The sequence below is a fragment of the Hyperoodon ampullatus genome (assembly GCF_949752795.1).
Source record: "Hyperoodon ampullatus genome assembly, chromosome: 5".
Lineage (NCBI taxonomy): Eukaryota > Metazoa > Chordata > Mammalia > Artiodactyla > Ziphiidae > Hyperoodon > Hyperoodon ampullatus.
Genome location: NC_136918.1, coordinates 16928482 through 17505197, shown reverse-complemented (window position 1 = coordinate 17505197; position 576716 = coordinate 16928482). Strand labels below are relative to the sequence as shown.

The 576716-nt window shown below is 41.4% G+C and overlaps 8 protein-coding genes across 12 annotated transcripts; 7 read left to right on the top strand and 1 right to left on the bottom strand.

Moving 5' to 3' along the window:
- Positions 1 to 72491: 72491 nt before the first annotated feature.
- Positions 72492 to 110903, top strand: IGSF10 (immunoglobulin superfamily member 10; the record flags this gene model as incomplete). The annotated part of the gene is made up of 7 exons (XM_079704555.1): positions 72492 to 72555; positions 74082 to 74276; positions 75688 to 75817; positions 78618 to 79008; positions 92880 to 97181; positions 97649 to 98546; positions 108995 to 110903. Exons 2-7 carry the CDS (start codon positions 74083 to 74085, stop codon positions 110901 to 110903), a joined length of 7824 nt encoding a protein of 2607 aa, XP_079560681.1. The 5' UTR covers positions 72492 to 72555; position 74082.
- A 3959-nt stretch (positions 110904 to 114862) lies between these two features.
- Positions 114863 to 435362, bottom strand: MED12L (mediator complex subunit 12L; the record flags this gene model as incomplete). 2 transcript variants are annotated; one of them, XM_079705501.1, is made up of 44 exons in its annotated part: positions 114863 to 114955; positions 117609 to 117690; positions 125741 to 125818; positions 128517 to 128673; positions 130097 to 130329; positions 131987 to 132076; positions 145953 to 146164; positions 149925 to 150081; positions 151820 to 152182; positions 154017 to 154178; positions 154968 to 155103; positions 155300 to 155409; positions 156454 to 156543; positions 158763 to 158874; positions 161016 to 161177; positions 161999 to 162189; positions 162306 to 162380; positions 163006 to 163194; positions 166169 to 166368; positions 169578 to 169691; positions 170391 to 170492; positions 170878 to 170998; positions 172645 to 172786; positions 173521 to 173748; positions 178372 to 178503; positions 182492 to 182655; positions 183522 to 183665; positions 184346 to 184464; positions 188928 to 189075; positions 336891 to 337067; positions 337926 to 338030; positions 339327 to 339541; positions 343007 to 343133; positions 345931 to 346062; positions 361669 to 361805; positions 362125 to 362224; positions 363051 to 363200; positions 366419 to 366688; positions 367718 to 367828; positions 370662 to 370831; positions 394958 to 395117; positions 399731 to 399922; positions 406021 to 406125; positions 435264 to 435362. In XM_079705501.1, 44 exons carry the CDS (start codon positions 435360 to 435362, stop codon positions 114903 to 114905), a joined length of 6516 nt encoding a protein of 2171 aa, XP_079561627.1. In that variant the 3' UTR covers positions 114863 to 114902. The 2 variants fall into 2 exon arrangements, with proteins under 2 accessions (XP_079561627.1, XP_079561628.1); XM_079705502.1 differs by lacking the exon at positions 337926 to 338030.
- On the top strand, positions 198896 to 199915 carry P2RY12 (purinergic receptor P2Y12; the record flags this gene model as incomplete). Its single annotated transcript, XM_079705506.1, has 1 exon — positions 198896 to 199915. The coding sequence occupies one exon, from the start codon at positions 198896 to 198898 to the stop codon at positions 199913 to 199915; it is 1020 nt and encodes a 339-aa protein (XP_079561632.1).
- On the top strand, positions 207099 to 208106 carry P2RY13 (purinergic receptor P2Y13; the record flags this gene model as incomplete). The annotated part of the gene is made up of 1 exon (XM_079705511.1): positions 207099 to 208106. Exon 1 carries the CDS (start codon positions 207105 to 207107, stop codon positions 208104 to 208106), a length of 1002 nt encoding a protein of 333 aa, XP_079561637.1. The 5' UTR covers positions 207099 to 207104.
- GPR87 (G protein-coupled receptor 87) lies at positions 221475 to 244660 on the top strand. Of its 2 annotated transcripts, XM_079705505.1 has the most exons (5): positions 221475 to 221545; positions 221641 to 221734; positions 230659 to 230806; positions 238586 to 238636; positions 243540 to 244660. In XM_079705505.1, exons 4-5 carry the CDS (start codon positions 238603 to 238605, stop codon positions 244580 to 244582), a joined length of 1077 nt encoding a protein of 358 aa, XP_079561631.1. In that variant the 5' UTR covers positions 221475 to 221545; positions 221641 to 221734; positions 230659 to 230806; positions 238586 to 238602; the 3' UTR covers positions 244583 to 244660. The 2 variants fall into 2 exon arrangements, with proteins under 2 accessions (XP_079561631.1, XP_079561630.1); XM_079705504.1 differs by having other exon boundaries at positions 221485 to 221734.
- P2RY14 (purinergic receptor P2Y14) lies at positions 294846 to 317894 on the top strand (the record flags this gene model as incomplete). The annotated part of the gene is given in 3 exon segments (XM_079705503.1): positions 294846 to 294932; positions 294936 to 294981; positions 316855 to 317894. Coding segments are annotated over 3 exon segments (1173 nt in total).
- GPR171 (G protein-coupled receptor 171) lies at positions 331637 to 332596 on the top strand (the record flags this gene model as incomplete). The annotated part of the gene is made up of 1 exon (XM_079705507.1): positions 331637 to 332596. The coding sequence occupies one exon, from the start codon at positions 331637 to 331639 to the stop codon at positions 332594 to 332596; it is 960 nt and encodes a 319-aa protein (XP_079561633.1).
- Positions 435363 to 536831: 101469 nt separating the features above from the next.
- On the top strand, positions 536832 to 575351 carry CLRN1 (clarin 1; the record flags this gene model as incomplete). 3 transcript variants are annotated; one of them, XM_079704717.1, is made up of 3 exons in its annotated part: positions 536832 to 537084; positions 560517 to 560696; positions 575086 to 575351. In XM_079704717.1, the coding sequence occupies 3 exons, from the start codon at positions 536832 to 536834 to the stop codon at positions 575349 to 575351; spliced, it is 699 nt and encodes a 232-aa protein (XP_079560843.1). The 3 variants fall into 3 exon arrangements, with proteins under 3 accessions (XP_079560843.1, XP_079560842.1, XP_079560844.1); XM_079704716.1 differs by having other exon boundaries at positions 575044 to 575351; XM_079704718.1 differs by lacking the exon at positions 560517 to 560696.
- Between the last annotated feature and the right edge of the window lie 1365 nt (positions 575352 to 576716).

The following is a 576716-nucleotide window of genomic DNA, read 5'->3' as shown; positions in this document are numbered from 1 at the left end:
TCATGAAGAAAAGAGCACCAGGACTTTTTTTTTTTTCTTTCCTTTGGCCTCATGTGGGATCTTAGTTCCCCGACCAGGGATCTAACCCGCACCCCCTGCAGCCGAAGTGTGGAGTCTTAACCACTGGACCACCAGGGAAGTCCCCACCAGCCCTTTGTTTTAAAGAAATTGAGATGTAATTGACAGGTATCATTATATTAGGTTCAGGTGTACAACATTAGGAATTTGTATATTGTGAAACGACCACCACAGTAAGTCTAGTTAATGACCATCACTACATATGGTTACAAATTTTTTTCTTTTCTTTTTTGTGATGAGAACTTCTAAAATCTATTCTCTTAGCATAGCAACTCTCAAATATGTAATACAGTATCATAACTATGGTAACCATGCTGTGAACTACATCCCCAGGACTTATTTTATAACTGGAAGGGGTACTTCTTGACCCTCTTCACCCAGTTTACCAACCCCTCACCCACCCCCCTATTGTTTTTAATTTTTTAATTTAATTTTATTTATATTTTTAAACAGCAGGTTATTAGTCATCCATTTTATACACATCAGTGTATACATGTCAATCCCAATTCTCCCAATTCATCCCACCACCACCCCTGCCCCCCCACCGCTTTCCCCCCTTGTTGTCCGTACGTTTGTTCTCTACATCTGTGTCTCAGTTTCTGCCCTGAAAACCGGTTCATCTGTACCATTCTTGTAGTTTCCACATATATGCGTTAATACACGATATTTGTTTTTCTCTTTCTGACTTACTCTGTATGACAGTCTCTAGATCCATCCACATCTCTACAAGTGACCCAGTTTTGTTCCTTTTTATGGCTGAGTAATATTCATTGTATATATGTACCACATCTTCTTTATCCATTCGTCTGTCGGTGGGCATTTAGGTTGCTTCCATGACCTGGCTATTGTAAATAGTGCTGCAATGAACATTGGGGTGCCTGTGTCTTTTTGAATTGTGGTTTTCTCTGGGTATATGCCCAGTAGTGTCACCCACCACTTTTGGCCACCACCAGTCCCTTCTTTGTATCTATGAGCTTTGTTGTTGTTTGTTTGTTTGTTTTTAAGATTCCACACATAAATGAGATCATACAATATTTGTCTTTGTCTGACTTATTTCATTTAGCATAATGCCCTTAATATCCATTGATGTTGCAAATGGCAAGATTTCCTTCTGTTGATGGCTGAGTGATATTCCATTGTGTGTGTGTGTATATACATATACCACATCTTCTTTATCCATTTATCCATCAGTGGACACTTAGGTTGTTTCTGTGTCTTGGCTATTGTAAATAATGCTGCAGTGAACATGAGGGTGTAGGTAACTTTTCCAGTTAGTGTTTTTATTTTCCTTGGATAAATACCCAGAAGTGCAATTGCTGGATTTTATGGTAGTTCTAATTTTAATTTTTTGAGGAACCTCCATACTGTTCTCCATAGTGGCTGCACCAATTTACATTCCCATTAATGGTGGATAAGGTTTCCCTTTTCTCCACACCCTCACCAATGCTTCACATTTTGTGTCTTTTTGATAATAGCCTTTCTAATGTATGAGGTGATATCTCATTGTGGTTTGGATTTACATTTCTCTGATTAGTGATGTTGAGCATCTTTTTATGTACCTGTTGGCCATCTGTATGTCTTCTTTGGAAAAATGTCTATTCAGATCCTCTGCCAATTTTTTAATCAGATTGCTTGGGGTTTTTTGCCATTGAGTTGTATGGTTCTTTATATATTTTGCTTATTAAGCCCTTATCTGACACATGATTTCCAAATATTTTCTCCCATTTTATTTTTTGCCTTTTAATTTTGTTGATAGTTTCCTTTGCTGTGCAGGAGCCTCTTAGTTTGATGCAGCCCCACTTATTTTTATTTTTGTTGTCTTTGCTTTTGGTGTCAAATCCAAGAAATCATCAAGACCAATGTCAAGGGGCTCAATGCTTTGTTTTCTTCCTTTTTTTGTTGTTAAATATTTACTTATTTATTTGGTTGCGCCGGGTCTTAGTTGCAGCATGTGGGCTCCTTAGTTGTGGCTCTCTGGCTCCTTAGTTGTGGCATGCGAACTCTCAGTTGAGGCATGCGTGTGGGATCTATTTCCCTGGCCAGGGATCGAACTTGGGCCCCCTGCATTGGGAGTGCAGAGTCTTATCCACTGTGCCACCAGGAAAGTCCCTGCTTTATTTTCTTCTAAGAGTTTTATGGTTTCATGGTTTACATTCAAGTCTTTAATCCACTTTGAGTTAATTTTTGTGTATGGTGTAAGATAGTGGTCCAGTTTCATTCTTTTACATGTAGCTATCCAGTTTTCCCAGCACCATTTATTGAAGAGGCTGTCTTCTGCCCATTTTATATTCTTGCCTCCTTTGCCATAGATCAATTGCCCATATAAATGTGGGTTTATTTATGGGCTCTCTGTTCTCTTTCATTGATCGGTGTGTCTGTTTTTATGCCAGTACCATTCTGTTTTGATTATTGTAGTTTGTAATAGAATTAGAAGTTAGGGAGCATGAGGCCTCCAGCTTTGTTCTTTCTCAAGATTGCTTTGGCTATTGGGGGGTCTTTTGCGGTTCAAAGCAAATTTTAGGATTGTTCTATTTCTGTGAAAAATGCCATTGGAATTTTAATAGGGATTGCATTAAATCTGTAGATCAGTTTGGCTAGTATGGACATTTGAACAGTATTCTTCCAATCCATTATCATGGAATATCTTTCCACTTATTTGTGTCATCTGTAATTTCTTTCATTAATATCTTATAGTTTTCAGCATATAGGTCTTTCACCTTTTTGGTTAATTTTATACCTAGGTATTTTATCCTTTTTAATGCAATTATAAATGAGATTGTTTTCTCAATTTCTCTTTTTAATAGTTCATTCTTAGTGTATAGCAATGCAACTGATTCTTGTATCCTGCAACTTTACTGAGCTCATTTATTCCAATAGTTTTTTGGTGTGGTTTTTAGGGTTTTCTATAATATAATATGTCATCTGCAAATAGTGACAGTTTTACTTCTTCCTTTCCGATTATGGTGACTTTTATTTCTTTTTCTTGTCTGATTTATGTAGCTAAGATATCCAATACTATGTTGAATAAGAGTGGTGAGAGTCAGCATCCTTGTCTTATTCCTGATCTTAGAAGAAAAGCTTTCAGCTTACCACTGTTGAGTATATTATTAGCTGTGGACTTGTCATATATGGCTTTTATTATGTTGAGGGACATTCCCTCTTTACCCACTTTTTTGAAAGTCTTTATTGTAAATGGATGTTGAATTTTGTCAACATATTTTTCTGCATCTGCTGAGATGACCATATGATTTTTATCTTTTGTTAATGTGGCATATCACATTGAGTTTTGTGGATGTTGTACCATTACTGCATCCCTGGAATAAATCCCAGTTGATCATGGTGTATGGTCCTTTTAATATATTGTTGAATTTGGTTTGCTAATATTTTGTTGAGAATGTTTACATCTATGTTCATCAGGGATATTGACCTATAATTTTCTTGTATGGTCCTTATCTAGTTTTGGTTTTTGGGTGATGTTGACCTCATAAAATGCATTTAGATTGGTCCATTGTTTTCTGTTTTTTGGAAGAATTTGAGAATTAGTATTAATTTTTCTTTAGATGTTTGGTAGAATTCACCAGTGAAGCCATCATGTCCTGGACTTCTGTTGAGAGATTTTTTGACTACTGATTCAATATCCTTACTAGTAATTGGTTTGTTTTAAGTTTTCTATATTTCATGATTCAGTTTTGGTAGGTTGTATGTTTCTAGGCTTTTAAAAAATTTTTCTTCTAAGTTGTCCAATTCATCGGCATATAATTGTTCATAGTAGTCTTTTATCATCCTTTGTATCTGTAGTATCAGTTGTAGTCTCCTCTTTCACCTTGGTTTTATATATGAGTCCTCTCTCTGTCTCTTTCTCAGTGAGTCTAGCTAAAGGTTTGTCTATTTTTTTAAATCTTTTTAAACAGCCAGTTCGAAATTTTATTGATATTTTCTGTTGTCTTTTTAGTTTCTATTTCATTTATTTTCACTCCATCTTTGTTTACTTTTCTAGTAACTTTAGGCTTAGTTTTTTTCCTTTTCTAATTTCTTGAGGTGTAAAGTTAGGTTGTTTATCCAAGATGTTTGTTTCTTGATGTAGGCGTTTATCATTAGAAACTTTTCCTCTTAGAACTGCTTTTGCTGAAACCCATAATTTTGGTATGTTGTATTTTCATTCGTCTCAAGATATGTTTTTATTTCTCTTTTGTTTTTTTTTCTTTGACCCATTGGTTGTTCAACAGCATGTTGTATAATCTCCACATATTTGTGAATTTTCCAGTTTTCTTCTTATAATTGATTTTTAGTTTCATAATGTTGTGGTAAAAAAGATTATGATTTTAAATCTATTAAGACTTCTTTTGTGGCCTAACATGACCTATCCCAGAGAATGTACCATGTGCTCTTAAGATGTATATTCTGTTGCTTTTAGATGGAATTTTCTGTATGTGTCTGTTAAGTGTATCTGGTATAACATCTCATTAAGGCCAATGTTTCCTTATTGATTTTTTTTTTTTTTTTTTGGTCTTCATGATCTATTCATCGAAGAAAGGTGGAATATTAAGTCCCCTAATATTGTTGTATTGTTGTCTATTTCTCCCTTTAGGTCTTTTTATATTTGCTTTATATATTTAAGTGCTCCAATGTTGGGTGTATACATTTTTATAAATCTGATAGCCTCTTTTTGGATTGACCCATTTATTATCAGATAATAACTTTCTTTGTGTCTTATTACAGTCTTTGTCTTAAAATCTATTATTTTCTGATACAAGTATAACTACCTCAGCCTCTTTTGGTTTGCATCAGCATAGAGTATATTTTTCTATCCCTTTATTTTCAGTCTTTGTGCATCCTTAACATCTGAAGTGAGTCTCTGGTAGGCAGCATATAGATGGGTCTTTTTTTCATTAGCCATTCATCCACTGTGTGTCATTTGCTTGCCATTTACATTTAAGATAATTATTGATAGGTATGTCCTTATTATCATTTTGTTAACTGTTTTCTGGCTGTTTTGTTATTCATTTGTTCCTGTCTTCTCCTCTTGCTCTCTCCCTTTTGTAAATGGATGATTTTCTGTAGTGGTTTGCTTAGATTTCTTTATCTTTTGTGTATCTACTATAGGTTTTTGCTTTGTGGTTACCATGTAGCTATATAAAACAGTCTCTTTTAAGTTTATAACAACTTAAGTTTGAATGCATTCTAAAGCTCTACATTTTTACTCGGATTCCCCCCCACATTTTGTTTTAGAGGTCATAATTTACATCTTTTTATCTTTTGTATCCATTAACAAATTTTTCTAGTGTTGGTTATTTTTACTATTTTTGTCTTTTAACCTTCACACTAGCACTATAAGTGATTAACTCACCAGTCTTACAGTAGATTGTTCTGAATTTTATTATATACTTACCTTTACCAGTGAGAGTTATACTTTCATATGTTTTCCAGTTACTAATTAGCATTCTTCCTTTTCAATTTAAAGACGTCCGTTTAATATTTCCTATAAGGCCAGTCAACTGTTGATGAAGTCCTTTAGCTTTTGCTTACCTGGAAAACTTTATCTCTCCTTCAATTTTGAAGGACAACTTTGCTGGGTAGAATATTTTTAGTTGGCAGTTTTTTCTTCCAGCACTTTGAATATTGTGCCACTCTCTTCCACCCTGCAACATTTCTGCTGAAAAATCTGCTGGTAGTCCTTTGGGGTTCCCTTTGTATGTAACAAGTTGTTTTTCTCTTGCTGCTTCAAAATTCTCTCCTTGTTTTAGCTATTTACAATTTAACAATAGTGTGTATTGGTGTGAGCCTTTGGGTTCATCTTACTTGTGACTCTCTAGACTTCCTGGATGTCTGTTTCCTTTCCCAGGTTAGGGATGTTTTTAGCCATTATTTCTTCAGAGTTTTCTGCCCCTTCCTCTCTTTCTTCTCCTTCTGGGATCCCTATAATATTAAAATGTTGATCTGCTTGAGGTTGCCCTATAAGTGCCATAAGTTATCTTCACGTTTTTTCATTTTTCTTTCTGCTGCTCTGGTTGAGTCCTACTGCCCTATTTTTGAGTATGTGGATCCTTTCTTCTGCTTCATCTAGTCTGCTGTTGAACCCCTGTAGTGTATTTTTCAGTGCAGATATTGTATCCTTCAGCTCTGAATTCTATTTGGTACTTGCTTATATTTTCTAATTTTTTGTTGAAATTCTCACTTTGTTCATCCATTCTTCTCCTGAGCTCAGTAAGCATCTTAATGACCATCATTTTAAATTCTTTGTCATGTTAATCACTTATCTCCATTAAGGTCTTTTTTCTGTAATTTTGTCTTGTTCTTTTGTTTGGAATATATTCCTCTTTCTTCATTTTCCTTCTCTCTCTGTGCTGGTTTCTCTGATTAGATAAAACAACCACGTCTTCCAGTCTTGAAGGAATGGCCTCATATAGGTGTTCAACCCTGTCCTAGCTCTTGATTGTCTCTCTGATTACCCAAGTAGCCACTTTATTCCTGGTGGCTCCCCATAGTTGAGGGTGTGCAAAGACCTGTCAGTGTCCCAAACGGGAGGATTTCAGTTGGCACCTAGATGCAGGCTGACTAGAAACCAGACCCTCAGACAGCAGGTTTTAAAGTATGCAAATAAAGCTCTTTAAGAGGAAGACTGTGAGGTGGACAATGCAGAGAGACTGCCCTCTCTGAATTGAGCTCTGGGGTAACAGCCAGTTAAGGACTGTTTTATTGTTTTCTACCATCCTGTTGAAACTGTGAACACAAAGCTCTACTTGCCACAAAATCTAGGCTGTCAAGGGATGTGTCTTCTGGGTGACAGCCACAAAAGCCAGGTCACCAGATGTGTACACAAGCTCCTTTCTCAGAGATACCAGCAACCTGGGTTGGGGCAAAGGGAGAGCACAAAGATGGCACCATCTGTCTTCCCAGTCTCTGGAGAGGATGGTACTAAGCCTTTAAATCTGTATTTAATTATAAACCATCAGGCCACATCTAGGAAGATGATAGGCTTTCACAGAAAGACTGGGGGTGTATTTTAGTCTGCTATCTCTGTACTGTGCTCTGGTTCAAAACTGTTTCTCTTTGGAGAAATGTCTATTTAGGTCTTCTGCCAATTTTTTGATTGGGTTGTTTGTTTTTTTAATATTGAACTGCATGAGCTGTTTATATATTTTGGAGATTAATCCTTTGTCCATTTATTCATTTGCTAATATCTTCTCCCATTCTGAGGGTTGTCTTTTCATCTTGTTTATAGTTTCTTCTGCTATGCAAAAGCTTTTAAGTTTCATTAGGTCCCATTTGTTTATTTTTGTTTTTATTTCCATTACTCTAGGAGGTGGGTCAAAAAAGATCTTGCTGTGGTTTATGTCAAAGAGTGTTCTTCCTATGTTTTCCTCTAAGAGTTTTATAGTATCCAGTCTTACATTTAGGTCATTAATCCATTTTGAGTTTATTTTTGGGTATGGTTTTAGGGAGTGTTCTAATTTCATTCTTTTATACATAGCTGTCCAGTTTTCCCAGCACCACTTATTGAAGAGACTCTTTTCTCCATTGTATATCCTTGCCTCCTTTGTCATAGATTAATTGACCTCAGGTGCATGGGTTTATCTCTGGGCTTTCTATCTTGTTCCATTGACTTATTTCTGTTTTTGTGCCAATACGATATTGTCTTGATTACTGTAGCTTTGTAGTATAGTCTGAAGTCAGGGAGTCTGATTCCTCCAGCTCCATTTTTTTCCCTCAAGATTGCTTTGGCTATTCAGGGTCTTTTGTGTCTCCATACAAATTTTAAGATTTTCTGTCCTAGTTCTGTACACACAGATGGCCAAGAGGCACATGAAAAGCTGCTTAACATCACTAATTATTAGAGAAATGCAAATCAAAACTACAGTGAGGTATCGCCTCACACCACTTAGAATGGGCATCATCAGAAAATCTACAAACAGCAAATGCTGGAGAGGGTGTGGAGAAAAAGGAACCCTCTTACACTGTTGGTGGGAATGTAAATTGATACAGCCACTATGGAGAACTGTACGGAGGTTCCTTAAAAAACTAAAAATATAATTACCATATGACCCAGCAATCCCACTACTGGGTCTATACCCAGAAAAAATATATAATTCAAAAAGACACATGCACCCCAATGTTCATTGCAGCACTGTTTACAATAGCCAGGTCATGGAAGCAACCTAAATGCCCGTTGACAGACAAATGGGTAAAGTAGATGTGGTACATATATACAATGGAATATTACTCAGCCATAAAAAGGAATGAAATTGGATCATTCGTAGAGACGTGGATAGACCTAGAGACTGTCATACAGAGTGAAGTATATCAGAAAGAAAAAAACAAATATTGTATATTAATGCATATTAATGCATATTAATGCATATTAATGCATATATGTGGAATCTAGAAAAATGGTACAGATGAACTGGTTTGCAAGGCAGAGATAGAGACACAGGTGTAGAGAACAAATGTATGGACACCAAGGGGGAAAGGTTGGGGGGGATGAGATGAATTGGGAGATTGGGATTGACATATATACACTAATATGTATAAAATAGATAACTAATAAGAACCTGCAGTATAAAAAATAAAATAAAATTCAAGAATAAAAGAAGAATTTAAAAAAAATTACCATACTAATGTTAGATGTTAATAATAATAATATGTTAATAATATTAATATTATGTTAATAATATGTTAATAATAATAATAGCAGAAATTGTGTGTGGGGTTTATGGAAATTCTGCAATTTTTCTGTAAATCTAAAAAATAAATTAAAAAAAAAATCTAAAAAAAAAAAACTTTCTCCATTTGTTACAGTGCTATGAGACCTACAAACATAGGCCCTGCTGGCCACCAGAGGCAGGTGATCAAGGGGTGTTCCCTGGGTAGAAGCTGCAAAAAAGGGGGCACCAGATGTGTGTACAAATTCCTTTCCAAGAGATACTGGTGACTGGGAGTGAGGCCAAGGGAGAAGGTGAAGATAGTACCCACTCTCTGAGGTCTTTGGAGAGGATTATAGTAGGCCCTTAGTTATGTTTTTAGTTAGAAGTCTGTTTTCAGGCTGTAGTTATGAAGATAAGCAAATAGGACTCTTTCACAGGAAGACTGAGTATTTTTCTGTCAGCTGCCTCGGCTCTGGTCCTTGGGAGTAGCCAAATAATTCTATGCAAGCCCTTAAAGAATTGTTTTTCAATTCACTAGAGCCTTGTGGGTCTTGTGGACACAAGCCCTCTTGGCTTTCAAAGCTTGATATTTTGGGGGCCAATCTCTTAGGATCAGGTCTTAAAAGTTGGGATGCCTGATATGGAGTTCAAATCTTTAGCTCCTCAGGGAGACACTCAGGGTTGTGAGTTCCCTTCCACTTGTAGGTTGCCATGCCAGGGGTGGGAATTACAGTGAGATTGTCTCAGCCTCTCCTACCTATTTCAGTGTGGGATTTTCTCATTTACCTGATGTATAGGAATTGCTCACCTAGTTTTCAGGTTTCCTTCAGAGGAGATTTTTCTATATGTAGCTGTAGATTTGGTGTGTCTGTGAGAGGAAGTCAGTTTAGGATACTCCTACATTGCCATCTTGAACTAGAACTTGCCGGCACCAGGCTTTTTAAGCTTTACTTCATCATCATTAAATAAATATACTCAGGAAACAATAGAACATGAAATAATAGACTTCCATGGTCTTCGTGCTTCTGGTGGTCACAGAAGTGAAGCATCACAGTTGTAAGCAACTTCTAAGAGTATAAAATATTAAGTGTTTATTAGTTGTGCCTCAGAATGTGCCTTTGACTCTGCCTCTGAAAATTAGGTGCAGGTCCTTCCAAAGACTTGGAACTAGATGTGACCAATGGCAACTATTAAGGATCCCATAAGCATCTATCTCTGCCAACTCATGGAATCAGGAAAAGTGGAGAGTAAATATTAGAGTGATTTGAAACCTAGGAAGCAGGAGAAATCATGAGAGAGTTCCTAGTTGCTCTGATTATTTCAAATCTCTTGGCCTGGCTAAACTGCATCTCAGGGAACATAGAGAATGTGTGGCTGTAATTACTGAACCACTGTGGGTAATCATCGGGAAACCATGGAAAACAGGAGACATGCCAGGAAACTGAAGAATGGAAAGTGTTGCTACAGTTTTCAGAAGAGGAAGAAGGTAGATTTATTGAATTACAGATTATAGGGCTTGACAAAAATCCTAGAAGAGATAATTTTTTTTAAATACATGAACACTTAGAAAAGGAAGCTGTGAAGACCAGAATTAGAATGGCTTCATCAAGAACAAGTCACCGCAGACCAACATCATTGCTTGGTTTTTGACAGTATTACTAAATTTGGTAAGTGGAAGAAGATGTTATAAACTAGATTTTAACAAGTTACTAGCAGACTTTTTCATGATAGCCTCGTGTACACAGTGGGGAAGGGGAGACGGTCTAGATATTAGAACAGTTAGCTGTGAGTGATTGAATGATGATATCCCCATCCAAAGGGTGCAGACTAATCTAATGATGGGCTTTAGTTCTCTCTTCCTGGCCTCATCTTCATCAATATTTTTCTATGGTTTTGATGAAAATCAATAACCTGTTGTTCTTATCAGATTTCAGGTGGAAGTTATAAATCTTAAGGCATCTGTCTACCATTGAGAGAGTGACCCAAGCCAATTCTTTACTCCTAAGTTGCTATAGATTATGCTGTGTACTGAGTAAATCCAAACCTTCTTCTCTAGCCATAGCTGATTGGCCAAGGTCACAGTGCATGAGCCAAAGCAACTATTCATGTAATCAACCCTATGGGGGCAGAAAGACCACCTTTTTTTTTTTTTTTTTTTTTTTTTTTTTTTTTTTTTTTTTTTGTGGTATGCGGGCCTCTCACTGTTGTGGCCTCTCCCGTTGCGGAGCACAGGCTCCGGACGCGCAGGCTCAGCAGCCATGGCTCACGGGCCCAGCCGCTCCGCGGCATATGGGATCCTCCCAGACCGGGGCACGAACCCGTATCCCCTGCATCGGCAGGCGGACTCTCAACCACTGCGCCACCAGGGAGGCCCGAAAGACCACCTTTGAGATGGCTTACCCCCCAAAAAAATCTTCCCTTAGGGGCTTCCCATATTAAATCCACACAAATAGAACAAATAGACCCAATCAAGTATTGTCATTGGAAATAATAAATGCTAGAATAGAAAATAAATTTCTCTAAGTTTTTTGTTCTCTTAAATTTTGTATTTTTTCAAGACTACAGTTTTTTTTTAAAAATTGTCATTTTTATAAGCAACGACATTTTACATAGAAAGCTATGTAAGCTTTTCTTACACAAGAATTATTTTTTCTCTCCAGCTGGTCTAATACATTCCACATTTGTTTCTTTTATGGCCTGAGGTGCCAAATGCTGATAACCACAACTAGAACTGAACATAATTCTTGACTATATCCCACATAAGTGAGGTATTTGCTTTCAAGTGTTGTTTTATTTTTTAGCTTTATTGGGTATAATTGACAAATAAAATTGTAATATATTTAAAGTGTACAATGTGATGGTTTAATATATGTATACATTGTGAAAGGATTCCCATAATCAAAGAATAAATTTAAATTCTCTAGTTTGGGAATCTAGCCCTTATTAGGCCTTCTGTTTTACAAATGCAGTAGGACCCAGAATTGACAGTTCTTACAATCTTCAACAACAGAGATAATTTGCCTGTGTTGTAATGTTGAAGGGGCTGACTGACCATAATTTAAGGATCAGACAAAACTAGTACTATAATGTGCTATAGAATTAAGACCCTAAATGATCAACATGTTGGAATAATAAGCCAAATTGAAAAAAATTAAAGGAGAAAGTAAAAGGAAACAAAAAACATCTTTTTGAGCTTCTATTCAAATCAGGTACTTTAGATTCAACATCCCATTTAACAGGAAAAAATGTTAAGCTTTACACTAGAATCAGAGGGCGGATTTAAAATGAGGCCGAGGAAACTTAACTTTCAGGGCCTCTTATTTGCATGGATGCTTTCCAAAGCTGCCATGTAGGCCCACAGTGTTAGTGTTGCCAAATAAATACAGGATGCCCAGTTAAATTTGAATTTCAGATAAACAGTGAATAATTTTTTAGTTGTTCCCCAATATTGCCTGCATCCTATATTTTTAATTGCTAGTTAAATCCTACACAGGGAAGAATCAGCACCCCAGACTGGGGCATCATCCTCTCTGCCCTCTTGGTGGTCTTAGATACATAGATGAGGTTTACAGGTTACCCTACGTCTACATCCTCCAGGGCCCAGTGACAACCCTGTCCCAGGAAAACCTCAAAGAGTATCCAGACTCTCTGATGCCAAGGAAAAGGGCGTGAATGAAACTCTGGCCTGCTCCCCACTCAAGGGTCTCTCACTGATAGGGCTTCATGGGTCTTCACCACCTCCTCCCCCCACCCACACCAGGACGAGTGGCAGCGGTGCGACAGGAAACAGCAGTAGCTAGGACTTGGCCAACCTAGAAATCGAAGCTACCAAGGAACATCCAGATCGAGATCAAAGCGCTTCAATCATCTGAGGATCCGCCCCTAAACATAGTGCCATCTCAGCGAAATTGGAGCTGGAGTTACATGTGTGGCATTATCAGTCACGAGCTGTAAAGCTGAAAGAAACTTTGCTAAACCATCAGTACTTTAAAAATGAATTTGACTGACCATCCTAAGAAAAGACTGGATTATTTTTTTATTCTCCCCATTGAAAACATTATAAAACTGCTCTATTAAAAAAAACAAAAAACAACAAAACTGCTGTGATAGGATACAGCAACCAAAGAATGTACAACCAAAGAAGAAAAATAAGTAGTTTAGAAGTGTGTCTGGAGGTAATTTATTAAAATTAAAATATTATCAGTTTTCTGGATTTGTGATATTTATAACAAGATTTACCATTATTTATGTATTTGTAGTTTATTATTTTTTAAATTTAAATTTCCAAATTTAAACATGTGTCTCTAATTTTTATTCACAATGTTATATGCTTTCTCTTAAAAGGCCTTCAAAACTGTATGAGATTTAGGCCCCACAAAACCTGGGTCAGTCCTTGAATAGAATAAACTAATAGAATAAAACTAACTACTACAGCTAAAGGAAACAAAGAACAGAGTAAAAATGGAGGAAACCAGCACCTGAGAGTCTATTATTATGTTTTGGGTTTGATGATAATTAAACTAATAATGATAACTGATATTTATTAAGAGCTTTCTACATGCAAGCTGTGTAAAGAGCTTAACCTACAGCATTGCATTTCATCAGCATGGTACTGGGAGAAAAGCACTCTATAAGTATTATCTCCATGGTGGAGAGAAACTGAGCCTTAAAAATATCAAGTAATTTGCTCAGGTTATACATCTATTAACAGCTTGAGATAAAATCCAAATCGAGGTCACCAAAATAATACCTTTTCCTCTCCTTCTTTCTTCTCATTCACCTTCCTTTTCTTTACACTGGAAATCTTTTTTTTTTTTTTCCTGGAGCAATTAACACTGGGATGTAAATATTCATGTGCTCCTTTATCACTCAGTTAACACTTCTATTGGGTATGTACCATATAAAGTAACTGAAAAGTTACCTTAAACCCAAAGGCGTTTACAGGGACAGTTAAATCTTTCATTTTGCTGCTATATAGAGAAGCCCTTACCCACTTTTCAAAAGTGTATTGTCCCAGAAGAAACTCTGGGATTTTGTTTTTTCACTGGGAATGGATGCCCTCGCAGCCATCTTTGAGAGAATTCTGAGAATGGAAGCAGTATGGTGCATAAATGAGCCAGAAGAGGAGTGAACCCAGCTCCCAGTGGTGTCCTCTGGGCCTGTTCAGCAGAGTGAAATGAAAATCTTCCTGTTTGCCTGAGTCAGATTGGAAGGAATTTTCTGTCATTTACATTCAAAAGAATTCTGACAGATGCAAGTTTCCAAAGAGTAAAGTGACTATTCTGGAATCAGTAGTGGGTTTTGCAGCCAATGGGATAGAGTGCTGCTAGCTATTTTTGTTTTTAAATCTCTTCTACAAATTCTACTAAAACTTAGAAAGACCAGATCTGTATTGGGTTTAGGTCAGGTCAAAAAAAAGCAAATTCAGTGACTTAATAATGCTCACTTGTCACTCTCTTGCTCGCCCCTTCACACATGTCATACTTGGATTGAGATGGTGGCAGCAGGAAAGCACACACATCCTCCACAAAGCATCTGATCAGAAGGTGGGAGGAAGGTCATCCAGTGGAGATTGTGTGAAGGTAATGAAGTACAACCTCATTAGAGAGAGCCAGGATGATGAGAATGAAGGAAATGAAGAAGACTGAAGTAAATCTGAAAGCAAATATTTCTGAAAAGGAAAATGAGATCAATTGAGAAGGAACATAAAGGGAAGAAATGACAATTTTTTTTTAGTAGTAGAGGACCAAGAAGACCCTACGTAAGTTCTTTACGTAGAAAAAAGATTAACAGATAAACCATAGATCAGAAACTTACAGGAAGAGGCTAAACTTCAATTAACAATAAAATCTTTGTGGTAATTATAAATTCTATGGAATAGATGCTATGAACCCATCTTGAAGACTTCACATTTTAAAAGACACTAAAAGATAACACAATATGAAAAAGTTCTACATTTTACCAAGATTGAAGAATTAGTTTGAAATAAGTATATTTCAGTCTAAATTGACAATTTCATGAAAATTACCAATTCATTGACAGAGTTACACAATTTGAAAAAGAAGGAAAGAAAGAAACAAGAAAGGCAAAGTGAGCCAAACAAGAAAGGTGTGGATCCTGGAGCGAGGGGTGGGGGTTGGGGCATGGGCAAGGGTTTGGGGCCAGACAATCTGAAAGACTGAGCATCTCTTGAGAAGAAAAAGAACAAGATTTGCGGACGTTTCATCTTCTAATGGCTTCACTGTGTTGTCAATCCCTTCAACATGTAGCTTAAACTTTGTGCTTTGGGTTTTGCCAAATGTTAGAAGTATTGTGGTCATATGCTAGACATTTTGTTCCTTGACACTAAGGTGCTCAAGTGACAAGGGGTCTTGGAGCAACAGAGGGTTAAATTGACATTGCAGGGAGAATGCTGTGATCCCAAGATTTCTTCCCCCAGCTGTATATGTTCTGTATTATCTCTTCCTCTTGAGAGTCAGTGAGACGGTGAATGTGACTAAAACTCCTGTAATAAGGTTACTTTATATAAAAAAGGTGAAGGGATTTTGCAGATGTAATCAAGTCCCAAATCAGTGAACTCTGAGTTCTTCAAAAGGGCGATTATCTTTGGTGGGCTTGACCTAATCAGATGAGCTTTTTAAAAGGATTGGTTTCTTCCTGAAGGAGGGGGTTAAAAGGGTGAAAGTGTGAGAGGGCCATGTGGCATCTCAATGTATGGAGAGAGCCATGTGGTAGGAACATGAGAATATCATCTAGGAGCTACAAGTGGTCCCCAGCCAATAGCCAGCAAGAAAACTGAGACTTCTGTCTTACAACTCCAAAGAACCAAGTTCTGCAGCAATCTGAATGATTTTGAAAGCAGAGCGCTCCCTAGTCAAGCTTCTAGGTGAGAATGCAGCTGGCTGACACCTTGATTTCAGCCCTTGTGAGGCCCTTAGTAGAGGATCTGGCTAAAATGTGCCAGACTCCTCCTAACCCATGGATTGTGAAATAATAGGTTTGTTTTATTGTTCTTAAGCGGCTAAGTTTTCTTATACAGCAAGAGAAAACTGATACAATTAGGAAATTCATTTGCTACTATATTGTTTTAAAAAAACAATCTTGTTTTCCTTGTGGCTCTCTGTAGCGGGAGCAGCTACTAAATTGGAACTAAAACATACAATATGGATGTATGTGAGCCTTGTTCTTTAGTGCAGCCTTAATTGTACCTCTCTGAACTACTTGAAAACATGTCAGGAAAAGCTGTTTGTAATAAGCACATGTGATGTGCACCTAGAACTGCAATGGTTTTGTCTTAAAGGAGAATGAAAGGATTTAAAAGATGCAATACAAAGATCATTTATTTCAGAGTGAAAATACTACAGCTGAAAGGACCATTTTATTTGATGCTAAAAGGGAAAGAAAGAAGGAAGGAGGAGGGAAAGAAGGGAGGGGGAAGGAAGAAAATATCAAAATCTACTACGTTGAACCTGAAACTTGCCATTTCTACATATCTCAAACCAGCATGTGGAATCTCTTGAATGCAAAAAGTATAGTTTTTATTTACCAGAATATTTCTATGAATGCAGCTTTTCATCAGGGGAAGGAAATTTTTGATCCATTTTATTTGCCTGTTTTATATGTCTGAGAAGTAATTTCTCTTTCATTTCCCTAAGCTGCAGTAGAAGTACTTACACAATACTGGTATTTACTTTCCTATCCAAGATACGCTTAACAAACTAGACCACTTAAATACACTTTGGCAAATTGTGTTAACAATTATGGCCTCTGCAGTGTTTTATAAAACATCTATTTTAATAAACTCAGTGTACTAAGACATAAGTTTGGTCAGGATTAGCTGGTAGCTACAAAGTAAATCAAAATAAAATTCTGAATATCTGAAAAAGGTACGTCACAATGTGTTATTGTAACCTACCATTTTTTATGAAGCCAGGAGTTCTATGAAGTACAGTTGTCCCTTGAACAATGTGGGCTTGAACTGTGAGGGTCCACTTAAACCTGTATATTTTTCAGTAGTAAATACTATAGTCTACATGGCCCATGGCTGGTTGAATTCTAGGATGTGAGGGAACTGTGGATATGGAAGGCTGACTATAAGTTATACACAGATTAACCCCCATGTTGTTCAAAGGTCAATTGTATATATTTACATGGATATCACTGGAAGGATACAAAGTTTTAAAAGTAAAAGAAAAAATAAAATATGGGAAGGGAATCTTGTGGACTGAAGGTCAGGGTAAAAAATGACTGAGTTGTCATTCTTACATCCTTTAGTACTGTTAGAATTTTTTAAACATTCAGGTATTATTTCAATATGAGAAAGTTAAATCCTCAATATGTGTTACAACAAGATAATCACATTAATCTTTCAGCTTGCAATGTCAAAATATTGCTTTCACTAGGAGGTTTTTTTTTGTTGTTTGTTTTTTTTGCGGTACGCGGGCCTCTCACTGCTGTGGCCTCTGCCATTGCGGAGCACAGGCTCTAGACGTGCAGGCTCAGCAGCCATGGCTCACGGGCCCAGCCGCTCTGCGGCATGTGGGATCTTCCCAGACCGGGGCACGAACCCGTGTCCCCTGCATCGGCAGGCGGACTCTCAACCACTGCGCCACCAGGGAAGCCCACTAGGAGGTTTTTATTAAAAGAATGCAAGTAGCAGCCAGCAGGCCCACGAGGTCCAAGGCCTTGTGGTCAGTGGCTCTTCATCATTCACAGTACGGTGGCATATCTGGGGAACTTGTCATTTCATTTCCCCTTCAGAAGTGAGAATCCATTTGATTATGGTGAGTGATCCTTTTAATGTGGTATTGAATTCAATCTGCTAATATTTTGTAAAGGATTTTTGCGTCTGTGTTCATCAGGGATATTGGTCTGTAATTTTCATTTCTTGTAGTAATTTTGGTGTCAGGGTAATGCTGGCCTTGAAAAATAAGTTTGGAAGTGTTCCCTCCTTTTCAATTTTTTAGGAAAGTTTGAGAAGAAGTGACATCAATTCTTTAAATATTTGGTAGAATTCACCAGTAAAACCATCTAGGCCTGGGCTTTTCTGTGTTGAGAGGATTTTGAGTACTGACTCAATCTCCTTGTTATTGGTCTGTTTAGATTTTCTATTTATTCATGATAAGGTCTTGGTATGTCATATGTGTCTAGGAATTTATCCATTTTTTTCTAGGTTATACTGTTCGTTGGCATATAATTTTTCATAGTAGTTTCTCATGATCATTTGTACTTCTGTGGTATCAGTTATAATGTCTCCTCTTTCATTTTTGAGTTTATTTATTTGGGTCCTCTCCTTTTCTTAGTTAATCTGACTAAAGGTTTGTCAATTTTGTTTATCTTTTCCAAGAACCAGCTCTTAGCTTTGTTGATCTCTCCTATTTGTTTTTCTGGTCTCTTTTTCATTTATTTCTGCTCTGATCCTTGTTATTTCTTTCTTTCTGCTAGCTTTGGGCTTTGTTCTTTTTCTAGTTCTTTGATGAGTAAAGTTGAGGGTCTTTGAGATCTTTCTTGTTTCTTACTGTAAGAAGACATTTATATCAATATATTGATATATTTATCATTATAAACTTGACTCTTAGAACTGATTTTGCTGCATTCCATAGGTTTTGATATGTTGTGCTTCCATTTTCTTTTGTTTCAAGATGTTTCTTGATTTCCTTTTTGACTTCTTTGACCCACTGGTGTTCAGGAGCATGTTGTTCAATCACCACATGTTTATGAATTTTCCAGCTTTCTTCCTCTTACTAATTTCTAGTTTCAGACTGTTCTGGTTGGGAAAGATACTTGGTATTATTTCAATCTTCTTAAATTTGCTAATATATGTTTAGTGACATATAATATGGTCTATCCTAGAGAATGTTCTATGTGTCCTTGAAAAGAATGCATATTCTGCTGCTATTGGATGGAATGCTCTGTATATGTTTGTTAGGTTCATTTAGTCTTAAGTGTCATTCAAATCCATTATTTTCTTATTGATTTTCTGTCTGGATTATCTATATACTGTTGAAAGTTCCCTACTACTGTTGCATTTCTGTCTATTTCTCCCTTCAGATTTGTTAATAATTATTTAATGTATTTAGGTGCTCCAAAATTGGGTGTGTATATATTTACAATTTTATACCCTCTTTTTTAAAACATATTTATTGGAGTATAATTGCTTTACAATGGTGTGTTAGTTTCTGCTTTATACCAAAGTGAATCAGTTATACATATACATATGTTCCCAAATCTCTTCCCTCTTGCGTCTCCCTCCCTCCCACCCTCCCTATCCCACCCCTCCAGGCGGTCACAAAGCACCGAGCTGATTTCCCTGTGCTATGCAGCTGCTTTCCACCAGCCATCTACCTTATGTTTGGTAGTGTATATATGTCCATACCTTTCTCTCGCTCCGTCACAGCTTACACTTCCCCCTCCCCATATCCTCAAGTCCATTCTCTAGTAGGTCTGTGTCTTTATTTTTGTCTTACCCCTAGGTTCTTCATCACATTTTTTTTTCTTTAATTCCATATATATATGTTAGCATACGGTATTTGTCTTCTCTTTCTGACTGACTTCACTCTGTATGACAGACTCCAGGTCTATCCACCTCATTACAAATAGCTCAATTTCATTTCTTTTTATGACTGAGTAATATTCCATTGTATATATGTGCCACATCTTCTTTATCCATTCATCCGATGATGGACACTTAGGTTGTTTCCATCTCTGGGCTATTGTAAATAGAGCTGCAATGAACATTTTGGTACATGACTCTTTTTGAATTATGGTTTTCTCAGGTATATGCCCAGTAGTGCGATTGCTGGGTCATATGATAGTTCTATTAGTAGTTTTTTAAGGAACCTCCATACTGTTCTCCATAGTAGCTGTACCAATTCACATTCCCACCAGCAGTGCAAGAGTGTTCCCTTTTCTCCACACCCTCTCCAGCATTTATTGTTTCTAGATTTTTTGATGATGGCCATTCTGACTGGTGTGAGATGATATCTCATTGTAGTTTTGATTTGCATTTCTCTAATGATTAATAATGTTGAGCTTTCTTTCATGTGTTTGTTGGCACTCTGTATATCTTCTTTGGAGAAATGTCTATTTAGGTCTTCTGCCCATTTTTGGATTGGGTTGTTTGTTTTTTTGTTATTGAGCTGCATGAGCTGCTTATAAATTTTGGAGATTAATCCTTTGTCAGTTGCTTCATTTGCAAATATTTTCTCCCATTCTGAGGGTTGTCTTTTGGTCTTGTTTATGGTTTCCTTTGCTGTGCAAAAGCTTTTAAGTTTCGTTAGGTCCCATTTGTTTATTTTTGTTTTTATTTCCATTTCTCTAGGAGGTGGGTCCAAAAGGATCTTGCTGTGATTTATGTCATAGAGTGTTCTGCCTATGCTTTCCTCTAAGAGTTTGATAGTTTCTGGCCTTACGTTTAGGTCTTTAATCCATTTAGAGCTTATTTTTGTGTATGGTGTTAGGGAGTGATCTAATCTCATACTTTTACATGTCCCTGTCCAGTTTTCCCAGCACCACTTATTGAAGAGGCTGTCCTTTCTCCACTGTACATTCCTGCCTCCTTTATCAAAGATAAGGTGACCATATGTAAGTGGGTTTATCTCTGGGCTTTCTATCCTGTTCCATTGATCTGTCTTTCTGTTTTTGTGCCACTATCATACTGTCTTGATTACTGTAGCTTTGTAGTATAGCCTGAAGTCAGGGAGCCTGATTCCTCCAGCTCCGTTTTTCATTCTCAAGATTGCTTTGGCTATTCGGGGTCTTTTGTGTTTCCATACACATTGTGAAAGTTTTTGTTCTAGTTCTGTGAAAAATGCCAGTGGTAGTTTGATAGGGATTGCATTGAATCTGTAGATTGCTTTGGGTAGTAGAGTCATTTTCACAATGTTGATTCTTCCAATCCAAGAACATGGTATATCTCTCCATCTATTTGTATCATCTTTAATTTCTTTCATCAGTGTCTTATAATTTTCTGCATACAGGTCTTTTTTCTCCTTAGGTAGGTTTATTCCTAGATATTTTATTCTTTTCGTTGCAATGGTAAATGGGAGTGTTTTCTTGATTTCATTTTCAGATTTTTCATCATTAGTGTATAGGAATGCCAGAGATTTCTGTGCATTAATTTTGTATCCTGCTACTTTACCAAATTCATTGATTAGCTCTAGTAGTTTTCTGGTAGCATCTTTAGGATTCTCTATGTATAGTATCATGTCATGTGCAAACAGTGACAGCTTTACTTCTTCTTTTCGGATTTGGATTCCTTTTATTTCCTTCTCTTCTCTGATTGCTGTGGCTAGAACTTCCAAAACTATGTTGAATAAGAGTGGTGAGAGTGGGCAGCCTTGTCTTGTTCCAGATCTTAGTGGAAATGCTTTCAGTTTTCCACTACTGAGGACGATGTTGGCTGAGGGTTTGTCATATATGGCCTTTATTTATGTTGAGGAAAGTTCCCTCTATGCCTACTTTCTGGAGGGTTTTTATCATAAATGGGTGTTGAAAGCTTTCTCTGCATCTATTGAGATGACCGTATGGTTTTTATCCTTCCATTTGTTAATATGGTGTATCACATTGATTGATTCGCGTATATTGAAGAATCCTTGCATTCCTGGAATAAACCCCACTTGATCATGGTGTATGATCCTTTTAATGTGCTGTTGGATTCTGTTTGCTAGTATTTTGTTGAGGATTTTTGCATCTATGTTCATCAATGATATTGGCCTGTAGTTTTCTTTCTTTGTGACATCCTTGTCTGGTTTTGGTGTCAAGGTGATGGTGGCCTCGTAGAATGAGTTTGGGAGTGTTCCTCCCTCTGCTATATTTTGGAAGAGTTTGAGATGGATAGGTGTTAGCTGTTCTCTAAATGTTTGATAGAATTCGCCTGTGAAGCCATCTGGTCCTGGACTTTTGATTGTTGGAAGATTTTTAATCACAGTTTCAATTTCAGTGCTTGTGATTCGTCTGTTCATATTTTCTATTTCTTCCTGTTTCAGTCTTGGCACGTTGTGCATTTCTAAGACTTTGTCCATTTCTTCCAGGTTGTCCATTTTATTGGCATAGAGTTGCTTGTAGTAATCTCTCATGATCTTTTGTATTTCTGCAGTGTCAGTTGTTACTTCTCCTTTCTCAGTTCTAATTCTATTGATTTGAATCTTCTCCCTTTTTGTCTTGATGAGTCTGGCTAATGGTTTATCAATTTTGTTTATCTTCTCAAAGAACTACCTTTTAATTTTATTGATCTTTACTATTGTTTCCTTCATTTCTTTCTCATATATTTCTGATCTGATTTTTATGATTTCTTTCCTTCTGCTACCTTTGGGGTTTTTTTTTTCTTCTTTCTGTAATTGCTTTAGGTGCAAGGTTAGGTTGTTTATTCGAGATGTTTCCTGTTTCTTAAGGTAGGATTTTATTGCTATAAACTTCCCTCTTAGAACTGCTTTTGCTGCATCCCATAGGTTTTGGGTCATTGTGTCTCCACTGTCAATTGTTTCTAGGTATTTTTTATTTCCTGTTTGATTTCTTCAGTGATCACTTCGTTATTAAGTAGTGTATTGTTTAGCCTCCATGTGTTTGTATTTTTTACAGATCTTTTCCTGTAATTGATATCTAGTCTCATAGCATTGTGGTCAGAAAAGATACTTGATAAAATTTCAATTTTCTTAAATTTACCAAGGCTTGATTTGTGACCCAAGATATGATCTATCCTGGAGAATGTTGCATGAGCACTTGAGAAAAATGTGTATTCTGTTGTTTTTGGATGGAATGTCCTTTAAATATCAATTAAGTCCATCTTGTTTAATGTATCATTTAAAGCTTGTGTTTCCTTATTTATTTTCATTTTGGATGATCTGTCCATTGGTGAAAGTGGGGTGTTGAAGTCCCCTACTATGAGTGTGTTACTGTCGATTTCCCCTTTTATGGCTGTTAGTATTTGCCTTATGTATTGAGGTGCTCCTGTGTTGGGTGCATAAATATTTATAATTGTTATATCTTCTTCTTGGATTGATCCCTTGATCGTTATGTGGTGTCCTTCTTTGTCTCTTCTAATAGTCTTTATTTTAAAGTCTATTTTGTCTGATATGAGAATTGCTACTCCAGCTTTCTTTTGGTTTCCATTTGCATGGAATATCTTTTTCCATCCCCTCACTTTCAATCTGTATGTGTCTCTAGGTCTGAAGTGAGTCTCTTGTAGACAACATATATATGGGTCTTGTTTTTGTATCCATTCAGCCAATCTGTGTCTTTTGGTGGGAGCATTTAGTCCATTTACATTTGAGGTAATTATCGAATGTATGTTCCTATTCCCATTTTCTTAATTGTTTTGGGTTCGTTATTGTAGGTCTTTTCCTTCTCTTGTGTTTCTTGCCTAGAGAAGTTCCTTTAGCATTTGTTGTAAAGCTAGTTTGGTGGTGCTGAACTCTCTCAGCTTTTGCTTGTCTGTAAACCTTTTAATTTCTCCATCAAATCTGAATGAGATCCTTGCTGGGTAGAGTAATCTTGGTTGCAGGATTTTCTCCTTCATCACTTTAAATATGTCCTGCCAGTCCCTTCTGGCTTGTAGAGTTTCTGCTGAAAGATCAGCTGTTAACCTGATGGGGATTCCCTTGTGTGTTATTTGTTGTTTTCCCTTGCTGCTTTTAATATGATTTCTTTGTGTTTAATTTTTGACAGTTTGATTAATATGTGTCTTGGCGTATTTCTACTTGGATTTATCCTGTATGGGACTCTCTGTGCTTCCTGGACTTAACTATTTCCTTTCCCATATTAGGGAAGTTTTCAACTATAATCTCTTCAAATATTTTCTCAGTCCTTTTCTTTTTCTCTTCTTTTTCTGGAACCCCTATAATTCGAATGTTGGTGTGTTTAATGTTGTCCCAGAGGTCTCTGAGACTGTCCTCTGTTCTTTTCATTCTTTTTTCTTTATTCTGCTCTGCAGTAGTTATTTTCGATATTTTATCTTCCAGCTCACTTATCCGTTCTTCTGCCTCAGTTATTCTGCTATTGATCCCATCTAGAGTATTTTTAATTTCATTTATTGTGTCGTTCATCGTTGCTTGTTTCATCTTTAGTTCTTCTAGGTCCTTGTTAAATGTTTCTTGCATTTTTCTATTCTATTTCCAGGATTTTGGATCATCTTTACTATCATTATTCTGAATTCTTTTTCAGGTATTTCCTCTTCAGTTGTTAGTTCTGGTGGGTTTTTATCTTGCTCCTTCATCTGCTGTGTGGTTTTCTGTCTTCTCATTTTGCTTATCTTACTGTGTTTTGGGTCTCCTTTTTGCAGGCTGCTGGTTCGTAGTTCCATTGTTTTTGGTGTCTGTCCCCAGTGGCTTAAGTTTGTTCAGTGGGTTGCATAGGTTTCCTGGTGGAGGGGACTAGTGCCTGTGTTCTGGTGGATGAGGCTGGATCTTGTCTTTCTGTTGGGCAAATCCACATCTGGTGGTGTGTTTTGGGGTGTCTGTGGACTTATTATGATTTTAGGCAGCCTCTCTGCTAATGGGTGTGGTTGTGTTCCTGTCCTGCTACTTGTTTGGCATAGCGTGTCCAGCACTGTAGCTTGCTGGTCGTTGAGTGAAGCTGGGTTCTGGTGTTGAGATAGAGATCTCTGGGAGGTTTTTGCCATTTGATATTACGTGGAGCTGGGAGGTCTCTTGTGGACCAATGTCCTGAACTTGGCTCTCCCACCTCAATGGCACAGCACTGCCTCCTGGCTGCAGCACCAAGAGCCTTTCATCCACACGGCTCCTCTATTTGGGGTGATTTGTTGTCTATTCAGGCATTCCACAGATGCAGGGTACATCAAGTTGATTGTGGAGCTTTAATCTGCTGCTTCTGAGGCTGCTGGGAGAGATTTCCCTTTTTCTTCTTTGTTCTCACAGCTCCTGGGTCTCACTTTTGGATTTGGCCCCACCTCTGTGTGTAGGTCGCCTGAGGGCGTCTGTTCTTTGCTCAGACAGGATGGGGTTAAAGGAGCAGCTGCTTCGGGGACTCTGGCTCAGTCAGGCGGCGGGGGGGGAGGGAGGGGCACGGAGGCGGGGCGAGCCTGCGGCCTCAGAGGCCAGCGTGACGTTGCACCAGCCTGAGGCGTGCCGTGCGCTCTCCCGGGGAAGTTTTCCCTGGATCCTGGGACCCTGGCAGTGGCGTGCTGCACAGGCTCCCGGGCGGGGAGGTGTGGATAGTGACCTGTGCTTACACACAGGCTTCATGGTGGGGACAGCAGCAGCCTTAGCGTCTCACGCCCGTCTCTGGGGTCTGCGCTATTAGCTGCGGCTCGCGCCCGTCTCTGGAGCTCCTTTAAGCAGTGCTCTTTATCCCCTCTCCTTACGCACCAGGAAACAAAGAGGGAAGAAAAAGTCTCTTGCTTGTTCGTCAGGTCCAGACCTTTTCCTGGACTCCCTCCCAGCTAGCCGTGGTGCACTAACCACTTCAGGCTGTGTTCACGCTGCCAGCCCCAGTCCTCTCCCTGGGATCTGACCTCCGAAGCCCGAGTCTCAGCTCCCAGCCCCGCCCACCCCGGGGGGTGAGAGGACAAGCCTATCGGGCTGGTGAGTGCTGGTCGGCACTGATCCTCTGTGCGGGAATCTCTTCGCTTTGCCCTCCACTCCCCTGTTGCTGCGCTCTCCTCCGTGTCTCTGAAGCTTCCCCGCTCTGCCACCCACAGTCTCTGCCCGTGAAGGGCCTTCCTAGTTTGTGGAAACCTTTCCTCCCTCACAGCTCCCTCCCACTGGTGCAGGTCCCGTCCCTATTCTTTTGTCTCTGTTTATTCTTTTTTCTTTTGCCCTACCCAGGTATGTGGGGAGTCTCTTGCCTTTTGGGGAGTCTGAGGTCTTCTGCCACCGTTCAGTAGGTGTTCTGTAGGAGTTGTTCCACATGTAGATGTATTTATGGTCTATCTGTGGGGAGGAAGGTGATCTCCGCATCTTACTTTTCCGCCATCTTCCCCTCGTCTCTTGTTATACCCTCTTGATGAATTGACCCCTTTATCATTATACAATGACCTTCTTTGTCTCTTGTTACAATTTTTTACTTAAAGTCTGTTTTGTCTGATGTAAGTATAGCTGTCCCTGTTCTCCTTTGGTTTCCATTTGCTTGAAATAATTTTTCCATTCCTTCACTTTCTGCCTGTGAGTGTCTTTAATGTTTCAGTGAGTCTCTTGTAAGCAGCATATAGATCTTATTTTTTTATTCATTCAGCTGCTCTGTCTTTTTTTTTTTTCCTGCAGTATGCGGGCCTCTCACTGTTGTGGCCTCTCCCGTTGCGGAGCACAGGCTCTGGACGCACAGGCTCAGCGGCCATGACTCACGGGCCTAGCTGCTCCGCGGCATGTGGGATCTTCCCGGACCGGGGCACGAACCCATGTCCCCTGCATCTGCAGGCGGACTCTCAACCACTGCGCCACCAGGGAAGCCCCTGCTCTGTGTCTTTTAATTGGCAAATTTAAACCATTTACATTTAAAGTAATTATTGATAGGTAAAGACCTACTACTGACATTTTATTCATTGTTTTCTGGTTGTTTTGTGGTTCCTTAATTCCTTTCTTCCTTATTGTCTTTTTTTTAAGAGTTGATGATTTTTTTGTTGTGGTTTGCTTTATTTTTTTTCTTTTACATACAATATCTGTTACAGGTTTTTGCTCTGTCATTACCATGCGACTTTCATAACACATCTTATTGTGAGAACTCTCTATTTTAATCTGATAACAACTTAACTTCAATTGCATAAGAAAGTTCTACCCATTTACTTGCCCCCGCCAATTAATGTTGTCTTCGTAATTTACATCTTTTTTTCTTTTGTGTGTCTATTAATATAATTTTATAGTTAGAGTTATTTTCAACATTTTTGTCTCTATATGCTAGATTTCCAAGAAATTTACATACCATGAAGCAGGACCAGAGTTTTTTGTACTGTTCTTTTTTTCTTTTTTTGGCCACACCACACAGTTTGTGGGATCTTAGTTCCCCCAAGCAGGGATTGAACCCATGCCATTGGCAATGAAAGCACGGAGTCCTAACTACTGGACTGCCATGGAATTCCCAGTACCAGAGTATCTGGATTTGATTATATATTTACTTTTAACAGTGAAATTTATATTTTATTATGTTTCTATGTTACTAATTACTGTCCTTTTGTTTTAGCTTGAAGCGCTCCCTTTAGCATTTCATGGAGGGCAGGCACAGTAATGATAAATTCCCTCAGTTTTTGTTTGTCTGGGAAAGTCTTATTTCTTTATTTCTGAATGACAACTTTGGTGGGTTAACTATTCTTCGTTGGAATTTTTTTTTAACATCTTTATTGGAGTATAATTGCTTTACAATGCTGTGTTAGTTTGTGCTTTATAACAAAGTGAATCAGCTATACATATACATATATCCCCATATCTCCTCCCTTTGAGTCTCCCTCCAACAAAGCACTGAGCTGATCTCACTGTGCTATGTGGCTGCTTCCCACTAGCTATCTATTTTATATTTGGTAGTGTATATATGTCCATGCCACTCTCTCACTTCATCCCAACTTACCCTTCCCCTTCCCCGTGTCCTCAAGTCCATTCTCTCTGTCTGTGTCTTTATTCCTGTCCTGCCCCTAGGTTCTTCAGAACTTTTTTTTTTTTTTAGACTCCATATATATGTGTTAGCATATGCTATTTGTGTTTCTCTTTCTGACTTACTTCATTCTGTATGACAGACTCTAGGTCTATCCACCCCACTACAAATAACTCAATTTTGTTTCTTTTTATGACTGAGTAATATTCCATTGTATATATGTGCCACATCTTCTTTATCCATTCACCTGTCAGTGGACATTTAGGTTGTTTCCATGTCCTGGCTATTGTAAACAGTGCTGCCATGAACACTGTGGTACATATCTCTTTGAATTATGGTTTTCTCAGGGTATATGCCCAGTAGTGGAATTACTGGGTCATATGGTAGTTCCAACTTTAGTTTTTTAAGGAACCTCCATACTGTTCTCCACAGTGGCTTTATCAATTTACATTCCCACCAACAGTACAAGAGGGTTCCCTTTTCTCCCCACCCTCTCCAGCATTATTGTTTGTAGATTTTTTGATAATGGCCATTCTGACTGGTGTGAGGTGATACCTCATTGTAGTTTTGATTTGCATTTCTCTAATGATTAATGATGTTGAGCATTGTTTCACGTGTTTGTTGGCAGTCTGTATATCTTCTGTGGAGAAATGTCTATTTAGGTCTTCTGCCCATTTTTGGATTGGGTTGTTTGTTATTTTGTTATTGAGCTGCATGAGCTGCTTATAAATTTTGGAGATTAATCCTATGTCAGTTGCTTCATTTGCAAATATTTTCTGCCATTTTGAGTGTTGTCTTTTGGTCTGTTTATGGTTTCCTTTGCTGTGCAAAAGCTTTGAAGTTTCATTAGGTCCCATTTGTTTATTTTTGTTTTTATTTCCATTTCTCTAGGAGGTGGGTCCAAAAGGATCTTGCTGTGATGTATGTCATAGAGTGTTCTGCCTATGTTTTCCTCTGAGTTTTGTTTTGTTTTTTTTTTTTTTTGCGGTACGTGGGCCTCTCACTGTTGTGGCCTCTCCTGTTACAGAGCACAGGCTCCGGACGTGCAGGCTCAGTGGCCATGGCTCACAGGCCTACCTGCTCCTCAGCATGTGGGAACTTCCTGGACCAGGCACGAACCTGTGTCCCCTGCATCGGCAGGCGGACTCTCAACCACTGCGCCACCAGGGAAACCCTTTATCTAAGAGTTTTATAGTGTCTGGCCTTACATTTAGGTCTTTAATCCATTTTGAGTTTATTTTTGTATATGGTGTTATGGAGTGTTGTAATTTCATTCTCTTACATGTAGCTGTCCAGTTTTCCCAGCACCACTTATTGAAGAGGCAGTCTTTTCTCAACTGTATATTCTTGCCTCCTTTATCAAAAATAAGGTGACCAGGCTTCCCTGGTGGCTCAGTGGTTGAGGGTCCACCTGTTGATTCAGGGGACGCGGGTTCATGCCCCTGTCCGGGAGGATCCCACATGCCGCGGAACAGCTGTACCCGTGAGCCATGGCTGCTGAGCCTGCGCATCCGGAGCCTGTGCTCTGCAATGGGAGAGGCCACAACAGTGAGAAGCCTGTGTACTGCAAAAAAAAAAAAAAAAAAAAAAAAAAAAAAAGGTGACCATATGTGTGTGGGTGGGTTTATGTCTCGGCTTGCTATCCTGTTCCATTGATCTATATTTATGTTTTTGTGCCAGTACCGTACTGTTTTGATTATTGTAACTTTGTAGTATAGTCTGAAGTCAGGGAGCCTGATTCCTCCAGGTCTAATTTTCTTTCTCAAGATTGCTTTGGATCTTCTGGGTCTTTTGTGTTTCCATACAAATTGTGAAATTTTATGTTCTATTTCTGTGAAAAATGCCAGTGGTAGTTTAATAGGGATTGCATTGAATCTGTAGATTGCTTTGTGTAGTATATTCATTTTCGCAATGTTGATTCTTCCAATCCAAGAACATGGTATATCTCTCCATCTGTTTGTATCATCTTTAACTTCTTTCATCAGTGTCTTACAGTTTTCTGCTCACAAGTCTTTTGTCCCTCTAGGTAGGTTTATTCCTGGGTATTTTATTATTTTTGTTGCAGTGGTAAATGGGAGTTTTTCCTTAATTTCTCTTTCAGATTTTACATCATTACTGTATAGGAATGCAAGAGATTTCTGTACATTAATTTTGTATCCTGCTACTTTACCAAATTCATTGATTAGCTCTAGTAGTTTTCTGGTAGCATCTTTAGGATTCTCTATGTACCATGTACCATGTCATCAGCAAAGAGTGACAGTTTTACTTCTTCTTTTCTGATTTGGATCCTTTTATTTCTTTTTCTTCTCTGATTGCTGTGTCTAAAACTTCCAAAACAATGTTGAATAATAATGGTGAGAGTGGACAACCTTGTCTTGTTCCTGATCTTAGAGGAAATGCTTTCAGTTTTTCACCATTGAGAACGATGTTGGCTCTGGGTTTGTCATATATGGCCTTTATTATTATGTTGAGGTAAATTTCCTCTATGCCTACTTTTGGAGGGTTTTTATCATAAATGGGTGTTGAATTTTGTTGAAAGCTTTTTCTGCATCTACTGAGATGATCATATGGTTTTTGTTCTTCAGTTTTTTAATATGGTGTATCACATTGAGTGATTTGTGTATATTGAAGAATCCTTGCATTCCTGGGATAAAGCCCACTTGATCATGGTGTATGATCCTTTTAATGTGCTGTTAGATTCTGTTTGCTAGTATTTTGTTGAGGATTTTTGCATCTATGTTCATCAGTGATATTGGCCTGTAGTTTTCTTTCTTTGTGACATCTTTGTCTGGTTTTGGTACCAGGGTGATGGTGGCCTTGTAGAATGAGTTTGGGAGAAGTCCTCCCTGTGATATACTTCTGAAGAATTTGAGAAGGATAGGTGTTAGCTCTTCTCTAAATGTTTGATAGAATTTTCCTGTGAATAGATCACTGAAGAAATCAAAGAGGAAATAAAAAAATTCCTAGAAACAAATCACAATGATGACCCAAAACCTATGGGATGCAGTAAAAGAGTTCTAAGAATGAAGTTTATAACAAAACAGTCCTACCTCAAGAAACAAGAAACATCTCAAATAAACAACCTAATATTACACCTAAAACAGTTAGAGAAAGAGGAACAAAAAATCCCCAAAGTTAGCTGAAGGAAAGAAATCATAAAGATCAGATCAGAAATAAATAAGAAAGAAATGAAGGAAACAGTAGCAAAGATCAATAAAACTAAAATCTGGTTCTTTGAGAAGATAAAAAAAATTCATAAACCATTATCCAGACTCATCAAGAGAAAAAGGGAGAAGACTCAAATCAATAGAATTAGAAATGAAAAAGGAGAAGTAACAACTGACACTGCAGAAATACAAGGGATTATGAGAGATTACTACAAGCGACTCTATGCCAATAAAATGGCCAACCTGGAAGAAATGGACAAATTCTTAGAAAAGCACAACCTTCTAAGACTGAGCCAGGAAGAACTAGAAAATATAAACAGACGAATCACAAGCACTGAAATTGAAACTGTGATTAAAAATCTTCCAACAAAGAAAAGCCCAGGACCAGATGGCTTCACAGGCATTTTTTTTTTCTTTCAGCACTTTGAATATATGATCCCACTCTCTCCTGGCCCACAGGTTTTCTGCTGAGAAATCTGCTGATTGCTTATTCAGGATTCCTTTGTATATAATGATTCTATTTTTCTCTTGCTGCTTTCAGGATTCTCTCTGTCTTTGATTTTTGAGAGCTTGATTATAATGTGTCTCAGTGAAGATCTCTGTGGGTTGAATCTGTTTGGGAATCTTTCAAATTCCTATACCTGGATGGCCATATCTCTCCCCAGATTTGGGAAGTTTTCAGTCATTATTTTTTTTAAATAAGGTTTCTATCCCTTTCTCTCTTCTCCTCCTTCTGGGACTCCCTTAAGGTGAATATGGTTTCTTTTGATGATGTCCCACTGTTCACTTAGGCATTTTTGCTCTTTTTTAAATTCTAATTTCTTTATTTTCCTTGGTGCATATCAAGAGATCTGTCTTCAAGCTCACGGATTCTTTCTTCTCCCTGATTGAGCCAACTGTTGATGCTATTGCATTTTTCATTTTATCATTTTGGAGTCTTCATCTACAAAATTTGTTTGGTTCTTTTTTATGATTTCTATTTTTTTGTTAAGTTTCTTGCTTTGTTCATATTTCCTAAGTTCAGTGTTTGTCTGTGTGCTCATCAATCTCACTGAGCTTCCTTAAAATAATTATTTTGAATTCTTTTTCAGATAACGTGCCTATCTCCATTTCTTTGGGGTTGGTTACTGGAATATTATTGTCTTCCTTTGGTATATCATGTTTCCTTCCTTTTTCATGTTTCTGATGGGTTTGTGTTGATGTGTATGCATTTGAGGGCACAATCATCCTACTTATTTCAGACTGGCTTTAGTAGGGAAAGATTTTCACCTAGAGGTAGCTGTAAAGGTGCCAACCAGGTGGGATGCAGCATGTCTGGCTCCTAGGAAGGCAAAATGGCCCAATCTCCATGCACTCCATTGGCTGAGGTTGACATTGGCCAGACTGTGGAAGTCTTCTTTGGCCAAGGTTATTGGGATCTTCAGAAGTGAAATCTGGTGGGTCTTCCTATTATTTTTGTTGTTGTTATTGTTTGCCTATGGGAGGAAGGTCTAGCTGAGGGGGGTCCTTCTTGGTGCATAATCTGGCATGCTGACACTCAGTGCACTCATAGTGGTATTAGAGATGGGGTCCTAGGATCAGGTGCATGTGGAACCACCACAGTGTCTGGGTCCTGGGACGTAGGTGCAGTTGCTGTAACTGCAGCACTGGTGTCTATGGTGTGGCGATGCACAGATATCCCATGCAACTAATAATATCTGGGTCTCAGGGGCTCACCGCTGTGACTCCAGCTGACAGGTGGGGGTGGAGAGAGGCAGGAATGCAGCAGTGGCACAGGTCCTGAGATGAAAAGGTGCAGCAGTGACTCAGGCCCAGCAGATAGGGAGTAATAGTAGCACAGCTTAGGAGTGGTGGGTCAGAGTCTCAACTCTGGCCCCTGGGGGCAGTCACAGGATGCAGTCACAGCAGTAGCATGACTCTGTTGGTGGTCTATTAATGCCATGTGTTGGGCCCTGGGGAACTGGGCTCAGAGCAGTGGAAACACAGCCCTGGCAATGACTGGTCAGAGATGTGAGCTGGAGTCTGGGGAGTGGGGTTCAGGGCAGTGGCAGCACAGTCTCAGCACTGATGGTCAGGGTTATGACTTTCATCTAGGGGCAGGGATCAGGGCAGCAGCAGTCTAGTCATAGCATTGCTGGGTCAGAGACATGACCTAGAAGAACCCAGGAGGTAGCATGTAGGGCAGCAGCAGATCAGTCTCAGAAATGATGGTTCAGAGTCTTGACCTAGGATAGGGGGATGGGCCTCAGGGCAGCATCAGTGCCTCTGGAAATGGCTATTCAGAGCTGCAACCTGGAACTCAGTGAGTGGGACTAAGGGGGAGACAACACCATCAGATAATGACAGCCAAAGAGAGACTTCGGACCCTGGGGGCATGGCTCAGGGCAGTGGAGCTTGGTAATGGTGGGACAAAGCCCTAACCAGGGGTCAGGGGTGGGCACAGAGCAGTGGCAGCTCCACTCCTGCATATGGTAAGGTGCTATGGCACCTTAACCATGAGAGCAGACCACAGCAGCAACTGGGGCCCCTGAGGGCAAATCTAACCTCAGCAACAGCTCCAGCCTCTGGGAGTAAAAGCACAGGGGGGCACTCCTGGCTGTTCTATTATCTAGGATCAGCATCCATGATGACTGTGGGAGACCTCTGTAGCGAAAGCTGCAAACAACCACAATGGTGAAGCTTGCTGGGGTTCTCTCGCTCTCCTTCTCTCCACGTGGTGAAACTCCTCTGAGGGGATTCCTCCTAGAGTCCAGCAGCTCCAGACTGGGGCATGGAGTAATGCAGGCAAAACACTTCCTGTCCTTTTTTATGTGGCCATCCTTAATTTTTGAGCTCTGCAGGGTTTTTGTTGCTACTTTTTTTTTTTTTTTTTTTTTTTTTTTTGCGGTACGCGGGCCTCTCACTGTTGTGGCCTCTCCCGTTGCGGAGCACAGGCTTTGGACGCGCAGGCTCAGCGGCCATGGCTCACGGGCCCAGCCGCTCGGCGGCATGTGGGATCTTCCTGGACTGGGGCGCAAACCCGTGTCCCCTGCATCGGCAGGCGGACTCTCAACCACTGCGCCATCAGGGAAGCCCCTGTTGCTACTTCTTTATAGTCTAAAATTCTCCCTGAGCTGTTTTCTTCAGTTTTTAGTTGTTTATTCATTCTTGTTTTTTTGTGAGTGAGATAAGTGTTGACACCTTCTAGCCCTCCATCCTGCTGACGTTCAGACACTATCTCTTCAAATATTACATTTGCTTTATTCTCTCTCTGGAACTTCTGGAATTCTGATTAATTATGTTAGACCTTCTCATTCCCAACTCCATGTCACAGATTCTCTTTCTGTTTCTTTCCATCTTTATGCTGCATTCTGTATAATTTCTTCCAATCTTCCAGTATATTAATTCTTTGTGTCCAATCTAGTCATTGAATTCTTAATTTTTATTATATATTCATTTCCAGAAATTCTATTTGAATCAATTTCAAATCTATGTCACTTTGTATTGCTTGTTGTTCCTGCAAATATCTTTAAGTTTGCATTTTATTGCTTTAAAGATAATAATCAATAATAATTGTAGTTTGTTTATTGTCTTTAACTGTTTTTTTTTTAACATCTGAAGCTCCTGTGGGTCTGCTGCTGTTGATTCTGCTTGGTTTTTTGGGGTTTTTTTGTTTTTTGTCTTGGGAAAAGGATATTATTTTATTACTACTTTCCCAATTAAACATGTAGAATTATATTTTAGACTTTTAAAATATTAATCTGAAGATATATTTTTATGTTGTAAAATAATGTCAAGACTAAATAAAGAGAAATAATACATACTAATATCTGGAAAGGAAACAGTTTAAACCTCATAATATCTATATGTTTCAATTCTGTAAACAAGAATTTTATTGTGAATTCAGTTTATTAAAATATTTCCAAATAAGTATTCCATAGTTAAACTACATTGTAGACAATGAATTCTAGCTTATAGATACCACAGCAGACAAAAAAACAAACAAACATATTTGAATAGTATATTTAGGTAATAAAACTTGTACTACAGCAAAGCAATTGCCTTATCAGTTGTGTATTCACATCCACTGTGCCTAATTCCTGGTCTTAATCTGATTCTTGAAATAATGTTGCAACTTGAAAGGAAGCTGAGAGGTTATCTAGTTCAACCTGTCACTCAGTGACTCTTTTACAATGGTAACTTGAATTTCCAGTATCTTCTTATATATTGATATTTTCAGTGCAAGTAGATTCACTGCCTGGAAATGTGTCCAGTCTGTTTTTTAAGAGTTCCAATTAATGTGTTCATTTTATTGGATCAAAAGTGGCCTCTCCCTGACTTCCTTCCAGAAGTCATATATCTACTTGAATCACAAAGAATAAATTTTATCTATCTTCCATTTATGATCCCTTTAAATAGCTAGGGCAGCTGTTTACATAAGCTATTCTGCTTGTTTTCACTCCTGCTATGTTAGTTACTTCCTACTGAGCCTGATAATCTTTGACTGTATATTGTTCATTGTCCTTGAACATTTATTTAAGGATTATTTTGGGGCTTAAGAGAAAGTTTATTTCTCCAGAGAGGATTTGACTTTGCTTTGAAACTATGAGTTGGGACCCCTTATTTCATGTTCAGGGCTTGAAATTCATTCCTTTGTAATATGATCTCAGGCTGCAAGGGCATGTGAGGGCTCTTCTACTCTGATTTACTCTGAGTGATGCTGGAGTCCCAGCTTATTTTGGAGACAGCCTGCAGTTAGATTCCCATTTCAGTCAGACATGGGCATTTAATTTCTATTACTCTCACTAAAGAGGCTTTCAGAATGAAAGTTCAAATTTGCTAAAGTCACAGAGCCTTCAGGAGGAAAGCAGCTCCCCGGTTTTCTTCTTTCTCTAAGGTCCTGTTTTCCTTTCAGTTTTTGGTTGGTACTTCCTTTCTGTATTGTCAGCTCTTCATGTTTTTTAAGAAGGATTGTTTTTAATAATTTATTTGAGCTTGGTAGCTCTTTTCAGTAAGAGAGTTGGTCCAAATAAGCAAGCCTGCCAATACTGGAAACTGAAGTCTTCTCATTTCAAGTCTCAAAATATTTTAAAGCAATTCGAAAGGTAATGATAATATATAATAATTTATAATATCGCTATTAAAATGGAGAATTGGGGCATTACATAAAACTAGGTTGAAATAAATACCCTGTGCTCTGGATTTTTCTCTACTAAGGTTTAGCTGAAAACAGGAGGTAGGGGGACTTCCCTGGTGGTCCAGTGGTTAAGACTCCACGCTTCCACTGTTTGATCCCTGGTTGGGGAACTAAGATCCCACATCCCACATGCCACACAGCATGGAAAAAAAAATAAAAGACATGGGTGTAGCAAAATCTATAGAGACTGCTTTTGTTTATTTGTTTTTTAGTAGAGTTGAGGTCCTGTGAATACCATGCCAAAATATCAGGCAAAGAGTGACTGAAATACATGTTATCCGTAGATTCTTCTCCCTACCCACCTTCCCTTATACTTGAATCCATGCCTTTCTCTAAACTCCTAGATAATTCATATTTTTAGATAAAGAAGGGTTTACTTACAGAATATTAAGTTTTCTCCCGAGTTCATTTTTGTTGAAAACAAAAAACCTTCTGGCCAAGTCATCAATTCTACATACTCACACAATGAAAAAAAAAACTGATAAAACTTGTTGTTTGATACTTTACAGATAAAAAAATTCCTGAACCTTTGGCTCCATGAGACATGGCTGTGGAGTGTCATAAGTGTCATATGAACACTTAGACAAGGCAAACAGCCACACATGCAGTCATGTGGCTGGATACATGGGGTGAAGAGGAGAACCTGTTAAATAATTTCCCATTATATTAGCAGTGTTTGGATTCATCACTCTATACAGATCTAATCTGGGACTCTGATTTAAAGTAGAGAAGAACTAAAGAAAAATATGTTGAGGAATAAATGCTGAGCTGTTGTTATCATTTTTTGTGTAACTTTACTGGCAAGAGCAAAAGGACTCTTTGGCTATTTTTTCCCCAAAATAATGTTAAAATTATATTTTAAAATATATGTGAAAAGTTCAAGGAAACAGAAGTTTGTGAACCTGTACTTTTCAGACGTTTTTACCTACACAAACACTCAATGTTCCTATGAGGGCTTGGTTGACCGTTGCTGAGACACAGATCTATTGATTATCATTTTGTGTTTATTCTTCTAAAATTCCATCTATCTACCTGCATTCTACACACTTTGGTCAAACCAGTAACTCAACATTTCTTAAAGGGGTGTGCAGACGTATTGTCATGACATTCTTATATTTCAAATTTGAGGAATATTCCATTTCCTGATGATTGGTTGACAGTAGTTCCTTGTACCATTATTGTGTACCATTCTTTAAAATGCCTTCTGCATACCAAGCATTATACAAAGTGCATTATTTTCAATATCTCTAATCCTAGAAAGTAGGTATTATGATGATCCCTATTTTACAGATGAAAAAAAAACAGATCAGAGAAGCTAACTTGTTTCAGCTCATAAGTGAGCTGGAATTCAAATCCTAGTCTATGTAACAGAAGTGCAGAAGACAGGAAGCTTGAGGCAAAGTTAAGAAGAAAAGAAAAGAAGACAAAAATGCCTCAAACTGCCTCATAGTTCATCTCCATGGCTGTAATCAGCCCTTGCATTTCTGGACAGGGATCTTTTTATTTTGCTATTAGCAGGCTTGTGATCAGATCAGCTCTTGCTACTACGGTGGTAGATTGTATTCTTGTTCAAAATATCCATTCCCCCTTTTGAGGTGCCCCTCTCCATGGGAAGATTATACATCTGTGCTTTCTTGAAACCAGCTTGGCCACAGGACTTGTCTTGACCAGTGATATATGAACAAAAGTGACAGAACACTTAAGAGGCAACTCAAGATCTGCTTTGATGTTTTTAATCACTGTCATGAGTCTGGCAACAACGATAATAGGGGCTACTGCTTAAGGCTGAGTACCAGGGTACAGATGATAGGGAGTATACCTGCAAACATGTGATGGACAAGTAATGTTGGTGAGAGAGAATTCTTTGTTGAAACCACAAAGACTTTGAGTCATTTATTATCATTGCTTTTGCTTTTTTGAGTCTTGATTTCTTCATCTGTTAAATGGTATGATAATACCCATTTGTTTATATTGTGAACATTGGAAGAATTATTTAAGAAAATGGAGTTAAAGAACTAGACACATTGACATATGCAATACCTGGTAGTTATTATTCCCTACTCTAGAGTTGAATACTATATTTATCTAAACAAGTAATCAGGTATATCTGAGCTTTCTTATTTCTGGGATAGACTGCCCCCTAACAAAATGAAGATATCATCCCCATGTAAAATTTGGTAGCAAAAAATTTCTTTGCAAGTCAAAATAATAAGAGCAAAATACACTAGTTCATTCCCCCAATGTTAATAACTATCTGTCATGTATCAGGCACTGTGTTTAGTACTTAGGCGATACACATGCATACACACACACACACACACACAGATTCAGGTTTTTTCCCTAAAGTGCAGATAATCTAGTGGATTTATTAAACTTTGGTAGTGAGCTAAAGCTTTACAGATTGAGGGATAAACTAGGAGTTGGGATTACATGTCTTATTTTAATACAGGTATATTGCCTTCTAGAAGAATAAGTCAAACCATCAAGGTAGTGTGCCTAAACAGATACCTGATTGGGTCTGCTACAATGGGTAAACAGAATTTATTAGTAATTAATAACAGCACTAACATTAAATAATATTAATATTTTTAAATAACCATTTTCAAAAAGATAGTCTAGTTCACATTTTATTTACACTACACATTTCATCCATTCAAAATAAAAAGGTTAAACTTCAGTCCAATCCAAATCTAAGAACACCAAGTTCCTCACCACTAAATTAGGAATTGATTATAACTTGCTGTTATATATAACATGGCAGTGAGCACATTTATCAAGCCTTTAGAAGTACATTTCTTTGCCTGCAGGTTTCATGTTTTATTTGTTATTTTTCACAGCTCAGACACGTGACAAAGTGCATTTCCATCCCATCAGAAGCCATAGACTTGGAGTGAATGAGGTACTCGAACTGTGTGAGCTGAACCACATGGGTGCAATGTGCAGAGGTAAGAGCATCACCAGTTGAGACTTGGGAGCCCAGGTACAGCATCCCATCTCTATGGCTCTCAAGGGACCAAAAATTATTTATTAAAATAAAAACATTAATTAGGCATTTACTATGAACACAACACCCTGGTTTGTAGAGAGCTTATACAGAGTACCACAGATACTGAAAGCACATTCTCTGACCTCAAAGAACTCGGCCGAGTTCAATAGCAAAAACTATATTGTAATCCTTGATTGTTATTACTGAGAATTGGGTGAGAAGAAGTGAAATCAGAAATCCTTGGAAATATTTACTGTGTATTGCCCCGTGTTTTTTTATGGCAGAAAACAATACAGTTCCCTGCCAGTGGCAAACTGACATCATTTAATTAAGTATTCTAAATGTATGCTTTCACTCAATTCTCTGTCAGCATTACCTTTTAGTAAAAGATCTACTGTGAGCACTGGCAAGCTTTTTTAAGTCAAATAAAATGAAAGAATTGTTTTGGGTATAATGCTCTTGCTGCCAGACTCTCTCAACAAGATTAATAATTCAAGTGAAATACATAGCCAAAGGAATTGTATGCTTTCTCTCATTTGAACAAATGTTTAACTAATTATCTGCAGATGTGCTGAAAAACCTGTACAAAAGTAAAATGTATCACTTCCTACCACTTTAAATGTAAATGCATCCTGTGGCTCCCTTTTGCATATTAAGGAATTTTAAAAGTAAACATTTGAGTGAAACATCTTTCCAAATAAAATCTTACTAAAAACAAATACAATGTGAGCCAAGATGTCCATTTTAGTAGCCCATTCCTGAACCAATATTAGCCTCTATTGAGGGAAACTGAGCTGTTGGAATTGAAATAATCAGGATGTTCAGGTCTAAGTAGACTTTCTGAAAATACACAGAGCATTTGGTCCATCGTGGGGAAAATTTCCACCTCATTTTCCCCTGCCGTGACCTGCTTATTCCATTTATGAACCGGCTACCTGCTTTTTAGCTCATTTCCCATCAAAACCTAAAATGTGTCTGAATTTTAAATTTTGATGCTTACGCTTACAGCTTCATGTCCTAAACATTGTGTAGCTCATAGTACTTGACTTCAGAACTGCTGATGAGCTATGTGGCCTTCCAATAATATCTACCTGCTGGAAGCATGCATACAAGCCAACAAGGAATTTGTCTTATCTTTCAGGGTCAAGGATGGCTTCTATAAGGGCCATATATTCAAAGTATTACATAAGTTCTTTACTGTTATGGCATCATATAGATTTTGACACATGCATCATACTAAAACTTAATCATAGGCCAATACTGGCCAGTGGTATTGTAGATGTAAGCAAATATAGTAATAATCCATCAAATCTCAACACAAAGAAGCCTTAAGATCAGAAGTACAAGATGAAACTTTGGTCCTACTCAGCCTAGTGTAGATGTGGCAGGAAGTGGGAATATATAAATATACACATACATACATGTACACACACAGTAAAAAATGTTGTCTAGATACAGTTCATCAATTTCCAGAAAATTCTATTATTTGGTGGTTAAGTAACCAATTTGTGAGCAATCCACACCCTTGGTTAGTGTCCCCCTTCTTTTCTGGCTAGATGCCTTTTGGCCATTTCACTCCTCAGGAATATTTCCAGCTATGAGTCGTCAGGGGGAATAAAAATGGTGAATATCAAATTAGTCATTTGGCCTGCTTGTCATTAGCTCTTAGGAAGGTTTGATGGAGAAAACAATGAAAATTAGATTTGTGGGTTGTCAGCCTCCATAATTTCTTCATTTTTATCTCTGATTTTTCATGGATAATGTAGAATTGGTGTTACTGCTCAAATGTCACAATTTCCAAGCTTGGCTTGTTTTTATTGATTAAGTCATGAATATTCATTAATATTCATGGTAGATCATATTCTTAGTCATAACAGGTTTCATTCCCAAGGTCCCTGTTTAGTTTTTACATAACTGTATCTGTGTAAATGACCTTCTGTGTTATACAAGGACATATTTAGGATTTGGTACTTTGAGCACAGAAATTTTTCCATTTCAAGCATAACTTCTAAATTGCAGAGACAGCCATTTTAGAGTAACCTGTACTAAATCTGTTATGCTCGGAGAATAAGTTTCACTTAAAAGAAAGAAAAAGAAGTTATGTATGTCTTAAATTGTGATGGAAAGTATGAGTGTCATTTCTATTTTCCAAGTAAACTTCAGCATATGCATTGGTGTTTTTCCTTCATGTGCTAGTGAGTAGCCAGACCAGGAGAATGTTCTTCCTCACCTTGCGTAACTGAGTGTGCTCTCAAATAATTGTTTCTATGCTTCTCAAAAACCCCAATATTGAGTTACAAAAGTACTAAGCCCTTCCCAGAAAGCTGGTGAGAAACATGTGGAATATTTTAACCTGAAATGTGGTTGTGATTTAATGGCACTGCATTAAAGAAAATACAGTTGTTAGACAAACCCTGCTAATTATCTTGTTTTGCCAGCAAATACTGGCACATGTGTTTCACAGAGGTGTAATATAATTCATTACCATTAAGAGGCAAGAAAGTTGTCATTAATGTAAGCTGTGCTTTGGGCAGAATCTGTGAGTAAAACATAAACTTTCCAGTATTTCTAATATTAAAGGATAATCATCTTGTGAGTACAATTAAATGTAGTTATAATCAAAAGTTGATTATTAAGTACTGAACCAAAGTAAAAAGAATTGTATTCCTGAATTATATTTGTTATTTGCTCATAAAGTCATTCCTAATCTTCCATAAGCAAAAGCCATCACTAAACAATACAGAATGGGGGGAAAAGTGCAAGTTTTGGGTTACTTGAATTAGTAAGACTGCCTTTATGATTATTTTTTATGCAGTTAGTGGGTTTGTTGTTGTTGTTGTTTTGGCTGTGCGGCATGTGGGATTTTAGTTCCCCAACCAGGGATGGAACCCGTGGGCTCTGCATTGGAAGTGTGGAGTCTTAACCACTGGACCACTAGGGAAATCCAGTAGTTAGTGTTTTAATAGGAATTTGAAGCCTTCTCATTCAAGATTTGCCTAACCTTTTTGTACATATCCACTTCCCCTCCACCCACCCATCTTCCTCCCTAACTAGATAGAAAATTCTAAGTAAATCATTATTTCTTCTTCCTCTTTTTATTTCATAGAAAACAGCATTTTAGAGTTAAAGTCAAACTAGTGTTTACATCAACCAAAATATACTTTTGAGAACCTGGAATTCTGTATCTTTTTCCAAGGAATAAAACTTTATAAGGTACTTTGGAGAAGGTGAGTTTATAGTTGTGGTAAATTAAAGCTACTCAATTAGAAAATTCCCAGTGTTTTTCTCTTTTTTTCATAAAACATTTCTTTATTAAACATTAGTAATAACTTAGGCTCAGAGCTACAATATAAATTCTGGGTTTTGTCTCTCTTCTTTGTAATGCTCCCTTAGGCATACTATTCTCTAATCCTCTATTTCTGTGTAACAAATTACCTCCCAAAATGTAGTGGCTTAAAACAACACGCATTTATCATCTCACAGTTTCTGTGAATCAGCAGTTTGGAAGCCATGTAGCTGTAAGACTCTGACTCAGTGTCTCCCACCGGGTTGCAATGAAGATGCTGGATGGAGCTGCATCATCTTAAGGGAAGCAGGATCTGACTGGGATTGGAGGACCAGCTCCCAAATTCACTCTATGGCTGTTGACAAGAGATTTTAGTTGCCAGAGACTGCAGTTCCCCACCATGTGAGTCTCTGCAAAGTGTTACTTGAATGTCCTTCTGATGTGGCAGGTGGCCCCCAGAGAGGGAATCAAGGAAATCCCACTTTTTTTTTCTCTCTTTTCCTTTTCTAGTTCAGCCAACAGGTGAACCCCAGACAGTGAGCTGCACTGCCATACCAAAAGGGGTGGCACAGACACCTAAAGCCCTTTGAGAGAATATGTTCCTCTAGTCAGAGGATCCATGAAAGGGACTCTTGTGGTAAGATGATTGTGGGGGGGGCATCCTGTTAGTTTGTTTTTCCTTCTAATTCACTGCTTTGCCCTGAGGGCAGCCCAAATCTCATAGAATTATATGACAGTGGGAGGAGCCTAAAGCGGTGAGAGAAAGCCATTTTTCTTTTCAGAGAAATGGGGCCTAGAATGTGAAGGAAAATCCATGAGAAGAGAGAGGTAGAGAAACAGGTCCCATAATTCTGTGTATGAACTGATACAAGTCCCAGACTTAACGCTATGAGTTGGTTACATGAGTGGAACAGACACAAAAGAAGCATAGCAAATGTTTTGAGAACTCTTGTTGTCGCATAAACTGCACCATGTCCCAGACTAACCCCTGAGTGAAAGACCCAGACATTGCAACAAAGAGTTTAAAAAACTGAATTCACATTGGAACCAACAACCACAGAAAGGGATGCAGAACTTGCAGTCAGAACCTACATGGCGAGATTTCCTGTTAATCAAAACAATCAACATTCTCCTGAGGATTTTAATGGGGCTTAGAATCTCACAACACATTTACAGTGTGCATAACAACATTCAAAATTATTTGACATAAAAATTTTACAAACAATATATGACCAATTCTCAATGGAAAAACCAGTCAACAGACACAAACTCTGAGATTCCTCAAATGTTGGAAGTATCGGATAGACTTTAAAGTACCATGAGGTAAATCTGAACACTCTTGAAGTAAATGGAAATATAAAACTTCTAGACATATAGAAATAGAATAAATATTTTAAAAATCTTAACTGAAAATATGACACTGAAATAAAAACTTCCATAGATATCTTAAATGGCAGAAAGGAGATGACAGAAGAAAAAGTCACTGGACTTGAAAAATAGTAAAATGAAAATTACCCACTCTGGGGAACGTAGAGAAAAAAAGATTGAAAAAAATTTATAGAGTTTTAGGGACTTGTGGGAGAATGACAGAATGTCTAAAATTTGTGTCATTGGAGTCCTGGAAGAGAGAAAACATGAATTGGTTTAGGAAAAGAATAGCTGAAAACTTCCCAAGTTTGGAGACATAAATTTTCAGATTGAAGAAGCTCACCAAATTCTAAACATAATAAACTTAAAACAATGCTCAGAAATATCTTAATAAAACTGCTGAAGACTGAAGAGAAGATATCATGAAAGCAGCCAAAGAAAAACAACACATTACTTGTAAGGGAACAAGATTTCTCAATCAGAAACCATGGAAGCTAGATGACAGTAGGAAAACATCACTAAATTGTTGGAAAAAGACTGTCAACAGTTTTACATCAACTTCTATACCAAGAGAAAATATTCAAGAATAAAGACATTCTAGAGGAAGGAAAACTAAGAATTATTTTCCAACAGATTTTCTCTAAAAGAAATACTACAGAAAGTTCCTCAAGCTGAAGGAAAATGGTAAAAGAAGCAAACTTGGAACTTCAAGAATGAAAGAAAAACAGAAATGGTAAATATCAGGGTAAATAAAGTAGACTATATTTTCTCCTCTTACTTTTTTTCAATATGAATGACAAAAGCAAAAGCTATAATGTTTGCTGGTGGGATTTTCAGTGTATGTAGATGAAAACATATAACAACTATAACATAAGGAGTAGAAAGTAGAGACCTAAATGATTGTGATGCTTTTCCATTTTATTTGAAATTGAAAAATTATAACTTTAAGAAGGCTGTAAGGGGTAAGATATACATATATATATACACACACATATATATATGTTATATAACATATATATGCTATAATCCCTAGATAGGCTACTAAAAACGTAATAAAAAAGATAGACAAAAATCCAATAGATAAATTTAAATGGAATTAAAAATTAAAATAATCCAACAGGAGGCATGAAAGTAGAAAGAGAAACAAAAAACAAAGGAGAAAAACAGAAAGCAAATAATAAAATGGTGAATCTAATTATACCAATAATCACATTAAATGTAAATAAACATACTAAGTGAAAAACAAAATTGTCAGGTTGGCTATATTTAATGTATTTGCTTTAAATTGAATGATACAGGTAAGTTAAAAGCATGGAAATGGTATACCATGCAACCACTAATCAAAAGAAATCTGTGGTGGCTATATTAATACCAGACAAAGATTTCAGGGCAAAGAATGACCCTCCCTGGCATCCCCAATCTGGTGTACACAACTGTATAATCCTTTCCTTCAAAATGTGGGCAGGATCTGCAACTACATTATGATATCACTTGTGGAATTACGTTATACTGCCTGGCAAAGATGAAGGGATTTGGCAGATGTAATTAGGGTTCCCAAGTCAGGTTTTTTTTTGTTGTTTGTTTGTTTGTTTGCGGTACATGGGCCTCTCACTGTTGTGGCCTCTCCCATTGCAGAGCACAGGCTCTGGACGTGCAGGCTCAGCGGCCATGGCTCACGGGCCCAGCCACTCCGCGGCATGTGGGATCTTCCTGGACCAGGGCACGAACCCATGTCCCCTGCATCGGCAGGTGGACTCCCAACCACTGCACCACCAGGGAGGCCCCCCAAGTCAGTTTTGACTTTAAGTTAATCAAAGGAAGATTTTCCTTTGTGGGTCTAATTTAGTCAGGATAAACTCGTTAAAGGGGTAATTGGTCTCTTCACGAAGAAAGAAATTTGCATGCTGGCTTTGAAAGAGGTATGCTGCCGTATTACAAGAGGATCTGTGAAAGTGCTACATGGAAGGAACTGTAGGAGCTTCTAGAAGTTGAGAGTAATGCCCAGTCAGTTGCCAGCATGAAAACTGGGACCTCAGATATACAAAATCGAGGAATTAAATTATGCCAATAACCTAAGTGATCTTGGAAGAGGACCTTGAGTCTCAGATGCCAACACTGACTTGGCTAACATGTTGATTTCAGCTTTATGGGACCATGAACAGAAGATACACCTAAGCTGTGCCTGGACTCCTGACCCACAGAAACTGGGAAACAATAAATGAGTGTTATTTTAAGATGCTAATTTTGTGGTAATTTGTTGCATAACAATAGAAAACTAATACAAGAGCTTCCAAATACACAGATGAAAAACTTATAGAACTGGAAGGAGGAAGAACATATCCAAAATTACTGTGGGAGATTTCAACACTCCTCTCTCAATAAACAATAAAAAAAGAAGACAGAATATCAGCAAGGACATAGAGGACCTGAATATCATCAACCAACTGAAACTGAGTTACATTTATAGAAGAATACTCCTCCCAACAATAGCAGAATATACATTCTTTTCAATTGCACATGAAACATTTACAAAAAAAAATTCTGGACCATAAAAACCAATCTTAACACATTTAAAAGACTTGTAATCAAAGAAAATATGTTCCATGACCGTAACAGAATTAAACTAGAAATCAAAAAGAGATATCTTAAAAATCCCCAAATATTTGAAAATGAACAATACTTATAAATAACTCATGGATCAAAGGGGTTCTCAAGGGAAATTATAAAATAGTTTTAACAAAATGAAAATACAACTTATTAAAATTTCTGGAATATAGCTAAAACTGTTTACAGGTAAATTTATAGCAGTAAACGCTTATATTAGACAAAAAGGATTTTAAGTCTTTAATCCATTTTGAATTTATTTTTGTGCATGGTGTGAGAAGGTAGTACAGTTTTATTCTTTTGCATGTAACTACCCAGTTTTCCCAACACAATTTATTGAAGAGGCTGTCTTTTCTCCATTGTATATCTTGCCTCCTTTGTCATAGATTAATTGCCCATATAAGTGTAGGTTTATTTCTGGGATCTATATTCTGTTCCATTGATGTAGGTGTCTGTTTTTGTGCTAGTACCATACTGTTTTGATTACTGTAGATTTGTAGCATAGTTTGAAATCAGGGAGCATTATACCTCCAGCTTTGTTCTTCTTTCTTAAGGTTTCTTTGGCTATTTGGGGTCTTTTGTGTTTCCATACAAATTTTAGAATTATTTGTCCTAGGTCTGTGAAAAATACCATTGGTATTTTGATGGGATTGCATTGAATCTGTAGATTGCCTTGAGTATAATAGTCATTTTAACAATATTAGTTATTCCAATTCATGAGCACAGTATATCCTTCCATCTGTTTGTGTCATCAATTTCATTCATCAGTGTCTTATAGTTTTCTGAATACAGGTCTTTTACCTCCTTAGATTTACTCCTGGGTGATTTACTCCTTTTGATGTGATTGTAAATGAGGTTGTTTCCTTAATTTCTCTTTCTGATAGAGCATCATTAGTGTATAGAAATGCAACAGATTTCTGTATATTAACTTTGTATTCCACAACTTTACTGAATTCATTAATGAATTCTAATAGTTTTTTTGTCACATCTTTAGGATTTTCTATGTATAGTACCATGTCATCTGCAAACAGTGACAGTTTTACTTCTTCCTTCCAATTTGGATTCCTTTTATTTATCTTTTTCTTGTCTGATTGCTGTGGTTAGGACTTCCAATACTATGTTGAGTAAAAGTGGCAAAACTGGACATCCTTGTCTTGTTCCTGATCTTAGAGGAAAAGCTTTCAGTATGATGAGTATGGTGATAGCTATAGGCTTGTCATATATGGCCTTAATTATATGGAGGTATATTCCCTCTATATCCACTTTGTTGGAAGTTTTTGACATAAATTGCTGTTTAATTTTGTCAGAAGTTTTTTCTGCATCTATTAAGATGATCATATGGTTTTTATTCTTAATTTTGTAAATGTGGTATATCACATCGATTGAACTGCAGATATTGAAACAGCCTTGCATTCCTGGGATAAATTCCACTTGATCATGGTATATGATCCTATTAATGTATTGTTGAATTTGGTGTACTAATATTTTGTTGAGGATTTTTACTTATATGTTCTTGAGTGACATTGCCCTGTAATTGTGTGTGTTTGTGTGTATGTGATATCTTTGTCTGGTTTTGGTATAAGGTGATGCTGTACTGGTAGAATGAGTTCAGAAGCTTTCTATTCTCTGCAATTTTTTGGAATAGTTTGAGAAGGATACGTGTTAACTCTTCTCTACAAGTTTGGAAAAATGCACCTGTGAAGCCATCTGATCCTAGACTTTTGTTTTGGGGGATTTAAAAAATATTACTGATTCAGCTTCATTACTGGTAATTGAGATGTTCATATTTTATATCTCTTCCTGGATTGGTCTTAGGATATTGTATATTTATAGGAATTTGTCCATTTCTTCTAGGTTGTCATTTTTACTGATGTGTGATTGTTCATAGTAATATCTTATGATCCTCTGTTTTTCTGTGGTGTTGGTTGTAACTTCTTTTCCATTTCTGATTTTGTTTTGGGCCCTCTTTTTGTCTTGATGAGTCTGGCTAAAGTTTTATCAATCTTGTTTATCTTTTCAGAGGACCAGCTCTTAGTTTCATTCTTTCATTTTCCTTTGCTTTTTGTGTAGTAAAATTGTCTCTATTTTTATTTATTTCTTCTCTGTTCTTTATTATTTCTTTCTTTCTAGTAACTTTCAGTTTGTTTGTTATTCTTTTTCTAGTTCCTTTAGGTATAGGGTTAGGTTGTTTATTTGAGATTTTTCTTGTTTCCTGTGGTAGACTTCTATTGCTCTAAACTCCCCTCTTAGAATTGCTTTTGTGCATCCCATAGATTTTTAATTGTTGTGTTTTTGTTTTCATTTGTCTCCAGATGTTTTTTGATTTCTTCAGGGATCCATTGTTGTTTAATAGCATATTGTTTAGCCTCCACATGTTTGTGTGTTTTGTAGTTTTTTTCTTATAGTTGACTTCTAGTCTTATAGCCTCGTGGTCAGAAAAAAAAGTTTGATATGATTTCAACCTTCTTAAATTTACTGAGACTTGTCTTGTGACCTAGCATGAGATCTATCCTGGAGAATTTTCCATGTGAACTTGAAAAGAATATGTATTCTGCTGCTTTTGGATGGAATGCTCTATATATACTAAGTACATTCGATCTGATACGTCATTTAAGGCCAGTGTTTCCTTATTGATTTTCTGTCTGGATTATCTGTCCATTGATGTAAGTGGAGTGTTGATGTCCCCTACTATTATTGTGTTATTGTAAATTTCTCTCCTTGTGTCTGTTAATAATTACTTTATATATGTAGGTGCTCCTGTGTTGGGTGCATATGTTTATAATTGTTATATCTTCTTCTTGGTTGCTCCCTTGAACATTATGTAATGTCCTTCTTTGTCTCTTGTTACAGTCTTCTTTTAAATTTGATTTTGTCTGATATAAATATTGTGTACCCAAGCATTATTTTCATTTCTATTTGCATGGAATAACTTTTTCCATTCTCTCACTTTCAGTCTGTGTATGTCTTTAGATCTGAAGTGAGTCTCTTGTAGGCAGCATAAATATGAGTCTTGTTTTTGTGTCCATTCAACCACTCTATGTCTTTTGATTGGAGCATTTAGTTCATTTATATTTAAAGTAATTATTGATAAGTATTATTGCCATTTGGTTAATTGTTTTGGAGTTGTTTTTGCAGTTCTTTTTTGTTCTTCTTCTTTTGCTCCCTTCTCTTGTGATTTTGTAACCATCTTTACATTATGTTTAGATTGTTTCTCTTTTTTGTATGTTGTATATATTATAGATTTTTGGCTTGTGGTTACCATGAGGTTTATATGTAGCAATCTATATGTATACATGATTATTTCAAGTTGCTTATCCCTTAAGTTCAAACATATTTTAACAACCCTGCATTTTTACTCCCCCCAACCAACGTTTACTATTTTTAACCTCATATTTTGTATCTTTTTGTTTTGTTTCTCCCTTAACTACTTATTGTGGATATAGATGATTTTGCTACTTTTTTCTTTTAACCTTCCTACTAGCTTTATAGGTGGTTGATTTACTTCCTTTACTGTATATTTGCCTTTACCAATGAGATTTTTCCTTTTATAAGTTTTATATTTCTAGTTGTGGCCTTTTCTTTTCTACTTAGAAAAGTCCCTTTAACATTTCTTGTAAAGCTGGATTCATGATGCTGAACTCTTTTAGCTTTTGGTTGTCTGTAGAACTTTTGATCTCTCCTTCAAATCTGAAGGAAAGCCTTGCCAGGTAGATTATTCTTAGTTGTAGGTTTTCCTCTTTCATCACTGTAAATATATCATGCCATTCCCTTCTGACCTGCAGAGTTTCTGCTGACAAGTCAGCTGATTGCCTTATGGGCGTTCCTTTGTATGTAACTTGTTGCTTTTCCCTTGCTGCTTTTTTTTTTTTAATGTACTATTATGTTGGCAAAGGTTTTTTTTTTTTAATGTACTATTATGTTGGCAAAGGTTTTTTTTTTTTAAGAAGATGTTGCTGGTAGGAGTTTATTAATTAATTAATTTATTTTTGCTGTGTTGGGTCTTCGTTTCTGTGCAAGGGCTTTCTCTAGTTGTGGCAAGTGGGGGGCCACTCTTCATTGCGGTGCACAGGCTCCTGACTATCGTGGCCTCTCTTGTTGCAGAGCACAGACTCCAGACACGTAGGCTCAGTAGTTGTGGCTCACGGGCCTAGTTGCTCCACGGCACGTGGGATGCTCCCAGACCAGGGTTTGAACCCGTGTCCCCTGCATTAGCAGGCAGATTCTCAACCACTGCACCACCAGGGAAGCCCTCCCTTGCTGCTTTTAATGTTCTCTCTTTATCTATAATTTTTGCCATTTTAATTATAGTGTGCTTGGCATGGTCCTCTTTGGCTTGATCCTGTTTGTGACTCTCTGTGCTGCTTGGACCAGAATGTCTGTTTCCTTTCCAAGATTAGGGAAGTTTTCTGCTATTATGTCTTCAAATAATTTCTCTGCCCCTTTATCTCTCTCTTCTGTAATACAAATGATAGTATGTTTGATGTCATTTCAGAGGTCTCTTTTCTTTTTACAGTAAGTCCTCTACATACGGATGAGTTCCATTGCGAGAACACATTCTTAAGTCCAATTTGTAAGTCCAACAAAGTTAGCCTAGGCACCCAATTAACACAGTCACATATATAGTACTGTACTGTAATAGGTTTATAATAGTTTTCACACACATAATACATAAAAAACAAACACAAAAAATAAAGGAAACTTTTTTTTTCGGTACGCGGGCCTCTCACTGCTGTGGCCTCTCCCATTGCAGAGCACAGGCTCCAGACGTGCAGGCCCAGTGGCCCTGGCTCACGGGCCCAACTGCTCCGCGGCACGTGGGATCCTCCCGGACCGGGGCATGAACCCGCGTCCCCTGCATCGGCAGGCAGACTTCCAGCCACTGCGCCACCAGGGAAGCTCCAAGGAAACATTTTTAATCTTACAGTACAGTACCTTGAAAAGTACAGTAGTACCAGCTACATCACCGCTGCTTTTACACTTGCTTCCGGACATCCTGGCCTTGAAATAAAGATACTATACTACTGTACTCTATACAGTACTGTACAGTGAAGTACACAAAAGCACAACCAGTTGTAGAGGATGCACACAGGTGACAATGTATGCCAGACACGTGAAATAACTTACATGATTGAACATGCAAATGCACGTTTGCCTCTTTGAAAGTTTACCACTTGAAGGTTCATATGTAGGGGACTTACTGTATTCTTTTTTCTTTTTTCTGTTCAGTTTCAGTGATTTCCACTGAAATTCTGTTCTTTAGTTTGCTTACCCATTCCTCTTTACCATCTATACTACTGTTGGTTCCTTCTAGTGTGTTTTTAATTTCAGTTATTATATTCTTCAGCTCTGCTTGTTCTTTATGTTTTCTAACTCTTTGTACAGTTCTCACTGTGTTCACTCATTCTTCTCCTGAGGCCTTTGAGCATCTTTATGATTATTACCTTGAACTATTTGTTGGGTAGAGTTCTTATCTCTACTTCACTTAGTTCTTCTTCTAAGGTTTTATCTTAGAAGATAGATAGAAACATATCATTATAGATAGATAAAGTTAGAAACATATTCTTTGTTAGAAACATATTCTTCTATTGATTCATTTTGCCTAATTCACTGTTTTTATTTCTATGTAGTTGGTAGGTTGGTTACATTTTCTAGTTTTGGAGAACTCTCCTTTTGTAGGAGACATCTTATGTGTCGCAGCAGTGTACTCCCCTCTAGTCACCAGAACTATATGTTTTAGGGATACCCCCTTGGTGGGCTGCATGGGTCTTTCTGTTATAGGTGGCTGACTACTGTGGGAAGTCCAGTTGGCATGGCTGCCCCCTGTCTGGTTGGTTGTCAGACCCTGCCTTGTGTGGAAGCCACTGGCCACTGGTAGGTGGAGCTCTGTCACAGAACTGCTGGTTCAGAGCCCCTGAGGGTCCAGGGTTGGTGCTGGCTCACTGGTTGGCAGAGCCAGGTCCTAGGGTTTGTGTTTGTGGATCCAGGGGTCCTGCATCTACTGTCTGCCTGCTGATGGTCAGGGTAGATTCCTGACATGGCTGGCTGCAGGGTCAGAGGGTGTCCCAAAGCTGGTGTAGACTGGCTGGTGAGTGGGGCTGGATCCTGGAGTGGCTGGCTGATGATCCTAAGGTGTCTCAAAGCTGGTGTCAGCCTGATAGTGGGTGAGGTTAGGTCCTGGGTATAGTACTCGTCCTCTGGTGGGTGGAGCTTGGTCCTGGGGCCTTTGGTTTTTGGGCCCAGGTGTCTGGAGCTGGTGTTTACACACTGGTGGGTGGGCTTGGGGACCCTCTGGGTGGCTCAATGTTGGGTGGAGCCAGGTCCCAGTGTCTCTAGCTGCTGGACCCTAGGGGTCTTGGAGATTGTGCCTGTCCTCTGGTGGATGAGGCTTGTCCCAGTACTAGTGTCAGCCCAGTAGTGGATGGAGCTGTGTCCCAGGGTTTCCGGCTGCAGGACCCTGGGGATCCTGAGGCTAGTGCTGGCCCACTATTGCCTGGAACTGAATTCCGTGGTATTTGGATACAGGCCTCTGGTGCTCCAGAGTTGGCTTTGGCCAACTAGTTAGCAGGATCAAGTCTCAGGGGGTCCCTGGGCTAGTGCCAGTTCACTAGTGAATGGAGCTGTATCTTGTGGTCTCTGGCTACAGGGCCCTGGGGGTCCTGTAGCTGGTTTGGCCTGCTGGTGAGCAGGCTGGTTCCTGACATGACTGGCTGCAAGGCCTAGGGTATCCCAAAGCTGGTGTCAGCCTGCTGGTGGGTGGGGTCAGATCCTCAGGCAATGGCTGAGGCCCAAGGTGTCCCAGAGCTGATATTTGCCCACTGTTGGGTGGGGCCAGGGCCCCGGTGGTCCTGGGGCCAGTGCTGGTGCGTTGTTGGGCAAGGCTGTGTCCTGGGCCCTCTGTAGATGGGTCACATCCTGGTGGCAGCTAGGGGCTCAGGGAGTCCTAGTGCAGCTGGCCTACTGGTGGGTGGGGCTGTGTCCCTGCCCAGCTAGCTGCTGACCTTAGGCATCCAAGTACTTGTTCTGACACTGGGTGGGGTCAGGTCCCGGTGCTAATAAGCTCAAGGGAAAACTCCAAAATGGCACTTACAAGCACCATTGCCTTCATGGTAGAATGAGCCCCTCACAATGGCTGCTGTCAGCATCTATGTCCACCAAAGTGAGCTCCAGTTGCCTCCTGCCTCTCTGGGAGACTCTCCAAGATCAGCAAATGGGTCTAACCCAGGCTTCTTTCAAACTATTGCTTCTTCCCTGGGTTTCAGAGTGAGTGAGATTTTGTGTGTACCCTTTAAGAGTGGAGTTTCTGTTTCCTACAGCCCTCTGGCTCTCCCAAAAATAAGCCCTTCTGGCCTTCAAAGCCAAATGTTCTGGTGCTCATCTTCCCAGTGCAGGAAGCCCCAACGTGGGGAGACCAGTGTGGGGCTTGGACCCCTCATTCCTTGAGGAGAAGCTCTGAAATTATAATTATCCTCCCATTTGTGGGTCCACCCACCTGGAGGTATGAGTTTTGACTATACTGCATCTCTGCAGTCTTCCTACCCGTCTTGTTATTGTTTCTTCTATACATCTTTAATTGTAGAAGATCTTTTCTGCTAGTGTTTAGGTCTTTCTCATCAATAATTGCTCTGTAAATAGTTGTAATTTTGCTGTGCCTATGGAAGGAGGTGAGCTCAGGGTCTTCCTACTCTACCATCTTGGCTACTTCCCTGAACAGGTATTATTTTTAAAAACCAAAGCAACAATAAACATATGGCCACCTTCACACATGGCCATTTATGTGTGTACTCCTCTATAGGTAACTGTGATAAAGGTGATGATTGACCATTTATCTTGTTCTCTTCATTAGATTATTAACTCCTCAAAGCAAAGACTGTGCTTCTTCATGATGTAACTCTTTCTGTAGAGTGCATGGTGCATCGTGCATCGCTGATGCAGGTAATGATGGCATTGAAGAGGAGGATTCAAATTACATTCCATATAATAATTTATACGTAAATAGACCTCTTTCCAAACTCTGAAGTCACTCCATAGATGTGTTTTCTGTATTCCCTGACATTGTTAAATTAAAAAAAACTTTTTTAAAAATTTATTTATTTTCTTTATTTTATTTTTGACTGCATTGGGTCTTCGTTGCTGCATGCGGGCTTTTCTCTAGTTACAGAGAGCGGGAGCTACTCTTTGTTGCAGTGTACGGGCTTCTCATTGTGGTGGCTTCTCTTGTTGTGGAGCACGGGCTCTAGGCACACAGGCTTCAGTAGTTGTGGCACATGGACTCAGTAGTTGTGGCTCACGGGCTCTAGAGTGCAGGCTCAGTAGATGTGGTGCACGGGCTTAGTTGCTCTGTGGCATGTGGGATCTTCCCGGACCAGGGCTCGAACCAGTGTCCCCTGCATTGGGAGGCAGATTCTTAACCATTGTGCCACCAGGGAAGTCTCCCTGACATTGTTAGAAAGTGACATATTTACAAGTTATATATTTAGAGTTCTCCGATCCCAGTAAAAACTCTTGGTCCTAACAAGGAAAGGTCTGTTTTATGCTTTTACTTTAGCAGAGGACATGTTTAAACACTGTGCTAACTGGTGAACTGTTCTGTGTACATGTCCATAAAATTAGCCAGGAGTTTCCTATACTATATTATATCTATTAAGTGGAGAATTTAACTTTAAATAGTGAGTAGTAAGTAGACTACTTAGTTATATTCCTTTGAGGAATAGGGATAAAGAGTAGAAAATAAAATTAAATAATACATTTAAACTTTGTTTTCACATTAACCAGAAAGAACATCTGGTTTAAATATATGCAGGAGTCACCCAGTTTCTAGCTATTTTCCTCATCAAGACTTGCGGTGAATCTATCCCAGCTTATGAATGACCAACATCCTACTTTGCTTCCAGCATTGTATTTAATTTTTATATAGGAAAAGAAAAGTTCATCTATGTGAACTTTTTCAACTTCAGCTCTTTCAACACTTAGAACTGCTGCAACTAGGATTTCTTTGATCTGGACTACGTGATGTGGAAAAGTCTTGCTGCTCTATATTTGCAGATATGACTTTACTAACTTAAATCAGATTTTGCACAAAAATAAGACATATTAAATTGTAAAGAGTATTTGCCTGAGAGCTCAGGTGTTAGGAGATTATAGCAAATTAAATGCTGCTTTTTGAATATTTGATTAGTCTTTCCCTTGATATTATTGATTTAGGCTAATGTTTCCTGAGTGTATACCAATTTAATTCAATATGAAAGGGCTTTATTTTATATCATCCAAAGCTGACTCTATGACTTCATTCTATCACTTAAACATTTCCTCCCATATCACACTCTTTTTAAGTCCCTAAGGATGGGCATTGGCTGTCCTTTTATTTTTTAGGGTTTGTCCTTCTTTTCAAATGCAAAATGGTTTATTCTTTTTTTCTTTTTCTTTTTTTCTTTAACATCTTTATTGGAGTATAACTGCTTTACAATGGTGTGTTAGTTTCTGCTTTATAACAAAGTGAATCAGTTATACATATACATATATCCCCATATCTCTCCCTCTTGCGTCTCCCTCCCACCCTCCCTATCCCACCCCTCTAGGTGGTCACAAAGCACCGAGCTGATCTCCCTGTTCTATGAGGCTGCTTCCCACTAGCTATCTATTTTACATTTGGTAGTGTATATATGTCCATGCCACTCTCTCACTTTGTCCTAGCTTACCCTACACCCTCCCCATATCCTCAAGTCCATTCTCTAGTAGGTCTGTATCTTTTTTTTTTTTTTTTTTGTGGTACACGGGCCTCTCACTGTTGTGGCCTCTCCCGTTGCGCAGCACAGGCTCCAGATGCGCAGGCTCAGCGGCCATGGCTCACGGGCCCAGCCACTCCACTGCATGTGGGATCTTCCCGGACCGGGGCACGAACACATGTCCCCTGCATTGGCAGGCGGACTCTCAACAATTGTGCCACCAGGGAAGCCCGGTCTGTATCTTTATTCCCATCTTACCCCTAGGTTCTTCATGACATTTTTTTTTCTTAGATTCCATATATATGTGTTAGCATACGGTATTTGTCTTTTTCTTTCTAACTTACTTCACTCTGTATGACAGACTCTAGGTCCATCCACCTTATTACAAATAGCTCAGTTTCGTTTCTTTTTATGGCTGTTCAATTTCTATTTATTGCTGCATCTCATGGATGATATATGCCACATCTTCTTTATCCATTCATCTGATGATGGACACTTAGGTTGTTTCCACCTCCGGGCTACTGCAAATAGAGCTGCAATGAACATTTTGGTAGATGACTCTTCTTGAATTATGGTTTTCTCAGGGTATATGCCCAGTAGTGGGATTTCTGTGTCATATGGTAGTTCTATTTTTAGTTTTTTAAGGAACCTCCATAGTGGCTGTACCAATTCACATTCCCACCAGCAGTGCAAGAGTGTTCCCTTTTCTCTGCACCCTCTCCAGCATATACTGTTTCTAGATTTTTTGATGATGGCCATTCTGACTGGTGTGAGATGATATCTCATTGTAGTTTTGATTTGCATTTCTCTAATGATTAATGATGTTGAGCATTCTTTCATGTGTTTGTTGGCAGTCTGTGTATCTTCTTTGGAGAAATGTCTATTTAGGTCTTCTGCCGATTTTTGGATTGGGTTGTTTGTTTTTTTGTTATTGAGCTGCATGAGCTGCTTGTAAATTTTGGAGATTAATCCTTTGTCAGTTGCTTCCTTTGCAAATATGTTCTCCCATTCTGAGGGTTGTCTTTTGGTCTTGTTTATGGTTTCCTTTGCTGTGCAAAAGCTTTGAAGTTTCATTAGGTCCCATTTGTTTATTTTTGTTTTTATTTCCATTTCTCTAGGAGATGGGTCAAAAAGGATCTTGCTGTGATTTATGTCATAGAGTGTTCTGCCTGTGATTTCCTCTAAGAGTTTGATAGTTTCTGGCCTTACATTTAGGTTTTTAGTCCATTTAGAGCTTATTTTTGTGTATGGTGTTACGGAGTGATCTAATCTCATACTTTTACATGTACCTGTCCAGTTTTCGCAGCACCAGTTATTGAAGAGGCTGTCCTTTCTCCACTGTACATTCCTGCCTCCTTTATCAAAGATAAGTTGGCCATATGTGCGTGGGTTTACCTCTGGGCTTTCTATCCTGTTCCATTGATCTATCTTCCTGTTTCGGTGCCAGTACCATACTGTGTTGATTACTGTAGCTTTGTAGTACAGCCTGAAGTCAGGGAGCCTGCTTCCTCCAGCTACGTTTTTCGTTCTCAAGATTGCTTTGGCTATTCGGGGTCTTTTGTGTTTCCATACGAAGTGTGAAATTTTTTGTTCTAGTTCTGTGAAAAATGCCAGTGGTAGTTTGATAGGGATTGCACTGATCCTGTAGATTTCTTTGGGTAGTAGAATCATTTTCACAATGTTGATTCTTCCAATCCAAGAACATGATATATCTCTCCACCTATTTGTATCATCTTTAATTTCTTTCATCAGTGTCTTATAATTTTCTGCATACAGGTCTTTTGTCTCCTTAGGTAGGTTTATTCCTAGATATTTTATTCTTTGTGTTGCAATGGTAAATGGGAGTGTTTTCTTGATTTCATTTTCAGATTTTTCATCATTAGTGTATAGGAATGCCAGAGATTTCTGTGCATTAATTTTGTATCCTGCTACTTTACCAAATTCATTGATTAGCTCTAGTTATTTTCTCGTGGCATCTTTAGGATTCTCTATGTATAGTGTCATGTCATGTGCAAACAGTGACAGCTTTACATCTTCTTTTCCAATTTGGATTCCTTTTATTTCCTTTTCTTTTCTGATTGTTGTGGCTAAAACTTCCAAAACTATGTTGAATAAGAGTAGTGAGAGTGGGCAAGCTTGTCTTGTTCCTGATCTTAGTGGAAGTGCTTTCAGTTTTTCACCATTGAGGATGATGTTGGCTGTGGGTTTGTCATATATGGCCTTTATTATGTTGAGGAAAGTTCCCTCTATGCCTACTTTCTGGAGGGTTTTTATCATAAATGGGTGTTGAATTTTGTTGAAAGCTTTCTCTGCATCTATTGAGATGACCATATGGTTTTTCTCCTTCAATTTGTTAATATGGTGTATCACATTGATTGATTTGCGTATATTGAAGAATCCTTGCATTCCTGGAATAAACCCCACTTGATCATGGTGTATGATCCTTTTAATGTGCTGTTGGATTCTGTTTGCTAGTATTTTGTTGAGGATTTTTGCATCTATGTTCATCAGTGATATTGGCCTGTAGTTTTCTTTCTTTGTGACATCCTTGTCTGGCTTTGGTATCAGGGTGATGGTGGCCTCATAGAATGAGTTTGGGAGTGTTCCTTCCTCTGCTATATTTTGGAAGAGTTTGAGAAGGATAAATGTTAGCTCTTCTCTAAATGGTTGATAGAATTCGCCTGTGAAGCCATCTGGTCTTGGGCTTTTGTTTGTTGGAAGATTTTTAATCACAGTTTCAATTTCAGTGCTTGGGACTGGTCTTTTCATATTTTGTATTCTTCCCAATTCAGTCTTGGTAGGTTGTGCATTTCTAAGAATTTGTCCATTTCTCCAGGTTGTCCATTTTATTGGCATAGAGTTGCTTTTAGTAATCTCTCATGATCTTTTGTATTTCTGCAGTGTCAGTTGTTACTTCTCCTTTTTCATTTCTAATTCTATTGATTTGAGTCTTCTCCCTTTTTTTCTTGATATGTCTGGCTAATGGTTTATCAATTCTGTTTATCTTCTCCAAGAACCAGCTTTTAGTTTTATTGATCTTTGCTATCATTTCCTTCACTTCTTTTTCATTTATTTCAGATCTGATCTTTATGATTTCTTTCTTTCTGCTACCTTTGGGGTTTTTTTTTGTTCTTATTTCTCTAATTGCTTTAGGTGCAAGATTAGGTTGTTTATTTGAGATGTTTCCTGTTTCTTAACGTAGGATTGTATTGCTATAAGCTTCCCTCTTAGAACTGCTTTTGCTGCATCCCATAGGTTTTGGGTCGTCTTGTCTCCATTGTCATTTGTTTCTAGGTATTTTTTGATTTCCTCTTTGATTTTTTTTTTACATCTTTATTGGAGTATAATTGCTTTACAATCGTGTGTTAGTTTCTGCTTTATAACAAAGTGAATCAGTTATACATATACATATATCCCCATATCTCTTCCCTCTTGCATCTCCCTCCCTCCAACCCTCCCTATTCCACCCCTCTAGGTGGTCACAAATCACCGAGCTGATTTCCCTGTGCTATGCAGCTGCTTCCCACTAGCCATCTACCTTACGTTTGGTAGTGTTTATATGTCCATACCTCTCTCTTGCTCCGTCACAGCTTACACTTCCCCCTCCCCATATCCTCAAGTCCATTCTCTAGTAGGTCTGTGTCTTTATTCCTGTCTTACCGCTAGGTTCTTCATCACATTTTTTTTTCTTAAATTCCATATATATGTGTTAGCATATGGTATTTGTCTTTCTCTTTCTGACTGACTTCACTCTGTATGACAGACTCTAGGTCCATCCACCTCATTACAAATGGCTCAATTTCGTTTCTTTTTATGGCTGAGTAATATTCCATTGTATATATGTGCCACATCTTCTTTATCCATTCAGCCGGTGATGGACCGTAGGTTGTTTCCATCTCCGGACTATTGTAAATAGAGCTGCAATGAACATTTTGGTACATGACTCTTTTTGAATTATGGTTTTCTCAGGATATATGCCAGTAGTGGGATTGCTGAGTCATATGGTAGTTCTATTTGTAGTTTTTAAGTAACCTCCGTACTGTTCTCCATAGTGACTGTACCAATTCACATTCCCACCAGCAGTGCAAAAGTGTTCCCTTTTCTCCACACCCTCCCCAGCATTTATTGTTTCTAGATTTTTTTTTTTTTTGCAGTACACGGGCCTCTCACTGTTGTGGCCTCTCCTGTTGCGGAGCACAGGCTCCGGATGCCCAGGCTCAGCAGCCATGGCTCACGGACCCAGCCGCCCCGCGGCATCTGGGATCCTCCCGGACCAGGGCACAAACCCGTGTCCCCTGCATTGGCAGGCTGACTCTCAACCACGGCACCACCAGGGAAGCCCTGTTCATAGATTTTTAAATGATGGCCATTCTGACTGGTGTGAGATGATATCTCATTGTAGTTTTGATTTGCATTTATCTAATGATTAATGATGTTGAGCATTCTTTCATGTGTTTGTTGGCAGTCTGTATATCTTCTTTGGAGAAATGTCTATTTAGGTCTTCTGCCCATTTTTGGATTGGGTTGTTTGTTATTTTGTTATTGAGCTGCATGAGATGCTTATAAATTTTGGAGATTAATCCTTTGTCAGTTGCTTTATTTGCAAATATTTTCTCCCATTCTGAGGGTTCTCTTTTGGTCTTGTTTATGGTTTCCTTTGCTGTGCAAAAGCTTTGAAGTTTCATTAGGTCCCATTTGTATATTTTTGTTTTTATTTCCATTTCTCTAGGAGGTGGGTCAAAAAGGATCTTGCTGTGATTTATGTCATAGAGTGTTCTGCCTATGTTTTCCTCTAAGAGTTTGATAGTGTCTGGCCTTACATTTAGGTCTTTAATCCATTTAGAGCTTATTTTTGTGTATGGTGTTAGGAAGTGATCTAATCTCATACTTCTACATGTCCCTGTCCAGTTTTCCCAGCACCACTTATTGAAGAGGCTGTCCTTTCTCCACTGTACATTCCTGCCTCATTTATCAAAGATAAGGTGACCGTATGTGCGTGGGTTTACCTCTGGGCTTTCTATCCTGTTCCATTAGTCTGTCTTTCTGTTCTTGTGCCAGAACCATACTGTGTTGATTACTGTAGCTTTGTAGTATAGCCTGAAGTCAGGGAGCCTGCTTCCTCCAGCTACGTTTTTCGTTCTCAAGATTGCTTTGGCTATTCGGGGTCTTTTGTGTTTCCATACAAAGTGTGAAATTTTTTGTTCTAGTTCTGTGAAAAATGCCAGTGGTAATTTGAGAGGGATTGCATTGAATCTGTAGATTGCTTTGGGTAGTAAAATCATTTTCACAATGTTGATTCTTCCAATCCAAGAACATGGTATATCTCTCCATCTATTTCTGTCATCCTTAATTTCTTTCATCAGTGTCTTATAATTTTCTGCATACAGGTCGTCTCCTTAGGTAGGTTTATTCCTAGATATTTTATTCTTTGTGTTGCAGTGGTAAATGGGAGTGTTTTCTTGATTTCATTTTCAGATTTTTCATCATTAGTGTATAGGAATGCCAGATTTCTGTGCATTAATTTTGTATCCTGCTACTTTACCAAATTCATTGATTAGCTCTAGTAGTTTTCTGGTAGCATCTTTAGGATTCTCTATGTATAGTATCATGTCATGTGCAAACAGTGACAGCTTTACATCTTCTTTTCCGATGTGGATTCCTTTTATTTCCTTTTCTTCTCTGATTGTTGTGGCTAAAACTTCCAAAACTATGTTGAATAAGAGTAGTGAGAGTGGGCAAGCTTGTCTTGTTCCTGATCTTCGTGGAAATGCTTTCAGTTTTTCACCATTGAGGACGATGTTCTCTGTGGGTTTGTCATATATGGCCTTTATTATGTTGAGGAAAGTTCCCTGTATGCCTACTTTCTGGAGGGTTTTTATCATAAATGGGTGTTGAATTTTGTTGAAAGCTTTCTCTGCATCTATTGAGATGACCATATGGTTTTTATCCTTCCATTTGTTAATATGGTGTATCACATTGATTGATTTACGTATATTGAAGAATCCTTGCATTCCTGGAATAAACCCCACTTGATCATGGTGTATGATCCTTTTAATGTGCTGTTGGATTCTGTTTGCTAGTATTTTGTTGAGGATTTTTGCATCTATGTTCATCAGTGATATTGGCCTGTAGTTTTCTTTCTTTGTGACGTCCTTGTCTGGCTTTGGTATCAGGGTGATGGTGACCTCGTAGAATGAGTTTGGGAGTGTTCGTCCCTCTGATATATTTTGGAAGAGTTTGAGAAGGATAGGTGCTAACTCTTCTCTAAATGTTTGATGGAAATCGCCTGTGAAGCCATCTTCTCCTGGGCTTTTGTTTCTTGGAAGATTTTTTTTTTTTTTTTTTTTTTTTGCAGTACTTGGGCCTCTCACTGTTCTGGCCTCTCCCATTGTGGAGCACAGGCTCCGGACACGCGGGCTCCTGATGCGCAGGCTCAGCGGCCATGGGTCACGGGCCTAGCTGCTCTGTGGCATGTGGGATCTTCCTGGACCGGGGCACGAACCCTTGTCCCCTGCATCGACAGGCAGACTGTCACCTACTGCATCACCAGGGAAGCCCTGTTGGAAGATTTTTAATCACAGTTTCAAGTTCAGTGCTTGTGATTGGTCTATTCATATTTTCTGTTTCTTCCTGATTCAGTCTTGGTAGGTTGTGCATTTCTAAGAATTTGTCCATTTCTTCCAGGTTGTCCATTTTATTGGCATAGAGTTGCTTTTAGTAATCTCTCATGATCTTTTGTATTTCTGCAGTGTCAGTTGTTACTTCTCCTTTTTCATTTCTAATTCTATTGATTTGAGTCTTCTCCCTTTTTTTCTTGATGAGTCTGGCTAATGGTTTATCAATTCTGTTTATCTTCTCAAAGAACCAGCTTTTAGCTTTATTGATCTTTGCTATCGTTTCCTTCATTTCTTTTTCATTTATTTCTGATCTGATCTTTATGATTTCTTTCCTTCTGCTACCTTTGGGGTTTTTTTGTTCTTGTTTCTCTAATGCTTTAGGTGCAAGGTTAGGTTGTTTATTCGAGATGTTTCCTGTTTTTTTAGATAGTATTTTATTGCTATAAACTTCCCTCTTAGAACTGCTTTTGCTGCATCCCATATGTTTTGGGTCGTCATGTCTCCATTGTCATTTGTTTCTAGGTATTTTTTGATTTCCTCTTTGATTTCTTCAGTGATCACTTCGTTATTAAGTAGTGTATTGTTTAGCCTCCATGTGTTTGTATTTTTTATAGGTCTTTTCCTGTAATTGATATCTAGTCTCATAGTGTTGTGGTTGGAAAAGATACTTGATACAATCTCAATTTTCTTAAATTTACCAAGGGTTGATTTGTGACCCAAGATATGATCTATCCTGGAGAATGTTCCATCAGCACTTGAGAAAAATGTGTATTCTGTTGTTTTTGGATGGAATGTACTGTAAATATCAGTTAAGTCCATCTTGTTTAATGTATCATTTAAAGCTTGTGTTTCCTTATTTATTTTCATTTTTGATGATCTGTCCATTGGTGAAAGTGTGGTGTTAGAGTCCCCTACTATGATTGTGTTACTGTTGATTTCCCCTTTTATGACTGTTAGTATTTGCCTTATGTATTGAGGTGCTCCTATGTTGGGTGCATAAGTATTTACAACTGTATATCTTCTTCTTGGATCAATCCCTTGATCATTATGTAGTGTCCTTCTTTGTCTCTTCTAATAGTCTTTATTTTAAAGTCTATTTTGTCTGATATGAGAATTGCTCCTCCAGCTTTCTTTTGATTTCCATTTGCATGGAATATCTTTTTCCATCCCCTCACTTTCAGTCTCTGTGTGTCTCTATGTCTGAAGTGGGTCTGTTGTAGACAGCATATATATGGGTCTTGTTTTTGTATCCATTCAGCCAGTCTGTGTCTTTTGGTGGGAGCATTTAATCCATTTACATTTAAGGTAATTATTGATATGTATGTTACTATTCCCATTTTCTTACTTGTTTTGGGTTTGTTATTATAGGTCTTTTCCTTCTCTTGTGTTTCTTGCCTAGAGAAGATCCTTTAGCATTTGTTGTGAAGCTGGTTTGGTAGTGCTGAACTCTGTCAGCTTTTGCTTGTCTGTAAAGGTTTTAATTTCTCCATCAAATCTGAATGAGATCCTTGCTGGGTAGAGTAGTCTTGGTTGCCGGTTTTTCTCCTGCATCACTTTAAATATGTCCTGCCAATCCCTTCTGGCTTGCAGAGTTTCTGCTGAAAGATCAGGTGGTATCCTTATGGGGATTGCCTTGTGTGTTATTTGTTGTTTTTCCCTTGCTGCTTTTAATATGTTTTCTTTGTATTTAATTTTTGGTATTTCTCCTTGGATTTATCCTGTATGGGACTCTCTGTGCTTCCTGGACTTGGTTAACTATTTCCTTTCCCATATTAGGGAAGTTTTCAACTATAATCTCTTCAAATATTTTCTCAGTCCCTTTCCTTTTTTCTTCTGGAACTCCTATAATTTGAATGTTGATGCACTTAATGTTGTCCCAGAGGTCTCTGAGACTGTCCTCAGTTCTTTTCATTCTTTTTTCTTTATTCTGCTCTGCAATAGTTATTTCCACTGCTTTATCTTCCAGGTCACTTATCCATTCTTCTGCCTCAGTTATTCTGCTATTGATCCCTTCTAGAGTATTTTTACTTTCATTTATCGTGTTGTTCATCGTTGCTTGTTTCATCTTTAGTTCTTCTAGGTCCTTGTTAAATGTTTCTTGCATTTTCTCTATTCTATTTCCAAGATTTTGGATCATCTTTACTATCATTATTCTGTATTCTTTTCCAGGTAGACTGCCTATTTCCTCTTCATTTGTTAGGTCTGGTGGGTTTTTATCTTGCTCCTTCATCTGCTGTGTGTTTTTCTGTCTTCTCATTTTGCATATCTTACTCTCTTTGGGGTCTCCTTTTTGCAGGCTGCAGGTTTGTAGTTCCCGTTGTTTTTGGTGTCTGTCCCCAGTGACTAAAGTTGGTTCAGTGTGTTGTGTAGGCTTCCTGCTGGAGGGGACTAGTGCCTGTGTTCTGGTGGATGAGACTGGATCTTGTCTTTCTGGTGGGCAGGTCCACGTCTGGTGGTGAGTTTTGGTGTATCTGTGGACTTTTTATGATTTTAGGCAGCCTCTCTGCTAATGGGTGTGGTTGTGTTCCTGTCTTGCTAGTTGTTTGTCATAGGGTGTCCAGCACTGTAGCTTGCTGGTCGTTGAGTGAAGCTGGGTGTTGGTGTTCAGATGGAGATCTCCGGGAGATTTTCGCCATTTGATATTACGTGGAGCTGGGAGGTCCCTTGTGGACCAGTGTCCTGAAGTTGGCTCTCCCACCTCAGTGGCACAGCACTGCCTCCTGGCTGCAGCACCAAGAGCCTTTCATCCACAAGGCTCTGCTGCTGCAGAGGTGGTGGATGGTTCTGTCTCACTGTGAGGACAGGGACACTGGCAGCAGAAGTTCTGGGAAGTACACCTTGGCATGTGCCCTCCCAGAGTCTCAAAATGGTTTATTCTTATGGAGCACTGGAATTTGATTGTCTTCTTATAATGGTCAGAAGTAAGTTCTCCCTTTCCTAAATATAGAATTCCAAGAAGAAAAGGGGCATTTTCTTGTGAACTGCAGAGTTTTAAATTATCTGTTTAGTTAGGCCTCATTTAAGCACTATGTCAAAATCTTGACCATGCTGGCATATGTCACTGCTGTGTTCGGGCAAGATTATCACAGAATATTGCATGAAGAAACTCCAAATTACAAAACAGTTATGATCCATCCAGAAAGTGACTTTTGACTGCTGAAGATAAATCTCTTAAAGTATGTTTGGCCATTCAATCCTAGACTTTGAAGTGAAAGAAAACCCTCAAACTCTTCCCTTTTGTATTTGATATGTTAGATCACATGTGACACTGAATGCCAGTGTTCAGATCACATCTCCACCACAAAGGACCCAGTGGGAATGCTTAACTCTAAAGCAAAAGTAGGCAAACTATGGTCAGATCCAATCCACTGCCTTTTTCTGTATGGTGTGTAAGTTAGGAATTTTTTTTAATATTTTTAAATGATCGAAACAAAATCAAAATAATAGTATTTTGATATATTATTATATGTATTAAAATTATATGAAATTTAATTTTCAGTGGTTATAAATAAAATTTTATTGGAACACAACCATGCTCATTCTTTTATATATTGTCTGTGGTTGCTTTCACTACAATGACAGGATTGAGTACTTGTGATAGAAATCCTATAACTCATAAAACCTAACATATTCACTACTTGCCCTTTGCAGAAAAAGTTTTCTGACCCTGCTGTAAAACCATAGACTTTCCTCTGCATTGTTCCATGGCTGTTCTCAGAGTGTGTTAATTAAAACTTCTATTAGGAGAAGTGAAAAGACAGAGTAATTTCTGTGTGATGATTGTGGTCTTTGGAATCTTTATTGAATCTTTCCACATAAATCTTTGTTCTTTCATAATGTCCTAACATGTCTGTAGCTTATTCCAAGAGAATGTCTAATATACTTTACAACTATGTTCAGTGACTTAAAATAACAATGAAGAATAAAAAGGAAAACTTCTATTTTTTTGTTATTATGATATATGTAAAACAAATCCTAAAATTCTACGACACTGCACTGCTAAGAAACTCCACTTATCCTATCTATGTTTAATGCTGTAAAGTACTTGAAAATGCAGCTGTGTGTGTGTGTGTGTGTGTGTGTGTGTGTGTGTGTGTGTATGTATACACAGGCATATGGCTTTATTACTTTTCCCTATCATCAGAGAGACTGGATCTGGAAAATATTGCATTTGTTATCTGTGAAGAAAGGGCAAGTTTCTAATAAAACATAGAATTAAGTCAAAGACTCAAACTGAGCTAAGAGAACAGTAGAAGGGAGAGATAAGAATGTAAGCGTGTAATTTACAAAATAGCCAGGACATGGAACCAACCTAAATGTCCATCAACAGATGAATGGATAGAGAAGATGTGGCACATATATACAATGGAATATTACTCAGCCATAAAAAGAAACAAAACTGAGTTATTTGGAGTGAAGTGGATAGACCTACAGTTTGTCATACAGAGTGAAGTAAGTCAGAAAGAGAAAAACAAATACCGTATGCTAATACATATATATGGAATCTAAAAAAAAATGGTACTGATGAACCTAGTTGCAGGGCGGGAATAAAGATGTAGACATAGAGAATGGACTTGAGGACACAGGGTGAGAGGGGGAAGCTGGGGTGAAGTGAGAGTAGCATTGACATATATACACTACCGAATGTAAAATGACTAGTGGAAAGCAGCCGCATAGCACAGGGGATCAGCTTGGTGCTTTGTGACCACCTAGAGGGGTGGGATAGGAAAGGTGGGAGACTCAAGAGGGAGGGGATATGGGGACATATGTATGCATATGGCTGATTCACTTTGGTGTACAATAGAAACTAACACAATATTGTGAAGCAATTATATTCCAATAAAGTTCTATTTAAAGAAAAAAAACAAGAATGTAAGTAGTGTAGTTGTTGGCTTAAAAAAAATAATTTTTCAAGGCATCATCTGACAAGGATGTGATTCTCTAGAACTCACCCCTTCCAAAATTCCTGCCATGTGTGTCAGGACAACAAAAGTATCCCTACTCCAAAACTCAGTACCTCAGAATACCTCAGTGTTATGGAAAGCTTCATACAGTGGCCAATGGCTTAACTAGACATTGTGTATGATCTACCCATAATTATAGTTTTGGATTCCTCACTCCTCTTCCCAGTGGCTGACCTCAGAAACCACCTCGAAGTTGTTCCTCCTCGAAAATCAACTTCTAGGGTTGTTAGTGTGGTTGACTATAGTGCCCTTGAGTTTTCCCTATGTACTAGCTCACACTCTGTTTGCTCTTAGAAAATGCTCATGAAATTCTACCAACATTTTACTACTACCACATGGTACCATCCCCTTTTCACACATAGGACATTCACCTTTGGACAACCTCTAAGATTTCATCTCATAGATCTGAGAATCCTTAGATGTATCTCCTGCCCATACTTAAGAAATCATGACGAATTCTGTAAATATCCACCAATGATGACCTTTGATACAGTACCTGTTAGAAAAGCAACATGTAGCATTTACAGGGACCAGTGTACAATGTTACAGTCAGCAAGGGTAACCTCTAGACATCTCTTAAAGTCTTGACAGCTGTGGATACTTGGTTATTATAGTGCTTCTTCTGCCTTGATCTTTTCTTAGGTCTGCATCTATGTGGGGTTCTCACTTTTATCTGCTTCTGCCCTATTTTTCCCAGGATCCTTGGGAGTCATTGACGAAAAATGTTAAGATTCATGCATCATTTCTCTTTTATTTCTCCTTTATTCCCCAAATACATTCTTAACAATTCTGGTTCCTACATGCCTCTTCTACCTAACATCTTTCTTTACTCTCAAAACCACTAACTTAGCTTGTCATTTTGAGGCTGTACTATTACAATTGCCTCCTAAGTAGTTTGTCTATTTCCTATAATCTGGAGCCTATGAACTCATAAGAGAACTATGCATTGGCTTCAAAATGTCTCTAAATCTTCCAGAATTGTACCTATACATAGCATTCTGAATGACTAAAGGGTTAAGAGTGTGGAATATTAATTGTTCATTGAAAAATAAGTGCCTTAGGATCTGCAGCTTGACTTCCGTTGGCTGAGATGCAATTGTATTGGATCAGGGCTGATACTGACTGATTTTGATATCCTTTTTCTGCACTATTTCTCTTCGTGGCACTTATCACTTGCACCAGTAGGCTGTAACTTCAAAAACAAAAAAAAGTGACCAGGATTTTAGGTCTACTTCACTGCTGTTGTATTCACTAAGCAGGTGACTTGATTGTTTGGTTAATCAATTAATAAGAAAATTGTGGGGCTGGGAGCTAGTAATGATCGGTCCTGATTAATAGATATGTAACAATTTTAGCATTTGTTTATCGTTGATATGCATATGAGTGAGTTTCAAAATACATGAGCTCAGCAGTTCCCTGGTGCCCTAATGGTTAGGATTCCAGACTTTCACTGCCATGGCCTGGGGTTCAATCCCTGGTCAGGGAACTGAGATCCCGTGAGCCACAGGGAGTGGCCAGACAACAACAACAACAACAACAAAACCTGAATTGTTATGATTGTCAGGTGATATATGATGTAAAATCTTAGACTGGATTTGTTGGTGTTAATTGCTCTGACTTAGGGGTGAAATGAATACCAAAAAGATGTGTGTGTGTATATATATATATGTTGTTTGTTTGTTTGTTTTGTTTTGTTTTTTTTGCAGTACGCAGGCCTCTCACTGTTGTGGCCTCCCCCGTTGCGGAGCACAGGCTCCGGACGCGCAGGCTCAGCGGCCATGGCTCACCGGCCCAGCCGCTCCGCAGCATGTGGGATCTTCCCGGACCGGGGCACGAACCCGTGTCCCCTGCTTCGGCAGGCAGACTCTCAACCACTACGCCACCAGGGAAGCCCAAAAAGATGTATATTTATTGTCATGTTTACTAGAAAAAAATATCAAACCTGTGAATTTACTGATATTATTGTTTAGGGAAAGACTTAGAAAAAAGAAGGGAGGAGTGATTTAAAGAAAAATATTAGGTAAACTATAGTGAGAGGTAATGAAAATGGCAAACCATCCTGAAGACGTAGGTGAAACACAGTTTAGTCCAGGAAGCACAGGGTTAGGAGTTCAGGTCAACTCCAGATGTGAGTTTGGCAATTCATATACATAGTCAACCTCAGCTGCTGCTTCTATAAAATAGAGTTATTATCATTGAGTTTTACTTATTTCTTGGAAACATTAAATGTAGCCATATTCAAACATGAAAGTGATTTGTACACTGTAAGAATCTATAGAAACAAATTGCATTATTAAGTATGGTTAGAAAGGAGACTGGTCAAACTTTAATCCTTGACATGCTGTGGAGCCTCCAAATTTTACAACAGTGCAAATGTAAACAGAAGTGGAGGAGGCTGGGAAAGGTAGGGCTTAAGAACAGGGGCCTGAGAGGTTTAAAAGTAATTCAGTATTGTATTCTGGCTCTTAATTATTTCTGAGTATCACCTGAAAATGTTTATAATTTTAATGTCTACCTCATAAGAATATGTCCGAGAATTAAGCAACACATATAAAGCTTCTGTCACGTATATGCTCTGACTACAATAGCAATGATTATTATTACTATTATTATTATTAAATAGGGCAAGTTGAACTAGAATTAGTCCCAACATGCCTTTCAAGTTTCTAATAATTCTGGCAGATTAAATAAAAAGTAGAAAATACAGGGAGAACTCTGACACAAAGCAGTTCTAGAAATATCTCTCATTAAAACCCTTAAAACAAGCAAACCTTCCTAACAGGAGTTCTTTTTGAAACTGACAGCAAAAAAAATGACCCCATGTAACCATCCTGGGGAAAAAAAGGAGCATAACATGCTACGGTCATCTTTCTGTGATTCATCCTAGCAAGGGTCTGGGAGTCCAGACCTTGGTTAGAAACTGACAGACGAGTATGAAGCCATGAGGTTGGTCACCAAGGAGCTTTGGAAGAAAAACTGTGGATGCAAAGAATCCACAAATATGCCGTATTTCCCAAGCAAGCTTCTAAGTCTAGAGATCACATGTGAATTTTTAACTTAAAGAACCTTGTCAGCTCTGCAGAACTAAAGACGATGTTCACATCACACATACTTCTAGAGTTACTTCTGAGTCCCTGATTCTAGAATTCGACCATGGTCACTGACTCACTTATTACTAACTATAAATCACTTGAATGTTTAGCTACTGGATACGGGACATTCCCGATGTCTGGCTGAGTGAGGCAGCTGCAGCTTTGTGGCTAAACAGTCTGGCTGGAGAGCCAGGTGCCTGGGTTTGAATCAACTTCGGCTTCTCTACTTACAAGCTGGCAATGACCCGTGGTGAGTCACTTACCTTGATGTGCCTAACCTGTAAAATGAAAATGACACAAGCATTTTCCTTTTAGGTTTTTTCGTGTTTTGGGTGAGGTTTAAATGAATCAATATTTGTAAAATGCTTATAGTAGTATTGCCACAGGGTAAGCCCCATTGTCCTTATAAGAAGTTATTTCCTTAAACTAGCAATCCTCAAAATTTGCTGCATGGGAATCATCTGGAAGGCTTGTTAACACACAGACGCCAGGCCTCATCCCTGCAGTTTCTGATTCTGTGGGTCTGGGATGGAGCCTGAGAACTTGTGTTTTTTTTTTTTTTTTTTTTTTTTTTTTTTTTGTGGTATGCGGGCCTCTCACTGTTGTGGCCTCTCCCGTTGCGGAGCACAGGCTCCGGATGCGCAGGCTCAGCAGCCATGGCTCACGGGCCCAGCCGCTCCGCGGCATATGGGATCCTCCCAGACCGGGGCACGAACCCGTATCCCCTGCATCGGCAGGCGGACTCTCAACCACTGCGCCACCAGGGAGGCCCAGAACTTGTGTTTTTTAACAAGGTCCAGGATAACGCTGATGCTGCTAAGCCCAGAACCACACGCTGAGAATCACTGCTCAAAAACGTTCATTTCAAATTTTCATCAAAAGTTTAAATGCAGTGTAACTAAAGTGAAAAGGGTCATTTTAGTTATACTAAGCGTTTATGAGTCAAGAGACTGGGAGCCCTGTCTCCAATGCAGGCACTATTAAATGAGGTCTGAGTTGCTAGGGGCGATTCTGGAGGCTATTTTCATGGATGGCGCGGGTGGAGATGAGAGGCGGGGACGCAACTCAAACAGAAAAAAAAAAAGAAAAGAAAAACGTATTTAACCCAGGGCTCTGGTAATCCCGCGCACAGGAGAGCTTTCTCCGGTTGGGTCAAACAGAAAATTCGAACTGCAGGTATCATAGGTTATCATGGCTACCTCTCAGCCTTCAGACAGCACTTTGATGAACCTCAGAATTGAGAACAGCTTGTGGTGATTCAAGCAAGTCCTTAAACCAAAAGATTTACCCACCACCTGTCAACAGGTGGAGGAGGTAAGCGTGGGAGTAAAGGTCCCGCGGCTGAAACTGACCTGCCCACCAGCCAGGACGCGCCTGAGAAATCCAGGAAATTAGAGAAAGAGGAGGAAACAAGACAGAAGGCGAGCAGAGATCCGCGCGTTCTGAAAAATAAAGAGGAGTCTAGTGGTCGTTTATAATCCGCGTGCGATGGAGCCTCGGCGCAGTCCTCAGACACATAAATCAACGTCGCCCCGCCTCGCCTTCCCTCTCTCAGCTCTGGGCGGTCCCTGCGCCCCGGGCAGCTGAACCCAGGACACGCTGGCGGCGGGAGCCCATTGGTCACCTGGGCAGAGAGGTGAGCGGCTCTGGCAGTCCTTCCCGGGGAAGGGGACAGGACCCATGCCCGGGCCAGGGGCAGCGGAGAGGGGGCTTGGCGTGGGAATGCAGCTAGTCCTGGGGCCCGAGCCAGGGCAGGGCCAGCAGAGCGCGCGCCAAAGAGGGAGGAGGATTAGAGCAAACAGGAGAAGGTCGTGTCTTCGGTGACTGATGCCAAGCAAAAGACAAAGTCTGAGCAAAGATTCACCAGTAGGTGGAGACCCTTATTGTGGGCGCTTATGACAGATTTGCCCAAAAAGGATAAGGGAGGAGAAGCTGCTGGGACTTGGGGGCAAAAGGGAGCGATATTAATACATATATTTAAATGACAACTTTAGGGGGAATTTAAGCACACCGTTGAGGGAGGAGAAAGGACATTTTAAAAGCTCCACTTTGCTTCCTGTTTCTGTAGCAACAGTTATAAAGGCACGCTGCTGATTCACGTGAGCTCCGGTTATCTAGCTGCGGCTGCGGGGTGCCTCCAGGTCTCTCTCCAGAGTAATACCCCTGAGCTGCAAGCCAGAAAGACCAAGCCACTGGCTTCACTTTGGAGCAGAGAACTTTTCCTTACTCAGGTTTGGATACGATCTTCCATTTCTTGGGAAGATTTTCAGTCTCTGCCTGTGTCAGGAGAGCATTTAGGACCAGGACAGAAGAGCTCAGGTATTGTCAATTTCTATCTATTTCATTATATACATTTTCAGGTTCAAGTTTGTGGGAATCCACTATCCACGTGTTCTTTTAGACTTTTGATTCTCTTTTCAATCACTCTCAAGGGGGCATACCCGTAACTTCTATTTTTCTAGCTGGATGAGAGAACTAGCTTCATCCTATTATTCCTTTCTTTGCTTACCTAATGATAAGAAGGTGGAAATGCTGTCTCCAATCATACAACATTTATTTAAAATGTTTGTAACCAGATGGTTACAGTGACAAAATTTGTCATGTGATTAATCCTATAGTAAATTTTAATTGGGGCCATATTCTAATAATTCCATTATCTTTCTATCTATATGGAGATACAAGCAATTCAGCATTCATGTTATTTTAAATGTGGTTTATAGCTAAAGGATGGTTGCTGGTAGAATCTAAAAGAAACCATTCTATGAAGGTCACTTTTCTTAGAGAAGCATAATAAAGATGTTATTACAATCTTTGTATATTCTGAATTTCAGGCAAAAACGAGGTTTGGATCCTTGGGCTTGACCCACATGTGGGTAACAGATACCATTTTTCCAACAAGCTGAGCATATTTCTTCCCTGGTTATGCGCCCCCACCCCCATGGCAGACGTGAGGACGAGGAGCAGAAGGGACCAAGAAGAGAGGCAGAGGAATGTTCTAAGCAGAGCAAAAGCAGACAGCATAATGCCTGCGAGGGGTCAGCGTGGCCCACTGCGGCGCAGGTGCAAGGCTCAAGCCCTCTCAGCCGGTCAGTTACGATTACTTACGGTCATCATTTGGCAGTGACAGGTACAATGTGTCTTTTTTGTCAAGAACTTGAGGACGTGTTAGAAAGAGATTTATTCATCCTTTCAGTGGATTATTACAGCTCTTAAAAATGGTTTTGAAGGAGGTTTAATAAAATGAAAAATCAAACATATGTTCAATGATAAAAATGTGTTATGAAATTTCATTTGATCATATATATGCAGTAACATACGACCCAATATGTAAAAGCCTGGAAGGAGTACAGCAAAATGTTATTGATTATATCTGGGTGGTGGGAAGTATAAGTAATTTTATTTTCTTTTTTCTACTTCTTTACAGCGTCTAAATTTTCTGTTGCACAGGTATTAGTTTTATAATCAGTTTTTTAAAGTCTAAAAAACTAAAGCATAAACAGGAAACTAAGCTTTATGTACTTCAGTTGTCACAATATCTCCATTATGGTTTCCACTTTCCTTTTTTAATGAATCTCTAAGTAATAGGGATTGCTGCTTTTCATTAAGAAGTGAAAAGCTGTAAAGGAATTTCACAACAATAAGTATCCTGCTTGATCACAAGGGTCCATATGAGGCCAGCATACACTATGGCTTTGTAAAGAGTAAGCTTTACCATAAAAGTTGTGAATGAAATTGGCCCCTTACGACCTTTTAGGAAGGTCTCCCGGATTACCAGTTACTGTGTGTGGTCTACTGGAACTTTGCTCAAACCATATTTATAACTCCGAGGTATGATGTTTTTTCAGGATGAAGGTGAAAAGCATGGGAAGCACCAGCTTACTGGTCTCCTTCGCTGCAGTCTGTCTGGTGGTCTTCCCCGGGGGCAGGGCCTGTCCTCGCCGCTGTGCCTGTTACGTGTCTACAGAGGTGCACTGCACGTTTCGGTACCTGACCTCCATCCCACACAGCATCCCGCCCAACGTGGAACGTATCAATCTAGGGTGCGCAGGGGCCCTTGTCTTGCTTCCTTCTCAAGGAGGGATTGATTACACTGGTGACTTGTCCTCAAAACACTTGTGACTTTGGGAGATTAACCACAATTCTTTTAACAATATTTCTCTTCTGAAATGAGTACATGAGGATCTTAAGCTTGCTGGGGCAATAAAATGTTTTTTTCTGTTAAACTTTTACTAAGAGAAAGTTCTTCTAGAACCCGTAGTCACTCTTGGTAGGCTGAGAGGCCCATAGTCACTCATGGTAGGCTGAGAGTCCCATGATTATAGAAAAGCTTCATTCTGGCTACATTTTTGCTGGATAATAATATAGCTCTTGTTAAGAATTAGCATTATATCAGTAAGAGGTAACGGGACAACTGGAAGCGTCCTCTTATACATAAAAGATATATATATGAAAACTCAACTAGATCGTTTCTTAAGGCCCTTGGATTTTTTCTCCATAGAAACTGACTTATTTAAAAGGCTTTAAAAATGCGTAAATTAAATCTGCTAAAAGGCAACTGTATTTTAAAAGTCGATGAAAAGCTGTGTGTGTGAATGCACATACAAGCAGACTTAACATCATTTATTTGACATTAGTGGGCGCCTACTATGGGCCAAACACAATGATGGTACCAGGGATACAATGATGAACAAGATATATTATTCATTTCTAGAAACCATAGTTAAAGGGAGAAGACAGTTGTATAATTAGTACAATTTAATAAGAACTATAATAGAGCATACGAAGTGCCTTGGGAACAATCACTAATAATAATAGCTAACATTGTGTCCTGGTATTGAGCTAAGCACTCTTCATGTATGCATTCATTTAATCCTCATAACCCGTTTGAAGTAGGTTCTATTATTTGCATTTTATAGATAAGGAAACTGAGGCACAGAAAGGTTACTGATTTAACCCAGGGTCAGCCCTGCTCCCAGGTACCTGAGTTGATAATCGTACCCAAAACATTTGGCTTCAGAGCCCAGGTTTCTTAACCACTACTTCATAATGATGAATTACACCTGGGAGAACAAGGGGGCCATGTTATTAGAGAATGGGCTGGGTCTTAACAGTGTTCACAAATAGGGCTAGAGCCAAAGGCATTCCAACCTGCAGGAACAGCATATGTACAAAGGTTTGAAAATGAGAAGGCATGTGGCGTTTTCCAGGAATCTGAGTAAGATGATTGTAACTGAGACTGCAAGGGCTGGGTTGGAGGGGCTGACCTTCTGTGGCATCTGATGAATTTCAACAATATTTCAAGCATTGGATTATCTCCTTAGAGCACGAGAAATAAAAAGGGGGGCGGGGAGTGAAATTCAGTTCTATGTGTGTGTTTGTTGGGTTTTGCTTTGACATTTGAACTTTAGTTGACAGACTTAGCTTATGCCTAGAATGATGTTTTTATTTCAGGTACAACAGTTTGGTTAGATTGACAGAAACGGATTTTTCTGGCCTAAACAAGTTGGAGTTACTAATGCTACACAGCAATGGCATTCACACAATCCTTCCTAAGACCTTCTCAGATTTGCAGGCCTTGCAGGTGAGACTGATGTGGGGGAGGGGCAGGTTAATGAGGTGAGATGTGCCTCCAAAAGCTACCTGTTCCTAGAGAACCCCCAAATCAACACTCTGTAAATTAGATGTAGACATCCAGGGAAAATGTCAAATAACTGATTTCTTTTTAAATGCAACTGTATGTGGAAATTAGAATAATAAGAAAATTCTGATTTTCTCATACCTCAGGTTCATAGAAAGAAAAAAATTATCAATGCCCAAGGATTACTAAACCTTTAAAATTTAATCCTAAAAGGCCACTTCTAGTCATGTTCATCTGGGAATTGAATGTAGTTTCTAAAATTAATTGCTGTCTTTACATAGAAGTTAGCTTTCTATAGAGCAATATACTTTTAAGTTTCACTTTACTTACGCACTGCCTTACTCAAAAACTTTTTTACAGTTACGGGGACTTCCAAAAATGCATCGAATATTGTAAGAATTACCACTCCAGTAGGAAAGAAAGCAAAAGGTAGAAGAAATCTTAGGAACAAGAACAAAGGGAATGCAGGGAACTGCAGGCATAAAGATCAGTATGTCTGCTTTAAGTAGGACTTGAGGCTTTTGAGAAGCTAACTCAAGTTTTCAGTAAATTAAAAAATAAAACTACTGTTCAGGAAAAGTACAACCACATCTGATTTTAAATTAGAAAATAAAAATGTTTCCTGAAGCTCCTCATAGAAGAGATACAGTGCAATAAAATAAAGTCAGTTCTATCCTTAGAAAAGATAAAATGCCAGTGTGCAGTGTGAGCCTTTTCACATCACACTAAGCCTCTGTAAAACCATAGATTTAAGTCTAGATATGTGATTCTGTTGGTTTGGCTTAATCAGGCTTTATTTGGAATATATATCTTCAGAGGATTAGATGGAATACATTTCGTTCATGGAATTCACACATATTTGTTTTGTTGACCAGGTTTTCCAGAGATATTGATGAACACTGAGTTTGATAATATTTGGGGCAAAGCTGTTCCATGTTGTCAATTTCAATTTTCTTTGCTTATTAGGAAACTTGGCATTCCAGAAAAACATTCTCAACAGAGATGACAGATTAGGTCAAATTAGGAAAATATGATGATAAATCATTGTTTTAGCTAGCATTTCTTTTTCTTTTCTTTCTGGGAGAAGGAGCGTGCTCAGGTGGTAACTGGAGAAGGAATTGGAGAATACCCACACACTATTGAAATATTGAAAAACTTTTAATTTCAATTCAAAATCAATTAAAAATCATATTACTCACAATAGCTAAAAAATAAAAAACACCCAAATGTCCATTGACTCATAAATGGATAAACAAAATATATTACATGTATACAGTGGAATACAACTCAGTAATAAGAAGGCATGAAGGACTGATACGTGCTACAACAGGGGTGGGTCTTGGAAATATTATGCTAATTGGAAAAAGCCAGACACAAAAGACCACGTATTATATCATCCATTATTTAAAATGTTGACAATAGGCAAATCCACAGAAACAAAGTAAATTAGTGGTTTTCTAGGGCTAGGAGGAGGCAGGGAATGACTGCTAATGGGTATCAGTTTTTATTTTGGGGTGATGAAAATGTACTAAAATTAGATAGTGGAGATGGTTGCACAACCTTGTGAATATACTAAAAGCCACTGAATTGTACGGTTTAAAAAGGTGGATTTGGGGGACTTCTCTGGTGGTCCAGTGGTTAAGACTTCACCTTGCAATGCAGGGGGTGTTGCGGGTTTGATCCTTGGTCAGGGAGCTAAGAGCCCACATGCCTTGTGGCCAAAAAACCAAGACAAAAAAACAGAAGCAACATTGTAACAAATTCAATAAAGACTTTAAAAATGGTCCACATCAAAAAGAAATCTTTTAAAAAAATAAATAGAAAGGTGGATTTTTATGGCATGTGAATTATATCTCAGTAAAACCATTTTATTTATTTATTTTTAAATTTATTTATTTTTGGCTGCGTTGGGTCTTTGTAGTGGTGCTCAGGCTTCTCATTGCGGTGGCTTCTCTTACTGCAGAGCATGGGCTCTAGGTGCATGGGCTTCAGTAGTTGTGGCTCACGGGCTCTAGAGCACAGGTTCAGTAGTTGTGGCGCACGGGCTTAGTTGCTCCGTAGCATATGGGATCTTCCCGGACCAGGAATTGAACCTATGTCTGCTGCATTGGCAGGTGGATTCTTAACCACTGCGCCACCAGGGAAGTCCAAAGCCATTTTAAATGTGAAAGATAAAATCATATTTCTTATGAAAAATTCAGGTTCAAGAAATCTTAAGTTTACTTGAAATGTCAAGATACTTTTATATATGGTTGAAAATTTCCATAATACGTTTTTTAAAAACTATACCATATACAAAAATAGAATAATATAATGATCCCCAATGCAGCATCACCCAGCTTCAGTAGTTATCAACACATAACAGATCTTGTTTCACCTGTATCTCCACCCACTATTTTTCTACTTCATTGCATTGTTTTGAAACAGATCTGAGATATCATGTTTCATCTATAAGTACTTCAATATATATGTCAAAGTTATGGAATCTTTTAAAATGAACCATAATATCAGTATTATACCTTAAAATTATAGCAGTAATTCCTCAATATCATAAACTGTTCATGAATATTCTAATTTCCCTGATGTTCTCATACTTGATTTGCAACTGGTTTGTTTGAATTAGGATCCAAACAAGGTACACACACTGCATTGGATTAATCTCAACGTATGTTTTATTATGGATATGATTTTCCTTTTTGTGATAATTCCTTTGACAAAATAAGTGTGTTCTTTTTACTCTTAGGTCTTAAAAATGAGCTATAACAAAGTTCGAAAACTTCAGAAGGACACTTTCTATGGTCTCAGGAGCTTGACACGGTTGCATATGGACCACAACAATATCGAGTTTATAAACCCAGAGGTTTTTTATGGACTCACCTCTCTCCGACTGGTGCACTTGGAAGGGAACCAGCTCACTAAGCTTCACCCAGATACATTTGTCTCCTTGTGCTACCTCCGGATATTTAAAACATCTTTCATTAAGTACCTATACTTGTCTGATAACTTTCTGAGCTCCATCCCTCAAGAGATGGTCACCTATATGCCTGATCTGGAAAGCCTTTATCTTCATGGGAATCCCTGGACCTGTGATTGTCATTTGAAATGGTTGTCTGACTGGATACGGGAGAAGCCAGGTACGTGGACTGTTTCTTTCTTTGTCCTAATTCAATAGAAGAAATCTGCCTGGAGGTGTTTCACCAGTAAGTAGGGAGTGCCAAGGTAATTTAGCTGGAAAGAAAATGAAAGCTTAATAATTCAATGAGAATGAACTCTCTTAATTCATTAATGAATAATCTTTCATCAATTCCGGTCAACTATCCAATCATCACTCCTGGCTTTTAGCAAGATTGGGAAATAAGAATGTATTGTGTGTTACTCTTCCCTACTTACCACAAGGCATAAAAGCCCTTCCCTCTTCTTATCTTCCCTTCAGTCATTCGATCAATACGTATGTTTTGGAGTTCTATTCAAGGCCCTGTGCCCAGTGATGCAACTACCAAGAGCACTGTCTCTGCTCTAACTACACTTCTGGTGTGATACAGATAAGCGGACAATCAGAGTGTAAAACATGCTTTGATGGGGAAAGTAGAATTTACCAAGAAGTGGGCAAGATCCATTCAATCACTGAGTAGTTATTGTAAACTTATTATGTACAAGAGGCCAGAGAGAACATAGGGATCCAAAAGTGAACAGAACTGATTAAGGTCCCTGCCTTCATGGAGCTTACATTCTTGTTGGGGAAAATGGACAAACAACTAATTGCACTATTGTTAAAATCTGATGAATCATTTCAGTTAATCAAGTCCTTAGGTAATGACTGAAAGGAGTCCCATTGATTTTGGCATCAAAGGGGTGGTTGGTTACTTTGGAAAGATCGATGAGAGCTGGATTGCTGTGCAGGGGGGAGTGGGAGTCAGGGCCACAGTTGACTCTGGAGAGGTTTGGCTTGAGGCGAGGGAGGAATGGTGGCCGCTAGATAGAAATGTGCCATCACTCAGGACTCTGAGCATCAGAGAGACCTGAGCATGCTTAAGGTGAGACGAGATTGTTGAGCAGGAGAAGGTAGCAACATTGCAGAAGGAGCAGATCATCAATGGAGCAAGTCCCCTGAGATGACTGGAGGGCAAAAGTCCCAGCCATAGGGGAGGGATTTTCCTTAGGAGGTAGGAGAAGGACTAGATTGGCACAGAGGCAAGTTCCTGGGTCTAGTGGAGGAGAGTAAGAAAGTTCTTATCTGATGGCTTTTCCTTCTTTGTGACGTTGTAGGAGAGGTGGCTGAGGAGGGTGCTAGGAAGGGGTCAAGGTCGGAAGCTTGAGAAAAGTGGGAAAATTTGAAGTTGCTGTGGTGAAATATATGTATTGTGGTGTGTGTGTATATATATATAGTGTGTATATATATATAGATACACAATCGTATGTATATATGTATGTATATATATGTAGTCAGTCAATATAATTAGTCAAAAAGTGAACTACTTTAGGCCAATAGGCACCACCTTTGCTCTTCTAGAGTTTGCAGTCTTGTAGGTAAGTACGATGAACACATAAAAAGATAATAAGGCTATGGATGAAAAACATCAAAATGCTTATATTGAAGATTTAGTTCTATAGGAGCCAGAGTCAGTAAGTTACTTCTGCCTTGACTAAAATGGAGGAAAATTGTGCTGGGGCACAAAAGGTATACCGAAAGGACAGGAAGGAATAATAGGGAGTGAGCAGAAAGGTAACATATACTCATTTTGTGTTTGACATTGTGCTCGATGCTTTCTATTTAATCCTCACAATAATCCTCAATTTACAAATGAAGAAACTGAGGCTTAGAAAAACTGGGTATCTTGAGCTAGTCATTTAGACTCTTTTATGCATCAGTTTTCTCACCTGTGACATATGGATAATAATAATTGGAAAAAATAATTAAAATAATACATATAAAGTGCTTAGCACAACATATGATGCAAAGTAAGCACTCAACAAACGTGAAGTATTACATGATTTTCATTGCCACCCAGCTCACACAGCTAGAAAGTAGAAACTGAAAAGTCCAGACCTTTTTCTATAACGTATTTGGGATGGAGAAACTGCTTTGTACATAAAAACAGATAGGATAAGTCTCATGAAGAGGGCAGTGAACAGCCCAATTTGCCTGGCATGGAGTCAGTAGAGACTGGCAAGGTATTTTGGTCTTTTTTAATTGAAGTAGAGTTGATTTGTTGTGTTAGTTTCTGGTGTACAGCAAAGTGATTCAGTTATATATATATATATGTATATATATATGTACACACACACACACGTGTGTGTATATATATATCCTTTTTCATATTCTTTTCTATTAGAGTTTATTACAAGATATTGAATATTGTTCCTTGTGCTATACGGTAGGACATTGTTGATAATTTTATATGTAGTATTGTATCTGTTAATCCCAAACGCCTAATTTATATACCCCCTTTCCTCTTTGGTAACCATATGTTTGTTTTCTAAGTCTGTGGGTCTGCTTCTGTTTTGTAAATAAGTTCATTTGTGTTATATTTTAGATTATCCACATATAAATGATATCATATGGTATTTGTCTTTCTCTGAGTTACTTTGCTTAGTATAATCTCTAGGTCCATCCATGTTGTTGCAAATGGCATTATTTCATTCTTTCTTATGGCTGAATAATATTCCATTGTGTATATATATTTACCACATCTTCTTTATCCATTCATCTGTCAACGGACATGTCTTGGCTATTGTAAAAAGTGCTGCTATGAACACTGGGGTTCACGTACCTTTTTGTTGTCTTTTTTTTTTTTTTTTTGCGGTACGTGGGCCTCTCACTGTTGTGGCCTCTCCCGTTGTGGAGCTCAGGCTCCAGATGTGCAGGCTCAGAGGCCATGGCTCACAGGCCCAACTACTCTGCGGCATGTGGGATCTTCCCAGACCGGGGCACGAACCCGTGTCCCCTGCATTGGCAGGCGGACTCTCAACCACTGCGCCACCAGGGAAGCCCCACGTACCTTTTTGAATTAGAGTTTTCTCCAGATATATGCCCAGGAGTGGGATTGCTGGATCATATGGTAACTGTTTTAAGTTTTTTTAAGGAATCTCCAGTATGTTTTCCATACTGGCTGCACCAATTACAACAGTGTAGGAGGGTTCCCTTTTCTCTTCACCCTCTCTAGCATTTATTATTTATAGACTGTTTTGAACCCAACTGTGGGGAGTGCTGTATGCCAGACTAAATTTTTTTATTTTATCCTATCGACAAAAGGGAGATTTTACAGTGGAAGATTTGAATGCAGTGTTTCCCAATGAAATGCTTTTTAGGGATGGCCAATCTGTGAGCAGTGGAGAGGATGGACCTGGGGAAGGGGGGTGAAATGGGAACCCAACTAGGAAGTGCTCATGGTGTTTCATGTCTGGGGAATGAGAAATTGAATTATGAGGTGACCACACCTGAAAGTAGCTTCACAGACACCTAACAGGCAGTAGGGACTGAGCGGGGTTTTCCCAATAGTTTCTAATGTTATGGAGAGATAAAGGAGAATGAGGAATGAGAAAGAACTTTCATGCGGTTGCTAGCTGGACTACAGGGAGAGGATGGTGAGCAAATGGGGAAACTCATCTGAGAAAGGTAGAAGTGAAAGAAGAAATAAGATTTTGCCCATAGGGAGAAGTGATTCTGTGCTCAGTTCCTACAAAGTGTTAAACCTACTTGCCATTTTGCTAGTTACATGCTCTGATAATAAAATCAGGCTAATATATATGGTTAGCAGCTAACATTTCATCAGGTAGAGTATGCCACTGACTGTTAGATATCCAGTTATTTTACATACTAAAGAATTTTTTAAATGACCTAATAGAGCCCGGGAATTGCCAAACTACAGACCACAGGCCAATTCCAGCCCTGTACAAGCTTTCATCAGTAGAGTTTTATTGGAACACAGTCATGCCCAGTTCTTTACATATCATCTATGGCTGCTTTGGTGCCATGGTGGCATAGTCGAGCCATTTTGCCAGAGACCTCTGGTCCACAAAACATAAAACCTTCACTGTCTGGCCCTTTACATAAAAAGTTTGCTACCCTGGCCTAGGGAACAAAGCCCAAGCTCGTTGGCCCATCATGCCAGGTCTTCCCAGCACGCTCCTTGCTGGCTCTCAGCCTCTTCTCCTTCTTTTCCAGCTCTCATCCCAGACACACCGCACAGTTTTACCACCTCATACCTGCTCCTTCCCTGTATGGAGCACTTTTCTGCCTGAAGGGCTCCCAGCCACAAGCTGCTCAGCACTCATCCCTACTAGGAAGGTGTGTTGCCTTTCCTATGTCTAATTTACCTGTCTCTATCCCCTAGAAAGTGCCTAGAACATAGTATTCAGTTTTTGTTAAGATTTTATCAATTAAATAGCCATTTGGATGGTGAATACAAATGAGTCCACCAGCCACCTATGGTCTTTTTTTAAATTGGGGTATAGTTGTTTTACAATGTTGTGTTAGTTTCAAGTGTAGAGCAAAGTGATTCAGTTATATGTATACATATACCTATTCTTTTTCAAATTATTTTCCCATTTAGGTTATTACAGAATATTCAGCATAGTTCCCTGTGCTACACAGTAGGTCCTTGTTGGTTATGTAGTTTATATACAGTATATGTATATGTCAATCCCAAACTCCCAATTTATCTCTCCACCCCACCTTTCAGCTTTGGTAACCATAAGTTTGTTTTCTATGTATGTGAGTCTGTTTCTGTTTTGTAAATAAGTTCATTTGTATCATTTTTTTAGATTCTGCATATAAATGAGAACATATTTGTCTTTCTCTGTCTGACTTACTTCACTTAGTATTATACTCTCCATGTACATCCATCTTGCTGCAAATGGCATTATTTCATTCTTTTCAATGGCTGAGTATTATTCCATTGTATATATGTACCACATATTCTTTATCCATTCATCTATCAATGGATATTTAGGTTGCTTCCATGTCTTGCCTATTGTAATGAACATTGGGGTGCATGTATCCTTACTAACCATAGTTTTCTCTGGATATATGCCTGGGAGTGGGATTGCTGGATCATATGGTAGCTCTATTTTTAGTTTTTTAAGGAACCTCCATACTGTTTTCCATAGTGACTGTACCAATTTATATTCCCACCAACAACGTAGGAGTGTTCCCTTTTCTTCACACCCTCTCCAACATTTATTCATTCATTCATTCATTTAATTTTTTGCGGTACACGGGCCTCTCACTGTTGTGGCCTCTCCCGTTGTGGAGCACAGGCTCTGGATGCGCAGGCTCACCGGCCATGGCTCACGGGCCCAGCCGCTCAGCGGCATGTGGGATCTTCCTGGACCAGGGCACAAACCCGTGTCCCCTGCATTGTCAGGCAGACTCTCAACCACTGTGCCACCAGGGAAGCTACAGGCATTTATTGTTTGTAGACTTTTTGATGATGCCCATTCTGACTGGTGTGAGGTGATATCTCATTGTAGTTTTGATTTGCATTTCTCTAATAATTAGCAACATTGAGCATCTTTTCATGTGCCTCTTGGCCATCTATATGTCTTCTTTGGGGAAATATCTATTTAGGTCTTCAGCCCATTTTTTGTTTTATTGGGTTTGTTTTTTTTGTTATTGAGCTACATGAGCTGTTTGTTAATTTTGTAAAGATTAACCCCTTATCAGTCTCATCATTTGCAAATATTTTCTCTCATTCTGTGGGTTGTCTTTTTGTTTATGGTTTCCTTTGCTGTGCAAAAGCTTTTGAGTTAATTAGGTCCCATTTGTTTATTTTTGTTTTTATTTTCATTACTCTAGGAGATGGATCCAAAAAGATATTGCTGCGATTTATGTCAAAGAGTGTTCTGCCTATGTTTTCCTCTATTGAGTTTTATAGTACCTACTCTTATGTTTAGGTCTTTAATCCACTTTATTTTTGTGTATGGTGTTAGAGAGTGTTCTAATTTCATTATTTTACATGTAGCTGTCCAGGTTTTCCAGAACCATTTTTTTGAAGAGACTGTCTTTTCTCCATTGTATAGTCTTGCCTCCTTTGTCATAGATTAATTGACCACAGGTGCATGGGTTTATTTCTGGGCTTTCTATCCTGTTCCATTGATGTATATTTTTATGTTCTGTGCCAGTACCATACTGTTTTGATGACTGTGGCTTTGCAGTATAGTCTGAAGTCAGGGATCCTGATTCCTCCAGCTCTGTTTTTCTTCCTCAAGATTGCTTTGGCTATTTGGAGTCTTTTGTGTCTCCATACAAACTTTAAACTTTTTTTGTTCTAGTTCTGTGAAAAATGCCATTGGTAATTTAATAGGGATTGTAATTTAATGTGGATTGCATTGAATCCATAGATTGGCTTGGGTAGTATAGTCATTTTGACAATAGAGTAAGTCTCCTACATACGAACCTTCAAGTTGTGAACTTTCAAAGATTTGAACGTGCGTTGAAGGCCTGATGGAATTGGAGGACCAGAGAAAGGATGAAGAGAGACAAGAGAAAGAAGAAGTAACTGAAGAACCAAAGAGATTCACAGTGCAGGAGATGGCAAGGGGGTTTTATTTATTTGAGGAGGCACTGTTAGTTTTTGAGGCACAGGATCTGAATGTAGAATGGTACATGAATGTTGCAGCAGCCATTCAGGATGCAATCCAGTGCTACCATTATCATCTATGATGAGAAAACAAGAGCTACTACCCAGACATCACTGGATCATGTTTTTCAATAGGGTAGATAGAATTGAATCCAGCAAGGAACAAGAACCTGTGCTATCAATGTCAAGCATGAGTGCAATTGCAGCTTGCCCTCTATACTATTGCTGACGATCCTTCAGCTCTACCATCTCCCACCTCCTCTTCCTCCTCCAGTCAGTAATTCTTCTTGCCTGTTCACTCAATGCCAGCCCCTGTATGCCAGCTGTTGTATTATACTATTGTGCTTTTCAAGGTACTGCACTGTAAGATTAAAAGTGTTTTATTTTTTGTTTGTTTGTTTTTTATGTGTTATTTGGGTGAAAAGTATTATAAACCTATTACAGTACAGTACTATAAAGCTGATTGTGTCAGTTGGGTATCTAGGCTAACTTCGTTGGACTTATGAACTGGATTTATGAACACGCTCTTGGAATGGAACTCATTCATATGTAGGGGACCTACTGTATTGATTCTTCCAATCCAAGAACATGGTATATTTTCCCATCTGTTTGTGCCATCTTCCATTTCTTTCATGAGCATCTTATAGTTCTTGGAGTACAGTTCTTTTGCCTCCTTAGGTAGGTTTATCCCTAGGTATTTTATTCTTCTTGATGTGATGGTAAATTGAATTGTTTCTTTAATTTTTCTTTCTGATTTTTCATTGTTAGTGTATAGAAGTGCAACAGATTTCTGAGTATTAATTTTGTATCCTGCAACTTTACTGAATTCATTGATGAGCTCTAGTGTTTTCTGGTAGCACCTTTAGGATTTTCTATGTATAGTATCAAGCCATCAGCAAACAGTGACAGTTTTAACTTTTCCAATTTGGATTCCTTTTATTTATTTTTCTTCTCTGATTGACGTGGCTAGGACTTCCAAAACTATGTAGAGTAAAAGTGGCGAGAGTGGACATCCTTGTCTTGTTCCTGATCTTAGAGAAAATGCTTTCAGCTTTTCACCATTGAGTATGATGTTGGCTGTAGGTTTGTCATATATGGCCTTTATTATGTTGAGGAAAGTTCCCTCTATGCCCACTTTCTAAAAAGTTTTCACCATAAATCGGTGTTCAATTTTGTCAAAAGCTTTTTCTGAATCTATTGAGATGATCATATGGTTTTTATTCTTCAATTTTGTTAATGTGATGTATCACACTGATTGATTTGCAGATATTGAAACAATCCTTGCATCCCTGGGATGCATCCCTGGGATACATCCCACTTGATCATGGTGTATGATCCTTTTAATGTATTGTAGGATTTGGTTTGCTAGTATTTTGTTGAGGATTTTTGCATCTATGTTCATCAGTGATATGGGTCTGTAATTTTCTTTCCTTTTTTTGTGGTATCTTGTATGATTCAGGGTGATGGGGGCCTCATAGAATGAGTTTGGGAGTGTTCCTTCCTCTGCGAGTTTTTGGAAGAGTTTGAAAAGGATGGGCGTTAACTCTTCTCTAAATGTTTGATAGAATTTGCCTGTGAAGCCATCTGGTCCTGGACTTCCGTTTGTTGGGAGTTTTTAAATTACAGCTTCAATTTCATTACTTGTGATTGGTCTGTTCATATTTTCTATTTCTTCCTGGTTCAGTCTTGGGAGATTGTATCCTTCTAAGAATTTGTCCATTTCTTCTAGGTTGTCCATTTTATTGGCATAGAGTTGCTTGTATTGATAGTAGTCTGTTAGGAGCCTTGCATTTCTGGGGTGTCCATTGTAATTTCTCACTTTTCATTTCTAATTTTATTGATTTGAGTCCTCTCCCTTTTTTTCTTGATGAGTCTGGCTAAAGGTTTATCACTTTTGTCTATCTTTTCAAAGAACTGACTTTGTTCCATTGATCTTTTCTATTGTTTTCTTCATTTCAATTTCATTTATTTCTGCTCTGATCTTTTTTTTTAATTTATTTACTAGTGTTGCTTTTTTTGAATTATTGAATTTCATTTATTTTATACAGCAGGTTCTTACTAGTCATCCATTTTATACACATCAGTGAATACATGTCAATCCCAATCTCCCAATTCATCATACCACCACCCGCAACCCCCACCACTTCCCCCCTTGGTGTCCATACATTTGTTCTCTACATCTGTGTCTCAATTTCTGCCCTGCAAACTGGTTCATCTGTACCATTTTTCTAGGTTCCACATATATGTGTTAATGTACGATATTTGTTTTTCTCTTTCTGACTTACTTCACTCTGTATGACAGTCTCTAGATCCATCCATGTCTCTACAAATGACCCAATTTCATTGCTTTTACGGCTGAGTAATATTCCATTGTATATATGTACCACATCTTCTTTATGCATTTGTCTGTCGATGGGCATTTATGTTGCTTCCATGACCTGGCTATTGTAAATAGTGCTGCCATGAATATTGGGGTGCATGTGTCTTTTTGAATTATGGTTTTCTCTGGGTATATGCCCAGTAGTGGGATTGTTGGGTCATATGGTAGTTCTATTTGTAGATTTTTAAGGAACCTCCATACTGTTCTCCATAGTGGCTGTATCAATTTACATTCCCACCAACAGTGCAAGAGGGTTCCCTTTTCTCCACACCCTCTCCAGCATTTGTTGTTTGTAGATTTTCTGATGATGCCCATTTTAACTGGTGTCAGGTGATAGTCCAGCTGTGGCTAGGACTTCCAAAACTAAGTTGAATAGTAGTGGTGAGAGTGGACATCCTTGTCTTGTTCCTGATCTTAGAGGAAATGCTTTCAGTTTTTCACCATTGAGGATGATGTTTGCTGCGGATTTGTCATATATGGCCTTTATTATGTTGAGGTAGGACCCTCTATGCTCACTTTCTGGAGAGTTTTTTTTATCATAAATGGGTGTTGAATTTTGTCAGAAGCTTTTTCTGCATCTTTTGAGATGATCATATGGTTTTTATTCTTCAGTTTGTTAATATGGTGTATCACATTGATTGATTTGTGTATATTGAAGAATCCTTGCATCCCTGGGATGAATCCCACTTGATCATGCTGTATGATACTTTTAATGTGTTGTTGGATTCTGTTTGCTAGTATTTTGTTGAGGATTTTTGCATCTATATTCATCAGTGATTTTGGTCTGCAATTTTCTTTTTTTGTAGTATATTTGTCTGGTTTTGGTATCAGGGTGATGGTGGCCTCATAGAATGAGTTTGGGAGTGTTTCTTCCTCTGCAATATTTTGGAAGAGTCTGAGAAGGATGGGTGTTAGCTCTTCTCTAAATGTTTGATAGAATTCACCTGTGAAGCCATCTGGTCCTGAACTTTTGTTTGTTGGAAGATTTTAAATCACAGTTTCAATTTCATTACTTGTGATTGGCCTCTTCATATTTTCTATTTCTTCCTGGTTCAGTCTTGGAAGGTTATACCCGTCTAAGAATTTGTCCATTTCTTCCAGGTTGTCCATTTTATTGGCATAGAGTTGCTTGCAGTAGTCTCTTAGGACGCTTTGTATTTCTGCAGTGCCTGTTGTAACTTCTCCTCTTTCATTTCTAATTTTATTGATTTGAGTCCACTCCCTCTTTTTCTTGATGAGTCTGGCTAATGGTTTATCAATTTTGTTTATCGTCTCAAAGAACCAGCGTTTAATTTTATTGATCTTTGCTATTGTTTTCTTTGTTTCTATTTCATTTAATTCTGCTCTAATCTTTATGATTTCTTTCCTTCTGCTAACTTTGGCCTGTGTTTGTTCTTTCTCTAGTTCCTTTAGTTGTAAGGTTAGATTGTTTGTTTGAGATTTTTCTTGTTTCTTGAGGTAGGCTTGTATAGCTATACACTTCCCCCTTAGAACTGCTTTTGCTGCATCCCATAGGTTTTGGGTCATTGTGTCTCCACTGTCAATTGTTTCTAGGTATTTTTTTATTTCCTCTTTGATTTCTTCAGTGATCACTTCGTTATTAAGTAGTGTATTGTTTAGCCTCCATGTGTCTGTGTTTTTTACAGATCTTTTCCTGTAATGGATATCTAGTCTCATAGCATTGTGGTCGGAAAAGATACTTGATACAATTTCAGTTTTCTTAAATTTACCAAGGCTTGATTTGTGACCCAAGATATGATCTATCCTGGAGAATGTTCCATGAGCACTTGAGAAGAATGTGTATTCTGTTGCTTTTGGATGGAATGTCCTATAAATATCAATTAAGTCCATCTTGTTTAATGTATCATTTAAAGCTTGTGTTTCCTTATTTATTTTCATTTTGGATGATCTGTCCATTGGTGAAAGTGGGGTGTTGAAGTCCCCTACTGTGAGTGTGTTACTGTCGATTTCCCCTTTTATGGCTGTTAGTATTTGAGTGTGTTACTGTCGATTTCCCCTTTTATGGCTGTTAGTATTTGCCTTATGTATTGAGGTGCTCCTGTGTTGGGTGCATAAATATTTACAATTGTTATATCTTTTTCTTGGATCGATCCCTTGATCATTATGTAGTGTCTTTCTTTGTCTCTTCTAATAGTCTTTATTTTAAAGTCTATTTTGTCTGATATGAGAATTGCTACTCCGGCTTTCTTTTGATTTCCATTTGCATGGAATATCTTTTCCATCCCCTTACTTTCAATCTGTATGTGTCTCTCGGTCTGAGGTGGGTCTGTTGTAGACAGCATATATATGGATCTTGTTTTTGTATCCATTCAGCCAATCTGCGTCTTTTGGTGGGAGCATTTAGTCCATTTACATTTGAGGTAATTATTGATATATATGTTCCTATTCCCATTTTCTTAATTGTTTTGGGTTCGTTATTGTAGGTCTTTTCCTTCTGTTGTGTTTCTTGCCTAGAGAAGTTCCTTTAGCATTTGTTGTAAAGCTGGTTTGGTGGTGCTGAACTCTCTCAGCTTTGGTTGTCTGTAAAGGTTTTAATTTCTCCATCAAATCTGAATGAGATCCTTGCTGGGTAGAGTAATCTTGGTTGCAGGTTTTTCTCCTTCATCACTTTAAATATGTCCTGCCACTCCCTTCTGGCTTGTAAAGTTTCTGCTGAAAGGTCAGCTGTTAACCTGATGGGGATTCCCTTGTGTGTTATTTGTTGTTTTTCCCTTGCTGCTTTTAATATGTTTTCTTTGTGTTTAATTTTTGACAGTTTGATTAATATGTGTCTTGGCATATTTCTTCTTGGATTTATTCTGTATGGGACTCTCTGTGCCTCCTGGACTTGATTAACTATTTCCTTTCCCATATTAGGGAAGTTTTCAACTATAATCTCTTCAAATATTTTCTCAGTCCCTTTCTTTTTCTCTTCTTCTTCTGGAACCCCTATAATTTGAATGTTCGTGTGTTTAATGTTGTCCCAGAGGTCTCTGAGACTGTCCTCAGTTCTTTTCATTCTTTTTTCTTTATTCTGCTCTGCAGCAGTTATTTCCACTATTTTATCTTCCAGCTCACGTATCCGTTCTTCTGCCTCAGTTATTCTGCTCTTGATCCCATCTATTTTTAATTTCATTTATTGTGTTTCTAATCATTGCTTGATTCATCTTTAGTTCTTCTAGGTCCTTGTTAACTGTTTCTTGCATTTTGTCTATTCTATTTCCAAGATTTTGGATCATCTTTACTATCATTATTCTGAATTCTTTTTCAGGTAGACTGCCTATTTCCTCTTCATTTGTTAGGTCTGGTGGGTTTTTATCTTGCTCCTTCACCTGCTGTGTGTTTTTCTGTCTTCTCATTTTGCTTATGTTACTGTGTTTGGGGTCTCCTTTTTGCAGGCTGCAGGTTCGTAGTTCCCGTTGTTTTTGGTGTCTGTCCCCAGTGGCTAAGGTTGTTTCAGTGGGTTGTGTAAGCTTCCTTTTGGAGGGGACTGGTGTCTGTGTTCTGGTGGATGAGGCTCGATCTTGTCTTTCTGGTGGGCAGGTCCACGTCTGGTGGTGTGTTTTGGGGTGTCTGTGGCCTTATTATGTTTTTAGGCAGCCTCTCTGCTAATGGGTGGGGTTGTGTTCCTGTCTTGCTAGTTGCTTGGCATAGGGTGTCCTGCACTGTAGCTTGCTGGTCGTTGAGTGAAGCTGGGTGCTGGTGTTGAGATGGAGATCTCTGGGACATTTTCGGCATTTGATATTATGTGGAGCTGGGAGGTCTCTTGTGGACCAGTGTCCTGAAGTTGGCTCTCCCACCTCAGAGGCACAGCACTGCCTCCTGGCTGCAGCACCAAGAGCCTTTCATCCACCCGGCTTTTGGGGGGTCTGAGGTCTTCTGCCTGAGTTCAGTAGGTGTTCTCTAGGAGTTGTTCCACGTGTAGATGAATTTCTGGTGTATCTGTGGGGAGGAAGGTGATCTCCGCGTCTTACTCTTCCGCCATCTTCCCCCAGGCCCCCACCCAGAGCTGTATTTTTAAATGACCAGGTACGTGATATCTGAATAGCTGAAAGAGGAGGTTTCTATGATTCGCAAAGGCTTAGGGTGTTCCCAGAGCTATAAGATTTTTCAGGCTTCTGACTTCACCAAAATGTCAGTCCTTTAATGGGCTGCTCTGTTGCTTGGGCACAATGTTCCTCTCTCCCCATTAAACTTGATCCTCCTCCATTGAGTCTACCTCAGTTACCAAAGTCATACTGTGTCTTCCTTCACTCTTCTTCTTTTTTTTTTTTTTTTTTTTTTTTTGGTACCCGGGCCTCTCACTGTTGTGGCCTCTCCCGCTGCGGAGCACAGGCTCCAGACGCGCAGGCTCAGCAGACATGGCTCACGGGCCCAGCCGCTCCGTGGCATGTGGGATCTTCCTGGACCGGGGCACGAACCCATGTCCCCTGCATCGGCAGGCGGACTCTCAACCACTGTGCCACCAGGGAAGCCCCTTCACTCTTCTTCTTAATCACTCTCTCTGTTCAACCACATCCTCACCTCTTATTGATTGGTTCTACTGACTTCATTATCTTCTGCAACCATCTTGTTGTCTCCATTTCTACTGAGGCCAAGCTAGACCACACCAAGAAACCTTGTAATTCACTCATTGTTCTTTTTGGTAATGGACAGAAACTTGGGTTCTTAATGATATCCAAGGACTTATAAATGGTAATTTATCAAACAGGTTATCATTTAAAGGACAGTGAAGGTCTCTGAGTCTTAAAACATTAAAATGGGGAAACAGAACTAAATATATATCAGGTACTTTATAGGCATGGGAAATATAGCAGTGAACAAGACAGACAAAATCCTTGTGCCTATGGATATGATATTGTGGCAGGGTATATGGACAATTTGTTTTCAGAAATCAATCCAAAGACAACAAAAAAAAGGACGAAACACTAAAATTTCTAAATCGTTGTTTTAAATTCTAGCAAAAGCTACTTATTCAAAATGTTTAAATGTTAATTCATAAAGAAGCCACAACTGGCAATAATTCAATTGTCATTTTTTCTAGATATAATAAAATGCAAAAAAGACAGAAGTCCCTCCAGTCCTCAGCAATGTCCACGTTGCATGAACCCCAGGACCTCTAAAGGCAGGCCCTTAGTTATGGTCCCAGCTGCAGCTTTCCTGTGTGCCAAGCCAACCATTGACCCCTCCCTGAAATTGAAGAGCCTGACTATTCTGGAAGATAGTGTTTCTGTGTCCATCTCTCTCCAAGATTTCATGGCACCCTTCGGCTCCCTGACTTTGAATATGACAGACCAGTCTGGAAACGAAGCTAACATGATCTGCAGTATCCAAAAGCCCTCAACGACATCATCCACTGCATTCACTGCAGAAAATGACTACATCATGCTAAATGCATCATTTTCAACATATCTGGTGTGTAACATAGATTACAGCCACATTCAGCCAGTGTGGAAAGTGCTGGCTTTGTACAGTGACTCTCCTCTGATCCTAGAAAGGAGCCACTTGCTCACTGAAACACCACAACTCTGCTACAAATATAAACAGGTGGTACTGCAGCCTGAAGACATCTTTACCAACATCGAGGCTGATCTCAGAGCAGATCCCTCTTGGTTAATGCAAGACCAAATTTCCTTGCAGCTAAACAGAACTGCCACCACACTCAGTACACTGCAGATCCAGTACTCCAGCGATGCCCAAGTCACTTTACCAAGGGCAGAGGTGAAGCCAGAGAAACAAAAATGGACCATGATTTCCAGGGATAACAATACTAGGCAGGAACGCACTGTTTTGGTCGGTGGGACCTTTGACCTAGATTGCCCCAGCCAAGGAGACCCTCCCCCACAACTGGAGTGGCTTCTAGCTGATGGAAGTAAAGTGAGAGCCCCTTACGTTAGTGAGGATGGACGAATCCTGATAGACAAAAGTGGAAAACTGGAACTCCAGATGGCTGATAGTTTTGACACAGGCATATACCACTGCATAAGCACCAATTACGATGATGCAGATATTCTCACCTATAGGATTACCGTGGTAGAGCCCTACATAGAAGCTTATCAGGAAAATGGAGCTCGTCATATAGTTTCCATTGGTGAAACACTTGACCTTCCATGCCATTCTACGGGTATCCCAGATGCCTCTGTCAGCTGGGTTCTTCCAGGAAACACTGTGCTCCATCAGTCCTCAAGAGATAAGCAAATTCTTAACAATGGCACGTTAAGAATATTACAGGTGACTCAAAAAGACCAGGGTCATTATCGTTGTGTAGCAGCCAACCCATCAGGGATCGATTTTTTAATTAACAAAGTTTCAGTCAAAATAAAAGGGCAACAGCCAGTGGAACATAATGTAGAAACAGATGGATCTGGGTTTGATGAGCCCAATTCCATTGCTCAGCTTAAGGACCCACCAGCTGCACAACTCCCCACACCTGCTCCAGTGAGGGCTGAGGCTGGAAAACAAGTCTCAATCACAAGTAAGAATCCTAAGCATGGGGTGTTAATAGCCCAGCGGCGTGGAGATGCAACCAACCGACGTTTCAGAGAACACAGGAGGCAGTTCCCTCCCTCTGCCCAGAGAATTGACCCACAACACTGGGCAGCACTACTGGAGAAAGCTAAAAAGAATATGATGCCAGAGAAACGAGAAAATACCATAACAAAGCCACCTCCACCGGTCACCCAACTCCTGGAAATACCTGGTGAGGAAGTAGACTCATCAGGCATGCTCCCTCCAGATGAGGAATTTATGGTCCTGGCGACTAAAGCTCCCAGTGTTCTGGCAAGGACAGTGACTGCTGATTCCAGAAAATCATCTGATAGCCCTGTGACAAGTATAACTGCTGGCGCCCAAGTCTCCCCAATTGTGAGTCCACAGATACTACTGCCTGAAAAACCAAGAGGTTTCAAACCATCTACTACTATTAAAACTAAAGCCATGTCAAAGAATATGAACGCAAACACATCAAGCAAAATACAAGGCACAACCAACCGAAATTTATCTACTATCTCTCCTCTACTACCTGAAGCAAGTCAATTTCAGGATGCTGACGACATGGAGAGAAAAAGAGAGCATTTGCAAAGTGCACCCCCAGTAACAGCGGGGGCTACTACAATCAAAGATGTCCATATCAAAATTCTGGGCAGTGCTAACAGCAAAGCTGATGTATTATTAGGATCAGTAAATGCCACGAATAGTCATCAGACGTCTGTAATAGGAGTCAGCGAACCCTGGAGCCATCATTCCCATTCTCACGTTACTCAAAAACCTAACACCTCTAAGCTCCCTTCAGACCCATACACTGCTGCTCATTCTCAGTTACACATTCGTAGAAATAGTACAATTAACACTCCACTGTCCAAACACTTTGGAAGACAGAGGAAAATTTGGAGCAGGGGGCGAACTCCAATCTTCCGACAGCATGGATACAGCTTTGTGAGGCCAACACTCAGACGTTCTTCTGTAGAAAGAACCACTGCATTTTCAGCCACAGAGCACCATGTGGAATGCCCATCCTGTTCCCCCAGAGAAAGACTCACCACTGCTGCAGCAGCATTGCCTTTTCCAAGGTCTTCCCCCATCACCCTCCCCGAAGCGAAAATTGCCAGAGTCATAGCAGAAGAATCTACAACTCTAGTCCACAATCCATCATTACTATTGGAGACAAAACCAAATGTAGATGTTGAGAAAACAACACCGACAATAAAATATTTCAGTGCTGAAAGTACCCAAGTGACTCCAACTTGTGCAGTGATGACTCATGCAACAAATATTAGTTACCCAAGCGTGTCTAAAGCCAGTGAAGCTAAAAGAGATTCAGTGATTCTATCGCCACTTCCAGGTCCCACCATCAAGCCACCTATGCCTACTACTATAGCCATTACAAGATTTTCAAGAAGGAAAATTCCCTGGCATCATATCTTTGTAAATAACCATATCCAAAAAGAAAAGCTAAAGAATCAGCAAAAATTTGGTTCACAAAAAGGCACAGACTTGGTTCTCCCTAAAATATCTCCTGCTTTACCCACAGATAAAGTTTCCCCCTTCCATTTCACAACACTCTCAGCAAGTGTGATGCAAATTCCATCCGTAACATCAGCTACAACTCACCACAGTACCACTAAAACACACAGTCGTATAAGTCTCCGAACAGTGAAGGAGCTGCTCTTCCCACCTGTTTACCCTACACGTCCTAGTAGCTCAAGCAAAGAATCAAGTACAGATTTCATATCACCGAAAACAGCCATGCTGACAGCTACTCCTACTGCCCCTGCATCTGTCATTATCAACAAACCCCAAATAGCCAGACCCAGGGCACGAAAAGTACAAAGAATAAAGGAGCCTCAAAAGAATAGGAATGACCCAAATAACTCTCCCAGCCAGATTTCTGGCTTCATTACACCCACCACTGTGACGCTTCCTGTTCTAACCGCAGCTGAAACTTCAACCAAACCCAGTGTGTCTGCTCTCACTCATTCTCTTCTAGAAAACATAAAAGAAATTTCAAGCACAATTGGTCTTCGTCCGAGAACCTTTAGTCTGACAGATGTACTTGAAGAACCACCCCAGAAGAGTAGTCGGACTTTGAAGAGCACAGCTGCTTCTGAAACCACTTTGTCCAGCAAACTACACCAGAGTGCCGCCACTAGGAACACAATCCTTAGACACTCAAATGTGCCACCCTTCCTGAGCGCCAGTGCCACTCCAATGCCAATTCCCACCTCCCCTCCCTTGAGTAACCAAAGTGCAGTTGCTCACAATATGGCAACTCCCATTTTCAGGATGATGACAAGTACAGTGGTCAAGTCACATGAATCCTCAAAGCATAATGCTCATCCACAGCAATTAGCAGTAGCATCTCCCCAAACTCTCCCAAATGCCAAGTTCACAATTGGAATCACCCACTTTATCTACTCCAGTCTGCTACGTTCTACTTCTCTGCCAGCACTAATAACAGCTAAATCACAGAATTCTAAGTTGACTCCCTCTCCCTGGTCAGAAAACCACTTTTGGCACAAGTCACACCCAGAAATGGCTGAAAAGGTCAAAAAGCCAGTAGTGAGCATACTGCCCACTCCAGATCTGCCAGAGGACACCACTCAAGCTTCAAATTGGGATATACAGAAGAATGCAAAGAAAAGTAGCTTTGATAAGACACCAATTCAGAAAATAACAACTTCCAAATTCCTTCCCTCTGATTCTTTATCTAGGAATATATTTGAAAGGCCCAGAATAGTTGGAGGAAGAGCGGCAAGTTTTACTGTTCCAGCTAACTCAGATGCCTTTCTTCCTTGTGAAGCTGTTGGGAATCCCATGCCCACTATCCACTGGACCAGAGTCTCATCAGGTATTTGAAACTGTTTCTTTATGCTTCATCTTTTTTAGTTACAAAACAAGGAAAACATTGTGTTATGTTTTGGGTTTATGTATCCAAATAATCAACATCAACATCAGATTTCTCCAAGCCTCAAACAATTCATATCCTTATTTGATATATGCATGGCTTTTTGCTCATTAGAAGGTTTTAAAACATATGTTAAGACCATTTTTTTGAAATGCTTTGAAAGCAGATACAAAGAAATTGTGAATGGTCATTGTGTTGAAGCATCTGGCTTTTACATTAAAAATAGGGTTTAAAAAAAATCCAGAAATAACTTTAGTAATCTGAAGACCAGGTGTCTTAATTTTAAATATATTTTTTCCCAGTAGCATAACAAAAAGATAGCTTTCCTCTTGAGACTTCCATGTGAGCAATTTATGTTTACTATCTAAACTTTGATGACCTATGGCTATAAATTTCTTTCTTCTTATCAGGACTTGATTTGTCTAAGAGGAAACAGAATAGCAGGTTCCAGGTGCTCCCCAATGGCACCCTGTCCATACAGAGGGTGGACATTCAGGACCGTGGACAGTACCTGTGCTCAGCATCCAATCCATTTGGCACAGACCGCCTTCATGTCACCTTGTCCGTGGTTTCCTATCCCCCCAGGATCCTGGAGAGACATACTAAGGAGATCACAGTCCATTCCGGAAGCACAGTGGAACTGAAGTGCAGAGCTGAAGGCAGGCCCAGCCCTACAATTTCCTGGATTCTTGCAAACCAAACAGTGGTCTCTGAATCATCCGAGGGGAACAGGCAGGCCCTGGTGACATCTGATGGAACGCTGGTCATCCACAATCTCAGCATTTATGACAGGGGCTTTTACAAATGCGTGGCCAGCAACCCAGTGGGCCAGGATGCACTGCTGGTTAAAATACAAGTTATTGCGGCCCCACCTGTTATTCTAGAACAAAAGAGGCAAGTTATTGCAGGGACTTGGGGTGAAAGTTTGAAACTGCCCTGTACTGCAAAAGGAACTCCTCAGCCCGGTGTTCACTGGGTCCTCTCTGATGGCACCGAAGTGAAACCATTACAGTTCATCAATTCCAAGTTCTTATTTTCAAATGGAACTCTGTTCATAAGAAACATAGCCTCTTCAGACCGGGGCACTTATGAATGCATTGCTACCAGCTCCACTGGCTCAGAGAGAAGGGTGGTAATTCTTACAGTGGAAGAACGAGAGACCATCCCCAGGATAGAATTTGCATCCCAGAAACGGACGGAGGTGAATCTGGGGGACAAATTACTACTAAACTGCTCAGCCATTGGGGAGCCAAAACCGAAAATAATCTGGAGGCTACCATCCAAGGCTGTCGTCGACCAGTGGCACAGGTAAACCATACCTTTCTGTTGAGATTATTTTCTTTATTTAGCCGTACAACTTCTGAAGTGGTAAAAGGGGTGAGAGTAGCAGCTGTGTTAGAGAGCGCCCAGACTCTGCACAGAAAAGTAAGTCGCTCTAAAGAAAACCCAATCGTTTTGCGACTAATACAAAATAATACAAATTATATAAAAACCAAGTTTCTTACATGCCATACTCTAAGGGCCAGCTTCTTCCTGAGTTTATATAGTTAAAAAGAAGGATAAAAAATCTCATTTGCTTCCATACTTGTGACAGTTTTAAAATGGTACCTGTGTAAATGTATTTATAATTTTTCTATCCAAAAATAAGAGGGAATGTTGTAAAGCAATCAAGTTCTGGAGAGATGCACTTCATTATTTCACTCTTCAGAGTCTCCTAGTAAAGCATTTTCAATTTTAGTGCAATCTACACTTAATTTATTCTACCCTAAAACTGCAAAGCACTTTATGAAAGTCACAACATTAAGGCCTTCACAAAGTGAAATGTATTCAGGACCTCCAATCACTCTGACAGTGTCAGACACATATATACACATACACACTTTCTCTAATATCTCCTGTTACAGGCATATTAATAGTGATTTTAACTGTTTTCTATACAGATTAAATCTCTTTGAAAAATAAGTTTATAAGTATTAATTTTTGCCATTTACATGACTTCATACAATGATGTTTCATAATATGACAGAAAAGATTGGGATGAACATTTCCATTTTATATGTTTGTTTATTTATTTTTAATAGATCCTTATTGGAGTATAACTGCTTCACAATACTGTATTAGTTTCTGTTGCACAACAAAGCGAATGAGTCACATGCATACACATGTCCCCATATCCTCTCCCTCTTGAGCCTCCCTCCCACCGTCCCTATCCCACCCCTCTAGGCATCACAAAGCACCGAGCTGATCTCCCTGTGCTATGTGGCTGCTTCCCACCAGCCAACTATTTTATGTTCGGTAGTGAATATATGTTAATGTTGCTCTCACTTCGCCCCAGCTTCGCACTCCCACCCCACGTCCTCAAGTCCATTTCTATGTCTACCTCTTTATTCCTGCCCTGCAACTAGGTTCATCAGTACCAATTTTTTTTTTTTTTTTTAGATTTCATATATATGCATTAGCATATGGTATTTTTCTCCTTCTGACTTACTTCACTCTGTATGACAGACTCTAGGTCCATCCACCTCACTCCAAAGAACTCAGTTTTGTTTCTTTTTATGGCTGAGTAATATTCAACTGTATATATTTGTCACATCTTCTTTATCCTTTCATCTGTCGATGGACACTTAGGTTGCTTCCATGTCCTGGCTATTGTAAATAGAGCTGCAATGAACATTGTGGTACATGTCTCTCTTTGAATTATGGTTTTCTCAGGGTATATGCCCAGTAGTGGGATTGCTGGGTCATACGGTAGTTCTATTTTTAGTTTTTTAAGGAACCTCCATACTGTTTTCCATAGTGATTTTTTCAATTTATATTCCCACCAACAGTACAGGAGGGTCCCCTTTTCACCACACCCTTTCCAGCATTTCTTGTTTGTAGATTTTTTTGATGATGGCCATTCTGACTGGTGTGAGGTGATACCTCCTTGTAGTTTTGATTTGCATTTCTCTAATAATTAGTGATGTTGAGCATCTTTTCATGTGCCTCTTGGCCATCTGTATGTCTTCCTTGGTAAAATGTCTATTTAGGTCTTCCACCCATTTTTTAACTGGATTGTTTTTTTGATATTGAGCTCCATGAGCTGTTTGTGTATTTCGGAGATTAAGCTTTTGTTTATTGTTTCATTTGCAAATATTTTCTCCCATTCTCAGGTTTGTCTTTTTGTCTTGTTTATGGTTTCCTTTGCTGTGCAAAAGCTTTTAAGTTTAATTAAGTCCCATTTGTTTATTTTTGTTATTTCTGTTACTCTAGCAGGTGGGTCAAAAAAGATCTTGCCATGGTTTATGTCAAAGAGTGTTTTTCCTGTTTTCCTCTAAGAGTTTTATAGTGTCTGGTCTTACATTTAAGTCTTTAATCCATTTGGGGTTTAGTTTTGTGTATGGTGTTAGGTAGTATTCTAATTTCATTCTTTTACATGTAGCTGTCCACTTTTCCCAGCACCATGTATTGAAGAGGCTGTCTTTTCTCCATTGTATATTCTTGCCTCCTTTATCAAAGATAAGGTGACCATATGTGGGTGGGTTTATCTCTGGGCTTTCTATCCTGTTCCATTGATCTATATTTCTGTTTTTGTGCCAGTACAATATTGTCTTCATTACTGTAGCTTTGTAGTATAGTCCAAAGTCAGGGAGCCTGATTCCTCCCACTCCGTTTTTCTTTCTCAAGATTGCTTTGTCTATTCGGGGTCTTTTGTATTTCCATACGAATTGTAAATTTTTTTGTTCTAATTCTGTGAAGAATGCCATTGGTAGTTTGATAGGGGTTGCATTGAATCTGTAGATTGCTTTGGGTAGTATACTCATTTTCACAATATCGATTCTTCCAATCCAAGAACGTGGTATATTTCTCCATCTGTTTATATCATCTTTGATTTCTTTCATCAGTGTTTTATAGTTTTCTGAGTACGAGTCTTTTGCCTCTTTAGGCAGGTTTATTCCTAGGTATTTTATTCTTTTTGTTGCAGTGGTAAATGGGAGTGTTGGCTGAATTTCTCTTTCTGATTTTTTTCATTGTTGGTGTATAGGAATGCCAGAGATTTCTGTGCATTAATTTTGTACCCTGTCACTTTTACCAAATTCACTGATTAGCTCTGGTAGTTTTCTGGTGGCATCTTTAGGATTTTATATGTATAGTATCATGTCATCATAAAACAGTGACAGATTTACTCCTTCTTTTCCAATTTCTATTCCTTTTATTTCTTTTTCTTCTCTGATTGCTGCGGCCAGGACTTCCAAAACTATGTTGAATAAGAGTGGCAAGAGTGGACATCCTTGTCTTGTTCCTGATCCTAGTGGAAATGCTTTCAGTTTTCACCATTGAGTATGATGCTTGCTGTGGGTTTGTCATATATGGCCTTTATTATGTTGAGGTAGTTTCCCTCTATGCCCATTTTCCGGAGAGTTTTTGTCATAAATGGGTGTTGATTTTTTTCAAAAGCTTTTTCTGCATCTATTGAGATGATCATATGGTTTTTATCCCTTAATTGGTTAATGTGGTGTATCACATTGATTAATTTGCATAGATTGAAGAATCCTTGTATCCCTGGGATAAATCCCACTTTATCATGGGGTATGATCCTTTTAATGTGCTGATGGATTCTGTTTGCTAGCATTTTGTTCAGGATTTTTTCACCTATGTTCATCAGTGATATTGGCCTGTAGTCTTCTTTTATTGTGATATATTTTTCTGGTTTTGGTGTCAGGGTGATGGTGGCTTCGTAGAATGAATTTGGGAGTGTTTCTCCCTCTGCAATTTTTTGGAAGATTTTGTGAAGGATCTGTGTTAGCTCTTCTCTAAATGTTTGATAGAATTGGCCTGTGAAGCCATCTGGTCCTGGCCTTCTGTTTGTTGGAAGATTTTAAATTACAATTTCAATTTCATCACTTGTGATAGGTCTGTTTATATTTTCTAATTCTTCCTGGTTCAGTCTTGGAAAATTGTACCTTTCCAAGAATTTGTCCATTTCTTTGTGGTTTCCCATTTTATTGGCATATCGTTGTTTGTAGTAGTCTTTTTTTTTTTTTTTCGCAGTACGCGGGCCTCTCACTGTTGTGGCCTCTCCCGCTGCAGAGCACAGGCTCCGGACGTGCAGGCTCAGTGGCCATGGCTCATGGGCCTAGCCGCTCCACGGCATGTGGGATCTTCCCTCCCGAACCGGGGCATGAACCCATGTCCCCTGAATCGGTAGGAGGACTCTCAACCACTGCGCCACCAGGGAAGCCCTGTAGTAGTCTCTTATAATGCTTTATATTTCTGCAGTGTCAGTTGTGATTTCTCCTTTTTCATTTCCAATTTTATTGATTTGTGCCCTCTTCCTTTTTTTCTTGATCAGTCTGGCTAATGGCTTATCAATTTTGTTTATCTTCTTAAAGAACCAGCTTTTAGTTTTATTGATCTTTGCTATTGTTTTCTGTTTCTATTTCCTTATTTCTGCTTTGATATTTATGATTTCTTTCCTTCTGCTAACTTAGGGTTTTGTTTGTTCTTCTTTCTGTAGTTCCTTTAGGCGTAAGGTTAGATTTAGTTGAGATTTTTCTTGTTTCTTGAGGTAGGCTTGTATAGCTATAAACTTCCCGCTTAGAACTGCTTTTGCTGCATCCCATAGGTTTTGGATCGTGTTTTCATTGTCATTTGTCTCTAGGTATTTTTTGATTTCCTCTTTGATTTCTTCAGTGACCTCTTGGTTACTTAGTAACATATTGTTTAGCCTCCATGTGTTTGTGTTTTTTGTTTTTTTTCCTGAAATTGATTTCCAATCTCATAGCATTGTGGTCAGAAAAGATGCTTGATACGATTTCAATTTTCTTAAATTTTCCAAGGCTTGATTTGTGACCCAAGATGTGATCTGTCCTGGAGAATGTTCCATGTGCACTTGAGAAGAGAGTGTATTCTGCCACTCTTGGGTGGAATGTTCTATAAATATCAATTAGACCTATCTGGTCTCTTGTGTCATTTAAAGCTTGTGTTTCCTTATTTATTTTCTGTTTGGATGATCTGTCCATTGGTGTAAATGGGGTGTTAAAGTCCCCTACCATTATTGTGTTACTGTCAATTTCCCCTTTTATGGCTGTTAGCATTTGCCTTATGTGTTGAGGTGCTCCTATGTTGGGTGCATAAATATTTATAATTGTTACATCTTCTTGGATTGATCCTTTGATCATTATGTAGTGTCCCTCCTTATCTATTGTAACAGTCTTTATTTTAAAGTCTATTTTATCTGATACAAGTATTGCTACTCCAGCTTTTGATTTCCATTTGCATGGAATATCTTATTCCATCCCTTCACTTTCAGTCTGTATGTGTCCCTGAAGTGGTCTGACGTGGGTCTCTTGTAGACAGCATATAGATGGGTCTTGTTTTCGTATCCATTCAGCCAGTCTGTGTCTTTTGGTTGAGGCATTTAATCCATTTACATTCAAGGTTATTATTGATATGTATGTTCCTATTACCATTTTCTTAATTGTTCGGGGTTTGTTTTTGTGGGTCTTTTTCTTGTCTTGTGTTTCCCGCTTAAAGAAGTTTCTTTAGCATTTGTTGTAAAGCTGGTTTGGTGGTGCTGAGTTCTCTTAGCTGTTGCTTGTCTGAAAAGCTTTTGACTTCTCCATCGAATCTGAATGAGATCCTTGCTGCGTAGAGTAATCTTGGTTGTAGGTTTTTCTCTTTCATCACTTTAAGTGCATCCTGCTACTCCCTTCTGGCCTGCAGAGTTTCCACTGAAAAATCAGCTGATAACCTTATGGGGATTCCTTTGTATGTTTGGTTTTTCCCTTGCTGTTTTTAATATTTCTCCTTTTAATTTTTGTTAGTTTGATTAATATGTGTCTTGGTGTGTTTTTCCTAGGTTTTATCCTGTGCTTCCTGGAGTTGGGTGACTATTTCCGTTCCCATGTTAGGGAAGTTTTCAACTATAATCTCTTCAAGTGTTTTCTCAGACTCTTTCTTTTCCTCTTCTTCTTCTGGGAGCCCCTATAATTCGAATGTTGGTGCATTTTGTGTTTTCCCAGAAGTCTCTGAGATTGTCTTCAATTCTTTTCATTCTTTTTTTCTTTATTCTGCTCCTCAGCCATTATTTCCACTATTTTGTTTTCCAGGTCACTTATTCGTTCTTCTGCCTCAGTTATTCTGTTATTGATTCCTTGTAGTGTATTTTTCATTTCAGTTATTACATTGTTCATCTCTGTTTATTTGTTCTTTAGTTCTTCTAGATCTTTGTTAAACATTTCTTGTATTTTCTCAATCCGTGCCTCCATTGTATTTCTGAGATTCTGGATCATCTTTACTATCATTACTCTGAATTATTTTTCAGGTAGATTGCCTATTTCCTTTTCATTTATTTGGTCTTGTAGGTTTTTGCCTTGCTCCTTCATCTGTGACATATTTTTTTGCCATCTCATTTTTTTTTTTTATGAGTGGGATTGTGTTCCTCTCTTACTGTTTGTTTGGCCTGAGGCTTCTAACACTGGGCTTTGTAGGCTACTGTGTAGAGCTGGGTCTTGGTGCTGAGATGAGGAACTCTGTAGGACCTCACTCTGATGAATATTCCCTGGGGTCTGAGGTTGTCTGTTAGTCCAGTGGTTCGGACTCAGAGCTCCCACTGCAGGAGCTTTGGCCCACCCGTGGGCTCATGAACCAAGATCCTGTAAGCTGCCTGGGGTGGCCAAAAAAACCCCACAATAACAAAGTAAAAAAATTAGACTAGGAAACTAACAGATATGTTAGGAATATAAAAATAAAAGGATAGATGAATCAACAACCAGAAGGTACAACAGTACCACAATAGTGAAAAAGAGGAGGAGGGAAAAAAAAAAAAAAGGCTGGAAAAGGCCTTGGCTGTGGAGGGCAGGATCTAAGCAAGGTTGAGGTTTGGGTGGTGGGCAGGGCCAATGCTCAGGACCACTGACAGGGCTGGAAAAGGCCCTGGGGGCTGTGTGTGGGGGGTGGAGCTTAGGCTCAAGGAACAGAAGGGGCCCAGGCGTGCTCCCTACCCCTGCTCTCAGAGGGCAGGGGACCTCACCTGGGAGCCCAGCAGGCTTTCTGGGCTCAAACGCCCTCTGCTCCTCTCCCGCTCCTCCCAGAGGGCCCCTCCCACCTGCCTCTCCTGATCTCCCCAGCCTCCCTCCTATGCCCCTAAGGACCCACGTGGCCTGGAGTGGGGTGTGGAGGGCAGGGGGTCGGCCTGGGAGCTCAGCATGCTCCCTGTGCCCGAGTGGGTGGGGCAATTGCCCTCCACTCCTCCGGTCTGGGGTGGCCCCTCCTGCCTGCCTCTCCTGATCTCCCCGGCCTCAGGGTCACTGATCCTGTCTGGCCTCTACTTCACCTCCTCCCCTCAGTCCCCCTACATCCTACCGGTTCACTTTGGGGTTCCTCCCGTCTCCTTGGGTGTCAGAGTCCCCTACCAGCGGCCAGTATGTGCCATAGTTGTGGGGAAATGCTAACTCTGCATCTTCCCACGCTGCCATCTTGACTCCGCCTCCATGTTTATTTATTAATAGAAAATATCCATGCAAGAGAAATTATACATGAGTTTATGCTTAAAAGAATAGATTTTTTTCTAGTGTCAAACTATAAGTTGGTAATGGATATAGTTAAGGAATTTAACTTGTGATCTTTAACTCCAAAGTAAATGTTAATTTTCAAATAAGTCATGAAAATTACCTAAATTTTAAATTGAAATTTAGATTTAAAATTTAAAAATGCTGGGTTATGAAATGTAAACTTCACAAGTCACATGTTTATGCTTGTTATCTACTATACGTATACCCATTTGTAGCATCAAATATTTTCAACAGCTTACCAGTTTTTGTATATAATAATATCAGTATGTCTATTTAATCACCCTGAAGCACATGAAGGTGATTCTCATTTACCCAGAGACTGCTCATTATTCTGTGTACTTCTGAATACAATTTCACTACCCATGCAGAAACCAATGCAAGAAGTGTAGAAGGCATTACACTTGTGATGGGAATAACAGATAAATTTCTAATTTTAGGTTGTAAAAACAATGTCTAAAATATTTACTGGGCATTAGGTCAATTTTTAAGAATGGAAGAGGTGTAAAAAAAATGTAAGGGAATGTCTTAAAAAGTTAATCCAAAGGAATGTCTAAAACACATTAGCATCTCAGAATAAATCTCGACCAGTAAACCTTGACCTAGGTAGTCCAACAAATCTTTCAGAGTTTAATAGCAAAGATATTAGGTAGGCTGTTTATATTTTGTTTTGGGAAAACACTTATGGAACACAGAAAGATTGTTCATATTTTGGAAGAGGCAACAGAGTGTGTAAGATCACAGATACTATCACAGGTCCACTAGAGGTACTGTCATTCTTTTCTAATGAACTAAACTTATATGCTAACTGAATGCTTCAGTGATTATTCTGCAACTAACCCACTCAGAAAGGCAAGAATACTCTTTACTTAGATGCTTTAGATGTCAAGAGAAATTAAAAGGGCACTTCTGCTGTTAAAAAAAAAAAAAAGTCCTTCCTGTTGCCACTTCTTGGCTCTGTAAGTCTGAATTTATTTTAGATTCTAAAAATTAAAATTTTCATCATAGCTATGCTCATCCAAGTCTATTCCACCATCAACAAAATAAGCAAAACTTTTTACTTTTTTAAAGCCTAGTTGTCAGCTGAACATTGCCTTTTCTGATTTTTTTTAACCATCTCAGACTTAGAGCACTACTGGTCTACCTCCATGACTTTAAATATGACTTATGTGACCTATGTTTCAGGACATAATTGTGTTTCCTCTTCTTTGGAACCTTGCTTCTCATGACCTGGGGGCTTGTTACAAGAACAGAAACTCAGGCCCCATCCCAGATGGGCAGAATCAGAATCTGCATTTTAAAAAGATCCCCAGGTGAATCACATGCACAATAAGGTCCAAGAAACACTGCTCTAAAGGACTGCAGATGCTTGCCTGTGCATTAATTTTCATAAAGAATTCCCTTTCTTTTACTCAGGGAAAACTTCCACTTTCAAAAGTAAATTTTCCCTTAAAAATATCAGTTTATAAAGGAAACACAGTTCTTTTTATATATTACAACTTCCAGATGCATCAGATTTTGGAGTGAGAAAAGGTCATTTTGAGTCATTGTTTTTCAAAGCGTTGTCCTCCTACCAAGAGCATTACCATCGCCTGAGAACTTGATTCCGATTCTGTGTTTTGACACGCAATCTGTGTTCTTAAAAGCTGTCCAGATGATTATAGCGCACACTCAAATTTGAGACTGTTTCGCAAACTTTAATGTTCATAGAGTCTCCTGGGAAGTTTGTCAAACAGTGGGTTCCCGGATCCCTGGCTAGATCTATTGGATCAGAATCTCTGAACAGTGAAACCAGGAAATATGCATCTTAAATTAGACCCCATGTAATTCTGATGCAGGGAACTGCCTTAAATACCAAGATTTAGAGCAGTGGTTCTTAGACTTTGCTGCACATGAGAGTCATTTGGAAAACTGAGTCCTGAGGCCAAGGTCACACTCCACACCAATTAAGTCAGAAATTCTGGAGGTGGGACCCAGGCAAGAGCACTATTTTATACAAATGATTTTAATGTGCACCCGAGTTTGAGAAACAGAGCTCTTAGAAAGCATTAGGAAAGAATGATTGATAGCAGGTGGCAGTGGAGTGTGGTGAAAAGGGCAAGTTACTACGTCTAAGTATCTTTTTTTTTCTTTTTGGCTGTATAGTGGGGAACTACCTAAAGATTAAAAAATGAATGCAAAGACCCTTGTAGTTCCCATTCCTTTTATTAAGTGCATCCATTATGGTGACCTTCCTTTGGTTTATATGCAAGACAACTTCTTTCCAGGCTTGAGGGAAAAAAAAAAAATCAGCACTTGTAAGTTGTCCTACAACAAACAATCTTCCTACTTATGGTATGTTTTCTTGAAGGTAAAAAATGACTTGAGGCTGTTTGACTTGCTTAGCAGTTATGCTATGAAAGGTCATCCACACTTTTGTCTCTTGTTTCACCCACCTGCTTAGCTCATGTTGCCAAAAACACTAGGAAGAAAAACATGTACGGAGATTTCCACCTATGGGTGTTTTTGATTGCGTTTTTAGCAGTTACTCAGTTTCCACTGGTCTTTTTGAAAAACTAGATTTAGTTTTACCAGGAAAGATCTGCCACCTGATGGTTCCATGTGGTAATAGCAGGCTGTGTAGTGGCTTCAGAGAGAAAAATGGTCTTCACGCAGTTCAATATAATGCAGAGACGAGAGTCACGGTACAGCTGCCTGCAGAGACAGATACTTCGGTAAGCTTCTAATGTGCCTTACCTTGGCATTTTCTCTCTTTATAAAAAAAAGTAAAACTCATTTTCTAACCAAATAACTGATTACTAATATCTCTTTAAAAAGGAAAACCTGGTATCTTTTCTGAGCAAGTAAATTTGTGTGAAAGTTGTTCTTTACTGACGTATATCACAAAATGATCATTTGATGTGTGAAGTGGTCAAGACAGTCATGGGTCTAGGAAACTGGTATTTCTAATATTCTCGTCACAATTAAAATTCTTTTTAATTGAAATGCAAAGGAGATTCATTTGAAGTCCATCTAAGACATACTGCTTGTCTGCACTAAATCATATCTGTTCAGCTAATTCCATCTTTCAGAATAGCTTAAAAGACAGTGATTTTAATTCCATTGCAACAGTTTAAGAAAATGTCCATAAAGCTAATCCTGTGTAAATAAGTCTCCCACCCCTTGTTAATACCTGCGTACTCAATCAGTCTCTTCTTTCCTCAGAATGGGCAGCCGCATCCAAGTCTACCCAAATGGATCCCTGCTTATTGGATCAGTAACAGAAAAAGACGGTGGAGACTACTTGTGTGTGGCGAGAAACAAGATGGGGGACGATCTGACCCTGATGCACGTCAGCCTAAGACGGAAACCTGCCAAAATTGACCACAAGCAACATTTTAAAAAGCAAGTGTTTCACGGGAAAGACTTCCAAGTCGATTGCATGGCTTCCGGCTCACCAGTGCCCGAGATATCCTGGAGTCTACCTGATGGGACAATGATAAATAACGCCATGCAGGCCGACGACAGTGGCCACAGCACCAGGAGGTTCACCCTCTTCGACAACGGAACCTTATACTTCAACAGAGTTGGGATGGCAGAGGAAGGCGATTACACTTGCCATGCCCAGAACACTCTAGGGAAGGATGAAATGAAAGTCCACCTAACAGTCATAACAGCCACCCCACGGATCCGGCAGGGTTACAAGACCAGCACAAGAGTCAAGGCTGGAGACACAGCCGTCCTTGACTGTGAGGCCACTGGGGAACCCAAGCCAAAAATATTTTGGTTGCTGCCTTCCAATGACATGATTTCATTCTCTAAGGACAGGTACACATTTCATGCCAATGGGTCTTTGTCCATCAACAGAGTGAAACTGCTCGATTCTGGAGAGTACGTATGTGTGGCACGAAATCCCGGTGGGGATGACACCAAAATGTACAAACTGGACGTTGTCTCCAAACCTCCATTAATCAATGGTCTGTATACAGATAAAACCATCATTAAAGCCACGGCAGTGAGGCATTCCAAAAAACACTTTGACTGCAGAGCCAAAGGGACACCATCTCCTCAAATCATGTGGATCATGCCAGACAATATTTTCCTCACAGTTCCATACTATGGAAGCAGAATCACAGTCCATAAAAATGGAACCTTGGAAATTAGGAATGTGAGGCTTTCAGATACAGGCAATTTTACCTGTGTGGCTCGGAATGAAGGAGGAGAGAGTGTGCTGGTTGTACAGTTAGAAGTACTGGAAATGCTGAGAAGACCGACATTCAGAAATCCACATAATGAAAAAATCGTTGCCCAGCTTGGAAAGTCCACAGCAGTGAATTGCTCTGTTGATGGAAACCCACCACCTGAAATAATCTGGATTTTACCAAATGGCACACAATTTCCCAATGGACCAAAAAATTCTCAGTATCTAATAGCAAGTAACGGCTCTTTTATCATTTATAAAATGACTCGGGACGACGCAGGAAAATATCGGTGTGCAGCAAGAAATAAAGTTGGCTATATTGAGAAATTAATTGTATTAGAAATTGGCCAAAAGCCAGTGATTGTCACTTATGCACAAGGAACAGTTTACAGTATCATTGGAGACACTCTATCGTTGCACTGTGTCTCTGATGGAAGCCCTAAGCCACGTATCAAATGGACTGTGCCAAGTGGTTATGTAATAGACAGGCCTCAGATCAATGGAAAATACATACTGCATGAAAACGGCACCTTGGTCATCAAAGAGGCAACAGCTTATGACAGAGGAAGCTATGTTTGTAAGGCTCAAAACAGTATTGGCCACGCGCTGATTACTGTTCCAGTAATGGTTGTGGCCTACCCTCCCCGAATTACAAATCGCCTACCCAGGAACGTCCTCACAAGGACAGGCGTGGCCGTTCAGCTCCGCTGTGTGGCCCTGGGAGTCCCCGAGCCAGAAATCACATGGGAGATGCCTGACCACTCCCTGCTCTCAGGGGTACACAAAGGGAGGACACGTGGAATTCAACATTTTCACCCACAAGGTACCCTAGTCATTCAGAATCCTCAAACCTCAGATTCTGGGATATACAGATGCACAGCAAAGAATCCACTTGGAAGTGATTACGCAACAACTTACATCCAGGTAATCTGACAGAAAATAAAACTACCTGAACAAAGTCAACATCTGGACAGAATTTACTTTTTGGAAGAAGTTTAATCAAAGGCAGCCATAGGCATGTAAATGAACTTGAATACACTTACAATATTAAATTTATAATAGACATGCAAAAAAAGGACTTGTAAATAAATGCATTATGAACTGATACTGATTTTTTTATAATGGATCTCAAAACAAACTTTTAACTTAAGGCACTTTTATTTTGCCAACAAATAACAATGAACATTAAGAGAAAAACGATCGACCATAAAATAACAAGTGGCTAATGTACCTGAATTCTTCATTAAAGAGTGGACTTTTTTTTTCTTTCATTACCATTTGCCTAGTGTCCACCTTCTATTAATCAATGTTACAAGCATGGCGCCGAGGATAGACACAATGGAAAAGGTGATTAAATTTGCGGTCGATGTAAATTTGCCATCCTGATATATAAATACGGTAGTCAGTTTATAAATATTTTACTAAAACCCACAGAAAATAAGCACTGAACTGTTTTATGATTCACCATTTTGTGCACATTGAAAAATTTCATTGATGGGGAATACAAAAAAAAGTTTTAATAACTGCATTTAAAAATAAATGCAGGCCGAATCTCCACTTGTAAGAAAGCAACTTAACACCTGCACATCATAAAATGTGAAAAGGGGGTTGATTACATCTATCCCAAATAAAGCCATTAAAAAGTTTTTAAAACACACAAACTTCTTTATAACTTCAAAATCTAGCTCAGGCACCCCTGGTTTGGAACTGTTTCTTTATAAGGAAAAATTTTCTTAGGAGGAATCATTGCTCTATGAGCATTTATTCTATAAGGTGATAATCCTTTGTGACAGGGAAATGTTTGGGAAAATCTAGACCGAATACATATAATGGAGTTTCACTGTAGTTAAAATTTGATCAACGCTATACAAAATGTTGCTTTTTGTAACTCACTGAATTTATTTATATTACATGCTTAATTCAACCTGAATTAATTTAAGGGACAGTAGGATTCAGCTTTTCTAACTCTAGAGGCTAGGATTTTCCAGTGTAATTTCTCCAGCATCTATTCAAATATTTGCCTATTATTTAAGAAGACTTATAGGAGACTTAATAAATGAAAAAGAAGAAAATGCCATAGGTCTTGCTCAGATATCAGCACACAAAACTGAGAACGACATTTTTCCCTGTCAATCAGTTGAGAAAGACGGGGGGACTCACTTCTTTCTGTTTTCATCACACCAACTTTCAGCTTGCCCCACCTAAAGAGGTGACCTGATTCCTACGTTCTTTGATGTTGGTATCCTGTGGCCACAAGCAGTCAAGGGATACTCGTCCTAACAGTGATCTCATTCTACTTCCGGACCAAGAGGAATAAAAAGAAGAGGACAAATGTAACCCTATGAGGAAGAAGTCTACTATGTAAACAGGTATATCTAAGGCCTTCTTATGTCCAACTCCATTCTATTTCAAAGTCTTTAAGGGGAACTGGGGTCTCCACCTTATCCTAAGATAATTTCCTCTTTGTCTCACCAAGCAAATTACCAGGTTCTGCCGAAGGATAGGGCTTTCCTTTGTGATCATTTCAAGACAAATCAATGCATATTCTAAAAAAGAAAAAGAAAACTCTCAGTAGAGAGGATTAAATGGGAGGAAATATGATAAGAATGGATTGAAAATTCCAGTTTTTCTCTGTATAGGACACAGGGGAAAACCAGTTCTAGGTTTTTGCTCAACTCTCTGTAGAATCGTCGAATTATAGGGCATAACCATATCTTAGCTTTCTCACCTGAAAAAAAAAGGAGACGACAACAACAAAAAGCTATGTCCCACAGCTTTCAAGTGCAAAATGATTAATAAATTAATTTCACTAACTTCTGCAAAATATAAAGTGCATACAAATGCTATGCAATTACAACACTCATTCTTGAAATAGTCTTACTTCTGTTTGCAATATTGAGCTACAAATATATATGGTTCAAACTGAAAAGTGGCATTTTAAACACCAGTGATTCTTGAGAAAAAGTAAAACAACAATCAGGACAGAACATGACTGGTACTCACTAGGCACGACATTCACATTTCAGTTGTTTTGCCAAGGCAGTCATTATATGACAGATTACTCTGAAGAAAAAAATAACTTCATGAACTCTAAGTATGACTCTCAAGAGGGAAAAAACCAAAAAACAAAAAAACCCCTGATATACAAAACCAGCTGAAATGTCAAGATTCATCTTCTGAAAGCAGATAGAACATGTTAATTTAGTGAAAAGAATGGTCTTTAATGTTTTGGCAAAGTCTTTTCCAGCCCAGAGTAAACATGAAATGAGCAGGCTGGAGCGAAATCGTTTCACAGTGTACAAAGCAGTTCACATGGATGCTGCCACAGCAAAGTAAGCGGACATGTATTTGAGGTCATTTGCATGAGTCAAACTTTGCAATGAGTAACTCACCTGGGAAGATATAAATTATTTATATAATGATTTGCAAAGGAAATGATCTACTAAATTTGTACCAGCTACATTTAAAAAAAGTAGTTCTACATGGTTTGCTCATTATAGACAAATCTATTCACAGTATGCTCGACTACATTACATGTAAATTCATATGGCAAAAGAAAATGAATTAACACAAAACATGGGAAAATATCCCCCACATGTTTTAAAATGCCCTGCAATTTTCACATTCAAAATTTTATGCATCTAAATCTAAAAAAATATTATATGGAATACTCTTAAGTTACACAAACTGATAATAATTTACTGTATTTTTTACTCTAATAGGAGCAAATTACCACATACTTGAACAAAGTTAAAATAGTTACTATTTCTTTATAATAAATTTGATGTACAATTTACTTTACTTGTGCTTTTTGCACCAATTTATAAATACAGTATATGCAATACACAACCAAGACAGACACCAACATTAATAGTTAAATTCAAAATAGCAAATACTTACCATACAAAATAAACAGCAAATACATCTCTTATGAAAACCAGAGCCCCCCTGGACTTGGGGGCCAGATTCTCTGGAAACCATGTCAAGTTTGAGCACTGTGGAATCTCAGGCCAGCTGCGAGATTTTTTTCTCAAGTTGGCATAAGGTTCAGGAGAACCAAAACTGGACAGAGTCATTTTTGCCAAATCTGGCAAATAATTGGAACAATTCCACTGTGGTTCGTTCCTGCCTTTAGAATTTACATGTTGTACCTTCACAAAGACTCTGGTCAATGATCTCGCCACTGAAAACAAATTTAGTAGTACAGCTACTTCTAACAGGCTTCCACGTACCTTAGGGTGGCTCTCACAGAAGCCTTGGTTTAAGTTCTTGGTCTAAGAAGTTTAAGTACTAAGCAACAATCTGTTTCAGCACCTTTTGACCACAACAAAAGCAAAGAAAAATCCTACATAAATAAGAACAAAGTTCATAAAGTGCTTAAGAAATTACAAACATTTCAAATTAGAGCGATGCAAATAAATGTCCATTTCGCCACCAAAGGTGAATGCAGAATAAATGGGTCGCTTTCCTGTCAAGATCTGACATGCCTTTCAAATCAGTAGTTTGGTCCGGCACAGTGTGCAAAAAAACCCAAAAACAAAAACAAAAAAAAACCCCAAAACAAAAATACCAAACTTCATCATTAAGGAATACATAAATATTTTAAATCCACCATAATCCATTCTCTCTATAACTACAAGATTCAATAAAAGCACCAATTTCAAAAGGTCTGCTACCAAACTCTTCCTGGCATAGGCCCACATGATCCACGTTTTTAAACCTACTTTCAAATTGAATGAAACAAAACCAAACCACACCTTTTCCTTTACTTTTTGTTTAAACACCTTTGTATGAAATGTAGTGTAAAATACAGGAAAACGCCAAAGAAATGAAAGAACAAAGGGACATCTCTAAAGATGACTAATGCATTAAATGTGATTTTCTATTTTTCAGTGCAAACAAAAAATTTCATGTCTTTGTCCTCTTCCAGACTCAGAAGTGTGAAGGGTGCCCGTAGGGAGTCACTCCTTGCTGTGGCTGGTTACCTAATGAGAAAAAGAAAATCCAATAAAATTGCAGATGCAAAATTATGCCACAGATCAATGGCACGTTCTTGTCACTGTTCCTCTATTCCTGAGGCTGGTACTCAAAGACTGACTGGTCAGGAAGTATAACACTAGCCCAGACACCTGTGTGGCCAAGGTCTTCATACCACTGCTCAATTCATTCTGCAGAGGGGCCACCTCTACCTCAGAGTCCCACAATGGCCAGCAAGAGGCCTTGGGATGAGGGTCATTGGCCCATCAAAAGTCTGTATCCCTGAACTAAGAAACATCTCAATACTAACATAAAGGACTGTAAGTATCATAAAACATGAAAAGTTCTGGAAACTTCATAAAAGCACATCAGAGATTCTACTTTAACACTGACGTTATAATAGGTGAGAAAGAAGTAGCTTGAAAGGGGCAATTTTCTGCCAATGGCCACGGATACATCAGAGAGAACCGCACAAGAGTGTATGCATGGGAGAGAGGCTGTGTGTGTGACACGAGTGTGTGCCTGTGCACATGTGTCCCTGTGCACACCTGGACAAATAAAGAACAGTGAGTAGGTTCAAAAAAATGACACAGGCCTAGAAATAGCTACTGCTTGCACAACTCTGGTGGGACTATTCAAATCCAAAGGCCCCATTCACATGGATTATGGCATAAATGCAGCTGGCTGGAACTGTGCAGTGGGCAGCTCAACTTAGCTGCCCTTATTCAACAAAGGAGGCCGGCATCACTGCTCATGTCAGGCATTAGAATATATGTTGTGGTTAAGAGGTGGGCTCTGGAAGGAGACAGTCTGAGTTTTAGTCCCAGCTGCTAGCCGAGTAACCTTGGGCAAACGGGAAAATGTCCGTTCTTTAGTTGTTTCCTCATCTGTAATACGGGAATAGCCATAATACCTCGTTGCATGGCTTAGGAATCAAGTGAATTAATACATGTAAAGTCATGGGTACAAGAAAGTGCTCCAGAAATGATGGCAAAAAAAAAAACAAAAAAAAAAAAACCAAAAAAAACAAAACAAAAAACTGCATTCTGTGAGCCCTTGGAAATAGGAACCAAGAGTATGCTCCCCAGATAGGTGCTACTCCATAAAAATCGTAGGTACATACCTCCAATCACTAGAAACAAAAATTAAAATATAACATGTTGTCTCTACCTTAAAATTATATCCTCTCTTTAGCCATGCAAAAATGTGAACTCTGGGGACTTCCCTGGTGGCGCAGTGGTTAAGAATCCGCCTGCCAGTGCAGGGGACATGGGTTCGAGCCCCGGTCCGGGAAGATCCCACATGCCGTGGAGCAACTAAGCCCGTGCGCCACAACTACTGAAGCCTGCGCACCTAGAGCCCGTGCACCACAACGAAGAGTAGCCCCCGCTCGCCGCAGCTAGAGAAAGCCCGCGTGCAGCAGTGAAGACCCAGTGCAGCCAAAAATAAAAAATTAAAGAAATAAAAAATGTGAACTCTGGAGCTGATGAAACACAGTGAAATTTTAACTACACGTGTGTTTAATAGACCACACCGATTGAACAGTTGTTGGAAAAGACTGACATGATTTAACTGAGGGAAATATTTTTAAAGGAAAAGAACAACAACAACAGACCTTAGCTGTGCCCGCGGAGACACAGGGTGTAAGAGAGGCGTTCCCTCTGCCCAGGGAAACACACGGACAGCAGCCAGGCAGGAAATTAAGACCAGAGCCAAGCCGCCCCTCCCTCTCCGTCATAAACTGACCCTTTTCCCTACAATATCCCACCAGAGCCACACCACTGCCTTCAGAACTCGTGGCTCGTCACTCTGTACCTCAGAAGCACAGAATCGAGAAATTGCTGGTCTCCCTGCCCACTGTATGGATGAACAACTGCATGATCCAGATAATGGTGATAGAGCTGGCAGCAGAATTTAGGTCTCCTGACTTCCAGGCCAATATTCTTTGCATCACAGGGGCCTCACTCCCATTTCTAAAAGAGTTGCCCATTCTGTGACTCCAGCACAGGGCGACTGGATTCATGGGAGCAGGCTGCTGGCACTGGGGTGAGGTCCGATGAAGTGGGTTGTCGGCATGCGCCCTAGAAAGGTAGCACGGCAGCACGGCAGCAAGGTTAACTGGGGAGAAACACTGTCCTGCGATGCCGCCTGCCACGTTACAGGTCTGGCTTTCTCTTAGTCGCTATCAGGAAGGGCAGGGTGGTGCCGTGCTAAGAGCAGTCACGGCCCTAGTGACCAGGGGACAGGTCTGGTGCTGGCCTCTCCATATCTGAGTCTTGGGGGCAGTGGGGAGGCACCTATCCTGTTCCATCGTACTCTGGAGGGTATCAGCCGAGTTGTTCTCTGGGACATCTAGCTTTATAAGAAAAGCACCTGCCGTTCCACAGGGACCCCGACTGGAAAGAAACATTCCCAGATTCAAAGAGAAGCAACAGGAAAACATCCTGGCTGAACTCAAGGAAAAGACTGGGGCTCTTCCGGAAAAGAAGCATTCAAACCAACACGAAGAAAATGAGAATGGCCCGGACTTAAAACGAACCCGAAAACGGCACCAAGGAAGGCAGTGTGCATGCCGTTTCTGAGGAGCTGCCACCTGTGTTCTGCTCACTGGCTTGTGTTTCGCGTCCTGGGAGCCATCTGTTCCTGACGGAGGGTACTTACTGGAAAGCTGCTTCTGGAGCTGCCGCACCAGAGCGGCCGTCTGCTGCTGTTGCTGGGTCTGCTGCAAGCCTTGCCTGGGAAACTGTAATCCAGAGAAAGGAGGGAACTCAGCGCTCAGCACAGACGAGAGCAGAAGGTCTGCAGCACGCTTTGAAGCCCAGTGCGTGGACACTGACCTTCAGCCAACCCTGGTCGACACCTGGGCATTACATGAAAGTGCCCCATCCATTCCAAAACCCGTCTCCGGGCGGTGACCTAGCCTTTGCTGGGAGAGCCCTGAGGAAGGGGCCCAGCCGTGCCCAGTGGTTCACATATCCCTGTTATCCTTCACCAGTTGGCTAGTTAGTATCACCATGTTACACACCACTTGCACCAGCAAACTGGAAGCTGTCTGGTGGGAGGATTGGGTTAAGCCCCAGAGGCCTGGCCTTGGGCGAATGGAGGCAAGAGCGTGGTGAGCGGCGCAGGGGCCTGGACTCATCTGGGACTGTGCCCTCCTGCCTGATGGAGGATGAAGGTCGGGGTGGGGGGGTGCGAGCCCAGGGAGGCGCTGAGGACCACACGTTAAGGCGGGGCTGCCTTCCAGGCTCGTACACGTGCCAGCACAATGTGAGGGCCCAAGGGCCCCAGTTCTAGCCATTAAGTTGATACAGGAAATCGAGGTGGTTACTCCAAAGAGGGGAAAAAGAACCTGTTTGGCGGAAACGAAATTACCTTTGACTAAAATCACTCATAGCGCTGGTTCACTGTTTTCCTTGACCTTCACGTTTCAGACGTCACTCTGTCCTTCCTTTTCTTCTTTCCTTTCTGGCCCTCCCCACCTTCTTTCCCCCTGGCTTATCACTGTCGTAGCAAAGGATGTGTTCTGATGCAAGGGTATCGTAATCAGATACACATCGGAATGAATTAACGTACCTCCATAGGCCCATCCCCTACCCACCTGGGTAGGGAGTGCCGGCCCCCTGGCCTCCCGGCCTCCAGTGAGGGCAGGAGCACCCCCAAGATTGCAGGACAGGAGCAGAGTGAAGTCGGGAGGGAGCAGAATAAAGTTTTAGGGTTTTTTGTTTGTTTGTTTGGTTTTTTGCCAATTTCCTTCCTACTGGGTCTGTGCTGGTGGAACGCATCTCACCCTGGGATGGCCATGTCAGTGGCCCTCTCTGTTTCTTTCCTTCTTGGCCCTCTGGGACCTGGGGGTAGTAACTGCTTCCAGCCCCGGCTGTTTCATCATCCTGAGTGTCCTTTAACCCTGCCCATACCTCTATAGTCTTCTTTTAAAAACTCAATGACCCAATACGAGTGCAATATCTATTTCCTACTCAGAGCTTGCAAATATGGCTGAAGATAGCCCAGGACCGTAGTTAGGGTTGCCAGATTGAGCAAATGAAAATACAGAATGTCCTTAAATGTGAATTTCAGATAAACGATAAATAATTTTTTGGTTCTAAGTACGTCCCAAATATTGCATAGGGCAAATACTGCATTTAGTATAAGTATGTCCCATGCAATATTTGGGACATAATTCTACTAAAGAGTTAATCATTGTTCACCTGCACCTCAAACTAATTGTGAGTCCTGTATTTTATTTGGCAACCCTAAATTAGAAGGCATTGCTGGGTTAATTCTTTTAAAACCAAGTATTTGGCATGACTACTGGCTCAACTATTTCTCTCCCATTAGACTATGGGTGACTGTGGATAGACTTAACTATGAAACATTCATAATACACAGACTAATCAAGGTCTACAAAGTACTCCATAATCAAACATACTAATTTCTGCAGGAAAATACACAAATAGTCCAATCAGGTAAAATAAATGAAAAGAGCTTCAAGTCCGTTCAGGTGAGCTTTTCCTACCAAAGGAATTCAGGTCAGGTTTGCCTGTTCGGTGAAATTGCAAAGAAAATTTCCATTTTTAGAGGTGTCTGAATTTCGGAAATAAATATAAGGGATCGTGAACGTTTACTGCTGTTATTCTCACTTTCAGGTGAAGAAACTGAGGCTCTGAGGGCTTCTGTCACTTGCCCGTGATCCCTGTTTTAAGTATTGGGGCTGGAATTCAGACAGCTTTCTGGATTCAGAGCTCAATAACCATGATCCAGTGCTATCCTTAGTTAGAACTTTTAGCTTCCAAATATTAATTTATTTGAAAATAATCAGATTTTCTAAATGGTTGGCTGCAAAGGCATCTAATCTTAATTTATCAGCTGATTAAAGGTACACAGTGCATAAATATTTAACATTTATTTAAAACAGGTCAATAAATAGGTCAACTGAGGTTTACTAGAGGCCCGAAAAACCACAATCTGTGTGTACTGAATCTTCGCCGCTTAAGTGTGATACATGAAGAGGGAACGATTTTTCTGGACTCTCTGCATACAGGACATGGTCCCAGTTTCTCTTACCCCTGTACCTTTGCAGATGTTAATCTCTCCTCCTAGAATACCCTTCCTTCCCTTTAACCCTACCCTACCCACTCCTAAAAATCTTACTCCTCCTTCAAAGATCAGCTCAAGCACTCAGTGACTCCCTCAGGCATTTGAAGAGTGAATCACTGCACCCTCAGCACCGTGTAGATGCCTTTATTATGAAATATGGCATAACAGGACAATTGCCTCTCTCTCTCTAGGGTTCTGGGTTTTGAGCTTCTCGGAGGCAGGAGCTGTCCTGGGCTTCAGCTTCAAGCACAAAACACAGATCTCAGTAACGTCCGTCACACATCAGCCAAGGCGGCACAGGCACTCTCCAGCAAACCATTCTCTGCTGAACCGAAAAAGGAATTTAAAAATGTCTTTGATGTATTTTGACCAGTCCCTGTTGTGACAACACGTTTATTCAAGAACACTTAACTTTTCTACTCAATCCTTACTAAGGTAAAAATGCATCACTAACGAATAATTTCTATTTAAATAAATGTCACTGAATCTTTTTCGTCTCAGAATAGCTGACTTACGGGGGCTCATCCTTTCAGCAGCAGAAGCAGACACTGACTAATCATGACCAGCAGCAGCAGGGCTGATTCAGTTAGTGATGGACCTTTAGCTGCCTCAGAGCTTGTGTAGACATCTCGCCCTCTGAACTGTGTTTTCCTTTGCATATGGATAATGGGTGGGGTTTTTTCCTTCATCGCCGTGACATCCAACAAATGAGTTATCCAAATCCAGGTACTTTTCTGGATTCCAGGGACACCGAAGTGAGTAAACACAGTCCTTGCCTCCTGCTGCTGTGTCCTGACACCTGTGACCACACTACCAGTCAGCAAAGGCACAAAGTACCAAGGCAACATTTAGTTTAAACCCGCACTGCCAACTGACAGGATCCACAGGCAGATCCGCGGTTCCTCTCATGGACAGAACACAAATCTTCATCCATATCGGCTTTAGCACAATAGACTGTAGCACTTGCCCAGGCCCCTCCACGGAGGGCCTGGACGGAAGGACACGTGCTCCGGAGGGCACACTCACAGAGGACCAGCAGCTGGTGGGTTTCAGAGTATTTAGTACGCATTGATTTGCAAGTTAACTAGCAACTTCAACTGAGCCTTTTTTTTCTTTTTTGATCTGCACATAGTATTTAGTGAGGGAAAAAAAAAATTAAAAAGTATCTGGCCTGTTACCACAAATCTCCCAAGAACGTCTTCCCCAACCTCCTTCCATAAATACTACTTCTCTTTTCTCTTCAAAAAAGAAAAAAAGAAAATTCCAAATTCATGCAAAGGAAGGCAACCTGGCTCAATAAAGTTCTATGGACCAAATTTCTTCCATTTGAAAAGGAGAATAAGATTTTCTGGCTAATTCTGAATTCCAGAGGCATCCTGAAAATTTTCTCAATTTCTCTGACTGGAACATATGAATTCCTTGAGGAAGATTATATGACAATTCTACCCCACCTTTGACTAAAAGTTAATGAAATTATTTAAGTAACTACTGCTGCTATTATGCAAATTTTTTAAAGTATATGTTCAATATAATATGATACTGACATAAGGATCAGTCAATTTAAAAAGCCAACTTTCTAAAGCTTTCTGTTAGCATGTTTTCCAGGTCACCCAACTAGGGCACCCTAAGTTTACAATGAAAAGATATGACAGAGCAGGATGGTGTAAACATTATTTTCTTAAAAGCTGGAAGCAGCTTTAAAGAAAAAATCGTGGCCTGCTAACATAGTTGAGTCAATTTAATCATAACAACTCATGAGCTTTAAAAGTATTTTTCGGGCTTCCCTGGTGGTGCAGTGGTTGAGAATCGGCCTGCTAATGCAGGGGACACGGGTTCGAGCCCTGGTCTGGGAAGATCCCACATGCCGCGGAGCAACTAGGCCCGTGAGCCACAACTACTGAGCCTGCGCGTCTGGAGCCTGTGCTCCACAACAAGAGAGGCCGCGATAGTGAGAGGCCCGCGCACCGCGATGAAGAGTGGCCCCCGCTTGCCACAAGTAGAGAAAGCCCTCGCACAGAAACGAAGACCCAACACAGCAACCAATCAATCAATCAATCAATCAATAATAAATAAATAGCCAAGCATTTGAAGCCCTTTAAAAAAATAAAAAGGTATTTTTCAAGTCAAGAACCATAATTTAGACCAAAGCTAGAGATGTCAAATATAATTCTCCAGCAAGGGCACCCATTCTCTTTCCAGATGCTCTTCCTTCACAGAAGATAAGTGACTTAAGTAAGCAAATGACAACTCCAGATTTAATTTGGAAGCACGGGCTTTTCTTACACTTTCTTTTTCTTCACAGAAAAGTTCTCTCTGTTTTTTTGATGACCCTTTCTGAAAAAGCACTAGCTTCTGTTCTAAGTTAGTTTTGTCACTTAGGTACACATTTTTCATAGCAGTGACCAACCTGCCTATAGGGGTGTTGATGATCACTGTCCCACAAGGCCCAGCTGCTGTTGTCAACAAGGAAACAGAGTGACAAGGGACTAGTCAAAAAGCAGCGAATCAACTGCAAATGGCTTTCGAGGTCCCCTGCATTCAACCTCCTCCTCCAAAGCTTCCCAAACTTCTCATATTCCTCTTGACCTCTGTTATGCGTTAAATTATGTCCCCCGCCCCAAAAGATATGTTGGCATCCTAACCGTCAGTACCTCAGAAAGTGACTTTATTTGGAGGTAGTCTTTACAGGGGTAGTCAATTTAAAGCGAGGTCACTAGGGTGAGACCTGATGACTGGTGTGCTCATAAAAAAAGGGAAATTTGGACACAAACACATACACAGGGAGAATGTCAGGAGAGGCTGATGGGAAAGATCAGGTGGTGTGTCTACGGGCTGAGGAGTGCCAGAGACTGCCAGTAAACCACCAGAAGCTAGGGGAGAGGTGTGGCTCAGGGCTCTCAGAAGAAAGCACCTACCAGATCTTGGACTTCCAGCCTCCAAAACTGTGAGACCATACATTTCTGATTGTTTAAGCCACACACTTCGTGGGACCTCATTACGGCAGCCCTGGCAAACAAATACAACCTCACTAATGCTTCTACTACTTTCCATTTGACAGCTTCTGATGATTCTAAGCCATCTGGTGGCAGGAAGCAAGCCTGGCATGTCATCGCTGTGCTCCATGACCCTGGGCAGAGGGCCAGCCTCCACTGTACATACTGAGTAAGCACTTGTCAACTTGTGGATGTCACCAGATAGCAAGAGGGCAAGTCATGAGGAAGGTGGTGGCTGTGTTAGCGCCATCCCTCCTCCCTTGAGACTGCATGAAGCGCAGCTGTGAATGAATCAGAGCTGGCGTCTCTTCAACAGCTGGCTCACCACTCCAGTCTCCAGCAAAGAAACAAACAGAGAAGGAAGAACACTGGCCAGTAACAAAAACTGGATCTGCTGGAGCTGTTTATAATCAATATATTTATAACATCTATAATAAATCTTAGTAGAACTAATAAGAAAAGGAACAGTGCCTAATGATAAAAAGAAATATAATATTTTTGTAAATATTGCTGAGGCTTTGTGGTATTGCTCTTCTGAAGATATATAATTAGAACTTTTTTCTGATACTTCTATTTTATTTTATTGCGAGAAGACAGAAAGAAAAAGAGCAACAGAATACATATCAAAATATCCCCAGCAGCACTATTTCTGCAATTGGAAACAATCTAAATATTCAACAGTAGGTGGGGTGGTTAAACAAGTAATAGCAGAGCAAGACAATGGACTGACTTCACAGCTGTTCAAAATTACAAACATGTGGACTAAAAGGATATATAAATAAGTATGCTGTAATAAAAGTAGGCACAAAAAAGAAGAATTATGATAATACAAAAATCCAAGATCACTGGCCATCCCTATAACTTCTAATTCTGAAATTACCTGAAATCTATTACTCTAAGCGATCAATTAGCCCATCTTAAGACTCACGACGTACAACATGCCTGCCTTTGTACATATAGCTGCTGCCTAGATTATAATATATTGCTCTAAATATCAAAATAAGACACTATGCTTCTCAAGGTAGCTTTTAAAAATTTCCGCTTAAAAGAAATAAAAAAGCCATAAAAAGCCTAGTGTGCATTTTACTATCCATTACGATTACCGTGGATGAAGGTCTTTGTTTCTCTGGAACTACTTTCCTATGAATACACTGGGAAACAATCATGAGCCTGACCTGACTGACCCACTCAGTCCCTGGGATGGAAGTGTCTTAAGCCAGTGAGGGAAATACAACCTACTGCATTAAAACATGTCAATACTGTCTTAGAAGTCAAAACTGAATGTGCGGTGTATACTCGCTACACGCCAAAAATTATTAAATATTTATGACACTATTAGGAGAGTAGAAAGGTACTAAGTTCTGCTGCATGAGATATGCTTCATTCCAGTGGAGCGTGGGGGCAGGGTCTCCCCTCAGCTCTGCCTAAGCTGATCTTCTGCTTCCAACCATAACGAGGAAGTCTGAAGGCAACGTCTATCCTAGTCCTGTAAATTTAACTTTGTGACAGAATCAAATGTTTATTTTTTTACCCTACCCAAAATAACGAGTACATTTCATGATAAGGAAGAATTTCCTTAAAAATGAAGATCAAGATGGCCCAGGCAGAGGCTTATAAAATATCCTCAAGGTGTCCTATTCCAGTCCTTTTTGGGCATTCCCAGCCCTTTACCACCTAACTCTACTCTATCCCTACTAATATACTATAGCCCGGGCCATACTGTTCCTTCTTTATTACAAATTGAAAAACCATCTATCTCTCAAATCCTGTCCTGGAAAGAGTCTACGTCAGTATTTTCCAAAGTGTGAGACACATGCAGTAACACAGCTCGTCTGAGGGGAGGTACTCACTCAACTCAGGTTGCTGAGCTCCCTGCAGAGTTGGTATTTATTTTTACAGATAGTTCCAATGTGTGACAAGCGATGTGACCACTACCACTGAGAGGAGTGATCAAATGCTTCTTTTTAGAAAACATTTATTTAAGGAAATAGGAAAAGAGGCAATTTAAAGACAAGTAGCAGGTAAGTAATAAAGAAGGGATGTGGCACTAGCAAAAGTAAAAGGTACTGAGGCTTGGACCACGTTGATTGGTGCTATGCGTATAACATTTCGAAATGTGACTTACAAAGCTACAGAAGCAAATTATAAGATTACATGAAAATGTCATGAAATTATATGAAATGGATTACATGAAAATTCTTGCAGCAAATGCTAACTGGCTAAACTCGGAGGTCCTTTTACGTCAGTAAAGGTAATATTTTAGAAAGTACTCTCATGCTTCTTTGGGATTATAGTGAAAACTCAAAGCCAAGTTAAGATAATCTTCTAAACATATCCATACTAAGTTATCATTTTAACACTGTTTAGAATAAAACTTGGTTTCTCAATATAAATATTTAGTCCATGGAACGGAAAAGTCCGAAGAAATTTAAAGAGGAAAAATTACATAACCTACTGAACCCCAAATATTTATTTATACTTTCTAGGAAAACAAATATACTGACTACAACAGTAACACAACCCTACTCTGATGAAGTGCTGGGGAGAAACTGCTAGGGTGTATTTAGGCTTTTTCAGTTCTTAACAATCTCACGGGACATGAAAAATGCAATCTGCCTTTAAAGAACACCACCAAAAAAAAAAAAAAAAAGGGAAAAAGGAAGAAGAAACCCACATGTTTGGTTTCAGAACACCAGGCCTTACCAGAGGCTGCTGGGGCTGCATGGTTTGGAGACCGAGGGTCTGACCCTGGGGCTGCGAGGACTGCTGAGGCTGCTGCATCTGGAAAGAAAGAAAAAGAATTATACGTGTGAAAATAGGAGGTTAACGTCCGTCATTCCAGTTCCCTCTCCCCATACGCCTTTGATCTAATTAGTCTGCTCGAACAAGGATGACGCACACCTGCCTCCTCTGTCTTTGTCTTCCCAAACATCGTTCCTCCTTCAAGGGCAAGACCTAAATCTGCTCCGTGTGCTTCCAGACTACTGCAACCCCAGGGATCTCTTCTTTGCTAGTCACAGTGTTCACAGTCTAAACCACCCTACACTGTCCAGGGACATGCTTTGTACTCACTGTCTTAATTCCTTTCATGCCATTTGCCCTTCCACATATTTCATTCCACCTTACGCTATCGGGTGAGACAAGGACTGCTCGCAAGTTATCTTTTCGTTCCCTATGGTACCCAGAGGAACTCTTGAATTTAGATTTTTTTTTTTTTAAAGGAAGATGTAGACGTGAGAAGTTCTGGCCTAAATTACCAGCCTAAAGTCATAAATTGCGTCCGTGAACGCTGGCTCAAATACATGGCTCTTGGAAAACCCTTGCAAGTCACAAGAGAAACACAGACTAGACGTCCACCAGGGGGAACATCACAGAGGAGAGGAAAATATTAAGAGGTGGTTTGTCTCAATGACCTTTAAAGTCTCCTCCACCCAAACGCTTCATCTTGAGAATGACAGCACCAGACTTCTTTTCAGCCTCTGCATTTTTCCAACTTGGTTTGCATACTGTCCCTCAAATTCTTTGTCTTCTTTAGGGCAAGGTAATCAATAGTTATTGCCAGAAGGCATTTTTCACTAAGTGACAAGGGTCATGGATTTGGAATCCTAGCTGAGGTCTGGGCAGGCCATTCCCAACATGAACAATGCACGTTGGACCAGAAACACAGCGACTGCGATAGGAAGCCAATTCTCCATTGGACTCTCTGCGAACCCTTTCAGGAAAAGTCACCCCAACTTTGTAATTATTAATCTGTTCCTTTATGGAGGTAGTCAGTCACCAAAAAAGGAATAAGTATAATTCAGATGCAGAAGCATATCATTTTTCCTTATCTCCCAGGAATGTGTTGGTAATGCAAAAATTATCAGAAGGACACATCATGTTAATTGGGATAAAAAGTACACATTAACCAATAAGGAAGGTTTTCAAAATTTGCAGCTTTAAAAAAATGCTAGTGTAAGATAGGAAGTGGTAAATAAAAAAATAAGGTAATAACTTTCCTCAGTGATCTGGAAATGAGAAATTTTAAAACAGAGAGAAATATAAGTATCAGTCCTAAAAAATTCTGAAACCTATACTTAGCACTTGGGAAAATAATTATTTTAAGAAAATATCACTATGAGTATCAATAGTCATAATAATGGTAGTATTACAAAATGGGTGCTTCACTTGCATTTTCATATTTAATTTTCACTATACATTTAAGAGGTGGGCACTAGAATTAGTTCCATTTTATTTATGACAAAATTAAGGATTAGAGGGTTTTTGACCACGCTGGAGATTTTATATATGCAATGAGTGGGATTGGCCATCTATAGGCCACACTCCCTCCCAAACCAATTACCATATGTTGTTCAATTTTGTGATACAGTTTTTTCCACATTTTAACAGGCAAAAACTGGGATGCAATTCATGGCATCTTATAACTGTGAAGCCCAGTTTTGTTGAAGATTTGTGGTGGCTTTGGTCTGTCGAAGTGTTGGCACTGCCAACCAGAATTCTTTGGGTCATACTGAATACAGACCTCAAACCCACTTGAGCTAATGGTTCAAATATTTTCTTCCCATCACCAGTGTCAAGGTTGAGACATGCAAGTTCCTTTGCTGTCCCTTTCTGCATGACAGGTTTATATCTCACTGACCTCATACAAAGAGTATAGCCCTTGGGTACCCCAGTTCTACTAGAGTTCCCATTCTTGGTGCTGCTTTCTTTTCCTTTCTTAGAAATACATAAAAGGACAGTGCATCTCAAGTTGGATTGTTGATGAGAGTCCACTGTACAGACTCATCAGGCAATTTCCAACCCAACAACACAGGATAAGCTTGCTAATAATAAAGGCAAATGGAACAGATAAACATAACAGCCTATATCCCCTAAACAAGGGAGGGAGAAGCCAGAATGTGTTAAGGGGAGGAGCCCTTTATCTAGGAGACTCAAATATTTATGACAAATAAGTGAAGGACAGCTCTCTGGATTCTACCAGAGACAGGATGAAATATGCCTTTAAAGTATCCTACCTACGTAACTCCAACTTCACAGCCCAATCAGACTAGAGGTGTTAAACAGAAAATTTTTTGGATTACAGACTCCTCTAGAAATCTGAACAAAAACTCTGGAAAGCTCGACTGTTTCTAAAAAAATACACATATAAGAAATTTTGAACTCAAATTGCATGGCCTCTAGTTAAACAGTGACTGAGGAAGCTGAGGCTTACACTCTTAAGATAAAGGCATCCAGCTACCCTCCTGAATCTTTGTGAAAGGGCAAGGATGGTCTGCAAAATGTACTCTTCTGTCCACGACCTGGTAGATGCACAGAGAAAGGAAGACCCCTGCCGAACTGGAACTAAATTACACCAGTTAGGTCCCAGTGTCAAATACACAAGATTCCCTGGAATCTGGCAATTAAAGTCTGAAGTGTCTGTTATTTCTTATGACTGCTGAGGACCCCACACACATTGCACTCACTCCCAGCTCCATACCTGGAGAAGCCTCTGCTGCTGTCGCACCTGTGGCTGTCTGGGCCTCACTGGGTCCTGAGACAGGGACACCGAGGGAAGGTTTGGATGCACGGAAGTCAGCACCGCATCGAGTCCTCCACCCACCAGAGGGCTCTGCTGAAGCGACTGATGATTCAGTCTGGTCAAGAATAAAGAACTTGTTTTCAGGCCCAAGCATACTGTCAAATGTTTATAATCAGTGCCACTGGCACACTGCACACACTCACAAAGAAACCATCATGTTCAATAATCACTATGTACAATTCAAATGCAATAAAGACCAGTGGTTAAGGTAATCTAGATTCCCAGGGACACATGGTATCACAGGTATTCAGACAGCAAATGGCACAGGTGGGATTTAAACCCAGAACTTCAGGGCTCTGACGTTCAAGTTCTTAGTTCAAGGCAATATGCTATGCTGCCACTTATTAGACAAATCATAAACATGATGCATGGTTTCCAAATTCATTTATTTTCCCAAATGTGTTACCAACGACCTTGCCAACTTTCCAAACAGTGATTACTTAGTATGACCTGCAATCTTTGATGGTAACACATGGGAGTCCAGCTGCTGTCCACTGTAGTGCAGCAATCTGCATGAAACTGAGTTCTCCTAGACCAACGCCATCCAACAGAACTTTCTACTGTGACCGAAATGTCTCCACCTGTGCTGTCCAATAAGATAGCCACTGGCCACTAGGACCAGCTGTATCATTTCTGGGTCTCAGTGCAAAACAAGAATGCAGGGCTCTCTGATCAAAAATCAGTAAGAATGTCAAGCGGGTGACCATAGAGCATTACGATCAACCATGCAGGTCTTCTAAACACAGCGCCCTATGTGACTGCGCAGGTCACACACCTGCGAAGCTGGCCCTGTTGGCCACATGTGGTTAATGAACACTTGAAATGTGACTAGTGCGACAGAGAACTGAGGAGCTTTAACTTAACTTTAATTAGTCTAAATTTAAATAGCCCACGTGGCTGGTAGCTGCTATAGTGAACAGTGCAGTTATACACTACATACTACATCTACAAGATCCAATTAAAGCAAAAACTGAGTAACAGTTTTTCATGATCCGGTTTTGCCAGCCATTCCTGAGGTGGAAAAGGTAGAAACTAAGACATGTAACAAAAGTGTTACGGGCACTGTGCACAAGGAGTATTGCAATCACAGGCTTTGTGGCTCCGATCAACATATTCTAGTAAGGCACTGCTAAGGATAATCAACAATTTTTAATCTTAGATATTTATTGCCAAAAAACCTTTTTAAAAGAGGAGGAAAAAAAGAACATTAGAGCTAACATAGTGGTATCATTGAAAAATATTGCACAAATACTATGCGACATGTGAGTCAAACAATAAGGGACTTGAACAGAATAAACAAGATGGGGCATTGCTTCTTTCGAACCACAATCTGGATGCTAAAGATGAGATGACGATGAAAATTGTATGCAAATATGCAAGCTCATAGGAACAAATATAAAGCACCATGTCCTAGAGGAAGCACGGTAAAGGCGAGAATGAGCGTCCACCACTGCCATCATTATTTCCCCATGCATCACCTCTGAGAGCCACTCAGGGGCTGCAGGTACGGCGACGCCTGCTGCTGAACGTAGCCACTCGGCGGCTGCTGCTGCATCTGTCTGAGTCTTTCCATTAGCGCCGGGTTGGAATGCGCAGCCGGATAGGTTCTGGAATTATAGGTAGGAGACAGGACCACGCTGCCAGCCTGCTGCTGAGGGGTCTGCTGCAAAGGCATCTGCGTTCCGTACATCGTATAGCCCTGGGGCATGGTCTGCAGGCAGGCACAAGGAAGGAAGTCAACGTTTTGATTTGCCCCCCAGCTTTCCTATCGCTAAGATATCGAGGGCAAACACAAAGCCAGGAGGAGCCCCCTGGAAGTTGCCGATTCTCAAAGACTCTTTTTAACTCAAAATATGAGGAAGATCACTCTGGAGGCAGAGAGAAGAGCCCGAAAGTTATAGAATGAACTGTTTGTGTAATGATTCACCAGAGATTTCCATTAAAGAGCAAAATGAATCCTCACTTGGTTAAGAGATCAGTTTTAAGCTCAGTTGCTTATTTTGAGGAAAGGAAGGGCAGGTTTCTTCACAGAAGGAATCCGGCGAGCGTCTCTACCTTTAGTGCCCAGATGGCATCAATGTTCAACAGGTCCCAAGCATCACTATGTTTTTTCCAAAATTAACCAGATGAGTTACTCATGCTCAATGTAAATTAAAATCATGGAGTACACTTTCCTAGTATGTAACTACGCTTCCTCGGATCTAATGAACTTGTCTGTAGTAACCAACCAGTTAACAAGAACAAAAACAACAAAAACAATCAATTACCTTAACCACAGAATAAGGGTGTCATTGGTGACTATTCAATAATCTCTAGTTCTGGTTGGACTGCAGCCTGTTTCAGTACTCTACCAATAACCGTTAATATATGAGTGGCTGATTCTCCAAATCTTGACACCCAATGTAAATGAAAAGCTTCAGGTTCTGCTGCGTCACTATCTACAATTTACAGAACAGAGTGCTGATTAAAATAGAAGAGGACTGCTCTTCAGGTCCTCAAAGTACCACATTTTAAGGTAGTTGAATGGCTCTGACTTGGAAGACACAGTGATGGACAATGACCTTCCTGCAGGCAGCGTGCAGGGATGCAGGCTGTGTGGCTCGGTGCCTGTGAAGGCCAGCCTTGGCCTTCCTTTCAGCTGTGGACACGGTATGAATTGCTGGCCTAACTAGAGGCCTTGCCAACATCCTCGGCCTCCTGATTATGAGAGGGATAGAGTACCAGGATATGGAAGCAGAAATGACAAAACTATTAGAAAAAATAGCTCAAGATTTGCATCATATTAAGGCAAATCTATCATTGGCTGAATAACTACCGTGTATCTGGTGCTTTGCTAGTTCCATAGGTTGTCTTAAATCCCCACAATATTCATCTCTATTTTACAGAGAAGGAAACCAAGACTTGGAGTAACTCGCACAATGTTACACAGCTTGTAGGTTGTCAGGAATTTTGTCAAGGTCTGATGCCAAGGCTGATTATCTTCTTATTCTACCATGATTCCTCTTCGAAGCTATCTTTGAATATCATAAATTCAATCATGAATTACATCATTATACATTATAACATAAGTACCCTGGCTGGGACTGTTCACCATTTCAATATCTACCATCATCACTAACAGAAAGATATGAATTGATATTTCTGATTCAAGAATTTCCTAAAATGTTTTATGCCCGTTAATTCAATCCCGAGACTTGTTGAATAATCCCTGGTAAAGCTTTATTTTTGAAATGTCAATTATAATCTATAAGCAGAAGTGACTAAGTTCTATACCCTATGAGGGAATTGATACCCTACTTACCTAGTTCCCCCCTTCAAATAAAGAGCATTAAAAATCCCAGCAGCACCTACAAAGCAAACATGGGTACCTGTGCTTGCTGCAGACCTGGATACTGGGGGAGCTGAGGGGAGGGCCGTGCTTGAGCAGCAAAGAGAGCAGCCTGGTCCCCCGGCTGGCCCTGGAAGACAAAGCCGAGGCGGCTCTTGATCATAACAGCAAGGGCATGATCCGAGCTCCTGGTTAATTACCCCCAAAACCCCTGACACCGCACCCTATGTGAGAACAACACTTGCAGATTCCAACCTGCACTGAATACTATTTCTCATCCATTTCCTATTAACAGTAGAGATTGCTGCCCTTACCATTTCTTCCAAAGAAGACTACAGATGTCCCCAATGATAACACATACATAAACACAAGCCAAAATAATCAATGGTCCGCTCATCAGAGAGGCTCTGAGCCAGCTTTCCTGTACACTCCAGGGTACAAGTGTCCCTCTAGAGTAAAAGGCATGAGTCTCTAAGTGTGAAATCTGAAACCACAGAGTTGCCTCATCCTGTGCCCATAAAGTAAGAGAACACGTGGTACACGCAGATGGCATATACTACCTTCATGACTTTTTAATGCTGTTTCTTCAGAGGGACCTAAAAATTGCCTATTTAGCCATGTATGCAAGGGATGAATTTGGGGTCTCTTATGACTCTAATAATCAATATAATCAATTAAAATGTATAATAAGTTAATATCAAATACAGTTCTAACCAACTACAATGTAAAATAAAACCAATTAACATCTGTTCACCAGTCTTAATTTAATACATGTTTTGGCCTGAGGAAAAATAAATATATTCCTAAGAGCAGCTGTATGTATTTTACGTTTTGGCGGCAGAAGCTATTTCACAGAAGCTTGCGGTATTAATCACAGAAGGAGGCCAAGCTTCCGACCACCCCTTGGTTTTTTCAGGACTTACTAATAACAAAGAAATGGGGTTTATTCTAGGATATTTCACCACTGTTTTATATCACAGATGTCCTCGTTTTTTTAAAGTGCTAAAATACAGTTATATTAAAAACCAATTTTAATGTTCTGGGAAAGTAGTACAGATATTTCTGGCAGGGAGAAAGGTATAAACATTTAGCTTAAGAGAGAGAACACCAACAATTATTAAGCATCTATTATGTGCCAGGGACTGGGCTTCTTGTTCTTATCCCCATTTTCTCACAGGAACTCTGCAGGGAGGGGACATCATCCCCATTTTCTTCAGGTAGGAAAAGCCAGGCTCAAAGAGCCTAGGTAGCTTAGCAAGCTCACCCAGCTAGACCTGGCTGAGCCATGAGCGCTCAGGTAACTCTGCCACCAAAGCCTAGGGTTTTTTCCATTATGATGAGATGCCTCCATATGTGATATCAAGGATGAAAATATTTAAGATTTCATTTGGTGCTTATTCTTTAGGGACATAGAGCCTTGTAAACTCACCCCAATAAGAAACCAAAAGGAGACTCTTTATTAAGACTTGCTAATGAGATTTTGAAGTGAAACATATACATTAGACGGTGAAGCCTTTTCTCTGATCCCTACATAAAATCACTTGAGGGCATTTAAGAAACTTCGGCCTCTCCGAAGGTGGCTATCCACCCATACGTGGACCAAACACAAATTTCTGGGAGCATCTACTATGGTATCTATATGTAACAGCTTCAACAAGAATCTAACTTTCCAGCGTAGGGTACCATGAAGATACTCTGAGCCTTTAGCTGCTTAATCTAAGTGCAATTATATCCCTATTTGCTTAAGTCTAAGAAAAATAGCCCAAACTCCCTCTAGGAGAGCTCATGTCATGGGAGTGTGGCTATCTGGAGCCTACAAGTATTGCCCCAAAGTATCCAAATGGCCCTTGATCCTCCAAACACTAAGCCAGGGAGTCATTAAATCAACCAGATCTTTACATGCCACTCCTCGACTTGGTGCTCCCCAACAGCATTGTCCAAGGTCCCTGAAACATACTGCTGTGCCTGAAACATACTGCTGTGCCTCTTGGTGGGGATAAATATATGTATATTATCATTCTTACAGAAGAAAAGAAAAATGAATTATTTCTGTGAGTCAGAATCTTGAGATCCCTAAGTAGTCTAAAACACCCATGCCCTTTTTTGCCTTGGAGGGAAACAAGATGTGATGTGCGTGTGACAGAGGCACGCGGATACATAAAACAGATCTTCTTTAACTCTTTACTCTTCCTTTGCTTGTTGAAGAAACTTAGGAAACAAACTATGACTTACATGTGATGGAGGGGGACTAGAACACTAATACGGTAGGTATCTGAGTTACTGGGCAACTCTCTTTTATTGACAAAGAACAGTTGAGATTTTGGAAATTTAAGAAATACGAATTAAAAACCATCTACATTTCTAAAAATCACAAATTAACATTTAAGGAAAAACACTATAACTTTGAAAAAACAAGAAGAAAGGGGTGAAAAATTTCAAATCAGTTTTACACTCTAAAATTCATGTACTCTTCAGTGAACCATTTTTAGTCTAAAGGTAAACTATTTATATGTAAATAGACTATATTCCCTCCCATCCCCATTTTCCCCCCCAACTCGCTACTTAAGTACAGTAGGTAAGGGCTCTAACATTCAATAACCTCCCTGAGGAAATCACAAACACCTCACGTTGGCCAGCACTCGCCAAGGGCTTTTATCGTCATATTTGCCCTGAATGAAAAATATGCATCTCTTCTCCCAAACCAAAAGGACCTCCTCCTGCTCTCTGGTTTTCCCAGAATAATGCCAGGAACAAATTATTTCAATTTGTAGAAATAGTTCAATCTGTTGAATAAAGAATGAATGACCAAGAAGTTCTTTAGTAACTTGGAAGATTTTACAGATGCTAAACGAGGACCATAATGCGGGAATAGGTAAGAAAACTAAAAATTGAAATTTAGTAAGAGTCTTAAAATGTTAGTAGGGATGGTTTTGCTGCATTCAAGAAGGGACTATATAATGTATCATCCGAACTGGGACAGGCCAGGAGAACGGGGGCAAAGTGAGACCATGCCTGGCAAATTGTGACTTACGGTCCCCTTCGTCACACATAATCTACTTCTCTGTTATTTTCTGAAAACTGTCTAAGCTTTATTTGACTTTTTTTTTTTTAATCAGTTCCTAGCACTGTGTCTGGCATATAGTAAGTGCTCTATAAACATCTATTGAGGAAACCTAAGATTTAATTTAGCTTATCTGTTAAACAAGAGTTCCAGAGGTAAATTGAGATTTATATTTCAGGATAAATTAGTTTACCAAGTGCTTTCCAATTGCCCCATATTTTTAAGTACCATCTTTTGTTTTGAAAACTCATTTTTTAATTTAATTTTTATCATCTGTCATTCTAATGATTTCTTCTTTCTGCCTTCATTAATACCTGAAGAGTAGCTCAATTGCCCCTCTTGATTTATTCTGCTTAACTGCAACAATCAGAGGCAACATTAACTTCACACTTCTGCGGGTATAATGGAGGCTGGTTTCTGAGGGAATACCTGTGTCTAGCCAGGAGCCACACTGTGCTCCAGCTCCAGCTCCCCTGGCTCAGGTACCCAAGAACTTACATGTGCTAAGAGAGTAAGCCAGAGTTAACTGGGAAATTCTGATAGCTACATGAACCCATCTCTACATTGCTACCCAGGGTAAATTCCTACATGTGGTCTGTCTCATTTGTTTTTATACATTTTGCTTTAGGCTTGCCTCTGGGTAAGAAACAGAAATCTATTATATTTTCTAAAATTTCCACTTCCTAAAAACTTTTTTAAAAGCTGTGCTGTTCAATACTGACTCATCTTCCTGGTCTTTATAAGAACAATTCTCTCTCTTACTGCTTTATTTTTAATTAGACAAGAGAAGCATCTGAGCTCAAAGAGATGTAGACTCAAAACCTCTTGCATAATTTGAAATGAATACATCCAGTAAGTTAAAAAAATTTTTGATAAATCATCCTCAAAGATAATTTTCAATCTTCCGGGTCTTGTTCTCTTCATTAGTTCACTCTCTCAGTCAGCTGAGAAAATGTGAGGGTCTCTTTCTAAAGGAGAATTGGTTATAGCTCCAATTAGCAGACAGTTACAATCAGCAGCATTTCAGAATCAGGGATCTTCTATCCACTCAATTCACTAGTAATGATTTTTTTTCAAATCCTTATTTAGTAACTTTCCAATAGTGTTTAAGGGTTGCAAGTAGAGAGACAAGTTGTGCCTGAAAAACCACAGCCAGATTTTGTGACTCTGTTTCTGAAAATGCTGATTTAGGAATAATAATAAAAGTCACCCAATGAAAACCAGTGGGTAATGTTTTATGAGTCAACTAGCAAAAAGGGTTTTGCTTGTGACTACTGGTTTGGAAGGTACTGGGTAATGGTGCCCAAGGTTAAACAACAAATGGCGTGAACCCCGAGTTTTGGTCGTCACATTATACCGGTGTATTTTGATTGCAGACAATAGATACACAGAAAATTCTATAATTAAAAGAGGTCCTGTTGACCAGTTATGCTTAATTCTTTTATAAAGCTTTCCATCAAATATAACTTGGTTGGCAATCGATTAACAGTAACATTAACTGCTGGAACGACCTGATTCATGTTGAAATAAACACGCCTCATCCAATAGTGAACCTTTACAATATATTCTGTTAACAAGCCCATAAAGGAGGAATATAACATATTGATTGGTTGAGCATACATACACATTCATTAAATTCCTGATATTGGAGAATATTAAAGAAAAATAAGAATGGTGAAAAGGACAGCAAAGATATATATACACATTTCCATTTATTTGAATGAGTATATAGATCATATAACCTTTTGATTTTAAATACCTGACGAACAAAATATTTTGTCTATTTTTAAAAAAAGTAAAATCAATGGTAGATGCAAATTGTATTCTGTTCAAATTACATTATCATCTGAACAATAAACACCCTACAGCAAACATAAGCTACCTGAAAGATATTTTTTAATTTGATAGTTTAATTCAAGTTTTTAAAAAAACAAAAACCTCGCCTGCTCTCTGTACAAGTGTCAAGAAAAACTGATAGAAAAACTGATTGCTTTCAGAAAAGTCTCCAAACTTTCCTTTGTTGAAAGAACTAACTATTAAAGAAATTGCCTATATGACAGTATTTCATAACTGAAATATTTTCAAAGCTTGTATATGCCATTAAGGATATTTTCACCAATGTATAGAAACTGTTACCCATTAAATTGGCAGTGAAACGAGTTGACTTACATTCACATCTGAGATGTGTGTTCTTTTTTATTCTAATGCGTCTTGGGTTTATGTTGTGGGTTGGCTATCTGATACAGAAACCTATAAGTAATTTAATGCAAAACATGCATTCTTCGCTAGCCCAGGCAAAGCAGTAGAGATGAAGTCTTATGACATGCATACACAAGACCTATGCTCAAAAAGAACACCTTCTCCATACCGGAAAGAAAAGAGAGATGATGCGTTCTGTTGAGAATTTAGGAAGAACCAGTGAGTGGGATGTGATGAGAAGGGCATGTTTCATAACCACAGTTTTCATTATCTTGCATTGGCCTGTGAGTCAGCATGCCATGCGTTCCCCTACTAATGAGGTGAGTTATCGCAGAGAGAAGCGAGAGCTCAGGAACAGATGGGTTCAAAACTGGGACTGAGATGAAGGTACACGAACTGGCCTATGTTCCCAAGCCCAGGCCATGAACGTCCACTGGTTTCTATACCATACACGTATATGATGAAAATCATGAGGCAATCAAAGGGGACAACTTTCAGAAATAAATTCCGTTAAAGTGAACATGGTCAATGCATTCATGATTCTGTGTTACAGTCTCAAACATAAACCAAGTGAGTAACAGTGAAATGAAGACTATAATAATTACCAGCTGGAGGGGAATAACCTGCTTCTCGTTCTGATGTTCAAAGAATAATGCTATAAAAGTTTACTTAAAGAAAAAAAAAAAAAAGAAAGTAAAAGGAATGACAGACAGCAGGGGTGTTACCATTATGTTGTCAAAGTCTTCCAGAAGGGAGACAGCAGAGTTACAGAAGTCCTACAGAAAGGGGACAGCAAGAAAACGGCAGACAATACAGATAAGATTGTTTAGCCTAATGATGTGGGTAGCCAAAATACATAAGAGTTAGTTCATTTTAAAACAAGGTTTCAGGGAGTCAAGACTTAAACCCCAGGCCCTAAGAGTTCATATTAATTTATATGCCAAACAATATCACCATAGGCTGGGACACAGACAAATAGTACGGCAATAGTCATATAATGGAACAGCACATCCTGAAGGTTGAACAGGGACATACAAGAAGTAGGGGAGCGATCGGACCCAGATAACTTCCCGAAACTAAGGGATGCTGGCACCTCGGCGTAAGCAAAAGAGCGCTCAAGTCCTTCCCAGCCCAGAGCCGGGGGAGAAGCGCTCAGGACATTTGGGTCACATGAAACACACAAGACATTAAGTGAACAAGTCATATAGTATTGGAGGATGTCATTAGATAGCTCCATCCCCAGTGAATGCAAATGAAAACAGAGCATCAGTTCAACCACACATTCAATCAACCAAAATAGACAACAAATATTTATAGTGCCACTGATGTTGACATGCTAACAGGGAGTCTGATTTAGAAAAAGGGAACTATATGCTGGGGAAAAATATTCCTGTTTCTCAGGTCAATGATCCCCTTGCTTAATCATCTTTAGGAATGAATTCTAAGTGACGCTTAGTCTGAGACATTATAATTTTTCTGTTCACTGAATTTTAGAAATAGAGATGAGGCAAAAACTTCATAACCCTAATTGAAAAAAATAAAAGTATTTTATTATACTAAGAATGAGAAATCATAGGAGGAATTTCCCAAGCAAATAATATCTGTTCTCACCATTTTAGGGGTAGGTACATAATTCATTGCATCTGTTCATTTGTCTTTATATCCAACTACCACCTTTATATTAGTGGTTCACTCTCAGCCCTCTACCCCTATCTTCTCCCCGTTCATAAACATCAAGCTGTGTACACTATCTACGAGATCACAATAGTTGCACAATCATAATGTCAGCAAACGACATGGGTGCCCTCCTCATCATTCAAGTAAATAGCAAAATACCAGGTATTAAGTAATAAGCAGAGCATCTACTTTCCTGGACATGGTTTCCACCCAAGGAACAAAATGACAGGGTTTAGGACATATTTACTAGCTCAGTGTTTTTTGTCCTCCTAAGTTCATTTTGTCACTGAGATATATGAAAATTGTACTCTCTGAGTAATTGCATTAAAGATTCTTGTCAAAACTCAAGATCTGTTTCAACAAGTCCATTTTGTACACCTTTACCAACTAAGAACCAAATTATTTTGAAAATATGCTCAAATTATAGAACCAGGAAAATTACAGAAGGGAAAACTTAAATTGCTGGTAAAGTTATAAAACATGCCTAAACTCACAGGTAATAAGAAAATGCAAGTTAAAATGATGTAACACAACACGGTTTCACCTGCTCTGAATGAGGAAATTAAGGTCTGATAACATCAAGGGTTAGTGAGGATGTGGAGGAAAGAAAACTCTCATTTATAACTGACGGGAATCACCACCGCTTTGGAAATTAAATCCGCATTTCCACTTCCACATATGTACCCTACAACTTGGCACGTGCAGAAGACACGGACAAAAATGTCTACTGTAGCACGGTTAACAGTAACAAACAATTGGAAATAACTGAAATGATCATCAACAGAATGGATAAATGTTAATACTCATAATGGAAGAGTATCCAACCAGGACAAGCAAATACATAAAACCAAGTATAACACAGTAGATATAATTAAAAATTAGTCAAAACAAAAAAGTTACAAAACAATACAATAATACCTGTGTGAGACTATCATAACGTAAAGTTTCAAATCTGAAAGTAATACTATATAATGTTTATGTCCATGGATGCAAAAATATGTAGTAAAAATATAAAAGACATTCATAAGAAAGAAAAACATGAAATTCAGGATAGTGATTACCTCTTTATCTTTATGAGACAAGGGGCCTCATCCATGTCTGTAAAGTTTTATTTAATAAAAGAATGATCTAGAGCAAATGTGGCCGAACATTACTATTTAATAAAGCTAGGTGGTAAGTACATTAGTGTTTGCTATATTATTGTCTATTCTTGTATGTTTGAAAAACACTGCTAAAGAGTGAGGAGGAGGGAAAGAGCAAAAGGAAGGAAACAGATATTCCAAGGTGATACCATATCCAGAAGGTAGATCAATCGCCAGACCAAAAAGGATGGCTGCTCAACTTAAATGGGCTTCATCAATCCAAGAGGCATGCTTTCAGGATGTTACAGAGACATTTTTGCCAAGGAACTGACAACTCTGGAAGGCTCTGACTCAGCCAGTGTTCTTCCATTAAGTTACTTAATTCTTTTATTTGGATATACAATGGCGGCACCTGCTCCATGGTTAGATAACCAAGTGTTCTTACCAGTAACCACCAGCTATAACTGAGCACATCATTTCTGTCTGTCAGAAATCTTCCTCTTTAATATAATGAAAATCCTTATGATTCATTATCTGTAGCCAACAATCAATTGCTTCCTTCCAAATGTGTCTCAATAAAATTAAGCTAAACGTATCTTTTATCTTTCACTGGTCTCTCAAAATAAACTGTCTAGCATTGATTATTACAAAGAACACAAGATGATTTTGTGCATTGAAAGGGAGAAATCAGGATAAAGTGATATCATAAATCAAGGCACAAAATTAAGTTCTCTTCCTGTGTCAAAACTTAAGATTCCCTTCAAAAGCCCCTTCTCTAGAATACTGATAAGGTGGGGGGGGGAAGAAATTACCTTGTGTCAGAAGAAAAATATTAGATATAAGAAAAAGGTGACTGGAAAACAATTTAAGCAGCATTTGGCATTATTATAACCAACATTCTATATTTTATGATAGTTCTCATGGGATATGTGGAAAAGAAAATATTACAGTGATATTTTTAACAGTGAAATTGGAATCAGTCCCTCTAAAGTTTGTATCACAGAATTTAGATGGTAAAAACATACTGCTCTAAGAAACCAAAATGGCTATTAGGAAAACTAAACAATATTCAACATTCCTTTTTCTTGGTCTCTGCTACTGGTGGCCACTGAACACCAATCATATTAGGGACAATTAATGTAATTATACAAGTAAAGCACATACTATAAGCCAGCCACTGTTCTAAGGGCTGTTACAGACGTTAAATCATTAATTTCACAAGAACCCTGTGGAGTGAATGTTGCCTTAGCTCCATTTTATAGATGAGCCTCTGAGGCACAGAAAGGTGACAAAATCACTATACTGGGTCCCATTTAAATAAGGGACACTGAGTAAGGAATGGACGGGGGGAGAATTTCTACTTCCTTGGATGAAGACTGTAACTGAGAAAAATGACAACAAGTTTCCTCACCTAACATCTTTGTGCATGTTAATATGCACTAAAGCTGTAAGAAAATACACCTGATTATAATAACAGTCACTACATCAAACAATTTGGTTAACAATACCTAACAATATCCATGCTATTTAGCACCTGTTTTCTAGACACTATTGATACATTCCTAAGGAAATGTAAGATGGTTCATAACAGAAAATTTCATGACCAACTGAAGCTGATATTCAGTCTCTGCAGCAGAATTAGAATTATTCTATAATGGTTCTCTAGTTTTCATTGTGCACCCTCTAAGGCTAGATCTTCCTACACACATCAACTCTTTCCATTACATGTAAAGAGGCTAAGGGGACTCTGCAAGGTCTGAGATGTATCCAGAATTCAGAAATTGGTGCCCTCTCTGCCCCATATAGGTTTTCAAAACAACCATAGCAGAGATTGCTGTTGGGAGAAGTTTCTGGAAACACTCAGAGGAAGAGGTACGAGATGAGTCTGTGGATAAAAATCAGGTTGCTAAGGATCAAGGCTACTAAGAAACTCCAGGGTTCTGGAAATAGCTGCTCAAAACATGAATTCATTCAATAAACATCTCATAGATTTCTATCCTCTGCTCAGTAGGTGGAAAGATGATACAAAGTATTATAAGACCCAATGCCTGACCTAAGAAGAGGGGGCCAGCCGGGGGTCACTGTACAACCAGCCTGAGAAGTTAGAGTCACATCCAAGGCTTGGAGCAACTGGTCAGTCTTTAAAAGCAGCTGCTACAATTCCAAGATAAGTTTTGAAGGTTAAGTAATTTGAAATTCTCCAACGTGTTTGTTACATTTAAGAAAATGGATTCTGTAATTAGAAAATTTGTAGGATAAGGAGGAAAATGATACCTATTTCATCTTCTCTATAAGAAGCCAAAAACTGAAAGAAAAAAAAAAAAAACCCACAAGTTTGTATGTAGCTAGAGAGAGTCACATTCTGTGTATGCATTTAACCCGAGAAAATGCTATTGCCAAAATTTGAATCAACATTTCTTACTATGAAGGATATGGGTCAGTGCTTACTAGAAAAATAACAAATTGCATCTAGAATCATATACAAAAACACTGTATCAATATCCCTTATATTCCATATAATTCTGCCTTTATTCTAGATTTTTAAAGATTACCACGAGGAGAATTTTTTTGTGCCATGATACCATATTTAGCTAGATTCTAGGTATATTAATCCATGATCTACTGGGAGAGAGGAAAGGGGCTAACATTTCCCTCAGAACCTCCTCAGTGCAGGCACTCTAGCAGATGCTACAGACAAATCTCATCTACTCTACAGAGGACCACTCCATCCTGTGACTGCACCACGTATGCATTTCTCTTCCTTTAAAGAATTCTTTTTTTCTCAATTATCCAACACTTCAAGAATGGTGAGGGAGAAAAAAAACATGTCTGCTTCTGAAAGCCCTTCAGGAACTCTAAAGCAAGTTTCAACAGTTAAAGAAAGAATATGGGGGAAAAGGAGAGGTGACTATTATACAGGCACACCTTGGAGATACTGCGGATTTGGTTCTAGACCACAGCAATAAAGCAAATGCCTCAATAAAGAGAGTCACTTGAAGTTTTTGGTTTCCCAGTGCACATAAAGGCTATGTTTAAATTATACTGTAGTCTAGTAAGTGTGCAATAGTATTATGTCTTTTAAAAACTACATTTTAATTAAAAAGAAACACTTCATTGCTAAAAAATGCTAACCATGATCTGATCCTCCAGTGAGTCACAGTAATAATATAAAACTCACTGATCACAGATCACCATAACAAATATAATAATAAAAAAGTCTGAAATATTGCAAGTACTACCAAAATGTAACACAGAGACACAAAGTGAGCAAATACTGTTGGAAAAACAGTGCTGAGACTTGCTCAATGCAGGGTTACCACAACCCTTCAATTTGTAAGAAGTGTAATATCTGTGAAGTGCCACAAAGCAAAAGCACAGTAAAACAAGGTATGCCAGTACAATCACGGTTACTAAGTTGAGCTTTTATTACTTGAAGAAAGAACTCCTGACTTCTCAAAAGGAAAAAAAAAAAAAAAAAAAAAAAAAGAAAGAAAGAAAGATAAAAGGAAAGAAAAGAAAAATCCAACGTGTGACAGAGTTGCTACAAAAGAATCAGTTAAAACATAGAATCCATTATCAGTTAATTCCTATTGGTACAAGCAGTACAACCCTAGATGGTATGAAAGAATAGAGTCAGGTAATTTTGAGTGTTGTGAGCAATGGGGTCCTACAGTGACGTTTTAGGTTGTAAGTCTACCTTCTCCAAATATGCAAAGATATTTCTGAATATGTGAAGATTATTCTATTGAATTCCCTTAAAAAAATTTTTTTTTTTTGCTTTAGGGGAAATAGCTTGTCATGGCTTGTGTCAGGAAGTGAACTTCTGAGGACAGGTGTTTCACCTATAAATGACACAGTAAGCTCCTGCCCAATTAGAGAAATTCAAAACTGAATCCAGCAGTAATAGTTTGAAAGTGGGCTATTAATAAGTCAAATTCTGGGCTTCCCTGGTGGCACAGTGGTGGAGAGTCCGCCTGCCGATGCAGGGGACACGGGTTCGTGCCCCGGTCCGGGAAGATCCCACATGCCGCGGAGCGGCTAGGCCCGTGAGCCATGGCCGCTGAGCCTGTGCGTCCGGAGCCTGTGCTCCGCAACGGGGGAGAGGCCACAACAGTGAGAGGCCCTCGTACTGCATAAAAAAAAAAGTCAAATTCTACCTTGTGATAAAAAGGTAGATAGGAAAAAATAAACATTACTTATTGGAAGGTAAATTTTACTTAGGCTTAAATTACTTTAAAAGGGAACTGAATTCATTCTAGTAGAATAATTATTCGACTTCCAGTAAATTTTTTCTTGATAAGGATTTGAAACAGTGATGCAACTTATTTTCATTCATCCCCAAGAAGAGCTAAAATCCCACTGAGGTTTTAAATGACTCCAAACATGCTGCTTAGTTAGAGAAAAATCAAGGCTTCTTAAGTATTTTAATCAAATCTTCATCACTTCTGTGTAAGAAGTAACTTAGGCCTGTGTTTCCTGACACCCAGGGAGTTTGAGGGATCAAAAATCTCTGAGAGGGCTTCCCTGGTCGCGCAGTGGTTGAGAGTCTGCCTGCCAATGCAGGGGACACGGGTTCGTGCCCCGGTCTGGGAGGATCCCACATGCCACGGAGCGGCTGGGCCCGTGAGCCATGGCCGCTGAGCCTGTGCGTCCGGAGCCTGCGCTCCACAATGGGAGAGGCCACAACAGTGAGAGGCCCGCATACCAAAAAAAAAAAAAAAAAAAATCTCTGAGAGCTCAGGGGGAGACAAGCATGGAGTGACTGTTGTTTGTATTCGCATGTGGTTCAAACTAGATTCCTCTCTCCTGTCCTTCTTATAACACAGGTTAAAAAATAATAATACATTAAAAAAAGGAAAAGAACCATTTTTAAGACTGCGTAACTAGCCCTACCACTCCCATCCCGAAAATCACTAAGTGGACTTCATGCAGAAGGGCCATAAGTTGTACAATGGAGACACGGCCTGAAAGTTACTCGAAATACAAAGAATATTTTTAAAAGCGTTAGAATTCCTTGCAAATCTGAAAATCTGTGGTTGTTCTTAGAGCAGGATACACTTGTAGACTGGCTACTTCCTTTGAGGATCATGAAGTACCTCACTCACAGGGTTGCTGTGAGATCTAAGACAATCAATACATTAAGGTTCTCAGAAGCGTTTTGGCAAAAAGTAAGCGCTTTCATTGTGTTAGCATCTATCATCAGCATCACCATAGTGCAACTGTTCTAAGAAAAACCGGAAAACACAAAAAGTATAGAGAAACTGGAAGAAAAAGTCACATTCTCACCTCCCTCTTTTTACTTTAACATATTTGTACAGATCGGTGGGTTATCTATGAGTCTATACTAAGTTTTGTGTGACTTCCACCAATGTTAAACAATCACTATCATTTTAAAATCTATAGAAAATTGGGTTATAGGGCATAAAAATAGAAATAATATAAATCAAGAGTTAAAGATATCCATATACTGACTGTCACTTGTAGTGTATTCTTTGCCTACTGTAGATCTTGTGAAGTTTATACTAAAAACAGAGCCTGTGCAGTACAGGGCACTATAGGAGAAAACCTAGGAATCATCAGGGCTTCAGAGCTACAACCTCAAAGTAATACATCAAATAATAATACATGAAAGTAGAGCTAAAAGGAGTATGGAATATGGTGATAATTATAATAGGGAATGAGTGCTCAGAGCAGGTCACTTTAAGGATAAAAGTCCTGCAGCTTCCAAGTGACTAGAAAATCATTAGCTCTTCTTTTTGTTTTAAGGCATACTTTTAATGAACCTAAGACATTTCAAGTTCTTATTTGATCCATGATAATAGCAAGATACAAGGGGGGAGAAGTATGTATCAACCTGTACAAGAGAGATACACGTGCACAGGTAAACAGGGATGCACGTGCAGCAAGAACCTGTCACATCCCCACTCTCACCCCTAGCTAGAGGAACTAATGAAATGTGGAGGAGGACACTGCTGATCTGGACAAACCTGTTGGAAAGGTCGCGTCTGGGCTTGCCTGAGAAGCCGTTGTTGCTGCTGCTGCTGCAGAAGCTTCATCTGTATCAACTGCTGCTGCGACGTGATGGCGTGAAGGGAGGGCGGCTGCATCACGGCCCCCGAGCGCCGCTGCAGCATGTTGGACAGAGCTTGCTTGGTATTGGTGGGGACAAAGGAGCCCGCGGGGTCCAACCTGGAGCCACCTACAAAAGCAACCAGAAGGAAGGGCTTTCTGCACATGTTAATGCAATAGGTCTTCCTTATTTTATTAAAACACAGAAGTCTCACCTCCTGAGCCTCACTTGAGGAGCTTAGTGGCAAGTAGGGCACTGCCCCACCCTCTACAAGTATCAAAGATCCCTAAGAGTTGCATAAATTCCAAATGATGGGGAGGGTGATGTCTAGTGAATGATAATATTTGAATGACTTCACAGAGGGCCCACTTTGGTTGGTAAAGCGAAACGCCCGAGATGCAGAGTCACTGGCACAATTTCAGAATCATGTGGGTTTTAAATTATGCGAGGCGCCCCGGGGACATGTTACTTGCACAAAATGTATTGCCTTCGTGGGGTATTTTATCAAGTGTGCTAAGCCAGGCATAGAGACCCTTTTGTAATTTTAAACCCTTTTGAAGTTCATGGTATTTAAGCTTCTTTACCACAGCAAAATAAAAATGCCTGTTTTTCGGTAGAGAAGCATGACAATACTTTAAAAACTTGAAATGCTCGGAAGCTTCAAATACCGTGATTCTAAAGACAAAACACATCTTTTTTGAAGGGTAGACGTCAAATAAACAAGACACATTAATTATAGCTTAAAAAAACAAATGAAAACCTTAACATATTTGCATAATCTGCCAAATGCCTTTAAGATGAAAAAAAATTTCAACATTTACTGGTTTCAAGTAGGTGCCAATTCTTCACTCACCAGATAGTTTATTTAATGTATGTGAATAAGAAAACTTCTATATAAATAACTTACAAATGTTATATTTTTTCTTTAAACCAACTTGTATGATGGAAACAAACATTTCAACACTGATCACTGGAAAAACCCACATTCATTTTAAGACTCAGTGTCACAATCAGCAATATGATTTATGAAGTCATTCAGCAGCATTTGAAGAACGTTTGGAAAAAAGTGGGAGGTCAATTTGAGTAACATGACAAGGTAACGTTTGTTGAAGCAAGAATTGGAAATATACTAATACAACTTTATTGACTCATTTTATAAGTAAGAGACATTCTTTTTAAAGATTAGACTATGATCTACTTCTAATTTTCCTCACTTTTCTATAATCTTATACCTCTGAGTCAGCTAAAGAAATAGGATATAATAAATACACTGAAGCTCTCTCTATAGTCTTACCTAATTAATTTTCTCCCCATATCTCACCAAATGCTCTTTATTATTCACATGCATTTCCTTATAACTTTACCATCCTGGAGTATAAATACATGAGAAAGAGAGAGATTGCTAAAGATATGTGTGTGTGTGTGTGTGTGTGTGTGTGTTTGTGTGTTGGGGGAGAAGGGCACTGTTTTGCATTTTTAAGAATGTATGAATGCAAGCAGATGATACATACTCTTCCTCAACTCCATAGGATTTAAAACTTTATGAAAATCTATTAATTCACACACGTAAAATCCTCATAATTGTTTTCTTCAATTCTTTTTCTTACATGTCATGATACCTAAGACTTACCTAATACCTAAAGTTCCTCAACTTATAAACACCTTTTACAGTATTCTAGGGGGAAAAGGGTATGTGCCTTTTAAAATACTTAGCCTTCAATTTATAGACAGTCCTTGTGTTTGATTTCAATATCTAAAAAGTTTAAAAATGCTTAAATTCACAAGGACTTTGGAATTAAAGAGAGAAAGTCAAAAGAGAAGATGAGGGCTTCCCTGGTGGCGCAGTGGTTGAGAGTCCGCCTGCCGATGCAGGGGACGCGGGTTCGTGCCCCGGTCCGGGAAGATCCCACATGCCGCGGAGCAGCTGGGCCCATGAGCCATGGCCGCTGAGCCTGCGCCTCTGGAGCCTGTGCTCCGCAACGGGAGAGGCCACAACAGTGAGAGTCCCGTGTACCGCAAAAAAAAAAAAAAAAAAAAAAAAAAGAGAGGATGAGCCTTTATTATTTTCCGAATTTACCACTGCCTAGTTTGTTCTTTCTTTTGTCGTCTACATTCTATTCACTCAATAACCTATTTTTAAGACCCCACTACAAGCCAGACGCTGCTCTAAGTTCTGGGCACACTATAGTGAGCCATCAGAAAAAATACCTGCCCTCACGGAGCTTACATTCTGGAGAAGGCAGATAATAAACCAGGAAGTAAGTAAAATATAGATGGAGTCTATAAACAAGTGCCAATGCTAGAAAGAAACTGAAGGAAGAGGAGGGGAACAGAGTGGGCAGGGAAAGGGTGTGGTTTACAGTTTAAAACAGGGTGGTCAGTGCAGGCCTCAACCCAAAGGAAGCAGGCAGTGAGCATGCAGATATGTGAGGGAGCCCACTCCAGGCAGGGGCCAGCATGCACAAAAGCCCTGAGGTAGGATATGTTAAGATCACTTACTGAACCTGTCTGTTGTGTCAGGCTATCTTCTAAATGCTACATTTTTAAAAACTCACTTTAAATTATATATGTATGTTCGTCTGCGTATGTAATATAAAACTTATTTCATCCTTCAAAGAAAGAATGAGCATTTTCATCCATTTTGCTTACTGCAATACCCTAACAACTAAAACTGGATCTGGCACATGATGAATGAAGCTCAATACATTTTGTTGAACGGATAATTGAATCACCCACACTATGAGGGTATATGTTAGCATATCCACTTTACAGATGATCAGACTGAGGCACAGAGAAGCTAAGACATGGTGGAGATGATACAGTAAGAGGGTGGTAGAGCCAGAGTTGAAGCAGAACTGTAACTCCCAGACCAGCTCTCTTAACCACTGATTCAGAGGACAAAATATGGATTCTCTTTACTGTAAGCCACGAATCAAAATGTCATACTCCAATTACAATAAAAATCACAATATAATACAGAACACAATAAGGAAAAATTATTATTTGTTAGAATGTCACATCCTAACAACATGCAGGTTGAGATCTCAAAATAAGCTGTTTCGCAGAAACAGGCAAACTTTCATTTAGAAAGAAAAAATTAAATTCATTTCTAATTAAGAGACTTTTTTATTCAGAAAATCTTTATTCTAGATATAAAATCTACTTGGGCTCGAATCAAAGCAATACTAACATTTACTGTGAATACGGTAGGATTTCTTACTGATATCTATTTGCTGCATCAAATTTCTGAGATCCTTCGTGGTATAGACAATTTAAAAGTTGTAACATGAGGAAACAATAAAAGACACTACAATAGTGTCTAATCTTTCAAAATGCTCATAAGAATTTTATCTGATAAAAGCACACGCAAACTTCACAACACAAAACTTTATCAACTTTATATCTTATAGCTGAGATGTGCATCAGCGGCTAATTTCCTTCTGACATTGGATGAAAATTCCAAAAGGGACACATGAACTAGTCACTGAAACTGAAATTTTAGAAGAAGGAAAAAACACCTTGAGTGGAGGGAATTACAGACATGTCCACTGAGTGCTCACTTCTGGAAATGTACAAGTTGTGTGGAGGTTTCAGTTTTGCCTTTTTTTTTTTTTTTTTCGGTACGCGGGCCTCTCACTGTTGTGGCCTCTCCCGTTGCGGAGCACAGGCTCTGGACGCGCAGGCCCAGCGGCCATGGCTCATGAGCCCAGCCGCTCAGCGGCATGTGGGATCCTCCCGGACGGGGGCACGAACCCGCATCCCCTGCATCGGCAGGCGGACTCTCAACCACTGCGCCACCAGGGAAGCCCAGGTTTCAGTTTTAAACCAAAGAGAACCCCAAGCTGTTTCTCACCTCGGAGTCCCCTGACTACGCTCCGTCTTCACATACCTGGAGTGAGAGCTTGGCTCTGAAGGAAAAGGCCAGGCTGCTGGGGCTGACCCATGAGGTTGTAGCCCCACAAGGTGGACTGTGGGTGATGCATCATCTGGGAGGAGACGGGTGAGTAGTTGGGAGGCACTCGGTACATGTTGCTCTGTGGATACTCCTTCAACACGGGGTTAAAGAAAAAAAACAGTTACTTAACTCCACACGTCACAAAGATAATTAACACAAATTCCTCCTATCACATTATTTGAGAGAGCTCCTATCCCAGCAGTCAGCATATTCGCTGCAAAACACTCATTTAAGTTAAAACTCTTCCTTGACTTAAAATGTACTTGGCTACAGTAGGGGAAGTTGGAAAAGGATCTTTTCTGCACTCTGTGTTTAAAATACTAAAAGCACATTTAGAACACCAGTATTGACCATCGCCCACAGCCGAGAAAGCGTCTTTAGTGGCTGAATCTCCCGCTCACTGCATCTTACAAGGCTTTCCTGATACCTTGTACCTGGATGAGAATTAGCCAGAAAGGCCCACAGGACTTCAGAACCAGTCTCCAGCCTAGACGGTGTCTTAGTTCCAACGTTCAGTACAGCACTCTAAAGAAGTAGATTTCCCTTCCATCTTGTCCCCTTCCGCCCCTCACCACACTTCTTGCCCAGGGCTTTCTCTTCCTTGGAGCAACTGCAAAGCCTCTAAGGATCACACCTGAATGCCTCAATTCCTCCTTCTCTAGCCCTGAAGGATGAAGGAAAAATAAAAGCTCAGTTCCCTGCAATATACCTGATTGAAAAGAGGCAGCTTCAGGAAAAGTATGGGAGAAAGGGACATGACCAGGATGCACCTGGGGAATGAGATGAGTCTGAGGTCTTTTAAAGCATCTGAAAAGAACAGAAATGCATCCATGTGGATAGACAGGCTAGGAGACCCAGACTCGGGGGAGTGGCAGTCTGAACCTTATTAAAACAGTCTGGACCTTTTGCAAAACAGAGGGATATTGGTAGGAAGGCTACACGAGAAGAGGGCACTGACATTCAAGTGGCATCCAAAAGCGATGGTGGTCATTTCTAGAATAATATTAATCACCAAGCTATCAGCTAGGAAAAAAATGTTTTGGTTTTGACACAGGTGAACAATAACAATAATTAGTCATGATGACTGAACAACAACTTGTGAATATTTCTTCCACTGGACAACAAGAATGCTCTCGAATTTTATAGAAAAATGTCACAAATTTCCTCTCAAATATTTTCAGGTGAGTTTAAATGGAAAGTTATTTTACATGTTAATTCTACAAAATTATTCCTAAGTTACCATCTCATAGATTTCTGTTTTTTTCAGAAAAGGTTGCTCTAGGTAGGGAAGGCTAACAGGGAAACAAGAAGTAAAACTGTTTTAAATTATGTTTATTTTATTTCTTATAAAGTCTGAAAATATGGTAAAGAAGTAGAATATAAAGGAGAGTAAGATGGAATGGTAAACTAGGAAATCTCAGAATCATCCTATTAGATATATTAGATGGGGTTTTATCTAGGGAAAACAAGGAGTTTTCTATGTTAATTTACTATAGATATCAACTGCCCAAAATACAAAAAATATTTTAGACACCTCATAATAAAAATATGTACGAGGATGAGATTTTATAGGTCAAAAAATTCAAGTTTCAAATTTGAGAAATTGCGAGACAGTGAAATATTAATATTATTCACAATTGAAGCCTAAATTAAACAAAGTTATGAAAAAGTAGAGGAGGTTCTGTTGATGACATCTGAGCCGTTAGGATAGCTTACAAATAGGCTTATACTCAGCTTAGGAATGTTTCTTAGGGATATAATTCAGGAACTAGTAAATCTTCTATGAGATGCTAACGTGCCCAAGACCTCTCTCTACTTCCCGTACTCACATCAACTCTCGAGCTGGATTTCGTCTTGCGCTTCCTTCCCTTTGTCTTCTTCTCTTCATCTGTTGTGGTTTTTCCTTGATCTGACAGCTCAGCTGATTTCCTCTCCGGTTCCTGAGAGATGGGAGATGTAGGCTCTTCCTCTTCCTCCTCCGGGGGCAGGGGCAGCGGCTCGAGGTAGTAACTTCGGGGCTTGGGCGTGGGGTGTGTGTGATACAGGAGGAGGTGATGTTGTTCCTCATACTTGATGACCTTCCGGTCCACTCGGACAGTCCCGAACCAGGCCCAGGACAGAGGAGCTGGGTTCTTCTGACCCTCAAACAAATCCCACGGGGACACCTTCTGCTTCGTGGAGACCTGGAGACCCTGTGGTGAAATAATGCGCTATGACCACATGCTCAGATCTTTGCCTGATTCGGAGGCTTGCTTAGGACATGGATTCAGAGAACGTTTTGCCTCCTGGGGGCCTTAGAGAACTCTAGCATACGGCAGATGGGCTAAGTGATGAGTCCAGGCTGACATTAGATCACTGACAGCAGTGGCTACAATCCAGACCTTTAACTCCAGTTCTACGGTCCTTTATACCACACTGTTCGGGCTGTGACACCAGACAGTACAGTATATTTGACTGTAAATGGCATTTTTTTCCATTTAGTTTTTTTTTCTTAGCAAAAAAAAAAAATTTCTAAAAAACACTGCAAAGTTGATCTTACTATACTGAACTGTAAACCTTTGGAATCTATTGCTTTTACGATAAAACGAAACTTAGGAGTCAAGTTATCGTCAACCTCTAATTGGGTTGGACTTGATTCAATGCAGGCACCTTTCAGATACTTACTTGGGCAGTCTCTGAATAGTTAAGTAATATTATTACAGAATTAACTTGTACCAACAGGTACAAATAAAGACCTTCAATTCAAGCTTATCTCTACTGAGTGTAGAAGAAGAAATGTTATTCTGTTTCTGAAAATAAAAGTTTCTTATTTTTAACATTAATTGGCACTGTCCCTTGGTCCTTTCCCTGGCACACCAAACTGAAAAAATTTTCTTCCCAGTGACCCTGAAAATAACTGCTCAAGTTACTTTGAATAACTTATGAATGCTCCTGTTCCAAAACTACACACACTATTCCACGGTGGCTTCATCTAAAACCAAGGCTCACTTACCATCTGTATTTTGACTGTTTCCTAATATCTGTCTTGACATTAGACCTCTTTCCTGGGTGCCAAGACCATGTATCCAAATGTGTCACCACTGGAGAGCCCACCAGCACTGCGAAGTCAACCTGCCCCTGACTCTAGCCTTGCCTCTCTCCACAACCGTGCGGGTACCAGCACTCAGGGCGCTCTGATTTACTGCAGCGCTGCATTTTGCCTACAAGCGAGAGTCTCTCATGCCTTTGCACAAACGCTTCCCTGTGCCTGTACCACACCCTGCCTTAACTCCTGGCTAACTCTTAATCTTCTAAAATGATTCAAGTGTCAATTTTCCTAAGGATCCTGTTCTGACTACCTACCCCACATCTGAATGTGTTGGCTACTTCTCAGCTTCCCCTAGCACTCCGTACCAGGACACAGAAATCTCACCACACTGTAATCATCTACTTCCTCTTAAGGGTAGGAACTTTGTCTTTCATCCCTGTGATCTCAGAAATCTGTGGCTGCTCAATGTTCATTGAAAGAGTAACTGACCACTCTTCTCATATTTTAGAGAACCATATTTAATATCTTATATAAATCAAGTGTTCATTAAATACTGTTCAGTTGATAAGGAAATAAAGTGCCATCACTTTAAAAAAAATTTGTTTACTCAAAACAGCTTATTACATGAAGACTTTTACCAATAAAAACTTTCTCATCTATTAAACGTATTCTGTTTCCAATTCTGCAGTAAAATCAAACCTGATCTTTGCTTTTTTTTTTTTTTTTTTTTTTACATTAAGGTTTTACTTACTTTTCCCTTGGTGGGCTTCAGAAATTCACTTAAATTCAGGAACAGTTTTAAATGAAGATCTTCAAAGATCATTATCTGTATGATAATGCCAATAACCGTTGCATTTAAATGACAAGGATATGTTTTAAAAAATCAAGAAACAATAAAGTTAAGATGTTTTACATGCCCTATAGGAAGACAAGAAAATGCATTTTGTCTTTGTAAGTTCATGCATTTTTATATATAAGAAACAAACATTTACTCTTGCCTGTTTTTTGTCTATAGAGTCGAATCCAGCAATTTTGTTTCCTTTTGTGTCAATCAAGGAGCCCATAGGTTCACAAGTGATGACATCACATGTCTGTTTTGGCAAAGGTAGCAACTGTCGAACTTTGTCAATACTTTCTGACCGCTTGTCTCCTAGCTCTTTCTAAAAAAAAAAGGGAGAGAGAAGTAAGACAGAAATTACAATAAAGGCAAAAGTTAACAAGAAGGAAGTTCCATTTCCTTTTTTATAGCTGGAATGTTCTTTAACCTTGAAGACGGTCTATGGGGCAGCTTTCACTGAGAGTGGTGAGTATGTTTCATTTCTTCTATTTAAGTAGAAAATAGAACACATATAAAGACACCCTTGTTACACAACAAACATCAGAGTGCTGAAATGACAAAAATCCAGAGTAGTATTTGCAACCAGAAGGCAGGAGCTGCAGCACGGAACACATTCCCCAGTCCAGGGTCAGACCTCAAGGTAACCATTGGTTATTTTATTAGTAAGGTCATCGGGTATGTTAATTTTTTTTCCTGCATTGTTTGTTTACAGTTTATTTCGAAGACTGTGTTAGTGGCTGGTCAAATGAATCGAATTTAGAAATATCAATGCAAATGTTTATTTTTCAACTGCGTGTTGCCAGTCGAAGGCCAAATTATCCTAAATCTAATGTTGGCATTTTGGTTATACATTTGATAAGGGATTTCTAAAGTTCCTTAAGAAATTAAATGTTTCATGAATATAATTATTTTAAGAAAAATCTCCAAGTTATATATACTTACAACTTTTGGGTACTGGGAAGCTGAGGTAAAGCAAATAGCAAAGTAATTACATTACATTAAGTTGAATGCAATAAATAATATCTAATTTAAGGAGTAATAAGATAACATTCACTAAATAACAAATCCATAAACAATGAGAACTCACAATATAAGCAGGTCACAAACTTACTTTCAGTTTCTTTACTAAGTTCATGTATGCACGTTTGTTCTCTTCAGATCCCCCTGGGGATGCGTTTGATAGGTCAGAGGCCAATGTTCCATTGATTAAAACACCCAGCATGTCAAGAACTGTCGTGAATAATTCACTAGGAGGAGAAAGAAAGCATTGGCACCTTAAAGCAAAACCAAGACACTCTTCACTCACTGAGCATTTTTATTTAAGACACAGAATTATTAGCGGTACCTAAGAATATACGATGTGGAAGAATTTGTAGTCAGTATATCAAAGGCTTCACTACACACGCATGCAGCAGAATCAGTGTGAAATGAATAAGAACATACTTGTTAGTGTGCATGTCGACAGTTCCAGAAGTAATGATCTGAAGGAGAAGAAGGGCCCAATCTGTCGTCCACTGGGTGCTTCTCTGCACTGTGTCAAACATTCCTCCCACCTTGCACATAAAAAATACAATGAAAAAATATGCACGGTGTTACAGAGAAAATACCACCCTCACCACTTTATGCAACCAAATTGTGATTGGTTTAAAAACTTTTTTAAAAGGTGCTCTAGTTTATGGATTATCCTGTCTTCTCTCTCACCTAGCTATATATGTGCCACTCTTTTTGGTTCCATCAGAACAGCAACTGGTCATTCCAAAAAAAAAAAAAAAAAAGAAAGGGGTACTCTAGTGTAGACATGTCATCAATATGAATTACATACTAGTATAATTAGCTTTCTTTTGTTCCTAAATTTCATGATATCCAGTTTCATGATGTAATTTTCATCTAATTAAAGCTGAGTAGATCAAAACCGCTGTGACTCAATAATCTACAACTTTGTGTTGTCAGTTACTATTGAATCTAAGCCTGTTGTCGTAATAACACTTGGAAATACCCAGTAACAGAGGAGTGAAGATGAGCGGGAGGCTTGGCCCCCAGGACTGCTTGTTCACGTGTGGGAATTAATATCAAATATCAGGCAAGCCATCTTCCAGAGTAGCTTTTATCTGGGCTGTACACTGAGAAAAGGAAAAGTCAAAGGAATGTGCAGTGGGCAAGGAATTTGAAATTTCTATAAAACCTCCCTGTGAGATTTGTCCTTATGACCAATTTGATGGAAAGTCGGATAAAATTTTGCCTTAAAGGACATTTTAATAGTTTTTAAGCAAGTATGGTAAAAGCTAACACATCTCCAATGAGCAGGTCTCTAAGACCTACTCTTGGCACAAATGGAAAACAGAGAGAGATTCACTGGGGGTGAGGTGCAGAAGGCAAGCCAATGCCTAAAATACCTACTGCTGTCCAGAAGCCAGACCAGACAGGAAGGACAGTGGCCAGGAAAACAGAAGGTTTGAGGGATAAGGAAGTAGTAGAGAGAGCAAACAGCGGGCCTCACCTGGTAATGGAAACTGTGACCTTAGCAGGAGTGGAGAGCTGGGGTTATGTTCACATTTAGATACGTGTAATGAAGGGATAATGCTAGAGGCGTCTCTTACCAAATTGAGGCGGAGCTGCAATGCCTCGTGCATCATCTGTCGTGCTTTTATGTCATCTTGGTACCGTTCTTCTCTCCAATTACTTAAAATCTAAATCAGAAAATGAATGAAAACAACCCCCAAAACTTGTTTTCCCTGTTAAATTGGATGTTTCTCATATTTAAAGTGAAGTTGAGCTTTTTTACTGACAGTCAAAAACAACGTCTTAGTTTAATAAATTGAAAACCAAGGGGAAAATAAAATTCTGCTTTCCTCCCCTTCCTCCACGCAGACAGAAATCTGGCTATTTCTTTGCTTGGTATCTAATTACATACCCTGTTAAGAAAAATCTTATCTAATTACATATCCTGTTACTAAGTCTTAGAAAATGCTGTAGAGGGTCATCAAGTTAAGCATTAACAAAAGTAAAGATTATTTTAAAAATGCATCATTAAACTGGTCTTATAAAGATAAGTATAAAGATAAAGACAGAGAGAATTACATTTTATATCAGTCTTGTCCTATATTTCTAGGTACATGCTGTGAACCCTAGCAAAAGTATTATTCTGATGTTTCATTGAAGGCTTTCTAGTTTATAAACTTGTCTTCCTTGATAAAGATATTGTAACCTATTTTGAAAAATATGACATCTTGGACATCAGTGGCATATCAATTTATTAAGTAACTGCTTCCTCACTGATTCGGACAAATGTTGGGAAGGGAAGGGTTGCTTAGCGAAGGCAAACCACAAGTGGGGAGCACCCAGAATCAGATGATATAAGCAAAAAAAACCAAACAAACAAACCCATACTGCTATGCTCTGAAATACGGCACCTAATGAGAATCATCTCAAAAGAGTTGAAATGAGTCATATGCAGAAGTAACTGAGCCCAAGAGATCACCTGTAAGTACACTTCATGGTAAAAGGAGAGCACTTCCCAAATATCATCAAAAGATATGGATGAACCTCCCCCAAGGCAGGTGAAGGGTACAAGGCTGTTAACAAGACACACAAGCTGTCATGGAGCTGACATTCTGATAGCAGGACAAATAAAAATAAGTGGAACAAGTGGTATGAACCAGGGCAAGGGGATAGAGCATGACTGTGGTCCTACTTTTAGAGAGTGATTGGGGCGGGCAGGGGAGGTGGGGGGAAGGACTAAGGAGGTGACATCTGAGCAGAGACCTGAGGAAGTGAGGGACTGGCCATGCTAATAACTTCCAGGGAAGGGGAGAAAACACGCAACGGCTCTGCAATAAGAATTTGCTTGGTAAGTTCAAGGAACAGTAACGTGGTCTCTGCGTACAGAATGGAGTGAGCAAGGCCATGACGGGCAGGAAACAAGGTAGAGGTGGGAGCCAGTGCCCAATCATGGAGGGCCATATAAGCCTAGACCGGGAAGTTTTATTCTAGGTATAGTAAGAAACACTGCAGCATTTTGGGCACTGGAAAAAATATGTGGTTTACACTTAAAAAGGATCACTCTGGCTGCTGTCTAGAGAATAAGTCTCACATATCCAAAAGGTAGCAGATGACAAGAGGACCAAATGAGTTAAGTGTCTTGTTCATGTTCATCCAGTACCGTACAAGAAGACACGGTGTCACAGAATCAGAGGCCCACGGGAGGCCTCCATTAGATGCTACCGCAGGACAAAACATCCCATATAACCAAATCTACCCACTGTGCTCCATTCTATACTTTCTAATTCCACTTTGATCACTCAGTTTCCTTGCGGTTCACAGAATATAGGTGCTCTGAATAGTGACCAGGAGAACTGTGACTGGTGGAAAGGCAAAGTCCAAAGTCTTTGTAAATGAACCAAAATGCCTTCTGATTTATAAATGAGTATCTTGTGCACTTGACCAGCATCAGTCTGGCTCTTGCAGTAAAATTGAGTTTCTGAACCTACATAGCTCAAGCTGAGACCCTGCCTGCTACATGCAAGCCCAGCAGAGGAACTGGAGAGAGGACCCTTTGTCATACTACAATGTCCCCTGCAACACAGATTGCTCCAGGACCTCTCCCGGGAGGCAGGGTCAGGAGAGGAGCAGATATGACAAAATTATGGGCAATCTGCAAAATGTGACTTTTATAGTCTACAGACATTCACCCAACACATAATTAATATCATACTATTGTTAATCTCATGGTGACTAGAATGCCAGGTAGGAGAACGGGGCATGGATGGTGTTTTCCTGCTTCTAATCAAAACATGTTGTGCCCTTATTTTAAGGGCAGTATTTGAGTTTAAGCTCAGTATTTGAAAGGAAAACAAATGAATGCCATTAGGAAAATACCTGCCTGGCTCAATATTCTACTGTACTTTACCTGGTTAACCTGATTCTGCAGAGATGTTAGGAGGCCTTCTCGTTGTTCATCTTGTCCCTTAAGGCAGGTGAGGACCAGTGAGAGGAATGGTTGTTGACTCAAAAGAGACATACTACAAAGGAAGTAATAATAGCAGATATAGTTAGAAAGAAAGGATTACTTCACGTGCAACATTGATGTCTTGCCCTCGGGTTATTGGCTCTTATCTATTTTACTGTTACAAAAGGGAGGGGAGTAGTTAATAGCCAGGACTACTTGAAAAGTTAAATCATGTCTCTAACTAATATGGTTAAAAGTCACTGTAATACTTCTAAATAAGTTAATATGTTCTCTTGCCCTCGAAGGAATTCGCAAACTAGCATAAATTCGTACTGCATACGAGTGTGTCGGGGGGTGCAGGGAGAAGAGAATGTGTAGTTTCCATCAGTAAACTGAATTTAAAGGTACACATCAGGAGGAATATCACTTTATACACAGAATAAGATGAAAAACATTTAAACTTCTCCTACACAGTATTCGTATTTTAGGGTCCAGGAAATAGGCCTATACGATTGTTCTGCTTGCTTTGTTTTTCAGCACATTTCTCAAGACCAAAGAGCTGGGTATGGGTACAGCTAATAAGTAAGGCGCGCACTGAGGTCTGAGCACTCCAACACCAGAAGGCTTGCTAGTGAGCGAGTGCACAGCTCTGCCACATCGCACAGGCTTGACTTGTAAAGTGGTTTTAAGACATCTGATAAAAAATCCATTTTCAATTGTCATTTTGGTAGTATTTCTTCCATGACAGGAACAACTGACAAAGCATACTGACAAACTGACTTTGCTACACCGGAAAGGAAAAGTTTCTTAAAATGAGATTGAGGTCAAAATATTTCCATCTGCTTCATCTTACACTGGCAGAGCTGACAGAGACTCACTTGGGAAGAGCCATCTTCAAGCTCTGACACACCATCTCTGCTCCCTGTGGGAACTGTGGCAATGTACATGCCATCACCCATTAGCAAATCGACTGTGAGAATTAAAACTGAGTCATCTGGTTGATTAATAAATACTGGCAAAGATGACAAAACCACCAAACGGCAATACACGCAAAGCTAGGTCAACACCAAAAGGTACCAATACTTCAGTTAAGAAAGGAGAGCGCAGACTCAGAGGCCAGACCACCTGGGTTTCAACCCCAGCTTTGCACCTCCTTAGCTGTGTGTCTTTGAGAAACTTACTTAACCTTTCAGTGCCTCTGTTTCTTCATCTTTTATAAAGGATATAATGAGAGCACCTATCACATATGATTGCTGTGAGATTTCCACGTATGTGTATAATGAGTTTTATACAGAGGTTGGCATTTCATAAGGGCTCAGTAAATGGCAGCTACTAAAAAATGTTACTGATTAGGGGGCAAGAAACCTGTATGTTCAGAATTTTTGTTTTTCAATGTTAGGAATTTCCTTTTACTCCCGGGGCACTAAATTCATCATGGTTTCACATTAGAGTGTGCTTATGGTCTTTCTCAGTAACATGGTCAGTTATCCAATAACATTACTTGAAACCTTTTCTAGGGCATAAAATTTAAAAAACATTCAACTTGGAGGCTTATAAGTTAATATCTAGACTAGAACAAGAGTCCTAAATGTTAAAAAGATTAGTAACTATTTCAGGGTCCAGCATGACAGAATCATAAATTATTCTATGGAACTGAAGCATAAGTACCTAAATAACAAGAAAAATAACAACAACAACAAAAGAACTGTTGAATACAGGGACCAAGTGGATATCCAGATTTGATTCAGCAGGTCTGAAGTCAGTATTTTTAATAGTGTAGCAGTGATTAGGGTACACAGGCAGAATTGAGAGCTAGTGTACTAAATATTATAACCTGGGATCTTTTTTTTTTGCGGTACATGGGCTTCTCACTGCTGTGGCCTCTCCCGTTGCAGAGCACAGGCTCTGGACGCGCAGGCTCAGCGGCCATGGCTCACGGGCCCAGCCACTCCGCGGCATGTGGGATCTTCCTGGACCAGGGCACGAACCCGTGTCCCCCGCATCGGCAGGCGGACTCCCAACCACTGCGCCACCAGGGAAGCCCAATCTGGGATCTTTGAGGCACAGAGATTTGCCTAACAGAATATTCTCAGTTCCATATAAAGATGAAATTTCAATGGACTCTGAGTACAATGAGCCTGTACATCTGTAGAACATTGGATTTTCTCGACTGTTCTTTAAATTCTCACATAGAAACACATCTTCCAGACGTACCTTTTCTGTTTTTGTCTGTCTCTTTCCTTTTTGGAAGAAGAACCCAAGTGCTGTCCCTTCTCCAGCTCCTCCCCAGCAGCTTTCAACACTCTTCCCTGCACAGAAGTCGGCAGCCTAGCAATTAGGGGGGCTACCAGCCACACGCCCCTGCGTTCAGAGGAACTAAAATCAGAAAAAGATGTTATACCCAAGGAGGCATCCTTTTTCTCTGCTCTCACGGTTCTAATAGAAACTCCAGAGCATAACTTTTATGCACAAGACACAGATTATTCTAACATTCCCCCTTTTACTCCTATACTATCTTTCCTCTTGCCAGATACCAGACATTTGCACACACTTTTCAGTCATGCTTATGGAAAGCAATAAAAGGTGGGGTTCTGAGAGGATACTATAACTAAACTTTTTTTGAAATCTAGAAAAGTGTTTTTCTATGATTCTGGCTCTCTGAGCAGTAACAGTCCTTTCGTCTAACAAGCGATACACTTTTCTGTCATGATTAAAATATGAAATGTTCTGATTACGTTTAAGCATGTAAATAACCAATTTTTAAAGGTTCAAAATTCACTAGTTATACTTTACACTTAAATGATGAAATACAGGTCTATCTGCCTTTTGTGATTATCGTTTGAGCAAATCTGCCAATTAATAAAGATGGCAGAGTGTTTCTTAGGAATAAACATATTAGGAATACCATGGAATAGAGCAGCCTCAGGGCACACTAGAGAAATTCTTCTGTCCTGAATGTCATCTGTGGTTCCAAGGAGTCGGGGCCTGCTCAACCTAATATTTAGAATACTAAGATATCACCCACCCCAGCAGCATGGCCCTTTAACATATTAAATAATGATAATGTACACTTACAAGTAATTATTTTCTTCACAATCCTGCAGCTTTATGAAAAAAATAACTGCATTATGAGAATAAAATGTACGGTTACATGTGAAAAATTAATGATAGCCTCATAAAACTACAGAAAAAAATACCTTAGAAATGTCTTTATTCCATTCTGTCTTGTGCTACTCGTATCGGTACTTCCAATCCCATTTGGATTGAAGAGGCCCATACCCGAATTAGAAGAGTTATTGTTCAGGTCGGCCGACTGCTGGAATACCTCTATTGTTGCCTTGGCAATATTGTCCAGTAGGTTGTTCATTTCAGCCACTGAACCAGAGCCCTGGAGTTAGACGCAAGAAAACCAGCACACATGTGTTTTAGTTTATCCTCAAACACCAACGTGGATTTGCTTTTCATAAAATTTTATACACATACATGCTTTCAATATATACTCACAGGATCCTTCAAGCACTGTTTGATCATTAACTGAAGTTCCAGCCAGGACTGCCTCAGTGTCCACTGCTCAAGATTCTGGGGAAAATGGAGTTAACACATTAAGAATATTGAACATGTTTTAAAATATAATAATTCCTCACACTATTCTCTTTCTCAAGAAACAGAGGAATGATCACACACAATAAAGGGATTTATATGACTCAAAAGGCTTCCAAGTCTATTACATATGCTCATTAAAGACACAAAGAAATAAATAGGAACATTAAAATAATGTGCCTTACTCAGCTAGGCACTGTAAATGAATAAGGCAAACATGTCTTCTCCCAAAATCTATCTAACCAACCACATAAAAAAATGGTTTCGATATTTTTTTAATAATATACTTAAGACAGTCCCTCTACAAAGCTAATTTCTCATGTAAACACAGTACTGACTTAACATATCAATATTTATATAATGGTTATACACAATTTGCAGTATCTGTACTACCCAGCAATAAAGTGTGGCAATTACACAAAACAGAAAAGTGGGGGAATAAAAATCCCAATTTTTCAAATCCCAAAAATAGAATTAATTGAAGTTAAGAATTACTTAGCAATGACAAAAAAAAAAAAAAAAAAAGAGGCGCAGTAACTCTTGCTATAAACACAAAGAATGTGTCCAATGACAAAAACACAGTCTTTACATTATTACCGCTCACCTGAAGAATGCGTTTAATGTGCTGTCTTTGAAGGTTGTCCCCCTCCGTACATTCTTTAATGCCATGAGGATAACAGATCAGCTGCAATAATTTCTGTGCTTGCATATTTGAGAGCACAGGGTCCAAAATAAGTTCTTTGTCTGTGCATAATCTTTCAGGTTCTTTTAAGCAATGTTCTCCTACCCATTCCTAAAAATAATGCGGCAGTTATATGGACAGGCAGAGACTTTCAATAGGTATACGTAATATGTACTAAACTCATGGTGCACAATAGAAAGTGGACAGGAATCTTCCAATTTAAAAAATATTAGATGGAAAAAGTGGGAGGGAAAAGGCTTACAAGCAAATTTTCTAGTATTTTGACTTCTTAAAAATACAAAGTAGAATCTTGGTTATAGAAAATTTTTAAAAAGGAATGCAAAAAAAGAAATATGAAAAAATAAAGCAGGGGCAGAAAGAGCGAAATAAAGAAAATACTGGTATGTGTTTTCAGTTGGAGAATAAGGCCTTGCTCTAAGTAATGTTTTGTAATCATTTTTTTTAACTTGCTATATAACAGTAGTGATTCTATATTATAATATGTATTCTTCATGTTTATGGAATGCACTATAATATATTCCACTGAATAGATAGGACATAGTATAACATTTAGAAAATTGTCTTCCTTTTTTGATATCATTATGAATAATGTTACCATTGTAAATAAATATTTGTGCACATCTATTCTCTGTGCAATTATTTTCTTAGGAAAATTTCATAGAAGTGAAATTGCTGGGTCAAGGAGGATAGCAAAAATTTAAGGCTATTGATGCATATGGCTAGTTGACCTCTGGGGAGTTTCCACCAAATTAAACTTCTTTTAAACAGCTTTTCTTCATCATTTTTTCAAAGGCAAATTCTTGTACTAAATGGGGTAAGAAATCATCAGAAGTACTAGAGCCAAATTTGAACTGAGATGTTTCTGATGAAACCTGTTTCTTAACCACTTTATCAGTGGCTCAATGCTGGCTGTCCATTAAAATCACCTGGGGAGTTTGTTAAACTTCCAAACCTAGGCCCCATATCAGAGCAATTAAATCAATCTCAGGTAATGCTACCCAGACATCAGCAATATTTTAAGCATCAAAAATTTTTTAAAACTCTCCAGGTGACTCCAATGTGTACCCACAGTTAGAAACCAATGCACAGCTCAGTACACTCTCAACATCTATATGACTAATAGCTAACTTTTACCACGGTTACAGTATACCTTAAGAAAAACATGACCCTGTCAACATTATATCTATAGCAAAGTGAAAAAGAGTATATATGGTAGGCCTTTTTATAGAAGGAAGGAGAATTTAATAAAAAATGGAAAGAAAAGCCAGAAATAATGAAATTGATCACCTAGGGCAGGGAGGAACCCAGGGTAGAAAAGATGAGGGAGGGAGATGTACATCTCTCTGAATACACACTATTGCTCCTTGACCTTTGGAAGTATGTTACTCTAAAGACAGAGCTAGGGTAGAAAAAGAAATCTAAACTGAACACAAACAAAACCAAGTGAAATCAACTCTATTTCAAGTGAATAATATATCCACACTGAAAGAGAAAGGTCAAATAACTTTTTAACATAATACTGTAAACGCTTAGGGAAAAAAGAGCTACAAACAAATCTTCAACTCCTTTTAGTAGGCTGGTTTTCATAGTGGTATAGGTGTAGTAATTCTGAAACTACTTCAGGTGTTTTGTAGAATTCAACCAATGAGTAAATGGTTGATGTTATTGGTAGCCAGGGTTCTTACTGTGGAAGAAGGCGGTATTAATATGGAATGAGGGAATGCAAACAAAAATTTGTGCAGTTTGATTGGAATTGGAGGTATCGGTATAAACTCATGATTATACACACACACATTTATGTACATGGATGTTTTCTTCCCCCTAGATCTGTCTGCTGAAAGGGCCTAGAAGCAATGAACACACATTGCGCATAGCAATGAGCACACATAGTGCTCGGATCTTGGTTTCTAAATACCATCCTCTACTAAATGGAACCAGGGTTCCATGAAGGAATGAGTAATTCCAGGTCTGGGGCAGGGCAGTATAAGATAGGCCAGAAAGTAAGAAAATACTTGTTTAAAAAGAAAAAAAAAAAGAGAGAGACGTGTCAAAATAACACAAGAGTCAGCATGAAAAGATCGATTCACACTGGACAAATGTGGGATAATTTGAACATGAAAATAACTGAGGACAGTATATTATAACCTATATTAAAAAAAATGAATGAGTGGAAGGAAGGGAGGGAGGGAGGAAAAGGGTAGGCTCTTCCTAGAGTAGAATGCAAACTGATAAATGTGGAGGGAGTGGAAGAGTCGGGAAAAGCCATTTTGCAACCATTGTAGTAAAGACTGGTGTGGACAAGAATCAAAATGGATGCTATATGTGAGGTGGGGGAGTTTGATGAGGAACAGAAAACTTGCACTGTCTCAGAGTGTCTCCCCAAAATTGTTTATTAATTGCAAGGGAAAAAATAATAACTATACAATAGAAAAATCAAAAAACCATACAATGGAGACAACTTGATCAAAATTAACATCTCCAGTGAGGTGCAAATGAAGCTCATCTGCCTTCAGATGTGATTACCTGAGAAGAATGTAACATACTTCTACAGTATCCTGGCCAGGAAAGCATAACCTGAAGCTACTCTACAGGAAACTTCAGACAAAGCCAATACTGGGACAATTGACAAAACTGGAATGTGGCCTATAGGTGAGAAAAAATTACCATACCAATGCTAAATTTCCTTACTTTTGATAACTGTATTTTGGTTATGTTGATAAATGCTGTAATATTAAAAAGTAAAGAAGAATAATGTATGCCATCTACTCTCAAATGGTTCAGTAAAAAGAAAAAAATTTAAAAGTATACGAGGCCACATTCACACACACAAATAGAGTTATGAAGCAAATGTGGTAAAATGTAAAAAATTACTGAATCCATATAAAAGGCATACTAGAGTTCTTTATAATTATTACAACTTTTCAGCAAATTTGAAATTATTTCAAAATAAAGTTAGCAGGAAAAAGAGGACCACATATGTACAAGTTTCCTACAATATTGGGCATTTCTCTCCAAAGAACAGTTACATACTCAAAGTTAAAGGCAAATTAAATCTGAAGAATACCTGTTGACAAATAGTCCTCAGTACATATCTAGCATATTCTCTTAAATTGGCAGTTTCTATGGAAATGCTTTTCCCACAGGATTTTGAATTTTGTGAGGCAGTCCAGATATCATCAGCATTTCCATCACGTCGTAAACCCCTCATGGTGAAGTCATCATTCTTTAAAGAGCTGACATTGTTACTGCCAATTTTGGCATCTCCTAAATAACAGAATCACAAAAGCAAAATCATAGACGTTCAAAATATTGCCAAATATTTGGGAAATAAATGAGGCAAGCATTCAGGGATTTAAAATATATGAATGGGATCATCATTGCATAGTCAGTTGTTCAGCAATAGAGAGAAGGGATTGAGAGAGTAAATGCTAGAACCCTGAGAAGTTTCATCAGACATGGGAAAAAAAACCAACCAACCAAACAAACAAAAACATGTTCAAGGCTCATTCTTTATTTCGTTTACAGAATTAAGTATGCTTTCACCAAACTTGGCAAGGCCATTATGAATCACACTTAATAATCACAGAACATTGATTTCACCGATATTTCAAGCATGAACGTATTCAAATTCATTTGACTTATAGACAAGGAAAAAATGGGTTACTCACCCTTCTAGATGTCCCTTTTCCATTTCTTCTCTTACAATGACTTATTTTCTATCCATAGGTCAAGAGAAAAGTTTTGCCTTAGCCCACCTTACTAGCAACTTCTTGACAAGAGAGATTTATTTCCCTGGGAATGGAAAAGGGCAATGCATACTAAGGAAGCCCTGGAAAACAGGGCATTCATTGAATAACCCATGTCTTTCACTTTCCTCTCTGTAAACATCCAAATTACAAAACCTCACCTGATCAACCTCTAATACACTCAATAAAACGAAGCTCAGGAAAGTGTTTTCCTCATTACAAAGTTCTGGGGCCGGGGAGGGGAACTGAGCAGAATGGTTGAATAGCTGGAAATAAGAAATCTTCTCTAGCCATGAAAGACAAGTAATTGTCATATTTTAAAAGTGAGAAATTAATATAATTTGGTAATAAAGATTGCCAAATGACAACAGAGCCTCCAAACTCTTGCCTGTTTACCGACAGGATCATAAGCATTGAACAGGAAAAATTCCTGGAACCAACAAATGAGTTTAGATGAGGCCCTCACTGCTTCACTGTAAGTGAAACCAAGGTCGGGTCAGTGCAAAAAGCCTTTTAAAACCCACAGGTCAACCAAGAAAAAGTTTTGACTGTGCTGAAAAAATTTCAGAAAATCAGAATTGCTTAGTGAATATTTGCTTATAAAATCATAAGGGGGGGAGGAATAAATAATACATTTCAACTCATCAATATCTTATTACGTATTATACATTTCTCATTCAAATACTCATACAAAAAAGCACCGAGTTCACTCCACTCACAGACGTTTATTTAATTCAACAGAGCTCTTCAGGAGCTGAAACAAAGACCAAATTCTACATGTACCAACATTTAGCATGCTTTTTCCAACCTTAGGTGTATAAACAACTATTTCCACACCTTGAGGTAAACTACTACAGAAATTAGAATCCAGATTCTATAAAACAACCCTATCTCCCTAACTCAAAATAGATCCTAGTGGATAGGACTTGAGAGAACATTGAGAACGACATGGTGAGGTAGATAAAACTGCAAAAACAAAACAAAGAAACAAACACCTCTGCCAGTCCTAGTCTAGGAGATCCTCATTCAGTTTAGATGTTAGGATGACAGAGAAGGTCTGGAAGGCTGTGCCAGAACCTTCTGTAATGGTAGAGACAATAGAACAAACACAGTGTTCAGGGACTGCCTGGTCCAAGGGTCTGATGACATTCAACTAGCCTGATCCTGACTTCTCAGACCTGAAGAACCCTCCATTGCTTAGGAAGCTGTAAAATCTACCAAGAACTGGGGCCAATTAAAAAGGTCAAGGAAAGGCAATCAAAGAAAAATAAACAGGTGATTATGCATTGAGATTAAAATATGGTTATCTGGATATTTAAAGAGGTTGGCAAATTGTACTTGGAATTAGACCAGTCCTACAAATCAAGGGGATAATGTCTAGATGGGACGTGTCTTGGTTTCTGCCATTAAAATATCTATCACTTATGCATTCACACTTCCAACATTCGTGTATGGAAAACCTACTATTTAGTTTCTCTCATGGGCATAAGAGATACCACAGCAAAAATGTGAGTCCCTGACTTCATGGTACGTACATATATTTATTAAATAGAATTGACCAGCCAGCTTTCCTTTCAAACGTAATCAGAGTAGAGAAATCTGACTGAAATGAGCATTTAATGTTGGCTGCACAATATTACAAGCTCAGAGGAGAGGGTGTGGCCCTCCGTGTGGCTCTACCTTTCCCTTTCTACTACAAAACCCATGGGCATTGCAAAAGGAATGTGTGTGTGTGTGTGTGTGTGTGTGTGTGTGTGTGTGTGTGTGTTAAGGCAAACTTTTAGTAGTTTGTTTTATGAAAACCCTGTTATGCTTCCTCATCATCACCAAATAACACTTCTCAAGCAGGAGTATAAAGGGTCAGGGTATATTCTAAAACATGTTTAAGACTCATCTAAAACAATTCCTATCCACTCAGTAAATTTAGTTCCAGTCAAAGGAAGCCCCCTTGGAACATTAGAGACAACTTTTATTTAGTCAAGAACATAAGAGAGTGCCCAAAGTTGAAATTAGGCAGTGTGAATTCAAGACTTCCTAATCTTTCAAATCCTAAATGATTTATAGGATAAAAATGTCTTAAGGAATTGCACTGTAAATGAACAGAAAAGACAATACTACTACTCCTGGAGAATAAATATCAATAAAGATATAAGGATGTCTTGGACATTACAAATTAAATGAAAACAAAAGTGTGATATCCAATATTGATTTATCAACAGTATCAATATCATTGCAATTATCACCTCATTCATGAAAAAAATTAAGGCAGATGGACATAAACTTGTCTAGGGTCACAATGGAAGCAGAATAACTAAGATTAAAACCCAGATTTTCTGGTGCTCTAGTCCTAGAATATAATATGAAACTTAAACCTTTAGATAGATTACCAAATCGACTGTGTCCATCACAAAGCGTGACTTCTGCCAACAAATGAAGTCAAAACAACCCTGTGGGTCTAAGGATCTATAGTACATCAGAATGAGACATCCTGCAGTTAAAATGCCACAAAAAAAGTATTATATTTAAATTCCCCCAAAATTGTAGATAAGGGACAGACTCCTCCAAGGCCAACTGAACATGAACTTGGAAAATGCCAACTAATTTTTCCAGGAGAACAAACAAACAAAAATATGTTTCTAATAATATTAATTAGAGTTAAACCTGAATACAAATTATTTTGTCTCAGTTTCTGGTGATTAACCAAGCTGAGTGCCAGGATAGTCTTACCAAGCATCATAATTGCTTTTAAGACAGCAAACACCGCTCCCACTTCAATGCTGTTGTGAGCAGCGGCTAAGAGGTGTCTATCACAGGATGATCTTATTCCGGGGAAAGGTTTGCCTATGAGGAAAACAACAAACCTTTAATAGTCTCATATCCATCATTAACCATCTTTTGTAACCATTTACAGTCAGCAGGGCCTTTCATTGTCAGACTGTGGGCGCTTAATTGCTATTAGCTAGCTTTAATTGATGCTTCATGGATTCACTAAGAAACACTGCCAGTATTCCTTACTTAACATTTTCTTTTTAAATATTAAGACAATGGTGTTGTTCTTTAGAGAGATGTATCAAAAAAATTAGGAGGACTTTTATCCACTTCTGTCACACACACACACACACGTGGAAATGATCTTTAGGAAAAGAATGCAGTAACACCCCTAGAATTCTTACCTTATTCCTTTCACCTTAGTAAAAGAATAAATGCATCACCATTGCCCTAAACTGCTATGGTGTGTTTCATAAGCAACACACACAGTATGTTGGAGGATCATGCTGCCCACCAGCTTGGCTTGGCTGAGGAGAAGAGTTATTTTTATTGTTTATTAACTCTTGATGTGAGTTTCTCAATACATCCTGAGATTACCTACATGAAAGGTGCTGACAGCCCTCTCAATGGCCATACTCCATGCCTTCATCGCCTCAAAGCAAGCCCACCAAAATCAGGAAGGAAATTACAGAATGGACAGCCTACTTGGTCAACTTAAGCATACGGCTCCAAATGAAAGTGTTATCAGAGCTATTTCAGCTGTCAGCTCACCGGTTGCTTGAGGTAATAGGCAGGCCTGGGGAGCTCGGAAGAGATGAAGTAGGAGTCGGCATGTCATTCTCGCCCCAGGCTCCGCGTCTGCATCTCCACAAGCTAGGAGAGAGGGATTTTAAAAGCAAGTTTTCTAACATATTCAAGAACACGTCTTCCACATTTCTATTATGCTGAATTTTCTGGAATAATTTAAATACATGCTCCTTACGGTAAAAAGTAAGACACGGTCTATGCTTTTCTGAGAAACCTGAATCCTTCCTTAAAAGCAAGTTCTGAAAGTGTCATTTCCAACCTCTTCCATTGGGATCCATGTGACTTTGTTTGGAATAACTATTATAAATTCTACCATCTCTACCTTGATGCCATATCACCGCCCAATGCATGTTCCCTTAAATTCTACTTTTTCACTGCCTTTTAATAGTTAGAAACCACTGCACCAAGACAACAATGAAATAACCGACGGCGTTCTTGGATGCAGCCTTACCTGCGGCTAGGAGAGAGGGAAGAGCGACGTGCTGCACGACGTCCTCCAGGGAGAAACACTGTCGTGCTATCAGAATAGCAATGAAAGTAGCTAATGAATCATGGAATGAAAGGTCACTCACCTTCAAGAAAAACATTGACACGTTTTAATACCTAACACCCTTTTAAGTAACATCTAAGATTAATATCTAAGAGAATGTAGGCAATACGAATAAGATCTCAAATCCCAAAATGAACCGGTAGAGTGAAATGATTTATAATTATTATCCTCTAGGCCTCCTTCTACTTTATAAGACGAAGAATGAGGTCTACCCACACCCCCAATGCTTTAAGAAGATACTAAGCTTTAGCTTGAGTATATGTAACTGAAAAACAAAACAATAAAACAGCAGAATCGAGAAATCCCTGAAAGATGCAGCATAAATAAGCCTTTTTAGCAGAATGCAGCACAATCTAGTGTTGCAGGGTAAGACCCTTAGGAAGCAACAGAAAACAAGGAGGTTCCCCTAATTGAAAAACAAGCCTTATTAATGTTTTAGAGCCCCTTTTGGGAATAACCAATAATGATTTTGTAATATAATTAAATCAGTTTTAAAAACAACTTTGAAAATTCCCACCCAACTCCTAAATTTAAAGAAGAAAGAGTGAAGGTGAGTGAGACAGAGAATGAAAGAGGAGAAAGAGGAGGAAAATTAATTCATTCAGAGTGGAAACCTCTACCCTTTACAGATCTCACAAGACTTTGACAGAAAATAATAAGAAAAACAGCTGTAATAGCAGCCTCCACATTAAGTTGTCCTATATGCCAGTGACTACGGTTAGAGATTTACAAAGATCACCTCATTTAAGGGCACACCACTGTGAGGTTCATACTATTATTAATTCCAACTTTACAAATGAGGGAACAAGCAGAGGTAAAGTGAAACAAAAAACAACTGAGAGATTAAGGAACTACGTTAAAGATAAAAATTTGGGTCTTTTTCTGTCTGGAAGAGCAGGTCACAGATATGAGTTTTACATCTTAGGTGCCCACAGAATGGAGTAGGATTGTCCACCTGGTCTTCAGATACCAGAACTAGGAAATAATCCTTCAACGGGGAGCCAGTTTTTAAAATGATAAAGTTCTTCTATACATGAGATATACTAATATGCAACACAAATTACTGCAAGAAGTGATGGAAGTGATAGGCGGAAATAAAGAATCCAGATGGATTTTTAAGAAATTCACACACCATGGATGCAATATGCTATCCGAGGATATCTGTGATCCATAAAGGATATCTCTTCATAAGCTTCCAGACACTATTCACTAAGAAAGACTGGACACCCCTCTGAATCTGAGCCTGGATGTCCTGATTCCACACAAAAGAACCTATACTCTTAGATTTTTTTTTTTTTCATTCTAAGAAAACAAACTGGTTGTCTTCAGAATGCAAACTGCTTTAGTTAAATTACGTCCTATGCCATGAGGAACCCAAGGCACTTGGTAAAAACTATGAACAAACCACTCTGAGGAGACCATACAGAAGAAATCTCAGCTAACAACAAGGAAACTCTTGGCATCTCCACTCTAGATTAGGCTATCTATTTTATGTTGATTTTTTTCCCTTTATTTATTCTTGGCAACCACACTCTGGTTTATTGCTTTCAGGGAGAGAAAGAAAAAATAATTTACAATATTTCAGTTAATAGTTGAGTCAACTAAAAAAAATTACTAGCTAAATATTTAATTGCACAGTTGAGTTTTTAAATGAAAAAGAAAACTTACATCTACAGTGCAAAGTACATCATTAAACCCCCAGACGTGGTTTGAAGAACAACAAAGAGCCTTCAGGACTCCCAGCCATTCTGAACTGAGAACAGTGCAGCAGGCCGTCAGCTCGGAGGAGAAATTGGCTATGTCATTAATCCTAGAAAGAAGAAAAAGAATATAGAAGAAAGTAACAAAAGAGAAATACATATGATAAACTTAATGAACACATAATTTCAATATAATCAAACATGGCGGTCATTTCTTAGATTCAAGGATATAATAAAAATCCACTTGTCCAATAACCTAGTAGAACCTGGAGCAGAAGGGAAAGGAAATGTCTTCAAATGGTTGCTATTGGTTTGGCCAAAAAGTTCATTCAGTTAATGAATACATTGTTCAATAAAGTTCTGGGAGAAAATGAAAAATGTATCTTTTATCTTTACTTAAAACCGGATGAACTTTTTGAGCAAGCCAATATTTAATGCTGTTGAGCAACAAACAATAACCAGTATAGATGTCAATTAACATATTTTTAGTTCTGTGAACAAATCTGACCTGTAAATTCACATTTTTAAGGGCATCAAAAAAATTAAAAGGTCAGTCTAAATCCAGTGTTTTCAAAATCTGTGTCTTTTTCATTTGTATTTTTGTTATATATGTTTTTGAAAACATACCAGATAACTTACAGATTATATCTAGAGCATCTCACACCAGATCAATAAGCCAGGTTAAGAAAATCATGGAATAGAGCAGAAGTAAATGCAGGAATAAAATAAGATTTAAAAACAAACAAACAAAAGCCAAATGTCTGCTTAGGCAATTATTAAAGCCCTTAATTTCAAAGGAGCAGCCATGCAACAACTGTGTGGTTAATCGTGAATCCCAGCTCACCTTCCAGCATCCTGATGGCCCATACATACATTCATGAGTGTGTTGCAGACGAAGCTGTAGCGATTGGCCGCATTGTCACTAAGGATCTTGCCCAGCATTGAGTAGTTGATGCTACGGGCTGAGGGATTCTCAATAAAATCCATCATGAAGTCTGGATCCCATCGCAAGTTAGAATTTGCAGGAATCACATTATTATATATGGTTTGCTTTACTTTTGAACAGGCACTACTGAGGTTACAAGAAGAAGAGTTAAAAGACAAAACAAAACTAAAATAACTAGAAAGGTATTTCATTTAAGGACAGATTAAATGGCAGCTGTAATGTATTCCTAGAGAAGGTTTGCATTATGGGTTCTTGATTCCAACTTCCTAATAATCAGCACCGGACACAGTGCTTGGAATGTGCTAGTTCAATAGTTACTGAATGGATGGAAGAACAAAACAAGAATAAGACATCTGGGTACTAATCTTAATAAGTTTCTAAGTCTTTTCTACATCTTACATGCTTTAAAAAAATAAAAGAATCTACTATGGCTTCCAACAACTGTCTCTGAACAGTGGTTGGAAAGTGCTATTACTTAAGAATAATAAAAATGGATTGGATTACACATCAGGAACAACTTGGTATTTTAGTCCTAATCATTCATCCTGTAAAGCGATTCCTCTCAGTACAAAGTATCTGGGGGGTTCAAGTGCCACGGCTATTCTGGGCACCATGGTACAGCTGAGAAAGAGAGGCTCACTCCCTGCCTTCAAGGAGCTTAAATTCTAGTAGGGGGATATGGGGAATACATACATTCTATGAGAGTACAGAAACTATTACATTGTTCCTAAAAATTTATCTCACTGTACTTCTCAGCAGTATCGAGAGTTTTTTAAGAGCATGGTCTACCACATTCAGAGTTACATCTGAAGAAAATGCAGAATATTATAAATTTATAAAGGGAATTAGAAAACATCCCCTCTAATCCTGCTCTGCAGATGAGGCTGAAGCATGACCTGATTTCAAAGCTCAGATTCCATGTACACTTCGCTATTCTAGCCCAATTGCTGTGGATAACAAATCCATAAGCCACAATTCACCTTCTCTATTCAAGAGCTCTTTTAAGCAGCAGAGACTCTTTTCCTTTTAGATTAAGTTTTGGCAGCAAATCTATTTGTGATCAAGGCGACACATGTCTTAGTCTTATGCACCTACATAAACAGTAGCCAGGAATGATTTCCTCAAAAATGAAAAGACATACAGACTCTTCACCCTAAGCTGTTAACATTGACAACTGCTTTAAGAAAACTGAGATTGTTCAGTTCAGTGTTTACCAAAAAGTGACTTTAGACTTCCTCCTTCAGAATCACCTCTGGGGCACCTGTTAAAAATAAAAGACTCCTGGGCCTCACTGCAGGTGTACTGAATCTGTATGCTTAAAAAGCAGTCCCAGGGCTTCCCTGGTGGTGCAGTGCTTGAGAGTCCGCCTGCCGATGCAGAGGACATGGGTTCGTGCCCCGGTCCAGGAGGATCCCACATGCCGCGGAGCGGCTGGGCCCGTGAGCCATGGCCGCTGAGCCTGTGCGTCCGGAGCCTGTGCTCCGCAACGGGAGAGGCCACAACAGTGAGAGGTCCGCGTACCACCAAAAAAAAAAAAAAAAAAAGTAGTCCCAGGTAAAACTAAGTACCAAATATGCGTGGGAAGCACTGGGCCAAGAGAGAGGACTAAAGCCACCCACTAAGTGGCAGCAAGTACAATCTTCTATACTCTTTTTCTTCACCTACAACTTATATAAAAACTTGTCAGGGGTGGCTGAAGGATACAAGTTTGCAATCTGAAGTCATGACCTATTCAAAATGACAGAATTATACAGTCCCCAGTGTTTTTAAGAATCTCCCTTTTCCCTGTCTTAACCCTGCCAGGCTGCATATATTCTCACTTAGCAATAGTTCTTAATTTGTTTCATTTTCCCACTAAAAATGAAACAAAAACAAATTTTGCTCTCTGCCGGTTCCCTCCCTAATACCACGTCCCTGGTTTCCTCCACCACCCAATACTCTGAGTCTTTAAGGAAACAGAGTTCTGCAAATAGCAAAGCAGCATCTCTTTTTATTCAACTTTCCATTTAATTCTAACAATCTACCCCTGTCTGTCTTTAGAAACCAAAAGAATTCTGCTTTTCTTTCCTAATTTTTATAAGAGTCAGCCTTACTTTTCGATTAGTATAGAGACTTCTCTCAAGTTGATGCCCTCCTACCTCCTCTGGCAGTTTTTCTGAACTCTGTGGTTCATGGTGAAGTCTCGTGTCCCTTCATTTCTAGGCTTCATATTTCACTTATTACACTCTTTCCAGATGAGCTCTAGGTTTTAGTGAAATGTTAGCTGCCATCTAGGTCACTCTCAAATTCTTAGCACTCTCTGTTGCAGGCGTACATGGAGTTTAAAAAACCCCAAACCAAAACCAAACAAACAAAAACTCAAGACATTTTCCTTCTGAAACTTGCATGTATAAGAAAAAACTGATAGAGTAATGAAAGCAACACCACCTTGAGGCCAAAATGACTTATGTTCAAATCCAGGCTTTATCATTTATTAACTTATAATGAGGAACAGTCATTTGTCGATAGGAAAAATCATTTCTACTTCCTGGGGTTGCTGGGAGGATTAAAGATCTTGATGGAAATAACCCGCCATAGTGCCTGGCACAAAGCAGCAGCTCAATCAGAAGCAGACGTGACTAGTGCCCTACTTCCTCCAAATATGATTCTTACACAACTTTATAGATGACGTTTCTGATCTAATCATTAAAACTGGTCTATTAGTATACAAACAGAAGTCTCTGCATATCTAGCTTTTGTTTGACCATTTTTCGTAATCCCAAGCTACAAATAACGCCTGACTTGAAGGTTCCTGAGAGAAACGCAGTTCTCTTCCATGGCGTAATCCAGGAAATTTTAGACGGGTAACCCCTTGTGAAACGCCATGGTGCTGATGTTAAGTAGCCCCTCAGTTCATGGTTGCTTTCCTAAATCTCCACACAGCCAGTGTGCATTACTTGAATTAACTCATTTAACATGCTTCACCACGCTGCAGGAGCATTAGAGGTCAAATATACGTGGCTTCCTTGGGAAATTTACACGGCAGTCGCAAGAACCGAATCTTGTATGAGAAAGCTCTCTGAAAACTGTAAACTGAAACTGAAAGCGCTCTGTAAAGTAATAGAAGAATACGGGGGCGGGGGGGGAGGCTTCCCTGGTGGCGCAGTGGTCGGGGGTCTGCCTGCCCATGCGGGGGGCACAGGTTCGTGCCCCGGTCCAGGAGGATCCCGCGTGCCGCGGAGCGGCTGGGCCCGTGAGCCATGGCCGCTGAGCCTGCGTGTCCGGAGCCTGTGCTCCGCAACGGGAGAGGCCACAGCAGTGAGAGGCCCGCGTACCGCAAAAAAAATAAAAAAAAAGAATACGGGGTATTATTATTACAACATTTCTGTGGAAAGATGGTTCCTAAGACCCACTCAGACATTCCATAAGGGATTATTTTGAAACCTAATTCATTTCATAAAGAACATACTTTCACATTTTTCCCTATCAATACCATTAAAAATATCATGGTTTTTGATTTGGTATATATCATTCTTTAAGCAGATTTTTTTTTTTTTTTTTTTGCAGCGCCTACTATGAGCCAGACACTCTTCAAGGTACTGGGATAGAGCAATGAAGAAACTAGAGAAAGTTTCTGCTCTCATGAAGCTTACATTCTAGAAAGGAGCCAGGCCATAAATAAATACACAATGTATGAAATGGGGAGGGGCAAAGTGCTAAAGTTCAGAGAATGATGGAGACCGGGGGGAGGGGCTATTTCCAGTGCGGTGGTCAGGGAGATAGAGCCCTGAACGAACCGTGTGAGGGAGCATCACAAGAGAGGTGACAGCAAGTGCAAAAGCCCCAAGGTGGGAGTGTGCTTAGAGTGTTGGGAGACCAAGACAGAGGTCCATGTGATGAGAATGGACAGAGAGAAAGTGGTGGAAGACAGGACTGGATCCAGTAGATCTTAAAGGCTAGGTAAGGACTTTGAATTCTATTCTGAGTAGATACGAGAAGCCACTGGAAAACTTCAAGTTATTCTTGTTTCAAAAGGATAACTTTTGAAGACATGTTGAGAATACACTTAAGAGAGTCAAGGGTGCAAGCAGAGAAACGAGTTAGAAGGACACTACGATGGTCCAACCAAGAGATGGTGGTAGTTGCCAAGCAATGAAGAGTGGTCAGATTCTAGATGTACCTGGAAGGCAGAGTTCATAGGATTTATGAACAAGCTGGATGCAAGATACAAGAGAGCAAAGAAAACTGTGACTGTTCTTTCCTTGCCTGCTTCCAGATTCCAAATTTATTCTGCCAGCTATTACTGCCCCCTTCCCTCCCCCAACTTACAGTTAATCACCTAAATTTCCTCAAACACCATTATGGAAGTACAGAGTCTCCAGCATCTGTCTACCTGTCGCGGGTACAAGTGCTAAGGTGCAGAGAATGACAGGGAGTCAGAGATGCTCTGTGAAGTAGGAAGTTCAAGGAGTCAGAGAAGCAAACGCAGGGAGAAAGTAGGTATGCAAACAGTGGGGAGACAATGTTCCAAGGGAGGTAACAGCAACTGCAAAATACAGAACATTTTCTCTTATATCAAAACTGCAATCAGAGCTAAACATGCATAGTGATTTGGAATAGGAGGTTAGAGCTACAATGAAAGATAATTCAATAGGAATTCTGGCAGATATAATTAGGATTAACTTTCATTATTTAAAAGGATGACAATTTGGTACACAAACAAATATAGGCGCAATCCTATTCCTATTCTTTTGACTTTCTTCTACCCACCTGAAGAGGTCTCCAAATTTACTTCTGAGGTGGCTACATGACACATAGAGATCGTAGAGGTAGGCTAAGATGCATCTTTCTGGGGAAGAACATTCTGAGGGGTTCACCACATGCTTTACCACACCACACAATCTGAGGAGAAAAATATATGAAGAAATGAGACACTTTGCTAATATATGTGTTATTGCTTGGAACTTTTAGAGTGAGAATGTGTCCACGTATTACTCAAGTAAGAAAAAAGATACCAGATTGTTAACATTAATCATTACACCAAGTAAATAACTGCATAAAGTATCAGTTTTCTGTCATGATATTGAAACACTAAATATTTTTTTAAAACTTCAGAAATGCCATTAACATTAAGAAATGAAAGAAATGCCTCTGTACAGGAGATACGTAGGGAGGAATCCACCAATAAAGTTGCTGTGACTAGGACACAAAAGTTGTAGGAGAGAATCTCTCATCAGTAAGAAGACTGACAAATTCTGGAAATTTGCAAAAGGCCCCATGTCCACTATGTAAAAGGGCAATTTCTTCATATCAGTAAGTCTGGGAAATCTATTTTCAAGACCATGAGCTGGTTCTGGCATGAACTTGAAGAATTCATGGTTTGAGGTCACATTCTCCTTGTTTTTCCAAACTAGAAACAAATTTATTTTAGTTTATCTTAATAAGAATTTAAAACCCCTTCTTCTTAGTGACATTGTCCATAAGACGTGTGGTTCAGAAGTACCACTACTACTCCAACTCCCCAGATCAGAAAGATGGCCTTTTGGGCCACAATTCATACAGAACAAAAGTTCATACCACACAGAAGTAAACACTAGTGGTCCATCCACCTATCTGTGAGTCTGATTCCACTGTCATCTTGCATTCTGTTACAGGGTTCGGTACTCCTACAACAGTGTCACAGATGACTCAGATTATTGAAGCTGAAAAGGGCTTTAGAAATCATCTGATTCACCCTCTTCATTTCACAAAGAGGGCTCTGAGCCTCAGAAAGGTGATGTATCTTGCCCACAAGGCAAAGAGCTACTTCACAGCAATCCAAAAGGAGAACTTAGGTCTCCAGAACCCCAGTCTGGAGCCCTCTCCACTGTTTAGGGGACGGGAGGGAGCCTAGCATGTCAAGGCTGAGAAGGACACTGGAGTCACAAACATCAGAGGTGGGACCTAGGAAACTATGCAAAGAAATAGCCATGTGGCATCCCAAGCCCTGTGAACTGACATCAGCAGATGCAGGCAACTGATAAAGGCTGTCAATTATAGCAAAACTGTCCCACAGTTAAGAAGAAAAGTAGGTGATTCAATCAGTTGTTACCTATATAAACCAAAAAATTCCAGGTATACCCTGAAAAGCAAAGAATTATTTTGTGATTAAAGTAAACAAACATTTATTGAAAGTTTGCTAGGCATTTACTGTATCGTAGTAAATACTGAGTGTTTGTTTCACTTGCTCGAGGTAAGAAAAACATCTTACATCGAGATCCAATATGTTTATTCATGTAAGTGCAAAAAAAAAGAAAAAGAAAAAAACCCCAAATAATAGTGTTGGGGAAAATACTTATCCTTACTATACATGATAAAGAACAAATATAATAAACTGAATATCAAATATGATTTTATGAACATTTAATAGAACACAAATTTAAAATGTCAAAATAAATGATAATGAAATAAATTCCAAAATAACAAACAAAAACAAAAAAATACTTGTGAAAACCTATTATATTCATTTCATGACCAACTAGAGATGGTTCCATACACAGTTTAAAAAAGTATGGTATAAATCAAACAGCATGAATGAGCTCCTAGTTAGAAAGACTTTTAACAATCTGGGAGATTTATTAGCTATCTGATGTTGGGTACATCACTTCACCTACCACTCCATTTAACAGGCCTGAGTTTCCGTTTCTTGACTTATAAAATAGTACTAATCATTCAACCCTACAGGGTAGTGGAGGGCTATAAAATAGTTCTATATTTCCTGGATTCTAAGATGGTCATTTCCTTACATTTAAAAATATCAGGGATGTTTCAGATGTCACTTAATAATAATCTAAGTGTATATTATCTGTGGCTATGCTCTCATATGAAGAGAAAGCTTATGGTCCACAAAAGCTAAGATATTTACTGTCTGGCTCTATACAGAAAAAAGTTTGCTAACTTCTGATCTCAGAGAAAAAAATTGAAGAAAGAACCAAGAATAGGAGAGACAAGGTAGAAGGAAAGATTAGGAAAATATTAAACGAGGTGCCTCCAAGTGATAAGATAATATTTGTTAGGTGAGGAAGGGTGTAAACAGAGAAGAGGCACAGAAATAATAAACTTAAATCAAGCTCAATGTTAGCAAAAGTTTAAGGGCATAAATGCTACTTAAGGCTAAAAGCTGAAGTCAAGAATGTATTTCTCTATGACCCAGCAATCCCACTACTGGGCATATACCCTGAGAAAACCATAATTCAAAAAGAGTCATGTACCACAATGTTCACTGCAGCTCTATTTACAATAGCCAGGACATGGAAGCAACCTAAGTGTCCAACAACAGATGAATGGATAAAGAAGATGTGGCACATATATACAATGGAATATTACTCAACCATAAAAAGAAACTAAATTGAGTTATTTGTAGTGAGGTGGATGGACCTAGAGTCTGTCATACAGAGTGAAGTAAGTCAGAAAGAGAAAAACAAATACCATATGCTAACACATATATATGGAATCTAAAAAAAAAAAAAAATGGTACTGATGAACCTAGGGGCAGGGCAGGAATAAAGATGTAGACATAGAGAATGGACTTGAGGACACGGGGAGGGGGAAGGGTAAGCTGGGACGAAGTGAGAGAGTGGCATGGACATATATACACTACCAAATGTCAAATAGATAGCTAGTGGCAAGCAGCTGCATCACACTGGGAGATCAGCTTGGTGCTTTGCGACCACCTAGAGGGGTAGGATAGGGAGGGTGAGAGGGAGATGCAAGAGGGAGGGGATATGGGGATACATGTATACGTATAGCTGATTCACTTTGTTATACAGCAGAAACTAACTCAACATTGTAAAGCAATGATACTCCAATAAAGATGTTAAAAAAATGTTTTTTAAAGAAAAAAGAAGAATGTATTTCTCCCCCAAGATTACAAAGTAAAAATGTTTTATCTTAGGAACTGCAGTTAAAGAAAAGCACATATAATTAAGAGACAGCCTCTTTTACAAACTGAATGTAACAATAATTGGATTTAATTTGGTTATGGTTATTGATTTACATGTTTTTTTACAGAAACATCTTTGAGACCATAAAGAATATTATTAAAAAAATTCAAATTAAAAAAAAATAAATCTATGTGTGTAGAATTAATGTGGCAGCTTTTCCTCTTCTCCTAAAAAGCTGCTGTTAAATGGATGACATTCTAGAATAGAGTACATGTTGATTACATGTGCTAGATTACCAAAAAAAGGCACTGTGAACCCCATGTTTCTTTTGAGCCCAGGAGGGTTGCCTTTCTTTTAAGTATATACAGCTCTGGAGAAAGGAGTCTGCGGTGGACAAAAAGGAGCTCAGAATAGGTTTTCTGACAGCTCATTATACTTCTCTGGTCCCAGTAGCCTCGGCCTCATTTAATGGGGGTGATGTAATTACTTTGCCCAACTTCCCTAACAGTAGTAGAGAAAATCTTAGCCTACGATTCACACAAACCGAAAAAAGACTAAGAATCAAAAAAGTCATTTATTCTAGATTAACCCTTGTCAAAAATTTCCTTTAATTTATAAAAGAAATAAAATTGAAAAGGTAAATCTATAAGATGATGTATGTGCAAAGCTTATTTGGCATTGTATTCTCCAAATAGAAACTGAAATTACATGAGCGAAGAAGCAGTCACTTATTCACCATCCATAATAAGCCAGGATGCTGGGTAGCAGAAATGACAGCAACTAGGGGGAGCGAAGTAGCCAGGCAGGCAGGCGGACTTTTCATGCTTTTATCTCCTTTCCGATAAATGTCTCCTGGCACAAGCATTCTTTAACTGTGTTATACCTTTTTATGAAACAAACAGTACTATTTTTGTCTTAAAACCACTATCATATTTCATCACAAATTACACATTCTAGGGTATACCAACCCTTCAAACACCTGGGCCGTCTGATCGGGATTCAGGATCAGACAACTGTGGTATCGCCTGAGAACGGCCACAATGCAGACACACAGTCCCGTTGTGTAACTTCCTGCCAGGCTGGAGGATTTCAGGAGCAGTTCGGCTTCCACAACGCTCAGTTCATTCAGGAGCTACAATGGGAGAAAAGATCGAAGAAAAATGTAGCTGCCAAAATAAATAGGAAAGATGTTTATTTTTACAAACCACGGATATACTGAGTCATTCTAAAACTACTTGATCTCCTTCCTTGTCCTGCCTCAGGAACATGCACATATACAACCACAGTCTCGGCACCCCAATGAATTAACTAGTTTTTATTTTTAATACTTTATCAAATTATAGAGTTTTCCTTCTGTGTGGGCATCATGGTCCATGCAATCGAGAGGTACCCAATACTGAAACAGTTATCAAAATTTTATGGTGGTCCAAAGTTCTGGACTGGATAATTTCAGAGAAGAACATCTCCACCTCTGACTTTTTTTCCACTTTCCCCTCCTTTTCAATAAATGGAAGATTTTATCATCATTTTCTTATTATTAACAAAGCTAACACCTCCAATAGAATAAGTAAAAGAAACCAAGTTTTATGTCTACTCACTAGTGACATAACAAATGAACTCAAGTATGTGTATAAGAAAAATAGTGGAACAAATTAATAATGTTTCATATTTTTTGCTCTTCCCTAAAATATACTCTATTATAAATAGCAAACAAACTTTCACCTTTCCCTAAGCAAAAAACAAAAGACAAACAAGAAATACCCTCAAAGTTCTCACGTTTTAAAGTGACTATTACTATATTTTAGCACCAATTTAATTATTTAGTTGAAAATTATGAACACAGATGCAATTAAAGCGCTAGTTGAAAATGCTAGTTGAATACTGTTGACTCAGAATGTTCCAACTATTCAAAAATGCACTGGGTGGCTCATTTTAAACTGTACAATGCCTAGTAGGTTTGCCTTCTGAAAAAAGAGAGAAGCAGGATCCCTTTGACACCTGTATGGCAAAGTCAATGAGGCCATTGATATTCAGTGCTGGCTCCATGAGATCAAAGATGAGCTGAATATGGTGAGCCAATGGGAGATGGTACGATGTTCCTGATGCAAAGCTTGTGATTTGTTCCAGCACATTGTTAGAGATCTGTGCGGAAAAAAAAAAAAAAAAAAAAAAAAGTGAAAGTAATCATAAGACCAACAGTCCAAATAACTTTTATTTATTAAATTACTTCAATTCTTAAGGTAAAAAACGTGAATTTATACGTGATTCTACTTAGAAGTTGAAACATATTTCTACAGAAAACAAAACCATGTACAAATGAAATAACATCCTTAAAACAACTATAATTTGAAGAAATAAGCCGAGTTGTCATTCAGATCTATACCCAACTCTCCTAAAGGTAGAACAACAATAAATGCTAATTAATTTCCAGATGACATTTATTTGACTATCAATGGATTTGTAAAACAAAACAGATTTGGTTTCTTCTCCATGGCATAGTAATTTTTCTTCAGTCATCAACAGATTTCTCCCTTATCGATAGCAATGTACGACTAAAATGTAATAATATAAGTACTGCATTATAGATTATTTTATATAGTGTTGACTATTATCATACGGTAAAAATATTTCCATGATTAAAATTAATTCCTCTGAGGAAGGCAACCTGACACTTAAAACTGAACTGCTTGATAGTTTAAGATGCCTCCAAATATGTTTTAAAAATGTATTTATAAAACAAGTAAAGCCAAAAACATATATTGCATGAAAAAGATTTTTAAGGAAATATCCCAAATGCGTAATAAAACAGCTTTAATGGCTACCTGAGATGTCACTTGATGTTGATCAAAATATGAAAGGAGTTGAAGTTTTGTGAACACAGTCTCCAGTGTTGGAAATGCCTCCTGTTTGCTCTTCCTGGCTTTCTGTCCTTCATCTCCAACTAAATAAACACACAGTAGGTACATTATTTTCCATTTAATTGAAGCTCTTGACTTTAATGGATACTTTCTATTGAAGTATAACATACGAATGGAAAATTGTACAAGCTCACTGAATTTCTACAAAATAAATTTATGTAATGAAACTCAAATCACAAAATCACGTACCAAAACTCCAGAAGCCCCCTCAGGTTCCCTCCAGTCACTTCTTCCTCCTCAGAGAACCAAGATCCTGACCTCTAATGGCTTGGATTAGTATTGCTCACTTTGGAACTTTATACAAATGGAATCATATGATACGTACTTTTTACATCTGCCATCTTTCACTGAAAATTATGCTTCTGAGATTGATTCATATTGTTGAGGTAATTTTATTTTTTTTCTAAAAATTAACAATTCTCGGGACTTCCCTGGTGGCGCAGTGGTTAAGAATCCGCCTGCCAATGCAGGGGACGCAGGCTCGATCCCTGGTCCAGGAAGATCCCACATGCCACGGAGCAACTAAGCCCGTGCACCACAACTACTGAGCTCAAAGAGTAGCCCCACTCGGCGCAACTAGAGAAAGCCCACGCACTGCAGTGAAGACCCAATGCAGCCATACATACATACATACATACATACATAAAATTACAAAAAAAACCCCCAAAAACAAAAAAACAATTCTCATTTATGTACTCTACCTAAACTTTTGGCTATTAATGAGAAGTCCCTCTATAAATGCTTCTTACCCACTGACTTTTAAAATACAATATCAACAATGAATGGGGGGAAAAAAGTCACCGAGGCTCACATTGATATAATAGGAAAAACTTCACTGGCATTTTCTTAGGAGATTCCCAAACAGTTTAGTACGTAAAAAAGGAAATTTACACAATTCCTAACTTTTTTAGGGGTAGAAAGGAATTAAATCTCTCCACCTTGATGGAAAAGTGCTACCTTTATCAATTTAGCATAAAGAAGTTTGGAGAAAATATCAATAAGAAATACTATAAACATTGCTTATTCCAGAGGGACTCTTGCTCTTAACAGCTCTAAGGATAAGATCCAGAAATAATTAGGTCCTATTTTAAAATATTTTTAATATATGTATTTACAAACACAAATCTAAAAACAAAAACGAAATGTTGGATTATACAATCTCCACGAAAGATCATTTCCAACACTATCATTCTAAGCAGTCAAAGGCTACTGAGAAAAAAGCCCTCTAACTCACATCATCTTATTTGGGAAAGTTTAATTTGGGGAACAGAGTTCACTTTATTGATTTTTCTATTAAAGATTCAAGAATGATTTCACTAAACTCAAAAGGCTTTGCTAATGGCAAATGTAATGGATTTAGAAAATAACAAGAAAGGAGGCTTCTCTTTCAACAATAAGCAATTGTGGTTTATAGATAGGCAAAAGACAAGCAAAAAACCCAGGCTGTTGTGCTTCCTAAAACAAACAAACTTAGAATTAAAAGGTGCTGACTAACATAAGGTACAAGATTGTGTGTCACTGTTGTCAAATATCACCAAATGTAACGCAAATAATAAGAAAGGAGTTCATGAAACCTACTTGTTTTTCAACATCTATTCTCAAAGGTACAAGTGGCATTTTGCCTTCAATACAGCTGTTTGCATGTCATGAGCATGTATAAAATATCCCAGTTTTGGATTTTTCATTTACTAACATCATTAGTCCAAGGCTGAAAACTTACACCAATAGTCTTGGGTACCATGAGCTTTGGAAGTGAAGTTAATATATTTAATCAGTCCTTCCTGGGACCAAAACCAAGTCTGTTACCAAGAAAAGTAACAGACCGGAGGACGTGGACCCAGCATGACAACTCACAAATACCTCTTTGTTTGGCTTGTCTATATTAATAGGCTCTGTTTACTTACACATAGCTAACTTCTCAAGACCTCTTATAAAAAAAGATGTAATTGACTCTTGGCAATTTATATTCACTTTGAGAGAAAAATTTAAGAAATTACTGGTGGTTCTCAAAGGAATATGTTAATGACATTTATGATAACAATATAGTCATAATTTATAGATTTCCATCTGTTTTATGTTAATTTGCTTTCATAATATATATTATTGCTCTCTTGTTGCTTAATTTTGATTTTCCTTTTTTTTTTTTTAAATCTCTAATCCTGGAAGTTCTGACTTTTATTGGTATGGTAAAACTTCATTAATGTTTTGAAAATTTACACCCAAAGGTGACTAGTCAATGTAAATGTAAAATGAGATTTGAACGTGTTCAACTGGAAATGTCATTTCAGCTTTAGATGATAAATCTCCCCCCGCCCCCAGGCAAGGTCTGGTTGATCTGATAGCACTCCTAATGAGGTCCTCAAAATCATGTTTTTATGTGTAGCCAGAAATCAAATACATGCTAAGACAACTTCTGTTTTCCTGTCTCACCAGCCTCTTTATCAGAAGGCAGCTCACTACATCCCAAATTAACAAACATATTTTCTGGTTGAGGAGTTTTATCTAAAACGTGGGAAAGACAAAAATCCCCACTGAAGATGACCCTCTCCTCAGGGGTGCATCTAGTACTGTACTGGATATCTCAAAAATTAGCGTGGAACAACAATGATTTTCTCCTGCTGAGTTCACAAGCAAGAACTGCCTATTTAAGAGACTGGTACGAAGATAGGACAGACAATAGTCTAGCATTTTAAAAAAACTCTTTATAAAGGAAGGAAGTAGACTCAGCAGAAAAGGAAACCGCAGTTGCTTCCTTCCCCGTCCCACCCCTCTCAGCGTTCCAAAACCAAACATTCCACAGGACCTGAAAAGACTCTCTAAAAGTAATTTAGGTAAAAGCCCATATTACTGAATCTTCTAAAGGAGACAGTGTCCATCCCATTCCCAAATATACAAAAAGTAGCTTCAGGGCTTCCCTGGTGGCGCAGTGGTTGAGAGTCCGCCTGCCAATGCAGGGGACACGGGTTTGTGCCCAGGTCCGGGAGGATCCCACATGCCGTGGAGCGGCTGGGCCCGTGAGCCATGGCCGCTGAGCCTGCGCGTCCGGAGCCTGTGCTCCGCAACGGGACAGGCCACAACAGTGAGACGCCTGCTTACCGCAAAAAAAAAAAAAAAAAAAAGTAGCTTCAAATATACTTTGCTAGCTAGTTGCAGGGCTTTGGGATTCAGCCCATTTCCTCTTTTCTCCAACAGAGAAAACAGCAAAACAACAGATCAACAGTTTTTCTAGAGCAGTTCTTCACCCCTCCCCGATCTCAATAAGGACAACAGGGTTTCATTTCCCTTCCAAAACCTCATGGTGCCTGTGTAGCACTAACTCTTTAAGAGGCCACAGAAGTGAGGTAGGGAATGTGATGCAAATAACATGAAGGTAGCCTTTCCACTGTGTTCTAAGACATCAGACACCCAAAACACACATTCAGACTAAAAACACTTCGCCCTGCCCTCGTACCTTGTTTCTGCATCTGCACCCTTACTGATGGAGAGGAAAGAGAGCTATTTGCAATAGTTATATCTGTCCTTTTCTGTGGGAAAGATCTAGTGTGGGCAAGCTCTAGTAATTCATCCAGTTAAAGTCCTAAAGACTGGATCCCCTGTGGAGAGGTTCGTAAAACAGTATTTATTTTGTACTGAACAAGAAAGCAGGGTCCCTAGAGATGGTTTATGCCAATGTATAGGAAGCGTGCTGTTTGCACAGGGAAAATCCAAACTTTTTTTCCCCATTATATTATTTAAGTAACAGAGAGATAAATACCAGTGGTGGTAGTGGAGTATACATAATGATAGCATACTTTAAGTCGTACGACTGTCTAATAAAATAAACAAACTTTGAAGAGTAATTAGGCAAATGTGAAGTGGATAATTACAACGTTCCAATTATGTTATATGGTGACATAGTACAAACGCATAACTTCACCGTAAGACTATGTAAAAAGCTTGGTGACAGAGCATTCCAAGTGAAGGCATTATGGAGTAAAGACCCAGTTTTCTTTTTACTTGGAATCATTTGGAGACCTGGGTAGCCTCCACTGCTTACTGCAATTATTCTTCTGAATAATGTAAGAAAAGATCAGCCACTACGATGTCATGATTTTTAATTATCATGTAAATATGAGGACCCAGAGCCAACTATAAGCTTGAAAAAGGATGGAACTGCGGGAATGGACCTCTTCCAGCCTAAGGGTTTTCCAACTCATTCTTCAATACTTTATGTATGACTACTGTGGAAAATTTGGGAAATATGAAAAAAAGAGGGGCAAATAAAATCACCTACATCTATCTATAGAAGGTGTTATTTTCATGCGAGCATTACTATAAATGGAACCAAGGCCTTAAAATTTCAATGTGCTTATTCATATTTCAACGTGACAGTCATTCGGGGGAGGAAACACTCTGCTGACAGTGCCATGTATGACTTTGATAAAGACTGTGCTGAGGGGACGACAAACGGCAGCACAATGGGGGCAAATGCATTAGGGCTCTTTACCCCCGGTCTCTGTGGTGCTTTTCTTATTTAGGATTTTCAAAATATCTTTGGTAATTTTCTTCAACTGATGCCTGGCTTCTTCACGCTCTTTGCCCACTCCATAAAGAAGGATTGTGCGCTGGTTATACTCATGACTTGAAGATTCATCCTGAAAAACAGAAAATGCATTTTGAAACCCCTGTTTAAAGGGTGGGGTTCATGGACATGATATGCGCTGACCACAGCATCTCCATGCTGGCTCGTGCGGTGGTGGCATCCCGCCCACCTTTCAATTCACCTCAACCTCCACTGGCAACACGCTTGTTTTTCCAGTTTGGAACTTGCTAAAGTAAAAAAAAAAGTGTCAACTGACCTGAAGTCTTAATAGAAGCAGTTGATGTGGGCGTACCTTACAGAGTAAGTTTTGACTCTTGATTGTTTAAAATTTAACATGGTATTAATTTCACATCCTATTACATACTATCTAGTTAAAATTTTTCCTTATGGAAAATGTTATTTCTTAGCAAGCTCAGTTTTCTGCATACATTAAACATCATTAAACATTTTATATTTAGAAAAAAAGAGGATCCTCAAGTACTTTTATTAAAAAAAAAAAAGTTCCATTTACTTCCAATATGACTGTGTAAGACACATGTATATTTCTTTCCAAATGGAAAACGACAGACAACATGGGTCTCATTAGGTGTGAGGAAAATAGCTGGAAATGCAAACACGTTCTGACACCACCTTCCTCTTCTGGACCACCTCCCCACACCTGCCCCACAGACACAGTGAATTCAAGCACTATTTTTCCCACATGGGAGAGGAAATTACTTAGTCACAGCATCACAAAAACATACACACTGCTAAACACATTCTTTAGCCAGAGTTGAATAGTCCAGGATGTGTCCTCTCTTATGCCTGGTTTTGAATTTTTCTATCTAAATTTCTCTCTTGGATCCTATACTCTTCCATTTTCTTAGTGAAATTCCTAGCTCTATGTTTCAGTTCATCTCCTTTTCTTACCATTGGTACATGTTTGCCCACGCGAGGTACTTACTCTCCCTAACAGTATCTATCCCTAAGGAGCTCACATGAGGAAAGTTTTGTCTCAGGGAAAACAAACTGCACTGTGTGCACGTAAATTAGTAATGGCTGCAAAAAAAGAGCGAAGTCCTTGTGACCTGGAGAACGCCAATGTTCAATTTGGAGTACTCCACGTGTGTACTCTGCACAAAGTAGCATTTTGCTTCTTTAGCCTTGAAGTAAGAGCCTGTTTCTTCTCAGTTTCTGTCACTGTTCTCTCAGTCTCTTTTTGTCATTCTGTCTTTCTCTCACCTGCCTGCATTCAAGGCACCACTTCTTGCACTGGTTCCTTTTTTATAACATTCTATTAGAAATATACATTTGCATACTCTGCCAATCTATCTTGCTACCATGTCCCCCAATAATTAATGTTTCAGGTTGTTCAAACCGAGTAAGTCTTTTCTAGAAGCTGTTATTTAATACCTTGAGTTTCAAAATCTCCTCCAAAGTCTCAAAAGGCAGACCTAACCACAGGATAAAGTTGACCTAGGTAGTGATTGCTATATCTCAGTGACCTGAGCTACTTTGTCAATCTCCAATTTTTGTTGTTGTTACACAGCATTACTGATATACTTCCTGGTGGGGTGTGTACATATAAGCAAGCCCTATAAAGGGGACAGAAAGGCGATGAGGAAACTGCACAAAACTCAGATGCCAGTCATGTGCCCTGGTGACTGTTTTCAGTTAAGGCACCTGTCAAATGGTAATAATGTAAACCTGTTGTGTGAGGGCTGATGGAAAGATGTTAGCAACAGCTGTTTATGGAGAACCTACAGCAAGACAAGGTACTAAGAACTCTGAGAAAATGCAAGGACGAATGTTCCCTGATGTAAGGAGTACAGATTCAGTATCATAGAGATAGTATCTACAGAGCTCGAACCCCAAACAGGGATGGGGAGGGAAGGTATCCTGGAAAGATCCATGTGTTCTATGAACACGGGGTACTATGGCTCCATACTGGCCCAATAACAGCCCAAGCTCAGGGTGAGAGAGAGCTGTGACTGCCTCCAGGGTGTGTCACTTGCCAACGCCATGGTCCAAGAGGATGAGCCTTTTTGAGCCTCAGATTCTTCCTCTGAAAAATGGTTAACACTACATACCTTATAAGGTTTTGGTGAGAGTGGGGATCTGTCGGTAAAATGCTTAGCGGCATATCAGACACAGCACCCCCTGCTGTCCGTTGATATTACTGCACCTCCACGCCTCCCCTGCAGGCACCCCACAGCCGCGCTGTGCTGCATTGCTCAACATTTCCCAAGGTGCCGGGCACTTCCTTACTTTGCTGGTCTCCTCCCACCACCTGAAATACTCTCAACAGCCTCAACTGCACTTGTGGAAATGCAATGCATGATGACAGCGTCAGGTCCCTCCCTCTGTCAACTCAGTTTAGCGAAGGCCCTCACTGCAGAGGGAGGTGGGGGAGGAGTGACTTTGGAGCATCTATCACTGTGTAATTCACCTATTTTCTAGGTATCTGTTTAATGTCTGTCTTCCTCACTAGACCATTCACATTTATATTTTCCTTAATGGCACTGACTAGGCACTTAATATTTGTTGAATGCATGAAATAATGAATAAACAAGTGGATTAATAAAGAAACATGTGACTAAAAGAATAGGGCAGGGATGAAGATAAGAAAAAAAAAAAAAAAAACTAGTTTAGTAGGAAACTTAACCTGATAACTAAGTGCTTAAAAAACCTGAAGAGGAAAAATGAAAGGCAGAGAGAAGTTTAGACCAAAAGAATCTGTAGGGTGTAAACTAGGTCTTAGTGGTGGGAATAAAAAATAAGCAGCAAAATCAAGAGGTATCTGAGGAAGTTAGGAAAGGATCAGGCATCTGAGTGAATGTGCATCTCACTGGATTTCAAGACGGACTCACCAGATAAAATTTGTTGGGGTCCAGGCGGGGAGGGGGAAGGGCTGGGAGCTCATGAATTCACCGTTAGGTGAGAGGAATTCAAGGGGTAGGTGGAAATGTATTACAAATGTCTAGTAGGTGGTTTGACGGCAGGTCTAATGCAGAAGTGACAGCTTACGGATAAGAGCACTATGTAACTGAAAGGGATTCAAAACCCCCATGTTCTCTTTGGGCAGGGGTTCGGAGGGAAAACAGCTGCGATAGTGAAGAGGATAAATAGACCATCAAATGATGGACACACACTCTCCGTAGTTAATAAATAATCGGACAAGTCAAGGTCACAAAAGCAAGGGAAGGGTCAGTTAGCAACAGGGGTCATCAACAGTGTTGAATACGGTTAAGAAATCACAATGGATGCTGGCTTCTCTGACTTGTTTCTTTAAAAAAAACCACACGTGTGAACCTCAAAAGAGAAGTTTCTCTAGAGTAGTAGGGGCAGATGGCAGGAAACAGGAGGCTGAAGTAAGAGCAGATGGTGAAATGGTGAAGGTGAGGGAGGTAAACCACACTTACTAGTAGTTGGGTATAAAGAGCAACAGCTTGAGAGAAAAGTGATCATTGTATCAGGACAACCAATGACGAACTGGCTTCAAAGCTATGTTTCAAATGAGTCTCCATAAAGGAAATCCGGACTGGAGGGCAGATAACTGACAAAGGAGATGGGCAACAGTGACCTCCTGTCTGGATTAACTTCAAAAGACTAGGACATCTTTCTACTTAACCACAGACAAAAAAGAAAATGGGTGAAAATACAGGGAAATCTGGAGGTGAAGAAGTGAGGAACTTGAATTAGTTGTATTAGTATTAGTTCATTGGCTCTGTTATGTTCAGGGAATTGGGCCAGAAGCAAAGCAAAGTCATGAGGTGAGAGTAAGGGGATGGAATTAAAAAGCAAGAGAAGCCTGCAGTTAGCTGGGTGGGGTGGTGGGGGGAATCACTGGTCAACCTCTATATGGGGCATGAAGACTGTGTTTCTGATAGTTAACAGTTTTTAGGGAAACCATGAGAGCCATTACTAGTCTTCAAAGAGGAAAGGCAAACACAGTTTCAAAGCAACTCTTTTTCAATAGCCTACAAGATTGGTTTACATCAATTTTTTGTGCATGTAGAAAATGCACAAATCTTTAAATAGCAACTTATACATGAGAATAAGGTCAATCTCAGAAAATGGACCAAATATATCCAAAGGTATCAATGAGTTCTACTTTTTAAACTAGGTATTAAAACACCCTCAAGTTGCATAGTTGTAAAAGATCAGTACCAAAGAATTATTCTCTTGTTGATACCCTGAAGGACACATTTGTGGGGTGGAGAAAGAATCCATAGGAGAGTCCGTGGAAATCTAGCTAACCCCTTTCACGCTAGCTCCCTGCTGTCCTTGGGTTAAACAGGTCACCTCCCCTGTAAACTGAGTTCTGAAAATCTCATCCTCCAGATCAATCACTTTCTTTCTTCAGATAATATCTCACATTCACACTTAATTGATCTTTTAAAAACTTAGGAGGATGCACATCCAAAAACCCTGGAAGGATTGTTGTACTACAGAAATTAAAAGATGTCTCTTGAGCCAAATGTCCTGAAAAGGGAAAACTTGGAGTTAACTGAAGCCTAATATTAGTCATCTTCATTTCTTTAAAATAAGTGATTAGAGGGCTTCCCTGGTGGCGCAGTGGTTGAGAGTCTGCCTGCCGATGCAGGGGACACGGGTTCGTGCCCCGGTTTGGGAAGATCCCACAGCCGCAGAGCGGCTGGGCCCGTGAGCCATGGCCGCTGAGCCTGCGTGTCCGGAGCCCGTGCTCCGCAGCGGGAGAGGCCACAACAGTGAGATGCCTGTGTACTGCAAAAATAAATAAATAAATAAATAAATAAGTGATTAGAAATGTTGCCAAAACGTGTGTGTGTTCACAAGGATGTGATAATGGTGGTGAGATTATTAGAGCCAGGTACTCTCCTTTCACCTCCAATCATTATTTCTTTCAGCTGAAGCTTTCAATGTACCACGTTATTCTGTTTAGAATAAAATAAATTCACATCAATGTTACAGCAGTAATAAGCCTTGGGCTGGTGGGGGGAGATGGGTGTGCACACTGTGGAAAGGCTGTGTGAAAGGAACAAGGAAATCAGCAGCTTCTCAGTATAACTACACCTGACCTGGAGTAACTCTTTCTAATTCAAGAAAATCGGAGACTCCTTTACTTAGATTTGTGAACGAAAGCTTTGTTCAATAGTAGCTTATAGTCCACAGTGTGGCCAAAATGAGGCCCTTATCCAACAAACTCAGAGCATCCTAGGAGCATAATGGCTGTCAAGCAGTTTAACGAGATACACTAGTCCTCTACGGTCAAGCAAAACACTCAAGACAAGGACGACAAATAACTGGATCACCAGAGGGAGTATTCTTTTCTTGCTAAATACTGCAATGCCCAAGACTCCTTACTTTTGGAATTTATCTTATATCTAACCTGAATTTGTACACTCTAACAGGTAAAGCCAAGCTAGATGATGTAAGAACTGCCTTAAAGTGCATGTACTCCATCAAAACCTTCACCAATGTCAAAAGGACTGCATCACAAAACTGTCAGATGTTAGAACTAAAACAGCCTAAGAGCTCATCCAATGGCTTAATTACCTCTCCATCTTTCTGTCCCAACACGGGTTTTCACAAGGACCACAGGGTCCTTCCATTTCAGGGCATGGCCCTCTCTGTTCACAGTAATCCTATTTGAAGCAAATACATATTTTCAGATAAACAGACTCGATGAAATAAAGAAACCAATTAAACCACTTGCATGTAAAAATTCTAGGGTATATAGAATTACTTCACTTTTCCAGTCATCCTCCACTGAGTACATACTATTAGAGAAGGTTTACAGATAGGTGCGGTTGTGAGTTAAAATCAGAGGAAAGAGAAAGTTAATTTAGATCAAGAACCGGAGCCTTTCATTTACCCCTCAAATCCCTAGTCAGAGCCCTTTAGGAATTTGGAAATATAAATTCTCCATAAAGTAGCATGAATTAGTGTTCCTTTAGTATGGCATATTAACTTGTTGAAAATAGTCATGATGTTTCTTTTTTTTTCCCAAAAGCCTTTTTTCATCCAAAGGTCTTAGAAGCACTTCACAAACATCCTCTAAAGTTGACAATCTGGTGTGAAGGCAAGCATGACTCCTAGCTTCTTAACAGTGTAGCCATTCCATTCACCATTCATGGCATTGACCTCTTACTGTTGGGCCTCAGTGTAGGGGTGGGGCGTGTAGGGAGGGGTTGTGGAGACAGTGAGATGGGGAAGATTTTTGTACACAGTGGTCACAGATGCAGGCTCTGCAATCAGACAGTATGGGTTGAACAGGATCTCTAACTTTGCTGTTCTGCTCCTTAGTTTCCATCATCCAGAGAATAGAAACAAGATGATTATCTACTTCACAGAACAGTTGAGATCATAAAATGAGTTAATTCATGACAACATAAGAAATCAAATTTGGCCGTTACTATTCTGAAGTGTATGTAGCATAAAAGGTTTTTCAAAAAGTGTGCTGTCTCTCTAAACCAACAAATAAGTTAATTTTCTAAAAGTGTAGCATCAGGGCTTCCCTGGTGGCACAGTGGTTGAGAGTCCGCCTGCCGATGCAGGGGACATGGGTTCGTGCCCCGGTCCGGGAGGATCCCACATGGTCCGGGAAGATCCCACATGCCGTGGAGCGGCTGGGCCCGTGAGCCATGGCCGCTGGGCCTGCGCGTCCGGAGCCTGTGCTCCGTAACAGGAGAGGCCACAACAGTGAGAGGCCTGCATACTGCAAAAAGAAAAATAATAATAAATAAATAAATAAATAAAAGTATAGCATCAAACTGACACCTCTAGATGAATAACAGATAGGGATCATCACGTGACTGACATTTCCAACTGAAATTACCCAAATTCATAGCTTGATTTCAAATCCATAATGCCAACAAAATTCTCAGGTAGTTTAAATCAGTGGTCTTCAACCCTGAGTGTGTATGAGCATCACTTGGAAGGCTCATGAAACTACAGGTGAGGGGTGCATTCCTGAGTTTCTGATCCACTGGGGCTAGGTTGGTGCCCAAGAAAGTGCATTTCTCCTGATTCCCCAGGTGACGCTGAGCTGCTGTTCTGTACTTTAAAAACCATCCTTGAAGATTATCTAACCTACACAGAGACAGACACACTCAAAACTCAGAAGAAAGAAATAACCAAAACATATGTTCACAGCAAAGACACCTACCCAAGTGGATCTGCTGGTAACAGAAGGACACTACAGTTTGAAATATTGTACGAGTGTGTACACATGCGTGAGTGCCCACAATATTTACATAAAGGTAATAGTGATACCACAGCCCCTTCATTTAATGATATATTTCCCCAAAAAAACAAAAGCAAAGTCAAAAGAAAAGTAATAATAATTTGTTTATATTTAAATTCTACTCAAGAAAAGCATGAAGGACACTATATAATAAGCCTGGCAATGGATACAACTGTTTCTCTTTCTTAATGTAATTTTAGAATCTTAAAATTTATAATGGGGGGAAACTGTGTCGCCTACAAAGAGATGCTCAAACACAGATTTAAAATAATGACATTATTAACCAGGAAAAAACCGAAGAGCAAGAAACCTAACATTCCTAAGGAGCACACATTACGAGTTAAAATGTGATTACTTATTAAAAGGCAATATATCACCCAGTGTTGAGCACATATGTTTCCAGGTAAATAAACATCTGAGAAAGCAAGTTTGCAACCTTCTCCAGGAAGCAGACATTGATAGGCTTGATCTCCACTTGGATTTATCATTTTCATGGGAAATAACCCAAAGAACTCACAAAGCATCAACTCTATGGCAGGTTTCAGTAAAAAACCACAAGATTTTAAATTGCTTTTTAACAGATGACTTCTCACCTCCCTGCCCCATATTTCCCAAGGAAATAGAAGCAGAAGTCCTAAAAGCAGCCAGACGGAAACACAGCGTCTGCATAGCTTTGAGTCCACGGTGTCTGAAGGTAATTTCTGATTGTGAAGTCCTCTTCCTTTCTCCCTCTATTTCTCTCCAGAACACTCAAGACCTTACTGATGAAAGCTCAGAAGATTGTCTATCATAAAGAGTGTAAACAGCTAAACTAAGACATTAAAAGGAAAATAACCAGATGCCACTCTGCAGGTTTTATTAACTACCACATACTGGATACATTCAAATCCTTCAGAATCAACAGAGTAACCAGGTAACTTTATCTCTAGAAGTATTTGACAAGTATATGTATTTGCACTATGATGTGTGTGTAAATTTTTTCAAGTTTTCTTAAAGTTGGAAAACTTTAATAGCAATATAAATGCAGGTTACTTATATGGAATATAAATTAAAATATAAGCTGCATTAATGATGTTAGAGATAACCATTAACTTCTTCACTAAAAAAAAAAAATTTATACAGAACATGGAAATAAAATTCAAATGGTCTTACTTATTTTTACCTTGAGTGTAAAATGAAATTTAATATAGATAGAGGGAGCCGAAATTCTCAATACCAAGAATACTTATTAAATAAGTTACAGTCTATGCAAAATGAGCATTCCCAAAGTAGAATTTCCAAAACCATCAGGGCATAAACAAAGGCAAATAGCAGTAGCAAGGAAGGTTAAATCAGTGATCTTGTGTCAAATACTAGGGTTTATTTAGGTTTTGTTTGTTTGTTTAACTTAAACAGATGAGGAGGTATTGAAAATAGAAGCCATATTGTGACACGAATCTTAACTTGTTCTACTTTCAGTAATTAAAGGATGGAAAAAAGAATTCCACTGACATTTGGGGGAACTTAGTGCTGCCTTTGTTATATTTCAATCTTTTAAATGGAAGCATTTTTTTTTTAATTTAGACATTTGTACTTTAACATTACTGTGTCTTATATTTAGGAATAATATTTTATATAGAATCAATTCCATTTGTTTTTGATGAATTAAAATTTTACAAATTTCATTTTAAATTTCAAAACTTAGATGCCAAATAATGTATTCAAGTCAAGTGTTAATTTCCTTTATAGCTGCCTGTTGTGGTATAACAACCTATGGAACCAGACAAGGACATGATTTTGGTATTTTATTTTAATTACCATTATATACACTCTATAAATCTAGAAAGTATGCCCAGGCTGTTCTGAGGAATGCCATCTGATGACTACATACAGAAGCCATTTCCTTATTTTTTTAGCATTTAAAAATTTGCACTGAATGATATTCAAGAAAACGTATGTAAAACCTTAAAATTTACTGAGCAAAGTTGGAAAAGAGATACACATGGGTTAAAATATTTGGAGCTAAAGAATAGTCTCTATGAGGCTGATTTTCGAATGGATGACTGAGCAATACAGAAGCAGAAATACCTTCCAATTATAAAAGAAAAAAATGTTTTCTGCTTTTTATTTAACAATAATTTTTCCACAAGTGATGTTATACAAATTTCTTTTCACTTTTTACTTTTAAAATTCTACTCAGCAATTATCAGTCATTTCTCCTTAGAACCCTTTGAAGGTACTAGAGGAAATGAAGTCCAGGAACAGGATGGTGTAGGAAAAGTGACTGTGAATAGAAACAAAAAAATTAGAAGGCGTGGAAATGAAGCTGCAGAAGAATAAAGCACAGCCCGAATATTTCTCTTCTAGTTTTTACGTAGGTGCACTTTTGCCTAAGATCAAAGATGTCCTACAAGAGGCAAACATTCAAAAAATAAGAAACACAAAGTAGCCATGCCTTCACACAATGTTCTTCAGGCTATTTTATTTTGCTACAGATAAAATATTTGTCACCATGAAATATTTTGAGATTTAATTTTCTGTGTTCTCACTGTCCCAGTGAGGCTCAGACACCTCACTTTTTGTCCAAAAATGTTACCCACAGAGATGAGAGTGAAATCAAATATCTGGGACTGAAAATAATCATCCCCTCTGTCCCCCTCTAGGTAGCAAAGAAGAAACACAAGCCATGGACAACCTCACCACTGCGGCTGGGAATGGCAGCCTGTGCACCAGAGATTACAAAATCACCCAGGTCCTCTTCCCGCTCTTCTATACCGTGCTGTTTTTCGTTGGACTCATCACAAACAGCCTGGCAATGAGGATTTTCTTTCAAATCCACAGTAAATCCAACTTTATTATTTTCCTTAAGAACACAGTCATTTCTGATCTTCTCATGATTCTGACTTTTCCATTCAAAATCCTCAGCGATGCCAAACTGGGAACAGGACCGCTGAGAGCCTTTGTGTGCCAAGTGACCTCCGTTGTATTTTACTTCACGATGTACATCAGTATCTCATTTCTAGGACTGATAACTATCGATCGCTACCAGAAGACCACCAGGCCATTTAAAACATCCAACCCCAACAATCTCTTGGGGGCTAAGATTCTCTCTGTCATCATCTGGGCGTTCATGTTCTTACTTTCCTTGCCTAACATGATTCTGACCAACAGGAGGCCGAGTGACAAGAATGTGAAGAAATGCTCATTCCTGAAATCAGAGTTTGGTCTGGTCTGGCATGAAATAGTCAACTACATCTGTCAAGTCATTTTCTGGATTAATTTTCTAATTGTCATTGTATGTTACACGCTCATTACAAAAGAACTGTACAAGTCATACGTGAGAACCAGGGGCGTCGGCAGAGTCCCCAAGAAAAAGGTAAACATCAAAGTTTTCATTATCATTGCTGTGTTTTTTATTTGTTTCGTTCCTTTCCATTTTGCCCGAATTCCCTACACCCTGAGTCAAACCCGGGACGTCTTTGACTGCTCCGCTGAGAATACTCTGTTCTACGTCAAAGAAAGCACTCTCTGGTTAACTTCCTTAAACGCGTGCCTGGATCCATTCATCTACTTTTTCCTTTGCAAATCCTTCAAAAATTCCTTGATGAGTATGCTGAGATGCTCCAATTCGGCATCATCTCCATCCCATAAAAACAGGAAAAAAGGACAGGATGGTGGTGACCCAAGTGAAGAGACCCCAATGTAAACAAACTGAGGTAATATTTAAGTCTATTAGTGTTTGGAGCTCCTAACAGGCAAGCACTAGGTGAAAATATTAATACTGACTAAGAAGTAGCTGAGTTAGTAACGATAACTCTTGAAACGGGTCACAGAAGGTGACACAAGCAATTTTCGTTTACTTGTCCGGTACTGAAAGCAATCTTAAAATGCAGAAAAGTAACTGAACATGGAGCTGTGTAGCAAAACAAACTGCACCCACTCACCATGCCACCTGCAAAACTACACAGAAGTCAGACGTGTAGAGTTTTGGCAAAATGGGTAACCATATAATAACATTTCCGGTAATTTTTAAAATATATTACTGATCACAATGCTATTGTCAACTTACTATAATCAACTAAGAATGATAAATCTGATAAAATCTTCTGACCAAATATTATACTTATATACTTACATATGTATATATACTTACATGTACTTACATATGTATATATATCCCAGTCCCTTAACCAAATGCTGACCTATTGTGATACTCATAAGTAACTGGGACATGCAAAGAACAGTAACTACTAACCTTTAATTATAAGCAAAAACTTAAGGGATTTAAACTAATTGAAATGGTAATTGATGAGACTAATTTTTTTTCATTAAGAAGATAGAAGTTTTAAAACTACCTTCTCAAGAAAAAGAGCAAAAATAGCACAGTTATTAAAATAGTTGCCTTATGACATTCTAATACCAAAAACTTATGAATATATCCTTAACACCAGAGAAACCAGTTTGCTACTACTTTGACAACTTTAGTAAATACAATACCATCATCAATATTTATCATTATTAACTAGCTTCTAGAAACTGCCTGTGATTTGGGTTAATGAACATTTCCCTTATGAGAAAAACAAGTTAAATATGATTATGCAGTTGAACAGTATAACTATTAGCAGGAAAGTGATGAAAATGTCTGGAATTACCTGTTTGTGTAGATAATAAAAAATTTACATTAAACTCTAAAACATACTTTGTGGGGATTTCTTTGTTCAAAGATAATAGATGCTATGACTCATCTTTCATATACGCCTACATCAAACAAACCCCTTTAAGAAAAGATAGCTGCCAACACAATCCGTTTTATTACACACTATTGGGCAAAATCTCTTCTGAAGGTGACACCTCACATCAGTTAGTTCATATGTAAATGAAAAAATAGGTCAAACTTATAATGTAGTCTGATTCCCCACAAGCCATATTATTTTTTATTATAAAAAAAATACGTAACACACTTGGAAGTGGACAGGATTTATCTCAATTATTTAGGATCCTCAGAGGTGATTCCCAAATACAAGGCATGGAAACCAATATCTAAATATAATGTGAGAAGAAATAAAAATGGTGAGTTGTAGTAAAAGGAAGTTCACTGAACTCCAATAGTAATCTATTTTATTCTGCTGAGTTAAATTTCAGTACACAGTTGAACTCATTTAACTCTCTAGATGGTATCTCTTCTTGAGCAGCCACATTTCCTTCTCTGGCACTTCTGCAAGCAAGCACTGGATGCCAGTGGAGATGCACATAGAGGCATGCATCAAAAAAGACGCATATTCGACCTACTGCTGGGGCAAAGGCAGTAGCCATTTCTGCCAGGTAAACCAATGCAATTAACTCTAATGTCATATGAGTAAGCACATTCTGTAAGAATACCAGGATATTTGAGCTGGAAGAGAAACTAAGGATCAACTAACCTGACCATCTTACTTTGTATATGGGAAAAGTGAAGGACAGATTTACTCCTCAGTCCAGTCAAGTCAGGGGCAGAGAGTGGATGAAAGCTGGCCACCTCACGGTGCCAGGATCACATGAGGTGTCAGGAGACTACAGGATGGGCAGAGATTTCCTGAATAATCTTTCATTTTGGATTAAACTCATTCACTGAGATGACGATTTCCACAAGAGAAAGAAAAAATTAAAAAAACAGAAAAGCTAATGGTATTACAATAGTTTTGTGGGGGGGGGGAATTGTAAAATGTTTGGAATTATCTATGTTTTTATATATAACATGAAAAATTTACATTAAACTCTAAATCACACTTTGTTGATACTTCTATATCAAACATCAAACTTATCCCATTCAAGACAGACTGAGAGATCAGTATTTATGGAGCACTCATGATACACAGAAAATGTCACTATCTCTAGCTTTAATAATTTTAATATACACAATACATGTCACATTTCACAATAACTTCGAGGGACAGAAAGAGAGAGGGAGAGAGCGAGAGAGCGAGAGAGGGAGACAGGGAGAGAGGGAGATGCCAAATTTTGTAGATTCAGGTTCAGAAGATGAGACAAACAAAATGTAGTCTCGCCCATAGCCTTAGTGGCTAACAAGTGCTAAGGATGCTGGTTATTGGAAGTTTCTCTCAGTGGTTTCTTATATAAACAGTCTAAGGCAGATGTGACAAACTCTAGCCTACAAGCCAAATCTACCCTAGCACCTGTTTTGTACAGCCTGTGACTTAAGAATGGTTTTTACATTTTCAAATGTTTGCAGGAGGAAAATCAGGAGGAAGAATAAAACTTTACGCTGCATTAAAGTATGAAATTCAAGTTTTTGTGTCCATAAGGTTTTATTAGCACAGAAGCCACACCCACTCAGGTTTTATCTATGGCTGGTTTCCTGCTACAACAACAGGGTTGAATAGTTGTGACAGACTGCAGGGTCACAAAACCTAAATATTTACTAACTGGCTATTTAGAGATTGACAACCCCTGGACTAGAACTCTAAAAACAGGGAGAAAGGCCCTATCTAGAGAAAGAACCCCCTCTTCATGCATGCATCTCGATGTTTCAGCAGTTTTGCACTGAAAACACCTACAGGTTCCTACGGCTGACCTAGATGATCTGGTAACACCCAAAGTGGGAACTGGGATTACAATGAGGCTGGTGGGAACTAAACATATGCAAGTATAGTTGCAAGCCAATAAGTGAGAAACAGCCTGACTTTTTTTTAGAAAATGGGAAAAGGGCAAGAAAAAAATCAATTTCCAGGAGAAATACAAATAGGCAATGAAAATATGAAAAGATATATACCCTCATTAATAAATAAATTTATATTTACATGACATGGCTTTTTTCACCTGTAAGTTTAGAACTGATTTAAAAGATTTTTAGTAATAATGCTGGATAATCCTACTTGGTGAGACTATAAATGGGTACAGTCTTTCTGGAAAGCTTTTTGAAAATATCATTCAACATTGCAACGCATAGCTTTTGATCCAGTAATCCCACTTCTAGGAAACTTCCTATAAATATTGGAACAAAATACAAAAATACATGGAGAGGTATTTGCTCTACAGCATGTTTTCAATAGGGGAAAAATGGGGAAAAAAAGAAACTAAACATCCAGGAGTAACAGCTTAACTAAACTATGGTACCTTTATATAGTGTAACTTAAAAAAAAAAAACTTGTTAGCAAATCTTCATGTACTAACATGGAATGAAAGAAACAAAGATCTAATATGTCAATACATAAATATATATATTTGCACACACACTGGTATGTATATGTAAAGGGAATTAAGTTTCACTTTCTACTATATATGTCTATATTTGAATTCTTTAAACTGGTTTTCCTTTTATAATAAAATTATGAAACTGGATATTAATATATGTGTTTCAGATAATAGTGTGAATTTATTGCCTGTTTCCAGTTATATGTAGAGATTTTCTAATATTAAATTTATTTATACACAGATCACTACAGTTAATGTTAAACTGCATAATTTATTTTAGATTATTACCACCGTGGGTTAATTCACTGTGGGATTTTAAACACTTTCATATAATCTGAGAAAGTACCATGGTATCCTTTGAGGGGAAGTAAAAGGCTCTTCTATGAGTACAGGAGTTCCCACTTTGACTTTCATTCCAAATGAAAGCAAATACTTCCACACCTTTTCAATTGTCATTTATATGGTAGTGGTTACATCAACATGAACATTATACTGTTGACTCTGATCCAAAAGACAATCCCTAAGGAGACAGCAAATGCAAAAAGTAGTTTATTCCCATTTGGCAGGCTTCTAATTTCTATGACTTTTCCTTACATATTTGATTCTCTCCTGATCCTACTGCTATGAACCAATTTATGTTTTCAACCTGGCACCTCACTTTGAGACTAAGAGTCTCACAAGTCCCTGAAACTTTACAGTGGATTGTATCTCCTCACTCATCAATCAGTAATACCCAGCTCAAAAACTCCAGAATTTGGTAAACAATTCCACATTCACCTTGTCTCTGGCTTCTGGAAGACAGGAGAGAGAGAGGCTGGTTCCAAGCGGGGGCTCTGAAACCAGACCATGAGGGTTTACAGTGGGCTTTGGTTGCAGGACTTTGGGCAAACTGCTTAACGTCTGCGCCTCCATTTTCTCATCTGTAAAATGGGACAGATCTCTGAGACTGCTGTAAGAATTAAATAAGACCAGATAATCACTTAGAAAGTATAGCTAGTGTCATTTAATTGGTTTTGACTAAATTCCCTTTGAGCTTGATAGGACTTTAAATGTTTAGTTTAGGAGCTTGCCAAATCGGAATAATTTCTAGGACCCTTCATCCGTTATCTTCTGTGATTCACTCCTGTCTTTTGTGCACTATCCCCACAGGTGCACATGGTATTCCATTTTTCTTTTAATTTCATTTAATAAGAAACTTACTAACACGTACCATTTGACGGACATTATTCAAAGCACCTGGCAAACGTTCACTCATTTTATCCCCTTAACAACCCTATAAAGCAAATACTATTACTTATTTTCATTGTTAAAAGGGGGCACTGGTTTCACAGACAGCATAAGTAACTTGACCAAAGTCACAAGTAAAGGTGGAATAAGGAAATGAACCCAGGCTCTCTGGCTCCTGAGGCAGTGCTCCTGTCCCATCACAGCCTCTAAGATATGGCAACAAGGGTGAAGCACCCTCCCTCAGGGGGCACCAGCACCACTGTGAACTAAGAGACTGTTGGCTAATACGTTTGAAGCACATGGACATAAAGGAGTGAGTGATTTGTTGGATACTTACTACAGTCAAACATTTTGAAACCTACTACATTTGAGAAGATACTTCTGTAACTCTAGAAATGCCCCTGTAAATCAGTTCCTCTTCTTAGGTTTCCCACATTTCGGCATTTTGAAATTTGACCAAAAAGTGATTTCCAGTTTTCATATTATGAAACTATCTTGTACAGCATTTCCCTTGTTGAAATTGAAACTATTCCACACCTGCGTCTAAATAATGGATTTGGAGCCATCAGGAAATTTATACTTAATTGACATAGGTCTAATTCCTCTACTTAAATTTTTTTAAGTTTGCTTTTATTCTCTACTGAAGCAAATAAAAGGATACATGTTTAAATTATGTTCCGTTACATTAATACAATCCAGAATCTGTATTTTCCAAGAATCAATTTATTTGAATCAAACACCAATTTTTCAGACTGTGCCACCACACTGGGTAGTTCCAACCAAAATTATCAGGCATCCTATTCCCTCATAAAAATGTCCGGTGGGATATGTAATTTCATTCTCAGAATTCCAAGCTAAGTCACCCAAAATGCTCGATCAAGCCAACGCGACAGTCTGGTCCAATTCTGTGGCAAAACTCATAGAAAGAAATATGAAGTGAAACTCACCATGGAGAACTCCACATTCCCTCATAGGATCTTCTGATTTCTTCTTTCCCTTTACCTATCTGGCGAGCAAACATTTCTTCACAGACAACAGCTTTCTCTATACAAAAGCAGCAATTACATACTTCCAAAAATTTTATAGAATTCGACCCAAGGTTGACTGATGAAATTCCTGAAGTTTTCAGCACTTTGCATACAATCACAAATACAGAAAGACTTCCAAAAATGGCTTTCTAATAAGTGAAATAGTATATCTCCATTTAAATCTGCAATTCGCTCACCAGAGCAGTGAGTGGCTAACGTTTTTTTCACGCTTCATATATAGTCAGCACTATTCTAGGCACTCATCTCAGCCTCTCAACACTGAGGTATGTACTATTATTAAACCCATTATACAGATGGGGAAAATGAGGCACAGAGCTACTAAATCATTTGTCTATTATCTACTACTCAGTAATTGGTGAATCTGGAATTCTAACCCGCCAAAATTTGGGTCTTATAGCCCTTAACTCTTAGACAATACATCCTTTTATCTCTCAGAGATTGAAAGACCAAAAGACTAAGATACATGTCTACAGAAATAATCAGGTCATACCTAATGAACACCCATTTCTGAAAAAAGCAGGCTACAAGGACGCAGATGACGATGCTGTCTGATTTTAGAGTCAACTCTTATTCTCCTACAATTTGGGGCTGTTTTCTTTACATTTCTCCCTATTATTATATACAAAAGGCACTAAAAATTCCATTGAACATGTAGAGAAGATTAAACTGCAGGAAAGTTATTATATGAGAAAATATAAAAACAACTGCAACTAAACCGACTTACTCAAACCAGAGTAGATTAACAGTATACAAGTTTAAAATGAGAGAGCTTCCTTATTAGAAAATCCCCCAAAGGTTTGCATATGAAGAGGTTCTAATGGATCACACTGCACACGTGAAAATGAGGAAGGAAACTGGGTATAAGAAAGCAGAACGACATTTGCTTCACATGCCCTTCATGGGCTGAACTAATGACTGCCTCGATCGGAAGACACTGAGCTGAGTAACCTCCCAAACAAAGGTGACTTTCAACTGTTATTATGAGTGGCTTGCTTATAAATGATGGAATATGTTCAAGGGGAAAAAAATGCTTTAAGGTTAACATTCTACAAACCTTAGATTATGAGCCTAGGAAATTACATAATGTACAGCAATCTGACATGAATAACTTTACCTCTTAGCCAGCTTTGTTTTACTGCCATGCCAAAAGTCGAACTTGTGAATGGGGTAGAACTGGTTATTTAGATTTCATAAGGGTGTGAAAGTAATGGTACTGTTACAAGTACCAAAAAGGTACTATGTGCTTTAAAAATTCTGGCCAGAAACATGTGACTTCTCAAATGATCTATTAAATGGGATGAATACGTGTAAGGTGCTACTATGCTGCAAACCTAAAGTCTGCTTTTAACAAGTAGTGTTTTGAAATCATGAAATGCTTCTTGTTTTACTGTGTGTGTATGTTTTGTGTAACAGCTGACATTGGAAACCATGAACGACACAGTGATGAAGGGCTTCAACGGGTCTGAGAGGTGCCCCAGGGACTTGCAGGCAGCACACCTGGTGTTCCCAGCCATCTACACTGTGGTTTTCTTCATGGGCGCCCTGCTGAACACTTTGGCCCTGTGGGTGTTCATTCACATCCCCAGCTCCTCCACCTTCGTTGTCTACCTCAAAAATACTTTGGTGGCCGACTTGATAATGACGCTCATGCTTCCGTTTAAAATCCTCTCAGACGCGCGCCTTGGACCCTGGCAGCTCAGAGCCTTTGTGTGTCGTTTCTCTGCCGTCGTCTTTTACGAGACCATGTATGTGGGCATCACACTGCTGGGGCTCATAGCCTTTGACAGGTTCCTCAAGATCACCAGACCTTTTGGAAAATTTTTCGTACAAAAACCTGCTTTTGCAAAAGTGGTCTCAACCCTCATCTGGCTCTTTTTGTTCGTCCTCTCCCTGCCAAATATGCTCTTAAGCAACAAGGAAGCAACGCCGTCATCTGTGAAAAAGTGTGCCTCCTTAAAGGGTCCTCTTGGGCTGAAATGGCATGAAGTGGTGAACTACATTTCCCAGTTCATTTTCTGGACTGTTTTTGTCCTAATGCTTCTATTCTACATGGTGATTGCAAAAAAGGTATACAATTCTTATAGAAAGTCCAAGAGTAAGGGCGGCAAAAGCAGCAAAAGGCTAGAAGGTAAAGTATTTGTTGTCGTGGCTGTCTTCTTTGTGTGTTTCGCTCCATTTCATTTCGCCAGAGTCCCATATACTCACAGTCAAACCAACCGTAAGACTGACTGTCGATTGCAAAATCAACTGTTTCTAGCTAAAGAAACAACCCTTTTTTTGGCAGCAACTAACATTTGCATGGATCCCTTAATATATATATTCTTATGTAAAAAATTCACAGAGAGGCTACCATGTATGAAAGGGAGAAAGATTGCAGCATCCACCCAGGAAAATCATACGAGTCAGTCAGACAATATGACCCTAAGCTGATAACTTTATCATGGTTAACGATTGGCTGACAAGACTTCAAAAGACAATTTACTTGGAAATCAAATGTAAGCAGTGAAAGAAAAGATGGCTTCGAGCAAATGCTTTCTTACATTTTACTATCCTCGCGTACAGAAAGGATTATATAAATTTTAATTCCACGTAGATCTATTCATAAGCTGAAATGAAGTATCCGTAAGAGAATGCAACAGGAAGCAAACAGCCACTAGAAGTCACCTTTTCAAGAGCGTTCACTTACACTCTGGAAAAGATTTACCATGGGGAAATGTATATTCCTAAAAATACATATTTTCTAATTATAAAAAATATATTCCTCCACTCTAAAACACCTCACATTCTTCTGCACATGTAATTCAAACAATGCTATTGCTTTTGTATCCCACCTGCTGATTTAAAAAGAAAAAAACCCAAAAAACCCACCTTGCGAGTCCTTTGGTGAAAACTGAGGCTAGAGGTTGAAAGGGGTGCTAGATGTAACACGTCTGGGGAATAGGTCAGAAAGCCCAGATACCTGATGAAGGCGCTTCTTCTTACAGTTACAGCCTCTTCCCCAGTATGCTACACCATAGGAGGCACAAGCAGCATTACTAAGCCACATAAAACACTGTACCGTAATACTTTGCTTACATCCTGAGTGTGTACAAATTCAAGGGCGAGAATACTGTATTCTTATTCTTTGGAATCCCCCCTCTGCCCAGCAAATACTCTAACGGTGGTTGACTATTCCACCTACTCAGCAAAGCCTTCCTGGGCCAGCACTTCCATGCTCCTTCCTCATGTCTCTGGTTGAAAATAATTACCTCTCCCACTGTTTGGGTATGTGTTAGGGCCCTCAATGTCGAGTTCCTTTTACTAGCTTGCTGTATTCTCTCTTTTTTTTTTTAATAGATTTATTTATTTATCTTTGGCTGCATTGGGTCTTCGTTGCTGCAAGTGGGCTTTCTCTAGTTGCGGTGAGCAGGGGCTACTCTTTGTTGTGGTGTGGGGGCTTCTCACTGCGGTGGCGTCTCTTGTTGCGGAGCACGGGCTCTAGGCACGTGGGCTTCAGTAGTTGTGGCTCACGGGCTCAGTAGTTGTGGCCCGCGGGCTCTAGAGCACAGGCTCAGAAGTTGCGGCGCGTGGGCTTAGTTGCTCCGTGGCATGTGGAATCTTCCCAGACCAGGTCTCGAACCCGTGTCCCCTGCATTGGCAGGCAGATTCTTATCCACTGTGCCACCAGGGAAGTCCCTAGCTTGGTGTATTCTTGACTGCATCCCCCAAAGATGGTTAGGATTTTTTAAGAAAGACAACATATTTTGAAGACAGAAAATATGTCATGTTTTCTTGGTATCTCCCACAATACTTCCCACAGAGGATAAATTACAAATGTTTTAAATAGAATATGTCATCGTTATGCCATTCTTGGTACATATATAGATAGAACTGCTGACCCACGATCAGTAACATCTATACTGGGAAATTTTTAGAGGATGGTGACCTACTTGTATTTATTTACCTCCATGCTTTCCTGAATCCCTCTGTGGTTCAAAAAAGAGCTGCTAAAGTATGGTTATCTGGAATTGTAGATGCTGATTTGCACCTTCTAGATAAAATGTACAAAGGAGTAGTCATGTTCTGTAGATGTGCCACTAGTTCCAATACAACCATCAGACTGTGAACCCCAGGCCTCTTTCTATGGCCTCAAAGGCCCTGAAGGCCCTGGAACTTGCCCACCTTTCTGGCCTTTTTTCCTAAGCATTCTTCCATCCTTGGAAATTCACACTCTCATATAAGTTTATAATTATCAGAAAATGCTATGCTCCTTTTTTGCCCCCATGTCATTGCACTTGTAAATTTCCCTCTGACTCACCAAGAAAACTCTTATCCATCTGTGGAACCCTAAGTTGCCATCACTTAAACCATGAAATCTCATCTGGCTAAATTCCCACCACCACCTCAAACCCAATCACTCCATCATCTGTATGCTGTCACACCTCAATTATTATAATGATCACACTGCTTTGTAATTACTGGCTCGTACACGTATCTACTCTTTTAATACCCTATGTGTACTTTTGAGAGCAGAGATTGTGTCTCATTGTGCAATCAATAAATATTTGATAAAATACCAAAGTGGCTTTATTTTTACATACTAGAGAAGCAAAAGGGAAGCCCATTTTCACTGATGTTTTCCTTATCAAATGATAATATAAACTTCTTGAAAGCTCAAGCTCTTTTTAGTTGGTCTCCTATGCATGTACACAGGGGCCTGGTAAGTGCGGGTGTTCTTGGGTTCACTAGTGAATGACCGGGAAGGAAGCAGGATTACTAAACAGTACACGTATAGCTTGGGGGCTAACGTCTATCATCATTTCAGTTTTAAAGCTATTGACAAAATGCTTTAGCTATGTATTGTTGGTTTTGGTTAAGTAAAATTTGTAACTGTAGCATATTACCATCACCAAAACTCTTAGAAAGTACTTTGACATCTGATTTTCATTTGCTAAAATAAAAGAATTAAGTCATAATAACTATTAGAGATGTCACTAAATCCATGTTACCTTTACTGAGTACATTATACAATCATGAGCAGACTCTAATAACGTATTATAAGTAACTGCATCTAAGCCACATTTCAAACTATGCTTGGGAATATAATCCATGTATTTCAGCTCTAATAATATTTTCAAAATACACTGAATGGATATAGATAATGAATATAATTTTTTAGAAAGATCTTTCAAGATAAAATTTCAATAGGAAATGTGTCCACCATAAATGCAAATATTCCATTCCATTATAATAATATTACAGTCAAAAGCAGAGTTCCTGACATGTAGAATGAAGTAATCTACCAAAAACTTAGAGAAGAGTCAGCTTAAAATCACATTCACAAAATGAAAAGCAACTATTTGAGGAGAGCTTCCCAGACTAGCAATCACAAATACTAAAATCTAGAATACTTACAGAACGGGGAACTATACCATAGCCATTAATGAGACATAGAAGAGAGGAAAAAGGGGAAAAAAAACATTAGAAGCTTTGATAAAGTCTGTAAGCTCAGAGCACAATTAAGGGCTTCTGTCAAAAGCTAAACTGTCATCATTTTTATTGGATAAGGCCTTCCAAATACCCCTGATGCAGGGGAAGTGAGAGAGGATATTGTCCCATGCAGAATTCGTCTTCAGAAACCAAGAGAAATCACTGTAAAAGGGGAAGGAATTCTGCTCATCTTTTGATTGGGTTGTTTGCTGTGATGGTATTAAGCTGCATGAGCTGTTTATAAATTTTGGAGATTAATCCCTTGTCAGTCACATCATTTGCAAATATTTTCTCCCAATCTGTGGGTTGTCTTTTCATTTTGTTTACGATTTCCTTTGTTGTGCAAAAGCTTGAGTTTCATGAGGTCCCAGTTGTTTATTTTTATTTTTATTTCCATTACTCTGGGAGATGGATCAAAAAACATTGCTGCGATTTACGTCAGACAGTGCTCTGCCTAGGTTTTCCTATAAGAGTTTTATAGTGTCCGGGTCTCACATTTAGGTCTTTAATCCTCTTTAAGCTTATTTTTGTGTATGGTATTAGAGACTGTTCTAGTTTCATTCTGTTACATGTAGCTGTCCAGTTTTCCCGGCACCATTTATTGAAGAGACTGTCTTTCCCCCATTGTATAGTCTTGCCTCCTTTGTCATAGATTAATTGACCACAGGTGCATGGGTTTACTTCTGGGCTTTCTATCCTGTTCCATTGATGTATATTTTTATGTTCTGTGCCAGTACCATTACTGTTTTGATGACTGTAGCTTTGTAGCATAGTCTGAAGTCAGGGAGCCTGATTCCTCCAGCTCCTTTTTTCTTTCTCAAGATTCCTTTCGCTATTTGGGGTCTTTTGTGGCTCCATACAAATCTTAAGATTTTTTTATTCTAGTTCTGTGAAAAATGCCTTTGGTAATTTGATAGGGATTGCACTGAATCTGTAGATTGCCTTGGGTAGTACAGTTATTTTGACAATATTGATACTTCTAATCCAAGAACATGGTATATGTCTGTGTGTCTGTGATTTCTTTCATCAGTGTCTTATAATTTTCAGAGTACAGGTCTTTTGTCTCCTTAGGTAGGTTTATTCCTAGGTATTTTACTCTTTTTGATGAGATGGTAAATGGGATCGTTTCTTGAATTTCTCTCTCTGATCGCTCACTGTTAGTGTAGAAAAATGCAACAGATAAATAGACATTTCTCCAAAGAAGACATACAGATGGCCAAGAGGCACATGACAGGGTGTTCAACATCGCTATTAGAGAAATGCAAATAAAAACTACAATAAGATATCACGTCACACCAGTCAAAATAGCTATCAACAAAAAAATCCACAGAGGGTGTGAAGAGAAGGGAACCCTCCTACACTGTTGGTGGGAATGTAAATTGGTACAGCCACTATGATGAACAGTATGAGGGTTCCTTAAAAAACTAAAAGTAGGGCTACCATATGATCCTGCAATCCCACTTCTGGGCATATATCCACACAAAAACATGGTCTGAAAGGATACATGCACCCCAATGTTCACTGCAGCACTGTTTACAATAGCCAAGACATGGAAGCAACCTAAACGTCCATCGACAGATGACTGGATAAAGAAGATGTGATACATATATACAATGGAATGTTATGCAGCCATTAAAAAGAATGAAATAATGCCATTTGCAGCAACATGGATGGACCCTAAAGATTGTCATACTGAGTGAAGTCAGACAGGGAAAGAGAAATAGTGTATGATATCACTTATATGCAGAATGTAAAAAGAAATGATACAAATGAACTTATTTACAAAACAGAAACAGACTCATACACTTAGAGAACTAACTTATGGTTACCAGGGGGGATGGGTGGGTTGGGGGAGGGATAGATTGGGAGTTTGGGACTGACATGTACACACTGCTATATTTTAAATGGGGAACTCTGTTCAATATTATGTAACACGCTAAATGGGAAAAGAATTTGAAAAAGGATAGATACATGTATATGTATAACTGAATCACTTTGCTGTACACCTGAAACTATCACAACATTGTTAATCAACTATACTGATTATGTTAATCAAATATAAAATAAAAAGTTAAAAAAATAAAATAATGAAAAAAGAGGCGGGGGCTGGGGAGGAAGAGGCAGAGAAGCAGTGTGAATTCCCAACTCAAAGAAGTTAGATGGCTGATAAAGTGATCATGATGTCAGAATCTAAAATAATTATTCAGTCTTACTCATCTCATCACTTCATATATTCTATATGCATTTGAAAGCAGCTCATTCCATAACTTTCTAAAGTCTTCTTTCTAAAAATGCCTGACCATCACCCCAGGTAAACTGTACTCTTCCAGTAAGTGAACAGATCAAAGCTCACATAGATTAGATCTTAACAGAACAAAAGCACCACAGCAGAGGAACCCATACCCAGCTGTGTTTAATAGCTAAGCAAGTACACACTGACAAGACAGCAGCCCTTACAAATCAATTGAAATGCCTGGAAACACAACTCCACATTTTAAATTTTACATGGAAACCAAATGTAGGTAATATGAATATAGGACACATGTGTTAAATCAGTAGTTTTCAAACTTTAGCAGGTACCAGAACCAGGTGGAAGGATTCTTAAAACACAGATTGCAAGGCCCACCTCCAGAGTTTCTGATTCAGTAGGTCTGGGGTAAAGCCTGAGAATAAGTTTCCAGGAGATAAGGATGCCATCGATTTGGGCCACATGTTAAGAACCACTGTGCTAAAAGTTCCTTGACGTTTATACATCCGTAAGGACTGATTCACAGCACAGCACTGCACTCCTGGACATGAATGCCCAAGGGTGAGATCTGTCAACAGGAGACAAACAACATTGTTACAAAGACAGCAGGACAGATATAAGGTGACAGGCAGTGGCATGAACTACAGCTACCTGGAAAGTTCATGTCCTACTTAGGGGAGCATCTACTACTCAGTGCCAGCTGTTGGCACGGGAGGGAATTGGGGCCCAGGGTTGCCAGCTGGTAGCCACGGCAGTAGTAAAACCAGCATCAGCAACAACAAAAACAGCACACATTACTTACTATTTACTATGTACCAGGCAAGCATGCCAAGAGCTTTAAATAGACTGTTCCATTTAATAATCCCAGGAAGCCTATCAAGTGCTATTGTTTTTTCCATTTTAGAGATAAAGAAGTTGAGGAACAGAGAAGTTAAGCAACTTGCACGGGGTCACACGACTTATAAGTAGCAAGGCTAGGACTCTTAATTCAGACTCTGGCTTCTGAGCTCATATTTTTTGTTTTTTGTTTTTTTTTGTGTGTGTGGTACGCGGGCCTCTCACTGCTGTGGCCTCTCCCGCTGCGGAGCACAGGCTCCGGACACGCAGGCTCAGCGGCCATGGCTCATGGGCCCAGCCGCTCCGCAGCATGTGAGATCTTCCTGGACTGGGGCACGAAGCCATGTCCCCTGCATCGGCAGGCGGACTCTCAACCACTGCGCCACCAGGGAAGCCCCTGAGCTCATATTTTTAACCACTGTATTGACAATCGCAGATCTTCTAATGTTTTCAAGAGAAATCATAAATCCAGTCCACTCCGCCATATTTCCTGTTATTTTCAAAGCTTCCGTAGTCACCCCTCACACTCCCTGAACCCCACAAAACAGTACCTTCACGTGTGGACCATAGTGGTCCACATGCTGCCAGCTAATTATCTTTGACCTAGAAGCTGACAAGCACCTCCCAGAACCTTACACTCCTTTACTGAGTGCTCGCTATGTGCCATGCACCATGCTATGTATGCACCTTACAAGGGTTATCATCTTTCTATTTCTCACTATTACCCCAGGAGACAGATACTACAGGGCTCCCTGTTGGGGAGGAAAAAAAGAAAAGAAAACTGAGGCACCAAGTGAACAGATACCTTGACCCTGGTGCCCACGACCCCACCAGCAAGCACAGGCAGGGCTGGGACAGACACCCAGGAAGGTGGCCGCAAGACCACACCTCGATGGCTCTGCTGCACTGCCTCTCTGACAGTCGGGACAAGCCTAATTCCTCAAGGGGTGACCTCAAGCCCCAGCTGTGAGAATGGTGAGGAGGGGGCTCCTGAAGAGGGAGGGAGAGGTCTCAACACAGAAGAAGTTTCAATAGCTCAGGGGTATGAACAGACCAACCATGGACCTTTTGAGCCCTTTGGGGGCCCCTCTGGTCCTTAAGAGGAGTAACAGCCCAAAGAGTGGGTTGACTCGCTCATTTAGCCCATCATTCCTTCATCGTGCGGGGCCCTTGGCCTCCCTGGAAGCCGCACACAGACCATATTGAATCCAAACGTGGTTCGTGGAATAAGAGACATAATTAGCTCACCAAAGAAGCTCGGAGGAAAAGGCAGCTAATGCCAAATGGAGAAACTGAGCAAGGGCTCACAGGAGATGGAAGTGTGAACTGGACCCCGGGGAGAAAAACAGAGGCTTTGAAAGGGAACCCTGCGGTGCTCTGAGCAGTTTGGAGGAAGGCTCAGGTGAGGGTGGGCGCTGTGCTATGGCCGAGCGAGAGGGGCGGAGGGCCTGAGGCTGCAGCACGCGCGCGGGGGAGACGAGCCTGGGAAGGGAACTGGGACCTCACTGCACAGCACTTCAGGGTTGCTGGGGTGTTCGGAGTTCTCTGTGAGCCACTGAAGGTGGCTGAAGTGAAGACTACTGTGTTCTATGCCATGCTTTAGCAAAATCAACTTGCCAGCAATAGGCAATTCTGAATTAACGGAGCCACTGAGGCCAAGAAAGCAGTTAAAGAAGTCTTCCATCTATGCAGGCAAGAGCCAAGGGGAAAGAAATCTGACATGGAACTCAGAGACATTTTCAAAAAGAGACAAAGGTCTTGAGTCCAAGATCACTGGAGAGTATGGGTTTACATGTAAAACGTATGTGATTGATATACAAAATGTATTCTCAATGGGGTCCATAATCCCCATCACACCCCCTCCCAATCGAGAGTCATTGCTTTGAAGAACATCAGCTTGGGTGATGTCCTTGATCGTGACGGGTGTGTTGAATATGAAGTACTAGTGTGAGAGCCGGGTCAAGGAATCACGCCAGTAGGAGCAAAATATGGATCCAGGGCTCTGAAGACAGGGTTAGATCAGAAGCCGAGGGAATCATCTTTTCTAAGAAAGGGAGAGAACAAGGAATGAGCTAAGCACCTCAGAAGCCATGCTGCACCAGTCTCGTGGACAGACGAGATAGAAAGAGAGGAGCGATGCCTGGGATTGGGGGGAGGGATTGCCGACAAGGAGCACCGAGACGTTCTTTGGGAAACTGAGGAACAAGAGAGGTTCGAGGAGGAGATGAGAGTCAGCAGAATCCCACACTTTGGGAAGGTCGAATGCGACGAATCTACAACTGTGAGGTCAGTGGTCACTCTAAGAAGGCAGTGCCGTAGAGCCCCAGTCTGCAATAGGAAGGGCGGGACGACAAGCTCCTCTTGCCATGAGGGACCAGTCAGTTCACAAGAGTTCCAAGGAGGAAATGAGAACAGCTGTTACATTAGCTCGGCCTTTTCCAAGGGTTTCTAAGAACAGGTGGAATAGTAGCTCCTTGCCCTGTTTCCTATGCAGTACAGTGTGAAGATGCTCCACGTGAAATGGCCCACAGAGCACAGGCGCAAATCACATGGTGAGTGTAACCACACGACCCAGAGAACCAGCTTCAGTCAGAAAATGGGTGTGACAACACCCATGTGTCAGATGTGTCAGACATCCACGTTACCTGGGTTACCTAAGGGCAATCAAAATATTATGAACTTAACCTTGACTTTCTAGTTGCGGAATGTTTTTAAATTTTTAATTGTTCCAACTTTATATTCATAAAAACACCCCCATTCGTATTCATTTACTTACTCTCCTCTGCCCTCTGACCAAAAAAAAAAAAAAAAAAAAAAGCTACTGTTCACTAAGTACCAACCAAGTTTCAAACACTGTAGGAATTATCCTATAGTATATTATCTCATTTAAACTTTACAATCTTACAAGGTAGTCATTTTTCAGAAGAAGAAATTGACGCTCAGATATAATAATGACTTGCCCAAAGTAAGAAAGCTCCTAAGTGGAGAGGCTGAAATCCACACTGGAAACTATATGACACCAGTTACTGAGCTCTTATCAAGGCTGACACCGCCCCTCACAAGATTTCCAAAGTGAGGAACTGGCCGAGTATAGAAGAGAGTGTCAGCATGAGGGCGGAGGTCAGATGCAGGCACATCTCCAGAGTCAATCGCCAAACCATCTCTCCCCTTTAACTGACCATTACACATGAAGCTCTCATACCAGAAAAAGGTAACTGTTTTATTGAAAGCAGACCTAATAGATACAAATCATGTCAAATGACAGATTAAACACAGTAATTCAAGCACAGGGACCTAAAGATACCAATCTCCGCGAGGAAACATTAAAGGGTTTGTAATAATTATACTCAGCACAAATTCTCAGCAACTGGATGGTGAGCCACAGTTAGAGCGATTTTTGTGTACAGAGAGATGGAACAGGAAGATCTGGAGAGGATTTTACTGCAGTCCTTGTTGTATGTTCTGGCTACATACAAAAGACATGGGCATCCCAGACAGATCATCTGAGCTATGTTTCAATTAGATCCCTGCTCATCTTTGTCTTGTAATGATGAGTTCATGTACTGTGAAGGACTAAGAGCTCCTTCGTGTGTGCATTTTCCTTTCAGAAAAAATGGATACATCAGAGATTATAGAGACAGAGAAAATTAGACTGCAGTACCAATTCTCTGCCTAGCAGCGTTGGAGGAAGCAACACTGTGCCCAGGTCCAGGCCAATGCAGCGAAGCCAAATAAAGGGAGGAGAAAGCAGGCGGTCACATGCAAGGCAGAAATGACTAGAAGACCAAGGTAAGCCTTAGCAATGCATTTGCCAATGCTTCACACTAAAAAGGGGGGGAAGGTAGGAATAGGGTTAAACAAGTTTATGCTGGGATTTAGGAAGACTTATCAACACCATTACCTATTTTCATTCCTTTAAAGGGATGAAACATTAGAAACATTCTCTCCTTGAGTGCTTCTGTCTCTTTAAGAATATATTTTGAAAGATTATAGAAATTCTCACCTAAAATTCTGTGATTAAACCAGAATCTTAGTTTTACAGAAAACGGAAGCCGGGAAAAGTTGAATGAGTTTGTCCAGTATCCCAGAGAAAAAGTGAGTTTGGATCCATGAACCAGGTCTCTGTCCAAAACCAGAGTATAGATATCCCCATTTGATTTCAAAGTTCCAAACCCCAAGGTAGACTTCAGGTTAATATATTCAAACTGCCTCAGAAACATCTGAAAGCATCTCCTTACTAAGTGACCCACAGGATGGACCTAGCAAATACAGAGCAAACCAATTTTCAAAAGCCAAGGAGATTTTTTTTAAAAAGCAGAAAGATTATTCTAAAGAATAAAAGAGTAAACTAGAAAAATACAATGTGTGACCACCGATTAGTTCTGCCTCAAAAAATTATGAAGAATGTTACAGGGAAAGAGTAAAATTCAGACTGAATATTTGTGAGTAGGTAGGAGAAAAACCCTTTTTTTGTTGGTTTTTTCTGGGGCTGTGCTGTGTGGCTTGCAGGATCTTACTTCCCTTACCAGGTACTGAACCCACGCCCTCGGCAGCGAAAACACGGGGTCCTAACTGCTGGACCACCTGGGAATTTCCAGGTAGGAGAATATCCTTGTTCTTAGGAAATACACACTTAAGTAGTTAGGGATGGGACATCTGTCACAATGACTGCAACTTCAAACAGGTCTCCCCACAAATATGTGTGTTGAGGCGGGGAGGAGGGGGAGACAAATGTCAACGGGAAAATTTAGATGAAATCTGCTTGAACTATAATTTCAACTTGTCTCTAGGTTGAACACCTTTAAAAGTAACATTATTATAGAAGGAAAAAAAATCACCTGTAATAAAACATGGAACAAAAAAATTTTTTTTAAACATTGTGGTGGTAGAGAAACACAAATGCACATCCTAGGACATCTTCCTATATTCAAAATAAATTTGGAATTTGTAATAGCTAAACAATATTATTAAAATAGCTTCCTTGCATTTAATAGGATCTTCCACTGAAGCAGCAAGATAATTATTGTTATAAAGTCTCCTGTGGCTTTTATGAAATGTGAGACTTGCTATAAAAATCGGCAGAAAAAAAATTATGCAGGTTAAACTTTTGGTGATTTGCACAATAATAAAGTTATGGACTGGTTCTTAGCTGCTCTTTTCATCAAAGCATTACACTCTTCTCTGACTAAACCTGCATTACTTCCCTTTTTGAATGTTATGTAAGACCAGCTTTAACAAGTCCCAACTTGAGATCGGCATAACGTGCTTTAAGACAAATGCATAAAGGGTGCCTCATGTTAACTTTCTCACTACTAGACTTTGCATCGCCAGCCAAAGAGGCTTTTAAATACACAATCCCACTGTGACTGAGGCCAGGAAAAGGCTAGTCCATGCCCAGCCCACCCTCAGGAGGAGAAAAATAGGGCCACCTACTGCACGGACACCACTTCCTTCCCTCCTCCTTGTGGAAATCTTAATACAAAACCAACACATACAAAGTCAAGGTGTATAACCCTGAATTATCAAAACATTTCCCTTCAAATTCAAAACAGAATAGTATATGAAAAATATTATCAGCAGCGATGTAACAAAGGAAAGGTATTTTCTTTAACATTAAAAAAGAAAAGAACCATATTAAGTTAGTTGACAGTAATAGGATGAAGTCAACCCAGGTAACAAATGTATTAAAATTTAAGGTAGATAACAGAACTGCCTTTATTCCCTCAATAGGAGCTTGTGAAATATTTGTCCACACAAGCTCCTCCACACGAATTCATGCCCACGACTGGAACTGTGGGGTGATAATCTTCAGAACTTGCAGAGAAGGTCTTTGCCCAACATACTTTTAAGGAGGCTAAACGGGATGTGCTCCTTTGAAGTGATGCTTTTAAGACTGGCAGTTGGTTATTCTGGCAGTTAGAGTTCCCATTTTGAGCAGTGCGTCATTTACTGTTTATGGATCATAGTGACAAATGGCAAGAAGTGCAACCCCCCAAAAACAAGTCTCTCAAACTCAGGCCTGCATGGCATAACTCCAACCCCTCAAGATGCAGGGAACTGGCTTTAAATGTTCAAAGCGAAATCCCTGGAGAAGTACCACCAAATGGCACAAAGCAGAATCCAACCTAAATGAAGGATGGTTTAGTAAATATGGCAATTTCTTACACGACTGAGCCACTATTAAGTTGGCTAATTTTTGTTCAGAGACTTTCCCTAGGGCCAGCTACTCATCTACAACATACTTAATCCACCCTAAATAGAATGGAATGGAAAACCATTCAATTTTAGTTGTCTGTTTTTGTTTGTTTAGGAAAAGGCAACAGAAGAAACAAACTTTTGATATTCAACTACTGGGATTTAAATTAAATACATTTGCTTTTCTGCATAAACACAGGAAAAAAACCCAACTAGTACATATACATTATTTCCTTAAGGCATAAGTAAACGCTAAGTAACACCTATTATTTATTTACTAACTTCAAAAAATGTTCCACCTTAATTATTTTCATTTATCTTTCTCTTCATCCATGATAGTAACAAGTTTTGGTTTCATCTGGTGACATTTTCTTCATTTCTTTTACTTGTTTGAATGTTGCATTCAAGAAAATCTTGGAGTCTCTGGGAAATGTTTTGGAAGTTCTAAAATTAATTACAATTAATTACAAATAGGAAAAAGTGATTCGATTATATAAATGTATCATTGTGGGAAGATTTTTTAAAAGAATCAAAGTTGTCTTATGGGATTCAAGAGATTAGGTAAACTCGCCCCCTAAATAACTTGATTTAAAATATTTTTGCGTAGGTGAAAGCAGGTATATGGAATTCAGCAGATTCTTGAAGAAGACAACAGGTTTCCCAAGGTATCGATCACCAGCATAAACACGTATTAATTTAAGTCTTTAATATATAGAATAATACCGTGAAAGATCTGTCTTCTATAAAAGATATTCTGGTTCCTTTTAATCCAAAATTTAATTAGCAGGAAGGTTTGTAAATGCATATTTTCTAATTAGTAATAAGGAGTCCCCCCCAGCCCCCAAAAAGCCCTAAACACTGGGTCTGATTCAGGGCCTGACGTGAGGCTTGATGCCTTCCTCCTCCTTAAACAGCCCTCTGGCACTGTGGGTTCCAGCCCTCCGTGTTCCCTTCTGGTGAATCACCATCTGATTCCTGCAGGTTCAGGAAATGTTCTTCCCCAGTCTACAAATCTCACCTACTCTCAGGTGTGAATCATTTCTATTAGCAAGAGAGCAAGTTGCTCCAGTTGTTTCCGAGCAGCAGAGTTTGAAAGGGTGCCCCAAAGGACAGTCTCAAGGTGGGTAGGGGAGCACCTACCTTCTCCGGCAGGGGAAAAAAAAAATGCTTATTTTTTACGCTTTAACAAAAAAACAACTTCCCTGCCAACCTTAGTTTCTAGGTTTATTCTTAATTAGAGTTGAGAAGCCTGTTTCGACTTGAAGACACCCGTATCAGGGGAATGGAGAGCCAGCTACCGCAATGAAAGGTAAATGCAGTTGTTGTTGTTTTTAATTTTCTTAAAAGCCATGGTTGGTAGGATGCAGCACTGATTAAGAGTGTAATTATACCTCTGCTTAAATCTGAGGTCTGAAGAAAAAGTGGGGGTTAGAATGCTAAGTGAATGAGACCCACAAGTTCTCTTTGGGAGGAACCACTTTCTGAAACAAGAGTCATCATACTTCATGGAACTTCACGGTTTCCAGCTCAGGCAGGCGGGTAATGCAAACCGTGCGCTGTGCCTTCAACCGTGGAAACGATATTTTGGAAATCACTTCTACTAAGTGGATTTTTAAATCACATTTGCTTTATTAGTTGAGTAAAATCCAAAGTCCTTTATAATTGCTTCCCAAGACCCCAAACTGAAATTGGTTTCATTCACTTTTCTTTTAAAAAGAGATCAAAAGAAAAAAAGATGATTTTTCTCTCCTAACTGCCTCATTTTGATAAAAGAATCTCAATCGTTTCATTGTAACACAAAGAACAGGGCAATCCTCTTTCTGATTCCTTAAGAGATCATGTTAAAACATGTCAGGAAAGTCACTGAGAAAACTGCCTAACTAGTGACGAATGGCTTAGGAACAGCTTAGGTCTGGTTCACATTCAAAGTCGTGGGGAAGCTTTTATTTCATTGAGGGAATCAAGAAGCCAGCAAGGAGATCTGAACTCTTCTAAGTTATAATAAGGATTTTGAAAGATAGGTGAGCCTAAGGTAGGGTGACTTTTCGATTTACTAGGTTAAGATTTATCTGCTACGGAGTCTTCTATCGTATTCTCAAAGTGAATCTGCTTTCAAGTTAGGTATATTACCATTTTTTCATTTCTCTTTCTCTTCATCCATGATAGTAACAAGTTTTGATTTCATCTGGTGACATTTTCTTCATTTCTTTTACTTGTTTGAATGTCGCATTCAAGAAAATCTTGGAGTCTCTGGGAAATGTTTTGGAAGTTCTAAAATTAATTACAATTAATTACAAATAGGAAAAAGTGATTCGATTATATAAATGTATCATTGTGGACTTTCTTTCATAATTCTGATTAGAGACTCCGATTTACTAGCAAAAGGAACAACAAAAACTTTGGTTCCATATTGCCAAACAGAGCCAGACACTTTTTATTTTATACTATTCTCTTATTTATACTGTATTGTTATTTCTGCCAGTTCAAGGTTAACAGTCTTTTCCCTCCTTGAAGCTAGGGATCAAGGGGACCTGTTATCTTAGTCCATCAGCAAAATCCTATCCTAAGACTACTGTTTCCAACACCTATTCAAAAAGTGTTCCAGGTATATGTGGGTTAAGAAGGGGCTGGGGGAGCAGTTAGATTGCTGAGTACCATATATTCAAGGAAGTAGCCGAGAAAAGAAAGAGCGATTAGTCAGAAAACCCTGACTATTTCATGAAGACACCCAGGCAAAAATTTCCTGGCTAGAGACAGAATGTTGAGAGGGCTAATTACACTCCGGGATATGGGTGGGAGATGGAAAACTCAATTAGAATGGATGTTTTTATTTAGGTTAGTGGTATCTGTGCCCCCCTTCAGAGTCCGTCTACTTTCCTTCCTTCCTTGATATCTCAGGGTTTCACTTCCTTTAAGAACAAAAAATGTCACCCTTAGCCCTGTCCTCTGAAAAAATGCCACAGAAACTTAAGACAGAAGAGACACGAATGGCCATTTGTTCTCTGTACTCCTATAAGCTGAGGAAAAACTAGGAAAACCCATGAAATGCCCTCAGAGCCCAACAAAAGGAATGGTGGTGAAGGCAGGATAGAAGGGAGGTGAAATTTAGGCAAAATCCCCCGGGAGCATCCCACAGTCTCCAGAGGGCTGCTGTGTGCACAGGATGGGACAGGACTTTGGTTTAGAGCAGAAAGGCCAGCCGGGGTTTGGGCGTTGACGATGTCAAACGTTACGTGCGACTTGAGTCTCTTACTTCCTCGGGAGCTCACTGACGCCTCTCACAGTAAAATGAGGGGATTAGGTCGGATGGCTGTTAGAGGCCCCTTGTATGGCTAGATTCCCACGATCCAGGTGAGGTGCCGAGGCACTAGGGTTGGTTAACAAGAACCCAAGGCTTGAACCAAGTGCAGATGCTGGAGGGGACACTGTAGAGTCAGTGATGAGGAGGAAGACGGGTCCTCCCCCTTTCTGTCCCAGACAGCTACGGGACGTTAATCAAATCTCAACCTCTTTAGAGGCCCCAGATTCTTCCTCTGCAAGACAGAGATGAAGACAGTCTGTTCTTGCTTCCTCGGGTGGGAAGCTCTGCATTAGTACAAGTGGAAGGGCCAACTGCAGTGCCTATGGCTGTTGACTATCTGAAGTAGACAGGAGAGGGCAGAGGCAACCAAGACCCTGTGGTTTAAATCTAGATGAGATGAACCGCGTGGAAAACATCAAGGTGAACAAGAAACGAGAGGCAAACCTTCTGCTTCAGGCCATTGATTAAAGCCAAGCCCCCATCCAACCTGGCAACAATTTCCAAACTTTCTAACCTCCTCATACACGGGCAGAACAGAACATTTATTCTTCCTCTTGTACGTAATTAGCACATCTTAACTTTCATGGACATTCTTATTATCCAAATGTGAAAAAACTTACACTAAAAATGCATCTGAAGGAGATAAAATTTCTGACAAAATTTCACTTGGTATAAGCCATCACATTAAGTCATACGTATCAGCGATTCCATAATTTCTCTTATAAGGCAATTTCTAATAATAATTTCCAACATTTTGGAAGAAGGTGACTTTTTCTAATGTATTAGATAGAACTCGTACGACACAAACTGTCCTTCTAAACCTTATTATTGAAACAACAATCACTAACACGCACTGATACCTTAATATACGTCCAAGACTACTTCACATTTTAACATAGATAATATTTTTTAGAAAACCTCACACAACCTGAAGACATATACTGCTGTTACCCCCGTGTTACAGCTGAGCAAACTGAGGCTTAAGTGGTATGCAAGTAAGCAGCAGAGCTCTGACCTTGAACCATGTCTGCCTGCAGTCAACCATGCTCTCAGTCACTACTTTTTAGCGTTCTAAGCAAACTCGGTATTTGCTATTTGGGATCTTTATTTTATTTTATTTTTTTTTGGTCAGTAACTTAACAGGTAAAATTGTACCGATTTGTGATTTATTTACTGTACTACTTGACTGAAGTAGATAAGTGGCTGTCTTGGGCACATCGTGCCCTACAATCAAGTTGGAGCTACTTGATTACCTAGTCTGCCCAAAGGAGAGACATCAGATTATAATCAACACATGAACCACCTGCCCCAGGTTGCACAGAAATAAGAGCTAAAGAGTAGTTAAGAGCCCAGCACTTGGACCGACCTGTGTTCAAATCCAGGTTGTGCCCTCACCAAGTGTGCTAGCCTGGGTGAGCTCCTGTGGCACATGTCTGCTGAAGAAGCCTCTGCAAGCCTCAGTTTCTTCATTTGAAAAATGGGCGTACTATCCTTACTACCACTCAGGAAGCATCTATACAGTGAGTTTTTCCAAGATGCCAAGCTCCAATAAAAGATCTATAAGGCTTGAATGACATAATATTGTGGTAATACCTCATTCAATCCTCAAATCAATCCTATATGAGTGTTTTACAGAAGAGGAAACTGAAGCATAGTGGGGTTAGATGACCTGCCTAAGTAAGTGGCAGATCTGCAATTTGATTCCAATGTCTTTTTGATCGGTTAAAATTTATCTCAGGGCTTCCCTGGTGGCGCAGTGGTTGAGAGTCCACCTGCCGATGCAGGGGACGCGGGTTCGTGCCCTGGTCTAGGAAGATCCCACATACCGCGGAGCAGCTGGTCCCGTGACCCATGGCCGCTGAGCCTGTGCGTCAGGAGCCTGTGCTCCGCAACGGGAGAGGCCACGACAGTGAGAGGCCCGCATATCGCAAAAAAAAAAAAAAAAAAAAAAAATCTTCATAATTTAGAACAGTCCTAGGCACAAAATAATATTAGTCAGCATTTGCTGAACCCATACTCTTATTAACTTTGTTGTTGTTTTTGTTATTGTGACTAGCAAGACAGAAACACAGACTTTTCAGCTACCAGAGGAGGGTTTGCCTGTAGTCTGGACATGTTCTCAAGGTTAGAGATATTACTGGCTCTCAAACTGTCTTCTGAAACTCCACTTTTCAAGTCCCTGATTCTAAAGAGAACCCTTTACTAAAAATATCAAGATTCTGGCTGCTTCCAAAGTGTAAGTCAGTATAACAGGGGGCTGCGGAAACAAAATATTCTAAGGTCCCTGCACTAAAGGAGTTTATGATCTAGTTGAAGAAAGACAAATCATAACAGAAAAACACTTGGGCTGTTAGCACTCAGCTGTGTGGCTCTCGGGCTGAGAGCTGACAGAAGAGACCCAAGAAAATACTTCATGGACACGAGTTGCCTCAAGACTGCAGGCATTTTGGGGCTGCCACACTCCTTCTGGGGTGGAAGCCCTGCCTGCGCAAAGCTGTTCCTCTTCGTAACTGCCAAACTCAAAGGTTAGACATGAAACTGAAAACAAATCATCAATGAGCCTCCCAAAGCTCATTGCAAATTAGATAAATTGACTAAAGGACAAGTTGGAAAAGCTGCAAAATTAATTGTTTACTGGTTGTATTTATAAAGAGGCCGGTCCTTCATATCATGACCGGGTACCCTGCGGCTAATCACGGCGCACAGTAACATGTAAGCCTCAAATAATAACAGCTACATTATTTTTTGGTTATTTCAACCAAGCATGTTAAAGTCCTGGAAAATGAAAACTTTAAACAAAGTCTCGCACCGTGTCAAAACTGTCTATGTAGAACCCATATGATACATAGCAATATGAATAAATAAAAGAACAGTGGATGCTGTCAAAAAGGTAACTACTATATCAGTGTATCAGTGATCAATGTAATTATGATCATTGTTCAAAAAATATTACGGTTTCATCTCTTCAACATCAATATTCTCTTTTCCCTTTAGCCCAAAACATTCTAATTTCCTGTTGCAAAGATGAAACAAAATATCTATGTATATTTTGTGGTACAAAAAAACAGTATACACACAGTGCCTATAGCCACCAGTACGACTACGAAAAGGGGCAACCGCATGGAGATAGCAGCTCGAAGCTCAGTCGAAGCCATCCTACGGAGGCAGATGGTAGAACGTACTTTTACCACATTGCTGTTTCTTCAGAATTAATCAAGCAGAATCTCTCTGCCGCCTTCTCCCCAGTATACCTGATTCCACTTACCAAAATTTCCCAAGTGCTAGACATGTTACCTTAGACCATATGAAAATGCCATCTATAAAAACATTTCCATTTCAGTTCAACCTAATGCATCAGCATCAAGGAAGAAGAAACCTTGGAGCTTTTGAGAAAGTACTCATCCCAAAGTAAATACAATGCCATTAAGTTCTAAAATCCTATAACGAACTCTCTTGTCTTACAAGCTCATCAATTTCAGGTGAAAAGGAAAATATTAAGTGAGGGGGAAATTTACTAAAAATGAGGGGCAGGTTTGGAGCTGGCACTGGGTAACAAGGCTCTAGGTCCCCCAGGGTACTGGTAGAAACCCCATGGAGAGACCTGGGGCAGCCCCACCATGAATTTAGATGTCACAAACTATAACCCACAAATAAGCTTTATTTGGTCTGTTTTAATAAAATTAAACCAGATTTTTTTTTAATTTAAATTTTTAAAATTCATGCAATTTTATATAAAAATCCATTTTTTATAGTCTCATGGCAGGTGACCCACACATCTCATGGCAACAACCCAGAGCCTGGGAGTGGGGCAACACTCCCCAGTTCACCACAGCCCCCAGCCTTCCTGATCATTTTTCCTAACACTGAAGCTGTTAGCTGTATTTTATTGGCCTGATGGTGCTGCTGCTTATTTCTTCTTATACCTGGATCACTTTCCTCACTGACATTAGATTTGGGGCTCTAGTTGAATTTGCAATCTGTCGCTTTAGCCCCCTCACTTCACACTGAGCTGTTTAGAACATCAGAGGACCAGTGTTTGATCAGCTTTTCTCCTGGTCTTTGGCCATGCCTTACACGAGATCACCTGCCAATTCCTATTCTCTCTGCCCTTCCTAGGTTGTACTGTTCCACTTCGTTCATAAAGAAAAGAAAGATAATTAATGCCAGTGAAGTTGACAGCAGGAACTACTTTAAAGAAAATGTTATATATGTATGTATGTGGGTGTGTATGTATTCACACACCACACACATTATACAAAATAAATTATCTGTGATGCCAGATCGTTTTACTACATTGGGGTGGGGGTGGGGGTGGGGTGGGGGGATTTATTTATTTATAAATGGAAGTACTGTTGATTTACAATGTTTTAGGTGTACAGCAAAGTGATTCGGTTATAGACAGACTTTTTTTTTAGATTCTTTTCCATTATAGGCTATTATAAGATATTGAATATAGTTCCCTGTGCTACACAGTAGGTCCTTGTTGTTTATCTATTTTATATATAGCAGTGTGTATCTGTTAATCCCCAAAATTCCTATTTCTTGTTTTTATGAGAGGAAAAAAATGAGACAGTGAGGGTTTGATGCCGATAAAAACTGTACAATATCCGCTAGCATTCAAGACCTCCCTAAAGAATCTTTACCATTGATGGTAGGGGTTGAAACTGAAGGAAGACTTTTCTCTTAAGTACCTGTCTTAATTCATTAATTTAAATAAAAAGCATTGCAGTGTCGTTAAACTGTGATGCGAAAAATTAGGGTAGCTAACTTGACACCCAATTCTATTGAGAGTGGCCTTGAGGACACCTACCCACTCATCCACAACCCAGATAACCATAGTGATGACCTTATTAGAATGGTGACCATGACAACCACCATCATCAAGAATAATAATTACGACCCTTAAGTATAATGCTCAAGCCATGGAATGACCACGGAATGGTCATGGAATGCTTAAGCCATGGAATGACACTTCGAAAACAAGGAACAACATCTCCATAAGCCTGTGAAAAGTACTCTCCTTTATTAATAGGTTGGTAAATGGTAATCAAACAACTAAAGACTTTACCTGGGGTCTTAGATTCTGAGATTCTTTTTTAAGGGACCAGAAGTCACTTGAAATGCATTTGGGTTAGAACATATTCATTCAAAACCACTACTCTGTCTATTGGGACTGTAGCCTGTAACCTCTCTGACCAGCTAACTCTGTATTAATAGTCCAGAATTTCACTGCGTATACATTAGACTTTCCCTAAGCAGAACATAAAAATATACATTTCAATTAAGGAAACGATAAAATTTGACTATATGAGTAATAAGATTCTTATTGTTAAGCAGAAAAAATATTTGCCATGGGGCTTCCCTGGTGGCGCAGTGGTTGAGAGTCTGCCTGCTGATGCAGGGGACGTGGGTTCGTGCCCCTGTCCAGGAAGATCCCACATGCCGCGGAGTGGCTGAGCCCGTGAGCCATGGCCGCTGAGCCTGTGCGTCCGGAGCCTGTGCTCCGCAACGGGAGAGGCCACAGCAGTGAGAGGCCCGCGTACCGCAAAATATATATATATATATATATATATATATATTTGCCATGAATTACATTGCTGTAGCACTTACAATATAAAATGGACTTGCATATACTATCTCTCCAGATTCTCACAGTGCCTTTGGGAGCCAGGCCAGGTATTTATTATTTTCCTCATTTCAGACAGGCGAGCTCAAGCTCCGAGAGCTAAAATGCTCTGCCCAGGGTCAGAGCCAAAGACTCAGTCAAAAACGTTAACACCTGCCGATTGCACTGAGGTCCAGGACACCATCCAGGCTACTTCTGAGGTGCCACTGATCAAGCGAAGTAGCACAGCAGAGAGGCAGCCTGTTCTGGGGCCACAAAAACTGGAGCTCATCTCCTGGCTTTGCTTCTCACTGTCTGTGTGACATTGGGCAAGTTGTTGAAGCTCACTGGGGCCCCTCACCTGCACAATGACCAGGTCTGGGGTAAGGTTATAAGGAAGCATTAGACACAAACCTTGCCTTCAAGGGGTTTACAACCCAGTTCACACCACCCTCCCCCCTCCCTACATCAATCAGTGAGTGAGTGAGTAAGTAACTAAGTAAGTAATCAGATGTCACCTGGAAAAAAAAAGTGTTAAATCTAAACGTGAGCCAAAATATGCTTAATTGTAAGCTACAGATGTCAAGCATAACTTGGCAAAGAGAACTTTAGGGTAGTACCTGAAAAACCAGAATGAAGGCTGTGTGCTTTGCATTCCAACACCTTTGGGTCACTGACTCCAAGCCTGCATTAATGAAGTGCCTTATGAATACAGTGACCTAATTCTATCACAGAAGGAAGTCAATTATACCCAGTGAGGTAACTTGTTTCTTTCCCAAGGCCTTCAGCAGAGCTATATCTTAGCAGCATTGGAAGACGAAGACACACACACACACACACACACACACACACTCCTCTCTCTCTCCCTCTCTCTCCCTCTCGCTCCCTCTCTCAGGCTTAAATTGGGAAAGATTCTTACATTACAGGTGATTCCAAAATGCAAGAAAGGCTGCACCTTTCACCAGAAGCTTTGCATTAGGTGGGTCTTGTGAACATTACATCTCTCCACTGAACTTTAGGGACTACAGCAGTATTCCCATATGCTCTACTGGCTTAGTATAGCTTTTCTACAAGAAAGTGACCCCTCTCCACCCCCCCACCAAAAAATACCCCCTCAGATCTGAAATTCTTGCAGTTCCAGATGTGAGCTTCTTAAGAACATGTTGAAAAGTGGAGGACAAATAAGAGAGAGAATTATACTACAACTGTCATTTGAGAACCACCATCACCAAATAATCAGTCCAAAAAATCATGAGCAGCAAGCTCTACGGAGCTTGCTCTGGGGAGCAAGCATTTAACTGGCATTTATCTTTCAAATCTTGACCAGAACAGCAATAACGAGGCCCTGGGAAGCCGGGGAGAATTAAGGATCGCATGGCCTGCTGCACACACCTGCCGGCTCTGCCTGCTGAGGAGGGACTTCCCCAGCCCGGCACAGCAGCTGCCCGCCCGTGTGGAGACCTAGCCCGGGAACGGTGAGAACAAAGCTGTGTGCCCGTCGCAGCAGGTCCGGAGCCCCGGGTGCTGATGCCTCCCCGGTCTTCCCACTGCCCTTAAAGGGTACAGCGGAGGCTTGTGCATCCAGCACACCTGGGTTCAATCAAGCCTCCGCTCCCCCGTTAATAAACCCTTCCTTCCTTGAGAAACAGAATCTCCATGTTTCCAACCATAAAAGCAGTTTAACAATACGACCAGTTAGGGTTTTCACTTAAAGGCCTCAGCAGAGGGCTGGGCACAGAGAAAAGTTCCACTGTGACAATTAATTCTTGGGTGTGCACTAAACAACAAGATCTCCTGCCACTATTCTTTCTGGGTTGCTAAGAGGTACCAGGAAAGTCATTTTTTAAAGAATGCTAAGTGTTGGTCACTGAAGCAAGAGAAATCAGGAGTTGGTAGAGAGGGAGGAAGAAAGGCATATTTATAGTCAACGTAGAACATTTGATGATCCATATAGGTCAAATGTCGTCATAGAAGAGTAAACGATAAACGCACCAAGAGTTGCAAAATCAAAGCGTCCACAGGATCTGGCGAGCAATGCTCCCGAGTGAGGAGGCCCGGGGGCGTCAGCAGAGGATGCCGTGAGCTGGTGACCCAGACAGCATGTTCTCCAAAGGGAAGAGGCAGCGAACGCTGCTGGACTGTTCACCCTCACTGCGGGCAGATCTTCTTTTCCAAGATAGGATCCAAATCTGCCTTTTTTTTTTTTTTGCGGTACGCGGGCCTCTCACTGTTGTGGCTCTCCCGTTGCGGAGCACAGGCTCCAGACGCGCAGGCTCAGCGGCCATGGCTCACGGGCCCAGCCGCTCCGCGGCATGTGGGATCTTCCCGGACCGGGGCACGAACCCGCGTCCCCTGCATCGGCAGGCGGACTCTCAACCACTGTGCCACAAGCGAAGCCCCACGTTCATCCTTTTCTACCATTTCATTTCACTCATTTAAAAAGCCAGCTTACAACTAACAACATCGCAACACAGTTAATAGTCAAAGGATCTTATCAATGGTTGGCTGGAAAAAACCTAGAAGGTCTCCTCTAAGCCTCGATGCTATCTAACCTCAGGAATGGCTGTGAAACCCAGGACTGCCACAGACATCACATTCTTGAGAGGTTTCATCAGCTCTCAGCTAGGGGAGAAGTAGGTGGCACGACAGGGCTCCTGCCCGTCAGTGAGGTCCTGGACCCAAGCTCATGACTACAGCTGAAGCAGTGCTCATTCCAACACCCTGCAGGCGCTGGGACGCACAGAGTATGCGCAGCGGCTCTGCTGTAAACTGCACGGGGGGGCCCGGGAGCTTCGGTGCTGCTGTTGAAGAAAGAGCAGGCAGATGAGGCTCAGAGGCAACTGGCGCGAAGCTCTTGGAGCAAAAAGATCAAATGACTCCTCACGGGGCGGCTGAAACCACAAACCATGCAACAGTTCTCAGGTGGTGAGAAATGGGTTTCACCCTGTGTCCCACCCGTCAATCACTAAATGCATTCTACCGTGTACCTACAACATGCAACAGGGGCTTGTAAGACTTAGCCCATACCCTGCACAGCTGTGCCAGATGCTTCATAAACATTCTCACTTCAACCTCACCCCATAATGGATATATCATCACACCCACTGTACACATGAGGAGATGGAGGCTCAGAAAGCTGAAAGGCAACAGAGCTGGGGTCGGCACCACACTGCCGCCATATCGGCTAGGGGTAGGAGCAAGGGGTTTGTTTGTTTGTTTGTTTGTTTGTTTTTAAGCCACGTGAGGAAAATAGTTTAAAATGTAAGACGTGACATGAGAAGCTTAGCAGAATCTTCCATCAGTACCGTATCTACCTCTACCCGCCACCCTCTCTCTCTTTCTCCCATGGTAAGCATAGTGTTTTGTTCTATTTTTTTTTTGAAAGACTTGTCTGAAACCATTCCCTTACTTCCTCACAAGCATTACCCAACCCGCTGTCATCAGCCCTCTGCTCTGCGCCTACTTCCTCCCCGCTCCCCAGCCCCTGCACTCAGGCAGCACGACATATGCAGCCCCGGCAAAGACCAACAATGACCTGTTACTAAATCCCATCCAATGGCGCTTCGCTGTCCGAGGTCTCTTGACTTCCCTGAAGGAGAAAACTAGTTACAACTTCTCATTTCATAAACTCCCATCTTGGTTCACAGGACATTCATCTTTTCCGATAATCCTTCCAATTCTCCGAGCACTCCTTCAGGCAACTTCACTTTCCTGAGAATTGCTCCTTAAAAGCTTCGAAGTCAGCCTTCTCCTATTCTCACTCTACTGGGCAGGTTCATCCTGGGCAACCTCAGCCACTCCCATCGCTTTTTCTATCACAGATCTTCTGTTGATCTTAAATGTACCTCACCAGCCAGGAGCACTTCCCCAGGCTCCAGACCTCTATCTTCAATTCCTTAGTAGACATCTCCACATGGATGCTACACGGGCATCCTGAAATCAACAAATCTAAACCTGAACTCCACCCATTCTTTCATGTGCTCCTCCTCTCATGGGCCCTAACGTCAGTGAAAGAGACGCACACCCACTGCCAGATACTGGGAGGACGCAACACTCCTCGTCCCTTTGCACCAACATCAGTCAGCCACTCACTGCTCAATATGCATCAGATCTGTCACATCTCTCCACCGCTCAAGGCCATCATCATCTCCCCAGCACACTACTGCATGTTACCTTGGGCCATGCTCAGCATTTCCACATGATCCTCTCCCATCGGACCTTCAGCAAACCTGCCACAACCCAGGCATTGAAGCTGCCATGGAACCTCCCTGATCCCTGCTTCCCCTCATCAGGGGACACCTCTACCTCTGGATTTCTATAGCTTCCCAACCTCTCACTCTGTATTTTGTGGTCTGTTTTACGTCTGGATCCTCAAGTAGATTCTAAATTCCTTGAGGGCAGAAACTTACCCTCCCCTTTACCCTCTTTATAATCCTAGAGCGCGGACCATGAGTAGACTTTGAGAAAATGACCTCACAGAAAAGGTCAGGTTCTGGTTGACACTGAAGGGGAGGTAGAGATTCCCAAGGTAGGGAAAGAGGAGGGAGAGAGGAGGTCATTCAGGAGTAGGAATGGGAATGAAGAAACATCGGGGGCTAAACACCAGGCACGCCCCTGAGAGGCAACAGTTAGGTCAACGGAGAGAATTCCCGGTCAGATGAAAATGATCTTGAATTTCATGTAGGCAAGGATTAGTGGAAAGAACACAAGCAAAAAACTACGTTCACGAAGCACATAATTCAAAACATATATTCTAATTTAACCTCATAATGATTCTATAGGTATTATTCTCATCTGATTCAGAGGATTAATTATGGGACAAGAAGATTTCTCCCAAAGTTGAGTGCCAACTTTTAATTATCAGAATCCAGCATCTTTTGGCTTCCACACTCCACGATCTCCAACAGTAAAAAAAAAAAAAAACTCCTTGGGCTTCCCTGGTGGCGCAGTGGTTGAGAGTCCGCCTGCCGATGCAGGGGACACGGGTTCGTGCCCCGGTCCGGGAAGATCCCACATGCCGCAGAGTGGCTGGTCCCGTGAGCCATGGCCGCTGGGCCTGCGCGTCCGGAGCCTGTGCTCCGCAACGGGAGAGGCCACAACAGTGAGAGGCCCGCGTACCACAAAAAAAAAAAACCAAAAAACTCCTTATATTTCATTAGTAACTGTAATTCAAGAAGTTCCCTGTCTTATCATACTCAGGGTTAGAGAACATGATGACATGGGTAATTTAGAAAGAAGAATCTAGCAACAAGAAGCAGGACAGCTTCAAGAGGAGAGAAGCAAGAAGCAGGAAGACCAGAGAGGAGGTCAGTAGAGGGCCACACATGACACTAGGAGGGCCTGGATCTGGAAGATGACTGGGAGTAGCAAGGTGAGGACAGAAACAAAGGAATGATATTATAACAGAAGAAGTAGAAAGACTAGATAAGTGACTGGCTAGATGGGGGCAAGGAAGAGAGAAAGATCCAATCCAGTACTGAGGTCTTAAACTCTCTCGACTAAGAGATGAACCAAATATTCATACACAGGGATGAAAGGAAAATGATTTGTGCCAAAGAAAGGAAAGACAGTTAAAGTTTAGACATGCTGAGTTTGAGGAACACAGACAGATGACACACTCCAACGTACACAGTGGACTGAAGTCTGGGGAAGGGAAGATTGCAGAAGAGAGGTGATGGCCGACCATCCAAGGAGACATGAACGCTCGTGAGAAAAAGAAAATGCAAAAATGAGGAGCCGTGGCCTAAATTAGGGGAAGCATCTCATCTAGAGAAGGTAGTAAAAGAGACGAAGGAGGCAAGAGGATACTCTCATAAGCCAGCTGAGGAGAATAAAACATCTCATTTCCCAAACCTGGAAAACAAATTTGACTCCAGAAAAATCCAAAGACCATGTCTGAACTAATTAAAATCCAACTCTCTCATATAGTTTCAATAGGAATTAAGAAAATGGGAGTATGGATGCCCCCAAAGTACAAATAATCACCCATAGCCAGGGTCTCTGGATTTTGAACCGAATTCTAAAAGAAGAAACTCATAAATGAATCATCCAGTACCCCTCACCTACTTCAAGGGGTGGAAACTCTTGCTAAACGTATTTTGCATTTCACTATCTTCTTCAAGAGGTTGATAGGGAATGTGCTTATTAGGTACTTTTCCCCGGCCTTGAAAACTCATCCATTATTGCACAGTGAGCTGCTAGCTTGTATCTATTCCTTTCCTTTTCTGTATACTATTCATTCCTTTTTAACTTCATTCAAATGTAATTTACATACCATAATTTTCATCCATTTTAAATGTACAATTCAATGATTTTTAATTAATTTATAGAGCTGTGCAACCATTATCATAATCCAGTTTTTATCACCCTAATAAAACCCCCCATACCCTTACAGTCAGTCTCCACTTCCACCCCTAGCCCTAATCTACTTTCCACCACTATAGATTTGCCTCTTCTAGACATTTCATCTCAGTGGTATTTTGTATCTGGCTTCTTTCCCTAGCAAAATGTTTTTGAATTCATCCATATTATAGGTGTATTTCACTCCTTTTTATTGCTGAGTAGTATTCCATTATGTGACTTTACTACCTTTGGTTTATCCATTCATCAGTTGACATTTGGGTTGATTCAACTCTTAGCTATTATGAATAATGCTACTAAAAACTTATATGCTACTTGAATATAAGTCTTTGCATAGGTCTATGTTTCCATTTCTCTTGAGTAGATACCTATGAGTGGAATTGTTGGGTCATAAGATAAATTTAGGTGAAACTTTTTAAGAAACTATCAAACTGTTTTCAAAGTGGCCATATGATTTTAAATTCCCACCAGCGGTGTACAAGGGTTCCTATCTCTCCATGTCCTCGGTGACATTTCTAACTGTCTTTTTTATTTATAGACATTCTGGTTGATGTGAAATAGTATCTCACTGTTTTTTATTTGAATTCCCCCAATGACTAATGATATTGAGCATTTTTTCATGTGCTTTTGGTAAAATGTCTATACAAATCTTTAGACCACTTTTTAGTTGGGCTGTTTTCTTCTTATTGGGAAGTTGTAAAGGTTCTCTGTATGTTCTGAATTTAATCCTTCATCAGAAACACGATATGCAAATATTTTCTCCCAGACTCTTTTCCATGTCCTCCTTAATGGCTGTCTGCTATCTCTTGCTGCTGCTGTGGCTCACCCACTTCTAGACACTGCTTTTCCTCCAGGGTGGATAAGCCATATTGGATTTCCTGTTATCAAGTAAGGTATAAGTGAAGCCAGAAAGATGGAAAACCATATAACTTGCCCACAGAGGAACAGAAAATTAGAGATGTCTTTCATGTAAACTCCTTGAAATGTTTCCATGAGAAGTTGGATTCAAGAAAATAAGGTTTGCTGAAATCCAAGGGTCATTATTATGAAGTTTAGAAAACTGCCTCAATCCCAGTAAACTTTAATGAGTGGAAAAAAAAAAAAAGTAGGGTTTTACCTCCTTGCCTTACTTTAAAAACACGGCAACACTGGCACTCAAAAAGGCGGGAGTCTAAGAGCCCTAATTATCGTCTATGATTCATTAACCAATGGATACCTTTTGACCACCCACTATATACCACCTACCCTAGCGATTCAAGGTGAGAGGCATGGACAGGGCTTCTAAACCCTCAGAAGAGATGATTGGTGGAGGGGAGGAAATCACTGAAAATTCGGACACCACTTTTTCCATCTACTACCAATCCAGCCCCTGAACTTCACGTGTTACTAGGGAGAAGAAGAGAAGGACAAAGTAACAGAGAAAGAAACATGTGCCTCTCCACTTGCGGCCCAATTCTTCAATATACTTTTGCCTCCAAAGTGCTCTCTCCCTGCTGACTCAGCAGATGCAACTGCTGATGCAACCAGAAGATTGCCTTGTACTTGGAGGGGACGAGCTTACTTGGGGGCTCCCTGCAGCTGTGTGGTATAGAAGCAATATCAGTGAGGGGACACGAAGGCCTCACGTGGTTTCATTTCGTGAGAAACAGTGCGACTTCCCTACAGTGAACCGTTCCCGAAATACATCTGACTTCAGCAGCACACTTATGAAAACAGTTCCCAGGATTTCTTCTCTCTTTGATCAACACCCGAGGGAAGTCAGAAAACAGGGACTAGACACAGAGAAGGCTGCTCAAGGAGAACTGGGGGGAACTGTCCTATAGCATTCCAAGCAATGTCGCGTGCACATATGGTCTCAGGTAATCCTGATAAAAAGGTTGTGAGGAATCTGAAGCTCAGAAAAGGTAGGGTACTTAGCCAAAATCACACACCAGTCACTCAAGGCTAATTTAATTATTCACTCCTAGCCAAACTTTGAGGTTGGATGGAATACAGTTAGCACAGAGAAATACAGGGACTTACAAGACAAACGTTCAAATGGTAATACATTCTTAATGGGAACCTATGTTTGAGGAAAACGTAGAAGCCCGCATAAATCTGAGTCCTGATAGGGGTTTTTTTTTAGGGCCTTCAGTCCGGAATTCCAAAAAGGTCAGGTGACGATGAAGGTCACACAGCTGGTTAGTGTAAAGCCAAAACTAGAACCCTAGAGATTACAGGAATGATTGGATGCTGAATGTATTTGAGCTTATAAAACACGCTTTGCATATATCAGTGCTAGATCTCTTAATTTATATACAACTGGAGATTGTTAAAAAGTCTCATCATACGTGTATGTAAGTACATGTGCTGAGGTTAGGGGCTGGAGCGTGTAGAATGAGGCAGAAGCAGGATGGCAAGGCACAGGCTAATATGTCCTGAGAACATTCTTTGACCTAGGTTCTGATAGGCGCCTGCTGGCCTATGTCACGTAATCCTTATCACAATCCTGTTGTATGATTGCTATTATTCTCCTTTCAGAGATGAGGACACTGAGTCACAGAGGTGTTAAGTAACTTTCCCAGGGCCACACGGTGGCATTCAGATGGAGAGAGCATACATAGAAAACGGTCCATGCTTCCTGGCACACTGAGAGAGCACAGAAAAACACACAATTCTTAGAGGGCACAGTCGTTCCTATCCAAAGAATAAGACCTTTTCTGAATCGTGGGGATATCTTTTTTTTTTTTCCTTTTTTTAAAAGTAAAGATCGAAATACTGTGTGTTCAAATTCCTGCCTAACTGTTTCTCTCCCCCCCCACCCCGGTCCCCAGAAATCAAACCAGGAATAACCTATGCTGAGCCCTTGCCTCGATCATCCCCGAGTGTTTCCTGACACGTATTTTTGCTTACAGTCCCTCAGAACTAAAGGATGGGGCTCAACTTGACACTTGCAAAATTACCAGGTAAGCTGTAGGGAAAAATGCAAAGAAAATCTTACTTGATCAATAACTGTTATTTACACTATGTGGCCATTTAGGGGTTTTAGCAGTCACCAACCAACTAACAAAATAAACCAGCATGTATCCTTGCCTTTCATTAAATGTAAAACAGCAGACATGCAGGGTGGCATCACTGAGAGAAATTTAACTTGCCGTCACTTTGTTTTTAAGCTTTGTTTCATCTAGAGACCATCTCTAAAAGAACAAGAAAGATTAAACTAATAATTGGGGAAGTTTTTCATACCCAAACTAAAGTACATATTACTTTTCAGATGTAACAGTCTAGATCAAGGTTCACTGAGATTCCCCAAGAGGTCAAGACAACATCTACCTACACTACTGGGTAGCTAGAAAATGATCATGCAAGGGCAGCTGTGCCAGGGGAGTGACACCCTGCAATGTGCGTGACTTTGGTATTTCATTCCCACCTGGCAGGTAGAGCAGTGATATATCGTTGATACTTTCACACTTTGTGCCAAAGTGTGACGTGCCCCAACGAGCAACAATGCAGCTTCACCAAAAGCAAAAGGACCAAGATTCTTCAACACATATCGTTCAGAATGTGACTGCTATTAATGAGACAAAAGTCAGAGAGTGAACACCTACTAAGTACTAGACACTGTGCTTGAAATGTATGCAGAGCATTTAACTCTCAGAAGATCCAGCAAAAGGGCCGCTATTTATCCCATCTTACAAAGTCATGAAGTGACTGAACCAGCATTGTCAAAGAGGACTGTCTGCAATGCCCTCTATCGGCCCTGTCCAACACAGGAGCCACATGTGGCTAATGCAATATCTGGCTACAAAGCCCACACATCTCTCCAGCACACACAGGCGTACACACAATCCCCCTTACACACAAACACAGGCAGCCACAGCCGCAACACACATACCACAAAACCACTCTCACAAACCCACGGGCACAAAATGATGATTTACTGTGGAACCAGTGTTCGTATGTCATTGCCTCTGCTAATTTAATTTAAAAGGAGTTGGAAGAGGGGGAGCAGAGGGGGGAATAAGAAAGGGATTTCGACCCTCGATTATCACCCTGTAATCAAGCTCTGCACTAAACAAACAGCGAATAACATCCTGGGAGACAAGGAGTGTGTGAGCTGTGAGAAAACAGCCTTTACACTGTAGAAACAGCTTCTAGGTTTTCTTAATTGAATCACCAAACTACGTGTCCTTAAAAATGTTCCCTAACCTGGCCAAGCTCTTTACGGACAGCAAAGAACAACATGATAAAACCTCCTGGGGAAAGAAAGCCACTCACTTTTAATGGTCTTTGTTCCTGAGTGGGAACATTGCAGAGAAACGCTTCTGGGCATAGCCACAGGCTTTGGAAAATCTGGGGCAATGATACAGAAGAGAAGAAAGGCTGGCAGGAAAGAATATACCACAGACTTAATTCTAAAAAAAAAAAAAAAAAAATGGATGTCACACAGAACTCTCTATATTAAGATCTGAACCTTCCAGAGCAACCCACAGATGGCTATTCCTGCTTCTCAGAAACCATTTTTCTCTCCACTACCATATTATTGCATAGGATAACCCGTAACAGGCTTTAACCACTAACTTGTTTAAGCTGCCTCATAAATGTAGAATTTGTAAATGAAGTAATAAACAAGCCCAAGCCTATTCCATTGAATTAAGAAGTCCTATATTCTAAAACATTAATCCCATACATAAACTAAAGAAGTAAAACTGCTAAAACTGTGAGGTGACGTGATCAGAGACTGTCTCAAAGCCACGAAACGGTCCAGTAATCACTGTGGAACAAAGTTACTCGTACCTGATATTATTTATGACTCAGAGTATCTTTAAGGACTATTTCTGATGTGCTGATTTAAGACTGTGTTTGATAATAAACATAACTGATCAGTAAATCGTCATTTAGTAAGAGTGCTTGTTCATACAATTAAAACTTTAAAGTATATAATAAACAGACACAAAATCCCTTCCCAACCCTGAGAAGTATGGGTCCTTCCGTTCCACAGTGGATAAGCACAGCAGATCCAGGGAGCCAACACTAAGGGTGGAAATACTCCATGCCTATTATGCTATGGTTCGTGAACCATTCTACTTGCATTTACAATGATTCTGAAAACCATTCGTTAGTAATTGTTACAAGGTATAACCAGTGTTTCAGGAGGTGATGTAGCTGCCCCCTTTCAGGCTGGGCCCCTCAGCTAGACCACTTATCCTGATTAAAAGTTACTTGTCCTCTCTCTACTTCCCTTAGGGTTCTGTTCTGGGTTAGACGAAAGTCACTGCTACTAACTTAATTGGGGAAACTAAGTCAAGCAGATATCTTAACCCAGGTAAAGCTGCACATCTTAAGAAGCTTCTAAGGGCATGGATGATGATGTAGATCTGGTGGAGCAGAAGCAGCCAAGACTGAGACACTTCGTTAAGTCAAAGATAGGCTTGAACGATCCTGTTCCAAGACAATATCTGAAACTGGCAACAGTAGTACAGATGGCAGCTGAATCAGGCATTTTAAACTTGTAAAGCTTAATAATACTGTGGGTCTCATCATAACAGGCTAGTCCAGGTATAAGTTACCAGCCTGTGTAAGGACGTTTAAGCCAGGAAAACCAGTTTTTAAAAACACTTGTAGGGCTTTCCTGGTGGTGCAGTGGTTGAGAGTCCGCCTGCCGATGCAGGGGACACGGGTTCGTGCCCTGGTCTGGGAAGATTCCACATGCCGCGGAGCGGCTGGGCCCGTGAGCCATGGCCGCTGAGCCTGTGCGTCCAGAGCCTGTGCTCCGTAACAGGAGAGGCCACGACAGTGAGAGGCCCGCGTACCGCAAAAACAAACAAACAAACAAACAAAAACACTTGTAGCAGAGAATAAAAGGGGAAGAATCAGCAAGGGGAAGAGGTTACTCGGGAAGAGCCTACACTTATATTTCAGGCAGCAATTTAAGAACCTGTTTTGGATTATAATCACCAAAACTCTCTTCCTGGGTTCACTTCTTCAAAGAAGGGAAACAAAATATATACTTCGCCGCCTGTCATGTAGGGAAATGAGGGCTGAATTCGTGCTGTTAGCTCTAAAACAAACTCATTCCAAAACATAACTGTAACTACAGTAAACATTATTAGTGAGACGTGAAAATTCAGAAATGACCTTCCTTGTCAACTTACATCCAAACAGTTCATTTGTAAATTGTTAGTGCCAGTTTAAAAAAAAGAAGACAAACCGTAACTGGATGGTCAAGAGAATTATGGGGGGGATGCCCAGAGGGACTGCTGACAGCTGTGCAGGTCTGACATCTGTGGTAGAGAGAGGGGAGCAAGGAGGCAGAGGGGGCAGAGTCAGACTTCAGTGTCGTCTGAAGAAAGTTTTCTTTTTTTTGCGGTTCGCGGGCCTCTCACTGCTGTGGCCTCTCCCGTTGCGGAGCACAGGCTCTGGACACGCAGGCTCAGCGGCCACGGCTCACGGGCCCAGCTGCTCCGCGGCATGTGGGATCTTCCCGGACTGGGGCACGAACCCGCGTCCCCTGCGGACTCTCAACCACTGCACCACCCGGGAAGCCCTGAAGAAAGTTTTGACCAGACTGATGAAAAGTCCTCCAGCCAAAGTCAGTCATCAGAGAAACCTCTACTGTCCCAGGAACAGGCTTGTCTTAGTATCATGTGCTCAGTTACTGGCTGGGAGCAGTCCATGGGAAGCGGGGCATCAGCAAGAAAACAGTGCTGGGTTCAGAACACTGAGCTGGAGTTGCCCATCAATTACACTCCCTGCAGTAGGAGATCTGAGAGGCCCGTTCTCATGGCTGTCAGGCAAATCCAATGTTCATAAACCATTTCATTCATTATATGACAGAGTGGTATGGTGCAGGTCTTTAAAAACACGAACTCAAAATTCCAAAATAGCCAAAGGTTTAAAATTTTCATATTCTCAGCACAATAGGTACAATCTAGACTTGTAAATTAAAATAGGTACCAGACTGCAATTATTTTTAATAACTGTCCTCCTTGATAATGAATTTAAATATTAATGACAATTGTTCCTTTTTATTTCTCTTCCTAACGATGGTCCCTAAAGTTTCTTAAGTATTATTAAAAAAAAAAAAAGTCACGGGCAAAAAATTCAAAATGACCTGCTAGTTTTACTCTTTCCCAATTCTTGATGATTAAATAGCTTAAAACTAAGAGAGAGAAAAAGATATTTCAAAGAGCCTGCCAAAGACTGCACTAAAAGAATAACCACATGCTACCATTCTGTTATATAAAATTCTAATTTTCTGCTCCCAAATTTTGTTGATTCTATTTGTAAGGATATCAAACACTGAATTAGAAATCTAATCAAGATAATTTTCACTGGTATATTTATTTTCATTTTCAAACAGTTAGCATAGAGAACCAGAAATTCACATTTTAGTCAAGGGACGTGGGGGTGGGGGATTTAGGGGTGAGGTCACCAGTTCTTTTTTTTTTTAATGTTTTTTTCGTCTGTTTATTAAAGTATAGTTGATTTACAATGTTGTGTTAGTTTCTGGTGTATAGCAAAGTGGTTCAGTTCTATATATATATATATATATATATATATATATATATATATATATATATACACACACACACACACACACATTCTTTTTCATATTCTTTTCCATTATGGTTTATTACAGGAAACTGAGTATAGTTCTCTGCACCATACAGTAGGACCTCGTTGTGTGAGGCCACCAATTCTTTAGGCACTCAAAATATTCAAAGTGCAATAAATTGAGTCTTTAAATTACTAAAGACATTTTTTAACTAGCCCGAAACGGCAATAGTGCAGCCTGTGAGGAAGCCCAGCACTCTGTAGGGCATGCATGCAAAGCACTGAAGTGATGTCTCCCCGCTTCTCCTACAGATAATGAGCTGCACGGTCCAGGGAATCACACCCCAAGTAACACAAGCGATGGACCTGGAGAGAACACCACCATTAACAACGAATTTGACACAGTCGTCTTGCCCGGGCTTTACCTCGTTATATTTGTGGCAAGCCTCTTGCTGAATGGTCTAGCAGTGTGGATCTTCTTCCACATTAGGAATAAAACCAGCTTCATATTTTATCTCAAGAACATAGTGGTTGCTGACCTCATAATGACGTTGACATTTCCATTTCGAATAGTCCACGATGCAGGATTTGGACCTTGGTACTTCAAGTTTATCCTCTGCAGATACACGTCGGTTTTATTTTACGCCAACATGTATACTTCCATCGTGTTTCTTGGGCTGATAAGCATTGATCGCTACCTGAAGGTGGTAAAGCCATTTGGCGACTCGCGCATGTACAGCATAACCTTTACAAAGATTTTATCTCTTGGTGTCTGGGTGCTCATGGCTATCCTGTCCTTGCCCAACATCATCCTAACGAACGGTCAACCAACTAGGGAAAATATTCATGAGTGCATGAAACTTAAGAGTCCTTTGGGAGTGAAATGGCATAAGGCCATCATTTATGTCAATAGCTGCTTGTTTGTGGTTGTGCTAGCGATGCTGATAGGATGTTACATAGCCATATCCAGGTACATCCACAAATCCAGCAGGCAATTCATAAGCCAGTCAAGCCGAAAGCGAAAACATAACCAGAGCATTAGAGTGGTCGTGGCTGTGTTTTTCACCTGTTTTCTACCCTATCACTTGTGCAGGATTCCTTTTACGTTTAGTCACTTGGACAGACTTCTAGATGAATCGGCACACAAAATCCTGTATTACTGCAAAGAAATGACACTTTTCTTGTCTGCGTGCAACGTGTGCCTGGATCCAATAATTTACTTTTTTATGTGTCGCTCATTTTCAAGAAGGCTGTTCAATAAATCAAATATCAGAACACGGAGTGAAAGCATCCGATCACTGCAAAGTGTCAGAAGATCAGAGGTCCGCATATACTATGATTATACGGATGTATAGGAGTTAAAGGCCACCAGGCCTTCTCTTGTTTGTTGAAGTCAATATGTACAAAGTGTAAATAAATTTGTCTTTTGATTACCCTCGCTTGAGCCCATCGAAGTATGGATGAAAAGAGAACTGAAATGATATGAAATTGGGGTATAATTTGGAACTGAGAAAAACATTAAGGCATACCAAAAAGTGAAATTAACAAGAGGTGGTGTGTCGCTGAGTGGCAGGGATCATGGCTCAGGGTTGAAGGAGCAGATTACAGGTGCAGAAAAGGCCACAGCAATGCCAGCGCACTGCAGGAAATGCTTCCAGGAAATGCTGGTGCTCTGAAGCCACTTCTGAGAGAAGAGGAAGTAGAGAGAGCTCTATCTAACCTTGATCCCTAAGATTTGGGAAAGAAAATGCTGTTTTCAACACAGCTCATTCACTGCAGATGTAACTGAGTAAATATGGATTGCTAGGTCTTTCTGTCATTGTATTTATGGCCCATACACAACCTTTAGCCATTATCCCCTGTCTGTGTTTATTTATGTCTTATGCACACGAGAAAAACTTGCACAGTGCGGGGCGGGGGTGGGGGAGGCAAGAAAGTTCAACTGTGTTCTTTTTAAGCAACGCATTTGAAAGACTTAAGTCAATTAACTGATTTTAAACTTAGATTATTTCAGAGAAAAAAAAAAGTGTGACAAAAAAAGAGTATTAAGACAAGCAGATTTTGGATAAAACACTCTGAACTTATGTTTGCCATTATTATACCCTATGCTGCATTTGAATCCTCCTGTACTAAGGGTAGAGAAGAGAACGGGAAGGCTTGGTTAATAATCAAGTATATACAGTTTATTCAAAAGCCACTTAATAGTCCTTATTTTAGAAAAATGAGAGTTTTTTTTTGTTTTGTTTTTTTCCAAACACTGCTTTAATATATGAGCTTATGAAAACTCTTATAATTACCTTACCTTCATTAATAAAGAAATAAGGAAAGCATGCTCAAATAATGGACAGAATATCAACAGTAACTATCTTTCAAAAATAGTGGGTCTTTTTTTTTTTTTTTTTTGCTTTTTGCTTTATAACAAATTTAATCAGTTATACATATACATATGTTCCCATATCCCCTCCCTTTTGCGTCTCCCTCCCACCCTCCCTATCCCACCCCTCCAGGCGGTCACAAAGCACGTGCTGATCTCCCTGTGCTATGCGGCTGCTTCCCACTAGCTATCTACCTTACGTTTGGTAGTGTATATATGTCCATGCCGCTCTTTCACTTTGTCACAGCTTACCCTTCCCCCTCCCCATGTCCTCAAGTACATTCTCTAGTAGGTCTGTGTCTTTATTCCTGTCTTACTCCTATGTTCTTCATGACATTTTTTTTTTCTTAAATTCCATATATATGTGTCAGCATACAGTATTTGTCTTTCTCTTTCTGACTTACTTCACTCTGTATGACAGACTCTAGGTCCATCCACCTCATTACAGGTAGCTCAATTTCATTTCTTTTTATGGCTGAGTAATATTCCATTGTATATATGTGCCACATCTTCTTTACCCATTCATCCGATGATGGACACTTAGGTTGTTTCCATCTCTGGGCTATTGTAAATAGGGCTGCTATGAACATTTTGGTACATGTCTCTTTTTGAATTATGGTTTTCTCAGGGTATATGCCCAGTAGTGGGATTGCTGGGTCATATGGTAGTTCTATTTGTAGTTTTTTAAGGAACCTCCATACCGTTCTCCATAGTGGCTGTACCAATTCACATTCCCACCAGCAGTGCAAGAGTGTTCCCTTTTTTCCACACCCTCTCCAGCATTTATTGTTTCTAGATTTTTTGATGATGGCCATTCTGACTGGTGTGAGATGATACCTCATTGTAGTTTTGATTTGCATTTCTCTAATGAGAGACTATTTTAAAATAGTCTTCCTTTTGAGCTATATCCCATCATTAACAGGGATATCATTCGTTTAAAAGTAAGACCTTCAGTTGAAGAACAGAGCTCAATAAATCAAGTCCAAAAAGATTGAGTAGCTTTTAAAATCTTAGAATAGTTTCTCCTTCGATATAAACCTTTGAGCCTTCATTCTTTTTCAAAGCCTTCAGCTGCTTGACCACTGACTAGATGCCTGATTTGTTCCTAACACTCAACAAGGAACCAGGGGAGCATTAAAAGAACAGGAGTGAAGGCATGTTTGCTGAGGAAAAGGGACCATTACCGGTTAACGGAGACAAAGCAGACATACACATGCAAAACAGTACGATATCTTATTTAGACTCTTGTAAACGATCTGCGAAATTCTAGAAAGCTAAAGTGAGCAAAAAAGAAGTCAAACATCCCACTCAAAAGTGATACTACCCACTTCCCTGTGTGTGTGTATTCTGTTAAAGGCATGTTCACCTTAGAACCTAAAAACTAAGAACCTACCATCTTTAATAGCATCAAATGGCTCCATTTGGTGCTCTGAAATTTACCAAACCCCAGACTTCATTTAATCCTCTAAAGTTCAGGCCTCAGTCTAAGAGGTCCTTAAAATATTTCAATCCCACTTTCACGTTTCTAAAATTGGATTGCTGTAGAGTTAGTGGGTACATTTTATGTAAGGGTGGCTTTATTCTCTGAAATTACATGATTAAATCAATGGGACATCTTAAAACATTGACTTAGGAAAAAAATAGAAAGGATTATCCCTATTTTTTTAAAGCCATATCACCAAAATATCAGAATCACACTGCTTGTTTTTTACACCAATGCTCACATTGTGATCACAAAAATTACTTATCCAGGCCAACCAAGAATGAATCATTTATATGACTAACATAATATCAACATGAATAGCATAAAATATTGTGCTGGTGTCATAAATTAATACAAACTACTGCATTAATATTGAAGAAAACGAATTCTATTTGACTGGTTTTCAATTAGTTGATAATTTAGCAACAATCTTAAACTTGAAATCTAAAATTTCTTACATGGAGCCTTTGGATTATATTCAATATTTCAGGACCCTCTTAAGGCAGCAATAAATAACAAAGTTATTCTTTATTTTATGCAAATGAGAAACATATTCAGATACTTTCAAAAAGAAATTTTTCTATTACTCATAAAACTTACATGCAAAGAAACTGACCTAATAGAAAATCTTCAGTGGATTACTAACTCTGTTATATTCATTATACCATTCATACCATTTTCTTCTTATTTCCGAACAGTATATCAGAATTTGTTTCTCAACTAAAGTTTCAAGGGAATGGTAACAAGGAAAATCCATAAATTTAGGTAAATAGCTAAGCCAAAATTGTGCACAGAGACAGTACAACCTAAAACACAAATTTTATGATCACTTTGGAGAAATGTGATATATAAGAAAAAAATAAACAAAAAAAAAAACAAGGGCAAAATAAAGCTTGGGGGTCACTTAAATCTCATAAATAGAGAGTTTTCTCCCAGACAGAACACCGCAAGAAGACAGCTATCAAATCAATAAATACTTACTAGGCACATACCATGTAAAAAAAATATATATGTCTAACATTATATTTACAATAATCTTTGGCTATATCTAAGTGAGTTATAAAAGTAAATATTTTTTAAGATCAAACATTTTCAAATTTCAACATAAACATCTGGTAGATGCTGACTTAGCTCCCGTCCCCAGCCCTCTAGCACCATCTAGTGGTAAAATTCATGAAACAACTGAAGAAAACGACTCCTGTCCTATTTACTGCTTGCGACTGACAACACAATAACACGGCCTAACCCTTCCCGAGTCTTCCTTCAGTCATCTTTAATGCTAATGTACACCAAAAACAGTCCTGGAGCTGCCTAGACAAATGTATGATGGAAATGTTTAAAAAAATAATTAATACCTATAAGAAATTATCTTACAGATGTTAAAAAAACTAAAAAGGCTGCAACATACATGGATTTCACAGGGAAAATGGAACAAATACTGACTGCTCTTTCTTGGCATATAAAAAAATTTTAATTAAATATAAAATGATTTATTAGAGTTTACTTAGAGTTGAAGAAGGAGGAATAAGACTCTGTTAAAATTTTTAACGTGTCAAGAAATGCATGGGATTCAAATGGCAACTTTTATTTTGAATATTCTAAACTTTTTCTTATAAGCTACAATAACAAGAAATCATCTAAAATGATTTTTATAATGGTGTAATGTGGCTATTAGACCACCTATCTTTTCTTCTCCTCATTTGAAAACGCAAGATATGGAACTAAACTGGAAATGCCTTTCTTTCAAACAGCTTCATTGGCAAGCATTCTTGATAAAGTGGCCAATTTCTCTTTGAATAATGCCAGAGAATATCCACTGGTTGCAGCAGTTCTCAGAAATGAGCCACACATCTGATTAAATCAGCCTAGCTTATGAACAAGAAGCTAGAATTAGTCACCAGATTGCCCAAAGCTTCCAAGTCTAAGTTTAGGTTTAAATGTTATAAACAAGACTTTCCAACAACACTCTATAGACATGTTTACCTGGACACACATATAAACACGCAGCATGTATAACTAGGGCTAATAGATTTAGTATAACAAACATGACTCAGCTCCTTAACCTATGATAGTTTTCAAATAGTCCTTAGAAACAGACCTTAAACATCACAACCCATGCTTGTTACTACTAGCCCAAACCAAAATACTTTCAGTAACAGTGAAGCCATCTGTCAAGTATCTAAAATAAATATCTCTGTGTTTCTTCAGAAAGCCTGAACCATATCACCAGTGTCTTTAGATTTTTATGTGCTGTTTTATGCAGCTAGAGAAATGCCACCATTAAACACAATGGAAAAATGAATAAATATATAAGGACATGAATACTGGGTAGAACACTTGCATGATATAAATTTGGAATCATCTAGATCAGGGCTTCTCAACCCCATCAAACCCAATGCACTCTTTCTGTGGGATATATTTCAACCTATTTTTAGTACAGTGATACGAAAGCCAGACATAATATAACCTATCTACACACACAGACCTCACTTTGCGTGGTAGTGTGGGACCATAAAAATAATGGACTGCATCACTTTCTCCACCTCATCCAAGGAGGATGTTCCTTAACCCTTGAACTTGACTAACAGCATCACCATCCACCCAGGCACCTGAACTGGAAATTCTGAGTCATCCTATGACCCGTCTTTTGCTCACCCCTATTAGCAGCCCTGCACCTAATCTTGCAGATTCGCCCTCAGATACAGTGGGCAAGCTAGGCCTCCACCCGGCCTTGGCCCTGCATCGGGCTTGCCTCGGGCCGGGGGAGGCTGTGTCGTCTCATGGACCAGCAAGGACCTGGGAGCACAGCAAACCTGGCTCCCACCTCCCACCGTACGCCCAGCTGAGAGGAGAAAATGAACCAACTGCACCATGATTCTAAACTGCCGGCACTGCTGCTAGAGGCCTCAAGTTCTCCCTTCTGTCCCAGGCTCTCATATACTCTTCTTGCCTAGTACTTTTTTTTTTAATTATTATTATTATTATTTTTGCAGTACACGGGCCTCTCACTGCGTTGCGGAGCACAGGCTCCGGACGCGCAGGCTCAGCGGCCATGGCTCACGGGCCCAGCCGCTCCGCAGCATGTGGGATCTTCCCGGACCGGGGCACGAACCCGTGTCCCCTGCATCGGCAGGCGGACTCTCAACCACTGCGCCACCAGGGAGGCCCAAAACCTAGATAACTTTTGAGAATGAAAGTGTCACTTACTGAGCTGGCACGGGTGTAAACTGAGACAGTGTGGGCAAACCTGTGGGCACAGCACATCTGAAAATTCGCGTCTACGTTAGGATTGCATTACCCAGTTCAACAAGCAGCTTAGGACGAGGAAAAAGGGCTCAGGGAATCCAGCCATTTCATCAGCGAGAGGCCCCACAGTGAAGCTTCTTCCATCCAGTTTACTAACACAACCCGGGAAGCCCTGGATGCTGGATGAGCAGCTATTCAACAAAAATCTCGAATGGAGGTTTCCTGGGTGGGTGGATAACGGTTTCTAGGTTAGTGCTTGCTGCCAGCGGCTTTGTTCAACGCCACAGGAAAGAACCCAGCTCACCCAAATTGAGTACTTTTATTTGCCTTGGCTTCCTGAAGGAACACATAAGCTAAATTCTAATTTAAATTCTCTCTCTCCTCTACAGCAAAACCATCACAAATCTTTTGTCCCACTATTAACGACTAAGTACGAAATTTATGATTGGTATGATTTCGACAGGATTTTAGAGAGGGCGGCTGCATTTGTCCTTCCAACACACAGGCCTCCATGGAGACAGATAAACAAAAAGGCTGGTCGGGAGGCTGGGCCACTGAGGGCACTGACGTCACCAACGAACTACAACTCGGGTTAGATAAACACCCCCTCCAGGAAGCCTGCCAGGCTCCCGAAGGAGGAGTAGAACATGGGATCCGAACGAGCCTTCCGGTCATAATGAAGTCACACAAGTGGAACCACACGTCCCCATTCAACCCACCTCGTGATCCCTGGGAATAAGACAAGGGCAACACGCACAGCTGCTCCCTGCACAGCTCATTTGAGGACTAAACACAGAAACCTGGCCTCACTGATTCTTCATTCTGATGACGCCAACTGGTCCATGCAAAACAGCCTAAGAATCACTGCTGTGCTCCAAATATGAACTAAACAGGTACGTAGCTCTCTGCATTAATGGCCTAAAACCACAGAAAAATTTCTCAGTCACGTTGCCAAGGAAACTAAATTGCCAAAGATGACCACGCAACATTCACACAACGCAGAAGCACATACAAGTGTGCTTTAGCTAACAACAGTTTGCTGGACACAGAAGAAGATTGAGTCTACAAATTTCAGGTGTGCTTAGTCTTGGGTGGGGGGGAAACAACAACAACAAAAACCTGCAGGAGCTCACCCACAGCATTCAGTTAACCTCAGGCAAGTTCCCTGAAGCGTTCCCCACCACAAAACCTTCCCCTAAGCATGCTAGTGCCTGCTCTTCACACATCAGGCAGCCTGCACTGGCGATATCTATTTATCAGAACTCTGGGAAAGTTTATCTAACTGATACAAGGTTTATCTAACTGATATCGAGGCGTGGGGAAGTCATTCTGCCTTATACATGAGTTGACTTGAATTTCGTGCTAACAGAACAGCCTGTTTGTGGCCTATCAAACATACACTCTACATCTGCTTTAATTATTAAAGAAAAGGGTGCACAGACCAGAAGTAAAGAAGGCCCTTGTTAAAAATAAGGATTAAATTCTTCCCTTCCTGGGGTGCCAACGTTGGTCCTCCTTCCATGACAAGACTCCCTTCCCAGGTGCCAAGGCCACACTGACTCACTGTGTATGTGCTGATCTTTTTTTGGAAACCATGAAGGAATGTATCCCTGACTTGTTTGATGCTCTTTGTTCTGAGAAGACATAAAACTGTGCTGAAAACCACGTTTCTCCAGAGCAGTTCCTCAATTATCTGAGAGGCTGTCTCCTGGGCTTAAGTCCTCAGTTTGGCTCAAATAAAACATTTTTCTATTCCTATTCCAGATTGTTTATGGATTATTTTCATTGACATAATAAAAATGAAGTATTCATTCTCTATGAGTCTCATTCCGGCCGAAGATTCTCATTCTAGCCGAAGCTTCTCTCAGTGACTTCTGAAGGCTCATTTTCCTAACTTGTTGTAACGATTTACTAAAAAAGCTGAGCAGTCAGAGTGCTAAGCAAATAAACCGTCTTATAAAGCAGGGCACAATCCTCTAAGGGACCCATCCTAGGATGAATCATTATGCAGGTCGGGGGTCCAGAAACCTACGGAAGGAACTCAAAAGTGGGCAGATACAAGTGAGTAGATGATTTGATGCCACTGGGATAACAGTATTTAAAAATATTCACAGGGCTTCCCTGGTGGCGCAGTGGTTGAGAGTCTGCCTGCCGATGCAGGGGACACGGGTTCGTGCCCCGACCCGGAAGATCCCACATGCTGCGGAGCGGCTGGGCCCGTGAGCCACGGCTGCTGAGCCTGCGCGTCCGTCCGGAGCCTGTGCTCCACAGCAGAAGAGGCTACAACAGTGAGAGGGCTGCGTACCGCAAAAAAAAAAAAAATTCACAGTCCTTGTTTTCAGATTAATTCCATCGTCTCTCTTATCTTTACCTACAGGACCAGAGCATACAGTTGTGGGATATTCCCTGCCTCTCCCGTGTGTTTTGGTAACACACATTCACTCAACAAACATTTCTGAGAGCCTGCTATAGGAGCGGGCACTGGTGAGACCAAAACAAGCCAACCAAGGCAGCCACTGCCCACTCCAGCTGAGACTGATATAAAAACACAGGCCATGTGGGAAGTATATGAACAATGCCAAGATATCAGGGACACACCCAGAGACAGTGACAGGTGAAGTGAGTCTTAAGAGCAGAATGGAAATAATGAGAAAGGATACATTTTGGAGACTCTGAGGGATAAAAGAAAATGGCCTCTTTGGCTTTATGAGCATCTTTCCAAAAATCCACACATAGAAGAGGAAATACATGCACTGAGATTTTATTTTTGTGACTATGAGTTCTCAATTTTGATTCTTTGCCAATATCATCAACTGAAATTCATTCCTTCTGATTTTTAAGGTTAAACCCAATCTAATATTAGCAACACAGAAAACCTGTTTGAGCATTTCAACTAATTGAGACTAGGTATTCAACTCATGACTCAACGTCAGTGCCTATCTCCAAGTGAGGTTTTTGTTAGCCGTCTACAAAATATGTAAATATTGCACATATCAATTCTTTTTATGAACTGTTACTGGTGCCAATCTTCCAGAAGGTGGAGATATTGTACCAGACATTTGTTTCTCCAATTATAACTCTCAGATAAAGGTAAGCACACAACGGCCAACGAATTTCCGAGCCTGTCGCTCATTTCAAGAGGTTAAAAAAAACAAACAAAAAAGCACTGTTTTACAATATAGTGACTAATTATGTTTTAAAGACATAATTTCTGCCACGTTCTTCCACTACCCTAAATCAATGCACTGACTTTGGCAGGATTTGATGCTTCACATAGAGAAACACAAAAAGGCATGTCTGCATCCCATGTTTTTCTACCAGATCACACTTTTTAAAGCACATCTTCAATTATTTTACCATAAAGCTCGAAAGCGTCATGGTACAGTGAATTATGAATGCCTCACCGTGACAATCAAGATATCCTCACATTATGCCCCACCCACCTCTGCTGACTTTCCTTCCCTGATGCCTTAGCTTACACCGTTCTTTTCGTCCCAGATTGACTTTCACCCCATTCTAGGCATAAAAGAGCCATCATTTCAGACACCAGCTCCTTCACAGATCCTTTTAGAGGGCAACTTCCAAACTCACTTCCTTTCTTCTTCTTCTTTTTTTTTTTTTTGGCCATGAGGACTGAACTCTGAGCCTCATCAGTGGAAGCACCGAGTCCTAACCACTGGACCTCCAGGGAATTCCCTAAATTCATTTCCTTTAAATTTCTCTGCACTTTCCTGTAATGTTTCTATTGAGCCTTGTACTAAAATCCTCTGTATCCTTAACCCAGTATAACTCTTAATGTCCAGTGGAATCCTGTCTGCAAACATAACCCCCTTGCCACACACACACACACACACACACACACACACACTCTAAATCACTTGTCAGCAAAGCTTTATTTTTTAAAAACGATGTAACCCGGTAAAGAGCTCCTGCAGTTAAAATAGATTCATTGAAAATGTTCATATCTATCTAAATGTCCATCAATAGGGACTGACTAAATAAATTATGGGATACTACAAAGTTATGCAGAAAAAATGGTATAATTATATAGGCTAACATGAGTAAGTCCCCAAGACAGCAAGAGGGAAAAAGCAAATTGCTCTAGTGTGGCTCACCATCCAGTGAAGCAAGTGGGAAAAATTGGGGATAAGGCAATAACAATAAAGTTGTTTTTGTACCTGAAGAAAAGATTTTGGAGTAAGGAACAAAATAAGACATTTATAGAAGTAAGTAAACCAGCTTTTAAGGCAGTCGTTGCCAGGCTGGACTGAAACTGACTGGAAACAATAACAGACCTTGGAGGACTCGCTGTATTAGACTCACTCTATTTGTAGTACAAACACACAAGGAATGTTTATATAGAACCAGGCTTGTAACTGACAAGGCAGAGTCCCGCCTGGAAACAATGCTGGGGAAAGGAAATGTGTGCATGTGTGAGCATGTGGGGTGGGCTGGGGGTGGCAGTCATACCCGGTTATGTGGAGGGTTCTGAGATTAATCAGGATGAAGCCCCGTGGTATTTTAATCCTAGGGTTCCACAAAGGGAAATGGGAATAAATTGAGGGAACATAGAACTATTCGGCATAAATCAAAGCATCAGAGACAAAAGGAAAACAAAACATCCAGTATGTTGTTTTTTTTCCTTTTTGGAATCCTGGAAGCAGGAAATATGCCCTCTACCTATTATTATTACTACTACTGCTATTATTATTACCATCATCGTTATTATTTTATTTATCTTGTATTGAAACGGGTGTCTAGTGTTGAATAAAGCCACGTTATTTGCGTCGTTAATCATCAGAACAAAATACCTATTTTTTAAAATACACAAAATAGGATCAATAGTTTGTCAAGATAAAATATTTTTGCAAACATTAATAAGATACTTATTTCCATTTCTAATAAAGAAAAAAATGTATATAAGCTAATCTGTACATTTAGGCATATCCACAAAATGCCCAGCATAAATCTCAAGGAAATACAAAATGGTTGCAGGGCCAACTTTACATCCTGCATTGAAATACGTCTGAGTCTTTCACAAATATGCCCAGGTTTCCACAAGCTCCACACTCTGGGACACCTGAGGCCAGTTTTCAAAATCTGGGTGACAGGGTGAGGTGCATAAATAAAGGAAGACTCCACTCCTAAAACTTCCCAGCTAAAGAGAAGGAGTAACTAAAGACAGTGTAAGGACAGATTTATATCATTCATTGACATCCAACAGGGGAAAAAAATGATAAGAGAAGACAGGCTGAAATATAAAACTCAAGGCCCCAGGAGAAGTCAGACATTATTGTTTTTGCTACATAAGCCCCTGATGATATTCTTACTTCCTCCTTGGGTTTCACCTAATCTGTGGATGTTCTAGCCCTCTTCTCTGCCTCAAGGTCTCCCTATGAATCTCTCCTCTCACTAATACCACCCAACCAGTCCTCTGATCATCACAATTTCTGCTCTCAGGGCACAGGTCTGCACGGGCGTCCAAAGCTATGGCAGTAACTGATTAGGGCCAGGCAGCTGGAGGGAGTTAGACAAAACAGGAGGCAGGACATCTGCCCGGAGGATAAAAGTTCCTCCAAGGGCTGTAAGATCAGAGGCTCCAAAACAGCAAGGCAGGGAGGCTCACACCTGGCCACATTTCTGACTTACCCAGACACTTTTGGAAATATAGAATCCTGAGCCAAAAACAAGGATACTGACTGGTTCGTTTGAAGTAGTGTCTTGGAATCTGCATGATTAAAGCTCCCCAGCTGGTGTCAATGGCCAGTCAAGTATATATAAACAATGAGCTTAAAAGAGTCAGAACTGCTTCAGAGTCCCCAGGTGAGCAGAGGGCAAAGGGGGACCACCCAGGGGCCCAGGGGTGAAGAGGTGGTAGCCCCAGGTTTTTCTTAAAAGTCTCCCAAACATGTGAAGAGAAACCACAAGGCATGCCCTTGCGCTGCTGGCAGTAAGCTCCTATAGCCAAAAACTCTACTAAGGCAGACACTCGGTCTTGAAACATGCCATCCTGAGAAGACGAGATGAACAGACAACTCACCAAGTTCCTCCTGGATCCTTATGTTTTCGTCTTCCCCAGGTCCAAGGCAAGCACAGCCTTGACCACTAACTGCCGCTCGCCTTGGTATCTACCATCATCATCACCCTCGCCACTTACTTGCAGGCATCACTCTCTTTACCTCAGATTAAAACGCACGCATGCGTACAACCAGCATTTCCTAATGAGAAAATACACTTTTCCTGTGCTCCCAACAAGGCCTGTCCTGCCTAGAGGAGCCGGCTCTCAGGTGCTTGATGAATTAATGAACCAGCGTTCACGGTTCACGTGGCTGTAGAAAAGCGCCGCTGAACTGGGGAAGGAATCCTGAACTCTGAATCTAAACTCTGGCTGCAGAGTCCAGCCCAGCTACCTCCTGGCTTGAGCATCTTCGTTACATTCTCCCAAGTTCTACTCTCTCATCTGTAAAAATATAAAGAGCCGTCCCTCAAATGGTTCCTGTGTAAATTGGCGGTGAAAGGATCTAGTACAAAGAAAGCGCTGCTCAATCAAGTGCGGGAAAGGATGTGTGATGTGTATCCGTGCTTGGATCCAGTCCTCGCAGACAAGTGTTCATCTGAGTCCCCCGGCTACCTGCCGATACAACTGCTATAAAGCAGAGGCCACGAACCGGCTTCCCACGAGCCAGTCAGTCAAGGTCCGTTTCGGCCCACGAGACATTAGGCCTACACAATTTGAGAAGTGTCTGACTTAGACGGCCTGTGAAACCAGAAGAGACACAAAAGTGCAGCTGCGAGCATGAGCTCCGGGAGCAGCTCTGTCAGGGTCCAAATCCCAACTCGAGGGGCTGTGGGACATCTCTGTGCCTCAGTTTCCTCATCTATTAAGAAAGAGGTGGAACCCACCCAGCTCATGGAGCTGTTGTGAGTTCCCAACAAGTTAAAACGCATAAACACAAAAGTGTTTAAAACAGGGCCATCACCACTTGAGGTTCTGACAGCACTGGCCAGTCCACAGAGGAGGCAACACTGGACCCTGACAAGGTCTAGCTCAGCAGCTGCTCCCCCACCGGGTGGGCCATGAGCTCTCCACTTCTCCACCATTCCTCAGTCCCCGAGGGTCTCACACCGGGTCTACTTCACTTATCTGGACTACCTGCCATCGGGTGACCACCAGTAGGGCTATCCCTTTGGCCTTGGACTTTGCAACTCCTGGTATCAAGAGGAAAACAAGCAGATCCGGTGAATTTAATTTAATGATAATTTCCACCTGAGTCATGCTGCATACAAACATGGGGCACCCCATGGAGAAGGCAAGAAGCACAAGGGAGCGCGGGGACAAACAGTGGGTGTTGCTGAGACGGTCAGAATAAACAGAGCCTCCTGCAATAAGCCAGGGAAGACTTGAGAGCCACAGTTTAGAGACTGCTAATGCCAAATCGTCCATTTAATCAGCATAACGTTTACATGTGAAGGGCTCTGCAATGTGCCCTGGTAATCGTCCTTATGTCTCTTTGTCCTTACATGTATTTTTTTTTTTTTTTTTTTTGCGGTACGCGGGCCTCTCCCTGTTGTGGCCTCTCCCGTTGCGGAGCACAGGCTCCGGACGCGCAGGCTCAGCGGCCATGGCTTACGGGCCCAGCCGCTCCGCGGCATGTGGGATCTTCCCGGACCGGGGCACGAACCCGTGTCCCCTGCATCAGCAGGCGGACTCTCAACCACTGCACCACCAGGGAAGCCCTGTCCTTACATGTATTTGCCCACCAGATCTCCTTGCAAGCTGAAGCTAGCAAGCCTCTGTAGGCAAATGGGTGCTCTGAGCCCCAGGGGTCAAAGCAGCAGCCAGGACTCTATGGGCACTGGGGAGGGAGGGAGAATGGGTGCACCCAGGCAGAGCCAAGTGGGAAGCTTGCCTAAACCAGCCCTGGGTCCCTCGGGGCCTCCGCTGAGTCTATTAAGGATCGGTAGTGACTACTGGGTTTGTCCGTAAGACTCAAAATAAGCAAATATGCTTCATGAGGGAAGGGACCCGGGTCTGACTTAGTCACTACCTCATCCCCAGTGCCTGGAACACAGCCCATCACACAGTAGGTGCACGTAAAGTACCTAGAACAGCACCTGGCATATCATAAGCATAGAAATAAGTACTACTGACTACTGTGACTGCAAACATACGTTATGTTTTTAAGTCAAAATGAACCTGGCACGTTAAACTGTGAGCCCACAATTCGGCCATGGAACCACCTGAGAGAACACACCTGCAATGTAGCAGCCTAATAAAGAGCCTTCCAGGGCAGAATTTCTTATCTGGTTCTGAGTCACACACTCTGATGAGGGATTTTGCAGCCCAATTCTGAGTACTTCCATCTCTAACTGCACACGATTTTTCAGTGGGAAAGACACTGGAGCACTGCTTGGAACATTACAAATTACATTATACAACCTGAAAGAAACCAAAAATACAGAGATTTTCTGCCTCTCACTTTCAAAACAGTAACATTAGCAGCACACACTTAGCAAAAGATTAACGCATGATGAGTTTATCTGAAGTCCTACTCGTGACCTGTTGGGTTGCCCAGAGTTCGTTTGGGTTCTTCCATAACATCTTACAGAAAAACCGAAACGAACTTTTTGGCCAACCCAAGATTTGTCAGTAATGCTCAAATATGGAAAAATTAATGTGGAAAAAAATAACAGCACCTCTTATCTAACAGATGGGGTCATGGATGCCAGAATGCTTCTTTACTCAAATACTAATTCCACATTTTGGGGGAGCCCTGCTCACCACCTGTTTGTTATACCGTGTGGCCGCTGACAAGGAATGAGGAGCAAAACCTGCCCCCCGCAAAATGTGTCTCTTAGGCCTGCTAATTATTTTGAGCTGGAAACAATCCAGACACCAAAGACTCAGGAACCTCTGACCTACCCCCCTAACTGCCTAAAAGAATTTAGGTAGAGGGCCTGTTCCAGGGAGGGAGCTACCACTACAGATACCTACAGTATAATATGAATTAGGTGTGTAGACAGGGAGAAACCTAGCAGAATTTGTTTGTTAAAATGCCTCTCGGGGTCCCACTGTCTCTGTACCGTACAGCAAACGTTTATTTACCAAACATTGGCTCTTCTTTCATCTTCCTGTGAATTGCCTTCCTCCCCTTTGAATTCCCAGACCACTAACCTCAACATCTTCTCTTGTCTTTGGTAGAAGATGGGGGTTGAGGTGGTGGCTTCTGCCATTTTGGTGAGTTACTCAGTTTTCCTGGGTCTCTCCCATGTACACATGTTATTAAACGTTTTAGTCGGTCTCATGTCAACGTAATTCTGAGGCCAGCTCCAGGAACCTAGAAGGGTAGAGGGAAGTTTTTTCCTCCCCCACAAGAGCTTCCTCTTAGGAGGGTGTGGTAGCTGCAGCCTTGTCTTCCTACCTCAGTGACCCCACCAGCTCTCCACCTTTCACCACATGTTGAATTTGGCAATGGCAAAGTTTAAAAAGAAAACTGACTTAGGTTGTTGTTGCCTGGCTGTTCATTTGCCAGATGACGTGGCGACGTCGGGGAGCAAAAAAAAAAAAAAAAGTAGAAAAAAGTTCAAGAAGGCAAGAAAAAAAAAAAAAAGACCACGGTTTTTTATGGATCCCTGAAGGAAAGGAACTAGCACGGAGGCCAGCCCGACACCCACGGAGATCCAAATCTCTCTCTCTTCCTCTTTGTTTCCATTTCCCAACCTTGAGTGAGTTCTAACTGACCAGTTCAGCAGAGTGACAGTCGACCTACTATCTCATGGTTTCTGTCAAGCTCCTGATTTTCATCCATTCCTGAAGATGAGCAAGAACTCTGCATAGAACAGTCTTCATTTGGAGCGTCCACTGAGACATATTCTGAAATGAATGCTGTCTGACTCACACATGAAGGGCTACGAACAGGTAAGGAAACAGCTTTTCCATGAAAGAACATCAGTGTGTGTGAAGGGGGCATGAGAATGGAAGAGGAGAATTCTGGGCTAGGCAGCAATGATGCTGAGTACCACTGGACTGTCCCCATTCTCAGTAAGTTACTTTGGGTTTGAGAACTATAATTGGTTGATATAATAATATATTTGCTCATGCTGGTTTGGGGATCCAAATCTGAAATTTTATCATTGAATGATTATTTAGGATTTCCGACTGTGGCTGTCAAAATACATCTGTCATGAGGAGATATCAGAGAAAATGCTTAAAATGTATTCACCCAGGACAAACATTTCAAAAGCTTGTAGATATATATCAAAATTGCCTCTAAAAACTGCAAACTCAATTATGACAATAATACCTATAAGTCAGTGTGAGTATGTTTTGGCTGGCCAGTTCATGTAGGCATAGATATACATTTAGTATCTATTTGTACATATATTTATATAGATAAAAGCTTTTATCTTTGTTGTTATTGGGATAAATGAATCCTATTAATACCTAGTAAAGTATGGATTTACCTTGAAAGTGAATCACAAACATCTATCCTATGCATAGCAAAACTTTAAGTTCACATGTTAACTTATTATGGTCTAGGACTAACCAGCTAAATTATTTAAAATACTTTAAACATTATAAATTTAAATGACACACAGGGGAATTAGCACAGATCCACACTGTCAGCACACTGAACCAATCTCATGCAATCCATCCAGCCCAGAAATATTTTTTTCAAGCAAGGACGACTAATTCTATGGAGAAAGTGAACCAAAGGTCACACTGGTAAAACAGAAAATACTCTATAGCTTGCATATTTATCTTCCTAAAACGTACAGACTTGAAAACAGCTTTGGCACTAAAAAAAAAAACCTAGATAAGTTTAAAATAAATAAATAAATAAAACAATGTACTCTCTAAAATATCAAAATAACCTTTTATGATCTGTGAACATAACAAATAAATTTTATACTTCAGTAAAATCTATAAATACACACATAAAAGTATGCACATATATACACATTACACACTGGTCATATACACATAAACTATAGATTGTCGTGTCTGTTACAGCTTAGTAAGGAAGAAATGAGGGGACACCAAGATACTCAAAGCGTGAAGACCCAGGAAGGGAGGGTGGGCAGGGCGTGGGGAAAAAACTACTGTTTGCTGAGATGTGAAAATGCCCATTTCACACTTGAGGAAGTAGGCAGACAGGAGGTAACCACCCTGACCAAGGTTACCCAGTTGATATCACAGTGAGCCTGAGCCCCTGGGAACAAGGAAGGTACCCGCACCCCACAGGGTTTCAGTCAGCCCAGCCTTCCCACTGCTACACCCCTCCCGGCCCTGCCACGCTGCCCCACCGATCGCCAGTTGGCATGTCCTTCCATCCTGTTCAACTACTTTCATCCTCAATCATGCATTTGTAGGATGGTATTTCTAATTCCCTGGTGAGAAGAATGTTCAATCTAGTGTCACACACATATACTGGGGAGAAAAATTACTCTAAAAACATAAAGTTATAATTATCCTTGACATATTTAAACAGGATACAAAAGGGGGAAGGAGACAGGAGTAGAAAAAGACAGTCTCTCAAAATCAGGAGAATTTGGGGGTGGGGTGGGGTGGAGGGGAGACACATTAAAACAGCTAATGGGTACACCAGGCAGCAAAATACTAAGAAACCACCCTCTAAGAGGCCTGTCTACCAAGCTCCTGAGTCCCATTCCCCTATTTGTAAAACAGTGATGATATCAGCACAAGACTACTGTAAGATTAAATTAGATATTATTTGTAAAATCTTTAACATAGTAATGTACAAAGTGTCCAGTAAATGTTGGCTGACATCATCATTGCTTTCACTATTATTACAAAGACTCATTTAATCGAGGCAGATGTGTATGAAATTACATATCAGACCACTGGAAAGCAAAATTCAGACATTTCAATACCTCTGGAGACCAAAATAGACAGATAAGATGTAACATTAAACCATTTACAACAGTGCCTGTCAAACTTTGCTACACATCAGAATTACCTGGGGGGCTTGTTGAAACGCATATCCCTGGGCCCGACTCTGCAAAGTTTCTGATTCAGTAAGTTGGGGCCAAAGAATCTGCATTTCTAACAAAGTCCCCGGTGATACTAATGCTGCTGATCTGGGGGTCCACCCTTTAAAAACCACTGATCTACGGTGAATCCCACATTCACATCTGCCTGACTAATAAATCTACCTATGTGTTTCTCATTCAGTCTAAGTCAGTTAACGAGAGGGCAAAATAATGAATAAATGCTTAAAAAGCAAAAGCACCCCCCCCATTATTTTTGATTTAAAAAGAAAAACAAACATATTTCCCATTAGATCTATGATGTTTCTGAAGTCAACTGCTGAACTGAGAAATATTGGAGGTTTGGGGTCTTTTTTCCAACGTACAAAGAGCTAGCATTGTGGGCTTCCCTGGTGGCGCAGTGGTTCAGAGTCTGCCTGCCGATGCAGGGGACACGGGTTTGTGCCCCGGTCCGGGAAGATCCCACATGCTGCAGAGCGGCTGGGCCCGTGAGCCATGGCCGCTGAGCCTGCGCGTCCGGAGCTTGTGCTCCGCAACAGGAGAGGCCACAGCAGTGAGAGGCCCGTGTACCGCAAAAAAAAAAAAAAGAGCTAGCATTGTTTCTGCAGTTAGGTAGGAGTCCCGCATGACGCAATTCTAGCAAGTTCACTTAGTCCAATGTGACAAAGCCTGCGGAGTACTGATGGCCAACGCTGGTGGCACATGGTGAAGCTGTGTTTCCAGGTCAGACTGTGTCAGTTTGAGCAGATGCACCAAGAACAAGAACCCTGGCCACATTTTCTCAGATGGCTCCAGTAGAGCTGCTGGTGACCCACCTTGCTTTTTCAGATGCAAAAGGAAAGGGCAGAGGAACATGGTTGCCCATAACAATGTTCATTCTATAAAATGTCTCTAGGGCTTCCCTGGTGGCGCAGTGGTTGAGAATCCGCCTGCTAATGCAGGGGACACGGGTTTGAGCCCTGGTCTGGGAGGATCCCACATGCCGCGGAGCAACTGGGCCCGTGAGCCACAACTACTGAGCCTGCGCGTCTGGAGCCTGTGCTCCACAACAAGACGCAGGCCGCGACAGTGAGAGGCCCGCGCACCACGATGAAGAGTGGCCCCCGCTTGCCACAACTAGAGAAAGCCCTCGCACAGAAACGAAGACCCAACACAGCAAAAATAAATAAATTAATTAATAAACTCCTACCCCAACATCTTCTTAAAAAAAAAAAAAGTCTCTAGAGTGAATTTAGGTGCTGAGACTTCCCCAAGCCAAAGTCTGTATGGTAAGAAACCAGAAGTCACGTTTCTTCCATTTGGTTTCAACATCTCTTTGAAAGTTAGGTTGGTACCAGTGAGCTGTCTCTGGAATACCAAGAATAGACCAGTCCACAGAGACATAGGTCGAAGCCAACGCAAGTTTTTTCTGCCGTCTCCTTCATGGGTATCCTCATTTGCAGAAGGCTGTCTAGCGGAGGAGGATTGAACACTAAGGAGAGTTTCTTTCAACTGAAAATTACATCATCAGCATAAGAGTGCCACGCCTGTCTAGGCAGAGCAGTAGTTCTCAAAGCGCAGTCCCCAGACAAGCTGCATCAACACCACCAGTGAACTTGTCAGACATGCACATTTTTGATCCCAAACCTACTGAATATGAAACTGTGGGAGTGGAGCCCAGCAGTCTGTGTTTTAATAGGTTTCCAGGTAATTGTGTTGCACGTTCAGTTTTTAATTCCATTGGGTAAAGTGTCACTAAGTCCTGAGACAACTCTAGTTTTCACCGCTTTCTGGCATAATTGTAAATGGTTCCCCCTTTCTACCTCAGAAGTGTCCTGGTTTGGCCAATAAATTACATGGTCATCCTTACCCTTCAGATCGGATGCTACAAAGGGGTTTTGTTGGTTCGATTCTGTTTACTGCTTGGGATTTCAAATTAAGTTCATGTCTGCTACTACATCCTGGTACTAAACCCATCGCTGCCCTGAATGCTGAAAGACGCACTGCCTCCTAAAAGTCTAGGGATCGTGGCTACAGAAACCCATTTCAGAAGAAGTATCCTATCTTTACCAAAAAAGTACCCACCATCAAACTATATAAAATCTGGTTTAAATTTCTAGCATGTGGGATCAAGTCTCCTCCATCAGGTCTTTAAAATCCTTTTTACTAAATCTTTTGGTTTCTCTACAGGGAGTTTTCTTTTCCCAACTAGCACCCAAGAAAAGTACAAACTTAGTAGGAAATTTACTACTCATCTTATTTTTGTGGTAAAAACTTGGAAATATTAATTCACAGAAAAACCAAGTTTGCCACAAAGTTTCTCAAGCCACCTGTTCTTTTAAAGGCAAAGTGAAATATTGGTCACATGCTTTTGGATCTGATCCATTTTCCATTCCTCTGAAATCTTTTGTCTTCACTCAGCCTAAATTAAATTGCTAGCTTTTTATTCTTCACTGAAGTCTTCCATCTGCTGTTTCTGAAAAGCATCAAAGGCTTCAGATATCATGTTCTGACCCTTTATCTTTCAGATAAAAGTCAGAGAGGGGTCGGTGGCTTCTGTTCAATTATGTAACATCTGCTGTTGAAGCTAAAATCTCAAAGAAAAAAAGAGAAAGATCAGCTATTTGGCCTCTCAGGCTTGGCCCAAAGGAGACTACACTTTGGTGTGAACACTGGGAAAAAGAATCTGATTCTCAGTCTTCTAGGATCACACACTTATTTTTATCACGTGATTGGACTATAGGTATAATTTACACCAAGCCGACCTGAAGTGTGTTAACCTTTCTTTTATCGTGAGGGAGATACCTGGCTGGAAAGCAGGGCCCACCTGCTGCTTATAGGCACTTCCAGCCCTAAGGTCAAAGGTTGGTAAATGAGCTCACAGGAGGCTTCATCTAACGAATGTACCATCCTGCTACAGAGGATAAACAAAATCTCCTTCTCATTCTAGAGCTATTTCAGTCATTCATTCATTCAACAAACAATGGTTCCTTACTGTGTGGCAGCCACGATTCTAGATACTGGAGATACTCTGCTTCCAAGAGTCCCTCGCCTCAGGGAGCTTACATTCTAATAGGCACAAAGACAACCTTTCCATTGGCAATCTTTCTCCTCTAGAAAGTGGTACTTCTTCAGTATGACAACAATCTCTGGCCATACTTTAACTTATTAGGTTACATTTTTATTTTCTTTAGAGAGGTTTGGAGGGGATCCTAATCTCATCAGAAGCCCACCAACATGTACTGACTTGATCCAAATCTCAGACCTAACCCTCGTAGGAGCTGATAGCCCTGCACACACTGTGATGAAAATGGAATATGGGAAACAATACTAAACTCAATTAAATATCCTAGGAGGTGGCCTGTAGTGTTTCACATTCTCTCTTCCCTGGCCCCTGAAACTGCCAACTATGTTTCTGCACAAGGATCTCACCGTTTCCTTCCCTACTATAAATATCTCTGCAAGCACCATCTTTATAGAAGTGAAAAAAGGAAGGGAAAGGATATGCTCTGAGATGAAAAGAAAACCTAAAATGTAAGATTAGCTGCCTCTGTATCACTGAGCCTATGAAGAATGTGAAGACAGTAGTCCTTGTCGCCAGGGCCACTCAGGCAGGTAGCCGGTTAACCAAGAAACAAGACTAAGTAGGAATCACTTTTAGAAAAGGATAAATATTTCCTTTAAATACATTACCGTAACTTACAATCCACCTTTATTGCCTAATCTTTTAGTGTTGTGGCGAGATTCTGCTTCTTGAGTATGGCTCCGCTGATGACAGTTCTGGAACTAATTTTCCCTCATAAATTATAATTGTAGCACATTGCCAGTCATGTCCAGTTTCTTAGTTTAGTTCAAGTAGTATGAGAATTTTTAAAGACTTGAGCAGCCACAAGAGTCTACAACAAAACCAAACCCAGACCTAGACTCTTAAGCCCTCAAAAGAATGGAACCTGTCTTAGCCTAGTAAGGAAAAGACACAGTAAAATTTCTCCACAGACGTCTCATGGATGGTTGGCAATAAGGAGCATCTTATTTATTTATTTATTTATTTGCGGTACGCGGGCCTCTCACTGCCGTGGCCTCTCCCGTTGCGGAGCACAGGCTCCGGACGCACAGGCTCACGGGCCCAGCCACTCCATGGCATGTGGGGTCTTCCCGGACCGGGGCATGAACCCGTATCCCCTGCATCGGCAGGCGGACTCTCAACCACTGCGCCACCAGGGAAGCCCAAGGAGCATCTTATTTTAACAAACTAAATATGTCATGGAAAGAACATCCTGCCTCACTAGTTTTTATCTAATAAATCCATTCCTATCCCTACCCCACCTCAGGAAAAGTGCATGCCTTGTTCTCGCTAAGGGAGACAGCCAGTCCTCGTGCTCACAAAGCCAAGGAGCAGACCACGATAATCCAGAGCAAAGACCGTGTATTCTGGGATCAGACTAGTTCAGATCTTGACTCCATACTGCTTACTCTGATATGGCCCTGATGAAGTTACTTAATGACCCTATGAATAATTTCCCTCACTTGTCATGGAAGTTAAATGAATTAATAGGTATAAAGTGCCCAAAGAGTGACTGGCATGACATAAGAGTACAAGCAGTGTTTACTGTTGTCCTCACCGTCATCACCTTATTTCTCAGGAACACAAATACACTGGTTTGATGACTACAAGAATGGTGGAAGCCAAAGAGATATATTCAAACTCCAGTGTGTCACTTAACCTCAGTTACTCATCTGAGCGCAGTTTACTCATCTGTAAAAACAGAATAAGAACACCTACCTAGGAAGAACTATTGTAATAGTTATCATAATGCCTGGTACACAGTCAACAGTCAAAAGATTACAGCTATTAACACGCTTATATGTAAAAACCTACGCACACACTTAATGTAGTAAACCTACATTCCAACAGGTGTCCTCTCCTGCACATCTATCAAACCTCCATCCGAAGAGCCTTAACTAGCATTTGATTATGGACTCAGCATTTCACTTGGGGCAGTGAAGGACAAACCACCTTCCCCCAGAAAACGTGTTCTGAGAAAATACACACTCAACATGTAGGGTATAACCTGGGAAAATTTAAGTGGTGTGCTGTGGAGTTAAAATAGGAGCTGAGAAACAGGAAAGAACGCCGTGTGCTGGAGCATCTAGTGGACAGAAATTAGGCCAAGTCTTGAACGAGGAAAGTGATGCAGCTATAGAGGGCTGGGAAATGATACACTGAATAGGGAAACAACTTCAGTTAACATGCTTATTGACCTCAAAACGTGTCTTCTTTTATTCTTATCTTGACCCCTTGGCCTGAGACCCTGACCCCGTTTGGAATATTTTCCCTCCCATCCTAATCTCTAACATTTATCCATTTGTCTTCAGAACACAACACAAACCCTCTCTTGCCCAGAGAGCCTTTCCCATCCGACACGCTTTTTTCTCCGCGTTCATGTGGTACCTACTTCCTGCCATCTCTGCCATAGTCCTAACATCCTATATACCATTTACGTGTGGTTTATAACATGCAGGATGTCTGCTCCATATCGTTACTGCTCCAAGAGCAAGTTGTACAGCTTTGACTTTTTCCCCCACTGAATTTGGGCTGGGGTATAAACGACATGCAATAAAATGGAAAACATTTTAAATGTAAATTCAGTGAGTTTGACACCACGTAATCACCACCCCAGTTACTACAAGACAGTCTTTTCCAGCACAGAAGTTCCCTTGTGCTCCTTTCCAGTCACAGGTGTCCACATTCCTGACTTCTGTCCCTAGAGCTTAGTTTTACCTGCAGTGGAACTGCATTTAAACAGAGTCACACAGTACATACCCCACTGTGTCTGACTTCTTTGGCTCAACATACTGTTTTGAGATTTATCCATGTTATTAGCATGTATGATTCCTTTTGATCCCTAAATGGTATTCTATAAAGATACCACGATTTGTTTACTCATTTTCATCTGTCAACGAACATGTGGGTCATTCCCCATTTTGGACTATTATGAATAAAGCTGCTATGTACATTCCAGTAAAAGTCTTTTCGTGGATATATGTTTTCACTTCTCTTAGGTAAACACCTAGGAGTTAAATTACTAGCTCACAGGTAGTTATATGTTTAACTTGATAAAAGGTTACCAAACTGTTTTCCAAAGTGTATTTTCTAGTTTACACTCGAATCAAAAATGCATGAAACTATTTATTGTTCCATTTCCTTGTCGACAGTTAACATCATCAGCTTTTTGGTGTTTGTTTTATTTTTCTGCCATTCTCATGGGTATGAAGTAGTATCTCATCATTTTAATTTGCATTTCCCTGTTGACCAATGATGCGAAGCATCTTTTCATTTGTTCCTTGGTCAAACATCTTCGTTTGTGATTTGTTCATTTAAGTCTTTTGGTCTTTTTTTTTTGAGTCCTTTGTCTTTTTTATTACAGAGTTATGAGAGTTCTTTAGATAGCCTGAATCCTTTAACAGAGTTATAAATTGTGAATATTTCCTCCCAATCTATGGCTTGCCTTACATTTTCTTAATAGTGTCTAAAGAAAAATGAAAGTTTTAAATTTTGATAAAGCCCAATTTATTAATTTTTTATTTTATGGTTTAGTGCTTTTTATATCCTAAGAGATCCTTGCCTGTCCAACGTTGGGAACATATTCTATTTTCCTCTGTTAGCTTTATGGTTTCAAGTTTTACACTGAAGTGTATGATCCAACCTGAATTGCTTCTTCGACTCCTCCACTTCATCTGGTAATAGATCTCTGGAGAGAACAAGTGCTCTATAAACACTGCTGATTCATTTATAAATGCCCCACAGGTTAAGAGAAATGTATTTTTAAAGCCTGTTGGAGGGGCACGTGCTCAGCCTCAGGAACATCTTGGATAGATGTTCAGGAATAAAGTCATGAATGTGGCCCAAAGGAGCAAACCGGAAGCATCTGCTTAGAACTGTTATAATAATAGCCTTGCCTTATGATAAGCTTTTGACTAGGACAGGGATAATAAAAAGTTTCTATTTCTGCACAAATAACAGTTTAACCCAGCATTGGAAAAAAAAATGCCGAACACTTTGCTCACAATATTTTCTTCTTCTTTGTATATACATTAGAACAATTACAATGTCATTAGTGTAGACTGAATTCTCTTTAATGAACTAGGCTCCATAAAAACAGTCAGTGATACACAGCAGTTCTACTGAAAACTTACTTTAAAGTGAGTAATAAATGTTAAAAACATTACTCTCAGGGGACATATTTTCTATAACCTGAAACATTCACATTATTTTATAGGATTTAGATGACTTTTAAAAACGTTTTACTAATATTTTATCTGGAAAACACGTCAACTCAAAAAATAAAGAGAAGTATTCCTGCTATTCAGATAAAGTCTATTACCCCATGCATCTTAAACTGGAGCATTTTGAGCTATTTCCTTGAGATTTTACTAAGAAAACATAGGACTGAGAATAGTAAAAATACTCTTTCCCATTTAGTTGAGGCTTGGAGAAATTAATAAATTAACTAGGAGCACAGAGCATTTCATAAGTACTAAGTAATACAGCTGATAATTCTAAAGAGCTATATTATGACAGCTGCTTCCTTAATAGTTTTGAGCCAAAAACACACTCATTGCTTAGCAAGGCTCATTTCTTATTATTCTGCTTTAGCTTAAGTTTCCACACTACCGTTGAGGAACTGCCATAGGAAAACTCTTTACATCTAAACAAAAACCTAGGTACTCATTTGTAGCTTGCAAGTACTCTGTTTTTAATGAGTACCCAGCTTCACAAGCTAACAGCTCTTGGAAATAATCAACAGTAGCTGCTTATAATTTAGGTCAAAAAGAAGAGAAAGTACCATATAAATCTGGTATTGTTTCTTTTTATTATTTATTTATTTATTCATTCATTTATTTAATTTTTGGCTGCACTGGGTCTTCACTGCTGCACGCGGGTTTTTCTCTAGTTGCTGAGAGCGGGGACTACTCTTCGTTGCGGTGCGCGGGCTTCTCATTGCGGTGGCTTCTCTTTCTGTGGCTCGCGGGCTCTAGACCGCAGGCTCAGTAGTTGGTGGCGCACAGGCTTAGTTGCTCCACAGCATGTGGGATCGTCCCCGAACAGAGCTCAAACCCATAGAGCTCAAACCCGTGTCCCCTGCATTGGCAGGCGGATTCTTAACCACTGCACCACCAGGGAAGCCCCCATGGTATTGTTTCTTTTTAAAGAGAAAAGAGGGTTTTGTGTCTAGCTATTTGAATTTGGTTAAGTTACGCATTTAAATGCCTTTTCTCATCAAATATTTCAATTATCACCATTTCCTTAATAGCACTCCATTATTTTTATGCCTTCCTAAATGTACAGTCCTTTCTATAGCCGAAGGTCAAAAAGAATAAAAGTAGCAAAAAACTCCCAGTAAGAAATATTGTCTTAAGCCAAATATTCCATGAAGTGTTTAAGGGTTCCAATAATGGTCAAAATAAACTTTTCATTTAAAGAATGTGAGAAACTCTATCATGCAAGAAATACACTCTAGGGCTTCCCTGGTGGCGCAGTGGTTAAGAATCCACCTGCCAATGCAGAGGACACGGGTTCGAGCCCTGGTCTGGGAAGATCCCACATGCCACGGAGCAACTAAGCCTGTGCGCCACAACTACTGAGCCTGCGCTCTAGAGCCCGCGTGCCACAGCTACTGAAGCCCGCGCACCTAGAGCCCGTGCTCCACAACAAGAGAAGCCACCACAGTGAGAAGCCCGCGCACTGCAACCAAGAGTAGCCCCCGCTCGCCACAACAAGAGAAAGCCCGTGCGCAGCAACGAAGACCCAACGCAGCCAAAAATAAATAAATTAATTTAAAAAAAAAAAGAAATACACTCTAGAAGGAGCTGCCCAAACAATATTTACTTAGAAAAGTTCTCTTGTACTTTACAGCATCGATACAATTCACCAATGTCAGCTGTGAAGTAAATCCTAGTTTTCCCTAAAATCCCTTCTAAATGACTTTGAAAGCACCCCATGAGTGGCTAGATTGATTTCCAGAGAGGAAGGAGTTTATAAAAATGACAGAACCCTCTGGCACGCTGGACATGAGAATACCACTGCCTGCCTAAGAGAGGTCACTTTTTCTTCACACATGTCACATCTCAGCAATTTTGTGTTCTGACTCTTGACTTTCTCCTTACCAGACACCCGAATGCCCCTGTGTGCATACTTTGTTTTTCCCTGTGCCAAGCCACCAAGTCCCAAAGCTTTTCTCCTACAGCTGGAGTTCCCTTCTACGGATTTGTTCATGTCACTTACTCATTCACACCTTCATTTACTTAAAATCTGCGAAGTGCTAGAATAACAAAAGAATATTCAAGGAAAATGACACGCAGCACCCCTCCCCCATCTCATACAGCTAAGACTAACGTGGAAGTCAAAAATGCACCCCCCCCAAAAAAGGGATTATACTCTTATACAACAAGCACTTTTGTGCAAATACAGTTTGCATTAATGTCTAGAGTCTAGGCACCCTGCGTTTACTTTAAGTTCATTCACTCAGCAACAAACTGCTTTCCATTTGGGTGGGTACTGAGAATATGAGCCCAAAGTTTCTTCGGTTTGGGATTTCCAGATACATTCAATGATAAGGTTCAAATACTTCACAAGTTTGTTTACATTTCGACTTTGATGAGTCCGTGTTCTCATTTTAATGGAGGATTTTAAATGCCTTGGAAATTGAGGATAGGAAGGGAAATCAAATTATTTAACAGAAATCAGATGAGCCTTCTCCAAACGCACAGTGCCAGGAGCAGCCATTAGCATAAAGTTTCCATAGCAATGTTATACCACAAACAGAAACACTCAGGAGAAAGGAGGAACTGAAAAAAGACAAAGTAAGGTGGCAGCAAAGCCAAGGGCCCCTGTCTACACCACCCGGTAAAACCTAGGCCAGTGGCTCACGGGCTCCTGTAATTAAGTTCAAGGCCCAGACATCAATCAAACGTCTCCTTGGGTCAGAACTAGTCAGACTCATCCAGAACAGGCTGCCCTTGCCTTTGTCTGCCACCTTCGATTCTCAGGGATGCAAGGCCCTGTTCCAAGCCCTCTCATTATTCCCTGAAAAGGGAAGAGACCCCTCTAAATCATAAGTGTTCCGATACTGTTTTATTCATGAGGTGAATCTTACTCAAAATCTTACAGGGAATGCTAATACACCAGACAGACAGATACAGAAATGCTCCTGATGGAGCTGAGGCAAAAACTCCATCAGCCTCCCTGGAAGCTCCCCTGGAAAGCCCTGGGGCCCAGCCCAGAGGCCAAGAAACTTCTTGAAACCACTGCTCAGATCCCTCTGTAGAGAGAGGGATGATCTTGGATGAGCCAGCCATCTACTTCCTGAGTCCCTAGAGAGAAGGCACCCTGAATATCCTGTAAGACTGTCATCACTAATGCGACGGGGGTGAGCAGTCTGCAAGTGCGCGTTTGAGAAGATGAGAATAAAGACTCAAAAGTGCTTTCATGATATAAGACATAAACACAAGAGGAAAATCAAAAAGCAGAAGATAATGATCAGAGATGAGAAATCAATCCACGGTACTTCTGCTTTTTGAAAACTTCTCAGAAACTACATGTCTCTGCTCTGAAAAATAAACTGAAAGACTGATAGTTTTTATGAACTGTTTCATTTTAAAATGTTAGAAGCTCTTCTCTTAGTTTGCCATCAATATTCAGACTAAAGCCTCAAAAGACAGCGTCATACATTAAATTCTATAGGTATCTCCACTTCCTTGATTCCTTCATTAATCCAACAAGAGTTCAGAACTGAGCACCTCCATTGTGCCAGCAGGTGCTGGAGACATGGCAGTGAGTGAGATAAAGCGCCTAACCTCAGGAGCTTATAATCCTGGGGAAGGAACCACTAAGCAGAATGGGGGTAGGACATCATGGGGACGTCCCCCGTGGAGGAGGTGACCAGGAGCAGTCACAGTGAAGATGAGAGATCAGAACAGGAGACCTGAGTGAAATGAGGAAGACAGAGGGAAGGGAAGAGCACATGCAAAGGCCCCAAGATGGGACTGACTCGTTGGAGGGGGAGGATGAGGAGAGGCAGCAGCAGCAGCAACGGCAAGGAGGCGACTCCTTCTGGCAACAGACGGGGTGAGGCCAAGAGCACAGGAAGTGCAGTGAGGGAGCCGGGCAGAGGCCGGCCAGGTCATCCAGGGCTTTGCAGGGCAGGATCCAAATCTGGATCCAAATCTCCCCGGGCTGGGTTCGAGCAAAGGCGTGCCCAGATGGGATGTGTGTTCTTGCAGTTGACTGCGGAAGAGATGGAAGAGACTGCGGGGGTTGGGTGGAGGGAGGGAGTGAAGCAGGAAGGCCGGATAGCAGACTCCAGCTTCCCAGCACTGATTATGACCGAGAGAAGTTGTTTTTGTTTTGTTTTGTTTTGTTTGTTTGTTTTTGCAGTATGCGGGCCTCTCACTGTTGCGGCCTCTCCTGTCACGGAGCACAGGCTTCGGACGCGCAGGCTCAGCGGCCATGGCTCACAGGCCCAGCCGCTCCGCGGCATGTGGGATCTTCCCAGACCAGGGCACGAACCCGCGTCCCCTGCATCGGCAGGCGGACTCTCAACCACTGCGCCACCAGGGAAGCCCCTGAGAGAAGTTTTTATATACACAGTTTAAACTGCAATTTGAGGAGGAACAATTTCAGGGAAAGGGCGTCCCGTCGAATATAAATGAGAAAACTCTCCATGCTGGGTTTTCACAGTTACATACTAGCTAATGAGCTTAGGTTTGATTTTCTGAGAGACAGGGGCCATAAGAAGTTTTCAGTAAAGGCTCTCAGGCAGTTTCCTCTGTCTTATCCGGTAAGGCTCACTCCTACTGCCCTCAGTTCTTTGACTGACAGGACAGGATGGCCAATAATTATTTAGTTTTAGGCTAAGTGAGCACAAACCCTCCCTGATACCCCATCAAACAGGTGTTTACAAAATAATGGAAATAATTACAGCAGTGGTACTGAGACCAACCTCAAAACACAGCCTTCAAAGTTTTGAGGGGTATGTTGGAGGGAGAGGGAAATAAGAGTAGGAGATATTTATAATGATGAGGAAAATACAAAATCATCCGAACAACCATGAATGATTCTTTCCTTCAGTGGGATGGTGTGCAACTATTCCAAAGAGAAATGTGGAGCTTTAAGAACTGACATGGAAAATTCATGGAGACACACTGTGCAGTGGGTGGGGGGGAGGACCAGCGGCAAGAGACCCCAACCTCTGTCCACAGTTATCTGCTGTTCCAGGATTTAAAAACTGCTAACATTTACTGAGGCCTTTCCACACTTTAGACATTGCACTGGTGCTTTGAGAGTAATGAATACCATCCCACTGAATTCTTACAGCAATCCTATGGTATACAGAGAGTTACTCCCATGTAACAGATGCGTTAGGTATTTTGGCCAGACTCAAATAGCTGCTAAGTGAGGGAGGCAGGATTTGAATCCAGGAATTTCAACCCTGTGGCCCCGTCCTTAGCCTCTCCATTACTCAGCTCTCAGAGACAAGTCCTTATGAACTGAGTGTATTAAATCAATTCGCTCTTGGATTCTTTCTTTAAAATAACATTACAGGGAAAAATGTCCACTTAGTGTTCTGGGAAACAATTTTAGGGAAAATTAAATTAATGATGAAACATGCAAAGCTCGTGACATTTTGGAAAGTCGATATGACCAAATTGGCATTAGCCTCAAGATCAGAATACAAGGCCACTTTACAAACAAATATAATTTAAAGGCTCAGTGACCCATAATAATTCTGTCAGCCCTCACTATATTAGTAAACTGTGAACACCACACATTTGTACATTTCCTTCTGAGTCCAGCTGTTTGCAAATGTTCGGCACAGAGAACGTCATGGTCCCCAGTTTAAAATTGAACAGATGCCCACCATTCTAAGGTGAGCTGGGAAGGTTCCAATCAGCAGACATTCTTTCAGCTGTTCCACATGCTGATAACAAAGGAATGAGAGATATTTCAAGGTGAGGCTGATGATTAGCTTAATTACTAAAGGGTCCAAAAAGCATAGGACCTGTGCACACTCCTGAGTCCTTGCTCCATCTCTGCACCCACCTGACCCACGGAGAAATGTCCTAGTCCTCATCCCTCAACCCCAAAGCATTCATGCAGGAGTCTCCTCTCCTCCACCACCACCCAACAGTAATTCATAGCAGTGTTTCGTATCATCCTAGAAGACCAGAAGAGGATACACGTCTGAGACCGAGAGCTACGGCATCTCCCTGCCTCAACTCAAATCCTTATCGGCTGTGTGACCTCGGGCAAGATGCTTAACCACTCTGAGGCTTACTGTCTGTGTTAAACTGGGGTACATTAACAGCATTTACTCGTACACCAGCTATCAGGTTTTAATGAGTTAATATAAATAGGGAAATTAAACACAACAGTATCTGGCATGTTATAAAACTTCAATAAATGTTAGGTATTATTAATAATGCTATTGTTATTACCCTAGTGCATAGCTAGGAGGCATAAACTCCCCTCCAGTGTCAGTCACCAAGAGACTCTTCTTTTGCTTCTTATTTTGCCGTTTACAAGAAAATAACTGGTTACCCAAGGACAAATTTTCCAATAATCTTTTTTCTTCCTTTCACTTATCTCTATTTCTAAGTTGCCCATGCATTCCTTAGGAATTTTAAAAATTTTAGTTGTTTAAAGTAAATGTAATTCACTAAAAATTAAAGAGAATTAATACAAAAATTAAGTTGTTTAAAGAAAAGTAAAAGGGGATTCACTAAAGTCCCTTCCCGCCCTTCTGGCTGGGTGGGGGGCCCACCAGAAGCCTCCGCCACATCAAGTGTGTGGCTGAGTGAGAATGTGGCAGGACCACCCAGCAGGTACCGTGCTGACATTCACCACAGGGCCTAGATTAATGCCTGGAGAAATCTCAGGGCATGAGCTCTTGAAGAAAAAAAAAAAAAGGTGGTGACAAACCACAGGCCAAGGCTACTAAAGATAAATAATCATCAAATTCCCAGTCACACTGGTGTGTGACTTCCTCTAATAATTCTAATAGGATTTATTCTGAAAATTAAAGTGCTTAGTTTACATCAGAGTACTGAATCAGCGGTTCCCAAATACCCCATTATTGTATAAAATATGTTTGTGCATTTTTCTAGCTTTCTGGCTCTCATCAAATTCTGAAAGGTCTTCACAACCTAAGGCTGCTACAAATTGTCGATTTAACAGTGATTCTCAAACTTGTGAAAGTGTGTTCAAGTTTGAGAATCACTATTAAATGATTAATAATAATCAGCCATATCCAACCATATAGTGAGGACCCACTGTATCCCCAGGAGTGAGTTTAATGCTATAGTTGACCAAAAACTAGAAAATGCCCTGAGCTCCCCCTTTAGAGTGCTTACAAATCTGAAATATTTATCACATAACAAAAAAGGGATTTTGTTCCAAATAACTTAGAATTAAAATATTGGCACAGAGACATCATGAAGGAATCAGAATTAGAACAGAGAATAAACAGAGCAGAAAAAGAATGCATTGGGGATAAACTGTAAGCCAGGACTCCTGAAACTTTTGTTTGGAAAAGCACTGTGTTCTTTTAAGTGGTTGATGAAAGAATCCTCCTAAAGACTAGCACAGAGTACTTATACATAGTAGATGCTCAATAAATGGACTCATAGTAGATGCCAACCCGTTACCATAGCAGCATTCACTACAAAGAGAGACAAGGTAGCACCTGTCTGTCTTGAGGCTCATTTTAAGGTTTTCCAGAAGTCTGGGCTTTCAGATGATTTGGGGAATTTATCATTTCTATTCTGACTCTCCAGAGTGTACCTACTGTGGGGTGAATATATGTCCCATATGCCCAGGACAGACCCAGTTCACTCCTGCAGTCCTGGTCTAATGATAATTAATGTCCCTTGTTGCTTTCAAAAGTGCCCCAGTTTGAATAATAAATTACAAGATCACCCTATTCCAACCTGCTTTGGTTAAGCCTTTGGTAAGTGAAATCTCTTCAAAAGTATTTCCTGGAGCAAGGTACCTCAGATCAAAAAGTTTCTCCTTAATCTTAAAGCCAAGATGAGAAATACTTCACAGTTCAAAAGGACTGCCTATTTCTGCAGGAAAGCCAGATAGTCATAGCACATGACAGAGAACATTGTTCGCAAAGCGAGGTATGTGGTCACAGTCCTACAGCACCGCAATCAAACTCAAACAAAAAGAGCTCAGCGCCTCAGGCGAACCATGTCATTCCATTCTAAAGCATTGCCAAATGCTTTTTTGCGGGGGGGGGGATAAATTGGATTAGTGATAATAAATATATATAATTATGTATTTAATATACATGTAAGTGCATATATCAGAGTTAGGGAAATAAGTTATCTTCAGCAAAACAATTTAACTCATTTAAAAAAGAACATGCACACGCCAAATAAAACCATAAAATAGGAAGGCAGTGTCATTCAAAGAAAAGGCAAATATTTTGGTGGCGACATTACTGTTGACTCCGTGGGGCTCCCTAGCCCACATGTGTCCCTGCAGGCTGGATAATGGGCCTGGCCCGATGGCCCTCTCTGTGTTCCAGGCCCATCTCGGAAATGCCTGAAGTGCGTAATTGGTACTGCAACTACCACAAAAGGGGGACACGTTCAAATACGGCACTGAATGTGAAGATACTAGACAGTCTAGATTTTACAGAGGTTGTCTCCGCCTTAAACACTCTAGCCTCCAAAGCCATCTGACCCAGAAAGCACCTCACACTGTCCCAGGAAGGGCCGAGGAGCTTGGGGTAAACAGGTAAACGCCTACCTCTGGTCCAGTGCACAACACCCAGACCTGCTGGCCTCATACCAACAAACCAGGGTTGGTAAAGGAGGCCTGTAAAGCCAGAAAGGAAAGCCAGGTTTGAACTAATTGGTTATCTCACTGGAGTTTTGCATGTCCTGGTATTGTAACTTCCCAAAGGGACCATATCCAATCAGCATCAATCTCCTTCTTACCTTTATTCTCCATCTCAACTTCTAAATGTCAATTCAGTGGTTTTGAATTACTAAAATATCTATGAAGCCCACAGCTGCACCTTGTGGGATAAGCTTATTCAAGAACAAAAGTATTCTAGAAGGACACAGTTTGAAAACTGTATTCCTTAGCCATAGGGAATCACAGACATACCTTGGGAGCAACCAGGTAGAGACTGAGCAGGCAGGCCAGCTCTTCCCTGCATCCCCATCTGCATTCAAAGGTACACTGTGATCTGTTTTATCCACTAGGGTTCTATTTAAGATTTGAACAGGAAAAAAAAAAAAAAAAGGGTTCTACGTCTCTGCCCATCAAAACAAAACAGAACACACACACAGTTTTACAACATGTTACTAGAACCAGCGACTGAACAAACACTTTAGAGAGATACCACAAGAACTGCCAAAAAAGTCTGAAAACTTTGAGGAAACGTTCTTAGATAAGTTTTCATACAATTCACTCATTAAAATTGAGGAATTAAGTGAGCCCTTGAGCATATAAGTAAAAAGCATATCCTCACAATATCATCTCCATCCCCACTTCCTGCCCACTTTTTGTCCACAACTCTCCCCAAAGTCCCCCAAACCTTACCACTGACACGAAGTGTTCAGATCCTATTTGCACAGCTTCTAAGAGATGGTGCATCTATAGCCCACAGGCGAATGCTCCAGGAATCCAAATGCTAGAGTCTGTTTCTAAGACATGCTTACTAAGCGGGGTGGGGGGAGAAGCAGAATACAATTAAATTATCTTAACTTGGAGAAATCAATAGAAATAACACTAATATTTACTAGCTCTACTTGCTGCCACAAACTGCATGCATTCCATGTGCACTATTTCACCTAATGCACACAGCAACCTAGTCAGGGAGGCACCATTATCAGCACCATTTCCCAGGTGACAAAGGCGAAGCCTAGAGATGAACACCCGACTCCAGAGCTCCTGTCACACCTTCCCCACCCTGCAGCAGGCAGAGACAGAGACCTGCCCTCAGGACTCTGAAACGGCCCAAGCACATTAGCTTTTGATGCTAAATTTAAAGCGAACCAAGGTACAAATAAAAACTTCCCACGTTCCTCGGGATGTGTCACAACTCTGGCAATTCAACCGTGACTCTACAAGTAACTTAGAAAATGAAAATTCTCATTCTCCTGCCTCCAGGGGTACCTTGGAACTTAACCCAGGGCCAATCCCAGACTACACTTCATCAATCAACCTTTGTTTTTCCCTCCTTCAAAGAAGACACTAAGAAAATTTCTTCACCAGGTTTGTATGTGGCGCTCATACTGGGCCATAGTAAAAATTTTTATGTCAGCAACAAACAGAATTAAAGAAGTAGTGAAATTATATTAGAAATAATCATTGTGAGGGTCTGGAGTATTTGATTATGTCTCTGAGCTAGTTCCAGGTAGCTTCCAGATCTTTCTAATCCATTACAAGTAAGTAGTATACGAACTCGATGGTGTGCCTCTGAATGAAAATGAATCCCAAAAGTTGGCCTAGAGATGTCTCAGTGCCACAAGGACCCACAGATTGGAAAAGTATGGATATTGAGTGTGCACCTTCACTCTTATTTTATAAAAAATAGAGCTTCATGCCAGAAAAACTGAACTTAAGATTCTTAATGTTGTCTACATATAAAATGCCGAAAGCAAGTTAGAAAAAAATGGTGGGAAAGGAAGCAGTAAATACGAATTACCATTAAAATGCTGTCCTATGCAGAGGAAACCTGTAATATAAAAATGTGTGCGAATCTCATCTACACCAAATGATCCGGAGACACTTAGAAGACTGTCTGAACACAGGCCAGAGGAAAATTATAATAAAATACAGTACCGTAAATACTATATTTAAGCTCCATTTCAAAATCATGTTTTCTCCAAGCCATCATTACCTTTGATAGATAATAAGACACCCCCTACAATGCAAGTCTCCTTCAAGTCTTTTTTTAGTTCTCCATTAGGAAATAATACTTCTGACAGGCAACATTCATTCTGCTCTTCTATAGCACTCACACAGTATTCCGAGTTAAATATTACCATTGCTTTCGTACGGCTCATCCCCAGGAAGAGACGGTTGAGGCACAGAGAGGTTAAGTAATGTGCTTAAGGATTCACAGCGGCCAGCCTTCTAACTAGAACAATCTACTCCAGAGACATACTGCCCTCACATCCTCTCAGCCACACGTTAAGAAAGATTACAAATGCCTACAAGATAAACATGCAGTGGTAAGATCCTATAAATATTTAGACTAACTACAACACGCCAATTGGCATTCAGTAAAAAGAGGATTAAACTGAAGTTGTAAAATAACAGCTACAGAGAAAAGACTCTGCATCAAGATGCCTTCCAGGCAAGATCACTTAGAAACCATTCCAAATGGTTGTGAGAAAACTTAACAGATCGAAAACATCGACAATCTCTCATAATCGTTTCCTTTTTAAAACCACACCATCTCTTACATATTTCAGAAGCAGCTGTATCACGTGCTGCTTTTTTGAAACTAAGTGCTTCCAACAGAGTGGTAATAAGCATCTGAACTTCGGGCAAATAGCATATACTTCATACGTGGAGTTGATAAGTGATATTTGGTTTGGCAAATGGCAAGAGATTATTTAGCAAACTCAAACATTATTTTCTTCCTATGGGCCATTAAAAAAAAAAAAAAAGCCTCTGTCATTTCCCACAAAACACCAGAACAGATTAATAACCAGTCAGCTGAACTAACAAAATATATACAAAATATTCTGCTTGTATGAGCTTTTGTTCTCCCTACCTAGGGAAAAATAAACATTTCCTGCCTTTACTATGATTTAGCTTCATCTCCAGGCCTTTCATGAGAGAGATTCATCTAGACATTGCGAAATAATGCCATTAGCATAATAAGCTTTAGTCTTTCCTGAAGGGTGGAGGGCTGATGAGATTCCTGGCAATGGAGAGGTACTTTGGGACCACACGGTTTGTCTACATTAGGAAAACATAGCAGAACCCTAACAACTTCTCGAGTTGGCTACAGTGAAGAAGGCGGAAGCATGCTCCATTCACACTCCCTGTGGAGACTGAGTGGAAGGAGGGGTGGAACAAGGGGTAGGAAAGGGGATGGCTACCCCGCTTCCTCACCAAGGGGTCCAGGGAAGTGAAAGCACTGAAGTACTCCATCAGATGCGCCATCTTTCAAGGCTTCCAGGCTACCGCATACTGCTCAGTTCCTCTTGAAATTATGTTGACAGTTTGGAAATATTTCTCCCGGGATTAAGGATGGCTAAGTTATAAAAGAGCTTTCCCATAACCATGGTGACTGAGCCAAAGACCTGCTCAAATTTGGATCCTTCCATAAAAGTCAACATTTATTAAAACTGCAAAGCACAGCACTCTCTATCTTCCATAGAGTCAATGATAACACAACTTCAAGAAAATTGTGAAGCAACGATTAGCCTGTAATCCTATTAATAAGAGCCCCTGCCATTCACTGACCACCTACTTTGGCTGAGCATGGCAGTAAGAAAACATACATTACTTCATTGAAACTTTCCAACAACGTTAATGAGGTAGGTGATACTAGACCCTTTTTACAGACGGGAAACGACGAGATGTAGGGAGATTACATAACTAGCCCACAATCCCCAGGCTGATAAGAGGCAGAGGTTGCTTTTGTACTCCAAGTTAACTCTAACTAGTTATGTGGGATAAACTCTCAAGAAACACAGATTAATCTAATCCTGACTGTCTCCATGCTAGAGTAGACAAGTTTGCTGGGGTTTTTTGTTTGTTTTTTGTTTTTCTCCCCCTTCATTTTGTCCTGGATGAAACTCTGGCCAAAGATGACCAAAGCCTTCATCTCAGGGGCAGGCTCTGACAGATTGCTCGAGATCCCCTAGAGAAGGACTGAAAGGCTACAGGAAAATGGGCTGTGATTAGTCACAGATGTCTGCAAAAGGCACATGGCAGCACGGATGCGCAGCCACTGCTTACACCCCACATCCTTCTCTCCTGGATGCTCATTATCTAGAGACCCTCCCCTTTTGAACTGTGACAAAAGTTTAGGCAGATATTTAAGTCACACTCTCACACTCTGAGGGTTACCAATTAGCATGACTCCTCAAAGTAGGATCTTTACAAGCTAATGGAAGCCACTGAGATGTGGACATCTGCCGTTATTTGGCTGGTAGCTCTCTTCTCAGGTTGCTTACTCTTACATGAAACTGGTCTCCCAACAGTCTCATCAACTCCAGAAATCAATCCCCAGCCTGCCTATTTATGACTCAGGAGCTTTTATCTTTTAAGTGATTGTCTGTATTTTTAAATGAATAAAATCAAGGGCCTTGCTTATCAGGTATAATATAATATAAGGCATCTGGGAAAACTACAAAAGAGAGCAGCAAAGCAAAGGGTCAGGATTTGATTTAGGCTTCTGGTAGCAGGTAAGTTTCGACGAGGAAGAATCAAAAACACAGTCCTGGAGGTGTGTATGCATCGCGAATGGGACTTTTCCAAGATAGCAATAACTGCAAGCTGCCCAAAGCAAGATGCCTAAAGCGGATTAAGCTGGAAGGCCTCTTCAGTGAAATATAACAGAAAACTATTAATAACAAGGATTTGTCAACACACATTTCCTCTGCCTGTTGAGGTATAATGCTAAGAAGTATCTATCCAGCAAACGTTGTATTAGGTAAAAATATGCCTGGACTTTATGTATTTTCTCTAAATGCAGCTGCTGGCAAAAGTACTTTTAAGCTTATTCATACGCATATATAGTTAAGAACTGGACTAAATGAGGTTTGGCTCAAATTATAATATTGACGTGATAACAAGAGCTAACATTTATATAGCTTGTTTACATATCTTAACTAACTGTAAGTGGGAAAATGTGCAGCCTGGACTCGGGGGAAGCCTGCCCTCATTAGACCCAAAGGGCACAGTTTCTCCTGGTCACTAGAGGCAGCTGGAGAATTGTGCAAGTGCAAGTGCAAGTGAAGAGCTTTGGTTACAAATAATACTGACATGGTTCTAATTATTTGAATAGTTAGCAAAAAATTATAGACACAATTATTTAGGTGAAGAGAAGTATGGAGAATAAGCAAACTAAATCTTCATCTTCCACACAAAGGTGTCAACAGACACTAGTGGAAGACGAGAACTGTCAGTTATGTTAGAAACACGGGGATTGACACCCAAAAAGTGAAAAAGGTCCCCACTGGGGCAAAGGAAAAAGGCAGGACTTTTTTCATTATAAGTTTTATAAAAAATTATTTGATTTTTTTAAAGTACATAGATGCATGACTTTGGTACTAATTTTAAATTAGTTTAATTTGAATTACCAACAAAAAGAAATCAAAATTAAAAGGACATTTAGATTTCTTGGACTAGGAAAAGAAAGAAGGGAATATAGTGGAGTTCCTCGTTCGTTAAATACAACCACATTCTTGTCTCTGAAAGATCTTCCTTTCTCACTGAGCTGGAGTCTTAGGCGAGAGGGTGCCCATGGATTTCAAAGGGGTAAACATGCTAAGCCCAGGAAGCAAACCTGGCAATATGGGGTGACAGAGGCTACAGAAAAATCACCTGCCCTCCAGCCCAGCAGGCCAGATGACTGCATGAATGACAGACGCCAGATGACTGCATGAATGACAGACGCAGGGAGCATCAGCAAAAGACCCGCCTTTCCCCAAAACCAGGAGAGACGGCCATTACCATCAGCAATACAGTACAAGGTCTGAGGAGTGATTATTCCTAATCAGAGCTCAAATTAAGCACCACAGGAATTTAGAGAGGGGCTAACCATTCATTCATTCTTAGTGGGAAGATAAGGAAAAGCTCCTTATCTGGCCTGGGTTTTAAGGAATGCACAAGAGGTCAACAGGTAGAGATGGAAGAAAGGGGCCATTCCAGCAAACAATCTGAACAAGGCCAGCGGTGAGAGAAGAGGTGGTGTGTTTGGAAAAGGGACATGGTCAAAGCCACATCCAAATGCACATCTCCTGCTGCTGTTGCCCCACTTCAACTCGGGAGAGTGTAGGGAGGGGTGAGCGTCTCCTGGGACAGACAGCCAGTTCAGTGGTTAATGGGTCAGTGCAACTACAGACATGATCAAGTAAAATACAGTAAGAGGGAGCGTACCTCTTAAATTACCTAGTTTGTAAGAATACATCCTCCTTGGTTAAACTGGCCTATTTCGTGTTGGACACTCTTAAATCCCAGACACTGACAATTATTTCATTATTCAGGGATCCTGTCATACCCCTAGGTGTCCCCGAGTCCGTGGCTTTGTGCTAGTGGATTCTGTCAATAATTTCCCCTTATAATTCCCCAAGAGTACAGAACTCATAAGACTTAGAGATTTGAGTTTCAGGTACCTTCAGTTCGCCCTTTGGCTTACAAAATAGAATACCGTTATAAAGATACAAGTTCCTTTAAAAAAGAAATTTTCCCCCCTTTGGCATTCTCATGTAGCACTTGTTACTTTCAACATTGCAATCATTATTATGTTTTTTTTTTTTTTTTTTGCGGTACGCGGGCCTCTCACTGTTGTGGCCTCTCCTGTTGCGGAGAACAGGCTCCGGACGCGCAGGCTCAGCGGCCATGGCTCACGGGCCCAGCCGCTCTGAGGCATGTGGGATCTTCCCGGACCGGGGCATGAACCCATGTCCGCTGCATCGGCAGGCGGACTCTCAACCACTGCGCCATCAGGGAAGCCCTGCAATCATTATTTAATCCTATAAAATTGAACCACGTTTGATCCGCACAGCCCCAATTACCAGTTTTGGTATTAAAAATATATGCATTTGACTCAAGGTTTCTTTGAGCCAGTTAGAGCAGTTACTGGATTACAGACAAACAAACCCACTCCTGCATGTCAAACTGAATATTTATAGAAGTCAGTTTATTTTTATGTCATGGATCACAAGCCTTCAAAAATAAAAGTGAGCACATTAACGTTTACTCTGGCCTTTATCTTGTTTAAAAGTCTCCTTTATGAAACATACCAAACACTGTAAATAAAACTTGGAAGAAAGAACAGCTTCCCAGGGGAAGGGTATGCTGAACAGTGTCTGAAAGCAGGGTTCCCACAGGTCTGAGAAATACTCAAGAGAATCGAACTCAGACAAATTTATTCAACAGTTATGTAGTTATTTTGATTAAAAGACTAAATACATAAAATCTATCATTTCAAAGTCTTTTTTACTTAGAATAAAGCTAAACATTTAATTTTTAAGGCAACTCCATATAAACAAAAATCAAATATAATATAGAGAGCAGATGGTACATGGATATAATAAAAATTACGACACAAGTATCACCCCTGCTTTTCATAAGTTCGCTTTACACCACTTCGCTTTTATGAAAGATCTACTTAGTACCCGTTTTCAATAACCGAAAGAAATCCAAAGAAGCTTTTTGCTTTTACGAAAAAAGGAGAAAAGTGAAAAGCGTTCAGCGTTTGTTTTGCAGGCAGTCATTATAAAGGCAGCGTGCAGCCCCGAGCAGTGAGAGCGGTACACCCAGATCCTCCCCCAGAACTACTCTCAGCTGCTCAACATCAAGACACAACAGCTTTGAACTGTATCTGTGAGCATCTGTGCTTTACTTCAACTTATGTGCATCCATTAGCAAGATAGGTCCTAAGGTAATGGCTTTTTCACTTTATGACATTCCGGCTTATGAAAGGCTTCATAGGAACGCTCTACCTTCAGGTAGCGGGGAAAACTGTACAAGAATGGCTGAAACTTTAGAGACACAATTCAAATTCAGGATGAAACAGGTGAAAGGAGAAGAGAATTATTCCAGAAAGTTATTCCAGGCAGAGGGAAAGGCACAAGGACCATCATTAGTTGCAGGAAGTTCAAAGAGGTCAGGGCTGCTAGGACATAAAGTTCAAGGCAAGCAGTGGCAGCGGAGAGGGGTGTCAAGTCTGACTTGATTCAACAGCATGAACTTATAAGTGATAAGGACCCACGAAAAGGTCATGGACAGGCTTGGATTTTAGAGGGACTCTGCTCATGGGTGACTGGAGGGCAGACATTGTGGGTGGGGAATAGATTGGAGGCAGTGAATACAGGCAACACATGACGTTGAGTTTGGTGGGAATCATAGACGAGATATTTAGGTGTTTAAAAAAAAAACCATCAGGTTTTGGTGATTGGATAGTTATGAGACAGTAAAGCAGAATTTAATGGTTTATAGCTTGGGCGACCCCTGGACGGTAGCACCAAATAAAAGGGACTTAAGGTCAATCGGATGTTTTGAGGGGTTTTGTTTCATTTTGATAGTGATAATAAGCATGACTGATAATGAGCATGCTGTCGCAGGACAAAGGGAAGGAAACTGGTAAAAAGAGTAAAGTTGATGACATCAGTCCACAACTGGATGAGTCTAAAGTAGACAGAGTTAGGAGCCTCAAGATGGCGCAAGAGTAAGACGTGGAGATCACCTTCCTCCCCAGAAATACATCAGAAATACATCTACACGTGGAACAACTCCTACAGAACACCTACTGAAAGCTGGCAGAAGACCTCAGACCTCCCAAAAGGCAAGAAACTCCCCCACGTACCTGGATAGGGCAAAAGAAAAAAGAAAAAACAAAGATAAAAGAATAGGGACGGGATCTTCACCAGTGGGAGGGAGCCGTGAAGGAGGAAAGGTTTCCACACACCAGGAAGGCCTTTTGCGGGCGGAGACTGCGGGTGGCGGACGGGGGAGCTTCGCAGCCGCGGAGGAGAGCACAGCAACAGGGGTGCGGAGGGCAAAGCGGAGAGATTCCCGCACAGAGGATCGGTGCCGACCAGCACTCACCAGCCCGAGAGGCTTGTCTGCTCACCCGCCGGGGCGGGCGGGGTTGGGAGCTGAGACTTGGGCTTCGGATGTCAGATCGCAGGGAGAGGACTGGGGTTGGAGGCGTGAACACAGACTGAGGGGCTAGTGCGCCACAGCTAGCCGGGAGGGAGTCCGGGAAAAAGTCTGGACCTGCCGAAGAGGCAAAAGACTTTTTCTTCCCTCTTTGTTTCCTGGTGCGCGAGGAGAGGGGATTAAGAGCGCAGCGTAAAGGAGCTCCAGAGACAGGCGCGAACCGCGGCTAACAGCGTGGACCCCAGAGACAGGAAGGAGCCTCTAAGGCTGCTGCTGCCGCCACCAAGAAGCCTGTGTGTGAACACAGGTCACCATCCACACTTCCCTTCTGGGGAGCCTGTGCAGCCCGCCACTGCCAGGGTCCCAGGATCCAGGGACAACTTCCCCAGGAGAACGCACGGCGCGCCTTGGGCTGCTGCAATGTCACGCCGGCCTCTGCCGCCGCAGGCTCGCCCCGCACTCCGTGCCCCTCCCTCCCCCCGGCCTGAGTGAGCCAGAGTCGCCGAATCAGCTGCTCCTTTAACCCCGTCCTGTCTGAGGGAAGCACAGACACCCTCAGGAGACCTACACGCAGAGACGGGGCCAAATCCAAAGCTTAACCACAGGAGCTGTGGGAACAAAGAAGAGAAAGGGAAATCTCTCCCAGCAGCCTCAGGAGCAGCAGATTAAAGCTCCACAATCAACTTGATGTACCCTGCACCTGTGGAATATCTGAATAGACAACAAATCATCCCAAATTGAGGAGGTGGACTTTGGGAGCAATGATATATATATATTTCCCCCCTTTTTCTCTTTTTGTGAGTGTGTATGTGTATGCTTCTCTGACTGATTTTGTCTGTATAGCTTTGCTTTTACCATTTGTCCTAGGGTTCTGTCTGTCCTTTTTTTTGTTTTGTTTTGGTTTTTTTAAGTATAGTTTTTAGTGCTTGTTATCATTGGTGGATTTGGTTTTGGTTTTGTTGCTCTCTTCTTTCTTTCTTTTTTTAAATACTTAAAAAAAATTTTAATAATTATTTTTTATTTTAATAACTTTATTTTATTTTAATAACTTTATTTTATCTTCTTCCTTCTATCTTTCTTTTTTTTCCTCCCTTTTATTCTGAGCCATGTGGATGACAGGCTCTTGGTGCTCCAGCCAGGCGTCAGGGCTGTGCCACTGAGGTGGGAGACCCAAGTTCAGGACATTGGTCCACAAGAGACCTCCCAGCTCCACACAATATTAAACGGCAAAAATCTCCCAGAGATCTCCATCTCAACGCCAAGACCCAGCTCCACTCAATGACCAGCAAGTTACAGTGCTGGACACCGTATGCCAAAAAATTAGCAAGACAGGAACACAACCCCAGCCATTAGCACAGAGGCTGCCTAAAATCATAATAAGGCCACAGACACCCCAAAACACATCACCAGACATGGACCTGCCCACCAGAAAGACAAGATCCAGACTCATCCACCAGAACACAGGCACTAGTGCCCTCCACCAGGAAGTCTACACAACCCACTAAACCACCCTTAGCCACTGGGGACAGAAACCAAAAACAACGGGCACTACAAACCTGCAGCCTGTGAAAAGGGGACCCCAAACACAGTAAGTTAAGCAAAATGAGAAGACAGAGAAAGACACAGCAGATGAAGGAGCAAGGTAAAAACCCACCAGACCTAACAAAAGAAGAGGAAATAGGCAGTCTATGTGAAAAAGAATTCAGAATAATGATAGTAAAGATGATCCAAAATCTTGGAAACAGAATGGAGAAAATACAAGAAACATTTAACAAGGACCTAGAAGAACTAAAGAGCAAACAAAAGTGATGAACAATACCATATATGAAATTAAAAATTCTCTAGAAGGGATCAATAGCAGAATAACTGAGGCAGAAGAAAGGATAAGTGACATGGAAGATAAAAATAGTGGAAATAACTACCACAGAGCAGAATAAAGAAAAAAGAATGTAAAGAATTGAGGACAGTCTCAGAGACCTCTGGGACAACATTAAACGCACCAACATTCGAATTATAGGGGTCCCAGAAGAGGAAGAGAAAAAGAAAAGGACTGAGAAAATATTTGAAGACCTTATAGTTGAAAATTTCCCTAATATGGAAAAGGAAACAGTTAATCAAGTCAAGGAAGCACAGAGAGTCCCATACAAGATAAATCCAAGGAGAAACACGCAAAGACACATACTAATCAAATTATCAAAAACTAAATACAAAGAAAAAATATTAAAAGCAAGGGAAAAACAACAAATAACACATAAGGGAATCCCTATAAGGTTAACAGCTGATTTTTCAGCAGAAACTCTGCAGGCCAGAAGGAAGTGGCAGGACATATTTAAATTGATGAAGGGGAAAAACCTAAAACCAAGATTACTCTACCCAGCAAGGATCTCATTCAGATTTGATGGAGAAATTAAAACCTCTACTGACAAGCAAAAGCTAAGAGAACTCAGCACCACCAAACCAGCTTTACAACAAATGCTAAAGGAACTTCTCTATGCAGGAAACACAAGAGAAGGAAAAGACCTACAATAACAAACCCAAAACAATTAAGAAAATGGTAATAGGAACATACATATCAATAATTACCTTAAATGTAAATGGACTAAATGCTCCCACCAAAAGACACAGATTGGCTGAATGGATACAAAAACAAGACCCATATATATGCTGTCTACAAGAGACCCACTTCAGACCTAGAGACACATACAGACTGAAGGTGAGGGGATGGAAAAAGATAGCCCATGCTAATGGAAATCAAAAGAAAACTGGAGTAGCAATTCACATATCAGACAAAATGGACTTTAAAACAAAGACTTTTACAAGAGACAAAGAAGGACACTACATAATGATCAAGGGATCAATCCAAGAAGAAGATAAAACAATTGTAAATATCTATGCACCCAACATAGGAGCACCTCAATACATAAGGCAAATACTAACAGCCATAAAAGGGGAAATCGACAGTAACACAATCATACTAGGGGACATTAACACCCCACTTTCACCAATGGACAGATCAACCAAAATGAAAATAAATAAGGAAACACAAGCTAAAAATGATACATTAAACAAGATGGACTTAATTGATATTTACAGGACATTCCATCCAAAAACAACAGAATACACTTTCTTCTCAAGTGCTCATGGAACATTCTCCAGGACAGATCATAACTTGGGTCACAATTCAAGCCTTGGTAAGTTTAAGAATATTGAAATCATATCAAGTATCTTTTCTGACCACAACGCTATGAGACTAGATATCAATTACAGGAAAAAATCTGTAAAAAATACAAACACGTGGAGGCTAAAAAATACACTACTTAATAACCAAGAGATCACTGAAGAAATCAAAGAGGAAATCAGAAAATACCTAGAAACAAATGACAATGAAAACACGACGACCCAAAACCTATGGGATGCAGCAAAAGCAGTTCTAAGAGGGAAGTTTATAGCAATACAATCCCACTTTAAGAAACAAGAAACATCTCAAATAAACAACCTAACCTTACACCTAAAGCAATTAGAGAAAGAAGAACAAAAAAACCCCAAAGTTAGCAGAAGGAAAGAAATCATAAAGATCAGAGCAGAAATACATGAAAAAGAAATGAAGGAAATGATAGCAAAGATCAATAAAACTAAAATCTGGTTCTTTGAGAAGATAAACAAAATTGATAAACCATTAGCCAGACTCATAAGGAAAAAAAGGGAGAAGACTGAAATCAATAGAATTAGAAATGAAAAAGGAGAAGTAACAACTGACATTGCAGAAATACAAAAGATCATGAGAGATTACTACAAGCAACTCTATGCCAATAAAATGGACAACGTGGAAGAAATGGACAAATTCTTAGAAATGCACAACCTGCCAAGACTGAATCGGGAAGAAATAGAAAATATGAACAGACCAATCACAAGCACTGAAATTGAAACTGTGATTAAAAATCTTCCAACAATCAAAAGCCCAGGACCAGATGGCTCCACAGGTGAATTCTATCAAACATTTAGAGAAGAGCTAACACCTATCCTTCTCAAACTCTTCAAAAATGTAGCAGAGGGAGGAACACTCCCAAACTCATTCTATGAGGCCACCATCACCCTGATAGCAAAACCAAAGATGTCACAAAGAAAGAAAACTACAGGCCAATATCACTAATGAACACAGATGCAAAAATCCTGAAACAAATACTAGCAAACCAAATCCAACAGCACATTAAAAGGATCATACACCATGATCAAGTGGGGTTTATTGCAGGAATGCAAGGATTCTTCAGTATACGCAAATCAATCAATGTGATACACCATATTAACAAATTGAAGAAGAAAAACCATATGATCATATCAATAGATGCAGAGAAAGCTTTTGACACAATTCAACACCCATTTATGATAAAATCGCTCCAGAAAGTAGGCATACAGGGAAGTTACCTCAACATAATAAAGGCCATATATGACAAACCCACAGCCAACATTGTCCTCAATGGTGAGAAACTGAAACCATTTCCACTAAGATCAGGAGCAAGACAAGGTTGCCCACTCTCACCACTCTTATTCCACACAGTTTTGTAAGTTTTAGCCACAGCAATCAGAAAAAGAAATAAAAGGAATCCAAATCAGAAAAGAAGAAGTAAAGCTGTCACTGTTTGCACATGACATGATACTATACATAGAGAATCCTAAAGATGCTAGCAGAAAACTACTAGAGCTAATCAATGAATTTCGTAAAGTAGCAGGATACAAAATTAATGCACAGAAATCTCTTGCACTCCTATACACTAATGATGAAAAATCTGAAAGTGAAATTAAGAAAACACTCCCACTTACCATTGCAACAAAAAGAATAAAATATCTAGGAATAAACCTACCTAAGGAGACAAAAGACCTGTATGCAGAAAACTATAAGACACTGATGAAAGAAATTAAAGATGATACAAATAGATGGAGAGATGTACCATGTTCTTGGATTGGAAAAATCAACATTGTGAAAATGACTCTACTACCCAAAGCAATCTACAGATTCAATGCAATCCCTATCAAACTACCACTGGCATTTTTCACAGAACTAGAACAAAAAATTTCACAATTTGTATGGAAACACAAAAGACCCCAAATAGCCAATGCAATCTTGAGAAAGAAAAACAGAGCTGGAGGAATCAGGCTCCCTGACTTCAGACTATACTACAAAGCTACAGTAATCAAGACAGTATGGTACTGGCATAAAAACAGAAAGATAGATCAATGGAACAGGATAGAAAACCCAGAGGTAAACCCACGCACATATGGTCACCTTATCTTTGATAAAGGAGGCAAGAATATACAGTGGAGAAAAGACAGCCTCTTCAATAAGTGGTGCTGGGAAAACTGGACAGCTACATGTAAAAGAATGAAATTAGAACACTCCCTAACACCATACACAAAAATAAACTCAAAATGGATTAAAGACCTAAATGTAAGGCCATACACTATCAAACTGTTAGAGGAAAACATAGGCAGAACACTCTATGACATAAATCACAGCAAGATCCTTTTTGACCCACCTCCTAGAGAAATGGAAATAAACACAAAAATAAACAAATGGGACCTAATGAAACTTCAAAGCTTTTGCATAGCAAAGGAAACCATTAACAATAAGAAAAGACAACCCTCAGAATGGGAGAAAATATTTGCAAATGAAGCAACTGACAAAGGATTAATCTCCAAAGTTTACAAGCAGCTCATGCAGCTCAGTATCAAAAAAACAAACAACCCAATCCAAAAATGGGCAGAAGACCTAAATAGACATTTCTCCAGAGAAGATATACAGATTTCCAACAAACACATGAAAGGATGCTCAACATCATTAATCATTAGAGAAATGCAAATCAAAACTACAATGTGATATCATCTCACAGCAGTCAGAATGGCCATCCTCAAAAAATCTAGAAACAATAAATTCTGGAGAGGTTGTGCAGAAAAGGGAACCCTCTTGCACTGATGGTGGGAATGTAAGTTGATACAGCTACTCTGGAGAACAGTATGGAAGTTCCTTAAAAAGCTAAAAATAGAACTACCATACGACCCAGCAACCCCACTACTGGGCATATACCCTGAGGAAACTGTAATTCAAAGAGTCATGTACCACAATGTTCACTGCAGCTCTATTTACAATAGCCAGGACATGGAAACAACGTAAGTGTCCATCACAGATGAATGGATAAAGCAGATGCGGCACACATATACAATGAAATATTACTCAGCCATAAAAGGAAACGAAATTGAGTCATTTGTAGTGAGGTGGATGGACCCAGAGTCTGTCATACAGAGTGAAGTAATTCGGAAAGAGAAAAACAAATACTGTATGCTAACACATATATACGGAATCTAAAAAAAGAAAAAAAAAATGGTCAGAAGAACCTAAGGGCAAGACGGGAATAAAGATGCAGACCTACTAGAGAATGGACTTGAGGATACAGGGAGGGGGAAGGGTAAGCTGGGACAAAGTGAGAGAGTGGCATGGACATATATACACTACCAAATGTAAAATAGCTAGCTAGTGGGAAGCAGCCGCATAGCACAGGGAGATCAGCTTGGTGCTTTGTGACCACCTAGAGGGGAGGGATAGGGAGGGTGGGAGGGAGGGAGCCACAAGAGGGAAGAGATATGGGGACATATGTATATGCGTAGCTGATTCACTTTGTTATAAAGCAGAAACTAACACACCATTGTAAAGCCATTATACTCCAATTTTAAAAAAATCCCAAAATGCCCCCCAAAATAAATAAATAAATAAAGTCGACAGAGTATGGGAGACTCGGGCTCCTCCTCCAAGAGATGCATTATGACTGCATTAATCCAGAGAACTATGTAAGAAAAGTAAAGGATCCCAGCAACAATTTGTTAAATAAGCAAACTATCCAGAAATTAGGGTCAAACAGGGTGCTCCAAAACCAAATTTAAGAGGAGAGGGAAACCTGAAGAAAGATTAGGAGACCCAACAGCATGAAATCCAGGTTGGGAATATGTGAGGATAACACCTGGAGTAGCCCGGGCACCAGCAGGCATCACGTGTCTGTCCTCCCCCACACCTAGAACAGGGTGAGGCTCGAGAGGAAAATCACCCAAGTCCAAATGAGAGAGCTTTGGGGTCCTTTCAATCTCTCATCTCACTTGATTATGATCTTGCCCTCTGCTGGTCAAGACGCTCTGGTGAACATGTTACTTACACAGCCTCCCCACGCCTTCCCCTGAAAGTGAGAAATGTTCTGGTCTGGTTGACTCTCAACTATTTTTTCTGGTTTTCCAACGATTTCCAAGGAGTTGGTGAAGCCGTGTGAATTACAACTTGAAAATACTTCCCAATACATACAGAAGCTATTCTTACAACAGCATCACAGGCAGAGGTCATGGCCAGGCATGGGAAAGATCCAGCCTCCTGCTGGCTGGAGCTCTTGCTTACCGGGTCACTCTCTCCTCTCTCTCAGTACCTAGTTTCATACCAGCTACTATTTGGACAAGGCTGGATCGTTTGTCACCCTAAGCGCCAATCAGATTCAACTCACAGAAGCACAGAGCACAGCTGGGCTCCAAAGAGGACTGGACATCTGTGGTACTAGACATTCAAGCCTTTGGCGAGATGTCAACATTTCAGAGGGCACTTTAAATGTTTTGGTTTGAGAGCTAATGCAGCATTTCCCACCGGTCAACACCAGCAGTCCAGGCAGAAAGCAAAGTAGATTTCCCTCAACATCAGATGTTATGCTCAGTTGCTGATCCAGTCTTGCCTTCAGAGACCACAAGAGACTGGATAAATTGGTAAGTAAGAAAAGCCCATCCAATCAGGGTTTATTTAAAGATTAAATATTTGTGATTCCATTGTAAAACGGCTTATTGTGCTCGTAATGTCCTAAATTCTTTTTTTGAATGAACAGTGACAGATTTGGAGGTGAGATTTGACTTTTCCAGGTTCAAAGACTAAACTAAGTCCAATTAACTTTTCTCTGTAAATGTTCTTTTTAATTTCATGAAGCACAGTTTTCTTTCATGAGTTCATGCATAGGCTTTCAGAAATTCCTATTTTAAACAATTTGTAATCTTATTGCTTGTAGAATATAAGATTGTGTGTATGTGGATATTGAGTCAAAATCAGTTTTGGATATGGTAAAGGGCACAAATACAGCTGGGTTATGATGTAATCCTCAGAGCTGAGGGAGTCCAATAAAGAACTAAAATGCTGGAGGGAAAAACAGAAGGTTTGGTTTAAGAGCACAAAAGGACACAACCTCACTAAAAACTGAAACCAAAGTGAAACACTTCAATCGAGGAAGCATTTTAAATCTTCTCTGAAACGGTAAATGCCTGGGCTACTGGTGTGGATTTAACGGTGAGTCACAACTGATTTTCAAAGGAAAAAACAGGAATTAAATAAGCCTCATGGGTGCTGTTCTAGCTATTATTAATGTCTTATAAGTTTTGATTTTCATGTCCTTGATTCTTAACTTCTGATTTCTTCCTCTGAGATTTCACATAACACTTAAATATCAATCATTGGTAGCATTTTTAGTTTAATTTGTGGATGGCAGGGCCAAGGGATGTAACCTGTGGAACTTCTATTGCTTGTTTTTCTAGAAATTTGAGTAGTAAATTCCATAGAACCTAAACTAAGAGATAATTTTAAAACCTAATTTGTGCTAAACTAATAGATAATTTTAAAACTTAATTTGTGCTTAGAATCCATTCCAGTTTATTTCCCAGCCAAAAAGAAAATATCTTTCTTTAAAGAGCCCCATTTACTGGAGAAATTGTAAGAACATTGCAACTGAAAGAAGGCGGAGGTTTAGAGCAAAATTGACCAACGACAAACAGCTCCCCCCCACCGCCAACAAAAGTTTTTAAAATCACTAAATTTAGTATTTGTTATAAGTTGTGACGTCCTTCTTAATAAATTACTCTCTAAATGGAGAAACAGCAACCTCTTAAGTCTTCTCTCATTCATTTTTATACCTACCACCTCCCTGCCAGTTCTCCCCGCTTAAAGAAAGCATTCACAGGAAAAAATCTATCTATTTATACACAGTATAGACATTTAGACATATAGGTAGATCTCACACTTAACATAATTAAAATGAAGAGACTGGCATTTGCAACTAACTCCTCTTTCCTCCATTCGGGCCAACTCTCGATATCAGACCCACCCATCCTGGGGAAGATGCTTCATGGCCTTCAGTGCTTCTTCAACACAAAACATTTCACTGGCTACTAGGGATTCACACGTGTCATCAGATAGCATGAGAAAGAAAAATCCAGAGTAAAAGTTTGGTTTGTAAAACATAACCAAGATCTAGCCTTCTTTACTTTTTGCCCTATGCCCTCTGGTACAACTATTTAGATTTTATTTTGACTGTTCATGTGTAATTTTACTAAAAACTATTTTAAATGTATCAGCATTAACCTAACCGTATGAAATGGACATTTTCTGCAGATAAAAAATAGTCAAATATCAGCAATTTTATGACTTATCCTAGTAAAAAAGAAAACAGTCTTAAAAGGTAGCCCCAGAAGTCGAAGGGTGAGGGAAACATCAATAATAATAAGTTACATAATTTTTATATGCTAGTAAGACCTAGTACATCTAATTATCCCCATAGGTACTCCTCTGCTTTTAAAGCCTTTGCACAGATTCTGTTATCAAAACCGGGTGTTTCCAGCAGCCAAATTACACTGGGAAAGAGCTTCTATCATTGGCTCTGTTTTACTGATTAGGAAACTGGGGTCCAGAGAGGTTCAGTGATTCAAATAGGATAACACAGCTAATAAAGACCAAGGATTGAATTTAAAGGAAAAAGTCATCTGGCCTCAAATCCAATGCCCTTTCACCTACCCCATCTTGTCTCTGACCTAAGGAGATAAATGTGTCCAATAAAAATTGTGATTTATACACAAATAAAGCTGAAGATGCAAGAGTGTGCAGGACTGCTCTGCCCTTTAACTAGGTACTCACACAATAATGGCAGTAATCACATTGTATGAAACAGTCAATATTATTGGGACTCAAGTTTTTAGAGAGGCAATTTTACCTGGTCGAAAAAGCAGGCACTTTGCAGACAAACAGCTGAATTTGAATCTACTGTGAGCTTGAGCTACCTTTTGTTTTGTTTTTTAGCTCCTTTGCCTCTTTGATGTACCTCTGTTCCATCTGTCACCCCAAAGAGCTACTAAGATATTAACTGAGACATGCTAATACCCGGCACCTTAAGAGTTACTCAGTAAAAATGGAATTCCTCCCTCTTCCTTGCTAGTAACTTATTAAGTTAGAGGTAGTACTGGCAAGAGTAAAATCCCACAGGAAATTTATTGAGTTGATTCTGACACTCAGGGGGCCAAATAAGAACTCATAAAATAAGGGGAAATGAATACTTCTCCCAATTTACCTCCTGTCATTCCAACAGAAAACTGGGCACCATGTCAGTACCCAAGTAGTGAGTACCTGTTAGTTGGCACTCTACAGAGTGCCAACTAACCATCAGTGACCACTGTAAACAAAGAGGCCGGTCCCTCCAGGCCAGAACAGTCAGTAGGCCTGACAGCTAGGGAGCGTGGAGATCTGGGTCAGGGCCCATGAGCCCCACAGGTTGTGGTCCCATACAGAAAGGGGTGGGAGGAAGACATGACAGGTATTATTTGCTTAATTCATATGTTTGGTGGATGGATGGATAACCAAATAGACAACCTTACCAAAAACCTAAAAAAAAAAAAGAAAGATATCTGATGTGTAGGAGTTACAATGAGAGATGGAAGTTATACACATTTTTCATTTAATCACTCTTCATAAAGGTCTGGTGTCTTTTTTTTTTTTTTTGGTATTTATAGACAGGCCACATATTGGACGGATTAAGAGCTGACATATTAAAATAAGCAAACTAACCCCCAAAAAACCTTATTAGAAAATAGAGCAAAATATATTTTAGCCAAGAATTGTCAAACTTCTGGTCTCATGATCCCTTGAACACTACTGAGAAGCCCAAAGAGCTTTTATGTTGTTATACCTAGCAATCTTTACTATATTAGAAATTTAAATTCTGAAATTCATAAAATATTTATTTTTAATTCGCTTTAAAAATAGCATCAAATGTTAACATGAATAATACATTTCTGTGAAAAATAATTATATTTCCCCCCAAAAGTTTTAGTTAGAAAAGTGGCATTATCCTACATTTTTGCTTATCTCTTTAACATCTGGCCTAAGACAGTTAAATTCTCATATCCACTTCTGCATTGGATCAGTTTCAAAATGTACTTTTAGTTAAAGTAAACAGAAGAAAATCTAGCCTCACACAGATATATAACAGGACAAGGAAGAAGTATTTTAATAGCCTTCTGGATTTTCTTCTTTGGTACCACACCAAAACTCAAAAAGTGGCAGTTTCTTAAAGGCTGTTTGCAAAGTAGAAACTAAATTCATGTCAATGAATATTTCTGTTACATTAAAATCCTTTAGCATAACTTGGTCTTGGAAGAAATCTTTTACCCCTGCTAGATTTTATATCATATAATCCTTGGTCATTTGGAGAGGTTCATCCAGAATTTTGACATACAGATACTTTTCATTATATAGTATCAAAAAATAGTATTAATAGTGGCACTGATTTCATTCTAAGTACTGGAAAGTAATGCTATTTGTTTTCCTTGACTTGAAGGCTCAGTTCGTTCAATTTTGAGAAAATGTCTGCCAAATACTCAAGTATGAACTGCTATAGTTTATGTATCATTAGTTCCAGTAAAAATGGTATTCCATGAAGAAAGCATCTAATTCAACTCGCAACTTACTCAAGTGTTGTTCCTCTAGACAACCATCATATACAGCAGAAGTGCTTTGTGAACCATTCCTATAAGGTCACGTGAAATATTTAAGACACACACTTTAATCAAATGTACAATATGTATTACTTCAACACAGTCACTGTAAAGTTAACTTAGCTTTTTATTTTTTGTGTTGTTGTTTTTTTGTTTGTTTACTAAGATTGCATGGACGTAAGGTAGGCAATGACTACAGGACAGACAGTTGGGTACACGGCCTTCATTTGTGCTGAAGTACCAGCAGGTTTGTTTTACACATTGTGGCTTTTGCACCATTACTACAGATGTCAGCACAGTGAGTGAAAAAGGCAAACAACATGTTAGTATTCTTCTGAAAATGCGCTGACCTCATGGCCCCCCTGAAAGAGTGTCAAGGACTCCATGGTTCCACAGACCATATTGTAAGAACCGTTATCTTAAAAGTGGTCCTGAAGAACCTAGGGGCAGGACAGAAATAAAGATACAGGTGTAGAGAATGGACTTGAGGACACAGGGAGGGGGAAGGGTAAGCTGGGACGAAGTGAGAGAGTGGCATGGACATATATACACTACCAAATTTAAATGGATAGCTAGTGGGAAGCAGCTGCATAGCACAGGGAGATCAGCTCGGTGCTTTGTGACCACCTAGAGGGGTGGGATAGGGAGGGTGTGAGGGAGACGCAAGAGGGAGGGGATATGGGGATGTATGTATATGTATATGTATAGCTGATTCACTTTGTTATACAGCAGAAACTAACACCATAATGTAAGGGAATTATACTCCAATAAAGATGTTAAAAAATAAAAAAGAAAGGCAGAGTTGGAGCCACTACCCGAATGCTGTTTCCAGCACGGGCAGGATGCAGGTCTGTTGAGCAAGATTTGCATTTAGCTATTTTATAGTTCTGTTATATTTAAAGCCAAACCCCGTTACAGGGTCCTTTCTTCAGTGTCTCCAATATAACCGGAAGCCACCTCAGTTGAGACTTTGACATAGGAAAATTTTCTTTTGATACAAAAAAGCACTAATTCGGGGAAAAAAATTGATAATTTGAAAATAATAAAATTAGTAACTTTTGTTTATCAAAATATACTTTTAAAGGAAAATGGACAAGTTACAATCTGGGAGATGCTATTCACCATACATATACCCAACAAAGCAGGTATCAACAATATTTGAAGGATTTCTACAAATCAATAATAGTACAAACAACCCAAAAGAACAATGAGCAATAGATATGACTAGACATTTCATGGAAACAACCAATTATCACATGAAGAGATGCTCATATCACTGTGATCATGGAAATGTAAATCAGGACCACAATGTAGTAACATTTCATAAGCAAAAAATTTTACATCCGAGAATAGGAAACGTCGAAGAAGATGTGTATCCACAGAGGATTTGCAACCGCTCTGGAAAATAGTTTGGCATTATTTCCTATAGCTTAACATTCATATACCTATGATCCAGCAATTTAAATCCTCTATTTATACACACAAGACACTCTTTCACATGTTCATCAAGAGACGTCAAGGATATGCACCTTGGCATGGTTCAGAAGGGCAGAAACCTGGAAACATCCCAAACATAGGAAACTGAATGAATGAACCGTGGCATGGTCAGACGATGGAATGTTTACAGTCATCAAAACACATGAATTATGGCAACAATGCTCATCAGCGCGGACAACATGTGGTATCTAAATCTAAATGATCTAAATGACTAAATGATTACATATGTTTCTTTTAAAATCACAATTTCATACACACATATACATACAACTCACTTTTAGGAATACATACAGATGTAACAAAACAACTTAAAACAAAACCGCGAGAGAATGAAAAACATGGGGCTCAGGGTGCATGGTGGCCAGAGAGACGGCATGTGGGAAGAAAGAGAATTCAGTTACATGCAGCTCCTAACTGTCAAAGTCTTGGCTTTTGTTTTGGTTATTGAGTTTGAGGGAAATTATTAACGTAATTAAGAATAACCAAATAAAAATTATAGAGCCAACCTTGCATGAACCTTGCGTGATAAGAATACGCCATATGATTATATAAGACTATGGTGAATCCAGCTTTATGCACCAACGATTTTAAAAGATATCTATACATTTTAACCTATTACGCACATAGAAACTGTAACACTCTGAGGTCCTGAACAGACTCATCATTTGACAGTTAAGTAAATCAAGTCCTTAATTTGACCAAAGTTGTACAGATAGATTCATTCATAAATTCAATATACATCTACTGAACATCTACTATATGCCAGGCACTAATTTAACAGTGAACAAGAGAAATAAGTCCTGTTCTCATGAAGGTTACCTTCACAGCATAGTAGGAATGGGGGGGCGGGTGGGTGGGTGGAGGTATGATGGAGGAAATAAATCGGAAAATAAATACTACTTTAAATAACGAAGACCACCCTGAAGAAAACAAAACATGGTGAGAGGGTGTGGAGCGCTGGCTAGGCGCCTGGCTGTGTCAGGTGTCCTAAACTGGGAAGGCCTCCCTGAGAAGGTGACGCTTGAACAGAGACCAATATGAGGCAGCCACAGTCAGATGCCAGAGACAGACAATGCCACAGACAGAGGTCAGGGCTCCGAGCACCTCTGCCCCAGTGAGGTTCACCTTTCTAGAAGTGGGTGTCAACATGACCGTGGTGACAGTGTGAAAGCAAATTCACCTGGGTATTCCTACTATTCCTACGCACTGCTTGACAAAACCTGGTTGTGGTCATGTCTGTAGACCCTTGCCAAGAGCCCCCGTCAGTTTACAAAGGAACAGAAGCCCTTCACGATTTATCTGGGACAGAGAATAAGAATGTACGTGCTCAGAGCTTTGTCCAGCGCTGGATGGCGGGCAAGGAAAAGCTCAAGGGGATAGCTAGGCAGTTAAGTTTTGCTTTTCTTTTCAATTTTTGTTTCACTGGGCCAAAAAACTAAGCAGCTCAATAATGTTTTGTGACACGTACTGGCTTACTCGCCAAAGGCAACAAATATCTGTTACTTTGCCTTCTCTACACCCCTATCCCATACACACAAACATACCTGCACTTTCCCACAGGCTGACCATGTCAGGGACATTCGAGAGATAAAAGAATGCTTGCTGGCGCTTTTGCTGCTGCAGGCTGGGCAGATTCATATTATAGGTAAAAAAGCCACACAGCTGATGAGAGGCCTCTGTTGTCCACCAGGAGAGCACCTGTGGCCCCTGGATAAGGAATGTGGGGTAGTGATAATCCAAGTTATGCTGACATTATATCTGCCAGGCCTCTCCTAGCCACCTACTAGAGGGGAGGCATGTAACCAAGGTAAGAACCTACAGGTTAAGATGCTACAGCCACTGGGGGCTTGAAAAGAGTTGGGTTTCAATTGTAGGTGCTCTGGTTACCATCTCAGAACTTGTTCAAGCCACTAAGCTTCCATACACAGCTTTCTTCCTGTGTAAAATAACAATGTTTTAGGTCATTCGTCAGAAATTCATGCAACTTCTACTATGAACTATTTGCTGAGCTGGATGAAAATACAAAGCTCTCTCTCCATGCAGTAGAACAGACAAGCTAATAAAAATAAGACTTGTCAACAGGCAACAATATTCCCTCGTAGTTAAGGCTTTAGAATGACACTGACCTGGACCCACATCTCCGTTCTACAATACACTAGTTCTTACACCTTGGACGAGTTACTCAAGCTGTCTAGGTTTCAGTTTCCTTAACTATAATAAGAGATTACTTCTGTCTTATCAGGTTGACTGGAGGATTTAAAAGTGCATAGCTGTAGTTCGTTCATTTTCAGTGCTGCACAAAAGTTCACTACATTTTTTTAACCCTTTTTCCTGTTAATAATCAGTTGAGCTATTTCTACGTTTTTGCCATTACAGTGTTTCTATGAGCATCCTTGTACATGGATATTCTCATACATACTTGGTATGCTTCTGGAAGAGAGACTTCTAGGGCACATAGTTAGGAATTAAAATGCTCAGCTATAGGGTGAGTGAACCTTCATCTTTTCCAACTATTTCCAATTCCTTTTCCAAACTTTCCAATTCCCTTAGAAACATAATGCTGAGCTGGGGATTAAAAAAAGTCCTGGAACACTACATACATGATGAACCATGAACAATTTTTATAATGGAATCTATGTTCATATAGATTTAAAATCATTTATGTTTAAAGGCGGGAAATAAGAAACACAAAATTCAGGTCAGGATTCCCTCTCAGTGGAGGAAGGCACAGCCCAGGGAGGAGTGAGAAGGGAGAAGCTGGAGTACTGGTGAGGCTCCGGCTCTCAAGTCAGCGCTGTGTTCTTTTTGTTGTGCTTCAGTTTCTTTGCATAAATTCTTTTCGGGGCTTCCCTGGTGGCGCAGTGGTTGAGAGTCCACCTGCCGATGCAGGGGACACAGGTTCGTGCCCCGGTCCGGGAAGATCCCACATACCGCAGAGCGGCTGGGCCCGTGAGCCATAGCCGCTGAGCCTGCGCGTCCGGAGCCTACGCAACAGTGAGAGGCCTGCGTACCGCAAAAAAAAAAAAAAAAAAAAATTCTTTTCAAAGTATCAAATATTCCTTTAAAAAGAAAAGGTATTTTTAAGAGCAATTACCATTGCCTGTGTCTGGTACCAGGTAAAGTTCCCAACGAATGGCAATTATTGCTGTACAATGTGATGAGAGTGAAAGAGATGACAAGACAACAGTGGGAGCTCTGGAGGTGAAGCAGCCAGGCTCCACGATGTCCGGGGCTGTGGGAGACACAGAACTGCAGGAAATGGAGGTGCTCAGTGCGGATGGGAGAGGAGGCTGCTCAGAGGCCAGAACCACCAGACTCTGGGCTCTAAAAGGGCAGGATTCCTAACACCAAGAACACTATCCTGATAATAGGAGCCAAAAGCATCAGTGATAGATGAAAGGAAAAGTTTGTCTCATAGATGACAGTTTTAAGCAATGTTCTTAACAAAGATTATTTTGGCTTAGAAGAATGGGGAGAATGAGAACAGGAGATGGCCAGGAAGAGAATAAGAAATACCAATTTAAGGACAGGCAGAGAAGCTCCCAGAGGTGACTGAGAAGAAAAGGTAAGGAGGTTAGCAGAGAAGTCTGAGGGACTGTTATGCATTTGCTATGTGTCAGGCACTGAGCTAGGGACCCTTCCCTCAAAACTGGTACACACACATAAAACACATACATATACGTATGCATATATATACACGTGCATACATATACAGTTACATATACCAGCAGAAAAGAACATGTATACACACATATATACACACATTTCTTTTACTAAATTTTCTACATTTCTTTTACTAAACCATTTTGAATGTAAGTTGCACAAAACCATGACCCTTCCCTCCTAAATACTTCAGTACGCATCTCTGAAGATTAAGAATATTCTCCTACTTAACCACATCATCACCATACCTAGAAAAATTAAGACAATTCAATAACACCATCTAATATACAGTCTGTATTCAGATTCACACGTGCCCTAAAATAACTTCTGTAGTGCTACCCTCCACTGCCCCCAGTCACCGATCACAGTTCACACAGCACATGATTTCTCTTTGGCCTCTTTTGATCTAGAACTGCTCCCTCCCACCCCATCATGTTTGTTTGCTTTTCATGACATTGATTTATTTACAGAGTCTGGGCTGCTGTTTTATAGAATGATCCATGTTCTGAATTTGTCCAATTGCTTATCCATGATTAGCTTTTCGACAAGGTAGGTTGTGTACATCTAACTGAGTCATATCGAGAGGCAAAATATAGAATTATCCCGTTTTTGGTAGTTCAATCATTCAGTGACTGCCAGATGAAAAGGTACCATTTTTTTCTTTGTTATTCTAAATGATCTGTGAGTGATGCTTTTAGATTGGAACATCCTGTTCTCCTACAACCTTTCACCAAGAGACTTTTCACAAACACTGAAGACTGTTGCCTGAATCAATTATTACACTGAGGTTGCAAACTGTTGACTTTCTAATTCTATCATTCCTTCTACCTTTTCTAGCTGACATTCTTCTACAAAGAAGAGCTTCTCCCTGTCTTCATCCTCCCTTTTTCATCTGTATTTTTAATATCACTATCAACTCTTGAATTTGGTTTGTTTTTTAAAGTATTTTCATCTATTACTGTCCTTCTTATTGATATCCAAACTGTTGAATTTAGAAGTGCCACCAAGTCAGCTCCCACCATGTCCTTTTTTTTTCCTCCCCCACCCCCACCCCCTTAACATTTCCTCATTGGTCTGAGCACTTCCTTGCTTTTTGCCTGCAAGGTATCAACTCACCTTTCCCTGTGCCTGATTTGAAATCAGTCATTTCCCCAAGGAGCCTTGGTCCCTGTTAGTGGGTAGTGATACTTAGAAACAAGATAATCTCATTGATACTGGAGATTGCTACTTTTCCACCTACAGAGGATTTTTACTTTTGTTATTTAAAGTTGGAAATGGCTTGAGCAAGTTTATAGCTATTAGGGTATCAGGACTTCAAGACCTACAAATTTTATTGAAAACTTGTGGAGGTTTATACCTTGAAGGAAAGTAGCCTCTAGACTGAGAGAGAGCCTGAAAATACAAAAGAGGAAAGCAACAATGTACAAAGAAAGATTAGAAAGGAAGTCAGTGTAGGCTACAATTAAAAAAAGAAAAACAAAAAACCCACCATGGAGTAAAATAAAGCTGGTCCTGGTCCAAGCAGGTCATGAGCATGAAATTCAATTCATGTTACAGATGGAAAGGAGCACTTCTTATTATCAGATTCTGAACATTCAGACATTACTTCTGAGGCAATAATGAAATGGCATCTAATAGCACCCATAGGGCATGGCAAGATGTAAGACAGCATTCTCAAAGCATATATGACTGGGCTTCCCTGGTGGCGCAGTGGTTGAGAGTCTGCCTGCCGATGCAGGGGACGCGGGTTCGTGCCCCGGTCCGGGGAGATCCCACATGCTGCGGAGCAGCTGGGCCCGTGAGCCACAGCCGCTGAGCCTGTGTGTCTGGAACCTGTGCTCCGCAATGGGAGAGGCCACAACAGTGAGAGGCCCGCGTACCGCAAAAACAAACAAACAAACAAACATATATGACTGACTCATATTGAGATTCATATGAAAAGTGAAACAATCACAAATGTATTAATCTAAAGAGGACACTTACATTCAACAATGGATCCCATCGGGATGGGCCTCGGACTCATAAAAAGCAAAGGTCTTTCTTTCCTTATGCACTCTGAGCACCATCTCTAAGCTGCATAAAAATGCATCTTTCACATTTAAGTCCTACTCATTTTGCAATGAATGTAGTTGCTTCATTGTCATATGCTGTGTTTACTAAAATACAAATTCATTTAAAGCATTTCATAAGTTAGTGTAACAATATATTTTATCACATCAAAGGTTACTGATTCCTCCAGCAGGTAGGAAGTACATAAATTTTAGGCTTTAAAGTGTAGGAGAATCACTTCTCTGTAGTACTTCCACTCCCATCGAAAGTTCTGGATATTTATATTCTTTTCCTTTGGAATATGCAAGCCTGAATCTTAAACAAACATATACCTGGTTGATATTTAGCTCAGTAAAGTTGTTGGTTCCTCACAAATGAAAATCTGTTCCCCAGCCCCCTACAAAGGGATATGCATTAAGGCCCTAAGCCCCAAGATCTGAAGAACCAGAGTACTGCACGCCTGATTGAGAAACGCAAACACCATCTCAGTAAAGCAAAAAGAGGTCAGAGGTTCATTTCCTTGCCTCACCCCAGGGAATAGAACCACATATTCCAAAACAATGCTGCAGAAGAACAGGCTGGAAAAAAGTAAGTCAGGAATCCTAACAGCTCAATCTAATTCCAGATAGAGAAAGGAATCAGTTCCCAAAACTCTGAAGACAGGAGTTTCACAGCTTTACATCACTCACATCAAAAATGCAGGCCTGTGTGGACTGCCAAGTAAGTGCATGAAATGCTCTGGACTTCACTCATACTCCCTGCTGCTGAGTGCCGCTTCCTGGGACGAGAACCCGGGGACCATAAGAAGAACGGCCTTCCCCCAGCTTCCCCCAGGCAAGCACTGCTGGGCCAGACTCCCGAGGAGGTTTAGAGCGCACTGCAGCCCTGCGTTTCAGTGCAGAAGAACATCAACCTCAAATAAATGTGGGGAAGTAGGGCACACCGTGGGAGGCTGACCCAGGGGAAGTCCTGGCCGGCTGAGAGTCCCAGAGACCTCCGATTCGTCTATTGTCAGCTGAGTCACTCCCTGAACCCCCAACGTTTCCTCTGTGAGGTAGCAACTACTACCCTCTCACTTTAGAGATGTGAAAACAGAAACATAGAGGCCCTCTGTAACTATTCCAATATCACAGCTACTAAGAAATTGAGCCATATTTCTTTTTTTGGTTTGTTTTTTTTTTTGGGGGGGGGTTGGGTTTTTTTGCGGTACGCGGGCCTCTCACTGTTGTGGCCTCTCCCGTTGCGGAGCACAGGCTCCGGACGCGCAGGCTCAGCGGCCACGGCTCCCGGGCCCAGCCGTTCTGTGGCATGTGGGATCTTCCCGGACCGGGGCACGAACCCCTGTCCCCTGCATCGGCAGGCGGACTCTCAACCACTGCGCCACCAGGGACGCCCTTGAGCCATATTTCTAACCAAGGTCCACTACATCCAACATGCATGCTTTTAACCATTATACTGCACTGTCTGCCCATTATTCCAACAGAGCTGTAAAGAAAGCCCACTTCACATTCCGAGACCTAAGCATATGAATTACTTAATCGCTGCTGAGTTACTCAACATACAGTTAAGGTTTAGCACCAATGAGAGAGCTGACAAAATTCTATTCCTATATCAAAATGATACCAAATACAACAGCCCCATTAAGGGGCTATTTCAGTAGTTCTCAACTTGGGAACATTTAAAAAAATGTCTGGAGACATTTTTCATTGTCTTACGTCAAGGGTGCTGCTGGCACCTAGTGGATAGGGCCAGGGATGCAGCTAAACATCTTACGATGCACCAGACCACTCACCCACAAAGAACTGGAACTCAAAAACATGTCGATAGTGCCAAGGGTGAGAAACCCTGGGCTATACCAAAGACTGTAGGTGGAAAATCCCCCAAAAATCTATCCTGACAATCCAGATGCAGCTCCTGGTACGGAGGCTAGGATGGGTAGCCACTTCCATGGCCCCAGAAGTTTGGCACCTGTGCCACACCTCGCCCTCCTCCCCCAGCTCCCCTGATCTGCTTGCATCACCACAAGATGTGAAGACTGACCCGGGTTCGAGGAGGTGCCAGTCTTGCACTTTGCTAAGAGTTCTGCTAAAAGTATTTTAAGGGAAGTGGTTGGAATTAAAAGTAAAAAACTAGGTCTGGGTATCATTATCAGCTTACCATCCATACTAACTCACCATCCGTTATGGAGTTTCTGTATTCAGTGGTACCCAGAGACTAACTGGAGAAACTGAAGGCATCCACACCTTGCAGACCTTTAACACCTAGATCAAAAAGGACGTACTCACCAACTCACATGCACATGTCCACCTTCCCTCAAAAAAAATACTGGATTAAGTGATTCCTAAAAACAATACTCTAGAAAAATGCTGAAGGGCCTGCCATACATGCACATACTCATGAACACAAACAAAACATGCTTGCCCTGAGTTCCCTCAGGCGTAGAGGAGACCTGGCTTGGAGCTGAATAGACATAAATGTGAATACTGTCTGGCCACATATTAGCTGCCCAATTAGCCTTTGGTGGGTTACTTAACCATTTTCAGCATCAGTTTCCTCATTTGCAAAATGGTGATAACAGTCACTGACTGGCAAGGCTCTATTGTGTAACTCAAGAGCTTGGGCAATCCGTGTCCCCCCCTGTTGTGCTGTCCTCTCGTGTGTCTTGGTGCATGTGTCCAAGAGTTCTCTCTGCCCAACACTCCCTCCCTCCCCTTCGACCCCCTTCTATGAAATAAACTGGCATGCTTAAAGTGACTTCCCCTTGAACAGGTCTATGACCTACAAGCAGAGGACTCTGTTGACCCACTCCTAAGGAGTCACAACGTTGGGAAAAAGATGCAGGACCAAGAGTGAGGATGCAAGAAATTCTAACATATTCAACCGACCATAGACTAAGAAAGGCCAGAAGCCTGATGACAGACTTAAGAATTAATTAATACTATGCAATAGTATAAAAGTTTTAAAATATAAAGTATGTTATAAAGTATTGAATAACATAAAATGTTATAAAATATGACTACAAGACTGAATAAGTAGCCCATATATAAATTCCCCTTCTCTTCAACCCTTATGACTGTTCTGGAAACCATCCAGGATATCACATATTGGCACCACAAAGAGAAGAAAAAAAAAAAAAGTCACACATTACAGCAAGGGAGATAAAAGCAGCAATAATAAGAAAATGGCTTTAGTAAGTTTAGAAATGTACACAATGATTACACACATCTATACTACTTTCTACTGTTAGAAGAATCATCTAGAAAACAAATATTTATCTCATATGAAAAGATCTTGGGGCACCTTGGATCAAAGCTTTTGATGTTTGGACTGTAAGGACAGAGAAGGAATTGTCAGACTGTCGTCAGATAAGAACTGAAGAAAGAACAGAAAGGAAAATGCTCATCATAGGTGGGTACTGATTAAAGAGTGATTTGAAAGCAATTCATTCTCCAAATACATTTTTTTATTAAATTTTTTTTAATGAATTTATGTATTTATTTTTGGCTGTGTTGGGTCTTCATTGCTGCGCGCCGGCTTTCTCTAGCTGCGGCGAGCCAGGGACTACTCTTCGTTGCGGTGCGCAGGCTTCTCATTGCGGTGGCTTCCCTTGTTGCAGAGCACGGGCTCTAGGTACGCGGGCTTCAGTAGTTATGGCTCGCGGGCTCTAGAGCACAGGCTCAGTAGTTGTGGCACACGGGCTTAGTTGCTCCGTGGCATGTGGGATCTTCCCGGACCAGGGCTTGAACCCATGTCCCCTGCATTGGCAGGTGGATTCTTTAACCACTGTGCCACCAGGGAAGTCCCTCCATATACATTTTTGTTTTCTAATTATGAACTATTTCAAGTACACAAAAGTACAGAAACTAATGTTGGTTAACACCAATACACTTAATCGCCCCGTGTTAATTGACAGTAATATTTAGGCATCATTGTTTCAGAATTTAAGAGGTGAAATACCACAAATACAGCTAAAGTCCAACCACCCTATGGCATCCCTCGCCCCTCCTTCCTTCTCCGGGAGTAAGCACTGTCCTGAAGTTAGAAGATATCATTCCTGACCAGAACATGCTCAGTACTGACCTGGATCAAATATAATATTCCACCACAGAGAACTAAATCTCTTTGTTTTATTTCTAAAGAGAACTTCATGACCTTTTAGGGCTATTCTAGGTAAATATGTTTTTTTTACCACTGGTTCTCCATAAAATATCTATTTATATTTCCAGACTAGAAGGATGAGATTATTATGATGAAATTTATAATGAGTAAACTCTAAGAAAAATCTTAGATTTCAGGCTCCTTTTAATGGAAATTTTTCCTACCTCAAGTCCCAACTACAGCAAAGAAAAATAAGGTTGTTTTTTTACCCTTCTCACCAAATATTTATTAAAGTCCCCTATGTACAGTCTTTAAGAAAAAAAAAACAAAAAAACTTGCTCTTCAAGGAGTACTCTTTGGGTTAGCAGCATCAACAGTATACCCAGCTCCAGACCTATGGAATCTTGAGTCTTCATTTTAGCAGGAGCCCTGGGAAATATGTATGTGCATTAAAGTCTGAGAAGGGTTGCCTTAAAGAATTCAGAAAGGTGACAACCTAGACCGAGGCGGAACCAAATCCAACCACCATTCTGCCAAACCTATCCTCTTCCTATCATACAATATAGCTTTCAGATGTTATCTTGGCAAAGTCCACACATAAGTAGACCAGTGGTTATCAACCAGGGGCAATCGGGCCTCCCAGAGGACATTTTGTTCACAACTTAGGGAGATGATACTATTGGTCCCTAATAGATAGAAGCCAAGAATGCTGCTAAACATCCTACAATGCAGAGGACCGTCTTCAGGACAAATAATTGTCTAACCCAGAATGTCAACGGTACAAAGGTTTAAAAAAAAAAAAAAAAAAAAAGCCTGTCTATGATTTCCTAGCTAAAATGGTCAATTGTTAACTTCAGTAATTTAAATGAGCTGATTTGAGCAACCAAACCCATAAAGGGGGGGGAAAAAAAAGAAAGAAACCAATAACTAAAAACACTTCATATGCAATCCTCTCAAGTAAAGGGTTTACAAGGTTCCCACCAGGGTTTACATCATACCAGTAATCATCAATAGTGACAACCAAAACGAAGTTCAGTAAAGCAACAACAAAAGCGCGTGTTGAAATATTTCACAATTATACAAGCTGTATTTAAAAAGCAAGTGCACTGCTACCACACATACTTCTTCAATAAAAACATTCTGGCATTTATTTAACTTAATTAAATCTTCATTTTTCTCCTACAATACAGGATCATTAGCGAAGAAGCACCTTGGCCACTTCAAGATGACAAGCACTCACTAGGCTAAATTACTTCACTGAAGGGAAACCTCATATCAGACAAAAATTTTAAAACGTAAGTGAACAAATCCTTTAGTATTATCAAGAGCTTTGTTAATTTCATCAAAATATTACGAAGGAATAACTTCTCTTCTTCAGAGAAAGTAGAATTACAGCACACAGAACAGTGGAAGGTGGTCCATTTTAAGAGAAAAATGGGTCACTGTGTGTAATTACACAGAGGATGAGTAATGAACTCAGCATGTTTTTACTAAGATGAATGTATTTCTGGAGCGAGTATCGCCTTGTCTGGTCCTGTATCAACTAAGTTCTGCCCAGAGAGAGCCCTGAGGTTATATGCAATATTCTACAACCTGAAAATACTAATGCAGCCCAATCCTGAGACCTAACATTTCACTACAAACAACAGCACTCACTATCTGGATTAAAATGAAACTTTGCCAAAAGATGACAGAAAGCAATTCATAGGCTCTTTTTTTTTTTTTTAACATCTTTATTGGAGTATAATTGCTTTACAATGGTGTGTTAGTTTCTGCTTTATAACAAAGTGGATCAGTTATACATATACATATGTCCCCATATCTCTTCCCTCTTATTACACATTAACAGCTGTCTTTTGGTCTCATAGATCCATTCCACCATTATGTGACCAAAGATCCAAAGTGACGGTTTATATAGACTAAAATGTTTCAAGTCATTTCATTCTCCTTTACCTGGACTTGTGGAACAAGGAAGATTTCCACCTAAGAGTAGCTGAAGCCTTATAATATTTTTTTCTAATTGAAGTATAGCTGATATACAGTGTTGTGTTAATTACTGCTATGCCGCAAAGTGATTCAGCTGTATATATATATACATATATATACACACATACACACACACACATTCTTCTTTTATGTGTGTGTGTGTATATATATGTGTATATATAGATATATATTTTCCCCCCCATTATGGTTTATCTTGAAATCCTTCTTAAATGAAGTCTCACGAATTCAGGGAGGGCTTCCCTGGTGGCGCAGTGGTTGAGAGTCTGCCTGCCGATGCAGGGGACACGGGTTTGTGCCCCGGTCCAGGAGGATCCCACATGCCGCGGAGCGGCTGGGCCCGTGAGCCATGGCTGCTGAGCCTGCGCGTCCGGAGCCTGTGCTCCGCAACGGGAGAGGCCACAACAGTGAGAGGCCCATGTACCGCAAAAAAAAAAAGAATTCAGGGAGCTGTGCTTATGTTCCCTGAAGCCTCAAGGTTCACATAATGACCACTTTCACTACAGAAATTCAGAGGTAATCTCAGAAGTAACTTCCACGGGCAGGGCTGGCTACACTTCCACAAACTGGCTCCACAGAATGTCCCTTATTTCGGTTGATCATCATCCAGAGGTGCTTTTCCTCTTTCTTTCTCCTCCTTTGCCTGTCTCTTGTCTTTGATGGGCTGGGACAAGCTGCTTAGAAATAGTAAATCAGCTGAGAGCCTGGGGCCGGGAATGGAGGGTTGCTGGGCCACATCAAGACATTCTTTCTTTCTGATTTATTTCGTTCTTTTTATTTTTACGTTACCGTATAAAATCAGCATCCGTATGTTACTATTTCCTCCATCTGTGAAATGATTTGAAGTTTCAGTAGGTCTCTATCGGGATATTAAATCACCTCTATACTGAAGACACGGAGAGGACGCTGGACAGGTGTTACAAGGTCAAAGCGATACATGTCTCTGTTATCAGCTTGTCCTATTTTTCATCTAACGTGTATTCCTGCCTTTTGGTCTCGATATATAAGTGGCCTCACTTGCCGCAGATACCTTAAGATAGCCCCTTTTCCACACATCTCTTGATCCGTCACTGTAGAAAAGGCTGCCACACTCTGAGACACCAGGACCAAATATGATAAATTATGTACCTGGGGGTCACAGTGCCCTGCCATCAACACTACTGCTCAAGAAAAACAGACTTAAGTGCGTGAGCGTTACCGTTAAAATTGTCTCGGATTTACCATTAGCTCGTTACCTGCATAGAATGCACCTTTAATTTGCCTCTGCTGTATCCATCCAGATGGCAGCACGAGCAGCAGTGATGGCCTGCTTCTTCCCCCAGTCAACACGTCTCAAACGGAGACTCTGATCTGCCATTGCTTAAAAGCAGCCCAAGGGCTTCCCTGGTGGTGCAGTGGTTGAGAGGCCGCCTGCCAATGCAGGGGACACGGGTTCGTGCCCCGGTCCGGGAAGATCCCACATGCCGCGGAGCGGCTGGGCCTGTGAGCCATGGCCGCTGAGCCTGGGCGTCCGGAGCCTGTGCTCCGCAACGGGAGAGGCCACAACAGTGAGAGGCCCGCGTACCGCAAAAAAAAAAAAAAAGCAGCCCAAAATAGCAAGAAGACGTCTGGAGGGAAAGACCCAAGCAAGCCTTGAGTACTCATTTCATTTCAGAAGGCACTCCGGCTCTAGAAGTTTACCTGGGTCAGCTAGCCCCTTCCATCAACCTCAAAGTGAGGAAGGGAGGAGGCATGAGGTGCATGGCAAAGCATATATGCTCAGATTCCTGACGCTCTGAGGAACCAGAGAGCACAGTTGTGGACCCATGGCATCAGGCTACATTCAGACATATTGCAGTGCGAAAGGACAAAAGTCACGAGATTCTGAGAAAATGTCTTTATACAGATTTCTAGAAGGAAAGGAAAGAAATGGTGGCTCTCACTAAATCATTTCTGGGAAATTCTTCACTGTTACTATATACAGTGGCTTCTATAATTTTTCTATAAAGAGAGAAATTTGGTACTCATTAAATCATTTCTGGAAATTCTTCACTATTTCAGTATTTAGTTGTATATTACATAGCTGATATTTCTCTCTACTTTAAAATGTACTCACATCTGCTTTTTAAAAAATTTTATATTTTAAACTCCAGTGAATCCAACAATTACTGAATACATATCATGATCCCTGCACCACACTCACTGAGGGGCTTGTGTCCCCAGCACCAGGACCCCTGGGAGCATTCTCTTGAGCTCTGTGAGACTGGCTCTTAGACTAAGCTGCACCTTACTATCAGGGGACAAGACCAATTATTTACTAAACACAGACTCTTTGCCACAGTGGACAGTTAAAAATAGAAAACACGGCCCCTTCACTTACCATGGAATATATGAAACAGGCCACAGAGGACCTACAAACAAACCCATTATGATCAGAGCCAAGTGGGCAGGGGATGAGATTTCCTTTCAAAGGAAGTCCAAGGACAGGCAAAATCAATTGCTAGAAATGTAACTAGTTTTGCCATATGCTTGCAGGAGGAGTACACAGAAGCAACATATTCTTTTGGGGGAAACAGCACACAAAGTTTGCACGTGTGATTTTTTTTTTTTATTTGCAATGTGACTGAATTTCATATTCCACATTTCCAAATTCTACTTTCTCACACTTCCGTAATGTTACTGACACAGTCCTTCATTCACTGTGTATAAAGCACCATGCTTGGCAGCAGAAATACAAAGATGAACAAGATACATTCTCTGTCCTTAAGGAACCCACTGTTCTCCACAGTCTTTCTTTCCCATGATCCCTGACTAGATGTAAATTTCTTAAGAGCAGGGACACATCTCTTATATTCCCAGATGGCATTTCATTATTTCACAAATATTTTAAATATCTAATGTTCTACATGTAATGCTAGGAATACAATGGTTAAAAAAAAAAAAAAAATGACATGGTCTCTCTCCTCTGGAGGAGCTTACAGTAGTAGAGGAAACGAAAAACAAACAGCTAGAGAGACAAGTGCTATGACCGAAGAAAGGCACAGAGCTATGAACACACATACAAGGGACCTCACACCCAATCCACCCCAACCAAGGCTTGGGAGGGCAAAGCTTCCTAAAGAAAGTGGCATCCAAGCTGAGACCTCAAGGATGAAGAGAAGTTAGCCAACCAAGAAGGGAGCGAAAGAGTCTTCCACACAAATGCAAGTTTGTGCAAAGGTCCAAGGTGAGAGAAATCATGGAACCCACGAGGTAGAAGGGTTCAGAACAGCAGGGACTCATCACTGGAAGTAGAATGAGTAGGGATCAGACCAAGATGGGCCTTCTGGTAGCTCAGGGTTACAGAGTTAGGACTTTATCCCGAGGGCAAGGATCAACCGATGAAGGGTTAAGCAGGGTGTTGACATTACAGATGAGATGGGCAGCAGACAGTTTCTTAGATGTATCAAAGAATCTGTCAAAAGAGTTCTAATCTTCCTGTGCCATGAATCATCATGTCCAACATCAGTGAAGACTACACAGGATTCTCTAACAAAAGAAGGTTCTGGGTAATACCTAGGATAGTGTCGTCCAATAAAAATATGATGCTAGCCGCATATGTAATTTAAAGTTTTCCAGTAGCCATATTCTTAAAAAAAGTAAAATGAAGTGAAATTAAGATTAATAACGTATTTTATTTAATGGGATATTCCTAAAATAGTTCAACATATTCTCAATATTAAAAATATTGAGATATTTTACATTATTTTCTGCGTACTAAGTCTGCAAAATTCATTGTGCATTTTCCATCACATCTCAATCTGGACTGGCCCCATTTCAAGACCTCTACAGCCACATATGGCTAGTGGCTACCATTTGGACAGTAGAGATCTAGAATGTACTTTGGGGAGCATTTCTCAGAATGCTTAAGGTCTTTCTATCATTTTCGTTTGTTTTCTAATTTATAAAAATAATGCGAATCAGTTTTTAAATGGGAAAAAAAACACACAGAATATCTCAATTTTGAAAGGTACCCATAATCCTATACCAAAAATACCAGTTATAGTTGGATGTGTATGCTTGTAAGACATAGTCCTATGTCTAAAATATACATAGGGTAGGCTTTCTAAAAAGTAGGGTCTGTGTCAATAGCTCTTACACCTAATATATTAAAGAGTTGTGAATAAAATGAAACAGATTCTCTGTTTTTATAGCTTTATTACCTTTGAGACTATATTTAAATGAGCATTCCTGGAACTTTAGAGTTGTACAGGAACCTTTATCATTTTAGGGAAACGCTGGTCTCCATGATTCCCTCAGTTCTCAGACTGTCCCACTTCTCTAATTTTTCTTTCCTGTCATCTGTCTACTCCATTCTGCCCTTTTCAAAAGGAAGGAAGGGAAGGTGAAAGGGAGGAAGAGACAGGCACCTAAGGAATATACAGCAAAAACTTGGTTTCAAGAACTTGCTGGGCATGGCAAGTTCTTGCCCTTCCCTTTATTTGTTTCTCAGCAAATGACTCGAAGGTCGTGACTGCCCTTTGAGTGACTATTTCACATCACCTTCCAGGCCTCGCCTTCAGAAGTTACCAGACGATGAATGCCACCACTGCCCCACCTGCAGAGGGGTCCTGCCCCCGGAACACCCTCATAACCCAGCAAATCATCCCCGTGCTGTACTTCGTGATCTTCGTGGCCGGGATCCTGCTCAACGGCGTGTCCGGGTGGATCTTCTTCTACGTGCCCAGCTCCAAGAGTTTCATCGTCTATCTCAAAAACATTGTTGTCAGTGACTTCCTGATGAGCCTGACTTTTCCTTTTAAGATCCTGGGAGACTCGGGCCTCGGCCCTTGGCAGTTGAATGTGTTTGTGTGCAGGGTCTCGGCCGTGCTCTTCTATGTCAACATGTATGTGAGCATCGTGTTCTTCGGGCTCATCGGCTTTGACAGATACTATAAAATCGTGAAGCCTGTTTTGACTTCGTTCATCCAGTCCGTGAACTACAGCAAACTCCTGGCGGTGCTGGTGTGGAGCCTCACACTGCTGCTTGCCATTCCCAACATGATCCTGACCAACCGGAGCGTCAGCAAGGCCACACGCATTAAATGCATGGACCTTAAGAATGAACTGGGCCTCAAGTGGCACAAAGCCTCTAACTACATCTTTGTAGCCATCTTCTGGATTGTGTTTCTTTCCTTAGTCATCTTCTACACTGCTATCACGAGGAAAATCTTTAAGTCCCACCTTAAGTCCAGAAAGAATTCCATCTCCGTCAAGAGGAAATCTAGCCGCAATATATTCAGCATCATGTTCGTGTTTTTTGTCTGTTTTGTACCTTACCATGTTGCCAGAATCCCCTACACTCGGAGCCAAACAGAAACCCATTACAGCTGCCAGTCAAAAGAAATCCTGCTCTATGTGAAAGAATTCTCTCTGCTATTGTCAGCTGCAAACGTATGCCTGGACCCCATTATTTATTTCTTTCTATGCCATCCATTTAGAGAAATCTTATGTAAGAAATTGCATATCCCATTAAAAGCTCAGCATGACTTAGAAACTTCCAAAACCAAAAGGGGAAATGTAACACAAGAAAGCACAGATACTTTGTGAATTCCCACCTCCTTTCATATAAAGTCTGTGCATGCATATTGTAATCTTCAATTACATAATAAAGGAAAATGAATAAGAAGCATGTCCACGATAATAAGTATCATCTCTAGGCATTACTATTCAATTTAGTACAATAAAAAAACTAAAATGTAAGTTTCCATGCTTGTTTTTGTACCATCAAAGAAAAAATAATACATTATTTAATCTTATCCCATCAAAATAGAAGGTTTAAATTTATAATCAATAGTCTGGTCAGTTAATATAGCACATTAAATAGCAATAAGGAAAACAGGAAGCAATCAAGACAATTCACAGGGGCATCTTCCTTCTCCTAAACACAAGAATTAAGTTGGCATATTATGCAATTTTTTTCAACAGGGTCATTAAAGACCAACTTAAAAGCAGACACAGTCTGATAAAGGATTAGAGGCCTGTTTGTAGTGAAAAAGTCAAGTCTTCTCTGATTTGAAGAAGCAGGATAAGCAGACACCCAAAAAATTGCTTAAGAAATCCCCCACTGATTTATTTCATGCATTTCAAAGGAAAGCAGATATAAACTCTGTACATTGCAGCAAAAAATGTAATTTTTCTCTGATAGCATTTTGAGGATGATATAAGATACATCTTAAATATGTTTTATATGAAGATTAGCTAAGCCACTTAATGAGTCTAGTGTTCTGGTGCTAGAATATGTTTAAGTAAACTCTACAGAGGGAATCTAGATAGTGGCATAAGTTGCCAGAAACTTCCTCTGTTCAATGGTATGGGGAAAAAATCTAGGATGTCTGGGAAAAGACATATGCACACAAATATCCCCAGCTGGCAACACACTTTATTCCCTAGGAGCAGACAAAAGCAGTTTTCTTAGAAAGCAACTGGACTTGATAAAAAGAAAATCTAAAATTTACAGTAATGAGTGAGAAATTACACATAAAGTGAAAATTTACACATATTTTCTGAAAAACAAATTTCATATGTGCAGATATGGGATATGGTTGCTGGCTTGTGAGTTATCAAAGCTCAGTTCTTTCTCTGCTATTAACTGGCTGGAAGACATTTAGCCCATCTTTCAAATGTTCTTCTCAAACATTTTTGTAAGTCATGTTTTCATATATATATATATGTATTTCAAGTCTTACCATATATGTACTAATAAAAAATATTTTTAATAGGGTCAAGTTTTTTCTTAAGTCAAGATATCAAAAAACACTACCAGATTTACTCATAGTCAAGACATGGGTGGTTTCTTTAGTACACTCAATTACAAATGTTAATAGAATACAAAGAAAGAAGGCATAGGAATACCCAGGAAGGAGTTGCACAGAATATTTTTGAAATTCTATTTGCCACTGACTTTTCAAAACAAGTATTTCATATGTTCTTAGGACCTCATCAGATTTTAGGCAAAACTGAGAAAACACATTTTAAACTGAGGAAGAGCTGAGAAGATTTTCACACTCTGTATCCACCTTCCACAGTCATGAAAACTCTCTGCTCCCAACTCTGGGTCAAATATCCTCTCCCAAAAAGAACAAAATCACAAACCTATGATAAACGTGCCTGGCAAAACTAAGCTTGTTATAGCATTTGTTTGGCTAAATATATTTGTAAAAGAAAGTGGCTGTGTTTATTCACAGTTTCCACTGGTCAGGACAAATTAGTAAATACTGGTGTTTTATGTGTCCCCTACTGGGCCACAGGAGAAATTGAAATTATAAAAGAAGATGAGAAGCACCAAGTTTTGCCTTTGTAACCATTGTGCCAAAGCAAATCAGAAATATGAAAGGCAATATTTTTCAGGAAACAATATGCAATGCAAATAAGGATATCGTGAAGCAAGAGTTGAATAACAGCTACTGCATATCAGAAATTTTAAGGTAAAAGACCTGTACTTGGAAAACTGTAAGACACTGAAGACAACACACACAAATGGAAAGATGTATGCTGCTCACAAATTGGAAGAATTAATATTGTTAAAATGACCATACTACCCAAGGTAGTCTACCAAGGGTTCAATACAATCCCTATCAAAATACCAATGGAATTTTTCACAGAACTAGAACAAATAATTCTAAAGTTTGTATGAAAAACAAAAGACTCCAAAAAGCCAAAATAATCTTGAGAAAGAAGAGCAAAGCTGGAGGTATCACACTCCCTGATTTCAAACTATACAGCAAAGTACAGTAATTTGATTACTACAGTAATCAAAACAGGATGGTACTGGCACAAAAACAGACACATAGATCAGTGCAATAGAATAGAGTGCCCATAAATGAATCCATGCTTACACAATCAATTAATCTACAACAAAGGAGGTAAGAATATACAATGGAGAAAAGACAGCCTCTTTAATCAATGGTGTTGAGAAAACTGGGCAGCTATTTGCAAAAGAATGAAACTGGACTACTTTCTCACACCATATATAAAAATAAACTCAAATGGATAAAACGCTTAAATGTAAGACCAGAAAGCATAAAACTCCTAGAAGAAAACACAGGTAGTCAGTACAGTCTTTGACACTGGTTGTAGCAATATTTTTTTGGATGTGTCTCCTTAGGCAAGGGAAATAATAGCAAAAATAAACAAATGGAACTACAGCAAACTAAACAGCTTTTGTAGAGCAAAGGAAACCAAAAACAAAGCAAAAAGGCCACCTACTGAATGGGAGAAGAGATTTGCAAATGATACATCTGATAAGGTGTTAATATCCAACATGTACAAAGAACTCACAGAACTCAACATCAAAAAAGCAAACAACCCTACTGAAAAAATGGGTAGAAGACCTGAATAGACATTTTCCCAAAGACATACAGATGGCCAACAGACACATGAATAGATGCCCAATATCACGAATCATCAGGAAAATGCAAATCAAAACCATAATAAGATACCACCTCACACTGGTCAGAACAGTTATCACCAAAAAGAAAAGAAATAAAAGGGCTAGAGAGGATGTGAAGAAAAGGGAACCTTTATGCACTATCGGTGATAATGTAAATTGGTAAGACCACTATGGAAAACAGTATGGAGGTTCCTCAAAAAATTAAAAATAGAACTATCAGCAATTCTACCTGTGGGAATTTTCCCCTTAAAAAAAAAAAAAAAACAAAACACTTATTCAAAAAGATATATGCATCCCTATGTTCACTGTAGCATTATTTACAATAGTCACGACATGGAAGCAACCTAAGTGTCCATCAGTAGATGAATGGATAAAGAAGGTGTGAGAGATATATATATACACGCACACACACACACACACACACACATACATATATACATATACACAGACAGACAGACATATATGCCGAGAACAAACTGGTGGTTGCCAGAGGGGAGGAGGACAGGGGGATCAGTGAAACAGGTGAGGGAAAGTAACAGGTAAAACTTGCTTTCATAAAGTACATAAATCATGGGGATGTGATGTACAACATAGAGAATAAAATCAATAACATTGCAATAACTTGGTACGGTGACAGACGCTAACCAGGCTTATCAAGTGGATCACCTTGTACTGTATAAAAGTATTGAATCACTGTTATACACCTGAAACTAATAATACTGTAAGTCATTTACCATTCAATTAAAAAAAAGAAGAAAAAAGTCAGATCAATACAAACAAATCTTTGGATTTAACTTTGGAAGATCAGTTAAGATTTCAGTGAGAGGAATATCTGTAAGGTATTAGAGTTAGAAGTCAGATTATAAGGAGTTTATTCAAATATTGAAAAGTCAGGTAAATTTTAAAAAAAGGAACTTTAAGGTCCAGGGCTACAACAAAAAATAAAATAGTAGGGCAACAGTGAGAGTGGATTAATCCAGAAACATCTCTGAGATCATCAGTACTATTTTTTTTATTATTTTGTGTAATAATGTGTTCTTTTCTGTAGCTAGTTTATAAATAAGGTTTGTAATATATATTTGCTACAGCTAACGTAATACAACATTTAATCACTTCATACAAGCAGTGCTGTAAAATAATTAAACATTTTGAAAAGTGGCATATGGGAAAGTAAAGCTACATTTTGTTAAAGTGGTTCTTTGGGGGGGATGTCCTGTCGTAAAGTGGTAATCCACATGCCACTGGAATCTTGCAGAGAATAGTTGACCAAAAGGAAGTAGCAGCTTTTACTGTTGAAGACCACACAGTATCAGGTCACTCCTACCCCAACACACAAACCCTCACAGCGCTGTTTACCTAAAAGGAAACCTTGTGTCATTTTGGGCAGATGACCTGTTATGTTTATAATTTGTATGATATTATCTTTTGATGTCACGTTCTGTACTAATAAAGTCTTTTTTTTTTCCCTTTTTCTCCACTGTCAAAGCACATAGGTAGTAGCAATAGGGTTTAAGGACAGAATAGAGAAATAACAGCACATACTTTACTCACATCATCAAATAGAAACAAAGCTTAGTTTAAGGGTGCTTTCTAGAGTCTCTAGATTAATCATTTAGGTGATGCTAATGTATCAAGATTTTCTCATTTGTAAGTGACAAAAGAAAAGAAAAGGAAAGAAAAGAAACCTAAAATTGGGCATGTGCAATAAAAGAGATGTATTGGCTAATAGACCTGAATGTCCAAAGTTGTGGGTATGGCTTCCATTAAAGGGCTGATGCAGGGCTGCAGTGGATGTAACCAGGGCTGGGTTTGTACTATTTCTCCAGCCACCTTCCACGGTGTTAGTTTTAACTCATAAAAGGAAGCTGTCAGCTCTCCTTTTGTGGTAGCAAAATGGAAAGGGATAAAATAAAAAGCAGTCTATGCTACACCAAATAATGAGGTAGCACTAAAAACACACTCCGCTAATAAACCAAACTTGCCTTTCTACCTGCCAGACCAGATTCCTCTCCACAGCCTGCCCTTCCCAGGACTGAGACCGCAGTCTGCTCCCTGCCAGCCCGATTCCTCGGCGATTTCACCTCTGCAGTCGTTCCCAACTGCCCATCTCTTCCCGGCCAGTTTCAGATGCTCCTTGCCTCTCACCTAAAAAGACTGCAAAGCGCCTCCAAACTGACTTCTTGTCTTCCGCTTTCTCCCCCAACCCAACACACCCCAAAGCCCGCAGATTCACCTGGTACCGCTGAGCTGACCGCTCCTGTCTTCACATAAACTTCCTGAGCTCTCCACCGCATACTAACTAAAGCATCCAAGACGGACCAGATGGCACCAAGATTTAGTCTCAGCCTCTTCCTCACACAGGTCCTGCACACATACTCCACGCACCCAGATTGAGCGAGGGTCCCCAAACACCCTCCCCACAGCCCAATCATGCGCATCTTCCTCCAAACCTGCCGCCACCCCATCACTTCTCAGAAGCAGCTCTTTGCCCACCTCGGTCAGAGGACTGCACTTCCTGGATCCCCACAGGCTCTAACAGCCCAGAGTCTATCTGCATCGTCGCAGGACCTGCGTCCTCCTTATCACCTGTTCTATGCTGTGACCTTCTAAAAGCAACAAACACCTTCTCTAGGATGGGAGTTAAGGAGGCAGCCTGCAGTCGAGAAATAATTATTGTTAGAATTTTTCTTAACCACTTGATCAAAAAACAAAGACTCACATGGCAAGGGCAAGGGAGAATTGCTCCAAAAGCCTTCTCCTGGAAAGTAACAACAGAGTTCATAAAATGTGTCCTGCGCTTTGAAAACATGTTACTCAAATTTCATAAGAAATAGACCATAGCACTCAAGTGGGGGAAAAAAAAAAAAAAGAACTTCAGTGACTAAAAAGAAACAAGATATCCTTTAAGAGTTCCTTTTAAGGGACTTCCCCACTACTAATTATTTTATAACCATGAATCAAATAGCACAGTCACACCTCACAACTGAAAGTTGAGAAGGATTGTATGTTGACTTGCTAACACTGTACAGTCAATAAAAAGGCGGAAAACCAAAAGGACCGGCCAAGGGAATGACAGGATAGACTCGGCCAGCCCTACAACCGAGTTCACATTCCGAGAATGTACAAGACACATCGGCCTTCAACGTATTTCCAAATTTTTACACGATGTTTCATTAAAAAGGGAAAACTGAAGCAGAATGCAAATAATGCAGAAACCTCAACCTCTTGGAAGCTCTGCATCTACAACGCACTTTAAAACTACTCTGTCTAATCATGTCCGTCACTGTCAGATTTGAAGCTACCAATCTCAGAGTCAGGAAAGAATGTCTTTGGACTAACTCAGGTGGGAAAGGCGATTATATGCCTTGAAAAACTTTCAAAACATGAACCTAAAGCACAGTGGCTCCAGAGAGAAGGCTGACTCGGAGCCACAGAAGCTGCCGGAGAAATGTTCTGATCAGCATTCATTAACCGAAGAACAGCCCCCTGCCCAAAGATCATTTAAAAAAAAACCTTCAGGATGCAAACTATTTTGAGCGGTGAACATCGCAAGTTGCAAACTCCGTAAGAAAAGTGGGCACAGTGGTGACTGTTCCACTGCCCAGTGGCACTCAAGTTCAAGTTCAAACAGCTGTAAACACTAAATATAGGTGGGGGGGAGGGGGAGGGGTGGTGGTGGTGATGAACTGACCTCGTGTCCTCCTTTATAACCCCAGTTTCCAACCAACACTTTCGTTTGAAGAAGCATAATTAAGTGCTGGGACACTGGGGTCTAACAGTGCAGCTTTGGGCAAGGCCTCAATTTCCCCCATGCCTTAGTTTCCCCATCTGTAAAGAGAGGAATCTCCTCCATTTCATGGAGTTCTTTAAAGAAAATAAATTCTCAGACCTGTGTTCCTGGCCGTGGCAGCGGCTACCTACCCCAACATTCATTTTCTCCTTCCTCATTAGTTCCAAAGGCTACCATGGCACGTTTGAAAAGCAAATTTTAGGAATGTTACATATTTGGGACTTCCCTGGCGGTCCAGTGGTTAAGACGCCGCGCTTCCACTGCAAGGGGCACGGGTTCGCTCCCTGGTCGGGGAATTAAGATCCCGTGTGCCGCTAGGCGCAGCCAAAAAAAAAAAAAAAAAAAGAATGTTACACATAAAAATGATACTTCTATTGAAATACCATTGTTTGGTATTTGTGTTCAATAAGATCAAAAGCATGATTTGTGTGGATAAGGGACTGAGGGCAAAAAGATTCTTTTTCTCAATTCATGGGGCAATTTAGCTTCAATTTTTAAATATACAAAATATCCATTAAAGTAAATAGTATGTCATTTCTTAAATAAGTATTGCCAGGACCAAGGTAAGGGAAACACAACTTCCCCTCAACTTCGTCCCACTTGGGTTTCTGAAACACTGGGTTAGTGATGATGTGCGATTTCCTAGAACGCTAAGGAAACACCCACTGAAAAACATCTGTCCTTAATGAAACAGAAAGAAGTGACCTATGGAAATTCAAATGGAACTCCTGTTAAAGGCAAAAACAACAGGGACGGTAGCCAAGAAAAGCATGTTTCCACTGTGAATAAACTTCCACAAAATGCCAAGGTGCCTCAGGCTCATTCTCAAAAGGAGGAACGTGGTTCAGTTTCACTATTAAAAGATTGGTTTCTCACTATTCCAAAAAGGAAATGGAACATCGAGAACTAGGAGACTTTAGCTCTTTTATATTTGGCAATGCAGACACAAAAAACTGTCTATAGTAGATTTTTAAGAACAGTTGAATGTATTTAATTCTATCTATACCCCAAAGTGAAGGGGGAAGTACACATATAAATACGCCTATCTAAAAAAGAAAAAAGAAACGTTACCAAAAACCTTTGATTCCAGTGTTCCTTCATATCATTTTAAAACCAGTCACCACTCAGCTGGCAGCCAACTGCATCTCACCAAATTCTTCCCATCTCACCTTCTCCAACCCCCAGTGAGTGTAAACTCTGGTCATAACTTCTCACTTAACTTGACTGTCTGCAAGCATGTCTTTTCTGAAGTGGATAGAAGTGAGTTCTATCCAATATGATGCACACAAATCTTAAAACACAGAGCATTTCCGAGCACTATTATGATGGAAGTTAACATTGGTTCCTAACGAAAATCAAATACAAAGTTTGAGAAAGATTTGGGTTTTTTCCTCCAATTTTTGAGTGAATATATGTAAAGTTATTCTTTTGCAAAATACAGTAATAACAATAACTACCTGAATTCGAAAGAACACCGGAGTATCAGAAACAAATGGACACTGTCATCATAAGCGTCTTGACACATTATTGTTTTCCAAAGTTCCCTAGATCCTCCTAAATTCCCTCCAGCTTGACAGTACTCATTTAGTCTTTTAAGAGATTCTTCCTTAGCAAAGTGAATACCAAAAGGGAGGCATTTTAGATTCTAGAGAGGTTTCTTCTGACTTTCTTCTTTATTATTTGGAAAACTAAGAATTATTAAGAGAAAAAGAGATGAAACCAAAGTACCCTCCAAGACAATGAAGCAATAGAAAAACCCAGACCCGAAGTGATCAGGCAATGGCTTTGCACTTAACAAATCGCCTTTGGACCGGCACACTCACTCCCCCACAGGAAGAATGAACATTTACCCAAACAATTTAAATGTACACTGGAGCGTCCCTTTTCATAGAATCTATTAATTACTAAATACCTGTCTCAATTCATTATGCCGTTGGGGCCAAATTGGCAAATGCGCACGCCAGGTTTACTCTCATAACTGAGAAAAACAGATCCAATATCCTTTCGAATAAAAAGATTACAAACTATAAAACAGTATGCACAACATAATAACATTTTTTTTTCTTGTGCGGTACGCGGGCCTCTCACTCTTGTGGCCTCTCCCATTGCGGAGCACAGGCTCCAGATGCGCAGGCTCAGCGGCCATGGCTCACGGGCCCAGCCGCTCCGTGGCATGTGGGATCTTCCCAGACAGGGGCACGATCCTGTGTCCCCTGCATCTGCAGGTGGACTCTCAACCACTGCGCCACCAGGGAAGCCCCGTAATAACATTTTTAAGTGGGTATACACATAGAAAAATTTTAAAACGTATGTACCAAAAACGTTAACAGTGATTATCTCTCTACATAATGATTTTCCTCTTCTCTTTCCATATTTAACAACATAAACTTGACCACATCGTTTTTGTTTAATAGATGTCTCAGCAGGATCCAAACTGCAACCATTTTTTAAATTATAACTCTGAAAGACTGATGAGTGTCAGTATGTATACTAAAGAAATTTTGCTTAAACACCTAATATCTTTAACTCATAACACCATTCAAGGCACAAAAAATTGACATTCTTTAAAATCATTATGATGAAATACACATCTTGGGTGTTTTCAAAACAAACAAACAAAAAAAACACACCTAGGTATTACAACAGACGAATAAAAATCTTCCCTCTAAAAGAAGAGAAGAATCTGAATTGTTTAAGAAAGGTTACACAAAATTGAAAAGGACTTGAAGAGGCTTTCATACAGTTAAGCTATGTGCAAACCACAGTTTCATCTACGTCAATATGCAGCATTTGAAAACCACATAAAAAGGAAAGGAAATTGTTAGTGCAGCCGGCAGTCCTGAAATGAGGCTGCTACTGCTGTAGCTAGCCAAACAGCTCATGCTTCTCTGCAGACTGGGAGCAAGGCGCGCTGAGGCTCAGAGAATATACCCCCAGGTATGTCTTTTTAAATACTTAATATATCCAAATGTCTTTCCATGGAAGGGAAATCTATGATTTTCAGTGCTTAAACCATGTAAGTTGAAAATGCCAGCATGTAATAAGGTTGCTGTGCAAGAAGGCACCAATTATTAAACTCCAAATAGAGTCTCACTGTGAACTATGCTGTAATTTTCTTCTACCTGATGACCTCATCCATCCCTTTCAGAAAGACAGCTTAATTCAGACAAGACTGAATACTGCTTACTTACAGGTAAGCTTAACTGTTCAGTAACTCGATTTTATAACTGGATGGATAAAGGCCATTGTTGTAGGTCTTCACGACAGGGCACAACAGGTCTCTACAAACATTGTGATAGGTAATTTCAAGAAAATTCCATTGTGACTTCTGTAAAAAAATATCTAATGAGTTTCTAAGCAATGGGCACTCTCAAACAAAGGAGACACTTGAAATCTTTTCTTGATTTTGCTGGAATATATCTGGGTACCTCAGATTTCCACAGGCTAATAACCGGTTGAAAAAATACTCATCAAGCACTTAGTTTTCAAATTCATGGTAGAAAACACAGAATGTTATTATAGTACAATTTAACCTCTACTTGATGAGACCAAATTTTTAAATAAAGAGATTTGTGCTTCATTGAGATCTAGACTGAGGTTCAAGAAAAGCAACGGCGAGGCACTGCATGACTCTCAAGCATTAACAAATGAACAGTTACCCTGTAATTATTTTTAAATAAATTACCCATGAGTGGTATATATGGTCAGTTCCAGTTACATAGTATATTAATTGATCAAAACAAATTATTCTCTAATCCTTCTCTTTACCACATATTCATCTATAAATTGAGACTTTATAATTGTATGAGCAAAAGGGGCACTCAGAGAAAAACATAATATGTTACTCTTATAATGTAGCATTTACAATACAACAGCATAGGCCAAAATCCTAGCACTTTGTAAAGGAACAGTGAGCAAAGGTGGGAGATGAGGGTCCATCTACACCAACACTAGCTTCTGACCCAGAGAACAAAAAGGACGTTTAGAAGGCCCAGGTACTAAATAAATGGTTACTGTTAAAAGTCAAGTCATAAGGAATTCAGTGAAGCCTAGAGTAGACTTCAGACCTGAAGAACTTCCTTCAGGCATTTAGGATAGGCAGGAATGGAGCTGGGAAGAATAAAGGCAGAGAGTCTAGGGAATGATCAACAAGGTCGGATCCTAGCCTGCTCTAACGAGCCGGGAAACCTTGACCAACACCCAAGCGCCAGACCTCAGTCTCCTCAAATCTGGGGATTGGACCAGATGCTATTAATAAAGGTTCCCCCCATCCTTGGAATCCTACGATCCCCAAATTGTATCACAACGAAAAGTACAAAGGAAGGAAGAAAGAGCTCCCAGGACAGCAGAGATCCCACCAACCTAAAGTAGAGAGTTGGGAGGAAGAGAGTGCGGATGATACGGAGGGACGAGGTCACAGGAATTTTGAAAGTAAAGGAGGTTTAGGCTTAAAAGATAGAAGCTAGGTTTGGTTTTTAAATATATGTACTGGAAAATGAAACATCAAAACACATGGAGCCTAAACATCTTTTAGTAGTATTTAGGAAAAAGAATGAATACTTTATTTCTGCTCTTTTACATGAAAATTGCTTAGACTACAGTTCCTCCCAAGAGTAAGCACTTAGTAAAGGTTTGCTACTATAATAACAAGAAAGACAAATATCATATGATATTGCTTCTATGTGGAATCTAAAAAAAAAAAAAAGGTACAAATGAAACCTATTTACAAAACAGAAGTAGAGTCACAGATGTAGAAAACAAACTTATGGTTACCAAGGGGGAAAGGGAGAGATAAATTTGGAGATTGGGATTGACATATACACACTACTATATATAAAATAGATAACTAATAAGAACCTACTGTATAGCACAGGGCACTCTACTCGGTAATGACCTATATGGGAATAGAATTTTAAAATTATGACTCCAAATAATAATAATAATCAACATCATTATTATTGAGACAAAGTTTCGAAGTGATTTTGAACATGGCTTCTGAGATCAGACTGTCTGGATGGGACTCCTGGCTCTGTAACTTGCCAGCTATATAACCTTGAGTGTTAGCCTTGTGGTGCCTCAGTTTTCTAATCTGTAAGACAGGGATAATAACATCTACGTGATAGAAATAATGAAAGGTTAAGTAAGTACATGTAAAGTACTTGGCATGGTGCCAGACACAAAGTGCGTGCTTGATTACTTTCACTGAGTTTAGTACAGAATGACATTATTCATGGACCCTCAAGTCCTATCTCAGCTAGGGAAGGGCAAAGGACCCTTTAAATGTCACTTTAACTTAGAAAGTTTTATGTACATCTGCCTTATCCCTCCACTTGCATCCTGTTTCACCCCAAGAGGTACACAATGGATCATTAAATAATTAGGAGAATTAAGATTCAAAAAGGCTTCTGAAGTTCTTGTTTGTTTTTTAAAAGGACCTTTCAGAGAATGGGCTTGTTTGGCCTTCATAGCCACTATACTTACTATTTGCTATTTTTACAAGCCACATATCAATTTTTTCTTGCTAAAACACAAAAGCGATCTTCTGATTATTAAAACAAAGGAAGAAAGGTGTTTAAGATGCACGAGGAGGGTGTTTATCAGGAAGTAGCACCAGGAAGAATACCTGTGGCCCAAAGAGCATGAGTTTGACTAGACCAGGTCAAAGGGAATAAATGATACCCAGTTTGTTTTAACTTGTGCTATAAGTCGCCCAATGTTCCAGATTTGAAGGGAACGTGACAAGATTTTGTCACCATCCGTGATGATCACAATGGTTCTAAGGGCAGGTCTTAAACTTCTAGCCCTGAGTGCTGCAAAACCCGCAATGAAAGAAGAAGAAGAAAAAAAAACCAAAAAAAAACCCCTCAAGTGTTAAAGTTAGATGTTTTCAAACATCCATATATATAACTGAGCTTCTCTTTGAGAAGTGTGTAACCAATGATCATACATCCTTGCCCTAGAAGCCTTTAAAATACGTTCTTAGTCAACCTTCTCACCAACACTGATATGCAAACATCTATACACGCACTGTTCAAGAGAAATATAAAGCAAACCACAAACGGTACTTTAAAATTATCTCACAGCTACACTTAAAAAAGCAAAAAGAAGCAGGCTAAATTAATTTTAATAATATAGTTAACCTAATATATCAAAAATATCATTTCAAGATGTGCTCAACATAAAAATTAATGACATTTTACTAACTGTTGTAATATTTGCATAAAATAGTACAATTTTACTACTTGCACTATTCTTTATAATATTTTACACTAAATCTTTAAAACCCAGTGTGTACTTTGCACTTACAGCACACATCAATTTGGACTGGTCACATTTCAAGGGCTTAATGGTCACAGGTGGCTGCAGCCTAACAAACTGGATAGCACAGGTCTTGTACCATCACAAATCTAGCGCAACAAGGCAAGACCAGATTCTAATCCTACAACTTTTTCTGCCAAAAAAAGGAAAAATGAAATGAAATTCTCATTGTGAAAATGTTCTAGTGGATTCCACAATAAAAGGCCTACATTTTAGATAGAATCTTTTAGATTTTAGTACAATTTTCTGTCCTTCCTCACCTCCCCTAGGTTCCAGCCTAGGTTCCTCTAGCACGAAGAGCTCTGTCAATCTATGAGAACAGAAAGCCAGGAAGCCTCACTGAGAGCTCTTCAGGCTCAGCCACAACCAAACCTTTTTTGCTTCCTCTCTCTATTTCTCAGAATTTCAGTTCACTTATCTCCTCTGCAAACTAACTTCCAACGCAACTGGTAACAAAAGAGCTATCAGAATGCAAAAGTGTGAAGTCAAAAATATCCTTTCTAGAAGCAACCTACGTGGGATTTCCCAAAATCATAAAATCAGACCATGGAAAACCCAGGCTTCCTCATAATCTAAGATGTTCCCACCGGTCCACACAATCTAGTAAGTTCACCAATAAAATTCTAAGAAGCAGAGAAGCTGTGACCGTGGTTTTGTGAATGCAATTGTGTTTGAAGAAAATAATATCCAACTTGAATTATTGACCTCCCTTCTCTCCCCTTTGTTTTCTATTTTAACAGATTCTTTGGATTTTTTTGGGGGGGGACAGTGTCATCTTGAGGGAAAGTAAGGATGACCAACAGTTCTACCTTCTGCCCAGTTTACAGAGACCTGGAGCCATTCACATATTTTTTTTATTTAGTTTTCATTGTTGGAATTATTGGAAGTTGTTTTGCAGCCTGGGCTTTCATACAGAAAAACACAAATCACAGGTGTGTGAGCATATACTTAATTAACTTGCTTACAGCCGATTTCCTGCTTACTCTGGCATTACCAGTAAAAATCGTTGTCGACTTGGGCGTGGCACCCTGGAAGCTGAGGATATTCCACTGCCAAGTAACAGCCTGCCTCATCTACATTAATATGTACTTATCAATTATCTTCCTAGCATTTGTTAGCATTGATCGCTGTCTTCAGCTGACACACAGCTGCAAGATTTATCGAATACAAGAACCTGGATTTGCCAAAATGATATCGACTGTTGTATGGTTAATGGTCCTTCTTATAATGGTGCCAAACATGATAATTCCCATCAAAGACATGAAGGAAAAGCCCAACGTGGGTTGCGTGGAATTCAAAAAGGAGTTTGGAAGAAACTGGCATTTGCTGACAAATTTCATATGCATAGCAATATTCTTAAATTTCTCAGCCATCATCTTAATATCTAACTGCCTTGTAATTCGACAACTCTACAGAAACAAAGATAATGAAAATTATCCAAATGTGAAAAGAGCTCTCATCAGTATACTTTTGGTGACTACAGGCTACATCATATGTTTTGTTCCTTATCACATTGTCCGAATCCCATACACCCTCAGCCAGACAGAGGTCATATCTGCCTGCTCCACCAGGATTTCACTTTTCAAAGCCAAAGAGGCCACACTGCTGCTGGCTGTGTCCAACCTGTGTTTTGATCCGATCCTGTACTATCATCTCTCAAAAGCTTTCCGCTTAAAGGTCACGGAGACGTTTGCTTCACGTAAGGAGACCAAGGCTCAGAAAGAAAAATCAAGTTGTGAAAACAATGCATAAAGTATGGGATTTTCTCACGCTATCTTTTCCTGCCATACTGGACAATTGAGTGTACAAAACTGCTGGGAAGGAGGGAAAAAAAGAGCCTCCATAAGTAAAAACACAGGCAGCTAGCAAATGTGGCTTGGTTCACTGAGAAACCCTGTTTCTAAACGCGAGCCAAGCAGTACTCTTGTGGTTGTTGATGCTCCTTAACCCAAACGTTTGTATAAAAAACTAAAAACGTCTTGTTGCACCAACATAAACCCTGCAATATCCTTGAAATCTAAATGAGCTCTATGACACAGACTGAAGTGGTCATGAGGTATTCATTTAAAGGCCTGGAACTGACTTCCTGATAGAAATATGCAAAATAATCTCCATGTAAGTTTCCAGAAAGCCCTTCAGCAATACAATTTAAAGTCCTTTAGATCGTTTAAAAAAGAAAAAAAAAAAAAAAAAGCCAGCTGATTTTTTAAATGAAACCACCTGTGTGCTGTGCCTGATTTTGTTGTTGTTGTTGTTGTTGTTTGTTTGTTTGTTTGTTTTAATCCATCACTTCAAAAATGGTAACCTTTTAGCTCACTACGCCAATTTGTTTTGGAACTGACATCAAAGGTATGGAAAAATAGCACCAGTCACATGGTCTTAAAATAGACAGGCCGACACCACACAGCAAGGCCTTGTTAGAAATGCAGCACGTGCTGGGCTGATGGGTGCCAGCCAGGTCCTGAAGATGAGTCTGACCCCATGTAGGGCCGGCAGTTTAAAGAATGGGTGACTCTCGGGCTTCCCTGGTGGCGCAGTGGTTGAGAGTCCGCCTGCCGATGCAGGGGACACGGGTTCGTGCCCCAGTCTGGGAAGATCCCACATGCCGCAGAGCGGCTGGGCCCGTGAGCCATGGCCGCTGAGCCTGCGCGTCCGGAGCCTGTGCTCCGCAACGGGAGAGGCCACAACAGTGAGAGGCCCGCGTACCGAAAAAAAAAAGGGTGACTCTAAGCTCAGGGTCACAACCCACTGATCAACTTCTCTCAAATGCCAGTAATGCAGAAAGGATTCAATAGATGGTAATAAATAAAATACGTATTTAGGGAAAAGAAGGCTGAAAAGTTTAGACAAGAATACCTAAGACTTTGTATCTTTTTCTTTGTTTCAGTTATAAAAGCCCACATTAAAACAACTGGTAATGCATTTGCATTAGCTGCAATGATCAAGAAATGGTATTCCTCAAACAAAAACAAACACAGAGCACAGAGTGGTGGTTACCAGAGGGGAAGGATTGGGGAGAAAGGATGCAATGGGTAAAGGGAATCACCTGTATGGTGACGGAGGGAAACGAAACTTTGGGGGGTGAGCACTCTGTAAGGCAGGGGTCCCCAACCCCCAGGCCGAGGACTGTTACTGGTCCGCAGCCTGTCGGGAACCCGGCCGCACAGCAGGAGATGAGGGGCGGGCCGGCGAGCAAAGCTTCATCCGCCGCTCCCCATCGCTCGCGTTACCGCCTGAGCAATTCCCCCACCCCATCCGTGGCAAAACTGTCTTCCATGAAACCGGTCCCCGGTGCCAGAAAGGTTGGGGACCGCGGCTGTAGTGGATATAGAAGTAGACATATAACGTTGTACGCGTGAAACATATAATGTTATCAATCCACATTACCTCAGTAAAAATAAATAAATGATCTCAAAGGATGGGGGCGGGGGAAGAAAGAAAGAAATGGTGTTCGTGGAAGCTAACAAGACAAGTTTGATTCCAGACTCATTTTTTTAGCTCTGCACTGAGAACTATTTTCTGAAGCTTGAACCCTAAAGACAACTCCTACCCACAATTTTACAATACATTCTCTGAGTTTGAAGAGAACAGTAAAGGAGAAAATGCACAAAAACGTGCCTCTTACACTTATAACATGGTAGGTACTGGACAAACTCCAGCTGGCTAGTGCTAATGACAGGAACCCCAGTCAGCATCACGTATCTAACACGGACAGGGTCTAAGTGACTCACCTGTGGTACAGGCTGGGAGAATGCCTAGACACTAGAACCTGTGCTTGTGGGCAATCTAAGAACATGTTTTCACCGACAAGCAGATCAAGACATTCATATACGACCATATCTGAAACCAGTTTACTTTCCTGAATCTTTTGGTCAAGTCCCCTTTCAGTCTTCTCTCCTTGGCCTTCACTGACTAGAGCCACATGTGAGAGACAAAGGAGAGGGGAAAAAAAAACCACTTTTTGTTTTTTTAATCATATTCTTATATTCTCCTCACATGCATGATTGGCTAGTCGAGTTTTCCCTTTTATTAAGGAAGAGAACCAGACTCACTACAGCATTCCTAACGTCACTCTTCTATTAATATATACTTTTATTTCCCCGTTTTTGATAGCTTATTCTAAATTTCCCTCACAGGAAAGGAGCTTCTGGACAACTGGTGAGAGAAGGCTCTTAAAAAATTGTACCCTACAACATCAATTTTCTAGCAGTTCTTTTATGATTGCACATGACAGTTGAATTATGTCATAACTCATCATGAGGCATATAGTCACATCATTCATGCTCTTTCCTCTCTAAGGAAGGGGACAGTCTTGAGAATGCTAAGTGCTGGGAACCACTGTGTCACCAAAGGTCACGTGAATAACAGAGGAAAGAAGTCCATGCTTGGGCAGCCCCCCGCTCTCACACCCACACACGGGCGAGGGAGATGTCCAAAGCGCTGCTTACCCAAGAGAAGAGCACAGAACGCTCAACCAATTTGAACCATTTTCAACTTTTTGCCATATTTCCTTTCCTTCATTTCCCCTGTCCATTTTCTTTAAATAAACTTTTTATTTTGGAATAATTTTAAATTTACAGAAAAGGTATAAAGATAGTACAGAGAGTTCCACGTACTCTTCATCTAGTTTGCCCTAAAGCTAATGCCTTACATACCACGATACATTTGTGAAAACTAGGAAATTAACGCCAGTGCATTACCATTAACTCCAGACTTCAGTATGGAGTCTTTTTGACTCTGACTATTTTAAAACAGATCACAGACATCATGATAGTTCAGCCATGAATTCTTCAGGATACATCTCTAAAATATCAGGCTACTCTTTCGGCTGCCCTAAATAAACTGTGAAGTTATTCCATTATGTGGAAAATGAGTGATGCCTACAGGTAGCAGCTGAAAAATATTGATATATTCAGCCAGTGATGAACAAGAAAAAAATTGTAGCTACTTTTGATATAGCCTCGGGCACAGAAAAATTAACAAGGGGTTCTCAATTGTAACAAGAAAAATATATATATGGGTGTAGTGATTTTGAAAGTCATTTCAGAGAGTGTTCAAAAATAACCAAAAAATAAACAAATTTAAGAAAATATTTAGCCTAGAGATCAAAACTCCTCAAAGATATCCAGGAAATAACATAGTATGTACCTCACAATTACATTTTTTGTTAAAATAATAATAATAATAGTCTTCAATAAAAAAATGACTCACTGAAATTACACTTAAAATAAAATTCCAGGGAAAAAGATAGTGAACCTAAGAATTAAAAAAAAAAAAAATTTTACAAATTTTGGCCCCATTTTCACTACAAATAACAAAAAACTAATCTTGTTTCCCTTCAGAATAAAGCATATCACTTGTTATGACTCAAAACACTAAATTTCCTGGCAACCATTTTCCATATGCTATCCAGTTCTTAAAGTCAACAGGTCAAAATCCAAGTCCATCTCATACACAGCCTCTTCTATGAAGCCATAACCGATTTCTCAACCAGATGCTCTCCCCCCTTCCAACATTTATTCTTTGAGAGTGGAAGAGACGCAGGAATGTCAAACGGTTCTCCTTCCAGTGGACACTTGGGTTTTTACTTAATTACTGCACTTATTTTGGTGCTTGTCATTTTATACACATTTGTCTCCCTCCTATCTTATTCATCTTTCCTGTGCTCAAAAATTCTTACTCATCTGTATAATACCAAAAGTACCTACCACAATACAGTGCACATAGAAGCTACTCAGTAAATGAGTTTCAAACTGAAGTAGGAAAACACATTCAGACATCATTTGCAGTGACTCAGATGCTCTTAATAAAAGGACATGAACATAGAAAAGTCTGTTAAATCTAGCCAGCCAGTAGTAGTATCACCCCACTAACTTGGACTACATGAGCACATAAGCTACATGATGAGAATCAATAACAAAAGAAGTAGTGAAGGCAAAAACTCACCTGCTATCGTACGTAGTACTCAGGCAAGTGGTTGAATAATCAATGGTCAATGACCCTGCAGTGAAATAATCAGGTTGCCAGCTGACAAGCTGTGACTTACCAGAGGTATGGGAAAATGGGTTGCATACTGCAGATGTCGTAGGAGGTCATAGTTAGATGGGAAAATTAACTCCCTTGGTTTTTCTCTCTTCAACAGCTTCTCACCGTTAACTGACATTCTTCTGCCCAGGGAAGGGTTAGCATTCTCACAGGACTCTCCAGGCATGGGAGAAAAAATCTAAGTCATGTAAAACAAATGTTGGAGATTGTAAATGAAAGAGAGCAAAACTAAAACACAGAACTTCACACCCACAAGACACTCACACCATATCCCTTCCTTATTTAACCAATGAGCAAAATAATAGACTGTGTTAATTTGCACAAGTTTCATATTCAGATCAGTAGCATCATCCCCCATTCTGAAGATGAGACAATGACAACCACACACGTAAGAAATGTGCACAGCTACATTTCCTGGAGGACCAGAGATAAAATCAGACTTATAGGTAAGTGTTTTCCTCATAGGGCTACATTTCCTAGAAAAACATATACACAGAAATAATTCACTAATAAAGCTCATGAACAACAGATCTAAAGGTTTTAGTCTGTACCCCAACCAACATGTGTTTTCATAAAGAGTTAGTTACACATTGAGATCCCTGAGGAAGAACACGTTGTAATTATACTGAGATAAAGTAGAAGGATGTATAACAAGTCCAGAGCCAGGAAAGCTGTTACTGAGAAGCTGAACACACATTCAGCAAATCAACATGGGCTGTCCTGATGAAATGACATTCATGTATTCCTGAGATAATGATCTCTAAATGAACAAAGGAGTCACAGTCAACCAGGAGGATGGGAGTGTTAGAATGTACAAAAGGAGGCAAGGCAGCCAAAACTGAGGAAGAGCTGAAATGAGGTAACTGCATGAGATGATTAACTAAGGCCTCGGGTGGAAGGCGAGAGGATGACATTCACATCACCAGTACATAGTGCACTCCAATGCACAGGGCAAGGGGCAGAAAGGTGGAGACAGTTGGGGCAGAGGTGGGGAGGAGCAGTTAATGGTCAGTAAGAATTGGAAGGTTGAACCTACTGGAAATTCCGAACCAAAGTCAGTTTTAAAGTCACTCTTGTCTACTTCATCAAAAATAGTAGTAGTTCCTGAGTCAATGCCCATATGTGCCATGATAGTCTGTTCCTAATAATTGCCAGAGAAAGAAAGTCACGTTGTAAATTTTGTAGCTCATGAAGAAGCTGGAGCTAAAACATGACAGTGACATTTTAAACCATCTTATGTCCCTTTTCCCCCTAGTGTCTTTTTTTCTCAATAAAAAGAAAAGGAAGTTCAGACACCCATTGCTTTACAAAGTCACATTATTTGTCCTCATGATGAAAAAGATTTAACTTCCGTGATATTTTAAGGGAAAAAGTATACAAACTTCCTGATTAAAAACAAACTGGCATAATTTCCTTCTTGGGGGTACTCCTAGTCACACGCTCACCAACTTGCCTTAGTAAGAAAAATCTAAGAGTATGTTTAAGATAATAAGATACCTTGATGTCCAAAAATAGAAAAGAGAAAACAGAAACATAGAAAAAGCATAAACAGGTTAAGTAACTTTATTTTTTACTCTTTTTAACTTCTACTGTGGACAAATTTAAAAACAAAAGTATTTACATTAAAGAAATAATTTTTAAAAATCTTAAGAGTACAAACTCACATGTGCAATTTTAATGGCAGGTTTTTAAATTACAAGGATAGCCACTATTTTTAAAATATCATCATAGTATATGCTTAAACTCTCACAGAACCAATATGAGGCTTTATTTTTAAAAAACTGTCACAATCTCTCACCATTTTCTACTATTTCCCATCACCAAATTCATGTTTTCTGCCTTGAAAATTTCCATAAGTATCTGGAACAATGTCCAAAATACAAGAAATTGGCAGAAAATTATAAAGTCATACTCACAGTATAAAGTAATTTGTTAAAAAGAGCAATTCTGCAACATTTGAGAGAGATTAAATTTTTAATTAATTGAAATGAAAATACGATGTGTTATGACTAAAACGTACGTATAGAAGAGTGATATAAGTAATGAATGATACATTGGAGAAAAGATGCTCCTTAGAATGAAAACAGACAGGATGTTAGGGCCAAAGCAAGTCCAATTGTGAGGCTCAACATGAAAGGAAAACTGGAGATTAGAAATATATAAACTTGGAAGAATATAATTCCAATCCAATGAAAAATGTGATAGCCTGTCAAATCTTTTCATTACTAGCATTAGCATATCCAAAAGAAAATTCTAGGAGATATAAACTACAGTCCAAATGTTTTGTGTGTGAGTGATAAGCAGAGATAAGTGAGCTTTGAAACAAGAGAGTAAAACTGGAAACGATCACCTTTCCACCACCACATAATCCCGCTAAAAGCGGTTCCCCAGCAGAGTTTGGTTTCTGGGGGGTGCAGCACCCCTCCCAGGGCCATACCTCCATTTTCACATCATGGTCCTTTGGATAGTGCTCATCTGCATTTTCTCCTGCTGGCGACCGGGGCCGAGTGGAGGCGGTGATGGACAGGTCTCCTCGAGAGATGAGGGTGCACATGTAGGCGTCATGGGAGAAGACGTCGTGCCGGATGAACTCACAGAAGAGCAGCACCAGGTTCACAAATTCCACCTTCTCACATTCACTGTTTGGATCCGCTGTAAAGAAACAAATTCAATCAAGAATCAGTTTCCTCAACTGGGTAGGGAAAAAAAACCCCAAAAAACAATGACTAATTTTAACAATATTTTCACTACTTTTCATTTTTTTTTAATAAAATAAGGGATTTATTGGAAAATTATGAGGTTGTAGCGTTTGGCACAGAACTGGCACACCAGGTTTTGTTTGTTTGTTTTTTAATTTTTATTGTTTTATTTTTTTAACATCTTTATTGGAGTATAATCGCTTTACATTGTTGTGTTAGTTGCTGCTGTATAACAAAGAGAATCAGCTATACGTATATATGTATATCCCTATATCCCCTCCCTCTTGAATCTCCCTCCCACCCTCCCTATCCCACCCCTCTAGGTGGTCACAAAGCACTGAGCTGATCTCCCTGTGCTATGCAGCTGCTTCCCACTAGCTATCTATTTTACATTTGGTAGTGTATATATGTCCATGCCACTCTCTCACTTCATCCCAGCTTATACTTCCCCCTCCCTGTGTCCTCAAGTCCATTCTCTATGTCTATGTCTTTATTCCTGTCCTGCCCCTAGGTTCTTCAGAACCTATTTTTTAAGATGTGTTAGCATACGGTATTTGTTTTTCTCTTTCTGACTTACTTCACTCTGTATGACAAACTCTATGTCCATCCACCTCACTACAAATAACTCAATTTCGTTTCTTTTTATGGCTGAGTAATATTCCATTGTATATGTGTGCCGCATTTCTTTATCCATTCATCTGTCAATGGACACTTAGGGTGCTTCCATCTCCGGGCTATTGTAAATAGTGCTGCAGTGAACACTGTGGTACATGACTCTTTTTGAATTATGGTTTTCTCTGGGTATATGCCCAGTAGTGGGATTGCTGGGTCATATGGTAGCTCTACTTTTAGTTGTTTAAGGAACCTCCATACTGTTCTCCATAGTGGCTGTATCAATTTACGTTCCCACCAACAGTGCAAGAGGGTTGGTTCCCTTTTCTCCACACCCTCTCCAGCATTTATTGTTTGTAGATTTTTTGATTATGGCCATTCTGACCGGAGTGAGGTGATACCTCATTGTAGTTTTGATTTGCATTTCTCTAACGATTAGTGATGTGGAGCATCCTTTCATGTGTTTGTTGGCAATCTGTATATCTTCTTTGGAGAAATGTCTATTTAGGTTTTTGCCCATTTTTGGATTGGGTTGTTTGTTTCTTTGATATTGAGCTGCATGAGCTGCTTGTATATTTTGGGAATTAATCCTTTGTCAGATGCTTCGTTTGTAAATATTTTCTCCCATTCTGAGGGCTGTCTTTTTGTCTTGTTTATGGTTTCCTTTTCTGTGGCACACCAGTTTTGACTGTCCCACTGTAACTGAAAAATATCAATAGTATCCAGTGTTCTAAGCACCATTTCTAGATTAAAGGTAGTGGTCCCTGGCAAATGAATGATGATTTAAGTAATCACGCAAACACACAAAATTTCAGGTAAGAAAAAAAAGCAGGGCTAGACTGCTTTCCTCTGGTTTTACTATTATAACTGCTCATGATTCATGACTCATGACTGTTCTACCTAGAGTGTATCCATGTTTTGGGGGAGAGTGGTTTGCACTTTTTCAAAGGAGACTTCACAATAGAACCATAATTCAGATGGTATTGGAAAAAACTCGTGAGTGGGCTCCACTGAAAAGAAAAAGGGATAATGGAATAAAAAGGGCCCCAAGATGGAGCTGTGCCATCTTTATAAATTCATAGCCAGTCTATTTTACTCACATTATGACTTTTTTTTTTTTTTTTTTTGTGCGGTACGCGGGCCTCTCACTGCTGTGGCCTCTCCCATTGCGGAGCACAGGCTCCGGATGCGCAGGCTCAGCGGCCATGGCTCACGGGCCCAGCCACTCCGCGGCATGTGGGATCCTCCCGGACCGGGGCACGAACCCGTGTCCCCTGCATCGGCAGGCGGGCTCTCAACCACTGTGCCACCAGGGAAGCCCCACATTATGACTTTTAATATCGCAGCTGTAAAACTCTGTATCTGCACCTTTGAGAGGTTAAAAAATGACTGAAGTACTGAGACTAAACCTACAAAGCTCAGTCCCTGGTACCATCCCATTCACAAACACCCATAAAGACAACAGCTGGATCCAGGGAACACTACACTCAGTGCCCTAAACCTTAAGCCTAAATGTATGCTCTCGCCCATCTCCAAAGCCAATGATGAGCAAGCTCGATTCCGAGGGGCAGAAGCGCTCTCTCCGACAGAGCAGTAAGCGGGACCCAGAGCAAGCGAGGTATAGGAGGAGGACGTTCTTCCCGAATTTCTTTGGCAACAGGAGTGGGGACACGATGAGGGGAGCAAAGGGCAAATGTCTGTCTCCCCCAGGACACAAGGTAAGGCAGAGCTGCTGACTTCCATCCCCGACAACGTATTTTCTCCTCTCCGGAGTCTCTCCTGTCCTTTCGCTTCTCTGCTCCCTTCTCCAGGCTTCATCACTGCTCCCTACATTCCGACCACCGGCTTGGCTGGGGCTCCTGTTCTCCCTCTAGCCTAGAACAGCCACCAAGTAACTAAAAGAACCTCACGCCCAGGTGTCACTCAACCCTAAACGAGGCCCTCCTCAGAGGAATAGGAAGCAGTACTGTTTCTTGCTGCTTTACCTCTTTCTTCTCCACAGATGGCTCCCTTCTCTACCTTCTGCTCTTTTCTCTCCTATCATTTGTCACTTTTTGCCATTTTTCTGTTTTTCCATCACCATCTATCCTGAGACCCTCCCTGCTGTCCTTTGTCAGATGAAAACCTCAGAATAAGGTCAAGCCCACTTAGCTCACACAAATGACTTCTTTAAAGTTTCCACCTACAGTACGAACCCACTGGGTGGTTGTTTATTCCCCAAATCCCCCTCTCCCCACCAACAATGGAATAAAGACACAAAAAGAACATGATAGGACATGAACATCCGAGAGAGTGTAGGCAAGCAGCCAACCATCTTTACAAACTAGTTCCTTGTATCAGAGACCTGCTTATAAGGTACTTTTGTTTTATTTGTTCCCCCTTTTAATGTCAGAAGTTAGAAAATCAGGAATTTAGAAAACAGTGCAAAAAGAGAAAGTTCATAATCACTATATATATATATAATAACATCGCAGAACCTTAGCTCCTCTCTTCTGGTTAAGAAAGATCTAGAAAGGGAAAATTAGTCCACCAAACACAAGGGAATGAGCTGACTTATTGTTTTAACTATTAAAACTCTGGAAATTTTTAAGTCTTTCAAGATTGCCTGATTCTAAAATCACATAAAAGTCTCCACTGAAAATAGGCTACAAAATTTTGCGTGGTAAAATATGCATTATATTTAGTACAAAGAACTTTTGATAAAATTACAGATAAGGGAGGGGGGAGGGTTTTCTCCCCTTTCTGATCAATTCCAAAAAAGGTCAATCCCCTTATTTAAGATCTAAAAGCAAAGAGCTTTACTTACACAACGAGGGGGCCTGTGTATCTAAAAACCTTAGCAGAACATTCTGGAAAACAGGCAAACTAGATCCAGCAAGAGAGGCTGAAGAAATGGACTCCTTCTCATCTAAGACCTCTGATTCACCACATCTCTAAGATTAAAAATAAACAGGCAAAGTTAATTATAGAGGACAAGCTTGAAATGTGTTAGTTTTTTATTAACATTTATGTTCTTGGATAAAACAGGCAAAATTAATTGAGATTTCTGTATTTATTTGAGGGCCATGCATCATAAGTAAATATAATTTCTAAAAATTGAGGGAAACTGCCCCCAAACAATTCAAATGATTTCAAAGAACCCCTGTGAAAAACATTGTTCATGTGAATTACATACTCTGCACAGCACAGTATGAATATCCGCTGAATGTGTAATATAGTACAATAAACTACTCATTAACCCTATGCAAAACTGCTAAAAATAATTTGAGGTTATCCTCATTTTTAAATAGTTCATGTTTAATGGTATTCCCTCCGAGAAATATTTGGGCATGTATTATTGAGTTTGATTCTTTTGTGTTTGTTTTTGTCAAGCAGTGAATTTACGAGTATGGTGGGGAAGTGTGGTATCAAATGAGAAAACTAACATTATTCTTCTAATAAGATTCTTTCACTCATCACACTTCACCAAGAAGCTCTCTCAGAACCTCCTGGAATCTCCACAGTTCATGAAACCCATCTAGAGAAGCTGTTTAACTTCTACGTTCTTAAGGTCAGGACTTGTTGGAAGACCCGTAAAGAAACAGTTTAGAAGCAATCAGAACCTCATTTTCTATTCTTTTTGATATCCCTTTGATTCTTCCCATTTTCATTATTTATTTTAATATTAAAATACTATTATATTTAGATATGATTTATTCAATCCATCCTCTCTTTATAAAGGTCAAATTCTGAAAATTGATTAATAGAAATCAATTACCTTAAAGATTTCAGAGAGAATACATTTTTAGCTATGAATACATTTACACCTATTAAAATTACTGTCATCTATATGTGAACCTCTTCTGAGTGTGAGTGCGTGTGTGTGTGTTAGTGTGTAAGTGCATGTGCGTGTGAGTGGTGGGGGTGTGGGCGGTGTTCTGGGATACACAAGCAGGGAGGAGAAGACACAATAAAAACAATCCAGAAGGAGCAATGAAGTTTGAGGAATTCAACCTTAGTTACTGAAGTTTAATCATCGCAATTCACTGTAGAATATATTCTATTCATAAAGACGTAGGAAAAAAGCAATGAAGCGCTTTTCCTAATTTGGCCATTGTAAAAGGGGCCATGTGGTTTACACCTTAGTATCAATATCCTCAAGCCCCAATTTCAACGACATGGCCTTTTGTATTTGGCGAACAGTGCTTTCCCAACAGAAGGAGATGTCTATGAAAATATTCTTCCTATTTCATTTTTTAATACTGTCATAGGAAGCAGGTGTATTATCAGTAACACAGCACTGAACAGGGTGAGCAAGGCCCCTGCTGTCAAGCTTACTCTCATAGGCGTTAAATAAGAAGGCAATAAGAGGGCACCAGGCATGAACTGAGAAGCCAATGAGGAAAGTAAAACAGAGCCGCCCAAGAAACAGGGGCCGAGGGGTGGGTGCCGTTACTTGTACCTAAGGCGGGGATGGAGGAGCTTCCTGAGGAGGTGACACATGTTGAGCCAGGAATGCTAGACAGGAAGCGACACCTCCGGAAACAGGAATGGCCATGTAAAGAGCGGGGCACCGAGCGTGCCACCCGGGAGGAACAGCAAGAGCAAAGGCCCCGGGCTTCCCGGGTGGCGCAGTGGTTGAGAGTCCGCCTACCGATGCAGGGGACGCGGGTTCGTGCCCCGGTCCGGGAAGATCCCACGTGCCGCGGAGCGGCTGGGCCCGTGAGCCATGGCCGCTGAGCCTGCGCGTCCGGAGCCTGTGCTCCGCAACGGGAGAGGCCGCAACAGTGAGAGGCCCGTGTACCGGAAAAAACAAAAAAACAAAAAAACAAAAAAAGAGCCAAGGCCCCAAGAGAAACACAGGTGTGGTGCGTGTGAGGACAACGAAGACCAGAGCAGCTGGGGCTGTGTGTCACCCAGCGGGGGGAGGTCCGGGGGGAGGTGGGAAGGGCAGGGGCGGGGCTCCTGGGAGGCTCTGTGGGTCCCGGGAAGGAACCGCTGGGAGTTTCAGGAAGGGGACAATGTGATCTGTGTCCATTTTGAAAAGGCGTCTCTGCCTGCTGGGGGGAGGGTGGTGGGGAACACGGGAGGGAGACACTAGGCAGGGGGCCCTGCCGTCACAGCTGTCCAGGGGAGAGGTGACAAGGCTGGTCAGATCACACACATGCCTTCTCCAGAGCCGCTCCTGCCAGGCCCCGCAGGCAGAAAGGAAGGCTCACTTGGAAGCTTTCCTTCAACAAAGCTAATGCTGACGAGGTTATAGCTTTGCTATATGTTTGCTATATGTTCCCTTCTAATCTACTCCGGAGGCTTTAATTGCTCTCTCTTGGGGCCAGAAGGACACAATCTCAAAAACGAATACAAATTGGCATCTGTAACCTCACAGTCAGGACTGCCTCAAGGAAGTATTTCTAGATCCACTACCCGTGTGTACCTATACACAGATGTATATAATACCAAGTGTACAGACATCTACGTATGTGTGTGTGCCTTAACCTCACAAAGGGAGATTTCCATTGTAAATCAGATATTGAAGTTTTATTTTAAATTAGTCCAGAATATAAATTATTGGCTGCATCGACTTAGAGGGGTCCTACTATGGAGTCCTTATGTGAATTTGTATATTCTTCCTTTTCCCTTCAAAAGGGGAAAAAAAAAAAAAAAAGCATAATGAGAGTAAGAAACAGAATCCTGTCCAAAGCAGTATTTTTAAACAATGGCATCGACAAGGAGAAGGAAAACCCAACCTACCTCTGCCTCGATTTCCGCTTGCCTCTTCTCCAAGAGCTTTGCCACAGCCATGGCCCTGTGCTTGCCTGATCTCTTACAGCTCACGGCCCATTCGCACAGCAGCGTCACCACAGCTTCATCGCTGGGGGCAGCCTAACAACCAACAGAAATGGGTACCAGCCATGTCACATGAAACAGTCACCTGAGGCACGAGACTTAAGATGCAAGCCACAGAGTACCTGAAGTTTGAAGCTTTCTTCTTATATTGTTTTACATTTGTTTTAGAAATGTCCCCAAATCTATTTTAACTGAGGTATAAGGAGTAAAACGTCAGTCATCAGGAAGGAAATCACTTACTTAGAACAGCTGAATCTGTGACAATTTCCAAGAAAATTAAGAGTTTCCTTGTATATGCTTTCACTTACACAGGATCATAAGCCAGCCCCATCAAGCCTCCAGAGCTCAGTTTCAAAGGAAACAGAAAAGGAGACCGACGGCTGAACATCAAGGACAGCCGTTACAAAGCCCAAGTACTTCTTCACTCCACTGCTGAGCCCCTTGGGTCCTCACTCACCGCCTCCCGTCAACACATAATCCCAACGAGCCAGGCTAGCGGGTCTCCCAGTCCAAGGAGGAACTGGAAGGAACAAACTGGAGGGGAGGCCGGGATGCTGATCAAAACTCACGGCCTTAGAAACAACAAGCATGAAGAGTGACAGCCAGGCGTAGAAAGGAACAAGAGTTATAAGCAGACCCAGTTAACAGGGGTCGGTAGCCTGGATCTGGGTAGGACTCAGCACTGCCACCAGAACTATCAGCTGTAGCTGCCGTGGTCTAGAGATGGGTACCACAGACTGAGGACCAGAAGAGTCAGAGAAAGGCCACAGGGACCCAAGTGACATGAACTGCAGCGGGAGGGGGGGTTGTGTAAGTAAGCAGGGGGGTCGTCCCTCTATACAATCGCACCTTTCCCCGCAGAGGAGCTGTGCCAAACACTGAACATCCACTGCTCATTTTTAACATCTGCCCAGTTGTATAAACACTGTGCCAAAAGAACCAGACAATCACAGTACTGGCATTTATATGCTATGTGAGACGCTCTTAACTTTTTAGAATCCATAAGCTCAATTAAGGTTATGATAGCTAGAGGCACACTCTCAGGAAAAATACACATATACACACGTGCACTTTAGCACAACACTTCAGAAGGTGTGAGGACTCTGAGAAGACATCCAAGAATCCCTGATCAGCTTTTAGATACCAGCAGACAATTCAGATCATGAAAATCAGTTTATTCCAAGATTTTTACCCATCCTACCCTAAGTTTGGTTAAACACATACTGACGTAAAGAAATGTTATCTGGGGCAGATATCTCAAAAGGAGCCCTGAGTCTCTTCATTTAAAACAAGAGAAATAATTCAATTACAATGTATAAAGGTTGAACATAACATTTAAAAAAGAAAGCAAAATGGGAGGAGTTCCTGCCTGGATTCAATCCAATCCTGGGAAAAGCAAAAAATATAAAAGTCAATGCAGTGAAGCGCCGCATGCTTAGATTTAGAATATTAAAGAGAACAAAAGGATTTATTTTAAAAATACTGCCATCAGTTTTTAATAAATTCATCGGTCAGTAATGTGCATTATATCTACATTTAGAAAGTTTTTTTCCCTCTGCATCATCAAACAAAATGAAAATGTGCTACAGAAGAATAACTGACTCACCCAATGTAAGTAATAAACTCTGCTTGACCTAGAAATGCATAGAGAAAACTATATAAAGGAAAAGACTTCTTTTTAACACATCCAGATATTGACCACTGGTTTGGGGCAGAAAGGTGCTAGAAAACAAGTCCTGGGAAAGAGAGAATTCACTTTCAGAAACACTTATTAAGCACCCAGGATATGCCAGGCATTGAGGAGATAAAATTTTTAAAGATCTGGCCCTTGGTCTCAAAAAGTTCACCCTCTAGAGGGAAAAGCAGAAAAGGCAACTAATCATAAAGCAACAAGCTGTTCTGAAGGTGTGGGGAGGAAAGTGACTAAGTTAAGGGCCTGGCACCTTCCACATCTCATAGGCGATGAGATGTGCCGGCTTACAGACATCTGAGATACTAACTTGAAGACACACGGGCCTGCAGTCTACCCACTGCAGTTGTGGCCTCAATATGTAACTATTAGGAATTAAGTGAATTAAGAACATCAGGGGGAAACGCTGCTAAAAGACTGAGTTTTAAAATATAAAATTTTAATTATGCCCATAAACAGTTATACATTTCAAAATCTATTTTCAACCAATAAGTATTTTCCAATCCTGGCCAGATTCCAAAAGTGCAAAGTCCACTCCTTTCTGAATATCAAACAGCCTGCCAAATGAGGCCACTCTTGGGCTTCCCTGGTGGCGCAGTGGTTGAGGGTCCGCCTGCCGATGCGGGGGGCGCAGGTTCATGCCCCGGTCCGGGAGGATCCCACATGCCGCAGAGCGGCTGGGCCCGTGAGCCATGGCCGCTGAGCCTGCGCATCCAGAGCCTGTGCTCCGCAACGGGAGAGGCCACAACAGTGAGAGGCCCGTGTACCGCAAAAAAAAAAAAAAAAAAAAAAATGAGGCCACTCTTTCCTGAGGATACTGGAGTGGTGGGGAGGGAAGAACTGGCAGGCTCAGTGCTGATTTTAAAAGAAACAGTAAGCTATTACAAAAGAAGTTTTATGACTAACTTCTCAGAAGATCATAGCGGAAAATCAGGTGATATTATACCAACTTCAAGGCAAGCCATCTCTGCAATATAAATAATTACATATTTATATACTTGAGTCATAAGGCGTTTCATTCTTCTTTACTATTGAAAATTGTTATAACATAAATTTTTTAAATTTAGCATTGCTTTCTGAGGTAACTTCCCATTCAAACATCCCTTTCCCCACTATTTACTACAAAATTATGGTTCATATTTTAAGTGGTTTTACCAAGAGGTCTTTTCTAGACTCCACTAATTATCAAAAATGAGGAGGGGCCCCTGCTTATTTCACTCTAAATGCCAGCTCCAGGGTACACCCCATCAGACACGTTCAAGAGGCATATAGACAGACAACCACGCACAGATGCCTCAAACCCCACCACCCAGAGCCCTGCCACTGCTGTGCTCTAGATAATTTTTAGAAAATCATTAGAGGATGGCTTCCATTTGTCTGCCAGATGCTATCTTACAAATTAATTCGAATAACTGTCCAAAGGACACCATGACTTCAAATATGGAAGTTGAAATGCATTCTCATCCTGTAAAGAGATGTCTAAAAATATTAAACTCCCTTTCTTTAAGGCAACCAATAACTGTAGAGTGGAATTTAATAAATATTATTTTAAAACAAAATAACTTCAAGGCAAAAATTTGAGGTAATTTAGCAGCTCAAGATATGAACTAAATATAGGCCCCTGCCTTCCACGAGATGGCAATTAAGTGGGACAGACATACATGTATACAAATACATACATGTATATAAATAATTTGGACACATAAAAAAAGAAAACGAAAATTATTGCAGAAAGCCAACAACATTTAACAGGAGCAGAGAGGACTGAAGGGAATTATTAGATATTTCTTTTAGAAGGTGGCTTTCAAGAAAAATTTTGAGGAATGAATTAAATTTCAAAACTGAGATGCACAGGGAATTCCCTGGCGGTCCAGTGGTTAGGACTCAGTGCTTTCACTGGCGGGGCTTGGGTTCAAATTCTGGTTGGGGGACTAAGATCCCACAAGCCTCCAAAAAAAGAGAGAGAGAGAGAGAGAGACGGGAGAAAAAAAATGGAATTTAAAAAACAAACAAAAACTGGGCTGAGCAAAAGGAGAAATAAGTATATGGTAGGCAGAATAATCTCCCTCCCCCACCCCAAAGATGTGCACATCCTCATCTCAGGACCTGTGGATATGTTACTATAAATGACAAAAGGGGACTGTGTAGTAGTTGTGATTGAGACAAGGGTCTTGAGAAGAGGCGATTACCCTGCATTATTTGGGTGGGCCCAATGTAATCACAGTGGAGCTTGTAAGGGAAAGGGAAGGCAGGAGAGTCAGAGCAAGACATGCGACGACGGAAACAGGAGTCAGAGGCAGGGAGAGATTTGAAGATGCCACACTGTTGACTTTGAAGATGGAGCAAGAGGACACAAGATAAGGAATGCAGGTGATCTCTAGAAGCTGGAAATGCAAGGAAACAAATTCTCCCCTAGAGCCTGCAGAAGGAACGCAGCCCAACTGACCCTTTGATGAGGGCCCAGTAAGATCATAACCTCCAGAACCATAAGAGAATAAATCTGTGCTGTTTTAAGCCACTAAATTTCTGATAACTTGTTACAGCAGCGATAGGAAGTTAATTCGAAGAAGTTTTAAACAAACACACAGAAAGTAGTGTTGAGGTTCAAGGAATTATAGAGGCAGAGGACTGCTGTTTAAATGGCAAATAGAGGAAGGCTACAATACAATATTAAAAATCTAGGGAAAAGAGTTTAATGATAACTCATGGAAGAAGAGTACCACGAACTAGGTAGTAGCCTCATTAATACATTTACTTATTAATTCATCAATAAATATGTATTGCCACCAGGCCCTCTTCTAGGCATTAGATATAAACAGTCTCATGTATTACTTTGTAGGAATAAAAGTTGGTATTTCCCTTTTGGATGAAATGTCTACTATATAACAAGAGTCTTTAAAATGTTCCCATTATTGGCTTCAAGAATTCAATCTCTGAGATTATAGCTCAAGGAAATTATCTTAAAGTAAAATGATATGAGTCCTCTAGGCATCAGTGAAACCTGATACCAAGATACTCACCCCCTCCCAGCTCCCAAAACTCACAGAGTTTCCCTCTGAAATTTTAAACAGTCACCTAAAGGATCAAATCAGAGAAAACCAGGTGACCTTACAGGGAGAGAAAGGTCCACACAGATGATTCACAGGCCAGAGAATCTGTCTTCAGCAGTGGAACCATGGAAATTTTTGTGATGGTGGTTTTGTTTTTATTTCTATTTTTCTTCAGGAAAAGAGCAATATTTCAATATCTAACTAAAGATGCATAAATAGGAGAGGCAGATAAGACAGGCTTGTAACGGAACACAGGAGAGGGGAAGTCAGAGGTGCACGATTACCAGCAAAGCTCAAATCCTCTCAAGAAGAGAAGTTCTCAGACCTCAGACAAGGTCTGCTCTCTGTCCGCCCACCATTCCTCCCTTCTTCTGGGAACAGCACCCTTACTTCTGGGGGTACTACTGCTCCTCCTGCCCCAAGTGGTGCAAGGAGGGGGTTACTAATTGTAGTGCCCCATCCTCTCAGCTTCAATGCGACATTCTGGAGTTGGGCCTTTGATGGGCAGTGAACACTTTAGGCAATTCTTTGAACACAAGAAAAAAAAATCACTCTATCAGGTACTCATTACATGCACTGCTCTCTGCTCAGTCTTGTAAAATATTCTGGATGATAAAGAGACTAGCCCTGACCAAATGAAATTGTCTGTTTCTATTCTGATCAAATATCGATTTTCAGAACAGGTTTTCTGCAATATGTATTGCTTATTCTAGTCATTACTAAAGTCTTAGCACTTTTTTTTTTTTTTTTTTTTTTGCTGTACGCGGGCCTCTCACTGTTGTGGCCTCTCCCGTTGCGGAGCACAGGCTCCGGATGCGCAGGCTCAGCGGCCATGGCTCAGGGGTCCAGCCGCTCTGCGGCATGTGGGATCCTCCCGGACCGGGGCACGAACCCACGTCCCCTGCATTGGCAGGCGGACTCTCAACCACTGCACCACCAGGGAAGCCCAGTCTTAGCACTTTTAACTGGCCAAAGCAGACAAAACAAAAAATGGAAAGTATCAATACTTGACCTTAAATGTAAACCTTTCAGTCACCTCTAATGAAAATTTAAAATGAAAAATAACTTGGTATGGGCTTAATCACTCTCAAAATCACTAACAAAGATAACGATGGCAAATTTTCAGGTGCTAGTAACAAAAAGAATTAACATTTATTATTGAGTGTTTACTCAGTTTACAGTCAGACACTACGATGTGTTTCCAGAATTATTTCTTTTAATCTTCACTACCTATGAGCTATTTATTATGATTATCCTCATTTTACAAATAAGGAAACCAAGGCATAGAGATGTTAAATAACTTGCCCAAGATCACTCAACTAATTAATGGAACCCTTGCCACAAGATAAATCTTGGGAAATGAACTAAATAAGTAGAGCTACACTGTGTTCAAAGAACCTGGAAGGTGATCTTGACCCTCCCCCAGAGTACGCCATGGCCCTGAGCTTCTCTTTGCTCTTCCGCCTCTACTCTGGGTGCTCAGAGCATCAAAGTATTCTGCTCCCTTGTGCAATAATATTTATTTCCATGTAATATGCATCTTTCACAACATAGCTTCATGGCTACTGGCTTTAAATATCCATTAGGAAAGGGAAACACACCCTCTCAACTATTAAAGAAAAGTACTTCATCTTCCCAAACACTACAAGCCAGAGTTGGAGTCTTCATGGGAAGTAACAGACAGCTTTTCATACTGGTACTTTGACAGACAGTAAGAAGTTGTTGAAAATACACAGCACGCACCCCCCTAGCCTCTAACTACACACAGGCAAATGGATAAACAAGAACAGGAGTGAGACAGAGAGCCATGACACATAAAGTTAAGGTCACAGAAAAAGCCCCAAACTAGGGGGTCAAGAATGTGGGGCTGGACTTCCCTGGTGGTTCAGTGGCTAAGAATCCGCCTGCCAATGCAGGGGACACGGGTTCGAGCCCTCGTCTGGGAAGATCCCACATGCCGCGGAGCAACTAAGCCTGTGCGCCACAACTACTGAGCCTGCGCTCTAGAGCCCGTGAGCCACAACTACTGAAGCCCGCGCACCTAGAGCCCGTGCTCCGCAACAAGAGAAGCCACTGCAATGAGAAGCCCATGCACCACAACGAAGAGTAGCCCCTGCTTGCCACAACTAGAGAAAGCCCACACGCAGCAACGAAGACCCAACGCAGCCATAAATAAATAAATTTAAAAAAAAAAAGGAATGTGGGGTCTAGCCCTGACAGAAATTAAAATGTAATCATGGCAATAATAATATTAACAACTGTAAATTTTCAACCACAGTGATAGCAGGAGTAATAACCGAAAATATTTACTGAGCAGATACTGGGTGTTTTACATACATCATCTCTAATCTCAACAACAAATTTTAAGGAGGTGCTGTGATTCCCATTGTACAGGTGAGAAAACTGAGGTTCAGAAGTTAAGTAAGATGGCCCAGGGCACAGAGGTCAAAAGTAGCAGGACCGGGATACCTAATTTTTTCTGTTGTTCCCATCTTGGGTGAATCAAGATCAGTGGAAGCACAGGAACATCATGATTACATGGAAGTCTCCCAAGGGGCTCACATGCACCCCAGGAAGCCTGCCTCCCAGCCCACTCCAACCAACCACTGCTCCCCGCTGTTCTGGCCCTGACTTTTACTTCTCTAGGGATGACCCAGACCTCTAACCTAATTGACATGCAGAAAATGAAACCACAGGAGTGAATTACCAAAGATTTCATTCCTCCTCTGACACTTGCTAGATCAGATGCTTGTACAAGGCAGGGATCTGTCTTTTCCATGGTTTTATTTTCAGTATCTACCACAGTGCCTGGCACATAGTAGATTCAACAGATATCATTAATCAAAGAGTAAAAGCAATAATACAGTGTTACATGAAACCAAAGGTAAAAACAAGGTGGATGGTGGGGGGGGAGGGGATTTACGATCTGTTCCCCACCCCTGACACACACATGCACTTACTTAATATGGAAAAATAGGGGACTTCCCTGGTGGTGCAGTGGTTAAGAATCCACCTGCCAACGCAGGGGACACGGGTTTGAGCCCTGGTCTGGGAAGATCCCACATGCCTGCGGAGCAACTAAGCCCGTGTGCCACAACTACTGAACCTGTGCTCTAGAGCCTGTGAGCCACAACTACTGAGCCCGCATGCCACAACTACTGAAGCCCACACACCTAGAGCCCATGCTCCGCAACAAGAGAAGCCACCGCAATGAGAAGCCTGTGCACCACAATGAAGAGTAACCCCTGTTCGCCACAACTAGAGAAAGCCCACACACAGCAATGAAGACCCAATGCAGCCAAAGACAGATAGATAAATAAATAAATAAACTTATTCATTTAGAAAAAGGAAAAATAACTGATTTAATCTAACAGTGGATTAAATATAAAACACTAGAAATGTTCCCATTCCTAACTTAATGAGTCATGGATGGATGCTGGCCACAAAACCTTTATTTAGCATCATTCTGAAAGACTGAGCCAATGGAAAGAAACATAAATACTTGAATGGATATGGCAAGATTACTACAGTGTGCCTAAAATGATTTTCTCCTCCCAGCAACCCAAAGAATTGAAAAACATCATGACTAGAAGAAAACAGACAACTAAAAAGTGATGAAAATACTAAGCAGTCATGAAAAAAACAAAAACAGAAAAACCCTGCAGAATATTCTGTAGGAAGTGATCCCATTTATGTCCCCCAACCTAGTTGTTAAGTGTTCACATACAAGTACATAAATGCCCAGGAAAGTATTCAAAGGATATGGACCAAAATGCACGGTGGTTACTGCTTGTGTATATAACGCGTGTTTGTTATACGGTCTGCCCTGCTCTACTGCTTTCACAACAATCCTATGATTGTTGAGCAAACTGAGGCCAAAGGTTAAATAACTGGTTAAATGTCTCAAAGATACTAGGTCACAGACCTAAGAGTCAAATCTAAGCTATCTGCCTCCACAGCGGGGACGCATGCCAAAATGCCCCCCCTTCTGGGCAGAAGGGTGGGACAGGGGGTCCAAGTTGTGGGCTGAAAGGGACTTCTTGATATCAAAAATGTATTCATGTACTATGTGTATAGAAATCACAAGAAGAGTGCTCATTTCGGCAGCACATATATATATATATGTATATATATATATATATATATATATGTACAGCTGATTCACTTTGTTATACAGCAGAAACTAACACACCATTGTAAAGCAATTATACTCCAATAAAGATGTTAAAAAAAAAAAAAGAAATCACAAGAAGAAATAACTTCTATAATGAAAACAAGTGAGAGAGGATGGATGGACCCAAAATTCAAAAAACAGTAAGATCCTTCAACTACCAGCACTGTCATCTGGTCTCATGAATGTGGGACCCACCCACAGTGGCAAAATACTAAAATCATTATTAACTCCACTGCAAATCATCATCATTAATGGTGCTACCTATATCTATAATAAAGATATTCCAAATGCAAAGAAAGATTCTCATCATAAGGGGGATTTGTTACATTTTTCTTTCCTAGGAGAGGGCAGGCACAAACTATTTAAATAGATTAAGTCTAATTCATTTCTTATTGAATCACTCAATAACCTAATGATCTCTAGAAACTAACCACAGGTCTATTCTTTAACAAACAAAGAAGGAAAAATAATTGGCAACTACACCTGAGAAGCAGGTTTCCTTCAGAAATTTAGAAGGTACTTGGTGAGGTTGTTTGCTATTTTAAAATACGAAATTTCTTAATATACATTATAAAACAGTACCATAAAAGGGATGGGGGAAAAAATCAATGACTCATTACTGTAAGCAACAGCAAACAAAAAGGACTTGAAATCAGATACTGAATAAAGCTCTTCAATAGCTTTTTAATCTGAGACTAAAAGGACATGTTTACAAATGTAATTAATCACTCTTAGTCAACATTAAACAAAATGGTCATATCTGGCCAAAAACATTATTCATATTACAGCACCAATAAATAATATGGGATAATACACAGAGCAGTGATATTAGCAAGTCACATGGTTTGCAACCTGAAGCACATTATGGCGATCTGGATGAATTTCAAGAATTGCATAAGGTAACAATTGGTCTGAACTGTTAACAGAGTGTAAGCCTGTGGTACACAGTCAGGAACAGTATTTCTAACAGTCAGAATCACCATATAAGGCAATAAGCCTAATAAGATTATTAACCACACATTCAGAAGATTTATTATTTAAATATAAATATGCATTCATTTAAAAAAAAATCTTTATACATATGAATGTTTCCATGTGTCCATTTCCAAAAGATATTTGAGAAAGCTGATTTTTGATGAGGGAAAGGGCAGTTTCCTGGTCTCACAACCTTAGAATCAATGTTGCTAGTCTTTAGGTCTTGTGACACCTGAGAAACAAAACCTGCACCCTGAAAGCAAAAAAGACTTCCCTTTTTTTTTCTCTTTAATGCAGCAGTTAAAAATAGTACAACTCCAAGTTCTGAGAAGACAGGAGGAAGATAAGAAAATTAAAACAATTGCTGAGTATTTAAATCAACTGTCATTAATTTGCCCTCTGCCAAAAAATTAATTTGCTATCCCTCCGTTAAATCATCAACATTTAAATAATAATAATACGAATGAAGAAAATAGTTTTGAGAAATATATAACTGCATGATAACAGCAGTCATTTATGAGATGAATTAGAATCACAAAGTAAACCCCTCCAAGTCCATGAAAAGTGCCATGTCTCTCAAACTGAAAATAATTAAAACACTAGACTTAATTTCCAAAAGTCATCACTGTATGGTACAATAAACTTTACTGCTTTCCTCTTGCGACAAATGAAAGAAATACACAGATGAGAAGAAGGGAAACATAAATTTCTAAAACATGGTGCTAGGTTCAAATCACTTGACATCCAAAGTTGCCCAGCCAAGAACAGAACAATTGGCATTTACTAGGCGTTTACCATATGCCACCATATGAAGTGGATTCTATTAGTAAGGTCATGGTACAGAGAGAATGACACTGAGGGAGGTAAGTAACCAGGCTGGGGCCCCATCCAGCTACTCTACCACAAAGCCAGGATCCAAATCCAGGGCTGAACTGGCCTCAAGCTTGTGATATCCTACAAAGGCCAGATTTCTCAACTTGAAGATTTTCTAAGGTAAGTACTACATTAAAATTGCCATGCTTTTAAAAATCAGTTAGAGGTTATTACTGCAAATCAGTATGCCCATATCAATGTGGAAACTGTTCACGGCAATTATAAAGGTTTTTCCCTCCTTTTTCCAAAATTACATCTGACACTTGTTTGTTCAGCTACAGGTAACTAAAATAAAATGACTTTTTAAAGAAGCAGCACAAGAAATAGAATGTACTAGTCAAGAACGTCGTTCTGGGACCATTTAGGACTCCAATCCCTATTCGCCCACCAAAGAGTCGGGTATGAGCTTAGGCTATTTACTCAACGTCTCTAAGCCTTGATTTCCTCATCTGTAAAATAGAAGAATAAAAAAAAATTCTTTTTAAACGTGTGTCTCATCAGCCATGGAAACTTTCTTACAACAGGGCCTAGCGGCAAAGAAGTACTCAAGAAAAGGCTGAAGAAGGAAAAACAACACACAAACAAACTGAGAGGCCCACCCCCATCTAAACGGATTCATTACTGACCCTCCTCAATAACAGCAAAGTCTAGGTGTCTGGACACACCACTTTTTCCCGCAGCTATATTAATATAACTGCCCTTGTACTAATAGATTTAGTTTAAGAAAGAAGAAAACAGTAACTGTAAAAGATGAGCAACGCTTCTTCCTTTGGGTGTCCAGTAGGAAATTGGGTAACTTCTGGGGCACAATAAGCTCCGGCTGGGCCATGATCAAGACTCACAAGAACTGTTGTAACACTTCAGCACACGGCACCTTGACGGGAAGCCATACGTGCGTGTTTTCCTAGTTCGCTTGACTTTTGCCTCATCTGACCCTCCTATCTTGAGTCCCGGTTTTAAAAAGTGACTTTTTCTTAAACAACATTAAAAAAAAAAAAAAAAAAAACACAAAAACACCCGAAACATTGAAATGAGCACGATCTCTCTGACAACATGGTACTCAGCCACCTCACCAGGGCGAGCCAACCCCGTCCAACTGCTTCCCCACTGAGGGCAGAGCCTTCGTGAAAATCCGAGGACGTAAAAAGCCTGATAGATCCAGGCTGTGCTTTATGGATTAGCAGACTGTGCAACGGGTAGAGTTGTGTGTGTGTGTGTGTGTGTGTGTGTGTGTGTCTGTCTGTCTGTCTGTCTGTCTCTCTCTCTCTCTCTCTCTCTCTCTCCCCATGGAAGTCCCAAGGGATCATATTCCTTCCATCTGTCTTTCACGGTCTCCCTAAATCCATCAGTCTGGAAGGACAGCAGCTAGTGTTTACTGAGTACCCATTTACAAGCTATAAATATTGAAATGTTTCATCCATATGGTTTCGTGCCATTTTCCCATCATCAGCAGACAGAATGCCCATTTTACAAATGAAGAAACTGAGACTCATCAAGCTAAGTGAATTGTCCGTGATGCCACCAAATACATGCACTAACCTGCTGACTCGCCAGCTGAGAGCTCTCCTGTCAGCCGCCCACCCACCTGCACCTGCACGTACCTCTTGTGCGTCTGAACCTGAGCCACCGGTAAAACCGACATACTGAATAGACCTCATCACTGCCCTCACCCTGAGCCTTCCCAGCCAAATCTTTCAGAGGGGTTGCCGCTTCCTGTTCATAGTCCCAGCAGCCTTTTTATGAGCACCCAAAAAACCAATTAAACATCTCCCGAGGGCTTGCTGGGCCTTGGCGCGGTGCTGGAGGCTGGTGGCGTGCCGGTGAGCAGGAGGAAGCTGCCCTGGGGCTGTGCAGCCCTCGGCTCACAGGAAGAGACACGGAACAAAGCACAGCCATGACAGAAAAGACACGGAGCTTCTGCCTTGTGGGTAGAGTCCTGCAGCCGCACTGATGCGGAGCTGGCCCAGACCAGAGCTGAAAGAAGGCCTGTTCTGGACTCTCCATTCAAAAACACCCATGTGAACTCATCACACCTGTCCAGGGAGCTGGATTTAACAGCAGGGGAAGAGGAAATGCACATCTGCCGCTGTTCCGACCAGCTTCGGCCATTGCAGCTGGTTTGGCCTTGCCATTACTCAGGAGAAAGTCTGCTTCCTCGGGCACCACAGAGAGAAGGGAAAAGGCCTCCTTTTGACTCTCCCTTCTCTATCCATGTCCTCAGGGCACCCCAAGACGCAGCTGCAGCTGCTTCTCCCCCCAAGCCCGACATAAACGAGGGGAGAAGCCAAGCGGAAGGAAGCGGTCTGGGGGCTCTGGAAGTTGAAGGGGGCACCTCCCGACCCTGCTGCTCAGAGGTGAGGTCAGCAACGCAACCCCTGCCTGTGGGTCACACGTGACAGACTCAGGCAGGGCTTGGAATCAGGAGGTCCTCACGGCCCCGAAGTAACCCCCTCGCGTGGGTATCGCGCTCCTCCACCTCTAGCACGCACAGCACAAGTGGTTCTAAGACACTGAACAGGAAGCTACCCGAGTCAGTGCTGCATAAAACACGTAGCAGGAGCTGGAACGTGACAGGCAGCTGAGCAAACACGGCCCACAAGACATACGGCTTGGCCGGCATGGTGGTTTAAGATTGGGAGAGTTTACATACAGATCCCCACATCCAGGTTCTCCCGAAACACGGGACGATCAGGCAACAGTGGGTCTACAAAACCAAGCAGAAGCCGAGATAGGCTGCCCTGTTCAGAAAGCACAGCCCCTTTCCCAGGCACCTGGGCTCCACCCTTTCGGTGTCCCGTCCACAGCAGCCCACCACATCTCACGCTATACTGAATGGAGAGCCATGTAGTGCAAATCTAGAACAAGTCAACGTTAGGGATTTTGGTAAAACTCCCACCAGGGAACCATGCCGTCTTGACTCAGCACTAGGGTAGAGAGCTCAGCGATCCAAAAGGACACCTGGAATTTCAGGTGTCCCTGCTGTCCTTCCAGAGAGCTCACCTCTATGTATTAAAAAAAATCTTAGTACTGTTGAGACCTTTTAGCTAAGAAAAAGTCTTTATTACCAATAGAGAGACTTTCAGGTCTCTGCCCCAGAAGGACACAGCAACACTCTAACCCGCCTCAGTAAGCAGAGAATTAGGTAGACTTATCATCAGTGTGCTCTACAGAGATACTGAGGCATCTCTACTGAGACTCACTCACAAGGAGTTAGAAAACACACTCGGTCTGTACCTCACTCTCAACATGCCGACCTCCTCCTTGGCATCCACGGTCTTGAACCTTATCTTTGAGATGCAAGGTGCTGACTCACAAATTATTTTAAAAAGAAGAATAGCCTGGAACAAATTCACATCAGGTTCACATGAAGGTAGGATAAGGAAAGGTTTTTGGTTGTTGTTTTACCTCTTCTTTCCACCTATGCATTCTCAAAGGCGAGTATGAAAATCAAAGATATTTATAATCAGTTAACTATACAGTGTTCCTTCATACAGCACAGGGAAATATAGCCATTATTTTGCAATAACTTTAAATAGAGTATAATGTATAAAAATATTGAATCACTATACTGTATACCTGAGTCTAATATTGTAAATCAACTATACTTCAAACAATTAAGTTAAATTAAGTGTTCCTTCAAGATGGGCACCATGTGTTAAAACTTACCTCTGCATTCCTGATGCCTCCACAACTTGGATATACCATACATGCTTTCCATTGTGAAAGGAAGAGAAAATTTTTATTTCTCCCAAAATAAGGTTGAGAAAACATTACTGAAAATTTTGTCCTAATAGAGCAGTTCAATAATGAGACACTGCTAGGAAAGCATAAAATAAAAATTGTCGGGCCTCCCTGGTGGCGCAGTGGTTGAGAGTCCGCCTGCCGATGCAGGGGATACGGGTTCGTGCCCCGGTCCAGGAGGATCCCATATGCCGCGGAGCGGCTGGGCCCGTGAGCCATGGCCGCTGAGCCTGCGCATCCGGAGCCTGTGCTCCGCAATGGGAGAGGCCATAATGGTGAGAGGCCCACGTACCGCAAAAAAAAAAAAAAAATTGTCTGTGATGCTTAATTTTATGTGTCACTTGGCTAGGCTATGGTTCCCAGTTTTCTGGTCAAACTCCAGTCTAGATGGTACTGTGAAGGTTTTTTTTTTTTTTATAAAACGTGAATAATGTTTAAATCAGTAAACTCTGAGTAAAGCAGATTATCCTCCATAATGTGGGTGGGCCTCATCCAATCAGTTGAAGGCCTTAAGAGGAAAAAAAAAAAGAAAGAGAAGGTTCCCTGTGTCACCAGCCTACTGGCCTACCCTGCACATTTCAGACTTGCCAACCCCTACAATCACATGAGCCAATTCCTTAAAATAAATAAACTTCTCCCTTGCTTTTATATATTATATATATATATATATATATATATATAAAATTTTTCCCCCTATTGGTTCTGTTTCTCTGGAGAATCCTGTCTAAATACATTGTCTACAGATTTTTCAAAGATTGTAACCACAACAATTCATTCACTGCTCTCTGACACGCTAAATATTAGAACACATTCCCCTTAAATTAAAACCAAACCATTATATAAAATCCAATCACTAGATGAAGGATATTCTGCTAAAACTAAAATGATGGGGAGTGATGATAAAAGGTCTAAGAAAAATCTTTTCAACCAATATACTTAGATAGACCAGCCCGGGGGACAGTTCATTTTAATAATGTTGAGTTATTGTAGTCCAACAATAGAATGATTTCAGGGTGTAGACGCCTTCATAAGATATTACATTTCACAGAAAAGGCTTTGCCAGAATTCAGTGAATAAAAAAGAAGAAAATATACTAAGAAAATAAAAGGTGAAAAGAAGAAAAGAAATATTAACTCTACCTCTTGGTTATCTTTGTTTTGGTTTGCCCAGAAAATCTTATGATAAAGTGTCTCCATTGAATTGCTGGAATCAGTTCGGTCAAAACAGTGTCGATCCAACACCTCCAACGTGTGCAAAACCCGACTAATGGTCACCCCTAGGTGCAGAAATTAAGCATGCAGTTAAGGAGGGCCAAACAAAGCCAGAATAGCATAGTACAAAGTCATCATTATGTGGGACAAAGGGAATTTTAAGACATTATCATTCTCAGCATAAAAGAATTGCCAACAAAATCAAACCTGACATTCTAGACAGCCAGGATCTAAAGGGCATAGACTGAAGAACGTCCTCAAAACGCACTAGGGGGCTAAGTCCAAAAGCATCCTTGTTCAGAATGAGGACTGATTTACAAGAATCAGAAACACGGCAAAAAGTTCAGCGTTCCAAAGCACCCCTTCTTCTGTTGTGTTCTGTACCTGCTGTTGACTCTTGGCACTTGTCAAAAGACCACCGAACTTCCACTGCACGGCCTCTTTGTTTGATCTGCTGTTCCACCTCATAAATCCTTGCCCGAACCTGCAAGATAATCACTTCTAATTAACTTGTGCTTGGAAAGCCACAATGGCTGTCTAAATCATGTCAGGTTTTTCCACATGAGCAGAGCATCCTCCAGTGAGCTACAATCTCGATTGCATTGTAGGAAATTCAGCCTGCTGCCCAAGAAGTGCATTTTAAAATTTACAAGTGCTGATTCAATGCCAGTTTTCGATAATAAATACTCACAAAAATAAATGCTTGCCAAAAAAATCTTTACAAGTGAAATATTTTCAGGACATCAGACAGAAAGGTAAAAGTTCTAAAATACCATCTTTGGGCCATTCTTCTGTGTATGAAAGCAACTGGCCATGCTTTATTAATTTAAGAAAACTGCTTGGTTTAAAAAAAAAAAAAAAACAGAGCTCTTGTTCTAAATATTTGTCATGGTCCTGTGGTTCAAGTTTCTTCAGTCTTTGAACCAAATAACCCAGCACTAATAAAAACATATAATAGTTACTAAATATCCAGACTCCTAACTCTATAGTGTATGACTATACTAATATACAGACTACTAACTCTGGATGTCGTGGTCACGTATTAGAACCACCACCGTAATTACTGTCTGGGGGGCAGAACTGTCCACAAGAACAGCCCAGCAAGAGGGTGAGAAGAAAAGGAGCAATGTGACAAACTTCTGCAGTTCAAAGGGGCTACTGACTTCCCCAAGGTCACCTGGAGAGATGGCGGCAGAGCTGGGAACAGCCCCCAAGAACCTGAGTTTGCTGCAATCCAGGCTTAGCCCACTGTGCTGTGATGCCTCCCAAGAATGAAAACACCCAACAAACCACTGTAACAGCAAGTCTACCTGCTGGTTGAAAGCCGTGTTCCCGCCCGGCATGGGGAGGCTGGAGGGGGCCACCTGCAGCAGATCCAGGGGCGAGCCCGGGTTTGCGCTCTTATTGTCATTTGTGGAGTAGTTCCACACCAAGGCACTTGGGCAACAGAGAGTAACAGTCTGGAAATAAAGCAGGAAAATCCAGATGTTTAGAGGAAGGAGAAGAGAATCACAACAGCTTAAGGGTCATAAGCAAATTACGGTTTCCAACCACTGAGTTTAAAATATGAATGTCTTACCCCATTCTCAACTTTTCAAGTGATGAGACAAAAAGCTAAGATAGAATTATTCTTTTGAATAGGAGGAAATAACACCTATTGAGAAATTAAGGAACATTATAATCTAAAACCTAGGAAACTTAAAAAATGCAATAATCGTCATTTTAAAATTGTCACTTCAATTTATTTCATGCAATTAAAAAAATGAAATGGAATTAGAATATGTAATTTCTAAGGTTGTAAAAGCTAAAAAGCTTTTTTTTTTTTGTTAATCTCTCAAATAATGGTGCGATAAGTAGCCTCATAAATGCCGGGCAGGCAGTAAAGCTGGATGGGGGGGTGGCAAACTTTTTCTATAAAAAGCCAGTTAGGGGGCTTCCCTGGTGGCGCAGTGGTTGAGAGTCTGCCTGCCGATGCAGGGGACACGGGTTCGTGCCCCGGTCCGGGAAGATCCCACATGCCGCAGAGCGGCTGGGCCCGTGAGCCATGGCCGCTGAGCCTGCGTGTCCGGAGCCTGTGCTCCGCAATGGGAGAGGCCACAGCAGTGAGAGGCCCGCGTACCACACACACACACAAAAAAAAGCCAGTTAGTAAATGTTTTAAACCTTTCAGGCTACCTATAGCCCCTGTCACATACTCTTCCTTTTTGTTTCAGTAATGCACTGAAATGTAAAATCTATTCTTAGTTTATAGGCTGGACTTGGCCTACAGCTTGTAGCTTGCCTACCCCAACCTTGGACCCCTGTAGACATTTTTTACTCAACCTCGCTTGCCCTTTCTACGCCCATCTTACTTATACATCACAACAACCTCACGAGGTAGGGAGTGGTATTCCCCCCACTGTACCGAAGAGGAATACGAGCCGCAGAGGAGATGAGTAGCCGGCCCGAGGTGATTTCAGCACACAGGCCTGGAACCACTATGCTAATCCTACTGCCTCCTAACTGTGGATTAAATAGCATAGCTCCTATTTAATTAAGCACTCACTCTGTGCTGAACACCGTCCTGGAAACGACAGTGTAAGAACTGTCTCCATCCCCCATCCACACATGGGAAAACAGAGCCTCGAGGTCAAAGTCACTAAGTGGCAGAGAAGAGGCTAAACTCGGGGCTGTCATGATTCTAAAGAAGGTGTCTTCACCATGATGCTATCACGCCACTCTACCACAAACTGCATCAGCCTAGAGAATGAGTGCAATGTTTCTTTTCTAAAATGCAAAATTAATTATTAAAAAACTAGAATCTGAGGCCCAGGAGACATCTTGGTGGAGACCAGATGGCAGATGTGAATAATGTCAGCCCCTGAACCCCACCAGTGCATCTGTCCCCGCTGGCCCACACCCCGATCTCCTCCGTCCCATCCGTGAGGGTGTGGGGTTCTCGTCTCCTGTCCACGAGGGAGCCCTTCCCTGTGCGCTTAATTCCGAACCCGCCAATATCCGGGCCACTGACCCATCAAACACCCACCCTCTGCTCCTAATCTTAGACTCGCTCTCTACCAGTTTGCCCTTAGCTTAGGAATACGTTCAAGTCTGTCCATTAAAAAACAAAAATTTTCTTAAAATCTCCATTCACCTAGCAGGAACCTCTATCTCTTCCCTTTATAGGCACGATTCTCACCATTCACTGATCATCAGTGACCACCATGTTGTCAACGACAGTCTCAGCCATCTTCTTATCAGACATCCCCAACCCACTGGCCACTGCCCACCACTAACTCCTTCTGGCAACTTTCTGCAGTACCTAGAGAGGCAGTTTGGCATGGTGGTTAAGAGTGTGGACTCTGGGTCCAGGCTGGGTGTGATTTCCAGCTTCGCCACTTACTTGCTGTGGGACCTATGCCACCGTTTCATTATTCCTGTTACAGGAATAATATTGGCTCCTTTCCCATAGGACGGCTCTGAGAACTAAATGACACAATCTATGCTACAACTCAGAACAGTGCCTAGAACATAATAAACGCTCTTAATATCATTACAGTTGAATTAGGACAATATTATTCTCGTCACCTTTGTTTATAGCAATACTCTCCCCCACCATTCTTCCCTCTGCAGTCTGGCCAGACTTTCCTGGTCACCTCTGAGAGCTTCCCCTCTGCTACCTCTTAACCACTTGTGCCGCTCGGGTCCACAGGTCGTCCCTCACTACCAACTCTTTAGGTAATCGCCCCCCACTCAGGGTCTTGACCAGCCGAGTGGCCCTGAGTGACCCAAATCCACACACCTGGCCCTGTCTGCCCACGTCTTCAGAATCAGACATGTAACCACCTCTTGACCATAACCACTTGGAGATCACAAGGGATAAGACAGTCCAAAACTAAGCTTACCTCGACTCGTCCAAACTTATTTTTTGCCTTGTCTCTCTCTCCCCCACCTCCCCACTCCCACAGATCTTCCCTCTACTGTGGCCAAAACAATCTAACCAACCACACAACTGACCATGTCACTCCCCCACATAAAACCCTCCAGTGACATCCTAATCAGAAGGCACACAGGGGGTCTTCTACACCCTGACCCCCAACAGATTTCACACTCTATGTATTCTGTGAAGACCAACCTGCACACACGATGACTGATCAACCCTCTGGGCCTTTTCCCACGCTCTCCTTCTGCCAGGAACACTTTAAACCCATATTATATGCACTGGTCAGGGTCACTTCCTTCAGAAAACCTCCCTGAATTCTAGGTTGGCCTAGATGTTCCACTTCTCAACTCAGTCCCCTGAACAATCCCCCACCAACCAGTCCCTTGTCACAGAACATGGAAACTGCCCTTGTATGAGCCTGTCTGTTTCCGGACAAAACAGTAAACTCTACCAGTGTACAGACCGTGACTCTGTAGCCAGCCCTGTCCCAAAGCCCCTTAGTAAACAGCGGGACACATTAGGAGCCCGAGAAGTGTGACCTGAATGAACACTGACCTGTGCGCTCCTAGAGCTAGGACAAGGCTGTATCTCACTCCTGGAGGCACCAGCCCAGCTGCTGACACGCTACTAGATGTTCAAGCAGTGATGCTTGGCAGCTGAACAGAGCCTGCTAAGCCTTTTGGATCTTGAAGACTCCCAACTCAGTTGTTTCCTGGACTGAATGGTAACATAAAACAGGAAGGGCCAAGGACTTACCTGCAACATACAACTAAGTCCATAAACCAGGGGGCCGTGCTGTGCACAGGAGAGAAAGTCGGAGAAGGCCAGCTGCACGGGGCTCATGCCAGGGCCGGGGGGGCCGGGACTGGGGGCCCCGATGCCCGAGCTGTTTGGTCCTATCATCATGTGGGGTGAGTGGGCGGCAAGGAGGTTGGGGCCATCGCTAAGCAGCAACGCAAGACGCCGGGCACAGAAGTAGGCAAGGCGGCGGGACAGGTAGGCCGACTGGACAAACTCATCTGAATACTGAGGAGCACAAGGACACCGGACTTCAGTCATGTCTGAGGCTACTCGGTGAGACAGCTATCATAATACAGGCTTTTCTCCATTAAAAACAAACAAACAAACAAAAAAACAAACAAAGCCCTTCCAAAGTACTATATAGACTGGTGCCGTCCAACAGAAATATAATGCAAGCCACATATGTGATTTTAAATTATCTAGTAGCCATTAAAAAAAAATCACAGAATGATGTATTTTATTCAGCCCGATATACCTAAATCTAAAATGCTATCATTTCAACACAGAAAGTATTCGTGAGATATTATACACTCCTTCTTCCATACCAAGTCTGAAGCCTGGTGCGCACTTTAAATCAAGAGCACATCACGATGTGAACTTGCCACATGTCAAGGGCTCACGAGCCACGTCTGGCTAGCGGCTACTAGAGTGGACAGCACAGATACGGACATCTCAGGGAGGACACAGGGCACCAGTACGGTGTGGTCTCTGGGAGGGTACTGGGTGAGAGAGAGAATGACTTCTCAACTCAATACTCCGTCATATTGCTGGAATTGTCAAATGCATGAACTACCTTTCCAAGAAATTTTTTTAAAATAAATTTCATTCAGATAGCCTAAATTTTAACAGATCTTAGGCCAATCATGAAAATAGGAAGTTCCCACCCCCAGTGGCTCAAAGAATATCAAAAGAATGTAGAAGAGCCTCTATATCCTTACAAAGAGACAATTTGTTTTGTTTTCACAGTCATCTGTGTGAACAAGGAGACAGTATTTAAAGAGCTGTTTGCTCAGCTCAAAGAAGGGGGGAAATCAATGTGGGTAAGAATACTTGAAAGGGACACGTGGCCCAGCAAATGACTGCTACAACTTACAAGAAGCCTCTTATCACTTCAAGTGTTGGAGCATCCAGACCTTTCCTCCTTCCATTTCAAAAAGAAGATTTTTCCTCTTCCACCTCCACTTACCGCATCATTCTCATCAGACTCGTTCCTTGCCCATAAAATCAATTGGCTCAGGGTTACATGTACTGTACCTGCAGCATTAGTGGTAATAAGAGTTTAAGAAGATCATCATCCATTGGTCTGATCTTTTCTAACACATCCAAGATCCACGTCAAATATTCGTGTTTTTCTAGCATTCCTTCCTTAAATGAACAAAGAAAAATTACACTAATAATGTTAAAACAAAACCAACTAAAATTCAAAAAAGAGCAGTCTTATCTTTATGCTTAAGTGTAATTTTACTATTGTTTTTGTTGTCGTAGTAAAACATGGTCTCCTTGATCAAAGTTCAAATTCTAAACAAAGCAAAGAACTGGTGCTATTCTGTATGGTTGATTGGAGGGATGGTTTTTGTTGTTCTTCTTTGGGTTTTGTATACCTGCTTCATTCTAAATTGATAAAAATTAATTCCTACAAGAAAGAAAATTCAGAAGCTTTCAGATTCCCAGGGCATGTCAAATACCTGGCTAGATTTTAGGGTACTATGAACTCATACTCATAGGAGGAAACTTGGCCAATGGTAGTAATTACAAAGAACAAAAACACCCATCGTACTATTGTCTCAAAAAAAGAGGTTGGAAATCCTATCAGATCCAAGGCCCCTTAGTAGCCTCATTCTCTATCCTAAAATGAATTTCAGCTACCATAACCTACCTAAGAAATATAACCTTAAAAGTCAATATAGGGCTTCCCTGGTGGCGCAGTGGTTGAGAGTCTGCCTGCCGATGCAGGGGACACAGGTTCGTGCCCCGGTCCGGGAAGACCCCACATGCCGTGGAGCTGCTGGGCCCGTGAGCCATGGCCACTGAGCCTGCGCGTCCGGAGCCTGTGCTCCGCAATGGGAGAGGCCACAACAGTGAGAGGCCCGCGTACCGCAAAAAAAAAAAAAAAAAAAAAAGTCAATATAATGGCCTAATTATCTGTAACATAAAGAAATAAAAGGAATTTATAATAAAATAATGTATAAATATTCTGACATAACTACACTAAAAAACAACATACCCATAAATTTCCAAAATGCCTCACAGGGTTGGTGTAGCTCCTCTTAACATAAGCAATGTTAACACTTTCATCTATTGTCTTCCTATGTATGTACATATAAATACACACATTCTTTATGGCATTCTATGCACGCACATATTTAATGTCATATTATAACCTTGTATTATGATTCACATCATAAAAGAATCTTCAAGATAGAAACAAAAAGCTATGATTTCTGGGAAAGCCACTTAAACTTTTATGGTCATTCTGGTTAACAACCTTAGTAGTTAATATGAAGTCCTACTTTGTTCCCAGCAATGCTGACATATCTATGTATCACCAGTGGTCCACTACCATGGTTATCAATGATTTATGTAAAAATATACTGCTAAATTATAGTTTCTATATTTAAAACATTACAGAAAGAGGGAAGAGATATGGGGACATATGTATATGTATAACTGATTCACTTTGTTATAAAGCAGAAACTAACACACCATTGTAAAGCAATTATACTCCAATAAAGATGTTAAAAAAAAACTGCATAGGAATGACCTACACACACACACACAAAAAAATTACAGCGACACCACATTGACATGATAGCAAAGTGTTCACTTATTGCCAATTTTTATTTTTTTAAATGCTTACAGTCAAAAAAAAGTTAAAAGGTTAGCCACAGAAAAAGTGTAATTTATAATTTTCAGACCAATAAAGTAAACTTTAAGTTAAAGAAATAAATAAAATGGAACCTTGCATGAAGAATTAAGAGATGGTGAAGGCAAGGTTCAAAAGAAAAAGTATCTTCATAAGCATGACTTCCAACGACTACATAACGTCCATCCTCAAGATGCTTTTGTTATGTACCTGTACCCTTATCTCTGCACATGCACACCTGCACATGTACATACTAGAGACAGTTTCATGTTTCAGAATAAGGTGAATTAAAATATGATGAACTTTTAAATTAATGTCCCAGTTAGATTCATCCATTTAGGACCTACCTAACTGCTTCCAAAAAGGAGACACTGATCTCAGTGTTCTGAATACATAAAGTAATCCTTCCAAAAATACTAAGCATGCTGAGAGACACTTTTTTCAAAGATGCAGACTAAATCCTCAGCTCAAAAAAAGTCATAAAAGCTCAGAGCAGGCACCGAAGTAGTCTTCTGCTAAGTGGTACTAGAATTGGTTAAGAGTTGTTTTTACTGATTTAAAACTAACAATGCTACTTCCCAAAGGACTGGGGAAGTTTCCTACTTTGAGATCTTAGAAAAAGTTGCTTACCACCTGGAAATTGTAATTAAAGTTCTAAGGGGGGAAATTTTAGAAACCACACATCCTTTCTACCCCCTTCCTCTTTGATCAAGATAGCAGGTCGTGAACGTCTATGCTGCTAACACAACTCCAGCTGAATACACTCGTCCTTCCTCCACGCCGGGAGTAAAGATCAATCGAGGCAAATAACAGCACAAGCGCCCTCTTCTGGTCAATATGATGTACATCAGCGTGTCAGGATGGGAGTTCAGTCGTTCCTCAATGCCCTTACCCCTCCTCTCAACTGCATTTTAAACTGCAGCTGAACAAAATTAAGATGACCCTTCATTGGAGTAACTAAGCTCTAAAGGAGATCTACTATAAGACAGGAGGCATCAGCACAAACATCTTTTTGAATTAATGCCTCCAGTTTTTGCAAAGTAAATGGCTTGGGAGGATTACATTTAATAGCGCAATTACAAACCAATTAATGGCATTAAAAGAGCTGGCATCACTGAAAGCTGGCGATCAATATGTATAATAGGAAGCTGTCATCTCATGGCAAAGGTGTTACCTTTAATATAATTCAGTGTGAGATATGTCAGATGGCTTTCTTTGAATGTATTAGTTCATACAGTGATATAATTTAACGACCCCCCCAAACACTAAACTGTAAGGAATTCACTCTCCTCTTAAAAGCGTGCTCGCAGCCTTTGAGTTTCGTGGGAAGGTTACCTGGAACATGTGGAATGCCAGCTTCTCGTTGTACTCCCACTGCCGCATTGCCTGCTCCACGTCGGGCGGCACGGGGACAGGGCCATCACCCGCGCTGGAAGCCAGGTGGTAGAAGTCGGAAATCTTGGCCAACTGCTCTCGAAGATACCTGGTAGATATTTGTGTCCACTCTGCATTAAAAAAAAAACAAAAAACCATTTCCAGCTACGATGAATGTAAGAACATTTTCTTCCTTTCTGATGATTTTAAGGATGTACTTATAAAACAAACATCTATTACACAAAAATGGCTTTGGAAAATGTATGCAAGCACTGTTCAGAAAGGCACACCCACCCCAAAGCCCTTAAGTAGTGCAAACTAGTGTAATGTGCCTGCCCCATGGGCTAGCAAGGATGCCTTGCCGGCCAGCTCTTCCCCTTGTCCCTCTGTGACTCCTGACCTAGGAGAAGGGATGCCCACACTCATATAAAAAAATATCAGAGGCACAAGCAGGAGATAGAACAGGGGAGGTGAGCGCTTTAAGCAATCACAATTCCAGACACAGAGAACAGACCTATGGTTGCCAAGGGGGAGGACGGTGGAGGAGGGATGGATTAGGAGTTTAGGATTAGCGGATGCAAACTATTACATATACAGAATAGATAAACAACAAGGTCCTACTGTATATAGCACAGGGAACTATATTCAGTCTCCTGGGATAAACCATAATGGAAAAGAATATGAAAGAGAATGTATATGTGTACGTATAACTGAGTCACTTTGCTGTATAGCAGAAATTAACACAACATTGTAAATCAACTATACTTTAATAAAATTAATTTTAAAAAAAGAAATTAAAAAAAGAAATCACAATTCTACTCCAAAAGAATTCAAAATCCCCCCAAACGCAGCTCTTTTAAGGTACATTTTTCTGGCTCCAAGTCAGGGTTCAAACATGCCTAACTAAGGTGTGTTCTGTTTCTATCAATCTGTAAGAGGACTGACCTTCCCAGCAGGCCAGCCCCAGACAGCGTTCCGCCCCGCACTCCCCCACCCCTGTGGGGGACACAAGAGGGGCCGCCTCTTGGACAACCATCTGGACCTTCAGTTATTCTACTCTCCCCAACCAACACAAGATGCCTCAGAACTCAATCAGAAAGAGTAGTGAGCGACAAAAGGTAGGAAATTGGGGAGGAAACAGAAAACGTAGCATTAAAAAAAAAAATCACTAAAATTTTTCAAAAGTATCTGCCCCATGGTCACAAATTAAATCAATGTGTTGCCTTCGACTACCATGAAGAATGTGATGCCAACTTTAGCCCATTCTGTGGATAAAAATGTAATAATTGCATGCTCACAGCCAAATTTCCCCAAGGATTAGTGAAACAGCATTTCAGAAGAAATCATCGTACTGAAACATTACCACACAGTGCTGTTTTCTCATTATTTCGGCAGCAGGTTCTCCACCCTTCTTATTTTTAAAGGAACCTATCTTGACAAAAGTAAGAGTAGAAACTAAACATCTATTAGAAATTGAGTGTTTTGATTTTATTTTTTAAGTACTACTAAAATTACTTGACAACAGTACCCAGAGATGATTAATGACTGCTAAGTTTTGGTCTAAACCACTTGTTCTAATTGTGTCTTATTTAAAACTGAAATTCAAATGCACATGTTAAGCATTGCTCCAGTAATAAGCCACCGCAAAAAGATGAACAGATACTAGGTCAACATTCTGTTCCTAGTATAATCGTTTTTCAGAAAGCACCACCAATAACAGATATTATTGTTAAAATTACTCCCTCGTCCTTAAAAACCAAACAATAAATGATCAATGTCATCATTTTCTGGTGCCCCTGTTATGGACTAATCATCTCATGACCTCACTTGTTCAGCAAAGCAAAATACCAACCATCAGATGAGAGGAGTTTAGCTTAGCTATAATAAGCAAAAACAAAAATAACAAGGATCCAAATCCTAGCTTTTGTGTGCCAAGCCTTGCTATTAACTCACTCTCAGTATGGTACTATTCTCAATGCCCCCTCAGAATATTTTAGCTTCAAGAGCTAAAAATAACACACACATTCACACACACCCCTACTCTGTCTAGGGTATATTTTCTTTTCAAGATTGTTTTTTTTAAAATATAGAAGAAATATGCATTCACTACAGAAAGTTTCTAATGCAGATATGACAAGAGAAAAATCTCATAATCATGAAAGTTTTATATTTTTTCAGTTTTCTTTTTTCCTTCTTGTGTGCTTGACTGTTTACATAAATATATGTACACCTTTTCAAGAATCTGAATATATCATTCCACAATTTAAATTCCTTTTAAAATTCAAATGGAATTCAAATATAGACCTCTTGGTCGTTTATTTTAAAACGGTATTTAGGGCTTCCCTGGTGGCGCAGTGGTTGAGAGTCTGCCTGCCGATGCAGGGGACATGGGTTCGTGCCCCAGTCTGGGAAGATCCCACATGGCACAGAGCGCCTGGGCCCGTGAGCCATGGCCGCTGAGCCTGCGCATCCGGAGCCTACGCTCCGCAACGGGAGAGGCCACAACAGTGAGAGGCCCACGTACAGCAAAAAATAAAAAAATAAAAAAAATAAAACGGTATTTAACTGACATTAAGTTATCGTATCAATCAGACCGATTCAGAGACCTGGGACTGAAGGCAGTCCAGTGTGAGCTAATATAAAAATTAGGATGCACACAAAATTTTCATTAAAAACAAAAAATAACAAACAGCCACCAGTACTGCACTCCTTAAAATTATTAGATTCACTGACACCTCTCATGCGTAGTTAGGACTGATCATTAAAAGGGAGAAATGAGGGCAGCAGCAGTGGCAAGACACACAGTGGTTCTCAGCCCTGAACGCAAATGCCATCACCAGAGGGGCTTTTACCAAACGCCAGTGTCTGCGGCCCCATCCCACCAGATTCTGATTTAATTGGTCTGGAGTGGGGACCCAGTCCTAAGTGATAAAAAGGAAATAGGAATGGTTAGAGATCTTAGGGAAGGTGGGGGAGCGAGGTTAAGGAGGTTCAAAGGTAGAAAGATGCGGAAAGCGATGAAAGAGGCTGCTCTGAAGGTGGACCAGTTCTAAAATCGAGCAACTCAGAGGCTCTGGCTACATCTCTAGTTCACTGATGTCAGGTAGAACTCAAGGTCCACGAAGCCAGATTATTAGAAAGCTTACGAACGTGAATGTTACTGACGGTGGGTCAGGGGTCAGCACTGAAAAGAATGACCCGTCCTTTTCACAACACTCTCCCTAGCATCCAAGAATCCTGTAGCCACGGGCTTCCCTGGTGGCGCAGTGGTTGGGAGTCCGCCTGCCGATGCAGGGGACGTGGGTTCATGCCCCAGTCCGGGAGGATCCCACATGCCGCGGAGCGGCGGGGCCCATGCGCCATGGTTGCTGGGCCTGCGCGTCCGGAGCCTGTGCTCCGCAACGGGAGAGGCCACAGCAGTGAGAGGCCCGCGCACTGCAAAAAAAAAAAAAAAAAAAAAAAAGAATCCTGTAGCCACTACTCCTCTTTGTGGATGCCTAACCCCCAAAACAGAAGGGATTTCAGAGGCCATGCAGTTCACCCTACCATACAATAGATCCAGGCACTGCAGGCGTAACTCAAGGTCACACAGGTAAACCAGAAGCACACAAACAGGTGTGAGATGCCCCACTCCAGGACATGAAAATACATAAGTTGATAAATACATGATAGGTGAGAAGAGAGACGTGTCAAGTTACATTAAAAGATGATCTCCGAGGCTTTGTGACTGCCTGGAGGGGTGGGATAGGGAGGGTGGGAGGGAGGGAGATGCAAGAGGGAAGAGATATGGGAACAGATGTATATGTATAACTGATTCACTTTGTTATAAAGCAGAAACTAACACACCATTGTGAAGCAATTATACTCCAATAAAGTTGTGAAAAAAAAAAAGATGATCTCCCAGGGCCTGGAATACCTGCAGTATTAATAAGAGAACTGGGAGCTCAGCAGAGGAGGAACATCCACCCTGGGGGCAAACACAGAGCACCCCAAATGCAGCAACGCTCACGGAGAGGGCGTCCTGGCAGCGTGACATAGCAGAGAAGCAATACAGGGCCGCACTGAGCACTACCAGTAGAATGAACTTAGGGACAGGAGGGCCCTGGGTCCAAGTCCTAGCTCTGCCACTGAGTCGTGAGCAAGGCATCTAGCCTCCGCTAAACCTCAATCTCCTATTCTGCATCAGGGATCAATAATACATCCAGGTCAGTTACTGTAAGGATGAGTTACGTAGCACAGTGCCTGCACTGCAGAAGTTGATCAATAAGCGGTTGCTATCATCATTATTACTGGTATGAAAAGTTTTTAGAAAGGAAACTAAAGGTTAGACCTTGACTGCCCCTGATGTTAGACCCTGCTTCTGCCTCAGCTGAGCTGCAACGCCTAACATAATGCTCTGGATAAGTGTTTATGGACGCAATCAACGTCAATTTCATGGTTCCAAAACCTTCGGTGGATCTGCAGTCTTTGATGAAGTGAGGTCAAACTCCTTAGCTGGGAATTAAAATCATTTCAAATACTATCTACCGTTACATACTCATACACACTCAAGGTGCTAGCTCAAGGTGTTTTCTCTCTGACTCTCATGCCTATGACGCTCTATCAGCAGGACCTTCCATAACCACCTGTGTTCAGGGCTGGGAATATTTCTGGGCCCAATTCACATGTCACGTCTCGTGTAGCCTTCCCTAGTCTCTGGACACCACCCCACCACCTAGCGGGGATCTCTTTCTCTCTTCTCTAACTGATGTATTAGAATTTCCTCCATCTCTTTCATTCCCCATAAAACTATTCTTTACGTGCTCAAGATCTAAGTATTGACTTTGAGTCAATACACTATAAAGTCCTCCCAAAATAAAGCGACTAAATCAAGTTCCTCCGCAATTATCCTGCCTATCAAATCTTCAAACAAACATCTTCGCTTTCTAGTTTAAACTCATCACTGCAGACCTAGAAGGTTTCAAACACCACTGTAGGGAAAATGCCAAATTCCCTCTCTAGTGCACTCCGCCTTTGTTACAACCAATGCAACTAGAAGCGCCCGTTCATCAGTGTGCTGCAAGAGGCCCACGCAAATACAGAACTTTCTGTTCTTTTTAATAAACTTCCAGTAAATGTAAGTATAAATATAAACTTTACACACACACACCCTAATATATATATATCCTTTAGTTTTGTGAAGGCTTATTTTCCTTGCTAAATTCTTTCCTTTTATCAAAACCAGTGGGAACCTACTACATAAAATAGATGCAAGAAAGCTTGCTTTGTAAAAACTCCAACCGAGTCCAGAGACGAAGGTGCACGCCTTTAAAGTGATCCACTTGAATCGGCACTTAAGTCAATTCCAATGACGGGCTCCTCAGTGGAAAAACCTATATCCTCAAACATTCTCCCTGAAGCTACACCACTACAATAAAAGGTTCTTGCCTCTCCACAGTGAGAACGAACAGACCGCTTCTCAAAACTGCAGGACGTAGAGGATTTAACCAGCCCGACTTTGGTGCAAACCTGCCTTCGGTGCAGACAGATGGGAGGGTGGGGAGGGTGTGGGGGGGAGAAGGAAAGTTCAGTATATATAAGCTGCTGCACCCTCCACCTGTGAGCCCCCAAGAAAATGACTGAAAGATTTTCTCGTTTTCTGTTGTTAAAACGCTTTCTGGATCAAAGGATGCCATCAACAAAGTGAAAAGGCAAACTCACAAAATGGGGAGAAAATATTTGCTAATCATTTATCTGACAGGGGACTTGGAGCTAGAATATATAATGAATGATTACAACTCAATAATAAAGAGGTGAATAATCAATCCATTTTTTTAAATGGGCAAAGGATCCGAATAAACATTTCTCCAAAGAATATAAACAAATGGCCAATAAGCACATGAAAAGATGCTCAACGTCAATAACCACCAGGGAAATGCAAATCAAAACCACATTAAGGTACCACTAGGACAGTTATAAATAAGAAGACGGATAATACCAACTTTTTGGTGAGGATGTGTGGAAACTAGGGTCCTCATACATTGCTGGTGGGAATGTAAAATGATGTAGCCACCGTGGAAAACAGTTTGGCAGTTTCTCAAAAGGTTGAACATAGAGTTAACATATAACCCATCGAGTCCACAACTAGTTATATACCCAAGAGAAAGGAAAACACATGCCCACACAAAGATTTGTACACACTTATAGCAGCATGGTTCATAACAGCCAAGAGGTGGAAGCGATTCAAATGTCCATCAACTGATGAATGGGTAAATAAAATGTCTGATATGCCTATAATGGGATACCACTCAGCCATCAGAAGTCATGAACTACTGATACATACAACATGGATGAGCCTTGAAAACATTATACTAACTGACAGAAACCTGTTTCAAAGAACCACATATGTTATGATTCCCGTTAGATGAAATGTCCACAATAGGCCAACCTATAGGGCTGAGGGGGGCTGATGGGAAATGGGGAGTGACTGCCAATGGGTACGAGATTCCCCTCAGGGTGATAAAAATATTCTAAAATGTAATGATGGTTTCACAACTCTGTAAACACATGAAAAACCTCTAAACTGAACACTTAACATGAACTGTAAAACAGTATACATGGTATCTCAGTAAAGCTATTATATAACTTTTTAATGTTTTCTTGAAATACCTTACTACCAATAAAAATTCATCAGCGTTTCATGAAGTAAAAGAAAAGACTACTCCGCACGGATGAAAAGTAATCCACGACGAAAGGACGAGACTTTGAGGGGCCCAGGGAGGAGGTGTGGTTAGGGAGGAGAATAAGGGTAGAAGCAGGCATGGCCAAGAGGGTGAACAGTTAAACCTGGGTGATGCGTAACAGGGACTTTATTACATTCTCCTATATTTGTCTATGCTTGAAATGTCCATAATAAAGGGCTTAAAAAAGTTAATCAGTTGAATTCTATAAAACGATTCACAGGAAACCGGAAATCCCATATTCGGCCACTGGTCAAACTTGGGGAGTGAAAGGCGGGGCGGGGAACAGAGTGCTGGATAAAGAAGAGCCCCAGGGAAAACTGCTGCCTCAGGACGACGGGAGACCAAAGGAGAGTCACCCCACCGGCTGGAATGTTGGTTCTGCTGAATGGACAGTTACTGAGATCAGGCCCTCTGGCTGAAACGCAGGAAATGTACGTGTGTTTGTGTGTGTGTGTGTGCGCGCACGCGCGTGTGTGCAGGTGGCGGGGGTGGGGGGTGTGGAATGGATGGATGGGCTGTTGTCACTCCGTGGAAATGCTACGGTGCAATGAATTCCTGAATCTTTTTTTATGCTTTACGTTTTCCTCTCACTTAGAATTAACTGTACAACACTGGGGCTAAATGGCAAATAGTGAATATCTGTTTTTGTCTGGATGAGTAATTTTACCATGTTATTTTTAACTGGCTATTTCTCTCTGGTTTTACTTACTGGCAATGACACTAAGTACTGTCACTTGGGGATCAAGGTGACAACTCAAGAAAAAATAAAAATCATGGGCATTTGGCAGCAAACATTAAATGCCTACGGAGGGCCAGAAGCTCTCCCGGGGTCTGGAGCTACAAAGGTGAGAAGAAAGCAGTGCCCACCTGAGATGATTCATCCTTGAGGTAGAGAGACACACAGGGACACAGATATTGACAGCAATGAGATAAGCGCTCTGACATGCCATGGGACACAGGAGATGAAGCAAGGGGATGCTTTAGCCAAGTCTGGAGGGAAGGTACAAAGGAGTTCCACAGGGAGCAAGAGCAGTGTGTTAACATCCCAGGCCATGCGGACAGCAGCAAGGCAGAGGGAGAAAGGGTCCCCCGTGAGGCGAGGGAGGTGGCCCAGGCCAGAGGTCCTCAAACGCGATGGCAGAAAATGGTCACCAGAGGGCGCCAGTTGGCTAAACATACCGATTTAGCTTGGACTCCGAGATTTCCACCCTGTGAGTCTGGACTGGGGTCCAGAAATCTGCGTTTATAACCGATAGCCCAGGCAGTAGTGACAAGCTATGGAGTTTGATCTTTTGCCACGAATGACTCAAAGCCATTGAAGAATTTTAAGCAAAGGAGAGAGGAGATCAGATATGTAAATTAAGAGTCTCTCTCAGAAGTTGCAGTTGGGGGGGCGCGGTGGCAGGGACGGAGACAAATTGAAACGAGGCTGCAAAATCCAGTGAAGAGGTGACTGAGGAGGGTACAGAAAAAGAGGCAGGTAGAATTGTAAGCAACCTGACGGTGGAGAGGGAGAAACAGAGAGGGGTGGGCAGCTTCCGGATCTCCCTGTGGGGCAGCTGAGCAGATCACGGTGCCATAGAACGGGACGTGGAACAGAGAGCGGGGCGGGGGGAGGGTAAGGGGGCTAAATCCAACGCATTTGTTTTCATGAACGTGTTGTTTTAATTAAACTTTATCTAGAGATCATCATAGATTCACATGCAGTTGTAAGAAACAATATGGAGAGACCCCATGTACATTTTACCTACTTTTGCCAAACATTAACACCTTGCAAAACTACAGGACAATATCACAACCGGGATAGTGACATGGACACAATCCGCCGATCTTATTCAGGTGTCCCAGATATTCATGGGAAGATGTGTCCAGGGGCAGGCGGATACACAGGTCTGACATTCAGAAGGCTCAGGGTGAAGATATGGATGTGGGGAGCTCTATCATACGTGGGTTCAAGGCCTAAACGACGGGACTAGGACCGCAGAAGTACCCAGCGGACACAGCCCCAGGTGTAGGAAGGCTTATTCTGCAGAGTAAGAATACGGCTTGTGCACTAACTCAGCCCTCTCCTGACAGCTCAGCGTATGTTTCCTCGCTTGGTGGTGAAGAACCCAGGTTCTAGACTCAGGTGGTCTGGTTCCTGTCGCAGCTCGAATCACTTAGCAGCTTTGGAGTCTCGGGCAAGTCACTCAGCCTTTGGATGCATCAGTTACTTGTCTATCAAACAGGCTGATAAGTGTTACTTAGCCTATATGGCTATTTTGAGAATTAAGTAAGATATAAGATGCTTAGAACTGGGACACAGTTTGCTGTGTCACAGCACAGTGTGCTTCTGAGAGGAAGCAAGCTTGCATGATTTACAGGCCGGGTGGCCAGGAGCCCCCAGATGGGCAGGAAGTAACCTTGGCTGGAAGTAGGAACTCTCTGGCCGAGACAGGAAGACAGGTGAGGACTGGCTGCTGCACGTAAGTCCGTACAGGTGCGTGTCGGGGTGGAAGCGAGCAGGTGGCTGAGGGAGACTGACAGAGTCCGCTCCTCTCTGAAGTCCAAGAGAAGGGTGGTGAGACAGGCTAGGGAGTCTGCAGACAGAGGTGAAGGTGCAACCAACCAACCGCTCTGAGGAGGGAGGGACAATGCCCCCCCAAAAGATAAGGGCCCTTACAGGGCAATATATAAATAACTGTGCAATTGTGTGACTGATGCTTAATGCCTAAGGATCTCAGGGTGAAAAAGAGACCAAGCGGCCAACCAAGGAAACGGGCGGCAAGGTCTTGGGCAGGGAGAGGAGGAGGCGCTGACGAGGAGGGACCAAAAGAGACTCGAGTCCCAAAGCAGCAAGGAGACTCCTAACCGCCTGCCTGCCTGTCTTCGAGAAGCCGGGCAGCATCTCATACCTGAGGACAGCCTTTGACCCTTTTCTTGGTTTTCCCCTCTCGCTGTCAGGTCTCCGATTCCTGTTCCCAGGCTAATGCAGACAAATGCTAACTGTTGCATTTAGGGATTTTTTTTCCCAGTTGTCCTTTTTCTCTTTCAACCCCATAAGTGCATCTGAAGCCAAAGGCAGAATCCAGTTTTAGCGCCTGGAACGATAATGCCGTATCCCGCCCATCAACCACAGCACGAGTTTCTGGGCAGCACCGCTTCGCGGTTTCCTCCTGACAGTGGAGCACGTGCGAAACGCCAGCCGTGACGGCCCCACCCCTTCTGGGGGGAGGGTGGGGCGTTGGAAATGAATGTTCTAGTTATCAGAGGGCGAGTTCCTCAAATCCTTCCCAACTTTTTTTTTTTATTTGTTTCTGCTTTATAACAAAGTGAATCAGTCATACATATACATATGTCCCCATATCCCTTCCCTCTTGCGTCTCCCTCCCTCCCACCCTCCCTATCCCACCCCTCCAGGCGGTCACAAAGCACCTTCCCAACTTCTGAGCGAGCGACGGCCTTGGCCTAGCAGAGATATTCCTCTCATGGAATAACAGGGATGTTATTTTTCCAAATATTAAAGCGGTGCGTTTACGTAACCCCGTAGGACAAGTCCCCACCGCCTTCCACATCTGAGACCAGGCTGAGGACTCTATCGCCCCAGGAGAGGACAGCTAGGGCAAGACAAGAGCCTCGAGGAGGAGACCACGGATCGGCCTCCCTGTGAACAGGAGAACATGCCTCTGAGCGTTCCTGCAGCCTCGGGAATAAAGGGGGGCCCTCCTGAGGATTTGTGGGGAGGAGAAACGCAGGCGCAGTGCGGGTGAAAGACCCACTGCCGGCCCTACTGGAGGCGCCAAAGCTACTGAAATTACACTACATCGGACGCTTGGTTACCCTTGCCTCCAGCTTCTGCTACAGAGGAAGCAGTAGAAAGCCCCAGTCATTTGTGGAGCAAAAATAAACTACATTTTCTTTTTTTTTTTTTCCTTTTTGCGCTTTGCATTGGAATTTAATTCCATGACCAGTTGTGCTTTGAGTAAAGTTTCTACAGTAAGAGCGGCACTGTGTTTACTTCTTAGGTCCTAGACGTAGTTGCTGTAAAGTCTGTAATTCTGAACAAGAGTCTTCCACTAGGACGCGAATACAAATACTACAGACATCACATCGCCAGATAACTGTGCAAAGAAACTCCAGACCAAAAGGCTCTAAAACACAAAAACGCTTACACATCATACAGACCACGCAGACCCATCCCCCGTGTCCTCTCCTCCAGCACTCACCTGGTTTTATTTTGCTGGAGATTCCAAGACCGTATGATATATTGTACAGTACGATATCATATATCAATATGATATGTTTATTTCCATCTATTCATCTTAGTTGTGTTACTCTCACAAAGATGTTCCAACTGACCATTTATCGACCCTTAATGTGTTTTCTATCCTGTCAATATATTCTATATATTCCTCGACTCCAAAATCATGGTGAGTTGAAATGGGCAGAAGAGCCACTTTATTGCAGGGATTTCATTTGGAAGATTATACACATTTTGTCTGAAAATGACCCTGAAACTTAGAGTAAGTCTTTTTTAACTAAAAAAAAAAAAAAAAAAGCTTTCTATTCATCATGGAATTAACATTCCCGTACAAATTGCAAAAAGAAAAAATCCAGCTTTTATAAGTATTACAAAGTTAGTAGCTCAGAGCCCCTTACAAGAGCAAGGCGCTCTGTGCACGGCACGGAACAAGCACCCATTTTCTGAAAGGAACGTAAAAACATGCACTAAAGATACACATAAAAATACATTTCAGAAGATACACAAGAAACGTTACAACAATTCCTTCTGAAGTGTGTGACGAGGGGCTGCAGGAGGACACAGTGAGGTGACACTTCACTGCGCCCTTTGGGGTATTTTGTGTTTTTCTACCATGGATATGCGTTACCTACTTTAAAAAAATTTTTAAGTCACACAAGCAGCTGTCTTTTCTCAAAATCCTCCTGTTTATGCTTTAAGCAATAGATCTACAAGATGCACGACAAATAAAAAAACTCATGAAACACTGAGCTTTTTGAGACACCTCTCACAGCTCACTCCATCCCAGCCTCACAGTCGCCCCTCTGATATGAGCCGCTTAGAAACTCTGCAAAGCAAACAGGACCCAGAAATGGAAGTCCAGGATGGAATTCTCAGTTCTCCCACTTTCCATGGATCTTCTCACCCTAATTTGTAAAATGGAGATACCTAGCTACCTCAGAGGGATTTTGTGAGGACTGCCCCAACTGACAATATATAAAACCAGGCTGCAAGCTACAAAAACTTCTAACAAACAGATATTTTTGCTGTATATTATGTTCCAGGTTTAGATGTACATGTACGTATGGATAGCCACAGACAGCAAAGAACTAAATTTTAGTTAAATTGGGACTCTGATCACTATTTTTATCACACATTCATTAGTTCAACCAGGAGTCAACATTCAAAGTGACTAGAAAACAGAGAGACTGTTGAGTGGCAATGGGTTCTGAACAGGAAATTCAAGACCAGGTAATTCACCCAAACCAGCAAGACCAGCAGAACCGACAGTGGTAAAGACCAAAGCAAATACAGGACACATAAAAGAACTATAGGGGCTTCCCTGGTGGCGCAGTGGTTGAGAATCTGCCTGCTAATGCAGGGGACACGGGTTCGAGCCCTGGTCTGGGAGGATCCCACATGCCGCGGAGCAACTAGGCCCATGAGCCACTACTGAGCCTGCGCGTCTGGAGCCTGTGCTCCGCAACGAGAGGCCGCAATAGTGAGAGGCCCGTGCACCGCGATGAAGAGTGGCCCCCGCTTGCTGCAACTAGAGAAAGTCCTCGCACAGAAACAAAGACGCAACACAGCATTAATTAATTAATTAATTAATTAATAAACTCTTACCCCCAATATCTTCTTTAAAAAAAAAAAAAAGAACTATAAATGTAACTCATTTGCTCTCAGTTTGCCAGAGAGGAAGACAACTAGCTAATTTAAGACCAAGAAATACTTTTTAAGATGTGAAAACAAAACAAGGTAAAAATTTCCCAATTTTTACTTAAAGGCTAGATTTCTTTAGGGCCCAGCTCATATTTAACTCTTATAGAAAACCTCCCCTAATTTTTCCAGCCTCCCAGTCGTTTCCTATATGATTACCAGTAATCATGTACTGACTGTTGCTCTGTGTTTTATGTATGCCTCTTGTTTCCACAAAAATGCCTTTAAGGCAGCCCCCTTGAAGGCAGACAGCACAGCCTCCATTTGGTTAAAAACTTCACAGCATCTAGGCCAGTGCAGAGAATCTTAATATACTTTTTTTTAAACTAAATCACTCTTTATTCAAATGAAATATAATAAGTTCTCTGAATGCATTTCTCTAAGAAATTCAAAAAGCAATCATGAGCAGACATTACCTTTAACTGATCATAAACACACACACACACACACACACACACACACACAACCAACAACCACCACCACTCCCACATACTAGCATTCTAACATGGGCCCGGCTATAACATTTTTACTTTAGAAAAAGCTGAAACATGTTTCCATAGGGCAACAATGTGGAATGCAGAGTGACACTGTAGCATATTAAACTCGATGAGAACATTTAAAAGTGTATATAAATCAGGAAAGTACAATGGCGGTTGACAGAGGTGGAGGGAGGGCAGGGGGGGAAAGGAGAGTTTATTTAACGAGTACAGAGCTTCAGTTTTGCAAGATGAAAAAGTTCTGGAGACCTGTCGCACAGCCATGTGCAGACAGTTAGACTGTACTATACATATAAAATGGTCAAGATGATAAATTTGATGTGATTTTTACCTCAATTTTTAAGTCTGTGTAAATTTTACATATCCAATTAACTGAACAACTACACACCTGGAAAAATATAAAAGTCTTCCAATTTTTGTTAAGGTCCCAAGCAGCAAGCACTTGGCTGAGTGAAAAGTAAGCTCTCGTAATATTACCTAAGAAGAACTAAAACTCTAATGCATTCCCTGAGCTTCCTTCAAATCTTTTGCATGAAACACATTTTTTTTCAGCAAGGTACCTTCCAGAAAAGGTATCAACAACACAAAAATAGAGAGTAATAATTTGGGACTGAGATTAGGCTTAGCTAACTTTTTATTTATATCCAAGTTACACTTGCACGTGTCTTAGAGTCCAATAGCTCTATATGACTTATTGTGAAAACCAGCAGCCCACTGTCCATAAACGCCTCCATTTCTCATTCCCCAAAAGCAATTATTTTCAATTCTTTCATCCACTGTGTTTCTTTTGTTGACCGCTTTATCTCTAAATAACATACGTGCAGTTGTACTTCCTGATTTTAAGCATTATCTATTAGCTTCCTACTATGGAAGATGATGGAATATTCAGCTCTCCTTCACCTCCCACCAAGACGTTCTGTACTTAGATATTTCCTTTCTTCCTAACATATAGCAGATTTTCATTCTGAATCTACTATATGTTTATAGCCGGGTAAGACAAATAAGTAACCATGTCCTTGTTACTAGAAACCATGTCATTATCCAGGTAACAGATATGAAATAAAGGTAAAATCAAAGAAATTAATAAAAATCTTTAATGTTAAATGGAAATGTTATAGAGATAAATTGGAAATAGGAATATAAACTCCCATAGGAATGCACAACATGTGTACACACACATGTATTCACAGATCTATATGTATCCCATCCATCCAGATAGGGCTTAGATGCCATGACATCCTAGTAGCAACGAGCACTTTCAGCATCCAGATCTTGCTTTCTAAATACTATTCCCCACTAGAAAGAAGTAGCGTTCCATAAAGAAATGGCTGATTGCAGACCTGAGGCAGAAAAAGTACAAGATGAACCTGGGAGACTTTCTGTGCCAAAAAAAGAAGGGGGTGCTCTAAGTCAGATGGTGTCATGTCAAAGGATACAAAAGATCTTGAAACGTCTTCCATTGGCCACCTTTGGGACAATTGGAACACTAAAATGAACAACAAGTATAACAGGTTGCAAAATGCTGAACGAAGGAATATCAGTAAGCCCATAACAATGACCAAAGATAAATTTTTTTAAATAAGAAAAAAAAAAGGAGAAACTCAATTATTAAAGAACTAAATGTGCAATGACAGCAATTCTTACTCTGAAAACTGACTCAGAGGAAAAGAATTTAGCATTTATTCTGCCTTTTTTTTTTTTTAGAAAGAATTATGATTTATCACAGCTGATGAGGGAAAGCCCATTTTTACAGAAGAATGCCAACATCTAGCCATTCCCAGTGAAATAATGGTTTTGGACTTGGTTCATCAACGGATGCTAAAACGTTCAGGTGAAAGGAATGGAACAGTTGCACGTGCCAAAGTTGTACCCATAGGTCCTGTTCCTTCTATTGGAGGGTGGTTTTAACTGGATACAGCCAGAGTTACCTCACCAATTAAAACCTATTTTTCATGCCTAGGTAAAGCATGCATTTAAATTATGCTTACGCAAGCATATCTGTCCAGGCTTCAAGGTTACTTTCATAGTAAACAAGGCAGATATCTCCTTTATGACAAATAAGATACAAGGAACATGTGCAAATGTGGAGGCAATCTTGACTTGAAACTCAAAACTTGTCCCTGGAATCAAAAAAAGTATGCACCATCTTCAAGGACCCGAACTGAATGTAAGCTGGTTGGCTCAGATAAGAAACCAGACTGTCAATTATGTGTTTAGCAGGGCTTATTTTTGCAGTCCAAATGGCTCAATGAATATGTCACAAATTAATTACCCACTGAGCAAGAACGGGAGCTGTTTCTTCTATGTATTTGGGGGGCGATAAGGACAGTGGTTCCAAGAGTACAGTCAACCAAGAAAAGTCTCTCACCCACCCCAAACGCCCAACCCAACGAAACCTCAGGGGTACAGAGGAAACAACTGGGGGTAAACAGAGCAGTTCCCTGGGCAGTTTAACCATGAAGCATTTTAAGCTTCTTCTAATCTGTTTCCCCAAAAAAGGCCTCCTGCCCATGATATGACTTGTCACTTTTCACCATATTGAACACCCAACAATTCCTAGCCAGAATTAGAGCTGTTCATCTTGCAAGCCATTTCACCTGGCTCTCGTCTCTCTGGCACCCTGGGCTTTGCTATGCTTTGCCTGCTCCCCATGGCACCCGCGAGCACAGGAGTTCTGGCTCCTCGGATGCTGCCCACAGCCCCCAAGTCCCGCAGCCTGTTCCCTGCCAGCACCCTTCTCCCTAGCGATGCTCCTTGCCTCCCAGGGCCAGACCTACAACATACACATGCCCCCGGCAACCATCACAGTGGGGAGGAAAGAACAGACATCTCCTAGTAGGTCCACTCGGTGTGTGCCAGCAAGTGACTTAACTTCTGAGGCTTGGGCCCCGCATACACAGAATGAAATAATAAAACCTACATTGAAAGCATGTTGTAATGATTACAAATAATATCTGTAAAGTTCCCAGCACAATGCCTGCAATAATTAGTGGAGACTGGCTCGTCATAACCATAGTCCTAGTGCAGTTGTAGCATACGATTTATTAACGGTCTATATTTACCGGCCACTCACTGTGTGGTGGACACTGTTCTAAACGCTGTAGAGGTACTGACTCACTTCATCCTCAGAAGATACTGTCAGTGACGCCCATGGGACAGACAAGAAGCTGAGGGGGAGTGTGATGACAACAGTCATGGTAGTGAGAAGCCCTTCCAGGGCTCCCCGTCATGCCACTCTAGCAAACACGCCTCCCCACGGCCTTTCCGCGCTGCCCCATGGGTACCTGATGCGCCAGATCAAAGTAAACCCCGGCGGTCCCACGTCAAACCGCCTGATGGCCCTACTTCCCCGCAGATGCCATTCTTCTGCCAGAAGTGCCCTTCCCTGCATGACAGACCCCGACTCTGTCCTGCTAGGCAACCCTGCTTCTTCCAAAACTGACCTCAAATGGCACTTCCTCTGCGACCTCCCCGGGTTTCCCGAGCCCCTTGGGACTCCCTCCACGTTTTTGTTTTTTTTTTTTTGCGGTACGCGGGCCTCTCACTGCTGTGGCCTCTCCCGTTGCGGAGCACAGGCTCCGGACGCACAGGCTCAGCGGCCATGGCTCACGGGCCCAGCCACTCCACGGCATGTGGGATCTTCCCGGACCGGGACACGAACCCGCGTCCCCTGCATCGGCAGGCGGACTCTCAACCATTGCGCCACCGGGGAAGCCCCTCCCTCCGCATTTTATGCGCTTCCCTGTTTGCGCTTCCTTCCTAGGACCTCTAATATCTGGAGTGTTTGGCTGTGTGCCCCCTCCCCCCACTTGTGCAGACCGGGGGGGGCGGTGACCACATTCTCCCCTCCGTCCCCACCGACCAGCACAGCGCCCAGCGCACAGACTCCAGAGCCCGGTCTGGACGCACGAGCTAAGGGGCTCCGTCCCCCACCTGCACATCAGTGCCTTCATCTGTGAACTGGGGATAAAGTACATTTCTCCCAGGGCTCCTGAACAATAAATCAGACAATAGACAGAACAGACAGAGAGCTGAGCCAGTGCTCACTAAGAAAGGGGGAAGGCGGTACCACGGCCCTGGGGAGGGCTGTTCTCACACTAGCCCACAGGAAACACCGTCGTAGGGCCCAACGGCAAAAGGAGGAGGTATCCCCAAGGCTGGAAAGCTCATTTTCACAGCACGCGTCAGGAGCTGATTCAGTCTAGGGCTGTCGGGTGCACCAAAATCCCGCCCGCCGCAGTGAGTGTGGTTCCATAACTGCTCAAGGGACAGCCACTGTTACAGTGATAGCAAGAATGGTATAATAGTAAATACTAGAGTTATACGATGAACTCACATAACTCATTAACGGTAAGACTCCTCCTCACTGTAGGGGAAATTCCTACAAATAAACGTACAAGGTTCTGTGTTATTTACCATAGTCCCACTTCCAAATCTGTTCAAAGATTTTAATTATATAACTCTGTGTAAGTTTTACTTTTTTATTTTTAAGTTATTAGCTAGCTCATTTTACTGATTGACTGGCTTTAATTGTTTTTTTTTTTTGGGTCACGACGCACGACTTGCGGGATCTTAGTTCCCCGACCGGGGAGAACCCGGGCCGCAGCAGTGAGAGCACCGAGTCCTAACCACTGGACCGCCAGGGAGTTCCCTTAGCTAGCCCATTTTAAATGCTCTTCTCTGGTGAGCTCAAAACATTTAAGACAGTTAAATATTCTTGTTTTAAAAACGAAACTTCATTCAATTCCAAAAAATATCAGAAACCAAATATGTATCACGTCTGGTATTCTTTCCTTCGAGTCTCTTAACACTCATCTATTAGACGGCATTTTCTAAACATCATGTCCACCTATAACCTCTTATTTTTTCAGGTCTCATAAAGAGGGAGAATTAAAGTCTCTTCTTCCAAGCCTCCCTAATTCACCTCTGGTTTAAAATCTCTGCCCTGATGTTAGGATCCGTACAAGTCAAATATTTCTTTGCCCCAAATTGAAACTACACATGCAACCTCACCCAGAAACCCAAGGCCCCGCCTGCCCCTCTCACTTTTGGGTACACACTGCACTAGGTGTGTGTTTGCCCGCTGCAAGCTCCCCAGGGCAGCAACTCACTTCCTCTACATTTTAGATCCGTAACTCTGCATAATGACAGTGAAGATTTCTGTGTTGCCACATTTAAAGAATGTACACAACAGGCCTGTTCCCTTGTTACTGTTACGCCACTGAACATTAGGAAAAACTCTCTTCAATAAAATCAAACAGCAGTGCTTTATAGCTCTGTTCCAACACTGAATGTGGGAACTGAAAATAAAACATGTTTCTATTACAAAGGAATAAAGGCCATTTCTACTGAAAACACTTCACAAATCCTAAGAATGATCACCAAGACAACGGAAGCCGTAAAACCAATGCCAAAGAGGGTGACACTCGATACTCAATCTTGCTCCAAATGTGCTGAATGGTTTCTAGAACATAGAAATTATTACTGCAAGTTAATCTTCTGCAGTGTATGCAATCTAATGCAATTCAACACATATATATGTGTGTACTTGCTTGGCTGTAGAGCTTGCTTGGAGTGGGAAACTTGCTACATTATGGCCATGTCTACACAGCCAAATGCTTCCAAAGGCACTGTGTAATTTGCTTCAAGAAGCCGAAGAAGGTGCTGAAGACAAAGTAGTAAGTGAGAGATACCCGGTGTAACAGAATGATAGCAAACCAAGATCAGATATTGAAAACTGTGTGCTCTTTTCATACAGTATAAATAGTACACTACATTTGCGTTTTTAAAACACATGTAAGAATATAGAAAGAGCAATTGGATATCTACCTAGTTCAATTACCTATTAATCACAAAGGACAAAACAGTAACTCTGCAGTGGAGAAACCTGATAGACACCACCTTACCCAAAAGCTCAAAGTTACCATCACCGGTACTGGGACAATGTCATGGGAGGTACCGGGATACTCACAGCGTCACTTCCGGGATACTCCCACCAAAAGTGGTAACATGAATCTGATGATGAGCAACTGGATAAATACAAACCGAGGGACATTCTACAAAATAACTGGCCTGTCCCCCTCAAAAATGTCAAGGTCAGGGCTTCCCTGGTGGCACAGTGGTTGAGAGCCCGCCTGCCGATGCAGGGGACACGGGTTTGTGCCCCGGTCCAGGAGGATCCCACATGCCACGGAGCGGCTGGGCCCGCGAGCCGTGGCCGCTGAGCCTGCGCGTCCGGAGCCTGTGCTCCGCAACAGGAGAGGCCATAACGGTGAGAGGCCCGCGTACCGGAAAAAAAAAAAAAGACAGGCTGAAGACCATGGCAATTAAAGGCCACGTAGACCATGGATTGGATCAAGGTTGAGGAGACCCATGTCTGGAGAGACTAAGGACTTTGCTTTCAGTCACCCAGCCACATAGCACCAGAGCCAAGATGAGTACAACCCAAAGCTCTTTCTGAGATGTTAGACCTAAAAGGTTAGGGGAACTTCTAAAATTCACACATTTAAAAAATATTTTTAGCCTTAAGCATTTTTTAGGTCAAAGCTTTTATACCCTACCCTGAGAAAAGGACAGTAGGCAATTGACCTTCATAGATTTAACATTCACACTTTTTAATACACAAGAATAATCATAAAGACCATGTAATACTCTGTAAATAAACTGAGCCGAAAAATGGAATCGTGTGTTATGTGGCTTATGAAACAAGAGAAAACACAGCTAGTGGGTGAACCTAATCAACTATCTGTGGTGGGTGTGCAGATAATAGAAATTTGAGCTTGTGGGGGGTGGTTAGAAAATAATCCCCTCACCAAACCAACTGATCACACCGGTAAGGAAATTAATAGCAAAAGTAACAAATCCAACAAGCAGTCCATGATGTTCTGAGCTAGACACTGGAGCTAGGCTTCCCTCCATTTGGGAGAGGAAATCATACAGTCCTGGTGATGCCTTCATATCTGGGAGGCCTAAAAACTCTTAACTACGTGTTCTTCACAAATGATGAGGGTCCATTAGACTTTCACTTGTCCTAAAACTGTTTACATTTCATTTGGCAGAATCATTCCTGCATGATCACCATTTTTTATGACAGTTAAAATCAGATTAAATGGAATATCAAGGAAAACAGGAACAAGTTACCAAAAATTACGAAGAGCATCTAAGGAATGGAGACTAGTCTCTCCGATATAGCTAGCAATGCTGAAGGTTTCAAGGATTACAAATTGGAGCAAATTAGAAAATGAAAAGAAAAAAAAAAGCATGCACACACACGCACAAACATACACACAAACGCTTCAAGCCTAATTTTTTTTTTCTTTTTTTTTTTTTTTTTTTTTTCCGGTACGCGGGCCTCTCACTGTTGTGGCCTCTCCCGTTGCGGAGCACAGGCTCCAGACGCACAGGCTCAGCGGCCATGGCTCACGGGCCCAGCCGCTCCGCGGCACGTGGGATCTTCCCGGACCGGGGCACAAACCCGTGTCCCCTGCCTCGGCAGACGGACTCTCAACCACTGCGCCACCAGGGAAGCCCCAAGCCTAATTGTTCATGTATTTATCGTTAAAACTACTGAGCATTTTTTGTACGCCAGGTACTGCCCTAGGAGATCCAGCACGGAAAAAATCTGACAAACTATCTCATGAAGAATCACTACAGTTCAGAGTCAGTAGAAATAGGTGATCAATAAATTAAAATATAACGAGATGGCATTAAGAGCTATGAAGAAAAATGAAGCAGGACGTGAAGAGAAGGTTTTTCTTAGGAAGTGCCCTCTGAGCTAAGCCAGCAGTGGGGGAGACGGCAGGCCAGGGGGATATCCGGGGGTGAGAGGGAGAGTGGCAGCCACGGGTCAATGCCTGAGGCCACGATGTGCATACGGGCTGCTCGTGCTGGCTGAGGCACATGTCTGAGAGAGACAGGCGGCGGCCAGGAGAGGATGCTGAGCATAGGCGTGAACCGTGATGTATGTCCTAGCAGGATCGCTCTGACTACAAACTAGAAAGTTGTCATTAGAGGGGCAAGAACAGAAACAGGATCCACTGGAGGCCCTGCAATAAAAAGCACAGGCGAAGGTGGGGTTGCTGGTGCTTTGGGCCAGGGTGGCAGCAGCGGAAGCAGGAATACCTTGCTGGATTCTGATTAGATTTTTTTTTTTTTTTTTTTTTTGCGGTACTCGGGCCTCTCACCCTTGTGGCCTCTCCCGCTGCGGAGCACAGGCTCCGGTCGCGCAGGCCCAGTGGCCACGGCTCACGGGCCCAGCCTCTCCACAGCACGTGGGATCCTCCCAGACTGGGTCACGAACCCGCGTCCCCTGCATCGGCAGGCAGACTCTCAAGCACTGCGCCACCAGGGAAGCCCTGATTAGATTTTGAAAGTAAAGTTAACAGGATTGCTAAGGGAGTAAATGGAGAGTTTTGAGAGAAAGCGAAAAGCCCAGAATGACAATATGTCTTTTACTCTTATTCGCCTGATGGCTATGTATAACATTTACTAAGGAGAAGTCTGAGGAAGGAACAAGTTTAGGGATGGTGAGAAATCAACTTTGATTTGATACACATTAGGTTTCGGATGCCTGTTCGTCATCAAAGTAGAGGTGGCTAAGAAGCAACTAGATACCCAGGTTATGCGGAGAATTATTATTAAATGCAATAAATACACGGATAGATATAGACAGAGAGAGAGAAAGAGATAAAGAAGAATTGCACATATGTGTCTGTATATGAATAAAGGAAAGTTCAAGAAGGAAAACATGGACAAGGGAGAAAAGAAATTTATACACTGTATTGTATCTACTTTGGCACCATTTGAAAATACTGTAATGAGAACATAACTACTTTAGTAATAAAAAAGGGACATTTCTTTTGTTTCCCCCAATAAAATAATAAGCTGATGAAAAAATGAGACACGTAGTTAACACAAGACTACTGTGAAAACAGACTCAGAGACAACCATTGTTAACTTTGTGGATTATTTCCTCCCTTTTTTTTTCTTGACATTTACATATATACACTACACAGTTTTGTTTTTTAAGTACAGTTCATTTTTGCTTGTTATTTTGACACACGAGATAATGCTGAACTCAAAGGTGGCAGCCATGGAATCAGGCCTTTTTTTTTTTTTGCGGTACGCAGGCCTCTCACTGTTGTGGCCTCTCCCGTTGCGGAGCACAGGCTCCGGACGCGCAGGCTCAGCGGCCATGGCTCACGGGCCCAGCCGCTCCACGGCATGTGGGATCTTCCCGGACCGGGGCACAAACCCGCATCCCCTGCGTCGGCAGGCGGACTCTCAACCACTGCGCCACCAGGGAAGCCCCAGGCCATTTTTTGTTTTGAATTTCTGTGTTCACTCTTTTAGAATGTCCCCACTCTCCGGTTCGTCGAGGCCCCTTTACCATTCCCGAATGCGCCTCGCCCTGACTCGCTCCCCTAGGGTGCCTCCTGGCAGTGGAGGACATTTGTGCTTTCCATCCTGCCCCTCAGAGCTTTGCAGTTGGGGCTCTACCTTATAAAACCATAAGCACGTTTCCATGTCATAAAGAATTATTTGTAAACCCGATCTTTAAATGGACTCTTTATATATAATTCTCTGTGCACAGTTCTAATGTAGCATCCAACCTTTTATCAAGCATGTTTTAGCACCGCCTCAAGGAGTCACTGTCTAGTCACCCAAAGAGCAGAAATTCTGACTGAAAGTAGTTTCCCTTCAGTTCATTCAACAAATACCTACCAGTGCGTGTGTCTGTGCGTGTGCGTGTGCATGAGAGAGAGGATGACAGACACAAAATCTTAAAAGATGATTTCAGACAGAGAAACGTGCTGTGAATAAAATAACAACACAGGAGAACATAACTGGGAGGAAGGTGAGAAAGAGAGAGAATGCTATTTAGCTAGCTGGGTGGGCAGGGAAAACCTACTGGGGAAATGACACTTGAGCCAAAGCCTCAGTGAAGAGAAGGAGGCTGCAAATAGTCTAGAGAAGAGCAACTCAAGCACAGGGTGAAGAGGAAAGGCAGAGGGGGGCCCAGGAAAGGAAGGAGTACACGTGTTGGAGGGGTGTGTGGCCAGAACATCGCAGAAAGAGGGGGTTAGACTATGGATGGAGCTGCAGGCGAGAATCTGGATCTTTAACGAAACTGAGTTATTTGTAGTGAGGTGGATGGATCTAGAGTCTGTCATACAGAGTCATGTAAGCCAGAAAGAGAAAAACGAATACCGTATGTTAACGCATATATACAGAATCTAAAAAATAGTGGTTCTGAAGAACCTAGGGGCAGGCCAGGAATAAAGACGCCGATGTAGAGAATGGACTTGAGGACACGGGGAGGGGGAAGGGTAAGCTGTGACGAAGTGAGAGAGTAGCATGGACATATATACACTACCAAATGTAAAATAGATAGCTAGTGGGAAGCAGCCAAATAGCACAGGGAGATCAGCTCGGTGCTGTGTGACCACCTAGAGGGGTGGGATAGGGAGGGTGGGAGGGAGATGCAAGAGGGAGGTGATATGGGAACATATGTATATGTATAGCTGATTCACTTTGTTATAAAGCAGAAACTAACACACCATTGTAAAGCAATTATACTCCAATAAAGATGTTTAAAAAATAAATAAACAAAAGTAAAATATTTAAACCTCCCCCCCCCAAAAAAAGAATGTGGATCTTTATTCTAATTGTAATGAGAAACTACTGTAAAGTTATAAACAAGGACACAATATGATCTGATTTAGGCTGAACAATCAGTGTGGCGGTTGTGGAGAGGCCAGAACGTTAAGGAACAAAAATAGAGGCAGGGAGACCAGTTAGGAGGCTGCCACTGTCTCCAGCCAAGAGAGGGGGTGGCTTGAAGCAGCATTTCAGGAACTGTGGTGGTGACGTGTTCAGACACAGGACACACTTTGGAGGTAAGAGCAACAGGACTTGCTGACTCAGGAACGAGGAATCTGTGCCTGGGTGAACAGAACCGGCACTCCATCCACACCTCGAGCGACTTTTTACCTTCACTAATGGACCTTCGCGGGACTCACCTCTCTGGGATGGGTATGGAAGGTGCAGGCAACAAGTATTTACAGGGTAATGTAAAATGTATCATACTGTCTCACTTACCCAAATTGGGATCAGTAGCCTGACGTTTCTTAATTTTCGCTTCAGAAATAGCAGAATAATAGGCACAAGTCATCTTGATCAGCCACGTTGCTCGAACCATTGGCACTGAATACTTAGCTAAATATGCAAAAACATCTTCTTTTTTACTAAGGATGGGAACCTAAAAAGAAATAATATATTTGTAACAATCACATATTATGTTCATCGCTAGGCCAACCTAAAGAAAGGGAAGCAAGAGAAAGAGACTCTAAGTTCCTGCTGGCTATGAAAAACTATATCCTTTTTTTAAATGGCACATGCCATTTAAAAAAAAATTTTAAGCCAATTTTAAGAAAAAAGAATCAAAACTATGTTTAGCACATTGGCAACACAGTTTTATCAGTTGTGCTTTCTTATTTATAAAAACAGATTATTTTCAAACTCTCAGATGCTGAAAGCTACTTGTTGTATCAACAAAATAGGGAAAATAATCTCATGACAGTCCTCCAACGAGTTTATATCTCAAAACTGGAAGGGAGAGATCAAGGAAAAGCTATCCCCACTCCACATTTTATCAAAGAACATTTTTGTATAAAGCTTTCTGACTGTAACATTTCGTAAGAATGACAATTTCCAGAAAGCTTCTAAAAGTGCCTTTAGACCAAAATTTTAAATAGAGGCTAAAATGATGGATCAGTGAATCTGCCTAATAAACACTGAGCTAGAAATAGCTGGGTAATTAATTCACTGGTTGCAAGTGGGCACTGGAGGCAGTTAATTATTTCTTCCAGGCCACAAAGGTACTATTTAGCAAATTAGTATCCCAATGTTCTGCCGAATGGCTCAAAAGAGTTAATCCAGTCTGCTAGAATTCCTCATAAATATCCTAGGAATAGCCCATTAATCTATACATAAGCTATCCAATTTACGAATACAGGGTAACGCAGCGGACAGAGAGGATGCTGGCTGCAATGCAGCAGGATGGGAAAAGGGAGATGGAGAAGCAGGCCGTGCCCACCCCCGCCCCCAGCAATGAACACCCCTGTGCTGCAGTCGTGGCCCCAGCCTGTGGTGGTTAAACCCATGACTCCCGGGCTCTTCACGTATGAACGAGATAATACCGACCCTGTCCACCTCACGGTGGGGTGAGAAGGATAAAGCAAAAGAATTACATGTATCAAAATGATAACAACTTTCATTTTGTTGCCAGTTCCAGTTCCAAGGATTTCTCCGAGCCCCCCAATGTGTTCTCAAGCCATGGACCTGACTCTCTCCTAAGAAGATTCTGGAAACCCACAACCATGGACATCACTAGCCCTGGTCTCTATGCCCCGAAGTCTTGCTTGATCTTGTGTTGAAAATCAAAGCTTCAAACCAGCTAACTGATTCATATAGCATGGCATTTTTCTCTTAGTTAGCCAATGGTTTACCCAGTGGATTTTTTTGCATTATACATATGTTACAAATCTGACTATTCACAGTCTTGGAACAAAGTGTGATCCCAGAATTTAAAAGTAAGTGTTTTTTTTCACATAGCTCTTTAAAACAAGCTATTTCACCTGGTTCTTCCCAAAGAAACATCAAGCGGCTCCAGTGATAAAGAAAAGCTGCCTGGTTGAACACTGAGATGCAGTGTGTCCATACACTGTATTTTACGGGCAATGTAATAGACTTTTGATCATGTACAGTTCCTACCTTGGTTGCTGACTTTAGAACATAACCTCCCCCATGACAAAGGCAACTACACAGCATACCACATAACTATATAAAAGGGAGGTGAAAGTGACACAGGCTAAAGCTATAAAACTTCCTCTCTGTGGATCACGGTGATACATTTTACCTAGAAAATTTCCTGAAAATTTAGCTTACAAGGCACATCTTTCATGGAGCACAAGGCTCTGGGTTTACTGTCGTTTAGGCCAGGGACAAGAAAAGCACAGTCTTATAGAGTCAGTTCAAGATGGGAGCTGCTGTTTTTCACTAGAACATACAGTATGGTATCAGGGAGTTACATTTTAGCTGTCACGGTCAGGTTCCCTCTCAGTCAGACATACCCGAAGACTATATATAAGATCAAAGCCTAAAAACCAGGCAAATGCAAAAAGTAAAGTTAGCATCTCCAAAGAAACATTACTAATAGCATCTTTATAGAAGCCTAAATAAAGGATTTCTTTTTGAACAGCATTTGACAAGAAGGCACGGCCGGGGATGGGGGGAGCATTTTGAGCATGTGAAATGTTTATATGAAACAGCAAACAAAGCTGAGTCTTACATGAACAGCATAAGGCAAACCTCTAGCTCACTGTCCCTGCTGGCAGAACCCTAAGAAAAATGGTTGGCTCAAATCAAGGGCTTTAGAATTCAGAAGAACATATGTGAAGAAAGTTATTTAATTAAGGAAGAAGACACATTTTGATGGTTTTGTCACATTTACAGTTCGGGCCAACTCAGGAAGGAAAATATGTTTACACTGACTGAAGTATGACTTCCTACAGGGATGGATTCCATTTTCAGCCAAGAAACCATCTGACTTCAACTTGTAGCTGAACCTAGGCAATCACTGGGCCTTTGGATTCTAAACCTTGGTTTAGAAGGTTTTAGAAGGTTTCTAAACCTTGGTTTCTAAACCAAGGTGAAACTGCATCTAAGTACCAGAAGAAAACTAAGACACCTAGCGTGGTTTTCCATCCACCAAAGGGTTGCCCTTGTAATGCTTCTCTCCCTGTATTCTCCTTTCTGTCAGCACCCTCTGTTTGCTAAGCAGTGGTAGAGGCAAATGGAAATTCCAGAGACCACAGTAATCCAAGTCACCAGAAGTGAACACATCATTCTTACATTCTTAGTGAACTGCTCAAGAGCTAAAAGGATATCCCCAGGAGCAAGAAGTCTCCTTTTCCAAACCTAACTATGACCGTGATTGAATTAAAAGGCCTTTTACAGGCCATTGTTGACCTCTCTGTGGCTAAATACTTGGAGTGCTGTGGAGCTTTATAGTAACAGAAAACCAGGTCCAGAAACCTGATCCATCCCGTACAGGAAACTATTTTGAACTCTAGATCAGAGCTGGAAGATGACTCAGGATCTCAGCAGGAAAAGGAAGGTCTTGTACATCAAGCCATCTCGCAGATAAATAACAGAAATTAAGAGGTATTTAAACTTTCTAATATGAAGAACACGCAGAGAATGCAATCTTTTACCCAACTCTAAAGAGTTTTCGCCATCTCAAGAAGATGAAATGCTGAGGAAGGGATGGGAAGGAATGACTCTTGAAATGCCCAAGAAATGAATACTTCAAAGTATATTCAATGGCTTGACAAAGAAAACATCTTTAACTTTGCAAAGAATTAACGTCAGGGCTTACCTGAGGGACACCTGACTTGGCCAGAGGCAGCTCCTAATAAAGAGAGAAGAACAGCGGCTAATACACTGCACCATAATTCATCTCCCTCTTAAAAGATGAGAGACCATTACACCCCTAAAGCAAGGGCATCAATTCCTCATGAGTATTCCCTTTCAGGAAATACCCCCCCCAAAAAAAAACTGCATTCTAAAAGCTTACAAAAAAGGCAAACCTAAAAGGAAAGATGTCAGGCTGGCTACATAGGAGTTGAAGGTACCAACATGGAGGGTATGAACTTTTGGTAGAAAGCCATCAAATACTGAAGGATGGCCTTTGACTTCTGCAGCCTTCAGATACAGTTCCCAGGCCACAGTGGGAACACGTGGTAAACAGTCAACAATGGAAAAGAAATGCTATGCGGTCCAGCCTGTGTTGAGACAGAGGTACCACCTGAGTAGCAAGAGAGGGTCATGTTGATCGTTCTGCTTTGCAAGGATTTCGGTTGCCTTTAAGCACTAACATCTATGAAAGGCAACGCAAGGCTCTGACACTAGGGCAAAATAAAGCCAACGGGAGCTACAGGCACTATCTTCAAAGAGGTGCTTTAGAAAACAAAAACGTAAATACACGAAGGAGCTCTCCTCTGACCTGGGCCTGCACCAAGCCATTCGTGAAAACTTAAGAAGAGAAGATGGGCTCCCCTAAAACTAAAGGGTTTCAGGGGAGATGAGAAAGACCTGGGGATTATTTGAAAGGTGTGTAAGAAGTCAGAGATCAAGACTAAGAGGGAGGTTCTGGCTCTCATCTAAATTTCAAAAGACATTTTGTATTATTGGGATTGTAAGATTGTTGAATCTGTGCAGTGTTTCCCACGTGAGGAAAACGATCAAAGGCAAAGATTTTTAAAAGAACCCTCCCTTCCCTCCCCCTTCTCAAAAAAGCGGGGAGCTATGAATAAACCTGCCCATTTTGTACTGAAACTTTTTCAAAGACGGTTTTCAAGCACACAAGGATTCACTATCTTTTATCTCACTTGTTCGGAAGAAGAGTTAGTTTAAGAATTTGGATGGGTACTTTTCAAGACAAGGAAATAACATTAAAGCAAGGATTTCTATTTAACCCATTTGGACATCCTGACCTAAAAAACTGAAAATGTAACAGAAATAAATGAAGTCTCACTGCCTGTTTTTGATTTTAAAACCCTGTCTACCTAATATCCACATAAACAGCTTCCTGTGTAGAATGTTTAGGTCTCTAGATGTCCTAGGCACCACATGCCATCAAAATGAAGGGGAAACAGCCTATGTGCAGCACACACCTAGTGCAGGATACCTGCCATTGAGACTTTGAGTTTTGGAGAGAATTGGGGAAAAGAAACATATACTTGAACATTATCTCAAATGTTTTCATTTCTATAAGGCCTCAATTAAAACAATGCAAGAAATATTTAGTACCTTTTTTGCCAAAATAGCAAGTGGTTTATTTCCTGCTAAGTCAGAGAACCAACTATGAATCGCACTCTGGGATCGAGCAGTAACCAGCCAATAATTATCTTTAGCATTAACTTGTGGTTTCTTCTTTCCGGTGTCCTGGAAAGTGTTAAGCTTTAGTTTCTCAGCTAATATGCTGCTAAAATAAGCTCCAATCTGTGGAAGAGAAAACAGTTTAAAGACAATAAGCAAGAATGTTAGTAATGTACATATTAGTATTTTATTTTTATTGTTTTAATAGAAAATCTTCAAAGAGCCCATTGGAAAATAAAATGGGAATTTAAGTCCTTGAAGCTAAGAGTTGTGATTTCCTTACACTAACATAATGCAGAAACTCCCACAGCACCTTAGTTTCACTACTAACAAGTAGTTCAAGGGAACAAGAAGGGAATTTGAAAATCCCTATAGGATAAAATTCATTACATCCTGAATAAATTTCAAGAGAATGGGTTCTGCTTTCATCTTTAGATGTACCTCTCCTTTTTCACAGTACACACCCATTTGGAGAGAATTTTTTTCCAGAGAGGTGTTGCATATAAGATCAGAACCTGGTAATCACCCAGTAATCATTGTTTTTCTTGTTTCATTTTAATAGCACATAAATTTGGAAAGGAAACTCTGTATTTACACTCAGTGCTTTAAAAAAAAAAAGTCTAGAGAAATCTAATTTATTTAAATGGCAAATTATAAAAGGTTCAATTAAATTAAATATTCAACATTTTTGATTGGGCTGCCAATTTCATGAGTACAAGTGTTCAGAAAGAGAAAGCTAGTGTGGCTTGCTCTGAATGAAACAAAGTAGCAAAGGGAGCTTCCTGTGAATGACTAGCATTTTCATATTAACCAAATTAAAAGAGGACAAAGGAAAGACAAAGGGACAAGAAGGAAGGGGATGGAGTAATAGCTAAAAACTAAATGAATCCACAGAAAACCTCCTGGAATTTCCAAGAATCCTATCACAGCATCACATTTTGTCCCCTGGAAATTCTCTAATAACAGGATGTGGACAACAATTTCTAACAAATACCTTCAATAAGGTTAGCAGACAGTGGCAACCATGATAAGAATAAAATACCTACCCTGCTGCAGCAAAATAAGAATCACTACCTTAGTTAATGCTCATGACTCAATAAACAATTAGTCTATAGGGTGGAACACAGTTGGAAGCAATTAGCCAAGTTTATCTACCAGGGCGAAAAGCTGGTAAACATTTTTTTTAATGTGAATTGGCATCCCTTGATCCTTGCGATTGAGGTACAGTGAAAAAGTCTGTTTTGCTGTGTTGAGGTAATATGGCAATAAAAATGATAGTAATTAGAAAAAAAGTCTGAACCTTATTTTTTTAAACAACTTCATAGTATTCTTTTTTAAGCAAAGTTTGCAGAATGTCCAGAGAATAAATTAAATGCAAAAATTCACCAAAAAAAACAGCTATTTGAAAACAAGCAGCCAAGCGTAACAAATTGTTTAATTTTAAATTTCTCAATCAATATTTGGTCTTTGCACAAATGGCACGAAATACCTACCTATGTAGATTGTTTCATATTTAAAAGATCTCTTATTTGCAACCATGTATGATCATTTTAATCATAATAAACAAAGACATAAAAAAAATTTTAACTAGTCTAAGTACTGTCAAAGAAGAAGACCCACGGTGATCTGAAAAGACTATTCAATTAAATCAAGCCAATCACTGATTTTGCAAATCAAGAGATTTGCAAAAATTGTATTAAAAAGGAAAAGTCTGGGCAATCTCTTTTGCAATTATACTCTTTTCTATGTATTTAATAATAGCAATGGAACATACTGGCTGTATATACGTTTTACTTCCTAACAAACCTTATGAACAACTGCATAAATGTAAACAAAGTCAAAATTCCCAAAAAAGCACAAGCAGAGAAAATGCACATTAGGAATCGAAAAAAAAAAAAAATCAAAACATGATCATACACTTAATTTTATTCTATCAGCAATATATTCACATTGTTCTAAAATCGAGAAAAAGTTAAGAGCCTCATTCCCAAGTCCCAATGCCTAACTCCAAAGAACCACCTTGATTAGTTTCTTATGTGTCTTTCCGGTGTTTCTTCATGTGAATACACATGAACAAACACGAATATATTATTTTTCTCTTATATCTATACCTCGTTATGTACATTGAGTAAATGTCTGAGAGCCTTCCTTCCACATTTGTCTATGGAGAGCTTCCTCATTCATTTTTACAGACACATAATAATGTACTGTGTGGATGTACCACATTTTATTTAATCAAGTCCCCGTTAATGGACATTTGTTTCAAACTTCTGCGATTACAAATCACATTAAAATGAATAGCCTTTCCTATTTGTTATTTCATACATGTACAGCTATAGCTTTCAGAAGAATTTTCAGAATTCAGATTGTATGATTCTGTAATTTTAATCAGCATCGTCAAATTACCCTCCATAATGTTTATACCAATTTGCACTCCCTCAGACAAGGTATGAGAGACAAGGTTTAACTTAAAACTTGTTTCCATCCATCCACAGCTATTTTGAAAGTAATTCATTTGGTAAGAAAATGAACAAGTTTAGTGGCTATACTATAGGTCATGTATTTCATATTCATTAGATCAAATTCCCCTCAGAAGGTTTGAATCCTTGAGTAAATCTCACAGGAAGGATGAGAGCAGCAGAAGTGGTAACGGGTGCTATTTCCATTTATTCAATTATTTAAATTGACATAAAACTTCATACAACTGAGAACAATTTGGCGGTTCCTATACACAAGGCATTCATACTTTCTGTTATGGACAGAATTGTGTATATCCAAAATTCAGATACTGAAGCTGTAAGCCTCAATGTGACTGTATTTGGAGATAGAGCCTTTAAGGAGGTAATTAAGGTTAAATGTTCATGGACCGATAAATGCATAAAGAAGATGTGGTACACAGATACAATGGAATATTACTCAGCCATTAGAAAGAATGGAATAATGCCATTTGCAGCAACATGGATGGACCTGGAGATTATCATACTAAGTGAAGTAAGTCAGACAGAGAAAGACAAATATCATATGATATCACTTATATGTGGACTCTAAAAAAAAAAAAAAGGATACAAATGAACTTATTTACAAAACAGAAACAGACTCACAGACTTAGAGAATGAATTTATGGAGGGACAGATTGGGAGTTTGGGATTGACATGTACACACTGCTATATTTAAAATAGATAACCAACAAGGACCTACTGTAAAAAACAAACAAGAAAGAGAGAAAAAAAGTTAAATGAGGTCATAAGGGTGAGGCCTAATCCAATATGACTAGTGTCACTAGAAGAAGGAGAACACCAGAGATACCCGCACACAGAGAAAAGCCCATGTGAGGACACAGTTAGAGGGCAGCAGTACACAAGCCGAGAAGAGAGGCCTCAGGAGAAACCAGACCTGCTGACACCTTGATCTTGGACTTCCAGCCTCCAAAACTGTGAGAAAATAAACTTTCTCAGAAAATCAAATTTCTGTTCTTTAAGCCCCTCAGTTTGTGGTATTTTGTTATGGCAGCCCCAGTAGACTAATGCACCTTCTAACCAAGTAATATGCTGCTGGGAATTTATCCTAAAGAACAAAAGCTATATGTTCAAATATGACTATAGCTTCTTTATAAATAACCATAAGAAACAGATAATAGGCTAATTGCTGTACACCAGCAGTTTCAGTTATTACAGCACATAAATGATGAAATGTTATCTATCCATTAATTACTATGAATATGAATACTTCAGCCTCAAGGAAAAGTACACACAAAATGATATTACTTCTTCTTTAAGTATATAAGTTAAGGAAGATGAAAGTTTAGAGATAGATGGTAGTTATAGTTGCACAACAGTGTGAATGTACTTAATGCCAAAGAACTATACACTTAAATATGTTAATGGTAAATTTTATGTTATGTAAATTTTACCACAGTGAAAAAAAAGTAGAACACAAATTACAACACATACATAATTGTAGTTGTGATGTTTAAAAGGTATCAAGCAAGATTGGAAAAAGACTAAAAACGCTGTGTTTGGTCAATAGGACAATCTGTAGAAAATAATTCTATTTTTTTCACATCACTTAAATAATACTTCAGTTGCCAGTTTAGCAAATTACATATGTTTGTGTATGCATGTGTGCATATAAAAAGAGATTTGAAATGATACACAAACTTTTAACAATGGTTATGTCTGGTTAAGAGAAAACAAGAATAGAAATTCATCTGTATGCTTGATTTCTTTTAATCTGTAGGCATGATTTTTTAATTTAAAAAGTATTTTAATATTCAAAAATAGAAATAACTCAAAAAGGATGAAAAACAAACCTTAAAAGAATACAAACAGAAACAGATAATTCCATCTATATATCTAATTGTTAACATAACCACAAAGAAAAAAGACTTAATTCAAGAAATTTTTAATACAACACTCTGACTACACACTTTTTAAAAAAAGAAATTTATTTTATTTATTTTTAAATTTTTGGCTTCATTGGGTCCTTGTTGCTGTGCACGGGCTTTCTCTAGTTGCAGTGAGCGGGGGCTACTCTTCATTGCGGTGCACGGGTTTCTCACTGCAGTGGCTTCTCTTGTTGTGGAGCACGGGTTTTAGGCGCATAGGCTTCAGTAGCTGTGGCTCGCAGGCTCTAGAGCGCAAGCTCAGTAGCTGTGGCGCACGGGCTTAGCTGCTCCGCGGCATGTGGGATCATCCCAGACCAGGGATCGAACCCGTGTCCCCTGCATTAGCAGGAAGATTCTTAACCAATGCACCACCAGGGAAGTCCCTCTGACTACATACTCTTAATGAAAGTTAGTCTAAAGACAAAAAGCACGGTAGAGCAATTGTAAATTTTACATAGCAATTTTGTTGTTGGAATGACACTGGTATAGTTTATTCTGGAACTTTTTATGTATATTGTAAGATAGAGTAAATGAATAAACATGCTAATATTGCTGGGATCCAGGATTCTCACCTTAAGAGAAAGGAGATACAATGATGGAAAAGGGAAAAGCATGGGAAAGACCCTGTGGTACTGACTTAGAACAGATGGATGGATGGATGGAAGGAAGGAAGGAAGGGAAGGAGGGAGGGAGGGAGGGAGGGAAGAAAAAGAAGAAAACAAACCTAAATATTTTTGCCATCTCTGTCCACTGAAAGGGCCTACAAGTTGTGACACTGAAGTAGCCATGAGCAAGCTGGGCACCCAGATCTGGGATGGGGTAGGAAAAGAACAAGATGGCCCTGGACTATGTTATTGTACCTCAAGTGAGGAAGTGCCCAAAGGACTGGGTTGGGGGGGGGGAGGGGGTTGTCCAAAAGGCCCAAGAACCAGGTTAAAGGTGCCCCCACTGGCCAAACGTGAGACAGTGTGAGCATCAAAAAGAAAACTGAAGGTCCTACAACTGATTTTAAGCAGAGTTCAGGGGTTCAAAGTGATACTGAAAAATGGGGTGTCCTTAACAAAAGAATGCCAACTAATAAACATACGAGGAATAATAACTACAAAACCATCATTTCGAAACCATCAGCAAAATAAATCATTCAGCAGGAATCGACAATTGATGCTAAAATCATAGCATAACATTTTATTGGACAATAGGATATTCATATGGTCTCAAAGTATCACCCTGTGGAGATTACTACAAGGAAATGATGACTACTTTTGCAATGTAAAGAGATGGCAGACACCACCTTAAGTGATCAAACAGTATAACCAATCATCAGGCAAACTAACACTGCATGTCTCCTGATATGCAACGTAGTCTTTGCACCAAAAATATTTAACCTGAAAAAAAAAACCTGACAACAACAACAAAATGAGGGACTCTGGACCGCCTGCCGATGCCAGGGACACGGGTTCATGCCCCGGTCCGGGAAGATCCCACATGCCGCGGAGCAGCTGGGCCCGTGAGCCATGGCTGCTGAGCCTGCGCGTCCGGAGCCTGTGCTCCGCAACGGGAGAGGCCACAACAGTGAGAAGCCCGCGTACCGCAAAAAAAAAAAAAAAAAAAAAAAAAAAAAAAAAAAAAAAAAAAAAAAAAATAGGGTTAGGAGACACGCCAGCCAAAAGCAGTGCATGATCCCTGATTGGACCCTGGGGCAGGACAGCATAAAGGATATCTGGGGGAAGTTTGAATATGGGTTGTGGTTTCAATAACACAAATTCATCAACATTAGCTACCATGGGTCTCACATACGTATGCTCTTTCGGAAGTTTTGGGAAGCGATGACCATTACCTTTGACGGGTTAATTACAATATTTCTAGCCGAGCCATGCTCATCTCCAGTAAAGGCGGGCTGATTGTTGAAGCCTTGCTTTACATTCACAGCGGTAAGTTCATCCTGTGGGAGGAAAGGTACTGATTAGTCCGAAGGATGTCAAAGCTCCAACTGAAGCCAACATCCTGTAACCTCAGGAATGACGAACTTTGCTATACTCTGTAGAAGAGAACTGTTCAACACTCACCAAAGAAAGAAGCAACAGAGGTTTAAAAATCAATATATACATGTGCAGAGAGAGAGAAAGCAAATGTGTCAAAATGTTAACAACTATTGTCTGTAGGTGAAAATTCTTCACTAATAAAATTGGAAAAAGAAGAAAAAAGCAACCTCACCCCATAAACGTAAACTCATAGAATGTGCAGACTGGAATTGTTTCTAGAGAGCCCACAGCTTGACTGCCCCTACCTTGCCAGCCCCTGTGCACGTCTCTATGCTATGTTCCAGAAAACTGGCTCACTCAACTTACCCAAGACCCCACAGCGAGTTAAAGACAGAAATGAAGGGCTCCTAGGCGCAAGGCTTGTGATAACCTACACACCACCACAGCCCTGCAACTGAGGGGAAGTTTAGAGCTTGCCAAGCTGTTCATACATCTCGGCTCACCTCACCTTTACCAATTATGAGGCAGATGGTAGGCGTGTGTCTTCATGCCTGTTTATGGATGAGAAGGGTGAGGCTTGCTCAGCTAGTACAGTAACTGGACAAAGCCAGCACTGAAAGACCATCTTCTCAATCCTAGACTAGGAAGAGAAATTTCCATGACACTGTGCACCAGAGTACAAATGCCACAGGAAAATGTGGTCTAAAAATACATAGTTACAATGCGTACCCTCCTTAAAAAAGATCTCCTACTGGATAGATATAGGAAAACTTTCCTTACCAAGGTCACAACACATCAAAAATAGCCCAAGGCATTTAAAAAAAAAAAAAAAAAAAAGACCTTCCCCTGCCCAGATCATTGAGTTGTAGAACTAAATCAGAGTTCCCAGAATACAGACTTGAAAGAATAAAGGGGAAAGGTTTGCGTAAACGAAGCTACCTTCTGCTCCCCTCACTTCAGGCCAAGAAATGGTCTCAGTGACACCTGGGGTAATGGTAGCCACAGCACAAGAATAAGAATATACACTCACTCTTCACAAGTAATTGCTGTAAGTGTAAAATGAAAAAAAAAAAATTCAACTGATCAAATCACTGCCATGATTAGGCAGAAAGCCTTAGGCCAAAATCGTTAACGACATATAGCACCTGAAAGGTCACCTTGGCTGAGAACTGGGGTCTCCTGGAGTCATGCCGTGTAACTTTACTTAATTGTGTGTGCTCTAGCTGATACCTTGGGCTAGGCACGGTTCTGGTGGGCTTTCAACAAACCCCGCTACAGGAAGCTTAGCTCTATGGTAATCAAGTCTCCTCCCAGCATGGAAGGTAGCTGGAATTGGGATCCGCACAGAAAATGAGTTGCATGTATGTATCAGAAGACATCTCAAACTGCTCCCGCATTTTCAAATAAATTATTTGGAAATCTAGGGCAAAACTACATAATGCATATTTTAAGTCAAAAAAAGTGTCAGTCAACTGAAATAAAACAGGCATGCTAATGAAATTTCTGCAGCCTCAGAGTCTAAGGAAGAAGGAGGCACGTGGTGTCACGAGGGGAATGGGACGAGAACGTGGAATTTTTATCTTTGCTTTAGCATCAGAGTAATACAAGAAACACGAATTGAGTGATCGCTTATGTTTTTACTAAAAATACATCCTGGGTTAATCAAGAGGGAATGTGTGAGGCTTTCAGGACCCGTTAGTTCCATTTAGTGCTGCTTCACTTTCTATTCTAAACTAACCCCTGCTCAGCTAGCTGCTTGTTGTGACTGACCGCTAACCACTGGCCTGGACAGACATGCCACACACACACACACGCACACACACAGGCACGCACAAATACACACACAAAATCGCCAGAAGGAAAAGAACATGGAACCATGGTACCAAGTCTGTCAGCCACATCAGATGTTCCTCAAACTAGGATCCACACAGGTGCTGCTGGGAGCCTTGAGTGCTGCGAACTTTCCACACTTGTATTCTAAGTTTCATGAAAATGCATCCAGAGTCTGACCACTTCTCACTACCACCGATGCCTCCCCCAGGTCAAGGCCACCATCATCTCATGCCTGGACACTGCAACAGCTCCTAACGGGTCTCTTTGCTTCTCCCTTTGCCCTCTGAAGGCCACATTCAACGCAGCAGCCCCAGGGAGCTTTGGAAAACTTGAGTGAGATCATGTCACTCCTTGAAGCCTGCGATAACTCCGTACCTCAGAATACGAGCAGAGGCCCTATGAGGTCCCACACGTCCCTGAGTGATCTGGCCCCTTATACCTTTCCGACCTCATCCCTGACCACACTCCCCTTGCTCACTGCCCTCCAGCCACACCGGTCTCTCTGCAGCTCCTCAAGTGTCCAGCTGGACGATCTCCAGCCTCAGGGCCTTGCATGGTCTATCCCTTCTGCCTGGATTGCCCTTCCCTGGTTTCCACATGGCCAACTCCCTGACCACCTTAAGTCATGTCCTCGATGAGAAATCTGATGACCCTATTTGAAACTGGAAATGCTCACCCCATTCCCTTCACCCTAGCACTCCTAATCTTCCAATAATCCATAGCACTGATCACCTAAAACCCCACGTAATTTACTTATGATGTATCCTGTCTGTCTCCCCCACCAGAAGATAAGGCCTGTGAGAACAGGGGTCTTTATGTTGTTCACAGAAGCATGCCAAGAACACAGAGCAGTGGCTGGCACAGAGCACACAGAGGCATTCAATAAATATTTGTTGAAAGAGTAAATAAGTGAATGATAACCTGTTTCGAACAATTAACATAATAAGTATATTCTGAATCACTACCCCATGACGTTGAGGTCCCTAATTCTGCTTGGATTTATGACTAGAGCCACTTAACCTCCCAGAGCAGTGGCTGTCGCCCCATCAATCCCAAGGCACCATCCTAAAAGCAAATATTTTTAAATGCCCTTTTTCCAAGTCTGAAATGAAATTCATAGACAATAACTTACCAACATTTTTTTTTAAATCAGTGTAATGCCTTCACTCCAAAAGTTTTTTTCAAAATGAAAGTAAGTTATAACAACATAGGTACTTGAAAAGAAAACCCTCAGGCATACACAACAAGACCTCTACTACCCAAAAAGTGTGGTCCATGGGCCATCAGCGCTGGCTTATTAAAAATGCAGAATCTCATTTCAATCAGCTTAACAAATTCTCCAGGTAATTCATGGACACATTAACCTTTGAGAAGTGGGGCCCTAGGAGACATCAAGATTTAGTAAATGTTTGTTCCTATACCTAGGATCACCATAAATGCAGTCAGTGCAAAATGCAGACTGATATAAGTGTGCTGTATTGCTATTTCAAATTATCAGGAACGGCATGATGTGAATCTTCTGTAATGGTGAAAACTCTTAGTAAAATTTTCAAACCAACAAAATAAAATCTTCTCCCACTATATTAAAACGCAATAGTTATATTCCTCAGAGACTCAGTGTATACCGACTGTGTATTAAAATCAGGCCAAAAAAATACTTTGAGATCATATGTAAATAGATTCCCACCTGGAACAGAGAGAAAACGACTTTGAAAGTTTGCTGGCACATATGACAATCCAGTGGGACACAGGACAGTTCTTCATTGAGGACATCTAGCACGCCTGGCCCCGCCCACTAAATGGCAGTAGCACCTCAATTGTAGTGATAGCCAACACCTGCTCCCAGAGTGTCACCACACTCCTGCAGAAAACCAAAGTTTACTGAGAGGACTGCTTTTACCTTTTAAAGCCCTGCCTCTGAAAAGGGGAATCCAGGTTTCAGAAACAGGGAGTTTCACATTCACACAGGCCCGGCTCCTGCTGCAACACCATGAGGCTGGGACGTCCAGCTCCAGCCACTACAGGCCCCTACAGCTCGCAGCTGTGGATACAGGTGGAGGCCTTGCTGACCCCAGGGTAAGGATGACTAAGTGGAAATGCACACAAGGGGGACAAGAGCCCAGGCTCTGCAATAGACTGTCTGAATTTGAACCTCCAGCTCCACTGAAGAGTGACGCAAAGCAAGCTCTGGAACTGTTCCCGGGCCTCAGTTTCCTCAACTGTGAAACAGGGATGGTAAGAGTTTCTACTACTATTATCTCCATAGCCCAGTTGAGGAAACAAAAAGCAGAGAGGTTAATTAACTTACCCAAGGTCACACAGTGGTAAAGAACTCCAAAGAATCCACGTTCCTAGCCACCATGCTATATCAACATGGCCAGCAATAAGTATTACTGCTGTTGTCTGTGTCATATTTCTGGTTCAGGAAAGTGATAACCTGAAGCTTCAGTAAGCACTCAGAAATACAAAAGATCTGCTTCAGAAATTAAAAAGACCTTGGCCTTCAGTAGTGGTTCTCAAACTTTTGCATGCCATCAGAATCCCCTGATGGGTCTGTTAAAGCACAGCTGCCACTGGGGCCCCTCCCCCCAGAGTTTCCAATTCGATAGGTGGGGGGGTGCCCAAGAATCTGAATTTCTAACAACTTCCCAGATGAGTGATGCATATCCAGGGACCACACTTGGAGAACCTCTGACATAAAGATTTGGAGTTGGTGGCTTTCTAGAAAACCGGGGCATTCCCATGCCCAGCATCAGGGCTGCACTCACCACCAGGAAGAAACGGGCTGCTCTACCTTAGCTCAGGAGCAGGAAGTCCCAAGAAGAAAAGCCTGGTCAGAATTCTCTGCCACACCCCTGTCCCCACTCCAAAGCTACACACACACACAAACACACACACACGCACACACACACACACACAAGGATCAAGGAAGAAAACAAGTCAGAAAGTTTCTCTTTCACTCCTTTAACTTCTCATACACCCACGAATAAAAACACCGGGGCTGCAGAGTGCTCAATTAAATCAGGAAGCGCCCAGAGCTGAAACAGAAGGCTGGAAGGCACTTCTGTTAAAGTTTACTCACAGAGAACTCTAGGTCAGCTTCCTAGAGAAACCAAGTGAACCGGAGGTGAAAACCAAAGCGTCACAACCAAAACATGCACCCTGATGGTTTTTCTCCTAAAGTTTCTTTAAAGAGTGAAAGTCAACAGCAAGAATCCAAACACTGAGTTAAGAGTAAGATTCAGATTCCAGAGTGTTTACTATTGTTGTTTAGACAGTGTTTCTCAAACTCCAGTAATGCACAAACAGACCCCTTTGAAAGGAAAAACATCCTCTCTTACCCCAGGATGCGTGATGAACCCAATTTGGGATAATGAGATAGGACATGGGTACTTAACGGCATTAGGCAGCGCTAAGAGATTCAGAACAAGATGTAACGTGTTATACGAACTCAAACTACAAACTTTTATGACACTTTGCTCTGAAGGTCTTTGCCAAATCTAATCAAGCAAATATGTAAGGGAGAGAGTCCAGATTTTAAAACAGCATGCCTCTGAAATCCCCAAGCCAGGGGACACAAATAGCTTCCTCTTGCACTAACCTTGAACCTCTCCAAAGGTTTTTCTAAATAAGAGAGGATAACCACCAAAGTCCTTATCATGGTCCTAACAGAAACTGAAACTTGTTTTGCTACACCTAGTCAACAATTCTCATAAAAAAAATAGAACCGTCAGCTGCTACTTTGCCTATTTGCAAAGCTGAGACAGCTAAACCCCTCAAAACTTGGGGACACAACCAACCACTAATCACGATCTTAGCACCAAACCCTTTGCAGTAGAAGAACTCCTTTGTTGGAGGTTGAAAATTTTCCCATTGTACAGTGTGGGGAATAAAGAAAAATAAAGTGCCAACCATGAACTCAGAGAGTTTTAAATGTTTTTGTTTATCATTAACAGCAGCGGGGGCAAAACACTGTACACACATGTGTGAGCCCTAATACCTACTCAGCCAAGAGGCAATGCTAGCTGAGAACACGCATTCAGTCCGGCCTGGTGGCCTAGGGCAGTGGTGCACCAGGCCAGGTTGTGTATGATTTCAACAGGTTTAAAACGGAATTGGTCCAAAAGTAACCTCAACACAGAGAGAAGAAATCTCGGCCACTCCGTCGTTGGCTTCAACGAAAATGATAAGCCTTAAAGCAATTTTAGGGAGACAGGTAACCAGAGACAAACAGAAACAAAAGCCTAGAAACTGGCCCATGTTCATATGGAAGGCCAGCATTCACTCTGCATTTTTGTATTTTATACGGATACAAAAGTCAGACCTTCAATATTTTGGGTGAACTCCAAATGCATCCATAAATCTCGTGCATGTACCTTGAACTTCAGAGAATGATGTTATTTTTTGGATCACTTTCAAAGCAATCTTTTAATTTCAATAAATGTTTCATCAGGAAAGTGAAAACATTTTGATGCTAGTTTGGAAATTGCTTAAGCTCTTTCTCACTCAAGAGGGGAAAAAAGTCGGTTTAGCACAATTTTCAATGACCATCTCAAAAGCAGATAGTAAATACACACACACAAGGTGCACACACAACCTCCTCCAGACTTCTCACCGCAAAGAACACATGCAGAGGTGCCCGATTTCCTCAGTCACCTACTTGCAACTAACAAACTAACTCAATGACTGTCAACAGACTGGACAGAAATGCCCAGCAGGCATGACAATGCCACAGCAGTAGAAGATGTCTCTCTATGCACTAGTTAGGCTGTGTTAGCTAGGGTCTTACCCCACACAAAATTTTTTAAAACAGCTTTATAACTGTTTTCCCTAACTTGTCCGCCTGTCTCCCAGAAGAGCATTCTCTGAGACCCCTGAGGATGTCTGCAGATCCCATTTGAGAAGTGAGGCTATGATAACACCCATCATGGATAGATTCAACAGTGGGTTTTTTTGGTTTTTTGGCCCCGCCATGCAGCATGCGGGATCTTAGTTCCCTGACCAGGGATTGAACCTGCACCCCTGCAGTGGAAGCTCAGAGTCCTAACCACTGGACTGCCAGGGAATTCCCAGAATCAATAGTCTTCAGGCAACACTTAGGGTTAGCAGATACAAATGACCCAAGAGATAAGGGAAAAATCCTTCTCGCCTCAGACCTCATCATTAACCAGTTCTATCCATACTTCCCTCAAAACGTGTCTCACATCTAGTCCTTCCTCTAAAATAATACACACAGCCATCTCTCTACACTGCGGCCACTGTCACAGCAGGCCCAGGTTGCTGCTCTCCACACACCTCCCCTCCTCCGTCCAGACCTTCGCGTCAACCCAGCCTGCCCACTGGCCCCTGATGAACCTTCCTGAAACACGTTTTCTTTTCTGCTCTCCCCTATTCGAAAGCCTCAGAGGCTTCCCACCCACCCCACCCCACCCCACCCCACCCCACCCCACCCCCGCCCCAAAGGACCTAAAGAGAACAGAAGCATCTAGCACAACACTCTACAGATCCTCAATAACATCTGTGGGCCTTCTCTGCACCTAACTCCAGCCTCGACTCAAAACACAATCACCGGGCTTCCCTGGTGGCCCAGTGGTTGAGAATCCTCCCGCCAATGCAGGGGACACGGGTTCGATCCCTGGTCCGGGAAGATCCCACATGCCGCAGAGCAACTAAGTCCATGCGCCACAACTACCGAGCCTGCGCTCTAGAGCCCGCGAGCCACAACTACTGAGCCCAAGCGCCTAGAGCCCGTGCTCCGCCACTGCAGTGAAAAGCCCATGCACTGCAATGAAGAATAGCCCCCGCTCGACGCAACTAGAGAAAGCCCGCGTGCAGCTACGAAGACCCAATGCAGCCAAAAAATAATAATAATAATTAATTTATTTATTTAAAAAAAAAAACCACAATCACCTAGGCTGGGCATTAAACCCCTCGAACAACCAAGCTCCACCTCCCAGTCTCACTTCCATTCTGAGTGTCAGAATCACAGAGATCTGAGTTTGAATATACAGCCCTACCTATCACAGGGAACAACATAAGTGACCTCTCTGCACCTCAGTTGCTTCAACTGAAGTAAGACAAGAATAACTCACAGGGCTGAGGTTACATAAGATAAAATGTACAAAGTTTAGCACGGTGCCTGGCCCCATATTAAGTGCTCCATAAATGGTGGCTACTGGTATAAAAAAATTAGAGCTTTTTTTTTTAACTTACATTTAATCTATTTGACTATTATATTCCTTGCCACATACACTGTCTTTTCAACCTCTAAGCCTTGCCTGATGCCATTCCCATCCCCTGGAGTACAGCATGAAATCTCTTGCCTTCTTCAAACCCCAGCTCAGGGCTTCCCCTCATTTGATCAACAAATAACGAAGTATACATCACTGTGCTAAGTACTGGGGATTCCATAGTGAGCAAGCTGCAAGTGTGGTAAATGCCCCAAGGAGAAGTACTACCTGCTCAGAGCACACATGATAGGGGCTTAACCTAATCTGAGAATTCAGAAAAAATTCCCTGAAGAAGTGGCCTTTGAGCCAAACTCTGAGTCTGAAATAGGAGTAAACTAAGTTAAGAGGAGGACCCTTATTATAGCAGGGTTGACATTTTGCGTGAAGTGATACTAACTCTACGAAGACCACGAAAAGTTAGAGATGTATATTGTAACTGCTAACTCAATCGCTAATAAAAATAAAATGTAAAGAGGCAAACTAAAATGTCAGTAGGTAAGTTTAAATTATTTTTAACATAGTTTAAGAATCCAGAAGTGAAATGGTAAATAAATCTAACCATATCAGTAATTGGGTTAAGATTCCAATTAAAAGACAGGGATTGCTAGAATGGATAAGGAAGCAAAACCCAGCTACATGCTGTACTTTAAATGTATTAAGACAGATAAGGTGACAGAAAACTGATGGAAAGAGATATATACCATACAAATGATGAACTTAAGAGGGCTGGAGTGGCTATATTAATACTGGACAACGTAAGCGTCAAGATAAAGAGCATTATCAAAGATAAAGAGGGGCACACCATAATGATAAAAGGGTCAACTCATCGGGAAGACGTAACAACAATCACGGGCACTGTGTGCCCAACAAGAGACAGGAAGAGCGTGTGTAAGGTCTGTAGTCCTGGGAAGATGAAAGAAAGAATGCTGTCATGGCAGGAGCAAAGGGATGCAGGTGTGAGGTGAGACTGGGCAGTGGGTGGGGATAGAATACACAGGGTCTTGTGGACCAAGTAAAGGACTTCTATCTTTACAAGAGTAAAGGGTTTTACCCACACACCTATGGTCAATTCATCTTCGACAAAGGAGGCAAGAATATATAATGGGAAAAAGTGGTGCTGGGAAAGTTTAACAGCCACATGTAAAAATCAATGAAGTTAGAACACACCCTCACACCATACACAAAAATAAACTCAAAATGGCTTAAAGACTTAAACATAAGACATGACACCACAAAACTCCTAGAAGAGAGCATAGGCAAAACATTCACCAACATAAATCGTACCAATGTTTTCTTAGGTCAGTCTCCCAAGACAATAGAAATAAGAACAAAAATAAACAAATGGGACCTAATCAAATGTACAAGCTTTTGCACAGTAAAGGAAACCATAAGCAAAACAAAAAGACAGCCTACAGAATGGAAGAAAATATTTACAAACCATGAGACGGACAAGGGCTTAATTTCCAAAATATACAAACAGCTCATACAACTCAATAACAAAAAAACAAACAACCCAGTCAAAAAATGGGCAGAAGATCTAAATAGACATTTCTCCAAAGAGACATACAGATGGCCAATAGGCACATGAAAAGATGCTCGTCATCACTAATTACTAGAGAAATGCAAATCAAAACTACAATGAGGTACCACCTCACACCAGGCAGAATGGCCATCATTAAAATGTCTACAAATGACAAACGTAGGGTGTGGAGGGTATGGAGAAAAGGGAACCCTCCTACACTGTTGGTGGGAATGTAAATTGGTGCAGCCACTATGGAGAAAGTATGGAGATTCCTTAAAAAACTAAAAATGGACTTGCCATATGATCCAGCAATCCCACTCCTGGGCATATATCCAGACAAAACTATAATTCAAAAAGATACATGCAACTAACACAACATTGTTAATCAACTATGGTCCATTATAAAATAAAAACTAAAAAATAAATTAATTTTATAAAAAGATATATGCACCCCTACGTTCACAGCAGCACTATTCACAATAGCCAAGACGGAAGCAACTTAAATGTCCATCGATAGATGAATAGATAAAGATGTAGTACATATATACAATGGAATATTACTCAGCCATACAAAAGAATGAAATAATGCCATCTGCAGCAACATGGATGGACCTAGAGATTATCATACTAAGTGAAGTAAGTCAGAAAGAGAAAGACAAATACCATAGGACATCACTTATATGTGGAATCTAAAATATGACACAAATGAACTTATCTACAAAACAGACCCACAGACACAGAGAACAGACCTGTGGTTGCTAAGCAGGAGGAAGGCAGGGGAAGGGATGGATTGGGAGGTTAGGATTAGCAGATGCAAATTATTATATGTAGATTGGATAAAAAACAAGGTGCTACTGTCTCGCACAGAGAACTGTATTGAATAGCCTTTGACAAACCATAATGGAAAGGAATATGAAAAAGAATGTATAGATAGATATGTATAAGTGAATTACTTTGCCGTACAGCAGAAATCAACACAACATTGTAAATCAACTATAATTAAATAAATTTTTTGAAGAAAAGAGTAAAGGGTTTTATGCAGTGGGGTGACATCATCCAAACTGAATAGGTCCACAGTGGGGACAACTGATTGGAGCCAGTCAGACCAAACAGGAGGCCTGGGAGAAAGGGGATTGGGACGGGTTAGAGGCTCTCTTAAGACATGAGAAGACAGTAGCTAGGACCAAGACAGAGGCGGAAAGAAAGGGAAGCATGGAGGGATATTTACAGGGCTACTCGACAGGGCTTTTGGTAACATGTTGGATGGAATGACAAAGAGTGAGGTTATCAAGGATGTCCCCGGGTTTCTGGGATAGCAAGAGCTCTTCAAACAGCGTATAGCAGTGTTAGGGGATTTTTTGGAGGGAAGAGGAACAGATCACAAGTTCAGTTTTAAATGTTAACTTTGAGGGCTTCCCTGGTGGCGCAGTGGTTGAGAGTCTGCCTGCCAATGCAGGGGACGTGGGTTCGTGCCCCGGTCCGGGAGGATCCCACATGCCACGGAGTGGCTGGGCCCGTGCGCCATGGCCGCTAAGCCTGCGTGTCCGGAGCCTGTGCTCCGCAACGGGAGAGGCCACAACAGTGAGAGGCCCGCGTACCGCAAAAATAAAAAATAAATAAAATAAAATAAATAAATAAATGTTAACTTTGATGTAGCTGGCAAAACAAGATATTTCTTACAGACATTTAGAAGTCTAGAGTGCCCAGAAGGTAAGGTCCAGTACCAGGCCAACCAGGGACATGCGGAGGAGGGTCTAGAGACAAGCTCTGCAGGCACTGAATTGTGTACCCCGAAAAGATAGGTCAAAGTCCTAACCCCTATACCTGTGACCTTATTCGGAAATAGGGTCTGTGCAGCAATAATCGAGTTAAGGTCATGCTGAAATCGGGTGGGTCCTAATCCAACAGCACATGGCTAGTGTCCTTATCAAAGAAAAGACACAGAAGGAAGACGGAGGCAGAGGTTGGAATTATGCTGCCACAAACCAAGGAAAGCCTGGGGCTCCCAGAAGCTGGATGAGGAAAGGAAGGATCCTCCTCTAGAGGTGTGGCCCTGCCTCCGGAACTGTGGGAGAATTTCCATTGTTTTAAGCCACCCAACTTATGGTATTTTGTTTAGGAAGCCGTAGGAAAGTAAAAAGTCCATGTAGGAGAGGAGAGAGGGGAAGCTGTGCCCTATCCCTCAAAGCAAGACCACCCTCTAAAACCAGGACCCAGGCCGCTTGGCAGCAGCAAGGGTCTACAACGCAGAGTCTACTACGGCTGAGAAAAGCAGCATCACTTGGCTCTGTATAAGGGGACACCCCGGCGCCCTGCATCACAACAACAGGGACTGATTTCTGTTTGGATCTCTTCTAATTGACAGGTCACTTAACAGCTGTTTGAGAAGTTTAGGAAAAAAAGAAAAAAAAGGCAGGGTAGTGGGCTGTTTCCACAACGCAGCCAAAATGCTTGTAAGAGAAGGCACTGCCACCAGCCTCCTGAAGAGAGAGCCAAGGGAAGGGGCCAGACTGACTCAGGGGAGGCAGGACTCCCCTAAAAGGCCACCTAGCATTTCCCCTACCCCCACCAACATCTCTAACATCAGGGCCACATTTGCATGGAGGCCACATCTGAAACTCAGGTCTTTACACATCCACCCTCGTCTACACGGCTATTAATATTCACCCCCATCCAAACCACACCTGCAGGCCATCAATCACTAACGGTGGGGACTCAGACGAACCCCAAAGGATATGAGCTCAACACAAAACAGCAAGTCCTATCTTGCACACCTGTACCGAGCAGCAGGCAAAAGAGAAGAAACGAAAATCATGGTTATGGTAATACTACTCTGGCCTTTACGCAGCATATTCACGCCCGTCTTCCTAAAAGCCAAATGGCTCTGGCAGGATGGGTGCCCATTTACAGGCTGAGAAACTGAGGCTGAAGTGGGGGGAGGCAGTGAAATGGTTAAGCGGCCATGTGAGAATCAAGCCTCCAAGAGGCCCAATGTGCTCTCCAAGACGGTGAGATCTTGGAGGAGATCAGTATGCTTCCAATCAACCTCAACGAGAATCCTGGCTCCCTCCTCTCCTGTGAAATGGAGATCCACCTACCTTCCGTCGTAAAGAATAAGAGGAAATCGTATGTGAGGCACTCGGCGCTTTAAAAATGGGCTCATGGGAGTTCCCTTGTGGTCCAGTGGTTAGGACTCTGCACTTTCACTGCCAAGGGCCCGTGTTCAATCCCTGGTCGGGGAACTGAGATCCCACAAGCCACCCGCCGCGGCCAAAAAAAAAAAAAAATGCTTATCACGGTCATTATAACTGTGATTTTTCACCAGGCAGCACATCCAGGCCCACACCACGCACCACACGTCCGGGGATTCAGCCACGCTCCACAAAGCGAACGGGAATGTCCACCGAGGAGGACGTGCTGAACACACGAGGCTCTGGGGGCCTGACTCCCCGTGAGAACCTCCCTCATCCTTAACCATGAGGCAGGCAGGTCCTCCCCCTCCACTGAAAGTGGGAGAGACTCTGATTCAAATTACCTCCAAGTATACTAAGCATTTATTCCACTCGTCTCTAAATAATTGTAGCCTATTAATTCACATTCAAATCACCTTCAAATGCATGTCACCCTCTGATATCAAACACCTGGATGTGGCTCTCGGGAAAATTGTAGGAAAACTGCCAGAGAAAACCACTTGAACTTCTAGATTTGCATACGCAGAAAGGAGGAGGGGACTTCAGGTGTCCAGAGTTGATTCTGCCCAGAACTGGATTTAAGGCAGCCTCAGGAGGCCATTTTCTCTTTGGATCCCCCATTGCTCAGGTAAGTCACCGTCCCACACAACGCGTGCACTGCAGTCGCATCTTAATGTAAGCTCTTCCTGTAAATCATACTTTTCACTTAGTGCTGAATCTGCCTCCCACTGGGCTAGGTGATCTGAGGGCAGAAAAAACAAACTCAAGCCGTGGTTTCTGTCCTCTGAAGTTAACTGTCCGGTGGACTGACTCACTGGGCCCCTTACCTGGATCCTGCTGTTCACTTCCACCCTACGCCTAACTGCATCCCTGACGCCACGTGCCTGGAGGAAGGCGTGTTGTGCGATTTCCACCAAATGAACTGCAAATTCACAACGAGGAAAGCTTCTTGGGTGATAGGGATGGAACGGGCACCGGAAAAATCTAGTAAAACTGCAGAATACCCTTCTTCCTGCCTGGAAGGGGGGAAGAGAGATTGGAAAGGTCTCTTTTTTGCTGCTGCTGGTGGTGGTGACGTTGTTCATTTGTCTACCCGGAAACAGAGAGGCTAAACCTACAATTCTGAACCAAGAAAGCAAATGTCCGTGAGTCCACCTCCGAAAAACGTAGTCCCCAAGTCAACCTGTTAACGCCTCTCAGCCTCCACCCTTTTTATTTTCGGGAGGCTTGCTCATTGCCACCTCTTCCATGGAGCTTAGCCAACCTTCCAAGCAGTTCTGGCAGTTCACCGCCACCAAAGCCGCCCGTGGAGGGCTGAATAACAGGTATTGAAGGCGAGGTTTAAAGCATGGGACGATAAACCAAAAGCCCTTTGAGTCATCAGACCTTCAAGTAAACCGGTTCGTGCCACACAGGTGAGTGAGGTGAGTGGGGAGGCGGGGAGGGGAGTCCGAATAGTCATTCCAATCTAGCCTTCGGGTAATTCTAGATACCTGCCGTATCTCTGAAGACTGAGCCCAAAAAGGTGTCACTCTGAGATGCTCAAGCAACAGGACCTACTGCCACCCCAGGTGAACGGTGTCCAAGAAATGGAAGCATTTTCCGCACTCCCCTCTCCTTCATTGCCTTTGACCAATTTGTCACCGACCGCCAGTCCCTCTTCTCCAGTCCTATTTAAAGCCCAGATCTGTCGGGCTCTTTTTACTTTGTGCTTTGGTTACTACAGCTGCCTCCCTCGCAGCCTCCCCGACTCCACTCTCTCCCCATCCGGATTTATTAGGCATGAGCTAGTGGGATAAATCTGACAGCGGGACCTCGTGAACTCGTCACCACCACCCCCCAACCGCAACCCGCCAGGACTCCAGGACTCCAAGCCCCCATCTGCAGAGACACTGCCTTTTCCCCTCCATGCCTCGCTCATCCCACCTTCAGCTCTTTCTTAGGAAAGAAAGTGTACAACCTGCCCAGACTCACTCGGGTCCTGTCCCTCACACCTACATCCTCCAGGGAGACCTCCAAGTATTCCAACCCTCTCTTTTCTGAACTCACGCAGCATTTTTAGCCGCACCATATAGAGAGCAGAATGGCTACAGCACGGGCTCAGGAGTCCAATTCCAACTCCATCACTATGCAGCTAAAGGACCCTGGGCAAGTGAAGTGACCCCTGGGACCGCTCTCCTGTGCCTCAGTTTCTTCACCTGTAAAAAAGGAGATAAGAGTACCCACCTGAGAGGTGTTTGTGAGGCTGGCATAAAACCAAGCATGTAAAGCACTCAGAATAACCAACACAATCAAGGCTGTCTATCGTGATGGAACGTGGCACTTTATACCCAATACTGAATGTATACATTATTCCTCAGTTTTAAAATAAACAAAAACCAATGCATGAGTCATTTTTAAAACTGTTTTATGTGCGTCAGTGAGCCAGATGTTAATTTCTGGAGCTGTGCTACCCAGAGTGTGGTCTGAAACTGCAACCGGTCCTCAAGAATAATATGCAAAAATTGAGAGTGAGTGCTTGAAAACTTTCATAGCAACTTGACATTGCCACTACATTCAAGCAGCATTTCATTTTTCTAGTAATTCATTTTTATCATACATTTATATCAGTCTGCAACAGATTGAAAATTAATTTTAAAGAAACTTGTCCTTCACCATAGATATTTTGAGAAGCGCTGCTCTAGAGAGGACAGAAGCCGACTTCTATTTCTTTCCTGCACACCCACATCGCTGAGTGCTGTGGGAGGCACATATCAAGTACTAAGTAAATGGAAGTATAACTTCGCAAACATTTCGATTACTTAATAATGACTTAAAAGCAGATCTCATGTGAGTAGTCGAAATGTAAATGGTGTCTCCAGTTCACGATCATTTTTTCCCCAAGGAGTTGACATTTAGTCTAAAATTGACCAAAGAGTGAAAACAGCTCTGACCCCAAAAATACTTTCCATACTGTCTACTAGCAGCACTGTGTAGAGTTTTAAAAAAAGAAAGAAAGGAAAAAAAAAAAAAAAACTCTAAGCAATGTCAATATTAACCTTCCCCACAGAACTCAGGAGAAATATAAATTATTTAGCACTGCCTTGGACACAGTTTTGATAGAGCCTCTCTCTATACCTTTATGTAAACCAGCATCTTAGCAAAAAATTCCAATGACACTTCAGACAAAATACATTTTTCTTAGTTCTTCCCTGCTGCCAATGCCTTAAAATGGTCCTAATCTCAACAACCTCAATAGATTAATCCATGAATGAAATGGCTGGAAAAGGAAAGCAGCAAATTCCACCAAATTTTAGTTGACAACAAGGCGGCATTTGCGTAGCTGAGCTGTGGCACGTTGGATGTGGGTTGAAGGCTGAGTTAATTCTTGCTGAGGAAAAGCTTTGCACATTCAAACTAACTCTGGAAGTGCTTGCAGAAAATCAAAGGTAAACAGGGAGTCCTGTATAGGTCCTGCATCCCGTCCTTTCTCAGAGGCAGCAATGCGTAACACTACATATAAGGTGTCACTCCCAGTGGGACCTCAGTCCCCTGGTCCCTGGACCGGGTCAGCCTTGCTCCAGCAGACAGCCCTCTCTCTCCAGCAGATTTAATCTCTTCCTCTCTCTGTCCCCAAAATCTACAGACACGTTCAAGTTGAGGATTCAATACACTCTTGCTTTACTGAACTACTTGCAATTCCTCCAAAGACTGTGTCCCATTTCCCATGTCGGTGCCTTTGCTCACACCCTCTGCCCAGAAGACCTTGTCATCTGAAAAACACCCACATTTCTGAAGACTTTTCTAATCCTCAAGAGAGATGACCCCTCCCTCATTGGTTTCCACCACCGCACTGAATGACTTCAGGGCTCTGTGCCACACAGGACTGTCATCTCTCCGCGCAAAGCTTCTCAACGGTAGGAACCATGTCTTATACTTCCTGGCATCACCGTGCCCTGTACAGGGTTTCTGAGAACCACTTGCTAACAATGACTGCCCCGTTACCAGATCCAGTCAACAAATCTTTCTTTTACCCCTACCATACCCCAGACCCCCTCCCTGCCTCTGGTTATCAGTGGAGGGGGGAGAAAGGACATCATCCTTGCTTCGTGAAACCTACATTGGTTGGAGGACGGAGCACAGAAAACACAAAGCGTGCTAAGGAGCAAATCATCACACTGCAGTGACAAGGAGAAGGCAACCAGTCAGCAGGAAGCGCACGTGCAAAGGCCCTGAAGAGGGAAACTGCCAAACTAAGAGGAGGCCAATGGAGATGCCCGCTCTCCCTTTGGACCACTCATCACCCCCACACCCGTCTCCCTAACAACTCCCCTCCTCGGAGGTCCCGCTGCCAGTGTCTAGAGTCTGCCTTCTCCTCCCTCTCTCTGCACACGCTCAACAGGTAATCGCAGCCATGACTTCAACCAGCCATGCACAAATCACACCCAAATCCAGATCTGTACTACTGCTCTACAGTTCAACCTGGATTCCCCAGAAGCATCTCAAATTGAAAGTATTACAAAAAAAAAAATGGGGCTTCCCTGGTGGCGCAGTGGGTGAGAGTCCGCCTGCCGATGCAGGGGACACGGGTTCGTGCCCCGGTCCGGGAAGATCCCACATGCCGCGGAGCGCCTGGGCCCGTGAGCCATGGCCGCTGAGCCTGCGCGTCCGGAGCCTGTGCTCCGCAACGGGAGAGGCCACGACAGTGAGAGGCCCGCGTACCGCAAAAAAAAAAAAAAAAAAGGAAAAAAAAAAAAAAATGAATTCATTCTCTCCACTCCCCTCCCCTACCTTCCCACCCTTGGGAAAAAAAAAAACAGTTCACAAGTTCTTTCGTTCCCTATGGCATGTTAGTTTGAGGACCACTATCAATCATCTACCTACCCAACTGTGTAAGCCAGTGTTCTCCATTTCAAAGACCTCTGAGGTTCCCAAGAACTTTCCAGCTACATATCCGTGAGACCAAATTTTCTTCATATCCTTCTGTCGAAACAACATACGACAATAGACTAAATGGAGACCTAGACGTGAGAATCCAGACATTAAGGAGATCAGCTCTGCAGAAATGTAAAGCAATGCCACTCCTTCCACCATTTCTTTTTGATTTGGAAAAATAGTTCTTGTTCGTAAAAAACATGTGAAACGTGAAATTGGTTTATTATTGTTTTGAAATGAATTAATACATATTTCTAAAATTTCTCAGGTCTAATTTCTAATGTGGTAAATACTGAGATATAACTTACATGAAAGCTCTATGGCATCCCAAATAAGGTTTATTATAAAGGGGTCCTAAGATCAGAAAGTTTGGGAGCCACTGGCCTGAGCTAAAAACGTGGGTAGAGCCTTGTACGCGTTCGGCCCTCTCACCAAACACATCCATTTTGCCAGTTCTGCCGCCCCAACGACCCTTCTCCTAAATTCTCTTCTACTCTTTCTTCCCAAGCTCACGAGGCCAAAAGGACCCACAAGAGACATCCCAATCAAATCCTGGAACCTGTGAGTGTTACTTATTCGGAAAAAGGGTCTTTATATATACACTACTATGCATTAATGTAAAGTAAATAACTAATGAGACCATACTGCATGACACAGGCAACTCTACTCAATGCTCTGTGGTGACCTAAATGGGAAGGAAATCCAAAAAAGGGGGGATTTACGTATACGTATAGCTGATGCACTTTGCTGTACAGCAGAAACTAACACAACACTTTAAAGCAAATATACTCCAAAAAAAAACTGGAAAAAAAAAAAAGGAAAAAGTGTCTTTGCAGATGTAATTAAGTTAAAGATCTTGAGATGAGATCATCCTGTGTTATCCAAGTGGGCCCTAAATCCAATAACAAGTGTCCTTATCAGGCACACCCAGAGAAGAACAGACACACAGAGAAGGCCATGTGAAGACGGAGGCGGAAGTGAGACAGATGTGGTCACAAAGAGGCCAAGGGATGCCCGGAGCCACCGGAGGCTGGATGCAGAAAGGAAACGCTCTCCCCTAGAGCTCCAGAGGAATATAAGGCCACCGACGCTCCCTTCAGACAGCCGGCCTCCAGAGCTGCGAGAGAGAATACATTTCCATTGTTCTAGGCCACCTGATTTGTGGTACCTTGTTGTGGCAGCCACGAAAACCTAATCCACCCCCCCACCCCCAGGCCTGGAACGTGAGGGACCACCGAGCTCGTCAGTCTTTCTGCCTCAGTGTGACCCCCCAGAAGCACCGTCCCTTCAAACTGAGACCCTTAGTCATCTTAAATCTCACTCCCGTAACACCCTTGAACGGCCACCTCGTGGCCTCCACACAGCACACAAAGGACCCCATAACTTGACCTCTCCCTCCCACTCTGACCCGGGTGCCCCCTGCACGCCCCACACCACACCTCACCTCAGGCTCACAGCACAGCCCACGTTCCTCCTGGCCTGTGGCGCTTCACACCACACCCTCAGCCCCCGCCACGGCTTCGCACCCTCCAAGTCCAAGGCTCAAAATCTCCTCCTCTACCAGGTCCTGTCAAAAAGCGGATCACTGCCGCTTGTCTCCACAGCACTTTGTACATTCCCCTCGAATAACACGTGAAACACTGTATCCCGTATTTACAGGCCTGTCGCTCCCTCCAGACCAGGGTTTCTCAACCTGGGAACCACTGACGTTTGAGTCCAGATAAGCCTTTGTTGTGAGGACTGTCTGAGGTACTGGAGGGTGTTAGTGATGTCCCCTGACTTCTGCCTACCAGATGCCAGTAGCAGTTAACACACGCACGCAGGCACGCACACACATGCACCCACACACACACAGGCACCCATAACTGGAACAACCCAAAATGTCTTCACACACTGCCAGTGTCCACAGGGGGTCACCCCAGATGAAAACCGCGGCTCTGTATTGAAACCTTTGGGGGCCCAGGACCATATCCAATGCGCTCAGCATTTGTTTACACTTTCATTCGTAAGAGACGTTTTGAGTCCGAGGTTTGGTCCAGGCACTGTGCTCAAAGCCAGAGACAGAGGAGGAAATACAAGTCTTAGGCCCTGTCCTCAATAGTGACTGAATGACAGAATCCGTTTGGCATGCATACATATAGTCATGCTTCCTTCGGAACATGGAAAATAAAACCCAGGGGCTGAAATTTTTCTCCTCTTCTCATGCCCGAGCATTTCATAACTAAGGGGGATCCCTTTGTATACAGAATGCCATGTATAAGTGTCACTCCCTGGAAGTGGGCAACTGGTACAGCTTGTGTGTTTGTATCTCCAAGAGAGCTACCCATAAATAAAGGAGACTCTCAACCAAGAAAATGAAAACTAGACAGGCTCAATCCCCAACACAGCCCACAAAGGCCAGTGCCAGAGCTATCTGCACCAGAGGTCATGGACAGGGCTGAGAACCTTCCACCAAAAAACAGGATGACAAGAGTGCCCGAGCTTCCAGAGTATTCTTCCCTCTGCCCAGGAGACACCACACAAGGTTCTGGCAAGCTCTGAGAAGATCAAATAAATGGCTAGCTGAACAGTCCCCAGCTCTCACAGAGGCACTGGGTGCCCTAAAATGCAGAGTAGTTCTCATTGCCAGGGCAACACAAGGGTGTTTACCAGAAGCGGAGGCTGTGTACAGAGGGGAGGCCAAGTAAAGCTGCAAGAACAAATCAGGGCACACAAGTGCTTGGCCAAGATCTGCCTTAACGAGTCACTTTAACTTCTCTGGGACTCAACTTCCACTTGTATTGAATGAGGAAAGTGAGAGCAACCTATCTCTAAGCTCCCTTCTAGCTCTAAACACATCTGGTTTCCCCCCAGAATGGTACAGACCCACAGAATCTCCCTCTCCAAACAAAACTCAATAGGGATCTCCCTCCCTTCCCACCAAAACTCTTTCTGCCAGAAATGGAAACAATAAATAAAGGAGCCGTCTCCACATCCCCTCAGCTTCTGATAGGCACTCTGCAGAATTAAGCACCGGACAGACAAGATGCAGGTGATCTTTGTCTCTTGCTGTACTCATGAAGCCAGAGACTAGGAGAGTTCTGGGAATGTATATTCTCTGGGAAAAAAGGCTCATGCTGTGACGGTTTGAGGGGGACAAAATATAATTGGGAAGTACCATGACAACCTTAGAATGCTTTCAGACACCAGAAATTGACAACTGGTCCAACAATGGTTTAAACCATGTGGACACCTCTTGTTTACTTAACAAGAAGTCCAAGGAGAGGTGGTCACGGTCAGTTCAGTAGCTTAACAATTTCATAAAGCCACTGAATCACCTCCACTCTTCATCCATAGGCTCCCTGCCTCACGGTAACAAGACAGGTGGCCTAGCTCCAACCATCATATCCTCTTATTAATTTTCCAAAGATAGGAAGCTAAGGAGCTATCAGGGCATTAAGAGAAGGCACTCTCTCCCTTGCCTGTACTTTTTTCAGCAAGGAAAAATATTCTTCTCCAAAAAGTCACAAAGCAGATTTCTATTAAATCTCTTTAGCCAGAATTCAGTTATACGCTCACCCCAAGCTGCAAGAGAGGCTAAGAAAGTGGGGATCCGGCTTAAAAAAAATTTTTTTTTTTTTTGGTGGGAAGCAGGTAGGGGAAACAGGGATAAGAATGATGCTAAAGTAGCCAACAAGGCATCTGGCACATACAACCATACCCAGCACCGTGTGGGGAAATGCTTAACAACCAGCTTTCAAAAGGACTAAAACAAAACAAAAACCCCTAATGCGTAGCATTTGCCAATTTCCTTGGTGTAAATACTCCCCCGATGCCAAATTTCAAGTCACCAGCATGATATTAACCAGCTCACAAAATTCCTGAAATTTTAATAATCAGCTGCTACCACTGAATTGAAACCTCAACATTCGGTAAAAAATTAAGTTTACAATGCTCCTTCCACATTCAAAACACTCTAGATGGCTAGGTATTATTCTCTCCAGCTCATAGGTGAGGAAAATGACACAGCACCCCAAATCACACAGCTTAAGTGGCAGGGTTGGAATGCTGACATAACAGCCCTAACCCAACCTCATCACAGCTTTGACAGGTCACAAGTGCCTATACCTACACCCTCAAGATCCCTCTGCCTAAACCTCTCAGCTAAAGGGGCTCTAACTTGGCTTGGAACCAACAACAAAGATGCACTCCAGTAAACCCAATCAAAGTTACCTAATAATTATTAAGTTACTTCCTCCAATGACACTGGTAGTGCACATTTATTGTTACAGTGGAGAATACAGATTAGTACAAGAAAGAAAATAAAAATCACCCCTACACCCATCCTCAAAAGAGAACAACTGTCTACACGTGGGTGATAATCCTTCCAGATTACGTAGACATATATCTTTAAAGTAGAAATCATGCTATTGGGTAACATAATGACACTCTTCTTTTTTTTTTTTTTTTTTTTTTTGCGGTACGCGGGCCTCTCACTGCTGCGGCCTCTCCCTCTGCGGAGCACAGGCTCCGGACGCGCAGGCTCAGCGGCCATGGCTCACGGGCCCAGCTGCTCCGCGGCATGCGGGATCCTCCCGGACCGGGGCACGAACCCGTGTCCCCTGCATCGGCAGGTGGACTCTCAACCACTACGCCACCAGGGAAGCCCAACACTCTTCTTTTGAATGTAAATTTTCCAAAACAGAGAAATAGAGAGGACTGTGTCATGAACTCCCTTGTTGCCATCACCCAACTTCAGAAATCCTCTAAAAACTATGAGAAGTCCAAGCGTTTCCATGTTCCCTTCTCAGACTGGAATGTGTAGGAGGTAGGCGCCTCCCTCCACACTTCCCTTGGATTTCTCTCCTGCCTGGCCTTCCCCACTCAGACTCTGAGGTCAGCCCTTCTCCAGGCTTAGTCCACCAGCTCCTTTCATCACTGCTCAGAGAACACTGGGGAAGGGAACCTGTAATCATGCTCACTCTTATGGATCCCTCTACCTTCTCTAATTCCTGCCTAGTCTGTCAAGAAGCCTCACAGCTGGGGTTCAGAACCTCATTAAAGGAGACACAGAAGGGAGCTGTGGATATTTCAAGCCCAAGGCATGGAATTCTAGTCTGCCATAAACCAGGTACAGCTGACAGAAAACAAGCCTATGCTGGGAACCATGGGTATTAGAACAGAACTTCAGGGGGGACAGGAGCTAAATGCATTTGCACTATACTAACACTTTGAATAGTGTATTTGTCTAAAGACTCCAACACATCAAATAGTGGGGAGCAGGTAGGAATAAGGGGGGGTCTGGCTCACAACGGTCTCTACAGGTAAAGACACAAACTAAAGCAGTGGCTTTCAAAACTTCATGTGTTTGGGAATCACCTAGAAAACGTGTTTAAAATGCAAATTCCTCAACCTCCTTCCCAGAAATTCTGACTCAGCAGGTCTGGGGTGGAGGCGGGCGCATTATGGCGGCATTTTTAAGGAGCATCTTTGACAATGCTGCTGCAGGTGTTGGCAGTCCCTGAGAAATGACAGCCACCTGAGTTCCTCCGCCACAAAGTTTTTGTGGCAACACTCCTGTGAGCAGTGGAACAAGCAGGGCCTCTGACCCAGTGCTTTTTACACTGGTTCTGGCCTAAGAGTCTCGGGAGGAATAAGTTAAATGCACAGAGGCCCCTCCCAAACACTGCTATTCACTGCTATTCAGGGAGGTCTATGATGGGGCCCCGGGACCAGCCAATTCATCTCAATTCATCTCATCTCTGTCTTTTGGTGCCCCAAGCAACTGGTCAACCTGTCCTCTCATCCCGGGCAACTTCATCAACATCCTCCCTCTCAGAGATGGTTAAGAAACAAATTCTCACCACCCCTCCCCCCAACCTCCCTAGCTGTCACTAAAACAAGCATTTAATGCTTTAAGGGTTTTAGATGCTAACAAGAAAACAGGCGTTACCAAAATAAAACAAGCATTGGGACAGTTAAGAGTTATAAATACTCATAACTGCTCGTTAAGAGTTCTGTCTGCATTTTATTCATTTCTTCGAGAACTATTTACTGAGCACCCAGTCTCTTCCCAGGCACTAGGCAGTTCACAACTGTGGACGCCACACACAAGCCCCTGCTGTCCTGCAGCTTACATCCTAGTGTGGAACGAAGACCAGGGAGAGGAGAAGGATCCTAATAAGGGACTTTCTGAAAGTGACAAGCACCACAAACATATGGACACAAAATAATGAACTAACAAGGATAAGAGAAGATGGGTTACAAAAAAGGCCTCCTTGCCAGCTAGTCTCTATAAGTAAATGACAGGAGACATGACCTCGGGGCAGCAAGGGACAAGAACCTGAACACTGAGGAGCTGGGCCTGCTAGGAGAGAGGTGGCCGGTGGTCCCACCACACAGCCAGGAGGCGGCTAAGCAAATCAGGAGGGGGCCAGATCTCCAAGGGACAGGGTCTTGCGGATGTTACAAGTATAAGGAAGCCCCGGGATCATTTAACAAGGGAGGGGTTATACTAAGAGTAGCTGACCTGTACTAAGCACCATTTGCGTGCCAGGCACCATTCAAATCTCATTTTATCTTCCCAGCAACGCCGTGAAGTAGGAACAAATAAGTAGGAACCTCCCCATTCCACAGGTCATATCTGAGTCAAAACAGGCAGTAGGGGGCTTCCTTGGTGGCGCAGTGGTTGAGAGTCCGCCTGCCGATGCAGGGGATGCAGGTTCGTGCCCCGGTCCGGGAAGATCCCACATGCCGCGGAGCGGCTGGGCCCGTGAGCCATGGCCGCTGAGCCTGCACGTCCGGAGCCTGTGCTCCGCAACGGGAGAGGCCACAACAGTGAGAGGCCCGCGTACCGCAAAAAAAACAAAAAACAAAACCAAAAAAACAGGCAGTAAGTGATGGAGCCTGACCGCAAAGCCAGGTGGTCTGGCTACAGGCAGTGGTTGTGGAAGTGACCAAGGGGCAGATGGGCGGGGCCTCGAAGGCCTAATTAGGTAGGGAGTTTGAGTTTTATGCCAAGTGTCACGGAAAGCCATTGGAGGGGGGCTGAGACTTTTTGACTCGTTCCCTTAGATCTAAGAGAGGGGACAACTTCTGGGGAAAGCCCACCGTACCCTGGCTGAGCTGGCTGCTAGACCCAACTACTGCAACTTCGGCCACAGAGATGTCTAACCCTGCCCTGCCTGGGTTGGGAAGAGCTCTCCAGCCCCTGCAGAATTGGATGCCACCTTCTCTCTAGGTTAGTATCTCAAAGTGGGGCCCTGGACCAGAAGCATTAAATCACCAGGATCTTGTTAGAAATGCAAATTATGGGGTCCCACCTCAGCCCTACTGAATCTGAAAAACTCGGCCATCTGTTTTTAACAAGCCCTACAGGTGTGTCTAGTGTGCCACATTATCCCCATGCAGCCATCCCCACCCCCATGCAGCCATCCCCACCCCCATACCCTCCCAAATCACGTTCTACTTGTCCTTGGGCAGCCTCTGCACTGCACACCAAGCCATCCTCCCCTCTGGACCCTACTGGCGGGGTTCTATGGCCCCTCATGCCTAGAAATCTCACTATTGCCCCAACCTACTTTTCTAACTAATTTGATTTCCTAAAAACATTGACTATTCAGCTACTTAGGCCTCTTCTACCCTGGAAGTAAAACTTCTCTTCCTTTCTACTTCTAGAGTTTAATTCTGCTTTCAGCCTTGTAGCCTCCAAAGTAGACAGCAAGGATAATTTCTGCCTTAACCTAGACTTTCCCTAACACCCCTCAGTCACCAGATTTCTCTTTATTCATTCATTCCCACTCTCATTTATAAATTCCTACAAGTATCCATGCCCTCAGCATCCTAGGAACTAACTGCACTAGGTGCCGGCTACTTCAGGGGTTCCTAAACAGCTCTCATCCCTGCCCTCGTTTCTGACCCATTAACGGGGGGCTGGGGGCAACATGCAAATAAATACATAATTACAAATTATCTACTTATACTAGAAAGGCCTCTGAGGAGGCCGCTGGGCTGAGACCTGAATGATGAAGAAGCAGACCTGACGGTAGTTTAAAACAGCAAATATTTGCGTGTTGAATCCATGCCATACTCTGGTCTAAGTGTTTTATGTTTACTATCCATATAATCTTCCAACAGCCCTAAGGAGCAGGTAGTAGTCTCATCCCGACTCTACAAGAGGGGATATTGAGGCACAGGGAGAATAAGGAGTATATGTAAACAGCAGAGCCAGGATTCAAAACCAAGCATGCTGGCTCCAGAGCCTACCTACCCTCCTAACCACAGGATTCGGTGATGAGAGCAGGGTGGAATGGTGCGGGTGGAAAGGCAGACAGGGGTCCAGGCAGGCAGAGTGGCACGTGTAAGAGCCCCGGGGCAGAGAAAAGTCAGACGGAAGCAGAAAGGAAGTGGAAACTGGTGAGCGGTGAGGTGAAACTGGGGAGCGGCAGATGGACTGGAAATATATTTGGGAAATGGATGGGACAAGATGCGCTGACAGGTGTATTATGGGGTGTAAGGGTGAAGGAGGAATCAAGGAGAACTCACAGTTTTCTGGTGCCCTATTTTCAAGGCTTGAGGACAGAGGGTAAAGTATTATAACACAAGATATACTAAAGTCCTGCGGAGCGCTGAGGCACAGCAAGCTCTCAAATGAATAGACTCCATCGATCAAGCAGGTTAAAGCTTCCAGTCCCCCCCACCCCACCCCCACTTCTCTACAGGAGGTCTTCATTCAAGGGTCCCATCCTGTCCCCAGGGAGCTATTTTCCAGAACACTATTAGCCCGGGTTAACAGCAGTAAAAGCTGCAGCTCCAGTAATAAGAATAGCTTTACCAGGAGGAGGGTTTTTCCTCACAAAAATGTAATGCATTTAGAACCAGGGTTCTCAAATTTTTCTAAACAGCACAATGATACTAATTTACAAATGAGAAGTGATGCGGCTTGCCCAAGGCCACACAAATGCAAAGAGGCTGAACCAGAGTCCAAATCCAGGTCTGCCTAACTTGGAAGCTCACACTTCCTCGGTTAAATCAGCATTTCCCACAGTGTGGGACAGGTCTCTCTGATGGAATACACCAGTGGTTTTAGATGAACTTTTTAAAGTTTTAATACTTATGGTCTTGTTTCAATATGAATCATCATATATGTGTGTGTGTAACATTAAATAAATAAAAATTTTAAATGAGATATATACATGATTTGATATGAATTTATATATATATATATATATATATATATATATATATATATATCACATCAAATCCATGACTTCTTGTGTATTACTGCCTAAGAAACAGAAAAAGTTTCCTAAAAGTTAAACATTAGAATAAAAGTACAGGTGATAGAGGGATAGGAGAGAAATCTTGAGGCGACGCATAAATAACTGAAGCTTGTGAAACACTGCTCACCATGGCACCGCCCAAGAACAGCCAACACCTGTTCCATGTTGTATTCAAATCTGGCTACAGCCACACCTAACTCTGACTGCTCCAGAGGGATAAAATGTTGGTTGCCTCTGGGGAAAGGGAATAATACCAGAACAACACAATTTAGCATAAATCATCCTTAGCACAGTACTGGTCTTGACATAAGATACTGTTTTGGTCATCCAACTTCTCTGCCGATTCCCCACACACCTTAAGTCAGGTATGCTCTCCTGGGCCTCGGTTTCACTTTGTCCAAAGGAAGTTACAAAAAGCAGGCTCTAAGGTCACTTCCAGTTTTAGAGTTCCATAAAATGTCATAAAGACCCTAAAATCCAAAAGTATTTTTTTCCAGAATCATAGAGGCCCCAACCCTGAATGAGTGTCGACCTGAGGAATAAATGTTAAATAACCCCACAAGGCATCCCAGGCCCCCATCCCTTAACTGGGGAGAGGCTATCAATTGTGCTGCCCTCTGGAAAGACGTGACAAAAGACATTGATTACAAGATGATAAAGATCACCCAATGTCCCTGTCCCCACCAAAACTTTAAGAATTTTCTGCCACAAATGTTTAAGTTATTAACTTTCTCTACACTTGGTTGTTCGTGTTTGTTATTTCGTCTGTAACAATTAACTTTATTCTGGGTGGCAGTAGCAGGGAGAGAAATGGGTAGGAAGAAATCTGCAAAATCTCATCAAACTCCTATCCTCATATTAAGCCTCGGCTGAGAACCACCTGTAAAACCTTCCAAGCTTCGATGTGAATTACTCCACGGAGGTTCGAACACGTTTAATATGCTAAACCTCTAAAAGGAGTCGTCACTCCTTATCTTTCAGAAACATTATTAACAAAACAGTTTAACCAGAACAAGCATTCTTCCTTTATGATTGAGATAGATACATTCATCAAAAGGGAAGTCTTAAGGACCCTCCTGGCCTTCTTTACAAAGCCCCTTCTGGGATGTCAGTAGGCCTGTAAACTTTTAATAGAAGGTTTTTAGGTTCCCAGAAAGAGAAGTTTTGAAATGTGCTCACTTCATGTTTAGCTGAAGACAACAGTGGATGGGTGGGCTGCAGCTGGCAAACTCAGAAAGCACAGCTGGGTAGCAGGTGATCTTAACAACAACAACAAAAAAAGCAAATCCCTGGGGAAATTGCGTAGCCAGGGGTGATCATTATAACTGGAGAGTTGTTACATAATTACTTGTTAACTACTAACAAACATATACAAGGCTTCAAAATGCCACGGTTACTCCAGCCATCGAAGCGAGTGTATCTAGTGCAAGAGTCAAGGTTCCTCCGATTAATTTCATTCAAAGAAACAAGCAATCCCAGGACCTATTCCCTTCCAAGGTAACCTGACTGCCTTTACATATACAAAACAGCCTCCAGCAATTAAGCCAATCGCCTCTAGGGATGAAAATCAGTTTCCCTTTTCTATTGATTTTTAAAGGGAAGAGGGGAGACAGGAGTACGTTGCAAGAGCTAAATATTCATCACCTGGACAAAAACGACTTCCACTCCAAACTGGAAAATTTGAACAGAAAAGGTCTTCCGCCACCCCACCCACAGCCGCCCCTGCTCGGCTGGCGTAAAACCCAAGACCTGTGTCGGATGCACTGCATTCCAACATTTTTCAAAAAGTTTACGAGGCTTTACCGAAGCGGCGGGGAGAAAAATAAAGCAGGCAAAAGCCGGGGAGAGGGAGCTGGAGGGTTTCCGCAGGGAAGAACCGGGTGAAGCGCCCGGCTGCGCCGTGCAAGGCCCGGCAACGGGGAGGCGACCCGGCAACCGGAGAGCGAGCGCCCCCGTGGCGCGCGGGGACTGACAGCCGCTCGGTCTCCACCGCCGGGGGTCCCCCAGCCCCCCAGCCCGGCCCCCGCCGCCAGTCCCCCTGCCCACCCTTCCCCCGCAGCGCCGGCGATGCCCGCTGGGCCAACTTGGCCCCGGGTCAGCGCTGCGGAGCGCGGCCCCGGTTGCCGGGGAGGCCGCCGGCGCCCTTACCTCCTTCTGCTTGGGGTCCTGCGGGTAGACGTCCGGCGGCCCGAGCCGGGGGCGTTTCAGCGGTCTCTGCTCATAGCTGAGAAGCCCGAAGGCGGCCATGATCTCTCATGTTAACCGGCGAAATGAATGAGAGTTGGAGCTGGAGCAGCCGCCTCTGAGCACCAGGGAGCAGCACTTTGCAGACAGACTCCCTCTCCCCCTCCTCGCTCGTGTGGCGCTGCAGGCAGGAATAAAGCAGGTTGGATGCTGCCGCTGCCCGGCACGCAGACACGCACTGATGGGGGCAGCCTTCGGCGGGCACCCTGCTGCGCTGGAGCCCCGGGACGCACCGCCAACGGAGGGGCTGGAGGTCCGCCTGGGTCCTCCGCGGCGCCTGCCTCCTGTTCCCCACCACCCTGTACCCAGGGGGAGGAGCAGCTGATGGGAACGTGTGACTTTTTTCACCAATGGACCTAAACCCACCCCAGCTGGGCGCAGGATGGGGTGGGGGAGGGGCACGGGGCGGGGGGAAAAAACTTTTCTTGGCGCCCCAGGCAGGTGGCTCGCGTGCTTGCCCTAGGCGAGGGTGGCCCGCCTACCCGAGGAAGAGACTGCGGAGCGGCCCGCCCCCGCCCCCTCTTCTACAGCAGGGACCCTTCCCCCGCCGCCACGCGCCCCGCAGACCCCGCCACCTGGGCGCCGACCCGGTTGGGAAGGAGGGGGACAGGCCTGGAGGGGATGGGGGAGACAGGGATGCGGACGGTGGGGAAGCGGCCGGTGCCTCCTAGACGCCCGCCGGGCTCCGGTGGCGCATCCGCGGCTCCGGTCCCCTCGGCGGCTCCGGGCAGGCGCCGAGGCGCGCTGCTAGCGGTCGCAGCGGGTGGAGGGGGCCGTGCTCACGGTGGCTCGGGGCCGGTTTAACCCTTTGCTGCCCCTCCAGGGGCTGGGGAAGTGGGGGTGGTGAGGAGGGTTGGCAGCGAGTGCCGACGGGGGTAGCTAGCCCGCGGGCATCTCGGGCTCCTCCAACCCCCCGCCACCGCCGGCCGCGCTCCTTCCACCTCCCCCCGCCCCCAACAGTTTACCTGTTGGTCCCCGGCTAGTGGTCAGGGGCCGCCAGCCGCGGCGGCACTTTGGCGGCCGCAGCCTCCACGATTCGGGTTGGGATGGGGGGGCGGGGGGAGGCGACTGGATTTGATCTGATTTGTAAGGTATCAGTTTCGGCCGGGCGAGCTCCGGGGACGCCGCGAAGTTTGCCACTGTCTGGGGGCGGCGGGCGACGCCGGCTCGCCGCCGCCGGCGTTCTCGCCCCCAAGGCCGGGGAGCGCAAGCTTCCGAGTTGGCGGACGGCGGCGCGGCGGCCGCACTGAGCATGCCCAGCTCGGCGGCCGGACCGCGGAGGAGTTGGCTGCGAGCGCGCTCCGATCCGCCTCTCCGGGTTTTCGCAGCTGCAGAGCGCGCAGCCCGCGGGCCCGGGCGCCGGGGCTGGCCCTGTGGTGTATCTGGGCGAGGGAGGGGGCGCCCCCTGGACCCCTCTCCCGGCCGCGGGCTGCGCTGTCCGCCTCGACCTCTGTTAAGGTCGCTGTCCCCGTGGCCTGAGCCGGAAACCTCACCTGCGCCGGGCGTTGGCGGGGGGGGGGGCGGGGCGGGGGAGAATCCTCCAGGGGAGACCTCGGTGCTCCAATCCTCCCGCGCTCCCCGCTCGCTTTGGGGCGTGGGCACCCAGATGCTGGGCCACCTGCCGCGAGCCCTGCGAGACCGGAGCCGCGGAGGCGGGCCCGGTCTGTCCCGAGGGACCCCGCGGGAAGATGCGCCCGGGCTTGGCCAGGAATGATGGCTGCCATCTATGGAGCCCTCGCTTCATGCCAGGATCTTGACAGTAAAGGTCTCTGGTCCTTTAAAAAAACAAAACAAAACAAAACTTACAAGGTTTTACTGTACCCTTTTTATAGATAGAGAAATCGAGTCAGCTTAGGAAGGCCCGGTGATTTGCTCAAAGTTGCGAAGCAAACTCTGCCTGATCCCATGTTTCTGATTTATTCTCCACGACTTGGAATTGGAAGGAGTGGGTTCCTGAACTGCCCTTGCCTGATAGGGTCAGGTTCCCCATACCTTGAGGAATTCTCTGACTCCTATTCCATCCTCCATAAGATGGTGCTAGCAGAATCTAACCCAAAGCCTTTGTATAGCGCCAGGCACATAGTAGGTGCTCAGGGGATGCTGGCTAAATCTGGTTATCCATCTACTTACCTCTGCTGACTTTAAGCAAGGGGGGCAGGGGGGTAGATAAGCCATCGCAATGTGATAGGCTAGTTCTTAACTCTTGACTCTGACCTATTAGCACTTCCCAAAGCAGCTGAGGCCAAGTCAGGCCCGTAGTTTTTGGATTCTTTACTCAATCTGAGCAAGTACTTTTAGAGAACAGTTACTTCCACCAAGAGGCATTTCCTGACCACCCTTTGCACCCTCCCCCAAGGACTTCTCTTCCACTAATACCTTGGGTGTAACTTCAAGGCTGAACTTGCCCTTGGGATATAGGTATCTGTCAAATCTAGCTTCCTTGCTTGAGAAACAGGACAGTTGTCTAACTTCCTTAGGAAAATTGTCAAACATACCAAAATGCAGAAGAAATGGCATAATGAACCCGCAAGTACTCATCTCCCATCTATGACAATTAGAAAAGTTTTGCCATTCTTGTTTAATCTCCCCCGCCCCTAACACAATGACATACACTGGAGAGAACAGTGCTGTTCACTGTTGCAACTTAGGTACACAGCATGGAACCTGGCATATGGTGGGCGCTCAAAAAATGTTTGTTCGCTGGTGGGACGGGTGACTGGGTGTGTGAGTGGGTGAGTAGGTGTGTGGCTGGGTAGATCACTGGTGGTACTATACTTTGGGGATCCTTGTGCTGACACGCTAATCTGGTTGGGAGATGTAACCTAAATTCTTCCCTTGGAGTATCTAGGTGACAGCCTCCAACTGGCTTCCACAAAGGAAAAACTTTTGAAGCACTCAAAATTGTATCTAACCGTAAAAATTTTTAAATCAACGAATTCATAATGTGTCCCTAGTGCTTGGGTAAAAGGGAAAGGAAGAGTTCTCTCCCTGTTGGTCTCCCTTCTTAGTTCCTTCCCTTGTTTTGAGATGGTCTGGCATGGATGCTTTGGCCCTCTCAACATTTAAAAAAAAAAAAAAAAAAAAAAAGAGTGACAGCTTTAGTTTGCTGAGACACTTCCTCAAAAATCATCTTTTCGCTACATGGACTTCCCAAGGGTGTTTGGTCCCCTCAGCCTGACATTTGCACTCTTCACAATCTACTGCCATCTACCAATCCAACTTTTTCTCCTTAATCCCTCACCCCAGTTAGCTCTCACTCCTATTTCCAATATGAAATTCCCAGACCCTTCATTTTCTCATAGCCACCTAAGGACAGTCCTTAGAGTCTGGACTCCTGTATGAAGCCCACCCCAAACTCTTGAGGCACAAAATCATCCTTTGGTTCTTTCAGTACCCTAAGCACTTATTTTATTTCTTTTTCACCAGGCTTATTGAAAAATAATTGACATCTATCACTGTGCAAGTTTAAGGCATACAGCATGATGCTTCAACTTACATATATTGTGAAATGATTACTGCAATAGGTTCAGCTGACATCCATCTTTTCATATAGATACAATAAAAAGGAAAGAAAAGAGGAAAAAAATTCTTTTTGTGATGGGAACTCTGAGGATTTACTCTCTTAACAACTTTCCTATGTATAATAGAGCAGCGTTAACTATAGCATCATGTGGTACATTACATCCCTAGTACTTATTTATCTTATAACTAGAGGTTTGCGTATTTTGGCCACCTTCCTCCATTCCCCCATCCCCCATCCTCTGTTTCTGGTAATCACAAGTCCGATCTCTTTTTCTATGAGTTTGGTTTTGTTTTGATTTTGTTTCTAGATTCCGCATATAAGTGAGATCATGCAGTATTTGTCTTTTTCTGTCTGATTTATCTCACTTAGCATAGTGCCTTCAAGGTCCATCCATATTGTCACAAATGGTAGGATTTCCTCATTTTTTAATGGCTGAATAATATTCCACAACACCTTTATCCATTCGTCCATTAATGAACACTTAGGCTGTTTCCATGTCTTGGATACTGTAAATAGTGCTGCTGTGAACATGGGGCTACAGATACCTTTTCAAGTCAGTGTTTTCATTTCCTTTGGATATATTCCCAGAAGTGGTCATTCTCTTCTTTTAATACCTCATCATTTATTGGCATGCTTTCAAACTTGCCACACAGAACAGTCTTCTTCCCACCCCCACCATACCCTCTTACTCTCCTTCCATTCCAGAGCTAGTCTTTTAAGCTCACTAAGGCCAATTAACACAGCTTAACATAAAGCCACAGGGTCTCTGCCGTGCTTGAATTTCCTTCACAGTGCCGGTTAACACAGCAGATAGGCACAGATTCTTGTCGAATAATGTGTCTCATTTGCTACTGTTCCTATAAGGGACATCTTATCTTTACCTGTCTAATGACTCTCCCCTCCCCGGGCCTGGGAAAAGTTTGCATAGAGCATGAATTGACCAGAGAACACCAGAGGCTCCCCAGAGAGACCCCAGCCTAGCAAGAAGAGATGAGTTCAGGTACCTGAGGAAGTTTAGGACAGCTGGTGAGGGAAAGGCACTGAAATGTGGCCAGAGAAGGAGGAATTACAGACCATTTACAGCATAGAGGACTTTATCCCCCAAGTATGAAGCTAAATCTCTAGGGCTGCTTTTGGGGGTTATAAAAAGGAGTGTGACCCTTTTTCTTGCATCACATCCAAGGACTCCTTAAAGATCCCTCAGCAACAGGAACCTCCCTAGCTGCTTCTGTTCCTTCTGCAAGCCTTGGTTTTCAAAATTCTACAAGAAGTCCCTCACAGTTGGGACCTCTTTTGTGTTCTTGGACAAAGTCCCTTTAAGACAGCTCACGGCTGGCTTTCTCTCCCTACATTTGGTCTGAGGAAATACACAGATGTCCTTTGCCTGTACATACTCCAGGGCAGGCGTCTTCTCACCAGCCTTATCTCCTTTGCCCCATGGACACATTCTGCAAGCTACAGTTCTTTGCCTTGAAATATCTCAAGTCTGGGTCAGAGACCACTTCCTCAGGTTCTTACAAACTGCAGCAGACAGATGTTAAATGCCCAGGCCAGAGGTCCCCTCAAAGCTCTTTTCATGAGGTTTGAGGTGAGGAATAACATTTCTTGGGTGAAAGACAGAGACACAATCATATTTGCCAAGCGGATTTCAGAAAATGAGAGTAGAGAATGGCTAGGAGCCGAAGCAGGGTGTTGACCCTTCAGAAGCAATGGTCCTATTATCCCTATTTTACAGATTAGCCCTTGAGGCTCCGGAGGTGAAGTAAGTGGCACAAGGTCATTGAGTTAGCAAGTGGCAAAGCCAGGATGAAACCTAGATCCCTCTGATTCTCCAACCTACGCTCATTATTGTCAGTGTGCTACAAGTATTAATTATCATTTACATAACACCTATAAAAGTGAACCTCGGAAGACAGGTCTGGTATAAGAGAAGCAAAACTCCCGACAGCTCACTCTGGCATATCGCATGCTTCCACTCAAGTGGAAAGAAACAATTTTCAGTGTAGTGCCTGTAGGTGAAGTAATTAAAATTGCTGGTTTTCCCCATGGGACTGATGCCTGTCCAGGTGTATGTATTACTGTGTTTTGTTAACAGATTGTCTAGAGGCAGTCTTGCCTATTTTCAGTTTTTCTTATATACCCATTACATTTAAGTATATTTGTCCTGTGACTGCTTCTGAATCAAAAAAGAAAAAAATCTCCCCTTTCTTTCAGCCTCTTAAAAAAAAAAAAAAGGAAAAGTGAGAATGACTTGAGAAGGAATAAGAATATAGAAAAGAAAAGTGGAGGATTCATTTGGGGACATTCCAACCAAATGGAGTTTTTAATATAGTCTTTAGGCTCCTTAGAGAAATATAAATAACGCAGACATTAAGACTTCCTAAAGGAGCATTGACAATAGAATTATATTGCTAGCTAAATATGTACTTTTACATTTTCTAGTAGCCACATTAAAAAAGTAAAAAGAAATAGATGAAATTAATTTTAGTAATACTTTTGTTTAACCCAATATAACCAAAATATTGCATTTCAACATGTGACCAATCTCTTTAAATGTATTAATGAGATATTTTACACTTTTTTTTTCCTACTAAGTCAGAAATCTGGTGTGCAATTCATACTTACAGCACATCTCATTTCAGATCAGCCATGTTTCATGTGTTCAGCCTCCACATATGGCTAGTGACTACCATATTGGTCAGCCCAGCTCTAAAGGGATGTTTCAGTCCTAGTGATCCTGTAACATGTGGGATCTTAATAAAATCACTGAGGAAGCAGGGGAGTTTCCAAATTTAAAGAACAAAAAGTAATGGAAAGGGCTTCCCTGGTGGCGCAGTGGTTGAGAGTCCACCTGCCGATGCAGGGGACACGGGTTCGTGCCCCGGTCTGGGAAGATCCCACATGCCGCGGAGCAGCTGGGCCCATGAGCCATGGCCGCTGAGCCTGCGCGTCCGGAGCCTGTGCTCCGCAACCGGAGAGGCCACAACAGTGAGAGGCCCGCGTACCGCAAAAAAAAAAAAAAAGGAATGGAAAGAATAAAACAGGAGAAAGGTGAAGAAGTAAAGAAGAAAAGTAAAGGCAACTTGGGAAGACACTAGATACCCAAAAAGCACTTAGTAGCTCAACAGACAGAAGTGTCAGGGAGGCAAGGACATGGAAAGAAAACTCTGGGGACTGAAAATCAAAGGATGAGATAAGAGAGTTTTGAATTACGAAGCTGAGCCAATGACAAGTCTAAAGATTTAACCTCATTCACCAGCAAAATGGTGTCTGCCACATTTACAAAAAGAAGGACGGCTGGTTGATTTCTGGAGAGGGACCGTGGTGCACAAATGCAGGGCACTGTCTGGGTCACATAGTCAGCTTTTCAGCACCAGGATCTTACTTTGTTCACTCACCCAGAGCTGTTCAAAGCTCCACAAGGTAGACAAATGCTAAACAGACTCAAGAAAGAGTGCAGTAGAAAGTCAGAATGCTGGTTTATTGACACACAGGAATAGCCCTTTCCAGGGACTGAAATAGGTATAGCGCCTTATTTGGATCACCCGCTGGCTAGTTTTCAAGTTTGTTGTAAAACCGAATTCGTAAGCAGGTTTTTTTTGGTAAGCATAAAATTAAAGCAAGGAGAATTGGGTAATCTCTGAAGAATGTTCACAGAGTGCCTTACAGTAGAATTCACCTCCCTTGTGACACGAATGGGAAACATGCCACACCTCGGCCCAGTTGTGCCTTTGGTGGATTGTTACTGACCAATGCCTGTATTATTTACTATATAGCAGAGGTTCCTGGTGGTCCACAAACACAGTTTTGTGGGTTTTTTTTCAGGTTTGTTTGTTTTGTGTTGGGCTTGCACAGTGACTTCTGGACTCTAGAAAAACCTGCCTGAACTGGGTCCACATTCTCAAGTGACACCAATCTGTTGGCGCTGAGGCAGACCTGCCCATTTGAGCATGGCCTGTTGTCATAGCCCAAACAGACCAGCTCCCCTCTGAAGGTGGCTTACCTGCCTGGCTCCTGTAGCTCATGAGAGTGAGATCCCTATTACATGGGGATGTCTGCTAACCAGGCCTAAATTCAGACTTTCCTGTTGAGAGAGACACACAGAGAGGCACATACAGAAAGAGAGATTCATTTTCAGTTACGTGATTCTTCGGTTACTGCTTTCTTATTGTTAATTAGTCAAAGTTCCAGTCTTCATCGTCTCTTAGTTTCAGATTACTACCCATCTGTTAGGATGGTTTACATCTGATGAAAGTGAATCTTACAAACCTATATTTATTAATGATGAAATATTTCAGTTCTCAGAAAATTATTTCTTTTCCCAGTTCTAGGGACATCCTCTTGTACTTCCTTATATACCTGCTGCAGTCACACAGAGCAAGACAACATGGAAAATATATTCAGTGGCAGAATCTGTATATTACACCAGATATCTTGACAGATTGAAATGATGAACTAAATTAACAGGATCAAATTTGATATAAGAATAAACTCTTCCTCCATCTACTGGATGTATTAAAGACAGTTTGGTACCTACTATTCCAAAGTTTAAATTCTAAGCAATAAAAAATAAATGCTGCCAACTCTTTGGTCTCATTTGGGGAATAGTAGTACACAGATCAATTACATGAATACTTTATATAATAGCATTTTAAAATTAATATTGCTAAGCCATTGCCCAACATTCTCACCACTGTGCCTTTTTCCAAAGCTGTTAACAAATAGTAAAATTTAGCAATTTGATTTTCATCTTCCTTCATTTCTTCTGCTCACCCTCTGACAGAGTTGCTGTCAATCAGCCAAAAATGTCAGCAAGAAGATGGAAGAAAAGAAGCAGAATTCCAGCTTAGACTTCAAACCAGAAAACAAGGGCTTGACTAATCTAGAAGTAACCACAAATGATTAGATAAAGTCAATGGCTCAGGCTGCTCCTTCTGCCTCCCCAGTGTCCTTAAACTTGGTCCTCAGCAATTCTCCTTCTCTCCTCTCATCCTTACTTGCTAGTCTCTACTCTCGTCTTCCAGTGGTCTGGGCCAGTTCATCCCTAAATCTGTACAGAGACCTTCCTGGATCTGGATCTGGAGCCTAGAGCATTCGTGAATCCTGAATAAGCAGGTGGAATTAAATCACATACTGGCTCAGTGATCCCCACTAGGCCAAGCCAGTAGATCTTTGGCTGCATCCATTTGGGAAGAGTTATGATCAAGAAACTCCATTTGCTTAACACATGTTTATTGAGTAACTGTTATGCACCATGTACTCTATAAATGCTGGGGATACAACAGTGATATGGCTGAGTAGATTGCACTTCCAGAATATAGAAGAGACAGATAAGGAAACAACCACACAAACTAGTATAAAACTGCAACTGTGATAAGATCTTCAAGGAGAAGGACATGAGTTCTGAGGTTCTGGAAGGGGGATTTCCCATGGAAGAAATGCTTGTGTTGAGATCTAAAAATTGAATAGGAGTTAACTGGGCAAAAAGGAGGGAAGAATGTTTTAAGTAGGAACAGCATATGCAAAGACCCTGTGGCTAGTAGGACTGAAAGAAATCCAGTATGCCTGGACAGGGGAAAGAGAGGAGAGTCTGGTGTGAAGTGAGGCTGGGAGGTGGAGAGGACCACAGAGAACAGTGTAAGCTATTGAGGAGTTCTGTCTTTCTCCACTAGGAAATGGGAAGCTATTTAATGGTTTTAAGCAGAACTGTGTCACAATCAGATTGATATGGTGAAGAGATCACTTTGTCTGTGACATAGAACCTATATTGGAAGGGAAGTGGTCAGAGTAGAAGGGAGTGGACCAGTTAGTAGATAATTGCAAGCTCAAGCAGGAAATGATGGTTGCTTCTATCAGGCTGACAGTGGTAGTGGTGGAGATAAGTGAGCAGATTTGAGTGATATTTGAGAAATAAACTGAAAGAATTTAGTTATGATCACATATGGAGTGTGAGATTGAAGAGATAGTCCAGAATGATTCCTAGGTTGGGTTGCTGAACAGGATTGATGGAGGTGGCAGTCACTGAGAAAGAGAAACTGGGAGGAGAGCCCTGTTTCTGGTGCTGGGGATAGGGTGGTAGGTACAGCAAGAGTTTAATTTTGGACACGATGATGAATATGAAGTCACATGGTAGGCAGCCTCTGAAATGACTCCCAATGATACCTGGCTCTTGGTCTTCACATCCTTATATAATCCCTTTCTCGTGTATGGCTAGACCTGGGGGTTTGCTTCTAAAGAATAGAATAAGGCAAAAGTGATGGGATATCACTTCTGAAATTAAGTTACAAAGAGACCGTGACTGCTATCTTCCCCTCCCTCTCCCTCTCCTCTCTCTCTCTCTGAATTCTCACTCTGGGGAAAGCCAGCTGTCATACTATAAGCAGCCTTATGAAGAGGCCCCAGGGTAAGGAAGTGATGTCTGTGAGCAGCAGCCAGTGTGGATCTGAGACCCACCAACAGCCATATGAGTGGGCTTAGAAGTGGGTCCTCCCCTATTTGAGCCATGAGCTGACTGCATCCCTGGCCAACACCTTGATTTCAGCCATCAGAGAGACTCTGAGACAGAGGATCTCACTATCCTACACCTGGATTCCTGACCCACAAAAATTGTGAGAGCATAAACACGTGTGGTTTTAAGTGGTTTGTGGTTTGGGGATAATTTGTTACACAGCAATAGATATTTAATACAAATGACTTAAACAGATAAGTATTTTATATAAAAAAATATGTTAAGTTGTGGGATTTCCCTGGTGGTCCAGTAGTTAAGCGCTTCCACTGCAGGGGGCACAGGTTCGATCCCTGGTTGGGGAACTAGGATCCCACATGCCGCGTGGTGTGGCAAAAAAAAAAAAAAAAAAAAAAGGAAAAAAGTACGTTAAGTTGAAAATTAGTTCCTATAGGTCAGGAGCACAGAAAAGTCTGGACTAAAGATATAAACTTGATATTCATGCACACTGAGAGAGAGAGTATGAAATGAAGGAGGAGAGATTATTGAAACAAGTCTTGAGGATCTCCATAATGTACTGGCAAGTAGAGATAGATGAGCTTGCAAAGGAAATAGAGAAGGAACAGCTGCAGAGGTGGGAAGAAAGCCAGGAGAAAGCTGAATCATGTCAGTAGCAGATGTTGTTCCCCCAAAGTAGGGAATGGTCCAGTAAGAGAAATACTGAAACACTGTTTTTAGTATGAAAGTAGTTCACAATTCCAGCAAAAGCTTATGGTAGGACTGGAAGACAGAATGGTATGGATTGAGGTTGGGAGATACAGAAATGGAGATAGAAAATTCTTTACAGAATTTGACCTCTGAAGGTGAGAAGGGAGATCAATTAGCAGCTGGAAGTGGATTATGATTGTTATTTTGTTTTTATTTGAGAAGACGTATAAAGAAAATAGGAAAGATTCAGGCCAGAGAAAAAGGAAAATACAGGAAAGAAAAAAGAAATAGTAGATAGTGTAAGCTTCCTAGAAGGCAGAAGGGGATTCTCCTCAGATGGGAGGTGAAATAGCTCTGCTATTAGAACAGGCGAGAAGGACCCACTGGACAGCTACAGAAATACTCAGGATTAAGAAAGTTTCTATGTGAGAGCCCCTACTTTCTCTCTAATATAGTACGAGGAGGTCGTCTGCTCAGGGAAGACAAGAAGGAAGGTTGGAGGCTTCAGGAAAGGAGAAAGGTTTGAGACAGTCACTGTGGAAAACAGGAAAAAGATAGATCTATAGTAAGTTTCTGCGTAGTGTGAGGACTTGTTAGAAGTTAATGACCTTGAACTTATAGTAGAATCCATCTGCCTCACTGGGTGATGCTCAGCTGCTTGGATGCAGGCACAGAGAAACAGACAGTTGGGTTCAGAAGTGTAGAGACAAATGGAGGCAACAGAGAGACAAGGAAGTCTGGGGAGTAGAGATGTAGGGCAGAGACGGGAATCTAGAAATACTGTTCATGAACTCCCGTCATAAGGGAAGTAAAGAAAGAGGAATGTTGGTGAACTGAGAGATAGCAGAGGACAGACAGTGCCAATGATGCTAAAGAAGGGCTGGTGTGAGAGCAGTAGAATAAACACTGGGAAGCAGGGGAGGTTATAGTCAAGTAGAGGAGTGTTCAGATTGATGATTTTGGAGGAGTAGCATTAAGGTAATGGTAATATCCAGGGACTTTCCATGGGAGTGGGTGGCCAAAGTGGAGAGGAAATCACTGCAGGTGAAAGGAAGGGAAGCACCTGAGAGACCACAGTGTTGGATAGGCCACCCACCTGGACACTGTTGTCATGCAGACTGATCAAGGCTTGGGGGTAGGGCACAAGCAACTGGCTTGTCCCATGGAGTGGTGGGCTTTTTGCCCATTGCCAATGTAGAGAATGAATGAGAGGACACCCCACCCCCCTCAGTGGATGACAGCAACAACAGTGGTTGAAGCAGAAAATCTAAATGGCATGAGTGCAAAGAAGCAGGGTTTTAACAAGAGCATGGAAATACAATATTGGGGAGTAAGAGAGAAACTGTGGAAGACACTGCTTGTTCTCTGCCTGATATCTTTATCCCTTTTCTTCCTTGCTAACAAAGTCCTGATTTTTTCTGGTGTGCAATATGCCAGCAAATATAGATTCCCTTCTTAGATTCCCTTGTATCAAACAGTGGCCATGTGGCACACTTCTAGCCAGTGAGACCTAAACTTAATTTCACTAGGGAATCTGAGCATGTTTTTGCTTTCCTGATGCAGGCACCATCCCTTAGCTCCTTCTCTCTTCATGCATGGAATTCAAACGTGATGGCTGGGCTGCAGCAGCCATATTGTGACCAAGAGGTTATAAATATGCGGAAAAGGCAAAGATAATCACAGAGCTGTAAGCCCAGGTTTTGACTGGCCACCAAACTAATACCAGCATCCACCTACATCCAGATGTCTTATATTATGAAGAAAGATGAACCCTACTTCATTAAGCCAGTGTTAGTTGAGCTTCTATTATTTGTAATAAATTACAGAAGAAAACAGTAACCACATGAGAGGGCTCTCAGGGATGTGGACAGCTTCAGCCAAAGAAGAGGCAGGAGGTGAGGGAGTGTTATAAAAGAAATTGTGCAGGTAGGGCAATTTGTTAGTTACGGAGAAAGGATTCAAGAGGCCGAGGTGGAAGAGAACGAGAAAGAGGGGAGGACTGCAAGCCTGGGCCAGAAGGATGTACAAAGGTGCGTGAGAATGATGGTGGAAGTGGATCAATTGACCATGTAGGCATGGAGGTGGAGGTTGCACTTTGGACCTTGACCAATGAAGACAGAAATGAAAGGCATAATGGATTTGATCTCCTAGACCCTTTGAGGGCAAAAACCTGTGTTACCTTCCTGGAGGGATCACCAGGTGTGTGAGTGGGGCTATCATCTTTCCGCATCCTGAGTTAGGCAAGAAAAGAGAAATGTCATCCTTTCGGCCTCTCTAGAGAATCAACATGCAGATTCAAAGCTGCATAATGAAACCTGGCAATTTCTCTGGATTCCCTCTGAATCTCCCTGGGGTCAGCAACAGAAGCAGCCCTGGGGAGGGGGAAGGAGTGTGGTCCACAGGGCCTGCCAGGGCTGGGTGAGGGAGGCATTTTGCCCTCTCTTCTGGTAACTGGCCCACAAAGGTGGTTATCTCCCTCAGGAGGGTGGTGTTCCCCTTGCCGAGCCCTCAGAGTCCCAAAGCAGAGTGACAGCATGTGCCTGGTGGATCATCCATGTTGCTATAGCAGCAGGCTTGCCCCTGGAGCCATGGGTTCATGGCAAAATGATCAGGCCTCTCTTAAAGGTTTCTGGTGTGGGTTTGACCAGGCTGCAGGCCAGGTGGGCAGACATGAAAGCCTTGGAGTCAAGAATAATCAGGGTACGGGCTTCCCTGGTGGCGCAGTGGTTGAGAGGCCGCCTGCCGATGCAGGGGACACGGGTTCGTGCCCCGATCCGGGAAGATCCCACGTGCCGCGGAGCGGCTGGGCCCGTGAGCCATGGCCGTTGAGCCTGCGCGTCCGGAGCCTGTGCTCCGCAACGGGAGAGGCCACGGCAGTGAGAGGCCCGCGTACCGAAAAAAAAAAAAAAAAAAAAAAAGAATAACCAAGACTAAGGGACTTTCCTGTGATGGATTTGAGGGGAGAGGTGGTAGTGAAAGTAAGGGAAGAACCCAAAGCAAAAGGGGCTGAGTGTGTGTGGTTCCTTTTCACTGGCTGCTGGCTGCAGGGTGTGATGGCTGAATTGCACTAATAATATTCAGGGACTCTGGGAGGACAGGGACCCCCAACCCTGGTCAGCCATGGACAGCTTGCCTTCCAGATTCTCTGCAGACTATACCCCATTCTTGCTCTGAGTTAATGAAAACTGATTCTGATGGTGTTATCATCCTCACCTCCTGCCTCGATTCTTTTTAGCTAGACGGAGTTCTCAGCATCTCTCTGTGGGACCATACAGCTGCAGCTACTACCCAGGATATCTGGCCAGTCACTACCACCAGACTTGGTTCATAATTTACAACGTCGTTCTCAGCTAGGACTAGAACTTACAGCTCTCTAGGCTGAGACCTAGTGGAATATAAGCTCCATTAGGAAAGGGTCTTTGAGAGTTTATCACCGTATTCCTAACACGTAGCACAGAGACTGTCATACAATAGGAACTTAATAAATATTCATTGAATCACGGGTCACTGACAACCTTTCCAGCCCTTGCCTACATTCCAGGCTACTGGACGCTCCTGTGGGTGCCTGCCATTGGCACAGTCCTGCTTCTTCCAGGATGGACCCTCGTAGAACCAAGACCTTTCACCCCCTTGTCACTGAGAGCACCTGTGACCAGAGATTCTCCGTGTTATCCACCTGTAAAGACTATTGGACACCAGTGCCAGCCTGGACCAGTACAAGATTTCACATGTCCCTTTAGCCATTGCCGTAGCAGCATCTGTATCCCTTCCTTGGTGATGACAGCATTAGTCCCCTGGCCTAGACCTGCTCCGACCCAGCCTACTTCCCCCTCTCCATCAGCTGAGGACTTGTCAGCCTTCACAGTCAAGGCCTTTGGAGTCGGTGAGAGTTCTGGCAATACTACAGATGACCTTGAAGTTCTCCCAGCTGCAAAAGCCTGGGAGTAAAAATTAGGATTACAGTAATGTAATTTTACTCTGATTCACAATTGAAGAAATATAAAGTCTCTCACCTAATACACTATCTAAAATCATATAGTAAATAGTGTATGTATATATATGTTTTTACACTATTTGAAATTATACATTTGTTAACCTATTTATATATTTGTCAAAAAAAATTTTTTTTGCCGGTATCTCCCATTGGAATATAAACTCCATCATGTCAGGAACTCTGTTCATTTTGTTTATTACCTAAATAGTAGGTGTCCAGCAACTATTAAAATAGATGAATAAATTACTTCCAGATGTTCTCAGAGTGGACCTTCTGCGTACCTAGGAACCCAGTTCTCTGGCTGCCTGTGGAACGCCCATTTTCCTCTTCACCTGCTCCATCTTCCCCTTGGCATGTGTGTGTAGACATCACCTCTGCCCTCCACCACCATCGTCAAGGCAGGGGTGCCTCATTTGCTATCAAAACGCCCAGTGCCACCTCCCACTCATATCTGCCAAAACCACACTGCACCAGGTTTGTTCATCTGGGCCCAAGCCTGCCCTACCATTGATCCCGATAACACACCAGTGCAAAGATGCCTGGCTGAGTTTCCCACTGTGGAGGAGACGGTCCCTTTCCCCACCCGTTATGTTACCCACATCCCAAACAAGGCTGCCTTGAGCTTCCAGATATGTTTTGTAAAAATAACTCTTTTGATCTTTGCAGTCAGGCCCTTGGCCTAAGCCCATCTCATGACAAGCTTAGTACTGCACCGAGGTGTTGGTATTGGACCAAGCTGGCACGCATTGTCTTTTTTCCACCGTCTGACTTTTATCCACTCAGGTCCCTCCATGTCTCTTCTTATAGTCCTTAGCGCCAAGGCCTCTGTCCCCCTAGCATGACCGCCACCTGTCCCCCTAGCATGACCTACGATCCTCCTGTAGGCACAGTTAGAGAGGCAGCTAGACTGGCCACAACACAAGGCATTGGGATTTTATCCTGTGGAGGATGAAGAGCAAGGGAAGACTTTGGAATTGGAGGTTATCTTGAAGAACCAGTACCTTAGGGATAGACATTTATTGTCATGTACAGAATGAGACATGAGGGAAGACTCTAGGATATCTTTGGTCATTGTAATTCATTCCCCAGAGATCCTGATTGAACAGAATTCTACTTCCCTGCCACATCCCTGTGGGAGTCAGTGGTTCCTTCTGAATATTTCTGGCTTTCTGAGCCCCTGGTATGATATCAGTTTATGGTCCTCTGTGGTTAAGTGGCATCATATGACCCATTGTGGCCAGTGAATTGTAGTGAGAGGTGACAAGTAATTGCAGATGTGACACCTTTCAGGACTCTTTCCTTCTGGGGTGACGACTGAACGTGGGAGGAAACGACACAACCGTGAGGAAGTAGTGGTGGGTGGCAGGTGGGCTGATCACACTGGGGCCGTTGCTATAACCATCACCACATCCGGCAACCCCGAGATGGTGGCTGCTCCATCAGCCTGGACTCTTGAGAGGCCTCGAGGAGCACAGCCCTCACCAGTGTCTGGTGGAGGACAAGGAGATGGAATGAGATAGAAATCTAGTTTCAGGCCACTGAATGTGGACGTTCTCGCCAGAGCTCAGCCCAACATATCCTGACCAGTACGTCTCTTTCCCTCCTTTCTTCTCTGTTTTTCTTAACCAGTAATTGATAACTTCCAGGCGGCCTTAAAACCTTCCTTCCGGGCCAGGAGCCTTTGGGGGCTCCAGGGCCAGGAAAAATGCTAAGAAGTATCACAAGGGCAACCCTTCAAATCGGACACAGTCATAGGGCTACATCTTCACCAGTGTAACGACTGGACATTAGAATCAGGCAACCATCCATTTAAACAGTACTAGTTTCCTGTAAAGCACACAAAGCCTCTGGAAATGCTGTGTTTCAGCCTGACACAGAAGACCACAGAATCCTTCTCTCTCCTCACCAGTCCAGCTTATTGGCTCCTTTTCCAGGGGAGGAACCAGTGATCTAGTCAGCATCCCAGGGCACTCCTGGGCCGTTATAAAGGCACATGCACAGATTTCCCTTCATTGTGGCTTGTCTTTCTTAACTTCTTTTCTCAGTGTGTTAAGCAGAGCTGGACAAGGCCTGGCCCTTATGGCAGCTGAGTGGCCCGTGGACTTGGGGCTTCTCCTACTCCCTCTTTTTCTCTGTCTCTATCTTCTTCTTCCTCTAAGGTTCCTGGGATTTCGATTCAGAGGTACACGATGGAGAGACAGAAAGAAAGCCCACTTAGGCCACCAGCTTTCTACGTGAGTGCAAAAATGTTGTCAGCAAGTGTGGTGACTTGTCTTGTGTCAACTTAGCTCAACTGGAACTGTGAGGCCCAGATTCCCCTGCATACTTCCGCGTCTACGTGGACCTAAAGAGGCACTCTGTGCAAGATTTAGAAGGTGGAAGTGAAGCATCTATGCATTCTCGGAACATCGGTGCAGGAGCCCCAGGCACCTCGTGGGTGTCTTGCCCACCCAGAGCAACTCCAGTTGCCCCTTCAGCTTCTCTGACTCCTGAGTCAGGGCTTGTTTGGCTCTGTGACAGGCATCAGCTTCTCCTACAGCTGTCATCAAAGCTGGACACCTGGGGGCATCGGGAAACAACCCGGGCTCCAGCTCATCCTCGCTTCTCCCCCCGCTTCACATCCAACTTCCCTTCCCGATGGCCTGCCCTGCAGAGTCTGTGTCCCAGCACGAGAAGCAGAGCCAGCAGCCTGATCCCCAGCTCCCACTGCTGGGTCCGGTCAAGCCCCTTCAGTCAGTCCCTTACTAGGTAGCACTCTTCACGCTTCTGCTTCTCTGATCCAACCCTGACCAATGCACACAGATGTTGCTAAAAGGGCTCGTTGATTTTTCTCTCCCAGTTTTCCCAGCTTCCTCAGGAATCACAGCACGGGGGATGGAGATAATTAGCAAGCCGGCCAGGCATTCCTGGGCTCCCTCACTATAACCTCATCCACATTTATTCAAGTACCCCCCGCACATCCATAAAAATAGAAATATGGAAGTCCTTAAAATGACCAAAATAGCTCATGTTACATCAATAACCATGGGATACGCAAGGTCCAAAACACTGTATGAAAACTTAATGAAACAAGATCAGTGAGGAACACACAGGCTAATCCAAGGGATGAGAAGACCACCTTCCCTGCACATGTGCTTTATCCCTCATTTATTAAATACTTAATATGTGTTAGGAAGCCAGCTGTTAAATGAGGTAATAAAACTAGCTGACATTTGAGGGTTTCTTTTATATGATGCCATTTTCTAAGGTCAAAGCACTTACAACAATACTTGGTTTAAGCACTCAATACACATTACCTGTTCTTCTTGTTCCAAGTGCTTTATGTGTAACATCACGTTTAACCCTTACCATGACCTGGTGAGGTGATGACTGTAGTACTTGCTGTTGGTACCCCCATCCCTTTGACCAGGTGGGCACACCCACCTCCCAGCTGCTGTGGAGGAGGGCTGCTAAAGGTTTGCAGCTCTCTCTTCTCTCCAGAGACTTGCCTTCCCATCTAACAGGATCTGCCCTAGGAGGTTACATCGCAAACCAACCGGTGACTTTCGGCAGCCAGTGACTGAGGGACACAGGGCACAAAAACCTAGTCCCTTGCCTTAGGGTGGAACTAACTTTGTGGTCCAATTCATTAGCTCCCTGTGGATCAGACTGAAGCTAGACCCCCACTGACACCACACCTTGGCTTGGCCCTCCCCTAGCCCACTGTTCCCTTTCTGTCTGTTCAGAGTACTCCTTCAATAAACCATGTGCCCCCGAAAACTTTTTTCCAATTCTGCTGCAAGGGAAGCTAACCAGGAGTGCACTATAGATATGCCCATTTCCAATGAGGAAACAGAGGCCAGGGAGGCCAAGGAACTTCCCCAGGAACTGTCTCAGACCTCACAGTAAGCTGTGCAAGCAGGATTTGAACCCAGGTAGTCTGAGCCTATGCTCTTTGCCACTGCTCTTCATATGGAAAGAACTTGTATGTGCCAGTAAAAGTTATGTCTTAATAAACATTAGTTCTAGCCTCTTTGCTCAGATGCTGAGAATTGAAAGGCAATCGGACATGATCCTTGTACTTCTAGGAGTTTTTTAGCTCATGGAAGAGACAAACAGTCACCAGTAGGAGGCAGTGGTTATAGGAATAAACACACACACACACACACAGAGCCATGTGCATACACAAGCACACACAAATATAAGCCTCCTACTGAAGCCAGGTACTGAAGGGTTAAACCCAAGTGAGAGGCTCCTAAAGTAAATTCTTAAAAGTTGCATTCGTGCGTCAAAGGGTAAATAAATATTTTGGTAGATTTTGATAAATTTTTTTCCATAGGTGTTTATCATTCTGCATTTCCACCAACAATATATGAGAGTACCCCGTTATTATCTTAAAACCTCTACAGCAAAGTGTGTTGCCAAGCTTTTCACTTTTAAAATAAGTTCTTAAGTAACTTAGAGCAGGGAAAAAAAAAACCAGGTTAGCTACAACTGCAAATTACTTGTAAAGAAACAGTTTTGTAGGGCTTTTTGTTGTTGTTGTTTACTTTTATGTTAGAGACCAAAGTTCAAATCTAAGTTTAGTTTATATCAATATTTACTGAGTCCTCCCTGTGGACCAGGCACCAGAGCCAGAGTAAGAAACAGTTCTTGCTGTTAAGTAGCTTACATCTTAGTGGGAAAATGGACTGTGAAATAATTTGGGAGACAGTAGAAGATAGTGATTCAAATATGGATTAGGAGTTATGCGGGCTTGAGTTCAAATTCTGACATTGCCATTTCAACAATGAGCTGTGTAACATTGGGTGGGTCACTCTATCTTTCTGCCTAAGTTTCTTAAGATGAAAATAATAATAAGCACCTCATAGAGTTATTATAGAACTACATTAGTTATTACATGAAAACCACTAACATACTGCCTGGTAAACAGTAAACATACAATAATCCGTAGCTAATAATACTAATAAACAAAAATGATTATAATTAGAGTAAAAAAAGTGACAGAGGAATTTACAGAGTGCCGTTGTAGTGTATATATGCTCATTAAATTTTAGTTGAATTTAAGTGTATTATGACTAAGTTATCAAAAATGTTTAAACCATATGCAGTATATTGATGAAATAAAAGTAAATGTTTAAGAAATAGTAAAATCACAGATATAGAAACAACAACTCTGGTATTCTGAATTGTTAATTATATAAATAAATAGTAGTATAAAATGCAAAACAGTAGAATTCACACATTATTGTCACCCATTGATGGTTTTTTTTTTTTTTTTTTTTTTTTTTTTTGCAATACGCGGGCCTCTCACTGTTGTGGCCTCTCCCGTTGCGGAGCACAGGCTCTGGACGCGCAGGCTCAGCGGCCATGGCTCACGGGCCCAGCCGCTCTGCGGCATGTGGGATCTTCCCGGACCGGGGCACGAACCCGTGTCCCCTGCATCGGCAGGCGGACTCTCAACCACTGTGCCACCAGGGAAGCCCCTCCCATTGATGGTTTTAAAGACAATTCAGGGAATTACACTTCAATTGATTGATTCATTTACTAATTTTCTTTCTGTTTATCACCTAATATATACTGCTAAATAAAAGATGAATTCAAAGCTCATGTCTAACTTAAAATATAAAACTATTTATAAGATATAAAATATTTAAACATAATCCATAAAGATGCTCAGTTCATTATGATACAATATAATCTACCTCCTCTAGTTCAAAAAATTAGCAAAAATGTCCTAGGAACTATGATCTGGAATGCAGCTCTGTACAAAGCTGTAAGAAAACACATTTGTTTTATTTTACCTGATTACAAACGTCCCAGCTATGCCTTGAGGGAAATTCATAGAATACAGAAAAGCAAAAAAGGAGAAAAGTCACATGTTATCCTACCACCTTGGAGATAAATTGTATTTGGGTTGTATCATACTCAAAAAAATTCAACAGATGTTTAGGGACCACCAACTACGTGCCAGGTCTAGCTTTTTCTTGTTGCCGTTGTTGTTGTTTGTTTTTGGCTGCACAGTGCAGCATGTGGGATCTTAGTTCCCCAACCAGAGATGGAACCTGCACCCCCTGCAGTGGAAGTGTGGAGTCTTAACCACTGGACTGTCAGGGAATTCCCAAGCCAGGTCTAGTTTTAAGCACTGGGACTGCTTGTACCCCAGGGGAGTGGGAAGCATCTTTGTGGTGTAGTCTCCACCCTCCTGAATGGGCAATAGCTTCTGTTCCCTGGGATCAAGACATGGCCTGAAAAATCTACTCCCATTCCAGGGACCTAGATGACCGTGCACAGCACTATTTAAAACACAGACTGTACATTCTAAGAACACACATGCGAATATCACTTTTTCCAAATGCTTTCATCTTTGCTTGAGCAAGGAAGTCTAAAGGCCAGGAAAAGTTTGACAGGACTTAAAGCCCAGTCTTGCTTTAAAGAAAGCTGAAGTACAAAACCAAACTCTCAAAACATGAATTATCAGGTGATTATTCTTGTTTAAAAAGTGATCTTCTTTACTAAAGGATTTGCTGCAATCACTTTTTAATTTTACTGCATTAACCTGAACAGAGGCTACTAGGAATTCTTTTCATTTGAGTACCAGGGTGTATTTAAATTTTCAACTTAATTTACCAGAAGTTTATTCAAAGTATGAATTTTTGAAAACATGTTAACTGTATACACTGCTAAATATGGCAAATTTTGGCTCTTGCTTGGGACTGTGGAGGAACCCAGCTCAGTGGCTTAGCCGTGTGTTGCTTCTGCTAACATTAGTTCCATTAGAATGCACTCAATAGATGGAGCTTCAAAACTTTGCTAAAATTGCATTGGTTTGCAGAGTAGCTATAGTTGTGTTGATTCATATCTTCCATAATAGCTTCTAATATTAATCTTTAAAGATCCTAAACTGAGTTAGATTTCTTGATAGGTTGTTAGATGGGTCTTTTCCTTGTCATCCTTTCTCCTGTGGCCCCATGTCATTACTGGTCTCAAAATCATCTCAGAGACTTCTTCAAAAATCAAAATACGAGAATATACAAGTCTAAAATGTGCCTGTCACCTTGCAGGCTCATCTTCCAAGGACATTTTCTTCTGGTATAAATTTAATTAAATAAAAGGTATAGTGCTCAGCCATTGCCATTTTGACATATTCTAGTTAAGGATCGATTGCATTTTCTAACATTTGTGAATGATACTACTATTCGAAAAAAGAATCACAAGGGAACATCTGGAGTTGGACAGAAAGCAAGGATTCAACGAATGACTCTCAGAAAAACCACCCAATGGTTTTACATGTTGCTGCTGAGAGTGTAATTGGTAGAACCTTTCTGGAAAGCAATTTTGCATTCCATGACTTGATTTACTAATTCCATCTGGGAACTTATCATAAGGAAATAATAAGAGATATAAAGATGTTTGTGCAAAGATGTTTACTGTGCCAATTGGTATAATGGTGAAAACTAGAAAAAAAACTAAATATTCCTCTATAGGAAATTGGTTAAATAAAATATTACACCATATGATGCTGTGGCAGAGATAGCTTAGCTGCCCAATTTCCATTCTCCTCTTTGTTATTAACAAGACCCTCTATTATTGTGGCCAGCAATGTGCTTAGCTAAAAATACTACATTTCACAGACTTCCTTGCAGACAAGGGGGCCAATAAGATATAAGTAGAAGTCCTTGCATGAGACTTCCAAGGGCCTGGATTGCTGCCGAGACCCAGCTGTCTTGATCACTCAGATGATCGCTCAAGCTCCACCAGCCATTTGGGGAGCACGTGAAAAAAGCCAGGAGAATTCTAGTGACTGCAACTCTGACACCCTTGAACCACTGTAATAAAGCCAGTGACTGGCTCCTTCCAGATGTCTCATTATACGAGAAAAAATAAACCATTATATGTTTATGCTAGTCAAACCCTGTGCATGGCAGCCAAACACAATTCCTAACTGATACAGATGAAACATTTTGCAACCAGTTAAAATTATCTTTCTGAAAAGTGAAATAGAATATTAAAGGAGAAGCCAGAATATAAAATCCTATATGTGGTATGCCCTATTTTATTCTTAAGTTATACATATATATTATATATGAGTGAAAAAACTATAAAATATATTAAAATATTAATGGATGTCTCAGGATTGCGGGTTGTTTGTTATTGTTATGATTTACTTTCCTATGCTTCCTAAATTTTCAACATGGAAAAATTTTTAGAAGTGTTTTTAAGATTGCTTAATACACACACACGAGTGGTGAATGTATCCATTGATTACATCTACTCTTTGTGGAAAGCAGTGGGTCAAGATGGATCAAAAGCTTTTAGAGTTTTCATACTCTTTAACTCTATTTCCACTTGACTTATCTTGATTAAATAGTATGAGACTCAAAGAACTATGCACAATGATGTTTGCTATAACATTATTTTTGATACTGAAAGAATGGAAACAAACTAAATGTCCAACATCAGAAAAGTTTATAATTAAATAAATTATGGTATATCCATCCTATATTATGAGCACTTATGAATCACAATTAAAAGTAAGAGAAAGAACATTTTGGAACTTGTTGTAGAGCTGTTTCCATATCCCTAAATCCCCCCACCCACTGATGCAATGATGGGCATCAGTGAAACATGGAGGCACCCTCGATCTAGAAGACATTTCTGCCTCAATTGAAATTAGATTTTTATCTGAGTCCACGGCAAGGAATAAGCTTTGTTGAGAAAGACAGAAGATTTTTCTAAATGATGTTTACTTGTCAAAAGCCAAGCCTGGAGGAGTTCATTCTTCAGGTTCTGCCTGTCTGCCATGGCAGCAAGACCGTGAGATTGGCTGCCCAGGCAGGAGGAAGAATGATGTACTGGGTGGAGAAGCCTGGAGTTTCCCCCTCTCCAATCGAGGAAGCAGCAGCTGCTTTTCTGTGCTCTGCATCACATGCTCCTGGTTCACTCATGTTTCAGTGGAGGCTGTGAGCAAGCTTCTACGCATGATGATAGCCCCCCATCCAGGTACCCAACTTTTGTCTCTCCATTTTTCTGCAGTCAGGTGGGGAAGTAGGTTGGACACCCTCAACCAACGAAGATAAACGTTCCAGCCTCCCACCCTTTGGAGGAACCATTCTGAGGGCCTTCTTTCCATTCCTCAGGGGTTCTCCAGTGGACTAAGCCCCAGTTGCCTATGGCAGCAGCTAGCTCCATAACATACCTTGATTCAAACTATCCTTCTTCTCACTTCTGTTTCACCTCTGTTTCACCTCCCAAATAAATAACCTGCGTCCCATTCCAATCCTTACCTCAAGCTCTACTTCTAGGGAAGAACCAAGCAAGACAGATGGAGTATGGGAGGAACGAAGAGAAAGAGAAGTAACAGCTCTGATTTATCCAACTTTGGGAATCCAAGAACATTTAGTAACCCATTTCCCCTGGTATATTTGACCAACATTTTTGGAAAAACAAAAACAAAAACATTAAATAGAAAAGAATGTATCAGAGTACATAGCATGTAGTAGGGGTAAGTACTGTTTCATGAAACTTCTGTTTCAGGGGTGTGTGTGTAAGTACTGGGTCACAGTGTATAACATATTTCTTTGGTGGATTGTGGTCCAAAAAGCTGGAAAGTCATTGGTCAAGAGGGTACCACATGAGCCCAAGGAATCCCTGCTCTGCTGCAGCAAAATTGTCTAAACATTTATGAAAAAATTTTAATGACATGGAAAACTACTTTTATTTGGGACTGGGAGTGATGGGGGAAAAATGACAAAATGTTGGATACAGTATGACTACAACTATGTCAGAGAAAAACTATGAAGTAAAAGACAAGAGCCATTTATTTATTTCCAAGTTTATCCAATGGGTGTATATTCCTAAAACACCATTAGTAATGAAAAGGCACTTAGTTTGAAACAAGTGTTTTCAAGGACTTCCCTGGCTGTCCAGTGGTTAAGACTTTGCCTTCCAGTGCAGGGGGTGCGGGTTTGATCCCTGGTCGCGGAGCTGAGATCCCACGTGCCTCGCAGCCAAAAAACCGAAACAGAAAACCGAAGCAATATTGTAACAAATTCAATAAAGACTTAAAAAAAAAAGGTCCACATAAAAAAATAAAAACTTCAAAACAAGTGTTTTCATATAAAATAAGGGAAAAGCAGGAGACACAGGGCAGGGATTCTGTGGGTCTTGTTCCATGGTGCCTAAAATCATGTTTGCTACCCAGAAGCTAAGAACTACCTGTGGGATGAGTGAAAATTAAGGGGGTCCATGTTCAAAGACCCTAATCTTAGAAGCACACTGTCTAGCCCCAGGGAAGAGGGGGAGGCTGATGACACTGACCCACGTGGCTATAACAGCTGTAAACCTTCCAGCATTTGCTGTGGCCTCCCAGAGTTTCAGATACTGCAGTTGCCACAGATCCTGCTGTCACCACCCATTTGGGAGACAGTTCTGTAGGTTGGTTTTGAAAAAGGTTTTAATTTTTTCAGTGTTTTATTGAAAAAGCAGTGTAAATGAATTGTTAATAAATTGAGTGGAAGACATATTTGACAAAACGTTAATCATGTTTTCTTCTGGATAATGGGGTTATAAGAGGCCCCAAGATTAGTGAGGATTTAAGGACCAAACCCTGTGGCAAACTCTGTATCTACTAGACCTGTATTTTATTTTCACAACCATGCAATGAAACAGGTGCTGTTATCCTTATATGACAGAAAAGGAAAATGCTTAATATTAATAACAGCTAATAGTTACTGAGCAATAATTATGTACCAAAAATAATGCTGAAAGCTTTACGTGTATAATATTGTTTAATTCTCACAATGACCCTATGAACCCTATGAATTTATTTTCCCATTTTACAGATGAGGAAAAGAGAGGATTTACAGAGGCTACTGGTGAGGAAAGAGTGAAACAGCAGGTATGATTGCTTACTCTTTACTGTCTCCAAGGGAGCCATGATTGACCCTTGGCCAATCCCTGGCAATGTGGCCCTCAGAGAGCTCTTCATATTAGTGATTAATGATTTTGTTATCTACACCTGGAGCAGTGGACCATGTCCTACTGGCTTGTCGGGTTGCTTTGCAATAACCTCAGACTGATGATATGTACTTGCTTTCATTGCTGGGTCCTGATTTTTAATTGCCATGGCAGATTGTGTAGCAGGAAATACCTATGCTACCAGCCCCCGCATAAAAGCCTTGGACCCAGAGACTCAAAGAGTCCTCCCTGGGCAGAGATATTCCTGACATGTCCCTATGCATCTCTGCTAGAGAGAAAGCACATCCTGTGTGGCCTCAGATGAGGAAGAGCTTTGGAAGCCTTTGCCTGATCTCTCTGGACTTTGAAGATGTACATCTTTTTCCCTGATGCTTTTTCTCTGTATCCTTTGTTACCAAAAATCCTACTCAAATTGCTATTGGATCTTGTATGTTTTCCCTGAGTGAAACACTACCCAAGACCATGCAACCAGAAAGGTGGTAGAATAGAATTCAAGCTTAGGAAGCCTGACTTCCAGGCTTGCTCTCTTAACCATCATGTCTTACCACCCTATAGCTGGCATATATGTTAGGTACTGCACTTGAAATTGGTGCTATTATTATGATGATTACTGCACTTCCTTTGTTTTCTAAATCTTCTTTAATGAACATGCACTGTTTGATCATCAAAGGGAGAAAAATTTGGAAATGTCCACAATTAAGAGGCAGGAAGAAGAGAAGTCAGAAAGGAAATAGATTACAAGGAAATAAGTTAGGATGGTACAAATCACCACGTGGAGGAATAGCAAGGTTAAATAGAAGGCAGTATTTTTTTTTTTTTTTTGCGGTACGCGGACCTCTCACTGCCGTGGCCTCTCCCGTTGCAGAGCACAGGCTCCGGATGCGCAGGCTCAGCGGCCATGGCTCACGGGCCCAGCCGCTCCGTGGCATGTGGGATTTTCCCAGACCGGGGCACGAACCCGCATCCTCTGCATCGGCAGGCGGACTCTCACCCACTGCACCACCAGGGAAGCCCATTCTCTATCTTAGTTGTGGTGGTGGTTATATAAGTATATACATTTGTAAAAACCCAAGAAACGACACACTTAAAATGGGTGAATTTATTGAATATAAGTTATACCTCACTACTGTTCACGTAAAAATATATAAGGAAAAAAATATATATATATATAAGGCAGTTTTCATTTGCAGCAACATGGATGGACCTAGAGATTATCATACTAAGTGAAGTAAGTCAGACAAAGACAAATACCATATGAGATCACTTTTATGTGGAATCTAACATACGACACAAATGAACCTATCTACGAAATAGAAACGGACTCACAGACATAGAGAACAGACTTGTGGTTGCCAAGGGGGAGGGGGTTGGGGGAGGGATGTTGTGGTAGGTTGGGGTTAGCAGATGTAAACTAATATATATATAGGATGGATAAACAACAAGGTGCTACTGTATAGCAAGGGAACTATATTCAATATCCTGTGATAAACCATAACAGAAAAGAATATGAAAAAGAATGTATAGGGCTTCCCTGGTGGCGCAGTGGTTAAGAATCCACCTGCCAGTGCAGGGGACACAGGTTTGAGCCCTGGTCCGGGAAGATCCCACATGCTGCAGAACAACAAAGCCCATGCACCACAACTACTGAGCCTGCACGCTAGAGGCTGTGAACCACAACTACCGAAGCACGTGCACCTAGAGCCCGTGCTCCACAACAAGAGAAGCCACCGCAATGAGAAGCCCACGCACCGCATCCCTGCTCGCTGCAACTAGAGAAAGCCCGCGCACGGCAATGAAGACCCAACGCAGCCAAAAATTTAAAAAAAATTTTTTTAAAGAATGTATATATATGTATATCTGAATCACTTTGCTGTACAGCAGAAATGAACTCAACCTTATAAATCAACTATACTTCAATAAATAAGTATATATATAGGCAGTTTTAGTGAACGGGGACTGGTCAATACTTTCAAATGTTGCAGAAAGGCAAGGAGAAGGTAAATGGGAAAAAGCCATTAGATCTGTCCAGTTGGGGGTGACTAGGAGTTTCAAGATTACAAATTCACTAGACTCGAGGGTCAGAAACCTAACTGTTGGGATGTGAGAAGGGTATACTTGACATGTAAAACAATTTGGGCTGCTTTGGATGCACAGAGCAGCAGATGCTGTCTCACACGTGGCATATGCCAACCACACAGCAATAGCTCCCAACCTGCTGAAGTCCCAAACCCAGACATCTAATCAAGTACCCAGTTATACTGTTTATTAAAGATATTTTGTAACCTCAAGTAGAGAAATGTAATGATCACCTTCATCACTATACGAGTGTTTTTTAAAGAGTAAAACATGAATTTTTCAGCCTTCTCTGCGTTCTCCTATCCGTTCTCAGCAGGAGGTTCCCCTCCTTCTGAGCTTAGAAGACTTCCTCTTACATTGACATAAGTTTCTCCATCTATCTTCTCATCATCCACAGCCCCTCTCCTCTGTGCCAGGAAGATGTCTCCTCCTCCAATTAAGGACCCTCCCCTACCTGTACTGCGAATTCTACCACCACCCTCTTAAATACTGGAAAGGTTCCTCTTCAGTAAGCATATCCCATCACTCCCTTACCTCTGCCTTCCCTTTGCCTTGACCAGGGGCTCCTAACCCCCAAAGCATTTCTCCCACCTCTTTTCAACACCACAGCTGTCAGGCTTCTCAAGCAAGGCAAACCCTTCCGTCACTATTTCCTGATCATATTTCTCACAATCGGGCTTCTCTTTTGCCACAAGAAGCTCTCCCATGGCCAAACCAGTTGGATTCTACAGACATACCCTCCCTAATCCTTCTATAATATTTAACCTGACGGTCCAGCCCTTTCCTTATTCAAGGTCCCTTTTCGGCTTCTGAGAAATGTTTTCTCCCACTTTCCAAGCTAGTTCCATTCATTCTTTCCTCCACTAAATCTTCCTACCAATGAGTTTGCACGTTCCCTCAGAATTTCTGCAACATTCCCTCCACCGCCCCGCCCCACCTCAGTGCAACACTTCTCAAACTCGAATGTGCACATGACTCCCCTGGGAATCCTGTTAAAAGGCAGATTCTGATTTAGCAGGGTTGAAGTGGGGCCTGAGATGTTGCATATCTAACCAGCTCCGGGGAGAGGCTGATGCTGCTAGCTCCGTCCAGGGCAACGCTGAGTAGTAAGCTCGCAGAGAACAGAGGCTGCATCCAGATTCAAACAGGTTCCAAGCCAACAGCTCTAAATGTGACTGGTCCAACACGAAATGCTCGTGGGTCACAATGTAAGAGCCACACAGTTGACCATTCAGTGAGGATCACGCATAACTTTTCTTTAATTCTTTAAGGGAAAGCAGTTTCCCTCAATACATTAGAGATGGATAGGAAGCACAACCCCAGATGCTGCAAAAACATCGAGTCAGTTTTTCATTAGCAGCAGCTGGAATAAGAAGGTGACATTATGTGAGAAAGAGGGTTCTGCTGAATCCTCAGGCTGGAAGGCACCTGAAACATGATAGTTTTTCCTAGAATATGTGTTGATCGCCTGGTGACAAGAAGATTCAGTCACTCTCCATTCTGAATAAACCAGACTTCTATCCCCTCACACATGATTGTCCAATTGCAGGCACTGCCTTTTTTCATAGATTGTGTCCTTCAACCGGCATTTGATTTTAGATTCATCCTCCCAGACCTATTCAGCTAAGCCAGTAATTCAGCCTTGATGGGATGTCAATGATCCCCCAGGAAGATAAGAGTCCCGGTCCTCCTGTGGCATGAAGCTTTGAAAGGCTGGTTTCTTTCATCTCCTTTCCTCCCGTGTATTAGAAAGATTTCTCCCGCAGTTGGAGAATGCATTCAATAGCGTGATTTGGGCCTGGCGATTATGAGGTGTCTCAGCTGCACTTTGTTATTTAATCACCTACCAAAAAAGGGGCCATTTATTTTTCCTGGTACTTCAGCGGTAGACAGACTTCGGATTTCAAATCTTCCACGAGTTCACTAAAACTCTGCTCTGAAGAAAATAAGGTGGCATCAGAACACAGAATATTTGGGAGTAATTTCTTGATGAAAGGCTTCACCTACTGAGGCTCTTATTTCAGGCAACCAGAAAATAAAGACTGAATTATAAAGCAATTTGTGTCAAGATGCAAGTAATAACTACGAATAGCAAATGAATGTTATATTATCATTGCTACTGAAATGAGTCCAAATTAATTCACGGTGAACCATTTTTCTAAAGACGGAAAGAATCTGTGGGTTTACTATCATGAACACCCAACAGTAGATGTTAGCATTTGTCAAATACTAAATGCAAACATTCAGACAATTAAATAAGGTCAGAAGAGAATGGGGAACAGAAATTTTCCTTTTGAGTTCACTGAGCAAAATCCGTTATCTGATGGACAATAATTAATTGAAGACAGAAATGAAGTCAGACTTGATCTTACAGTCTGCACAGACAGGACACTTCACTTTCTGCCCCTGAATTCCGAGCAATTCATCCTAGGAGAGGTTCCAGGCTTGGGAGAGACACTGTTTAAAGCACACGATGAGAAGAAGTATATATCTCTTTTCATCCCTAAATCTCTGCTTGATTCACAACACGACAGGTCTGCTTTTTCATATTTCAGTGACCCAAGGGTATGAGCTGCAAATGGTCTGATGTTATCCTGTCCACGTTTCCTGTCACCACCAATGAATCTCCAAGGGAGACACCATGGCATAGTGGGAGGCATGGGAATTGGAGTAAAACACACCAGGGTGCAAGTCTTGCCTAGGCTTTTTGCTAACTGTGTGATCCTAAATAATTTCCTTAGCCTCTTAACACAAATGGAGTTAATATTACCTAATCCTTAGAATGATGGGGATTAAACAAGTTAACACACACAAAGGACTTAGTCCAGTCAATAAAGGGTTGCTGCTATTGTTCTCAGGGTCACTTCAACACTTCATAATTACCATGCTGAAAATCTATCATGTTTCTCCCTTACATGCTGGAGAAAGTCCAGTGTAGACTGACAACCAACCACCTCCTGATTAGTCCCACTTCCAGCCCAGACTAGATAATTCACTAAACCCTGAGTATCCTTTGGGCTTTCCTATTTATTTATTCACTCATTCAATCTTTCTTTAATTTATCAAGTATATACTGAGTACCCACTATGAGTGTACTGGGATAAGTTCTGGGGCTCCAAAGAGAAGTAAGACACAGTCTCTATGCTCAAAGTGCATCTAAAAGAAGAGACAGCTATCTATATCAGTATTTATAATGCAATGGGAAAGCTGCTGTAACAGACAGAAAGTGCTACGAGAGCACAAAGAAGGAAGCATTTAATTCAGACCTTGTTTTCCTCCTTATCCTCAATGTCTTCCTCCATTTCTATTACATAAAGCATATTCATCTGTCAAAACCAAACAATTCTAAGCATTGACCCTTTCAATAGTCATTTATTGTGTGCTTACTTAATGCACGGTCTCATAGTTAGTGCTGAGCAGCCATTAAAAGGGCATTTTCCAGTATGGGGGTTCCTCAAAAAACTAAAAACAGAGTTGCCATATGATCCAGCAATCCCACTCCTGGGCATATATCCAGACAAAACTATAATTCAAAAAGATACATGCATCCCTATATTCATAGTGGCACTATTCACAATAGCCAAGACATGGGAACACCCTAAGTGTCCACTGACAGATGAATGGATAAAGTAGATGTGGTATATATACACAATGGAATATTGCTCAGCCATAAAAAAGAATGAAATAATGTCATTTGCAGCAACATGGATGGACCTAGAGATTATCATACTAAGTGAAGTAAGTCAGAAAGAGAAAGACAAATACCATATGATATAACTTATATGTGGAATCTAAAAATATGACACAGATGAAACTATCTACAAAGCAGAAACAGACTCACAGACTATAGAGAACAGACAAGTGGTTGCCAAGGGGGAGTGCAGGTGGGGGAGGGATGAAGTGGGAGTTTGAGATTAGCAGAAGCAAACTGGTATATATAGGATGGATAAACAACAACGTCCTACTGTATAGCACAGGGAACTATATTCAATATCCTGTGATAAATCATAATGGAAAAGAATATTAAAAAGAATGTACATAGGGGCTTCCCTGGTGGCGCAGTGGTTGAGAGTCCGCCTGCCGATGCAGGGGACATGGGTTTGTGCCCCAGTCCGGGAGGATCCCACATGCCGCGGAGCGGCTGGGCCCGTGAGCCATGGCTGCTGAGCCTGCGTGTCCGGAGGCTGTGCTCCGCAACGGGAGAGGCCACAACAGTGAGAGGCCCGCGTACCGCAAAAAATAAATCAATAAATCAATAAATCAATAAATAAAACACAGTACAAATGAAGTTATTTACAGAACAGAAATAGACTCACAGCTATAGGAAACAAACTTATGGTTACCAAAGGGGAAAGGGAGCAGGGATAAATTGAGAGTATGGGATTAACAGATGCATACTACTATGTATAAAATATTACAGATAACAAGAATTTATTGTATAGCACAGGGAACTACATTCAGTATCTTGTAAAAACTATAATGGAAAATGACTGTAAAAAAAGAATATAATATATACACAAATATATATGTATAACCAAATCACTTTGCTGTACACCTGAAACTAACACAGTATTGTAAATCAGCTATGCTTCAATAAAAAAATAAATAAACAAACAAACTGGATGGAACAAAAACAAAGTTAGGTTCCATTATTATTATTAGCCAGAACAATTCCATCAATGTTCTTCAAATATATTGTTTTACATCTTTGTTCAACTGTGCCATGCCTCAATTTTCTCTTCTGAAAAATGGGGCTATTAATAGTACCTACCTCATGGGGTGGTTGTGCCATCTGAATGTGTAATACAGTGCTTAGAATGATGTGTGGTACAAGGTTAAGTGTGGTTCAAGTGCTCTGTTAGCTTCTGTTATTTTTTCACCTTAGAGTGAGTGAGTTTACTGCATCCTAGGAGCTAGTTTCCATACAGAATATTGTAGAGGCAACACATGGAGCCTAGGGCCCTGAAGCCAAAGGGTGCCACCAATGAGTATGAAAATACATCGAAAGCAAAAGGGAATCATGCAGCTATGTGAAATGATAATTCATAATAATGTAAGCTCCATGATAGACATTTTTGCCTTTTTGTTCTCTGTTACATACCTAGCACCTGGAACAGTGCCTGGAACATCTTAGGCAGTCAATAAATATTTGTTGAATGAATGCATAAATGAATGAATGAATATAAAGATTGTGTGGCAATATTGAAAATGCTTCTTATATAGTATTAAGTAAATGAAGCAAGGTATAAATTTACAGTAAGTCCCCTACATACAAACCTTCAAACTGCGAACTTTCAAAGATGTGAACATGCATTCGCATGTCCAATCACGTTAGTTAGTTCATGTGTCTGGCGTACATTGTCATGTGCGTGCATCCTGTACAAGAGGTTGTGCTTTTGTGTACTTTACTGAACAGTACTGTATAGAATACAGTAGTACAGTATCTTTGTTTCAGGCCCAGGATGTCTGGAAGCAAGTGTAAAAAGCAATGGTGATGTAGCTGGTACTACTAAGAAGCGCCAAGGGATAACAATGGAAACAAAAGCGAAAATAATTAAGAGAGTGGAGCGAGGTGAAAAGATGGTAGGTGTCACTCGTTCTTATAAGTAGTATAAACCTATTACATTACAGTACTATATAGCCAATTGTGTTAGCTGGGTACCTAGGCTAACTGTGTTGAGCTTATGAACAAATTGGACTTACGAATGCGCTCTTGGAACTGAACTGATTCGTGTGTAGGGGACTTACTTGTATATTACACTATGATCACAATTTTGTGGAAATATACATGCAAATGATGAAGACCAGAAAGTAATGTGTAGAACTGAAAGTAACTGTACTGCTATGCTGTCTGTAATATTGTTATATTGTCGTTTTTTTGTTGGTTTTTTTTTGCGGTACGCAGGCCTCTCACTGTTGTGGCCTCTCCCGTTGCGGAGCACAGGCTCCAGACGCGCAGGCTCAGTGGCCATGGCTCACGGGCCCAGCCGCTCTGCGACATGTGGGATCTTCCCAGACCGGGGCACGAACCCGTGTCCCCTGCATCGGCAGGCTGACTCTCAACCACTGCGCCACCAGGGAAGCCCTATCTTGTCTTTTTATACAGCAAAACAAAGAAGGTGAAGGTAAAATGTTGCTAGAGAAAAATTAAAGCCATGTCATAACTTTATATAACGTGGGGCACTGCACCCATATCTTTTTAAAGTTAGTCCTGAGAAATCAAATTACGATCATACAGAAACAAAATTTGACTTAAATCAAATAACTGGGACACTTGATTAGTGGGATTAATTTTTATTTCTGATTTCAAGAGGAAAGCACAAAGATACACAGACATAAATGGAATACATGTGATATGTAACATACACACATACACACACACACACACACACACACACACACACACACTTCCTTTCAGGTCCTATCTTGAGCTGATTATCCATTCAACACAATCTCCTCGACTGGCTCCATCAATCACAGAATACAATGAGTATTTACGTTCATAATGATCTTTCTGGGGCACTGCAAGGACTTCAATCATCAAACAAAGATTCAATTACATTTACCACCCTATACTTCCTAAGGCATTAAAGGGGCTAATGCATTTTAGAAAGATTTTTCTATGAAAAGATTTGAACAAAAGGTGTCAGGTTAATTTTTAGTTAACCAGAAAATTTAATTAACCAGAATGACTCGTCCCCTGAACATTCCCATTAAATGAGGTTTGATTGTACTTTGGTTTCTGAAATCCTTGTCTAGCTTCTTCCTATTAATAGGGCCTGGTGGAAAAGACATAGTCCTGGAGTCAACTGCTTAGGGAAGACTAGACTGTTTTCAGTCTTGAAAACAAAAAGACAACAAGTGAAAAACAAACATATCCTCTTTTTTGAATGCTTCTGACTAGGTTTGCCTTTGACCCTTAGATATGCTGCATGAATTAGCCCAGTTAGAAAACATGAGTTCGAGGTCTTATGGTTTCTATTTAAAACTCTATTAATGTTGTAAGTCTCATTTTGAGAAAATATACGTTAGCCATTAAAAATTAATTTATTTTTATTTGTTTTCCAGATTAGTGGTCTTTCTAAAACAGAAAATTGAGGACTTAGTTATTTCATTGGCAGAAGCTAATTGAAGTGCATATTTGTGAAATTAGACATGGAGAAGTGAAGCACCACCACTCACTCAACCACCGTGAGAATCATTTTTAACTTATGAGACAGAATAAAAGAAGAGAAATTAATATGCATGTGATAAGTCCTCCATCTTCCTTCTCATCCTGCTGCGTCTATTAAGGAGGAGTCTGGGTCTTTTGTGATGATAATGGCGACAAGGGCAGAGTGGAAAATCTCAGAGAGTTGGGAGGCAAATGAAAGGAGAGGTCCTGGGCACTGGATTCTGTGCTTTTTAAAATAGTGAGTCTTAAATTTATCAATGTTTCCATGAGAACAGAATAAAAGGACAGTTATTTCCAAAGAGTTGATAATCAACCTGTAGCCCCTCAGGCCTCCGCTTCCCCCCACCCATCGAGCAGCAGGTTTCCTCATAGGGTGTCAGCAGCATTTCAACAAGGCAAACTCCAAAGCACAAGGTCTCATCAAGTCTGTGCTTTGTACCACATTTGCTGGTTTCTCGTTGGCCAAATCAAGTCACGTGGCCAAGCCCACCCCAATGTAGGGGGGGGAACTACACAGGGCACACATAGGGAGAGGTGTCATTCAGTTAGCATAATAATCTCCAACATATGTTGAAACAATATGACTGTCTCTTTTTGGTAATAATGTCCATCCTCCTAACTCAAAGATGAAATTCAGAGAGCCGAGTATTTTTTTTTAATTTATTTAATTAATTTATTTATTTTTGGCTGCATTGAGTCTTCGTTGCTGTGCATGGGCTTTCTCTAGTTGTGGCAAGCAGGGGTGACTCTTCTTTGCGGTGTGTGAGCTTCTTATTGCGGTGGCTTCTCTTGTTGCAGAGCACAGGCTCTAGGCATGCGGGCTTCAGTAGTTGTGGCATGTGGGCTCAGTAGTTGTGGCTCACGGGCTCTAGAGCACAGTCTCAGTAGTTGTGGCACACGGGCTTAGTTGCTCTGTGGCATGTGGGATCTTCCCGGACCAGGGCTCGAACCCGTGTCCCCTGCATTGGCAGGTGGATTCTTAACCACTTCACCACCAGGGAAGTCCAGAGCTGAGTATTTTTATGGCTTATTCCACATTAAGTGAAGTCTTCCCAGGAATACCCAAGTGGTTCTCTGTTCACAATGTACAGCAAGAGTTCCTAGTGTCCACTCTTCCCATGTTTCCTTCTGCCTCTTTCACGGGCACTGCAGCAATCTCCCTGTATTTGTTTTCTGTTGTTGCCGTAACAAATGACCATAAAACTAGCGACTTTTTAAAGTCACCACTTCTTTTTTTTTTTTTTTTTTTTTGGCGGTCTGCGGGCCTCTCACTGTTGTGGCTTCTCCCATTGCGGAGCACAGGCTCTGGACGCACAGGCTCAGCGGCCATGGCTCACGGGCCTAGGCACTCCGCGGCATGTGGGATCTTCCCGGACTGGGGCACGAACCCATGTCCCCTGCATCGGCAGGCGGACTCTCAACCACTGCGCCACCAGGGAAGCCCTAAAGTCACCACTTCTTATCTGAAAGCCCAAAGTCCAGCAGGCTTGACTGGGTATTCTGTTGGGAACCAGGCTGAAATCAAGGTGTCAGCTGGCCTGGATCTTATCAGGAAGCTCTGAGGCAGAATCTGCTTCCAGGTTCATTCAGGTTGTTCACAACATTCAGTGCCAGAGCTATCAGAGGGAGGTCCCTGTTTCCTTGTCTGTTGACATGGGGTTGTTCTCAGCTTCTAGAGGCGGATCGCATTCCTTGACTCCTGGACTGCTATGTCTCAAAGCCAACAGTTGAGCACCGAGTCCTTCTCAAGCTTCATATCTCTCTGATCTCTCCTTCTGTTTCATCTCTCCTTCTCTCCTGCCGCATCTCTCTGACTCCTTTGACATCAAGGGCTCAGGGGATTACATTGGGCCCATCTAGAATATCCAGGATAATCTCCTTATTAGTAGCCTTAATTCCATTTGCAAGATTCCTTCACAGCAATCCTTAGATTAGTGTCTGATTGAATGAACAGAGAACAAGAACCTTGGGAGGACATCTTTGGAATTCTACCTACCATACCCCAAAGTCTCTTTCTTATCTTATACCTCTCACAAAAACGTCTCTAAAATTCAGTTCTAGGTGGTGGTATAAAGATGTTTCTCTCCTCTTTCCTCTTTAAAATTACTCCCAAACTACAAGAAGAAGAATAAACTGAAACACCAACTCCATTTTTTTTTTTTTTTTTTTTTTTTTGTGGTACACGGGCCCCTCACTGTTGTGGCCTCTCCCGTTGCGGAGCACAGGCTCCGGACGTGCAGGCTCAGCGGCCATGGCTCACGGGCCCAGCCGCTCCGTGGCATGTGGGATCTTCCCAGACCGGGGCACGAACCCATGTCCCCTGCATCGGCAGGCGGACTCTCAACCACTGCGCCACCAGGGAAGCCCCCAACTCCATTTTTTATTAAACTCGAAAACATCTTTCCTACCACAATATACAGATGAAGAAAGTAGATGGAGGAATTATAACTGACTTAACAGAAAGGAGGAAATTCAAACTTAGTGCTCGTGAGAAACAAGCCAATTTGTCTCATGGAAGTCCCAGAAAATCTCAGGAATTCAAGATAACTGAGGGTGAAAAACACTACAGTTACTGATATTTAGGGTTCTCCAATAAAAATTCCAGCTCACCTCCTGACCCATCTATAGGAAGCTCACCAATGGTCATGCCCCACTCATGCACAAGAGGTTCTAGTCAGCTTTCTACTGTTTGACTCTTTAATGTAAAACAGAGAGCTATGGATCATCAGACATTTGTACAGACAAAGACCGAAACAAACAAAGGAGAAGAAAACTCAAAAGTAAATATAATTAACAATCTCAGAGAGATACAAGAAACACTTGCTTCCATAAAATAAGAAGAATATGCTATAAAAAGAAGTTACCAGAAGATAAGAACCTTTTATAAGTTAAAGACATATTAATAGAAGTGAAAAAATTAAATATGGTTTGAAAGATGAAGTCTAGGAAATCTCTCAGAAAATATTTTAAAAGAATGGTGCAATATGAAAGAGAAGGTAAGAGCATTCAAAAATCATTATAAGACAGGGCTTCCCTGGTAGCGCAGTGGTTGGGAATCCGCCTGCCAATGCAGGGGACATGGGTTCGAGCCCTGGTCTGGGAAGACCCCACAAGCCATGGAGCAACTAAGCCTGTGCGCCACAACTACTGAAGCCCACGCACCACAACTACTGAAGCCCGTGCACCTAGAGCCCGTGCTCCGCAAAAAGAGAAGCCACCACAATGAGAAGCCTGTGCACCACAATGAAGAGTTGCCCCTGCTCGCCGCAGCACACAGCAACGAAGACCCAACGCAGCCAAAAATAAAGATAAATAAAAAATAAATAAATTTATTAAAAAAATATTATAAGACGTTGAATATCTGAATAATAGGAGTTCCAGAAAAAGCGAAAAGGAAGGTGGGGATATTATCAAAAGAAGAGTACAAGTTTTTTGGAGTTAAGGACTAGAAGAGCCCCACCCACGTGCCCAGGACAGCAAATGGGAAAAAGACCTATACTAATGCATGTTACTGGGAAATTTCAGAAAACCAGAATTAAAAAAGGATTCTGGTAAAAATAGCCCACATTCAAAGGGTCAGGAATCAGGGCATTATTGTTTCTCTCAAGTGTAAGAGCAGAAAGCTCTCAAAGAGTAGATCAGTGGCTTTAAATTACTGAGGCAAAAACAATTTCCAACCTAGAAGTCTGCACCCAGACAATCAAATATAAGGATGGAATAAAAACATTTTACGATTTACAGTTTCCAAACCAAAAATCTCCTGTTCACCTTTCCTCAGAGTGTTATTGGAGTATATCTCCACTCCACCCCCAGCTCCCCACAGACACCTCTGTGCCATGAGGAAATAAGCAAGAAGGAGGGACCCAGGAGACAGGAAATGCAACAAGGAAGCATAGGAAATTCCCAAAACACTGGCAAGGGAGGTTCCTGGACTAGAGCTGGGCAACAGACCCAAAGGGCAATCAGTCCAACCTAGAGCAGAACAGAGGGCTTTTGGAAGAATTTCTTCAATAAAAACACAAACAAAATAGAGGAGGAAGCATGAGAAGTTTTCTGACAGATTTGACTGTGTAGAAAACAGTTACTAAAGGGGTATTTTATCAAGTGGTTACAGAATGTAGGAAGACATCAACTATGTTAAAAAAAAAACACCTAATTTAAAAATAAGATAATTTTTATATTTTAGGGAAAAAAGTAATTAAAGAAAGGAAGTACAATCTTAGTACAATACGTGGCTCAAGAGCTAACAATACAAATAAAAACTCTATCTGTGGCTTTAATTTAAAAAAATAGAGGTATGATTATGAGGGTGGTGATGTACATGTTCAAAACTGTGGGGAACCACAAGACAAGGCTAACAGAGTTGAAAGTAGTTGCTTCCAGGGAGCTGGGTGGCTGCTGGGGAAAGGAGGGACTGAGGGGCTATAGGGTTATTATAAACTTGTTAGACATAATTATCTTCTAAAATCTATGTGCATGTACACATTGATAAACTTAAAATTAATACTTTAAAAAGCATAAAATCCAGTCCACAGGGTCTCTTCTCTCATCGACCTCCTAGCTCCCTGGGATTTTCTCTTCCTTTTCCCCCCTGAGATTTTTCAACTTCTGCCATGGAGAAGAGAACTAGCCATCCCAGCTGAGCACAGCCCCAGCTGACCCTCCAGCTGAATGCAGCCTCATGAATAGCCCAGGTGAAACACAGAAATGCCCAGCCGACCCAAGAACTGTGAGCTACTGTAGATAGTTGTTGTTTTGAGCCACCCAGTTTTGCGGTGGTTTGTTACACAGCAATAGATGAGTGATACAACATGTAACTAAAACCAATGGATTTCTCCTCCACGTGTACACGTCATTGAGAAACACACTGCAGACTGATTAAGTGTGTAGATTAGCCATTTTCTACATGTGAGACCCCCGGTGGATTATTTATCTCTCATTTTTCTCATCTGTAGAACGGGGATAATAATAATGAACTACCTTATAGGGTTGTTGTGAAGATTAAATGAGTTGATAGATGCAAAGCAACTCCGAAGCATTCTGAAGTCCATGTGTATTCTCAGTGTTAGCTATTATTGCTTTACAATGGTGTGTTAGTTTCTGCTTTATAACAAGTAGATAAAAATGCTTGAAATCGAAGTACGTTAGTTATAAATCTCGGTAGCTGTTAGTTCCTAGGAATAAGATGAGACTCCAGTCCTGACTTTCAGACCAACTGCTTGATCAGGCAGGCTTTTGTCTGTTTGTTTAACATTTTGTAGTGGACAATTTTAAACATACACAAAAGTAGAGAAAGCTTGATCAACTCCTATGTACTCAGCTTCAGCAGTTATCAACTTATGGTCAAACTTGTTTCATCTAAATTTCACCTTCTTGTCTCACACGGGATTATTTGAAGCAAATGCCAGATATGTCATTTCATCTTTAAATATTTTGAACAGATGAGACTCTTCCTTGTAAACATAACCAAATATCCATATCACTCCCAAAAGTTTAATATCCTTTTAGTACCATCAAATATTAGAGTCAAACTGCCCTGATTTTTTCTTTATACTTTGCTCAAATCAGGATCTAAACAAGATCTATATATTGCATCTGGTTCATAGATATGCCTGAGGTGTGGTTTATATAGTAAAAGCAGGATAAATGCCTGATTCTTTCTGCTTATTTACCACTTTTCAGCATAAGATTTGGAATCCCAGATCCTCCAAAGCTGAGCAATCTCTTCATCATCTCTGGTCCTTGTGTAAAATCAGAGGGTGGGATTAGGTAATATCTAAGCTCCTTCCACCACTATGATTCTAGTATTTTGTCTCCATTATCCCTCAGAATTGTGCAAGCTTGCACATTGAAGTGGTCTTTTCTTGAACCACTTCCTCCCCTCTGAGTGCACTTTCTCCTCCCCTTTGCCTAGTCAACTCCTATTCATCCTGTAAAGCCCAGCTAGGATGTCACCTTATGCAAGATACATTTCATGGAACAAATGTTAATTGGATGCTCATTCCACCTGCTGCCTCTCTACTCGCACCACTCTCTTCTGTCTACTCTCCTTCCATAGCATTGTGCACTCACCTCTCTTGGAGTCCTTATTATGGTGTATCTTAATTATTCAACCACATATCTGTTTCCTATGATCATATGTTGATTCCCTGGCTCAGTGAGATCACAAATAAAATGTAGGTCTTATTGGAGTGACCCAATACTGTCTTCATGCTTCAGAGATAATCATGAATTTCCAGAACTGACCAAGTTGGTGAACTCTCAAAGGCCTCTTGATCTTCTGTTATCTTCATTCAACTTCCTATATACAGGATACTAAATGTGCCTAGGTTCACTTTTGAATTGCCTGTAGAGATGGTCTTTATCTGAGTCTGCATCTTAGAGTAAATGGTAGCCAGCATCTCCTAGCAGTTCTCATCAGCCTCTAAAATAGGTGCAGCTTAAAATATGGCACTTGGATATGACTGCTAACACAACATTTTGGGGTATTCAACAACAGTGAACCCAAGAGAAGAAGTCAGATTAGTTTTCCTCCTCTGTGTGTTTGTGTGTGTGTGTTTGTGTGTGTGTGCACTTTTGTCATTTGCCCTCAGCTCATTTGATTTCAGAGCACAGGCTGCCAAATAACAAAAATAAGAATGAATTGATAGCTAATCTTGTAAACACACTTTGAATAGAGTTGCAGGGTGGGAACCACAAAGGATGGGTTCCAAACTCTCCTAATAGAATGAAGCTGGTCCTCTTGGACTGCTAGCTGGCTGTATGGAAAAACAATGACAAGGGTGCAAAATGGCTTGGCCAGAATGTGATGTTTTAAGCAGATATGTGGTTCTATGCAAAAAATACAGTGAAATATGGAGCCAGCATGCCTTTTGAAGTGTTTCTTAAAATCTTGGGAAAATATCTTAGAAATTATTTTGGCAATGATTTGAAACACTACCATTCCTGCGACCCATGGAGAGTTAGATACTTTAGGTGCTATAATTCTACAATATAAGGATGCTCAGGAAAAATATATGCTTGTTAACCATGCAAAGAGGTCTTGTTCTTTACTCTCTATCTTTGCATATATTCCCTAATGGTTTAAAGAGAGAGATAACACAAAAATGACATCACTGTTGAAGTGAGGTTGAGGTTTCTTGTTGTCAGAAGCCACATAAACATCATGATTCAATGAGTATTTTTGCCAAGTATCCTTAAATCCGTTCTAGGCCTTTTGAAAAGTTATTTCCAACTCCAAAGGTTGCTCCCTAGGACCAGTGGAAAGTAGGCAGAGACAGCAGGCACTTAAGCATGGTGTTAGGACTCAGGGGCTACTGAAGTACTTCTCTGCTCTCTATGTCCTCTCCCCAAAAACAAAACAAAACAATACAACTACACCAAGTATACTTTCTTTAAACCAATGCTTTAAAAATGCATTAGTGACGACTTAAAATTTATGTAACACACTGATACAAATTCCATCTTGTTCCCCCATCCCCATCTCTCCCCCAAAGGACATTTTAGCATAGGGTGAGGGGTCTGGTTGCTCCACATCCCACCCACTAAGATTACTTTAGGTATAAAGGCCACTTTGCAAACACAATCTTGTTTAATCCTTTCAATAGCAAGCAGTATAGTGATCTCCATCCAGAGGTGGTGAAGGCTTTGGAGTTAGATTCACGTTGTCTAAATTCTTGAGGGACACACACACATGCATGCACACACACACACATATACACACACACACCAGATAGCCAATTTGTTAATCTGAGAACTAAAACTACCAGGAGGCTGAACTGGTCAGGACATCCTCTCCCTTTTGAATCAAAGCCCCTGGGGAAAGCCAGGGCACTCATAGAAGGCTACTTGGTGTAATCACAGCCAAGTCAACCCAAGGCTCTTCCTGGGGAGAGTCAGGAAGCTAGTGAGCCAGGTGTACACAGCCCACCAGGCTTGTGAACAGAGGTTGCCCATTCTCCAACATGCTCACACTTTGGATACTCCTATTCTAGAATCAGCTCATTCAACTGAAATATTAACTGATGACAAGTACTGTTTTAGGTCCTGGGAAGAGACGCTAACCCAAGTCGTCTAGCATCTTCCTGCTCAGTAGGGGAGCATGAGTGTGAACAACCACCATTTGGGAAAGCTATCAAATCAGTCCATCAGATACAGAAGTGTTACTGAAAGGGGAATCCATGGGTGCATTCTCTGGGATGGGACCTTTCTCTATGAAAACTTTTTCACGTGTGTTTTCATTTCGATGATAATCTAATAAAAACCATGGAATGTGAGCATATGCTATTTCATCTGAGTGGCCACCTTATAAGTGACATTGTGGAAGAATTGAATCATATACAGGGTAGAAAAGGCAGGCCAAACACCAAGGCTTCTCTGCAGTAGCAGTTAGATAGTCACACCGTGAAAAGCAATTTCGTTTCAGTCACCACTTCAAATTAATGCTATTAACTTGAATTTTATTGGTTTTGCAATTTTGTTTGTATTTTTATTTGTTTTGGTTTATAATTATATAAGCTCTATAAGTATAAGGCATTTATATATAGTTTTACACATATTCAAGAAACATAATAAAGGGCTTCCCTGGTGGCTCAGTGGTTGAGAGTCCGCCTGCCAATTCAGGGGACACAGGTTCGTGCCCCGGTCCAGGAGGATCCCACATGCCGCGGAGCGGCTGGGCCCATGAGCCATGGCCGCTGAGCCTGCGCATCCGGAGCCTGTGCTCCGCAACGGGAGAGGCCATAACAGTGAGAGGCCCACGTACCGCAAAAAAAAAAAAAAAAAAGAAACATAATAAAAACTATATAAATCAACCCTGGGGTCCATCAGAAAGTTTTTATTTTTTAAAGGGCTCCACATATTACTCAGTTTGACAAACACTGGGTATAGCTGACTTCAACTGCATTCTAAGCATGATTACCTTGTTTCGGTTCTCCACTAGGAACACATTTGGGCTACCTATGCAGGTAGATAAATTATCCCTTTTGCATTGAATTTTAGCTCTCAGGAAGCTACACCACAAACTCAGTAAACTGCACTGCAAAAGCCATGTTCATTTCACATATCATTCTTTCTCTTTCTTCCTCCCATCTTTCTATCAACACACGCAGGCACTGCACTCGGACCTAGATACAAACATGGAAGGGATAGGAATGATCCCTGCCTTCATGGAGCTTATAAGCCTAGCAGTGTTTTCCAAAAGCTCTTGATAATCAGCAATACATGGCAGGCATGTTAAAACACATTTCTGAGCACCACCGCAAGCTCACTGAACCAGAATCTCCAAACAGGTCCAAGAAGATGTCAATTTAGCAAGCACCCCAGGTAAGTGTTATCAGGAGAATCTTTATGAATTTTTCTACAGATTTTGCTTCTCTAAGTCTGGAGTGGGGTCTAGGAACTGACTATGGTCCTCAGGGATGGAGGAAGTCAGCAAAGCATTTGCGTGTGGACAGGAGATAACTGCGTTCACATTTGAGATGGTGATCACTCTACCATGTGGATAATGGATTGTTAAGGGGGAAAATGAGACCCCTAAGGCTAGTTAGCAAGGTGCTGGGCCACTGGGACAGGACATAATGGTGACCAGAGTAGAGCAGTGGCAGTGGGAGCTGAAATAGGTGAACAGACTCAAGAGGAATTTAAGAGGAGAATCTACAGGGCCAACTAATGGATTGACATGGGGGTTGAGGGAGAGAGGAGAGTCAAGGTTGACTCTTGAATTTCTGGGCTCAGCTCCTGAGTTGATGGAGAGGCCTTTTTGCTAGGATAGAAGCAGCAGAAGAAGGCTGTGGGGCATGGAAAGGGTAGATCATGAGTTTAACTTTGGAAAATTTGAGATTAAAGTGCCACAGGTACATCAAAGTGGAGACAGATGTTTCACATGAAGTTATCTGTGTGAACCTGCTATAGACTGAAGGTCCCCCCTCCAAATTTTATCTGTTGAAATCCTAACCCCCATTATAATGGTATTGGGAAGTGGGGGCTTTGGAGGGGATTAGGCAGAGCCCTCATGCATGGGATTAGTGCCCTTATAAAAGAGGCTGGAGAGAGCTCCCTTGCCTCTTCTGCCGTGTGAGATTACGCAAGAAGATGGCCGTCTATGAGCCAGGGAGAGGGCTCTCACCAGACAGAGTCTGCTGGTGCCTTGACCTTAGACTAGAAGCCCCCAGAGCTGTGAGAACAAATGTGGGTTGTCTATAAACCACCCAGTCTATGATATGTTCGTTGTAACAGCCCACATGGACTAAGGCAAATCCCTAGCTTGGGAGAAGAGTTTAGGATGGATATTTTCACTTAGGAACCAACAGATAAAAGATTCCTTGAAGATATAGCAGTGGATAAGATTGCCAAGGGAGTGTACACATAGAGAGACATAAGAATGCTTAAGGCAGAAAAACCTCCGAGGAACATTTAAAGAAAGAAGATGTCAAATGGAAACGTAAAAGGAAAACCAGAAGAGTAAGAAGTCACTGCACCCAAGGGAACGATTGTTTCAAAGGGGAGAAATGGCCAGCACTGTGGGATGCTGCCAAGGGGTCAGTAAGATAAGAGCTGAGATGTGTCCACTGGACTCAACAAGTAGGTCACGGGTGATATCAATCAGAACAATTTCACTGACACAGTGAAGACAGATCTCAGCCGGCAGAGGAGTGGCAGGCGAGGAAGGGGAGGTGGCAAGGGAGGGCACTCTTTCAGGAAGTGTATCTGAAAGGATAAGGAGAGAGCGATAAAGAGCAGGACAGCACGTTCTATGCTATCAGGGAGGAACCTACAGAGAAGGAATATCTGTAGCTACAGAGGAAGGACACTGCAGAGGAAGAGGTGTCTGGAAGGCTGGAGGAGAGGAAAGGCAGCAACAGTGAAGGGACTGGCCCTTGATGGAAGGTGGTTCGGCTCTTCCATGGAGGTGCTGGTGAGCGGGAAGGACAAGGACAGGAGGAAGACGCCGTGTGGGCTTGGTGGTGCACCGCCGGGCTGGGATGGGGCACAGAGTCAGCGGTTTGAGGAGAGCAGAGGAGAGGAGAGGCGACGAACAAACCACAGCAGGGCTCTGGTGGCGCTGAAGCCTGCTCGGGCTACTGCCCACAAAACAAGCCGCACGTGGGGTGACTTTCTGCAGCTGCACCAGCCCCCTGGGGAGAAAGGCAGAAGAGGTGGGTAACTGGACTCAGACAGGCTAGAGGCTTTTCCAAATGTGTTTAGTGGGGGAAAAAAAGTAAAAGGAGTTGAAGAATATATGCACTACCAAACGTAAAATAGATAGCTAGTGGGAAGCAGCCGCACAGCACAGGGAGATCAGCTCGGTGCTTTGTGACCACCTAGAGGGGTGGGATAGGGAGGGTGGGAGGGAGACGCAAGAGGGAGGAGATATGGGAACATATGTATATGTATAGCTGATTCACTTTGTTATACAGCAGAAACTAACACATCATTGTAAAGCAATTATACTCCAATAAAGATGTTTTAAAAAACAAAAAAGGAGTTGAAAATATTGGTAAGAGAGTGGTTGAGGTGAAGAGGGACATTTGTGATTTGTGACCATGAGGGTGGGTGGCTAAAGTAGAGGGAAAGTTATCTGAGATGAGGGATATTTTAAGGCAACAGCTAGCTGCCGTCACAAACTCCAAAAGCTCATTGGCTTCACACAGCAAGTGGCCTTTTCATTCACATAAGAGGCTGATGTGGATGTTCCTCATTGGGCAACAGTTTTCACTCAAGACCCCATGCTGCTTTCACCCTGTGCCTCTGACATCTTCTACAAGTGGGTCCCAAGGCCATCCTGAGCTTCTCCACTCTCGTCCGCAAGACGGGGAAGAGGCGTGGGCATAATGGGTGAAAGGTTTTTGCATCCCAAGCCAGAAAGTGGCATATATCACTTATGTCCAAGTCACATAGGGTGAAACTCAGGCACATGGACACACCCATGTACCTGGGAACAGGGAAATGAGTGCCCAGGAAGAATGAGAAGTAGGGTGGGTGATCAACCAGAAGACTTGGTGACAGAGACCAGAGCTTTAGCCGTCCATTTGGATGTGAAACCACCCAGGTTGCATAGATGCTGAGAGGTGGAAATAAAACCCTGATTGGGTGAAACATTCTTTAGTGAGGCATAGTGATAGAATGGCTGCTACAGTGGTAAAGTGGGGCCACAGGGTAAAGGCCAAGAGGCTCAAAGGTATAGCGTGGGCCCATCCTCCCTGAGAGTGGAGGTGAGTGGTATAGAGGATCTGGGTACTTGGAGGGTGGGCAGCCTCCACCAGAAGGGCTGCAGCTTGGGGGTAAGTAGCATCCTTTAGAATGAGGCTATCTCAGGGCCAAAGGATGAAGTCTTTAGGGAAGCAGCTGAAGACACGGGGTGGGGGTGGGAGTTAACTGTGGAACAGAGTTGCAGCAGGAGGCAGGAAGGAAGTATGAGGGAGAAGTCCAGAGCAGGACGGATGGAAGAGAGGTGACCGGAAGGAATTACACCTGAGTAGTCAGCAAGGATTATAGGGGTGTGTGGAAAGGGGGATTTAGCTGGCCCCAAAGTGGCCAAGAGAATTGATGTCTGCTATTCCCCGTGGTCAGGAGCACTCAAGTCTCCTGGTTACAACCTGGGCATGTTACTCTTCCCACAGAATTCAAGTCTCTGGTGGGTAAGAAGACGTTCATCCCTCTGGAAGGAGTTAGCAGAGATGTGGCTTTGCGTGGGAAGAGACAGCAGACAGGCTCAGTCAGGGCTCAGGGCTGAGGCGAGAGGAATGGGGTTTTCCAAGGCAATGGCGGCTCTAACCCTGAGCAGGGAGACGGCTCCCTGTGAATCCCTGGTGCGGAGCAGGCACGTTGGGCGACATGAATTCCAATGTAACATCTGATTTTTTGAGAGGAATAGAAACTGCCGAGCCATTGCTCTCTGTTAAGTGTTTCAGAGATGGGAGGGCTCTGAGACTACAATTTGGTTACGGAAACTGCATGCTCCCATCTCGAAAGCTTAGTAGTGAGTATACCACTCTGGCTTGCTATGATGCGTGATGAGGTAGCTCGGTTTGAGAAAAAACATCTTGTTGGTTTTGGAGCCAAAAAAATCAAAGCTGTAAAGACCATATGATCTGTGGCAGCAGTTTCTCTTTAATGACAGGTTTTATAAGTAATCAGAGTAGGAGGCCCTGTTGGATAAGGCATGAATCTTTCCAAATGCTGTTAACTGGCACAGAAGGATGCCAAATTCATTCTACTTTAACACTTACCCTGTTACCCTGATATGAACAAAAGAGTTACACTAATGGTTATGATTAGTGGAGTACTTTAAGATACCTACATTCCAATGAAGTATTTCCTTTCCCTCTATTTCACAGAGATATGTTCTGATCTACCCCAGATATTCAGTGGAATGTGTGTGAGCCAGAAATGACAATAATAGGAAGGTAGAAGGAAGAGCATTAGAGACGCAAGAAGAGAAGAGAGGCAGTTTATCAAGACCTTATTTTACAATATGAATAATGTTATCTCATTTTTTGTTTTTTTTGGAGCAGAGAAAGGTTTATTGCAGGGCCAAGCAAGGAGAATGGGAGGCTCATGCCCCCAAAACCCTGAACTCCTCAAAGGGTTTGAGCAAAGCAATTTTAAAGACAAGGTGAGGGAGGGGAGTCTCAGGGTAAGTGATCAGCCTGTGCAAAATCCTCTGATTGTTTGATGTTGAAGTAACAGGGAGGTTAACATTATCAACCCTTAGGCACCAGTAGGTCCAGGGCTACGTGCTCGTGATCATCAAGTAGTTAACTACCTCCATTTGGTGGTTATCTCATTTTTTTTAACAATAGGAAGTACTATATAGTATGATAGTGCATTGAGATGAGCAGAGTATGTTAAGAGATGCCAGTAACTCATGCTTCTATTTCCACAGTGCTAGTATCACTGATAGAGTTTGATCTGCAAGCTGCTTTATTATTTAGCATCTATATACAAACCTCAAGAAGAGGTGTGGATTTTATATATGACCTTGTCTTTACAAACTAAAGAAAAGAAAAAAGAAACTATAGCATACCTCACTACTTTGGAACTACTCTATATAAATAACTACCTGCACTTTATATGAAAGTGGCTTTGACCTTTAGGGAAAGACCTTTTCTACAAGGCAATCGGTTTTTGCCATTCCCTGAAGGGTTTACTCAAGAAAGGCTTTCCTGTGATCAAGCTTCCCTGGAAAAGACATTATTTCTAATAAACACCGGTTCCTATATCAAAATTGTATGGTCTAAAATCCATGCTTAGGGTGTGCTGTGATATTCTCTTATAGTACAGAGGCATCATGACTTGAATGGGTTATTTCAGATCAGGCTTCAGAAACACTATATGGAGACATTGTGCTCTAAAAAGGAGTTTTTTTTCTGTCACAAATTGTTTTGACAGTTCTACCATCCATTGCAGACCTCTTGATATTGCAAAAAGGAATTTTTTTAAAAAAACATGGGCCCTTCTTTCTGAATCAATACTAGACTGGAGATATTTTGGGGAAAAGAGACCTTACAAGACTTGGAGGAACAGCGTCAACCGAATATTTATTATTCTCTCCACTTCCTTTCTTCAAGGTGTTGTGATTGAGGTCATTATAAATCTTTGAAAGTACCACTTCTCTTATATATGCTATACCCACTACCAGAAGATATTTATAGAGATAAAATAGTATCTCACATCCCTTCAGTAAAGTTCCATGAAGCTGTTTCCAAATAAAAATTAATAAATAATGTTTATCTAGGCCCTGCAGATAATGCTAAAAAGCAAAAAATTGATTAGTCCATCAGTTCTGTTATGTGCTGACACTAACACCCTAGAGTTTGGGAGGCTGGCTTATTTTAAGAGAAAATGGTTTAGAAGAGGCAAGGAAAAAATAAAAGACAAACCCATTAATAGATACTGATTTTGTTGTAACATTAATTTGATAACTTTGCAATTGCATTTTAACAGTGGTACATTAGTTGAGTTAGCATGATTTGGTGAAAAAAAAACCCCAACATATATTGGGTTGGCCAAAAAGTTCATTCGGGTTTTTCCATAACATCTTACGGAAAATGAGATTTTTGGCCAACACAATATATATAATATAATATATATATATGTACGTTAAGTTTATCATTTCTATTTCAGGGTCAGAGAAAAGATTTGAGATTTGAAAATAAACTGTAATGATGTTGACATGCATTAGAAATCAATTCTCAACCATGGCAATTCAGACTGCTTATTCATGAGAGCCAACGAATAAATGTGAATCTTAATCAAGTTGCAAGAATCACCTTTCCCTCCTGCTTTTCAAAGGAGAAGATTCCTCTATATTGAAGGTATATGTTTGAAGTAATAAGGCTCTAATTGTCGTACTTTCTTTAAGTACCCGCATTGAGACATCACATTTAAGCGTAGATTACTCCTAAGATTTCTTTAAGACATACACATATTATAAGCCTAGAAAGCTGCCAACTTATATTTTTTTCAATTTCTGAGTTTCAAGGAAGCAATCTTACTGTGTTTGTTTTTATATCCCTGATTCCATGCATGATAGCAACACACATTGGGTCTTCTATAAATGTCTGTTGGATGAAAGAGTAAATGAATGTCTGAATGAGGCTTTAGGATGAGGGGAAACACTGTAGAAAGTCACTTCCCTTCCATTAAGAGTCAACCTGAAGCATTCTGCAGCCTCTTTAATTGGAATCAATTGATTTTCACATTCGTATTCTGGTATGGATGCAGCCCTGGCCTCTTAAATTTCTTCAACAGGAGGAATATTACCACCCATCACATCATTTTATGGTTTGTTGAATGTGTTTATCTCTCTTAGGAAACTCTGAACTCTATTACCTTTTCCAGTTTTATGCTCCTGGTGCCTAGCACAGCATGTGATACATGACAGATTTTCAGTAAGTATTCCATGAACGAATTGGAAGACTTTTGGAATTGCATCCTGTCTTCTGTGGCTTCCCCTTGGCCAACTCACTGCACCCCTGTGGGTCACAGTTTCCTCATCCATAAAATGAACGCTTTTTTTTTTTTGGCGGAACGCAGGCCTCTCACTGTTGTGGCCTCTCCCGCTGCGGAGCACAGGCTCCGGACGCGCCGGCTCAGAGGCCATGGCTCACGGGCCCAGCCGCTCCGCGGCATGCGGGATCCTCCCGGACTGAGGCACGAACCCGTGTCCCCTACATCGGCAGACGGACTCTCAACCACTGCACCACCAGGGAAGTCCATGAACGCTTTTCAAAAATCATTCTGTGACTGCTGCTTAACAGACTAGAATGGAGTACTTGGCTGCACAGTGGTATTAAAGATCGGGTAACTCATGGAAAATGTTCTTCTACACAGAATTTCTTAGAAAGGAGAAGGGGGAAGGAATGCTAGTTTATTTATTACAGTTGACCCTTGGGTTTGATCTGCATGGATCCACTTATATGGGGGTTATTTTCAATAGTAAATATTACAATACTACACTATCTATGTTGGTTGAATCCTCAGATGTGGAAGCACATCTGTGCTTCCACATCTGTGGAAGTATGAACGAAGCTGGGATAGGGAGGAACCACAGATAAGGAGAAACCATGTATCAGGGCAACTGTAAATTATATGTGGATTTTTGACTGCATGGAATGTCAGTGCCCCTAACCCCCCAACTCCCCTGCATCGTTCCAGGGTCAGCTGTGTATGACTTAATCAACTTTGCAGCCACCCTGTGAGATAGGATGTTGTTATTCCAATGTTATAGATAAGAAAAATTAGCTTCAGAAAGGTTCATAATTTGCCTAGGATCACACAGTCAGTCAATGTTCACACCAGGATTCAAATCCAGTTCTAATGACTTCAAAGCCTATTTACTTTCCTTTAGGCAAATGATTCCACTTGCTTAAATTCTGATAAAAAAAAGAGAATCAGTTTTTAACAAGGGTTGTATATACTCTTTTCATTTTTGCTTCTTCCTTTTACAATTTGAATCAAGGAAAAATATGGGAGATTCTTGCCAGGAACATACTTCCTAATTCTATTTCATCTGCTTAAGCTCCATGAAGAAAGTGGAAACTGAGGGCATATCAAATAAGGGAAAGAAGCCGTGTATCAAAACATGAAAAAGGTGGCTCTACCAACTGGATAATATCAATAACATGAGAAGGACTGGTAGAAAAACAAGACAATGACAGGACAGGCCTGATGGGGTGGAGGGAGAGCAAAGAGTGTTGGCCTGATAAGAGCAAAAAGTCCAGGTTATGAGGATCAACATAGGAAATGACAAGTTTGTGGTGGCTTCACAGGAAAAGTCCCATAAGGATCTCTGTACCCTGTGGTGTGTCAGATGACTAGATACCGTGATGGGCACAGGTCACTGCAGTAGACTGTGCATTTCCAAACTAACATCAGACCTATCATAGTTTTAAGGGCTATTCTTTACATCTTTTGCTGCTTGATTTTGTTTTAACAGGTTAACTTTCATTATAAGAACTTTTGGTGTTGTAAGCGAAATAATTCTAGGGATTTGTATGTGAATGAGGTCCAACTGCCCCTACACAATCACAGGAGCAATGTGGGATGGATGTGTGTCTGCTCTCAATAGAAAATCTGAAGCAAGTTGATGATATCTTTGACAGGAAATGTAAACGGATTTCTGTAGTGTCCAATTTTCTTCCTGATAACTTAGGTTTTCTCAAAAGTTATACATTAATTCACTATACTCCGGTAAACTTCTAAACTTCTAACATAAGTTTTCTCCAAATGGAAGCTGTAAGGATCTAAATTTGATGGGAAGAAAGGCAGAGAAAAAGCTCCTATAGAGTGTACACGTGCAAGAAGCCAGGTGCCTGACAGTCAGCCAGTCAACACTGGTTAAGTGGGGGTTGGCTCAGCCTGGCATAAACCAAATTAAGCTGGGGGACTTTTCTTTACACATTAGAAAAGAACATTCATCATCAAGATCTTTGTTTCTAATAGCATTCTCCAATAAAAGAAACCAGGGCTACTGGGAGAAGTGGGTGATTCTAAGACTGGGACAGGAAATATGCAAGATGAGCCTGGAGCCTACTGAAGTACCAGAGAGTAAGGAGTTGACCAAACGAAGAAACAAAGAAAATAAAACCATCGCTGGGAGTATGTCAAAGGAACTCAGGAGCCACTGGAAAGAGGTCCCAGTGGGCAAAACTAAAACAATTTGAGCAAATAAATAAAATAATATTGGATTATAAACCAAAGTACAAAATAAATATCTATGAATCCATACTGATACAAACAAATGATTTAATAAATAAATAAATGGGAGAAAGTAGACAAATCTCTTAGGCAGAATAATTCCAAATAACTTATGTAACACTCTCCTCTCTAGGAGGTGGAGCATAACCCCCCTCTCCTTAAGAGTGGGCTGTGCAGAAATAGAACACATAATCCTAAAATTTATATGGAACCATAAAAGACCCAGAATTGCCAAAGCAATCCTGAAGAAAAAGAACAAAGCAGGAGGCATAACTCTCCCAGACTTCAGACAATACTACAAAGCTATGGTAATCAGAACGACATGGTATTGGCACAAAAACAGACATATGGATCAATGGAACAGAATAGAGAACGCAGAAATAAACCCACACACATAAGGTCAATTAATCTTCGATAAAGGAGGCAAGAATATACAATGGGAAAAAGACAGTCTCTTCAGCAAGTGGTGTTGGGAAAGTTGAACAGCTGCATGTAAATCAATGAAGTTAGAGCACACCCCCACCTCATACACAAAAATAAACTCAAATGGCTTAAAGACTTAAACATAAGACATGACACCATAAAACTCCTAGGAGAGAGCATAGGCAAAACATTTTCTGACATAAATCGTACCAGTGTTTTCTTAGGTCAGTCTCCCAAGGCAATAGAAATAAAAACAAAGGTAGACAAATGGGGCCTAATCAAACTTACAAGCTTTGCACAGCAAAGGAAATCATAAACAAAACAAAAAGATAACCTACAGAATGGGAGAAAATATTTGCAAATGATGTGACCGACAAGGGCTTAATTTCCAAAATATACAAACAGCTCATACAACTCAATAACAAAAAAACAAACAACCCAATTGAAACATGGGCAGAACAGCTAAATAGACGTTTCTTCAAAGAAGACATACAGATGGCCAACAGGCACATGAAAATATGCTCAACATTGCTAATTAGAGAAATACAAATTTGTATTAGAGAAATACAAATCAAAACTACAATGAGATATCACCTCATACCAGTCAGAATGGCCAACATTAAAAAGTCTACAAATAACAAATGCTGGAGAGGGTGTGGAGAAAAGAGAACCCTCTTACACTGTTGCTGTGAATGCTAGTTGGTGCAGCCATTATGGAAAACAGTATGGAGGTTCCTCAGAAAACTAAAAATAGAATTACCATATGATCCAGCAATCCTACTCCTGGGCATATATCTGGATAAAACTATAATTCAAAAAGATACATGCACCCCTATGTTCATAGCAGCACTAGTCACAATAAGCAAGACATGAAAACAACCTAAATATCCATCGACAGATGAAGGAATAAAGAAGATGTGGTACATATACAATGGAATACTGCTCAGCCATCAAAAAAATGAAACAATGCCATTTGCAGCAACATGGATGCAACTAGAGACTACCATACTAAGTGAAATAAGTCAGAAAGAGAAAGAAAAGTATCATATGATATCACTTATATGTGGAATCTAAAATATGACACAAATGAACTTATGTACAAAACAGACTCATGGACGTAGAGAACAAACTTGTGGTTGCCAAGGGGGAGGGAGCTGGGTGAGGGATGGAGTGGGAGTTTGGGGTTGGCAGATGTAAGCTTTTATATATAGAACGGATAAATGACAAGGTCCTGCTGTGTAGCACAGGGAACTATATTCAATACCCTATAATAAAATATAATGGAAAAAAATATGAAAAAATAATGTGTATATATATTTATAGCTGAATCACTTTGTTGTACAGTAGAAATTAACACAATATTGTAAAACAACTATGCTTCAAGAAAAAAAAAATCACTGGGCTGTGCAGAGTAGCTTCTTTCCAAAAAGCACAGTATGGAAAGGGATGGGAGGAGAATAGTAACTTGACAGGAGGAACCTGACAAGCACTGCCTCAGGCAGGTGATCAAAGTCAACATCAACATCGATCTGTCATGTTTATTACAGGTACCCTTGATGTGACTTAAGGAAAATGGCACTTTACTTCTGTGGTTTTTCTCCCCAAAACCCATACCCAGTATAATCATGAGAAAGACATCAGACAAATCCCAGTACAGAGCTTCTTACAAAATACCTGACTTCTCAAAGCTGTCAAGATCACCAAAAACAAAGAAAGCCTGAGAAACTGTCATAGTACCAGTTCGATGGGTATTCAGATCTATCTGTGTGTGTGTGCGCGCGCGTGTGTTTATAAAATGTTTTGGACTCCTTGTGTGGTGGATGCTAAGAATGTTCCTTTCTTTGAGAATGTCTCAAGATACACAGAGATGGGTCTGTGGAATATTCTACATATTTTCTGCCCTTCTAGGTCATGGCTGATTGATCCAAGAATAGATACCATAAGCCAAGATAATTACATGATCTTCATCCCGTGGAGTATCAGGGAGACTGGTGCTTGGGAGCTGGGCCAGTTCACTGGTAGTGCTCTAAAGAGTTCTGTGTCCTGAGGCCTCGATGTTGTCCTGGTTCTTTCCCATCCCATTCCTGAATCCTGATGGTCCAACATTTGCCATCTATTCATTAGCTATCTCAATATTCATTCAAAAAAAATTTCATTTTACTTTTGCTCAAGCTCACCAGAACTAGCTTTTGCTGCTTACAATCACAAAGCCTAAGTGTATATACATACACATAAGGTATTTCTAAAATGGGATCACAGAATTCATTATATCCTGAAGCATCTTTTTCCCATTGTGCTATGTATCTTGAACATCATTCTACATACTCCTTTTAGTGACTGTACAGCATTTTATGTATGGATGTACTGTAATATATTTAGCCATCTCCCTTTTGATAGGTTATTTTCAGTATTTTTTGCCATGAAAAACAATGCTGAGTGCAGAGGAGGATTATGAGAAGCTGAAGGAAGAGGCCGTGGCTCCTTTCTTCTCTGTTCCTAACTCTAATCTGTCTGCCCCTCCTGAGACAAGTAGCTTTATGAGGCTCTAGGCTCTGTAAAGGTTCCAACAAGGAACATTTTGTACTTGGTGGACTGGGGAAGCCAGATGAGGATAGTTTCTGCCGACAGTCCCCAGCCCTGGAAGCTTTTCACAAAGCAAGGAATCCAGTGAACACCTTGTCTCAGAGATCTCTGGCCCTCAGGGACAATGACCTCAGTCCCACATAAGCGTGCCACATCTCCTTGGCTCCCAGGAGACCTAGAGGAAATTGACCCAGTGGGCAGAGTCCTCTCGCTCCTGAAGCTGGGAGAGTGGAGGATGCTGGGGAACAAGCAAGCTTCCTCCAGGTGACTCAGGAGGGGCCTGGCAGCCTGCTGGCTTCTCTACTGCAGCCTCATGGGAGAAAAGACAGCTCCATCTTCCCCCACCTGCAGGAATGCCACCCTGAAGACTACTCTAGTAAACAGACACTGCCCCAGGGAGTAACCAAGAGCGAGAGACACACCTCTAAGATAGTCCAGCAGTCAAAGAGAGGAAGACCATTCAGGTCACACAGAACACATGTCCACTTAAGTCAAGCTTCTGGAACAGACAGATGGAAAATTGATTAAAGAAAGAGAACTTAAGGAGATGTAAGTAATCACACACATACACACTCACACACACAGATTTTCTGGCTCTAAAAACACGATTTCCCATCTATATAATTCAGTTGATAAACTGAAGGAGATTTACCCATGGTCTGTTAAATCAAATTAAAGAGTCATCTCAAAACACAGAGCAAAAATTAAAGAGAGGGAGTCATCAGGGAAGAGGTAAGAGACTTGGAGGATGCATCAAGGGTGTGTAACCAGCAAATGATAGGTGTTCCAGAGGAGTTAAAGGAACAGATGGAGAGACGAAGTAATTAAACAAATTAGAAAAACATTTCCCTGCAATGAGTGAAAGTCTGAGTTTGCAAATTGAGAGGGCTCACTAAGTTCCAGGAATGATTTTTTTTTTTTTTTTTTTTTTTGCGGTACGCGGGCCTCTCACTGTTGTGGCCTCTCCCATTGCAGAGCACAGACTCCGGACGCACAGGCTCAGCGGCCATGGCTCACGGGCCCAGCCGCTCCGCGGCATGTGGGATCTTCCCGGACCGGGGCATGAACCCGTGTCCCCCGCACCGGCAGGCGGACTCCCAACCACTGCGCCACCAGGGAAGCCCTCCAGGAATGATTGATGAGAAAACATACACCTTTAGGCAAACCCTGCTAAAGTCTTGAATTCTAAGGATAAAAAGAATCATGGTACATGTTTCTAGGGCAGAACAAAAAAGTTACCTACAAAAGAAAAAGAGTAAGACTCTCATAGTATTTCTCGCTGGCCATGTAGACAACTAAGAGAAAAACAAAGCAGCCCAAGAATTCGCTCTCACCAAGTTCTCACTCACCTGTCTGGGAGGGCAATGCCAGAATTCAGAGCATACAGATGCCATGTCATCCACCAACCCCCGCTATGGCAAAGAACAGCATTTCTCCACTTTACTGTGAAATCAGCTGAGGAGCTTGTTAAAATGCAGATGCCAGTTCAGCAGGTCTTAGATGGAAATAGGAGAGTCTGCGTTTCTAACAAGCTCCCAGGTGTGGATCACAGGCATGGACTCCCAGGTGTGGATCACAGGCATGGACTCCCAGGCGACGGTTTGCTCTACCCCTTTCCAGTTGTGTGAACTTGTCCTTTAACTTTTCTCTGCTTCAGTTTCTTCATCTGTAAAGTGAGGATAATGACAGTAATTGCCTCATAGAGTTGTAAACATTAAGTGAGATAACACGTGTGAACTTCTTAAACTGAGCCTGGCACATAGTAAGTGTTCGATAAATATCGGCTATCACCATAATGAGAGACTCTCTGGCAAAGTGTAATACGAGTGTTACACTAGGAGTTTTAGAACAGATGTAGATGCTGCGAAGACCATTTTATTATGGTAACTGAAGGTACTGAATGACCTCAGCAAGTCCTGACAGTGGAGAGTACGGAGGCGGGAGTATCATCACTGCCAAGGTTCCATCTGAGAAAGACAGAGGGGAGAGGAGAGAACAAGTACGTTCAGAACCATTTCAGGGTCATCTTGTGGGAAAGATGGCAGCTTGTTTTCAGATAGTAGAGAAAATGTCTTATCATGAGCACAGGAGTAGAGAAGGTGTCTGTTAACAGGATATAAAAGAATATTAGAATTTCCATGTTAACAGAAGAAAATGAAATGGACTGAACAGAAAATTTATCAAACTAGCAAGAAAAAAAAGAATAAACTCAAGTATTACTCTTAAGAATCTCGCAAGAAAATCTAGGAAATTAAAAGTACAATCTAGGGACTTCCCTGGTGACACAGTGGTTAAGAATCTGCCTGCCAATGCAGCGGACACAGGTTCAAGCCCTGGTCTGGGAAGATACCACATGCCGTGGAGCAACTAAACCCGTGTACCACAACTACTGAGCCTGCGCTCTGGAGCCCATGTGTCACAACTACTGAGTCTGTGAGCCACAACTGCTGAAGCCTGCACACCTAGAGCCCGTGCTCCACAACAAGAGAAGCCACTGCAATGAGAAGCCTGAGCACCGTGATGGAAGAGCAGCCCCCGCTCGCCACAACTAGAGAAAGCCCGCACACAGCAACAAAGACCCAACACAGCAAAAAATAATAAAATTTTTAAAGATTTTTTAAAAATACAATCTAGTGTCAAGATAGACTTTCTTGACCAATCCTGATAAGCCAGACGCTTCGCCCCTGCCACCCCAACAGATCTATTTGACTGTAAAAAATGGCAAATTGGGGAGAAAAAATATATATAATTATGAAAGATTGGCTAGCTGTTCACAACACTGATTCCTTTTCCTCAAGGGACGCACTTTTTCCCCCATTATATTTTTACAGCTTATTGAGTTACAACTGAGGTACAATAGCCACATTTAACATGTACAATATAATGAGTCTTGCCATATGTATCACACCTGTGAAATCATCACCATAATCAAGGTAAAGAACATATTCATCACCCCTAAAAGTTTCTTGGTGCCCATTTATAATCCATTCCTCACTCTCCACTCCATCCCCATGGGCTTACGTGTAGCCTACATTTCCTAACTTTCCTATAGGGTTATGGCCAAGTGCCTAGGCACTGGCCAGAGGCATGTGAGTGGAAGCCAGAGCATCCTCCAGGCCTAGTCTCCCACATATGAGCTTTTCTCTCTTCCCCTAGGTCTCGGCTGTCTCTTGACAGCCAAGGTGACCAAGGAAGCCGCTGTGGAAGATGGCAGAGCTCTCATCATCCTGGATCTCTGAATGATTGTGGAGCACAGTAACCATCCCACTGACAATAAATCTCTATTGTGTTCAACCATTACTTGGGTGTTTGTTGCGGCAACTAGTATTACCTTAGCTAATACAATAATACTCACAGAACACTTACAAATGGACAAGAAATGACCAAACAACCCAATGGAAAAAGGTTAACAAGAGTCAGTTCACAGGAGGGCAAATCCAAATGATGAACATACGAAACATATGGAAAGATGTTCATAAACTAGTAAGTGTGAACATTCAAATTAAAGTAACATACTGGACTAGCAACCATTAAAGAGACAATACTATCAGAGATGAAGTGGAAAGGATACTCAAACACTGGTGGTAAAAATGTGAGTTGTTACAAACTTTTTGGAAAATTAATCTGGCAACGTATACTAAAATAATAAATACAGATATTCTTTGCTTTAGTAGTTCCACTCCTGGGAACCCATTTCAGACAATAAAGGTGCTAGGATACAAGGATATCTTTGTAAGAGAATGTTTATTGCAGATCATACATATGACAAAAACAAAAACAAAAACAATTACAACATAACTGGAAAGGAAAGTAATAACGATCAGTAAATGAATGGTTGAATAAATGATAAAATAACCATTCCATGGAAAGTAATGCAGCAAATATGAAAAAATAAATGAGAGCTAAATCAGATAACATAGGGATTTCCATGAGGTTTTACTGATTAAGAAAAGAAAAATGCAGCAAAGTGTATATAACACAAACTTATTTTCATTAAACAAAACCTTCCAGTATATGTATATGTGTACAAAAATATGTTTATATGTATATATATGTGTGTGTGTAAAATTAAAAGAGCATGGAGGGCTTCCCTGGTGGCGCAGTGGTTGAGAGTCCGCCTGCCGATGCAGGGGACACGGGTTCGTGCCCCGGTCCGGGAAGATCCCACGTGCCACAGAGCGGCTGGGCCCATGAGCCATGGCCGCTGAGCCTGCGAGTCCGGAGCCTGTGCTCCGCAACGGGAAAGGCCGCAACAGTGAGAGGCCCGCGCGCCGCAAGAAAAAAAAAAAAAGCATGGAAAACTATTTAGAGATAACATAGGACATTAAGACACGAATCATAAGTATGGTTGGGGAGGAAGGTATGATAGGTTAAATAATGGCTCCCCAAGATGTCCATGTCCTAATCCTCAGAACCTGTGAATATTACTTTATATGGCAAAAGGGACTTCACAGGTGTGATTAAATTAAGAACCTCAAACTGGGGAAATTATCCTAGATTATCCGAGTGGGCCCAATATCACTGCAGGGGTTTTTATAAGAGGGAGGCAGGTGAGGATAGAAAAGAAAGGAGAGAGAGGAAAAGGCAGTGGGACAACACTGGCAGCCAGAAGCCAAGGGATGCAGCCACCAAAAGCTGGAAAGCACAAGGAACAGATTCTCCCCTGGAGCCTCTAAAAGGAATCAGCCCTGGCCACACCTTGATTTTAGCCCTGTAAGACTCATTTCAACTTCTGGCCTCTAGAACTATCAGAGAAATAAATTTCTGCTTTAAGCTACTACATATGTGGCTATTTGTTACAACAGCAACAGGAAACTAATGCAGGGGTGATACTGGTAAAGGGAGTGGTAAGTGAAAATCTTAGATGAGTCCCTAATGACCTTCATCTGTGTGTAATCTTCTCTCGGGTGTGGGTGGAATCAGTGAATATGATGGGATATCACTCCTGTGATTATGTTATATGGTGAAAGTGAAGGGATTTTTGAAGATGTAATTAGGTTTGACTTTGAATTCATCAAAAACATTGTCCTGGATGATCCTGATTTAATCAAGTAAACTCTTTAAAAGAGGGCTTAGGCCTTCCCTGAGATCAGAAATGCTGGCTTTGCAGAAGTCGGTCACCACGAGTTCTACAGCCCCAGTGGATGAATTCTGCCAACAACCACATGAGCTTAGAAGGGGATGCCGAGCCCTCAGATGAAACTGCAACCCCAAAGACACCTTAATGCAGCCTGTGAGACCCTGAGCAGAGGACCCAACTAAGCCATGCCCAAACTCTTGACCCAAAGAAACAGGGAGATCATAAATGGGTGTTATTTTAAGCCTTTGAGTTTGGAGTAATTTCTTACACAATAGAAAACTAATACAGAGGGTGAAAATAGAGGACAAAGGAAAGATGAGGTCGAAGAAAGAAATCACTGCACTCAAAAAGGATACTGGGCTTCCCTGGTGGCGCAGTGGTTGAGAGTCCGCCTGCCGATGCAGGGGACACGGGTTCGTGCTCCGGTCCGGGAAGATCCCACATGCCGCGGAGCGGCTGGGCCCGTGAGCCATGGCCGCTGAGCCTGCGCGTCCGGAGCCTGTGCTCCGCAACGGGAGAGGCCGCAACAGTGAGAGGCCCGCGTACCGCAAAAAAAAAAAAAAAAGGATACTGATTATATTTATAATCAATATAAAACTGTAGAGATGTATATAAAGTAAAAATGAATATTTTAAAAGCAAAAAATAAACCTCACAAACAATTGGAAATTTAAAGAACAATTGTTGATTGAATTTAGAAGAATTTGGGGGAATGATATGTGAGAAAGAGAGAAGGATGAAGGTATTTGTGCTGCTATAAAGTGAGAAATGAGAGAGAGATGGGGGAAAGGATTTTAAGAAGTTTAGCTGTATGTTTTAAGTGGAATTCCCTTTGGTACATATTTGGGTGGTTTCAGTGGAGATTTTCACTGTAGTCAATGTGGGGATGTTGAAGATATTTCTTTTGGCTATAAGATAATGCTAAGGCTGTCCAGAAGGTGGCTCCTCTTTCTATGGATTATGGTCCCCAAAATTCCCTGTGGTCCCCCATAGCCCTTGGGCGAAAGCCCGCACTTCCTTAGCAGGACTCCCAAGGCTCTTATCTTTGGCCCAACCTGTCTATGTACAGAGCTTTCTTTCTTTCCATTTAAATCACAAAGTCACATAGTCCTCCCTTAAAAAAAGTTGCAACAATAAATATTTTTTTATATATATGGAGCCACCTTATGTGGTTATATCAGTAGGACAGATTCTTACAGTGGAATTGCTGGGTGAAAGAATATGCACATTAAATTATGATTAAATCTTTATGTTTTCAAAGTTTGTCTCCATAAAAAGCTGTATTGAGCTATAGCCTCCTCCACATAGGGCATGAGAGAGCCCATTTCCCCATATCTTGCCTGCTGCAATAGTATAAGTATTGATAATACCATTTATCAGAAATCTTAAAAATTTTTGCCTATCAGGCAAAAACCGATAAAGCATATTTTTCTGATATGCATCAGCCATTTGTATTATTTCTCTGAATTGCCTATTCATAACCTTCCAGTCTGAAATGATTGTTGCCAAATGAAAGGCAAACCATCTTCTGTGGGACATAGTGACAGAAAAACTTCCCCCTTCCAACAATATCACCATGGAGTGGTGAAGGACTGAGTATCTCACCATCTAAGCTATTCTGTTACAAAAAGCTGCTTTGGGAAAACATTCTGGTGAGTAAAACAGGAAAAATATTCCTGCCTACTAAGGTATGTGATACAACACAAATGAATCATTAAAATCACTGTAAGAATAGCTCTCATTTAAGCATAAAAGTCAGCCAGGAAAGTTTTTGCAGGGTTTGCTACAATAATCTACACTGACTTAATGTCTTCTCTCTTACAAGGTTCTAAAGCGTTGCCAAATTTATCTTGTTCACCTGCTTCGCTCTGCTAACTTTCAAAGGAGCTGGATCTACATTGTTGAAACTCCATCGGGTAATATTTAGTTACCATTTTACTAAAGATCCCTGGCTGAGTCAACAAGCATAACTCATTTCATTCATTCATCCACTCATTCATTCATTCAAAAAATATTTAACACGGATTACACACTAGGCTTCTGGTAAGACTGAGGAAACGGTGATGAACGTAACTGACATATACCCTGTCTTCATGGATTTATAGTTTAGTGGGAGAAGTCAGTTCAATAAACAGAGCATTATTTTATAGTGTGATGATCAAGGAAGTTCAGTAAGCAGTCGTGGCTGGTTTGGGGCGGGCATGGGGAAGAGTGCTCCAAGCAGAGGAAACTGCATGTCTTTGATCAAAAACTATCATCATGATCATGTGATATTCCCTAAGCAGGCATGATGTTAGCTAGACATGGAATCAACAACTGTGAAAATTTTAAGAACCTTGATACATCCACTAGAGTCTCTGCCTCTGCCAGGCAGGGAAGAGCCTCACTAGAGTCGCTGGAACCTCTTGCCTGCTCTACAATCATTCAGCTGACATCTGTGGAGCATCTTCTCCATGCCGAGCTACGTGTTGGACACTGTGAATACCTAGCTGAAGAAGACACCATTGCTACCCTCAAGGGTCAACAGTCTCATAGGGATGGGAGGAGGTAGACAAATAAGTAACTCTTCCTGTAATTCCACATGATAAATACTGTGGAAGAGGAAGTATGGACATTATGAGATGAGACTAAAAAGAGGGAATTAACTTAACTCCACCAGGGAGTGGGGAAGGAGTCACAGATCTTGATGAGTGGATATTTACCAGAAAGTCAAATTGGGAAAGATTTTTTTTGTCGTGGTTGTTGAACAGAAGGAACACAAAGGCTGCAAAGGAAAAATGTACATAGGAAAAGTGAAAAATGTGGCTGTGGCTGGAGAACAGGATGCATGGTGTGCAGTAGAGAGAGGGAAAGATAAGTGGTATCCAGATGGTGAAGGTCTGGACTGGTGAGTGAGCCATGATGTCTGGACCGTTAACACCAGGAGAGGATGGGTGAAGGTGTTAGACAGGAAGTGTCATGGCAACCATCCATCTATGCAATGGGGGATTTATTCTCAGAGCCCACTCTGAACAGGAAGTAATCTTTTACACCCCCTAAAATGTAAGCCACTCTTTCCTCACCCTCCGCCATTACAGCTCCATATAATGCAATCCCATAGGGGTACTGCATAGTCCAGGAAGTCCAGAGACAGATTTACCTAAGACCAACCATTCCTGTGCCTCATGTTCAGAAGCTGAGAACTACCAGCAAAAGTAATAAAAACCTGAGATAAAAAAGTGAGCATCGGGCTTCCCTGGTGGCACAGTGGTTGAGAGTCTGCCTGCCGATGCAGGGGACATGGGTTTGTGCTCCGGTCCGGGAAGATCCCACATGCCGCGGAGCGGCTGGGCCCGTGAGCCATGGCCGCTGAGCCTGCGCGTCCGGAGCCTGTGCTCCGCAACGGGAGAGGCCACAACAGTGAGAGGCCGGCGTACCGCAAAAAAAAAAAAAAAAAAAAAAAAAGTGAGCATCACTGTACAGGTACCCCAGGAATCAAATAGTGAGAAGCACACAGAGGAATACCATTAAGGGTTATTACCAGTTTCTTAGGAAAGATCAACTAGAGACAAAACAACCCATTATGTATCCTTTTTATGGTTAGCTGAATATAACTGTGTATAATAAACATTATAGTGTTCTCATTTCAGACTGTGGCTTCAGTCATCCTCTTTTGCCTTCTTCATAAATTCCCTAGTTAAAGAACCCTTCTGTATAGGGTTCTGTATGCAGATGTCTGTGCTGAGCAGACAGTCAAGGGTTCAGTGTCCAGGGTGGACAAAACCAGGTAACAAGGCCCCCATTTAGACTGCTGCCTGGATGTGTTACCTGCGACACAGCTTAAGGTGTTTGGACTTCATTCTGTAGGCCAGAAATTCCTAGTCTCTGAGCAGTGAAAGAGCTATACAGATCCTCTTAGACCTTCGGGTAACCAGGCAGGACCCGAGACAATCATAGTCCTAAGCTCTTTGCCTTCAGCCACAAATAATCTCTTCCATTTAGCCCAATGGAAGCCTAAAAATATTACAGTTTCCTATGTGTAGATAAGTGAAAAGACCAGACTGCAATGGGGAGCTGTAATGAACTGTGGTTATTGTCCTGAAACATGGGCACCTCCAACTCAAAGCTTTGGATGCCTCTCTGGGTGTGCCAAGGAAATATGCTTGTAGGATAGAAGACCTGGGATGTCCACATTGGGATAATGAAGGCAAATTAGCAGGAAGGATTGAGAGCAGAGGTAAAGTCATCATTAAATTACCCTTTGAGATGCAATTACACGAAAGATAGTAAACAGCTGCTATCCATCTCTTTCTAGAAATGAGACAGAACTGGGTTTTAACTGCAGCCTGAGGAATTGTTGTTAGATAAAAGGATGCAACAGGACCACTTCCATGCTCTCAAGCCACTCATGTTTATACTACGAGAGCTTTCCTTGTATAAGTATCATAGTCTGCTTTGATGTGGAGTCATCAGTGTATTCATCTGCCATGTTCATTCATTTTTGTATCCACAATACCTAGTACAGTGCCTTGTACAGAGTGGGCTTTCAATAAATGTTGCATTCCATTAACTTGTCAAGTGATGGTGATCAGGAGGGACAGGATGATATTACCTGAAACTCATTAAGTACAGAACAAATTTCCTCACTTGGAATGTGTTAGGAATCATGGACCACGGAGCCATGATGTATCCTTTTGTTATGCCTTTTTATTTCTCACACCCCTATCTCCCAAGTTCTAAACTGAGAAACTCATACTCCCTTCCATGGAGGTAGCTGACTTACTGAATTTTCAAGAGTGAAATGTCATTGGTTATGTTCCTTTGGAACTTAAATCTATGAGATGTCCTTTAGTATAAATACATTCTATAGTTGAAGATTTACTGTTCTGTTCGCCGCATGTTCTGAATTCGTTATGTAGTTTCTGATTCTTCAGTTGCCAGTTTTTCACATCCCTGCACTGTCATCTTGCTCCCTCCCTGACTACATGCCCTGCCTGGGGCTGGACAAAGAACCAATTCATGTATTGTTTTTTTCCTGCTCTATGAACTTTACTATCTTGAAACAGGAAGGGGGAATAAAAGGAAAACCTTGTCTTTGCTAGTTGTCTGAATTTAAACAACCTCAGAGCTTTACTAAGACTTCTGTAAAAAGGAGTCATTGGGCTTCCCTGTTGGCGCAGTGGTTGAGAATCTGCCTGACAATGCAGGGGACACAGGTTCAAGCCCCGGTCCAGGAAGATCCCACATGCTACAAAGCAACTAAGCCCATGCGCCATAACTACTAAGCCTGTGCTCTAGAGCCCGCGAGCCACAACTACTGAAGCCCGTGCACCTAAAGCCCTTGCTGTGCAACAAGAGAAGCCACCGCGATGAGAAGCCCACGCACCACACCGCAACGAAGAGTAGCCCCCGCTCGCCGCAACTAGAGAAAGCCACGTGCAGCAACGAAGACCCATAAATTAATTAATTTTTTAAAAAATGAATCATTGCAGTGAATAAAACTCCAATCTGCATAAGTCTTAAAATCCACTATAGCAGTCGGGGTCCTGGCAGGGAATAAATGACACACTCAATTACCTCGGGAGTAAATGAGGAGAGTTTAAGGAAAGAATTATTTCATGAAGATGGGTCAGAGTTAAGGGAACCAACCAGAAATGGTGAAGCACCCAGCAATGAGCCACACTAGGGAGCTATTACCATCCATAGGGTTGGAAGGGCAAAGTGATGGCCCTGGTCATTGCTGAGCCCTGGGAGAGGGCCTGTCTGGCAGGAGCTATGGTCTGAAGTAGAACACAACTGCCAAGTCAAAACCTGGCAGGGAATAAATAACCCATCCTCTCTCCTCCAGCCCTCAGATCTCCTGATGGTGGCGCCCATTGGCCAAATCCAACCTGAGGTCTCCAGAGATCTGCCTCTGGAGATACAGAACATGGGGGGAAAGGGTAAGTATTTTTGAGGTGTCAAACAAAGAATATGGAGCTACTCACTGTATCAGTCGGGGTCCAACAGGGACAAATGGTAACCCTTAGTTAGAATAATACATCAAGAGTTCCCTTACAAGGCATCTATTTACAAAAGTGAGGGCAGGACACGGGGGAACCACAGACGTCAATGCAGTAACCTGGAATTAGTAGCAATGGAGCTATTACCACCTAATGATTCTAATACCAATTCTAACGTGTGAGGTTTTTTCCCCCATACCACCCAGCAATTTCAACACCAGCTGGGCGCCCTACAATTTAACTCAGTTCTGATGCTATCCACCTGGAGAAGAAATCACATCCCACCACTTATGGGCTCAGCCCCACAAGACTGTCCTTCACGTTGGATGCCAATCAGAAGTCCAGATTTTTATCTGTGCTACTGACCAACTGGCTATAAATTAGAGGTTCCCACGACCTCCTTCTCAGTTAATTTGCTAGAGAAGCTCACAGAACTCAGGATTACTGACTTATTACAAAAGATATTGAAGGATACAATGCAACAGCCAGATGAAGAGATACATAGGGCAAGATCCTAAACAAAGGAGCTTCTGTCCTCATGGAGTTTGGGGCCTGGCACAGTGGCACATGGAAATATTCTGGTTCACCAACCTGGAAGCTCTCCAAACTCCATCCTTGTCCGTTTTTATGGAGGCTTCATTACGTAGGCACGACTGATTAAATCAATGGCCATTGGTGGTGGAATTCACTCTCCAGCCCCTCTCCTCTCCCTGGAGGTCAGGGAGGTGGGACTGACAGTTCCAACCCTCCAATCACATGGTAGTTTCCCCTGGCAACCAGTTTCCATTCTTTGGTTATCTGGGGGCTTTCCAAAGGTCGCCTCATTAACAAAAGACCCGCCCCCCATCATTTAGGGAATTCCAAGGGTTTTAGGAGCTAGGTGCCAGGATTGGAGCAAAGACCAAATATATATATATATATATATATTTTTTTTATTATAAAGTACAATATTATACCTCCCCAGCCCCAAAGAGGCAAGGGGAGAACACTGATATCAGAACCCGGAAGGAGAGTGTGTGCAGGAGGCTGCCTTGAGGGGAGCAGTGGCATTTGATGAAGAAACACAAGCAGCCTAAGGGAGAGCCAGGGTGTAAATACCCTGACCTCCCCCTTCCACCCTCTAGGGTCCCACCAGGGCCTCCTGTTAGCCAAAATGCACTGGAGGCCAAGGCAATGGACCTCTGGTAATATGCCCATATAGGTCAGCCTCCCGATAGGGAGTAGGGTGGAGAAGAGTGAAAAGTGAATCTAGAAAGTCCAAAGATACCTAGCGCACCTGCTTTTCATTAAGTCTCTCTTTTCCTTCCTTCCCTCCCCCTTTCCTTCCTCCCTCCCTCCCTTCCACTAAACTTTACTAACCTTTATACCAGTGGTCCCCAACATTTTGGGCACCAGGGACCGTGGAAGACAATTTTTCCGCGGACAGGGCGGCGGTGGGGGAAATGGTTCAGGCGGTAATGCGAGCGACGGGGAGCCATGCGGAGCGGCAGAGGAAGCTTCCTCGCTCGCTCACCTCCTGCTGTGCTTCTCACACAAATTATTTCATTTAACCCTTAAGATTTCTCTCTAAGGCAGGAAATATTGCTTTTCCCCCCAGCAAGCGTCCTCCACCATGTTGACCTCTCAGCCATTTCAACCTTTGTAATAGAAGAGCTCTTCTTAAAAAATGAAACCTCACTGGAACTCTAATATATGAAACCAGTCAAGGAGTATATATTAGTGGAAACTTTACAATGTAAATTTACATTTCCTTATAATTAGGTTAACCAAGGAGAACAGGATTTTTTTTTTTTTTTCTGCACCTGGAGGCTTGTGGGATCTTAGTTCCCCGACCAGGGATCGAACCCAGGCCCTCAGCAGTGAGAGCGCAGAGTCCTAACCACTGGACCGCCAGGGAAGTCCCTGAGAACAGGATTTTTGATTCATGCAAAAGGTTGACATTGGTTTCACGAGCTTCCATTAACATCAGCAACCACAAACACTGATAGACTCCCTGAAACAGAGTTTGATGACCACTGAAATAAGTGACTGCAGAAACAGGAAATTTCAGTTTTTTCGACCTAACATTTCCCGGCAATGCCTCCCTTTTGTAATCAGAATCTGACTACTAGAACACGTGAGATACGACTGACAGCTACACTTTTCTGGTCACCTGGTCAGGAAATCTCATCCCTCTGAAAACTCATCCTTTATACCTCAGTTATCGAACACTTTGGAGCAGCTTAGCCCAGGAAATGAAGGCTCTTGTTAAAAACATGGAGATTTAGGGAGCCAGGATGCGATTAACCATGTTGGCACTTTGCCAAATGAGCAGTTAACAACCACGGCCAGGAAAATAAGTGCTGATTAGTAATCCCTGGGTTTAGACCCAATCCTAACAATCCACTGTGACAGACCAGAAAATTCCTAACCTATTGTAGCTGCAACCACGCTGCCTTGAACAAAAAAGTATTAGTCTAATCAAAATTTATTCACCAGTGCTCCTACTCATAAAGAAAAAAATCCTGTAAGATTATTTACATTTAAATCTAGCAGACTGGAAATCACCTAGGTGCTCTCCAGAAAACATAAAATTAAACTTTGAACCTACACATGAGGTTTCTAATGGTCAATGTTTGTTTAAAAAATGTTTTGAGGTTGAATTTAGTCATTCATTCATTCATTCATTCATTTAACAAATATTTGAATGCAGGTCACGTTCCAAGAGCTATTCTAAATTCCCGATAAGTCTCAGTGAGCGATATACCAGAAAGAACACTGGTTCTGAAGTCGATTGGAATTGGTGTACCGGTTTTGAATGCATTTTATTAAGTAACAGAATACCAAACTTACACCGGCTCAAACTAACCTTTTTAATTTTTGTCCAATTCCTAGAAGTCTGGAGGGAAGCACCTGCTGCTAGTTGTTCAGAGGCTTGACCACGAGGGGCTGCATCTCTGCAGTGCTCCTGGTCTTTCTCTCATACTCATCCCTCTGTGGTGACCAGATGGCTGTGAGGGAAGGAAGACATGAGGAAATGGGTTGGTGATGGCGATCTTGGAGGAGGGTTGTGATGAAGGTAAGTCCCATTAGGGGCATGTTGTCAGGGGACTTGGTGATGCCATGACACTTAGCATATGTGTCCTATAGGCCAGTAGAGATACAGAACTGGATTTGAGGACTGAAGTCAGAGTTGAGGAGGACGTCTAAGGAGGCAAGAAGGCAGGAAGAGTCAAAATCGAGAGGTTAGGGGAAGAGTGAATTCTTAGAACTGAGAGATATACCCCTTCTGTAAACAGGGGTTGGTCTGAAACGGAGGTGAGTGTAGATGGGACAGCTGAAATACAGTAGCCTCGTCAAAGAGGGAGGTAAGGTCCTCTGGGAGGGGGATTGGGGCCATATTGAGTGATTGGATTGGAAACAGTTAGTGTGGGGATGTGTAAGGGCTGAAGAAAACTGGCTCAGCTGGTAGCATGATAAAACTTGTAGAGATTCGGGTCTGCAGATTTCCAGTTTCCCCAGCAGCAGTTCAGGGCCTAAGAGAGGAAACACAGCCAGAGGACATGGATGACACAAGGATGGTGATGGCCATGGATGATGAGGGATTCAGGAGTGTCCATGGCAACCAGGTAGAAGAGGCTGACTAGAATCCCAGCCAAGCAAGGATACCCTTCAGGGAGTCACCCCTCTACGAGGAAGTCCCCTGGCGCCATGTCTCAGGCTCCTTCTCCTCCTGGACCCTGTTGGGTCCAGGAACTTTGGGATTCCTTTCCCTACAAGACCAGCTGCAGGGCACCAGTGGTAGATACGTTTTCCAAGAAAAAACAGAGAAGGGGCAACTGGAATCAAGCGATGAAGAAGTTAGCCAGGCTCCAGGTTCTAGCAAACTCTGGTGTAATAGAACTTTATCTCCAGACCCCGGATCACTTCTGAGGGGCTAACTCTAAATCCTGCTGAACTGACATTTCTCTTATGTTTATACTTTGTTTCTTATTCTTGTTTTTTTGTTTGTTTGTTTTTGCGGTACACGGGCCTCTTACTGTTGTGGCCTCTCCCGTTGCGGAGCACAGGCTCCGGACGTGCAGGCTCGGTGGTCATGGCTCATGGGCCCAGCTGCTCCGCGGCATGTGGGATCTTCCCGGACCGGGGCACGAACCCGTGTCCCCTGCATCGGCAGGTGGATTCTCAACCACTGCGCCACCAGGGAAGCCCCTTATTCTTGTATGTTTAAGAGTGGGGTTCTTCAAACCTCCTTCCCCTATGGAGGGCTTTATTTTATTTTTTTTAAAGATGGTTGCGGACCATTTTTAAAGTCTTTATTGAATTTGTTACAATGTTGCTTCTGTTTTCTGTTTTGGTTTTTTGGCCATGAGGCATGTGGATCTTAGCTCCCTGACCAGGGACTGAACCCGCACCCCCTGCATTGGAAGGCGAAGTCTTAATCACTGGACCGCTAGGGAAGTCCCCTGCTATGGAGGGTTTTAACTTTGAAGAAGGACGTGCTGGTATATCCTTTAAGAAGACTCCTCCATAGCACAGGGAGATCAGCTCGGTGCTTTGTGACCACCTAGAGGGGTGGGATAGGGAGGGTGGGAGGGAGATGAAAGAGGGAGGGGATATGGGGATATATGTATATATATAGCTGATTCACTTTGTTATATAGCAGAAACTAACACACCATTGTAAAACAATTATACTCTAATAAAGATGTTAAAAAAAAAAAAAAAAAAGACTCCTCCAACCAAGTTCTGACCAGTAGAGGCACTGATGCAGAATTAGCCACTCTCTCATCACAGGATGGTCATCTACACTTCTATGGCCTTCCAGGATCATTCCTGGTTCCTGGGGAAGTTCCTTGTACTCATGTAGCAACACAGGAAGGGGGGTGGGTATTAGGTGAATTGGGAGTGATTGAAGAATCTATTGTAGACAGAGCTCCAAGTCTGAGGAAAGTAGAAGGATGTGACTTGAGAGCACCAAGAATGCCAAATGTGACATCTTTCCAGGGGAAGAAAGAGTACCATGATGGTTTCTGAACTGGTGAAATCAAAGGACAGCTCTTGTTTCTCTCCACTTCTTCACCTCAGAACTGTAACCTTCCCTTTAGGAAAGAAAGATGGTTTCTCTAGTCTCACAGAATTCTAGACTCCTAGTATTGGGAGGTCATCTACTGGTCATCTAGTCCAGGCTGCCACCAAAGCAGCAGGCACTTCTGAAATTGCCTTGGCAGCTGGCTGGTTAGCATTTCCTCAGACCTTCCTGGGGCTGGGAGCTGTTCACTGCTGGTGAGGAAGTTCATTCCTTTCTGGAAACTCCTGATCCTTAGACAACTGTCCCTGACATGGGATTGTCATTTACAACACTTCCCTGTAGCTCTCATTTATTTGTCCCAGTTTCATCCTCTGGTGCCTCATGAGGTAGAGATTTTCCCTTTCTCAAATGAGGGTCCTTCCAATGTTTCAATGCTTCTCTCAGGTCGCCACTAATACTTTCTTTTTTTGAGACCAAACACCCCCAGTCCTTTAACTTCCCCTTCAGTGGCATGGCTTGGGGACCCCTCACCATACTGGTCTTCATCTCTCAGTTGGTCCTGCAAGAATGACACACCCAGACCTGGACACCACATTTAGGATGCAGGCTGACCAGGATGAAGAAGAGTGGAACTATTTCCTCCTCTAAACTGGACACTCATGATACAACTACTCTAGCCTAAGATTGCATTCATCTCTTTAGTCTGATGACGCTATAACCCCATCTTCTGGGATTTCAGTGTACTACCACTTAGCTCTGCTTTCTTCCTGTGGTTTCGCAACCAAAATTATGTATGAAACTTGTCCCGAATCCTCTTTCTCCAAAGTCTTGGGCTAAATTCCACACCTCATTCGGATCCCCGGGAAATTTCTCATTACCAAGTGCCATGGTTGCTGCTTCCATTTCCCCAACTGAGATGCTAGTTCAGTTTAGTTTAGCGATATTTATTGGGTCATTGCCGTGTGCCAGGAATTGTACTGGATGTTAAAGTCGGGGGAGAGGATACAAAGGAATCAGGGTATGCTTTCTACCCTAGCACAGCTTGCAACACAAAAACACAGCATTATAATGTGATAGAGGAAGAGCTGTAACATATAAACACAGTGTTTATGGGGGCCCAGATGAGGGACTCTTGGCCCAAACTGGAGATTCAGGGAAGGGTTCCCAGAAAGAGAAGTATCTTGACTATTGGGTAAGAATTAGAGGGCACTGGGAACTATGTGGGAAGACAGCAAGGACAGAAAGAGTGAAGTCAAGGAGGCAGAAAGCATGCTGGTGTATGTGAGGAGCTACAGGCTCTTTGGAAGTACTAGAGCATCGAGGACCAGACAAGGAGGGGTGAGGTCACCGAAAACCTTACTCTCCACCTTGGGCTTGACTCAGTAAGCATTGGCGAGCTCTCAAAATGTTTCAAGAAGATGGGAGAGTGATCAAATTTGCCTTTATCACTTTGGTCTCAATATAAAAAATAGATTTCAAGAAGGTTAATCTGGAGGCAGGCAAATGGGTTGGGAGTACTTAAAAATCTAACGTGATAATTTAAGCAAGAGATGTTGAGGACCTTAATGAAGACAGTGGTAGTAGGATTAGACAGATCAAGCAATATAATGGGTACAATTGACAGGCCTTGGTTGTGGAGAGCTGTGAATGACAGAGAATAACAATAACAACAAAAACTCAGATGAACTCCCCGAAATCTGGATTGAATGGCTAGGAGGATGGTGATACAACCAGCTGAGAGGGTAGTGAGATGTCTGGGGAACGATGAGTTCAAGTTTGAACATGTGGAACTTGAATTGCTTATTGAACATGCAATTATAATGTCCAACAAGTAATTGGGTTTATGTACCTGAGTGTCATAGGAGACCAGACTGGGAGATGAGGGGCTTCGGTTCCTTGGTGGGAGTTAAAATCATGAGAATAGCTGAGCCAGTATAAGGAGAGTATGTAAAGAGATAGCCATGGGGCCAGAACACAACTGTGAGGTACACCAATATTTAAGGTAGATTTTACAAACAAGTTCAGCATGTTTTCTTTGATTCTGTGGCCAACATTTAAAATCAGGAAATTTCACCTGAAAATGAGAATTTCCAGATTCTCTTAAAGTCAGGAGCTCTGGACCCCCTGGACTTGCATTTTCACACAGCAACATTCTACCAAAACTGAGTAGCAGCTTCCCGTTTTGAATGGGATACATGTTCTCCAACTGTTTACAGCCCCCACCGCTCACTGCTGTCTTTCTAACGCCAAGGCTAATGTCAACTCCCATTAATTATTACTATGGTGCTGCTGTTTCATATACTTGCTTCATTTATTTATATTACTTCCCTGGTCCTGGTAGATAACTTGAGTTTTTAATTCCCAGCTTAAAAGGTGAGTAAACGAAGAGGAGCCCTCTAGAGAGACCAAGAAGCACAGTCAGAGAAATGGCAAGGAACCAGGAGATAAATATTCTAGTTGCCAAGAAATTTCAAGGATGAGAAGATCAATAGCATCAAGTACTACAGAGAGGTCTAATAAGATAAAGATTAAAAGTGACTATTGCTTTTGTCCATATGAAGACCATTCGAAATCTTTGCCAGAGTAGAGATCTTGGCCAGAATCATTTTCAGCAGAGGGATGGGTGACGGAAGTGAGATCTCAGGGGACTGAGATGTGAGATGAGCAAATGGAAAACAAGTGAATTTTCTTCTTTCCAGAAACTTGACTAGAAAGGGAAGCTTGACTAGAAAGATCTGGGCAGCAGCCAGAGGCATTGGAAGGTGGAAAGGGTCAAAAGAGATTGTTTCTTTCCAAAAGAAGTCTTTGAGTATCTTTACGGATTGTATGCAAAGAGCCAGTAGAAAGGAGAACAACCGGTGATGTGTAGGAGAGATGATAAGGCATAGAAGACGATGCCAGAGATGAGAGGAAATGGATCAAGAATACAGGTGGAGCTTCCCTGGTGGCGCCGTGGTTGGGAGTCCGCCTGCCGATGCAGGGGACACGGGTTCGTGCCCCGGTCCGGGAAGATCCCACATGCCGCGGAGCGGCTGGGCCCGTGAGCCATGGCTGCTGAGCCTGCGCGTCCGGAGCCTGTGCTCCGCAACGGGAGAGGCCACAACAGTGAGAGGCCCGCGTACCGCAAAAAAAAAAAAAAAAAAAAAAAAGAAAAAAGAAAGAGCCAGAGAGAAGGCAGTAAAAATTAAGGGACAAAGACTGAGGTGGAGTAGGGTTAGGGACAGAGGGAACAAAAGAAAGTGAGAAAACAAAGAAAGAAGCGGGGGAGGGAGAAGTCTGAAAAGACAGAGAGACGGAGAAGCACTACAAAGAAAAGTGAGGAATAAAGCAAGAAGGAAGAGGCTAACTCCGACTCTGGAACCAAGAAGGCTGCCTGGGAGCCAGCCGCTCCCATCCATCTGCCTTGGGATTTGGGCCTGGGGCCTCACCTGTCCTGTTGGTACCCCAGATGCACACCCATTCCCACACATGGCCTCCACCTACTGCTCGAAGTCCAGGCCTTTTTCTTTTAAGGTCTCTGTCAATTAAATGGACAGTGGTGTTCAAGAAGCTACAAGGATATAACTCAGCAGAAATTTCTCCCCTTTTTATTTTTTAACCTCCATGTAAACATAATAGGACCCTGCTAAGCCTCAAAACCAGTCTATTTTGCTGACGAAAGTTAAAACGAAATTGAGAGGTTTAAAACTTTCTTCAGGGCTCTCCTGGTGGCGCAGTGGTTGAGAGTCCACCTGCCAATGCAGGGGATGTGGGTTCGTGCCCCAGTCCGGGAATATCCCACATGCCGCAGAGCGGCTGGGCCTGTGAGCCATGGCCACTGAGCCTGCGTATCCAGAGCCTGTGCTCCGCAACGGGAGAGGTCACAACAGTGAGAGGCCCACGTACTGCAAAAAAAAAAAAAAAAAAAGTTCTTCAGCCATTGGCTGGTTAGGTAATCATGGGTCCTCCACTTAAACTCTGAGTCCCTGTAAAGTTTTTTTTAAAGTCTGTAAATCCATTCATCTCATCAGTCTACAAAATGACCTTCTCTGAGTATGAAGGTACAAAGACCTTGTAACACCCTGTTTTCAAGGAGCTTATTAATCCGTAGAGGGTGAACATATGTGTGGCCACAATTTTTTTAGGTTATGTCACCATCAGGGTGTCTCTTATTCAAGGAGCTGTTAGCTTCCTCTAAATATCCCTTAGGTGTTACTCCAGTTTTTTTAATTGTTATTTTGTATTTGTTTTAAATAACAGCTTTATTGAGACCCACACTAGCTTTTTATGTGGCGCCCTAAGCTACCCCACCACCATCTTCCAAATGGTTTGCCTTCTTAATCCCCTTGTTCTAGAAATTCTGGAGTTCCCAACTGTGTCATAGGTCCCCAAGACCACACCCAGTTTTGGTGATTCACTAGGACTCACAGGACTCAGCAAATAATCATATTCATGGCTGCGATTGATAATGGAGAAAGGATATAAAGCAATCAGCAAAGGGAAGAGGCATATGGGTGGAAATCTGGAGGAAACCAGCATAGGCTTCCAAGAGGCCTCTCCCAATAGAGTCACACAGGATGTGCTTAGTTCCTCCCACAACAAGTTGTGACGTCACGGGCTTCCCTGGTGGCGCGGTGGTTGAGAATCTGCCTGCCAATGCAGGGGACACAGGTTCAAGCCCTGGTCTGGGAAGATCCCACATGCCATGGAGCAACTAGGCCCCTGAGCCACAACTACTGAGCCTGCGCGTCTGGAGCCTGTGCTCTGCAACGAGAGGACGCGACAGTGAGAGGCCCGCGCACCGCGATGAAGAATGGCCCCCTCTTGCCACAACTAGAGAAAGCCCTCGCACAGGAACGAAGACCGAACACAGCCAAAAATAAATAAATAAATAAATATTAAAAAAAAAATTGTGGCGTCACATGTGAAATGTTGTCTACCAGGGAAGCTCACTGAAGATTCAGTGCCAGGGTTTTTACTGGGGGCTGGTCACACAGACATCCTCTGCCCAGCACATACCAAAATTCCAGACTCCCAGAAGGAAAGCAGCTGTTCAGACAGTTTAGGCAAGTAAGCCACTCTTACCACTCGGTTTTCTTCCAGTGTAGAGAACGGTTTACCATTCAAGTTCCCAGATACCAGCCAAGGACCAACCTGGCAAGCGGCCTTTTTAAGCATAGCAGCCTCAGTCTTGCTAGTTCATTATTTTCTGCATACCAACATTATTGAGATATTTATTGGTTATAATAAATTCACTCTGCAATACTACCTTGGAATGCCTGTCACTAACTAAAATGATAATATATTCTATATGTTATTCAGTTGCCTACTTGTTTATTTTCTGCCTCTCCTACTAGAATATAAGCCTCGGGAGGGTAAGGACATTGTCACGTTCACTGCAGTATCTTTCGCAGCTTGAACAGGGCCTCCCCCCATCATAGGCACTCAACAAATATTGGCTGAAGGAATGAAAAAAGAGATCAACAGTTCATCCTGGGCCAGATTCAGGTGTGAGCTTCCCGGGAACATCTGGGGAGTAAAACTCCTTCATGGGTGACAATGACCATCAGATAAGACATGGGCCTAAGGAGTACTTTTGTGTGTGTGTTTGTGTGGTATGCGGGCCTCTCACTGTTGTGGCCTCTCCCGTTGTGGAGCACAGGCTCTGGACACGCAGGCTTAACGGCCATGGCTCACGGGCCCAGCCGCTCCGTGGCATGTGGGATCTTCCCGGACTGGGGCACGAACCCATGTCCCCTGCATCGGCAGGCAGACTCTCAACCACTGCACCACAAGGGAAGCGAAGCCCCTAAGGAGTACTGTTCAAAGGCAGTTTTGTCATAGAGATCCCTGGTCTGGTAGGCATCTAAAGTCAGAGTCTCTGCCATGGAAGCAACCTAAATGTCCATCAACAGATGAATGGATAAAGAAGATGTGGTATATATATACACAACGGAATATTACTCAGCCATTAAAAAGAATGAAATTATGCCATTTGCAGCAATATGGATGGACCTGGAGATTATCACACTAAGTGAAGTAAGTCAGACAGAGAAAGACAAATCTTATATGATATCGCTTATATGAGAAATCTAAAAAAAAAATGACACAAACTTATTTACAAAACAGAAACAGACTCACAGACATAGAAAACAAACTTATGATTACCAAAGGGGAAAGGTCGGGGGGAGGGATAAGTTGGGAGTTTGGGATTGACATATGCACACTACTATTTTTAAAATAGATAACCAACAAGGACCTACTATATAGTACAGGGAGCTCTGCTCAGTAATCTGTAATAACCTAAATGGGAAAAGAATTTGAAAAATAATAGATATTTATGTATATGTATAACTGAATCACTTTGCTGTACATCTGAAACTAACACAACATTTTAAATCAGCTATAGTCCAATATAAAATACAATTTTAAAAATAAATTAATTAAATTAAACACATAAAAATAAATAAAGGTCAGGTCGACTGTCAAAAAATAAATAAAGTCAGAGTCTCTGGGATCTCACCTGCAGCTGAGTCAAGAACAAAATATAAGAATGTTCTGTAGCTGCTTATTCCTTTCCCTCTCTCTTACAAAAGATAAACACGGCGCCAGTGAGTTTTACATGTGTTCCTCCCCACTCTCGGAAACATTTCCAATGCCCAGATTAAGTAGCTCCTGGGGGTAGGAAAAACTATATTCCTTTCAAAAAATGGCAATCTGTGCAGCCTTGGAGAAACCCTCAAGGACTCATGAATGGAAAGGGATCTCCGGACCGAAAATCAGTTCTCACTTAATGTCTCCTCTCGCTGTTGCTCTGGCAGTTGAATGGGGTCAGGCTTTCATCTTATGTAATATGATGGGACAATTCAGCTTCCAATGAGTGTAGCAAATTTCCCTAGAGCTACATAGGACAGAGCTAAGTGGTTACATAAACACATATGGAGACTTAGAAATTTTAAAGAGAGGCCAAATACTCGGAGGGGCGTGTCACCCACAGGGGAAATTAACAGCTGGGTCAACAAGCAGAACTCTCCAAGTTACCCGTGGATCTCGGACACTTTTACGACTGCACCTCAAGAAGAGGAAATGGCTTTAGGTGCACATTCTTTGCTCTCACTCTGAGAAGAAGAAAATCAACAACACATTTTATCTCAGGATACCAGGAGGAAGAAAAAGTAATACGGCCAGAAATGACCACCAGGTGAAGGATTTGGAGTCAGTACAATGTAGCAGTTGGGGAAACACACACTCAGAAGGACTGGCTGAAAGAACTGAATGCAGGGACTTGTTACAGGGGTGTGGACAGGTTGAGTGAACAAGGAGCAGTCAGGCACCTAGGGACTAACAGCAGCCGGAAGCTTATATTACATTTAGGCCTGATGAGAGCAAAGGGCAGAAGGGGTGTTACTGGAGCCAGCAAGCTCTGTAGTCCTGGAAGAGGAGCCACCCATTAGGAGCTGCAGCTGGATGCCGACAAGGTCGGAACCATAAGAAAATGTGGGGGAGCAGGGAAGGGGGATGGTAAGTATCCCAGTCTCTTTTTCCTCCTACTCATCAATCTCCCGCTGATGCCTCCCACTGGCCAAAGGCAACAGGAAGCCAGGGGCAAGGAAGTCTGTGTAAGACAGAACACAGAAGTCAGCTTCCTTTGGGCTCAATCAAGTCAGAGAAGTGATGAGCAAGCTGGAGAGGGCATGTGCACAAAAGTCAGCACAAGTGAGCTCTCCTACCCTCACCAGCCCTCAGCTGCCAACAATGGTTGACATCTGTTGAATGGGTTAGGCACAGTCCTGTGTCCTTTACACGGATAATCCTCCTGCATGCTCGTGAAGTGATTTACCGTGAAACGAACCAACTTGAAGCTTCAGGGCCTCTCACTTGCACAGACATCTTTGAAGATCTTTAGAAGGATCCTAACAATGCGTTAACACAGTCACATTTTTTAGAAAGTTTGTAAGTAGAAGATATATTTACCTTAATTAAGATGACTGACCAGGCTTCCCTTCTTGTCAGGGGGCATTAAGTATCTGTGGGAATTGTTAGGATCTGACTAATGAGAAGTTGAGTTGGGATTACACTTAATTTGGATGCAGTGGAATCTCTTGAGGTGGTTTATAATCATCCCAGTGTAGGGATGGCTTCTAGGAATGCACCTTCTGTCTACTCTGCTGAGGCATCATAAAACAAAGCTCAGGACCAGGGATCATATCCTGAGACGAAAGTGACCTAGAGCACTTGGTAGTGCATATGTGGGTGTGGAGGAGAAGCAAGATTTGAAAGAAACAGAGCCAGAAGCTAGTCTTTGGAAAATTTTCCAATCATCAGACGTGAATTCTCATTGATGCCTAGACAAGATGGAAGTTCTCTGTTGGCAAGAATGATTCAGTGCATACAGTTGTAACTTCATTGTACTTTTCCCTCCATTTTTGATGGGAATTGTATGAAATAATAGAATTCCTGTGCCTGTGGGGCATAAACCAATATCACCACCAATTATATGCAAGTTATGTAAGTTATTCTATATCTTACTATGTATTTTGTAAATTATATAAATAAAACTAGAGAAAAATATGTAAATATATTCTAAAATAATGTATAATAATAACAGCTAATATTTACAGAAACTATATGATGTGTCTGGAACTGTATTAAACACTTGATAGATAATTCATTTAATCTTCACAAGAAACTTTTGAGGTAGGTATTGCCGTTATCCTCTTCCTGGCTTTTATTTTCAAAAGCCGAAACCCATTGTGGAGACCAAAATTAGAGGTGAGAGATGAGCACTTTTCCGAGAAGCACGATCAAAGGAGGACTTTTCTAGAACAAAGTCCCAGGGACTGGACCTCAGTGGCTGGGCCCCAGGCTGTAGCCATGATGTGCTATAAGGATCAGCAAGGCAAAAGTGTGGTATGGAAATAGCTATAAATTAAAACAGGATAACCATTAAAACATTGTACAATGGATAACCATGTTTTATGAATTCAATGAGTACATGGAATATTTTCATGTCTGTCCTAAAAAGTACTTTAAACACATAAGAATACTCAGTGGTCATCAAGGTCAAATGAAATCAGCCACCATCCCATGTAAAATAATAACATTTAGCAAATACTAATGTATGTGTGTGTGTATGTAAATATATATGTATATTTTTATATGAAACACGTATTAGCAAATAATACTAATACTTACAGACCCTAAGGAAACACTTGGTCTGGGACAATGAGCACTTCAGCAGAAATTAGTAGAACATCTAACAGGACAGAGGCCTGAAATTATGATAAAGTTGCTTTATAAACATCTTAAAAATGAATTTTTTTAGACCTCTGAGTTTGAGGACTAAGATGTATATCTGCTATCTAAGTTTAACGCTGAAAGCTGAATCGAAGGAATTATACAGCTTAGCTTCACCTCCTTTAGTATCTGGGTTAACTGACAAAAAGAACATTGGCTTTGAGCCAAAAATAACTAGCTTCAAATCCCAGTTCTGCTATTTATCAGCTAAGTGACCTTGGAAAATTTACAAAGTCTTCCTGAGCCTCAGTTTCCTCAACTGTAAAATGGGCGTCATTGTAGGAAGTCACTTAGGTAGTACCTTTAAAACTCCGAGCTTGCTACTATAAAACAGGCACTTAAAGATCAGTTCCCTTGTTAAAAGAAAATAAAATCAACACATTTTCTGGAGGAAAGTGTTAACAGAAGCACAAATTATATAGTCCTGTTCCAACACCACCTAGCTAATATGTTTTATGAAGAAACCCAACTGTAATTTAAAAAAATTTTGACTCACCCTACATTTTCCCCCTGCTTTCTAAAACTGGAAACCAAGGAGGTAACATGTATCCATCTGTGCACCCACACCCTTCTGAATATGAAATTTACATAAAAGCCTTCTCAGTCTGTTTATCCAGGCCTCCTTGGCTTTGAGGCAGATATATCTGCTTCAATTAGAACCTAATCCTGCTCACCTCATACTAAAACCAGTGAGAAAGAAAAACAATAGTCCATTTAATTAAATTATGCTAAAGCCTGAATTCAATCCATCGGTGTATTAAGAAGGAAGATTTTGAATATTGATTACTGTTCCCTGCATAAAAACCCCACTACCTGCTCCCGGCTCTCCCCGTAGTAAAGAATGATGTTTCCCCTCCCCCCCAACCCTGCCCTCTATCCTGGCAGATTTCATTTTATTTAAAAACAAATTAAATAGGTCCAGTTGTAGACAAAAAAAGAATGAGAGCTTCCCCTTCTCCCTTCTTTCAACAGTCTGTTTCTGGTTTCTGGGACTTTCTCTCTGTCTTTATCCCAACCATACGATGCTGGGGGAGGAGGGGCACCGTCCTCCTGGCGCCCACTGTGACTTTTCATTCCTTGGGCAGCACCCTGGGCTACTAGGGTCTCTTTCCTCTCTGCCTGCCCTCTTTGTTCTGCTAACTACCCTTAAAGAGAGGCTTGGCTCTGCCTGGGCCCAGACCCTGAGCTACACTAGGCATCTCCCATTTTTGTTTGCCTGCAAGTTTACGCAAACGGTTGTGCATGGAAACCTTGAGTTAACTGATGTCCTGCTTCTCACCTATTTGGGATGATTTGGAGGCTCACACAGAATCTGCACCCCAACCCAGCTCTGAAGGAAGGTGCACAATAAACTTCAGATTCCATACTGCTCTGTGTGAAAGGGGAAGGGGCTCCCCCTTGCAGGAATTGGCTAAGGAAGAAGGATTGTGTAGACAGATTGGATTCCGGATTAGAGATTAGGGTAGTTACTTGCAAACCTGATTGTACCATAGAATCATCCAGGGAACTTTTAAATAATATTGAAGTCCTAGCCCCATTTCACCCAATTTAATTCATCTGGTTGGGACTTAGGATGATATATATATATATATTTTTTTTAATTATGGTAAAAAAAGAAACCCCACATAACATTTCCAGCATAACCATTTTAAAGTGTATACGCTCATTAGTGTTGTGAAAGAGACCACCGGTTCTTTTTTATCTTGCAGCTCTGAACTCTAACCCCACTAAACATCAATTCCTCTTTCCCCCCTCTCTCCAGACCCTGGTAACCACCATACCACTTTCTGTCTCCATGAATTTGACTACTTCAGATATTTAAGTGGAATCATGCAGTATTTGTCCTTTTGTGACTGGCATATTTCACTTAGTATAATGTCCTCAAGTTTCATCCATGTTGTAGCATGTGACTAGTTTCCCCCTTTTTTTTAAAGGCTGAATAATACTCCTTTGTATGTTTGTACCATATCTTGTTTATCCATTTGTCTTTTGATGGATATTTGGTTTGCTTCCACCTCTTGGCTATTGTGAGTAATGCTGCTTATGAACACGAGTGTGCAGATATCTCTTCAAGACCCTGCTTTAGATTCTTTTGGATACACATCCAGAAGTAGGATTGCTGGACCATATGATAGTTCTATTTTTAAGTTTTTGAGAAACCGCCATACTGTCTTCCATGATGGCTGCACAATTTTACATTCTTATCAATGGTGTACACGAGTTCTAATTTCTTCACATCCTTGCCAACATTTGCTATTCTGTGGGGTGTTTTTTGCTTTGTTTTGTAATAGCCATCTTAATGGGTGTGAGGAATGATGGTGATATCTCATTGTGATTTTGATATGAATTTCTCTGATAATTAGTGATATTGAGCATCTTTTGATATGCCTGTTGGCCATTTATATATCATCTTTGGAGAAATATCTATTAAAGTCCTTTAGCCAATTTTTAATCAGGTTATTTAATTTTCTGTTGTTTTCGAGTTGTAGGAGTTCATTATATATTCTGGCTATCAATCCCTTATCAGATATTATGATTTGCAAATATTTTCTTCCATTCCATAGATTGCTTTTTCACTCTGTTGATTGCATCCTTTGATGCACAAAAGTTTTAAGTTTGACGTATTCCCATTTGTCTATTTTTGCTTTTGTTGTCTGTGCTTTTGATGTCATATCCAAGACACCATTGTCAAATCCAATGTCATTAAGGTTTTCCCCTATGTTTTCTTCTAGGAGGTTTATAGTTTTGGTTCTTACATTTAGGTCTTTACTGTATTTAGAGTTGACTTTTATATGTGGTAAGGGTCCAACCTCATTTTTTTTTTTTTTGCATATGATTATCCAATTTTCCCAACACCTTTTTTTTTTTTTTTTTTGGCTGCATTGGGTCTTTGTTGCTGCGGGCTTTTCTCTTGTTGTGAGAACAAGTTGTGGCGAGTGGGGGCTACTCTTCATTGAGGTGTGCGAGCTTCTCATTGCAGTGGCTTCTCTTGTTGCGGAGCACGGGCTCTAGGTGCTCGGGCTTCAGTAGTTGTGGCTCGTGGTCTCTAGAGTGCAGGCTCAGTAGTTGTGGCACACGGGCTTAGTTGCTCCGGGGCATGTGGGATCTTCCCGGACCAGGGCTCGAACCTGTGTCCCCTGCATTGGCAGGCGGATTCTCAACCACTGTGCCACCAGGGAAGCCCCCAACACCATTTGTTGAAGAGACTTTCCTTTGTCCATCGAGTGGTCTTTGTACTTTTGTTGAAGATCATGTGGCCATATAGGTAAGCGTTTATTTCTGGGCTCTCTATTCTATTCCACTGGTCTATATGTCTGCTATTATGCCAGTTTCACATTGTTTGGATCACTGTAGCTTCATAATATGTTTTGAGATCAGGAATGTGAGTCCTCCAACTTTGTTCTTCTTTTTCAAATTGTTTGGGCTATTTGGGATCACTTGAAATTTTATGTAAGGTTTAGGATGAATTTTTCTGTTTCTGAAAAAAACTGCCACTGGGATTTTGATAGGAATTACATTAAATCTGTAGATTATTTTGAGTAGTATGGACATCTTAATAATATTAAGTCTTCTAATCCATGAACACAATGTCTTTCCATTTATTTCTGCTTGTATTTTCCCCAGCCTCAGTAATTTCTTCAGAGATGGGTTCATTGCCCCTTCAGAGCCAATGAGACACAAGGAGAATTTTATTGAGATTTCTGAGACAAAAGCAAGCTCTAGTCCCATGTGCCTTGAACCTGAGGGGATATAGAGACTAAATCTGTTGTTACCATCAAGCCTTGAAACCGGAGATGGATGTCAACACAGTAAAAGGCTGAGATAAGAGATGGAGTGATACTGAGTCTGGATGATTTCCTCTGAGCCCTGAAGGCATCACTACTCTTGATCTTTTCAGTTATATGAGCCCAAACAGTTCCCTTTCTGCTTAAACAAGTTTTCAGGGAATTCCCTGGTGGTCCAGTGGTTAGGACTCCATGCTCTCACTTCCTAGGGCCCGGGTTCAATCCCTGGTCAGGGAACTAAGATCCCACAAGCCGTGCAGCCAAAAATAAATAAATAAATAAATAAATAAATAAAAACTAGTTTTCAGTTGGCATTTCTGTCACTTGCAACCGAGATCCTCACTGATTTAGAAAACAAGATAGCTGTCAAAGAGTGGGTGACCAGGCAGCCAGAACCCAGGCCAGCAGCCCTGGGCATGAGCTTTCAATGATCAGAATAATGCTATCCTTGAACAGAACTCGATCACTGGTTGAGGCCACTCTGCAATTCGAAAAGGTAGCCCAGCTTGCCAACCTTGCAAGAATCGCCAGAGTCCCCAAACCCATCACATCTGACTGATTCTTGCAGATTACTCTTCCCTTCCTCCCAGCACAAATCTATTCTGCCCATCAACACTGCTCTCAGGGAAAGATGTAATTAATTCATTCACACTAAGGTTTACATGACTCATGTGTTCCTACCTGTTAGAATATCTGCGTTTCAAAAGGGGACAAAATATCCCAATAACAAATAACATTTCTAGTGATGGAATGTTTTAACATGAGAGTAGTTACTTATTTAAAATTTTAAACTGTCTTGGTTCACTGTACCATCTTTGAAGCCCAATTCATTGCAGACAAATGAATTTGTCTATGCCTATATAGCTCTATACTGATCATATAACTCAGTGATACAGTACTTTATTAATCATTATAGGATACAGCAATTCACAGTAGGCTCAGTTTACTCTCCTCCTATGCAGAAAAGTGCAAAGTGCCCTCAAAAACATCAAGGAAACCTCAGCATCACTGATACTTATTGAACACTTATTACACGTTCTGTATGCTAGGCATTGTTCTAAGAACTTTACGTAGGTTACCTGGTCTAATCCTCACTGGCGCTCCATGAGGCAAGTACCCTATGAATCACATATCGCAGCTGAGGAAATTAAGGCACAGAGATGTTAAGCAACTTGTTCAAAGTGGCACAGTTACTTTTTGAAGAAAACTACAGAGCAAAAAATTAGAGGCTCCAGGGTGGAGCTGGCCTCCAGGGTTCCTCTGAGGTCCCCCAGGATTCACAACCTGGAATCTAATGAAATGGTGAACTGAAAAAAATTATTTTAGAATCACAGAAAACAGGAGTGTCCAATGTGCCATTAAAAATACAAGAAAAATGAGATCCAGCCCGAATATCAGAAATAAGACGAGATCACAAAGCTGGTACTTCCTAGTCTGTGTTCTTTGCATTCATTCATTCACTTATTCATTCATTCAGCATAAATATTCCACAGAAAATGGGCATTCACTGCACATGGAAAATGTTGGGGGTGCCAAAATTTAAAATGTAAATATATAAGCAAAATAAATAAATAAGCTCTTTGTCCTCAAAGAAACAATAGTGTTGGGGGAAAAGTGTGAAATCATTGCCATAAAGTGTGATGATGCACTGATCAGCCACTTGGAAAGGGAGAGTGAAGCCAAGACAGGGAAGGGCCATCCAGAGAGGGAACCACAGAGGCCAGGAGAGAGACAGGGTGGGAGACAGCACGGGAAGTGTTTGGGGAGCTACAGGGGCCTTGTTGCTGAAAGTGAGGCTGGGAAGATGGGCAGACAGGGTGGTGAGAATTCTTACACCAGGCTGAGAATTAACTCTTTTGGGGGGGGGCATGGGTGTTCTTGGTCACATTTGCAATTGGAAACAGATGAAAGTCTGGGATTAACATATATACACTATTATATATAAAACAGGTAAACAACAAGGATCTACTATATAGCATAGGAAACAATACTCAATATCTTGTAATGACCTATAATGGAAAAGAATCTGAAAAAGAATCACTTGCTGTACACTTGAAACTAACACAACATTGTAAATTAACTACACTTCAATAAGGAAATTTGTCTGTGACGAAGGGGTTAGAGCTGGCTAGGTGTGCTGAGCGGGGGATTTCGAGCAAGGAAGTGACCTGGTTAGATTTGCTCTTAGGTTTGGGGTGAGGTGGGGAGGCTTCTGAGGAGCTGGGAAGAAAATGGATGAAGTTACAGGGGGGTCAGGTTCAGAGGCCATTGCCTTAGTCAGACGAGAGCTCACGAGCTATCAGGAGGGCTGCAGAGATGGGGGTAGGGGTGCACTGAGAGATACAAAGGAAATAAACTCACAGGGCTTGGTTACTGAGCATATCAGGTATGGGGGGCAAAAGGGAAAAAGGCAAGTCTGCCCCCTGGTTTCTGAGCTGGGAGATGGAGCAGACGGTAAGGCCTCAGGCTTCTTTTCTGCATTAGTACACGCAGGCTGTAAACAATTCAACCAGGCAGACCTGGAAGAAGCAACAAGTAACAGCTCCCTTCTCTTCTTCCTGCCTCATCTCCAGTGCCACTCACAAAGGCGAACCATTGTTAGTGCTATCTTCGTGTATTCCTTCAGATGTTTTTCTATGCCCATGCTGAACTCAGATAATTTTTTTTTTTTTTTTTTTTGCGGTACGTGGGCCTCTCACTGTTGCGGCCTCTCCCGTTGCGGAGCACAGGCTCCGGACGCGCAGGCTCAGTGGCCATGGCTCACGGGCCCAGCTGCTCCACGGCATGTGAGCTCCTCCCGGACCGGGGCACGAACCCGTGTCCCCTGCATCGGCAGGCGGACTCTCAACCACTGTGCCACCAGGGAAGCCCTGAACTCAGATAATTTTTTAAACACAAAGAACGATTCTGCTACAAAGACATCTTGCTAAATGGTTGAAGTTTCTGGAGAGAATGTTTGCAATCAACTATGCATATCACAGTGTTGGGCAAAGTTTCAGGAAAGGGGGCAGTGTCAGAGATGACACTTCTGGGAACCACATCGCTGAGAGTTTATTTGGGGCTATGACACAGATTCACCCAGTGTTACAGCACAGTCATTCAGAGGACTAAAAAACTGTCACACGATGCCCAGGTATAATGCACCAGTAATGCAATTAATAAACCTTCTTTATTAACAATTCTCCTACAATATAGGTATATTCATCTCCAAAAATTAAATATAAAAATATATTCTCTTTGGTATTCAATGCCCTGGAAATGCTAGCAGAATTGTTTGTAGGTACATCAGCTTTCAATTGGAGAATTAGCTTTGGAAATTTTTCTTTCCCCTGTGACCGAGATAATATTACTTCTACAAATTAAAAGTAAGGTAAATGTCATAAGGATGTGAAGAGATGATTTTGATGGCATATGCAACTGCAGTTAAATGGGATCTCTCTCTCTCTCTGTATCTCTGTATCTCTCTCTCTCTCCACACACACACACACACACACACACACACACTACATAAAAGTTGCTCAAATTTTCAGAGGAAAAAAAAAGTCTACCTTTTTTATGGAGCTAAAATAAATCATATTGCACACACTAAATTGTGCATATTCCTATAGGGAATTCACTGGCTGGGAGCCGCTATCAAGAACTAAAATGGAACAAAATAGCCCCATTTAAGAACTCTAAATCTTTCTAAAGTTATGTTTCAGAGAGAACCTGTAACAACAGTTATATTATAATGGTAACTAAGCATATTAGGGCAGTGGGCAAGAAAAATTTAAGTCTTATGTTTAGTATTTTTAACAATGTAAAAATAGAAACTAATATGTAGCAAGTGTTAATTCTTGGTCCCTTGGTTTTCTTCAAATATGCTTATGATTTTAGCTGTTTCCAGTGAGGCATCTCCCCAGTTCAGGAAGTAATTATAATATGTTATAATATAATAATATCTGTTACTATGATAAAGAATAGATAACATTCACTGAGCATTTATTAGGTGCCAGGCACTATTTTAAGGTGTTTGTATCATTGTTCTATTCATCCTTGCAATCCATTATTATCCCCCATTTTAGACATATGACCATTCCTGACTTCTAGTATTGGGTATTATAGACTTGAGGGCTGCTTAATCAGGGTATTGTTTTGGGGTGACAAAACATTAAAATGGTTTCAAAAACATTTGTGCAAGGAAGCCTGTCCAAATCAGGTATTTGGGGCTGCTTCGCAGCTGAGAGTAAATTGCCCAGGTTGGTAACAGCAATAAAATGGAACTAAAAGCACTTGCTTCCACCCTTGGCACACAGAGAGTCCAAACTCAGAAATATTACCCTTTTGCATCTTGGACTACAGGTTGCCAGGATAGGGCATTCAACATGGATGCAGAAGAGAACTGCTTCCAGATCTCAAATTAGGGAGAGGGTGTGTATATCCCGGGAAGTTGCAGTGGGAAGCTCTGGATCCATGCATAGACAGGGTGCATACTTCATCAATGAGATCCCACCACAGCGTTAGTAAAAGTTGAATCTGTTGCTGTCAGAACAATCAGACCAAACAACCAAAACAATCACATATATGTTCCCGTTAGAATGTTCGCAAAGACATTTTATTAAATGAAAAAGCCAGATGTAGAAGAGTCTGCGTGGTACGTTATCAATTGTTTAGAAAGCAGGTGGTGGAGAGAGGATGTATTTACATCTATGCTAAGATGGTCAGTGAATATAACAGGAAAGTTTCACAAGAAATCACCTCGAGGGAGAGAGCTTGGGCAACTGAAGGTCAAGGATAGAAGAACACTTAGTTTTCACTGTTTACCTTTTTATCATTTTTAAATTTTGTACCATGTGTATACATTACTACTTCAGTTAGATAGATAGATAGATAATAGAAGAATGGATGGATGGATGGATGGTGGTTGGTTGGATAGATAGAAAGATAGATATTTACAGTCAGCAAGATTTCTTATATTTCCCCTTTCATATCCATTTCCCCTACATATCCATTCTCCACTCTTCTCCACCATGCCCGATGCCCTGAGAGACTGACTTTTGGTTTCCAGTTAGGTTTGGCCAATGGCAGCACCAGTAGCAGATCAGAGGAGAGGAAAAGGAAGTCAGGTCATCTTGCTCCCTGGGGGGTCATGGTGGACTCCGGAAGGTGACAGAAGGGCACGGTTGCTGTCAGGTGGCTTGCTCCACACAGCCTTCTTTATCTATAGATTCTGAGAACTGTGCCCTCTCCAGTCCCCGTCACTTCTCATAGAGGATGACATCATCCCTTGTGATTTCTCTAAACTCTGCCCACACCTTTGTAAACTGTCCCTTTATTAAACTCTCCTGCTCAGATTACCACATTTGAGTGAGCCCAAATTTCCAGCTGGGATGCTAAGACAGACAGAGATGGTAGACAAAGATAGATAGATAGATAGAAGGAAGGAAAGGAGAAAGGAAGGAGGAAGGAAGGAAGGAAAGGAGGGAGGGAGGAAGGAGGGAAGGGGAAAGAAAATACGTTTGAAAGAGGGTGGTTTAGATGTGTTGGTTCACCAGGGCAGCACGTTGCAGAGTCTGGCACTCAGCATTTCAGACGCATTAACTTGATTCTGCTAGGGCTCAGAGAATGGTTCTCTTCTGGGGGGTAGACTCCCACTAACACAGGTCACAAAAGACTGAAGAATAAATCAGAACACAGGTTCCTTATTGAAGGCACAAACCAGAACTCCCAAAGGGACTGGCCATTTATCTGCTCTGGACAGCACCTTCCTCCCAGGAGAGGAATCCAAGGGTAAAGCCAGATTACCCTCTGGGAGCAGACAACTAGGGTCAGAGCAGTGGAGCTCAGTGAGTCTTGTGTTTAAAGGATCAGGGTGTCATCCTCTTTTTGTGTCCATCTCTGTTGCAGGAACGTCTTTGTATCAGGAATGCAACATATCAGGTTTAAAGGCCAAAACCTCCCTCTCCCAACAACTGAAGGCACATTGCTAACTTTTTCTCTCTCTGACATTCTCTTTTATATTTTCTCTGCTGATTCTTCTGATTGACCTTTTTTTTTTTTTTTTGGCTGCATTGGGTCTTCATTGCTGTGCACGGGCTTTCTCTCTAGTTGTGGCGAGTGGGGGCTACTCTTCATTGCCGTGCGTGGGCTTCTCACTGGGGTGGCTTCTCTTGTTGCAGAGCATGAGTTCTAGGCACGTGGGCTTCAGTAGTTGTAGCTCTTGGGCTCAGTAGTTGTGGCTCACGGGCTCTAGAGCGCAGGCTCAGTAGTTGTGACGCACCGGCTTAGTTGCCCCGCAGCATGTGGGATCTTCCTGGACCAGGGCTCGAACCCGTGTCCCCTGCATTGGCAGGCGGATTCTCAACCACTGCACCACCAGGGAAGTCCCATGTTTAACTTCTTGCATGAGGAAATATATGGAGAGCTATATGCCCAGTGGTGGCATTTCAAGATATTTTCATTTTTTCCCTTTTGGGGGATATAATTTCAATATAGTAGAATTCTCCCTCAAAAGGAGAATTAGGTGTGCAGTTCTAGAAATGCTGACAAATGTTTTCATGTCTGTAACCCCACCACAATCATCACCCAGATTTCCCTTCTGCCTCTTGATAGTCGATACCCGCCAGCTCCAGCTCCTGGCAATCACTGATGTAATATTTGTCCCAATAGTTTTGCCCTTTCCAGACATCATATAAGTGAAATCATACAATTGAGTCTGACTTCTTTCACTTGGCAAAAAACATTTGAAATTTATCCATTTTGGTGTGTGTGTCGGTAGTTTGTCCCTCTTTGTTCCTGAGTGGTATTTCATTGTGTAGATGTACCACAGTTTATCCATTCACAGTTGGTGGACATTTAGGTTGTTTCCATTTGGGGGCAATTATGAATTAAACCACTATAAACATTTGAGTACAGGTTTTTTATGTGGCCATATGCTTTCATTTCTCTTTGGTAAATATCTAGAGTAGATTACTGGGTCATATTGAAAGTGTATGTTTAATTTTTCAAGGAACTACTAAACTTTTTCCCAAAGCAGCTATGCCATTTTGCCTTCCCACCAACATGAATCAGAGTTCCATTTGCTCTGCATCTTTGCCAGGACTTGGTGTTGTCAGGTTTTTTTTGCTTGTATGTTTTATTTTATTTTGTTTTAATCATTTTATAAGTAGATTATAGTATCCCATTGTGGTTTTATTTTGACCAATGATATGGAGCATCTTTTCAAGGGCTTATTTGCCACTCACATCTCTTCTTTGGTGAAATGTCTGTTAAAATATTTTTCCCACTTTCTTTCCTTAGGATGTTTATTTTCTTATTGTTGAGAGTTCTTTATATGTTCTATATACAAGTCCTTTATCAGGTACATATTTTTCATATATTTTCTCCCATTCTGTGACTTACCTTTTCATTTTTTTTACAGTGTCTTTCAAAGAGTAGACACTTTTATCAATTTTTTAATTTTATGGTTCATATTCTTTTTGTCTAAGAAATCTTCACCTAACTTAAGGTTACAAAGATTTTGTCCTAGAAGCTTTATATTTTAGGCTTCATATTTAGATCAATAATACATTTCTAATTAATTTTTAATAGGATATGGTTCTCCTTTTAAAATATCTTTGTTAAAGTAATCTTTTTCATAATGATAAAACATTTCTTGTGTCATCGTTGATATGAAAAAGTCATTGGCTAGCGTAGCTTTCATTCCAACAGAAGTGAAGGCACAGAGTGAAGTGTGGTTCTCTTTCATAAGCCTCCCAGGTTCACTGAATTTATATCTATTCTCTGTAGTGCCCACGGCTCAGTGCCCAGGGCCTTGACATCATTTAAAGACACAGCGTCATGTCTGGTCTGACTTCTTGGTCATTTTCAGCACATGACAAGTCAAAGAGTTTTGGCTCCTAAGTATGGTAATTCCATAGGCTCTTCCCAGACCAGCTTGGGTTTCCCAGCACTCACCACCCCTTGGGTGCTCATCTTGGAAAGAGCCTTTAAAGATAAGGCATTTGTAGCCTTCTAGGTTGCTTTGTCTACAATTTGCTTTTATTATTTTTTCAAATAAGGACTATGCACAGAGAAGTCAGATGATTCATAAAGATCTCATGTTCATTTCGATCTGAATTTCCTGGTAAGGGCCTCTTAACCTAGAAGTTTTGCCTTGCTTTACAAGAGCTTAATGAAGCTGTCTTGGCCACCAGGTTTAAACTGTTCAGTTTTAACATTTTGATGTCCTAGTGACTAGCTTATGTTTTACCATCCAAGAGGACAGTATTGTTTTACGAAGGTGAATAAATATGCACTTGGGCAATATCTTCTCACGGGTGAACAAAATATTTATTTTTCTAATTAAGCTGAGGAAGAGAGGGGTGGAGAGGCGGGGAGAGAATGGTTAGAGTAGAAGGAAAGATATGTGAAGATTAATTCATGTGTGATCCGCCCTGAGGGTGGGCGGAAAGAATCAGATCTGAGTAGGGCATGCCTTGTTGCTTGCAGATTTGCTAAAGGATATTGTAGTCTGGGAAGGCGAAGAAGAGGAAGGGACCCAGTATTCAGGAGAGAGTGTAGAGGGAAACTGAGTTTGAGCTAGGGCTGGGAGTGCAAGTCAAGTCCCAGAACACCATACCTAACTGCACTGATTTTGGGGGTTTTTTTTAGTAACCATTTTTAAAATTAAAGTACAGTTCATTTACAGTGTTGTGTTAGTTTCATGTGTACAGCCAAGTGATTCAGATATATAGATATATAGATATAGATATAGATGTATATACACACACGCATACATATATATGTACTCTTTTTCAGATTCTTTTCCATGATAGGTTATTACAAGATATTGAGTATAGTTCCCTGTTCTATACAGTAGGTCTTTGTTGTTTATCTATTTATATACAGTAGTGTGTATATGTTCATCTCAAACTCCTAATTTCTCTCTCCCCCTCCTCTCCTCCCCACTATCCCCTTTGGTAACCATACGTTTGTTTTCTATGCCTGTGAGCCTTTTTCTGTTTTGTAAATAAGTTCATTGTGTCATTTTTTTAGATTCCACATATAAGTGATGGCATATGATATTTGTCTTTCTCTGGCTGACCCTAATTGCACTGTTATACAGTCCGTCTCAGGACCAGCTAGTGAGGCCCCGCGCTGAAGAGCAGCCAGCACACTGCCAGCTATAGAGCCGCAGCAGGGCTGCTTGTGTGTGCCCCAGGACTCAGTTCAGCCCCACCCACCCCCTTCTGTTCTTCTCCATGAAATCAATCCCAGGAAGGTCGGCAACCCAGGACTCTTGTGGTTCCTCCAGGATTGGAGGGTGGGGTCCTGGACACCTATGGGGGTAGGGACAGTATGAAAGGGAAGTGCTCCTGCTTGATGAAGGAGGGACCAGTCAAGACCAGCCTGAGCACAAGTTCCCATGACCTAAGGCAGGGCGGGACACAGGGGCTCTCTGACTGGCACTGACATACATGTGCTCATGCACTGCACATGGGGTCCAAGGCTGATACCACACACCCTTCACTCAGGTGACCCTCCCAGCCAGTTCCACCTGGTGCAACAAACCAAGTACCAGACTTGGTGGGAAGAGCTGAAATCAGTGCTTCCCAGGAAAGCAAACAAACAGGTAAAAGACTTAAGAAAACTTTGGCAGCGGAGACCTACATTTGACTTCTGGGAAGAAGGGTGAGAGCTGGCAGAAAAATGGAGCAATCAGCTAGAGCAGTAGAGGGCAATTCAAGGCCCTCTTTGTGGGGTAAGACTGCTTCCTTCTTTCTGCAGACTGGCCTCCAAAGCTTTGACCTTGTGCCTCTCAGTTCACCTCCAAATTTCCAGGAGATGGATTCTGACTGGTCCAGATGTCTATTCCTAATCAATGTAGACGAGAAAGGGTGGGTCACACAGTCCAAATGTGGTAGCCACAGAGTTGATATCTGTGTGTATTGAAGGAATTTCTCAAAGAAAGTGCTGGGGGCTGGGCAGACACCCCAAAGGCATATGTGTTACACTGTAGTAGCACCTGCAGTAGTCATTTCACACTGTTGGCTCCATGGGTATCATTGTCTGGTTAATTGTCTTTTCCCGTGAAGCCCTGCCAACCCAGATTTCTCCAGGCAATTAGCGTTTTCAAACCTGAAGATATCTTGTTGCGTTGGTCCCATCCTTAGAAACTCTTAAGACAATATCGAGTCTCCATTTGGTCATCTATTATTTTTAGCTCTCTGCCCATAGTCAGTGCTCAGATAAAGGTTTGATATGAAGCTAACATTTTGAATGAAAGACTAGTCTTTGTTTTTAAGTAAGTCACTAATAAAAATGTATGTCTATGTACACATTGCTATATTTAAAAGGACCTACTGTATAGTACAGGGCACTCTGCTCAGTACTCTGTAATAACCTAAATAGGAAAAGAATTTGAAAAAGTGTAGATACGTGTATGTGTATAGCTGAATCACTTTGCTGCACACTTGAAACTAACACAGCATTGTTAATCAACTATACTCCAATATAAAATTAAAAATTTTTTAAGTGTCTAAAATTTAGAATTAACATAACATTGTTAATCAACTATACTTCAATAAAAAATAAATATATTTTAAAAGAATATGGTAAATATGTGGAAAATATTAAAAATCACTCATTTTTAATAAGCGATGTTTATTATTTTTGCTTTAAGCAAAATAATGTATACAATAGCGTATTATGGAGTTTATAACAAATGTAGAAATAAAATATACAACAACAACAACAAAAATAAAATTTAGAGTTAGTCTAAATCTCTCTCTAGCTAGCATAGCTCCATAAGTCAACACTCCTTGCTTCTACAGATTTGACAAGATATAAATCCACCTAACTGTACTATCATTCAATTCTCCAAGTTGAGAATATTTTAGGAGACTTTGTGATCTGCCTTACTGAAAATTAAGCTATCCTACTACTTGGAACATCTTAACCAGAGAAGGGGTGGGAAATCTAATAATTGCCCCAGTGTGTCTGAAAAGAAATGAGTTAATACGTAGAATAACAGCTGAAGCAGAGTAAGCCCCGTTACGTAGTACATTTTTGTTAATATCTTGTTAATATTATTTTGATGCAAATCATCAAGGAAATTGTCAGTATTTTAAGTGTCACACACCCACACAAAGGAAAACATTTATACAATAATAATAGTTGGTAATGATAGATTAAAACTACTCCAAAGTTTACCATCTCAACACACCTACCCTGGGTTATATAAACGAGGGAAATTATTACTATTTCCCTGTACTAGAATCTGGTTCATCTATTCTTATTAAAGGAGGTATCTCAGACTGTGTCTTCCTTCTGTAATAGCTTGGGCATCCTGCTGGGTTGAGGTTTAAGAATCAACCTATCCTTGTAATGAGATACCAACAAGAAACCCAGAAATAGCAGGGGTATCACACATCTTATCTGACACAGGCAGCAACTTTCCTCCACTCCGGCTCTCTGGCTGTTCTGTATAAGAAGCCCAACTCTTATACTTATCCCACAATCATCACCAACCCTGAAAATCTCACACTGAATTCTCCCTCCAGTCCAAATCCACAGAGGCTTCATCTGTATTCTAAGAGAACTTTGTTTTCTTTTTCTTCCCTTCCCTCAACCCTTTTAATCCTCTAGTTCAAGCAATTAGCTCTACAAATATTAGCTGCAATCAAGGTCTAGCACATGTGGTAATTTTCCCCCTAATAAATCAATCAATTCTTTCTGTGGAGTGGTTTCTTTTCCCCTTACAGTCATTAGAGAATGACAATGCTACTTCAGGATCACCAGCAACTTGAATTAGTCAAGGAACGTCAATCAAATTTGCCAGATTTTGCTTTAAAGATGAGAAAAATGGGATAGATTCACAAAGGCCTCTTGTCTTAGAATAGGAAGCTTGATAAACCCTTGCTGAATCTCTCTTAGAGACGCCTTGGAGTATAATGATCCATTTGGAAGAAAATCGAAATCACTCTTACTAGTGACAAATCACACAAAACCCAGAAACACTCACCAAATAATCTAAAAAATAATAATTGGAATAATCAACCATCCAGTGTTTCTCAGCCGTGCAATGTTCTATAATACATAACAGGTTAGTACAGCAAATAAAGAGTGAGAAATAATCTAGCAAATGGACAAATTTTAATACTATAACTTGTGAAAAAAATGTTTTGTAGTTAGAAGGGAATTAAATGATCATGTGGTCCATGCTTATCACTGTGCTTCTCAGAGCTGACTTTAGGGTTGGGATGGGGGGCTCTTAGGGAATAAGAAGCGAGGGGGGTGCCCAGTGACAAAGCTCCTGGGTCCCCACCTCTCCCAATATAAAAGTTCGATTTTTATCTCTTATTACACCCAAGAGTTCAGTGGAGGAAACGGTTTCTCCAGTTAAAAATAATTTGAGAATTGCTATACATATAGCCAAGACCACTCTTTTCATAAATGACTAAAACAAATGCCAGAGAAATTAAAGAATTCTTAATTTAGTGACGGACCTGGAGCCAGACCTTGGAGCACATCTTTCTCCCCAGCTCTCTCTCCACACCCCACCACGCCACGCTACCTCTTACTCTCAGGGGGCAAATCAGGTGAGAATCTCTATGCCTTTGGATTGGAGCCTTTCTTTCTTTTTTTTGAATGACCATAACGAAAAACCAATGAAGCCAAATTAGCGTGAGAAGAGACACAAATACTATATTGGAAGTAAAAACGTCGACTGCAGTTGTACTCCTTTCTTGATATTGCTTCCAGTCACACTGGGGAATTATATCATCATCCAGCACTGGAAAGGGGTCACTGGGGAGGGTGGAAAGGCTTAGTTCCCTTTTCTTATGTCACCAAGTGTATTGCTATTAAGATTGAGAGAAGTAAAGAATACTTGGTGAAAACTTGCTGGCATTAATGACTCACGTTCTCGGAGAGGCTGCAAGGAAAATGGTGTCATCACTGTCATTCAAGACACTTAAGATGAAATTTCAAAAGAAGGCTGTCAGGCCTAATGACTGCCAGGTTCTATTATATCATTCTCAGAGGGTGGATCACACACACTACTATGCAGCTTGTGGGTGGTGGATATTGAAGTTTGAAAGGGAGCTGCACAGAGAGGAGGGGAGATAGGCGTAGGACCCGAGGGGGACCCTTCACAACCGGGAGACATCACCGCTAATGTTCATGTGGTGACCTGGGGTAAAGCTATGATCCACGACCTGGTCTTTCATCTTGGATAGGCTGAAACGTGACCTCATCAGGACAATTCGACAAGATGATGGTCTTGGTGCTGAACAGAAGTCAGGAAAGTCTGAGCTGTAAGTGGTTGTGCCAGTTCATTAATTTATAATGAGGAACCTCCTCTCAAGTGACCAGATGGCCATGCCTGATACATTCCACCGCTGAGATATCTGCAAAGCCCAGTCAGTCATCAGAAGGCAGCCGTTTAGAATGGGGTCTGAACCCTGGCTCCAAACCTTGACTGCACAGTGCAATCACCTGGTGTCATTCGACATGAAGGCCATACTCTAAAATCAAACAAATCTGAATTTCAGGGATTAGAACCCAGACATCAGCAGTTTTAAAAAATCTCCTCAAGTGATTCCAATGAGCAGCTGAGAACCACTGGCTTAGGGCAAAGAGACCAGCCAGGTCACCATGAGGTTTTAGGCCTCATTGTTTCCACACGGGGATCCATAATTTGTATGTCATAGACAAGTCATTTTTTTAAAACTGGGAACAGATAGAGTTTTGTCAATTTTTTAGCTTGCCAGGTAAGATGTTAAAAATTCAACTACTATTATTCCATTAAAGAAAGGAAATCTTAACAAAAATTAGGAAAGACAAATTTCGGAATGAAAGGTGAACTCACTATGCTGTATTTATGTTTCTCATGTTTCTACAGATCAGGGAAAACTTCACTATAGACTGATGCAAACTTAAGAACTGATGTGATCTAATTGCTGTCCACACACATAGTCAGGGCTTTCCTTCTTGGACAGCTTTAGGTACATTTGGCTGGGTTTTGTTCATGCTAACTACCCCTCTCTTACCATGTCCTTTCTGTAGAGGTATTAATTGTATTGATTAAGTTGTAGGTGATTTCTGCTTCTAGGCTTGGAGATGTTCTGTCTCCTCCAATTACAGAATATGTTGATTTCATTAACTTAGCTCTCCTTAGACATCTTAAAGTTTCTGGAATGGGTGTGGCATATGGACCTCACATAACCACTTACTAGGGGCACTGGTGCCCCCTTGTTTTGCTAGTGGACAATGATGGCAATTATTCTAAATCCAGTAGAGAATTCATTGGGAAGCCAAACGAGTTGTTTATTCTGTGTGTCAAGTTACATGAAATAAATAGGCTTACTTATATCGTAAACCTAATTTTGAGTGACTCTCCGGAATCTTGTGTGTGCCCTGTCCTGTGGCCATGGTTTATGTTCCCCCCTCCTCCCCTGAAGGGACATTGGCATTATTGAATTGGTTCTATACTTGGTTGTCTATCTCCAACAAGACAGCCTCTGGCAACTACTAAAAGAGGGTAGCCGTGCCAAGAAGTCCAAGAGTACACATTAAAGTCCCCCTCAAAGCGCTGTTAACCTAAGACTCATTTATGCTGCCAGTGGTGTGGAATCTTCACAGATTAATTTCTTCTAAGCTGCCATGCTTAAAAGTGGATCAAGAGACTAGAAGCTAGCGTAAACAGGTGTTTCTGACCAACTGGGAAAGTTCTATTTGCAGATGTCTGTGTTTTCCAGGCACCCAAGATGTATAACAGAGGATGGGGTACCCTGCCGTTACTCCCAGCCCAACCCAACCCAAACTGAAGAGCTGGTCATCTCTTCAAGGGCAAGGGCTGCTACAAAGAGCACCTAAGTCTCAGAAAGCCTGGATTTGAATCCAGTTCCACTACTCTCTTGGGTAAGTTGTTTGCTCATTCTGAGCCTCAGTTTCCTTGTCTATGAAATGGGGATATCATCGTGATCTTCTTCCTCATCACTTTATACACTCATTGCGAGAATTAGATAATTTAGGTAAAACACTTAGCAAGGTGCCAGATGTAATAAGTTCTTACTAAAAGTTCACTTTGTAGGTCAGAGCCTAGCACAATAGTGTGGCATAAATAGACGTTCATTAAACACTTACACACACACACACACAAACGAGTACCGTATCTGTTTGCAGAAAGAGGAATCTCACCGGAAATGCAGTTAAAAAGCTGTCACTGAATTCTGAACTTTAGTTTTCAGATCTCGACAATGTAACCAAACTCACTTTGCTATTTAGTCTTGCTCACGCCTTTGTCTCTTGTCTCTCTGACCAATTACCTCTGCTGGGACCTGTGCTTGTCAGTGATGAATTCTTAGTGCCTCCCACCGGACTACAATCCATTATTTCCATGACAATGCCTTTGTCTTCTTTCCAGATTCTGGTATTTCTCAGATCCAGAACCACATTCCCTTGCCATTGTCCCAAAGCAGCCAAATGTTTTAAAGGAAAACATTTAGAAATCTAGATATTTGCACCTGTCTCTCCATATTTGTGTGTGCCAGGAAAAAAACTGAATCAAACTCTCTATTGACACACTGGTTCTAAATCACTGATCTGGGAGAAAAGGAGTTTGGAGCCCCGGTGGTTGGTCTACGGCGCTTCAGATCCATACAGAATCGCCTTCAGTCCATTATTTTATCCTGCTACAATGAACATTTTCCAAAATCAATTAATTGCCCATATATATGTGTGTGTGTATATATATTCTTCCTACCTCTAACGACACTCCTCTTCTCTCCCCACCAAAAGCAAAAACAAAAATAAAAACACGTCAATAAATGAACTTCTCAAGTTGCTGAAAATTTACCATAGGAGCCAAGCCTGTTTCTGAAAGTTTCAACTCACCCAATCAGACAAAAGGCAGAGGAGAAGGGAGGCATTCATCAAGTTACAGGGAGGACTCCATCTGTTATCTTAGACCTCTGTTACCAAGGGACACAAGAGGAGATACTTGAAGGCAGTTTGAAAGAGTTTTATTTTACAGATTCTTAGTCCAAAGATTTCAAATTAGAAGCAGCAGCAGAAAAGGAGAAAAAAACCAAGTAAGCGTGATGAAGCCACCTGCATCCTGGCATTCTGACATTTAACCCGGTGAGAAACGCCGTCGATGGTGAAGTTGCCTTTTCAGCGGGGTTCTGTCTGTTCACCTTCCATAATAAATGCAGTCAAAGGGGCAGTCACTTCTCATCGGTCACAAAGGTCTGGTTTTTGAACCTCACCCTCACAAGAGCCATTTCTCATCATGCCAAGCCAACAGAAGAAAGTCATTTTTTGCATGGCTGGGATGTTAAGTTTTGTGTGTGCCCTCGGAGCTGTGACAGCCCTGGGGACACCTTTGTGGATCAAAGCCACCTTCCTCTGTAAAACTGGGGCTCTGCTCGTCAATGCCTCGGGGCAGGAGCTGGACAAGTTCATGGGCGAGATGCAGTACGGGCTTTTCCATGGAGAGGGCGTGAGGCAATGTGGGCTGGGAGCAAGGCCCTTTCGGTTCTCATGTAAGTAACTATTGCATTTGAATTATTTAATACTTTAGGCAAACTCTTCCAAGTGTTGCAAGAAATTATTTTTAAGAGCCTGGCCCTGTCTCTTGCAGGATTTTTAAAACAGGTATGAACTATTTGAAATACCTAGGTCTCTTCTGAGCAGTTTCTTCTTCCTAGTTTTTATTATTTTGTTTTTATTATTTCATTCTTGCTATTTTTCTTCTGACAACTTATAGTTCATGAGTTGCCAGGAAATTAAACTTTTTGAAAAGAAAAGCAATTAAAATTCTTAAATATTAATATTTATGTAAGAAATTATGGGCTCCTTTTTTAAAAGGGAGGAACTTGTGCAACAGGAAAGCTGTAAGAGATGATCTTGGTTTTGGTCTTTAAAAAAGAACCAGTGTCATGGGCTCCTTAACCAACTCTAGCTGCTTTTCCCCCTTGCACAGAACTTTGTTTCCTGTCTACATCCTTATTTTCCCTCCTAGGAGCTTTGCTGTTGAAAAATATTCTTTTTTTTTTTCCTTACCCAATTTGGAACATTTGACTATAGAAATTTAAAATGATATGCTGTGCTAACTAGGAAAGAATTAGAAGCCTATTTAGGATAGAAAATTTGCCACTGATTAACCTTCGAATCACGTACAGAATATGAGACAGATTTTCCTGTCGCGATATTTGTAAAATGGAAGTGTTACCTGTAGTATTTACAACCTGTTTATCTTAAGAAGAGAATTTAAAAAAAATTACCATGTGAATAGGCAATTCATTAAATGAAAATTAATAAAAAGTCATTTGTTATATCTCTCCTAGTGCACATTCAGAAATTATTATTATTTCAAAAGGGCTGGTTTGGAACAATCTTATGAAGACACAGCCAGGAAATTACTGCATAAATCACTCTTCGGGAAAGGAGGTTACCAACTGAGGCATTTAAAATGAATTCTTATTTTGCCTGGGTATTTTTTTTCTAGCATAGGTAGAAGGCTAAATTAATTGAATTTATTATTAACATATGCAGTGTCTAATTAAATTTCAGTGCTGGCCTATTTATATTTCTGCAACATGCCTGACAATTTCTTAGCAGTCATTGGACACCAACCTTCAACTCACATAGGCTGTTAAGTGATAAGTGATATGAATTTGCATAGGGCTCCAGAAAATCCCCAAGAATTAGTCTTCAGCTTTTCAAGAAATTATCATCTACTAGATTTGATGAAGTGGATACCCACCCTTTTCACTGCATGGCTTTAGTTCATTAAGGTAATGGGGCTCTTAGAGTTGCTTAGCTTCCCTTAGGGGGGAAAAAAAAACAAAGCAGAATGTCACGTGATTTGCAACTGTATTAAAAAACAAAAAAGGAAAAAAGATGAGTGGAATGATTTAACCATGAGTCATTGGCAGCTAAAGTGTGAGTAAAGCTTCTCACAAATGAACTTAGACAAAAGCAGGGAGCCTACGGGGATTTTTCTGGAGCCTCTGCATTTTGTACAGTGAAATGAAGATAAACTTTACTCATAGCACAGGACATGTTCCAAAACAATATGTTTCCTAAACACTTACTTCACAGTAAGCGCTATGCGTATCTTGTCTCATTTAATCCTCACAGGGCCACAGTCCTCTCTGGTTCAGTGAAGGATTTTTTATGGCTGTGTCCTACGCCGGCCCTGTCTATAATGAAGTTGTTCTAATCAGGTGCCCCTTTGCTTTCTGTGAAGACTCACAGAGCTGGTGGGGTTTAAACAGTACCCTAGCCTATCTCACAGGATTGCATTAGTCCCCATGATACTCTGAACATTTTCCCCAGCCTAGTGAAGAAAATCTTGCATTGGACAGTGCAAATTTAGTTGGAGATTTACTCTGAATAAATTGGGCATTGACAGTGTCCTTATTCTAAATGAATTTTTGCTTGGTTCTGCTGTACAAGTTTACCTGTGTTATTTTTATGTGCAATGTATGTGTCACTCTTAAAACCCAGATGTATGGTATAACGTGAGGATGAAGAATGGACCAGAAAAATAGTTAGGCAATGTTGTCATATTTGTTCCTATTAAATGTTCCCTACTGACCATTCTATCTCTTTTAATTATAACAAAAATCTTCCATGCCAGCATGCACAATTAAGCTGGGAAAACTTCTGCCTCGTTTACTCTGGCTGATTCTCATCCATTTATGGGTCAGTGATTCATCTTCTTGAGGTCACTCGCCTTCATACCTAGCACACAATTTCATTCATTATAACGAAGGACTGTTTTTCTTTCTAGGCAACACAACTGGTCGGCTTAGTTTTTCCTGATATGTCACCTGTAAAATTTTAATGATGATGTTTAAACTCTAAATGTAGTCATCAAGACCAAAAGTACTGGTTTTTGAGCTCAGGGTGTGTGGGTGTGTTTCTGTTTTGGTTTGAAACGGTGCAGAGCATCATCAAAATATGATACCCAAGAATCATATGGTCTCAATCATTCCTAGAGATGCTGATCTCTTCATTGCCAAGACAGTTCAATGAGCTGGGTAAAACATATGGAATATTTTTTTTGACATGTGAAAAATAAAATGTAACCAATCACGTATCACAGCTTGCAACTTGAGTCAGACTTTTTAAAGCATCTTGGATCTTGTGATGGAAAATTTGGAAAAAGCTTAGCAGAAATTTAGCTGACTTCACATTTTAGAGAAGCAGAGTTTCTTGACCAAATGCGGCAGATGACCCAGACTGCAGAGGGAACGTTGAAACTACTTCGGTGAGCAAGCAGCTGGCTTCTCAAACATATTTTGGGGTAGAAGAGTTGGGATTCAGGGTCTCTGTGACCAACACTGAGAGTTGGCCCTCTGTCTCCAGGGTCCCCTGCAAGTGTGACTCCTGTCTTCTGCTGTTCCCACCTGTTCCAGGTGATCTACTTGCATCTTTCCCATCACCCTACCTACACATGGCGGAGCTGCAAGGGGCTTTGACATACCTCCTTCTAGTAACAATGCCTATCTCTCCCCCTTCCTTAGCGCACCGCCTGTGTGGAAGCGGGCACGGTGCGGGTAGGAGAGACACCTATTGAGTTTGAGGAAGACTACCTGGTGGGAGGGAGGGGGGCAAGGAAGCCACCTGTACTGTGTCACCCAGCATGCAGGGCCCCTCTGGCCTTTTAGCTCGGGGTGGGCGGGTGGGGGGCTACTGTTTAGTCTCACTCACCCATTAAAACAGTCCAGCTGGGCTTCCCTGGTGGCGCAGTGGTTGAGAGTCCGCCTGCCGATGCAGGGGACACGGGTTCGTGCCCCGGTCCGGGAAGATCCCACATGCCGCGGAGCGGCTGGGCCCGTGAGCCATGGCCGCTGAGCCTGCGCGTCCGGAGCCTGTGCTCCGCGACGGGAGAGGCCACGACAGTGAGAGGCCCGCGTACCGCAAAAAAAACAAAACAAAACAAAAAACAGTCCAGCTAATTGTGATGTTGTTTTCCTCCCATTGGGGGGAAAAAGTGATTAGTGGGATAGCAGATCGTAATGTTTAGGAAGCACTAGCATGAAGGGAAAGCCAAATTCTCACAGTCAAATAACTGTTTCCTCCTTTATCCTTCCCAGAGCTTAATGTCACTCTGTTATTTCAAATCACCTTGTACTAAAAGCGTTTAAGGATGTGTATTTCACTGCACGGAGAACCGGAGCCCCAAGAAGGCAAGGGGCTGTGTATCCCTCAAACCATCCCGTTTCTCCCTCAAACCAGGGCCTAGCATGATGCCTGTCCCAAAGGGGTACTTAGTAAATGTTTAAGCAATTGGTGATGCAATTTGCCACTCACTAGAGGTTAGACTTCCAGCAAATTATGTCACTTCGTTGGTCTTCAGTTCTTGCATCTATAAAATGGGAGGTGAAACTAGGCTCTTTCTAATGTCTCTTGCAGTTCAAACACTCTATGATCTATATAACAAGGGGCTGGCTGTTCTAGACAAGGCCGTTCCAGCTTTACATTTGCATGACTCTTCTAGCTTCAGTTGCTTGAAACCCCCACTGACAGATTTTAGCCACCATCATTAGAAGTGGTGAGTTTTGTGTGCCTTGGCTCTTTCATTTTCAAAGCTCCTGAGTTTTAAAGTGAAGGATTCTGAAATATCTACCATTTATTAGGACCCAGATGAATTTCATTATCAAAGTGAATGCTTCTTTTTTTCCCCCCTGTCCTAACCTTTTACTTTCTGTGTAGAAGATTGCAGGTTAAAAAAGGAGAACATGAAAAATGGGGAATTCTGGAATTCTAGGGAAATGGGTTAGTGGGTTCCAAAGAGCAGGAACAGCCATTAAACACTCAAGTAATTAAGAGAGAATTATTGAGAAAGCAAAAAAAAAGGAGAAAATCAAAAGGCAGGGAGAGGCTGCCTTACTTCCTTCCGTTTTTTTTTTTCTTTCATTTTTCCTAGAAACTCCTGTTCCATTCTCACTGAAAAGCTCCTCTTGCCTGAATCTGATTTCATAAACTGGTAAATGGCAAGAAATGAGGAGTGACTAGTGTATCTAACACTCCACGGGTATTCTTCACCCAAAGGCAGAACTTAAGCAGAAATCATCCTCAAATTAGCGAGAAATATGGAAAAGGTGTTTTTGAGAAAAGGAACTTCTGGCTCTACTTGGCTAGTACAGGACAAGAACGTTAATTTCTCTTTCCTCCCTAACAACTACCTTTAATACCCTTACCAGAAAAAAAAATCCACAAAATCAGCCTTCTTTGACAGTTGTAATTTTGCACATATGTGTACACACACACACACATGCACACACCTTCCTTCCCTTTAAATTACCCTCCACTCTAACAGCCAGTGAAGCCATTGACCTGGGCTTTCCTGAGAGATGAAGTAGAGGCTGACGTGACGGGGCTGCTTCTGAGGCTCTATGTGGCAGGTCCTCAGTGGAACTTCCAGAACTTAACCCTGGAGTGTGAACTTTACCTGTTGGAGGATGACTCCTAAACTGCCCTCACAATTTGCTGCTCTGCCTTCTCTTTTAGTCTCTGAGGGTAACTCATCTTCCCCAAGGACTTTCAGACAATCCAAAAGAAAAAAATACTAATTTCAGCTGCCCATTTATTGGGTGTCTCACGGGTGCCAGGCATTTTGCAGATATGAACTCCAACCCTTACATAGGAGGTGTTATGGTGCTACTTCTCTTGAACAAATATAGAAACTGGAAACTCAGAGAGGTCACAAAACCTTCCCAAAGACCCAGACCTAGTAGGTAGCAGACCTAGGATTGAAATTATTGATCTGCTCATTCCTCTGCCACATTCTGTCTCCTTACAATATGCAAAAAAGGATGCAAAGGGTTGAGGAAAATGTAAGAGTAGGACTCAGTTTCACCACCTATTGAAAATATTATGTAGGGTTGGTGAGGATGCGGAGAAAAAGGAACCTTTGTGCACTGTTGGTGGGAATGTAAATTGGTATACCCACTACCCACTATACTATGGAGGTTCCTCAAAAAATTAAAAATAGGACTACCACACAATCCAGCAATTCCACACCGAGATATTTATCCAAGAAAGCAAAAACACTAATTCCAAAAGATATACACATCCCTATGTTCATAGCAGCATCATTTATAACAGCCAAGATAGAGAAACAAAGTATCCATCAACAGATGAATGGATAAAAAAAGATACGTTTTATGTATACAATGGAATATTACTCAGCCATAAAAAGAATGCAATCTTGCCACTTGTGACAATGTGGATCAAACTGGAGGGTGTTATACTTAGTAAAATGTCCCACAGAGAAAGACAAATACCATGTGTTTTCAATTATATATGCGGTGAATTGCAAAATACAAATACAACAAAACAGAAACAGACCTACAGATAACAGAGAACAAACTAGTGGTTAGCGGACGGGAGCTGGGTGGGGCAGGCAAAGTAGGGGAAGTGGATGAAAGGGTATAAATTCCCAGTTATAAAATAAATAGTTATAAGGATGTAATACACAACACAGGAAATATAGTCAATATTGTATAACTTTGCAGTATAATCTATAAAAAGATCAAATTACTATGCTGTACACCTGAAATTAATATAATATTGGAAGTCAATTATACTTCAATTTTTTTAAAAAAACCTCAAAGATGAGAAACAATTATATTGGTGCTTCACAAGAGGTAGTTCTCATGTGACCAGGTGATGGTACTTGGCCTTAAAATTTGAATTCATTCATTTCCTCTTTATTTCACATTTCAGTGGCCCTGATATCTCAGTCCCAATCTTTGACCTTTGGAAAGTAAAACTGTCAAGCCAAGCCTGTTTAAGAATCTAGGTTGAGCAGGTCACATGGGTTATGTAATTATATTACCTTGATGTTGACAGTTTACGTTGCAGGCAGAGATATCTGACCGCACATGTGGTTAGCTGATTTAAAATCTCTGCCAACGAAAACCCACATGGTATGATCTTCAAAGTTAGCTACTTGGACTACAATAAATACTTCACCACAGCAATAGTGAAAATGGCAGCCTCCTTCCTGAGGTGACATGAACAGTTTCAAAACAGAGGCAGGGATGGGGAAAAAAAAAGAAAGGTACATTTGATTCACTACAAAAACTGATATTTTTTTGATGAGGAATCAATGGGATAGATGGGATAGAATGAGTATAAATCCAGATCTCTTTTTTCAAGAGATGAAAAATAAAAACTCATTTTAATCTCTGAACTATATCAGGGTTTTCATAAAGCTAACAGCATATTTCTTTTCAAAACAAAACTCATCTAAATTAAACAGTGACAAATGTGCCTTTCGTCTAGTCATGCAGCTGAACACCCAGACTGGTTGTGGTGTGATGCTGTTTTATTACAGGTATGACGGCACTGACGAATAGCTAACTGTACCTGGCAGACGAATTCAAGCAGGATTTGTATTTCGCTCCCTCTCAGCATGTTATAACTGTGGCAAAGCCATTCTTGGGAGTTATTACCCCAATATAATCATACCCCATGGATTCAGAGCAGTTAAATGGATTCTGTTATCAGAGACACAGATGCACCAAAGCATCTGCTGTCCCTCAGCCACTGTGGGTCATTAAGACTCACTGATGGGGCTGCTTGCAATAGGCTGGAGTCAGGTAGATACAGTTCAGCTGAGAGAAATTCAGGCGCGGTACCAAGAAGACTGTATTTTAAATGGTTCTATCGTATCATCATGTCTCCTCCTTTTAAGTGCTGGGGTCACGGATTCCATTCTCCCTGACCACGGAGCCATCAGAAGCCTGGCTCCACACCTGGGTGTGTGACTAGGGGTGATATTAAAGGAGATGAACGCATTGAGTTTATGTCAGGGAATGTCTTTTGCTGGATTTTCATAATGACTGGCTGCAGATGGGCTGAGGGGAAAGTCAGATCAAGAACATCTCTGTAAGAAGAAAAGAAATCTTCCCCCTTATTCCCTTTCAAGAAAATGAATAGCTGAGCACCAAGGGGCCAAATACAACTTCTTTTTGAAACCTACCTTTTATGCGAAGGACAAGTGGAGAAGAAAAACAGGACCTCTGAAGCTACCATCACGGCTTTAATCTAGGAGGAAGTGGCGGCACCATCGCTATCATCATTACCAGAGGGGCTGCCTTCATTCCGAGAGCTTCACAGATGGTGTTACCTGCAGTTTACATCTAGCCAGATGAAGACGAATAGGGTCGACGCGACCTAAACCATTAGATCAGTGGTCTGTAACCCTGGCTGTGATTTAGAATCACCCGGGGAGTCTTGAAAACTACTAATGCCAAGGCTCCATCCCAGACCCATTGAATCAGGATCTCTGGAGGTGGGGCCTGAGCACTGGATGGTTTAGAAGCTCCCCAAGTGATTCTAATGTGTAGCCACGGTTGAGAACTATTGCGGTGGATGACGGCCAGAACAGGTAGAATCAGGTGAGGCCAAGAGTCAGAAGCCCTCAGTGTTAGGGCTGGGCAGGTCACCAGAAGGAGGGCAGTGAGGAGAAGCAGTATTTAGTATTGTTTCCACCCAGCTGGGGGGTTTTCTGCTCAAATTTGAGTTGGGATGCTTGCCTTCCATTCCTTTAGCCGCATATTTCTGTGAAGGGTCTCACACTTCATCCACACCCACCTGGCCTCGGAGGGAATGAGAGATCTGATGGATGGGTTTGCAGTAAGAAACTGAGTGTACTTGGCTCCCAGCCCCAGCGGCTTCAAAGCCTTCCCCTCTTTCCAAGTCTGCCCACCAGTTACCGGAGTCTGCTCTTCCCCTGGCCAGGGTGCGGAGCCAGCTCTGCCCTGGATAGGGAGGCCCTCGGCTGTCCAGCCCTGCCTGTGGCTGGCAGGGAGTTGGAGGGAGGCTCCTAACTCAGCGGAACTGGGTGGACGATCGAAACCACGTTCTTCAACACTTTATCAGAAATAAAGCGAATGTCGTGGCCTCCACCTGCGTGTCTCCTGTGGAAGGCCCCTGCTCCGTCTAAGAGTCAGGAGTCCTCTTCAGAGGTGTGTCATCAGCCCAAGCATCATGTTAGACAACCATTACAGAGAACGTGCAAGCAATTGCACAAGGGAAACAGAAGCGAGAATGGGAACAGTAGATCAGACACTGAGGGGAGTGTGTGACAGGTAGCAAATAAGTGATTAACTCTCAATCCAAAGTTCTTGGATTACGTACAGCAATAGTCACCCACCAGGTCAGGAAAAAAAAAAACAAAACTCTGAGCTACAAGATAGTTTGCCCGACTTGCATGTAATCTAAGGGCTCCTCTGGGAGGATCTTAGGTCCTAATGTACAGCTATGACCCCACCTGTGGGCCAAATAACTCCTTTCCCTCCCAGTGGTCAAGGCTGAGACTTGAAAATGCCAGCACTCTCGCCGCACTGAGTTCTTACATCCACCGCTCTTGGTGGAATGACAACTCTTCTGCCATTCTTGTCATGTTAAAAAATATTTAAGCGATTACGTAAAATTTACAAAGAGCTCCCACATAAGTGATCTCACTGTGTCTCTCAAAAGTTCTGCGACTTATTTCTATTACCACCCACATTTACAGGTAAGGGAGCTGAGGTAGCAGAGGCCCCCATGAGCAGTAAATGGAAAAAACTGATTAATCTCAGACTTTCCTAATTCCAAAAGCTGTGCTTTTCCAAACCTGCCATATTGTCCTTTGGTTAATGCCTGGCTATTTTTCTCTCTTCCCCCCAGCTCCCCGCCCTTCTTGCTTTGGTCATGCATGATATTCTAACCATCTCATAGTCTTGGTTAGTGCCTAAACATAGGTTTAGACCGGGTTTACTGATTCCTGTTTTAAGAATTGCAGGCTGAAAGATACGACTGCTAGACTGGAATCAGTAAGAGAGAAAAAGAGAACCAAGTTTCAGGATAAAATATAACAGAAGAACCCAGGAGATAGAAATCAAATAAATTTTAAGGCAAGTGAAATGAAAGCCATACATTTATAGCAATCAAATAAAACATGGATTAATGGCAAGTAATAAAAGAACATACTTAGCAGTTAGTAAAAACAGCTTTTTTATCTTGTTACTTTCCAATACCTACTGAAAACAGTGTAACCTCACATGTAAGACACAAATTCTTTGTAAGTTAGAGAGTATATGTGCCCTCATCCCGCTCACACACACCCAAAAAAGATCATTGGTGCTTATGTGCCCAAGTGTTCTTCTAGACTCTGAGGACACAAAGGGAATAAGCGAAACAACTAAGAATCTAGCAGAAGTGTTTTTAAATAACTGACCACTTATAAGAGCTGTACAGGTTCCTCAGTCAAGAAGGGCTAGGTTGTGTTTTAATAACAAACACGTCCAAATGTTATAGGTTTAAATCAACAAAGAATGGGAGTTCCCTGGTGGCCTAGTGGTTAGGATTCCAGGCTTTTTCACTGCCATGGCCCGGGTTCAATCCCTGGTCGGGGAACTGAGATCCCTCAAGTTGCACAGCGTGGCCAAAAAAAAAAAAAAACCCCAGCAAAGATTGATTTCTTGCTCACAGTATGTATTCGTCAGAGATTAGCTATAGGTCTGTTTCAGGATGCAGCCACCATCTGGAATGTCACCAGTGGTTGCAACAAAGAGCTGTGGAGGCTCTCACAGTGGCAACTAAATTCTCCGACCCGGAACTGACACATGCCACTTCCACTTATATTTTCTTGGCCAAGGTTGTTACATGGGGCCTCCAAAGGGGCCAAAACGTGCAATCCTGTCATGAGAACAGAATGCGTAAGAACCAGAACTATGGATGGTGGAATAGCACCCTTTACCATCACCATGAATGTTGTTGTTCAGAAAACTCAAAAGAAGGAGAATTACTCTCTGTCAGGGCAAGGCACAGAGAAATCCGAGGAAAGGAAGGATTAGAGTTAGATTTCACTAAACGGCATTGAAGAAGCCAATCTGAGCAAAGGAACAGCATGAGCTGTATGAAGAGCCTACTGTGGCCAGAGCGCAGAGGATGCATGAGAGACAGGTGGAGGAGGAAGGTAAGGCTGGAGAGGAAGCTGGGACCAGAATGTGAGGGGCTTTGCTGAACGGAAGCAGTTAGCTTTATCCTGTGGGCATTGGGAGACCCTTTAAGGATGTTTAGCAGGTATGTGTCAGAACAGAAGATGGATTAGAAGACCAAAAGAGAGGTGGGGAGGATAGTCAGAAGGCTCCTCCAAGATCTGGAGGTTCAAACCAAAGCACTGTCAGAGGGCTGGAAAGGGGAGCAGATATTTCCAAGATAATCAGAAGCAAAAATCAACAGGACTTGGTGACAGAGGATGAACCCCAGATTTCCTCTGGAGGGACAGTTGTGATCATCCACCAAGCTAAATACAGAAGGGGAAAATTTAGAGAGATGAAGCTACTTTGGGTCATGTTTAATGAGGTTCACTTATGGGCCAGCAACAAGAGCCTGCATCAGTTACGCAGATCTGGAGGTCATGAGCGAGGCTGGGGCGGAGGCACAGTGCCGGGAATTGGCACATTGGAGGTGGTGGTTGGAGCTACAGCTGAAGAGGAGGCTTCCCAGAGAGGGGAATCGAATGAGAAGGCAAAAGAAGATGTGTTCTAGAAAACACCAATATTTCCAGGTAGAGGAGGAGGGACTTGCTAAGGAGACTGAGAGGGGATGATCAGTGAGCTGGGAGGGAACTGGCTGAGGGGGAACCGTGGGAGGAACCCTTCAACCAGGAAGCAATGGTCAACAGTCCTGACCACCACAGGGGCATCACGTGGGAGACAATGAAGATAGCCCTGTGACTCTTACAGACGATCATGGGGTACCTTTGCTAAAGCAGGCTTGATGGAGTGGTCCTCCTTTAAGAAGGGAGGTTCTTGCAGGAGCTGAGGAAGGAATGAAATGTAAGGACCCAAAGAAAGACTGAGGTCAGGGAGTAGTTAGAAGAGTCCTAAGGCCAGGCTAGGGTGTGTGTGTGTGTGTGTGTGCGCGAGCGCATGCGTGTGTGTGCGTGTGTGTGTGCGTGCGCACGTGCGCAATGGGAGAATCTTGAGAATCTTGAGTATGCTTCTATGCTGAGGGGATAGACCAGTAGGGAGGAAAAAGCTGAAGACAGATAGGACACGTAGATAATTAGTGGATTTAGGAAGGACCCTGTGAAGCAAAAAAGGGTGTGAGAGCACAGGGAGGACGCCAAGCCTTGGACAGGAGAAAAAAGGTTTTCATTAAGAATGGAGGGAATGTTGGCCTGGACCAAAAACAAGGGTGGCCCTGGGGTACTGAAAAGTTGAGGGAATTCCTCTGATAGCCTCTGTTTTCTCTGTGAAATGGAACAGTTCGGTTCGCTAGATATTTTCGAGCCTTTTGTAGGCTAGGCAGAGAAGACTAAGGGAAATGGAGTTGGGATGTGACAGGTGCTTAAAAGCGGGGGGAGGTTTGGAATATCTGACAAGGGACAGAAGAGGGAAAGACTGGAAAAGCCTTTGCAGAAATGGGGGTGCCACAGACCAGAGGCAAGACACATAGCCCAAGGAATAGAGCCCCACCCCCCTCCGGCCAAATGACAGCAGGAGGGTAAACTTCCTAAAGAGAGCATCCCTGTGACTGCGTTTTCACTCCCAGTCATTAACTTGTGACTTACTCAGCTCTGTTTCATAATAGTAGACCGTAGTCATGAGGGTACCACAGCCTTCCTCAGTGCTGAGCGAGCTATGTGATATGGGTTCCCTTTCTCTCCTCTCCCTCCTGTGACTTGGCTGCCTTCTATTCTATTGGTAGAGTCAGTCCAATGACTAGTTTCTTCTAGCTCTGTTTCTGACTCCATATCTTGTCAGAAATCTCCACTTTCCAGACTTCACAGAGGGGAAATTGAGCTTTGAACCAGGAGTTTAACATGTATGTTACAGACTATAACTCACTATCTTTAGGTTCCCTAGACCTTTCCATATCTAGATAGCATTCTCTTAGAAAGCATGCTGGCCCAAGTAATTCCTTTCCTGGGAATTCATCCAGAAAGGTTATTCCTGCTCATCACCCACCCTCATAATAAGAGAGAAAAAGGTATGTGCTTGAAAATGTTCATGGAAGCATTAGCTATAATACTGAAATAATGGAAGGCTACCTAATGGACAATACTGCATTGGTTTGATGGAAAATCCATGTAGTTATCTAAATGGTAGTTATGAAGACAATCTGTATGACATGGGAAATGCTTATATTCTGAGTAAAAAGAACAGAATGTGACCTTAAAACTTCATTATGATGATAGTAATGTACGAAATAAATATTAAGATGGACAAAGATTTGACAGGAACAAAAATAAAGGAAAAGCTTGCTTTTTATGTTGGTGAGATTGTGGGTGAAATTTGTATCTTAATTTCCATTTCACTGTTATAATGTTGTTCAATTATAAGATCCCCCCATAAACAGTTGGACCTTTGCTCAAACTAACAGAAATATGGAGAGAGCAAGTCCATCTTCCCCCATCCTCTTGCCCTGCTAACAAAAAAGAGCTGTGTCATGTTCAAGTCTGAGACGGATTCTTTCACAAATCCCAAACCTTAAACCTTGTTATTAAACAGCCATCAGTTTCCATCTAACATGTTGACAATCTCCCAAGTATGTTGGATTAAAATTTTTCTTTTAATAAAGAGATTTGAAATTCCATTCCAGTTGCCAGCCAGGTCTTTCAACTTCTTAAAAGGAAAAAAAAAAAAAAAACCCACACTGGCTCCTATCATCCCTTTGGCAACTATTCTATTTTATTTCCGCATTGTCCTAGATTCTCTCCAAAAACTCAATTCAGCTTCTATTACCACCAACCCCAGAAACAGCTTATATCAAGGTCACCGGTGACTGCCTGACTCAAAGGACAAATTCTGGTTCTCAACCAGAAACTCCCATCACACTTAAAACTGCCAACACCCTTCTTCTTCTGCTTTAGCCTGGAGGTCGCTATCTGTACGGTCCTCTCCTCTCCTTCCTTCTCTCCTCACCGATGTGGCACTAACTCCTTTCCATCAGAATCACTGGTTTCCACCAAGAACCCCCAAACCTGCTAACCAGACTCCATTCCTGCATCCTACTCCAAGCAAAACGTATCCATCCAACACATCTGGGTCCAGAAGCTACATTATGCATTCTCCACAGCAGCAGAACCCCCTAAGGAGGTGAAAATTGATTCTTGGGGGCAAGAAAATTTCCCTTGCTCCTTAGAAAGTATGTATTATATGTGTATAAAGTACATATACAAATACAATACAGAAACCAATACACAATATATCTGTGGTATTAAAATTTCATAAGTGGAGAGTGATTAGGAGGAATGTCTAAAAAGACCCCTTGGATGAGAAGCAACAGTGAAAACAAAAGGTTGAGAAATACTGTTTTGCCAGCATTCTTAGGTGCTAGGAATACAGCAGTGGATAAAACAGACCAATGCACCTGTCCTCATGTTATGGGGGAAACAAAGAAACAAATAAGTAAAAATATACCACTTATCAAATGGTGATAATTGCTATGGAGAAAAATAAAAACAACACAAGATGTTGGGAGTTCGGGGGTCGGGGGGTGACTGGGCAGGGGGTTGCAACTTTAAATAAAAAAGGCCTCCCTGAGAAAGTGGCATCTAAGTAAATACATGGAGGTAAAGGAGCAAGCCATGAGTTATCTAGGGAAATATACAGGCTGAGGGAACAGTATGTGCAAAGGCCCCGAGGTAGCAGTGTTCCTGGCTCGTTTGAAGTACAGTAAGGAGACTAGTGGCTGGAGCACACCAAGCAAGGAAACAGGTAGCAGATGAAGTCAGAGGTCTGACAAGAAGTCCAATCATGTACTGCCTAGTAGGCCATTGTATTGACTTGGCTTATACTCTGGGTGAGATTAGAATTTTCTAGAAGGGTTTGAGCAGGGGACTGAAATAACCCAATTCACTTTTTTTTTTTTCTTTGTGGTACGCGGGCCTCTCACTGTTGTGGCCTCTCCCGTTGCAGAGCACAGGCTCCAGACGCACAGGCCCAGCGGCCATGGCTCACGGGCCTAGCCGCTCCGCGGCATGTGGGATCTTCCCGGACCGGGGCACGAACCCGTGTCCCCTGCATCGGCAGGCGGACTCTCAACCACTGCGCCACCAGGGAAGCCCCCAATTCACTTTTAAAAGATTCCACTGGCTACTGGGTTGAGAGCAGATTGCAGGATGGAGGGGTGGAAACAGGGAGACCAGTTACGAAGCCCTTGCAGTCCTCCAAGTGAGAGATGGTGGTGGCTTAGACCAGGTGGAACAGTGAAGACAGGGAGATGTGGTCAGGCTCTGAAGGTGGTGCCAGGAGGTTTTCCTGATGGATTAAACATGAAATGTGAGAGTTAGAGAAGCATCAAGGATGAGGCCAAGGAAGAATCGGACTGCCAGCAACCGAAGGCTTGCTAAAGGAAGAAGGCTAAGGGAAGCAAGGGAGAGAAAAGGATATTATGAGTTCGGTTTGGGACACATTGAGATGCCTATTCAATATCCCAGTCCAGATGTTCAGTAGGTAATTGGAGGACATGCAAGGGTGGAATTCAGGGAGAAGTCTGGGCTGGAAACATCTGCTTGAGAGTACTTCCAGTTAAAGCCCTGATACTGCATAGACCACCAGGGGAGTACGGGAAGAGGGTGAAGAGGTCAAGGAATGAGTTGTCCCCTGGATGGCTCAGGAGATGAGGTGAACCAACAAAGTAGTTCAAGATGGTAGCCAGGGAGGTAGCAAACCCAGGAGAGTGCAGTTTCTGCAAGCCAGGGGGAAGAAAGCGTTTCCAGGAGGAGGGAATGAGCCGCTGTGTCAAACGTAGACCAGGTAAGATGAGGAGCAAGATGGACCGTTGGGTTTGGCAGCTGGAAGCTCTTTGGTGCCCTGGGAAATGTAGCATTAGTGCGATGGGTTCTAGAGAGAAAGTGGAGAGAGGAATGAGATGCTGAGAGTGTAGGCAACTCCCTGAGAGCTTTTGCTGTAAGGGAAACTGAGAAAGAGGGTAATAGCTGGAGAAGGACTTAAGTGAGATTTTTTGTTTTAAGATGAGAAAATGATAGCATGTTTGGAAAATTGATGCTGTGGCAGAGAGAGGAGAGAATTCCTCAGCAGTGTCTTTGAGGAAGTGGGAAGGGGTGGATTGTGGTGGAATTGGCCTTAGGGGCGCACCACAGCAGACCTCTACGGAACACCTACCAGGCGCTAGGTTCTCCATATGCTGATGTCATTGAATCCTCACAGATGTGAGAGAAAGGTGGGATTAGTCTTATTTTTCAGATAAGGAAATCAAGGTTTAGGGAGTTCAGAGAGTTAGAAAAGAAGCTGAAACATGAACTTCTTTTGTCAAATTTCAAATGCCTGGTCATTTCCCAGGCTGCCCATGGAACACTCTCATTTTACAGAGAGAAAGAGGGACCAATTAACCTGCTCAGGGTCCCATAATGGACCAGAACCTGGGCGCCTGACTCTTGGCCCAGTGATCCTTTTCTTCTCTCTAACTAAGGTCTTCCTTCCTCCATGCCAAATGGTCACCTTTGCTGAGGCTATCACTCCCGTCTGGAGGACCCTGCTCATTCTAGACCTTGTTCCTCCTGCTTTTTTTTTGTTTTCAGTAAGGCTTATAGAGGTATAACTACATACAATACACCTCATCCTTTTTAGGTGTACAGGTCTATGAATTTTGACTGATGCATAGAGGCATGTAAATACCACCACAATCAAGATATAGAACACTTCCATTACCCCCCAGATATCCCTGGTGCCCCTTTGTGGTCAATATCCTCCCCTCCCCTCCAACCCTGGGCAACCACTGATCTGTTTTCTGTCCTTATCATTTTGCTTTTTCCAGAATATCACATATATGGAATCATACAATGCGCAGCCTTTTGAATTCACTTACTTTCAGTTAGCATAACGCATTTCAGTACACCCATCCTATTGTATGCACCCACAGTCTGTTCCTTTGTATTACTAAGTAGTATTTTGTTTTATGGACAGGTCACAGCTTGTTTGTCCATTCACCAGCTGATGAATATTTAAGATGTGTTTCAGTTTTTAGCAAATATGAATAAAGCCACTATAAACATTTACATACAGATTTGTGAGTGGACATATGTTTTTAATGCTGTTAGGCAAATATCTAGGAGTGGGATTGCTGGGTCATATGTTAAGTCTATGGTCAGCTTTTTAAGTACTGAAACAATTGGATATTCATATGCAAAAAAAAATTTTAACCTTGGCCATATACAAAAAATAACTCAAAATGGATCATAGACTTAAATGTAAACCTAAAGCCAAAAAATGTCTAGAAGAAAAACATACAGGAAATTATTTGTGACCTTGCATTAGGGAAAGACTGCTTAGATTTGACCTCTAAATGTGATACATAAAAGAAAAAAACTCATAAATTGGAATTCAGAAAAATAAGGGCTGCTCTTCAAAAGATACTGATAAGAGAATGAAAAGACAAGTCACAAACTCAGAGAAAATATTTGTGAATTACTTATCTGATAAAGGGCTTGTATCCAGCATGCATAAACAATTCTCAAAACTCAATAATACTAGTAATAAACAATTCAATAAAAAATGCACAGAAGGGCTTCCCTGGTGGCGCAGTGGTTGAGAGTCCGCCTGCCGATGCAGGGGACACGGGTTCGTGCCCCGGTCCGGGAAGATCCCACATACTGCGGAGTGGCTGGGCCCGTGAGCCATGGCCGCTGAGCCTACGCATCCAGAGCCTGTGCTCCGCAACGGGAGAGGCCGCAACAGAGAGAGGCCTGCGTACCGCAAAAAAAAAAAAAAAAAAAAAAAAAAAAAAAAAAAAAAAAAAAAAAAAAAAAAAAAATTGCACAGAAGATATGAACAGACACTTCAACAAAAAAGATATATGGAAGGCAAGTAAACTCACAGAAGGATGCTCAACATCATTAGTCATTTGGCAAATGCAAATTAAAGCTACAAGATAAACTACACTTCTATTAAATGACTACAATTTTTAAAAACCTGCCAAGTGCCAGTAAGAATGCAGAACGACTGGGACCCTCATGCATTGCAGGTGGGAAGGTGAAATGGTACAGCCACTGTGGAAAACACTTGGCAGTTTCTTATAAAGTCACACATATAGGAGCTGGGGGTGGAGGACGGGTTGACTACAAAGGGGGAACAGGAAGTTTTGGGAAATGTGTAATAGTTCCATAACCTGATTGTGGTGGTGGTCACAGGATCGTAAGCATTTGTCAAAACTCACAGAACTGTACGCTAAAAAGAGAATTTTTTACTGTGTTAATTTTACTTTGGTCTTAACAATAGGGGGAGAAAGTAAAAGCCAAGGCAGCAATGCCACTGTGTGACTTTACATAAATTACTCAACTTCTCTGTGCTTTTTTTTTTTAACCTGTACACGAAGGATAAAATAGTACTTTCCTTATATTGTTGTAAGAATTAAGTGTGTTGATTTATGCAATATTCCTAAAGCACATGGTACACAGCGAATGCCATATAATTAGTGGCTGTTATTTTTATTCGTATTATTATTACTCACATATTTCTCTTTGAGGAAGTCTGGTAATGAAATAATGAAGAGAAAAGAAGGGTAATTAGGGGTTTGGGGTGGTTGAAGGATAAGGAGACCTAGACACATGGACTCATAGACAGAATGGAGGAAATCAGTGATAAGGGAATGAAAGAGAGAGAGAGTAATGCTGAACCCACAGACCAAGCCTGTGCTGCTAACGTGGCATCGGCTGCCCGTCTTCATAAATAACTCCCTTCCCCTTGTCAACAGCTAATCAAGTAATTTCTCAAGGCCAGAAGCAACGCTGGATTAATGACAGCCCCTCCACAGATCAAAATGTTCAAATCCTTTTTCTGTGTTGTAATCCTACCCCTCAAAGAATGGAAAGGACCGAACAAATCTACCTCCTAGAGACACAATATCCAATATCATTAAAGTGACACCTCCCAATATTTATTTGAATGGTCTGCTGTCATCTTCCGCAAAGGAAAACTCCTATTAGTGTTGGCTGGAAAACGGAGGGTTGTTCTCAGAGTTCTGATTGGTCATTACAGACTCAGGGAATTTTCATCAAACAAAGAAACCTGATAAAATGTAAGCATAACATGCAGGGATTAGTGTACTCCTGGGTGACTTTCTCACAAGAGTAGGAATTTTAAGAGACTTCATAAGAATTAATATGCTCCACATGAAATTTATTTTAGCTTCTGGCTTTTCTTTCCAGGAGGCAAATCAGTGCAATTTCTTCTGCCTTTGTTTCAATTTGGTAACAAACCTCAATTTTCAGACGGGCTCCACCTAGCTGCCCCATCAGACACAAAGAGGTGGCTACATTTTCTACAAGTGGGGAGATGGAAGGAAGCAAGGTTTTTGATAACTGCTAATCAAAACCAAGTCAACAGCTAACCAAGTGTAAGAATAACGGGTTGGATTGATGGAGCTATCTCAGCAGTTGGAATCTCTGGAGGGCTGGTGATCATAGACCAGCTGTTTCACTCTGCACCCCCAGAGCACAGGGCAGCGTGGACCAGTACAATCACTGACAGTCGAGGCTCAGCCCCTGTGCACTTCCACACCCCGCACCCTGCACCCTCTTCCAAACAAAGCAGAGGCGTTTTCTTATTTTATCTTTATCTATCCATCCAGCCAGCCAGCCATCTGTCCATCCATCCAATTTCTAATTGATAAGGACTTTTCAAGACACAATACCTTTAACATAACCAACAAAATCAATAATAGTTATGTAATATCATCTAAAACTCAGTCCCTGTTCAATTTTCCTTGGTTATCTCAAAATGTCTTTCATAAAGTTTTGTTCAGATCCCAAATAATCCCTATACGTTGCATTTGGTTAGTACATCTCCTAAGTGTCTTTTAATCTAGAACAGTTGTGGGAATTTTTTGTCTTCATTTATCCTTTTAATTGCTTTTTTAAAGTATTCATGTATTTATTGAATAGATGATGCTTGCAGAGTGGTAAAAAAATTTTTTCCAAACTGTACTAAAAGGTACATAATGAAATATCCCTCAGTCTCCTCCCCCAGAAGCAGTGTTACCAGTTTCATGTGTAATCCTCTAGAAATAGTCTCTACCTAGACAAGCATGCCTGTCCCCAGGCTGTAGCCTGGTAGATAAGAGTGAGGACATGAGTTCAAGTCTGTACTCTGCCACTTACTAAGTAAAAATCTTGGGCACATCGTCTCTGAGCCCCAGTTTTTTCCTCTGGTAAATAGAACTAATAATAGTACCTACCTCATGGTATTGCTGAGAGAATTAAATCAGATAAGTTAAGTACCTAAATAATTACTTGTTATTATATACATTCTCCTTTGGCTTTTTCCCAAATGATAGAATGAGGCACTTTTCTCTGTTTGGTGTGTTTTTTTCATCTAACATCGCATTTTTGATGATAATTCCGTACCTGTTCTTAAAGATTTGCTTCATTGTTTGAAATCATTGACTTAATTCTATTGTATGGATGCCATACTGATAGACATGTAAGTTATTTCCAACCTTTTGTTTTTACCAAAAAAATGCTGCCATGTATATCCTTGTAATATTTTATTGGATTCATATGCAAAATATCCATAGGATAAACTCCTGGAAGTAAAATTGCTGAGCTAAAAGATATGTGCATTTTCATTCTTTATAGGCAGTGCCCAACTGCCCCAGAGGAAACTGTACCAATTTACACTCCCAAGAAAAGTGCACAAGGGTCTCCATTTCCCTACACCTTAGCTCACACAGGATATCACTAAACGTTTTCATCTTTGTAAATATGATTTGTGGAAAATGGTATCTCATAGATTTAGTGTGCATTTCTCTTATGGGAAGGTAAAAGAAATATAGCGCAAGTAAACCTCAGTAGTCAAATGACCTGCCCATGACTTCTGAGCAAGGACCCTGAGTGAGCGCCAGCAGAGCACAAACAAATGACCTTGTCTGTACTCGCGAAGAGGATGTTCCCTACCTGATAGCACTAAGCATGTTTTATGCATGTCTGGATGTAGTTAGTTATATCTAGCAGTGGTGAAGGGTTTGTTCTGAACCCTTCAACCGGGTTGCAACTCCTTCACCTGGGTGCTTTCTGACACGTGGTCAGGAGCACAGCGCTGTGGCCTTAGGACATGTATTTGCACAGCTGACCACTTCCTCCTTGAAACATTTTCTTCCCTTGGCCTCCTGCTGTCCAATCCATGGATTTGCTCCTAACTCACAAGCTCTCTTTCTCTCCTGGGCCCTTCTCTCCTCCAGCTACAGCTTCTCCACAGGTGATAGCCACTCCCCTGGCTTTAAATACGAGCTCCAGAACCAGGGTGAGGCCACAGAGGCACCTAGGTCATAAAAGTTAAGGAGACATTTACTCTTGGGCTTGTGCAAGGGCAGGCTTGGCCCCAGAGCGTGACTGTCTCCTTAAGTTTCCCTATTTGCCCTAGGTACCTTGCTTTCCTCACCCTAGTTTCACCTCCTTAAATACCTCCACCCTCTCCCTGGACCTGCAGACAAATCCTATTTGTCCTCTCTACTTGGATATCCCAAACACAGCTCAAACTTAAAATATCTAAAGCAGAACTCTTGCATCACTTCCCCCTCCCCTGGCCAAACCTGTTCCTTCTACTTATCTGTCTCAATAGCATCACCATTTATTCAGTTACTCTAGGAGTTACCCTTGATTTCTTTCTTTCAACAAGTTCTATCTTCCATCTCCACATCTGACAAGCTCTCACCACCTCTACCGCTACACCTTAGGCCAGGCCTCCATCTCTTATCACTGTAAATACCCGCCACCTCCCCACACCCACCCCCAATATCCCGGCTTCCACCCTTGCCCGCCCCTCACCCCTGCCCCCCCGGCCCGTGTACTCATTACTCAGCAGCCAGAGCAATCTTTTCACATCATGAAGTAGATTAGGTCACTCTCCTACTTAAAACCCTCTAGTGGGAAAGAAGAGATATGGGAACATATGTATATGTATAACTGATTCACTTTGTTATAAAGCAGAAAATAGGGCCTCCCTGGTGCCGCAGTGGTTGACAGTCCACCTGCTGATGCAGGGGATACGGGTTCGTGCCCCGGTCTGGGAGGATCCCATATGCCGCGGAGCGGCTGGGCCCGTGAGCCATGGCCGCTGAGCCTGCGCATCCAGAGCCTGTGCTCTGCAACGGGAGAGGCCACAACAGTGAGAGGCCCGCGTACCGCAAAAAGAGAAAAAAATAAAATAAAGCAGAAAATAACACACCATTGTAAAGCAAGTATACTCCAATAAAGATGTTAAAAAAAAAAAAACTTCTAGTGGCTTCCAAATGAATTTAGCCTAAAGGCAGACCACCCCACCCCTGCCACCATGGTCAACAGACCAGGATCTAGTAGGTGCCAAGAATCTGATCCCAGCCTATAGCAACCCACTTCTTCCTCCACCTCATTCACCAGGAACCGTGGCCCACACCGGCACACTGCTGCCTCAGCTGTGTTCCTCTTCCCTGCAATGCTCTACCCCAGATCTTTATACAGGCACTTCCTTCTCAACATTCAGGTGTCAGCTCAGGTGTCACCTTCCTGACCACCCTCATCCACTCACCCAGTCACTCAAAATCCCATCACCCTGTCTTCTTTCTCCACAGCATTATCACAATCTGAAAGTGTCTTGTTATCAGTATGTAATAGCCGCTCAAAACTCAGGGGCTTGAAACAGAAATTTACCAGTTCAGCTGGGCAGTTCTTGATTGGGACTTTCCCTGGTGCAGTTAAACAGCAGCTGGTGTTGGAGTCATCTGGAGGCTTTTCTGGGCTGGATGTCTAAGGTTCTTCCCTCCCTTGTCTGGTGCCCCAGTGCTCCTCCGGGTGGCCTCCTTTTCCAGCAGAGAACTGGACTTCCTGCATGCCAGCTCAAGTCTCCAAGAGAAAAGAAGTGGAAATGGTTGGTCCTCTTATAAGCCAGGCCTGAAAGTGGCACAATGTATTTCTGCTGCCACATTCAAATGGTCAAAGCAGTCATAAGCCAGCCCAGGTTCAAGGGGATTGAGGAATAAATTCTACCTCTTAAAGCAGAAGTGACATATATGTAAAAGGAGGAAGGGAATTGATGGTGGCCTTCTTTGGCAATCAACTATCACATTCATTTGTTTACCTGTTATTTGTCTATCAACTCCCATTAGGTTATAAACTCCATAGGACAACAGGGACCTTGTCTATCTTATTTTATGGCTCTATTTCCAGTGCCTAGAACAATGTCTGGCAGACAACAGGTGCTCAACAAATAAAGTTTGGGAAACTAAAATGGACTAAACTAAACTTCTCCAGTTTGGTTTTTCCAGATTCACTGATGCTAAGCATGCTGATGACTCACCAGATAAGAGAAATCCTACATTTATAAAGTATTTCATTTCCTCTGCAAACAAGAAAAACTTGCCCTGAACACAAAATCTAGAAATAGATCTGGCATGTTTTCTAAATGGAAAATATTTCTTGTATCACCAGAAATTATTTTCCCACAGCTTGCGCTACATCAAAATATTGAAGTTGACTGAAAATACCCCATTCTTTAATCTTGGTGTGGACAAGAAACAATTTTTGTTTTTATAGCAAAGGAAATATAGAAACCTCCTGATGTTTGAACTCCCCCAGTTCTGAAAATGTCATTACAAGTTAAGATAGACTTTTTTTTTAAAGACTAATGAGAAATGTCATTAAAAGTTTGGTCATCAAAATGTATAGATTTTGATTGTAAAGCCAGCACTTGTTTATTTAAGTAATTACATATGACCGAGGGCAAAAAAAAAAAAAAAATTCCCTCAAATCTCCCCCTTTGCTAGTTTTTACTGGTGAGTTCTATAAAATAATCTCATGTTTAAACCTTTTTGTAAATCCCTTGTAAATTAGTAAGTGAGAATGTAATCATCTGAAGGATTTTAGTGATTTTTGAAGTTAAAAAAAAGAGGGATTTAATTTTTTAAAATTACACTTGCAGATGACCTCTGTTGAAATTTCCTCTAATCTTTGTTTTATCTTCAGTTTTCCCAGATTTGCTCAAAGCCATCCCAGTGAGTATCCACGTCAATGTCATTCTTTTCTCCACGATCCTTATCGTTTTAACCCTGGTGGGGACAGCCTTCTTCATGTACAATGCTTTCGGCAAGCCCTTTGAAACTCTGCATGGTCCACTGGGGTTGTATCTCTTGAGCTTCATTTCCGGTGAGTACAGAATTCTATCTCTGAAGACAAATGTGCTTTTCAATGTGCAAAAGACAGAGCTACCCAAATGTAAAGTGACAGCACATATACGTGGATGTTCACAGTGGCACTATCTATGAGAGGAAAAAGTGGAGACAACTATAATTATCCAACAATAGGGAATTCAAGAAATTCATTATGGTGATCTATTTGATTAGATGGCATTGAACTATATTTTTGAAGAAGATGTAATCAAAAGGACAAGTGCTTGTATCAAAAAGTTAAGTGAAAAAAGCCATATGTAAGATTTTATAAACATGAACCTAATTTGATTTTATATATAAATAAAGAGAATATATACATATATTGTATATAGACTCTCCATATATATAGCCTCCATATGTATACATAAATACATTATATATATATACACACACATAGAGAGAAAGAGAGTGTATTCTGTTGGTAATAGTTATCTCTGAGCAGTAAAATTATGGGTGATTTTCATTTTTTCTCATGCTTTCTACTATTTCCAAACATTCAGTAATATGCTTTTATTTATTCATAATCAGAAGAATAAATAAAAGCCATCAAAAAAGAGTAAAGAGCCAGTGTTCCACCCACACATGAGTTGCCATATTCAGGCCTATAGGGTCTTTGTGTAGCCTAAGTAGGTGTATCTGGGCAAGGAGAAAACTCTAAACCCAAAAATTAGTTCATTAATAAACATGTCCTACTCAATAACTAGGGCTGATGGGAAACAATATAAAACCCAGTCAGTGCCACAGGGTGCTTAGGATATATTTACAAGAAAGAGAAGGAGATGAGAAAATCAAAAGTGTCTACATAACTCATATGCACCATCCTTCAGGGAGGTCTCTGATTTCACCCCACTCCAAACTTGCAAAAAAGACTCAATGCTTTGTCATATCCCCAGGAAGCAGGTAATTGTATTAGTGATTTCATGGAGAGATGAGAGAGAATACATCTCACACCAGCAAACAATGTATTGAAGATCCATATCAGACTCTTCCTTCTCTGCAGCTGCCCTTTGGCTGCTAGCCCCCAGGCCACCAGCCCCCTTCCCTCTCTTGACACCACTCCCTCCTCCCTGTACAATTCAACTCCAGCCACAAACTCTCATAGCTCCCTCTCTATCAAACAAAGCCTTGTAGTTAACGGGTGCTCCCTTGTCTTAGAAAGCGGTATATGAGACTCTATTCATGATCACTTGAGCACCCTTTGTTACCAACCTGGGTTCTTGGGCTCCTTAATCAATAGAAACTGGTAAAATGTGGAATTCAGGCAAGGCTTTACTGGGACTTGTGCTGAAGCACAAGGGAGTAAGACCAAGTAACAGGTGCCCTAGCTTGCTCGCTGAGGTGGGGGGAGCCGGTTCCTTAAATGGGGTGAGGGTGGGAGCAGATCGGTGGGTCAGGCTGGAGGGGTGACAGGTGGTCTGCTCACCCCCTTGGTGGTGCTGTGTGCAGGGATCCTGCGCAGTACCCCGCTTTTGCTCCCCGCAACTCAGAAGTGGCAGTTGTGCTTTGACCTTTTTGTATCTTATTGTTCATAATTTGCCCCACGTGCACATGCGTGCAGTGATTTTTAGCCCCTTGTAGTTTCTTTGTATTCTTTTGCTCGAGGAGACATTTGTCCAGGTGCAAGCACTCTGGCAAAGGGTCCCAGGTCTCAGCCTGTCTCAACCTCTTGGGGTCTTACGCCATCCACATCTTGCTATTCAAATAATTTACCCAATCAAAATAGTTCTCTCTCTAGCGGGGTTTCTGCTAATATTTTCTCCATATTTTTCACAAGCAAATAATACAGTTTCAATTGTGCAGAAATGATTACCCTATGACGGCAGTGTCTAAGTCCTTCTCATCTTTGGATCGCTAGCGAAAGCATCCAGCATGGGCCTCTGCACACAGTAAACGATTCAGTACATATTCACTGACTTGCGAAAGCAAGTCCCGAAGGAGATGTTAAGCCGGTCACTTCAACAGCACAGGTTAGAGGAATCAGAATGCGAATGGGATGGAATTAGCAGAGTAGACCTGCAGAGGCGGTGGGACAAGATCCAGAGAGAATCAGAAACTCTCCAGTAGGGCCCAGCCATCTGTGTTTTACCAAGCCCTCCAGGTGATTCTGATGCAAGTTCAGGTTTGAGAACCAGGGCTATAGGGAGTTGATTAAATAGATGTTGGAGGACTGAAAAACAAGGAGACGCTGAGGCAACTCAGAGATGGCAATGTCACAAAGCAGTGGCCAGCCCTAGGGCTAGGGAACCCAGGGAAGTGTTTAGTGTTACCAGAATCTAGAGGCTTGAGGAGAGGCCTCGGGGCACTGGGTTTCAGACCTCTGAGGAGGTGGCACTGTACACTGAGGAGATGGCACTGTCATGGGACACCAGCAGGCAGCTCTGGCAATGTGGAAAGGGCTTGGGAACTCCTCAGCTGAGGCCCAGAGAAGTGCTACCCCGTGGCAAGGCCAGCCAGGCCTTCCTCCGCTGCCCTGGTATCCTCCCTGTTGGTAGGACTGGGGCAGGTGACAAGGCAGAACCAGAGTGGGGGGAGTCTGCACCCAGCACCACAAAGCACAGAAAGGAAGAGCTGGTTTGATGCCAAGACACAACAGCTTATTAAGTGGCACAGCCATCTCACACTCTGGCTTCTGAATGAAACTGAGAACAGCCCATTTGCAAGACAAATTATTTGACCGTTCTAACGGACGACCAAACTAACGGCATTTGAAAAGCAGGATGACTTAGAGAATGCAGACTTTAATCCAAGTCCCAGATCTTATCTCGGCTTTTGGCCAAGTCTAGTGCAAAGAAAACCTGAGCACAGAAATATATGCGGGAACACAGGCCCTGGACTCACACTGTACTGTATTCATCCTTGAACTTGTTGCAAAAGCAGGTGCTCAATAAAGGTTTGTGGATGAGGGAAGGAAGAGAGAGGGAGAAAGGAAAGAAGGAGCCAGCTCCAGATCTGTGTCTTACGGAGGATAAAGGCCTAGTGTTTCCAGATTATCTGTTTTTTTTAAAAACAGATAAAATTCTTTTTTTTTTTTTTTTTTTTTTTTTTTGCGGTACGCGGGTCTCTCACTCTTGTGGCCTCTCCCGTTGCGGAGCACAGGCTCCGGACGCGCAGGCTCAGCGGCCATGGCTCACGGGCCCAGCCGCTCTGCGGCATGTGGGATCTTCCCGGACCGGGGCACGAACCCGTGTCCCCTGCATCGGCAGGCAGACTCTCAACCACTGCGCCACCAGGGATGCCCTAAAATTCTTATTTTTAAAATAAGAATTCTTATTTTTAAAAACCAGAATTTTCAACAATTTTTTAAAAACTGTGCCTGACACCGAAACATGTTTGAAGGTCAGATGGACTGATAGTTTGTGACCTCTAGAGGTAACAGGTCACTCTTGAATCACAGACTAACTACTTCATTCCCTTTGATCTACATATAGTACCCGTAAGCCCCTGGAGGCTTGGAAAAGTTTATTGAAAGTTGTAATATTCACAGAGACCCCAGCTTTAAACCCCACTCGTGGAAAGATGGGGATTTCACGGCGCTTATAACAAACACTCGGAAAGTGAGCCAATGAATCACACACTCAGAGGCCAGAGTCTGTATTGGTGGGGGCGGGGGCAGGGGGGTCCCTTAATGCCCGCGGGAGTCACACTTCACTAGAGACCTCCTTCCCCTGGGGCAGCTCTCTTCTGCTGAGTTTCCTCCCCTGTTTCTCTACCCCGGCAGCCTCCCTCCTAGCCAGCAGAGAAAAACTCCTTCCTCCCTTTCCTTCTTCTCCTCCTACTCAGCCCTGGGTTCCCCAAGATGTCACCTTTCCTTGTGCTGATGTCACGCCAGGGCTCTTTCTTCAGCTGTCTACCTCCCTGCTGGATGGGACCCCCAGGCTTGGCATCCTCCTTGCGGGGAAGAGAAGGGAAAAGAGCTCTTCCTGCTGGTCTGTCTGGGACCTTGCATGCTGTCTAGAGTAACAATGCTGTGGGTATCTCCTTGTGTTCCCTGATGCACTGCAAGCCAGACCTCAGGGGGAGAAAAGGAAGGGGCACCAACTTCTGGATGAGGTCAGCAAGGTTTCAGTCACCACAGCCTACTTGTCCTTGTGGCCCAATATCCTGTTGCCCTCCTGGACCAGAAAAGTGCCTTCCACTTCTCATGGCCCTCAGTCTGGCTCACATTCCTCAGCCTTCTTCGTGTACCTTTTCTTCACACTATCATTGTTCCATGAAACCCACCCAAGTCAGTTAATTTGCTCTTTCTCATCTTGTCAATCATAACCCAGGCCTGAGAAGTCTTTCCCTGAGTTAGGATTTTAGTAATATCTTAGTGATCTCCCATGGTTCATTTTGGACAGTGATTCTCTTCCCGGACCGTGCATTAGAATCACCAGAAGGAAGTTCCAAAAATACTGATGCTGGGTCCCACATCACAAATTGGAGTCTCTGGGGGTGGAGCCTGGGCACTGGTCTTTTTTTTTTTTTTTAAGGTTTCATAGGTAATAATTCTAATGTGTGACCAGTGTCAAGAACCACTGATACGGGTGCGCTCATTTCATTTATTCAACAAACGCTGACTGAGTGCCACCATGAGGCAGCCATTATGAGAGGTACTGGTGTTACCACAACCCATCAGGCACACAGTCCTGCCTTCGTGGAGCCTAAAATCTAGTGGGAGAGTCAACAGAAGTTTACATAGGGAATTAAAGATCACAATAAGGGTGATGAACAGGCTGTCATGATAGAGAATGAAGGGAAGGGAAGACCGGGTCTTGATATGGTGGTCGGCAAAGGCTACTCCAGGTAGCTGAGTTCTAAAGATACAGAAGAGCTAAGGATCCTCAGAGAACTTCCCAAGGAGAGGAAAAAACACACATGAGGATGCTAGGGAAAGAGGCCAGCTTGTTGTAGGCACTGAAAGAAGGCCCATGTGGCTAGAGAACAGGCAGTGAGGGGAAAATGGCCAAAAAAAAAAAATTAGATCAGTTGGTGTCAGTTAATGTCAGACCTCAAAAGCCACGGCAAGCCTTTCAGAATGGATTCTGATTGCAATGAGACACTTCTGAAGGTCCTTAAGAAGCTGTCTGGGGGCTTCCCAGGTGGTGCAGTGGTTGAGAGTCCGCCTGCCGATGCAGGGGACACAGGTTCGTGCCCCAGTCCGGGAAGATCCCACATGCCACGGAGCGGCTGGGCCCGTGAGCCATGGCCGCTGAGCCTGCGCGTCTGGAGCCTGTGCTCCACAATGGGAGAGGCCACAACGGTGAGAGGCCCGTGTAACGCCAAAAAAAAAAAAAAAAAAAAAAAAAAAAGAAGCTGTCTGATAGCTGATTTACCTTTTAATTTTTTATAAATTTATTTATTTTATTTTTGGCTGTATTGGGTCTTCGTTGCTGCACATGGGCTTTCTCTAGTTGCGGCGAGCGGAGTCTACTCTTCGTTGTGGTGCACAAGCTTCTCATTGCTGTGGCTTCTCTTGTTGTGGAGCACGGACTCTAGGCGCGTGGGCTTCAGTAGTTGTGGCATGCAGGCTTCAGTAGTTGTGGCTCGCAGGCTCAGTAGTTGTGGCGCACGGGCTTCGTTGTTCCCTGGCACATGGGATCTTCCCAGACCAGGGCTCAAACCTGTGTCCTCTGCATTGGCAGGCAGATTCTCAACCACTGCACCACCAGGGAAGTCCAACTGATTTCCCTTTTAAGAAATGTCTGGTGAAAGACTAAGCTATTGCATTGGAGATGGAGACAGATGAATGTATTCTAAAAACATTTTGAAAGTAGATCCAAAATATTTTGTAGGTAGCTTAAGCAATTAGTAGACAGTGGTGGCATTAACCAAGCTGAATAAGACAGGGGAGGAACAGGCTTAGAGTTTAGGGCAAAAAAGAAGTGGGGAGAGGAGCTTAGCATTAGAAATCAAGTGTTCCATTTAGGGCATGTCAAGTTTGAGATCCTATGACATGTTCAAGAGGACATGTCAAGCAGACAGTCAGATATATGAGTCTGGAGCTCAGAGAAGAGGTCTAGACAAAAAAACATAAATTTAAGAGTTGTCAGGACATAGATATCATTCAAAGCAATGAAAATGGGTGAGATCATCTAGGAGGAGAATGTAGATAGAGAAAAATTGGCCTAGGACCAATCTCTGAATAACACCATCAGTTAATTTTGGGGTTGAGAAGAAAGAGGAGAAGGAGGCAGCAAAGGACACTGACTAGGTGTGTCTGGAGAGGAAGAAGGAAAATCAGGAGACGTGGTGTCCCAGAGGCTACAGGAGGGGGACGTTTCAAGAGTACAGGCCAACAATAGAAAACCAACTTATGGTTACCAAAGGGGGAAGGGGGTGGGGAAGGGATAAATTAGGAGTCTGGGATTAGCAGATACTGACAACTAGATATAAAACAGATAAACAGCAAGGCCTACTGTAGAGCACAGGGAACCATAGTCAGTATCCTGTAATAAACCATAATGGAAAAGAATATGAAAAAGAATATATATACATACAAACATGCATATATATATAAATAACTGAATCATTTTGCTGTACACCAGACACTAACACGACATTGTAAATCAACTTTACTCCAATTAAAAGTTAAAAAAAAAAAAGTACAGATCAACAATGAAGTATGAGAAAGGGAGGTCCCCTGCGAGACTCAATGAGGGGGGGAAGGGTGTTAGGGGAAGGCAGAATGGGGAAAACAGGGTGAAAAACACTTTCCTCAAGGTTTATAACACAGTAGGAGAGAGAGAGGCACTCAAATTAAGGAGGTAGAGAAAGAGCAGGTGCCCAAATAGGAGGAGCTGAGTAAAGCAGCAACTAGACCCATAGTTTCACACTGGAGCACTGATATACGCCTTTTATACATTCCATTCGAGAAGGTTCCCAATTGATGATAGAGAGTCTAACCCACATATGCGTGTAAGAGAGCAGGTTACGTGGAAGACTTGCCATGGATCCTTAGTGGAACATCCTAGACAGTTCAGGGAATATTCCCTGAGGATGCTATGAAATGTATTGGTTCAGGCCTTTTAGAGGTGATGAAAACCACCGAAATGTGGACTTATTGCAGCGTGTACTTATTATGCCTTCTCTTACATGTAGCATCATGTTTGAGTTACACCAAGCAAGGCAAACAAAGAAAATAACCGCCTTTCTTTAAAAAGGGGACACTCCTAATGTGGACATAATTAATTACGAAAATTACAGCCGTGGCATGGAACATAAATAAGCTCAGTCATATGTAAAACAAGAAGACAGGAAAACAAAGAGCAGTACAGAAATAGAAGGATGCTTAACGTTATATATCAGTTTCAGTATTAATAATATCCCGGCCTCTGTAATAAGTCTAGGGCATATTAATCTGCAACGGTTAGTGAAAAACCATCTGCAACTTAGTTCCACTTCAGTCCTTATGGAGGAGCTGTTGTTCAGAGTCTGAGAAAGATCCAGGGACACCTGGGCATTAAAGCCACAGAGCCCGAGGAAGGATAGGATTGGTGGTAGGAAAAGTCAGCCACAAAAAGACTAGTTTCTCAGCATAAACTTTGGAAGGAGGCCACAGAAGGAAGAGAAGTAATAGTAGCCAGCCCGTGATGGTCAACGGACAAGGAATTTTGTCTTGAGATACAGGGCAGCATCTGAAGAGACAGAACCGTAGTGACGGGATTGCATTCAGGTCATTCACGGCAAGGACGCAACAGAAGGACTGTTTAACTCACTTTGCACAGGGCCCGGCCGTGCAGGACCTGGTGCAAGGAGATGCTCGATCTTGTCCTGTCACAACTGCAAAGAGACTCCTTCCCTGTTCAGAACATGCACACGTGTCTCCCCTCTGTTTCATTTAGAGTCACAACCCAAGTCCTTGCTACGACCGCCAAAGCAGCACTTGCTGTTGCCCACCCTAGAAACCCGCACACATGCCTCACCTCTTACTCCCCTCTGCCTGGTCCTCTTCTTCTCTCTGCTCAAATCCCCCGGTTCCCTTTGCACTCGCTGTTCCCTCAGCTTGAAATGCTCTTCCCCTCAAATACCTACCTTCTCACCCCCTGACTTCTTCAAGAGGCACTAAAGTGTCGGCTTCTCTCTGAGGCCTCCCCAGGCCATCCCTCTTCCCTGCTTTAGTTTATTCTCCTTAGTACACATCACACTCTGATAAACTACAGAATGGAATTACTTATTTTGTTATAGCCTCTCTCTCCACTGTCTCTACCACTGGGAGCTCCATGAAGATAGGGATTTTTGTCTGCTTTATTCAGCGCTGTATCCCCAGGGCCCAGAATAGTTCAGTCAGCCTCCAATAAGTATTTGTTGGTAACTGAATAAAACAGAAGCAGCTCTACATGTTTTCTAGCAACACATGACAATCTCCTTTTCTGAAAATCAGTTCAAATGAGAAAAAGATCTTTGCATGAATTACTCTTCTCACTAACATGACATTTGTAAAACTTAAGTTAGATATGGGCTCTTCAACTCTCCATTACAGAAGACATTATATCACAGGAGAAGGGGAAAAGCTGAACCCAACTGGCGTTATAACTTCCTCCACACCTGCTCTTTGGAAATACGTGACCAAATTCCTCTCCATCATGACCTCAAAATCTACTCTTAGGTATTAGCTTGTTTTACTAGTCTAGATGGTAGCCATCGGTCTCTAAAGCAGTTTGGAACTGGAGCAGCCTCCATTTGGGGAAGAAATCATGGCTGGAGACCTCACCAATAATAACTGACTTTCTAGTGAGATTACATAATTTCACAGAAAATTAGCACTTACACCTGAAACGTTGTGGCTTTTTCAACCCCATGTATCATCTCTCAAGACCCCTTAAAGAAGGAAATTTTCAACTTATCATTCTGTAGAGGAAATGGAATGCCTCTCACAGTTGTCATGGTAGGGGAGAAAAAGTTTTCACTCTTCCCTTCCACGTTCTTTGGCGGCCTCATAATTAAATTGACATAAGACAGGTTAACAGGAGAAGAACAAATTTAGTTTCATACATACAGGAGCTCATAAAATATGAGACTCAAAGAACTGACCCAAGCAGGCCACGTTTATACCTTTCAGACAAAAGAAACAATAAATTTGTGAAAAATTGACCAAAGTAGTTTGGGCTTGGGATAGTAAATTAGTGAAGAAGTAGCAAGGTTTGTTTACACAGCCATCTCGGCCCCGAATTCCCTATCTCTGGTGATAAGGATGCCTTCTACCCTCCAGGTGCAGGGAGGGTACGTTTCACATGGGAAACTTATTTCCTGATTTCAGGGAGACAGAGGAAGGTCAGAGGGTCCTTCTTGCACTAGTTGTTTCTTAAGTAACTTTAATTCAAAATAATCAATCTGTTGAAGTGGTATATTTGGGAGTGGCAAATCCTGCTTCCCCTCATCATCTCTAAGAGAGTTTAAAGATGACATGTTAGGGCTTCCCTGGTGGCGCAGTGGTTGAGAGTCCGCCTGCCGATGCAGGGGACACGGGTTTGTGCCCCGGTCCGGGAAGATCCCACATGCCGCGGAGCGGCTGGGCCCGTGAGCCATGGCCGCTGAGCCTGCGCGTCCGGAGCCTGTGCTCTGCAACGGGAGAGGCCACAACAGTGAGAGGCCCGTGTACCACCAAAAAAAAAAAAAAAAAAAAAAAAAAAAAAAAATGACATGTTAGCTTTCTGGAAATCTTGGCCATTACTTTAAATGGAATAGAAATTCTAATTTACTATTTCCCAGATGCAATCTTAGTGATAATAGGAGAAAGTTTCAGAGGTTTGTTTTTCACCTTTGAGAACACATTTCTACTGAAACCCATGGTACCCTAGACTCCCATGGAGCCTGGCAGGATCTTCCCACCCATAAAGTATAGTCACTCTCAGGGTTCACCGAGGGATAAAGAAGCAGCTTTCTTGTTGGCTGTGACCTTCATTTCCTATATTGCAAGGGACTGGAGGGGAGAGGTGACCGATGCTGTAGTCTCAGCTGCCAGAGGAGACCCCTGAGTGTGTAGTGTCTACTACATGACACATGTTTGTTAATTGACTGATAATTCATGGTGTGACAGCCCTATAACTCAGCTCTCCTATTCAGTCAGAAATTAACTCAGTAATCAAAGTCATTAAAAGGGGAAGGGAAAAAACCACTACGGTATCAGCCAGATGGTGGGGAAATCAAACACGTGAAAGGAAAATGGCTCGTCTTTGAGTAAGACACCCGGCAGCCTGGTTATATTCCAAATTCTAGCTTGAGCAAGGCTCGTCGGGTTTCCCTAAATTTGGTGTACTTTAACCTTTCTTATGAGCTGGAGCAGTGTTGGTCAGATAGACAGACAAGGGGGAAATCTGTCCAAATGGCCCCAGCTGAGTTTGGGCTCTTAGGTAACTGGGAGGAAGTATGCAGGCTTGATCCTAACCCTTGGGCAAGAACACAAATGAAAGCCCACATACCACGTATCTCAACATTTAAAAGTTATAAGCTAATAGACTATTCAGTGAGACATGTTTCTCCTTCACCCTTGACACACGTCTCTCTAGGACCTGGACCTGGAGGCCAGATTCCAATTTAGACTTCTTGAGCCCTGGGAATTCTGCACCTGATGTGGTGATGAGAGGAGGGCCGAGCCCTGTCTATTCGTCTCTCTTCCCGTGGCTGGTTCCATCCACGCTGTAAAGGGCCTCGAGCATAAGTGTGTGAACACTCCACCGCGTATCCGAGTTCTGACCACGCCCCCCAAACAGCTGTTCCTTGGCCACCCTCAGGCCTGTACAGCAGAAGCCACAAAATCCACCCCTGTGTAAATGGACCCAGGGAAGATGCTCGTGCCAGCCCAGGAAGTAGGCTCAGGGCTGTTTGCGGAGGAAATTCCTGGGTCCCAGGGGTACCATCTGGCATGTGGTCAGGGACTCCAGATGGCCCCATCCCACTGACATCTAGCATTCCTCACCCCATGGGGAGGGGTGTCAACAGGAGAGAGAGGAGGACCCTCTAAATGTGGGACCCATAGCAGGAGCCCCCTTGCTGGAAGCAAAGGGCCAGACCGGAAAACGTGTTGAGCCCTGTTTCCACCACCACTCACATCCCTTACACACCTCTCTTCGTGTCCCCAGCGGCCAGGCCACAAACAGAAACTCTTCCTGGGTATCTTTTGGTCCATAAGCCATAAATAGGTATTGGTGGTCCCACATTTCCTTTAGAGCCAGGGACAGAGAGAGGCAAAAATATCCTAAATTCACACTGAGTTGTTTCCCTCCGCGTGTCCTAGTGTCGCTGAGGGGTTGGCAGAGACTCAGGCTGGGTGTCCATGCTCTGACTCTGAAATGACCAAGTTGACCTCATGGATAACCCCAGACTCCAGAGCAGAATCTCAGACCATCCTCTTAGTCACTACATCGTGTTTGGGAAGCTTGCATGCTTGAAGTATCAGCTCCAGCAAAGGGCTATGGGTCTTAGATACCCAAGCAACTTTTACTTTAAGAATTTGAAATGCAGTCTCAGTGTGATGCTTTCTCCTTAACAAAGCAGTACCTCTAAAATATTTAACAACTTGAAAAAGGAAACCGAGCTTGAATTTTCCTTTCAAGCACCAGGGAAATACAGTGTTTCGCTTCTGTCTGAAATTCACCATCTCCTCACACGAAGAGGTTCTTGTAAAAGCAATGGCATTTTCTCCACAATTTTCAAATAAAAGATAAAGAGAAAACAGCATCTCAGCCTTTTTGTTGGATCTAACAATAAAGGAATAATACAGTATTGCCACGGGAGAGCTCTGGTTTTAAGCTCAGAATACAAAAATAGGCTGACAATTTTTACAAAGGAATATTCTCCAAGGCTGGTGGGAAGTGAAGCTTCAAGAAAATTATATCACTTAATTACTTGGGGATGTATGATGGTGAGGCTCAAGCTGGTGGGAGCCGGTCCCAGGTGAAATTCTCACAGAAGAAATGGAATTTCACCTTTCCTCCTCACCCCCAGCCCAACCCCACCTCCATCTTACCAACCCAAACCCAGCCTTTGGAAAAGGAATGGGAACATCATATGCATGACAGCACCTCATGTCTGGAGCGTTCTCCCCACACAGCCCAAGCCTCCCTTGGCTAACTTATCCTACAGCTACTTCCAAAGGACCTTCTAGGATGCTGCCCACCTTCTCAGTAATAGCCACCTGCACCTCCCTTACTATGACACCCACTGCGACTGGTTTATAACTGTTTTATCTGAGTTCCCTGCCCGATTATACTCTCTGTTACAGCAGAAACCATCTGCATTTTCTTTAATGTTGAAATCTCCACCACTATTCCCATGCTTGGCCCGTAATAAGTCTAATGGAACACATGAAGGAGTGAATTAATGAATGGGAACTGAAGCCACGATGTTGCTGCTCCCGGGGCAGCAACAGTTAATTTGAATTAACTGTAATTGGAGGCAAAAGCACTTACCCCTCCTCAAGGAGTCATAAACCTAATGGGAGAGCCTGTGGAGGAACGGGGCACTATAATATCAGTATGTTCTCTGTGGTGGCCTCTCTGATGGATTCAGGGGGTTTTTTGGCGTGTGGTGGAACGAAGCAAGGGATGATGGTAAAGACTTGCAAGACGAAAAAATACATAAAAACCAGAGGAACAGCTACCAGTTAGTGAGCACTTCTATGTGCCAATTCTAATACCAAGTGTTAATCTTGAATCATCTTTATTGTCCACATTTTATAGACAAGGAAGTGGAGACTTGGAGGTTAAACTTGACTACTTTCACATAGCTACTGGCGGAATCAGGGTTTGAACCCAAATTGGTTTGACCAAAGTCTGAAAGCCATCTCAGCAAGTTTCCTGTTAGCTAGCGCCCCGCTGTGATGGCCTAGGATGCAGATGTAGCTGTGGGAGCCCTGGGAGCCCTGGCTCTCCTCGGTGCCCCTGACTCTGCCCCCCTGGCCACCTGCTTCTGCCCCCGTGCCATCCACCCATCTGGGGGGGCTCTCATTCTCCATCCTCACGGGAGAGGGACTATTAGAGTTTCCAGGCACCACTCAACATGACGTGCTCCTGGCCTGCAGAGATCTCATCCAGGCCACAGCCACACCACTTAAGATTAGATTAGTCTACCAATGAGTGATAAATAAGGGGAAAATAATAATAATAATAATAATAGGGCTTCCCTGGTGGCGCAGTAGTTAAGAATCTGCCTGCCAATGCAAGGGACACGGGTTCGAGCCCTGGCCCGGGAAGATCCCACATGCTGCGGAGCAACTCAGCCCGTGCGCCACAACTACTGAGCCTGAGGTCTAGAGCCCGCAAGCCACAACTACTGAGCCCACGTGCCACAACTACTGAAGCCCACGCACCTGGAGCCTGTGCTCCGCAACAAGAGAAGCCACCGCAATGAGAAGCCCACGCACCGCAACGAAGAGAAGCCCCCGCTCGCCGCAACTAGAGGAAGCCCGCGCGCGGCAACGGAGACCCAACACAGCCAAAAATTAATTAATTAATTAATAATGGGTTAAAAAAATACATGTTTATTATTCTCTCACACAAAAATCTAGAGGTTAAAGTCCACTGAAGACACTGGTGGCTCCCAGCGCCTGATATCCAAAATTCCTCCTTTCCTGTTTTTCCATAATACATGGCTTCCATTTCTAAGGCCACCTTGTCCAAAACGTCTGCTGGTGCTCCAGCCATTGCATCCATATTTCAGCTACAGGAAGGAGGACAGGGGAAAGAGAGTGCAGGCCCCTAATACTGCACACTTCAAGGAAACTTTCCGGCCCCTACATCCCAGTCCCCCTCAACCAATGTAGCCCTCATTCAAGTCAGCCACATGCCCAGGTAAAAATCCTGAGTTCTATTACAAACAAGGAGAACAGATACTCTCCGCCTTGACACCTTATCCATGGCTGCCTTTGCTCAGGGACACGTCTGGGCACCTGTGGCCAGGTGGGAGCCCAAGGAGGGGGAGAACCCATGTAAGCCTTCTGAAGGAAACCCTCAGCCCTTTCACAAGGGGGCTGGATGACTGCCATTTCTTCTGCATGACCTGTGAAGTACAGAGAAATTGTTCTTTTGAAGCCACACCATAGCAGTGGCTGCTTTATAGCCTGATTCCACCACTGTGCTTTTAAGGAGCCCAGCAATTCAGCCTTCTCCTCACGCAAAGTGGAACATCTCCCAGTCTTTGTAAGATCGGCTTGAATCTACCCACAACACCCCCGAAAGTCTTCTCACGCAGAGCCATAACCCAGGCACTACCAGCCATCGGTTGGAGAACCAGGCTCGTGATTACAAATTTGAAATATATTTTTGCAGAAGAATGCAAATGAGGATGACGGGAAAAGGCTTTCTTTAGTTTGCACACAAACCCTCTTCCCTGTGCCTTACAATCAGGAAATATTTGTCCCAACATGCTGTTTGTTCTTTCTCTTGCAGGCTCCTGCGGCTGTCTTGTCATGATACTCTTTGCCTCTGAAGTGAAAATCCACCACCTCTCAGAAAAAATTGCAAATTATAAAGAAGGGACTTATGCCTACAAAACGCAAAGTGAAAAATACACCACTTCATTCTGGGTGGTTTTCATTTGCTTTTTTGTTCACTTTTTGAATGGGCTTCTAATACGATTTGCTGGATTTCAGTTCCCTTTTGCAAAATCTAAAGACACAGAGACAACGAATGTAGCTGCAGATCTAATGTACTGAAGGGCAAACATGGTTAATTTTGTCCAACCTTTTAGATGCACAAATTAAAGTACCAAACCCTCTGTGGTAATGTTTACAAACTATGTACTAAGGATACAGGCCAGGAAGTAAAGGGAGGAGAAAGAAGGCTTTGGAAGGTTGTTTAACCTGGTGGGAAATGGCTTCGCCTGGGTAGTCAAGACAGTTGACTAGAATGGACAAAGTGTTACTCCATATCCACACCAGAGTGCAAAATGCCTGCTCCATCAGGGAGGAATTGGAAGGCATGGGGAATATATTTTAAGACAAACAAATACTCTTTCTGATATATCTACACATTTGTTGCCACAGGTACCAGAAAACAGAGCTGGAATCATTTTCCTAAAATGACAGTGCATTAAATGAGCATTGATAAAGTATATCAATGCACTTTTTTAAAGTCATTTAAAGCACAGTCTTACTATCCATGCCTGTTGGTCAAAATGTATAAACTTCTAAGAGGAAAAAAGAAGAAACACAGTACTTTCAACAGACGTAATTGCTGGGACCACTGAGGAATCGTGACAAATGATTCTTCCTAGTAAACTTGATGCGAAATGACTCATTGGGGCTGTTGCTTCTAACTTTTTAGTGTTTTCAAGCACTAATTCCCAATTATGAAATTATATTACATTCTGGGATTACAGCGATATCACTGTCATCTTGGGTTTTGGTCTGTCACAAAAGCATGACTCAAGTCAATTTTTTTTTCTGAATTACCCATGAAATTGATCTGCCGCTGACCAAAGGCCGCAAGTGAGCCTGGAACTGACCGTTCCTCTATCCTCCACCTGCTGCCCTCGAGAAAGCGCTCAGGAAGAGGCCGAGAATGACAGAGAACACACCACCAGGCCCCTCACCACAGCTGCTCGGTACTCAGCCGCCATACAAGAGGTTTTGAAAGTGCTGGTTTTAAAAAATACTGTTTTCTCTTCGGGAACAATTTATAAGAAAAAAACAACTGTCTGCCTACCTGAGAAATAACTTGCTCTGATGGTGACCTGCAGCCCACAGGCTGACATCAGAACACTCCATTTCCAGATGTTAATCTCTCTACCTTCATTCAGGAAATATATCTGGAGAATTTCTAGAAGACTACAAGTCAGTCTAGTGATGAAGAGGATGCTTATTTCAGTAACGGGCTAGTGGAGCCTAGTTCTGGAAGTCTTCACGAAACAGTTAAATACAGAAGCATCTCGTGGTCCCGTCTGCTGCTTCAGAGCAGCTCCTCTAGGAGGGGGCAGCAAAGCACAAGGAACTTCACCGCCAAGGGTGACTGGCCTGAGGTCCTGGAAGTCCCCAGAGTCCCACTGGATCCCTCTCTCTCTTCTCAGCGTTTTGAAAAAC

Excerpts from the sequence above, each read along its gene's own strand:
- GPR87 (XM_079705505.1), top strand. The coding sequence starts at position 238,603 with ATGGGGCTCAACTTGACACTTGCAAAATTACCAG. Across the intron at positions 238,637-243,539 it reads GACACTTGCAAAATTACCAG|ATAATGAGCTGCACGGTCCA; the intron begins GTAAGCTGTAGG and ends CTTCTCCTACAG.